The 576,716-nt window shown below is 44.4% G+C and overlaps 2 protein-coding genes, 1 long non-coding RNA gene and 1 pseudogene across 11 annotated transcripts; 2 read left to right on the forward strand and 2 right to left on the reverse strand.

The window, feature by feature from the left end:
- The first annotated feature begins 11,302 nt into the window (after positions 1–11,302).
- LOC127484080 (U2 spliceosomal RNA) lies at positions 11,303–11,391 on the forward strand (annotated as a pseudogene).
- Positions 11,392–17,252: 5,861 nt separating this feature from the next.
- Positions 17,253–401,428, reverse strand: OTUD7A (OTU deubiquitinase 7A). Of its 9 annotated transcripts, none has more exons than XM_089309200.1 (15): positions 401,233–401,425; positions 400,578–400,650; positions 211,156–211,284; positions 168,908–168,999; positions 166,592–166,746; positions 96,633–96,815; positions 83,201–83,419; positions 47,807–47,908; positions 44,705–44,832; positions 43,926–44,038; positions 32,559–32,686; positions 31,515–31,664; positions 23,817–23,931; positions 23,621–23,705; positions 17,253–21,927 (listed from the first exon to the last, which is right to left on the reverse strand). In XM_089309200.1, the coding sequence occupies exons 5-15, from the start codon at positions 166,740–166,742 to the stop codon at positions 20,461–20,463; spliced, it is 2,841 nt and encodes a 946-aa protein (XP_089165326.1). In that variant the 5' UTR covers positions 166,743–166,746; positions 168,908–168,999; positions 211,156–211,284; positions 400,578–400,650; positions 401,233–401,425; the 3' UTR covers positions 17,253–20,460. The 9 variants fall into 9 exon arrangements, with proteins under 9 accessions (XP_089165326.1, XP_089165328.1, XP_089165334.1 ...); XM_089309202.1 differs by lacking the exon at positions 401,233–401,425 and adding an exon at positions 206,658–206,784 and having other exon boundaries at positions 400,578–400,790; XM_089309208.1 differs by lacking the exons at positions 166,592–166,746; positions 168,908–168,999 and adding an exon at positions 325,819–325,849 and having other exon boundaries at positions 401,233–401,428.
- On the forward strand, positions 18,770–26,773 carry LOC149122941 (uncharacterized). The gene is made up of 2 exons (XR_016217211.1): positions 18,770–18,906; positions 25,735–26,773. It is a non-coding gene; the product is annotated as an uncharacterized LOC149122941 (long non-coding RNA).
- A 46,531-nt stretch (positions 401,429–447,959) lies between the features above and the next one.
- On the reverse strand, positions 447,960–450,363 carry ADAM6A (cellular disintegrin ADAM 6e; the record flags this gene model as incomplete). The annotated part of the gene is given in 1 exon segment (NM_001164866.1): positions 447,960–450,363. A coding segment is annotated over 1 exon segment (2,191 nt), but the record flags the coding sequence as incomplete, so codon positions are not given.
- Between the last annotated feature and the right edge of the window lie 126,353 nt (positions 450,364–576,716).

The raw sequence follows: 576,716 nt of genomic DNA on the forward strand, positions 1-576,716 counted from the left end.
GCAGAGAGCTGGGTCGCAAGTGGAGCAGCCGGGACTCTGGTGCCCTTATGGGATGCCAGTGCCACAGGCAGCAGCTTTACTCGCTACGCCACAGCGCAGGCCCCGAATCACACATTCTTTATCATCGTTTTATTAGGAAAACCCAGCTTTTCCCGATTGCTCATGCTCTAACTGTTCATAGCGCTCTCCTGTAGTCACAGGAATGCTTTCTCTGTACCGTCACACGGTGATTACAAACTCACCATCAGTGTAGTGAGAACAGATTCCTGGCCACCGGGAGCCTGGTAAGATGCATGTGGCTTAACCACTGTTGGCTACGCTGCGGCCTGCTGGTGTGTGTGTGTGTGTGTGTGTGTGCCTGTGTGTGTGTGTGTGCACTTCACCATAGAAACGCAGCCGAGGCCGGCAGGAGCGTGCACCGCCCAGCCCATCCACGCTCACGCTGCTCCTGCTTGATGTACCTTCTCCGAAACCTCGCGGTGGGAAGGTCCTTCAGTTACCCCGCGCTGCTCGGCTTGTCCCTCGCCTGCTTCCTGGAACCACAGAGAGAGCCGGGAGCTTGCTGCTGGCCTGGCTGCTGTGCCGGAGAATCAGCCCTTTCTCCCAGAGCCGTGTGTCTCCTTTTACTGGAAACTGGGATTAGAACCCATGATTTGGTGCTGGGTGTCGCTGCTCCCAGTCTCTCGGTGGCACAGCTGGGAAATGCACATGTGTGTGTGTGTGTGTGTGTGTGTATGTGTGCTCGCCCCACTTGTGTGCCTTCTGTGATTTGCCTCTCTGTCCCCTGCCTGCATGCTGAGCTAAGCACGAATCCACAGGGAAGCCTCAGGCCAGCCCCCCAGGCCTCATCCTCACCTCCCCCTTGCTGACCTGCAGCCCTTCTCCCAACATTGAGATGCCAGCTGTCACCAGATTACATTTGGAGGGGCTGGTGCTGTGGCGTAGTGGGTAAAGCCACTGCCTGTAGGGCTGGCATCCTATATGGGCACTAGTTCGAGTCCCCGCTGCTCCACTTCTGAGCCAGCTCTCTGCTATGGCCTGGGAAAACAGTAGAAGATGGCCCAAGTCCTCGGGCCCCTGAATCCTTATGGGAAGACCCAGAGGAAGCTCCTGGCTCCTGACTTTGGATTGGCGCAGCTCCAGTCATTGCAGCAAATTGGGGAGTGAACCAGCAAATGGAAGACTTCTCTCTCTCTCTGCCTCTCCTTCTCTGTATAACTCTGGCTTTCAAATAAATAGATACATAAATAAAAGTAACTGGGACTCAAACCAGGCCCTCCTGTTCCATGAACATGGGATGCACTGTCTTCACTGCCTGGGGTTGGGTGGGTCTATTTCTATTGAACGTTGTGTTTGCTAGCCTTCCTGAATGCCTGGTTATCTTGTGTTGTGAGTTGGATGTTGAATATACAAAAGTTTTTATAGGAATACTTTGAAGCATAGCATAACTTTTTAAGTTTCTGGCATACAAGTTTTTAAAATTCTGTTCATTGTTTGAGATCTCCTGGGTCATCCTGGTAGCTGCCACCAGGCTATATGTTCCCTTTGAAGGACAATATTCTTGTTTTCTCATGGAAGGCAGTTCTTGATACCTCAATTTGATGCCTATCCTCTTCTTCCCACGATGGCTGCTACTCTCGGGGTCCCTGGCCCCTGATTTTCGTGTGCTGACCTACAGAGTCTCCAAGTTTCTCTGCCTCCCTTCCAGCCTCAGCAGTCACCTCCAGAGGAACAGCCGTCCCGGACGTGGTAATGCTTCATCCCCTTGCTGCTGAGTTGATGTCCATAGCACAAGTCTCTCCTATTTTGAGCAGTTTTTATAGCTGTTGGCTGATTGGCAGATGAGTTGAGTGAGGAGTTGGCTAGCATCACTTCTACCCTTACTGGGAATGGAGAATCCTACAAGCTCTCCAGCTGAGTCGGCCGGCCTCTGAGCTGACCGCTCAACCAGGGGCCTCTGATCTGGGCTCATTCTTCATTCTGGGACCCATTTCCAGGAGAGAGTCATGCACCGAGGGAGACTTGTGCAGAGGGGACCGTGGCACCCTGGCATGCTGGCTGCACCACTGGTGTTGTTGGCAGCACCCCAGGGTGCTCTGAGGTGGGTCCTGGGTGCTGCCAGCTCATCTCCCTTGCTACCTTCATGGTGGCCCCACAGACGGCCTCTTTCTTCTTTCCAGACCATGTATTAATCATATTTGAATGGCCAAGTGGAAAAGAATACACATGTTCACTGTTTGATCATGCACAGCTTTGGGTGGCACCATGGCACCCCAGCTCTTGGCTTCAAGGTCAGAGTGACAGGGCAGTCACTGCCTAAAGCCTTGGGAGGGAAACACAGAGGAGCTCGGGGCAGGGACAGCCCCCAGCATTTCAGATCACAGCCAGTTCTGCCCCAGGGAGCTCTGTCTTCCTTCCACTCCCTGCCTTTCATTGTCTGCCCTGCGGCATCTGAGGGTCTGATGGCCCTGGCACCCCTACAACAGTGGATGGACTGGGGCTCCTCACCCAACCCTGGAAGCACCTGCTGCATGACTGACCAGACTGGCACTGCACGCCACGGGAAGTAACTGGGAGCATTAACCAAGTGGGAGAGGGCCAGGCCATGGAAAGCACATTTCCCTTGGGGTGGGGGGTGGGGTGGTTAAATCCATCACAGGTCTCTCGGGCAGAAACACTCCTCATGGTGGCAGTGCTGAGACGCCCAAGAATGGATTTTTTTTTTTAACGTGGCACAAAAAAAAGAAAGAAACAAAGGACATCTAGCTCATGGAGCTGATTCTTCTTAAGGAAGGGTTGTTTTGGAAGTGAATGCATTTGGTCTCGCTCATTTCTGGTTCTCAGCACAGGAATGCCTGCACTGGAAAGTCCCCTCCCATCGCTTGCTGGTGGCCGAGGGGAAGGAACTGCTGCACTTGGGTTGATCATAAACCAAGCACTGAGCCTGCCTTCCGATTCTGTGACTGCTAGGTGATCACAGCAGGTCGCAGATTACAAACCCTAGCAAAAATCTATCGCTGCGGAGTTGACTAACGGGTGAGTTACGGGATTTGGAAGGTAGAATGAACTTGCCGCAGGCAACTTCTGTTTCTTTTGTTTTGTACAAAGAGCAAAACATTAAAAACCCTGTTGTGGGTTTTCTGAAGCTCTTGTCATGGTGGTGGGGGTGGTGGCCTGAAGGGTGCATCCCAGGCCCACCCCCTTACCCCCAAGGCTTCAGACCCAGCCTGGTGGCCCCGACCACCAGGGGGCAGCACTTGGCCGATCATGGCTCCAACACTGCCCTAGTCCACGGAGTGCAGCCGGAGGTTCGTTTAGCTCCCCTCAGTCCAGAAGGCAAGTACCTACAATGCTTCGATGCGACTCCCTCAGGTGTGTTTGGCAAGTGCCATGCCCTTTTCTGCCAGGACGGTCACCACGTAGGTTTTCAGCTCTGACATCACTGAACAGGGCCACGTATTTTTCCAAAACACGAGAGATCGGAGGACAGCCAACCTGTGGCCTGGCAGGAAATCTCTAGACATCTTGCTTACTTGTTCCTGGCCCCGAGCCATCCTCTGAGGGACTTGTGCTGGCTGTGTGAGGCCAACACAGATGAGCATGGTGGTCCCAGTCTTCTCCAGGCCTGTCTGTCTGTTGTTCCTTCTGCATGATGTCTGTCCGGCTCGTGCGAACAGAGGATGATGCATAGCTCCTGCTCTCCTGATCCAGGTCCAGCAGCAACAGCCCCCACCAGGCACTGGAACACTGGTCATGAGAGCTGGACATCCCAAAGTTCAGACTCCTAAGCGGGGGTGATGAAGGAGGGGGCTGTGCCGGGACAGCGGGTACCCTGGGGAGAGGACGGTCCCCAGAGCTCGGTTCAGAGAGCAGAACCATCGTGTGGCAGCCTCAACGAGGGCTGTGGTCTGCAGGACGCTGCCCCGCTGCTTGCTGGGGCATCCTGGTTGAAGGGCAGGGGGTTAGGTGGGCAGCCAGGTGACTGCCCCAAGTGCCATGGAGGAAGGAACAGATCTCCCAGTGGGTGTCATGGGTGTCCTCGTGCTGTCCACCTTGGAGTGCAGGAAGTGCTGTTGTCCTGGGTGGGGCAGGCACTGTGGTGGGCTCAGTCCACTTGCTTTTGGGGTCCTAGCTCTGTGTCTGTGGCCAACGGGGTAGGGGCAAAGGGGCCAGAGGAGACGGTCTTTTTTGCCCACCTAGCTCTAGTCAGCCCTGGCCAGCTGCAGGACACGTGGCCCCCTCCTCTAACTCCTGGCTGGCTTCCTTTCTGGGACAGGACTAGCACAGACTTAGGGGCCAAATTGATCTGGTCTGCTTAGCTCCTTCCCTGCTGTGCAATCGTGGGCAGATGATCTTAGCCTCTCTGGGTCTCAGTTTCCGGGTCTGCAATGCTGCAAAGGCCATCTTCCCTGGGGGAGCGGTGAGCGCCGCTGAGCTGTGTTGGGAGAGACCCAGGTCCCCTGCAAGAACTCGCTGAAGTCTTCCCCAGCCCTTGGCCTCCAGCGAAAGTGGCCACTGTCCAGCCTACCATTGTCCCTGTCCCTCCTCATCACGGCAGTTCCTGCACTAACTGGTGGCTGTCCCTTCCTGTCTTCGTTCCCCGAGGAGGTGAAAACTGGCCTATTCCTGGGCCAATCCTCACCACTGAGGGCACCCAGCACCACTGGGCTCCAGTTGGGGTCTGTGGAGGGAGGCGCATTCTGCCTGTTGGGAGACCCTTGGTCCCCTTCTGTGTGATGAGGTCAGCAGTCTTTCCGCCAGGGCAGTCCCTGCCTCTGGTGGAGCTGAGCCCCAGGGACTGGTGGAGCTTCTCCCAGGCCACTCCCAGCCACACCCTGGGCACTGCACAGCAGGGAGTCCCCTCCATGCCCAGGCGCAGGGCATGCACTGGCCTGAGACTGCCTGCCTGGCTCAGCTGGGCACACAGAGGAGAGCTTCTCTTCTGCACCAGGGAAAAACACGTGGATCCCACCATCAGCTGTGCCTTCACGGGCATCAGAACAAATCAGAGATCCCACATCCAGGAACAACGCAGTTAAGCAAGGAGATGGGGCATAGGCTAGGCTGACCAGGACAGGGCGCGGGGGGGTGGGGGGGTGGAATGTGAGCTCAGCCTCCAGGAGGGAGGGAGCAGGGGGGGAGCAGGGGATGGGACAAAGCTCAGGTCTGTGCACTCTGCTATGGTCCTGGATGACATTGTGCTTCTCTGCACGGGCCTGACTCAGGGGTGTCAAATGCTGCGTGCCAGGGGTCCCTCTGCTCTACCTTATGGGGCTGGCGCTGTGGCACAGGGGGTTAAGCCACTGCCTGTGATGCCGGCATCCCATATGGGAGCCAGTTCAAGTCTTGGCTGCTCTACTTCTGATCCAGCTCCCTGCTAATGTGCCTGGGAAAGAGTTCTTGGGCTCTGCCACTCACGTGGGAGACCTGGATGGAGTTCCAGACTCCTGGCTTCTGCCTGGCCCAACCCCAGCTGTGGTACCAAGTGGGGAGTAAACCAGCAAGCGGATGGAGATCTCTCTCCCTCCCTTCCCCCCACCCTCCCTCCCTCTATCTCTGACATTCTGTCTTTCAAATAAATACATAAAAATTTTTTTAAGCCACTTAGGTTTTGAAAACAAAATTCCTACCTCAGTAGATACAATGTGGAGTTATAGAAAATAATTGAGTTTCAGACTTGGGTCACTTGATGACCACGCAGCTTCTTGACTAAGTATGAACTAATCTTGAGAGAAGACCTTACACGTTCCCCCAGCTGCATGAGGAGACTTCAAAAGTTCATGGAAAAATGGAACTAAAAGGTAAGTGTATGTTCAGGCAAAGAAAATGGAAATCCGTGTGCAACATGCATTCCCGCGAAATTTTTGAAGGTTGTGTGTATGGATGGATTTCAACATGTTTTGCACTCTTTTAGTCTCATTTTCCACAAATTTTGAAAAGCACCCTTGCATGTTATAGATGTCCTCCCACTCTCCCAGAGGGCCCTGTGGCCTTTCTCTAGGGTGACTGTGCCCTGGTACAGTCTTCTGGCAAACAGGAGGCGACCTGAGATGCCACTAATGTCGGGGGACTTCAGTGCACCGCGGTGGCCAGCAGCCAAGGTGGGGCTCATGGAGGTCAGACAATAAAATTCCTGTGGGCCTGGTGGTGGTCACAGCTGGGACAGCTACGCTCAGCAAGTGCTGGAGTCCCCTTGTTCCTTAGCTCTGCTGCCACGGAGTGGCTCCTATTTTGGTAGGAGTTGGAAAGGAAGTGAAAGTCCTGGAATTCTCCCTCCCTACCATACCAGTGAATCGCAGGTATCTAATTCCTACCTGCAGGGAGCTGCAGAGATGAGCGTCACTATCCAGGACCTGCGGGATTTAAGGGGGGAGGTCCCTATGTGCTCCCTGTCCTCCCCCCCCCATTGACCTGTCTGACCTCTGCAACAGGCAGATGCACCCTGGAGAAAGGCAGTAGGTCACAGCAGTGGCTGTCCCGGAGGAGGCCCCTTTGCGGGACCCCTGTCTCAGCCCTGGAGAACTGCGGCTTGGTTGTTGCTCTCCCTGGCAATCTGCAAGGACAGCTGGGGAGGGTCCCCTGTGTCCACGCCTTGCCACAGGGGGGTGTTGGTTTCCCGCTCTGTGCTGTGAACAGAGATGCCACAGGACACTGCAAGGCATCCCACCCTCACCCGATAAGCAAGGAACAGCACGTATGTGAGGGAGACCCCAGGGCGAGAGGCACACTGCACATGCACCCAGGAGCCGGCGCCTTGGTGAGGCAGGTCCCGGGGAGCATCTCAGGACTCCCTCACCGAGTGCAAGATCTGTTGCTCTGTGCCACCGTGAGCCTCTTGCTTGCTGAGACTTTGCATTTTGAGCACCCTCGGTGCCACTTGGGTGTCCTACCCCATGCATCTCCCCAGGGCCTCTAAGGTTATCGGCTTTGAGTGAGGCCCCAACACTCATCATCTTCACCCATCACTCATCAGCCAACAGGCCCAACAGTGCCCAAGCCTTCATGGCCACCAGCACTGGCGCGGAGAACGGCAGTGGGTGAATTACGGTGCACAATTCCAGGTTCCGGAACAGAGCCGAGACTTTTGCACATCTTCTTCTTCCTAGGAAACAGCTCCGGGGGCTGTCGCTGTGGCGTAGCAGGAAAAGCCACCACCTGCGATGCTGGCACCCCATACGGGCTGTCATGCCAGTTGCAGTCCCAGCTGCTCCACTTCCCATCCCGCTCCCTGATAATGTACCTGGGAAAGCAGCAGAAGATGGCCCAAGTGCTTGGGCCCCAGCAGCCACGTGGGAAACCAGGAAGAAGCTCCTGGCTCGTGGCTTTGGCTTGGCCCAGCTCCAGCCATTGCAGCCATTTAGGGAGTGAACCCAGCAAAAAGAATCTCTCTGTGTCTCCCTCTCTCTTTGCAACTCTGTTTTTTAAATAAATAAAATAAATCTTAAAAAAAAATAGAAAAGAAACAGCGCCTGGAGAGCAGTTGCCGTGTGATGAGAGCTGGGCTGAAGAAAACCCGGGAGCCCCAGGGCAGGGCGTGAGCGGGCTCAGAGGAGACACACACCCCTGTTTGTGCCACCTCTGGTCCCTGGGAATGGCCCTCGGACCTGGTGGGAGAGGTGGTTCTCTGTGCAGTGTCCCTTCCAGCCGCTAGGGGGCTCGGAGAGTATTCTTGAAAAATGGTGGGGAGGGGGAATCACCTTCAGTGGGCGGGGCTGTCACTTTGCTGCACTGAATGGCAGCCTAAGAACTCGGTCTCCACCACTGATTCCCCTAGGGAAAGTTCCCACCTCCACCCCCCAGGGACACCTGGCAATGCCTGAGACATTTACAAGAGAGAGAGAGAGAGAAACACTCTCTTCTGCTGGTTCACTCCCCAAATGCTACAGAGCCAGGGCTGGGCCAGGACAAAGCCAGGTACTCAATCCGGGTTTCCTATATGTACGTGGCAAGGACCCAAGTACGCAAGCCATCACCTGCTGCCTCCCCATCGGCAGGAAGATGGAGTCGGTAATGGAGGTGGGACAGAAACCCAGGCACTCTGATAGAGGATGTGGGCATCCCAAGTGACTTTTTAACCACTAGGCCAACCCCCCCAAACACTTTTGATCGTCATACCTGGGGGTGATGGTGGGGTGCTACTGCGTCTATCCAGTAGAGTTCAGTATCTGAGTCAAGGTTCTCCAGGGAAACAGAATCGACAGGGTTTAGGGATCTATAGAACAAGATGGAGAGGGACTGGCTTAGGTGACTGTGGAGACTGAGGTGTCCCACCATGTGCTGTCTAGGAGCTGGGGACCAGGAAACCCGGTGGCGTTGCTCCAGTCCAAAGACGCAGGCCTGGGAGCCAGGAGAGCCAGCGGTGTAAGTCCCGGTCTGAGAACCAGGAGCGCTGATGCCTCCCGAGAACCAGGAGGAGGGGTCAGGAGAAGACGACGTCCCAGCTGGCACAGGGAGCGTGCGCTCCGCCTCCTCTCGCTGCTTCTATGCAGGTCCTCAGTAGATGGCGGTGGGAGAACGGCTCTTTCTCAGTCTGCGGATTTCCTTTGGAAACACCCTCACAGACACACCTGAAAAGGAGGGTTTAACAGCCCAGCCAGCGTCTCTTAGCCCAGATAAATGACATTGCACCAGGGATTCTGCTAAACCTTTCAGTTCCCTGGAAGAAAGAACTAGCCGGCCTTAAATATCAGCAGTCACTGCTGAGAAACCGACTCACACACATTCACGTGCAGGTGGTCAGGAATTTGGAGAAGCAGGAGTCGGAGTCTGGTGATGGACGTACGTGTGCGGCTACGGGGATGGAATGGGGAAGGCACATGCGGATGGAGCTCTCAGAGCGTGAGGAGAGCAGGGAGCTATGTGGTTGCCTGCTTACGTTCACAAGACGACCTTGTGCCAAGGAGGCTTTTAAGGCTCAGTGGGTGGGCAAGATGGCAGGCTGTGTGATCCCAGTCAACCTGTCACTAGCCCTCCTGGTATTTGCTCCATGGGCCGTGTACACAGGGAAAATGGCTGCAGGATGGAGGCCGTGGACGAGTGGAACCGCGTGGATTTCCTCTCGCAAAGGCCAGCCTGGGGGCCAGTGCTGCTGTGTGTCAGTGACCGTTTGGTAGCCGAGGGATTACACTGGACCCCTGTTGTTATGGAGGAAACCCAATTTCCCCTCCCCGGAGTAGATGTACCCTAGTTTCTCACTTTTTTTTTGACAGGCAGTGTTAGACAGTGAGAGAGACAGAGAGAAAGGTCTTCCTTCCGTTGGTTCATCCCCTAAATGGCTGCCACGGCTGGCGCGCTGTGCCGATCTGAAGCCAGGAGCCAGGTACTTATCCTGGTCTCCCATGCAGGTGCAGGGCCCAAGCACTTGGGCCATCCTCCACTGCCTTCCCGGCCCACAGCAGAGAGCTGGACTGGAAGAGGAGCGACCGGGACAGAATCCGGCGCCCCGACCGGGACTAGAACCTGGGGTGCCGGCGCTGCAGGCAGAGGATTAGCCTAGTGAGCCGCGGCGCTGGCCTGGTTTCTCACTTTCTAATATGCCTGCCCCAAAGGATCACCATGGACTGAGAGAATACCTTGCCCACCATTCTGCCATTCTACACGGTGTTGCTTCTGAAAAGCATTTCAATTTGCAGCTACGGGTGTGCACAGTGGATTCACTGGGCACACATCCCATCAACCCAGAAGCAGCTGCCTGAGAGGCTGGGGACCTCCCTCCGAAGGTTCATCATGAGGCCAGCAGGAAGACAAGTGCCTGGAAGGTGGGAGCCTGATCTTACAGGCCCAGTGCCCGCCGTCCGATGGTGTCAGTCCTGTGGCCAGGACCTGCGGTCTGGGAAAGAAGAGGCGGGCATGTGAGTGCCTTTGTCACCCTTATGCCTCCTAACCAGGAACCTGTGCTTCCTCCTGGTTTAGGTCTCGGTTCCCAAGGAAGCAGGTGGCACAGTGATGTCACTCAACTGGAAGCCCAGCTTTTGGGCTTCTCAGGCTTCTGAACCCACCCGTTATCAGGCAAGAATGGAGCTGTTGCTGGCCAGCGGGGGCTGGGGGGCGATGTCTGCAGCCCAGGGCGCCTTTAATCATGCCCATTCCCCAAAATAAAAATTAGCCGTGCCCTAGAGCTTCTAACAGAAGGACTTGTGATTCAGAGCTTTCTGGAATGAAAGTCTGGATTATCTGTCAGGTGAAGATCCCAACAAGCTGAGGCCGGCCTGGGTGCCAAGAATCATGGCCTGGGTAGAGAAGAAGGAAACTGTGCATGTCACTGAGTCGGCAGCCAACTCCAGTTCTCTGGGCTCTGTAGCAGGGAGACTTCTTTCTTATCTCCTTCCTTGCTCAGTGTGTGTGCATACACACAGGGACGCATGCATGCATGTGTGCATATATGTGCTGTGTGCTTTTCTTTGCCCATTGTGTGTGGACAGATGGGAGACACAGAGGACTTGCTTTTTCTGCTTGCTTCCAGTTTCTGTTAGTGTTGTCCTAGCAACCAGTGCTTTAACACCAGTGGTTTGCTCCAATTTCCCGCACACCTCCCCTCCACCCCTCCATGGAACAACTTGCCAAATCACGCTCCATCCACCAGCCATGGCAGCAACCCCTCCCTAGAGCCCCCAGCCCAACCCTGGGCACCTCCTCCTCGGGGCTCCTGAGGCACGAGCACCAGTGGGCAGAGTCCCCTTTTCATAGCCCTGAGCCCCAACTCTATGGAGCGGCCCCTTCCAACTTGCAGCTTTGGACGACTCAGCCGCTTGGCTCTGCCCCCAGCCCTGTGATGGAGCTGCTTTCCACAGGCCCTCACGTCCTGGGAGCTGTTTCTTTCTTCCCCTTCTTTTTTCAGTCTCAGACATCTGCTTGACCATTTCCCCACGTTAAATTCTCTGTTAAAATAGCAGGGGTGGGGCCAGCGCTGTGGCATAGCCGGTCAACGCCCTGGCCTGAAGCGTCAGCATCCCTTATGGGTGCCGGTTTGAGACCTGGCTGCTCCACTTCCCATCCAGCTCTCTGCTGTGGCCTGGGGAAGCAGTAGAAGATGGCCCAAGTCTTTGGGCCCCTGCATCCACATGGGAGACCTGGAAGAAGCTCCTGGCTCCTGGCTTTGGATCAGCGCAGCTCCAGCCATTGTGGCCAATTGGAGAGTGAACCATCAGATGGAAGCTCACTCTCTCTCTCCCCCACCCCCACACTCCTCTTTCTGTGTAACACTCTAACTTTCAAATAAATAAATAAATCTTTGAAAAAAATAACAGGGATGACTTCTGTTTTCCCAAATGACACAGACTGCTGGAACTGGCGAAGGAATTGAGTCTGCTCTCGGCCTTTTGGCTAAGATCAAGTGTAGTATCTGTTCTTATCAGAAAGTCTGCTCTGGGTCTCTGACTTCACAGAACCCAAGCCTGCAGCCCAGCAGGGTAACCCGCCCAACTCCAGCTCAATGCAGGGGTCAGACTTTTTCTCCCAGTACAGGCCTCCTACCATCGCCCACATAGTCTTCTTCTTTTTGAAAGATTTATTTACTTATTTATTTGAAAGGCAGAGTGACGGAAGGTGGGGGTGCAGGGAGAGAGAGTGATGGAGAGAGAGACAGAGTTCTTCCACCTGCGGGGTCACTGCCCAAATGGCAGCAACAGCCAGGGCTGGGCCAGGCTGAAGCCAGGAGCCTGGAGCTCCATCTGGGTCTCGCACATGGGTGGCAGGCACCCGAGCACTTGGGTCATCACCTGCTGCCTTTTAAGGTGCGTTAGCAGGGAGCTAGATTGGAAGAGGAGGAGCCTGGACTTGAACCAGTGCTCCGATAGGGATGCAGGCCTCCCACGTGGCAGCCTAAGCCGCTGCACCGCAACACGTGGCCCTGTGCAGACTTCGAGGCAAGCACCTCTCAAAGCTTCTAACACAGGAGCTTGCCTTTCTCGTGGGGCTCTCTGCCTGTCGTCAAAGAACTAAGAACAACCTCGCGTTTCTTAGTAGCGAGGAACATCAGAGCCAGACAAGGCTGTTTTATGGCATTCATGCGATCCCGGGCGGGGTGGGGGGTGTCCAGCGGCCAGCGCCCTGGCGAGCATCCTTCCAACAGGGCTCATCTGCTCTCTCCCAGATGTGAGACGAAGACCCGATGTCCCATTGCCGTGGTCGGTGGGCCTGTTCCCTGGGATGGCAGAATTCTGCAGTGTCCCCGTCCGGGAGCACCAGCAAAGCTAAGCTGGAATCCTGGCTTCATGACTGACTCCTCTGCACCTTTGTTTTCTTGTTTTTCTCAAGATCTGTATCTTGGGGCCGGTGCTGTGGCGTAGTGGGTAAAGCCTCTGCCTGCAGGGCTGGCAACCCAGAGGGGCACCGGTTTGAGTCCTGGCTGCTCCACATCTGATCCAGCTCTCTGCTGTAGCCTGGGAAAGCAGTAGAAGATGGCCCAAGTCTTTAGGCCCATGCACCCGTGTGGGAGACCTGGAAGAAGCTCCTGGCTCCTGGCTTCAGATCAGCCCAGCTCTGGCCATTGCGACCATTTGGGGAGTGAACCAGTGGATGGAAGACCTCTCCCTCTCTCTGCCTCTCTGTAATTCTGCCTTTCAAATAAATAAATCTTAAACAAACAAACAAAGATCTGCATCTCTTCTACTTCCAACCCACAGGGTTGTCACGTGTGTTGAATTCCACAGTCCACAGAATGTGCACGGTGTCCATTTGGTGAGTGAGGCACTGTCTTCACCACCTTTGTCACTGTCCCCGGTGTCACTGCATAGTGCACAGCACACAGCAGGCACTCAGCCCCTGGCTGTGATGGGCCCTGGGTGCATTGCACCTGCCTGAGACAGGCTTGGGGTCCTGCAGTTCACCCCAGCCTTTCGGGGGGTGGGGCTCATCCTTTCTCTTATGGGGGGACACTGTCTCCCCTCATAAATAAAAATTCACCATAAAGCACCCCCTGCATGTTTCCAGCTGTCATCCTCTTGCCTATGGTAGCCATCTGTAGTGAAACTGCATTAAGGAAAACTTTACTCAGCTTTCATGTAGATAGGAAGTGGCATGGCCATTCTAAAAAGGAGAGGAATGATTGTTCCTCTCATGTGAATAACTGGGTTTTTCTTTTCTTTTCTTTTTTATTTTGAAAGGTAGAGTTATGGCGAGGCAGAGAGAGAGGTCTTCCATCTGGTGGTTCATTCCCCAAATGGCCACAATGGCTGGAGCTGTGCCAATCTGGAGCCAGGAGCTTCTTCTGGGTTTCCCACGTGGATGCAGGGGTCCAAGGACCCGGGCCATCTCCTACTGCTTTCCCAGGCCATAGCAGAGAGCTGGATCAGAAGTGTAGCAGTCAGGACTTGAACTGTTGCCCATATGGGATGCCAGCACTGCAGGCAATGGCCTTACCTGCTATGCCACAGTGCCAGCTCCAAACAACTGGGTTTCCATCTCATCTGAGTGGTGGAGTGGATGGATGGGTGAGAGAGCCTTCTTCCTCCTGGGCCATACAGCTTTTCTTTGAGGTATTTGACCCAGCACATGGAAATGAGTGGGCAAATAACTGGACCAACCAATGCTTTACAAACAGGTTGATTTTATTGAGTAGGCATCACAGCTTCTCTGTGTCAAGTAATGGAGAAGCTGCGTCACACGGATTACAGAGCTATTTTTACTTGAAATCATCTTCCATAAAAGAAAGAAATTAAATACAGTTCTTCTAGAAAAAGGGCCGTAGTCGTTAACTGGAAGTGTTCCAAAATGACAGCAAGATCTACTACATATTGCAAAAGTCGGTTTAGTACTTTAATACTTGACAGAGTCCCAACCCTCACCCCCCCCCCCCCAGGACAGCTCCCACAGTGCGTTTCTGCTTTGAGGATGGACCACACTGCAAAGAGCATCTGACTGAATCAGAATTAACACTCGCAAGTAGAAAAGGGTTCTGGACACCTTGGTCAAAGTAGTGTGATGGATGACCCATTTTGCCTCTGTGGTTTTGTTTTGTTTTTGTCTACAGTCATCAAATAAATGGGAGGAACCAAGCAACAAAGGTTCATTCCCAAATCAGTGAAATTAACAAGAACAAAACACAGGGAAAGGAGAGAGGAGCGGGACAGTCACCGACTTTCTCAAAGGGCGGAGCGCAGGTTCTCGGGGAGGAGCAAGTGCAGGTGTCCTCCGCTATGGTGAACTCCTACAAGCCTCAGTGAACAGAGCCAATTTCATCAAAGGTGGAGGTGAATGGCTCCCAGGCTCCACAGGTGAGGCAGTGAGCGGTTTCTGGGAGCTCCGTCCCCGTGTGGACCCCGAAGCCCCCTCTCTCCTACCAGCTCCTTTCTGTGTACGACAAACAGCCCAGCATGTCCCTGCCAGGAGCCCAGGGAAGACCAGCGTGGCTCTGGCAGCGTGGGGCTTGCCTCTGTGTGCACGTGCCGAGCCCCCCGCAGGTGCGCACAGTTATCTCACTAGCTTTGATCTTGCTCGAGGGAGACAAGCTGCCCCCCTCCCACCTGCAAACCCTAATTCCTCATTGATTTGGTGGTTCAGTGTCTGCAAGCAGAAAGCTGTGCCAACAGGCAGACAGTGCTCCCTGGGCACCTGCCACGGGGAGGGGAAGGGTTTGCGTGAGCCCAGGCTCTGTCCGGGCAGCAACACAAGGGACAGCATTTATGTGGCAAGGCAAACGCAGGGACGCTCGCTTGTTGGCCCTCTCCCTGCCCGCAGAGCATCTACAAAGGGGGTGGTCCTTATGACCACGAGAGACCCTAACACACAGTATCCAGAGAGATGGCAAGAACATAGGAGAGGATTAAACAGAGGACAGAGCTTTTGAATTAGGGCACAGTAGGACAAAGATCTGATAGGAAGCTTGTAACAGTATTTTGCCAATGACTTCTAAGAGGAAAATATGTTTGGCCAAAGGACTTAGAAGTAAACGCCAAGGTTAGGCAGTTGTGAAAACCCCTGGCGGGAGGAGGCAGCTCAGCGGCAGGGCCGGGCAGCCCTGGCTGTGGGTGATGTCACTGTGTGTGCAGTGCCAGAGGCTGCCATGCAGGGACCTCAGCCCAGGGAGGTGCGTGTTGCTTGGCTCCATGGGGTCGAGGCTCTGGCCCTCCGTGCACACTGTGGACACCCAGGGACCTGGGCTCGCCCGGCTCTGTCACTGTTGCCACCCACCTGCCCTGGTTAGTCTGGGTGACCTGCCCCTCTTCCTCTGTGGCCTTGCTCTTGGGGGCTGGAAGTGGGTCCTTCTACAGGGCAGGTGGCCTCCTTCCTGTGGGCTGAGCCATCCGCTGCCAGCTGGTTTGAACTGGGAGGGATGGGAAGACACCCAAGGATGGGTTACGAGGGCTTCTGTAGAACAGTCCAGGTCTACACTGACTGGTGGAGGGGCGTGAGGGAGCCCACGGCAGTGCACCTGACTGGGAGCTACCCCGGAGGAAACCATTTCCACCTCCGCTGCAACAGCTGAGCCTCCCCCAGCCCAGGGCTCCCTAGTGGGAAGACGGTCAGGGACACCTGCTGCCCCCAGGTGGACGTGCCCACAGCCGGCTGTCACGAGCTCCTGGGCTGGGGCAGAAGCCGAGTCACCGTTCAGCTGAAGTTCTCCATGGTCTGGACAGGCGGAGAATCGGGGTTTGAGGAAAGATGTCAAGTTAGCCACTTTCTTCAATGAATACTTATCTAGTGCCCAATACGTGACAGGCATTGCTGTAGGCACCAGGGTGCTTCAGGAACAAGACCTGCCCCCACGGAGCTTACAGCCTGTGAGGGCTTGAGGGGCATAAAATGAATACACAGACAATTACAGTCGCAGTGCTCAGATGGGGCAGGTGCGCAAGCTGCACCGGGAAGAGGGAGGGAGGACGTGCAGGGAGGTCCTTGCTCGGTGAAGGGTGGCGCTGGAGCAAAGATTGGCAGGTGGCGGAGAGGGAGCTGTGTGACTCGCTGGAGGAAAATGTTCCAGATAGAAGGAACAGCAAAGGCCCTGAGGCAAGGGGCTGCCTGGTGGCTGCAGATGGTGTGCGTGTGTCCTGGTCGGAGAAGTCCTGGGCTGGGGGCGGTCTTTGTGAGCACGTGGCTTTTGTGATGGGAGACCCTCTCTTCAGCAGACCTGCTCGCAAACAGCTGCCCTCCTTCTTAGTCCTTGCTGCTTGGGTCTCCGGCAGGTTCTGCCCATACATGTCTTATTCTTAAAACCAACAGATACTCCACCGTATGTTAAAGTATATAATTTATATGTCTCTATGTCTATATATTTATCTCTTTGAGATACTTTTGTGGAGGAATAAAAAAGTATAAGCAATGTGCATCATTTTGTGTGTATATATATATATATAGGGCTGATGGGCATCCTCTTTTTTTCAAGAATAATATAAATGCAAACATCAACAAATCCTTTTGGAAAACGAAGAGAAAGGGTTCTCTTCCTAGCGTGTCTGGAGAGAATGGCCTAGGTGCTGTCCCTGTGATGCGATGTTTTCATCTCAGCCTGGTCAAGCGAGGGTCTCCATGGTGCACGGATGGCCCTCAGGGGTCTCTCCCCTGCTGCTGCTCTCCTCTGCCTGGGGGTGGGGTTGAGAGGAGGACATGGTCTTCTGGGAAAGCAGTGACCTGTATGACTAACACATCACCTGCACACTGCTCGGGCCCTCGGAAAGCCTGCATTGCAGTGTGGTCAGCGCTGGAAGTGCTCGTGGCAGTGGGGCCTCCTGGGGTGAGCAGGGCACTCTCAGCATTTCGGGTGCCTGCTGGCCTCTCTGGGACAGACCGGCCTGGCCCCGGCCACCCATCAAGCACACAGCACTGCAGACACTCGCGGTGGGCCAGCAGCGGCAGTGCCGTGCAATGAGAGGAGAGAGCTAAGGCCACTGCGGCCTCGTTGCAATGGGCCAGTTCCATTAGAAGTGAAAGGGGAGGCAGCACCCAGAGGTCTCCAGAGAGCTACCACTGGGCTGCAGGTTCCTGGCACCAGGGGCTCCAGCCACCTATGGGGTCTTCACCTGGTGTTCCTGCCCTGGGGAACTGGACTCGCAGCCCTGCAGGGCTGAGGGGGGAGCTGATGAGGTCAGACAAGGCAAGATGTGCCAAACCATGGAGACATATTTTTTTTTACTTGTTGGAAGTGTTAGGGAAATAACACAGGAGGAATGCGATTTGTAAAGTCCACATGGAGATGACGAAAGTGAAGGATCAGGTCAGAAAGGGGGCCCCAGCCGGCAGTGGGCACCGGCAGCTTTACCCCAGGTCACCTGGCAAATGAAAGGACTCACACAGAATGCAACTTACACACACAAAGGTTTGGCAAAGTCTTTTTTTTTTTTTTCTTGCACAAATTCCCTCCACTGATAGGTACAGCCCTTTTTCTTAAATAGTGTGAAATATATTTTGCTAGGTCAAGTTTGTTTTTGCAAAATAAGCTGTGGACACAAAGGCAGGGAAGGCAATTGTAGCCACGGCCCTTCCCCAGGGACGAGGTGGGGGCCCTGCATGAGGGGTGCACCTGGGGGTGAGGTGGAGAGTCCATGTATCTTTAGCCACCAAAATCCTGACAGTAAGCTACTGGAGTTGAGAAATCATTTGGAAAACATTCAATTTGTAAAGGAATAGATTCAGACGCCACCAGGTAGAACTAGGGAAGTTCACAGTAATCTTGTGAAGGTCAAGGGTTCACTAGAGAGGAAAGGTGCAGAACCAACACCCATGAACCAGAGAAAGAAAATCAGTTTCAATTGAAAAGGAAAAGACAGTTACACAGTCCCACCTCCAGGGGGCGTTAGCACAGACCACAGAAAGCACTGAAACCCCAGGAGCCCCCAGCAGGGCCCCTGCCCACCTCCTCACCCTTCCAAGGACAACCCTGCTACAACAAGGGTGCAGAATATTGCTCTGCGGCATGTTCTGAAATCATATAAAAATAATTTCTTTGTACAGATTAAGTTTGGCTTGTAAAATTTCAACGTAATGCAGCACAAAATCTACAAACAGAATACACGAAAACACCTTTCCTTAACAGTATATTATTATTATTTTAAAAAAGCATTTACCTAGTGGATGCATGTGCAGGAAATGTGAACCTCCACAGGGGTTTAGAAGTATCTGGATCCTTCTGGAAACTTGTTGTCACTTAGAGACAGGGCTGCTTCCCACACAGGGAAGCTGGGCCAGATCGGATAGGCGGGGTCTGCCAGGGCGGCCACAGTCATGGACCCAGTTTCTAGCAGTCCTGTCTCATGAGGTCATGGGGTCATGGGGCCTCTGACCAGAGCTTCCTGAACGACATGGCCGTGCTGTCCGTCACAGGCCCAGCACACACAGGGCTGGTGCTTGCACCCCGGCACTGTGAATACTGTTTGGAGGAAGGCCAGGTGCACTTCCCTCACCAAAGGAAATGGCTGCTCTCAGTGACATGGAGGCAGAGTTACGTGCCAGCTGCCAGGTGCCCCGGCGTGGCTGGCCTGCCTGGTGACCGGCCAGGGACTGATCTCGGGCTCCTGTTCATGGTACAGATGGTGGTGGGCGGAGCTGACTTAGAGATGCCAGGAGCCAGAATAGGTCATGAGTTAAAAAAAAATACTCACACAAAAGATTACTCTGCATGTGGAAGGTTTCCCTTTATGACAACAGACCACATTTATTCTCAGTTCCCATATATTTATTTTTTGAACCTGGCAGAGAGCATGAGAAAAAACAAAAGATTTGCTTAGCTGGTTTTGGAAATTTCTTGTTGGCTGTTTTAACACTATAATAAAAAAAAAAATAAAAAAAAAACCTTACTTTATGTTTCCTGCCTGCCTGTGTGCTGAGCTTGGTGTCTGGATGCACATTTACGGAGCGGGCTTCCTGCGGCCTCACAGCGCTGGCAGCGAAGCAGCTGCCGGGAGACCCGAAGAATCAGAGCAGAGGGCTGCCACAGGCCCTCAACGGGAGCATTTACAACCACAGCCAGACCAGGTATGTGGGTGCTGGGAACGATCACACCTTGAAAGTATCATTCAGCATGAAAAGTAAAACTTGGGGGAAAAAATAACTTCTTAAAGCGTTTGTTTCATAAATAATTTCGATTCGAGGAACCACATGTGCAAAACTTGAATAAATTATCCAAAAGTCCACATGCTGTGGAATAATGAAAAACAAAAAGAATGACAGGAGATACTCAGTTGTTTTATTGTAACTCTTCAAACAGGTAAAAAACCTAAAGGCCCCTCCCCATTTCCTCTTCCCCGCGTTCTTCGCGTGGGCTGTGGGCCGCTGTGCGCGGCTCCCGCGGAGAGGGGCGCACTCCGCCGCGCCGGGCGCCTTCCCCGTCTTCCCCGGGACGCGCAGAGGCGGCGCTAAGGCTCTCGCAGGTTTGAAAGGATGCTTCTGTCGGTGAGGATTTGTACCCTTCTTACCCAGCTTCCCTTGGTGAGGCGGGTTGCGGTCCTCGGTGTCCTTGGCCGGGACCGGCGTTCTCCAGAGGTAATCTTGGAAGCAAGAGGCTGCATATTGCTGCTCGGAACAGGGTAGCTAAGGACACATTTTTGTTATTTATTTATTTCCTCAAGAAATGTTAGGAGGCACCAAAAAAAGAGACCGTTCAGGGATTTGGCTGCTCGTTCCATGTGTTCCGAAGCCAGGGGCAGGGCCCCATCACCTGGAGCCCCGCTACCTGGCTGAACCCAGACAGGTGCAGGTGGGTGTGTGTGTGTGGGGGGGCTCCTTCCCGGCTTCCCTCCGCCCCTTCCCTTTGGAAAGAGGGGCAGCCTCGTGGGGGCTCCGCAAGGGGCCCCAAGGGGTCACCGCCCGACTCCTCCCTGGCCGTGGTGGCGACTGTCGGCTGCAGGAGGCTCTGGTGCCCAGATCTGTGCGGGGGCTGCCCCGCCACAGGCAACCCCGAGTCGTGAGTTCGGACCCTGTGTGTGGGAGGCTCGCGTCCCCGGAGCTGCCCGTCCCTGCGCCCCGCGAGGTAGTTCGTCCGGGGCCGCTCCCCGCGGCTGGCCCGGCGCGCGGGGCCGCTGTCTTCCCGAAGCGCCGCGGGAGGCCGGTGGTGGGGGGCCCGCACCCCGGCCCCAGGCCGCGCGCTTGCTCTTAAACCCTGGGCGCCGCCAACCGCACACGAGTGACCGCTCCTTGGAAGAGGTCAGTCGCCGGGTCAGGGTTAAAAAAAAAAAAAAGAACCAGAAAAAAAAAAAAGGCATGTAAAACACTCCCTTCTAAAAACAAAGGGCTGCGAATTTCTTTATTTCTCTTTTCGAGGAACAAAAATACTCTGGCAATGGCTATTGAGTTTCCACGGTTACGAGGCAGAGGCTACGCCAGCACACCCACTTCCGACAGTATGACTTGTTTCCTATCCGTCTACTACCTGAGTGGCGTCAGTGTAGGTTCAGGCACCATGAGAACGTTTGACCAAACACGTACACAGCACTGACGGAGGCGGCGCCGGCCTCCGGGCGGACCAGGGCGCGTAGGAGAGAGAGCCACCGGCGGGGCGCAGAGGGACCCGCGCGCGGGCGCGCCGCGCGCTCAGGGCCGGGCCGCGCGCGCCTCGCGCCGCCGCCGCAGCTCCTCGCGGTAGCAGTAGGAGCAGTAGTGCTCGGTCTCGGCGCGCCCGTAGAAGGCGCAGTTCTCGCGCTGACAGCGCCGCTGCGCCGGCCCGGGACCCCCGCCGCCGCCCTCACCGTTCGAGCGCGCGGCCGGCGCGTCGGCGTCGGCGAACTCCAGGCCGTCGCGCGCCGCGCCGAAGCCGTTGGTGTAGGTCTGCGACTTGGGCTCGGCCGCGCTCGCGGGCCCCGCGGCGCCCGGGAGGGTCGCGGGCCCGGTGCGCGCCAGCGACTCCACCGTGTTGACCGTGCGCAGCGCGGCGGCGCGGGCCGGGCTGTAGGTCTGCGACGACAGCGAGCGGTTCTGCTGCGGGTACGTGGCGCAAGGCCGCAGCGGGCCCACGGCCGGCGTGCACGCCTCGTCCCGGGCGCCCGCCGCCTGCACGTGGATGACGCTCTGGCGCGCCGGCGCTGGCGGGCTGCGGCCCGGGGCGGGTCCGCTGGCGCCCGCGCGTCGCGCGCCGCCGGGGCCCGGGGAGGCCGCGCCGCCCGCTGCCGCCCTCGCCGCCCTGGAGCCCGCCGCAGGCCCGGGGCTCGGGCGCTCCTTGAGCTTGAGCACCAGCTGCGTGGGCTGCCCGGCCGGCGGGCCCGGCGAGGCGCGCTCGGGGCCCGGCGCACCCTCGGCGTCCGGCCTGCGCGGTGGCCGCTTGGCTGTGGAGGAGGAGGACGACGAGGCGGCGGCGGCTGCCGCGGCCGCGGCGGCGGCGGTGGCGGCGTCGCGGCGCCGCTGCTCCTGCTCGGCGCTGAAGCGCTCCTGCGCGCTGGTCAGGTAGTAGCCGATCATTTCCTCGTGGAACTGGTGCCGGTGGCTGGTGAGCAGCAGGCCGGCGAAGATGAACTTGCGCTCGCCCTGCATGGCGGCGCGCAGGATGTTGAGGCTCAACTTCACGTCCGTGCTGTACTTCCAGGCGTCGCCGCGCGGCCCGCCGCCCTTCTCGGCCGGCGACGCGCCCGCGGGCCTGTCGGTGGGCGACGGCGTGGTCTTCTCGGACGGCGACGTGCTGGCCGACGCGCCCGACTCCTCCTTGCTGCCCTTGCGCGCCTTGGCCTTCTTCTCCTTGGCGCGCTCGGGCGCGTCGCCGTGCTTGCCGTTGGCCGAGCCGGCGCGGCCCATCTTGCCGTGCACCAGGCCGCCCAGGCCGCCCATGTTCTTCTTGAGTTTGCTGCCCAGCGTCTTGCTGAAGCTGCCCAGCTTGTTGGCCACGGAGTCCGCGCGCGTCTTGTCCTTGTCCTTGCGCTGCTTCTCCTTGTCCTTGTCCTTACCGTTCTTGCCGTTATTGCTGTTGGAGCTGCTGCACACCGAGTCGCGGTCCGAGTCCAGCGAGTCGGCCAGGGACTGCACGTCCTCGCCCGCCGAGGCCGTCGGGGACTCTGGCTGCGCCAGGGGCGCCTGCGGGCAGAGAAGGCGAGTTAGGGTTAGGACAGCTGGCCTGCCCTGTGCTATGTGAGGCTGACGCGAGGCCCCTGGTATACGGGGTGCTTATGGGGAGTGGGGGGGCTGCCCTGCAGGTGTAATGGACAGACAGGTTTGCCGGCGTTTGCAGAAGGCTCTGGGAACCGCCCCACCTGCCCGTGCCATCTGGCCCTGTGGTCGGGGCGCACTGCCTCTCCTGGAACGCTGAGTCGGGACTGCGGGTAGGGTAAGATAAGGCCCCTGGCTTTGAGCCTCACAACCTGGCACACTGGAGAATTCCCGCGTCTGGCCACAATGCCTGCTTGACCACACGGAAGCCTCCCCCTCCCCTTGCTGGCCTCTGTTTATAAAGTTCAAGGCCTCCAGGTGGGGATGGCGTCTCACTTGCACAAAAGGTTTCTCCTACAAAGATGGTCTTCCTCCCGCCGGGCAGGAGGATATAGAACTCTGGCCCTCAGAACCCCATTTCTTGGATCACACACCACTGGGATTCAGCCATGGCAAGTTGTCTTAGGGGTTCCTTTCTGAGTGTGGCCATGTGAGGTGGCAGTTGGAGAAGGACTCTGGGGTAGGTCTGGGTAGAAAAGATGCTGCCATTGTCAGACTTGGCCTCCTGTGGGGGTGGACACTGGGGGTGAGACCCCCTGACCCTGCTCAGGCAGCCAGGAGGGCATGGCCGGAGGGAAGGGGCCGGGGGCCAGACCAGGATCTGAGGGTTTGTGGAGGGTGCAGGTAGCACCTACTGCTGCTCCGTGGAGAGACCATCCCAGGGGAGCAGAGGATTTGAACTAGCATCACTGGGTGATGGGTGCCGTGGCAAAGGGTCCTGTCTGAGCTGGCTCTCTAGGGCTGCTGAAGAGGAGCCTGGGAGAAGGCTCATTACCTCCCACCCTCAAGCAGGTCCAAGAGAGGGTTGACTCTTGGAGCTGAGTCACCCAGAAGGCAGGGTGCGTGGGACCGCCTAGGCCTCATCACCATCTGTGGGCGGTGATCCCATCTGTGGGTGGGTGACTGGCTCGTGCCCTCTGTTAAATGGGGCGGCGGCGGCAGCCTGCGGCAGCCCTGTGAACACTGCAGGTAGAGCGGAAGTGGAGCCTGCTCTGAGCACCGCCCAGCAGCACCCAGGTGCTGGCTCTGTGCCAGGTACTTGCAAGGCCTCCTTAGGAGCCCCAGTTCACGCCCAAGTACACTGGTGTCTGGGCAGGGCCAGTTATTTGCAAGTTGTTTTTACAAATCCCTTGCCCTGGGAGTGGACCACTGAGATTACACAAACATCGGTCAGCCTCTTGGAGCCCTGGCAGCCCCTTCTGCCATCCCCCAACCCAGCCAGCTCTGCCTCCCAGCGCGCTGCCTCGGCTTTTCCAAGGACCCACACACAGCTGGTAATTAATCTGCTCTGCGGCTGCACGTTGTGTTCTGATCCCAGCAGAGATAGCTTTGTGTTGTGACTTGCCTACGGTTTGTTTTCTGAGTGGGCGTGTTTATGCCTCTCCTGCAGAAAGTAAGGGGACACGTGCACACGTGTGCGCACACACACACACACACACACACACACCCCTCCCTGAGATGCATGCTCTGCCCGCATGCATTCGCGCTCCAGGCTGGGCACGGGGGTGGGGACTGCCGGGCTGCAGGCGCCCCTGGAGGCGAGCGGCCTGGCAGGGCTCACCCGGGTCTCAGAGGGGATCCGGATCCACGTCACATTCATGTAGCTGTGCAGGAGGCTCAGCTTGGCTTCTAGAGACAGGATGAGGCTGGAGAGAGAACACGTACCCAGTGAGCGGGCTGCCCATGCGCTTGCCGTCTGTCCGGGGGAGCCCAGCCCGTGGGGCGGGGAGGGAGGGCGGGTGGGGGCGGGGTCTTACTGGGCCAGCCGGGCGTTGTCCTTGTCGTCTTTCCCCCACTCCCAGTCCTTCCCCGGGTCCACTGCGAAGTGCAGCGGCAGCAGCTTGTGCTCGGAATCCGTCAGGGGGATCACGGCTGCAACAGAGGAGACGGGGTGCCAGGCAGCTCCTAGGCCCAGGCCCGGGAGCCCTGGCACTCCCCAGGGAGGACCAGGGGGTCTCCGTGCTGAGTCAACCCCATGGACGCCTACAGGCGCATCGGTGCCACAGGAAGAGTAGAAGCAGCAGCGGCCCCCCAGAAGCTCTGCGGTTTTTTGCAGGTGTTGAGGGGCGGCTGGAGGCAGCCCCATGGCAGGTCCCCACTGGGCACTGGGGTGGGAAGACGCTATTGCTGCTCCTGGGGTTGCTGAGGAAGGACCCTGTAGGCTGAGACATGTGGGGCGTGGCCTCCTTGCAGATGGCCTGGGGCTGGGCCCATCTGCTGACCTCTACTGGTTCATGACTTGGGGACACATGTCTGTGTCAGTGCCTGGGACCCATGGAGCAGCCCAGCCTCTTCCCGGGGTGGGGAGGGGAGCTCATCTGGGCTGGGTCCACTTAAGCAGGTGGGAAAGCCCCGGTGTCAGGGAGAGGTGAGCCCGGGGAGGAGGAGAGGCGAAGGGCAGGTAGGAGGTCTTCCTGGAGGTGCAGGGGAGTATGGAGAGGGGGCTAGGGCTCCACCTGGGCGCAGCCACCTCCTGCAGGGGTGTTCTCCAGGATGAGCGGCGGGAAGGGGCGGGAGACGGCACCCCGTGGACCCTGTGAGTGCACCACAGCCTTCTCCAGCCGCTCCGCACCGCATGGAGGCCTGAACGCCAGGGGCGCTGACCAGACCCGACCCGGCGCTGCCCTCGAGTACTGCCAGAGAGAAAACGCGAGCCTAGTGGCCCCCCGCTTCGCGGCTCAGCCAGGGCGAGCAGGCGCTCCCACTGGGGGCGAGCTCCGCCCACCGCAGTCACAGGGCTCGCTCAGAGGCAGGGCCTCGGCCACGTCCTGGCCAACAGCGAGGAGAAGCCCGGCTCCCCACCCCCCAGCACCGACCTCTGGCCTTGTGAAAGTAGCGGAGGTCCAGGTGCCCACGCACAGACGAGCCAAACTAGGACGTCCAGGACAAGGATCCCCCCCCCCCCCAATCCCCGCCACGGTTCTTAAAAATCAGGCAAACTTGGAAAAGACTGTCCTAGAACAATCTTTTAGCGGTTGCTGCAGGTGCCCTGGGGCTCTGTGGTTCGGGCTGTCCAGGCCGGGCCCAGGGTAGAGCTGCTACGTGCGGGAGGGGGCAGGCGCCCCCGGGCAGAGGCGATGCTGGGGGATGCGGTTAGCAGCAGGGCGCCCTCTGCCCCCTCCTTCGCCTTGGAGGGCGGTGGCGCTCCCTGGGAGAAGAGCCGCCTGCCAATCAGCACCCCGTTCCAGATGATTTGCGTGGGAACTCAGCTTGTGTGTGAAGCGCTGCGATTTGGGCTTATTTGTTTCGGAGAAACCACTGAAACCTGCACAGCTTCACACCCACCCCAGTCACTCTCCTCTTTCTCCCACAGGGCTCCTGGGAATTCTGGTCCCCACCTGCTGGGCTGGAACTGCTGCCTTCTGCCCCCTGCTGGTGGGTGGTTGGAAAACACCTGGTAGTACCCGAGCCGCGCGCCTGAAATGACCCAGCGGGTAAAGGCAGGTGCCGGCGCTCTGGGGACCCGCCTCCACAGAGGGCTGGGGCCGCAGGGCCCGGAGTGTCCTCGGAGGCCTCGGTCTCTTTCAACGTACACATTGACCTTTCTGTTGGAAACTCTTTCTGCAGAGGCGTAGCCACGCGGCGGGCTGCCCCCTGGTGGCGGATGTCCGCAATAGCAGGTGCATTTCAAAATCAGCTTGGAGAGGGTTTTAAAATTTGTTTTGTTTTTGACAGGACTCTCTTCCGTCTCTTAGCCTGGAAACACGGAGACATCCCCTCAGACCAGGCTGGACATTTTAGATACTTGTTTTCCAAAAAAGAATGGAGACATCTGATTTCTGTTTGGGAGAGTATTGTGTATTCCAACAACAGCAAGTCAGAGGAAGCACAAACACACAGCCTGTCTCTAGGCACAGACAGCTGAAGTCGCAGGGGGACCAGCTAAGCCCCAGATCTAAGGAAGAACCGGTGCCCCGGAGAGGTGGCTGTGAGCTCAGGCGGGGACTCAGCTGGACCCCAGTAGGAAGAATTCAACTAAAGTTGTTAAATTGCTAGGAGTGTACTGGTGAAATAACACGGAACCCTGAGGGGTGAGGATACAAAGCAAACTTGTGTGCACCTGCAGGCTCCTCACCACAGGACCCATTCTCGCGCTCACAAAAGACTGGCAAGAATTCCAAGAAGGCTCCTCCACAGATTTTTCTGTCCTGTCTCTGCTGGGGGTGGGGGTGGGGGCCAGGGCAATGTCTGTCATTCTGACGAGTGTCTGTCTCAGGCAGGCGCGGAGTCCTGGACTGTGGGAGGAAGGGGAGCTCTCCCAGCTGTCCTGATTCAAACCTGGACACGAAGACTCGCGGAAGGAAAGGCGATTCACTCAGCCTTTCTCGTCCTGCTGAAGACGTTCGGCTTCCAACAAGACAAAACAGTGAGGCTGACGAAGACACGGAAAGGCCAGCACGTGTACGGGAGACCATATGACACAGGTGTTGAGGCCGTCGGATGGGGAATCTAGCACACCTGACTGGCGTGTTACCGAGGCTGACAGGGAAGGTGATGCCTCACAGGATCTGATGTTTGATTTCAGCAGAGAGAACAGTTCTGTAGGGGAATCGAGGGGAAAGCTAGGAACGAACAAACTGATATGGACAAAGGATGACTGTGAGTGGCTGATCAGTTGGCTTTACACAGCTGAGAAGAGAGACTGCGAACATCAGCTACGCCAGTAGAAATTACCCAAACTGGAAGGAAAAAGGTGGGGGACGGAGGTGAGAAATCCAACAGAACACCCAAGAGCCTCGGGACAACATTGAGGTCGGTGTAAACACAGTCCCAGAAGGAGAGAGAGAGAACAGGACAGACGGCATTTTTCAAAAATCAGCATCAAATATTACCATAAATCCAAGAGAACACCAAACAGCAAAATTCCTGTGCACGGCTTCTTAAAACATTTGAAAATCAAAGACAAAGGAGAAATCTTCAAGGCAGCCATAGAAAACAGGCACCTTATATATAGACAAAGACAGAACTACAGCAGACTTTTCATGATCAAGTAGGTTGGAAGATAACGGAGTAATTTATTTAAAGTGCTGAAAGAAAACACCTGCTAACAGAGTTCTGTATACAGCTAAGCTATCAGTGAAATGGAAGGGTAAATAAGACTTTCTCAAATAGAAACAAGCAAATCCACTGTCTGAACAGCTACCTGCACCACAGGAAATGTTCAAGGAAATTCATCAGGAAGAAGATATTTACTACAAGAAGAAACTTGGATTTATACAACTAAGAGTGATGGAAATGGAACAAACATGAAAAGAAAATGCAATGCAGTTTTTCTTTTAAAAATTGCTCTGGGAAGTCCCATTCTACAGTGAGGATGGTAGCAGTGTGTCAAGTCTTTATGGCAGATGTAGAAGTTTTTTTTTTTTTTTTTTTTTTTTTTTTTTTTTTTTTTTTTTTTTTTTTGACAGGCAGAGTGGACAGTGAGAGAGAGAGACAGAGAAAGGTCTTCCTTTTGCCGTTGGTTCACCCTCCAATGGCCGCCGCGGCCGGCGCATTGTGCTGATCCAAAGCCAGGAGCCAGGTGCTTATCCTGGTCTCCCATGTGGGTGCAGGGCCCAAGTACTTGGGCCACCCTCCACTGCACTCCTGGGCCACAGCAGAGAACTGGCCTGGAAGAGGAACAACCGGGACAGAATCCAGCGCCCCGACCGGGACTAGAACCAGGTGTGCCGGCGCCGCAAGGCGGAGGATTAGCCTATTGAGCCACAGCGCTGGCTCAGATGTAGAAGTAAAATGATAATGGTAGCACAAATGGTGCAAGGAGGGGACTGGGAACACACAGGTAATGTTCTCACACAACACACGGAATAGAATAATATTACTTGAAAATAGAATTTTGTCATTAAAGATGTTTACTGGGAAACCACCAACAATTAGAATGGAAATTCAATAATAAGTCAACAATAGAGATAATAAAACCATTAAAAAGCTCCATTAAGCCAAAATATAATGAAAGGGAAAAAAAAGGAAGAACAAACAGATGGAACACATAGAAAAGAGCTAGGAAGATGGTAGATTATTTAATCCAACCTTACCACTAATGCTATTAAATGTAAATGGCCAATATGCCAACTGGAAGATGACAGTCAGTTTGCATAGAAAGTATACGCGTTGTGCAAGAACCCCATTACAAATATGAAGACACGGGCTGGCGCTGTGGCCTAGTGGGTAAAGCTGCTGCCTGTAGCACCGGCATCCCATATGGGTGCCGGTTTGAATCCTGGCTGCTCCACTTCCAATTCAGCTCTCTGCTGTGGCCTGGGAAAGCAGTAGAAGATGGCCCAAGTCCTTGGGCCCCTGCACCCGCAAGGGAGACCCAGAAGAAGCTCCTGGCTCCTGGCTTCGGATCAGCGCAGCTCTGGCCGTTACGACCATCTGGAGAGTAAACCAGCAGATGGAAGACCTCTCTGTCTCTCTGCTTCTCTCTCTCTAACTCTGCCTTTCAAATAAAATAAATCTTAAAAAAAAAAAAACCAAGCAAATATAAAGACACACATGGGTTAAAAGATATTCACTAATAATAAAAAAGAAAACTCTGGGGTATCCATGCTAATCTCAGATAAAGCAGACTCCAGCCGAGGACTGTCACTAAACAGAAGAGGAACGTGACGCTATGATAATGGGTTGTTCTCTAAGAGGACATAGTGATATGTGTGGGCGTGCTCCAACAGCATGCTTCAAAGTGCACATGGAGCAAATACAGTAGGCTCCCTTTATCCACAGGGATGCATCCCCAGACTCCCAGCGGACGCCTGAAACAGCGGCTGGTGCTGCCATCTATATACGCAAGTGTATCACAGCCGGAGACTTCACCCTTCTCTCAGCATCGCGAGAGCAAGTAGAGGGGAGAAAGTAAGCACACAGAAGCATCAGTCTGATGTAAAGAGCTGAACTACAGTATCAGAGAACTTGGACTCGTTGACATTTGGCGAACTCAGCAAGAGCAGAATTCACATTTTTTCCCCCAATTTCCATGGACCGTTCACCAAGATAGAACGTAGTGTTCACTAATCTTAGCACATTTAGAATAGAAGTCATAAAACGTTTGTTCTCAAACCATCACTGAATGAAACTATAAATCAGTTGCAGGGGCTGGTGTTGTGGCCTAGTGAGCTAAGCCGCTGCCCGTGACGCCAGCATCCCATACTGGGGCGCCAGTTCAAGTCCTGGCTGCTCTGCTTTGATCCAGCTCTGTGCTAACAAGCCTGGGAGGGCAGCGGAAGGTGGCCCAAGTACTTGGGCCCCTGCCACCCACGTGGGAGCATTTCCAGATATTTGGAACTTATAAATAACAAGCTTCTAATTAATCCACGGGGTCAGAGGAATCCTCAAAGGAAATTGTAAAACATTTGAGCAGAATGGAAATGAAAATATAACACATCAAAACTGTGTGGTGCAGCTTCAGCAGTGCAAAGGGGGAAATGCACAGTACTGAAATGCATAATTAGATCAGATGTAATAAGCTAAATTTCTGCCTTAAATTTAGAAAAAGAATAAGCTCAAGAAAAAGAACAGCAAAGCAAACACAAAGCAAGGAGGAAAAGAGGAGCAATAAAGAGGAGAAATCAATGAAACGGAAAGTAAATAATAGACAAAAATCTATGAAACCAAAACTTGGTTCTTAGGAAGGCCAATTAAGAGAGTGGCTTATCCAAACCACTGCCCGTGTCTTTATTTTAAGTAGTCAGGAACACTCGTAAATTAGGCTTTCTAATCATTTTAGGCCTTTAATATTACTGCTACTCGATGTATGTTTATCACATTCTAAGAGCAATTAAAAATTAAAGTTTCTATCGTGAGGTGATTAAAGAACTGGCAATTGTAAGAAACAGTACAGAGGGGTGCTGTGACTGTGTCACCCCGTTTTCTCCAATGGCAGCACCTGTTTAACTGCAGACACAGTATCACAACCGTGGCAGTAACCTCGAGATAGTCCACCGCTCCTATCCAGACTACACCAGTGTTACAGGCATTCATCTTGTGTGTGTGTGTGTGTGTGTGTGTGTGTGTGTGTGTGTGTGAGAGAGAGAGAGCGCGCGAGAGAGCGCAAGCGCGCATTTAGGCCTCATTGTATTGCATTCATACAGGGACACAGCTGGGCCAGTTTGGTGTCTGATAAAGAAGTGATTCTGTGGGATGGGAGAGGGAGCGGGGGATGGGAGGGTTGCAGGTGGGAGGGAGGTTATGGGGGGAAAAAGCCACTGTAACCCAAAAGCTGTACTTTGGAAATTTATATTTATTAAATAAAAGTTAAAAAAAGCAATTCTGCATAAAAATCACTATTTTGGATATTCTGAGAGGTATTCAGAAAGTTTATGGAGAATACATATTATGAAAACTATATTAATTTAAACATTTTTGGTACAAAATAAACTGATCTTTTAATTGAATTTTCCATGAACTTGTCCATGAGCTTTTTGCAGTACCTACATATATTACCAAAATTATAGTATAAAAGTCATTTAAGTGGAACATTTAATACTATTGATGATATATTTAGGTAAATTTCTGCTTAAAAATGGATTGGCTTGGTTTATTGTAAATGAATGTGGTACGAAAAAGCATGGTTTGTGAAATGTATGGGGAGTGAAATACAGTCATCGATTTGGCCTGTGGAAGATGAAAAGCGAGCTTAGCAGCCGAGGTACCTGTGAGTTAAGCATGGAAAACAGACTCCTAACTGTGCGGCCTGCCGGGCAGAACTGCTCTGTTCGGCCACACACCTGGCCTGTTTGTAAGCAGCAACAGACAAGGTTACAAGGTGTGAAGATCCTTGGGGCGCACGGGTGCCACCTGCCCTGAGTCGTCCTGCCAGAAGTCAGCAGGCTGGGGACGCCAGCCCTGAGTTTGGGGCACACACTGACACTGACATGCACAGTGGGCGCGTCTGAGCTGCCTCTGTCAGAGGCTCGAGGTCGGTTGTCCCTGGAGGCCTGGCCTGTGAAGGGAGGGCGGTGGCAGGCACTTTTCTGTAAAGCACTGGCTGGTACCCACTTGGGGTGCTGCAGGTCAAACAGTCTCAGTGGCTGCTCCTCAACCCTCCACCGGAGCGCAAGAGCCCGGGAGGCAAAGTGTCTGCGTTCCACGTTGATCAACAAACGTGGGCGGTGGCTCACAGGAGGCCAGTGCCCACTCTAGAAAGACACCCCCATCTTTTTTTTTTTTTTTTATCAAATTTACACGGCGGCCTAATAAGACCCATGTTAACTATGGATACACACGGGAGGCTGCAACGGTGAAGGCTGTTCAAAGGCAGTGGGGTTATTCATTTCCTGAGTCTTTCACATTGGTTTTGCCAATGCAAACATTTACACACGCCTTTGGTGGCCTTAAGCAAAAAGCATCATTGCTGGGTGTGCCCACTGGGGGGTGTCCACATTCAGCTTCCAGCTTCTGCCCTGCCACCCTGCCGCGTCCCCTCCCAGGGTGCCCCGCGGAGCTGGAGAAGGGCTTACCTTGTTCTCTTTGTTGGTCTCTCTGCTCCATGGACACCAGGGCAGAGAAATGAGCTTGATCGTAGGCCAGAACCAGAGGCGAGCAGTGGCATCTGTTGGGAGGGACCTCCAAGGGCAGGTAAATCCCCCCGAAGGGGATGGGTGCGAACGCTGCCAACACAGACAAGGGGGGGCTGTGAGGAGCAGGGCTCTGCAGCGACAAGGTGGCGGCAGAGGGAAGGGAGCCGTGACAGCGCGAGGAGCGGGCTCTGGCTGGCAGGGCTTGTGGAGGGCTCATGACTCTTGCCAGGGTGCACCTTTACATTTAAGTGGGGCTGAAGGGACACGTCACCGGGGACTCTGTGTCTGTCGATCTGTCTCTCCTAGCAAGGCGAGAACTTCTGTGGACAGGGCCATCTTACAAAAGGGCTGAAAGGGGAAATGTGGCACCAAGAGAGAACTGGCTCAGGCTGGTGACAGACGTGAAAACAAACAGGGCGAGCTGAGAGCCAGGAGGAATGCCCGGTGAGGAGCAGGTGCAATGGGGCCGGGGGTGTCCCTCATTGCCTTCCTGGGCACATCGTCCCTGGCTCTTTCCCAGCCAGCGTGCGCTCTGGAAGGCTGTGGGGATGGCTGAAGCCGGGGCATCTGCAAACACGCGCAGTGCTGGGCTCTTGCCCTGTCAGCTCTGACCCGACCACAGCCCTGCCCAGTGACTCCATGCTGGCTCCCCGCCTTTCCTCTTTCACACATGTGCCTGCAAAAAGGTGCACTCTGCTGCACTCAGCCCACCACGGGGGCCAGGAGCCCCTCTGGGCTCAGCCCTGGCTGGCTCAAGGCCAGATTTCCCATGGCCACTTGCTACTGCCATGCAGGCCAAGAGGAATCGCTGCCTCCACCAGGAAGGAAAAGGAAACCGTCACCTAGAGGAACTGAGCAGAGAACGCATCCTGTGTGTGTGGGGTGGCGCTAGCTGGCCCTCATGTGTGCTGTCTGCTCCCAAGCTGGGAGGCTGTGCTTTGGGGGGGGGGTCACAAGGGAAATGCCTGTCTTCGAGGAACTTACCTTCCCCCCCTGAGTCTCTCAACATCGTATCCGCCACCACGACAATCGGTCTTCTTAGTATGTGCGCGAGGACGAAAACGTGGAACTCCTCCAGGCTCTCGTACACGGGGTCTTCAGAGTTATCCACGCTAGGGAACGAAACAGGGGGCGCTGTCACGGCACCGAATTAGGAAGGGGGTGGGGAAAGCAGAGACCACCCTGCTGAAACCCCCCCGCCCCCGCCACGTCTGAGGTCGGAGTGCATGGAGCCCAGCAGCCTCATCCTGCCGGGCCGCCCCTCCCCCACGCCATGCACCCCTGGAGTCCCTGCTCCCACTCCCCAGCAGGACACGCGTCGTCGGGGAGAAGTGGCAGGGCTGTGGGCACCCAGGGGCTGCTTCTCTCAACAAGGATGCAGGAGGGTCTGCAGGGAGGGAGGCTTCTTCTGTTCATTTCTACCCACCGCGACGCAGGTGAAGTCTGTCCCTGAGGGACCTGGATGCTCAGGCCTGCCTGATGGGCTGGGGGGGGGGGTCCACTGGGACAGCGACCTGGGCCCGCCTCTCAGGGAAGTGGCAGAGGGCAGGGTTTCCATCTCCGAGTGGGAGGGGAGGGCCTCTGAGTGTGGCTCCGCTACTCATCCCGTGCCCAGCCTGGGCCCCTACAGGCTTGATGGCCCTCAACAGGGCCCCCCCGGGAGGAGGGGAGGTCCAGAGCTCATAGCGGGATGAGGCCTCGGCTGCATCACAGCGCCAGCTGAGGGGGCAGTGCCCAGCCATGGCCCCTGAGGTGGCCCTTGGGGATGCCTGGCGTTCACTGAGAGATCTGTGAGGACTGCGGCGGGTGGGGCCAGAGCCAGCAAACACAGCCTCTGCACCATGGATTCAACCGTGGATGGGAAATACTGCGCAGCAGAAATTCCAGAAAATTCCAAAAAGCAAAACTTGAATGTGCCCCACACTGAGGACTGCGCTGAACCCACTGGAGTGAAGTGATGTGCGGTTGGGCTCTGTGTTAGGAATCACAGGTACTCTAGAGGTGATTTCAACTCCACAGGATGGTGTGCAAATGCCATGCTGTTTCATATGAGGGACTTGGCTTGGGTTTTGGTATCCACAGAGGTCCTGGGACCAGTCCCCTGGGGGGCATTTAGGGACCTGTATACACACGTGTGTGTGTGTCCAAGTCAAACACGCTGCTCCTGTGTACACCTTTTCAAACATTCCAGGTGGTTACCCTGCTCAGTCACAGCCCAGAGCCAAGATGCTGGTGTTTGGGGGTGGGGCCAGATGCTTCCAGAAGTTGCTTGTTCATCCCTGTCACACAGTGCGCACTCACTGACTGCCAGGCAAGTGGATGGCTGAACACGGTGACAAGCAGCACACAGGGGAGAGAATGTGGAGTTACAACCTGCACACTCAGGGAGAAAAACGCCCTGCTGGGGAAGCCAGGGTGTGGATCCTCATGGCTGGACATGAGCAACAGTGATGGGGTGCTGGGTCCAGCTGCAAGAAGACTGTGAGGACAGCTCACAGCAGAGCGGCCTCTGTCCACCCCAGGTTTGGTGCTGAGCATGGGAGCCATCTAAGCAACTGAGAACCTGCTCAATGACCTATGGGGTGGCATAGGGATCCCCACTCCAACTGGGCCTTCAGTATCACAGCGCCCTTCACTGCTTGCTTCCAGCTGCTTCTTGAAGGCTTAGGGTGGGTCCTGGTTCTGTGTTCTCCCCTCAGTACTGCAGCTGTGCCCTGGTGCTTCTGGGAGCCTCTGTATTGAAAGTGGCCAGAGAACACTGGCTCTGCTCATCCTCTGTTCCTTTGAGGGGCTGCTGGGATCCTGTCTGGGATGAGGATGTGGTACCATGACCTGCACATGTGGATTACTGCAGTGAGAACCTATGGGTGGAAGTCTGCTCCCGTGAAGTCAGTCCTGAATGTTCACTCCCAGTTACAGCCTGGAGGCTGCACATCTTCCTTCTGCTAGCTCACTGAGCAAAGGCTAGACCTGGGAGTGTGAATAAAATCTAGCCTCAAAGAAAAGATAAAAAATATTCTTGGGACCCGCATTGTGGCAGAGCAGGTAAAGTCACTGCCCGTGATGCCGGCATCCCACATGGGCACTAGTTTGTGTCCTGGCTGCTCTACTTCTGATCCAGCTCCCTGCTAATGGCCTCGGAAAAGCAGCAGAAAGAGGCCCTCCTGCCATTCACACAGGAGACCCGGCTGAAGCTCTTGGCTTTGGCCTGGCTCAGACTTGGCCACTGTGGCCATCTGGGGAGTGAACCGTGGATGGAAGATTTCTCTTTGCTTCTCCCTCTCTCTCTAACTCTGATTTGCAAACAAGTAAATAAACTTTTTGAAAACAGTTTTGCAATGCTTAATCATTGGTGTTTACAGCGAAGAAGACAACATGTGACGTAAGGATTTTGCCCTTGGTGATGTGCATGCCCTGCGTACCTCCTAACAGGTCCTGTGCCACACGCTGGGCCCAGTGCACCTGCCTCTGTGTCTCCTCTGTGTGCCTGGGGGGTTGATCCTCAGGAACAGGGGTGCCCCATGTCCCCTGTGAAGATGTCCTGATGAGAGGGACTCTGGAAAGAGGCCAGGCTGGGGAGCCCTGCCCGACAGCAGCAAGAAGCAAAGGCCAGGGCGTGAGGCCCGGAGGTGTCTCTGTTCCAGAGGACAGTGGCAGTGTCAGATCTAGGGGTGCCCTGGCTTAAGCAGTAGCCACAACCCTGCTGGATCACTCTTAGCAAGAGGCCAGGCCCTGGACAAGGAGCTCAAAGGGCAAAGGGCCCTGGGCAGTCACCCAGCCACTTACCTGGCCCTTCCTTATGTCCCCTCCTGCAGGTGAGTCGACCACACCTCCCATTTTGCTCAGGGAAGTCCTGCTTTTTGCATTCTGAGTGATCGGTACCACCTCCCCTTCCCCAGGGAACCATGCTGGATGTTAAGTGGCAGCTACCCCATGCACAGGAACAGGCACTGGTTTTAAGAGTTCACTTGTGTGTGTGAATAACCACACAAATGGATCTAATATGTCCATATTTCGGCTGTTTACACTTGGCTCCCACATACCTCTGCACGAGGGTAGAGAACTGCATTCTCTCTTGTGATCCTTGCTTTCCCTGGCCCCTGGGTGTCCCAACCTGAGACTGCCCCCGCCCAGTGCACGGGGAGGCTCCCTCTTTCCTCGCAGCTGCACAGTTCCCCTCTGTGGTGGAGTGAGAAGTCCATGCCAAGATGGCCACTGGCATCAGAAACTGCCTGGCAACAGGGTGTGATTGGTTAGGGCATAGACCGCCCCTTGACCAGATTGGCTGCCTTGGCTATATAAGCTGCTGTAGCAACTGAAATAAACAAGTCTGCAGGCTGCTTGCCTCAGGCCTGCTTTCTCCCGACTCCCGGGGTCTGTGTGGTGACTCAGCGCCTCTTGCCCCCACCACGCTCCTCCTCTCAGAAACGAATCCACAGCAACATCCCTCATGCAGAGTTTGCACCAGTAGTGTGACTCACCGCCCCCCATCCCTGCAGGACCTCGCACAGAGGATGCTCATAGGGGCTGATGCCAGCTTGTACTCTGCAGGGCCCCAGCACCCCACCACAGTGGCAGCTTTTGAGATTCTCTGCAAAGGCTCAGTGCAGGAAGCACGGTCCTGCCAACACCTGTGACCTGAGAGGCACGGATGGAGGATTGGGGGCCTCCTGGCTCAGAAGGGATCCGGTGGGCCTGAGGCTCTGGATCCTTCTCAACAATGGCCAGCAGGGTCTGAGGGTGAGGATCCATCTTATTGTTCAGAATCAATAAGCTGGGGTCATCAGGTGGCAGATAATCACTGATTATCTCTCATGGGTCTAGCATTTTGCTGGGTGTTTTATGTGTGTGTGTGTGTGTGTGCACTTGTGCACGTGTGTGCCCACAAATAAGGACAGTGAATGGATGGCCAAAGCATAAACTGCCAGTTATTATTAAGCACAGTAATAAAAAGTGGCCTCCTTAGGTACGGAGGCCCAGGAAGGCTCCTATCAGAGAATCATCATTAGATAAAGAGTTGGCTTCGGTCTCATTTTCAATTAGAAGTGTTTTTAAAACTTTGACCTGGATTCCACCTCTGCAACACGAGGGCTCTTCCTGCTCGCATGGACGGGAGTCTGCACTGTGAGGAATGCCCCCGAGAAGGCCGCCTTTTCCACAGGAGGCCAACCCCATGCCCTGGGGACGCCCCAGCTGTGGAGTGGGCTCCTCCCGGGAATGGAATGCCACTTGGGTTTCCTGGAAAGATCCACTAAAACTACTGTCTCTGACACTGTGCACTGGGAAATCATTTAGGTTTCTGGTGGTTTCTGAAAAAGGCCAATAAAAAATGCAGCAAATGCAATGCCAATGAAATCAGACACTGGATTACAAAGGGAAAGAACAATGAGAAGCAAATGAGAGAAGCCGGGAGCTGCGACAGAATCGTGGGGACGGACCTAAAATGGCCCCACTGGCTCTGCGTGCGCTCTCTCAGTCCTAGCCTCTCAGCTTCCACTTAACCTGGCTCATCAAAGAGAGAACAAGCTCTTCCTTTAAAAGGTCAAAGAACAAAGATGATGATCTTCACTGCCAATCCCAGGAGAAGTCGATTCTTCCTCCGAGCTGTTTTACATTCACCAAGGTGAGGGCTGGGTTCAGACTCTGCTCTTGTGGGCTGTGGGTCCCTGAGAACTGTCCTGTCGTGGTTAATTTTATGGTCGACTTGTCTGGGCCATGGGATGCTCAGATACCTGGTTTAATGCTGACTCTGGCAGAGACTGGCACCGGATTGGTGGACCCAGTAAAGCTGAAGGAGTTCCAATGTGGGCGGGCCTCACCCCATCCATTCAGCATCGGAAGGCTCAATCACTTGGCTGGGGTGCTTGAGCTGGGGTGTCCGTCTCCATCTGCCCTCCACGATCCTCATCCTCAAGCCTCCAGACACCATCAGCTCTCAAGCCTTGGAACTGCCCCTGGGCCTTTGCGAGGAATCCGACCAGCAGGGGGCAGATCATGGGACTTCTCAGCCTCGGTAACCGTGTGGGCCAATCCCTAATCCTAACTCTCCTGGAATGTGTACATGTGACCTCTGTTGGTTCTGCTTCTCTGGAGAACCCTGACACGAGGTGCTTCCAAAAGTTTGTGGACAAGTCAGATTAAAAGATAAGTTTATTTTGGTGCAAAATTTTTGTAATTCATGCATATAAGGGGATCTTCAAAAACTTTGTGAAAATGCATATTTATATTGAAAAAAAAAAAAAACTGTGTATGTGTGAAAATTTTTTCACACCAAAATAATCCTATCTTGCAATTCCATTTTCCATGACTTTTGTGGTGGTCGTTCTTAACTGGAATGGCAGAGTCACTGGTAGACAGAACTCCCATCTGCTGGTTCATTCTCTAAATGCCCGCAATGACCCCTGGGCGTAGCTGAAGCTAGGACTCAGGAGCACATCCAAGTCGCCCAAGTGGGTGGCAAAACTCAGCCACTTGAGCCATCACGTTGCCTTCCAGCGTCTGCACCGGCAGGAAGCTGGCATTGGGAGTGGAGCTGGGTACTGGACACAGGCATTTCAATATTTCTTTAAAAAGTGTGTGTGTGTGTGTTTTTTTAACTACTTGAAAGGCAGAGTGACAGGAAGACAGCAAAAGAGGGTGGGGGTGGGAGCAAAAGATGGGGCGGGGGAGGGGGAGGGGTGCACATGCTCAGGGATTAACTGCCTTGGCTCCAGCTTCCTGCTAAGGCACAGTCCGAAAGGCAGCAGGTGACAGCTGAAATGCTTGGGTCCCTGCCACCCATGGGGGGGACCCGAATCGAGTTCCGGCTCCTGACTTTGGTGTGGCCCAGCCCTGGCTGTTGTAGGCATTCAGGGTGTGAACCAGTGGATGGAATCTCTCTTTCTCTCTCATCTCTCAACTAAAAACACAAATAAATAAAAATTCAAAGAAGAGGTGCAGTCTCTCTGTGCACACTGAGGCTGGCCAGGGCACGTGGTTTGCTTCCTTGCACGTCTTCCTTCCACACAACTCCCCACCTGGGCCTAGCACGCAGTGATGGTGGAAGGGGGGCTGAGTTCACTTTGGGCTGGAGGGGGCTGTGAGACCCCCGCTGCAGCAGCCCTGACCAGAGTGGCACCCTGCACAAGTGGTGTCCAAAGGTCTCTGGGGTAGCACACAGAGCCTGGTGTTGTTTGGCCCCAGAGAAATGGATACATTTTGATTTGCAAGTCAGAGCGCTGTCAGGGAATTCATCCTGCAGCTCTGAGTTTAGCCTGCTCATGAGCACCTGCCCCTGCTTGGGCCTCGCGGGGTTCCTGGGGTTCCCTGCATCTATGGGGCCCCATCTGCCTTTCTCATGCATCTGAAGCTGAGTCCACACCTGGCCTTGCCTCCTGGGGGTCCTTGAGGGTGTCCTTCTCTATGCTCGTAGACATAGGGGCACCCAAGACCTGTCCTGCCTGGGTGCCAGCCTGGTCCCTGCCCCTTCTCCTTGGATAAGCAGTGGACGTATGTCTCCTGCCTGGCTCTCCGGGAACCTGAGGACTGGTCACTGGGAGTCATGCTGGGAGGGAGGGAGGAGAGGGGTCAAGTTCACAGTCCAGTCTGGCCTTTAGTTCCTCTGCCCTCTTCAGAAGCTCAACCTATTTGCTTTCTGGCAAGGTAAGAGGCTTAGGAAAGACTTGAAGCCATCGGCTGTGTAACAGCACAGCACAAAGGGGTGAGCCCATTGGTTCTGGTGTCAGGGGTCCTGGAGCAGGACACCAGGGCCGGCACTGCTGCTGCCCTTACTCCCTCATCCCCGGGGAGCCGGGCTTGGGAGGGAGTGTGAAAAAAGCCATTTCGGCTTTCCCGACCATTGTGTCTTCAAACCCTCCCCGTCTCAGCTACCTTTCTTCCTTCCCTGGGGTGAAGCCCTGGAAAACGTGTGTGTTCTTCCGGCCGATTGCCCAAGCCCTGTTTAGATCTGTCAGCCCCAGGCTGGAGCCTACTGAGGACCCTGGCCAGCTTCTCCGCTCCACACGTCACTTCCTCCCCATCCTCTTGGCTGCCCTCTGTGTCCCCTTGTGGGGTCAACACAGACCAGAGAAGAGAGATGGGGTGTGACAGGTCTTTTCCTAAGCCTGATTTCAGTGACCCTGCCACAGGCTGAGCCCTCTGGGGTCCTTGGACCCTGCTATGGCTCGCCCATGATTTGGCTCCCCAGCTTGTGCAGAGGCCTAATCCTCAGTCGTCAGTCGATGGTACCGGCAGGGTGCAGACCCGACCCAATGACTGTGTTCTGGAGGAGGGCCTTGTGCGAGGCCCTTAGTCAATGGGGTCATGACCTTGGAAGGGGGCAGCTCTGCCCAGTGGGTTGATTCTCTGAGTCAGTGTGGCCCAGCCCCTCTGTTTCCTGGCTTTGCCGGGGATCCATTCCTCTGCCACCCTCCAGCATCACCAGATGAGACTGGGAACTTCCAAACCATGAGCAGAAATAAACCTCCTTCCTCCCCAAGGCCTTTGTCGTAGGTGTTACTGTAGCAATGAAGAGCTGACAAAGCGTGGCTTCTCCACCAACAGAGGGCTGGGGGTGGCACCCTCAGCACCCTGGCCTCGGGTTCACCTTCTGTGAGGTCCCCTGCCACAGGACAATAGCCCTGCTTGGGCCTTCTTGCCAGGGTCCACGCCTGGCTCTGGGGAAGTACGAGCAGCGTTGTGACCCCCTCGGCACCCACACGGCCCAGTGGTTCTGCGAACTGGCGGGCCTTAGCCTCAGACCCTTTGGGCCAGTGCTGGGGACCTGTCCCTGCAGGCCTAAGCCTCCACACCTCTCAGTGCAATGCGAGGAGGGAAACCTCCCTCGTCTCACCCAGGGGAGGCAGAGACAAAATGCAGACAGTGTGCTCAACACAGGGCTCTGCTTCAGACGTCCAAGTTCCTGGGATGAATGACAGCCCCTGAGCACTCCCTGGGGAGACCTGCATGGCTGGTCTGCACCTTGCTGGGTGCCTGCCACCCTCAGTCCTTCAGCCCAAGCTCCAAGCTTTCAGGAATAAGTGTTTTAGTCTAGTTCTGTGGGCCTCCCTCCTTGCCAGGCCAAGGTCCCAGCCTCACCCAGGGCACCCGACAAGGGAACAACCCAGGTTGTGGGCATGGGCATATATCTGAGTATTAGAGTTTTCCTTGTATGTCTCCTAGCTTTTTTTTTTTTTTCTTTCCATTTTTCTTTCTCCACTGGAAACATCTATTGCTAGAACCCTACATGCATGGCCTGCATCATCAGCTCAGGATTTTTTTTTTTTTTTTGACAGGCAGAGTGGACAGTGAGGGAGAGAGACAGAGAAAAGTCTTCCTTTGCCGTTGGTTCACACCCTAGTGGCTGCCGCGGCAGTCGGCATACCACGCTGATCCGAAGCCAGGAGCCAGGTGCTTCTCCTGGTCTCCCATGGGGTGCAGGGCCCAAGCACTTGGGCCATCCTCCACTGCCTTCCCGGGCCACAGCAGAGAGCTGGACTGGAAGAAGAGCAACTGGGACAGAATCCGGCGCCCCGACCGGGTCTAGAACCCGGTGTGCCGGGGCCACAGGCGGAGGATTAGCCTATGGAGCCGTGGCGCCAGCCAGCTCAGGTTTTGAACCTTAGCATTTAGGGCTCAGGACGTGGGACCATGGGCTGTGCCCTTGCTTCTGACCCCCCAGTCTGGAGGGCTGCCTTTCTGTTCAGACCGACCCACTGTTTGAGCTTCCATAAATTTGCATTCCAGGATTCTGTCAGAAGAGGAGGTATTAATGATTACATCAACCTTCTACTCAGTCCTGGGCTCCTCCTTCTATCATTTTGTGACCTTGGGCAAGTCACTTCATCTCAATGAGGTTTACTTTTCCAGGCTGTGAAAAGGGTACCCAGGTTTGCAGGGTATGGGGTGCCCAGCACAGGGCCCAGGCAGGATGCCCCTGTTTCTGCTCCCCACCAGCCAAACTCCAGGGCTCACCCAGCTGCCTGCTGACCCCGAAATGCAGACCACGCTTGTCATGACTGTCTCTCCAGGAAGAATTCTTGCTCCTTCCTTGAATGGGGGCATTCCCACCCTACCCTTGTCTGCTTTCCCCATCTGGACTTTGTCCAGATTCCCCCACATCCTCTCCTGTAATGTGGCAGCCAAGACCATGAGCCCAGGTCCCCAGACCACATGAGCGATTCATAAGGCACCCAAATCTTTGTGTTGGATTTTGGGTGATTACTCAGTCCCTGCCATTTCATGTTTTATCACAAGCTTTTGCATAGTTTTTCTTTTTTTTAAACTACAAAAGTTATTCAGGGGCTGGTGCTGTGGTGCAGCAGGTTAAAGCCCCAGTCTGTAGTGCTGGCATCCCATATGGGCAACGGTTTGAATTCTAGATGCTCCACTTCTGATCCAGCTCCCTGCTAAGGTGCCTGGGAAAGCAGTGGATGGCCCAAGTCCTTGGGTCCCTGCACTCACGTGGGAGATCTGGAAGAAGCTCTTGGCTCCTGGCTTCAAATTGGCTCAGCTCCAGCCATTGCAGGCATTTGGGGAGTGAACCACTGGATGGAAGACCTCTCTCTCTGTAACTCTTTCAAATAAATATATTTTTTTAAAAAAGCGATTCATTCTCATTGTTGAAAGGAAAAAAACTATTTAAGTGCAAAAAGAGTAAAAAGGGGCAGTGTACAGTGGACAATGGACTGGGAGACAGAGGATGCGGCTGGAGGACGAGTCGTGACAGCACCCCGGGCTCCCGTGTGAGCGGCCGTCGGCTCCAAGCAGCTCCTGAGATGCCGCACACCTTCCCAGGGTGGGGCCGCCTGCCCACCTGTCACCAGACGGGCCCTGAGTGCCTGGGACAGCCACGGGGACGTGAGGTGGGGCTCATGGCAGGGCAGGGAGGCAGCTACCCAGAGGGGAGGAGAAGGGTGGACAGGTTGGGTGAGGGCAACTGAGTGGCAGCGTTTCCTGGGGAGCTCCCACGTGACCCCCTGCAGAAGTCACAGGTCAGAGCCACACTCCTCGCCTCCTTCTGGGGTTCATGTGCTGTGCAGGATCCCGCGACTGTCTGGGCCGTGCTGCAGACACCAGCCAGACAACCCTGAGCCCTGCACAGCGGGGGGTGAGTGCATGGGGAGAGTGACTGGAGCCCCTGCAACCATCTCGAATCCAGGAGAAAGAGGTCACCACGGGGTTCCGTGCTGGACAGCGTCTCCTGCCACCCCAAGCCTGTGGGTCCGTGTCACCACGGAGGGGACCACAGAGCAGGGGATACACTGAGCAAGGCTAACATCCTCCCTCATTCATGGCTCCCCACCAGCAACATTTTAATTATCACAACCAGAACCGGAGGAGGGCGAAGGACATGGGAGCAATGCAAACACAATCTGCAGACGCGCTGAGAGCTGGGAGGCACTCGGGGGTGGGTGACAACCACCAGAGGGCTGCACAGGAAGGGCTGGGAGCAGCCTCTGCCACCCCAGGGCATGCTTCCTGTGAACAGGAGAAGGGCAGCCAGAGGAAAGCCGGGCGCCTGGAGCGAGGGCTGGACGCAGGAGTCGCAGTGGGCGCTGCTACAGTGGGTCAGAGCTCAGCAGGGCCTGTGAGCCCCTGGGCAGGGACGGGGCTGCAGGTGCTTCCCTGACCCCTTTGTGAGTCCCGTGGTGTTCATGCTCACTTTCTGGTGTTTGGCCAAGGCCTTTTCTTTGCCTTTAGGTTGAACCCACATGAACCAAAGAACCCACGCGCTGTGAACCACTGTGGCCTGTGACTCAGGGACTGCCTCCTCTGGCTGTCTTCATGCACACACTAGAACATTCCAGCTGCACCCACAGGAGCAAGCTACTCCCCATATGTGCTCTAAACACACGAAGCCTTTTTGCCAGGGACAGGCACAGTATCCATCCACAGAGCCCATCTGAGAAGTAACCATCTGGCTTAATGACCTTTTGCTTTTCGTGTGACTCCTCGAAGCCACAAATCAAAGCTATTCAGTCGGGGACAAAGCCCACACTCGGCAGCCCGAGGCCTCAGAGCCTGGCTAGTGCAGTGGCAGTGTGAGAAGCAGCACTGTCACGAGCCCCCTCCAGGGGCTGGCTGTGCCCTGAGCCTCTTCCACGCTGCACGATGGGGCTCTAGGAGGAGGGATGGGGCAGCCGTGAGCTCCTGCCTCTGCTCTGAAACGCACGGTGGTGAGGACAGCCTGTGCACTTCCTCCATCTCTGGCCAGGGCCGACCAGCACCCAGAGCCCTCCCACAGGTGCTAAGGTTTCCCGCCTTCCACAGCTCAGAGAGCTGCACCGCGTCTGCGCCACCCCCATGCTGTTTGCAGCCCTCGGCGGCCGGGAGCCCAAAGTGACCCCCGGGGAGAGTGGGGCCAGCACTTACCCCCCGCCCGTGCCGCCGTTCTTGCTGAAGTGCGTGCGCGGCTCGCTGGAGGCCAGCTTCAGCAGCTCGGTCCACTCGCGCTCCCACTCCTCCTCCGTGTACACCAGCCCGGACTGGGGCAAGGGAAGCCGCTTCAGGAGGTGGGCGCTGCCCTCTCTCCTCACCTCCCCAGCCAGGAGAGCCCCGCAGGACCCAGGCCAGGCACATGAGTTAGTGGCCACCAGTGGTCCCCCCACACTGCTGTGGACAACATGTTTTTAGGACCCCAGACTCGAATTTCAGGGCTGCTGGGAGGTCCCCCCCCCCACCAACCCTCTAACAAGGTCTTCCCTGGGAGGCAACGATAAGCCAACCTTAACCTGCAAGTGTACCAGTTTGAGCTGACCGTTAAAAAGTTTTAAAGGACATGCGGCCCACTTTAGTCCGAAAGCAGGCAGATTCTTCTAGAATGTTCTCCATGGTTGGCAACAGTTGGGGTTCCCTCTGGATTGAGCTCACACATGGGACTGGGGACGTGGGCTGCACCTGATCGTAGGTGATCACATAACCCATCATCCAAGCTGGGACACTTGTGAGTGTCAAAGTTGGCGGCTTTCAGAAGACAGAGTTGGGTGTGCACTATTGCAACGGGCTCCTCGTCCAGGGGCTTACACAAGGGACACCCTACTAATCCCACAGGCTTTTCCGCCTGACCCCACAAGACAGACGTGGGCTCCACCAGGGCCCGAGGCAGTGCCTGGTGCAGGTCCCAGGCTCTGGCCAGGCCAGCGGGTACCAACCTCCTTGTTCTGTTGCGTCTGCTGCCACCTCCACCTCCGCTTCAGGGCTTCCCTCTCAGCCCCCGTCCTCATCATGGTGTAGAGAGCTTTTCGCAAAACCAGGTCCCGGTCGTGAAACCCCCACATCCCTGCAGCCAGGAGCCCAGGAGGAGAAGAGGAGGGAGAAGGGACATGAGGAAGGGTCAGCCAGAGGGGATTCACACCACCACCTGCCGGGCTGGCCTCCGTGTGCACGCAGAGACGCTTGGTCATCAGTGGTTCAGTTCTCATCTGAACTTCCCCCTCCTTTCCCCTGAAGCCCCCATCAGTGCTTGGAGGCAAATGGAGCAGCAGATCTTCTTCTCAGCCAACAACAGTGGGACGAAGGCCAGTGCCGCCAGGCTCTAGGACCCTGGGCAACAACACCCTCCATCTCGCAGGTTTGCTGTGAGGGATCGCACAATGCTCACCCTCCAGGTCTTGTGTTTGGGGGAGAAAAGGCCTCTAAGGACAAGTTGGTCACGTGTCCTCACAAAGGACCCTGAGCCGGTATGGCCAATCGCATCCTGGGTCCTGGGTCTGCTAGACCCGATGTCCGATGTCCGCAGCCAAGGAGAAACAGAGCATCAGTGCACTCCACTGCACACAGCTGGCCCAGACAAGGCCTCCCCCATGCTGGAGGTGAGGGGTTCAAAAGACAGACCAGTCATCTGTGAGCAGCTTGGCCAAGATTGAGAAACCCAAGCAATGGGGGAAGCAGTGAGAGGGACAGCCCTGGTTACAGGGAAGGAGGTGAGGGAATCATTTATGTGTTCATTCCGGGTGGTGAGCATGTGCACGCAGTGACCAGGACACAGAGAGTCCATAAAAAGTCCCATGGAGCGCACACTTCGGGGAAGCAGAAGTGAAGTGGCTGCTAAACTAACGAGTGACGTCCAGTGTCGGGAAGGGGTGACACAGGAAGGAGACAGGGGCAGGCCAAGAGCACAGTGGCAGGTGCATTTCTTAGGGTGTGAACGGAGGCTTTGGAGTGAAGACTTGAAGGGTACAGGAGGGGCCCAGACATCATCCCAGGCTAGGGACAGGTCCAAGTGGTGTACTGGAGAACAGGCTGGTGGGAAGGGTGGCTGGAGCCAGGACTGGGGGACAAAGCAGAGGGGAAAAAGGTGGGCCCTCAAGCGAGTGGGGGGGCCCTTGGAGAGTTTTCAGAATAGTGGGGACCTGCACTGCTCATGCTTGTGCAGGCTCAGGCTGGCTGGGGGGTCCCTGGACATGCAGTAACAATGACAACTGTGGGCTTCCCAGCAGGCCAGGGTTTTTCCTGCAGGACGGATGGAGGGCAAGGGTCACCTTCCTCACCTTCAGCCCTGCTGCTGCCGCCTCAGCTCCTCGGCCCCCTGGCTCAGGTCTCTATTGCACAAAGAGTCTTCTGGTCTTGGATGGGTTTGTCTACAGGCCTAGCTCCAGGACCCCTGTCATTTCTATGTGTGTCCCACAGTCCTAGCTCAGCATCAGGCCTGGTCAGCCAGTACTCGGCAGACAATGGCACAAACTGGGGAGTCCCGGTCCTTTGGGGTTTAGGTTTTTGTGTACAAAATGAGGACAAACCATGGGGATACAAGAACCAAGAGGCCGTGAGCTCTGGGATCTGTGCTGTATGGGAGGCCTTGCAGCCCTGGTCAGTGATGGCCCAGCCTCTCCTGCAGGTAGAGCAAGGCCAGTCTTCAGGAGGCCTTGTCTTCCCATGCCAGCCTGGGAGGTCCATCATGCTCTTGTGGCAAAATGCCATCAGATGACATCATGGCGGCCTAGCCTACCCAGGGTGCAGACGGGGACAGTGACCACACGGCAGCACAGGACAGAGGGACTTCTGCACCTGGGGTTTTGCACTGAGGCTGCCATTTGATGCAGATGGGAGATCCTCTTAAATTCTTTCTCCAGGGTTTACAGAGAATGAGGTAAGATATGTCCAGTGATGGGGAATAGCCAGTGAAATAGGACTCAACTCCCAAAATCATGTTTTTGGAGAGTAATAGCATGGAAAATTCTCCCTGTAGTTTTAGGAATATGTCAGATTCTGAACTGGGGACACAGTAAGATCACACTTTCATTGCAAGAACAGACAAAAACGGGCAGACAATGTGCCAAAGTGTTACAAGCAGCCAGCACTGGGTGGGGGGCGGGATTATTAACTTTCACTTTCCCACCATGATGAATGTGCAGTACTTTCATCATGCTGACCGGCAGGGCATGCTGGTTTTGATGTGGACAGGAAGCAGGTAGGTGAGTACCTTTGCCCTTCCCAGTGCTGCCATCAAGGTCATGGAACTGTCCCCTTGCCTTCCATACCTCTTCTCCTTGGAACCTCCCTGGGCCCCTCCCAGACCCCACAGCCTCTTCGCTCTCATTTCAGTTCCCCTTCTGCTGAACAGGCCTCACTGCACGTCTACAGGGAGGCCTGAGGCCTGGCCTGTGCTCTGGGTCACCGAGTTAAGACCATGTTCACTTGGGGAAGTGGGTTTGACCGATGAGAACCACATTCTTTTTTGAGGTTCTACATGCCCGGGTGGACTAAGGGCAACTGGCTCTGAGTGTGGGGTCCATGGTACTGATCCAGACTTGCCTGTCAAAGCTGATTTGGCCTTGTCTGTATAAGGCTGGGCCTAGAAGGCATAACCGAGCTTCTGGGAAATCCACGATGACCTTTAGTTAAACAGTGTTGCCATCTACACCTGTGCACCTGCTGGCTTGGGCTTTTGTGATCGGGAAGCTCACCATTCCATTGGAGAAGGTTGCTGGTATCTGTGCTGTGCATTCTAACTGTGCTGACTCTCCTGTGAGTTACAGAGTGGTGTCTTTATCTGTCCTTTCAGCAGTCCCAGTCCTGTAGACTGCTATCCACATGGTGGCCTCACAACTACCGTCAGCCATGATTTCTAACAGTCATCCCTGCAACGTATGCTCAAGCCCTCCTCCCCTCAAGACAGGTGTTTTCTCATGTGTTCTGTCTCTCCATCAAGACAAGAAGGGCTGGGATTACTGACTCCATCGCTTGGGCACTCCTCCAGGTGATGGTGACAAGTGAGGCGCGTGCCTGCCGGGAGCCCCTTCACCCTGTCTTACCCAGCGAGGCGGCATGCAGGAGGCAGTTCCCATCTCCTGTCGTGGCCAAGGGAAGAAGCCGCTTACAGCTCGTGCACACAGTGGACCACCAGTTCAGACGACCTGCAACGGAAGGTCAGTTCAGAACGCAGGAGCAGAAGAGGCAGGGATCATGGGGGGAAGTCTTTTCTAAACAGGCACAAAGGTCAGTGGGAGATGTTCTGGGAGATTCCAGCAGGAAGGTGAAGTATTACGAGTCATTTTTCCTCAAATGATAGATGGCTACTTGCTCCCTCTAAGACAAGAAACGGCCAACCCACTGGTCAGTGAACAAGAGGATTAGGAAACTCAAGGCCAATCCCTTCTCTCCTGGAAGCTGGCAGCATCTTTTACACACAACATAGCATTTCTCTTTGATCTTCTCAAACTCGATGTTTCTTCTTGAAAGTTGTTTAGTCCTTTAATCACCTTTGGTTTTTGATGCACACACACCCTTGAAAGTATGGTCTGTATTTAACACAGAAAAACCATCAGTTATTTAGGTGCAGTCATGTTAAATTTCCTGAACTCATACAGAAACTTCTGCTTCTGCGAAGACAGAGCAAGCGGACGTTTCCCTAGGAATCACAATGAGATCTCTGGAATTATAGATAAGATATGAAGACTCTGAAAGGGGCTGGCGCTGTGGCTCACTTGGCTAATCCTCCGCCTGCGGCGCCAACATCCCATATGGGCACCGGGTTCTAGTCCTGGTTGCTCCTCTCTTCCAGTCCAGCTCTCTGCTGTGGCCCGAGGGGGCAGGGGAGGATGGCCCAAGTCCTTGGGCCCCTGCACCCGCATGGGAGACCAGGAAGAAGCTTCTGGCTTCGTATTGGCACAGTGCTGGCCATGGTGGCCATTTGGGGAGTGAACCAATGAAAGGAAGACCTTTCTCTCTGTCTCTCTCTGTCTTTAACTCTACCTGTCAAATAAAAAAAAAGAATCTGAAAAGTGGAGAGAACGTGGTAGAGCAGCCAGGGACATGGAGCTGATGGCACAATATAATGATAGGATCACACACAACCACACACAACCATAGAAAAACTAAAAAGCAAAAGCATGTTCTCAATATACGAATACTAGGAAAGGTGCAGCTCGCCAAGCAGTTAGCCCTTTAGACATAATGGTTCCATTCTAGTCGAATACAACGGGGAAAAATTACAGCTGCACCATTGCTCTTGATGGCAAATGCTTAGTGGGGTGCCTGGACGTCCACCTTTTCTGAACTGTAACCAGGTGGCCTCTATCACTTCTCTCACTGCTGGGAGGAGGGGCCAGAGAAGGCTGAGCACAGAACCAGGACTTCAACCCTGCTGGGTGGTAATGAGCACCTCTGTCTCTCCCAAGGGAAGACATACATGAGTCTGGACCCCCATGCTCACCTGGTAGTAACAAGAGTCTCTGACCTCCCAGCAATGGTCATATCAGCAGAGGCCTAGTGAGAAGCCTCAACTCTTACTCCTGCCCATCAGTCCCAAGATGCCCACCCCACACCAAGGTGCCAGCAGGTGGGAGAGAGGAGACTTTTACGTGCATAGCTATCTGTCAGGAGGCAGCAATCTCCTCTTAACTGTCAGAGGAGGTTTGCTAATGTACAAGATTAGATAAGGAGGGTTGCTAAGACACAAGATTTAAATAAGTCCTGTAACTTAATACTAATGCACATCATTGTTTTAAATAAAAGATTTATTTATTTACTTTGACAGAGTTACAGAGAGAGAGGGAGAGACAGAGAGAGAGAATCTTCCACCCATTGGTTCACTCCACTGATGGCCACAGTGGCTAGTGCTGGGCCAGGGTGGAGCCAGGAGCTTGGAATTCCATCTGGATCTCACACATGGATGGCAGGGATTCAAACACTTGGGCCACCTCCTGCTGCTTTTCCCAGGACATTAGCAGGGAGCTGGATTGGAAGAGGAGCAGCTGGGACACAAACCAGTACCCATATGGGATGCCAGCATTGCAGGTGGTGGCTTTACCAGTGATGCCACAACACTGTCCCCTCAATGCACATTCATTTAGATCGAAAAATAGCTTATAACAAGAACCAGGAAGATTTCAAACAGAATGAGGAAAGACAATAAACAGACATAACACCAAAATGACATAGAAGTTAGAATTCTGTCACAGAGATTTTAAAGCAATTGTCATAAAAATGCTTCAGCAAACAATTGCAAACACACATGAAACAAATGAAAGATAGAAAATATCAACAAACAATTGCAAACAAACATGAAGCAAACGAAAGACAGAAAATATCAGCAAAGAAAGGGAAGTCTTTCCGGAACAAGAGAGGATGCACGGAACTAAATGACAGGTTTGGAACTGAAAACATATAGTGATTGATTTGAAAAACTCAGTGGAGAGTATGAGATAAGATGAGATGAAAGCTTGAATATAGAAATTACTCATTTTGAACAAACGAGATAGACTAAAAACCCCTGAACTTCAGGTACCTGTGGAGCCACAGCAAAGGATGTGACATTCACAATATGAGCAGGCCACAGGAGAGGAGAAGCACAACAGACCTGGAAAAGCATTCCAACAGACAACCACTGAACATTTCCCAATTTTTACAAAAACCAAACAAACCAAACCAAACCCGTAAACACGGATTTGAGAAAACGAACAAACCTGAATAGGAAAGAGAATTCATAACAAAATGTAAAATGGTCAAACTTTCAAAAACTAAAGACAAAGAAAAAGCCTCGAGAGCTTGCAACAAGAAACAACATCTTGTGTGTGTGTGTGTATGGTCTGTGTGTATGTGTGTTGTGCCTGTATACGTGTGTGCATGTGGTATATATGTATGTACATGTGTATGTATGTGTTTGTGTGTGTATGGTCTGTGTGTATGTGTGTTGTGCCTGTATACGTGTATGCATGTGGTGTATATGTATGTACATGTGTATGTGTGTGTTTGTGTGTGTATGGTCTGTGTGTATGTGTGTTGTGCCTGTATACGTGTATGCATGTGGTGTATATGTATGTACATGTGTATGTATGTGTTTGTGTGTGTATGGTCTGTGTGTATGTGTGTTGTGCCTGTATACGTGTGTGCATGTGGTATATATGTATGTACATGTGTATGTATGTGTTTGTGTGTGTATGGTCTGTGTGTATGTGTGTTGTGCTGTATACGTGTGTGCATGTGGTATATATGTATGTACATGTGTATGTATGTGTTTGTGTGTGTATGGTCTGTGTGTATGTGTGTTGTGCTGTATACGTGTGTGCATGTGGTATATATGTATGTACATGTGTATGTATGTGTTTGTGTGTGTATGGTCTGTGTGTATGTGTGTTGTGCCTCTATACGTGTGTGCATATGGTATATATGTATGTATATGTGTATGTATGTGTTTGTGTGTGTATGGTCTGTGTATGTGTGTTGTGCCTGAATACGTGTGTGCATGTGGTATATATGTATGTACATGTGTATGTATGTGTTTGTGTGTGTATGGTCTGTGTGTATGTGTGTTGTGCCTGTATACATGTGTGCATGTGGTATATATGTATGTACATGTGTATGTCTGTGTGCGTGTGTATGGTCTGTGTGTATGTGTGTGTTGTGCCTGTATACATGTATGCATGTGGTGTATATGTATGTACAGGTGTGTGTATGTGTCTCTGTGTGTATGGTCTGTGTGTATGTGTGTGTATGGTGTGCCTGTATATGTGTGTGCATGTGGTATATATGTGTATGTGTGCATGGTGTATATGTGTGTATGCATGTGTATGTGTGCACAAGTGCATATGTGTGTGATATGTGTATATATGCATGTAAGTATGCATTCATGTTATATGTGTATGTATGTGCACATGTGTGTGTATGGTCTGTGTGTGTTGTGCCTGTATACGTGTGTGCATGTGGTATATATGTATGTACATGTGTATGTGTTTGTGTGTGTATGGTCTGTGTGTATGTGTGTGTTGTGCCTATATACATGTATGCATGTGGTGTATATGTATGTACAGGTGTGTGTATGTGTCTGTGTGTATAGTTTGTGTGTATGTGTGTGTATGGTGTGCCTGTATATGTGTGTGCATGTGGTATATATGTGTATGTGTATGTGTGCATGGTGTATATATGTGTGTATGCATGTGTATGTGTGCACAAGTGCATATGTGTGTGATATGTGTATATACACATGTACAGTATGCACTCATGTTATATGTGTATGTATGTGCACATGTGTGTGTATGGTATGTGTATGTGTGTAATGACAGATTTCTCATCAGAAACCAAGGAGGCTAGCAGGAAGTGGCACACCATTTTTCAAGTTCTGAAAGGAAAGAACAGTCAATAGAGTCTTGTATATATAGTAAAATACCCTTCAGGAATAAAGGGGAGATGAACACATTTTCAGATGAAGGAGGACTAACAGAATGTGCTTCAATCAGATTTACCCTTAACGGATGACAAAGGAATTGTGTAGACAGGAGGGAAATAACAAAAGGAAAAATTACTGGAACATCAGGAAGGCAGAACATGGAAAGGATAAAAGTATGGGCAAATACAGATTTTTTTTTAGTTTTCTAAATTATATATATGATATTTGAAAAAATTAACTTTTGTCTATCTGTATATATCTCAGGAAATACTTAAGAAATTACATTTTATTTCATTTTAAAAGATTAATTTACTTATTTGAAAGTCAAAGTTACAGAGTGAGAGGGAGAGAAACCTTCCCTCTGCTGGTTGACTCCCCAATGGCCACATTGGCTGAGAATGGGCCAGGCTAAAGCCAGGAGGAGCCGGGAACTTCTTCCAGGTCTCCTACACAGGTTGCAAGGGCCCAAACATTTGGGCCATTCTTTGCTGCTTCTTCCAGGCCATTAGCAGGGAACGGGATCAGAAGTGGAGCAGCCGGGATATGAACTGGTGCCCACATGGAATGCTGGCGTCACAGGCAGAGGCTTTAACCAGCTATGCCACAATGCTGGCCCTGACAGCTATATATTTTTTTAAACTTTTATTTAGTAAATATAAATTTCCAAAGTACAGCTTGTGGATTACAATGGCTTCCCCCCCCATAACTTCCCTCCCACCCACAACCTTCCCAACTCCCGCTCCCTCTCCCATTCCATTCGCATCGAGATTCATTTTCAATTATCTTTATATACAGAAGATCAATTCAGCATAAATTAAATTAAGATTTCAACAGTTTGCACCCACACAGAACACAAAGCTGACAACTATATTTTAAATGATGAATATAAAGAAGCAAAATTTCAGGTAAGTTTTATAGTCAACTCTAATGGCCTTTAACTGAATTTCAATAAAGTGAAAATGTTTATCACATATGTTTCCAAGAAGTTTGTAAAAACATATTTTAATTGAATATTCTTTTTTCAAAATATTTTATTTATTTATTTGAAAGGCAGAGTGACAGAGAGAGATTGAGAGATTTTCCAATTGCTGGTTTGTGGGGAGCAACTGGGAGCAACTCGGACTAGACTAAGTTGCTGGAATTAGGACTTGTTTTATGCATCTGCTCTCCCACAATATGGCGCTGAGATGGGAGAAACAGCTTCTACTCAGCTGCCTCCAGTTCAACCAATAAACTGTAGGACCTGCTCCTGATTGGAGGGGAGCGACGTACTCGGCGTGTGGGTAGCAGAGTTGGGATTGGTGGAAGAGGACTATAAAGGAGGAGAGAGATGGCATGCACCAGGAACATCTAAGGGGAACATCTATCTGAAGGAACACCTGTGCAGCCCCCGAGAGAGCCGGCCGGTGGTGTGCCGCTCCCCCGCGGAAGTGGGGAAAGCGGCAGGGGGAACCGCCCTTCCACGGAGGTGGAAGGGACGGTAGCCAACCCGGAAAGAACCAGCAGCAAACCCGGGGAGGGCCGAGCAGACAAAAGAACAGCGCAGGGTCCTGTGTCGTTCCTCCACGAAGAGGGGTAGCGACACTGGTTCACTCCCCAAATGGCCGCAACAGCCATGTCTGGGCGAGGGTGAAGCCAGGAGCCAGGAACTCCATCCTGGTCTCCCGTGTGGGTGGCAGGGGCCATCTTCTGCTGCCCTCCCAGGTGCACAAGCACGAATCTGGATTGGGACTAGAGCACCCAGGTCTGGAACCAGCACTTTGATATGGGATGCTGGCATTGCAAGTGCTGACTTAACCCACTGTGCCACCGTGTTAGCCTCTGAATTTTCAAAAAAAGAATATTAATAGAATTTGAAAATTAAGAGGACATGACATTATTTACATTTCTATAATTTATCTGTCATTAGTAAGGGTTCATTTTAGTATTGATTAGCATAGAGTTGGTCCTCTGTATATAAAGTCATACTAAAAATGATCCATAATGAAGGAGATGGGAGAGGGAATGGGAGGTGGGATGGGAGCAGGATGGAGGGTATGGGGGAAAGAACCACTGTATTCCTAAAGTCGTATCTACGTAAAAATGCCTTCATTAAATAAAAAATAATAAAATGAAAAAATCAAGGATTCATTTTAGTAAAAGGTGTTACTTCTTTCAGAACAGAAATAATGCAATATGAAGCATAAAGATTATATATAATGCTTGAAAAGTAAGGCCCTCAGAAGTATATTTAGTTTACAGTCAAAGAGTTATTGCTAATATATTACCATATTAACAAGATTTAATATAATAAATCTCAGAAATATTTTGTTTGAACTGGATTCCTATCTGCTTTCCAGCGCCTCTTGGTTAAGACTCACTAATTCCACTTTAATGGTAAATGGTTTTATTTATATAAAATAAATGTGCCCTTAATTCTAGGCAAAAAATGCACTGAAATTAATACCACAAAATAAAACAGATGAGCATCTATTCTATGACGATGCTAATACTTATGCTAATACAGTAGTATATTCTTACCACCTACAAATCATCTTTATTTAAGGTAAGTAAGAAATGCAAGTTACTGCTTTAAGTGACAGTACTGCCGGGTGGCCTGTTGGAGACAGAATTAGAATTACCAATGCAATCACTTAGTAACTACTTTCTCTCTAGGCTGTGAAACAGCAACCTGCCTCACCTGACTTTTAAAAAGTCCTTTTATAAACATCTAGCCTGGCAGATACTAAAACTGGGCTGCCCTAAAGTAAAAGAAAAAGTGAACATTCTTGCTTACTAAGGCATAAAACCCAGCAGAGGGGCTGTGACACTGAAAGTGACACATTTAACATGAAAGTGGGCCAGGCTCATTCATTCTTGGAATCGCATGTAAGCGGCTGGTAGCTCCCGGCACCCATCAGTGGGCGCAGAGGCAGGGGTGGCACAGGGAAGGGGCCAGTGAGGCAAGGGGTCTGCATCATGTGGCGGACCTCAGAGTCCATCTAAAGTCACGGCTCCTCCCTCCCATCCTTGCCGACACAGCCCTGCTGCTGCGGGCATTTTTCAGGTGAGTCTCCTTCCCTGCCCTGTGGAGCACATGTTGATAGGTCCAGCGCAGTCCATGCAATTCCATCCCCCTTGCCAGGGTTGGAGTTGGCATGGCCACGTGCCACCGCCTGGCCCAGGGGGTGAAACAGGCTATCTGCTGGGGCTGCTGCTAGGAGAGCGGTGTCCAACCTTCGGAAAGGATGCAGTCGTGGGCTCTCTCCTGCTACCTGGGATGACCCCGTGAGAGATGTGGGGCCAGATGAAGTCACAGCCATGCTGGAGCCCTGAAGGGAGCTGGCACTGACCCACTGAGGGAAGCAGGAAGTGGTGTTTGGGTCCTTGGCACCAGCATGGAGCTGCCAGCCCTGCTGTGAGCCCACCCATTTTCAGATGATGGAGGACAATGATGAATTATTGGTTTAAGCTCCTGCTGGTTGTGTTAGCGTGTCTGCCTGCTCACTGTAGGACCCACAATAAATCAATGAGTTCTCTCTCTTTCTCTGTCTCTCATGTGTATTCCCATTTTACAGAGAAGGAAACTGAGGCTCAGGGGGAGTAAACAAACTTGCTCACAATTTGCTAAATCTTAACAGGAGCCATGGCTCATCCTGGGTAAAAATCAGCTCACATAAGGTTGGTCTAATTTAGTCAGATGTGGCTGAGCTTGTGGCCAGCCGATTTTGACTTCTCTGGACCTAACTTCAGAAAATCCGATCTTTGATAGCAGCCGAGCTGGAGCTCCAGTCGAAGTGTGTCTGAAGTCACAGGCCCAGACCTTTCCACTCCTTCACCCACTCTGCTCGCTCTCTCTCTCTTCTTGTTTCTCTCATTCTATGTTTTCTAGGAAAGTTTTGTAAAACACCAAGAGCAATACACTCATTGCCCGGGACCATGCGAATGGCAGCCCCTGTCCACATTTGCTCCCGGGTGTTCCTTTCAATGTAAAATGAAAAAGCAGTAAGTATCAGGTTGAAGCTCCCCTATGCGCCTCCCCGCCTCATTCTCATTCCTCCCCCCCCACCCCCCACCAAGAGGCACTACCACAGGCGTTTGCAAGTTTTGCATTTTATCACGTGAAGGCAGTATTTAAAAATGCACTCCATATTTAAATCTTCAGATAAATGATGCCATTAGATATTGGGAAATCTTATGCCTCTGCCGCTAATTTCCAGGAGACCTAGGCTTGGCCTCACCCTCTGCGGGACAGACCAAGGAGTCTTCAGCTTGGGACTGCACATCCCCAGGGAGCAGTGCCTCACCAGCAGGTCTGTGCAATGCACAAGGATCTCAAAACCATGTTATTTCCTTCTGTCCCATATTCCTGCCCGTCATCTCTACTTCTTCTTCTCTCTCTACCCCTCTTTTTTTGGGATTGGCAGTGTCTGGGCATGGCAGGCCCTTGGTCATTGTTTTTCCTGTCCCCGTAGGGTGTTCAGATCTGTGGGCTCCTTTCTCTTTCAGACTCTACACCCACAAAGAAGGGCGAGTGAGGATCCTATGGATGCTAGGTCTACACTTGGGAGAGGAAGTGAGGAATTAGCCCTACTGGATTATTCAAGACTGGGATATGGGCACTGCACAAGACAACTGGCTGGGATTATCTCCCCCACCCCAAATTCATTGTGAAAAACAAAAGGAAAGACTGCAACACATTCTTTACAAGACTAAAGACACACAATGACCAAATGCAGTGCATAACTACTGATTGGATTTGGAATGAAAAAATTATAAAGGGGGCTTTGCGGTCAATTGAATATAGACTCCGTATGTGACGGCATTATTAAGTTGGTGTGAATTTTCTTAAGGGTGATGATGTGCCTCTGGTCACAGAGAAGCTCAGCCCTATTTTCAGAAGATACAGGGTTCAAGTAGTGAATTATCGCCACACAAATTCAAAGGGCTCAGAAAAACATGGTTTATCTATCTCCATATGTGAGTGTGTGTGTGTGAGTGTGTTTGTGTGAGTGCACTCAGAGGGAGAGGGAGACAGAAAGAGAATCTGACAGAGCCCTGAAAACTGGTGATTCTTGATAAAAACGATGCACAGGTACTAATCTTTCAAATTTCCTATAGACTTGAAAATGTTCAAGAGAAAAAAAATGGAATGTGGGTTTGCTTCACAGTTTGACATTTATAAATGGAGACATTCTATTCTAGTGCCAAAGACAATTTCTACGCAAATTAACTCATTTGTCTTGATTCAGTTTAAAAACTGGCTGAATTCAGTTAAACATTCTTAGGGGGAATCTAATGGATGCAAATACTAATTTGATTGCATTTTCTGCTTTTCAATAGATTGAACTGGAATTTTTACAGTTTGGTTATAATGTTCAAATTTTTCAGAGGCACAGATGATTTCTCTCAAGTGCCTCATATCAATTCCCAATGAACTCACGGCAGACAGTATTAATAAATCATCGTAGTTTCCATGGCAGGCATGCTAATCAATCATCAGCCTTTCCACAAAGGAGGTTGAGGACCTGGTCATCTGTCTCAATTCACAGCTCTTTGCAATATTGACCAGCTGCTTCAGGCTGACAATGGGGATGGAATGAATTATTCATCCATTAAGTAGGCTTTGGAAAAATTTCCCCTGCAGAATCTGGGACCAGAGTGTCAATGTTAGTTAAGGATTTAGAAAAGCAGCCAGCAGAAGGATTAGGCACAGGGACTCCAAAGGTAGACTTCCAGGGTTCAACTCTACATTTCACCACTGTGACCTTGGCTAAGTTTCTTAAGCTCTTTGTGTCTCAGTCCTCAATTCTCAAAAATGAGCATAATCAGAACCATTAGGCAAGCAAAAGAAATCAAAGGGATACAAAATGGGAAGGAGGAAGTCAAAGTATCCCTATTTGCAGATTACATGATTCTATATCTAGGGGGTCCAAAAGACTCCACTAAGAGACTACTGGAACTCATAAAAGAGCTTGGTTAAGTGGCAAGATATAGAATCAACACAAAAAAATCAATAGTCTTTGTATATACAGATAATGCCACAGCTGAGAAAGAACTTCTAAGATCAATTCCATTCACAATAGCTACAAAAATATCAAATACCTTGGAATAAATTTATCCAAGGACATCAAAGATCTCTAAAATAACAATTACAAAACATTAAAGAAAGAAATAGAAGAAACAAAAAAATGGAAAAATCTTCCATGTTCATGGATTAGAAGAATCAATATCATCAAAATGTCCATACTACCAAAAGCAATTGACAGAATCAATGTGATGCCAATCAAAATTCCAAGGGCACACTTTTCAGATATAGAAAAACAATGCTGAAATTCAAATGGAAACACAGAAGACCCAGAATAGCTAACGCAATCTTATACAACAATAACAAAGCTGGAGGCATCACAATGCCAAATTTCAAGACATACTACAGGGCAGTTATAATCAAAACAGCCTGGCACTGGTCCAAAAACAGATGGATAGACCAATGCAACAGAATAGAAACACCAGAAATCAATCCAATCATCTACAACCAACTTGGCTTTGACAAAGGAGCTAACATCAATCCCTGGAGCAGGGACAGTCTCTTCAACAAATGGTGCTGGGGAAACTGGATTGCCACATGCAGAAGTATGAAGCAAGACCCCTACCTTACACCTTACACAAAAATCCACTCAAAGTGGATTGAAGATATAAATCCATGACTTGACACCATCAAATTATTAGAGAACATTGGAGAAACCCTGCAAGATATTGCACAGGCAGAGTTCTTGGAAAAGACCCCAGATACACAGGCAATCGAAGCCAAAATTGACAAATGGGATTAAATAAAATTGTGAAGCTTCTGTACTACAAAAGAAACACTCAGGAAAGTGAAGAGGCAATGACAGAATAGGAGAAATTATTTGCAAACTATGCAACTGATAAAGGGATTAATAACCAGAATATATATAAAGAGATAAAGAAACTCAACCATAACAAAACAAACAACCTGGTTAAGAAATGGGCAGGGGCTGGCACTACGACATAGTGGGTAAAGCTGCTGCCTGCAGTGCTGGCATCCCATATAGGCGATGATTTGAGTCCCGGCTGCTCCACTTCTGATCCAGCTTTCTGCTGTGGCCTGGGAAAGCAGTAGAGGATCCCCCGGGTCCTTGGGCCCCTGCACCCACATGGGAGACCCAGAAGAGGCCCCTGGCTTTGGATTGGTGCAGCTCCAGCAGTTGTGGCCAACTGGGGAAACGAACCAGCAGATGGAAGACTCTCTCTCTCTGCCTCTCCTCTTTCTGTGTAACCATGACGTTCAAATAAACAAAATAAATCTTTTTTTAAAAAAGAAATGGCTTTGTCTATGATCAGAGTCAGTGAACTCAGGGGGCTTCCATAGCCTTGGCAGCTCATGACAAGAGCCTAGGGTGATTACTGATGCCATAACAAGAGTGTCAATTTGTTAAGTCAACAACAGGAGTCACTGTGCACTTACTCCTCATGTAGGATCTTTGTCCTTAGTGTGCTGTACATTGAGATTAAATGCTGTAACTAGTACTCAAACAGTATTTTTCACTTTATGTTTCTGTGTGGGAGCAAACTGTTGAAATCTTTACTTAATGTATGCTCAACTGATCTTCTGTATATAAAGAGAATCGAAAATGAATCTTGATGTAAATGGAAGGGGAGAGGGAGTGGGAAAGGGGAGGGTTGCGAGTGGGAGGGACGTTATGGGGGGGAAGCCATTGTAATCCATAAGCTGTACTTTGGAAATTTATATTCATTAAATAAAAGAAACTCAACCATAACAAAACAAACAACCTGGTTAAGAAATGGGCAGGGGCTGGCACTACGGCATAGTGGGTAAAGCTGCTGCCTGCAGTGCTGGCATCACATAAACAAGTCTAGTACCTGCTAACACTAACCGATAGAATAAATAAAGGGGAGAGTGATCCAACATGGGAAGTGAGATACTCAGCAGACTCATAGAATGGCAGATGTCCTAAATAGCACTCTGGCCTCAGAATCAGCCCTAAAGGCATTCGGATCTGGCTGAAAAGCCCATGAGAGTATTTAAGGCATGGAAAGCCAAGACACTCTGGCAAAAGATCTCTGCGAGTGAGATCCCAGTGGAAAGAACAGGTCTTCAAAGAAGGAGGTACCTTTCTCTGAAGGGAGGAGAGAACCTCCACTTTGACTATGACCTTGTCTAAACAAGATAAGAATCGGAGAACTCAGAGGGCTTCCATAGCCTTGGAAACTCATGGCCGGAGCATAGGGAGACTACTGATGCCATAGACAGGAGTGTCAATTGGTAAAGTCAACAACAGGAGTCACTGTGCACTTACTCCTCATGTAGGATCTCTGTCCTTGATGTGCTGTGTATTGAGATTTAATGCTATAACGAGTACTCAAACAATATATTTCACTTTGTGTTTCTATGGGGGTGCAAACTGTTGAAATCTTTACTTAATGCATACTAAACTGATCCTCTGGAAAAAAAAAAAAAGAAAGAAAGAAATTATCAACTCCCAATTTGACTCTCACTGGGATTAAACATGACAATAGGTCTGATCTGATTTCATCATCATTTAAAAAAAATCATCTATTATTTCTCACTTTATGTTTCTGTGTGAGAGCAAACTGTTGAAATCCTTACTTAATGTATACTAAGCTGATCTTCTGTATATTAAGATAATCGAAAATGAATCTTGATGTGAATGGAAGGGGAGAGGGAGTGGGAAAGGGGAGGGTTGTGGGTGGGAGGGACGGTATGTGGGGGAAGCCATTGTAATCCATAAATCGTACTTTGGAAATTTATATTCATCAAATAAAAGTTAAAAAAAAATAAAAAAATAAAAAATAAAAAAGAAATGGGCAAAGGACTTAGACATTTTTCAAAAGAGGAAATCCAAATGGCCAACAGACACATGAAAAAATGCTCAGGATCCCTAGCTATCTGGGAAATGCAAATCAAAACCACAATGAGGTTTCACCTCACCCCACTTAGAATGGCTTTCATACAGAAATCAACAAACAACAAATGCTGGCGAGGATGTGGGGAAAAAGGTACCCTAATCCACTGTTGGTGAGAATGTAAACTGGCATAGCCGCTGTGGAAGACAGTTTGGAGATATCTCAGAGATATGTATATAGACCTACCTTATGACCCAGCCATCCCACTCCTGTGAATTTACCCAAGGGAAATGAAATCAGTATACGAAGAGTTATCTGTACCCCCATGTTTATTGCAGCTCAATTCACAATAGCTAACATATGGATCAACCCAAATGTCCATCAACTGAAGACTGGATAAAGAAATTAGGGGATATGTACACCATGGAATACTATACAGCAGTAAAAAAATTCCTGTCATTTGCAACAAAATAGATTGAACTGGAAAATATCATAATTAATGAAATAAGCCAGTCCCCAAAGGATAAATCCCATATGCTCTCTCTGATCTGTGGTAACTAATAAGAGCACCTAAAAGGTAATCCATAGAAGTGAAATTGACACTTTGAGATGTGATGACCTTTTTTTCAGATTTTATTTATTTATTTGACAGGTAGAGTTACAGACAATGAGATAGAGAGACAGAGAGAAAGGTCTTCCTTCTGTTGGATCACTCCAAATGGCTGCAACAGCTGGTGCTTCGCTGATACGAAGCCAGGAGCCAGGTGCTTCTTCCTGGTCTCCCATGCAGGTGCAGGGGCCCAAGCAGTTGGGCCATCCTCCACTGCTATCCCAGGCTATAGCAGACAGCTGGACTAGAAGAGGAACAACTGGGACTAGAACTCGTGCCCATATGGGATGCCAGCGCCGCAGGCATAGGATTAACCCAGTGTGCCACAGCGCCAGCCCTGAGATGTGATGACTTTGAACAGCCCTTGTTTTGACTGTTGAGAAACAGTTTTTTCCATATTATTTGTAAACACTTTACTTATTACAGAGTTAATTTTATATGTATAAGGTTAATTGAGGGGCCAGCACTGTGGCGTAGCGGGTAAAGCCGCTGCCTGCAGTGCCGGCATCCCATTTGGGCGCCGGTTCAAGACCAGGATGCTCCACTTTTAATCCAGCTCTCTGCTATTTGCCTGCGAAAGCAGTAGTAGAGGATGGCCCAAGTCCTTGGGCCCCTGCACCTGTGCGGGAGACCCAGAGGATGCTCCTGGCTCCTGCCTTTGGATCAGCGCAGCTCTGGCCGTTGCAGCCAGCTGGGGAGTGAACCAGTGGATGGAAGACCCCTCTCTCTCTCTGCTTTTTCCTTCTCTGTGTAGCTCTGACTTTCTCAAATAAATCTTTAAAAAAATAAAATAAAGTCGGGGCCGGCACTGTGGTGCACCAGGTTAAAGCCCTGGCCTGAAGCGCCGGCATCCCATATGGGCGCCGGTTCTAAGCCCAGCTGCTCCTCTTCAGATCCAGCTCTCTGCTATGGCCTGGGATAGCAGAAGATGGCTCAAGTCCTTCGGCCCCTTCATCCACGTGGGAGACCTGGAAGAAGCTCCTGGCTCCTGGCTTCAGATCAGCTAAGCTCTGGCCATTGTGGTCATCTGGGGAGTGAACCAGTGGATGGAAGACTTCTCTCTCTCTCTCTCTCTCTCTCTCTCTCTCTCTCTCTCTACCTCTCTCTGTAACTCTGTCTTTCAAATAAATAAAATAAATCTTTAAAAAAAATAAAGTTAATTGAAAATAGATCTTAGTGAAAAATAAGAATGGGAACAGAAGAGGAGGGAAGAAGGGTGGGAGTGCAGGTACAATGGGAAGAATCACTATGTTCCTAAAGTTGTATTTATGAAATGCATGAAGTTTGTGTACCTTAAATAAAAAAGGTTTCTCAGGAAAAATGGGCATAATGATGGCCCTGATATAACAGAGATTTTATAAACATTATGCCAGGAGTTTTTAAAAAGTTCATGACTGGGGCCGGCACTGTGGCACAGCGGGTAAAGCTGCCACCTGCAGTGCCAGCATCCCATTTGTGCACCAGTTTGAGTCCCAGCTGCTCCACTTTTGATCTAGCTCTCTGCTGTGGCCTGGGAAAGCAATGGAAGATGGCCTAAGTCCTTGGGCCCCTGCAACCCCGTGGGAGACCCAGAGGAAGCTCCTGGCTCCTAGCTTCGGATCAGCACAGCTCCGGCCATTGCAGCCATTTGGGGAGTGAACCAGTGGATGGGCGACCTCTCTGTCTCTTGTCTCTCTCTGCCCCTCCTTTTCTCAATGTGTAACTCTGACTTTCAAATAAATAAATAAATAAATCTTCAAAAAAGTTCATGGAAACTCATTGTTTTGCATCAAAATAAATTTATCTTTTAGCTTACATTTTCTAAGTACTTTAAAATTTTTTTTAATTTTTGCTATAAGATTTTTAAGGATTTAATTATTTATTTGAGAAAGAGAGAGAGAGAGAGAGAGAGAGAGAGAGAGAGAGAGAGAGGTCTTCCATCCACTGGTTCACTCCCCAGATGGCCACAATAGCTGGGACTGGGCCAGGCTGAAGCCAGGAACCTGGATCTTCTTCCAGGTCTCCCACATGGATGCAGGGGCCCAAGCACTTGGACTATCCTTGCCGCTTTTCCAGGTGCTTTAGCAGGGAACCGGATTGGAAGTGTAGATGGTGGCTTAATCCATTATGCCATGGAGCCGGCCCTGATATAACATTTTTAATTCATATTACAGTCAAAAGGTTAATGGTCCTCTAAATGAAGAGTTCAAGAACTAAAAAGTAAAAAGACCACAGTTGAGCAGGAAAATAGGCAAGGGCTCTAAACAATGAAAAGATGTTCAATTTCACTCATATTATTAAATTTTAAAATAGTCACAACATCATCACAACTGCAGTAGTATATAGTTCTAGAGGCTGGCATTGTGGCATTTGTAACGTAGCAGGTAAAGCTGCCACCTGCGATGCCAGCATCCCATATGGGTGCCAGTTCATGTCCTGGCTGCTCTGTTTCTGATTCACTCCCTGCTAATGTCCCTGGGAAAGATAGAAGACAGCCCAAGTCCCTGTGTCCCTGCCACCCTTGTGGGAGATCTGGAAGAAGCTCCTGGCTCTTGGCTTCAGCTTGGCCCAATGCTGGCCATTGCAGCCATCTGGTGGGAGTGAAATCAGTGGGTGGAAGATTCCTCTCTCTGTGTCTCTCCCTCTCTCTGTGTGACTCAGACGTTCAAAATAAATAAATAAAATGAAAAAAACCCCTAAAGTTGTATAGAATTCTCTAATAACTTTTGGTATAACAATAATATTTAATATTTGGGGAGTACTTAGAATAGGGCTTGGCACATGGAAAGCACTATGGATGTGTTTCTACCAAAATCGGTCCAGTATCTTGGGTAAAAGGAGTGTATTTATGAATATACTAAGGAATGGACCACAACCCTTCAGCTTGAAAGCACAGTCGCAGACCAAGGTCCTTTTTAGGGCAAGTGCAGTTGCTTTTGCATCCAGTGAGGAAAAACCGAAGGGAGATGGTTTTCCTGTTGAGTGCCTGGTTCCGCTCAAAGTGAGATCCACTGGTTATACAGTGAGGGCAGTGCAGAAATGGCAGGAAGTGCTCAAACGCTTTTACAGTAATGGGCATTGCTGAAACAGTTCTAATGAACTTTATAGAAGCATTGATTGGCAGAGGGTTGGAAATAAAAAAAAAATAATGTGGTCCTCCAGGACAGATAGCTTGAGAAGTCCTGTTAAGAGGAGCTCAGAAACACAAACCACATATTTGTATTTAGATGTAGCATTTTCAATTTCTTTGCCTATACTCATTGTTTAGGCTGTAGTGCTAGGGTCTTTAAAGAAAATGCTGAGTAGGTCTGAGGGAAAAGGAACCAGGTTAGAAATGTAAAAAAAGACTTGGCTTCCTACGCATCACTATGGTTTGATAACATCCTCGGGAAGTTCACGTATTGGAAAGTGAATCCTCAGATTCACGTGTTCATGGTGTTTGGAGTGGGCCTCTGGGAGATAATTAGCACTCGACGAGGTCTTGAGGTGTGGCCCCCATGATGGGATCAGGGGCTTTAGACAGAGGATGAGAGACCCGAGCTAGCAAGCTCGCTCTGTCTTGCCATGCGGTGTCCTCCAATGTGTTAATGATCCGGCAGGGAGGCCCTCACCAGATGCCCTGTGGAGGTTGGCACCATGCACTTGGAATTCCCAGCCTCTGCACCTATGAGCCAAACAAATTTTTATTGCTCCTAAATCATCCAGATTCAGGTGTTTTGTTCTAGCAACAGAAAGCAGCTAAGACAGGTGTCAAGCCTCATGGAGCAAAGATAATTGACTCTTTGAAAACACTGAAGATATTTCTTATACCCTACAATCTCCAGTGGATTTTTACTTCTGACAGTTCTAGACTTGTTCTTGATTCTTTTGTAATATTTTGCAAAAGCTCATTTAGAATTAGGTCTTATGTGCATGTATGTGCACTTTAGAGAAGGAGGGAGCTGAAGGCTTTCCATCCAATCTTTCCAAAAGACAAGGTCCTCCCCTGAGAACAGTAGGAGAGGACATATTTAAAGAGAAAAAGGGATCAGAGAAAATGAAAATATTCCTTTTCAACAATCCTTTGAAATGTGTATCAGAACATGAAACAAATTGTAGTAAATCTCCAATGACCAAATAGCAAATGTTGTGTCACAGGTACCAATACTGCCACACCAGTGGATGGATGCCCGTTACATCACAAGCATAGAAAGAGAGACCGTGACCCTGCAATGTGCGGCACCCATAGTGGGGATAACCTTTGCACCCCACATAAATTTAGAGCCCTCATAATCTATCCCAGGTGCAAGGATTAGAAATAATAATCGTGCAGACAGAATGTGCCTTTTCCAGCCTGGGCTTAGAACAGGATAAAAGAAAACTCCCAGAAATGTTGTAACTACTGGCTCCACTCTGATACAAAGACTGCATCCAAAACTTACTTGTGACTTGGAACGCCAAAGCCAAGAAATTAACATAAAATTGGTTCTGACCACCAATGGTTATTTTCCTTGGGAAACTGGTAGAACCCAATCAATCAACAAAGAAGCAATTCTCCTTGGCGAGGCACTCTCCAACAGACTCTGCACAATATTCCTGCAGACGATGACGCGCTTACAATTCCAAGCTCCAATAGCAGGAACCGAGCCACATAAGAGTCTCAGACACGAAGTCAGGTTCACAGATTCCTACCAGCAGGAAACTGCAAGCAGTTTGACATGTTTAAAGGACTCAAAGGAACGAAACAAAACTGGACCAAAGGTTAGAAAACAAAAACAGAACTTAAGAATAAAAGTTGTAGTAGGTAAAATTTAAAAAATTTAAATTTGAGAAGCAGAGAGATGGGTAGAGATAGAGGCTGGCTCTCATTTGTGGGTTCCTTCCCCATTCACTTCCCAAATGCCTGCAATGGCTGAGGCTGAGCTGGGGGGCAAACTTGGGAGCTGGGAACTTAACCTAAGCCTCCCATGTGAGTGGAAGGAAGCCCATTGCTTCGGTCCTGGGTGCTGCCTCCCAGGCGCTGTGGTAGCAGGAAACAGGAGTCTGGACTGGAGCTGGAGATCAAGCCCAGGCATTCTAACGTGGGATGCAGGCATCTTAAAATGACAATAACTTGTGATCAGGAGGGTAGGGGTGAATAAAACTAAACTAACTAAGGTCCCTGTATTCTCTGGGTGTGGCTTCAGATGTTCATTAATTTGAGCTATGATTCATATGAATATTATGTTTTAGGATAACCTTTCAATGCTAAAAAGTATATAACTTCAAAATGACTAGAGGAAAAATGAAATGATTAAAATATTTAATTGTTTTAAAATTAGATTTGTAAGGAGAGGAAGAAAACCTCACATGGAATGGGGACATGTAAGTAATAGTTACATTAAACATTAATGTACCTGTTAAAAGACCAAGGTTATGAAACTGATTTTAAGAATAAGTCAAGGCGGGGCCTGGTGCTGTGGCCTAACAGGCTAAGCCTTTGCCTGTGGCACTGGCATCCCATAGGGGCACCAGTTCAAGTCCCGGCTGTTCCACTTCTGATCCAGCTCTCTGCTATGGCCCGGAAAAGCAGTAGAAGATGACCCAAGTGCTTGGGCCCCTGCACCCACGAGGGAGACCTGGAAGAAGCTCCTGGCTCCTGGCTTCGGATCAGCTCAGCTCCGGCTGTTGTGGCCAATTGGGGAGTGAATCAGCAGATGGAAGATCTCTCTGTCTCTCTCTCTGTCTGTAACTCAACCTCTCAAATACATAAATAAATCTTTAAAAAAAAAAAAGAATACGCGAACTACATGCAGTTTATAAGAGGCAGGCCTAAAACATGCAAATGGAAAAGCAGTGAAGGTGAAAGCAGGCAGTCTGGCACCTGGCGCATCAGGCAAATTTTACCCAAAAGGCAGCTGGCGCAGCTGTGTCGACACCAGGTAAGTGGAAAGGCAAAAAAGCTTTACCAGCGTTCAGTGAGCAGAAGAGTTTCCAACGTGCAGCAGTTCAGTTCCCGAGGAACAGAGTTTAGTTGCTGTACCTCATAAAATAGCCTTCCATTTACATGTGGTTAAAATCCACAGAAATAAAAGGAGCTACAGAAAAGTACAAATCAGACAAGGAACTTTCAAGGCGTCTCTTTCAGTAATTGAGAGAACAAGTACAAAATAAATGTATAGATTTACAAAAACATGATAAATGACCAAACGGACATTTGCAGCACAGTGAAGTCAACACAGAAGACTGGATATTCTTTTCAAGCACACAACAAACATTAAGATTTCAGTCATACTGGACCATAAATCAAAAGTCTCAACAACTTTCAAATCATGGGCCATGCTCTCTGATCCCAATGCAATTAAGCTAGAAGTCAATAATAAACTAATAACTAGAAATATTTCCTACATTTTTCATATATTTGCAAACAGGAGCCCGTCTAATAATTCATGAGTTAAAACGTGAATCAACATGAAAATTAGAAATTATAGAACCGTATATTAAGCTACGTTTCAAACCTTGTGAGATATAGCTAAACTAGAAATGAGAAGAAAATTCACAACCTTAAATGCTTTTAAGATAAACAAAGAAAGGCTTAGAATGTATGAGTTAAGCAATAATCTCTAGAAGTTAGAAAAGGAACAGTAAATAAACCCAAAGCAGGAGGGAAAAAATACTACACATCAGGACTCAGTAAACTTTGGCCAGGGAGAGATGTGTATATAGAGGGGAGAGAGAGAGAATAAACTTGTGTTACAGACTTTATGTCTCCGCAAAGCCCAGGAGGAGATATTAAATAAAAAAGTTAAATGAAAGTATTTTCAAACCAGAAAAAACAGAATTCAGGACTGTACAGCCTGCACCCAAAACAAAACTAAAGTTGGACCATCCTGGGATGGCATACAATTCTAAATGTGTATCTGCCCAGTAACACAGTTTCAACATATTTAAAGCAAAAGTGGATAGAATTGAAGAAGAAATAGAGAGATATGAAGTAGTGGTGGGAAATTTTAGTATACTCTGGTAGAAAAAATGGACAAAAACTCAGATAAAGGGGCTGGCGCTGTAGTGTAGCGGATTAAGCTGCAGCTTGCAGTGCCAACATCCCATATGGGTGCCAGTTCAAGACCTGGCTGCTCCACTTCTGATTTAGCTCTCTGCTATGGCCTAGAAAAGCAGTGGAAAATGGCCGAAGTCCTTGGGCCCCTGCACCCACGTGGGAGACCCAGAAGAAGCTCCTGGCTCTGGATCGGTGCAGCTCCGGCTGTTGCGGCCAATTGGAGAGTGAACCAGCTGATGGAAGACCTCTCTCTCTCTATCTGTCCTTCTCTCTCTGTGTAACTCTGACTTTCAAATAAATAAATTAATTAATCTTAAAAAAAAAAACTCAGATAAGGATAGAAAAGACAGAATTCAATTTTTTTCAAGTGTACCTGAATACCTGTCAGACTTTTTTGCATACTGGGTCATAAAGCAAGGATCAACACATTTAAAATGCCTGAAGTCACTCACGGTATAGTCTATGGCCACAGAAGGATGAAGATAGAAAACCTAGAAAAAAATCTTTATTTTCTTGGATGATAACCAATATACTTTCAAATAATGAATCAATCAAATAAAAGTATGATAACAGAAATCAGAAAATGCTTTAAATTTAATGATAAAGAATAATAATGTCAAAATTATAAGATTTGGCTAAAGCACTGCATAAAGAGAAATTCATGGTTTTACAGCATTGGATGATTCTGCTGAAGAAGACAGAACAACATAAGTTTCCCTCTCATGAAGCCACAAGGAATTGGCATCTCCAATCCAAAGAAAGAAGACAATAGAAAAAGCCAAAGGTAAGAGCAGAGATTAATGAAACAAAAAGTAAGTTTACAACTGAAGAGCAAACAGAGACCAAAATATGCTCTTTGCATAGATGAACACAGTTATAAGTCCCTCCAGTAGGGGCTGACGCCGTGGCATGGTGGATAAAGCTGCTGCTTGTGGCGCTGGCATCTCACATGGACTCCAGTTCAAATCCCGGCTGCTCCACTTCTGATCCAGCTCCTTGCTAATGCACCTGGGAAAGCAGCAGAAGATGGCCCTGGTGGTTGGGCCCTTCACCCACATAGGAGACCCAGAATAAGCTCCTGGCTCTGGATTGGCACAGCTCGGGCCATTGTGGCCATTTGGTGGTGGTGGGGGAGTGAACCAGTGGATAGAAGATTCTTTTGTTTTCTCTCTCTCTCACTCTCTCTCTCTCTCTCTCTCTCTGCCTCTGCCTCTCTTTCTCTGTGACTGACTTTCAAATAAATAAATCTTAAAAAAAGTTCCCACCAATAATGTTAATGAATTAATGCAAGAAAAATTACAGAGCACCAACACCAGCAATGACAAAGGGGCCACCTGGGGCCAGCAATGTGGCATAATGGGTCAAGCTGCCACTTGCAATCCTGGCATCCCATATTTGAGCATGGGTTCACATCCTGGCTGCTCTACTTCCGATTCAGCTCTCTACTAATGTGCTTAGGAAAGCAATGGAAGAAGGTCCAAGTACTAGGGCCCCTGCCACCCACATGGGAGACCAGGATGGAGTTCCTGGCTCCTGGCTTCATACTGGACCAGTCCTAGCCATTGTGGTCACTGGGGGGTGAAACAGTGGGTGCAAGATTTCTCCCCCCAATTAATAAATGAATCTTTTATAGAAGTGGGGGCCAGGCCAGTGCCGCGGCTCACTAGGCTAATCCTCCGCCTTGCGGCGCCGGCACACCGGGTTCTAGTCCCGGTCGGGGCGTCGGATTCTGTCCCGGTTTCCCCTCTTCCAGGCCAGCTCTCTGCTGTGGCCAGGGAGTGCAGTGGAGGATGGCCCAAGTGCTTGGGCCCTGCACCCCATGGGAGACCAGGAGAAGTACCTGGCTCCTGCCATCGGATCAGCGCGGTGCGCCGGCCGCAGCAGGCCGGCTGCGGTGGCCATTGGAAGGTGAACCAACGGCAAAGGAAGACCTTTCTCTGTCTTCTCTCTCACTGTCCACTCTGCCTGTCAAAAAAAAAAAAAAAAGAAGTGGGGCCATTCCTACAAATCTTTCAGACAATCAAAACTAGCAACACTAAATGTAGACAAAGGAGATAAATTAATTGAAAATGTTACAAAATGACATAAAAGAAATATTATAAATATTCCAAAATATTTTAAAGGAATCGAATCTGTTATCTTAAAAACATAAAAACATAACCATGTGACCATATGCTTTGTGGTGAATCTTTTCTAATCATTTGAGGAAGATGTAACACTGATCTATAAAAATTCTGCCATAGAACACAAACAGAGGAAAACCATCACAATTCCTTTCGTGGGTCCAGAATAATACTGAAAACAACACCTACTCTGGATATTACTGAAAATTAAAATTAAAGGCTAATATTTATTATGAACACAGATGTCAAAATTCTAGTCAAAATGCTAACAAATCAGATTTTGTGGTATACAGAAAAATACTATGACTAAATGGGGTTTATTCCAGGAATGCAAATGTGGTTAAACAGTTGAGAATCAGTGAACATAATCTACAAATACACAGGAAAAAATGTAGGAAAATCATAGTATCATTTCAATAGATGCATAAAAAACATTTACTGACTGTCAATACCATTCATGGAAGACAAAAACTCAGCAAACTAGGAATAGAAAGTAACTGCCTGAATCTGAAATACCGTATCTACAAAAATCCTACAGCTCACATCATATTTAATGATAAAATAGTGCAAGTTTCCCTCTGAGATTAGAAACTAGTCAAGGATGTCTGCTATTACCTCTTCAATGAATACTTTCACTGGAGGACTTTGCAGTGTACCAGGCAAGGAAAAGAAACAAATCCACAGGGATTGGAAAAGAAAAATAAAACTCTCATCATTTGTAGTTTACAGATTGTGTCCAAAAAAAGATACAAACTACTACAATTTATAACTTAATTTAGAAAGGTCCCAGAATATAAGATCAATAAGTAAAAATCAGCTGAATTTCTCTGAGTTACAGTTGGCACTTGAAAAAAATATATTGTTTATAATATCAAAAAAGACCTCAAATACATCCAGATAAATGTGAAGATTTGTGTTCAAGACCTTTTCTATAACAACTACAAACTATTCATAAGAGAAATTAGGGAACATACTATGTTCATGGATTGGAAGCCTTCACATACAAAGATCAATTCTATCCCAACAAACCTAAAGATACATCTATGTGGACTTATTTTACATATATTCTATGTAGGTTAATTTATATGGAAATAAACAAGCTGAGCGTAGTGATGGCAATTGTTAAGAAGACAAATCTGGAGAGCCACAGAGTAGGATAAAACTTGTGAAAGTATAATCATTTTGTTCCAAGGACAAATAAGCCAGTGGAACACAGCAGAGAGCAGAAGCAGACCCACACATACAGTCACCTGTTTTATCTCAAAGGTTACACTGTAGCATGATAGAGAAAAGGTGGTTTCAATGAATGGTACCAGGTCAGGTTGACAAATATATGAGGAAATAGACTTCTAGCACATATCATATAGGAAAACATTTTTTAGGTAGATTGGAGAGTTAAATGTGAAAGGCAGGAAAATATCACTAGAAACTCGGGATGGGCAGAGTTCCTGAACTCAAACAGAAGCTCTCAAAGAGGGGAAAATGGTAAATTGAATATTTTAATTAAGATATTCTCTTCAGAAGGTGAAAGGGCAACCAACAGAGAGAGTGAAGATATTTTCAGTACCTCTGACAAATGACCCATTTTTAGAATGTTTAAGAAATTCCCATAAATTAATCAAATTGACTTGTATAAAAATGGGCAAAAAAAAAAAAAAAAAAAAACAAAAACAGAAAAAGCGCCCCACAAGAGTTTTATTAGTCATCAGAGAATAAACATTAAAATCACAATGTGAACATCACTACACTTTCATTACAATGCCTAGCACGAGAAAACAAACACAAAATGGAGCCCCCAGAACTGTCAAGAGTGGAAGAGAAAGCTGGCACATCCCTTTGGAAAACTGTTACAAAGCTGGCTGACTTCTTTGTAAATCCCATGCTCCAGCAAGACCCCTCTGAAGTCTATTATCTTCAGAAATGTATTGTGTGTTCACTTTAAACATGTGCAAGAATGCTCACAGCAACACTGATCAAAAATCGAAAACAGCTCCGATGCTATGGACTAACTGGGCCCCCTGATTCCCTACAAGTGTCCTGAAAACAGACAGTACTCTCAGACTTTTACCTCATCCCATTCATGCAGTTTTTTTTTTTTTTTTTTGGACAGAGTTATAGACAGTGAGAGAGAGAAAGAGAGAAAGGTCTTCCTTCTGTTGGTTAACTCCTCAAATGGCCGCCACGGCCAGCGCTGCACTGATCCGAAGCCAGGAACCAGGTGCTTCCTCCTGGTCTCCCATGTGGGTGCAGGTGCCCAAGTACTTGGGCCATCTTCTACTGCCCTCCCGGGCCACAGCAGAGAGCTGGACTGGAAGAGGAGCAACTGGGACTAGAACCCGGCGCTCATATGGGATGCTGGTGCCGCAGGCGGAGGATTAACCAAGTAAGCCACGGCACCGGCTCCCCCATTCATGCAGTTTTTTTTTTTTTTTTTGACAGGCAGAGTCATGCAGTTTTAACACTTAGATTAACACACTGAATCTTTGTGGGTGCTTTTTTTATTCTCCAACAAAAATAAAGATGAGAAGACAGTAATGAGACAATAGTGACTTAATGGATTTTTTTTTTGGTAGCATGAGATCTGTTCAGCCAGATTCATCATACGATTTGCTTTCAAATTTGCTTTTAGGAGTAAATGCTCATTAGTCACCAACGCTACCATTTATTACTGTGTACTCCTATTACGGTGCTGTTAAAGGAAAATAAAAATGGACATATCCCAAGGGCCATATGAGGACATAGCTGGAAGCAGCCTTCTATTAGCCGGAAGGACAGCCTCATCAAGAACCAAGTTGACCAGCACATTGACCTGGGACTTCCAGCCCAGATCTGTAAGAAAATAAATTTGTTTCTTTAAGCCCCCAATCTATGGTATTTTGCTATTTAAATCTGAGCTAAGACACTAATGCCCATCAACAAGATAATGGATATATGAGCTGTAGTACACACATTCACTGAAACACTACATAGCAATGAGAAGAAACTACAATCACACTTGGCTCTATGGATGAATCACTCAAGCTTAATGTTAAGAAAAGAATCAGAACTTAACCTATGCATGGTTCCATTTATGTAAAGTTCCAAAACAAGGCAACACGGGGCTGTGCTGTCAGAAGTCAGTCTCCTTGAGCTGAGTCCTTGTGATGGGATATGTTCTTTTTCACACTTAACGCTCTGCACCCTTTCTCGTATGTATTTTAAGTTTCCATAAGGGTTAAAGAAAAGGGTGCTGGTCTAGTTCTCATGATTATCACAACAAGACCAGAAAACCCAATCTGCAAATATTTCTCCAAAATGATTTTTTCCATAAAATGCAAAAGAATATTCCCTAAATACCTATGGGACACTTTGGGTGCTAACCAGGTCTACGAATACAGTCTGAGTCATAAAGTTGTGAATATATATTGCCACTGAAACGTACTTTAACCCCACACTTTTCTTATTTCTATCTACAACTGCTCAACTCAATGGCTGCTCACAGATCTGAACCACAGTTGGTTTTATTTACCACTTTCAGGTTATCTAAAAATTTGGCTTCCTAACCCTTCCTGAGGTTACCCTCTTTATTTTCTGTACACTTCTAAAACCTGGATTAGTACACTGAATCATTTTTGGCATTTTCCCCAACAAAAATAAAAATGAGAAGAGAGTAATAAGACAATAGTGACTTAATGGACTTTTTGACGGATGAGATCTGTTCAGCCATTCATTACCATATGATTTGCTTTCAAACTTGTCTTTCAGGGTAATGCTCCTAAGTCACTAACAATACTATTTGTCACTATGTACTCATGTTATGGTGCTGATAGAGGGCAATAAAAATGGAGGCCATGGTTCAGACACATCCCAATATCAACAGTCCATAACCACACAGCAAAGCTAAAGTTATCCCAATTTCTTCATAATGCTAACTCTAATCATTAATGCAACACAAAACATAAATTTTACATCCTTGTTAGCACAGCTCAATGAAATTACACACATCAGCTATAATCAAATCAGCTCAAACAGCTCTATTTGCCCTAAAAAAGAATGTTAATGCAAAACAGCCAATTATAAGAAGGCCAAAAGACTTCCTCCTTTGTGGCTTATAAACTGCTCTGGCTGCTGTGAGGCACGCTTCTCCCAGATCACTGTCCCCTGGTCTGTGGACTGTCCTCTCACAAGCACAATACATCTAGGTAGTTGTCTTTTTCTTTTTTCTGGTAGAGATTATTTATTTGAAAGGCAGAGTTACAGGGAGAGAGGAGAGAGGAGAGAGAGAGGGGAGAGAGGAGAGAGAGGAGAGAGGAGAGAGAGAGGGGAGAGAGGAGAGAGAGGAGAGAGGAGAGAGAGAGGGGAGAGAGAGAGAGGAGAGAGAGAGGAGGGAGAGAGAGAGAGGAGAGGGAGAGAGAGAGAGAGGAGAGGGAGAGAGAGAGAGGAGAAGGAGAGAGAGAGAGAGAGAGAGAGAGAGAGAGAGAATCTTCCACGGGCTGGTTCACTTCCCAAATGGCTGCAACAGCTGGGGCTGGTCAGGCCAAAACCAGGAGCCAGGAGCACACCTAGGTCTCCCATGTGAGTGGCCAGGGCCCAAGAACTTGAGCCATCCTCTGTGGCTTTCCCAGGTGCATTAGCAGGGAGCTGGATAGGAAGTAGGGCAGCTGGGACTTGAACCAGAGCTCATATGGGATGCCTGGATGCAGGTAGAGGCTTAAGCCAGTGTGCTACAACACCAGCCCTGTTCAAACATTTTACTAACACGATCTGATTCTATTTCAGCAGGACCTCGGGATCAGTCACCATGTGTTACAAAGAGTGTTCAACATGAAGAGCAGGGGCTGTGACCTCCGGCACTTGAGCCAAGGCCCCTTCACTGTCTTTGTGTCCCCTGGCTGCTTGACTTTGCTGCTTGCTTCATAGTGGGCCTCCCACAGAGCACTCCTTGGGAGATTTTCTCTAGGCTTCTAAGAAAACCAGGCAACCGTGCGATTCCTATTTGGAATGGGCCGTCCAGCGGAAAGGAGCTGGAGGGGAAAGTGGCGTGTGCTCAAGGTTCGAGGCTGGACTGAGGGAGTCATGGCAGTGGCAGGGCGGGGGCACCCAGAGCTGGGCTCTGACCCCGTTCTGCTGTTTTACAGGCTGGGGAGCCATCGCAGAACCATTCTGCTCCCCTGGGTCTCTCCTTCATTCCTGCACATGGAGACCCCGCGAGCACTCACTGCAGCCGATGGGAGGGCTGCAGGTAATTAATGGCACACAACGCCCCGGCACCTTGCGGGCCCTGCACGTGTGTTGGCTGCTATTAGCAAAGGCACAGCTATGGTGACGCTGTTCCCACCCCACCCCACCCCAACCTGGTGACGATATCCATGGCTCAGATGGTCAAGAGAGCCCAATTAAAGGATAGGATTTCCCCAGAGGGCTCAGAGACATGCTGTTTGAAATCTGAAACCATCAAGAGTAAAATCAACCCAGATGAACGCTCTTCCTCTAACTGCATTGTACTGTAAGACGCCAAGCCAAGCCAAATGGATTGAAATGGCACAAGACCGCATTATATTCAGCTTTAGTTTCTCACCCTAGATCTTTCAGCTTAGTAGAATTTTCATACTGCAAGTCACGACGCCACACTTGTGGTAGGCAGACTCTTAGGGAGGACCTGATTGTTGCCTCCTAGGTTATATGGCTGTATAACCTCCCCTCCCCGCCCCCATGCCTTGAGTGTGGGTGGACCTGCTACTGTGATGGAGTGCCCGTCCAATGATTAGGTTACAATACAGGGCAAAGGGACTCCATCCCTTTTATGTCCCTGGGGCCCCTGGGAGCAGGGACTGGTGCTCCTCCTCTTGATCCAAATGATAGTGTCTGGCCCACGGGCGGTGCTCAAGATGTGTTTACTAAATGAGTGTACAACCATAATGCCTGAGAAGAAGGCCTACTATACTGGTATGTACACTTTATAGCAAGGACAGCAACATGTAAATGAGAAAGAAGCAAATGTCACTCTATGGAAGGAAATTTGCAAATGAAAGAAGGTCCCATTTGTGCAATGTTGGTGTGTAGATGACTTCAGCTCATGTTCACGTTCATGAGAGCTCTGCACTAGGTCCCGGATGAGACGCTGAGGCCTCTGGAGGAGGGCTTGACAAGGACCATGCTGTGGTCCCTGCAGTGCTGGACACGAACCTTGACCTCCATGCCTCCCAAGCCTGCCCTGGGCTCCGCGCTTGTGTCTGCTCGAGGCCATTCCAAGCCCACAGAGGACCACGGCACTTCCAGGCCTGTCTGTCCAGGGCCTCTGTGCGGCCACTTTGCTATGACTGACAGGTGGGGGGAGCTCTAAAGCACCTGGGGGAATCATAAGACTGGCCTGGCAACTGGCACAGTGTGGCACTTCCATCGCACCAAGGCATGGTCTCAGGTAGACAGGGGGCCCACGGAAACCTCCTGAAACAGAGGGCAGGCTGGTGTGAGAGCAGCTGAAGGAAAGAGACTGCAGCACCCCATTCCTGACCCTCGTCTGCGGCAAGCACAGTGCAGCCTCCAGTCCTCTGTTTCTCCGAGGACCTGGGCCCCCATGGTCACATTCACTGGGCAATCCCTAGTGCGCAGGTCCCCTGACTTACTGGCACATCAGGCACCACGGGTCTCCCTCCTTGAGACACCTTCTTCTCTAGGCTTCGGAGCTGCTATCCACCCTGTTCTCCCTGCCGCCCAGGCCGTGCGCTCTCCATCTTTGCTGGCTCCTCCTGTCTCGGAGCTTTCAGTACCGGGGACCTTGGATGGTTTCTCTTTTCTGTCCCTACTCCAGACAGAGAGCTTTGCTGCACACAGCTGTGTTGGGGGGTGGTAGGAGAGGCCCCCAGGGAGATCATTCCATCCATAGATTTCACCCAACACCGCCTCCTCCCACATTTACACCCCCAGCCCACATTCACACGTTCAACTGCACAGCCACCTTACAAGTGTCACCAGGATCTCAGACGTTGCCTGATGGAACCGGCTTCTTCCTTGCTGCCCTCACCCCTAGGCCTGCCCCCTCTTCCGGAAGAGTGCACCTCCACTTGGCATGACTATCTACCCACAAGTTAGGGGCAATATTCTTGGGGTCTCTCTCTGCATAGTCCCCATCTAATTCTTCAGTGACATCCCACATCTATTTCCCATCACTCCCATGGCAACCCTCATAACCCTGGCACCACTCTCTCCACTGGACCAGAGCAACTGCTTCCTCCCTCTTCTTCCTGGATCTTCTTTTGCCACCCATAGTCCATTCTTTTTAAAGATTTATTTTATTTATTTGAAAGGTAGAGTTACAGAGAAGCAGAGGCAGAGAGAGAGAGAGAGAGAGAGAGAGAGAGGTCTTCCATCCACTGGTTCACTCCCCAGATGGTTGCAATGGCTGGAGCTGCACCGAGTGAAGCCAGGAGCCAGGAGCTTCTCCCAGGTCTCCCATGCCGGTGCAGGGGCCCAAGGATTGGGCCATCTCCTACTGCTTTTGAGGCCATAGCAGAGAGCTGGATCACAACTGGAGCAACTGGGACTCGATCTGGTGCCCAAATGGGATGCCGGTACTGCAGGCAGTGGCTTTACCCATTACTCCATAGCGCTGCCCCATAGTCCATTCTTGACACAGCAGCCAGCCTCATCCGAAGGGCATCAAAGCATGCCACCACCTCTGAGGGCTGCACATCTGCCCAAGGCCAGGCCCCGGCTGCCTTTCCTGCCTACCCTCTTGGCTACTGCCCTGCCTACCTTTCCTGATCCTGCAGCCCTCACTTCAGCTGCTTGCGCAACACTGGTTTTCCTCAATTATGCCAAGCAGGGTGCCATGCCACACTCCCGGTGCCAGGAACGCCTGTGTCTCAGCTGCCGCTTCCCCCGATCCCCAACTCCCTGCACCCCGACCTGGCTTCTCGCAGCAGCCTTCACTGCCGGCCTTCGTGTTTGTGACCTACTTGTTACCGTCTCTCTTCTCCACTGGAATTGGATCTCCACAAGAGTGGAAGTGCGTGTTTTCTTTTTGGAGAAGAGACCTGGATGGGGCATTGGGGGGAGCACTGCACAGGTGTGTGTGTGGCTTGGCAGCCTTTACCCCAGGCAGCGAGCCTGGAGCAGGACAGCCTACGTGGCCAGGCTCTCCCCACCAATCCAGGTCTCGAGCCAGGGTCAGGCCAACTCTGAAGCTTGCGAGCCTCCTCCCCATCTCTGCATTCCTGGCAGATTTGCTGCCATCCAATCATCTCCCATGGACGCAGACTCAACACTGGAACTCTAAGGAGTCCCTGAGTATTTCTTGGCATCTACATTTCAGTCTCCAGTCTATGCAGTATTACTGGAGTACACATTTGGCTGTGACCACATTGAGCATGCTGTCTCAACCAAACACAACGGCCTGCATCCCAGACCTCGAGACCCTGGTCCCTGGGCCTCCTCACCTGCAGGGGCAGCAGGGACACTTGACAGAGAGGCTAATGGATCCCCAGTGACAGAGTGGCCACTAAGGGGTAGAGGTGTTTTCCTTCCTCTCTCAGGAGGTCCTGAGGATGGGGCCTTTCTGTTGACCCTGAGATTGCCAGGGTTAGAGATAGGAATAGAGATATCCCTGCAGGGTTGAAAGGCTTGGGGAGAACTGGTCTCCCCTATCTGTGGGTTCTACAGGAGTTCACGGTTGGCAGTGGCTTGACTTAGAGACCTTACAGATCGGTGGGCTGCTCCCGTGCCCTGGAAGCTGGGCAGACAGTGTACACCTCTGCTCTCAGGGCCCCCGGAGAGCAGAGCCAAGCCCTAAGTCTGCAGCGCTAACTGAGGGAAGGCCGTCTTCTGTCAATTTTCTGGCCACAGGATCCCTGGCTTGCTGTACAGTCCCAAGGGAAGAGGATGACTTCACCCACAGCCCTGTGACAGAGATGATATTTATTGCAAAGCACAGCTGATTTAATTTGCTGTTAAACAAGTGGAGTTTTTACTAAGTTTTTAGACATCTACATTTCAATCTCCCATATACATGGTGCTTAATACTGTGGATAAACAGTTTATTCAGGGGCTGGCTTTGTGGCGCAGCTGGTTAAGCCGCCACCTGCGACGCTGGCATAGCATGCAGGCGCCAGTTTGAGTCTTGGCTGTTTCACTTCCAATCCAGCTCCCTGCTAATGTGCCTGGGGAAGCAGAAGAAGACGCCCCTGTGCTTGGGCCCCTGCCACCCACAAGGGAGACCTGGATGGCGTTCCAAGCTCTTGGCTTCAGCCCTGGCTGTTGCAGACATTTGGGGGAGTAAACAGTGGATGAAAGATCTCCCTCTCTCTGTGTAACATTGCCTTTCAAATAAATAAGTACATATTTAGGAAACCCCAGCATATCCCTAACACCACTAAGCACAGGGACTTCAGGAAGGGGACTCCAGTCCTCGCAGAGTTCCTGAGCAGTGTCCATGGATCGCCGGTTTCAGCAGAGCTTGCTAACCCTCCACAGACTGCAACGGCAGAGGCCTGAGGAGTGCGAGGCAAGGAGCTGCCCCCACTCCCCAGCAGCCAGGCTGTTTGCCCAGATGGGGTTGGGGGCTTTGGGAGGCCTGCCTAACCTCAGCTGGGGGTCTCCAACAGGGTCTGAGCACATCTCAGAGCCAGTGGGACGATCTAGCCTAAGCCCCTGCCTGAAGGTTGAACAAAGGGCTCAGAGAGTCGGAGCAGGTGTGCTGGGGTCGGGCTTGTGTTCCCTCTCAGCCCAGATGTTCACCTGAGGACTGAACACATATGTGCCCGCACACCCTTGCTGTGGCTCAGGGTGAGGGGCGTGGGAGACCGCTGACTCCTGGACTCCTGTTTTTTGTCCACTGCATATAAATACTGACTGTTCGGGAATTTAACAACTTAACTTGCAAGTCTGGGTTTTTAAATGTGTTTACCGAGACTGGGTAAAGTCAGATAATATTTTTTTTACAATGCTAGTCTGGAAGGTAAGACATTAGTGTTAGACATTAACATGTGACACAGTAGTCTCCTGTGTGCCCAGTACGTGCCCAACACTGGACTGTATGAGCCCCATACACTGCTTTCTCCTACACTTGCACACACCGATCTATGGTAAAACTTCATTTAGAAACTAGGCAAATAAGAGATTCATGATAATAACTCATATTAAGATAGCACAACAATCACAATACACTACAATCAAAGGCATTTAAAACTTACGAACAGCTGTCGGTCTATGTCATTTAACTTCATCAGGGCTTCAAATGAATGAATCAGAAGGCCCAGTGTGATTAGTTGTCATCGGTGTCGCACTTCACCCAGGTCTGAGCTGATGTTGCATTCAACATAGAGCGAATAGAGCGAGCAAAACTCACTTCCTTCTTAACCCACACTAATTTCCTCCTTCCCTATGAATGGTGAATCTTTCATTTAAAATACCCTATGTGAACCAGTCCCGGGGCACATCTTTGAAGCAGCCAGCCTCCACAGTGAGTGGTTTGGGTTGCTGCTAATCCAGGGGCACTGCTCCATGTTTGCAACTCAGTCCATGGCACTGAGGTGAGCCAGGCGAGCTGGCTGCGGGTGACAGTCACTGGCTTGCTTTCCGTGGCTGGCTGTGCTGCAGCCGGGGTAACAACATGAGACCCAGCACAGGCACTGGGGACACGCACCCTGTTCTAAAACCAAGCACCCTGATGGGAGGCTGCCCTGGGTCCTGTGGTTGAGTCTTGACCACGAAGGCTGCCCAACACAGATAAGGCCCCGCTAATTACTGTCCCTTCGTTTGATCACACGCTCCTGTGCCTGCCTTCTTGGAGCAGGCAGATAGGGAAAGCCCTCAGAGCAATGGCATGAAACCACATATGAATACCCAGAGCTCAGCTCAGGCCAATACGCTGACTCATCCACTTTCTGGATGATTACCATTTGTCCAAAGAACCGTGTTTTATGCTTCTCCGCGCTGCTCTGCACCCAGAGAATGAGCTGCCTGGGCCATGCCAGCGAGCTCTCTGCCCTCTGCCAGCAACAGGGACTGGATGGTAGGAAAGGTGTGGTCAGAGGGTTTCCTTCTCTGGCATCTTCTCCCTCCCTTGCCTCTCTGCCAGCACCAAGGCTGGCACTGTCCCTGCAGGGGCTAGGTCCAGGCGTGGCACTGCCCTCCACTGGTGTCCTCAAACCCTCCCATTCCCTAGCAGACACCCCTTTACACAAGTCCCTCGTCTCACTCATTTTGGCCACTCCTGTCTCCTACCAGGACCTTCAGTGGTCCACTCACCAATGTCAGGGTCAGACCAACCAACAGAGCTGTCCTCTCTGTCTTCTTCTGAAACACTCAAAAGTATCTGGCAATCTGCACTGGGTCTTGGCCAAGAGCTGAGGTAAGCACCTGTTCAGATGTCTGAACAGCATCTTCTCTCCGTTGGTGCTCAGCCAGAGGCTTCCCTTCAGCCCCGCCAGCACCTCCCCAGGCCGGGTCTGTGGAGCAGAGGCTCCGCTGGCCAGCAGGTGGAGGAGCTGGCTGCAGGCTGAGTCCTGGGAAGCCCCGTTCCCTGGCACCAGCGAGCACAGTGGTTCTCAGAGGACGGACTGCGCATCTGCTGTGAGCCCACACTGCTGGTGGGACCCCTCCCCACCCCGGCAGGTGCATGACGGGCATGAGAAGAAGGCCATGGAGTCTTGTACAAGTGTGTCTGCCCAGCCTTGCAGTATTTATAATGCAAATATTTGAGTAAAATAGGTACAATCACACATTGCTTAACAACAGGGACACATTCTGAGAAACGCATCGTTAGGCAAGTTTGTCGCCGTGCAAACCTCACAGAGAACACTTATACACATGAAGACGCTGTGAAGACAGCAGGGCAATATGATCTCACGGGGCCACCATTGCATTGCCAGGAGGAGGTGGGCTTGCTCCCTGGGGAGGGAAGGAACTGGAAGGGGAGGGGAGGAGACTGAAGCTGGGTTTTGTGCTTTCTCAGCCTGGAGGCCAGCAAGGCTGGGAGGCAGGGAACTGGTCCAGGTGAGGCCGTGCCATTAGGACTCGCAAGGGTTTGGCAGGTGCTCATCAGTCATCTCACCTTTGCAGACGGGAAAAGAGAGGTGCAGGGCAGTCCTGCCTGTGCCCACAGGAAGGAACAAGGGTCTCCCACATTCCTTTACAGCCTCGGTCTTTCTTATCCTTTGCTAGCAGCCCGTGGAGGAGTTGGAAGGGAGAGAGAAGCGAGGCCGAGCAGCACAGAGCTCTCTGTGGGGTGGGCACCTGTTCATCGGCCTCCCTCCATTCCGTTCAACCGGTGCTGAGTGAGAGCGCAGGCTGCCTGGGGAGCAGGAGGTTTGGGGGAAGCATCTGGAACCCTGCCTGAAGTCTGCCCAGGGTCTGGGAGCGCGTGTCCCTTCTTTGCCTGTCCAGTGAGTCAGGCCAGCGCACTGCTCCCAGGCACCTGAGCACGGTGAGCCTGCGGGCAGCACTCACCTGCCTGCTCCAAAGCCACCATGGTTGCCTGCTCGATCAAGTCGCGCTCGATGAAGCTCCTGAAGTCCTCGCTGTACACGCTCAGGTCCGGCAGCTGGAATGTGTAGATTGGCATCTCCAGGGGGAACTGCTCGTTGTTGCACTCGCTCGCCACGTGGGACCGGGCCAAGGAGACGATGGCTGAGCTGGCGTGGGAAATCCCCCGGGAAAGCCGCTTTTCTGGAGGGGAGAAGGGAAGACAGCCACAGGGACTGAGTGGGTGTGAGTGTGACTCAGTGAGGACATGCAAAAACACATTGCACACACACATGTGCATGTACACACAACACATATAATACACAATGTACACATGGGTGGACACGTGGGTCCCACAACAACACATGCACACATGCCTCCCATGCATACACCACACATATATGTATACAACATATATACTCATACACACAGATGCGAGTGCACGCACATAACACACAATACATGCACACATGTACACAGAATTATACACAGGCACACACATGCCTACATACACACTAGGCAATATATGCTACATGCTAATTTGCATATAAATGTAAACACACCATGCAGTACACACTTATATACATGCATATTTACATACACATATAAGCAAATATAGTAGACAATGCACTACATACATGGATGTCTATGGATACACACATGTTCATGGCATATATTACACTCTATACAAACACTACACATAGGCACACACACATAGATGCATGTGTACACACTACACAATGTATACGCCATATGCATACATACATACCCAAGAAACAGTACACAATATATACACATATACATGTGCACACACATGCATGCACACATACACACACACACACCCCACACCCATGTTCTCCCTGCACCAGTCCTTCTGTCCTATAAGCTTTTTCCACCCTGCAGCTGCTCCTGTTGCTGGACCAATGTTGCAACCACTTGCTGTGTGGTGCTTCTTTACTCACAGCCGTGGAACCTCTTAGCCTCTTAGAAAGCAGTGAGATGCAAGTTCACTGCACGCATGCACACTAGCATGGTCAGGGGGCACCGGGCTTGCTTTAGATATTTTTAAAAGATTTATTTATTTATTTGAAAGGTGGAGTTACAGAGAGGGAGAGGCAGAGAGAGAGAGGGAGAGAGAGAGAAAGAGAGAGAGAGAAAGAGAGAGAGAGAGAGAGAAAGAGAGAGAGAGAGATATATTCCACCTGCTGGTTCATTCCACAGATGGCTGCAACAGCCAGGGCTGGGCCAGGCTGAAGCCAGGAGCTGGGAGCTTCACCTGGGTCTCCCGTGTGGGTGGGAGGGGCCCAAACACTTGGGCCATCTTCCACTGCTTTTCCCAGGCCATTAGCAGGGAGCTGGATTAGAAGTGGAGCAGCCAGGACATGAACCTGCACCCATATGGAATGCTGGCATTGCAGGTGGAGGCTTTACTTGTTATGCCACAATGCCAGCTCCTGCTTTTTGTTAGCAGAGATGTCCTCTCCCAGCACCACATGGTTCAGGGAAGCTTGTCCTCTGTTTTGATGTATTTATGTGCTTAAAGCAAGAGGCAACCTCTTTAGTCTTTCTCTTCTGTGCTCAGAGTTTTTTTTTTTTTTTTTTTTTAAGATTTATTGAAAGGCAGAACACCACAGAAAGAGAAAGGGAGAGGGAGAGATCTATCTTTCCTTTGTTGGTTTAATCCCTGAACAGCTGCAATAGCCATGTCTGGGGTAGGCTGAAGCCAGGAGCCAGGCTTCCATCCTGGTTTCCTACGTGGGTGTCAGGGACACAAGCACTTAGACCACCTTCTGTTGCCTTCCCAGGCGCATTAGCAGGAAGCTATATTGGAAGCAGAGCAGGCAGGACTTGAACCAGCACTTGGCTATAGGACACCGTTGTCACAAGTGGTGGCTTAACCTGCTGTACCACAGTGCTGGTGTGGCTCAGATTTTAGGATAGGTGATCGATCAAAGTTGTTGTGATAAATGCATCACATACAGACATCCCCAGGACGCAGACATGAGGCTGTCACACATGCTTCTCTTCTATCTGGACATCAAAGCACCCTCAGAATGAAGGTCTTGTGTGGTCTTAACTCTTCTTGGCCTTTCCAACCAGGAAGGAGAGATGTAATGTAGAAATCCTCTATAGGGCCAGGGTCTACCTTGTTAGGGAACTGATCATCTAAAAGTATCAGTGTATTTGTTCTCTCAATGCTATAAAAGCATACCTGTTTTTTTTAAAGCCCTGCATTCAATGGCTAATAGAGAAATAATAAAGGAATCTTAAATATATGACATGAAAACCAATTTTCTTTTGGTGCAGCCAGCGTTGGCAATATCATAGACTTCTCTGAGCAGGAGACCTCTTATTTGGCTCTGGAAATCATGGTCAGCGGTGTTTGCATTGTGAGTATTGTCTGAACCCTGTGGCAGGTCCTTGAGTCTGCTCCCTGGGTTACATCATTGGCCACTGGTGAGGTGCACACCTGGACAGGTGCCCTGGCTGGCCCACTATGGCCACCATGGCAAAGCCCAGCCTGCACTGTCTTCTGGACCAGGAGCACTCCATGTCCTCACTTGCAAAAGCAGTGGACAGAGATGGTATTAGTGGAACTTCATTATAACAGGCGAAAAAGCAAAGATTTTGACTCTGTGGAAGGTCAGTTTTAGACCCAAAGTGAAAAATCAGAAACTTCATGTTGTTTGCCACTAGAATGAATGGAAAGTTGCAGAGACAGAGTATGTTTTAAGCTGGTGGTTCTGATTCAGCTTTGATTTCATTCTGAGACCAATAAGATTGTGTTATGTTGTATTTTGAGCAAAAGCAGAAAGAGAAGTCCAACCACACAGGCCATTAGGAAAAAGATGAATGGAATACGCCATTCTGTGTCTGAGGAAGAGGGGGCTCCCCCATCCTTAGGGGCCCAATGGCGATGGGCGTCAGGTGTTAGAGAACTGAGCCAGTAGGTGCACCTAGGACCCGCTGGGCGGACACCCACAAGGCTGCCCCAAGCAGCAGAGTCTGCCAGTCGGGCTCTCCACACTCTGGCTTGTCAAGCTCAGTGCCTATCTTCCAAGCAATGAGATGACAGTGGGGCTTCAGGGATACTGGGATTCACAAGGACAGGCTGAGCAGCCCTAACGTGAAAGCATAAATGTAGAAATGCTCCAAAATTCAAAACCTTTTGAGTGCCCACATGACCCCACAAGTGGAAAATTCCACATGTGACCTTGTGATGGGTCACAGGTAGAAAGCAGGTGACCTAAAAATATTGTATAAAATCACCTTCAGGCTTTGTGCATAAGGTATCTATGAAACACAAATGAATTTTGTGTTTAGACTTGGGTCCCATCACCAAGATAGCTCATTATGTATATGCAAACATTCCAAGATCTAAAATTGTCTCAGATCCAAAAACACTTCTGGGCCCAAGCATTTTGGGTACTGGACATGTGGCCTGCATAACATGACATTACTCAGCACTTCCAAACATGAAGTATTTGGCATCTGAAAGAAAAAGCATCTTTGACTACAAATAGATTGCGTTGAAGACCATACAGTGAGAAATCTATGCTGATAATTCTTTCCTTCTTTACTTTAAAGCAAGACTTATTTATTTGAATGGCAGAGTGACAGAGACAGAGAGAGGAAGAGAGAGGAAGAGAGAGAGAGAGAGATTGAATGATTGATTATCTCTCTCATGGCTTAACATGCTAACCCAGAATGCCCCGTCTATACTCCTAGTTCTTTTTTTTTTTTTTTTTTTTTTTTTTTTAGGTCAAGGTGAGTTTATTGTCCAAATAGCATAACCTAATTGCATCCCAAACCATTTTCAAATCCACCTTCTACTCCATCTTTAAACCAAGTCAGAACAGGGTATGGATTTTTTTTTTAAATCACTTAACACTGAACAGAGAAGGCCTCGTCAGAGGCAGCTGACTACACCGTGTCACTGTCACAGCCAACATTCTGCCACACTTCCTAAAAACCTCGTTTACATCCATCACACTACTTAGCATCCCGACCAGATAAACAGCCACACACCTCTTACAGAGTACATGGTGAGAGGCTAACATGGACTTGCTATGGTATCACACTCGTTTTAAAGCAAAAAAAAAAAAAAATTAAAATAAAATAAAAAGAATAAAAAGAAAAAAAAGGCCAAGATGAAAAACTATAACTGAGAGAGAGAGAGATCTGAGGTACATGGTACAAGGTAATGAACATAATGGAGAAACAACCAGTGGCCCGGGGATTTGCTGGGGACATAGGAGTTTGGCCGGCAGTAAGAAACTAAAACTGATTCAAAACAAAACAGACGCTTTTCTCTTCTCAAGGACAGGCACCTGTCAGCGTACATGGGAAACTGTAAGGCCACGGTCGGTAAGGCACTTTGCGTCCCCTGCAGGCGACGGGACGGGATGGGACGGGGACGGAGGCTCCCGGCCCAGCCACGCTGACACGCGGGGACATGCGAAGGCAGCACAAAAGTTTGTGCCGAGGGACTCCTGCAGGTGGCTCAGAGCCTGGAACCATGCAAAGCCATGTGCCATGAGAAGCCAGAAACACCCTCCTGCACCTTCCCACCCAATCTTGTACCCACGGACGGACGAATGACTGCATGAGCAATGTCCCAGGTCCGCAGCCACGGAAGCCTGCGCTCCATCCAGGGCTGCACAGGGGACTTTACCGTCTCAGCATTAATTTCCCTTTTAAAGCTATTCCCAAGGTTGGACTGTCTCAAAGATAAACAAAGAGGAATCCTGTTGGTGTGGATGCCAACTGGCGCGCTCCAACGTCCGCCTCGCTCCTACCTCCAATCCCGCACTAACCAGGATTATCTTCTTGAACTAGAAACTCAGTATTTACACGACATAAGGTGCAAGTGTATTTCTTCTCCCAGCCCCGTCCCCCGTGGCCCATGGAGAGAAAATCCCCCTGCCCTCCTGGAGGGACTCAGCCGGTCCTCACCTGTGGGTGCCAGAGCTCCCCGGGCAGCCTGGAGGGGCCCTGAACGTACCAGGCTGCAGGAAAGCCACAGCTCCCTCCCCACAGTCAGCCCTGCGGCTGGCCCAGAGAGGCAGTCGGTGGGTTCCTACTCCTCCGGCCTCCTAAGCCTCCACCCGCCCGAGCCAGAACACAGCACCCAGCCCAAGGGCAGCCCGAAGCCCCCTCTCCAAGGAGCTCACCCCCCAGCGCACCTGAGGCAAGGGGTTTGCAGAGGAAGCTGTCGCCGCTTCCTCCCTGGCTGACCCCCACCTGCACGGTGTTTCCCCACTCAGCATGTATTTTTGGCAATTTCTCTCCCACAAGATTGGGCCAAAACAGGGGAAGGGTTAAAATTTGGCAAGCTGGGAGTGGGAGGACAACTCAGCCCCAACTGATGGAGAAAAAAAAAAAAACTTAGAAATTAAGAAAAAAGATCAGAATAAATGTGGAACCCGGTTCGTGGGAGGTGAGACAGAGGGAAAAAAAAAAGTTCAAATCCATGAGCAGATCTGAACCTCTCTGGGGTGAAAACTCCTTCCTACGGGGAGACCAGGACCCAGAGAAGGTGTGCGTCCCTCCAAGAAATCCAGGGCTCCTGCTTTTGCTTATGTAGGACACAGAAAGAAAGCCTGTTGCCCTGTCGCCGGCACCGGCCATCCCTCGCGGCCCCACGGCTAGGAGAGAAAAAGCTAGAAAGACCCAGACCGCAGGAAGAGGCTGGGAGGGCTGCTCCTCCCTCATCTGTCAGCTTCGCACACATCCGAGGGCTGAATCTGCACCAGGACTCCCCGAGAACCCCAGGGACCGGGCCTTCCCCGCGCCGCGCCGCACAGCGCAGGCTCTGGGTGAACACTGGCTGCTCCATTTTCTGCTCCCGAACCTCAGGATGCGCCAGCCATGCCCCACCAGCGCCCCCCAACCCCCGAGAATCTCAGGGTCAAGTTAGCTCAGCGAGTCCCAACCCCCTGCCATCACACTTCCTGCAGCCTCTCAGCCACCTCCCAACACTCACCTACCCCGTCTGTTCTTTGTGCCAACTCCATCATGTGATTTTGAACCCCGGAATCTCGCGGTCCGGCCTCGCCGAGGACCTGGCTGGCCTACTGCTTGCCTCACCCCGGTCTGAGCACCACACACGCTGCAAGCTGCAGGCCTGAGACCTGGGACAGCTGCAGAGATGACGGGGGAGGGGCTGGGGGTCTGTGCACAGGAGCGAGACAGAGGGGAGACGGCCGCCCTCGAGCCCCGTGCCTGCTGCAATGCCCTCCCGCTTCCTTCCTGATGCCTACAACTCCCGCGCCCATGCCGCTGGGTCCAAGCTTGATATACTCCTAGTTCTAACATGTCCCTCTCCTGCCAATCCGTTTTATGAGTGCACACAGTTGCGCTCTCTCTCTCTCTCTCTCTCTCTCTCTCTCTCTCACACACACACTGACCTCAGTGAGTCTTCTTTTTGAGGTAAAAATGAAATGTTTTATAGGAATTCCCATGTTTAACGTTATGTGCCAGAGAAACATGGATTGGAAACCACCTACCCAGCCATCTACCCACCCACCCACCCACCATCAGAGAATGTGCGGAACTTGCCCCCTGCTGATACCATCCCCTCTAACCTCGACACTTTGGGCCAGGAGGGATATTAACAACGTCTGCTTAATTCTGGGTTTCTGGCACTTTGGCAAATGGGGCTTCCTCACTGGGAAGAGGCAGCCCCTCCCAGGTTTGGCTGATTCTTAGCAAATGCCTGGGCCAGGACTGTGTCTTTCTGTGCAAACCCACCAACCCCGAGTCCCCACTCTGAGCCTGCTCCTCCTTCCGGCTCTTACACCACAGGCAGCAATATCAATATTCCTTCCCCTCATCACTGCAGGGCCAGGCTCCAGACAACTAGAGAAAGGGCCTACGCCCCCAGACTGCTGACATTACTCAAGGCAGCCAGTGCTGGGTTTGCTTGCCTCTCCTGCAGAAACCACAGTGTAGGCTCATGGCTGAGCATTCCCTGGGCTCCTGCTGTCTCCAGCCCCGCCCCCCCCAACCCTGCCCTGGGAGCTCCCCACATGGCCCTGTGTGCTGTGCCAGGAATCCTGCTTCCAGGGAACTCTGAGTGAAAACTTCCGCCTCCCTGACAGCCGTTTCTCTGCCTGTGTGTTTTACCTGACCTGATTAGAACACATCCTGGCCATATTTTAAAACAGGTGCATATTTAGACTGTGTAGGCCTCCCAATCACTGATCTATGTTGTTTAAAGCAACCACAGATACTGAAGGTGTGCATGAACGGGCATGGGGTGATCCAACAGCACTTTATTTAAAAGCCAGGTAGTGGCCAGAGCTGGTTTCTGATCTCCCATTTAGAATAGCGAATGCTTAATATTCTGTTACAGCTCATGATGACATTAGGAGGAACTCAACTAAAGGGAACATAAATCAAATTCAGAAGCTATAATGTCAACTTTGTGAAGGCAGATTTGATGGTTCCCCAGGACTAACTAATAGGATTATGCTATGATAGACTCCTATTGTTTTCTTTAAATTATATCCAATAAAATCAGGGCAGGTAACAGCTACATGGGCTAGTCCCGATTGTGCCAACCTCCCTGGAAGCAGAGAGGAGGGCCCCTCCAGCCCTCTCACCAGGGGGACGGGACAGCGGGTTGGTGTGTGTTTGCTGCCTGCCACCCATGATAAGCTGGCACTGCCAGCAGCCCTGCTTGGATTGCAGCAGCATCAGAGGCCAGCGGCCTTGACCGTACACTGCTGCAGGAGCGCACGAGCACGGGAGGCCCCAGGGGAAGCCTGAACCAAAGCCTGGAAGAGCTGGTTCCTCCTGAGTGAGACCCAACTTGGCAGCAATGAAACAGACTTGAGAACCACATAACAAGATGGACGGGACAGTGAGCCTCAGCAACCTCCTGCTAAACCCAGCCCAGGCATCTGCAGGAACAGAAGGGTGGGCGGGACATCACAGAGAGGGGCTGGCCTTTCCACTCCCAGCAGGGCCTGGGCTAGGAGTCATCCTCCCTGGCCTCCTGCAGCGTGGGCCAATGCCAGCTGGAGGACTGTCCCGCATGGGGCACCGATGACAGCGAGCACAGCGTCCCGGCCCACTTGGCAGTTACACCAGTGAGGGCAGCCTCTGGAAATGAGCAATTGTTAGACCAGAGGGGCTGGAAGCTTCCCGAAGGAGAAAAGCCAGTTGTGGGGGAAGGCAGCAAGTGGGGAACATTTTGAACCTGAATGAGAACCTTCATGATTCTTCAGCTTGTGGGTCCTTCTCCTCGTACTCTCACCTGCAGGAGCACCCAGCACAGCCCACGCCCCCAGCCTGTCCCCTGCTAAACAGGCACGGGAAGTTCAAGGGGAAATCCTGGGGAGGGAAGCATCAATAAAGAAAGTCAGCCAAGCACCTATGCCAGGAGAGGCAGAATAAGTGGGCCCAGAGGACGAGGCTTAAAAAGGAGCCTTGGGCATGGACAGCCAAGACACTGTGGCAAGAAGTGTCCTACATGAAGGACCTCTGTGGGTGACACCCCAGTGGAAAGAAGTGTTCATCAGGAAGGATGTACTTTTCTCTGAAGGGAGGAGAGAGCTTCCACTTTGCTTATGGCCTTGACGAAACACTGAAGGAGTTTGTGCATTCCAAAGGCTTCCATAGCCTAGGCAGCTCATGCCAAGAGCTTCGAGTGATCACTGATGTCATACATAATAGTACTAATTGTTAGCCGGTGCCACGGCTCACTAGGCTAATCCTCTGCCTGCAGCGTCGGTACCCCAGGTTCTAGTCCTGGCTGGGGTGCTGGATTCTATCCTGGTTGCTCCTCTTCCAGTCTAGCTCTCTACTGTGGCTCGGGAAGGCACTGGAGGATGGTCCAAGTGCTTGGGCCACTGCACTTGCATGGGAGACCAGAAGGAAGCACCTGGCTCCTGGCTTCGGATTGGCTCAGCGCACTGGCTGTGGTGGCCATTTGGGGGGTGAACCAACGGTAGGAAGACCTTTCTCTCTGTCTCTCTCTCTCTCACTGTCTAACTCTGCATATCCAAAAAAAAAATAGTATTAATTGCTAAATTAACAACAGGAGTCAATGACACTAACTTCCCATGCAGGACCTCTGTCCTTAAGGAGTTGTATTATGAGAGTTTATAGTAAAACTTGTTCTCCAAGAAAAAACAATGAGCCTTGGGTAGGCGTTTGCTGCAGAGGGTAAAGCACCATGTGGGATGCCTGTATCCCAGGAGTGTCTGGGTTTGAGCTTCGACTGTGCTCCTGATTCCAGCTTCCCACTAACGTGTACCCTGGGAGATAGCAGGTGGTGGCTCTAGTCCTTGGGTTCCTTGCCACCCACGCGGGAGACTGGGGTAGAATTCCAGGTTCCTGGCTTCAGCCTGGCTTAGCCCTGGCTGCTGTGGACATTTGGGGAGTGAAGCAGTGAATGGAAGATCTCTGTTCCCATCTCTGGCTCTGCCTCTGCTTTCCAAATAAGTGAAAAAAATTAGTCTCATAAATAATGTTCAGACATACATAAGATGCTAGAATGTGAAATAATGATTAAAAAGAAATAATTTGTAGTGAAAAAATGTGAATGTTGACTCACAGCAGATTTACTGACAAATGAATTAGGACGTTGGAGCACATGATCAAATGAATCTATTAGGAGACGTCAAAGTGAGCTGAACAAGACAGAGGGGGAATGGTTGAGTAGCATTCAAGCAAAATGACTTGAGTGCAGAATTTCTATTCCACTAAACAGAAATTTGAATATATCATGTCAACTGTTGCAGGCACTCAAGGCCTTGGTGGATCCACCAGGCAAACACTCTTTGTGAAGGTGCTGTTTGAAGTATTCTTTCAGCAAAAGGAAAATAAATACATGTCAGCAAGTGAGGAATTGTGTAAACATGCGACAGCAAGAAAAACCACCTAAAAGAGGGTTACAGGAAGTGGAGGTAGGAAGGGGGAAGATAAGGGCATATTGAGACATATTTTCAGGGTGAAATATAGTTGCTGCTGTTTTTAAAAATAATAGAAAAAAGCAAATTTTAACAGAAGAGAAGTAATTACATGAATAAAAATAGAATGCATAGCTTTCAAACTAGTAGAAAAATTTAATTAGCTAAAGAAGATAGGAAAGAAGAAAAAGATACCCCAAAAAAGCCAGGCAAATAAAAATCCAACTGCCTTAGCAGAAAGTAACGCCAGGTGGAATTCAAAGATAAGTCATTTTGGTGCAAATTACAACGTTTCAACAACTTCATTAGAGAAAGAGCACATCTGCTGGTCCCTGGCCCAGTGCTCACAGTGGCTGGGACGGGGTTGGGTGTGAAGCAGGAGTGGAGTCTGGAATCGAACTCTAATGTGGGGTGGGGCATCTTCATTACTAGGCTAAAATCCTGCCTAGGTACAAAAATTTTTGAAATTCATGCATACACGGAGTCATCAAAAAACTCATGGAGCCGGCGCCATGGCTCAATAGGCTAATCCTCCGCCTTGAGGTGCCGGCACACCGGGTTCTAGTCCCGGTCGGGGCACTGGATTCTGTCCTGGTTGCCCCTCTTCCAGGCCAGCTCTCTGCTATGACCCGAGAGTGCAGTGGAGGGTGGCCCAAGTGCTTGGGCCCTGCACCCGCATGGGAGACCAGGAGAAGCACCTGGCTCCTGGCTTCAGATCAGTGGGATGTGTCGGCTGCAGCATGCCAGCCATGGCAGCCATTGGAGGGTGATCCAATGGCAAAGGAAGACCTTTCTCTCTGTCTCTCTCTCTCGCTGTCCACTCTGCCTGTCAAAAAAAAAAAAATTCATGGAGAATACACAGTATGATAAATTTATGGATGGATTTCAAAATTTTTTGAACCCAAACAAAGTTATCTTTTAATTGCATTTTCCATAAAATTTTAAAAATAATTTTATTGGGGCTGGCAGTGTAGCGTAGTGGGCTAAGCCTCTGCCTGCAGCACCAGCATCCCATATGGGTGCCGGTTCGAGTCCTGGCTGCTCCACTTCTGATCCAGCTCTCTGCTATGGCCCGGGAAAGCAGTGGAAGATGACCCAAGTCCTTGGACCCCTGCACCTGTGTGGGAGACCTGGAAGAAGCTCCTGGCTTCTGGATTTGGACTGGCGCAGCTCCGGCCATTGCGGTCAATTGGGGAGTGAACCAGTGGATGAAAGACCTCTCTCTCTCTCTCCCTCTCTCTCTCTCTCTCTGCCTTTCCTCTCCATGTGTAACTCTGACTTTCAAATAAATACATATATCTTTAAAATAATTTTATTTATTTATTTATTTATTTATTCATTCATTCATTCATTTATTTGAGAGGAAGAGAGAGAGTGTGCTCAGCCTCTGGTTTACTACCCAAATGACCACAAGAACCCAGGTTGGGCCAGGCTGAAGTTGGCAGCTGTGAACACAATCCAAGTCTCCCTTGTGGGTGGTTAGGACCCAATCCGTTGAGCTATCATTTACTGCTTCTCAGGAAGCTGGAACTGGGAATGGCGCTCGGACTCAGACTCAGCTACTCCAATATGGGACAAGGACCTCTCACCCAGTACCTTGACCACTCGGTCAAATGCCCACTTGCTCCATGAACTTTAGGAAGTAGCCATATACTTCATGAAACTACTAAAGCCAAGTGTAACAGGATGCTCAGCCACACGGGTAGACAGAACAGAGGCCACAAACAGATCTAGGCTTATCTGGACATGACAACATTAGCCCAATAGTAGTCTCGTGGGAAAAGGGTGCCTTGATCAATAAAAATGCTCTCATAGCTCACTTTTGATCCAGAAGGAAGCAGACAGATCCTTTGCTGTCACTTATGAAAAATTTAAACTGATGAGAAGACTGAAAGTGCAAATTTAGAAACAAAAATAGGAAAATATTTCAGTAACTTTGTTTTCTGGGAGACTTTCCAAAGTAAGAGAGGGGCTCACTGGCCATAAGAGCACAATACTATAACACATGTAAATACATGTAAAACATTCAAAGTCATACAGGCAATGGTACAGTGGGAAGCATGTGTACAACTACATGTGAAATACATGGATGTTGTAGCCTTACTTACGAAAGAGCTACACGTTGCTAAGAAAAGGCGAATCAGGCAACACAAAAACAGACACAGGATGTGAACCAACACACTGCAGAAAGGGAAATCCAGCTGGCTAACAAGCCAATGCCAAGAGGCATGTGAAAATGAGACATTTTTTCCACTCGTCAGAATAGAGGAACAATAGCAACAACATCTAGCGCTGGCAAGAATGAGGGGGAAACACCCAGTTTCACACACGGCAAGTAGCAACATGTTTGGAGAGAAGTCTTGACGTTGTTTAATAAAAACATCCATTGTTGGCATAGCAAATGCACTTTGGGAACGCTAACCTAGAGAGAGACAGGCAACAGCGTGTAGGACTAGAAATATAAAGATGTCGACCTGAGTACTGTTTACAGTGGTAGAGACAAAGAAACAAAAACCAACACAAAATCCCCAGAAAAGCCAGAACAACCTTTAGTACAGGAGTGGTCTAAGACTTAATGTATGTTGTAGAATAAAATTCAGCTGTTAAGAGGGTATGTTGCTGACAGCCGGCTCAGTGAAACTGTACTCTGCACAGTGTAATGAGCATCTGACTCTGCTGCGCTTGCATTTGGAGCAGGTGTAGCAAGAGGAGCTGAAGGAGGCAGAGTGCGACCTGATCAGCATAGCACTTCGGTGAGATCTGGAAGATGTGGAGAAGAAAACTTCTAAAATTTCCTCTGTATTGCTTCCTTTGTTACAGGAAGAACACCTTACTTTTTGCAATGAGGTAAAAGAAGACGAAGAGCAGGCATGTAGCCTAGCGGTTAGGATGCCTGTGTCCCATATCAAAGTGCTTGGCTCTGGTTCCTGATTCTGTCTCCTGGAAATGCAGACCCCAGGAGGCAGCAGGCGATGGATCAGACAGTGGGGTCTCTGCCACTTGAGTGGGAGACATGGTTTGAGTTCCCAGCTCCCGGTTTTCTTTCCAGCCCAACTCTCGTTGTTGTGGGCATTCGGGGAGTAAACTAGCAGATGGGATTGACCTCTATCTCTCTGTATCTGAAATAAAAATTAAACTGTAAATACAAATTAAAAGAAAGAATAGAGAGTATGGGACACACAGAAAGGATGTTGAGCAGATTTGGAAATTTGCCACTTGGGACATTCGTGGTTGATTTGGAAAATCCGGGACCCAAGGAGGAATGTTGGCATTTAATTCCTTAAAGGGCTCTCAAGGTCTCTAGGTATTGTACCCCGCTCCTGCTTCATGGAGGCCGAGGTGGGAGCCATGAATGGAAGATGCAGAGGACATTTCAGCAAACTGAGGAGTGAAGCGCTTGAGGTTCCAATTTTCCTGCAGCTGGGAGCTGGTGACCCCAGCATTCTCCACACCACCCAGCCCACCTGCAGGCCCTGGTGCACCAACAGGCCGCGTACCTTGGGCAATGTCGTCCTGCCTGTGCAGGCAGGGCCGCTCCACCTTGTGCCCGGCCTGGGGCTGCTCTCGCTCTGGCTGCTTGGGGCACCTCCCTTCATTGAACACCTGCGGCAGGTTGGCTGTGTGCACCTGTCGGAGCTGCTCATAGTCGCTTAGAGCGGCCGTCAGGTCCCAGTTTTTGCCTATGGGCGAGAAATAACAAGAGATTACAATTTTAATGCTTGAATAACAGTGCTAGTGGCAAGAAGGAGGAGGGGCCCATTAGCAAGGTAAGTAATGGGATTCACCGTCAGTAATTCGTATTTTTCTAAGGGGAAATTACCTCCTGCTCAATTTCTGGAAGTAGAAGTTCATGTCCATTAATGCATCCTGCTGAAATACGTACCACCACATAGCCTTTTTTAACATTAATTAATTAAAATTTTTTAAGAAAACTTTTATTTAGGGCCGGCGCCGTGGCTCAATAGGCTAATCCTCCACCTTGCGGCGCCGGCACACCGGGTTCTAGTCCCGGTCAGGGCGCCGGATTCTGTCCCGGTTGCCCCTCTTCCAGGCCAGCTCTCTGCTATGGCCAGGGAGTGCAGTGGAGGATGGCCCAGGTGCTTGGGCCCTGCACCCCATGGGAGACCAGGAAAAGCACCTGGATCCTGGCTCCTGCCATCGGATCAGCGCGGTGCGCCGGCTGCAGCGGCGGCCATTGGAGGGTGAACCAACGGCAAAGGAAGACCTTTCTCTCTGTCTCTCTCTCTCACTGTCCACTCTGCCTGTCAAAAATAAAAAAATAAATAAATAAAAAAATAAAAAAAAAAAACAAAAAAAAAAAAAAGAAAACTTTTATTTAATAAATTTCAAAAGTACAACTTTTGGATTATAGCGGTTTTTCCCCCCATAACCACCCTCCCACCCATAAACCATCCTATCTCCTACTTCCTCTCCCATCCCATTCTTCATTAAGATTCACTTTTAATTATCTTTATATACAGAAGATCAACTTAGTATATACTAAGTAAAGATTTCAACACTTTGCACCCACACAGACACACAAAGTATAAAGTATTGTTGGAAGACTATTTTTACCATTAATTCTCATAGTACAACACATTAAGGACAGAGATCCTACATGGGGAGTAAGTGCACGGTGACTCCTGTCATCACTTAGCCTTTAGATGCATGCACGCATACACCATCAAAACACTACACGCCTAATGTCATGCCCCCTCCATCTGAAAACCAAGGTGTGGTGCTTACTCTCCGAGGGGAGAGAAGTACGAAGTTAAAAAATGAAGAAAAAACATTCTCAAATTTTCTTTAGGCTTTTGTTCAGAGTTTTACTTTTTCTTTGTAGTTACCATCGCAACTGCAGAAGCTTGGGAGGCTGTCTCATTTGGGCGCCCCAGGGGGAGGTCAGCCCAGCACGGGGTGAGATGCTGGCCTGGCCAGTGTCACCAGTGCCAGCGCTGACCCTGCACAGCTCCAGAGGGAGCTCGTTCAGGGCAGCTGGAACACAGCAGTGGGGGAGGATGGGGTGGCTGGGGGGTTTCTAATGAAAGGAAGGAGGCATCACAGCCAGCATCTCACCCCATTAGGCATCATGCACTTTTTGAAAATGGAGAATTAAAAGCTTAGCCTTAGTTTTATGGAGCAAATTCCACCTTATCCTTCCCAGGTTAACATCTGACTGCAGGTCTTGACAGATTCCCTTCTGAATGAGGTATACACAGTAGAATGAGACTTTATGTAACACAGTATCTGGATAGCATCCATCTGTCTTTCTACATTGTTTTCTCTTGTAGACATGGTCCTATCAATCCTAACATTTAAATCGTATTACGCAGTCATTCACAACTTAATCATATTTTCCCGTGCACAGTCAGTGAGCAGTCTCTAACAGCTGCATCTTTGCACACCTCAGGGGCAAGGAAAAAAATGAAAACCATCTGGGTCTTGCCCTCCCCCACAAACAATAGCAAGTGATAACAAGGGGGGGGTGCTGAGGTAATGCAGCCCTCCCACCATTGTTAGAAATGGGGGTTGAGGGGGCTGGGCAGTGGCAGCGACAGCCTTGGTCTAGGTGAGCTGAACTCAAGAACTTGGAGAACACGTGGTTACTGTTAAGCATGTCAAACAATCAGTGTGTTAAAAACCACAGCACTCCAGTGCCACCTATGTGATCGAACCCTGGCGTTTCTGAGCGTAACAGGTAGTGATGACCAAATGGGCGCTCATGTTCCAGGGCGGATTCTAAGCAGAGAAGGACAGAGCCCTGGTTTTAGGGGACTTACGCCACAGCAGGGGTGATGATCCGGCATGCATGGGGCAGGGGTGTGGAGTGCCAAGGAAGGCTCAAGGCTGCGTGAAGGAGGACTGAGGAGAGGGCAGGCAGGGGAGGGGCAGGCTCCACCCTACCTCCTACCATGAGCGACCGAGGCTTGATTGCTCCACCCCACAGCAAGGAAGAAGCACTCTCCTGACATGCCGCAGAGAGAAGCCAAGGTTCGGGGTGGTGGTGGTATTTCCCCAGAGCCCCCCTCTGGATACACCATGGTGTCTGGGTTGTTTCCACGGAGCTGCAACCCGCTGCAGGGCCACTCCAGGGATGAGACCTGGACCTGACAGAGTTTCAGCCACCCGGCTGGGCTAGCTGAACCCTACTCCTGGGCCCCAGGCCAGCCATACCCTACAGGGCTTCTCCCAGCCACAACAAAGAGCCTGTCTGGCTTTCTCCTCCCACTCCCTGTAAGAGACCCTTCCCAGAGCCCCAGTCCGTGGTGCCCATCGTGAGCCCTTTCAGCCCAGGTTGGAAGCAGGAGCAGAGTTAGCACAGGTGACTTCCATGGGCCACCAGGCAGGCCTTGCTGCAGAATGGAGGTGAGCTCACATATGCACCTGTCAGAGAATCTCTGTGCCAACTGGAAAATCAGGTGTCCAGCCACCAGCAAAGGCCTATCCACCTGTTCCTCTCCTCCCCAGGGTCCTGTCACTCTGCCGGATGTGCTTCTCACTGCCTTGGACTCATGCTGTTTGTCCTGTCCCGTGTCCCTCACCAGGGAGCATCCTGGTTGTCACCTGTGCCAAGCTTTGTAGCAAACAGGGACTTGCTAAACGGGGCAAACTTGAGGTAAGAATGAAGATGGAGGTGGAGAGGAGGTGGCAGCACTGTCTACATAGCCTACAAAAGCCCAGACTCTGCCCCGTACTGTCAGCACATGTGGAGAGGGCCCAAGGGGCACCTGGAGCGAGAGGCAAACCAGGCAAGCTGTGATTTACAGATGCTGGACCGGGGACTCTGGAGGGCTGAGCTTGGCCTTGGCAGAAGGGTGGGCTGGATCTACAGACAGGAATCTCAAGGGCAGGGACGCGAAGGGTCCCTGGGGTTCTGCAAGGAGGTGGTGGAGCTTAGGGAGCCAGGCTTCATGCCCTCATCTTTCCTGTCGGGTTGCTGAGCGCCCTCCGGAGGTCACGATGAAAAGGCAGCAGAGCCCACCATGGGCAAAAGACAAGGGTAGGGAGGGCAGACCAATTTGGGGCCCTGGTTCCACCTCCTCACTAATTGTGACATTTCATTCAAAAAATATTTTAAATTCACATCCATGTCACCACTCCTCCTGTTACCTCTCGGACTCTTTGTCTAGACCAGTGGGATGATGGAAGTCACCCACCGAGAATTCTCACGAGGGTCAAATGGCACAAGGCAATGGTGGCTGTGAAGTTCTCGGTGTACAGAAAGCTCCTAACACAGTGGAGCTGTTGTCATCGCCATTTGCTGTAGGCTTTGGCTTGGGACTCACTTCTGTCACTCGTGGTTGGAATCCAGCTAGTGAGCGATAGAGCTGAGATTCAAATCCAAACTGTTTAGAGTAAAGCTTAGGCTTTGAGGCTGCCATAGCCTTGAGCTTGGCCTAGTTTGGGCATCCAGATCCTGAGACTCTTCCTCTCTGCCAATTTTCCATCATCCTTTGTAGTCAGACATGCCTCATCTGCACTGACTCCCCCTGCTCTCCCCTGCCCTCTGCACTGACTCCCTGTGCTCTCCCCCTGCCCTCTGCACTGACTGCCCCTGCTCTCCCCTGCCCTCTGCACTGACTCCCCCTGCCCTCTGCACTGACTCCCCCTGCTCTCCCCTGCCCTCTGCCCTGACTCTCCCTGCCCTCTGCACTGACTCCCCCTGCCCTCTGCACTGACTCCCTGTGTTCTCCCCCTGCCCTCTGCACTGACTCCCTGTGCTCTCTGCACTGACTCCCTGTGCTCTCCCCTGCCCTCTGCACTGACTCCCCCTGCTCTCCCCTGCCCTCTGCACTGACTCCCCCTGCTCTCCGCACTGACTCCCCCTGCTCTCCCCTGCCCTCTGCACTGACTCCCCCTGCTCTCCCCTGCCCTCTGCACTGACTCCCCCTGTTCTCCCTTGCCCTCTGCACTGACTCCCTGTGTTCCCTGCCCTCTGCCCTGACTCCCCCTGCCCTCTGCACTGACTCCCTGTGCTCTCCCCTGCCCTCTGCACTGACTCCCCCTGCTCTCCCCCTGCCCTCTGCCCTGACTCCCCCTGCTCTCTCCTGCCCTCTGCACTGACTCCCTGTGTTCCCTGCCCTCTGCACTGACTCCCCCTGCTCTCCCCTGCCCTCTGCACTGACTCCCTGTGTTCCCTGCCCTCTGCCCTGACTCCTCCTGCCCTCTGCACTGACTCCCCCTGCTCTCCCCTGCCCTCTGCACTGACTCCCCCTGCCCTCTGCACTGACTCCCCCTGCTCTCCCCTGCCCTCTGCACTGACTCCCTGTGCCCTCTGCATTGACTCCCCCTGCTCTCCCCTGCCCTCTGCACTGACTCCCTGTGCCCTCTGCATTGACTCCCCCTGCTCTCCCCCTGCCCTCTGCACTGACTCCCTGTGCTCTCCCCCTGCCCTCTGCACTGACTCCCTGTGCTCTCCCCCATCCCTTGCCCTCCTAGCATTACCTTCCCCAGCAGGACACCCCCTTTTCTTCACTGGGCCCCCTCTCTGTATTCTGCTTTTGCCAGGTGTTTCCACTGCTGGGTCTGTTCCCCATGGACTTAGCTGTGGGACGTGGCATTCTCATTCTTGTATTGCTACTGCTGTCTCCCAGACAGAGGCAGGCTCAGGCCCGTGGCAGCAGAAGGCATTCCTCCATGAGGGACGTTTCGGCAGTTCCTCCCTTCTACTTCTCCAGACATCCTCTTGCCCCCTTCTGACTGCTCTGAAATGCAGGGGCACCTCCAAGTTTTCCTTTGAAACCTGTTTGTTTCTCTTCATCCATACCCTCATTTGAAGATTAGTTCCACTTGTTGCTGAACAACCTTAAATATATTTATAATTATCATCCTAAGCTTCAAGGCCTAGTACCCAACCATGCCAGAGATGAGTCGACCATCCCCTTCCTATTTTCTCTAATTCTTGTGCCCAGAATCCGGCCTATTTGTGATAGCAAAGCACACAGCTAGAAACGCTCACTTTTTCCCAGCAGCCAGTCTGGGATCTCTGTTACCCTGTCTTTCTGTATTTACTTTGTCACTTCTTGTCTAGCGTCTGAAAAGAGACCTCGGCCTCACAACTGTGGGGACTAAGGAAGCTGCTGTGAAGTTTTTCTTCCAGGCTATGCCTCCATTTGTCATTAGCACTTTAAAAAAGCAAAGATGATAAACACAGAGCTCCTAAAAATCAGAAAAACATGCTTAATAAGTAGTTAAGAAAAATCAGTCATTAAGTAAAACACTTAAAATATTCACATATAAAAATTAGAAAAATGGTATGACAGAGCTAAGACCAACTGTATCTATCGAAGAAATACACTTAGACAGGCTTAACAGCGTCCCTTAAAGGATTTTCATGGACCTAAAGAAAGAAAGAAGAAAGAACGAAGAACCAAGTGACAGGGAAGCTTTGAGTATTCCCCACCCCCACACTCAGAGGTGCAGCCCTCAAGGTCTTACATTAAGGGCACTCAGTGTGGAAACTGAAACCAATTGTGAGCTTTAAACGGGGAATCTTTGGGGCATGACTAGATTGGGCTGTGAGGGTGCAGCCTCCATGACTGAATCCTGGTGGCTTTTCAAGGAGATGGATAGAGAGACACGCTCGCTCCCGTCTCTTGCTGTGAGATGCTCTGTGCTATTTCGGGACACTGCCAGCAAGAAGCTGTCACCAGAAGCCCAACCCACGGGGCCTGCACAGTCTTGGACTGTGAACCTCCAGAGCTGTGAACCAAGATAAGCCTCTTTTATTCATAAACCTAGCCTGCCTCAGGTACTTCATTATAGTGACAAAGCTAATACAGTGATGTGGAGAGGTTACAACCAAGAGAGAGGGCAGTGGCTTATCAGGCACCAGGCAAAGACTAAACAGCAGTGGGTGCAGCAGAAAGAACACAGAGGCCATTGTCCTGCATCACCCAGGGGAGAGCTGAGCCCTAAAAGCACTAAATAGCGGCCGGCGTTGCGGCATAGCAGGTAAAGCTGCCACTGCGGTGCCAGCATCCCACATGGGTGCTGGTTGGAGACCCGGCTGCCCCGCTTCTGAGCCAGCTCACTGCTAATGCACCTGAGAAAGCAGTAGAAGATGGCCCGAGTGTTTGGGCCCCTGCACCTATGTGAGAGACCTGAAGAAGCTCCTGGCTCCTGGCGGCCCGCTCTGGCTCTTGCCAATGGAAAATTTTTCTCTTTTTCTCTCCCCTTCCTTCTCTTTTTTTTTTCTCTCTCTCCCCCTCCCCCCCTCTCTCTGTAACTATGCCTTTCAAGTTAATTAATATATTTTTAAAAATCACTAAGACAAAGAGAGCCACTTTGTGAGGCTGATCAGTTCACAAAAAAAGATGTATTAATCATGCTGCTTATTCCCTGTATTTTGCAATGCTGTGACACTCGGGGCCTTGCTGTCCCTGGAGAGACAGCCCCTCCCAGAGCTGATCAGTTCCCCTGCATGCCTGCCTTCTCATGGAAACCAACTGACCCAAAGCCACCTCCTTATCAGGCTCCGACTCTCTTACTCCAATGTCCCCAGCCCTTGTTACCCCAGGGCCAGGCACTGGGCACTCAGGACAGCCTCTGCCCTGCGAAGCCGGCAGATCCTGAGCCTGCCAGGCCTGCCAACCAGACCACCATTGCTTCCCAAGGAAAGCTCAAGGGAGGCCCTTGGCTCCCCCTGGGCTTCCCTGTGTGGCTCCATGTGCTTTGCCACGACTCCTGCTTCCGGGGAACTGCGGGTAAAACCTCCTTCCTCCATGTCTGTGTGTCTGATCCCACTTGACTGAAGCAAATCCCAGGCACGTATGGAAATCGAAGACAGAGGTACGGGTATCTGCACACGAAATCAAAAAGCAGAAACTGCCCCAAGACACTAAGAAGAACATGCTACTGCACATGACTCCTGGGACAGTGCCACACGTGGCAGGGTAATTAGCATGTGGCAATGCCAGCCTCCAGGCTTGGAGGCTACAACAACAAATGTTTGCTTTTGGCTCCTGCCACGTGTCCACCACGCGTGGGCCAAGCTCAGAATCCTCTCCTCCAGCACTCACGTGGACAGAGTAGAGACTTAACAACTGCCTGTCACTGCGGAGGGACAAAAAGCTGGGCAGCATCTCCTGTCAACACTCAACAACTTCTGTTCACAGCCCAGCGTCTTAGTCTCAGGAATGGGTCCCACCTAGGGACCGGAGAGGTGTCCTCCTCCATGCCCACAAGGGGGCAGCAGAGGGCGGGACATAGTCCCAGCATGCAGGCAGAGTACACTGGTTGTCAAATTAACACAGAGGAATCAACATCTTCCATGGATCAACGTAAATTAGAAGTCGTACTGGAAGAGATTATTTCATTTGTCCTCGCAGTTAAAAGAAATACAGAAGATTAAGCTTAAAAGGGATGTAGGGGATGGTGTTTGTGGCGTAGCAGATAAAGCCAGTGCCTGCATCACCAGCATCCCAAATGGGTGCCAGTTCCAGTCCTGACTGCTCCACTTCCCATCCCGTGTCTTGATAACCGCTGAGAAAGCAGCAGAGGATGACCCAAGTGCTTGGGCCCCTGTGCCCCATGTGGGAGACCCAGAAGGAGCTCCTGGCTGCTGGCTTTGGCCTGGTCCAGCCCTGGCTGCTGCAGCCATTTGGGTCTCTTTCACTCTGTGACTCTGCCTTTCAAATAATAAAATAAAGAAATGAGTGTGTAAAACGCATGTGTGGGTAACGTGGTGTTCCTGAAGGGCACAGAAGCAGAGCTGCACCAGAGTGTGATGTTCTCAGGTTGGAAGACCCAGCATCATGCTGTCTTCCTAAGTGAACCCGCACATTTAATATGATTCCGATAAAAAACAGAAGGGGGTTTTATTTTTCCCCCATTTCTTGGAATCAGACACATGGATTTTAATGTCCATTTGGGGGAAATAAGCAGGAGTGTCTAGGCAACTGAAGAAAAGTGAGATTAAAGAGGAGGGAGGAGGCCTCTCTCGTGGGGACCCTCCTACCCCACCTCCATCACTCTGTGATGTGGGGTAGAAGGGAAGCCCCAAAGAGCCTCAAATGCACACAAAAGGTCAACAGGCAAAGCTCATATCTGGGAAAACCTCTGGGCAGGCCACATTGCATCTTGGGGTTTATGGGCAAGCAGGAAGCTTGCCCTGGTGAGGGCAGCAGGAGTGGGCACTGTGGGATCACAGTGCTGGTGCAGCAGAGCCACGGGGCAGTGCATGGGGCTCTTGAGAGACGTGCACCCTGTGGCAGGGACTGGGCCCTTATCCCAGACATGAAGCAGTCACCAGATGGCCCCTCCTTGGCTGTGGGCAGTCCTGAAGAGGGATTCAGCCACGAGACAGCAGCAGCCGAGCCCCCAACCTAGCAGAAGTGCCCGTGTCCCTGAGGAAGGAATCTGGGAGCAAGAGCAAATACTGCAATGTCTATTTCTTGTGCTTGTGTGTTTGTGTGTGTGTAAGACTAACAATAGAGAAGATACACAGGCAATGGATCTGAACAGAATTCATGGGAAAATAATTACAAATGCCTTTAAACACATGAAATATGATCAGTTTCATTTTCAAAAGAAATGCAAATTACAAATATACTGAGGAGCCATTTTACACATATCAAAACAGCAGAAATGCAAAGATTGGCAACCGGCTTGGTTACCGTGTCTGTGGGGAAACAGGCTCAGTGACGCACTTGAGTGTGGAAGTGCAGAATTACACAGCCCCCAGGGACAACGCCAAAGGGTTCATCAAAGCTACAAACGCATTTATCTTGTCATCCAGCAATTCCACTTGCTGAAATTCATCCTACAGAAACTCCTGTACACATACAAATGAACAAGTACAGCATGGTCACTCCAGCATTGTTTATAAGAGCAAAATAATGGAAACAGGCTAACTGGCCATTTACAGAACAGCATGTAAATGCACTGGAGTGCAGGTGCCCTAACACAGTGCTGTCCCACGGTATGAAAGGTAAGGGGGCTGGTGTAGTGGCACAGTGGGTTAAAGTGGCAGCTGGCACCGCGGCTCACTGGGCTAATCCTCCACCTGTGGTGCCAGCACCCCGGGTTCTAGTCCTGGTTGGGGCGCCGGGTCCTGTCCCTGTTGCTGCTCTACCAGTTCAGCTCTCTGCTGTGGCCCGGGAGTGCAGTGGAGGATGGCCCAAGTCTTTGGGCCCTGTACCCGCATGGGAGACCAGGAGGAAGCACCTGGCTCCTGGCTTCGGATCAGCGCAGAGCGCTGGCTGTGGCAGCCATTTGGGGGGTGAACCAACGGAAAAAGGAAGCCCTTTCTCTCTGTCTCTCTCTCTCACTGTCTAACTCTGCCTGTCAAAAAAAAAAAAAAAAAAAAAACAAAAAAAAACAAAAAAATTGATGGATTTCTGAATTTTCAGTTTACGATAAAGTTACCTTTTAATTTTATCTGCAATGAACTTTTTGAAGTTTCCTTGTACAACTGAGGGGGAATTTCAGTGAGAGATTTATTTTTCCAAAAAAATATTTATTTATCTAATTTACTTGAAAGGCAGAGAGACAGAGATATCTTAACAGCTGGCTCAGTCTCCAAACGCCCACAGCAGCCAGGTCTGGACCAGGCTGAAGCCGGGAGCCAGGACTTCCTCAGTGAGAGACTGTGCACCAGGCAGAGGGTGCGGGAAGGTGTTCCGTGCAATCCAGTCCACAGAGTGGGCGAAGCCAGCCCTGCCTGGTCCGCGGTCCGTTGTGCACCACGGCTGTGTTTGTCCACCTGCCACTGCACCACAAGAGAGAGGCCTGTGTGTCTTTCTGGAATATTCCCTTCCCAGCGTGGCTCTGATGGCAGCCTCTAGTGAGGGGTGTCCCTGCGGGATTTGGACGACAGGAGAGGACAGGCAGTACATCCATGGGAGCGGATGCATGCACAGTGAGCAGACACAGATTCGCTGATGGTTCCAGGCAAACTCCCGGCAAGCTCCTGCTTTGGTAAACCTGGCTGATGAGATGGTGGTGGTGGGGAGCCTCTGGGACTCCCAACGTTCTGGTGACTGTTGGTGGACACGGGTGACCCTGCCGTTGGTAGCCAGGCTTCTCTGAGTCCCTGGACTCACACAGGTTGTGTACGTCTCCGGTTGGAATACCTGGAGCAGCCTCTGTCTCTTTAACCAAAAGCTGGGCACAGAATTCGGTCCTGGAAATTGTAACAGGAAAACAAGCTCCAAGGTGAGACACGGCTGCTGCCAGCGTGGATCACCGACAGCTATTGCTGACAGGCGACTGGGATGAAGAGGAGGCTGGCAGGACCACGGGGTGGGCTGGCCATCCTTAACCACACTGGGGGAAAGGGCAAGCGGCGCTTTTCTCTCTGCTCCTGGCCCAGCTCTGGGGCCAGAGCTCCTACAACTTCCCTTCAGGGTTCTCTCAACTCCTAGAGCTATGGAGGCACAGATTCCCAAAGCCAGACCTGTTTGATCCTGTGGGATGCTGAATCACACACTTGATCAAAGCCCTGCTTGATCTCCCAGGAACATGGTAGGAGAGACTGGATCTGAGAACATCTTCGTGGGTTCTGGACCTGAGGGCCTGGGCGAGCAGAGGCAGCTCCCCTTCTCCCCTCTGAAGTTAGCTTTCTCTTGTCTGAAGGCCTGGTAATGACCTTGTCTGAGCAGATGTGTTACAGGGAGAGGCTCAAGTCACCCTGAAGTCTAGCTCTTTTCCTTATTAGATTCATGACTAGGAGACAGTCTGGGAGGAGACACCGCATGCATCAACAGAGTGGCAGAGCTTCTGCCAGTAGAAATCTGAAGGTGTCAACAGGAACAGATTTACAAAGGCTAAGCCAGAGATTGCCCAACACACCGCCAAGAGAAACGCACTGAGCTCTTTGGGCACGCAGGCCCAGGTGCCGGGAGAGGGCAAGAAGGGCTCGGCAGGTGCAGGAAGAGGGTGTCACAAACATGTTGGCCATGCTCAGGCTCATGATGGCTTGCCTGTTTTTCCCTTGCTTGGTTGCTTCTCTGTGAGCACTGGTTGATGCGAACCCCACGTGCCTGTTTCCCTTGTCACAGGACATAAGGTACGCAAGGAGGGGTTATGCTCCCAATTCAGTCTTTAATCGTGCTTTCTCAGAGATGGATCACAATCAGACCAGATGAGTCAGTGACGGCTCAAGTATTCAGGTTTCCATTGCCCACGTGGGATACTTGAATTCAGTTTCCAAATCCTGGAATCAGCCCTGGCCTGCTCCCGGCCAGTAGCCATTTGGAGGACCAGTGGCTAGGCTCTTGATGCTCTCTTTCTCTCTATCTCTGGCTTTCACATAAATAAAAATAAAATAACAAATAATGTGCATACAGTTTGAGTTTGAGGGCAGTATTGCCTCTGGAAGAGGAGAAAGAAGAACTGGAGAAGCAGGAGAGACAGAGGAAGAAACCTAAAGCAACAGAGAGGAAGGGAGAAGCACACAGACAGAGCAAGAACAGAGGGACAGGAGGAAAGAGACACAGGATGGGGTCCGTGACTGAGGGGCTTTGTGTCTCCCCTCGCCGGTGAGCAGCAAGAGTAACTCCAGAGTGGCCCTGGGGCCAGAGAACCTGATGTTACCCCTGTGGTTTGCTAGATTCGACATGTGCCAAGGGACAGGCATGGATGAAGGTTTGACAGAAGGCTGGATAGGACCACAGAGCCCGTGCCAACTGATCTTCACTCTCCCGGGGACACTGCAGGACGAGCCCAAATGGCTCTTCCCGGGACGGCTTTCCTGCTCGGATCCAGGTTCCCCAGCCAGGGGCCCTCATTCACAGCCTGGATTGTGGCAAGGGAGGCCTTCGTGCTCTGAGTTCCTGCCAGCAGCAACAGACTGGGGAATCCCGTGCTCAGTGGCTGAGACGGGGACGGCAGCTCTGCCTGGGAGTTTCAGCTGCTTCCAGGAGGGCATCTGCAAATGCAATGCTTTGGAGCTGGGGGCTTTGCTGCGATGCAGCAGGCGGCTGACAGCAGTGCATGGCTCCCTCCGGCGTCCCTGGGGTTGAGGGTGACTTCTTAGTCACCTGCTTCTGCCCACAACTTCCCTGACCTTCACCCTCCACCCCTTCCAGTGGTGATGCAAGCCTGTAAGTGTCTGCAGAAAAATGCTTCTCGATTGCAAACCTCAAGTGTCCCATGTGTTCCTGACACAGCCAGACTGTATTCATATGTGTACACTTGTATGTAAACACAGAGGGGTGTGTGTGTGTGTGTGTGTGTGTGTGTGTGTGTCTGACAGATATATATTTCTACAGGATTATTTGAGCTTGGAGAAAAATAAGAAGGGTCTTTAAAAAGTTCATAGGAAATGCATATTATAGATGGGATTAAGATGGCAGAATAGGGAGGGATCCTACTGCTCTAGTCTAGGAGAAGATAGTTTTTAAAAAGTGGAGAGAGGGGCCGGTGCCATGGATTAGAAGGCTAAGCCTCTGCCTGCAGTGCTGGCATCCTAAATGGGTGCAGGTTTGAGTTCCGGCTGCTCCACTTCCAATCCAGTTCCTTGCAAATTAGCTGGGAAAGCAGTAGAGGGTGGCTCAAGTCCTTGGGCCCCTGCACCTGCATGGGAGACCAGAGGAAGCTATTGGCTCCTGGCTTCGGATCAGCACAGCTCTGTCCATTGCGGCTACCTAGAGTGTGAACCAGTGATTGGAAGACCTCTCTCTCTTTGCCTCTGCCTCTCTGTAACTCTTTTTTTTTTTAAAGTGGAAAGAGTGCAGTCTCAGGGAAGTTAGGGAAAAAATGGCAGAGGATAGTTCACACAACTGAGGGACACCGTGGATCTACATGGGGAGTGTGGACACACATAACTCAGGACCCCAGCAACTGAGAACCTCAGTACCAGCTCTGGGGTGAGGTGAGACCAGGCTGCAGCAGACCAAGCCACTGGTGGTAAAGCTGCAGGAAGAGCCTGGTGGGGATCCAGCTTGGAGCCTTGTGGGGGACAGTGTACCTGCTGAACGAGAGGAGAAAAAAAGAGGGGTGCTTGCTTCTCTCTTTGACCACCCTGCAACCAGGGTCCTGTTTCAGCCAATAGCGGGCGGGGGCCATTTTGGACACAGGTAACAGCTACACCAGCTCGTGTCCCTGCACCTAGCAACCAGCCAAGCGGAGAAGTCTGAGTCTGGCCAGGAGAACTGAAAGGGGGCTGGGGGTTTGTGACTGTGGGAGACTTGTGTTCTGGGACTGTGAAAACACTGGCTGCATGGGAGGGCTCAGAGTGTGGCTGGGACTCTGGGCAGTCACTGTGGGAGGCTCCGCACACTCAGGGCTCCCAGACTGCCTGGTGGGGGTCACTGCTGCACAATCTGTGATTACACTGAAGGCTGTACAGATTCTTTGTGTGGTTCTTGTGGCAGTGCAGATGAGTATTAACCCACTGGGGCTAGTGCCCAAGCACTAGTCTACTTTGAGGAGAGGAGGTGACCTGAGACAACATCAACAGAGCTAAAAAAAGCCTCCCCCTCTGATTAATAAAAAAGACTTAACCAACCCAACCTGGGTGTCACCTTGGACACTCCCTTCACCCTGGAGCATTGGATAGAGCTCCCTGGCCACACCCACCACATGCCTCTAGGTATTCACTGAAAAAGCAGACATTCCACTAATCCACAAAGGAATAGTCCAAAAATTATAGCCATTACGGGGAAAAAAACAAAGAAGAATCCAAGGAATATCCCCACAAATGCTGAATAATAAATGTAGAGGTTCAAGAAACAAGAATAAGGAAGCCAACATGATACCTCCAAAAGAACACAACACTTCAATACTAGAATGTGAAGATGAAGAGAATGAAGAGACGCCAGAAATGGAACTCAAAAAACTGATCATAGGGTTACTTATTAGTAATCAGAAGCAAATCCATGAACTAATGAAATTTGTACATGACATGAAAGAAAATTTCTCCCACAAAATTGAGATCTTAAAGAGAAATAAAAATGAAATATTGGAAATGAAGACTTCAATAGAACAAATAAAAGGCAATGGGAAGCCTTAACAATGAAATCAGTGAAGCAGAAGAATGGATACCCAACTTAGAAGAAAAATCACAGAAAATTTTTTAGTCAGATCAAAAACAAGAATAAATTAGAAAATAAAAAAAAACATTGTTGGAGATCTACAGGTTACTATTAGACCACCCAACCTACAAGTCTTAGGAATTCCTGAAGGTGTGGAAAGAGAGAAAGGATTCGAAGGCCTTTTTAATGAAATAATAACAGAAAACTTCCCAAGTTTGGAGAAAGAGACATCCAAGTATAGGAAGCACATAGAATTCCTAATAAATATGACCAGAAAAGGTCTTCACCATGACACATTATAGTCAAACTTTCCACAATAAAACATAAAGAAAAGATTCTAAAATGTGCATGAGAGAAACACCAGATCACTTTGAGAGGATCTCCAATTAGATTCACAGTGGCTTTCTCACCAGAAACCCTACAGGTAGGTGAGAATGGCAAGCTATATTCCAAGTCTCAAGAGAAAAAAACTGTCAACCTAGAAAACTGTATCCTGCAAAGTTCTCATTCATGAATGAAGGTGAAATAAAGACCTTCCATAAAAAACATAAATTGAAAGAATTTGTCACCACTCATCCAGCCCTGCAAAAGATGCTTAAGGATACACAGAATGCTTAAGGATACATACAGAAACACAGAAACATGGTCATCACTATGGAAGAAGGTAAAGGAAGGAAATCTCCCAGTAAAAGTATAAAGTAAATCCAAAGTAAACAATAGTAATATTTACGGAAAAATGGCAGGGCAAAGTCATTACTTATCAATAGTTTCCTCGAATGTAAATGGCCTCAACTCTCCAGTTACAAGACACAGACTGGCTGAATGGATTAAAAAAGAAAACCAATCTATTTGCTGCCTATGAGAAACACATCTCACCAACAAAGATACACACAGACTGGAAGTGAAAGGATGGAAAAAGATATTCCATGCTAACAGAAATGATAAAAGAGCTGGTGTAGCCATCTTATTATCAGAAAATATAGACTCTAACACAAAAACTATTAAATGAGACAAAGAAGGGAACTATTAATTGATCAATTCAACAGGGAGATGTAACTATTATAAACATATATGCACCTAATTAAAGGGCATCTGGCTATTTAAAAGAAATGTTAAGGGATCTAAAGGGAGACACAGGCTCCAATACAATAGAAATAGGGGATTTAATACCCAAATTTCAGCAATGGACAGATCAACCAGACAGAAAATCAGCAAGGAAATAACAGAGTTCATCAATAAATACTATAGACCAAATGGACCTAACAGATATCTACAGAACTCTGCATCCTACAGTTGCAGAATACATATTCTTCTCACCAGCACATGGAACTTTCTCTAGAATTGACCATATGCTAGGCCATAAAGCAAGTCTCAGCAAATGCAAAAAAAAAAAACCAAAAAAAAAAAATCATACCATGCATCTTCTTGGACTACAATGCAATGAATCTGGAAATCAGCAACTCAGGAATCTCTAGAACATATGCAAACATGTGGGGACTGAACAACATGCTCCTGAATGAACAGTGGGTCACAGAAGAAATCTAAAGAGAAATCAAAAATTTTCAGGAAACAAATGAAGACAATACAACCTATTAAAACTTATAGGGGGCTGGCGCTGCGGCTCACTAGGCTAATCCTCCACCTTGCGGCACTGGCACACTGGGTTCTAGTCCCGGTCGGGGCACCAGATTCTGTCCCAGTTGCCCCTCTTCCAGGCCAGCTCTCTGCTGTGGCCAGGGAGCGCAGTGGAGGATGGCCCAAGTACTTGGGCCCTGCACCCCATGGGAGACCAGGAGAAGTACCTGGCTCCTGCCATCAGATCAGCGCGGTATGCTGGCCGCAGTGCGCCGGCTATGGCGGCCATTGGAGGGTGAACCAACGGCAAAGGAAGACCTTTCTCTCTGTCTCTCTCTCTCTCACTGTCCACTCTGCCTGTCCAAAAAAAAAAAAAAAAAAACTTATAGGGCACAACAAATTGGTATCTAAATGAAGAAATTGGGAAGGGACCAAATAAATGAGCTTTCTATGCATCTCAAGGATCTAGAAAAACAAGAACAAACAAAAACCAAAAACCAAGAAGAAACAAAAACCAAAAATTAGTAGGAGAAAAGAAATAATTAAAATCAGAGATGAAATCAACAAAATTGAAACAAAAAAAGAAATACAAAAGATCAGCAAAAAGAGCTGAGTTTTTCAAAAAATAAACAAAACTGATACACCATTGGCCCAACTAACTAAGAAAAGGAGAGAGAAGACCCAAATCAATAAAATTAGAGATACCACAGAAATAAAAAAAATCATTAGTAATTGCTATAAAGAGCCATATGCCAACAAACTGGGAAACCAAGAAAAATGGATAGCATCCTGGACATATATAACCTACCTAAATTGAGCCATGAAGACACAGAAAATCTAAACAGACCCATAATCAAGATGGAGATTGAATCAGGAATAAAGGCCCTCCCAACAATGAAAAGCCCAAGACCAGATGACTTCATTGCTGAATTCTACCAGACATTTAAAGAACTAACTCCAATTCTTCTTAACTATTCAAAATAATTGAAGGGAGGGGATCCTCCAAAACTCTTCCATGAAGGCAGCATCACATTAACCCCTAAACTTGAAAAAGATGTAACAGAGAAAGAGAACTATATACCAATTTCTCTCATGAATATAGATGAAAAAATCTTCAAAAAATATCAATCAATTGGATCCAACAACACATCAGAAAGATCCCTCTCCCAGACCTAGTCAGATTTACTCCTGGTATTCAGGGATGGTCTAACATCCCAAATCAATGTGATACATCACATTAACAAACTGAAGAACAAAAACCACGTGATTATCTCAATAGATGCAGAGAAAGCATTTGACAAAATATAACACCATTTAATGATGAAAACTTTAACCAAACTGAGTATAAAAGGAACATTCCTCAACACAATCAAGGCAATTTTTGACAAATCAATGGCCAGTGTCCTACTGAATGGGGGAAAAGTTGGAAGCTTTCCCACTGAGATACAGAATCAGACAAGGATGTCTAGTCTCACCATGCTATTCAATATAGGTCTGCATGTTTTAGCCAGAGCCATAGGCTAGAAAATGAAATAAAAGAGAAACAAATTGGGAAGGAGGAAGTCAAATTATCCCTATTTGCAGAAGACATGATTCAATATATATAAAGGATTCAAAAACTCCAATAAGACACTATTGGAACTCGTAGAAGAGTTTGGTAAAGTAGTATGATATAAAATAAATACACAAAAATCAACAGCCTTTGTATACTCAGACAATGCCAGGCCTGAGAAAGAACTTGTAAGATCAATCCCATTCACAATAGTTACAAAAAATATTAAATACCTGTACATAAATTTAACCAAGTATGTCAAAGATCTCTATGATGAGAATTATAAAACATTAAAGAAAGAAATAGAAGAAGATCCAAAAAATGGAAAAATCTTCCATGTTCATGTATTAGAAGAGTCAATATCATCAAAATGTCCATACTACTAAAAGCAATTTACAGATTCAATGCAATATGAATCAAAATACCAAGGGCATTCTTCTTAGATATAGAAAAATGATGGTGAAATTCAGGTGGAAACACAAGAGACCCCAATAGCTAAAGCAATCTTATATAATAAAAACAAAGCCAAAGGCATTACAATACATTTCAAGACATACTACAGGGCACTTATAATCAAGAAAGCCTGGTACTGATACAAAAACAGGTGGATAGACCATCAGAACAGAACAGAAATGCCAGAAATCAATCCAAGCATCTACAACCAACTTATCTTTGACAAAGGAGCTAACATCAATCCCTGGAGCAAGAACAGTCTCCTCAACAAATCATGCTGGGAAAACTGGATTGCCACATGTAGAAGTATGAAGCAAGACCCCTACCTTACACCTTACACAAAAATCCACTCAAAATAGATTGAAGAGCTAAGTCTATGACCCAACACCATGAAATTTTTAGAAAACATTGGAGAAACCCTGAAAGACATTGGCACAGGCAGAGTTCTTGGAAAAGACCCCAGAGACAGAGACAATCAAAGCCAAAATTGACAATGGGATTATATCAAATTGAGAAGCTTTTGTACTGCAGAAGAAAGACTCAGGAAAGTGAAGAGGAAACTGACAGAATGAGAGAAATTATTTGTAAACTATACAGCTGATAAAGGATTAATAACCAGAATATATAAAGAAATCAAGAAACTCAACAACAAAACAAACAACACAGTGAAGAAATAGGCAAGGCCAGTGTTGTGGCTCACTAGGCTAATCCTCTGCCTGAGGCACCAGTACTACAGGTTCTAGTCCTGGTTGGGGTGCCGGTTCTGTCCTGGTTGCTCCTCCTCCAGTCCAGCTCTCTTCTGTAGCCCAGGAAGGCAGTAGAGGATGGCCTAAGTGCTTATGCCCTGCACCCGCATGGGAGACCAGGAGGAGGCACCAGGCTCCTGGCTTCGGATCGACACAGCGCGCCAGCCGTAGCAGCCATTTGGGGGGTGTACCAAAGGAAGGAAGGCCTTTCTCTCTATCTCTCTCTCTCTCACTAACTCTGCCTGTCCAAAAAAAAAAAAAAAAGAAAAAAGAAAAAAGAAAAGAAATGGGCAAAGGACTTAAACAGACATTTTTCGAAAGAGGAATCCAAATGCCAACAGACACATGAAAAAATGCTCAGGATTACTGGCCATCATGGAAAAGCAAATCAAAACCACAATGAGCTTTCACCTCATCTCCATCAGAATGATTTTCACACAGAAATCAACAAACAACAAATGCCAGTGATGATGTGGGGAAAAATGTACCCTAATCCACTGTTGGTTGGAATGTAAACTGGTAAAGCCACTGTGGAAGACAATATGCATATGCCTCAGAAATCCTAATATAGACCTACCATATGACCCAGTCACCCCACTCCTGGGAATTTACTCAAGGGAAATGCAGTCAGCATATGAAAGAGTTATTTGTACCCCCATGTTTATTGCAGCTCAATTCACAATAGCTAAGACATGAAATCAACCCAAATGTTGGTCAAGTGGAGACTGGATAAAGAAATTATGTAATAATGTACACCATAGGATACTATAGCAGTAAAAAAAAAAAAGAAATCTGGTATTTGCCACAAAATGGATGAAGTTGGAAAATATCATACTTAGTGAAACAAGCCTGTCCTAAAGGGACAAATACTGTATGTTCTCCCTGACCTGTGATAACTATCAGAGCACCTAAAAGGAAATGTGTAGAAGTGAAACTGGTACTTTGAGAAGCAATGACTCTTGCACAGCCCTTGTCTTGACTGTTGAGTAACATTTTTATACTATTTTTTGAACCCTTTACTTAATATAGAGTTAATCATATGTGTATAAAGTTAATTGAAAATAGATCTTAGTAAAAAATAATACTGGGAATAAGAGAGGGAGGAGAAAGAGGGGTGGGAGGGTAGGAATGGTGGGAATAATCACCATAATCTTAAAGTTGTGATTATGAAGGGTATGAAGCTTGTAACTATAAAGCTGTATAGTTCTACATACATTCCTATGGACTTAATTCTAAGCATACAGTTTTAAAACTTACCATGGGACCCCAAATCCCCTTAAGCTGGGTGGTAAAAATAGCATTTTAAGTGTTATAGTGATCATATGGATAGGATTAAGTGTTAAAATGATCATATAGATTGGATTAAGTGCTTAAGTTATATAAATAGGATTAAGTGTTTGGTAATAATAATACATAGTATTTTTTTTTTCGACAGGCAGAGTGGACAGTGAGAGAGAAAGACAGAGAGAAAGGTCTTCCTTTGCCGTTGGTTCACCCTCCAATGGCCACCGTGGCTGGCATGCTGCAGCCGGCACACCGCGCTGATCCAAAGGCAGGAGCCAGGTGCTTCTCCTGGTCTCCCATGGGGTGCAGGGCCCAAGCACTTGGGCCATCCTCCACTGCACTCCCTGGCCACAGCAGAGAGCTGGCCTGGAAGAGGGGCAACCGGGACAGAATCCAGCGCCCCGACCGGGACTAGAACCCAGTGTGCCGGCGCCGCTAGGTGGAGGATTAGCCTAGTGAGCCATGGCACCGGCCCAATACATAGTATTAAAAAGGAGTGAATGCTCCAATGTAGGAATGAGTCCATACAGAATTATAGAATGACAATCACTTTAGTAGCATTGTGTCCTTAGAATGAGACCTTAAGGCATTCTGGTGGCTGAAAAGCCCATGAGAGCCTTTTAGGCATGGAAAGCCAAGAGACTGTGGCAAAAAATATCCTACATGAAGGACCTCTGTGGAAAGAAGTGGTTATCAAAGAAGGGAGTTCTTTTCTCTGAAGGGAGCAGAGCATTTATGCTTTGCTTTTGGTCTTGTCTAAGTACTGATGGAGTTTTGGATTCAAAAGCCTTCCATTGCCTAGGCAGCTCATGTCAAGAGCCTCAGGTGATCACTGACATCATACATAAGAGTGTTAATTGTTCAGTTAACAACAGGAGTCACTGAGCATTAACTTCCCACGTAGGACCTCTGTCCTCAAAGAGTTGTATTATGAGAGTTAACAGTAAAACTTGTTCTCAAAGTTTTATTTCATTTTAGTGTATCACATAGAGCATACTCTTATGTCTCATAAGTTTTAGTTATGCCTAAGTGTCCAACTCCATTGTTTGTTTTCTTAGGTGCTTTTAAAATTAATGATAAAACTTGTTCTTAAAGACTTACTTTTTTAATGTATTAAGTGTAAGTATGTCTTATAGTTATGTCTAGGTGCTTGCAAAAGATGTATCATTTTTGGGTGGTTCTTTAAAGTTAATTAATTTTCTCAAAAAAAAGAAGTGAAATTAACTTTGAGGTGCAATGACTTTGAACAGCGCTTGTCTCCTCTGTTGAGGAATAATTTCTTTTCTTTATACAAAATGTTGAACTCTTTAGTTACTATAGAGTTAATGTTCTATGTATAAAGTTAATTGAAAATAGATTTTATTAAAAATAATACTGGGGATAGGAGAGTGGGGAGGAAGAGCGGTTGGAGTGTGGGTGAGAGGGCAGATACAGTGGAAAGAATCACTATGTTCCTAAAGTTGTATTTATGAAACACATGAAGTTTGTATTCCTTAAATAAAAGCTTTTTTTGGGAAAAAAAGAAAAAAAAGAAAATGCTTATTATAAAAAATCTATAGTTTTCTAAGTTTATTTTTACCAAAACAAACACATCTTTTAATTCTATTTCCATGAACTTCTTGGAGTACCCTTTTGTGGAAGGATATATACTGGGCTGCTAACATGGGCTTCCAGGAGTTGGCAATGATAAGGAGAGAGAGGGAAAGGTGGGGTTGGGTGAGCTAAGTGAAAAAGACATTCACTGAAATAAAGCATATGTATGTTTTTTTTTTTTTTTTGACAGGCAGAGTGGACAGTGAGAGAGAAAGACAGAGAGAAAGGTCTTCCTTTGCTGTTGGTTCACCCTCCAATGGCCACCACGGGTGGCGCGCTGCGGCCGGCGCAACACGCTGATCTGAAGCCAGGAGCCAGGTGCTTCTCTTGGTCTCCCATGGGGTGCAGGGCCCAAGTACTTGGGCCATCCTCCACTGCACTCCTGGGCCACAGCAGAGAGCTGGCCTGGAAGAGGGGCAACTGGGACAGAATCCGGCGCCCCGACTGGGACTAGAACCCTGTGTGCCGGTGCCACAAGGCAGAGGATTAGCCTAGTGAGCTGTGGCGCTGGCCAAAGCATATGTATGTTATGATACCATGAATGCAAATGGCACCTGTGTGTGTGTGTACAAAGGGGCACACTGAAGCAGCAGGGTGCTGGGAGGGTCAGGGTGAGCACTTGGCAGGACCTCTGAAGAGCAAGGAAGTGCTGGTTCACGCTCAGGACAAAGGCTCCCAGCCCCTGAATGTTACAAGGCTGCCACCCAAGTCCTAGCACTGCTCTAGCAGGGACCTCGTCTCCTGTCTCTTTCCTCTATGGCAGAAAGACCAAGGGTGCCTAGGGATGTGGCGGGGAGAACACAGACACCAGCAGAAGGGGGAGATGTGTTGGGAGCCATTAGCCTCAGCTCTCGCAGTGCATTTCTTTGAAATGAATTGTTCGCACTTAAAGGAAGTCAAAATTCAATACATACAATGCAGACAGCTCAAAGAACTGATGTTTTACATCACAGCTGTGGCACCTTCCAGGGCTGTGAGTAGCGTGTATTCTATGCTAGTACGTGTGGGTCCGAGGTGGAGACGAGGTTGGGAGTGGGGAAGGAAGGGACTGTCAGGCCCTAGAATGTTCTAGCCACAGAATCTTCCCTTGCTTTGTGACCTGGGGCAATTTCTGCCTTTTTTTTGAGTCTCAGGAACGTATAGCTTCTGGGAAGAAGAGAGCTGTGAAGAGATTCATGCAGGCTGGTTCCACGTGTATAAAGTTCTGCACCTGCAATACTAAGTCATATATGGACTAGAGACACAGACTGACGGGTAGGACACTAAAGAAAAGCAAGGAATATGCAGACACAGATTTTAAGTGTTTACCTAATGTGAGAGGCACTGTGAGCACTTAAAAACAAGGGCAAAAGGACCCATCCCACCCCACTTCTCTGCTCGTTTTCAAGCTGGGTGGTTCAAAACTGGATTAGTTTTATATTTTGATCCTATTTATATAATCTATTTAATAAAAATTGAATTAGGGTTAGATTAAGCCATGGCCATCGGTAGAGCTCCCCATGCCCTGTCAGAAGCTTTAAGGTGAAATGTGTACCCCTTTCTGCACAGTCCTGAATGTGTGGTCCAGGCCAGCAGTGGCTCTGCTCCACACTGTCATCCCAGGATTTAGAACCTTCTTCAACTCGTGTCATCTAAGGCTGTCCTGGGTGGTGTTAGCTCAGTCAGTCAGGAGGAGGAGGGCCCCTGGGAGCTCCATTTCCCCTTACGTCACGAAGTCTCTCCTCGGACCTCACTTCAGAGGCTGCCATGGCAGGGCTTGGGAGGCAAGCTGTCACTCCCTCTTGGTGTCCACTGTGGGGGTTTATTATAGGGCAAGGCGGCCTGGGCAACAAGGCCCAGTAGCTTGCTCAGGGAAATGGAAAGAGGGATTTGGGTCAACAGCTAATAGTTTCTATCCAAAACATCTGGAAAATATGTGTGTACATGTACGCCCATACTCACATACACATAAATCTATACACACATTATATACATATGCATATATGTATGCATATATATGTATATGAGAACTAAGGGAAGAAATATCAAATATCTTTGGGATTCTCTCCAAAGAGTAAGATTGAGACAGTGGAGCAAGACTCCAACGCTGGAGAGCAGGGTGGGAAACGAGTTTAGGGCTTTGTCTTAAAGCTCAGAGCCGGCATCAGGCGGAGACCTGCACCTTCATGGGATGGACTCCTCTCGGCCTGTATCACCCAGGAATCCTGCAGGCCTGGTGTTCACTCTGAGACTGTGCAGGGTCCAGTGACTGTGCTACTCAGGTGTGCTCCACCACAGTGCCAGCCTGGGCAAGCAAGGGACTGCCTTTACCACCCCTCCCCAACCTCCGGCAGACGGCAGAGGGAGACTTCAGTCTCTAGGGAGTAGGGAAAAAAGTAAAGTGAGCTTAAGATTTTGCCTTGAGCCTCAGAGCTGCACCTGCTGCAGGGAGACACAGCATCAAATCAAGCCTGCAGGCCTCCATCCCTGGGCCAGTGCTCATAGTGGCAGCCTCTAGAGAGGCATCAGGGAGAGACCCGAGCCCTGGTGGAACAAACTTGTTTCAGCCATCATCATCATCAGCCTGGTGTGGGCCACGCATGGGTCTCTGAAGCTAGCACGACGTGGTATCTGTAAGATCTGGGTGTGACCCAGCTCAGTGTCAGCCTGAACCATTAAGACACTGTAGCCACTAGTCCTTGCCTGACAGACAGTAGGGCAAGACTCACGGCACTGGGGACTAAGGTATTAAAGTGGAGGTAAGAGCTGGACCTGCTCCAGGGAGACCCAGTACCTGCTAAATCTCAAAGGCCTCTTCCCCAGGCCAGTGCTCACACACACAGCCTCTAGATCTGCCCTGACTCAGGTGCGACCTGGCTCAGAATCAGCCTGGGCACTCAAGGGACTGCCTCTAACACTTCCCTCAACCTCTGGCAGACAGCACAGCAAGCCTGCAGTTGTTGGGCAGTAGGGTGGGAAAGTGAACTTAGGGTTTTGCCCAGAAGCTCAGAGATGAACCTGCTGTGTCCTGGTGGGGTGGATGAGTGGTTCATCATGCTTCATCCCCAGCCCCGTGTGGCCTTGGTGTGTATCTGCAAGACAGTGTGGCCCCTGTAGCTGTGAGATTCAGGTGCAACTCAGCTTAGCGTTAGCTTGAGCGGCCAAGGGAACACTTTCACTACCCTTCCCCGAACCATGAACTCAGAATGAGGAGCAAGACCCTAACCCCTGGGGATTAGGGTACCAAGGTGAGCACAGGATGCATGCTTCTTGGATCTGGTAAAACTACCATTGGGAAGATACTAATGGTCAGTGCTTGTGGGCTTCTAGACCTATCCTCATTCCAAGTGGAGGCCCTGGCCCCAGTCAACTGAACTTAAACCCTGGTCAGCATCACCTGAGGTTTGTTGCAGTGGCTTTAGGCTGTAAGCCTACCTTAGTAGCAAGAAGCCCATAGAAAAGACACTCTTGGCCCTACTCCATGCTGTGCTAGTCTTAGAGAACTGTGGGCGCTAGATACAATCTAGCATTATGGCCTAGATGGCCACAGGACTGCTCACTCCATTCCTCCCTCAAATCCAGGCAGCATAACCCAGAGTGAGTCTGATTGAGGGGAGAAAAGGTAGGTGAGTGCCAAGACATTGCATAGAAACCCAAGGCTGGTACTCAGGACCTGCCCTCCCCTGATGCAATTTGGGCAAGGACTACTGCAACCTGGATCATGGCCCTGACATTGTAAGTTCTTGATTGATCCCTCCAGGACTCAGAGCCAGTACTTTTACAACCCCAGTCCAAGGTGGACTGAGGGCCAGTGCTCCCATGACCCTGGACACTGCTTCACAGTGTGATACCAAGACCTACAAATCCCTGTTGAGTCTGTGAGTAGCATCTGATGCTCCCACTGCCAATGCCATCAAGTGGTGTGGAACAACATACAGGAGGACTGTAATACAGCATCTAACTGGAACTAAGGCCAAAATAGCAAACCAACACCCACAGACACAATCTCAGGAAGACGCTTTTTACTACAAAAGCCACTCATTGGAAGTGATAGAAACAACCAACCCACCAGATGGACAAATATTAATGGAGAGACACAGGGACTATGAAACCCCAAGGCAGTAGGAACACAATGATGCTTAAAAAGAATGGTTATAAGGATGCTCAAAAAGATACAAGAGAATATAGACAGAGAATTGAACAAAATCAGGAGAACAATGCATGATGTAAATCAGAAATTCAGCAGAGAGAGAGACCTTGAAAAAGAACTGAAGTATTAGAAATGTAGAACCTGATAAGTCAAATAAAAATACAGCTGAAAGCCTCGATATATAATATCAAGCAGAAGAAAGAATATCTGAACTTGAGGACAGGTATTTTGAAATATCACATACAAACAAACAACAAAAAAAGAAAAAATATAAAATGGAATGAAAGCAGCCGCCAAGACTTTTGGACCACCATTAAATAAAAATTCAAATTTTGGAAATTCCTCATGGAGAGAAGAGAGAAGTAGAGGCTTAGAAAAACTATTTAATGAAAATAGCTGAACACTCCCCCAACTTGGAGAAAGGTATGGATTTCAAATCTAGGAAGCCCACGTGACCCCAAATAGATAGGAACATAAGAGGTCTTCACTATGATGCATTATAGTCAAATTTTCAAAAGTGCAACAACAAAAGATAATTCTTTTTTTAATTATTATTTTTTGACAGGCAGAGTGGACAGTGAGAGAGAAAGACAGAGAGAAAGGTCTTCCTTTTTCCGTTGGTTCACCCTCCAATGGCCGCCGCGGCCAGCATGCTGTGGCCGGTGCACCGCGCTGGTCCGATGGCAGGAGCCAGGTACTTCTGGTCTCCCATGGGGTGCAGGGCCCAAGCACTTGGGCCATCCTCCACTGCACTCCCTGGCCACAGCAGAGAGCTGGCCTGAAAGAGGGGCAACTGGGACAGAATCCGGTGCTCTGACCGAGACTAGAACCCGGTGTGCCGGCGCCGCACATAGCCTAGTGAGCCACGGTGCCGGCCAACAAAAGATAATTCTAAAATTTGCAAGAGACAAGTACCGGGTCACTTTTAATGGAATCCTCATTAGACTGACAACACTTTTTTTTTTTTTTGACAGAAATCTTATAGACCAGGCGAAAATGTAATGATATATTCTATGTTCTGAAGGGAAACAACTGCTAGCAAAGAATACTTTACCCAGCAAAATTATCTTTCATAAATGAAGGGGAAATAAAGACTTTCCAAGACTGACAAAAGCTGTGGAAATTCATTAGCATCAGATCAGTCTTATAAAAGATGCTAAGGGACTCTTACATAGATGCAAAAGAAAAATAATGACACTCATGATAAAATGGAGGGACATCCTCCGTCATAAAACTCACTAGCAAGAGAACCAAGAATAGTCAAAGTAAACCAAAGAAAAATTTTAAAATGACAGGGATAAATCACTACTTATTAATAATGATCTTGAATGCAAATGGTCTAAATCTCCCAATTAAAAATACATATTGGCTGCATGGATTAAAAACACCAGAGCCAATGATATGCTGACTACAAGAAACTTCACTGATAAAGGCACACATAGACTAAAAGTGAAAGGATGGAAAAAGGTATTCCACACAAATGGAAACCAAGAGCAAGCTTATACCAGACAAAACAGACTTTGAGACAAAAATTGTGAAAAAGAACAAAGAAGGACACTACAGAATGATTGAGGGAACTATTCAACAAGAAGTTATGACAATTGTAAACATATATGCACCTAATGCCAGAACACCCAATCTTATAAAACCAACATTGTTAGAGCTAAGAGGAGAGATAAGTTCCAATACAAAAAAGCGGGGAACTTTCATCAACACACAGACAAAGAAATAACCAAAAAATATCAGCTAACCTATGCTGTAGACCAAATGGACCCAACAGACATCTACAGAACATCCCACCCAGGAAATATTCTTTTCATCAGTACATGGAATATTCTCCAGGATAGACCCCATATGAGGACACAAAACAAGTCTCAACAAATTAGAAAAGTGGAAATACAGTGTATTTTTGACAACAATGGGATAAAAGCAGAAATCAATAAAAAGGAAACTCTAGGATACAAATGAACGGAGATTTAACAACATGCTCCTGAGTGATAACTGATCATTGAATTAATCATAAAGGAAATTAAAAAATTCTTTTTTTTTTTTTTGACAGGCAGAGTGGACAGTGAGAGACAGAGACAGAGAGAAAGGTCTTCCTTTGCCGTTGGTTCACCCTCCAATGGCCGCCGCGGCCGGCGCGCTACGGCCGGCGCACCGCGCTGATCCAATGGCAGGAGCCAGGAGCCAGGTGCTTTTCCTGGTCTCCCATGGGGTGCAGGGCCCAAGCACCTGGGCCATCCTCCACTGCACTCCCTGGCCACAGCAGAGGGCTGGCCTGGAAGAGGGGCAACCGGGACAGAATCCGGCGCCCTGACCGGGACTAGAACCCGGTGTGCCGGCGCCGCTAGGCGGAGGATTAGCCTAGTGAGCCGCGGCGCCGGCCTGGAAATTAAAAAATTCTAAGAAAATTAAAAAAACCAATATACCAAAGCTTATGGGATATAGCAAAGGGAAGAGGGAATACTAAGAGGGAAGTTTATAGCAATAAGTGCCTACATATCAGATAAACCAACTAACAATGCATCTCAAGGACCAAGAAAAACAGGAATAAACCAAACCCAAAGTCAGTTGAAGGAAAGAAATAACGATCAGAAAAAGATAAGTGAAATTGAAACTAATAAAACAATAAAAAAATCAATGAAATGAAGGTTGGTTTTTTGAAAAGATAACCTAAATCAACAAAGCTTTAGCTAAACTGAGAAAAAAAAGAAGATTAAAATAAAATAAGAGATGAAAAAGCAGATTTTACAACCTATAGCACAGAAATACAAAGTATCTTTAGGGACTATTATGAACAACTATATGGCAACAAATTGGAAAAAAAACTAAAAGAAATAGATAAATTTCTGGATACCTATCACTTTCCAAAGTTGAACCATGAAGACACAGAAAATTTGAACAGATCAATAATGAATAATGAGATTGAATTGGTAATCAAAAGTCTCCCAGCAAAGGAAAGCCCAGGACTAGGTGGCTTCACTGCTGAATTCTACCAAATGTTTAAAGGAGAACCAAGGCCAATTCTTAAGCTATTTCAAAAATTCAAAAGATAGGAAACCCTTCCAAACTCATTCTATGAGGCCAGCATTACCTTTTTTTTTTTTTTTTAAGATTTTATTTATTTGAGGGGCAGAGTTACAGAGAGAGAGAGAGGTCAGTCTTCATCTGCTGGTTCATTCTTCAGATGGCCGCAATGGCTGGAGCTATGCCTATCTGAAGCCAGAAGCCAGGAGTTTCCTCCAGGTCTCCCATGTGGGTTCAGGGGCCCAAGCACTTGGGCCATTGGCTACTGCTTTCCCAGGCTATAGCAGAGAGCTGGATCGGAACAGGATCAGCAGGGACATGAACTGGTACCCATATGGGAGGCTGGCAGAGGATTAGCCTACTTTGCCACAGCGCTGGCTCCCAACCAGCATTACCTTGACTCCAAAACCAGACAAGGATACAACAACCAAAATGAAAACCATAGATCAATATCTTTGAGAAATATAGATGCTAAAATTCTCAAGAAAATACTAGCAAATTGATTCCAATGATATATGAAGAAGATCATTCATCATGATTGTGGGGAGCAACCCGGACTGGACTGAGTTACTGGAATTAAGACTTATTCTATGCATCTGCTCTCCCACAATATGGTGCTGGGAGAGGAGAAAACAGCTTCTACGCAGCTGCCTCTTGCCAACTTGAGTGCTGACCTCCAGGAGCTGATCCTGCTCCTGATTGGAGGAGAGCAGCGTACTCGGCGTGTGGGCAGCCGAGTTGGGATTGGTGGAGGAGGACTATAAAGGAGGAGAGAGACAACATGCACCAGGAACATCTAAGGGGAACATCTATCTGAAGGAACACCTGTGCAGCCCCCGAGAGAGCCGGCCGGCGGTGTGCCGCTCCCCCGCGGAAGTGGGGAATGTGGCAGGGGGAACTGCCCTTCCACGGAGGTGGAAGGGACGGTAGCCAACCCGGGAAGAACCAGCAGCAAACCCGGGGAGGGCCGAGCAGACGAAAGAACAGCGCAGGGTCCTGTGTCGTTCCTCCACGAAGACGGGGAGCGACATAATGGTGCCGTGACTCGGATATGAAGCCTAGGCAGGGCTTAGTGTCGTTCCTCCATGAAGAGGGGGAGCGACAATGATCGAGTGGGATTTATCCCAAGGATGCAGAGATGGTTCAATATATGCACATCAATAAATGTAATACATTACATCAACAGAGTAAAGAATAAAAAATGATATAACAACCTCAACAGACACAGAAAAAACATTTGATAAAATTCAATGTCTGCTCATGATGAAAACCCTGAAAAGTTATGCATTGAAGGAAGGAACATGCTTCAACATAATAAAGACTGTATATGAAAAATCTAGTCATCATTACATTAAATGGGAGAAGCTGAAGGCATTTCCTCTGATATCTGGAAGATGAGAATGTCTCCTCTCATCGCATCTATTCAATGTGGTCCTGGAAGTTTTACCCAGAGCCATTAAGCAGGAGAAAGAAATAAATGGCAGATAAATAAAAAAGGAGGAAGTCAAATAACTCCTGTCTGCAGATGACACGATTCTACAGAGAGAGAACCCTAAAGACTCTCCACCAAGAGACTATTAGAACTGTTAAATGAATTCAGTAAAGTCACAGGATACAATATCAACACACAAAAATGTGTACCAATTTTATACAGCAATAATTTCTTTGTAAGAAAGAAATTACGAGAGAAATTCCATTTACAATTATCCAAAATAGCTTGGGATAAATTTAACCAAGGATGCGAAAGATCTCTAAAGTCTCCAAGAAGAATGAGAGAAATCATGAGGTAATTACAAAACTCAATTATCTTTGACCATTAAAATTGTAATTTCAAAGACTATATAAATGGAGTGGAATGTACATTGACACCAGAAAATCATGATTTTCCAATGTTAGACAATAAAAAGCGATAAGGAAGCATAAGATTATGAATGGCTTTTATTTTCTTACTCTGTGTTTTCTTCAGTGAATTCATACCAGTGCTAAACATATCTGCAGGGACTCAGTGTACCTGAATTCCAAGTGTACATTTGTTTGTTTAGATAACTGTTTGGCTCCTTTTTGGTTTTGCTTTCAATGAATAAACACACATCCAGAAAACTAAAATAAATTTTGGACTTAATAATTTCAAACAATTTGTTAAACACTCATGACAGTCCTTCAAAAAGTTTGTGGAATAATGGAATTAAAGGATAAGTTTATTTTGATGCAAAATTTTTGAAAACTTTGCTATAGTGTTTTCATATTTATTTTCCATGAATTGTGTGAAGAGCCTTCACAGAAAAGTAAACTGATACAGTCAAGTTCAGTGATGAGCAATGACTAGTTTGCATTATTCTTAAAAGTATTAAATCTACAAATTTCATAATCATGAAATGTGATCTAATTCATATATTTTATGATAAAAGAATAAAATAATTTGGAAAAGTCCTTTCAATTTAGCTATATATATTTGAGTTAACTGAAAAAAAGCGAATTTTATAAATATACATCTCTCTCTCTATATATATAGATACATATAGTAGACACTAACTCATTGACTTATTCCACAAATGAAATTATTTTACTGTTGTATGAATATATAAATGAATATGTACTTTCAGCCTGAGAAATTCTATTTTTGGGTCACATGCTCCAGAGCTTATAAGCAAGCATAACTTAGTTATTTCTAGATGTGTGGGTGTGCTCTACTTTGAATGCAGTTAATATAAACAATGCTACAGAATATGGTGAACCATTTTCACAGCAACTGGAGAAATAGCTACATTGAATGGCCAAAAGCTACAGGAAAGAAAGTGCCCCAACACTGTGCCTTAGGGAAGGTGGACGGGTTTGTGGCCGTGGATCCACTCAGCACTGACGAGGCGCCAAGTGCATGAGGACATCTGTGGGTGCTGATGACTGAAATATGAATAAGGACCTATGTTTGCTTCTTATGAGGCCGACAGAGCAAGAAGTAAGACAGACATGGAAACAGCTGCTGTAGACGTGCGTGGCTGAGAGGCATGGACAGAGAGTCCATGAGGGTGTCCATCATTAAATGACACATGTATGTGTGTTTGTATATTGTGCGCATATATATTACAGACAACACACTCAGAGAGAAACAAACTTGTCAGAAATTGAGCCACATAGTTGTGGAGACTAAGAAGTCCACAACTACATGGGAGTCCACGTAAGGGCTGACATGCAAGGAGTGGAGAAGAGGAAGAACAGTGTGGGGACAGCACATACACAGGCTCAGAGGCTTGTTAAAAATGACTGTCTGGGCTGGCGCCTCGGCTCACCAGGCTAATCCTCCGCCTGTAGCGCCAGTACCCCGGGTTCTAGTCCCGGTTGGGGTGCTGGATTCTGTCCCGGTTGCTCCTCTTCCAGCTCTCTGCTGTGGCCAGGGAGTGCTGTGGAGGATGGTCCAGGTCCTTGGGCCCTGGACCTGCATGGGAGACCAGCACCTGGCTCCTGTCTTTGGATCGGCGCAGCGCGCTGGCCATAGCAGTCACTTGGGGGGTGAGCCAACAGAAAAAAGGAAGACCTTTCTCTCTGTCCTCTCTCTCTCTCTCTCACTGTGTAACTCTGCCTGTCAAAAAAAAAAAAAAAAAAAAAAAAAAAAAAAAAAAAAAGACTGCTTGGAGAATTACACTGAAGTGTCCGCATTCAAGAGATCAGTGAGCTGGTCAAGGCAAAAAAGGCATGCCCACAAGGGGGCAGTAGAACACACAAGCTTTGCCAGCTGGGCGTAATGCAAAGTCCTTCACAGCTGTATCCTGTCCAAGGAGGGCAGCCTAGGGGTTCAGGGTTTACAATTCCGAACAGGAGAAGGGTAAGGGTATCCCTGCTGGGGAAGCAGATTGAAGAGAGGGGGCTTACATGTCACGGTGGTTAATCTTATGTGTCTATTTGACTGGGCCACAGGATGCCCAGATATTTGGTCAAATATTACTCTGGGTGTGTCTGTGTGGATGTTTCTGGATGAGACTAGCATTTGAATTTGCAGACTGCGTAGATGACTGAGTAGTAGACTGAGTAGTAGACTTAAGTAGATGGCTCTCCCCAATGGATGGGCCTCATACAATCAGAGGAAGGTATGAGCAGAACAAAAAGACTAAGTCTGCTTGATTATGGTGGAGCTGGCCTTGGACTCAGACTGGAACTGACGCCATTGGTTCTGCTGGTTCTCTGGTCTGCTGGTCAGACCTTGGGGCTTCTTAGTCTCCACAACTACTTGGGTCAATTTCTAACAAGTCTGTTTCTCTCTGAGTGTGTTGTCTGTAATATATATGCACACACACATACAAACACACACACATGCAGCATTTAATGATGGATACAGTCTGAGAAATTAGTTGCCAGGTGATTTCCTGTACAAACAGAATGCTGCACCTGCACATAGCCAGCTGACATAGCCAGCTGACACCTTGTGGATGTAACTGCAGGTGCTACACTTTCCTACCACTGGCAGGACAATGGCTTTGGTTACACTTGTGTCATCACAGACATGTAGCATGTGGCACTATGATGTCACAACAGCTGATGTCACCAGGTAGCAGGCATTTTTCAGCTCTGTTATAATCTTATGGGACAACTGCCATAAATACTGTGTACCACTGATGGAAAGGTTGTGTGGTGCCTGGTTGCATCTGTCTCTTACTGCTTTTGTTTCCTTAGAGAATCCAGACTAATTCACATGTCTGGGCGATCCTGATCAACAGTGGGGTCTGGATCAGAGCTCTGAGGGGAGAAGAGGCTCAGGGTCCTACAACCACAGGCCTGTCTTCTCAATGGCCATCAGGCCTGTCGAGGTTGTGCAGGCTATGCAGACCAGCAAGTCTGTAAATGGCTAGGACTCTGCTTATTTGAACTACGTTTAAAACAAGCAGGTAAGGGCCGGCGCCGCAGCTCACTAGGCTAATCCTCCTTCTTGCGGCACCGGCACACTGGGTTCTAGTCCCGGTCGGGGCACCGGATTCTGTCCCGGTTGCCCCTCTTCCAGGCCAGCTCTCTGCTGTGGCCAGGGAGTGCAGTGGAGGATGGCCCAGGTGCTTGGGCCCTGCACCCGCATGGGAGACCAGGAGAAGCACCTGGCTCCTGGCTTCGGTCCGGCGTGGTGTGCCGGCTGTAGCGCACTGGCCGTGGCGGCCACTGGGGGGTGAACCAACAGCAAAAGGAAGACCTTTCTCTCTGTCTCTCTCTCTCTCACTGTCCACTCTGCCTGTCAAAAAAAAAAAAAAAAAAAAAAAAAAAAAAAAAACACAAGCAGGTAAGAAAAAAATTTGAATGTGAAGCCGGCAGGCTTCTGAGCCCAGAGGTCTCAATCTACAGTAGAGAAACAACTAAGTGAGGCGCCCACCCCCAGAGGCCATCTTTGGCTTATTTATCCGACATGAGATAAATCAGCAGGGCAGATGTAGGGTTTGGCCATGGAGAATAACTATGATACTCTCTTAGGTGGGTTTTTAGAAAATATGCAATTTGATTGTAAAGTCTCAGATTTTTTTTTAAATGTAACTTGATTTCAAAGAGAAGTAATGAATTCTGCCGCTGTCTCATACTCCCTGATGTCTAAGCAACACGTTCCTACAACTGGCTCGGTAGAGATGGGACCTGTTGGGACACAATGTCATTTTGAAGAAAGCCATGGTGAACCTGTGGCTCACACTTCTTTCCTGCAAGCCTAAAGCCACTTACTGAAACCAGCATCAGCCACCACATCAACTTCCTCCTCCCAAGCAGGTGTCCTGGCTGTTAATCTTCAAACAGTGCCTTTATGAAGAATCCGAATACCGATTTCCATAGTCAACAAAACTCAGTCTCACTGTCAAAAGGAATTGAGTCCTGAAACTCAGTGTGTGCTTTGCCGAGACTGATGGCAGCTTGCGGAAGTGGGACACACCAGCGACTCCTGCATGCACTGTGGATCTACACAGTACTTAAGGAAGAAATCTGTTCCTCTCTGCTAAATTGTTTCAGTTAAAAATTCCCAAGGCAGCTTTTCAAAAACTGGAATCACAGTAAATCCTGAAGATCTGAGAAATACATCACTCATGCTCTTGGATGTTTGCCAACCTGGCCTTGGGAGGAGCCTTCGTTTGCCAATTCTAAAGAAAGCTTTCTAACTCTTTCCATCCAATTCTGCCAGGGCATCCTCCAGCTCCCCTCCCACATTTGTGTACTCAAGGACCAGCAACCGATTGCCCCAAGCCACTGGAGTCTGGGCCTCACACCCAGGTCAGGGGCTTCCCTGGGGATTCAGAGGCCCTGTGCAGGACCAGGGAACAGCTAAATGGTGGCCTCGGGCAGTCAACTTGTGTGCCCGAGGGAGAGAATGGCTGCTGGGCCCCTGAGGACACTTTCTGCTGTTCAGATTCAGTGAAATGCTGCTGGGGCTCTGCAGACTAGTGAAACCCTAACCAGGTACAAACCAGGATCTGGAGGTGCAGTGCCTGCTCCCCTCTTCCCAGGCCACCTAACGGAGAAGGTGGAGAGCCCATGAGAAGCAGGTGTGAGCATTGCAGACTGGTGCAGGTGCAGAACCCACTGTGCTGTGAGGCCTGAGGGCCTGGAGGCTGTGTCCACACAGGACGCTGTTTCCATTAAGGGGCCCTTCCACCCAGGAGCCTGTTCATGTAGTCACCAGACATCCCAGGGGTGCCTACTCTGTGCTGCTTGACTATGCAGGCAGTGAATAGATCCCTACTAAGGTAACGTCACACACAGCCCCTGAGCAGTGAGGAAGGGACTCCTGAGGCTATTGGGATGACAGCAAGAACAACAAGGTCAGCAGTGCTGTGTGCTGTGGGCCTGTATGGCCACAATAGCAGCAGATGAACAGAATGGGGCAACCCAGGCTTAGAGTGCACAGAGTGGGGCAGGGCAAGGCTGCAGGCATTTCTTTTGGGAGAGTCAAGACAGCCAGCAGATTCTCAGCCACAGAAAGAAATGTTCTGACGTTCTGTGCTTTAATTTTCATGGTATAGCTTGTAGATCTGTGCTCAAGGGCACGTGGCCATGTGACCTCCAGTGTGACGAGGTCTACCTGTCGAAATGGCCACCACGCTCCTTCCCAGCCAGTTCCTCTGTCTTGGTGTCCTAAGGGAGCCTAACACACGGCCACACCATTCCTTAGTGGCTTACAGCAGCACAGGCTCGTTTCTCACAGTCTTGGAGGTCAGAGGTCAGAGGGCTCTCTGGTTTCGTGGCTGTGAATCTCACAGGGTGGAAGAGGCGTCAGCAGGGCTGTGGGCCTCCTCCAGGCTCTGCAAGGAGAACCAGCCTCCATGCTCTTTCAGGCTGTTGCAGGCAGTTGCTGCACTGAGCCTGTTTCCTTGCAGGCTGTCAGCTTCCAGGGCCACCTGTATTCCTTGGCTTGCAGCCCCTTCCTCCATCTTCAAGCCAGCACTGGTGGTGTGAGTTCCCGTCCCACTTCAGATCTCTCTGATCATCTCTGAATCGTCTGTCTTCTTTTGCTTTCTAAAAGTCCTTACCATTTCCTTGGGAATAATCCAGGATAACCTTTCTTTCCCTTTCCCTTCAGGCAATCAGTGTGGGTCTTTTCCTGCTCACCACACAGCCCCGTCTATCCTCAGGCCAACACCCCAGGGTCCTGACTATTGCTCTGGGAGATCTGCCCTGAGGGTCCCCAGCTGTGCGCCCCCTGCAAGACTGTCCTTCCCCACATTCCAGCAGACCCCCTGCCCCGTCTTCCCACTCTCACTGGAGAACTGAGCTGGTTCTACGATGTCTACAGAAATGACTTCTCTTTCATATGTTGCTTTGGTTGCTGTCTGAAAGGCAGAGAGGGCAGTGGGATGAGTGTGGAGCAGACCAAGCTGCAGTCTCCGGGCTTTGGCCTGTAGCCCTATCATAGAGGAGCTGGGCTTTGGCTGTGGGGCCATAAGGGTAGGTTTTTAGGCTTTTAGGCTTTCAGACAGGAAGAGTAGGATATTTCCTGCTCACTACGGCCAGTGCTGGGATGAGCTGGGTGGTCCCCAGGTTCACTCTGCAGGTTTGCATGGTGGCCATGGGCTCCTGGCCGGGGCACGCCTGGAATGTGGTTGTCACGCATGTGAGCCTGGGGGTTCTGCGGGAGCAACGCTGTCTGGAGAGGAGGCTCTTTGCCCTGCTGTCAGCCACAGCAGCTCTACAGAATCGACATGTCATTTCCTACGATTTTGGCTGAAAACTACATTCAGCTGCTTCCCAAAAAAACACTTGCAAATAATCACTGGATCAACAGTCTTATGTAGAGGGCACTGAGGCAGTAACTAGCAGTTCAAGATGGACAGAGCAAGGGGTCAGAGGACTACTTGGGGGCCCCACTCAGGGATCCGGGGGAAGGACGCCCTGGGCTGGGCCAGAGGTGAGACCTGACAAGGAGGGCAGCTGTGTCCGGATTCCCCACCTCTGTGTCTCAGGCTCTGGTGGACCAGGCTCGAGTCAGGCAGACTCTTCCGTGAATGGGAGGCCGGAGGACAAAGCTGCACGAGAGGGCTGAGAGCTGGGCAAGGGGCTGCTCCGGTGTGGCTTGGCTGGGGTGGGTGGTCAGGCCAGGCACAGGGGGCCGTCTGTACTTGTCTGCTGCTTTGCCTTTTTTTTTTTTTTTTACAGGCAGAGTTAGTGAGAGAGACAGGCAGAGAGAAAGGTCTTCCTTCCGTTGGTTCACCCCCTAAATGGTCACTACAACCGGCGTGCTACGCGGATCCGAAGCCAGGAGCCAGGTGCTTCCTCCTGGTCTCCCATGCGGGTGCAGGGCCCAAGCACTTGGGCCATCCTGCACTGCACTCCTGGGCCACAGCAGAGAGCTGGACTGGAAGAGGGGCAACCGGGACAGAACCAGGGTACTGGCGCTGCAGGCGGAGGATTAGCCTAGTGAGCCACAGCGCTGGCCTGTTTCTTTGCTTTTATACTTGCTTTTCATGAGGGGGATGTAGGAGGTAGAACTCATTCTCTCTTCATTCATTTTGGTATGGTGTGTGTACATGGAGAATGTTTTTTGGCATGAGTGCACATGTGCAGGGTCATGTGTTTGGTGTGTAGTGTGTGTAGGGTGAACATGTGGTGCTGTGAGTGGGGTATGTATGTGTGTTGACAGCGAGTGTTTTGTGTGGTGTATGTATTCATGGTGGATATATTTTGTGTGTTTGGGGAGCATGTACACAGGGTGAATATGTTTGGTGTGGGTGTGTGTATATGGAGAATGTGTTGTGTGTGTGGTATATTATGTATGTCCATGGTAGGTTTATTTTGTGGGATTTGTATGTGTGTGGTGAGTGTTATGTTCGGGTGTGTATCTGTGATGTGTGTAATGGGTGTGTGTGTGGATGTGTGGGATTGTGCATGATAATGAGTGATATGGTTACGTACGTTGTATAGTACTTGTGTGGTGGGTGTATGTGGTATGTATTGCTTGGCATGTGTGTGTGTTGTGTGCACACAGCTTCTGAGGACCTGAGGCCAGCCTGTATCTGGGCTCCCTCCACGGGAGCCACAGACGTGAAGGACCCCTGGGTTGTGAGGAATGTGGGAGATACTTGGGACCCACAGTGGCCATGCACGCAGTCACACAGGGATCCTTGTGTTAGTCACCCAAGCTCTCCTCTGATACACGGACTATCTCTGCTGAGCTAATGATGGTTCACCTTGCAGCCGCTGGCCTGTGTCCTCTGGCCTGAGCCGCACTGGGGGAGATTTGCCTTCTCAAGAACAGTGAACAGTCTGGTAACTAGGAAAGGCCACGAGGGGGCGCCCGCGTGCTCACCCACAGCCATGGTTGATCAGCCTGGGAACTCGGGCCTGCAATCATGGAACAAATGGATTAAAGCAGAGAGCAATCGGTCATTCTTTTCAGACTGATTTTCTTAAGTGGCTTAGTCTATGCCTGAGGCCAAACATGTTGTTGATTCTGGAAAGGACTCCACTAGCCACACTCTCAGACACCATTGTGATGCTGCGGAAAAGCCGGCAGCTCTGCTCCTCCCTCCGCTTGTCCCCCGCCAGCCACTAGGGGGCCTGCGAGGCTGCGGAGAGCAGGGAGTGACGAATGACAGCTCAGATTTCACGCACTGCACACTCTCCGTTGGGGCCCTGGGGTAGCTCCCAAATGCTACCACCACAGCGTGGGGGAGCCCAGTCACCTACGGGCCTTTCTGTATACTCAAGTTTGGTCTCCGTTAGAGGAGAACGTTATTCAGAACAAAGCTCATTTGCCTCAACCAAAGCTGAACATCTATCTAGATGGCTTGAACCAAACCCCGGGGTTGAAGCCAGTGAGGTGTATGTGTTGTAACATCCCTGTCATTTGCTCTTTGCTTGCCATTTTTGTCCCAGAGCAAGAACGAAATAAACATCTCTTGCTAGAGAGACAAGGTGGTTGTGAGATTTTGCATTTGCAAATCCCTGGCAAGTAGACTTCAGCCTTGTGGGGGTAGCAACAAGGCAATGCAGAGCTGTGCAGGTTTTAGAGGCTTGCATCATGAACACACGTGAGCACACACGGAGGCTGCTAAGTTCCTCTCAAAACGGAAAATCAGTTCTTAGTACTGAAGTTGCCTAAAAGAAATCGGTCAGGATGTAGACGGCCAGCAAAATTAACTGGGTTTTCTGACTTGACTCATAAAATGTAAACCAAGGTAGATAAGCTGTATGAGTGGCTTTGAACAATGCCCTTTACTCAAACATATATTAAACCAGACAGAATCGCAGGAATCACAGATCCTCCACAAAGTGCAGTTTTGCAAACTGCAGCGCTGCAAAGCTGATGCCGACATCCATCCCACGAACCGCCTCCTGCGAGCTTCAGTTCCAGAACTGGCAAAAACACCACCTGGACACGGAACAGGTGATGTCGACGGCCACTCTTTCACGTGTGAATTAAGTAATCATATTTATCTCAAGATCAGTTATTTCATGCTGACATCAGTTAGTTTAATAAAAAATTCACATGTAAAACTACTATGTTGCTTATACCAATACTGAAGTACTTTTTCTTTGACAGAGTGGACAGTGAGAGAGAGAGAAAGAGAGAGAGAGAGAGAGAGAGAGAGAGAGAGAGAGAGAGAGAGAGAAAGGTCTTCCTTTACCGTTGGTTCACCCTCCAATGGCTGCTGTGGCCGGAGCACCGCGCTGATCCGAAGGCAGGAGCCAGGTGCTTCTCCTGGTCTCCCATGGGGTGCAGGGCCCAAGCACTTGGGCCATCCTCCACTGCACTCCCGGGCCACAGCAGAGAGCTGGCCTAGAAGAGGGGCAACCGGGACAGAATCCAGCGCCCCAACTGGGACTAGAACCCGGTGTGCCGGCGCCGCAGGTGGAGGATTAGCCCACTGAGCCACGGCACCGGCCAAATACTGAAGTACTTATCAGTGATAGCACAGTGAACAAATTCAAACGATACTTGGAAGTTCTGCTCCTGGCAGGGGTGTACTGGTTAATTCAGACTGGTACTCACACCGGGCTAGCTAGGAAGCATGTCATGTCTCACTGCAGAGGCAGTGAAGAATTTTAAGGTTAGGAGTTGAGACGACTGCCAATGAGAAAAGTAAACTTCGCATTTGGAGCAATTTTTCCATGTGTAGCCAATGTCAAGAGCCATGGATGCGAGGCTGAGAAATGAGCAAAGTTTTCAAGTATTATGGACTTGGGCAGATGGGAACTATAATTCATACTCCCTCCCCCAAAGAAAATTAGACCTTGATCAATAGCTTAGCTTTTCAGCTGGGAACCTGAAGGACCACACCCTAAAAGTCAGAGTGAATGAGCAATAGTGCAGCTATAGTAAGCAAATCAAGTGCAGCTTCCAATCACATAAATCCCCAATTGGCTTAATGTGAGATTGAGAATGCCCCACTGCAGCTGCCGGAGATAAACAAACTTAAACACTCTCTGAAAATATATAATCATCCAGAGTCTGAAATTATGATCTCAACATTTTAGCATATATTAATATTGTCTATATAAAATGTACACAAGAATATCCGGGACTCAATTACAAAAAAATAAGACCAAACACAAAAATAAAAGCAGACAGCAGAAACAGAAAAATAAGAGACAATGGAATTATAAAACACATTCTTTAAAATAATTATAACTAATATAAAGAAGCTACAGAAGTTTGGCAGAGAAGTGGGAAATATAAAACCAAGCCAAGTGCGAAACTCTAAAATTGAAAACTTGAACAACTTGGTGGGTATGATTAAGAAGTTGGTGGGTATGATTAAGAGGTGAATGGGTGCCCAAGAAAAGAGAATGAACAATCTGGAAGATACATCGTAGAAAATATCCAGTCTGACACAGACATGTAGAGATTCAGATACACATGCAAGGGGTGGAAGTGGGGGCATACAGAGAGGAACACAGGAACATTAAAATTATCCAGAAAAGAAGCAGGGGCCCAGAATACATGTAATTGGTTCCAAAAAAAAAATGTAGACGATGGGACAGAAGCAATATGGCAAGAGACAATGACTGAGAATTTATCACAATTAATGAAGGATGTCAAGCCACAGAGTCAGAAGTGGTATGACCCTCAAGGACAATAAATACAAGAAAAACACAAGTCAGTATGTTATAATAAAAAAACTGCCGAAAACCCGAGATGAAGAAAAGTGTTTTAGAATCTGGAAGAGAAGGAAAGACATGTCACCTTCAAGTGAGCAATAAGAAGATAGACAGTTGACTTCCCAATGGAAATAATAAAGGCCAGAAGAGAATGGAGTATCTTCAAAGTGCTGGAAGAAAGTAAATGCCAGTCTAGATGCCTATATCTTATAAAACTGTCCTTCAAAAGTCAAGACAAAATAAAAAGAAAATTTCAAGACAAAATCTAACAGCATTTATCACCAGGGGACTACACTAAAGAAAATCCTAAAAAGGATATTATTTAGGCAAAAGGAAATGATCCCAGATACAGATGAGAATAAAGGGCACTGGAAAGACTTTCTAAGTCAAAATGAGTGTTCACTGCTCTACAGGGACTGAAATAGAATCAAATTATGGGACCTCATTAGCACAAAAGGCAGGACAGGATAAGTGGAGTTTAAAAGAATTAAGTTCCTTGAATTGTCCAAAGTATGGTAAAAGTACTAATTTGAGGGAATCTATATTATCAAGGATGTTATGTTGTAACCTCTATAGTAACTACTAAAAGAATAGTAGAAGAAATGTATAACTAAGAGGCTAACAGAGGAGAAAATTAATAAACATTCGATTTATACAAAATAAGGAAGATGACAAAGGGAAACAATGAAAAGATAAGGCAAACAAAACCACATCATGAGATGTTAAATCTATATCAGTTATCACATCTGATGTAAACTAAACACCTCAAGTTAAGGACAGACGATCAGATTGGATTTAAAAAAACTCAATTCTATATTGCTCAGAAGAGTTAAATCTAAACATAAGGAGTGAGAAAGGTTGAAAGTATAGTGACATAAAAAATATAAATGAACACCAAAAAGGTAACATAGTAATATTAATATTAGACAAATAGACTTTAAGAAGAATGTAAGTTCAATGGGGAGGAAAAATGTTTATAATGACAAGGGAACCAGTCCAATAGGAATACATGATAAGAGCAAATGTACTCAGTATCAAATTATATAAAATAAAACCTGACTGAAAATAAAAGAGGAATATATCAGTCTACCAGTATAGTTGGAAATTTTAACTGTCTTCAGTAACTGGTAAAACACAGCTAAATCATATGAATGATTAAGATGATCCAATTCACATTCACAGGTCACTGTACCAAGAGTTGCCACATGCACTTTTTGTTTCCCTGTGAACATGGAACATTCATCAAAATTGATCATATGCTAGACATAAAGCAAGTTCTAATTTTTTCACCAAAAGTTAAAATCATTCCGAGTCTGTTCTCTGAGCAAGGGGAAGTTGACAGGAAAGTGTAGGGGAATGTCACTGCCCTGGAGCCCAGGGGACCCTGGCAGGCACCAACACAGACCCCACAGGCACCGGCTGGAACTGCAGTCTGTCTCAACACCCTGCGATCCTCTCGGAACAGAAGCTGAGGGGTCTGAGAGGAGCAGCTCCATGGACATCTCCCACTCACCTTCCTAACTCCCCTGAGGGACTGTCAGGACACAGTTTCATTTTTTTCAAATTTTGATTTAATTTCATTTGAAAGGCAGAGAGAGAGAGAGAGAGAAATCTGCCATTCACTGGGTCACTAGTCAAATGCCTGCAATAGGTAGGGTTGGGCCAGACTGAATTCCAGAACCTGGAACTCAATCCAGGGGTCTCATGTAGGTGGCAAGGGCCCAAGGACTTGAGTGGTCACCTGCTGCTGCCCAGTGTGTACATTAGCAGGAAGCTGGTCTGGGACCTCAACCCAGGCCCTCCAATAAGGAATCAGGTGTTCCAAACAATGCCTTAGGCACTGTACCCAGTATGCACCTGAGGCTCTGATGAGGGAGGGGCTTTCTTCCCCACCCCCTGAGAATAGAGATCCAGAAAACAGCCCTCTTAGGCCACAGCAAAGGGCAGCAATGGGTTCTCCCACAACCCTGTTCCCTGTGTCAGTTCTGTCCTTTCTGCTGCTGTGACAGGACTCGGGAGCTGGTACCCTTGGCTACTCTTCCTTTCACTGAGAATCTCAACGTGGCCTGTCCTATCCTTCCTGGTTGAGTCGGCGGCCTTGTCCTTGCTGTGTATCCATTTGTCAGAAATCAACGGCAACATTTTTATAATGAAAGATAATTTAAAAATCTTCACATGCTTAGAAACTGGGCAGAAATGAACTCATACAGGCATACATGGGTACACACTTACACACCAATCGAGGCTGAGCCTCTCTAGTCTGAGTTGGGGGTTTGCAAATTAGGGCCCATGGGCCAACTCCTGACACTCTGCTTCGGTACAACCCATGAGATGAGAAAAGCTTCTACATTTTTAAATGATTTATAAAAATAAATTTATTTATTTACTTTTAAAAGATTTATTTATTTATTTATTTGAAAGGCAGAGTTACATGGAGGCAGAGGCAGGGAAAGTCTTCCATCGGTTCACTCCCCAAATGGCCGCAATGGCTGGAGCTGGGCTGACCCAAAGCCAGGACCTTCTTCTGGGTCTCCCATGTGGGTGCAGAGGCCCAAGGACTTGGGACATCTTCTAGTGCTTTCCCAGGCCATGACAGAGAGCTGGATTGGAAGTGGAGCTGCCTGGATTTGAACTGGTGCCCGTTTGGGATGCTGGCACTGCAGGTGGTGGCTTTACTTGCTATGCCAGAGCGCCAGCCCCATAAAAATGTATTTATAAAAAGAGTAGGAGTACAGCCAAGAAGTTAGGATACCCATGTCTCTGGGTTTGATTTCCAGCTCTGGCTACTGCTTCCAGCTTCCTGCTAATGTGAACTCTGGGAGGCAGCAGTGATGGACCAAGCGATTAGGTTCCTGCTACTCATGTGGAATATCTGAATTGAATTCCTGGCTCCTGGCTTTGGCTCAGCTCAGCTTGGGTGGTTGCAGGTATTTGAGGAGTGAACCTGAGAATCAGAATACATTCTCTCTTTCTTTCTCTACCTCTCAAAAAAATGCACATTTTCAAGAGAATACTGCATGTGACAGAGACTCTATGTGCCTTGGAAAGCCTAAAGTGCTTAACATCTTCCCTTCTATGGAAAAAGTTTGTCTAAATATTGATCTCAAATTTTAAAAAACAGCAAACTTAAGGGAGAAAGAACAAAGATCAGGAATGACAAGGAAAATAACCCAAATACTGAGGTGATAGTTTCTAACCAAATACATCAAATATTTATAAAGATAAGATCAGGACTTAATAAAATAGATAACAAACCATCAGAAGAATCCGGAAACAAAAATGTGGGTTATTTGAAAATACTTAAAACCATCAACAACCCTGGCAAGACTTACCTATATCCATCTATTTATAAGTCTATATACCTATACCTATGTGAATACTTATATTATGTATACGTATATGTAAAAGAAGGAAGATACATAGGGATATGCTGCATGAGTCCATGTATGCTAAGTTTAAGGACAGAAAAAGTCAATCTGAGGTGTTATAAGTTGTGATTGTGGTTAACTTTAGGGAGAAGGAGGGTGTAGTGAAGGGAGGAACAAAGGGACTTCTGGCTGCTAATAGTTATGGCTTTTAATTTTTTTAATTTAAGAATCAGAGAGAGAGGAAGAGACAGGGAGGGTGAGAGGGAGAGGGAAAGACAGATGGAGAGGGAGAGGGAGGGGGAGAAGGAGGGAGGAGGGAGGAAAATAGAGGGAGAGAGAGTGCTACCATCTACTGGTTTACTCCTCGAATGCCTGCAACAGCCAGGACTGGGCCAAGCTGAAGTTGCAAGCCGCAAACTCAATCCAGGTCTCCCATATGGGTGGCAGGAACCCAATTACTTGAGCCATCACTGTGTCCTTCCAGGATCTGCAGCAGCGGAAGTCTGGTGTCAGGGGCTGGAGCCCTGTATTAAACCCAGGAAATATGACGCAGGGCATGGGCATCACAACTGGTATCGTAACTGCTAGGCTAAAGGCCCACCCCTTATCATGGTTTTTGATTTGATGTCAGCGATGGTTGCATGAGAGGTATACTGTATGAGAATTCATTAGGCTGTATACTTACAATTTTTGTAATTTCCATGTGAATGCAATTTTATATCAAATTAAAATACCTTATCCTTTTGGATTTACTTTACATTGGATTTTGCATGATGTCACATGTAAGGTGGTTACTTAGAATATATTTGATTTAAAATATGTTAATTCATAGTAAAATATAAATGAGCATGAACCAAGCATGTAATTTATATGTTCACATCTCTTGGATTATTCTGACCATTATGACTTTGTCTCAGTCCAAATTTAACAAAATAAAAGCAGTGGAACTTGGTTCTTATAGGACTGATTTTTATTACTAAAACAATTTGTGCATGATGAAGAGGGAAGTATGCTAAAAGAGGTAAGACTCTAACATAAGCATTAACATTTCACAGCAACCATGGACTGGCCTTGATGAGTTAGAAGATGATATACAGTGACAGAAAAAATACCCACTTTCTACATTATCAGGAAATTAGGAGAAAATTACAATGAAAATGACACTTTTTTTTTGACAGGCAGAGTTAGATAGTGAGAGAGAGAGAGACAGAGAAAAAGGTCTTCCTTTCATTGGTTCACCCCACAAACGGCCGCTACGGCCAGCGCGCTGTGCCGATTCAAAGCCAGGAGCCAGGTGCTTCCTCCTGGTCTCCCATATGGGCGCAGGGCCCAAGGACTTGGGCCATCCTCCACTGCACTCCCGGGCCACAGCAGAGAGCTGGTCTGGAAGAGGGGCAACCGGGACAGAATCTGGTGCCCCAACAGGGAGTAGAACCCGGGGTACCGGTGCCACAGGCGGAGAATTAGCCTAGTGAGCCGCGGCACTGGCCTGAAAATGACATTTTAAAGGTCTATCAGTAGCCTACTGGATTCTCCCATATGGATTTCAACACATCTAGTCCTCAAAAGTAAAATGAGGTAATACTGTCATGGATGAAAGACATTAAATGGCCGTCTGCATGGAAGTGTGTGTGTTCAGAACTGTCTTCAGCCCTCCCAGGTTCCACCTTGCTACTGTATCTGCATCATTTCACTGACTCACACCACCATCTCACAGCTGCCAAAACTGAGGCTCATAAAGTGAAACGACTGGGTCTCGTGGGTCATCCACGCCAGAGAGTGCTGACAGGTCAGGATGTTCTAACTGGCTTCAGCCGACTTCACAGAAACATTTCAGCTGTCTGCCACTCTTACTGGTACTGAGTACAACTTCTCTCTACTGCCAGCAGCTGCTTATACCTTCTCCCCATGTCACCTCCCAGATGGCTCTCATGATCTCCTGTGTGGCGCCCTCCACATAAATCATTGGGGTTGGTCTCTGCAGCCAATAACATATGGCATAGTGATGGAATTCTCTTCAAGATTACATTATGAAACACTGCTTCCACCTTGGGATGGCACGCACACTCTCTCTCTGTCTCTCTAATTATGCAATCTGACAGAAGTAAACTGATACCTTATAAGGATACCCAGGTAGCCAATGAAGAGTCATGTGGCAAAGAGCTGAGGACTCCTGCCAACCACCAGTGAAGACTGGAAGCCTTCCAGCTGCCCTGGAAGAGTGGAGGCAGATCCTCTAGCCCAGGCAAGCTTCAGACGATGGCGGCCCCAACTGCACTGCATCTGTGGGAAGGTCCTTCGATTCTCAATCCTCAAATAGAGGGTTTTAGTCTGCTGAATTATGGGATGATTTGGTAGGTAGTAATAGATAACTAGCATACCACAATACTAGATTGTGATTATATAAAGATTCCTGATTTGGAAAAACAAACAAAAAACCAGAACGGTAGTGGATACCATCCACACGTACCAGGATGGCCAGTTAAAAAGACTGACTATCCAAAATGTTGGCAAAGATTACGGCGCAGTGGGGGACCCTCACACATTGTTAAAATGAGAGTGTAAAACAGTGCAACCTCAGTGGGACAAGGTCTGGCAGCTTCTCTAATACCAAAACACAGTGAACTATGATCTAGCTACATCCTCCTATGATCCAGAGTCCACTTGCAGGTGTTTATTCAACAAAAATGCAATTACATCTCCAAGAAGTGACTTGTATAAAAATGTCTATCACTGCTTTACTCATAACAGCCAAATCTGGAGACCAAGCAGACGCCCCAGATAGTGAATGGACAAACTGTGGTAAATCCACACAATGTGAAGCCACTCAGCAACCAAGAGAAATGACTTCAACTTGGAGGAGCTCAGAAACATGCTTGGTGGGGAGATCACACACAGTGCCTGTGGTGGAATTTCACTTGCATGAGGTCACAGAACAAGCATAACCAATCCAAGACGGGGAAAAATAGTGACAATGGTTGCTTGGGGGGTGGGGTGAGGTAGGGATGGGTTTTTGACTAGGAGTGAGGGAACCTTCTGAAATGAAGGCAGTTTACATATTGATAACAGTTTGGGTCACACAGGTGTATGTATTTTTCAAACTTTACACATTTCATTACGTGTAAAGTACATCTAAAATAGAACCAAAAACAAACTATCACAATTAGATTAGTAATACATAGGCTGAGATATTGAAGCTGAAATGTAAGTTATACCTTCAGCTTGCTTTGAAATACATAAAACATAATGAATGGGTTGATGAGTAGACAGCTGAATGGATAGAAGAACAGGTAGATGTGTATGATACAGGAAGCAGAGTAAAACACTAACTGTAGAATACATGTGGCAGGTGCACGTGTATTCTACAGTTATGCACAGGAAACCATTTACAACTTGGAGAAGCTAGAAAGGGTCTATTTTCACAGACTTGCATATGGATTTTAAGCCAGTTCTGCTCTCCACCCTGGAGAGAGATCCAGCTGATTAGAGACCATTCATGAGGATTCTGCCTCAGTCACTACAGTGGATATCCATCTCTCTTCTCAGATGCTTCAAGTTACCCTCTGCAGGGAATTCTCATAATCGGATGTTGCCTTGACATCCATGTTGAATAGAAGTCAGACTTACCCATACCAGCGGCAGGACTGAGTCACCCTTGATGCAGTTTCTAGTTCCCCACCTCCTCCCAGGTCTTCAGTGTGGCTCACTAGATGTCTGCCACAAAGTAAAATGAGATAAACCGCCTCTTGATGACCACCTCCTATGGGACAGCTTGATGCAGCACTTGACTCACCTGTTGACCAATAACCCCATGTGGACTGCTCAGATTTGCTGCCATGGCCATCTGTAAGTTGTAAGACAATGCCATGGAACTTGTGCCTGCTTACTCTAGATCTTCTAACTAGAACTCCCTACAGGAACCAACTTGGGCAATACCCTAGACACAATAAAAACTCATCACCAGTACCTTGGTGTTTCTGGGACCCACATGTTAGTAAGATCCTGGACTAAAAAAAGCAAATGATCCTCACCCTAGCACACTGAGGCCTCCCCTCTAAAACCTTGTTCCCATCACCCAGGAGCGCTGGGCAGGGGAGAGGGCTGCTGTTGCCACCTTGCTGTGGTGCTTCCACCTGGGTGTAGGGAGGAGCTGCTAATTGTGACATTTAACTGGACATTTCAGAAAGCAGATGGTGGGGTGTGCACTAGGACTATCTTATTCAGCCTGAAAGAACACAAATGTCAAAATTCTAAGATTTATAGCTGAAGTTAGGATTTTCAAAGCCAATTTTACTGGAGGCTCAAGCCAGTGAGGATCTGAAACAATCTGTTCAAGTTGGGCAGCTCAGGGTTTGCAAGGATAGCTGTGGCTGCAAATGGAGGCCCTCTGGGAAAAGTATTCTTCCCTCCCTGTCACCTGCTCTGCCAGTCCTGGCACACATGACCTCTGCCCCCGGCCCTGGCTGCTTGCCAACAGGCCATAAAGCAAGTCTCAGCAAATTCAAAAAAATCAAAATAATACCATGTATATTCTTTGACCACAATGGAATGAAGCTGGAAATCAACAACTCCACAATAAATCTAGAACATATGCAAACACATGGAGTCTGAACAATGTGCTCCTGAGTGAACAGCAACAGAAGTTTGGGTCATAAAAAATCAAAAGAGAAATAAAAAATTTCTGGAAATGAATGAAGATGACAATATAACATACCAAAACTTATGGGATATTGCAAAAGCAGTGTTAAGAGGAAAGTTTATAGCAATTGGTGCCTATATCAAGAATTTGGAAGAGTACCAAATAAATGAGCTATCAATACAACTAAAGGACATAGAAAAAACAACAGCAAACCAAACCCACAATTAGTAGGAGAAATGAAATAATTAAAATTAGAAAATAAATAAATAAAATTGAAACAAAAATGCAAGAGATCAGCATAACAAAGAGCTGGTTTTTTGAAAAAATAAACAAGATCGACATACCATTGGCCTAACTATTGAAAAAGGGAAAAGACTGAAATCAATATAATTTTATTGAGATGAGACAGGAAATGTAACAACAGATACCACAGAAATAAAAGAAACATCAGAAACTACCACAAAGAGCTGTATGCCAACAAATCATACAACCTATAAGAAATGGATAAATTATTAGACATATACAAACTATGAAAATTGAGCCATGAAGACAGAGAAAATCTAAACACACCAATAACCAATATGGAAATTGAATCAGAAATAAAGACCCTCCCAGCAAGGAAAAGCCCAAGACTGGATGGCTTCACTGTTGAATTCTACCAGACATTTAAAGAAAAAACTCCAACTCTTATCAAGCTATTCAAAACAATTGAAAGTGAGGGAATCCTCCCAAACTCCTTCTATGAAGCCAGCATAACACTAATTCCTAAACCTGAAAAAGATACAACAGAGAAAGAGAACTATAGACCAATTTCCCTGATGAACATAGACACAAAAATCCTCAACAAAATTCTGGCTAATCAACTCCAACAACACACCCAAAAGATCATTCACCTGGACCAAGTGAGATTTATCTCTGGTATGCAGGGATGGTTCAACATTCACAAATCAATCAATGTGATACATCACATTAACAAACTGAAGAACAAAAACCATATGATTATCTCAATAGATAAAGAGAAAGCATTTGACAAAATACAACACCCTTTCATGATGAAAACTTTAACCAAACTGAGTATAAAAGGGACATTCCTCAACACAATAAAGGCAAGTTTTGACAAACCAACGGCCAGTCTCCTATTGAATGGGGAAAAGTTGGAAGCTTCCCCACTGAGATCCAGAATCAGATAAGGATGCCCACTACCATCATTGCTATTCAATATAGTCCTGGAAGTTTTAGCCAGAGCCATAAGGCAAGAAAATGAAATCAAAGGGATGCAAATTGGGATGGAGGAAGTCAAACTATCCCTATTTGCAGAAGACATGATTCTATATATAGGGGATCCAAAAGACTCCACTAAGAGACTATTGGAACCCATAGAAGAGTTTGGTAAAGTAGCAGGATAAAAAATCAACACACAAAAATCAAGTCTTTGAATACACAGTCAATGCCATGGTTGAGAAAGAACTTCCAAAATCAATCTCATTCACAATACCTTGGAATAAATACCCTGGAATAAATTTCACCAAGGACATCAAAGATCTCTATGATGAGAATTATAATACATTAAACAAAGAATAGAAGAAGACAAAAAAAGGAAAATATCTTCCATGATCATGGATTGGAAGAATCAATATCATCAAAATGTCCATAGTACCAAAATAAATTTACAGCTTCAATGTGTGATATCAATCAAAATAACAACGACATTCTTCTCAGATACAGAAAAAATAATCGTAAATTCACATGGAAATACAGGAGACTCTGAATATTCAAAGCAATCTTATACAACAAAAACAAAGCCAGAGGCATCACAATACCAATATTCAAGACATACTACAGGGTAGTTATAAACAAAACAGTCTAGTACTGGTACAAAAACAGATGGATAAACCAATGGAACAGAATGGTCTATGGAATGGCCAGAAATCAACCCATGCATCCACAACCAACTTCTATTTGACAAAGGAGCTAACATCAATCCCTGGAGCAAAGACAGTCTCTTCAACAAATGGTGGCTGGGAAAACTGTATCTCCACATGCAGAAGTATGAAGCGAAACCCTTACCTTATACCTTACACACAAATCCAATCAAAATAGATTGAAGACCTAAATCCATGACACGATACCATCAAATTATTATAGAACATTGGGGAAACCCTGCAAGACATTGGCATAGGCAAAGAGTTCTTGGAAGAGACCCCAGAGGCACAGGCAATCAAAGCCAAAACTGACAAATGGGATTGCATCAAATTGAGAAGCTTCTGTACTGCAAAAGAAATACTCAGCAAAGTGAAGAGGCAAACGACAGAATGAGAGAAATTATTTGCAAACTATGCAACTGTTGACAAAGGATTAATAACCAGCATATATAAAGAGATCAAGAAACTCAACAACAACAAAACAAACAACCCAGGTAAGCATTGGGCCAAGGACTTAAACAGACATTTTTCAAAAGAGGAAATCCAAATGGCCAATAGACACATGAAAAAATGCTCAGAATCACTAGCCATCAGGGTTATGCAAATCAAAACCACAATGAAGTTTTACCTCACCCCAGTTAAAATGGCTTGCATACAGAAATCCACAAACAACAAATGCTGGCAAGCGTGTGGGGTTAAAAGGTACTCTAATCCACTGTTGGTGAGAATGTATACTAGTACAGCCACTGTGGAAGACAGTATGGTAATACCTCAGAAATCTGAAAGTAGACCAACCATATGACCCAGCCATCCCACTCCAGGGAATTTACCCAAGGGAAATGAAATCAGCAAATAAAAGAGTTATATGTACCTCCATCTTTCTTTTAGCTCAATTTACAATAGCTAAGATATGGAATCAACCCAAATGTCTGTCAACTGAAGACTAGATAAAGAAATTGTTTTTCCTGTTTGTTCATTTTTGTTTTTTACTCTGTTTTTTTTTACTGGTGTAGGGTTAATCCCATGAGTATACAAATTAACTGAAAATTGATCTCTGTACAAAATAAAAATGGGAAAGAGGGAGGAGGAAGAAAGGGGCAAGTATGGGTGGGAGGAGGTGGGGGGGAAGAAGCATCATGTTTCTAAATTTGTATATGTTAAATGCATAAAGTTGTATTCCTTAGAAAAAGAAAAAAAATAGAAATTATGGGATATGTACACTATGGAAGACTACACAGTGTTTTAAAAAAAGGAAATCCTGGCGTTTGCAACAAAATGGAGGAAGCTGGAAAACATTGTTAGTGAAATAAGCCACTCACAAAAGGACAAACATTATGTGTTGTCCCCGATCTGTGATAATTAATAAGGCACCTGAACGGTAATCTATGGAAGTAAAATTGGCACTTTGAGATGAAATGACTTTGAACAGCCATGTCTCAACTGTTGAGGGACAGGTTTTTTTCATACTATTTGTTGAACTCTTTGCTTAGTAAAGAGTTAATCATATGTGTATAAAGCTAACTGAAAATTGATAGGAGAAGGAGGTGGAAGAAGGGTGGGAGTGTGGGTGGGAGGGTGGGTATGGTGGGAAGAATCACTATGTTCCTAAGTTGTACTTATGAAATGCATGAAGTTTGTGTCCCTTAAATAAAGGGTTTCTGGAGAGAAAAAAAAGAGAGAGAGCCCAAAGGCCCACATCAAAAGAAAAAATAAATCATTAAAATGCTGAATTGGCCAGTGTGGTATGTGGGAAAGTATGGATTTTTGTGTGCACCTTAAATAAAAGGTTTCTGTTGAAAAAATAAAATGGAATCAAATTACTTTGGTACAAACTGAAATCCATTCATTCAAGAGTTGATGGAAAATGCGTATTCTGAAAAACCTATGCATGGGTTTCAAAACTCATGCATTAAAGTAAACTTATTTTTAAATTTCATTTCCTACAAACTTTTGGAAGTACTCTTGTATACGATAAACCACCACCACCACAATCAAACATTGAGCACACCAGGCACCCTTGGGCTGCTTTGCTATCTCTCCTGCCCATTGTTCCCCAAGACCACATGTAAGGAAATCAATGACCTGTATTCTTTCCCTATAGAATAGTGCTCATTTACATAGCTTTCTTTAATTGGAATTGTACAGTAATGTACTTTTTTGTTTGACTTCTTTAACTCAGCATAACTATTCTGAGATTCAGTCATGCTATTATATGTATCAACAGTTCACTCTTTTTGATTACTAAGCCATATCCCATCATATGGATATGCCACAATTTGCCTATCTATTTTCCTGTGATGGACATTTGGTTGTTTTTAATTTTTAGCTACAACTAAAATTGCTAAAACTGTTCATGTACAAGCATTTATGCAGATTCATATTATGTCCACATTTATACATTTTCAATTTTCTGTAGTCCATAAGTACAGTCATGCACCATATGACATTTCAATGACAGCCCACATATGTGACATTGATCTCATAAGACTATATTGCCTGATTACGTTGTCACTTAGTTTGTGTAAGTATAATTTTTTTAGATTTTATTTATTTATTGGACAGGTAGAATTACAGACAGTGAGAGAGAGAGAGAAAGGTCTTCCTTCTGTTGGCTCACTCCCCAGTGGCCGCAACGGCTGGAGCGACACTGATCCGAAGCCAGGAGTTAAGTGCTTCTTCCTGGTCTCCCATGCGGGTGCAGGGGCCCAGCACTTGGGCCATCCTCAACTGCCCTCCCAGGCCACAGCAGAGAGCTGGACTGGAAGAGGAGCAACCGGGACTAGAACCTGGTGCCCATATGGGATGCCGTCGCTGCAGGTGGAGGATTAACCAAGTGAGCCACAGTGCCGGCCCCGTAAGTATAATTTATGATGTTTGCACAAACATGGAGTTGCCTAATGCATTTCTCAGAACATATCCCAGTAGTTAAATGATGCATGACTATCGACAAATAAAACTGCTGTACTGTGTGGTAGGTACAGGTTTATATTTTAAGAACTTGCCAAATTGTTTTCTGAAGTGGTTGTACCATTTTACATTCCAAATCAGCAGTGCAAAGCATACCAGATTTGGTACAGTAGGTATTTTTGGTTTTAGTCATTCCAGTAAGTATGTAGTACTATCTCATTCTGACTCTAATTTGTATTTCCCTAATGATTAATGATGTTGAGCTATTTATTAATGTGCTTATTTGTCATTTTGTCATCTGTTTATCTTCTTTGGTGATAAGTCTGTTCAACTGATTTTACTTTTTTAAAAAGATTTATTTGAAAGGCAGAGTGACAGAGAAAGAGGGAAGGAGGGAGAGAGGAAAAGGGAGACATAGAGATATGAGAAATATTTGAGAGAGCGAGTGAGCGAGAGAGTGCACACTTCTATCCATTGGTTCACTCCCCAAATGGCCACAACAGCAAGTGCTGGGCCATGCCGAAGCCAGAAGCCAGGAACTCCATTCTGGTCTCCCACATGGGTGCATGATGTACATGAGCCATCGTACATCGCTTCCTAGGCACATTAGCAGGAAGCTGGATCAGAAATGTAGTAGTTGGGACTCAAATTGGCATTCAGGTATGAGATGCCGGCTTCACAAGTGGCGGCTTAACCCACTGAACCACAGCATTAGTACCATTTTTTAATGGGATAGTTTGATTTTTTCATTATAATTAAGTTTTTATTTTATTTTATTTATTTATTTTTTTTTTGACATGCAGAGTGGACAGTGAGAGAGAGAGAGAGAGAGAGAAAGGTCTTCCTTTGCCGTTGGTTCACCCTCCAATGGCCGCTGCGGCCGGCGTGCTGCGGCCAGCGCACTGCGCTGATCTGATGGCAGGAGCCAGGTGCTTCTCCTGGTCTCCCATGCAGGTGCAGGGCCCAAGCACTTGGGCCATCCTGCACTGCACTCCCTGGCCACAGCAGAGAGCTGGCCTGGAAGAGGGGCAACCGGGACAGAATCCGGCGCCCCAACGGGGACTAGAACCCGGTGTGCCGGCACCGCAGGAGGATTAGCCTAGTGAGCCGTGGCGCCGGCCATTATAATTAAGTTTTAAGAATTCTTCACATATTCTGGAAACAGGTGCTTTATCAGGTATATGGTTTGTAAATCTTTTCTTCCAACCTGTGGTTTAACTTTGAGTTCTCTTAACACTATTCTCAAAAAGAAGTTTTAAATTTTGATGAAGTCCAATTTACCTTTTTTTCCCTTTAATAGATTACTTTTTGGGCTTCACACCTAGAAAAATCTTTGCCTAACTCAAAGTCTAAGATTTTTCTCCTGGGTTGGCTCTGTGGTGCAGCAGGTTAAGCCTCTGCCTGCAATGCTGGATCCCCTATCTGAGTTCAAGTCAATCCTGGCTCCTGGTGTTGGGTCTGGCCTAGTCTGACTGCTGCAGTGAGTTTACTAAGCAATGTTGTGTAGTTTCAGTTTGTGGATGTTATACACAGTTGTCAGATTTACCCCTATTTCATATTTTTGATGTTAATGAAAAAGGTATTCTGAAAAATTTCAATTTCTAATTGTTCAATGAAAATGTGTAGAAATGTAATTGACTTTTGTATTTGACCTTGTATCTTACAACACCGCCAAACTCACTTATTTGTTTGTTTCAATAACTTTTTGTAATTTCCAGTGGATCTTAGAAGCAGGTCATCACAGTTTCTATAGGTAGTTTATCTCTTTCTTTACAATTTGAATGCTTTTGGATTATATTTGATCATTTGACTGTCCTGGCTAGAATCTCCAGGAAAATGTTGGAGAAAAGTAATATCTTTGGGAAAAGGGTAAGTTCATCTTCCTGTAAATATTATTGAGCTTTTTTCTAGAATATAGTTGTATTTCTTGGACTTGCTTTTAAGGTTTTCTTTTTTTTTTAGGTGTGATGATAGAAGCTTTTTGTTTTTTCCCCCTGGGGCTAATTATTTCCCACCACTGAGGCCAGAGCCTTCTCGACGTTACAGTCAGTGCTTTTCCCATGTGGCTGGTGGGTACAGGCACTTTTCTTGGCTCTGTGTCAGCACTGGGCACTGTTCCCTGGGGTCCTTTCAGGTGGTTCTCTCCCCAGCTGCACAGGGTTTCCTCACCCCCAGGCCCTGATCAGCACTGTGCTGACAGCAGCCACAAGTCCCCTGTCAGTCACCAGCTTCCTGTCTCTCTGCAGCTCCCTCCTCTCTACGCTCCGGCCTTGACCTACAGCCTCCTCAACTTCCAGGACTCCTGGCTCTGTCTCCTCACACCATGGAGTCTTCCAGGCTCCATTGGGTCCCTCTTCCCCAAGACACTGCAAACTCTGTCAAGGCAGGGGGCTGGGCAGCCACAGGACTGACCTTGCTTGCTTCCAACCTTGCAGGGATCACTGTGCTCCACTGTCTAATATTCAACGCCTCATCATATTTGTCCTTTTAAAAATTTCAAGCAAGAAGGCAAACCTATTTTCTGAAATTTTTTAAAAAAATTTATTTCATTTGAAAGAAGAAGAGATGAAAGGAGAGCGAGAGGGGAATGAGAGGGGGAAAGGGAGAGGGAGGTAGAGGAGAGGAAGGGGGGAGAGGGAGAGGGAGGAGGGGGGAAGGAGAGAGGGGGAAAAAGAGAGAGGGGGAGAGGGAGATGAGGGAGAGGGAGATGGGGGAGAGGGAGAGAAGGGAAAGGGGACAGAGGGAGAGTGATGAGGGGGAGAAGCGGGGAGAGGGTGCAAAGGGGAGGGGGAGAAGGGGCAGAGGGAAAGGGATGAGAGGGAGAGGCAGAGGCGGGTAAAAGGGAGGGAGAAGAGGGAGAGGCCGTAGAGGGAGAGGGGGAGAGGGGGAGAGGGGGGAGAGTGTATGTGTGTACATGTGCATGTGTGTGTTACTGAGATCTTCCATTGGCTGGGTCACTTTCCAAAGGACCTCAACAGCTGGGGCTGGGCCAGGCTGAGGCCAGGGGGCTGGGCCAGGCTGAAGCCAGGAGCCTGGAACTCAAGCCAGGTTTATCATATAGGTGGCAGGGATCCAAGTACCTGAGCCATCACCGTTGCCTCCCAGGATATAAGTTTTTTGGGAGCTGGAATCAGAAGTGGCGAAAGGACTTGAACCCAGGCACTGTGATATGGCAGTGATTTAACTGCTGTGCTAATCGCTTAACCCCAAACCTTTCTGACACTCCAACTTGGCTAGAAGCAGAGATTTTCCTGCTGCTGTCTGTTTTTAAGACTTCCAATTATGAAGATTGTCATACGTGTGGAGAAGTAGACACAAGATTATAATAAACCTCTTTGTATCCACTGCCCAGCTTAGAGGATACTCAGCTCATGGCTAATTGTGTATTACTTCTACTGCCGTCCATGTCTCCACTCATCCTCCTCATTTCATCTGGTGATATTTCAGTGGGTACTTATTTCTCAGCACTGCTGCAAAAAAAAATCATATCTAAAATCATGTAACAACAATTTTAAATCACTATCAAATATCCAGTAAGTGGTGTGTGGTCAAGTTTTCCAGATTGACTAATAATTTTTCTTTTTTAGGTTTGTCTGAATTAGCATTAAAACAATGTGCACACTGGATCAAGTCTTTCAAATTCTATAGTAGGGGTTGGCAAACTGCACTCCATTGGTTGACTGCTTGTTTGTATAAATAAAGTTTTATTAGCACACAGTTGTCTGCAGACTGCCTGGCAGGAAGGATCTTCTTTCTTCCAGAATCTCCAACACCTCGCAGAGAGGCCCTCCATTAGCGCCTGCTGACTGACACTACGAAAGCTTTGCTTCAGTGGGACTTCTCATAGTGTGCCACAGCCTCCCCTTTCCTGAAGAAATAAAACATTTCAAATTGACTTTGCTTGCACAGCTACTTTTTACCTTCAAAAGTGTGTATGTCATCTGAGTTTGGGCCACAGAACCAGGGCATCTTCTGCCAGGACTGTTGTCCTTCGGTCCTTCCCTCTTCAACTGGATTCAACGTCGCTCTCATTACTGAGTGCCATTCAGGGTAGGTCATTCATCTGCCTTGGGCTGGGGCTCCGGTGATGCAAAAGGGAGTGGCACTAATTTTCCTGGACTTGGCTTCCAGTAGCCATGGAGGGATGAGCATCTCAGTGAAGCAGATGGCAGAACACAAGACAGGGGAGCACAGGGTGGTGGGGAGGCTTCTACTCATGCGCAAACCTCAGGGGAGACTCTGTGATGGATGAGGTTGGCTTTCCTGGGAGGGACTGTTTAATTTCGAGCAGCCAAGATGGGTCAGAATTTTGAATAAAGCCAATAAATTAAGCCAAATGATGATATCCGGGGGCTACGACCTTCCCTAATAGAAAGGAATTGAGGGAAACAAGATTGACTTAATTGATCAGAGTGACAAAAGGACACCACAAATGGTGCTAATGAGTCTCAGGCTGTGTTCAGGGTTACTTAAGCTGTCTTCCCGAAGTCAGGCTAGTGGAGGTGTCTTAGAAGTCTGATTCTGGAAAGATTCCCGCACCCCCACTTTATTTCAAATGTGTTTATTCTAATGGGAGAGCCGTTCCAGCAGAGAAAGAACGGTAAGAAGAGTAGCCAAGGGGCTTTCTAGTATTTCTAGACCCCCTAACAAGACAGCCCCAGCCCTGGACAATGGCCATCGGACATTCTATTCTCTTAGACCCCTGCTTAGGATTCTGTTGGCAGATGACTTTTGTGGTCCCACTGAAAAACTGTGGGACTTGCTCATGGCAGTCCTCTACTCATGTGAACTTGACAATTCTCCTGCCTAAGACTGGGCAGGCCTACTGGCTGGCAGAGGAGGACACACACATGGCATATCCAGCCTTGGGCAGTCTTCTCTTTTCTGGTGTCTGCCCCAGCATCCTGTGTATCTGTTAGCGTGATCTGCATGACCGGGCATCATGATGCTGCATGGCAGCCTGCACGTTCCTGGCAGAGGCCCTCTGGGCTTCTGACCTCTGTTCCCCCACTCTGACTCCATCTCATTTCATCTACTCTGCTAGGTGCTCTACAGGCACCCGTACCAGGTTGCTGTAGCCAGACTTCAGCACCAGCTGTTGGGTTAATGTGAAGTTTTTACAAAGCACTGTCTTCCCCCGGTTGCCTTATCCCTTTTCCCATTTCTTGGATGTATTTTTTGGAATATTGTTGTAATTACCTAAGTCAGCAGTTACTATCCCAAATTGTGGGCAAGTTTTCAAAGGACAAACAAATGTTAATGGAATTACTGACAAGTGACTGGAGTTGCTTCTATTGTGAGATGAACCGTGGAAGCATACCATATGCACATATACTTCAAACTCAAGGCACCCAGGATTTAAAAAGAGGGGATGTATTTCCTTATAAACATATCTAAAAATTTTAGTTTTCAAATTATCAACTCAATTGGTAAACATGTAAGCATCTTAAAATACAGAGATTATATTTATTGGAGACTATAATTTAACTTGCCACCATTCTCTTAATTTGCAAATTCTATAGACAAAGATTCTGAAAAAGTTACACAAGGGACATGCGAGATGCTAATTCCCAGTAGATGTTTTCCCTAAATGAATCTAGCTACCTTGTTCAAGCAGTTTTTCCCCCTACAGATAACAGAAGTGAGAAATGGGTATGGTGAAAGAATACCTGGTAGAGGTGCAAGGCCTAAACTTCACAGTTATTAAAAAACTGGGAGAGTTGCTTTCTCCTTAGGTAGGGAACTGACACTTCATAAGCCACTCATATGTTTGGTCTCCAACTCAGAAGTCCCTTTAACTAATTTTTAAAATATGTAAAGTGGCCAGTGTCTAGCGTATGGATGTTAGCTATTAGCTCTATTTAAATGGCTTTTGTGGTCTACCCAAGTACTACTTTATTTGAAAATGTTAGCCACCTCAGAGAAATGGGTTACTAAAAAACATTGTTTCATTGATTAGTGAAAACTCTTTTAGAGTTCATATTGCATCAATGTACCAATGAGTTAAAAAAGGGTGGTAGGCACAAAGCCAACTTGTAGATGCTGTGACTTTATGGGCAGAATCTAGCCTCTGGTGCCATGAGTGTGCTCAAATGCTGGTTCTGCTGTGTTCTGGTCATGCAATTTTAGGGAATTTTCTTGGCCTCAGCCTTCTTTGACTATACAATGGAAAACCTAGCACTTCCTTTGCTAACTCATGAACATTAAATGAGATATCACATTCAAAGAGCCTAGTGTCTGACATAGAATAATAATGCCCCACATAGGTAGCTACTATTGTCAATGTTACTGTCTTTATTTTTAAGAACTCTAACTTGATGAAGAAAATAAGCATGTGATTAATTATAAAAGAAGACACTGCCAAATGCAGTCTTTCCTTAGGATCAAAAGGAAATTGGCTCCAGATCTCCCTGGATACCAAAATCCATGAATGCCCACGTCTATTATATAAAATAGCATAGCATCTGCATAAACTTAAACACATTCTTCCAGATAATTTAAATAACCTCTAGAATACTTATACTATCTAACAGATTGTGAATGCCATGGAAATAGCTATTACAATACATTGTTTAGTGAATAATGACGAGACAAAAAGTCTGCACATGTTCAGTACGGATAAAAATTTTTTCAAATATTTTTGATTCATGATAGATTGAATCCAAAGATGCTGAACTTGAGAATACGAAGTGCCAACTGTAAACTCGTAAAATCCAAAAAGTTCTGAGGGATGACAAGGAATGATCAGTTTCTTCTAACTCATCCTAGACAAGGGGTCCACTCTCTTACCTCCTCAAATCTTTATCAGATCTTTTTCAGTGATCTGATTCCTGACAACTCTAATTTAAAACTGCACCACACCCACACCCTCTATCCCTACCAACCTGATTTAGTTTTCTCCATAGAACTGACTGCTGAAATGTTAACTCATTCACGTTGTTGCTGTCTATTCCCACGTGGGTCCTTGTCTCCCAGCAGCATGGTCACTTTGTAGAGGGCGGTGAGGTCCCTGCTGCTGGGGAAGTCATTCGTGATCCATCTTGGAGAAGCAGCATCACAACAGGGAGACAGGCTGGGTGCAGTGACTGTGGGAAGCACTAGCTATGGGTGTCAGCAGAAGCCCACAGGTGCACAGTGGGTCTGGGGAAAGAGTGTGAAGGAACGCGGTGGGCAATGAGGAGGAAGGGATGGAACAGCATTGGAGGCTGCAGGGACTTGAGTGCCACATGGAGATGCTCATCCTATCAAAGGGTCTGGGGAAACAAGTCACCCGTCTGACTTTGCTCAGGCCTGCTTTGGCAACACACAAAGGACTGGCATAGTGGAAATAGGAAACAAGGCAAGGACTCCCTCTTCCATCTGGAGGTAGATCAGTGTTCACGTTCTCTTAGTCTCTCTGTGTCCTGCTGTCCCTAACTTGTCCCATTTTACCAGGGTCCTTGTCAATCACACCACTCTTTCTCTCATTGGTCTCCCTCTGCAATACAGTAATTCCAATTTTTGTGGTATGTTTATTTATTTTATTTTTATTTATTTATTTATTTTTGACAGGCAGAGTGGACAGTGAGAGAGAGAGACAAAGAGAAAGGTCTTCCTTTGCCACTGGTTCACTCTCCAATGGCCGCCATGGCCAGCGCGCTGCAGCCGGCACATTGTGCTGATCCGAAGCCAGGAGCCAGGTGCTTCTCCTGGTCTCCCATGGGGTGCAGGGCCCAAGGACTTAGGCCACCCTCCACTGCACTCCCGGGCTACAGCAGAGAGCTGGCCTGGAAGAGGGGCAACTGGGACAGAATCCGGCGCCCTGACCGGGACTAGAACCTGGGGTTCTGGCGCCGCAGGTGGAGGAGTAGCCTATTGAGCTGCGGCACCAGCCGGTATGTTTATTTTTAAACTTTTAATTTTGAAATTAATAAACAACATGCACAAACACAAGAAATTCCACAAATACTATTGAGAGGGCTAATATATCTTGTACTCTGCTTCTACCATCACTGAAAAACTGAAAAAAACCTTTCAGACCTTAAACCCATCCAAGTTCCTAAATTATTTACACCCTCCCGGCACAGGTCTTTTTGAGGGCTCTTAAGGAAAACATTTCATTCTTTGAAATGCTGTGCTGTCTTTTAAGAGAAATCTTGACCCAAATGACTTTGACACCTTACAAAACTGACCATTCCATATGGAATCCATACGCAAATATGAACAGGATCAAGTCCTGGTAAGATGAGCCCACCCCACCCTCTCTCTTGCTGGATGCAGCCGTGGTACCTGGATAGAGTGCAGGTGCAGCTGTCAGAGACTCAGCAAAGCCAGTGATGGAGGCATTCAGAGGACAAGGGTAAGAATTCAATACATCGCCAAGCTAGTGATGAATTTCCTCCAGTCTCCCCGCTGCGGACTCCACGCAGCCCCAAACACAGAAATGGACATTTGTTGAAGGAGAAGCCCCTCAGTCCTGGCTCAAGAAACAGGAAAAGAGTCCCTAGTGTTCAGAGAAACCATGGAAATGCCTCATTTACAGTTTTTCCTTCTGAAAAAATTTCCCTCGGGTTTTCTGTGTTCTAAGACCTCAAGCAATTCTGTGACCACATGGGGGATAGCAGAAAGTCAAAGCTCTGAGGCTGAGGAGCTTCCTGTCCAAACAGGGGATCTGAAGTCCCTAGAAGGTGGGGAAATTATTATTGATTCTCTCTCCGGTTCCTGGCTGCCTGAGCAGTCAAGTGCACCAACATGAGATGAATAAACCCCCAATCACCATAGCTGGCTCGAGGGCTAAAGGGGCAGTGCCCGTGGATTCAGAAACTACTGAGATGATGATGGGTCAGGAGTTGGGAAAGCAACCCCTCCAAGTTGCTTATGAACTCTTGGGCTCAACCCTGAGCTACACATGTACAGATTTGAGCCTACAGAGATTAAACAGACTAAACAGACTTGGAGTATTGACACAGAGGATAGGTCCCAGATTGGCCACAAGGTGGCAAACAAGTGAGATAGAATCCAGTACACTCAGACCTCTCAAAAGTCCTGACCTTGGAACCATGCTCTATGAAGGTCTTGGGGAACCTGGAAGTTAAAGTCTGACTCCATTTATGGAGCTTACCTTCCAAGGTGAACATAACAGTATTTGCTATAAGATTTCTTAACAATGACCAGAATCTCAAAATAGAATATTAAAAAGTTCTGAGATATAATTCAAAATATTCAGCATAAGAAACACAAAAACCCTTAGAGAAATCTCAACAGCTGCTTTTGGGATGAAACAGACTTTGGAATTGTTTGACAAAGACTTTAAAACCATTGTTATGAATATTTTCCCACAAGAGAGAACACTCTTGAAAAACACAGAAAGTTTCAGCAAAGAAATCAAAGATACAAAGAACCAAGTAGCAATGTTAAGAATGAAAAAGTTCATAAAAAAACCCCCAGTGGATTGGCTAATAAGAGAATGGAGTGACAGAGTGAACAGTTGGTAAATTTATAACTCTAACAATAGAAATTATCCAATCTGAACAACAGACAGAAAAAATATTCAAAAAGAAAATGAATGGAGTCACAGGGGACACAGGAACAATAACAGGTCTAATCTTCACATAATTTAGTTCAGGAAAGCAAAGAGAAAACACGGAGCTTAAAACATTTAAAAAGTGGCTGAAAGAGTGCCTTACTAGGCAATCAATATAATCTAGTATATCAATAGTTTAAGGGAAAAACCTACTTAATCATATGATTAATGAAACAGAAAATACACATGAAAAAAATCTTAATCTATTTATGATAAAACTCTGAGCAAGCTTAGGAAGGAACTTCCTGGGGCCAGTGTTGTGGCGTGGTGGGTGACACAGGCATCACATTTGTGCAACAGCTGGAGTCCGGCTGCTCTACTTCTGATCCAGATCCCTGCTGGAGTGCCTGGGAAAGCAGGAGAAGATGGTCTGGGTGCTCAGGTCCCTGCTGTTCACATGGGAGACCTGGAAGAAGCCTCTGGTTCCTAGCTTTGGCCTGGACCAGCCTTGGCTGTTGCAGCCATTTGAGGGGTGAACCAGCAGATGGAAGATCTCTCTCTCTCTCTCTCTCTCTCTTTCTGCCTCTCTTTCTGTAACTCTGCCTTTCAAATAAACAAAAATAAAATTTTTTTTAGAAAGAAAGATTCTCCACTCTGTCTCTAAAACTTTTTTTTTTTTTAAAGATTTATTCAGAGTTACAGAGAGAGAGAGAGGAGAGCCAGAGGTAGAGAGAGAGAATCTTCCATCTGGTTCACTCCCCAGTTGGCTGCAATGGCTGAAGCTGGGTCAATCTGAAGCCAGGAGCCAGGAGCTTCTTCCAGGTCTCCCACATGGGTGCAGGAGCCCAAGGGCTTGGACCATCTTCCACTGCTTTCCCAGGCCACAGCAGAGAGCTGGATTAGAAATGGAGCAGCCAGAACTTGAACAGGCGCCCATATGGGATGCCACAGCACTGGCCCCAACTCTGCCTTTCAAATAAATAAATAAGTCTTAAAAAGAAAAGAAAGGAATTTTCCCAGCTAACAAAGAGGATCTACAAGAACTTACAGCCGACATTCTACTTCATGGTGAAAGAATGAATGCTTCTTCTGAGATCATAACAAGGCAAGGACGGATGCTATTTTTTCTCTCTCCTAACTGCATTTTACCAGAAGGCCTAGTTAGTGAAATGTCAAGAAAAATAAAAAGACAGACAGGATGGAAAAAAGAAATAGAACTATACTTCTTAAAAGACAACATGAGGGGCTGGGGTTGTGATGCAGCAGGCTGCTCTGCTTCCCATCAAGGTTCCTGCTAATGTGCCTGGGAAAGCATCAGGTGATGGCCCAAGTGCTTAGGGCCCTGCCACTGTTGCAGCCACTTGGGGAGTGAACCAGCGGATGGAATATGGGTTTCTCCATTTCTCTCCCTCCTTCGTTCCCTCCCTCTCCCCTTTACTCCCTCTCTCTTTGTCACACAGCCTTTCAAATAAATAAAATAAATCTTAAAAAGAGACAACATGATTATTTATGTAGAAAATCCCAAAGAACACAGTACTCCTAGAACAAGTAATTGAGTTTAGTTTTAGCAAGACTACAGGAAGTTCTCTCCTTCCTTCAGAGAAAAGTACCTCCTTCTTTGATGGCCTGTTCTTTCCACTGCGATCTCACTTGCAGAGATCTTTCATTTAGTTTTTCTTTTTTTTAGGAGAGAACTTCCATTTTGACTATGGCCTTGTCTAAATAAGATCGGAGTCAGCGAACTCAAAAGGCCTCCATAGCCTTGGCAACTCATGACAAGAGCCTAGGGTGATTACTGATGCCATAAATAAAAGTGCCAATTTGATAAGTCAACAACAGGAATCACTGTGCACTTACTCCTCATGTAGGATCTCTGTCCTTAATGTGTTGTCCAATGTGAATTAATGCTATAACTGGTACTCAAACAGTATTTTTCACTTTGTGTTTCTGTGTGGGTTCAAACTGTTGAAATCTTTACTTAATATATACTAAATTGATCTTCTGTATATAAAGATAATTGAAAATGAATCTTGATGTGAATGGAATGGGAGGGAGCGGGAGATGGGAGGGTAGTGGGTGGGAGGGAAGTTATGGGGGGAAAAGCCATTGTAATCCATAAACTGTACTTTGTAAATTTATATTTATTAAATAAAAGTTAAAAAATTAAAAAAAAAGAAATGAAAAAAAGACTGCAGGAAACAAGATTAACATACAAAAACCAATTATATTTTTATACTAGCAATGAACAATAAGAAACTCAAATTTTTAAAAATAGCATGCATAATAACTAAAGAACCCTAGATATAAATGTAATGATCTATTAAAATATGAATGTTAAAAACTATAAAATGTTGATGAAGGAATTCAAATAAGACCTTGGTGGGGGAGAGAAGAGGAGAAGAGAATGGAGAAGAGAGAGACCATGATATTTCATGGGTTGTAAGACCCAACATGTTAAAATTCATTATAGATTTAACATAATTCCAATCAAAATAGCAGCAAGACATTTTGTAGACAGAGGTAAGGTGATCCTAAAATCTGCATGGAAAGGCAAAGGAATTAGAATTATTGAAACACTTTTGACAAAGAAAACCCAATTTAAAAGAATCACACTACTTGATTTAACATTCACTACAAAACTAGAGTAATTGAAATGGTATAGCTTTGGCAGAGGAATAAACATAATGAAAAACGGCACAGAACCAGTAACAAGAAATAAATTCCCTCAAATGCTCTCAATTGGTTTATAACAAATGTTATTAAAAAATCAACTCACAATGGCTCACAGCTTCATCTGCAAAAATATCGAAGTCTAAAACTTTTACAAGACCACATGGAGAAAATCTTCATGACTGGAGTCACACAGAAGTTCTTAGACACCTTACTCAAGGCATGACCCACACAGAAAGAGATGATAAGTTGTACTATATCAAAAGCAAAAGCTTTTGCTTTACAAAAGGCACCATCAAAATAATTGAAAGTCAAGTACACTGGGAGAAAATATTTGCAAGTCACATATGTGACAAAGGATTTATACTCAGAATAAAGAACTCTCAAAACTCAAGCATAAAATAAACAACTCACTTAGAAATAGCAAAAAAGCTTGAACAGATGTTTCACAGAGAGAATACACAGGAGGAAAACAACATGAAAAAATTTCAACTTCATTAGTCATTCAGGAAATGAAAATTAAAGCCATGAAGAAATACCACTATACAAAGGGATTTCAAAACATATGTGGAAAATGGAAATAAATGATGAGTTTATTTTGGTGCCAAAATATTTTGAAATCCATGCATTTTTTTTATAATACACATTTTCCATTAACTTTTAGGAGATCCCTCATACATGTATTAGAATGCTTCAAGTTGAAATAAAATAAAATAAAATAAATACCAAGTGCTAACAAGGAGGCAGAGTGGCTGAAACTCTCACACATTGCTGTTGGGGATGCAAAATGGTGCACTCTGGAAAGCAGTTGGGCAGTTTCTCATACAGTGAAATAAACAGTTACCATCCGAACCATGACCCCACCCCTACCTACCCTAGTGAATTAAAACTACAGTCACCAAAAACCTTGATCTTCAAGCTGTAGTCCTAACTGCCAAAGACTGGAAGTTACTGAAGCGCCCTTTGATGGGTGACTGGATTAACTAACCCTATTCATCTATAGAATGGGCTCTTACCCTGCAATACAGAGGAATAAACTATTGAAACACAACTTTGATAAAGCACACAAAATTCTGTAGAGTGAAAAGAAGCCAGCTTTAAAAGGTTAGCAACTGGAAACCATTATACTTAGTGAAATAAGCCAGTCCCAAAAAGACAAATACCGTATGTTTTCCCTGATCCGTGATAACCAACAGAGCACCAAGAATGTAATGCATGGGAGTGAAACTGACATCCTGAGCTTCAAAGACTGTTTACAGCCCTTGTCTCTACTGTTGAGGAACGGTGTTTTTCTCCTCATACTATTTGTCAGACTCATCACTTAGTGTAGGGTTAATTTTATGAGTATACAGTAAACTTAAACTAGATCAGTGTAAAATTTAAGAGAGGGAATAAGAGAGGAAGGGTGGGAGCATGGGCGGGAAGTATCATTATGTCCCTAAATCTATATACATGAATTATATAAAATTTGTATACTTTAAATAAAATTAAAAAAAAAGATTAGGCTCTGTTCCTACTCGGATGACTTCATTTACGTGACAGTCTCAGAAGGAGACAAAACAGAAGCAACAGACAACAGAGCGGTGTGGCCTGATTTCAACAGCAGGAAGGAGCATTTGGAGTTGAAGCAGTGCTTCTGTCTCCTGATGCCAGTGGTAATGAGACAAACCTATCCATGTGCTAAGTTTCACAGAACTATATACAAACAGTTTTCTGTATATTAAAATTCAAAAAATAAAATTCAGGGAAGACGAGGACACTTGCCTCCCGGTGAAGGCCATCTGGAAGGCCACAGCAATGCGAGGACTCATTACAACGTCAGCGGCAAGCAGCATGGGCTTCCGTGTTTTTGAGAATCTGGTATCTGTTGCTCACTTTTATATCACAACTTTTTATATGTGAATTTTATATGACAACTTCTAACTTCTAATGTTCACAACAACTGTGTAATGTGGATTCGGCTCAATTTACAAAAACAAACAAACAAAAAAAAAACAACAAAAAAAAAACCAAAAAACCCTCAGGTGAAGAGAAATAAAAATAGTAAGTGGATGAGCCTGATCTTGAACCCCACTCACTGCCAGTCACATTCCAAACCTGTTTCTCCACCCTTCTGTTCATTAAATTAACAAAGGCAGGGGAAATGGGCAGGAAGACACAGAACATGCAGAGCGGGAAGTGAGGATCTCATTTGATTCACACATAGCAAAATGTTGTCTGAGGACACTTCATTCTAAACCTGATTTTCTGGAGGGTTGAACGAAAGTTAAAAACTATGTTCTCACCAGTTTTTTTCCATAATCCTCCAATTTGTGATTTTTAATTTTCTTTTTTTAAATGTTTATTTTATTTTAAAGGCAAAGTTACACAGAGAGGGACACACACACACACACACACACACACACGGATATCTTTCATCCGTTGGCTCACTCCCAGATGGCTGCAGCTCCATCAGGTCTCCCATGTGGATATAGGGCCCAAGGGACTTGGGCCATCGTCTGCTGCTTTCTCAAGTGCATTCACAGGAAGCTGGATCAGAAGTGGAGCAGCCGGGACTTGAATGGGAGCTCATAGGGATGCTGGCATTGCAGGCAGTGGCTTCACCTGCTACACCATAATGTTGGCTCTGGTTCTTAATTTTCAATAGGGCTGAACACTTATCTTGATTTATATTAATGTTTTATTTCCCCCTAAATGAACAATGTGACTTATAATTCTTGACCAAGTATTTACTAACTCTGCAAATTGCAGTTTGTACATTTGAAGCAAAGAAGAATCATTTAAACAGACCTCCCCTTACAAATCTGATGGTCCTAACAAGTTGTTCTTAAAATTGTGTGTATGAGATACATGAAATTTGTTCCATTTATACAAATTAAAAAATAAATAAAAATGAGTTTTAAAAAAGTCATAGTTGGCTCTTCCCTCTTCTTACCACCACCACCAAAATATAAAATAAAATAAACAATAAATTCATTTTAGAAACAGAAACTAAACATCAATTTTTGCTCCATTAGGATACACGTGAATCAAAACACCATATGGACAGTGCATACTTCTCATGCAGCAAGTGAAATGTTTTTGAAACGACTGAAAGAATTTTGCCTTCTTGCTTATAAATTATTCCTGACCACTTTACTGGATACTAAGCTTCCTTGTTTTCACCAAAAACTTTGTCCTCACATATTTTCTATCAGTTAAGACAGAGATAAGAAGATTGGGTCTCAAATAAAATTATCCTCTTGAATTTTCTCTGATTTACACTCTACTAAATATATTTTCTTAAGAACGATTTTGTTAAATCTTGACTCAATATCTGTAGAGCAAAGCCAACTTAGTTCCTTATGCACTTTTACTGTACAGACTTGGGCAGTCTATTCCACACCCAAAACAAAAGCCAACGGTAACAAAATAATTTCATTTTCTTTTACTTTGAAAGGGACCAAATACTATCTGAGGACTACTGTACTCAGGTAATGGGATCTTCTTATCTTCTGTCACTGTTGGGAGGCAGGTGGGCTTCTGAGGCTCATGTGGGGGTACAAGGAGGGAGGCTCACCTTCCAGCAGGTCTCTGGCCAGACCAGGTTCTGCCCCTGTGGACCGAACAAAGTCTGACAGGACTGCGTCCATATCAAGAGTCATAGGATCATGTAGAAGTGCTGCCCAACACTCAGCCGAGGTGGGGTTTGGAAGCAGGCTAGAAACCATCCATCTGCAGGGAAGAAGAGAAAAGGCATCTCACCAACGATGGAGCGGAAGAAATGAGACCCAGTGGAGGAGAGGCATCATTGCCACCTGCTGTTCCACAGCTATGAAGTGGTTTGGGATGGCTGCCTTATTCTTCATGGAAGATGCTGTATCACTAAAGTCAAACTAAAATATCCGTCTTCTATATGTGCCATAAGGGACCAGTGATGCCACAGTCAGATGTCTGTGTTCTGCCTAACTCACAGGTTGAAACCCAGTCCTCATTAAGATGGTATCAGGAGGTAGGACCTCTGGGTGATCAGAACACTGGGTGGAGCCCTCATGAATGGGACTAGTGCCCTGATAAAGGAAGCCTGGGAGACAGCTCTTGCTCCTTCTCCACATGAGGACACAGTGGGTTGGTGCCATCCATGAGCCAGGAAGCTGACCTCATCAGAGCCCAAACCCACTGGGATCTTGATCCTGAACTTCTCCATCTCCATGACAGTGAGAAGTAAATTTCAGCTGCTGGGAAGCACCTAGTTTATAGTATTTTGTTGTTGCAGCCTGAACAGACTAAGACAAGGGGTCACCACTAGTTCTTTTTTTTTTTTTTTTTTTTGACAGGCAGAGTGGACAGTGAGAGAGAGAGACAGAGAGAAAGGTCTTCCTTTGCCGTTGGTTCACCCTCCAATGGCCGCCATGGCCGGCGCGCTGCGGCCTGCGCACCGCGCTGATCCCTTGGCAGGAGCCAGGAGCCAGGTGCTTTTCCTGGTCTCCCATAGGGTGCAGGGCCCAAGCACCTGGGCCATCCTCCACTGCACTCCCTGGCCACAGCAGAGAGCTGGCCTGGAAGAGGGGCAACTGGGACAGAATCCGGCGCCCCAACCGGGACTAGAACCCGGTGTGCCGGCGCCGCTAGGTGGAGGATTAGCCTAGTGAGCCGCGGCGCAGGCCCACCACTAGTTCTAATACCTTTGGCCCTACATTCTGTCAATTTCAATAACAACTAATTGGGGGTAGGTGGGAGATAGACTAGATACTTTAAAATAAATCAAACACCTGAAAATACTTAGTCTACTTAGATAGTCATTAAATTTCTAATCCTCTTTCAGACTATAGCTATGTGACACTTCTACAAAATGGCTGTTACCCACTCTATCCCAATGGTACCTTCATCAACATGTCATCCCACCAACCTCAGACCTTGCCCCTCCTCCAGCTGTTAGGAAAAACTCCAGGCTAATCCACAGCTGGATAGAATCCAAACTTGCTGAAGATGATGACTAAACTATCTGCTCTCTAAGAGTTGTCATATTCACAGTGATAATCTGTCAAATTCATAAGGAAGAAAAACTTCCTAGGCAGAATAATCCCAGTCAGAAAGATGCAATGGGCAACTGGCAGCTAGACCCTAGGTTGACAATAGCATCCAATTGTTGGGGAAAAGCAAATACCACGTCACATGTGGGAATGACTCACATTAGTGGACCCATTCTGGGGCAACTGGGCTTAGTCATCGTTGATAAAATGCAAATGAAAGCTTGTGTTTGTGAAAATAAGGGGTCAGCAAATTATGGCCTATGGACCAAAAGGAGCCCACCACCTGTTTTGGTAAATAAAGTTTTATTGGAACACAGCCGCGCACATTCATTTACGTATTGTCTAGGGCTGCTTTTGCACATGGCTGAGTTGAGTCATTAAAATGTGCCATAGGTCTGCAAAACCAAAAAGATTTACTATTTAGACATGTTTAGAAAGAGTTTGCTGAATCCAATACAGGTGATGGCAATTTTATTCTAGCAAGGATGCAATTAATTTGATAGATCAGGGAGAGGAAGTTCAACCTCCTTGCCACGGACGACAGTCTCTGTTCCTTCTGCAGTCCCACGAGGGTGGGTGTGCTCAGGTGGGTAGGTTCTGTAGCAGCTGCTTGTGCTTTACAGCTGGGCATGGAGGCACAATCCGGGCTCTAGCTCTCCCCTGACTAGCTACGATGTGTGCTTCACCTCTCTGAGCCCATCTGCGCTGCCGTACAAGTGGACGACACAAGCTCATCTGTCTCACAAGGCTGGAACCAAGTCTCGCAGGCAGAGGGACTTGCATTGTGATGCTATGCTGCACATGGACCCTACGTGGGTGTAATTTTCAGTTCGTGTGGCTAGAAATTAGGACAACTGTTTAACCTGATGTTTATGGCACCAGTTAGGAAACTGCCTTCTTCCTTCTCTCCATGCACCAGAGCCTCGGCCGGGAGAAGGTCTTCTGTGGCTGCCACCTGGGAGATAAAATGGGAGAACAAGAGCACGTCATTGTCCTTACCCTCAGACTGAGGTCCTGGGATGCTTCCTACTGGGCAAGGCCAATGCCCAAGGCACACCCTCTGCTTTCCTGGGCCCTAAAGGCTTTTGCCTGCTGGCTGACCATCACCTCCCACATGCAGGGGGCCTGGAGAGGGGGCGTCTCAACATTCTCCAGTTTAGCAAGCATTTATATTTCAATGATTACCACTTTTGCAGGACAGAGTTATTTTAAACCTTACTAGTAAACATTATGACAGTAATTTCAGCTATCATGGTAAAAAACAGATAACATGAAAATGACCATCTGAACCACTTTTAGGTGTACAGTTCAGTGCAATTAAAGTACATCCACACTATTGTATAACATCACCACCATCCGTCTCCAGAACATTTTCATCTTCTGGAATTGAAGTTCTGCATTCATTAAGCACCAACTCCCCATCCCCCTCTTTCAGCCCCTGGTGACTACATTTCCACTTTCTATTTCTTTGACTACTCTATGTACCTCATATAATGATGTATATTGGGGGGGGGCAAGAAGTTACAGTACATTTCAGCCTCAAGACTTCTTAAACCCAATGCAGTCGCCACAACCCAGATCTCATATTCATGCTTGATGGTAAGCTGTGGGGAGCTGGGCCAGCAGGGATCCTGGTTCTCAATCACCTTGGCTGTCTCTACCCAGTGCCACCCCATCTGAAGTGCATGGCTGCACTGTTGACTTACCCTTGCTAAGCCAACGCACCCCCTGGCCAGCTGACAGCATGAGGCTCAGGCTGGCTGTGTTTGGGCTCTGTTCACCTTGAGTAAGGGCACTGAGCTCTGAGATGTCTCTGAGGTCTCATCAGCCACCGTGGGGAAGGGGTGTTAGCTCCTCACCGCGACTGCCTCGGACAGGCAGTGCAGTGTGAAGATTGGGAACTGGCCCTAGGATCAGCCCCCGGGGGCCAAAATGGCGCCACCACTTACTGTCTGTGCGACCTTGGGCATGCTGTTTTACATCTTTGTGTCTCAGTTTCCTCAACAGTAGAATTAGGATATCAATAGTACCTCACAGTTACTATGAAATATAAGGAATTAGTGCCACAATGCAAGGGCCCAGAGAACATGCTCAGGAAACATGAACTATTACTGAACCACTGAATGAACTTAACATGGGCTCCAAGGCTGCACTTGCTTCCCAGGCCACCTAGCAGCAGAACTGCTGCCACCAGACTGCTGAGTAACGAGACTCCATCACTGAAGACCCTCGAGCTGCCCCAATGCCCTCAGCAGAGGGCAGGAGGACTTGAATACAGAGACATGGATTCCAGACAGGCAGGGGGCCCTTCCCAAGAATGCCAGGTACACCATGATCCCAATCACACTGGTGCTCAGACATGGGCACGACAACCTGCACTTTGACTGCTTCCCTGGCTCCACCTCAGTGCCCAGATGTAGGACAGGGGGATGGGATGACCAGCAAATGTACAGTGGGAGGCTAAGAACCCACCAGAAGCTTAGTTCCCTCCCTGCAAAATACAGGTCTTGGGCCAGCTGAGTGCAAAATGTGTTGTAATATCCAATGGTTTGAACACCTCAAAAAAGATAGGAGAGCAGAGCTTTACAACTGCTACATGAAAACTGACTAAAAAAACAAGGAAACAGATTCTTCCTTTTCATTTCTATATGTTTGTGGATCTGCCGTTCTCTGGTTTCTGAGCTGCCCTGGAAAAACACAACTTGGACTTGTGGATTTCTGATGTATTTAGCACCAGGCAGGGTTCACACCTGAGGGTTACCACTGTGCCAACAGCAGGTAGACTTCACACGTAGGGGAGCAGCCAGTGGCAGCTGCCTTCTTGGCCAGCTGCTGTGTACACAAAAGGTGGGATGCACCCTAGGCTGTGGCCAGGGATCACCACCAGGACAGGGGCAACCAGCTCTTTCCAAGAGACATGTGTGAACCTGAGAATCACTGCACACATTCTGAATATGGGATACCCAGAAGGCACCATCCTAAACTCAGGTTGCAAGATGTCCTTTTGTATTCTTGGTAGGTATTTTTATCACCCCTCTTTACATCTGAGGGCACTGAGACTTTGGGAATGGAAGAGACTGGCCCAAGAGCTGTTGGGGGCATTAGGAGATGTGCCCCAGTCTCCATATGCTGCACTTCTCCTTGACTCTCTCACTTCCGTTTCAGTGGGGCTCCATTAAAAACACGCCTGCATTATATTTGCCAGCAATGGGAAGGTGATGTGTGTGTGTGTGTGTGTGTGTGTGTGTGTGTGTGTTTGTGTATAGACTGAGACCGGGAGTTGAAGTCAGAGACTTGAAGTCTGACCACTTGGAAAAGACAGAAGACCACAGGGGCAGGAGGAGCTTCCTTTCCACTCAGAGTAGCAGAATGGCAGTCAATGCCTTGTGTAGCACCCCTCCCAACAGAGGGCCATGTCCCTGAGGGTTTGATCTACTCTGGCCCCCTTTCCATTCTCCAGGATTCACAGTGTTTGGTCCACAGTAGGGCCAGGCCAGAGGTGAGACAGGTTTAGCACCTGCCACAGGTGCAAAACATAATGAAATCAAGATAAGCAGTACTTTAATGATATATTTTTGAAACATAAAAATGAGTGCAAAAAAATAATGCTCAGTGAACACCATATTAGATTTTCAGTGAGGGCAGGATCAGGGGCAGGAGCTTGATGTTCTTCCTTCTGCCTCAGGCTCTGTCGGCCTGGAGAGCACTGTCAGGAACACATGTCACAGCTGCAGACACTGCTACCCCTAGAGGGCCAGCCTTAGGTCACAGTGACACAAACAAGAGGGGAGCAGCGGCTCGCCATGTCTGTCTGATGATGCAGCCCAGTGAACAAAGGGATCATGGAACAGAGCAGAGAACAGGTCTGGGGCTGAGCCAGAGGCCTGGCTGGGTTGAATTCTCACCACGTCCTGGCCGAAGTCACTCCACTTCCCTTAGAGGCTTGGTTTCCTTACATGAACAATAAGGGTGGTAGCGATCTTGCCTCTCACTTGCCGTAAAGATGAAATGAAATGATACCAAAAGAACATACACTATTATTAACATCACTCTAAAATAATAAATCACTGTATTGCTCTGGTATTGACAATCTGTCCTCTGCTACCCATGCATGCTTAAGTTGGTACTTCAAAAGTTTGTGGAGAAACAATTAAAATATAGGCTTATTTTGGCACAAAACATTTTTGAAAACCATGCATAGGTTTTTATTTATTTATTTTTTTGACAGGTAGAGTTATAGACAGTGAGAGGGAGAGATAGAGAGAAAGGTCTTCCTTCTGTTGGTTCACTCCCCAATGGCCGCTACGGCCAGCGCTGTGCTGATCCAAAGCCAGGAGCCAGGTGCTTCTTCCTGGCCTCCTATGCGGGTGCAGGAGCCCAAACACTTGGGCCATCCTCCACTGCCCTCCCCGGGCCACAGCAGAGAGCTGGACTGGAAGAGGAGCAACCGGGACTAGAACCCGGTGCCCATATGGGATGCCAGCATTGCAGGTGGAGGATTAACCAAGTGAGCCACGGCGCCAGTCCCAATGCATAGGTTTTTCAAAGTATGCATTTCCATGTACTTTTTGAGGCTCCTTGCAGAATCCCATTGTGAAGGATAAAATATGAGGAAGGGTCAGGCATGATCTAGCCTTGTCCTGTGTGGTGAGGAGGCTCACCCAGGGAGAAACTCACTGTGGGGTTCATCGACTGTCCTGACTCAGCTGTCAACACCTCTCTTCCCAGGAGTCTGCATGGTCAGTCTTTGCCAACTGCCCTCTGGACCTTGGGCAAGAGCAATGAACTCGGGGGCACATACGTCTGAGGATGTCACATGAGCCAGACGCATCTTCCAGGGCATTTCCATGGTTCAGAGGAGAGTTAAGAGAATCCAATGTCTTTCCACATTGGGACACAGTTCTGCAAAGTTTGGCCCTGCCAAGCATTCATATATATTCAGCACATTATCATTTTCAAAGCTTGGTAACATGCTTAACTTTATTTAACTCTGCAACACAAGCTAGAGATAAAGATGAAATCTGAGAGCAATTTTGGCAGTAACAAAACAATTTCTCTAGGACATTCAACCTAAGAGCCCTGGATAAGGAGAGGAGAAGGGCAACAAAGGGGGGAAATAGGAAATGGGAGGTTAGACAAGATCATAATGGACAGGCTTGCCAGAAAACCAGTGAAGGTGACCATGGGAGTGTCTGGTGGGAGTTAAAGTTCTTCCCACTGTTTGCAGGGCCACCTTGCCCTTGGGTCTTCCCTTGGTAAAGCTCATATTCCCAGGCACTCGGTAGGTTTTCTGGGACCACTGCTTTGACCCAAGGCTTGGAGGGAGGCATGGTGTGGAGTACTGAGCCCATGGCACCTGTCCGGCAGGTGCCTTGTTCTGGGGGAGGTACACCTGATGCAAGGCCATGCCTGGGGCCCATGCTAGCTCTTAGAGGCCCTGGAGGTATACCTAACATGAGACAGCAGAGTAAAAAAAATAAAAGATGCCATCTCAATATCCCAGTCTCTCTACTCTCGAGCTTAGAGTTTTGTGCTGACAAAGAGAACACAGAATTAAGTTATGGAATGTATTTTAAAAATCTGTTTCCATTGGAAAAATTTAAGCATGCATCAAAGTAGACAGAGGAATACAATGAATGCCAATGTCCCTATCACTCAGATACAACAATCATCAGTTCTTAGCCAGTTTCGTTTCCTTGTTTCCTTTGTACCCACATTCACATATCGTTTTGATTTTTTTTTATTTTTTTGACAGGCAGAGTGGACAGTGAGAGAGAGAGACAGAGAGAAAGGTCTTCCTTTGCCGTTGGTTCACCCTCCAATGGCCGCTGCGGCTGGTGCGCTGCGGCCGGCGCACCGCGCTGATCCGATGGCAGGAGCCAGGAGCCAGGTGCTTTTCCTGGTCTCCCATAGGGTGCAGGGCCCAAGCACCTGGGCCATCCTCCACTGCACTCCCTGGCCACAGCAGAGAGCTGGCCTGGAAGAGGGGCAACCGGGACAGAATCCGGCGCCCCGACTGGGACTAGAACCCGGTGTGCCGGCGCCGCTAGGCGGAGGATTAGCCTAGTGAGCCGCGGTGCTGGCCAACATATCGTTTTGACACACAATGCCAGGCAATGTATCACATCCAAAATATTTCAATATCTCTCTAAAAGAACTTAAAGCACAACTGTAGTATGCAGCACTGTCACTAACTCTCCAGTACAATTAATATTCAAACTGAAAAATTTCCAAGGATTTCAAGTCCTGTAAGTTAATTTATTTTTAGTCTTCCAGTTTGTTTAGACCAAGATTCAAATAAGAACCATGTATTATAATTAGTTGATACGTCTTTTTAAAAAAGTTTTATTCACTTGAAAGGCAGAGAAACAGACACACAGAGAGATTTATTGTCTTCTCGTTCACTCCCCAAATGCCCACACAGCTGAGGCTCAGCCAGGCTAAAGCTAGGAGCCTGGAACTCATTCTGGGTCTCCCATGCGGGTAGCAGGGAGTCAGCTACTTGAGCCATCACTTGCTGCCTGCTCATCAGCAGGAAGTTGGATTTGAGAACAGTCAGGACTTGAACCGAGGTGCTCCAATACGGGACAGCGGTTTTCTATGCAGTGTCTTAACTACTGTGCCAGACACTCACCCCTGATAATGTCTGTTTAATCTCTAGGTCTTGCCTCCATCTTTTTATCTGTTTGTTGAAATACGTTACGGAGTTTTCTGCTGTCTACCTTCTCCTTATTGTTCCTGAGGTAGCATGCCATGTGCCCCTGTGTCCTCTGTACTTCCTGTGAGTTGGTGCTTGGATGTAAGCACTTGACAGCATTCAGTTTCAACTTTAGGCAAATCCTGATGCTGTTTTCTTCCACCAGGCACAAATAAATGTTTGATCATCTCTGCTTAAGATGACCTCAGCCATGGCTGACCACTGCCTAGACCAAATAATTAATTCAATAGAAGATACATATAATATCTAGTTTTTTCATTTTTTAGCTGAGATACTTACATAAAGGGAAACTTCTTAGAAAAGTTAAGGTAAACACTCTACTTCTAGTTTTGAATTCATCATTTTTACTGGATGAACTGCTTTACTAGCTTCCTCCAATGGTGATTAATTCATTTTCTTCTTTTTAAAAATACCATTTTGCATTCCTGGATTTGAATACATTTGATGCAATTCAACCCATCCAATACAGAAGCAGTCATTGTCTTTACTGGAGCTCAAATCACCCCACCATGGTGGGGAGAGCCCCTGCAAGTTGGCTCAGGAGTCCCGAGTCACGCTGCTTTGACCTTGGCGAAGCTGATAGTTCCTTTTCTGTCAGGTCTGACAAGATGTCTCAGATTCCTCTTGTACATTTACTGATCCGTGTCCTGAATCTGACATTTTCTCAAGGAACCATGAGTCTTTTAGTGAGAACGGTTTTCCAGGACCACAGTCTGGGAACTTAGTGTACCTATCACTGCTGGATTATTCATGATTTTTAGAACTTTTTAGTGGACAAAGCTGAGAGATATTTTAAGACAAAAACACCTTGGGTTCATTTTAAAAATAGACTTCAAAGGCATTAATTAACTTCATCCATTTTACATATGAATCTCTCCCCTCATCCCAGGTTCATAAAAACATCAGACATGACAGAATATCACACAATTACCCATTCAATTCATCCTACAATACACACACAAGAGTCTCAGAATAAATTTAAAACACCAACACTAATGGAATAGTTACTGTGGATAGTTTAAGGTTTGTCTGCTTACTTAGAGCATTTATTTCTTTGGTCTCAGGTATATCCCACTATAGGTGAACAGGAAAATTACTGAATATTCACACACACACACACACACACACATACATATATACACACAGTAAATAAATTCACTTTGAACAATTTTACAGTTATTTTAATGATTGCCATTTTTGTAAAACATGAACAGTCTTTTTTTTTTTTTTTTTTTTTTTTTGACAGGCAGAGTGGACAGTGAGAGAGAGAGACAGAGAGAAAGGTCTTCCTTTGCCGTTGGTTCACCCTCCAATGGCCGCCACGGCCGATGTGCTGCGGCCCGCGCACCACGCTGATCCGATGGCAGGAGCCAGGTACTTATCCTGGTCTCCCATGGGGTGCAGGGCCCAAGTACTTGGGCTATCCTGCACTGCACTCCCTGGCCACAGCAGAGAGCTGGCCTGGAAGAGGGGCAACCGGGACAGAATAAACATGAACAGTCTTAAAGTCATATATCTAAAGCAAGACATATTTTTACTTCTGCTCTGTCTCCTCTGCTCTTTTTCCTTGTTTGCTCTATACTTTTGTGTTTAATATAGGATTTATAATCCTATTTTCAGAATCTGTATTATATACTCCTATTGCTCAAATAAATGATATACTACAGACACCTTTACCCATCTTGCAATATTTCTCCACTTTGCAATACTTTTTCTAGATGCCTTTGCACCAGTATCAGGAGGTGTCCTGCATTCATTATGCCATTTGCAGAAATAACAGCCTGAAGACAATGTGAATGTTCCTCAGCAGGGGGTGGTCACTGGACTGCAGCTTCAGAAAGGAATGAAGGAGATTTCTTGTTCAAGTCTTTTCAGGTATCTTCGGGATAGATTCCCAGGAGTGAGACTGGATGGAAAGTTAATGGCACTATAATCTTTCTAAATCCTGCAAAATTGTTCTCCATGGGGCTGTATCAGTTTTCACTGCCAAATTGCCAGTGGCTATGCAGAAAAGTGCCTGTTTCGTCATAACCTGAACCATAGGGTGTATTGTCAAGCTTCTGGATTTTTGGCAGTCTCATAGGTGAGCAACAGTATCTCATAGCTTTAACTGCATTGTTCTCCCTACATGCGAAACTGAGCATCTTTCACATGTCCAAGAAATGTTATAATTATAATATTTATTATTATTCCCTTAAACTGTCCAACTTTCTAGATCTCTTTCTTCCTTGAAATATGTTTTTTGTCTTTATTTGTTTCCATCACAATTAGCTCATTATACACAAGGGGTCTTCAAAAAGGTCACGTAAGCTGAAAAGTTATACCTGGATTTCAACGTTTTTTACACCAAAATAAGCCCATCATTTAGTTACATTTTTTCCACAAACTTTTTGAAATCCACTGCATTAGGCATAAAAAGTTATCTTCTGTGATATAAGATGAAAATGCTTTCCATCGTCTGCCATTTGTCTTTTTCCTTTGCCTTTGGTGTGTTCTCCCTTGCAATGAAGAAACATTGGGAGGAGGAGGGGGTAATCAGAAAGAACACAGGATTTTCAAGGCAGGGAAAATTCTCTGCATGATATTGCATGGTGGACACACATCATTACACATTTGCTCTAACCTGCAGGATGTACAACACCAAGAGGGAATCCTCACGTACGCCAGGGACTCTGAGTGATTATGATGTGTCAGTGTAAGTTTGTCAAGTGTAATAAATGCTTCTCTCTGGTGGGGAGGTGGTGTGTACAGCGGGGTAGGGAATAGATGTGAAATCTCTGTACCCTCCACTCCGTCTAAACCTAAAATTGCTCTAAAACAGTCTATTAAAACAGTTTAAATATAATTATGTATCTTTTCCATTAATACTTCTGGATTTGAGTCTTAATTTGAAAAAGTGCTCCCATTGCTAGATTATAGAGGAATTCACCCATTTTTTCTTCTGATAATTGAATGGTTTCTTTTTTTAATATTTAAAACTGTGATGCATTTGGAATTGACCCTGGTACATCCTATGAGGAATGGATCTAGTTTTACCATTTTCTCGACATCTATCCAGCTACTTCAGCACCGCTTATGTAAAAGCACATCAGTGCATAACCCCACTGAGTTGAGATGCTTCTATTACTGTATGACAAATTTGCATATGCAATTGGTTCTATTTCTGCATTTTCTTGTTATATCTATGCTTAGGGGTTTATAAAAGGTGTCTCTTCTCCCATTGTGTGTTAACTGATGATCATATTTATAAACATAGCTATTGATGGTTAAACTTATATCCTATTTTACTAAATTATTAGTTTGTAGCCATTTTTCCCATAGATTTTGTGGAGAATTTTTCAGATCTACAATTGCATCAAATGCAAATAGAGACTATGTTAGCTTTCAATTTTAAATTCTTCAATCTTTGTTTTCTTTTGCCTTATTGCATTGGTTAATGCCTCCAATGTAATATTTAATATTATTACATGTAATGGACATCTTTGCTTTGGTCCTAATTTTAGTGAGAATAACTTTCTTGTCTACATTAAGTGAGATGCCGGCTGCTGGCTTTTGGGCCACACACACATACACACTCACACACACACAAACACACAGACATTAAAAACGGTATCCATCGTCTTTTATATTCAGAGGCTTATCATAGATGGATGTTAATTTTCACATAGTTTTTTTTTCTCCTAAGATGTATTAATATGATGGAATCTGGGAATGGACTTCAGAACCTTACTTGTGTTTTTGGAGTAAATCTCCTTTTTCTTCTATGCTTTTTGATTCTCTTTGCTAATTTTTATTTAAAATTCTTACATTTGTATTATTAAGTTAGATTTACCTATTGTTTTATTTTTAAGTGCAAACTTTGTCAGGTTTTTAAAAAATCACTATTATATACTCAAAACAAAATTGGGAGTTCTTTCCTTGCTAGGTGCTGTCTATAACCTAAGTAGCAATGGGGTTTTCTGGTATTCGGAGGTCTAGGAGGATTCCCTCTGTGAACCAATCAATCTGTTCTTGCCACTTCCTTTGCAGGAAGATCTTTTAAAACCTTCATTACTTTTTCCTTTTGGAAATCATTTTTTGTAACTTTACATCTCCTTAGGTTTCAATTTTGTAAGATTATATTTTCCTAGAGGCTTATCCATTTTATCTCAGTTTTCAATTTATTTGAAGGGAGCTAAAAAAGGAAAGAAATTCTTTCCATAGGTCCAAATCCTGTCTATATCTAAATGAAGAAAATACATACACTCTTCCAAGTGCTCTCAATGACAGTGACAGTGCTAAGTGCTTTATGAGTTAAATTTATACAGACAACAGCTCCACAGGGCAAATGGCTTTGTCCCATTTTACTGATGCCCAGAGAGCCCAGGGGCAGGACTGAGGTGTCCACATGGATCTGCCTTCATCCGAAGGTCACCATTCCTCCATCACACAACACTGGATATTTAAAATGGTGCAGGGTATCTTCAAAAGGTCTCAGGTCAAAATACCCAGTGTCTTTGATACACATCGTGTGCACAGATGCATGGCCAGAGGCAAAACACCTCCTTATCTGACAATTAAACCTCTAGTGATTTTCTCTTAATATGGAAAGATGGAAAAAATTCACATTTTGGGGAATAGTAGTGAATGTGGAATTTACTGAGCTTTTGCTAGCACTCAGAACGAGATACTACAAAATACGCTGCTTTGAATCTCAAACTAAGAGCACTTGCAGAACAGCCAGATACAGGGACCGGCCTCCTCTGCAGTTCCCATATCTTCCTAAAGACTGGATTCACCAAGAGAAACACAATTTTCTTGTCTTCTTATTAAAATTTCATCAACCAAAGAAGGTTACACTCGTATCACAGGAAGAGACTGAAAATCAAACGCCCTCCCCAGAGCCCAGAGCCCAGAGTGACTTTGTCCAAATCACTGTCTGTTCTCTGTGCTTATTCTCTCCCCTCAAATCATTTTCCTCCTTCAAAAACTGATTCCCTCCCCCCTCCCCCATGCAACTTTTTTGTTCCCTATGATGAGTGTGTTTAAGCCTCAACCATCCAGCAGCTCTATGACTTTCATTATTTTGTGTGGCTTCTGTACACATAAATGTCAATAAATTTGTATGCCTTTTCTCCTGTTAATCTATTATTAGCTTATTTCAGCTGAATTGATTATTGAGCCTTCACAGAGAAAGTCTGAACTTTCTTACAGTTATCTTCAAAAGTTCTGAGGGCAAAACACCTCTTGTCTTTGAAACACATTATGCATATGGATACATGATCAGAAGCAAGTCATTTTCCTAGCGAAATTTAATTACACCTTTCATGATCTCTTAGTATGGAAAGGTGGAAGAAATGTATTTTCTAAAATTTGTATTTCGGGGAATAGTATTAAATGTACAATGTACTCAGGTTTCTTGTGTGTACTGGAATGATACGTGAATCACTGACACTGAATTCTTCACAGGCTCCGAGTGTGAGAGAAGGCACACAACTGCCATCACCTAAGAGGCTCAGAACTTCCCCCAAATTGCAGGGTGCTCTTTCCCTGACACTCTCTGCCTTGAACTTACATAAAAACTGGGCAATTCATAAAGAAATCATGGGAATAATGATCACCAATTTTGAAGATATGTTTGCCATGATACCATGATACCTGGTAGCACTTATTCTGATTTGTAGAAGGCTATGACCTTGTAACAATGTAATGTGCTCATGCCCTGGAATGACCATCTTCCAAAGGAACCTGGGAGTCAGAGGCATATCTCATCCTTGGAAGACCTGCAGCTGAGCTTCCCTTCACAGTCCCACATCTTGCGCGCTGAAATGTGTGCAAGACCCCCTTGCTTTGAAATATTTGTATTTCTAATCTCCAGGCTCATAAATCCACCTGAGTACATGGCATAAAATTGGTGTCTGCACAACCAATGTGCCATCAACAGGAGTTTAAAAAGGTCTGAACCACTGACTGATCAAGTTCATACTTCTATTGACTCATTTAATTCAGTTCTTCTTCTGGGTAAAGACATGTTTCTAGAAGGAAAGAAACAGCCTAACAGGTCCAGTTCTTTTTGTAGCCTCTCACTGATAGGCTATGGGGACTCCTTGAGTATGGAGCTCCCAGCCCCAACCTACTCCCTCCCTTCCCCACTCTATGAGGGGAACTTTGGAAGGCAAGATCATTTTTACTGTTTTAACATCACTACAAGCTTGATTATACCAGATGCTAAATAAATATGTGAGTGAATAAACAAAATAAAATTTGAAACATGAAACCCAACATTCTCTATCCTAATAGGTGGCCATGAAAACAACCATAATTCTACTCACATTGGAATGAATATCAGTGCTGTGACATTCTTTCCAAGCAAATGCATTAGAATATGAGTTATTCTGATGTGTTTAAATTTAACTGAAAAGTGATCCCTGTTAAATATAAGAGTGGGAATAAGAGAGGGAGGAGATGTACAGTTCAGCACATGCTCAATCGGACTTGGCCCTAACAGTAGAATTAGAAACATGCCAGGGGATTCTAATTCAATCCCATCAAGGTGGCATGTACCAATGCCATCTCACTAGTCAAAGTGATCAGTTTAAGTGAACAATTGATCATAATGATAGGATTAAGTGTCAAAGGGATCACATAAACAAGACTAGTGTCTGAAAATACTAACTGATAGAATTAAAAAGGAGAGAATGATCCAACATGGGAAGCGGGATACACAGCAGACTCATAGAATGACAGATGTCCTAAACAGCACTCTGGCCTCAGAATCAGCCCTTAAGGCATTCGAATCTGGCTAAAAAGCCCATGAGAATATTTCAGGCATGGAAAGCCAAGACATTCTGGCCAAAAAAAAAAAAAAAGACCTAAATGGAAGATCTCTGCGAGTGAGATCCCATTGGAAAGAACGGGCCATCAAAGAAGCAAGTACCTTTCTCTGAAGGGAGGAGAGAACTTCCACTTTGACTATGACCTTGTCAGAATAAGATCAGAGCTGGCGAACTCAAAAGGCTTCCATAGCCTTGGCAACTCATGACATGAGCCTTGGGTGATTACTGATGCCATAAACAAGAGTGTCAATTGTTAAATCAACAACAGGAGTCACTGCACACTTACTCCCCATGTAGGATCTCTGTCCTTAACGTGTTGTACTATGTGAATTAATGGTATAACTAGTACTCAAATAGTACTTTACACTTTGTGTTTCTGTGTGTGTGCAAACTGTTGAAATCTTTACTTAGTATATACTAAATTGATCTTCTGTATACAGAGATAATTGAAAATGAATTTTGATGTGAATGGGATGGGAGAGGGAGCAGGAGATGGGATGGTTGTGGGTGGGAGGGAGGTTATGAGGGGAAAAAGCCGCTATAATCCAAAAGTTGTACTTTGGAAATTTATATTTATTAAATAAAAGTTAAAAAAAAGAATATGAGATAGGAACAGTACCCTCTGCCTGGCTAAAGGTAAGGCAAGTTTATTTTTAAGGAGATGTATTCAAAAGTCAGTGGAACAGAGAGAGGATGAGAGAGATCAATCTGCAGCAGCAACAGCCAGGTCTGGTCCAGGAGAAAGCCAGGTGCCTGGAACTCCATCCTGGTCTCCCATGTGGGTTGCAGGAGCCCAACCACTAAGTCAGCATCCACTGCATGCCCAGGCACATTAGAAGGATGCTGGATCCAAAGTGGAGTAGCCGAGACTGAAATGGAACTCTGATACAGGATGCTGTCGTCCCAAGTGGCAGCTTAACCCCCTATTTTGCAACGTTGGCCTCTAAGCTGTTTGCGAGATGGACTTAGGAAATCTGAAAGGAAGAAATGCCCAGCTGGTGGAGGTTGAATCCCATGAGCAGAGGTCAAGAGACACAAACGTTCTTGTGTATCCAGGAGAGCTGGCAGCCATGCTGGCTGTGGGGGAAGGTTAGGGCCTGCTGAAAGGGATGTCACAGTGAGTGGCTTGCCTGCCACTCATGAGGCCAGTGGGAAGCTGCAGAGTTTCTGGGGAGACAACTGACAGGAATTGCAGGTGTTTCAGGAAAACACACAACAACACAAAACCCTGGGAACAAGGGAAAATGTGCCTCTAGAGTATGGGAGGGAACAGTAGGGTGCTCACTAACCTTCTTAGCTGTTGCCCATAGTGCAAGCCTAGTGCTGACTGAATCTTGGCTCATGCAGTAGCAGCAGAGACTGGATTTCAGAGAAGAAAGGCGGCCCTATCTTGGCATCTGGGGGCGAGCTGTACATGGTCAAAGCCAGTCACTGGTGTGACCCTTGACCAATCTGGTCACCAATTTGGATACAGCCACACTGGGCAATTCAGTCCATCTGATGGAAACAAAGTCAGCTGAGCAGGACTTATGGGAAAGCATGTGCTCAGCTGATACAAACAGAATGGCTTAACTGGAATGGCTGTTTCCAAAATGCCAGTTCTCTTTTCTTTTTGCCTTAAGCAAGGGATAAAATCTGCAAGGACACACACCTTCTAAGCAGAAAGCTGGTAAAATCCAGCAAAAGTTGGATGTAATAGAAAAAAAAAACACTTGTGACATTATTGCATGTTAGCACCAGCCCTGGAAGCCTACTTCTGCATTTTGTGCTACATTTCTTATCTAAATATCCAATTGTATGAGCTAGTTAAGTCAAATGTTTGCTTATTTGTAGATGACATTACTCCTAATTGACAGATGAAGGTAGAATAATTTGGAGGTCAAAACCAGAAGAAAAAAGACAGAAAAAGAAAATCTAAGCTGAATGTCATTTATAAAACATAGATGTAAAACTTAAAAGATCAGAAAGTGATTCAAAATTGTAGCAAAGGGCATGAAAAAGACAAATAAGGGCCCTGGAACTGCAGCCAATCTCTCAGGTCCTTGATAAAGGAGGTTATTAAGGTGGAAGAGTTGAGTCCACAGGCTTTCTGGACATACCAAAATCATCTCTGGAATGTCTCACTCCAGGATCACATGAGAAAGAAATAAATTCTCCTCTTATTAAATAAATGTCTGTTCTCTGTTCCAACAGCCAACACAGTGCTAGTGTCAATATATTATTCTGTCAATTTCAAGGAGAATAAGATATGATCATCTCAGAAGACGCTGAAAAGTTCACATACATTCATCATTCCCAACCACAAACCAGCCAGGAATAGAAGGAACCTTCTTCTAAGTATTAAAGGGCACTGATCCCAAACATATAGGAATGATTATTCCCAATAATGAAAACATTAGCTGCATTTCCATTAAAGTTCAGAACAAGCTTATGACTAAAGATTTGAACACATGAGATCATTTTAAATAGCTGGAATAAGATCAACACATAAAAATACATACTTTTTCTATATGCCATACCAGTTAATTCATCATTTTAAAGACGACAAAAGGATCCATTTCATAATAGCCAACACCAAAAATTGATCTAATAAATTGACTAGGGGAAAACAACAAAATGAGAAAAATCTTTATTTTTCCTTTGTAAAAAACAATATATCTTTAGTGATGAATAGAAAAAGAACTTACGTAAATAGATGGTAAGGTGATTTTTAAGACTATAATTCTCACATTTATGATAAATTGAATGCAATAGTCACAGAAATTTTCATAAAGAAACAGTTTCTAAAACATAGTTGAAATTCCTAGAAAATTTTCATAAAGAGCCAATGGACACACAGGTTTGTCCTACTACATATGACACATAAAGCACTGTGATTAAAACAGCGTGGCAGATAGAGGAAAACAGGAAATACAGACTCCGTGTTTGTGTGAGAGTGAGAGAGAGAGACAGAGAAACAAAGAGAGGAGAGGCAGTGGTTGAGACTGGCGCCCCAAAATACAAGAGGAAATTTGCTGGGTTGCTTAGGCAGATATTTGACTTTTCTAACAAAACAGGAACCTTCCTGCTTCCTTCCCTGTGACATGATGTGACAGGAGAAGCTGAACCAATCTCCGACTATAAGGGGGATGTCAAGGGAATGTCAAAGATGTTGCCCTGGCATCACCAAGCGGCCAATCCAATGCAAGGGCCAACTGCCAACTCTGTCATGTAAAAATAAACACATCTTCAGCAAAGGCCCTGCTGGTCAGCTCTCCAGTTACCTGAGGCTGACAGCACTAACTGCTAGGATGATTCATATGGGGAATCTCAAACTTGTGGGTACCCTTGGGGAAGGGATTATATGATAAAATAAGTTGGCAATTAATTTGGAAACAAAATAAAACTAGATTCCCTACATCATTCTGATCAATCAATTCCATACAAATTAAATATATACAGATCAGAAATAAAATTACATGTGTGCTAGGTACAATGTTTAGGAAAGTGTATTGGATGAGATCAAAGATGGTTGAATAGTGAGAAGCTGCACTGACCTCAACAACAGAAAGATACCAGGAAAACAAAGGAAGGACCATGTTCCCAGGGACGGACTGAGATAAATTTTCAGTGGAGAATGGACAGAATGCTACAGAGACTCCATGGAGCAATGAGGAGAGAAGAGAGACACCTTGCTGCCAGTCACTCCTGCATCTAAATGGCTGGCTCTGGGCTGGGAAGTGGGAGGAGGCTGCCGTGGCCCCCGCCACTGATGGCTTTGACTGAGGGAGAATTTCCTGGTCCCCAATTGGCTTTGATGATGGCCTGGGAAGCTTGTGGGAGTCTGGGTGACCAGTTTGCTCCATGACGTGAGGCCACGTTGACTCCCTCTCCCCTCACCAAAGCTGCAGACTCAACATGCTGGAGTAGAGCTGCGGTTGAACTGTGTCGTGAGCCTGGGAACAACAGACAGTTCAGTTCTATCACTGCTAGAGGCTGCCAGGGCTGGGGTGCGGAGGCATGTGGTATGGAGAGCAGACGCCTTGCCCCCTGTGTTTGTGGGAGTTCTGAACATAGGTAACGGAACGAGAGGGCCTCAGACTGTGTCTGGGTTCCTGTGCACCTGCGTGGTCTGACTGCAGACTCAGATGTCCCTGCATGCTGGGGATGGATCTCATGGAGGGGTGGGAGGGGTAGGGGGACACACTACGGAATGGGTTGGTGCACATGTCTGGATGGGTAGAGGAGAAGACACTGTGAGCTCACCCTATCCTATAAATCAGCTGGTTCACCCTGGCAAACAAAAAAGCTGGACTATGAACAAATAGCTGGCTCCAGTATCCCCTCCCTTCACTGACTGTAGACAGAGATGCTCCACCATGCCCAACGTGGGTGTCACTCTGGACTCTTGCCCCATCCACAGAGAGTGGCCAGAGCTCCTTGGCCCCACCAAACATACGTGACTGACACTAAAGAGTAAGCCTTAGCAACTTCTCCAAGACCAACAGGTACATTTACAGGGAACAAAGGCTTCAGTGACAAAACACACACACACACAACAACAACAACAAAACTTCCAGAGGAGATAGCAACAAGAGACTCCAGCAGCTGCATAAAAATCAACAAGAACACTAAAGACATGATCAATGAAGGCAATATGGCTCCACAAAAGGAATGCAGTAATTCATTAATATCAGACTGTGAGGAGGGGGAGATGGATGAAATCCCTGAAAAAGAATTCAAAAGAATGGTTGTAAGGTTATTCAAAAACACAGAGAAGCAGTTAAATGAAAAGAGCAAGTCAGTAAGTGACATGGATGAAAAATTCAACAAGGAGATAGATATACTGAAGAAAAACCAAACACAAATATTAATAAACATGAAGTATTCAATAAGCCAAATATAAAAGTAAAATGGAAAGCCTTAACAACAGACTTGGTGAGGAAGAAGAAAGAATATCTATCTAGAATATGGGTATTTTGAAGTATCTGTCAGGATGAAGGAGGAAAAAGAGGAGGAGGAGGAGGAGGAAAAAGAAGAGGAGGAGGAGAATAGGAGGAGGAAGAAGAGGAAGAAAGAACAAAAGAAAGAATGAAAGAAAGAAAGAAAGAAGGAAAGAAAAAGAGAGAGAGAGATGAGAGAGATAAGGGCCGGCGCTGTGGCGCAGTAGGTTAATCTTCCGCCTGCAGCACCAGCATCCTATATGGGCACTAGTTCTAGTCCCAGCTGCTCCTCTTCCCATCCAGCTCTCTGCTATGGTCTGGGAAAGTAGTGGAAAATATCCCAGGTCCTTGGGCTCCTCCACCCACATGGGAGACCCGGAGGAGGCTCCTGGCTCCTGGCTTCGGATCGGCATAGATCCGGCCATTGCGGCCATTTGGGGAGTGAACCAGCGGATGGAAGACCTTTCTCTCTGTCTCTCCCTCTCACTGTCTGTAACTCTACCTCTCAAATAAATAAAATAAAAATCTTTTAAAAATAAGAAAGAAAGAGAAAGAAAAAAAATAGAGACTGAAAACAATGTTCAGGATATATGGGATACCATCAAACAACCAAATATACTAGTCTTAGGAGTTCCTGAATGTATGGAAAAAAAGAATGGCTTAGGAAACCTATACAATGAAATAGTAGCAGAAAACTTCCCCAAACTGGAGAATGATAAGGACATCCAAATACAGGAAGCATATAGGACCCCAGATAGGACCCCAGAAAGATCCTCACTATGACATATTACAGTCAAACTTCAAAAAGGAAAGCATAAAGAGAATATCCTAAAATTTGCAAGACATAAAGCTAGATCACCTATACAGGAATTCCCATTTGATTGATAGCAGATTTCTCAAGAGAAACACTATAGGTCAGAAGAGACTGAAGGGACACAGCCCAAGTATTAAAAAAAAAACACCATCAAATTATTAGAGAACATTGGAGAAACCTTGCAAGATATTGGCACAGGCAAAGACTTCCTGGAAAAGACCCTGGAGGCGCAGGTAGTCAAAGCCAAAATTGGGATTGCATCAAATTGAGAAGTTTCTGTACTGCAAAAGAAACAGTCAGGTGAGTGAAGAGGCAACCGAAAGAATGGGAAAAAATATTTGCAAACTATGCAACAGACAAAGGGTTAATAACCAGAATCTACAAAGAGATCAAGAAACTCCACAAAAACAAAACCAACAACCCACTTAAGAGATGAGCCAAGGACCTCAATAGACATTTTTCAAATGAGGAAATCCAAATGGCCAACAGACACATGAAAAAATGTTCAAGATCACTAGCAATTAGGGAAATGCAAATCAAAACCACAATGAGGTTTCACCTCACCCCGGTAAGAATGGCTCACATTCAGAAATCTACCAACAACAGATGCTGGTGAGGATGTGGGGAAAAAGGGACACTAACCCACTGTTGGTAGGAATGCAAACTGGTAAAGCCACTATGGAAGTCAGTCTGGAGATTCCTCAGGAACCTGAATATAACCCTACCATTTAACCCAGTCATCCCACTCCTTGGAATTTACCCAAAGGAAATTAAACTGGGAAACAAAAAAGCGGTCTGCACCTTAATGTTTATTGCAGCTCAATTCACAATAGCTAAGACCTGGAATCAACCTAAATGCCCATCAACAGTAGACTGGATAAAGAAATTATGGGACATGTACTCTACAGAATACTATACAGCAGTCAAAAACAATGAAATCCGGTCATTTGCAACAAAATGGGGGAATCTGGAAAACATTATGTTGAGTGAAATAAGCCAGTCCCAAAGGGACAAATATCATATGTTCCCCCTGATCGGTGACAACTAACAAAGCACCAAAAAGGAAACCTGTTGAAGTGAAGTGGACACTATGAGAAATGGTGACTTGATCAGCCCTTGCCCTGACTGTTGATGAACAACTTAATACTTTATCCCCCCTGGTATTTTTTGTTTGTTTGTTCTACTTAATACTATTGGTTGAATTCTGTAATACACAGTTATTCTTAAGTGTTGAAACTTAACTGAAAAGTGATCCCTGTTAAATATAAGAGTGGGAATAAGAGAGGGAGGAGATGTACAGTTCGGCACATGCTCAAGCGGACTTGCCCCAAACGGTAGAGTTAGAAACATACCAGGGGATTCCAATTCAATCCCATCAAGGTGGCATGTACCAACGCCATCTCACTAGTCCCAGTGATCAATTTCTGTTCACCATTGATCAGAATGATAGGACTAAGAGTCTAAGGGATCACATAAACAAGACTAGTGTCTGCAAATACTAGCTGATAGAAAAAAAAAAGGGAGAGAACAATCCAACATGGGAAGCAGGATACACAGCAGACTCATAGAATGGCAGATGTCCTAAACAGCACTCTGGCCTCAGAATCAGCCCTTAAGGCATTCAGATCCGGCTGAAGAGCCCATGAGAGTATTTCAGGCATGTAAAGCCAAGACACTCTGGCAAAAAAACAAAAACAAAAAAACCCTAAATGAGAGATCTCCATGAGTGAGATCCCAGTGGAAAGAACAGGTCATCAAAGAAGGAGGTACCTTTCTCTGAAGGGAGGAGAGAACTTCCACTTTGACTATGACCTTGTCTAAATATGATCAGAGTCAGTGAACTCAAAAGGCTTCCATAGCCTTGGCTGCTCATGACAAGAGCCTAGGGTGATTACTGATGCCATAAACAAGAGTGTCAATTGGTAAAGTCAACAACAGGAGTCACTGTGCACTTACTCCTCATGTAGGATCTCTGTCCTTAATGTGCTGTACATTGAGATTTAATGCTATAACTAGTACTCAAACAGTATTGTTCACTTTGTGTTTCTGTGTGGGTGCAAACTGTTGAAATCTTTACTTAATGTATGCTAAACTGATCTTCTGTATATAAAGAGAATCGAAAATGAATCTTGATATGAATGGAAGGGGAGAGGGAGTGGGAAAGTGGAGGGTTGCGGGTGGGATGAAGTTATGGGGAGGGAGAGCCATTGTAATCCATAAGCTGTACTTTGGAGATTTATATTCATTAAATAAAAGTTAAAATAAAATAAAATAAAATAAAACGAAAGACTTGCAGGAATTTAAACAAACAAACAAACAAAAAAGCAAACTGCAACCCAGAATACTTTAACCAGTGAAACTTTCATTTGAAAATGAAGGTAAAACAGAGAGCTTCCAAGACAAGCAAAAACTAAAGACTTTGTCACTACCTGGCCAGCTTTACAAATGACACTTAAAACAAAGACAATTAGCATTATGAAAGAAATTAAGAAAGTCTCCTAGGAAAAGATCAAAGGATTAAAAACAAACAATAAGAATGTTTATAGAAAAATGGCAGGACCAAGTCATTACTTATAAGTAAAACCTCAACAGTAAATAAACTAAATTCCCTAATTAAAAGATAGCAAATGGATAAAAAAAATAAGATGCATCTATTTGCGGCTTGTAAGAAACACCAGTACTGATAAACATAGACTGAAAATGAAGGGGTGGATAAAACAAACCCCATACAAATGGCAATAAAAAATGAGCAAGACGAGCTATACTCACATCAGAGAAAATAAAGTAAAAAAACTGTTAAAAGAGACAAGGTCATTATGTAATGATTAAGGGATCAATTCAACAAGATGAGACTATAGTGACGTATATGTGCCCAATGCTGGGGCACGTAGTTTTACAGAACAAATGTTAATGGACCTAAAGGGAGACATAAAGTACAATACAATAATAATGGGAGACTTCAACATTCCACTTTCATCAATGGGCAGATCAACCAGACCAAAAAATCAAGAAAGAACAACAGAGCCAATCTAGATTATAGATCAAATGGACCTCATGGATATCTATAAAACACTTCATCCTAGAGCTGGAGAATTATCTATTTTTTTCATAAGTACATGGAACATTTTCTGGGACAGACCATAACAGACCATAAAACAAGTCTTAACAAAATAAAAAAAATTGAAATTGTATCATGCATCTTTTCTGACCACAATGGCAGGAAGTTGGAAATTAACAAGAGTCTCTAGAAAATAATAAAAAAAAAAGCAAATGGAGATTGAACACCATGCTATGCTCCTGAATGAACAGTGGGTCATAGAAGAAATCAAAAGGCAGTAAAAATTCTTTGAAATGAATGAAAATGAAAATAATACATATAAAAAGTCATGGATACAACAAAAACAGTGTTAAGAGAAAAGTTTATAGCAATAAATGCCTACATCAAAAAAATGGAGGTTCTGGTGCTGTGGCATAGTGGGTTAAGCATCTACCGGCAGCACTTGGCATCCCATGTGGGTGTTGGTTCGAGTCCTGGCTGCTCCACTTCTGATCCAGCTCCCTGATGATGGCCTGAGAGGGCAGCAGAGGATGGCCTGAGTGCTTAGGCCCCTATACCAGCATAGGAGACCCAGAGGAATCTCCTGGCTCCTGTTTTCAGATCACCCCAACCCTGGTCATCACAGCCTTTTGGGGAATAAACCAGAGGATGGAAGACCTCTCTCTGTCTCTCCCTCTATCTGTAACTTGCCTCTCCAGTAGATAAATAAATCTTTACAAAAAATCCAAAAAACTGGAAAGATACCAAATAAACTACTCAATAATGTATCTTGAGGACCCAGAAAAATAGAAATAAACCTCAAAATTAGTGAGCAGAAATAAATAAAAATCAGAAAAAAGAAAAATAAAAATTTAAAAATCCATGCAAAAGGTGAATTGAAGAGCTGGTTTTTGGAAAAAATAAACAAAATCTATAAATCATTGACCTACTAACCAAAAAAGGGAAGAAAACTGAAATTAATAAAATAAGAGATGAAAAAGGACGTGTTATAACTAATACCACAGAAATACAAAGGATCATTAGGAACTAACAGAAGCAGTTATATGCCAACCAACTGAAATATCTGCAAGAAAAGGATAGATTTATGGACACATATAATTTATCAAAATTGAGGCATGAAGACATAGAAAACCTCAATAGAACAATAACCAAGACTGATATTTAATCAGTAATAGAGAGCCTCCCAACAAGAAAAGACCAGGACTGGATAACTTCAGTGATGAATTCTACCAAAATTTTAAGGAGGAAATAATCCCACTTCTTCTTCAACTATTCAAAACAATTGAAAGGAAGGGAACACTTCTAAACTCATTGTGAGGCCTGTATTACTTTAATTCCAAAACTAGTGAAAGATACTATAGACCAACATCCCTGATGAACATAAATGAAAAAATCCTCCAACAAATTACAGCTAACTGAATATAACACCACATCAAAAAATCATCCACCCAGACCAACTGGGATTTATCCAAAGAATGCAGGGATGGTTCAACATTCACAAATCAATAAACGTGACATATCACGAAAAACAAAAGGAAGGATAAAACCATATGATTATCTCAATGGATACAGAGAAAGCATTTGAAAAATACAATATGTTTTCATGATAATAATATTTAAAAATTGAGTATAGAAAGAACATACCACAAAAAAAAAAAAAAAACCAAAATCAAGGCAATAAATGACAAATATACAGGCAGCATCATATTGAAAGGGGAGAAACTGGAAGCATTTCTTCTAAGATCCAGAACCATACAGGATGTCCATTCTTATCAATACTTTTCTTTTTTTTTAACTTTCATTTAATGAATATAAATTTCCAAGGTACAGCTTATGGATTACAATGGCTCCCCCCCCATAACGTCCCTCCCACCCACAATCCTCCCCTTTCCCACTCCCTCTCCCCTTCCATTCACATCAAGATTCATTTTCGATTCTCTTTATATACAGAAGATCAGTTTAGCATACATTAAGTAAAGATTTCAACAGTTTGCTCCCACACAGAAACATAAAGTGAAAAATACTGTTTGAGTACTAGTTATAGCATTAAATCTCAATGTACAGCACATTAAGGACAGAGATCCTACATGAGGAGTAAGTGCACAGTGACTCCTGTTGTTGACTTTACCAATTGACACTCTTGTTTATGGCATCAGTAATCACCCTAGGCTCTTGTCATGAGCAGCCAAGGCTATGGAAGCCTTTTGAGTTCACTGACTCTGATCATATTTAGACAAGGTCATAGTCAAAGTGGAAGTTCTCTCCTCCCTTCAGAGAAAGGTACCTCCTTCTTTGATGACCCGTTCTTTCCACTGGGATCTCACTCGCAGAGATCTTTCATTTAGGTGTTTTTTTGTTTGTTTGTTTTTGTTTTTTTGCCAGAGTGTCTTGGCTTTCCATGCCTGAAATACTCTCATGGGCTTTTCAGCCGGATCTGAATGCCTTAAGGGCTGATTCTGAGGCCAGAGTGCTGTTTAGGACTTCTGCCATTCTATGAGTCTGCTGTGTATCCTGCTTCCCATGTTGGATCGTTCTCTCCCTTTTTTTTATTCTATCAGCTAGTATTTGCAGACACTATTCTTGTTTATGTGATCCCTTTGGTTCTTAGTCCTATCATTATGATCAATTGTGAACAGAATTTGACCACCTGGTTGTTGATGAACAACTTAATATGTTATCCCTCTTAGTATTTTTTTGTTTGTTCTACTTAATAGTTTTGGTTGAATACTGTAATCAATACACAATTATTCTTAAGTGCTGAAACTTAACTGAAAAGTGATCCCTGTTAAATATAAGAGTGGGAATAAGAGAGGGAAGAGATATGCAATCTGGGACATGCTCAAGCGGACTTGCCCCAAACGGTAGAGTTAGAAACATACCAGGGGATTCCAATTCAGTCCCATCAAGGTGGCATGTACCAATGCCATCTCACTAGTCCCAGTGATCAATACTTCTCAGTACAGTCCTGGAAGCTTTAGCCAGAGCCATTAGGCTCTTGCAAGGTTTCTCCGATGTTCTCTAATAATTTGACAGTGTCAGGTCATAGATTTAGATCTTTAATCCATGTTGAGTGGATTTTTGTAGAAGGCATAAGTACAGGTCTTGCTTCATGCTTCTGCACATGGAAATCCAGTTTTCCCAGCACCGTTTGTTGAATAGACTATCCTTGCTTCAGGAATTGGTTTTAGATTCTTGATCAAATATAAGTTGGCTGTAGATGTTTGGGTTGATTTCTGGCGTTTCTATTCTGTTCCATTGGTATGTCCATCTGTTTCTGTACCAGTACCATGCTGTTTTGATAACAACTGCCCTGTAGTATGTCCTGAAATCTGGTATTGTGATGCCTCTGGCTTTGTTTTTGTTGTACAAGATTGTTTTAGCTATTTGAGGTCTCCTGCACCTCCATATGAATTTCAGCATATTTTTTTCCAGATCTGAGAAGAATGTTTTTGGTATTTTGATTGGTATTGCATTGAATCTGTAAATTGCTTTTGGGAGAATGGACATTTTGATGATATTGATTCTTCCAATCCATGAGCATGGAAGATTTTTCCATTTTGTGGTATCCTCTTCTATTTCTTTCTTTAAGGTTTTGTAAATCCCATTGTAGAGATCTTTAATGTCCTTGGTTAAGTTTATTCCAAGGTATTTGATTGTTTTTGTGGCTATTGTGAATGGGATTGATCTTAGAAGCTCTTTCTTAGCCGTGGCATTGCTTGTGTATAAAAAAGGTTGCTGATTTTTGTGCATTGATTTTATATCCTGCTACTTTGCCAAACTCTTCTATGAGTTCCAATAGTCTCTTAGTAGAGTTCTTTGGATCCCCTAAATAAAGAATCATATCATCTGCAAAGAGGGATAGTTTGAGTTCTTCCTTCCCAATTTGTATCCCTTTAATTTCTTTTTCTTGCTTAATAGCTCTGGCTAAAACTTCTAGAATTAAATTGAATAGCAGTGGTGAGAGTGGACATCCCTGCCTGGTACCAGATCTCAGTGGAAATGCTTCCAACTTTTCCCCATTCAATAGGATGCTGTCCGTGGGTTTTTCATAAATTGCTTTGATTGTATTGAGGAATGTTCCTTCCATACCCAGTTTGCTTAGAGTTTTCATTATGAAAGGGTGTTGTATTTTATCAAATGATTTCTTGCATCTATTGAGATAATCATATGGTTTTTCTTCTACAGTTTGTTAATGTGGTGTATCACATTGATTGATTTGCGAATGTTGAACCATCCCTGCATACCAGGGATAAATCCCACTTGGTCTGGGTGGATGATCTTTCTGATGTGTTGTTGTATTCTATTGGCCAGAATTTTATTGAGGAGTTTTGCATCTATGTTCATCAGGGAAATTGGTCTGTAATTCTCTTTCTCTGCTGCATCTTTTTCAGGTTTAGGAATTAAGGTGATGCTGGCTTCACAGAAAGAATTTGGGAGGATTCCCTCTTTTTCAATAATTGTTCTGAATAGTTGGAGAAGAATTGGAGTTAGTTCTTCTTTAAATGTCTGGTAGAATTCAGCAGTGAATCTTCTGGTCCTGGGCTTTTCTTTGTTGGGAGGGCCTTTATTACTGATTCAATTTCTGACTCAGTTATGGATCTGTTTAGGTTTTCTATGTCTTAATGGTTCAAGGAAATAAAATTGGCAAATAAAAGAGCTGCCTGCATCTTGATGTTTATTGCAGCTCAATTCACAATAGTTAAGACATGGAATCAACCTAAATGCCCATTAACTGAAGACTGGATAAAGAAATTATGGGGTATGTACTCTATAGAATACTATACAGCAGTAAAAAAAATGAAACCCAGTAATTTGCAACAAAAAGGAGGAATCTGGAAAAAACATCATGCTGAGTGAAATAAGCTAGTCCCAAAGTGACAAATATCACATGTTCTCCCTGATTGGTGATGACTAACTGAGCACCTAAAAGGAAACCTGTTGAAGTGAAATGGACACTATGAGAAAAAATGACTTGTCCTGACTGTCAAGGAATAATTTACTACTTTATTCCTTTTAGTATTTTTTTGTTCTACTTAATACCATTGATTGAACTCTTTAATTAACACACAAGTATTAGGCATTTAAATTTAACTGAAAAGTGATCCCTGTTAAATATAAGAGTGGGAATAAGAGAGGGAGGAGATGTACAGTTCGGCACATGCTCAATCGGACTTACCCCTAATAGTAGAGTTAGAAACGTGCCAGGGGATTCTAATTAAATCCCATCAAGATGGCATGTACCATGCCATCTCACTAGTCAAAGTGATCAGTTTAAGTTCATAATTGATCATAATGATAGGACTAAGAGTCTAAGGGATCACATAAACAAGACTAGTGTCTGAAAATACTAACTGATAGAATTAAAAAGGAGAGAATGATCCAACATGGGAAGCAGGATACACAGCAGACTCATAGAATGGCAGATGTCCTAAACAGCACTCTGTCTTCAGAATCAGCCCTTAAGGCCTTCGTTATGGCTAAAAAGCCCATGAGAGTATTTCAGGCATGGAAAGCTAAGATACTCTGTCAAAAAAAGACTTAAATGAAATATCTCTGTGAGTGAGATCCCAGTGGAAAGAACAGGCCATCAGAGAAAGAGGTACCTTTCTCTGAAGGGAGGAGAGAACTTCCACTTTGACTATGGCCCTGTCTAAATAAGATCGAAGTTGACAAACTCAAAAGGCTTTACTTAGTAAATACTAAATAGATCTTCTGTATATAAAGATAATTGAAAATGAATCTCGATGGAGAATGGGATGGGAGAGGGAGTGGGAGATGGGAGGGTTTTGGGTGGGAGGGAGGTTATCGGGGGAAAAAGCTGCTATAATCCAAAAGTTGTACTTTCAAAATTTATATTTATTAAATAAAAGTAAAAAAAAAGAAAAAAAATAAATGAACAAATAGGGAGGTGTTTCACCTTCCTCCCCACTACCCACTCTGCAGAGACCAGCAGCCAGCTGGGAGAAGCCATTCTGCTCCTTTGGCTTTTTATTTTTAAGTTTTTTTTAATTATTTTTTTTTAAATTTTTGGATGCAGGCAGGTGGCTGCCGCCTGCCCCTGCCTTCCACGTGTGCACCCAACAATAGTGGAGGTTGCTTCACCCCCTGACCCAAACAGTGAGCAACGTAACAAGTCAGAAGAATTCCTTTCGCCTTCATGCAAGTATATGGCAAAGGGAAGCCCTGCCTATCGAAAGCTTGTACCCACCATCACCATTGAGAAGTGAGCTGGACTCCAATAGGCAGGGGCTCTGTGCCTAGCCCATGATCCACAGACCCATAGCAGCACATAACAGAGGGAAGCGTGCTCACAGGAAAGACAACACACATCAAAGATGCAATTCATTAAGCAGTGCAAGCTAGTGCTGAACACACCAGGGACTAACACTGGGGTGTCCTACAGCTGTGAGGAGAGGGTGGGTCACACCAACAGAGGTGAATACTCTCCTCCGTCCAGATAACCAGAGGAGAGTTACAAAGCCCAATGAGGGCCTTACCTTGGATACTGGCTCCACCCTGGAATACTGAACAGAGCAACCAGGCCATACTCAGCACACTCCTCTTGGTATTCACTGAAAGTATAGATGTTCCACTAAACCACAAAGATACAAACCAAAGATAAAAGCAATCAGACCGCCCCCCCCCAAAAAACTACTCAAATGCCAAAAAACAAAGGAAGAAACTTAAATAAGAAAAAGAAAGACAGTATAAGCCCTTCAAAGGAACACTACAACACCTCTAATAGAAGGTGAAGATGAAGAGATTGAGTAAATGCCAGAAATGGAATTCAGGAAATTAATCCACAATTACTTAAAAGTAATCAGAAGCAAACTCATGAAATAAATGAAAATTTCTCATGAAATTGAGATATTAAAGTAGAATGAAATAAAAGAAATGAAGAATTCAATAGATCAAATAAAAAAACAGTGGAAAGACTTAATGATAGAGTAGGCAAGAAAGAAGAAAGAATATCGGAACTGAAAGACAAATTTCTGGAAATTTTACAGTCAGACCAAAAAAAAAAAAAAAGAGAAGAAATTAGAATACTAAAAAAAGTACTGTTGGAGATCTCCAAGATACTATAAAATGACCCAACATATGGTCCTAGGAGTTCCTGAAGGAATTGAAAGAGAGAAAGGATTAAAAGGCCTTTTAAATGAAATACTAACAAAAAACATCTCAAATTTGGAGAAAGAAAGGGACATCCAAGTACAGGAAGCACACAGAACTCTCAAAATAGACACGACCAGAAAAGATCTTCACCACAACACATTGTAGTCAAACTCTCCACAGTAAAACATAAAGAAAAGATTCTAAAATGTACACGAGAAAAACACCAGATCACATTCAGAGGTATCCAATTAGACTCACAGCAGATTTCTCATAAGAAACCCTACAGGCTAGGAGTGAATGGTGGATATATTCCAAGTCTTAAGAGAAAAAAACTGTCAACCCAAACTACTGTACCCTGCAAAGCTCTCATTTATGAATTAAGGAGAAATAAAGACTTTCCATAACAAACAGAAACTAAAAGAATGTGTAACTACCAGCTCAGCCTTACAAAAGATGCTCAAGGATGTGCTACACACAGAAACCCAGAAACAGGAACATCACTCTGAAAGAAGGTGGAGGTAGAAATCGCTCAGGAAGAGTACAATGGAAACCAAAAGTAAAAAATAGGACTATTAATGGAAATATGGCAGGGCAAAGTTGTTACTTATCAGTAGTCACTTTGAATGTAAATGCTCTCAACTCTCCAGTTAAAAGACACAGATGGCTGAATGGATTAAAAAAGAAAACTCATTTATTTGCTGCGTACAAGAAACACATCTCACCAACAAAGATGCATGCAGACTGAAAGTGAAAGGATAGAAAAAGATAATGCTAACAGATATCCATACTAACAGAAACCAAAAAAGAGCTGGTATAGCCATCCTAATACCAAACAAATAAACTATAAAACAAAAACTGTTTAAAGATACAAAGGAGGGCATTATATAATGATTAAGGGATCAATTGAACAGGAAGATGTAACTTTTATAAATGTATATGCATCTAACTAGAGGGCCCCTGGCTATTTAAAAGAAATGTTAATGGATTTAAAGGGAGACATAGACTCCAATACAATAGTAATTTGGGTTTCAATACCCCACTTTTAGCAATGGACAGATCAACCGTGTTCATGATTTGGAAGAATCAATATCATAAAAATGTCCATACTACCCAAAGCAATGTTTAGATTCAATGTAATACCAATCAAAATTCCAATGATATTCTTCACAGACCTAGAAAAAAAATCCTAAAATTCATATGGGAACACAAAAGATTCCAAATAATCAAAGCAATCTTAAACAACAATAACAAAACTGGAGGAATCATAACAAGAGATTTCAAGACATACTACAGGGCTATTATAGTCAAATGAGCCTGGTACTGGCATAAAAACAGAAGTGTAGAACAATGGAACAGAATTAGAAACCCCAGAAAATAATCCATGCAACTGTATCCAACCAATCTTTCAATAAGTGAGCTAAAATCACTCCTTGGAGAAAGGACAATGTGTTCAACAAATGGGCATTGGTAAAATTGATTTCCACATGCAGAAGTTTGAAACCAGATTCTACCTTGCACCCTGTACAAAAGTCAACTCACAGTAGATAAAGGATCTAAACCTAAGACCTGAAACCATCAAATTATTAGAATGAAACATAAGGAAAATGCTTTAAGACATTCGCCTAGGCAAAAATTTCTTGGATAAGACCCCAGTAGCAATGTAACAAAAGCAAAACTAGGAAATTGGATCACATCAAACTAAGGCGTTTTTGCATAGAAAAGGAACCAATTGACAAAGAGTGAAGTGGCAACTGACAGAAAGAGAGAAATTACTTGAAAACTATGGATCTGATAAAGGATTAATATCCAGAACATATAAAGAGCTCAAGGAACTCAAAGACAACAAAAAATCAAGTTAAGAAATGGGAAAATATCAGTTTTCAAAAGATGAAATACGAATGGCTAAAAGACACACAAAAATGGTCAGATTCTCTAAGCCATCAGGGAAATGCAAATAGAAACCACAGTGATATATGACCTTTCCCCAGTTAGAATGACTGTCATCCAAAAATCCATAAGCAATAAATGCTATCAAGGATGTGGAGAAAAAGGTACACATTGTTGGTGGCACTGGAAACTAGTATAGCCACTGCTGAAGACATCATGGAGATGCCTCAGAAAACTAAAAATAGATTTACCATATGATCCAGTTATTCCACTCCTAGGAATATCTCAAAAGAAAATGAAACCAATTTATGAAAGATTCACCTGCACTCCCCTGTTCACAGCAGCTCAATTCATATCAGCTAAGATATAGGCCCCAGCTAGATGTCCATCAACTGATGACTGAATAAAGAAAATGTGTTTGATATACATAATGTAATGTTACTCATCTATAAAAAAAGAATGAAATCCTGACATTTTCAACAAAATGGATGCAACTGGAGAACATTATCTTAAGTGGAAGAAGCCAGACCCAAAAATACAAATACCACGTTTTCTCTTACTTGTGGTAGTTTATATAGAGAGTATAAAAATTGTGTGAAAGTCATATCATTTGATATAGCTATAAATAGTGCTTCACTGAATCATACCATGCAAATGCCAATAAGTCCTATTTTTCATGCTAAAAAAAAGAAATGGGGGAATAATGAAGACTTCTGGGGGACTAGCAATGCTTTGCTCTTAATTTGGGCGTTGGTTGACCAGATGACCAAATAACTCATTTATCTGAACTTATGTACATTTCTTGATATGTATACTATATTTCAATGAAATGTCAGAGATCTCTTCCTTTTTTTCTTTTAACTTTTGCAATAAAATAATTTCAATTTACTTTATAATCATAGGCTTAATAGGGAGCAGGAAGTATGGTTATCTTAGAATTGTATCTATGAATTTGGTTCTCTTTATATTAGTAAAAATTTTAAAAAAATTAAAAATGAGAAAGATATGCATACTGAAAAAAATCCCAACAACAACAACAAAAGAAATTAAAAAAAAAGAAAGGAAAGAAAGTATACTGGAGACCTTTCTTGATGTGACCACAGCACTTTCCTTCACGTTTCTGGGTTACATTTCCTGGTCTGCCATGCAGTAAGGTTTGAATATAGGACCAAGTTCCACGTTGGGGGAATGTGATGAGGAAATGATGTGGGCTACTTCCAGAAATGGCCCCAAACCTTCCACTGGATCCCCACTTCCATGTCTAATTTATTAGCTCATTATAGTGGTTTTAGAGGAAGATCTGAGATCCCAAGGAATGGTGAAGCTACAGGAAGAATCCTGTAAAGATGAATTCTCTCTGCTGACCACACTGGGTTAACAAATGGAGAGACATACAGTTGTCTCGTGTGAAAGCATACAGATTTGGGAAAATATTTGTCCCAATGTTTGGCTAGTCCAGAGCAATGTATAAACCCTCTGAAGCTGTAAAAAGTAACAGTCTGTTAAAAAGAAGTTTGGGACCAGGCACTGTGGTGCAGCAGGTTAAGTTGCCCCATGGGCCACCTGCCTGGGATCAAGTCCTGCCTCAGCTTCCAATCCAGTGTCCTACCAATGCTCAGCCTGGAAGGCAGCAGATGATGACTTGAACACCTGTGTCCTTGCCACCCACTTGGGAGACTTGAACGGAGTTTCTGACTCTTGGCTTTGGCCTGGCCAAGCCCTGGCTGTTGTGGGCATTTGGGAAGCTGAATCAGTGAGCAAGCAGATGGAGGATCTCTGTGCCTCTGTCACTCATCACTCTGCCTTTCAGATACATAAAACAATAAATAAACATAAATCATTTTAGTAAAATTGATAATAGCAAATACCAAAGGTAATAAACAAAGTCCTAAATGACAAAAATATAATAAAATGTCATCAGAGAAGATTTTGGAAAATATATGATAAACAAGTGATTAGTCTTTAGAATACATGATGAATGCTCCCAATAAATGATAAAAAGACACATGGATCAATAAAGAACTGGCACATTAAATGAATGTGAAATTTATGGAAAACTCAAATGACCAATCAACAAATGGAGAATCAATCTTAGTAATAATAAAGAAAATGTGAATTAAACTATAAGATAACCATTAACTACAGCACACCCCCAACCAGACTGGTGAAAAAAAGAAAGTATCAAGGTAAGGTGAAATAGATAATTTTTAACATTGCCACTGGGAGTATTTGGGGCTGGCAGTGAGCTCAGCTGAGGGCATTTTATCAGTAACCAATGTAATTTTAACTTTTACATCCTGTAACTCTGCAAATCTCCCTCTCTGTATCTTCCCTAGAGGCAACCCAGCTCATGAGCACAAAGAAGATGTCTAAGGATGTCCCTTGCAGCACAGCCAGAGATATCAAAAAGTATTGGTTTGTCAGCGGGAGACTGGCTAAATCAAGTACATCCAGGAAATGAACTGGACTAGCTGTCAAGATGAAGATTTCTCTGAGGCATGTGAGAATATCCATGTGTTGCAGTGTAATTAAACAATACTAGAAGGAAAAGAGCTTGAGCAGAGACAAACATCTAGAGAAGATGCATTTTCTGTGGCCATGATGGCCTATTAGAGCTTGTGCCCTGGGAGGGAGGCAGCATGAGTGTTGCTTCTATTTTATGGGCCTCTAAGTTCTCTGCCCTTGTGCTGCTATAATAAAGCATAGCTTAAGCATCATTTCCCACTGCAGGCAGTAAATCAGATATAAAAGACATGACGGGGGCCTGGGTCCAAGAATGAAGGCAAAAGTGAACAAGGACTGGAGGTTGAAGAACCAAGGAGACTGTACTGGTGCAGACCTTGGGGAAAGGTGGAGCTGGCTTTGGACTCTGGCTGCTACTTGTCTCAGGTGTGTGTATGGGGGAGTGTCTTTGGAAAATCACTAAATCCCTGTGGGTCTGTTTCCTCATCTATACACTGGGAGGCTACCACATCTTTCATAGAATTTTGTAAATCTTCAAAAGACTTAAATAAAAATATTCTTTTCATCTATCTATCTAACTGTCAGCATGCCTTCCTTTTCCGCTATTTTCTGTTTCTGTCATGTGTCCGTCTTACCTCCATCTATGTTTCTACCTCTGCTTCTGCCATTCTATTTCTCCTTCCCTTTTCTTCCATCGTGTATGTTCTGGGTGTGATTTGTCAGTATGTATTTCTGTATTATCTGTCTCTCTCTGTAACCTGCCATTTGTCTGTTAGCCCATCTGTGGATCTCTGCGTCTGTCTTTCAACTTAGGATCTAAATACACTGGGAGAACAGCAGAGCAAGGGCACATTCTGGAGATTAGTTCTGGAAGGAATTCACAAAATTCAGACAGAAGACTTCAAAGATGACCTAAATACATGTACTGTTCCCATGGACTGTAAGATATAATACAGTGAAGATGTCAGTTATCCTCATATTGATTTATGAATTCAATGAAATCCCAGTCAACATCCCAGCAGGATTCTTTGTAGACAGAGATAAGCTGAATCTAAAATGTACAAAGGAAAGATAGAGGAATTAGATTAGCCAAACCAATATCAAAAGAGAAAAAATTGGAGCACTCGCACTACCCAATTTTAAGATTCATTATAAATCCACTGTGGTCAAGATAGCATAGTGTTGGTGAAAGGACAGACACAAATATCAGTGGAACAGAAAACAGACCACTGGTTTTTGCAAAGGCACACAGGCAATCCAATGGAGAAAGGACAGACTTTTTTTATTTTTATTTTTTTATTTTATTATTTTTTTGACAGGCAGAGTGGACAGTGAGAGAGAGAGACAGAGAGAAAGGTCTTCCTTTGCCGTTGGTTCACCCTCCAATGGTTGCCACGGCTGGTGTGCTGCCGCCAGCGCGCTGCGGCCAGCGCACCGCGGTGATCCGATGGCAGGAGCCAGGTGCTTCTCTTGGTCTCCCATGGGGTGCAGGGCCCAGGGACTTGGGCCATCCTCCACTGCACTCCCTGGCCACAGCAGAGAGCTGGCCTGGAAGAGGGGCAACCGGGACAGAATCCGGCGCCCCAACCGAACCTGGTGTGCTGGTGCCGCAAGGCAGAGGATTAGCCTAGTGAGCCGAGGTGCCGGCCCAGGACAGACTTTTCAACAAATGGTGCTAGAACAAAGGGACATTCATAAGTAAAATAAACAAAATAATTTCAGGCCAGCGGTGTGGCTCAATAGGCTAATCCTCCGCCTTGCGGCGCCGGCACACCGGGTTCTAGTCCCGGTTGGGGCACCGGATTCTGTCCCGGTTGCCCCTCTTCCAGGCCAGCTCTCTGCTGTGGCCAGGGAGTACAGTGGAGGATGGCCCACTCAGGTTTCCATAATATTCTTGTGACTTCATGACCTAATGGGTTATTCTGTTAATTGCTTTCTTCAGTAGTTACTTGAGTTTTTACTTTTAGTTACTAGAAATACTTATACAAATACAAACCCATGCAGGCATTCTGAAAAGGTCTGGGAAAACTGACTTCTAGCCCTTGGTTTTCATTGCTGACCTTCAACACGTGTGTGGCAGTTTCTATTTCAATATGGTTGTTGAGGGGTGACTTGGCATAGTGCCAAATACACAGGGAACACCAAAAAAGTTCAGTACAATTATAAATGCTATTGTTATTATCTACATATTATCTGCAAGTATAAACAAAATAATACACCTGGTAGATCTGGGAAGTAGGGGAAGCTGGGTGTGGTTCATTAATTGTGACAAAATACTAAAATGAGATGGAAATGGAGTGAGGGACTCTTGGGAACTATTTACATTATTACCTCACAATTTTTTTAAACTATTCTGAAATGAAATGCTTAGAAAACAACTAACACATTTGGGAAACTAATAAAACCCTCTGCAGTTCCACCCTTTCGAAAGATTTGCTTTAGGTAATTTCTATGTCATATAAACAAGAACTTTAAAAGGTTGTTTATATGTTGAAACTGAGGACTAGGAAGTCTAAACTTCCAGGATCAGCTGTTTGAGTCAAGGAAGAAACTGCATTTATTTTTTGGCAGAAAATTTATTAGTCCACTCCCCTGAAGAAATAATGGTAAAACCAATTTTCTTCAAACACTAGACATTGGCTCAAGACCAAAGAAGCAGCAATGCAGCCCAGGAGGAAATAGTCACAGCAAGTTTGAAGCAACCGATTTCAACACAGAACACTCTGTTGCTATTGGCAAAGGACAGAGTATTTCTTTCTGGAATACACAATGTCCCACAAATAAATTGCCTCTGATTTTAAGGCTCTCTAATCAATGGCCAAGGATGTAATCCCAGCTGTAGAACAGGGGAGCTCCAACGGAATGGGAATTAAGAGAGGAAGATGAAAAAAGAATGGGGTGAGGGGAGACAAGAAGGGGGAGAAGGAAGACAAGAGATAGAGATACAGATGAATGGCAGCTCCACTGGAAAGCACATATCCAAGTGCATTCAACACTCCCAACTTTCACAGGTACTATATTAATTACTTATTGTTGTGAAGTCAGTGACCCTCAAATGTAGGGATTTGAAACAATCCATATGCAGAGTCTCACAGTTTCTGTGCTAAGTATCAGAGGCAATCTGGCTCGGTCTCTTGGGAGGCTGTACTCAAAATGTGGATGAGAGATGCTGCCCCTTCTGCAAGCTCCACTAGGGAGGATCCCCTTCCAAGCTCACCTGTGTGACTGCTGGCAAGATGCTTCCTCAGGACTGTTTAGCTAACAGATCCTTGTCCCAGGGGCTTTCCCATATGTGCAATCATAGAACGACAGCTGGCTTCATCAGAGCGACCAAGTGAGAAGAGAGGGAGAGCAAGAGGGAAGCCAATATTTGTAATCTGATCTCGGGAGTGACAGCCCATCACTTCTGCTATCTCTTGTCTGTTAGGAGCAAGTCACTAGGTCCAGTCTACACGCAACACAAGGAGGCAGTGGGGATTGGGAACCACATCTGAAGCTGCCTCCCACAGATGTCCTCACGCTATCCACACCAGGCCAAAAGCTGCACCTTAAGATGGCACTCATAATTTGTCAGCCACCTTATTTTAGCTAACTGTCATAAACAAATGATGACTTCCTGAATATTTGATATTCTACTGGAACACTGACAATATGTCTGCTTGATTCTATTCTGAAAGTCTTGAGAAGTATCATAAATATTTATCTAATAATTCACAGCTGATAAAAATGCAGAAGGTGTGAACCCCTGTGATGTTCAAGGTGAACCTGCAGAAATAAACTTATTTGCTTAGTAAAAATATAAACACAAAGAAGGGTATTGTTTTTATTGATGGAGAGTTAACTTAGCATTCCATTTCTGCATGTATTTCTTTCCCAACTGACTTTATTATATTAGTTATTCCGAAGCTCTTATACTCCATTTGTCTTGTTGGTTGCCTTATTAATGACTTAAATAATGACAAGAAATATTTTGTGATGTATGTGCATATTTTCATAGGTATACTATATACAAACAAAAAGACATATGATGGGATGATCAGTAAATGATTTTCAAGAAGATTACAACCAAGTTCTAGGAGGACATGGAATAGAAATGCAAATCCAACTAAAAAACAAAAGGATGTAAATATTCAATGTGAATGAAGAAATTGCCTTTGTATTTTAAGGGAGCGTATTTACACTCTACTGTGTATATTTTTACGCAGTGACAGAACTGTTCTGCTTTAAAGTGCAGAAATGTTTACAATTTGTTAAAAGTGACACCTTTGTCCCTAACTTTATACTGCATAGTTAATCCCCCTTTACTATCTTTCTGTTTTTTGAGGTTTCAGTTGCTGTTGGTCAATCACAATCAGGAAAACTGAATGGAAAATTCCAGAAGCAAAAGCAATTTATCAACTTTAAACTGTCCCGTGTTCTCAGCACTGTGATGACATCCTGTGTCTTCTGCAACATCCCACCCACAACCTGACTATCCACTTGTCCAGCACACCTACAATGAATGTGCTGTACACTCAGGTCAGATGGTAGCCCTGTTAGTTATCAGTCTTACTGTCATGAGGTCTCAGGGCTCAAAGGCCAGTCTCACTCCTCAATGAAGTGAAAGTACCCAATGGAATGTCAGAACATAGAGGGCCCATGGTGGGCACAATGGGCTGACAATCTGAAAACTTAGACATAAGGGAGCATGACAAGCAGAACAAAAATATGGCTTCCAGGGCACAGAGGCCTGCCTGCTGCAAACTGACCTCAAAGAGAAGTGCTGTGCACCGGTCTCAAGACAGAGTCATCAGGACAAATGAGTCAGAATGTGGCAAACTCACCGAGCACTCACTGTGTTCTTAGCAGGTGCCATGGCCCGTGAACTCCTCACATGAATTCGCTTTGGTCTCACCTGAAGCCAATGGGGTGGGTACTCCCATGAGCCCCAGTTTTTCAGTGATGAGGAACCTGAGGCACAAATCCACCTATTACACTTAGCCCCTCAACCAGACCCTGGTGCAACTAAGAGTTGAGCTCAAGCAGTCTTTTAACAGCACCCACTGCGAGGCTCCAGCCCCAGGGAGCCAGGGGGAAACTGAGGTTCCATTCTGGTGCTGGAGGATATGACTCGATGCAGTGTTGCCCAGTGGAGGCCCCTGCTCACCCTCTCCCGTCTACAGCTGCCTGTAGATGATTTACACTTTTTTTTTTTACTTTTGAAACAATTCAAAGGAAACCTCATGGTACACCAATGGACAGCCCCTGCCGGCCTTGTAGGCCTTGGCTCATTCCTGTCTGTGACAACTGTAGACCCCCAGGGGTCAGGAAAGGAGGTGTTCTATGAAGAATCCTCAGTGTACAGTGATGCTGATGCATGAATGGACAAAGACTGCTAAAGAGGGAACCTGAACACAGAGCCACGTCCTCAGATACTCAGTGTCGAGGACCCCAGGAACAGGGACATGCATCTCAAAACTGCTCTGGGCGGGCGACCCAGGTGCGCCAACCATCTCTACTAGGTGGGTGGAAAGCTGAGGCGCCCGAGGCCAAGAGCCATGCCATAGCTTCCCAGCCAGCCAGAGAGCTGAGAATCAGCACCTTCACTGGACCAGATGCAAAACAGGACTCTGCAGTGTGGGAAAGGCGACAGCAAGAGGGAGGAGGGAGAAGCAGGGGCCTGGCTTTGGGCTGCAGGCTGGGCAGGTGGGGGCTTCGTGACAGGGGCTTTTCCTTGGATTTGAGCTGCTCCACTTCATCCTCTGGCATATGGGTCGGGAACAAAGAACTCACTCAAGACCTGAGGATAGAAAGTCTTCAGGATGCACCTTGGGAAACAGAAAAGGCAGCTCCGACACTTTCATCCACACATTCGGATGAAACCCAAGTGGTTTCCTTGGTGTTTATGCAGCACAAAAGGTTTGATTTTTCATATGCTTCATTCATCTTCTAAACCGTTCGACTGAGCCCACACCTGGGAAAACTGGGAAAGCACAGCCTGTTCCCAAGGAGCGCACAGGGGACAAGGACAGAAGCAGAGGATTCGTGCCTGGGAGGGGTTGATAATACGGAAACGGAAGAGGGTGGCGGTGACACTTCAAGGAGGTTAAACCTCTGGTCTGCAAGGCCCTCCTCTGTCCTGGTGACCACAGGCTGACCACGACCAGTTGGTCAGGGACACAGGTGATAGCCCTGGACCATCTTCTAAGCTCAGTCTCAAGAGAAGCCAGTCAGGCGTCAGTCAGGTGCAAGGAGCACACAGCTCTCACTGCTTTTAGGAGTTTCAGGGAAGACATTGGTTCACTCCCCTAATGGCCACTACGGCCGGCACTACACCGATCTGAAGCCAAGAGCCGGGTACTTCCTCCCGGTCTCCCATGCGGGTGCAGGGACCCAAGCACTTGGGCCATCCTCCACTGCCCTCCTGGGCCACAGCAGAGAGCTGGACTGGTAGAGGAGCAACTGGGACTAGTACCCGGCGCCCCAACGGGACTAGAACCCAGGGTGCCGGCGCCGCAGGCAGAGGATTAGTCAAGTGAGCCATGGCACGGCCCTGAGGGAGCATTTAAAAGATACTAACATGTTATGCAAGGGCAGGCTTTATTTACTTGTTTATTTTTAAGTCTTAGTCTAGTCTACCTTCATGAGTAGCTCCTAAATAAGCCTATGTTTTCACCAGCTGTTTTCTTGGTAAAAGTTTCAGAATATTCTCAGGGGAGATTAATTTTGAGAACAAAACAAATAAAACTGGGGCTGATGCTGTGACGTAGCCAGTAAACTCGCCATCTGTAAGGCTGGCATCCCATATGGGTGCCGGTTCAAGTCCTGGCTGCCCCACTTCCAATTCAGCTCTCTGCTGTGACTAGGAAAGCAGTGGAAGATGGCCTAAGTCCTTGGGCCCCTGCACCCGTGTGAGAGTCCTGGAGGAAGCTCCTGGCTCCAGATCGGCGCAGTCTAGCCATTGCGGCCATCTGGGGAGTGAACCAGCGGATGGAAGACCTCTCTCTCTCTCTCTCTGCCTCTGCTTCTCTGTTACTCTGCCTTTTAAACAAATAAATAGATTTAAAAAAATAAAACCCCAAGAACTGGGTTCTAAGCTGAAAAGTTTAATGATCTTCAAACAGAAAGTGCAAGTTGGTTACTGACCTTGGCAAACTGACCGCAGAGCAGTGAGATACAGGTGCAGAGAAGGAGCTGAGGGAGGCTGGGGAAGGGGCAGACAAGCAGGACAGCAGAGGGCACCTCTCAGACACTGCTCACCAGTGAAGGCCTCCTGTCCCAGTTTGTTTGCTCTTCTATGGAAACTTCTAACTGCAGGGACTTCAAAATACGATCACCGAGATCATGGGGACGGTCTGCCCTGTCATACAGGTTTACTAGCATTTGGCCAAAGGTCTCAGGAAAAGTCTCAGGAGTGAAGCTATGCCCAGCTGGCTCTTGGGCTTTCCTTCCTGCACTAGGAATGAGCAGTTGATGTCTCGTGATCACCTACCACAGGCCCTACCCCGTACCAGACACCTCATGCCACTGTCCCTTTTAGTCTCCTAATTTATTTGAGAAAGAGAGAGAATGGGCGAGAGACAGCACGAGAGAAAGATCTCACATGCACTGGTTCTTTCCCAAATGCCCACAATGGCTAGGGTTCCAGAGCCAGAAGTTGGGAATGCAACCACTGCTTCCTCCCAGAGTCCACATTAGCAGGAAGCTGGAGTTAGGAACAGGAGCGGGGTTTTAATCCCAGGTGATCCAACATGTGACCAGGACATCCTAACAGGCATCCTAGTCATTAGGGCAAATGGCCTCCCTCAGTCTCCTAACTGAAATATCAAAGCACTGAGGGTTTGTGAGGTGACGCATTGTTCAAGGTCAGCCAGTCGGTGTAAGACAGACAAGGTGCAGACCTAGACAGTCTAATTTCAGAGTCTTCCTCTTGACTGCCCCACATATTCCCTTGTGTGATGATCTCACAATCATGGGAAATGTGAAAAATAAAGGACTGTGTGACAAGAAAGAAAGTCCTGGGCCTGATTAGGCAGTGAGTGAAAAATCACAATGCAATCATGACGGGATGCTAAAGCCACTGGGTGACAATGAACAATTAATGGCCTCAAAGTTCATCCCACCAACTAACTCATCAATTACAAGGAGTCAGAAGGAAAAGGTCACTTTATAAAGGAGAGCTCTGGAGGGAACCTCTGCACCAAGTAAGCACACTTGCCATCACCAACAACAGATGCACCGCCACACTGTGCTCACGGACGCAGTGTAAAGAGAAACAGGCGAAACAGTCAGCGGAATCTTAGTAGGAAGACACAGTTATAGAAATCCGGATTCTGAGATACTTTACCACACACTGCCTTAGGTTCTTCAAAGAGGGCAACATCATGAACGATAAAAACAGAAGCAGTAGTTTTGGTTTAGATAGAAAGAACCATAACCAAATCAGTGTGTGATGACTGAATGCTGAACAAGGGGGAAACAGCTTTGAGGAATAATTTGGGGGCACGCAGAATTATTTGAAAAGGGGAAGTAAACTGGATGACGTTACTCTCTCAATGTTTAATTTCACAGTAATAATGGCTCCACAGTTGAGCAGAAGACAGCTATGTGCTTACCAGATATATGCCACAGGCTGTCATGATGAGTGGAACTTACTTCCAAATATTTTAGATAAAAAATTGGACATGCACACACATAACACACACACACACACACAAATACAAATGTCCAATCTTTCCCTGTGTGTTCAGATGTAGGTAGGCAATTACTAAATCTGGGTGGAGAGCATACCAGTGTTCATGTTCTATGCTTTCAACCTTTTTGTAGATTTGAACTTTTTCCAAGATAAAAAGCAAAAAAGTAAATGAAAATGTTTGTTGCAAAAACCCTTAGAGAAAATAACTACATTCGAGTATCAACTAGATGAAGGTTCTATTTTTGGAGAAGAACTAAGAGAAAATGTTACACATGAAAACAACTAGTGTGTTAATATGATAGGGCTATTTTTCTTATACTTTTATTACTGTTGAAACTAATCATGCTTGCAAAAGATGGCAACAGATACAAAGTAGTTTTGCACTAGCTCAAATCAAATCACTTGTCAATCACTACAGTCACGTTCTTTTTCAGATCCACGTTTATTATTCTAAACTCACATCCTAATGTAATAGGAGATACATTTCATGATTCTCTCCCGGGGACTTCACTGGGGAGACGACATTACCGGGTTTTAGGCCTGATCAGGTTGCCTGTTCCCAAAACCATTAGACACTTTTGTTAGAGACACTGATGGCACCTATCCTCGTGGCACTGTCCCCGGGGCCCCATGCACACAGGACTCACTTTCCAGGTGTGCAGCTCTCTGGAGGTGATGGGTGCAGTCAGGCATCCGGGTCAGCCCTGCACCATCCCTGCTGGAAATGGTCCATTGGTGCCCCAGTGCAAGATGTGAGACCACAGCCCCTGAGAGCTCTGGAAAAGACAACAAGAATACAGAGGGATGTTCACACCTCAACACACAGGAATTTAAAGTGGCAATCTTCAGATTTTTTTCACCTTTTAAAAGTAAATACCAATATTTCACATTTAAACACCATCAAGTGATCTGGAAGGGGAATCCCATGCCCTGACCCACACTCCCAGCACATGGTTTACCCTTTATTTTTAAAACGACTGCCAGCATTGGGAGACAAATGAGGGTGTCTGGGAAAGGAGAAGGCTTTGGGGTCAGACCCGGGAGAAACCGGATCCCGGGGGAGGTGAATGGACCTCCCCAGAGGGGTTATGAGGCCCAGGAGACGCTCCAGTGGTGTGGTGCATGGGGGATTTCAGTGGTCAGTGTGATGGCCAAACCCAAGAGCCTCCTGACCTGGAGATCCACTCCCAGTCTTCGTGTGCAAGGCAGGTCTTCCTGCAGGTGTCAGAACCCTGTGGATGCTCAGAAGCTAAGAGAGGGTGGCAGTCTGGTCACACCCAGCACCCTGTTCTGACTCCGCCACTCTGGGAGACGAGAACCCTGCTTCCCACAGGGTCACTGGGGCTCCCATGCCCCTAGGGCTCCTCCCTCCCAGCCAGGCAACAGCAGTCTCAAACAAACCTGCAGTCTGAAAGTGGAGACAGAGCTGGGAACCAACATCTGCTGGACAGTGAGTTCTGTGGTGACCAAGTCATGGGCCCATGGGGCACAGGGGACTTTTCAGAGGGAAGCAGACCCTTGGCGTGGATCTTAAAACACTCAGAATTCTCCGAGGGGCCTGGTATCTATTGAGTGCCCATTCTGCACCACACCCTGGACTGGGCAGATGGTTTCTCTCAGCTGCTGCACAGAAAATGGCCTGAGGCGCACAGGCCTGTCCTCCCACTGCCCAGGGAAGAAAATTCTTCGCTGAGGGAACCTGCAGTGTGAAGACATGGGGTGACCCGCATGTGAAGGAGTTGCAAGGACACAGGGCTGGGGACGGATTTGGTGCAGATTCAGTGTAGAGTCCAAGGGGGTAGGGGACAGGGCGGAGGTAACAGGAGGCTGGAAAGGAGTATGAACCAAGCATTTCCCCAGCTTTGTGAGGGCATCAGCCACTCTGCTCCCATGTTTCCTGGTGCCCCAGAGACATTCTATTTCAGCCGTCTGTAAAGTCTTTCCCCAATCACAGAGCCTGCAGCACTACCACTGCTCCTCAACAGGAGGCTTTGCCTGCTCCCTACCCATTACACCAAGTGTTCTTCTGACCTCCAGCTAGTGACGTTTTTCTCTGACTGGTCCCTCTTCCACCAAGGATATTTCCTATTTCAAAATGGACGAATTTTGCTGTCACAAATACATCTCTTATTCAAGATGAATTTTATTTTTACATTAGGAATGAACATGGCCCTTATCCTCTGGTCCCTTTTTTTTTTAAATATTTAAAAGTCAGAGTTGCATAGAGAGAGAAGGAGAGGCAGAGAGAGAGAGAGAGAGAGAGAGAGAGAGAGAGGTCTTTCATCTGCTGGGATCACTTCCAGCTGGGCTTCACTCCCCAGATGGCTGTAATGCTCAGAGCTGCACTGACCTAAAGCTAGAACAAGGAGCTTCTTCTGGGTCTCCCACACGGGTGCAGGGGCCCAAGCACTTGGGCCATCTTCTACTGCTTTCCCAGGTCATAGCCCAGAGCTGGATTGGAAGTGGAGCAGCCGAACTTGAACCAGTGCCCATATGGGATGCTGGCACTACAGGCGGTAGCTTTACCCACTATGCCACAGTGCTGCCCCCTCTGGTTCTTTGTTAAATCGGGGGATTTTCAAATCAAAGCTAAGCAGCTGAAACATGTTTTGTTCAAACACTTTTGCATTTATCAAACTTTGGTACCTTTAAATTATGTTGCTTACCTGGTGTTGAGAACCGTTAGTACTTCTGTTAGTATTGTTAATATATAATAATAGAAATTAATACACAAAGGGTCGCAGAGAGGTCCCTCAACATTATCATCAAGCACAATTCCTTGTTGAACTGCTCATGAATATTGTCCATTTCTCACTTCATCATTGACTCCATTTTATGCACTCCCTTATTCCTTACCCAAATCTGGATCCTGTCGCTGTGTAAACCACAGTTATGAAAGTCATTATCACTCTCTCTCTCCATCTCCTGATCTCTCTTCCTCTCTGTCTCTCTCTGTCTCTTGATCTCTCTCTGGATCTCTCTCTTACACTCTCCTCCCTCCTTTCCCTCTTCGCCCCTTCCCTCTGGTCTGTCAGGTTTCCCCCGATAAACCCTTTCCCTTACAAAAAAAAAGTTATTATCTTCTAATGACCAAATCACTGGCCTTCCTGGTCTTAGTTGACATATCTGCTCATAGCTGCCATCTTGACCTATTCTTCATCCTTGATATCACTGTGTGGTATGCTTGATACCACTGTGATCTGGACTCCTCACCTCCCCACTACTTTTTTGTCTCACTGATTCCTCTTTGCAACACCCTTTGAGTATTCTTCCGAATCTGTCCTTAGCTCAGCTCTTTCTTACAGGCAATTTCCACACTCACAAAAGTTACTAACCTCTGTAGTCTACTTTTTAGCCTTCAGTCCACAACTCCCTGATGTTATGTCCATTTGTTCATTTCACTGGTCCCTCAAATTCATTAGAAACCAAACCATTTTCTTTGTAAAACTTCCCTGTTCTCCAAGTCATTCAAGATTAAAAAAGTGAATGCTTCTTTGACTTCTCCCTCTCCATCTCAATAAGATGTTTCTCTTTCTTGGTGCAACATTAATTCTTATTCTTTCTCATTCATATTCATTCTCTCTCTCTCTCTCTCTCTCTCCCTCCCTCCCTCCCTTCCCCCTCCCTCCCTCCCTCCTTCCCTCCCTCTCCTACCCCTATCACTTCTCTCCAACCTGGGTAATCATAAAATCCTATAGTCACAGAAAATGAATTTCTTCTGCTTTCCCTGTCCATCTGTCAGTTCTCTCGATGTCATCATCCCTGGACCATCTGATTGCATGCAATGGTGTAAGAGATGGCCTGACAGGTTTCCTCCAAAATCTCATACTTTGCCAGCTCAAGGGTGTGATGAGAAAGAGAGTCTCTACAACATAGTCTCAAACCAGCTTCTGTAAGATATTATTTATGAATGACAAACAGATAAATGGTAATGCTGCCCTAGAGATACTTGACAGACATTACCTTAGTCAGGATCAAAGCTAACATGCTAGTAATAAGACACACCAAATAAATCCTGTGTATGTATTGATGTTTTGTAATTTATACCAGAAAATGTTCAAGTATTACATGTCAATCAAAATATAAATAGGAAAAAATTCTCAATATTATGTATATACCAGTACAGAGATGAGCATATCATATTAGCAGTCTCTTTCCTCCTAGGGTACAACTTAGGAATTATCGCAGTTTGAGGAGACTAGGAGGACATGACATCTATACACAGTGTGGGATCTGGATTGGATTCTAGAACAGAAAAAAGACATTAGTGAAAAACCTACTGAAATCCCAATATTGACGTCAGTGGATTAGTTCACACTGCATGTCAGTGTTAATTCTTGAGTTCTGAAATTGTCCTATGGTTTTGTAAAATGCTAACATTTGGGACAACAGGATGGTGAGTATGCCTTTTACAACTTTTCTCTAAGTCTAAAATTATTCAAATTGACTAACTTAATGTAAGTTATCCTGAGTTGATCAACACACAATATATAAATGTATTAAAACACTGTATTGGATCCCATTAAGATGTACAATTATTACTTGCTAATAAAAAATTAAAAGCGATCTCCCTCAATTCAGAGTCTATGGATATGGTTCAAAGCTTTCTCTTAATATTCCTTTTATTTGACATTTGACTTTAAATTCAGATTTATTACCCGTTTGGAAGTTATTCACATAGATGGTACATTGCTGGCATTCAGTTCTACTTTCTTTCAACATTATCGATTATGACAATTTTTTTGAATATGCCATCTTCTCCCCGTGAGTTATAATAAATCTACATTTCAATTAATGTGAAAAATCCTTACTCTTTCAGTGATTTTTTTCGATTTTGATGCCAATACCATACACATTTTTTTAAATTTAAATTTAAATTTTTTTTTTGACAGGCAGAGTGGACAGTGAGAGAGAGAGAGACAGAGAGAAAGGTCTTCCTTTGCCGTTGGTTCACCCTCCAATGGCCGCTGCAGCCAGCGCACCGCGCTGGTCCGATGGCAGGAGCCAGGTGCTTCTCCTGGTCTCCCATGGGGTGCAGGGCCCAAGCACTTGGGCCATCCTCCACTGCACTCCTGGGCCACAGCAGAGGGCTGGCCTGGAAGAGGGGCAACCGGGACAGAATCCGGCGCCCTGACCGGGACTAGAACCTGGTGTGCTGGCGCCGCAAGGCGGAGGATTAACCTATTGAGCCGCGGCGCCGGCCTCATACACATTTTTTGACCAGTACAGCTATGCAATACATATAGTGTATGACAGAAGTCCCGTTACTATTCTTGCTAAAGCATTTCTTTCTGATATTTGCCGACAGTTTGGTCTCAGTTAAGCTGAAGCCTAGAGGACTGATTGAAATTGAATTCCATTTATATATTAGCTTCAAAAGGAATCAGTAGCTTCAGATTTAGTTCCGTCCTCTGCTAGGGTTTGAGTGTGCCCTCAAAGTTCATGTGCTGGAAACGCAGACCCCAGTGTGGTGGGCCTGAGGTGGTAGAACCTTTAAAAGGCAGAGTCTGTTGGAAGCTGATTAGTCATTAGGGGGCGCCACCCTCAGAAGGAAGGAATATGGGAGGGACTCAGTCAGTTCCCACGACAATAAACTGCTGCAATGAGAGCAGCTCTGCCCTCGGAATCTTCCTTCCTTTCCTGTCTCCTCCTGTGAACGCTGCCTTTTGTGTGTGCTCCGGGCAGGATTCCACCAGCCATGCTGGGATGTCTGAAAGCCCTCACCAAAGGGACTTCCAGATCTGTGAACTAGATAAACCGCTTTTCTGTATACAGTACCCAGCCTCGCCTTGTGTATTTTGTTATAGCAACAGAACATGAGCTAAGATTTCATCCATGAGCACAGTATAATTAAATTATTAAGTCATTTAAGACAGATTCATACTTGCTTTGGGTATGCATTCCCAAAGACAAATACACATTCAATTCACACAAACTAAAAATGAGGCTGGGAGCAATTTCCAACACGTCTGACCAAAAGTTAGACTTCTTAACATGAAAGAGCTTAGACAACCAATAATTTAAAAGAATGAGGGTTTTAGAGGACAATGGGCAAAAGTCATTTCTGTGAGAGAGGGGCTAGGGATGGTAGACAGGTAATGTACCCCCCAGTACCTCACCAGCAGTCAAGGGACTACAAAATGAAACAAGAAACTTTTGTCTTTTGAACTAATGAGATTTGCAAAATTAAAAAAACCTCTAATATTCAATGGTGATGAAGGTATGTGGAAGAGAGCACCTCATGCATTAAATGGTAGAAAAAAAAACAGTGGAAGTGTGAATTGAGAAAGGGTGCACAACAGATATCAAAAATTAAATTATATATGCCCTTTGAATCATACTTTTAGGATTGTATGCCACAGAAATTATGAGTTTCAGTAAAGAGAATTTTATATATAAATTACTTTTCCCTGATCAGCATTATATGTAATGCTGCCAAAACAAGTCTAACATCACCATTAGAGGACTGGTGGATAAACTAAAGTAGCTACACTATATTATGCTGGGCATACCATTTTGAATTTTTACACTGGTCTTCTTAAATCAAGTTTCCTGTGTAGCTTTCTCCTTTAATTTTTGACAGGCAGAGTGGACAGTGAGAGAGAGAGACAGAGAGAGAAAGGTCTTCCTTTGCCGTTGGTTCACCCTCCAATGGCCGCCGCTGCAGCCGGCGCACCGTGCTGATCCGATGGCAGGAGCCAGGATCCAGGTGCTTTTCCTGGTTTCCCATGGGGTGCAGGGCCCAAGCACCTGGGCCATCCTCCACTGCACTCCCTGGCCATAGCAGAGAGCTGGCCTGGAAGAGGGGCAACCGGGACAGAATCCGGCGCCCCAACCGGGACTAGAACCCGGTGTGCCGGCGCCGCAAGGTGGAGGATTAGCCTATTGAGCCACGGCGCCGGCTAGCTTTCTCCTTTAAGCATGATGTACACTCAGAATCAAAGAGGCTACCAACAGCAAGGGCACAGAGCTCACCTCCCCGACAAGAACACAGTCTAGAAAAGCAGGCTTAGTGGAGGAAGAAAAGCAACAGAGCAGTTTTAGAAATTCTGTAGCTCCATCAGCATCTTAACAGCTTTTGGGGGAGGCCTGACTGATAGTCTAGATCAGATTTTTACTACCTGCAGGGACAGGGCACCCTCACTTGAGGACTAAAATGGAAAGTCCACCATTTCAAAGGACTCTGGCAGAGATAAAGCTGGGCAAGGGGGCAGAGAGAGCGAGGTGTCCTGTGCTTGCTGGGCCACAGGCCCTGGTGGACAGGGACCCTGGAAAATCTGAGCAAGTAAAAGCAGGAGGGCGATGGGCTGCTATTTGATCCTCTGTGGGACTGTGAGGGGGACTGGACAGAATTCAAGCAGAATACAGGATTCTGAGCAGGTAATGCAGAAAGACATTCAGGAGAGAAAGGTAATGGAGAAGGGGATGAGAGAAAAAGGGAGAGGGCAGGAGGGGGAGGAAGGAAGAGGGAGAAAGAGGAGAGGGTAGGAGGGGAAGGAAGGAAGGAAGAGGGGGAAAGGGAGAGGGCAGGAGGGGGAGGAATGAAGGAAGAGGGGGAAAGGGGAGAGAGCTGAGGGGACCTGAAGGCCCCATGTAGGCTCCTGCAGGGAGGTCTACCCCAGGAGTCCCAATCCAAATTGGAAAGGAAGAAGCAGAATTATCTCTGCAGAGCTGGCTCAGAAGGGGAGCAGCCAGGACACGAACCATGGCCCTTATGGGATGCCGGTGCTGCAGGCGGAGGCTCAGCCAACTACGCCACAGTGCCCGGCTTATAAATATATTTTACAGTATATTTTGTTACCATGCTGGAAAGAATTTGGAGAACATATTTAACCTGACCACCCTAGCCTGCCTGTAGACCTGAGGAGCAGCCATTCCTCCCTTCACCTTACTCTTTCTCCTACACCCCTCTGCTATCACCACCTGACTCCACGGTGAAGTGCTTCCACACAGAAATCGGGTGTCTTACCCCTTGATACATCATCCTAAAAGTAAGGTAGTTTTTTTTCTTTTATTCATTATTGTTATGCTCATCTTGCTTGTGAACCTCCAGGTATAAATAAAGCACTTTGGTAACTCTGTTAAAAAAACAAAAACAAAAATCTTTGCAGTTGACATGACCTTCTATGTAGAACAAATCTCAAGGCTTCAAGAAAAAACTGTGACAAATAAAAAAGAATTTCATAAAGCTACAGGATGTAAAATCAATACAGAAAAGTCAGTTACAGTTCAATATACTAGCAATGATCTATTCAAAAAGGAAATGAAGCAAACAGTTTTACTTATAATAATATGAAAAATAATAACTTTAATCAAGGGGGTTAAAGATGTATGCATTGAAAACTATAAAAACATTAATAGAAGAGACTGAAGAAGATACAAATAAGTGGAAAGATAACCCACGGTCATGAATTAAAATAATTAATTTTGTAAAAATGTCTATACTCCTCAGACTGATGAACAGATTAAACACAACTCCTATCAAAATCACAATGACATTTTAAATAGAAATATATTGACATTAATAGAAATATTAAAAACAGTCCTAAAATTTGTATGGAACTACAAAAATATCTGAATAACCAAGTTATTTTGAACAAGAATAAACCTGGGAGCATCACACTTCCTAATTTCAAAATACATTAACAAAGCTATAGTGATCAAAACTGTAGGGTGATGGCATTAAAATGGACATATAAACCAATGAAATGGAACGCAAAGTCCACAAAAAAATTCACACATATTCATCTGAACTTCAACAAGGGTATCAAGAATACACAATGAGGAAAAGGTAGTCTCTATTTTCTTTTAAAGATTTATTTATTTTATTGAAAGGCGGAGTTATAGAGAGAGAGAGGCGGCGAGAAAGAGAGATCTTCCATCCATTGATTCACTCCCTATATGGCCGCAACGGCCAGGGCTGAGTCAGGCCAAAGCCAAGAGCCAGGAACTTCTTCTGGATCTCCCATGTGGGTGGCAGGGACCCAAGCACTTGGGCCATGTTTCATTGCCTTTTCAGGTACATTAGCAGGGAGGAGCCAGGACTGGAACTTGTACCCATATGGGATGCTGGCACTGCACTCACTATGCCACAGAGCTGTCCCTGGGCAGTCTCTTCAGTAAATAGTGTGGGGAATACTGGATAGCCACATGCAAAAGAATTAAACTGGAATCTAATCTTACAACATAAAAAAAACCCCTCAAAATGGATTAAAGTTTTATAATAAGATTTGAAATTAGAATTTTCTAGAAGAAAACATAGAAAAAAAGCTTTTTGACATTAGCCTTGTCAATAGTTTCGTGGATATGACACCTAAAGCACAGGCCAACAACAACAAGAAACCAAGAATAGACAAGCAGGATTATACAAAACTAAAAGTCGTTTGTAGGGATAGACACTTGGCATAGTGACTGGCATCCCTGCATCTTATTTCAGCGTGCCTTGGATTCAAGTCCTGGCTCTGTTCCCAATTCCAGTTTCCTGCTTTTGTATGCCCTGGGAAGCAGCAGGTGACGGCTCAAGTAGTTGTGTCCCCATCTCCCACATGGTAGACCCAGACCGAATTCCCGGCTCCTGGCTTTCACATGTACCTAGGATGTTGTGGGCATTTAGGGAGTGAACCAGTGGATGGGAGATCTCTGTCTCTCTGGCTTTCAAATAAATAAAACAAAATAAATAATTGTTTTTAAAAAGTCTTTTTAAAGCAAAAGAACAATTAACAGATGGAAGAAAATATTTGCAAACCATTTTTCTGATAAGGAATTAATATCCCAAATATCAGAGAAACATATGTAGCTCATTAGCAAAGCAAAACAAACAAAAAGGAACCCAATTAATATTCTGAGAATGGGCAAAAGGACGGCAAAGACATTCCTCAGGGTGGGAGGGAGTGAGGGAGGGAGGGAAGAAGGGGATATCATTATGTTCTTAGAATTGTATCTACAAATCACATTGAATCTGTTAAAAATTAAAATAAAATACAAAAAATAAATGTCTCAATTTTAAAAAGGATGTACAAATAGCCCACAGAAATATTAAAAATTGTTCAACACCACTAATCTTATAGAAATGTGACTCAAAACCACGATAAGTCAATGCTTCACATCTGGTGGTTTGGCTCTAATCTAAAAGCCCCAAGTAACAGTGCTTCCATGGATGAGGAGGAAAGGGAACACTCACACATTGTTGACAAGGAACATAAACTCACAGCTGGTACAGAAAACAATACTGAGGTTTCTCAAAAAATTAAAAATAGAATTGCCATATGACCCTCCATACCAATTCCAATTCTGAGTATATATCCAAAGAGATAATAGGTAAGAATCTTGAAGAGATAATTATATTCCAGGTTCATGGCAGCTTTACTCACCACAGCCATAGTACAGAAAAAAATCTCAGTGACTACCCAGGACTGAAAGAATAAAGAAATATATGTAAACACACACACATTTTTTAATATATATATATATATATATATAATTTTCCACAGCATATCATAATACAAGGCATGTACGGATTTCATTTTTTTCACCAAAATAAACTTATCTTTTAATTCCATTTCCATAATTTTCTGAAGTGTGTGTGTATGTGTGTATGTAAAATGGAATATTATTCAGCTTAAAAAAGGAAGTTCTGGGGCTGGCACCATGGTGCAGTAGGTTAATCCTCCAGCCTGCGGTGCCAGCATCCCAGATGGGCACCGGTTCTAGTCCTGGCTGCTCCTCTTCCCATCCAGCTGTCTGCTGTGGCCTGGGAAGGCAAAAGAAGATGGCCCAAGTGTTTGGGCCCCTGCACCTTCATGGGAGACCAGGAAGAAGCACCTGGTTCCTGGCTTTAGATCAGCGCAGCTCTGGCCGTTGTGGCCATTTGGGGAGTGAACCTACAGAAGGAAGACCTTTCTCTCTGTCTCTCCCTCTCACTGTCTGTAACTCTACCTCTCAAATAAAAAAACAAAAATCTTTTTTTAAAAAAAGGAAGTTATGTATTTGCAACAATTTGGATTAACCTTGAGTACAATAAGCTAAGTGAAATAGGCAAGACATGGAGGGAAAATTCTCCATGATGCTATGTACATGAGAAATAGTATACTCAAAGCCATAGAAGCTGGGAGCCACATGGTGCTTGCCAGGGCTGGGGAGGGGGGAGTCTAGAGGTATTAGTCAACTGGTATGAAATTTCAGTTATGCAAGTTGAGTAAATCCTAGACATCTGCAGTGCAGCATGGTGCCTAGCGTGGAAGACTGTGGTGAATACTTGGAAATGTGGTGAGTAGACCTTAAGTTATGTGTTCTTATTACAAAAGTAAATAATAGCAAATAATACAGAGAGCTGGAGGAAATTTTTGGAGGTGATAGATGTGTTTATGGTACAGACTTTGGTGATGATCTCGCAGGGAAATGCTCACCTTCAAACTCAGCAAGATGTACACGGGAAATAGGTGCACTTTTCATATGTCATTTATATCTCAATCAAGTTTCTTAAAAAATAATTTTGCAAAATTAACCCAAATGAACCAAAGTAAGACAGCTATCATGAGGAGTGCAGAAATCAATGGAACTGAAAACAGGAAATTGATAGATGACATCAGTAAAGCAAAAAGCTGATTCTTTGGAAGAATCAAAACATTGATGAGATTGACAAACATTTAGTAAGACTGACAAAGAACAAAAGAAGACACAAATGACATTTAACAAGAATCAAAGGAGATATTACTAGAGACTCTTAGATACCAATTGCAAAATGAGGAAATATTATGAATAAATCTACACAGAGGTAGCAGACAACTAAGACATCGTCCATGCCCCTGCCTCACTGAAGTTATGCCAATCATCCAATACTAAGCCTGTGTACTGGCCCAGTCCTTCCCACAGAAGCTGCACTGAAGGTCTTTGCTGCTGCTTCCTCCTTTTCCTCTGCCTTCCCCATGTGGTCCATCACGGCAGGGGCCTTCTGCACTTGAAACTGTGGGTAACAGCCTATTTCTCAGTGGCAGTTGCCTCCTGATCGGCTGGCCTTCCATGCCTCACATATTCTCTCAATGCACTGCATTTAAAGCAACTTGTCCTCGAGATAATGACTAAACTTCACATACTTGACCTCTCTTTCCATAATGTGGTTCTATTCTTTGTATTCTTCGCAACAAAAGTTTTCAGGTCACTTTATTACATCCTGGGTTAAAAGGGATTCATTGGATAGAGAAATGGAGCAAACTCCCCCAGGTTGATTCCCAGGACATGCAAAGAACGACTCGGCTCTCATACTAGGGAAGAAAGCACAGCAGGGCCCAGAGCCTCAAGCCTGCAGCACGAGACTGCCCAGCACCAGTAGCAGTGTGGGGTAGCAGCAAATCCATGCCAGAGTCTGCAAATGCAGAGCGTTCTTTCCATTCTGCTTACAGTTCAGTGGAGATCCCTTACAGGGCAGGAGTGCTGATATGAGCAAGACAGAATCAGAGTGAACAGTCATGAAATGAGCCTTATGCTAGGGGGCCAGCATTGGGTTAAGCCACCTCCTGCAACATGGGCATTCCATGTGGGCGCTGGTTCGAATTCTGGTGGCTCTACTTTCTATCGAGTTCCCTGCTAATGTGCCTGGGAAAGCAGTGGAAGATGGCCCAAGTACTGCACTCAGGCAACATCTTCATATGAAACTCTTGGCTCCCGGCTTCGGCACGGCCCAGCCCCGGCTGTTGTGGCCATTCAGGGAGTGAACCAGTGGATGGATGATATCTCTCTCCCTCTCTCTCTGTAACTCTCTTTCAAATAAATAAACTCTTTCAAATAAATAAACAAATAAATCTCTGAAAAAAAAAGTGCCTTATGCTAAAGATTGTTACCTGGTAGTTTCTGAGCTAATGGAATTTGATTTCCCAAACCAGTAATGGGAACCAGTTCACCCTACAGAAGCTGGAGGCATGGAAAAGCATTTGAATGAAAATGAATGTGAGGAAGGATTAAGGTGGCAAGGTAGGCAGGGAGCTTATCACTCTACTCTAGAAGACAGCTTTAACAAAGTGGAGAGTGCAGTCTCAGGAAGAGCTAGGGAGAAAACAGCAGAGGAAACTCCATACAAATTAGAGGGACACAGCAGACCTACGTGGAGGGTGTGGATATGCACAAATCAGGACCTCAGCAGTGGAGAGCCTCCATACCAACTTTGGAGAGAGGTGAGACCAGGCTGCAACAGCCCAAGCCACGGCGATAAAGCTGCAGGAAAAGCCAGAGAGAATTTGGCTTGGAGCACTGTGGGGGACAGTGCACCTGCTAAACTACAGGAGAAAAAAAGGGGGGCACGTTTCTCTCTCCCCAATCACCCTGCAATGGCGTCCTGTAACGAGCCGATAGAGAGCAAACACCATGTTGGGCATACATAACAGCGGCGCCAGTGTGTCCATGCCCAGCAACCAGTCAGGCGGGTGGGGGAACTGATGGGGGGCTGGGTGCCCCTGACTGTGGGAGGCCTGTGTGCCAGGACTCTGAAAACACTGAGGCTGCGTGAGAGGGCTCAGGGAGTGCCTGGGATCTTGGGCAGTCACTGTGGGAGGATCCACATGCTCAGGTTTCCCTGGTTCCCTGGTGAGGGACACTGCTGGGAAATTTGCTTACACTGAGGCCTGCACAGATCCTTTGTATGGTCCTTGTGGAAGTGCAGGCGAATATTAGACGCACTGGGGCTACTGCCCAGGCACTGGTCTCCTCTGAGGAGAGGAGTTCAGCTGAGTCTATACCAACAGAATAGAAAAACTTCCCCTCTGATTACCAAAAATAAATAAATAAATAAATAAATAAATAAAAGAGGAGATTTACCATGCCAAACCTGGGTGTCACCTTAACACTCCCTTCACCCTGGAGCACTCAACAGATCTCCCTGGCCATGCCTACTACATGCCTCCAGGTATTCCCTGAAAGCACAGACACTCCAATAATCCACACAGACATAGCTCAAAGATAAAAGCTGCCACAGCAACAAAACACACAGGAAGTCATTAAGTATCTCCACAAATGCTGAATAATAAATGTACCAATTTAAGAAACAAGAAAAGGAAACACAACATAACCCCCCCCCCAAAAGAATGCAACACCTTAATACTAGATTGTGAAGATGATAAGAAGGAAGAAAAGCCAGAAATGGAATTTTAAAAATCGATCATAAGATTACATAGAAGTAATCAAAAGCAAATGCATGAACTAATGAAATCTGTAGATGAAATGAAAGAAAATTTCATCCATGAAATTGAGATCTTAAAGAGAAAGCAAAGTAAAATCTTGGAAATGAAGAATTTAATAGAACAAATAAAATATGCAGTGGAAAGCCTTAACAACAGAAGTGGTGAAGCAGAAGAAAGAATATCTGACATAAAAGACAAAGCACAGGAAATTATGCAGTCATAAAAAGAGAAAATTATAAAACTAAAAAACACTGTTGGGGATCTACAGGACACTATCAAATGACCCAGAATATGGGTTCTAGGAGTTCCTGAAGGTGTGGAAAGAGAGAAAGGACTGGAAGGCCTTTTTAGTGAGATAATAACAGAAAACTTTCCTAATTTGGAGAAAGAAAGGGACATTCAAGTACAGGAAGCACACAGAACTCCTAATGGACATGAACAAAAAATATCTTAATCATGACACATTGTAGTCAACCTCTCCAGGTAAAACATAAAGAAAAGATTCTAAAATGTACATGAGAGAAACACCAGATCACATTCAGAGGAACCCAATTAGACTCGCAGTGGACTTCTTACCAGCAACCCTAAAGGCTAAAGGAGAGAATGGCAACATATTTCAAGTCTGAAGGAAAAAATACTGTCACCCAGAATACTGTACCCTGTAAAGCCCACATTTATGAATGAAAGTGAAATAAAGATCTTCCACAACAAACAGAAATTGAAAGAATTTGTCACCACTTGTCCAGCCTTGCAAAAGATGCTTCAAGATGTGCTGTGCACAGAAACACAGAAGCATGGTCATCGTTACAAAAGAAGGTAAAGGAAGAAAATCTCCCAGTGAAAGTACAAAGGAAATCAAAAGCAAAAAATTGAAATATTTATGGAAAAATGGCAAGGCAAAGCTGTTACTTATCAACAGTCACTTTGAATGTAACTGGCTTCAAATCTACAGTTAAAAAACACAGACTGGCTGAATGAGTTAAAAAACAAAACTCATCTATTTGCTGCCTATAAGAAACACATCTCACCAACGACGACGCATGCAGACTGAAAGTGAAAGGATGGAAAAAGATATTCCATGCCAGCAGAAACAAAAAAATAGTTGGTGTAGCCATCTTAATATCAGACAAAATAGACTTTAACACAAAATCTATTAAAAGAGACAAAGAGGCACACAATGTAATGATTAAGGGATCAATTCAATAGGAAGATGTAACTATTATAAATGTATAGGCACCTAATTACAGGGCACCTGGCTATTTTAGAAGAAATGTTAAGGGATCTAAAGGGAGATACAGACTCCAATACAATAGTAATGGGGGATTTCAATACCCCACTTTCAGCAATGGACAGATCAATCAGACAGAAAATCAGCAAGGAAACAATAGAGTTAATCGACACCATAAACCAAATGGACCTAACATATCTACAGAACTTCCCATCCTACAGTTGCAGAATACACATTCTATTCTCTAGTACATGAAACTTTCTCTAGGACTGACCACATGCTAGGCCATAAAGCAAGTCTCAGCAAATTCAAAAGAATCAAAATCATGCCATGCATCTTCTTGGACTACAATGCAATGAAGCTGGAAATCAGCAACTCAGGAGGATTCTCTAGAACATATGCAAACACATGGGGACTGAACAACATGCTCCTGAATGAACAGTGGGTCATAGAAGAAATCAAAAAATTTCTGGAAACAAATGAAGATGATAATAGAACATATCAAAACTTAGGGATACAGCAAAAGCAGTGGTAAGAGGAAAGTTTATAGCAACTGGTGCCTACATCAAGAAATTGGAAAGGCACCAAATAAATGAGCTATCAATGCATCTGAAGGATCTAGAAAAATAACAGCAAACCAAACCCAAAACTAGTAGGAGGAAAGAAATAATTAAAATTAGAGAAGCAATCAACAAAATTGAATTAAAAAATTCCAAAAGATCAGCAAAATGAAAAGCTGGTTTTTTGACAAAATAATCGAAATTGACAAACCACTGGCCTAACTAAACAAAAAAAGGAAGGGAAGACAGAAACCAATAAAATTATAGATGAAAAAGGAAATGCAACAACAGACACCACAGAAATAAAAAGAGTCATCAGAAATTACTACAGAGTTGTATGCCAACAAACTGGGAAATCTATCAGAAATGGATAGATTCCTAGAGACATACAACCTACCTACACTGAACTATGAAAACACAGAAAACCTAAACAGACCCATAGCCAAGCCAAAAATTGAATCAGTAATAAATGCCTTTCAAGCAAAGAAAAGCCCAAGCCTGGATGGTTTCACTGCTAAATTCTAGAAGACATTTAAAAAAGAATGAACTCCAATTCTTCTCAAGCTATTCAAAACAATTGAAAGGGAGGGAATTCTCCCAAATTCTATCAAGCCAACATCATCTTAATCCCTAAATCTAAAAAAGATGCAACAGAAAAGAGAACAACAGACTGATTTCCCTGAAGAACACAGATGCAAAATCTTCAACAAAATTCTAGCCAATAAAATCCAACAACACATCAGAAAAATCATTCACCCGGATCAAGTGCAATTTATCCCTGGTATGCAGGGATGGTTCAATATTCACAAATCAATCAATGTGATTCATCACATAAACAAACTGTTTTTTTTTTTTTTTTGACAGGCAGAGTGGACAGTGAGAGAGAGAGAGACAGAGAGAAAGGTCTTCCTTTGCCATTGGTCCACCCTCCAGTGGCCACTGCGGCTGGTGCACTGTGCTGATCTGAAGCCAGGAGCCAGGTGCTTCTCCTGGTCTCCCATGGGGTGCAGGGCCCAAGCACTTGGGCCATCCTCCACTGCACTCCCGGGCCACAGCAGAGAGCTGGCCTGGAAGAGGGGTAACTGGGACAGAATCCAGCGCCCTGACAGGGACTAGAACCCGCGGTGCCAGCGCCGCAGGCAGAGGATTAGCCTATTGAGCTGCAGCGCTGGCCTTGTTTTGTTTTCTAAGCCAACTGGGTATAGAAGGAACATTCTTCAACACAGTAAAGGCAATTTATGACATACCTGCAGCCAATGTCCTACTGAATGAGAAAAAGTGGGAAGCATTCCCACAGAGATCCAGTACCAGACAAGGGTGGCCACTGTCACCATTGCTATTCCATATCGTCCTAGAAATTTTAGCCAGAGCCATTAGACAAGAAACAAAATCAAAGTGATACAAACTGGGAAGGAGAAAGTCAAACTATCCCTATTTGCAGATGACATGATTCTATATACAAGGGATCCACAATACTCCACTAAGAGACTATTGGGACTTATAGAAGAGTTTGGTAAAGTAGCAGGATATATAATCAGCACACAAAAATCAACAGCCTTTGTATACACAGACAATGCCATGGCTGAGAAAGAACTTCTAAAACTATCCCACTCACAATAGCTACAAAGAAAATCAAATACCTTGGAATAAATATAACCAAGGATGTCAAAGATCTCTATGATGAGAATTACAAAACATTAAAGAAAGAAATAGAAAAAGATATAAAAAAATGCAAAAATCTTCCATGATCATTGACCGGGAGAATCAACATCATCTAATGTACATACTTACAAAATCAATTTACAGGTTCAATGCAATACAAATAAAAATACCAAGGACATTCTTCTCAGATATAGATAAAATGATGTTGAAATTCATATGGAAAAACAGAAGACCCCGAATAGCTAATGCAATCTTTTTTTCAACTTTTATTTAATAAATATAAATTTCCAAAGTACAACTTTTGAATTTTGCTCCCTCCCACCCGCAACCATCCCATCTCTCACTCCGTCTCCCATCCCATTCTTCATCAAGATTCATTTTCAATTATCTTTATATAAAGAAGATCAACTTAGTATATACTAAGTAAATATTTCAACAGACTGCACCCACACAGACACACAAAGTATAGAGAACGGTTTGAGTAGTAGGCTCCAGCCTAAGCACCAGCTTTAACCTGCTGCACCACAGTGCTGACCCCAGTATTCAGCCTTTTACTGTAATGTAAATTTAAAATGTTATCTCAGGCCGGCGCCCCGGCTCAATAGGCTAATCCTCCGCCTTGCGGCGCTGGGTTCTAGTCCCTGTCAGGGCGCTGGATTCTGTCCCAGTTACCCCTCTTCCGGGCCAGCTCTCTGCTATGGCTCGGGAGTGCAGTGGAGGATGGCCCAAGTGCTTGGGCCCTGCACCCCATGGGAGACCAGGAGAAGCACCTGGCTCCTGGCTTCGGATCAGCGCAGTGCACCAGCCGCAGTGGCCACTGGAGGGTGAACCAACGGCAAAGGAAGACCTTTCTCTCTGTCTCTCTCTCTCACTGTCCACTCTGCCTGTCAAAAAATAAAAATAAAAATAAAAAAAGTTATCTCAAAACGAAAAAAAGAAATAAAGGGAGAAGAAAGGAGGGTGATAGGAAGATGGGGGAGGGAGATAGGGAATATCATGTTCTTAGAATTGTTATCTATAAAACACACTGAATCTGTTCAAAATTAATTAAAAATCAAAACACCAAAAATTAAAAAAAAATAATATGAAGTGAACTGCAGTGTCTCAGTGACCTCTTCAGGATGCAGACCAGGGTGATGTCCTGACCTGGCTATGCGCCTTGCTGTAGTCTATCTCCCGGGGAGCTGGCACCATACAGTATGCAGTGCAGTGCCTCTTGGTACAGATTTCCTCTTCCTTAAGCTCTAAACGCAATCAGCCTGTTCTAATCCCTCTGCTTAACATTTTCTTTCCATTCATTTTCAGTGTATCTTGCATCACTTTACTTCCCTCACCATGCTCTATAATCCTGCAAACTTACTGCTGGAAGTCACCTTGAAGACATCTGACTCTCCAAGGGAATGCGCTCTAAACTGTAGGATAATGCAGCCTTGAAAAATAGAAAAATACAAATGCAAGGAGAAGGGCAATTCCTTCATGGCACCCCTCTGAGAAGGAAAATTTTCCAAACTCCACTGGTTTTACTTTTGAGAATCTCATTTCATGATTTGCACTGATGTTCAAAGAACATCTGAGAATAATGAATACTTGAGATCACTGGAAATAAGGGAGAAGGCCCACGTTTTATGTTTGTGTACCAAAGGTACACCCATTGCACTATTTAAGTGACTCTTTCCGTGTGTAACTCTAGTAGCTGGGAGGCCACAGGCCAGCACAGAGGTTAGAAGGGATTTTCTCTGCCTCCTCTAGCAGGTGGCCATTGGGTTCCTCTCTCCATTTCTTTGATAAGGGCAGTTTGAGCTTGTCCACAGTCCAGGGACCATGAAGCACCACCTCACGCCGCAGGGTACAAAACACTTCTGAGTCAGTGGGAGGCGTCTCTATACATGGGTGCACAGGTACTGAGTCAGGGTACCCTCAGACAAAGGGTGATGGAATAAAAATACAACTCATTTTGCTCTCCCACTGACCTCTTTAAAATGCATTCAACTGGGAATTCCGAAGGGTTGTTCCTGGCATAAAGGGGCAATGCCTGGCACCCATCTTCTCTAAGTGCAGCTGGGGTGGTGATGCAGAGACAGAAAGTGGGGCAGGTTGATCTGGGGGTCCTAGCCCACACCCTGTCCTATGCTCAGTGTCTGTGGGCATTTTCATTGTGTGTGTGTGGTTTTTTTTTTTTTTTTTTTTTTTTTTGAGATTCTCATACAGGTCATTTCCCTGCAGCAGGCCTGCTTGTGATGGTTACTTTCAGCAATTTCAGCCATCCTAGGAATCTGATGCCCACCTCTGGATTCTTGCTGCTGAGGTTCTCGTGACCCTCCAAATAGCCCCAACGACGGGGTCCCATGAGCTCACATAGTCACAGCCTGTCCTACATCTACCCACAATCCCTTGAGCTCACACACAATCACAGTTCATTCCACATCTGTCCACGGAACACTCATGGACTCTACTCTGACAACCTTGGGGAAAGTGGTTCCATCTTGTTTCTTAGCCTTGACATGTCCAACCAAGAGCTGGCACTTTAATCTTCAGCATCCCTGTTGCCCTGTTGATCCTCTGCTTAACGGGGCTCCAGGTGAGGGGCGGGGACCTCCTAACACCCCTCAGATCAGAAATGTCTGACATTGGTAGTAGAGTGAGTGCATATGGGAACTCTTTATGCTACCACATCTCAATTTGTGTCTTGTAAATTTAAAACCCTTCTGAAGTTTTAAAGAAATTTTTCTCAGAATCCTTTCCCTTCCTCATATCTGGTCCCTCCTTTATACCCTGGTCAACCTGAGGTGTTCAAAATTCAGGGAAGTGATTCCAGCTCATGCCTTCCTAACTGGGGTGCTTGTCCTAGCGTCTGACCTTGGGAGGCAACATCTGTCATGCCTCTGCATCTGTGCCAAACTTCAACACGGACAACCTGCTTAAAAAGCATGCGGTTTTATTAAGGAGGTCAGGTTTGACAAAAAGATGTTGCAGAGTACTTGAGAGAGGATTTTTTCCATAAAAAGTGTGCTGAGTCCATGGGATTGCCACAAGGGAAATACAGCTTGATTCCTGTCTCACAGCACACATCAAAATCAACTCCAGGTGCTGGAGTTTTGAGATGTGAAAGGTAAAGCAACAAAACCTCTAAAAATTTACACAGAGGAATATCTTCTGGAAGATGGGATGGGAAAATATTTTAAAAAGTTACTGTTAAAAATGGTAAACTAGAGGCTAGCCCCATGGCACAGCAGGTTAAACTGCTGCTTGCAAAGTCAGCATTCCATATCAAAGCACTGGCTGAGGTCCCAGCTGTTCTGCTACTGATCTAGCTCCCTGCTAATATGCCTGGGAAAGCAGCAGAAGATGGTTCAAGTAACTGGACCCCTGTTACCCATGTGGGAGACCTGGATGGAATTCCAGGCTCCTGGTTTCAGCCTGGCCCAGCCCAGGCTGTTGAGGCTATTTGGGGAATGAATCAGAGGATGGACGATCTCTCTCTCTTTCTCTGTCACTAGGCCTTTCAAATAAATGCTCTTTAAAAATTCTAATGTAGACATCATATAGAAGGAAAGCTGCACAAAAAGAGAAGAATCAAGAAAAGGCTCTCATCCAGAACATATATGGAAAAAAGGTAGTAAGAGATAGTCAATCCAAACGAAAAAAAAACAGAAAAATATTTGAGCATCCACTTCCCCAGAAGACACCTAAATGGCCAAGAATCATTAAGATGTGCTCAAGCTCATTGATTTATCACTGAAATTAAAAAAATGGCAATTAGCCTATAGAATGTCCAAAATTACAAAAATGGAAACATTAAGGGTTGGTGAAGGCAGGAAGCACCCAGAGCCCTCCTTAGGGCTGGCGGGCGTGTAACTAGTTAGGCAACCTGCAACCTGTTTGGAGGCAGCTACCAAAGCTGATCCTGTACATCCCCTGTGACCCAGGCATTTTAGCACTTGGTGGTGGTACATACACAACCAAAATATGTACATATATGCACCAAAAGACATAGGAAGTAGTGCTTAAGCAGTGTTACTCATGTATCTAAGAACCAGAAGCAACACAAATGATAACCAGTGGTTCAGTTGGGTAATAGGGATATATGGGTAAACTGGGGTATAATCCATGTGGACAAATAGCACAGTATGAACTTTGGTGGCAGAAACAGCAAACGTAAGATTGAGTATCCCTAATCCAAAAACCCAATATCCAAAATGCTCCAAAGTCTAAAGCTTGAGTGCCATCCTGATGTCACGAATGGAAAAATCCTTCTCCTAATGGAAAAATCCCACTCCTGACTTCATGTCATGGTTCACAGTTAAAATGCAGGTGCACTAAAAATGCTGCATAAAATAAAACAAATACAAATTAGGTTTATAGTTAGACTTGGGTCTCATCCCCAAGATTACATTCAAATATTCCAAGATCCGAAACAAAATTTCCAATTCCAAAACACTTCTGTCCCAAGCATTTCAGATATGGAAAATGCAACTTGTACTTTCTTCCATTCATCACATTAACTTTAAAAATAGGTGAAAATCATCTACAGGTTTGAGATTGTGACAGTGGGAAGACTGGACAGAGAGGAAAGGCAGTAGGATGAGGAGTAGGAGAAAGTGGGCAGGATGGCTGCGGAGAATGTTCAATTTTTAAACTTCCTGGTGACTATAAAGGCATATTTAGATGTCTATAATTCATGAGGCAGTGCATTTTAATGTGTTTTTCTGTATACATTATTCTTCAATCAAAATGATGGGAAATAGGGACTGGCACTGTGGTGAAGCAGGTAAAGCCACCGCCCGAGGGGCCAACATCCTGTATGGGCAACTAGGTTGAGTCCCAGCTGTTCCATTTCTGAAACATCCCCCTGCTAATGTGCCTGAGAAAGCAACAGAAGGTGGCTTAAGTGCCTGGGCAACTGCCACCCACATGGGGGACCCAGACAAAGCTCCTGGCTTTGGCCTGGGTCAGCTCTGACCATTGCAGCTATTTGGAGAGTGAACCAGTAGATGGAAGTGCTTGATATTATCTCTCTCTTTCAAATAAATAAATAAATATTAAAAAATGATGGGAAATGAAAACCTACAGACCACAAAGGACCCCTGATGTAGACCTTCTAAGTAGGCTGTTGAAGGGCTTGTCCGATCTCACTTCAGTCTACAGACATTTCTGAGAAACAACCTTCCTGGCATTGGGCTGGATGTTCGCTATTACACTGGGGATCGTTTCATTCAGCTCGACTGTTTTTACCAACATCAGCAAACCACAGTCTGCGTCTTCCTGCCGTCACTTCTCAGCAGCCACAAGGAGCTTTCAAGCATATAAACCACATCAAGTCATTTTCAAGTTCTACTGCACTAGAACATACTCCAAGCTTCATTCCAAACCTTCATCCTCTCTGTTCCAGCTGCCACACCCACCTCTCCAGGCTTTCCTGCTGCATGGTCCCCCTGGGCAGCCCAGCAGGCTGAGCCTTCTGTTTGTTCCTACACACACCAGTTGTTTTCTTGACCCCTTTGCACCTGCGCCTGACTCTGCCTGGAAAAGCCCCCATACTGCTTCCCATTCTTCTTTTCTTTCAAGTACCTACTTCAATTTTACTTCTTTGACTCCTCTGTGTAAATTACCTTCTCCATTTTTTCTTGGACAGCCAATTATTTGTTTTGTATTACTATCATGATCTATAATAACAGTCATCCATCTTTCTGATCAGATGTTCCCTCTAGAGAGACTCAGATGGAGTTCCAGGCTCTTGGCTTTGGCCTGGCCCAGTCCTGGCTCCTTGGAGGCATTTGGGGAGTGAAACAATGGATGGAAGATGTATCTCTCTCTCTCTCTCCCTTTCAATGACTCTTCCAAATAAATAAATATTTAAAAACTTCATTTTTTGTGCAAAAATTTCGATATCCACAATAAGATCTTAAAAACATTCATAGAAAGAACAGGTCATCAAAGAAGGAGGTGCCTTTCTCTGAAGGGAGGAGAGAACTTCCACTTTGACTATGATTTTGTCCAAATATGATCAGAGTCAGCGAACTCAAAAGGCTTCCATAACCTTGGCAACTCATGACAAGAGCCTAGGGTGATTACTGCCACTATAAATAAGAGTGTCAATTTGTTAAGTCAACAACAGGAGTCACTGTGCACTTACTCCTCATGTAGGGTCTCTGTCATTAATGTGCTGTACATTGTGATTTAATGTGTAACTAGTACTGAAACAGTATTGTTCACTTTGTGTTTGTGTGGGTGCAAACTGTTGAAATCTTTACTTAATATAAGATAAACTGATCTTCTGTATATAAAGAGAATTGAAAATGAATCTTGATGTGAATGGAAGGGGAGAGAGAGCAGGGGGTGGGAGGGAAGTTATGGGGGGGAAGCTATTGTAATCCATAAGCTGTACTTCGGAAATTATATTCATTAAATAAAAGTTAAAAAACATTCATAGAAAATGTTTTATTGTGGGGAGCAACCCGGACTTAGTCTAAGTTACTGGAATTAAGACTTATTCTATGCATCTGCTCTCCCACAATATGGCGCTGGGAGAGAAGAAAACAGTTTCTGCACAGCTGCCTCCAGTTCAGCCAATAAACTGTAGGACCTGCTCCTGATTGGAGGAGAGCAGCGTACTCGGCGTGTGGGCAGCCGAGCACGGATTGGTGGAGGAGGACTATAAAGGAGGAGAGAGACGGCATGCACCAGGAACATCTAAGGGGAACATCTAAGGGAACACCTGTGCAGCCCCCGAGAGAGCCGGCCGGCGGTGTGCCGCTCCCCTGCGGAAGTGGGGAATGTGGCCAGGGGGAACTGCCCTTCCACGGAGGTGGAAGGGTCGGTAGCCAACCCGGGAAGAACCAGCAGCAAACCCGGGGAGGGCCGAGCAGACGAAAGAACAGCGCAGGGTCCTGTGTTGTTCCTCCACGAAGAGGGGGAGCGACATAATGGTGCCGTGACTCGGATATGAAGCCTAGGCAGGGTTTAGTGTTGTTCCTCCACGAAGAGGGGGAGCGACATAATGGTGCCGTGACTCGGATAGGAAACCTAGGATGGATAGGAAACCTAGGAGAGAAGAAACGGGAAGAAATGGGAAAATACCAGAGAGAGAGACTAGCAAACAGCCTAGGGAAAAGCCGGACGAAAAAGGTGCCGGAAAAAGCTATTGAAAGCCTAGGCATAGACTCGGATACGGACTATGGGGGGAAGCTGGGAGAAATCTCTAAGGTCGAAAGCGAAAGTGAAAGCTAGAACAAACAGACTCGGATGCGGACTGTGGGGAGAGGCCAGGAGAAATGAGGGAGGAGTATTGTTGGAGGAAAGTTTGGGGAAACATACCGGGTAGAGAAAAATGTTAGGGAAATTGAAGCCGCGGGGGGCAGGCCGAGGCGGAAACGAAAGCCACTTTGGGATTCTCAAGTTAGCCCGGGAATAGGGGGCGAAAAGTTAAAACCAGAAGCGGAAACGTAAGCCCGGTTGGGATCCGTCTGATTAGCCCGGGGAGCAAAGGACGGGTAGCCAAATCGTGGGGCGGAGACGTGAGCTGGGTTGAATTCGCCAGGCTAGCCCGGGGAACTTGGATTGAATGCTAGTGGCGGAGACGTGAGCTACGCTGTGTGACTCGTGGAGGCTGCCGCGCGCAGAGAGAGCGTGCGGGGCTCAAGTAGATAGGGAACGCGGGGTAAGTGAGAGACCGCGGAGTGTGCGTGCAAAGCCGAGCCGCTCAGAGCCGCGAAGCCGCGCAGATGAGAGAGGCGCGGGCTGAAGCGGCTCAGAGCCGGAAAGCCGCCGAGAAGCGGCCTCGGGGCGGGCACCGGAAAGCCGCAGGGATAAGAGAAACAGAAGTTTAGAAGTAAAATGAGAGAAATAGGAATGCTGGAAGATAGAAGTAAAATGAGAGAAATAGGAGAGATAGGAATGCCCGGAGATAGAGAAATAGAGAAATAGAAAGGCCTCCCCTCAACATGGCAATGAGAAAGCTTGGATTCGGTCTGCCTGATTAGTGAGGCGATGAGCACCTGCGGGCGGCTAGCAGCTTATGTGCCGCAGGTCACCGAAGACAGGCACGAATTAACATCAGTAAGGCCTCCCCACAATACCGCAATTAGAAGGCTTGGATTCGGTCTGCCCGATTAGTGAGGCGATGAGCACCTGTGGGCGGCTAGCAGCTTATGTGCCGCAGGTCACCGAAGACAGGCACGTTATCAACACCAATAAGTCACCCCACAATATGGCAATGAGAAAGCTTGGATTCGGTCTGCCTGATTAAGGCGGTAAGCACCAGCAGGCGGCTCGACCAGAGTATGAGCCGCAGGTCACCGAACACAGGCACGCATCAGCGCCTAAAAACCTCCTCACAACATGGTGAAGAGAGGACCCGGATTCGGTTTGCCTGATTGATAGGACTTGTAAGAACCTGTGGCAACTCTAGCAAGCAGAGCAGAGTGTGTGCCGCGGGACACCGAAGACAGGCGCGTATCAACGCCAAAAAATAAAAAGAAAGGGGGATCTGTGGGGAGCAACCCGGACTTAGTCTAAGTTACTGGAATTAAGACTTATTCTATGCATCTGCTCTCCCACAATATGGCACTGGGAGAGAAGAAAACAGTTTCTGCACAGCTGCCTCCAGTTCAGCCAATAAACTGTAGGACCTGCTCCTGATTGGAGGAGAGCAGCGTACTCGGCGTGTGGGCAGCCGAGCACGGATTGGCGGAGGAGGACTATAAAGGAGGAGAGAGACGGCATGCACCAGGAACATCTAAGGGAACACCTGTGCAGCCCCCGAGAGAGCCGGCCGGCGGTGTGCCGCTCCCCTGCGGAAGTGGGGAATGTGGCCAGGGGGAACCGCCCTTCCACGGAGGTGGAAGGGTCGGTAGCCAACCCGGGAAGAACCAGCAGCAAACCCGGGGAGGGCTGAGCAGACGAAAGAACAGCGCAGGGTCCTGTGTCGTTCTTCCACGAAGAGGGGGAGCGACATTTTATAAAAATGGTGAATGGATTTAAAAATATTTTTGCATCAAAATAAACTTATCTTCAAAATTTTTATTTAGTTTCATTTCAGAGAGAGAAAGAGAGAGAGAGGAGAGAGAGGAAGAGAGATTTAACATTTGCTGGTTTACTTTCCAAATGATTATGACAGCCAATACTGGAAACCAGACTGAAGCCATGAGCTCAGATCTCAATCCCACAGGTGGCAGGGATCCAAGTACTTCAGCCATTATATGAGATTAAGTCTCTCAAGGTAAGCATCAGCAGGATGCTGGACTGGAAGCAAAAGAGCCTAGACTAATGAGTTGCCAAGGCTATGGAAGCCTTTTGAGTTCACCGACTCTGATCATATTTATACAAGGTCATAGTCAAAGTGGAAGTTCTCTCCTCCCTTCAGAGAAAGGTACCTCCTTCTTTGATGACCTGTTCTTTCCACTGGGATCTCACTTGTGGAGATCTTTCATTTAGGTCATTTTTTTTCCAGAGTGTCTTGGCTTTCCATGCCTGAAATACTCTCATGGGCTCTTCAGCCACATCAGAATGCCTTAAGGGCTGATTCTGAGGCCAGAGTGCTGTTTAGGACTTCTGCCATTCTATGAGTCTGCTGTGTATCCTGCTTCCCATGTTGGATCATTCTCTCCCTTTTTTATTCTACCAGTTAGTATTTGCAGACACTAGTCTTGTTTATGTGATCCCTTTGGCTCTTAGTCCTATCATTATGATCAATGGTGAACAGAAATTGATCACTTGGGCTAGTGAGATGGCATTGGTACATGCCACCTTGATGGGATTAAATTGGAATCCCCTGGTATGTTTCTAATTCTACCGTTTGGGGCAAGTCTGCTTGAGCATGTCCCAAACTGCACATCTCTTCCCTCTCTTATTCCCACTCTTATATTTAACAGCGATCACTTTTCAGTTAAGTTTCAACACTTAAGAATAACTGTGTATTGATTATAGTATTCAACCAAAAGTATTAAGTAGAACAAACAAGAAAATACTAAGAGGGATAATGTATTAAGTTGTTCATCAACAGTCAGGGCAAGGGCTGATCAAGTCACCATTTCTCATAGTGTTCATCTCACTCAACAGGCTTCCATAGCCTTGGCAACTCATGACAAGAGCCTAGGGTGATTACTGATGCCATAAACAAGAGTGTCAATTTGTTAAGTCAACAACAGGAGTCACTGTGCACTTACTCCTCATGTAGGATCTCTGTCCTTAATGTGCTGTACATTGTGATTAAATGTGTAACTAGTACTGAAACAGTATTGTTCACTTTATGTTTCTGTGTGGGTGCAAACTGTTGAAATCTTTACTTAATATAAGATAAACTGATCTTCTGTATATAAAGAGAATTGAAAATGATTCTTGATGTGAATGGAAGGGGAGAGGGAGCGGGAAAGGGGAGGGTTGCGGGTGGGAGGGAAGTTATGGGGGGGAGCCATTGTAATCCATAAGCTGTACTTTGTAAATTTATATTCATTAAATAAAAGTTAAAAAAAAAGAGCCTAGATTCAAACTAGGTTCTCTGATATAGGATACAGGTTTCTCAAGTGGCATCTTAATTACCGCACCAGGCTGGCATTGTGGCTCACTTGGTTAATCCTCTGCCTGTGGCACTGGCATCCCATATGGACGCCATGTTCTAATCCTGGTTGCGTCTCTTCCAGTCCAGCTCTCTGCTGTGGCCTGGGAAGGCAGTGGAGGATGGCCCAAATCCTTGGGCCCAGCACCTGCATGGGAGACCAGGCGAAGCACCTGGCTCCTGGCTTCGGATTGGCACACCACTGGCCGTGGTGGCCATTTGGGGAGTGAACCAATGGAAGGAAAACTTTTCTCTCTGTCTCTCTCACTGTGTATAACTCTACCTGTCAAATAAAAAAAAATTACTGCACCAAACACCCACTCTCTCAACTTACCTTCTAACATCACTTCTTTTTTTCCCAAAGAAACCATTTATTTATTGAGTACAAATTTCACAAACACAACTTACGAATATAGTGATTCTTCCCATCATACCTTCCTTCCCACCTCCACTCTTACTTCACCTCCTCCTCCCTCTCATTCCCAGTCCCATTCTCCATTAAGAAAAAACAACAACAACAAAACCCAAAAAACTCTTCCTCCACAGTCAAGACAAGGGCTGTTCAAGTCATTGCTTCTCAGAGTGTCAATTTCACTTCTACAGATTTCCTTTTAGGTGCTCTGTTAGTTATCACAGATCAGGGAGAACATAAGGTATTTGTTCCTTTGGGACTGGCTTATTTCACTCAGTATGATGTTTTCCAGATTCATCCATTTTGTTGTAAAGGACTGGATTTCATTTTTTTTACCACTATGTACTATTCCATAGTGTACATATCCCATAATTTCTTTATCCAGTCTTCAGTTGACAGACATTTAGGTTGATCCATGGCTTAGCTATTGTGAATTAAGCTGCAATAAACATGGGGGTGCAGATAACACTTTCATTTGATTTCATTTCCCTTGGGTAAATTCCCAGGAGTGGGATAGCTGGGTCGCATAGCAGGTTTTATTCAAATTTCTGAGGTATCTCCATACTGTCTCCCAGAGTGGCTTTACAAGTTTACATTCCCACCAACAGTGGATTAGGGTACGTTCTCCCCCACATCCTTGCCAGAATTTGTTGTTGTTGATTTCTGTATGAAAGCTATTCTAACTCGGGTGAGGTAAACCTCATTATGGTTTTGATTTGCATTTCCCTGATGGCTAGTGATCCTGAGAATTTTTTCATGTATCTGTTGGCCATTTGGATTTTCTCTTTTGAAAAATGTATGTTTAAGTCCTTGGCCCATTTCCTAACAAGATTGTTTGTTTTGTTGTTGTGGAGTTTCTTGATTTTTTAAAATATTTTCTGGTTATTAATCCTATATCAGTTGCACTGTTTTCAAATCATTTCTCCCATTCTGTTGGTTTCCTCTTTCCTTTCCTGAGTGTTTCTTTTGCGGTACAGAAGCTTTTCAATTTGATGTAATCCCATTTGTTGATTTTGGCTTTGACTGCTCTGCCTCTGGGGTCTTTTCCAAGAAATCTCCCTGAGCCAATGTCTTGTAGGGTTTCCCCAATTTTCTCTAGTAATTTGATGGTATCAGATCATAGATTTAGGTCTTTAATACTTTTGAATGGATTTTTGTGTAAGGTGTAAGGTAGGGGTACTATTTCACATGCCTGCATGTGGAAATCCAGTTTTCCCAGCACCATTATTGAAGAGTCTATCCTTACCACAGGGGTGATTTTAGCTCTTTGGTCAAAGATAAGTTGGTTGTAGATGCTTAGATTGATTTCTGGTGTTTCTGTTGTGTTCCATTGGTCTATACAGTTGATTCTGTACCAGTACCAGGCTGTTTTCATTGTAACTGCCTTGTAGTATGTTTTGAAATCTGATATTGTGATGCCTCCAGCTTTGTTTTTGTTGTATAAGAATTGCTTTAGCTATTTGGGGTCTCCTGGGTTTCCATATGAATTTCAGCATCATTTTTTCCACATCTGAGAAGAATGTCTTTGGTATTTTGATTTGTACTGCATTGAATCTGTAAATTGCTTTCAGAAGAATGGACATTTTGATGATATTGATTCTTCCAATCCATGAACATGGAAGATTTTCCATTTCTTGGTACCTTTTTCTATTTGTTTCTTTAATGTTTTGTAATTCTCATCATAGAGATCTTTGACATCCTTGGTTATATTTATTCCTAGGTATTTGATTGTTTTTGTAGCTATTGTGAATGGGATTGATCTTAGAAGTTCTTTCTCAGCTGCAGCATTGTCTGTGTATACAAAGATTGTTGATTTTTGTGCATTGATTATATATCCTGCTACTTTACCAAACTCTTCTAAAAGTTCCAGTAGTCTTGTTGACATTTTTTGGATCTTCTCTATATAGAATCATGTTATCTGCAAACTGGGATAGTTTGACTTCCTCCTTCCCAGTTTGTATCCCGTTGATTTCCTTTTCTTATCCAATGGCTCTGGCTAAAACTTTCAGGACTATATCGAATAGCAATGGTGACAGTGACCAGACAGTTGTCTGGTCCATATCTCAGTGGGAATGCTTCCAATTTTTCCCTATTCAATACGATGCTGGCTGCAGGTATGTCATAAATTGCCTTGATTGTGTTGAGGAACGTTCCTTCTATACCCAGTTTGCTTAGAGTTTTCATCATGAAATGGTGTTGTATTTTCTAATGCTTTCTCTTCATCTATTGAGATAAATATATGGTTTTTGTTTTTTAGTCTGTTAATGTGATTTATCACATTGATTTTTGAATGTTGCACCATACCTGCATAATGGGGGTAAATCCCACTTGGTCTGGGTGAATGACTTTTCTGATGTGTTTTTGGATTCTATTGGCCAGAATTTTGTTGGGGATTTTTGTGTCTATGTTCATCAGGGAAATTGGTCTGTAGTTCTCTTTCTCCACTGTATCTTTTTTAGGTTTATGAATTAAGGTTATGCTGGCTTCATAGAAAGAATTTGGGAGGCTTCTCTCCCTTTAAATTGATTTGAATAACTTGAGAAAAAGTGGAGTTAGTTCTTTTTTAAATGTCTGGTAGAATTCGGCAATGGATCCATCTGGTCCTGGACTTTTTTTTTGTTGGGAGGGTCTTTATTACTGATTCAATTTCTGTTTTGGTACTGGCTCTGTTTAGGTTTTCTATGTCTTCATGGCTTAGTTTAGGTAGGTTTTTTTGTGTTGAGGAATCTATCCATTTCTTCTAGGTTTCCCAGTTTGTTGGCATAAAGCTCTTTGTACCAATTTCTGATGAGTCTTTTTATTTCTGTGGTGTCTGTTGTTACATTTCCTTTTCCATCTCTAATTTTATTGATTTGGGTCTTCTCTCTCCTTTTTTTGGTTAGCTGGCCCAATGGTGTGTCTATTTTGTTTATTTTTTCAAAAAACCTGCTCTTCATTTTGCTGATCTTTTGAATATTTTGTTTCAATTTTGTTGATTTCTTCTCTAATTTTAATTATTTCTTTTCTCTTACTAATTTTGGGTTTGGTTTTCTGTTGTTTTTCTAGATCCTCGAGATGCATTGATAGCTCATTTATTTGGTGCCTTTCCAATTTCTTGATATAGGCACCAATTGTTATAAACTTTCCTCTTTTTATTTTATGATTTTATTTATTTTATTTGAGAGTTAGAGTTACAGACAGTGAGATGGAGAGACAGACAGGAAGTTATTCCCTCCATTGGCTCACTCCCCAAAGGGTCACAATGGCCAGAGCTGCGCTAATATGAAGCCAGGAGCTAGGCACTTTTTCTGGTCTCCCACATGTGTTCAGGGGTCCAAGGACTTGGGCCATCTTCCACTGCTATCTCAGACCCTAGCAGAGAGCTGGACTGGAAGAGGGGCAGCTGGGACTAGAACTGGCACCCTTATGGGATGCTGGCACCGCAGGCAGAGGATTAACGTACTGTGCCATGGCGAACGCCCCTAAACTTTCCTCTTACCTCTGCTTTTGCTGTATACCCTAAGTTTTGATATGTTCTATTGTCCTCTTCATCTTCATTTGTTTCCAGAAATATTTTATTTCTCTTTTGATTTCTTCCATGATCCACTGTTCACTCAGGAGCATGTTGTTCAGTCTCCACATGTTTGCATATGTTCTAGAGATTCCTGAGTTTTTGATTTTCAGCTTCATTGCATTTCAGTCCAAGAAGATGCAAGGTATGATTTTGATTTTCTTGAATTTGCTGAGACTTTTTTATGGCATATCATGTGGTCAATCCTAGAGAAAGTTCCATGCACTGGTAAGAGGAATGTGTATTCTGCAACTGTAGTATGAAAAGTTCTGTAGATATCTGTTAGGTCCATTTGGTCTGTAGTGTCAATTAACTCTGCTATTTCCTTGCTGATTTTCTTTCTGGTTGATCTGTCCATTGTTTTAAGAGGGGTATTGAAATCCCCCATTACATCTGTATTTGACTCTGTGTTTCCCTTTAACATTTCTTTTAAATAGCCAGATGCCTTGTAATTAGGTGCATATACGTTTATTATTGTCACATCTTCTTGTTGAATTGATCCCTTAATATTATATAGCATTCCTCTTTGTCTCTTTTAACAGTTTTTGTGTTAAAATCTATTTTGTCTGATATTAAGATGGCCACACCAGCTATTTTTTGGTTTTTGTTAGCATGAGGACAATAGAACATATCAAAACTTAGGGTATACAGCAAAAGCAGAGGTAAGAGGAAAGTTTAGGGGCGTTCGCCATGGCACAGTACGTTAATCCTCTGCCTGCGGTGCCAGCATCCCATAAGGGTGCCAGTTCTAGTCCCAGCTGCCCCTCTTCCAGTCCAGCTCTCTGCTAGGGTCTGAGATAGCAGTGGAAGATGGCCCAAGTCCTTGGACCCCTGAACACATGTGGGAGACCAGAAAAAGTGCCTAGCTCCTGGCTTCATATTAGCGCAGCTCTGGCCATTGTGACCCTTTGGGGAGTGAGCCAATGGAGGGAATAACTTCCTGTCTGTCTCTCCATCTCACTGTCTGTAACTCTAACTCTCAAATAAAATAAATAAAATCATAAAATAAAAAGAGGAAAGTTTATAACAATTGGTGCCTATATCAAGAAATTGGAAAGGCACCAAATAAATGAGCTATCAATGCATCTCGAGGATCTAGAAAAACAACAGAAAACCAAACCCAAAATTAGTAAGAGAAAAGAAATAATTAAAATTAGAGAAGAAATCAACAAAATTGAAACAAAATATTCAAAAGATCAGCAAAATGAAGAGCAGGTTTTTTGAAAAAATAAACAAAATAGACACACCATTGGGCCAGCTAACCAAAAAAAGGAGAGAGAAGACCCAAATCAATAAAATTTCCATCCTTTCACTTTTTCCATCCTTTCACTTTTAGTCTGATGCATCTTTGTTGGTGAGATGTGTTTCTTATAGGCAGCAAACAGATGGCTCTTGTTTTTTAATCCATCCAGCCAGTCTGTGTCTTTTAACTGAAGAGTTAAGGCCATTTATATATTCAAGGTGACTATTGATGAGCAATGACTTTGCCTTGCCATTTTTCCATAAATATTCTTATCTTTTACCTTGGATTTCCTTTGTACTTTTACTGTGAGCTTTCCTTCCTTTACCTTCTTCTGTAGTGATGACCATGCTTTTGTGTTTCTGTATGCAGCACATTTTTAAGCATTTTCTGCAGGGCTGGATGAGTGGTGACAAATTCTTCCAATTTCTATTTGTCATGGAAGGTCTTTATCTCTCCTTTGCTCATAAATGACAGTTTTGCAGGGTATTATATTCTGGGTTGACAGTTTTTTTTTTCTCTTAAGACTTGGAATATATCTTTCCATTCCCTCTCAGCCTGTAGGGTTTCTGATGACAAGTCCGCTGTGAGTCTAATTGGAGATCCTCTGAAAGTAATCTGACATTTCTCTCAATCACATTTTAGAATCTTTTCTTTCTGTTTTACTGTGGAGAGTTTGACTACAATGTGTCTTGGTGAAGATCTTTTCTGGTCATATGTATTAGAAGTTCTATGTGCTTCTTGTACTTGGATACTTCTTTCTTTCTCCAAATTAGGGAAATTTTTTTTTATTATTTCACTAAAAAGACCTTCTAGTCCTTTCTCTCTTTCCACACCTTCAGGAACTCCTAGAACCCCCATATTGGGTCGTTTGGTAGTATCCTCTAGATTCCAAACAGTATTTTTTTAGTTTGTTAATTTCTTCTTTTTGTGTTTGGTTTGACTGTATAATTTCCTGTGCTTTGTCTTCTAAGTCAGATATTCTTTCTTCTGCTTCACCGTTTCTGATTTAAGCCTCTCCACTGTATTTTTATTTGTTCTATTAAATCCTTTATTTCCAAGATTTCATTTTGATTTCTCTTTAAGATCTCAATTTTATAGCAGAAATTTTGTTTCATGTCATGTATGGATTTCTTTAATTCATGGATTTGCTTCTGACTACTTCTAGGTAATCCTATGATCAGGTTTTTGAATTCCATTTCTGGCATTTCTTCAATCTCATCACCTTCACAATCTAGTATTGAGTTGCTGTGTTCTTTTGGGGGTGTCATTTTGTCTTCCTTGTTCTTGTTTCTTGGATTGGTGTTTGTTATTTAGCATTTGTGGGGATACTCATTGGTTTCTTTGATCTTTCACTATAGTGGATTTTATCTTTGGACTATGATTGGATTATTGGAGTATCTGCTTTCAGGGAATAACTAGAGGGTTGTAGTGGGAGTGGCCAGTGAGCTCTGTTCAGTGCTCCAGGGTGAAGGGCATGTCTGAGGTGACGCACTCAGGTTTGGCATGGAAAATCTCCTTCTTTATTTTTATCAGAGGGGTGGTTTCTTCTTGTCTGTTGGCTTAGACTCAGATGAGCCCCTCTCCTCAGAGGAGATCAGTCCCAGGGCACCATACCCAGTGTGTATATTATTTGTCTGCTCTGCCACAAGGACCACGCAAAGGAACTGTGCAGTCCTCAGTATAAGCTCAGTTTCCCCATCAATGTCCCTCACCAGGTAACCAGGAAGCCCTTATCATGTGCAGTCTTCCACAGTGACTGTCCAATATCCCAGCCACACCCTGAGTCCTCCCATGCCACCTCAGTGTTTTCACAGTCCCAGCACAAAAGCCCTCCAGTCATGATCACCCAGCCCCCAGCTCCCAGCCCCCAGCCTCCAGCCCTCAGTCTGTTCTCTCCACCAGACTCAGAAGTCTGCTTGGCAAATTGCTGGGCACAGACACAAGCTGGCACAACTGTTACATATGTCCAACATGGCACCTGCTCTCTGTCAACTTGTTAAAGGTCGCCTTTGCAGGACAATTGGGAGAGAGAAAATATGCCCCTCTTTGTTTTTTCTCCTCTAGTTTGGCGAGTACACTATCCCCCATAGGGCTCCAAGCTGGATTCCCTCTAGGCTCTTCCTGCAGCTTTTTTGCCAGTGGCTTGGGCTACTGCAGTCTGGTCTCACCTTGCTCTCCAATGCTGTTGCGGAGGCTCTCAGTTGGTGGGGTCCTAAATTGTGCACATCTTCACCCTCCATGTAGCTCCACTGTATTTCTCCAATTTATGTAGAGTTTCCTCTGCTGTTTTATCCCTAACTCTTCCATGAGACTACACTCTTTCCATTTTTTTAAACTTTTATTTAATGAATATAAATTTCCAAAGTACAGCTTATGGATTACAATGGCTTCCCCCCCATAACGTCCCTCCCACCCGCAACCCTCCCCTTTCCCACTCCCTCTCCCCTTCCATTCACATCAAGATTCTTTCAGCCACAGAAAGATACCAAAAAACAAAGGAAGGCTCATGTTCCCAGGGGACTGACTGAAAGAAATTTTTCACTGGAGAACAGACAAAAGAGAATAGATTCTGTGGGCCAGCAAGGAGAGAGGACAGACATACCACCAGCAGCTAGTCCTGCATGTGCATGGCTGGCTCCAGACTGGGACATGTCATCTTCCCAGGGTGAGGTGAGAGGAGGCTGCTGTGGCTCCCACCATTGGAGCCTTTGAGTGAGGGAGAATTCTACAGTATCACTGGGTTCAACTCTGGCTTGGGGAGCCAGTAGGAGTCTGGATGACTACTTTACTCCAGGAAGTGAGCCATGTTGTCTCCCTCTACTCCCCCAGCCAAAGCATCAGATTCAATTTGCTGAGATGGAGCTCTATTTGAACTCTTCTCTGAGTCAGAAACATAGGATATTTCTACCACTGTCAGAGGCTGAAGGCTGGAATGGGACAGCTTGTAGGGTTGAGAGAGGACTTCTCTGCACCCTGTGACTATAGGAGTACAGGGCAAAGGTCAGAGAGCTAAGAGGGTTGTGGGTTACAGTTCGGTTCCTGTGCACCTGTCCAGTCAGACTGTAGAGACTCAGATATTCCTCCACACTGGGGCTAGATCTTATAGAGGGGTTGGTGGACACACCATAGAATGGGTCAACTCTCTGGACAGACTGTGTACCTGGTAGGCAGGGTCTGCTGGCACCAAGAGTCCACTGTTGGCAATGAATCACCTGGTTCACCTTCGTACACAAAAGTGTTGGGCCTACATGGGAAGCGGGATACACAGAAGACCCATAGAATGGCAGATGTCCTAAATAGCACTCTATCCTCAGAATCAGCCCTTAAGGCATTGAGATATGGCTAAAAAGCCCATGAGAGTATTTCAGGCATGGAAAGCCAAGACACTCTGGAAAAAAAAAGAAAAAAAATGACCTAAATGAAAGATCTCTGTGAGTGAGATCCCAGTGGAAAGAACGGGCCATCAAAGAAGGAGGTACCTTTCTCTGAAGGGAGGAAAGAATTTTCATTTTGACTATGACCTGGTCTAAATAAGGTCGGAGTTGGCAAACTCAAAAGGCTTCCATAGCCTTGGCAACTCATGATAAGAGCCTAGGATGATTATTGACACCATACATATGGTGTCAATTGTTAAATCAACAACAGGAGTCACCGTGCACTTTCTCCCCTTGTAGGATCTCTGTCCTTAATGTGTTGTACTATGTGAATCAATGGTATAACTAGTAATAAAATAGTACTTTACACTTTGTGTTTCTGTGTGAGTGCAAACTGTTGAAATCTTTACTTAATATATACTAAACTGATCTTCTGTATATAGAAATAATTGAAAATGATTTTTGATGTGAATGGGATGGGAAAGGGAGCGGGAGATGGGAGGGTTGCAGGTAGGAGGGAAGTTATGGGGAGGAAAAGCCACTGTAATCCAAAAGCTGTACTTTGGAAATTTATATTTATTAAATAAAAGTTAAAAAAAGTGTTGGGCCTGTGAATAACTAGTCAGCTCTAACATCCCCTCCCACCACTGCCTGTAGCCTGAGGTGCTCTACCATACCCAACATGGGTGCCAATCTGGACTATAGCCCTACCCATAAACAGTAGTCATAGCTCCCTGGCTCAACCCAGCACTCAGCCCTGGAACTAAAGAGTAAGCCTTAGGTAGTCTATCAACTCCAGAGGCACATTTCCAGGGAATAAATCCTTTAATAAAAAAATCATTCTCCAGAGGAGATAGTAACAAGAGTTTCCCCGAAATGTGCAAAAACCAATGTAGAAACAAACAATATGAACAAAGAAGGCAATGTGTCCCCTTAAAGGAACACAACAATTCATCAAAGAAGGGGAGATTAATGAAATGCCTGAAAAGGAACTCAAAACAATGATTGGAAGATTACTCAAAAATACAGTTAACTGAACTTAGGAAGTCAGTGCGTTACATAGATGAAAAAATCAGTAAAGAGATAGAGATACTGAAGAAAAAACAAACAGAAATATTAGAAATGAAGTATTCAATAAATCAAATGAATAGAGCCAGGAAGGCTTAATAACAGACTTGGTGAGGCATAAGAAAGAATATCCTATCTAGATGAAAATCCTTTGAAATAAATATCTCAGTCAGACAAAAAAGAAGAAAAAATCAAGAAGACTGGAAACAGGCTGTGGGATCTATGGGATACTATCAAATTACCAAATATACGGAAAAAAAGAAATGGCTTAGAAAACCTATTGAGTGAAAATTTCCCCAATTTGGAGAATGATATGGTCATCCAAATACTGTAGGCACACAGAACTCAAAATGAACCATGATCAGAAAAGATCCTCACAATGACATACTATAGTCAAACTTTCACAAGTAAGTAAAACATAAAGTCAACATCCTAAAATTTGCAAGAGATAAACCAGATCATCTTTAAAGGAACTCCCATCAGACTGACATATTTTGCAACAGAAACTCTATAGGCAAGGTAAAAAAGGAGAGATACAGTTTAAGTCTTAAAAGAAAAAAAGTGCCAACCCAAAATGCTTTATCCAGAGAACCTCTGATTCACAAATGAAGATAAAATAAAGACTTCCCAAGCAAAGCAAAAGTAACAAAGAATTTGTGATCATCTGGCCAGCCTTACAAATGATACTTAAGGATATATTACAAAGACAAACAAGAAAGAAAATCAGCATCCTGAAAGAATATGAAGTCAGAAAATCTGCTAGTAAAAGAACAAAGGAGATTACAAACAAAAAATAGGAATGTTTTTGGAAAATTGGCAGCATGAAATCATTGCTTATCAATAATAGCCTTGAATGTATTTAAACTAAATTCTCCAGTTAAAAGATATACAGTGGCTGAATGTATAAAAGAAAAGAGACCCACCTATATGCCACCTATAAGAAACACATTTTACCAATAAAGATATATACAGACTAAAAGTGAAAGGATGGAAAAAAATGAACACAAGTAGCTATATTCATCTTGGACAAAATAGAAATTAAGTAAAAAACTGTTACAAGAGACAAAGAAGATCATTATGTATTGAATAAGGGATGAATTCAACAAGAAGATATAAAAATAGTAAATGTATATGCAATAAATGTGAGGGCACCCACATTTACAGAATAAATGTTAATGGATCTCAAGGGAGACATAAACTACAATACAATAATAATGGGAGACTTCAGCACCCCACATTCATCAGTGGACAGATCAACAAGACAAAAAAAATCAACAATCAACAAAGAAACAACAGAGTTAATCTATACCATAGACCAAATTGACCTCATAGGTATCTATAGAACATTTTATCCCACAGCTGCAGAATACACATTCTTCTCATCAGTACATGGAACTGTCTCTGGAATAGACCATAACAGGCCATAAAACAAGTCTCAACAAGTTAAAAAATTAACTCTTTTCTGACCACAATGGGATGAAGCTAGAAATTAACAAAAGAAACACTAGAAATATACTAACACATGGAGACTCAACACCATGCTCCTGAGTGAACAATGAGTCACAGAAGAAATCAAAGGAAATAAAAAATTCTTTGACTAGTACTCAAACAGTACTTTACACTTTGTGTTTCTGTGTGGTGCAAACTGTTGAAATCTTTACTTAATATATACTAAGTTGATCTTCTGTATATAAAGTAATTGAAAATGAATCTTGATGTGAATGGGATGGGAGAGGGAGTGGGAGATGGGAGGGTTGCGGATGGGAGGGAAGTTATGGGGGGGGAAGCCACTGTAATCCAAAAGCTGTACTTTGGAAATTTATATTTATTAAAAAAAGTTAAAAAATAAAATAACTACTTCCCTCCCCCAAAAAATTCTTTGAAATGAATGAAAATGAAAACACATATGAAAACTTATGGGATACAGCAAAGCAGTGTTAAGCTTATAGCAGTAAGTGCCTACATAAAAAATTGGAAAGATATCAAATTATTGAACAATGCATCTCAAGGACCTAGACAAACAGGAACCAAGCCCAAACATAGTATGAGGAAAGAAATAATAAAAATCAGAGAAGAAATGAACAAAATGAAATAAAATCTATACAAAAGATCAAATGAAGAGTTGGTTTTTTGAAAAAAATAAATTCAAAAAACCATTGGCCCCACTAATCAAAAAAAGGAAGAAGACTCAAATTCATAAAATCACAGATGAAAAAGATGTTATAATTGATACCACAGAAATATAAAGCACCATTAGGAATTATGCAAATAGCTATATGCCAACAAATTGGAAAATATACAAGAAATGGATAGATTTCTGGACACATATAATTTACCAAAATTGAGGAACAAAGATGTAGAGAACCTGAATAGACCAATAAACAAGATAAGATTGAATCAGTATAAAAAACCTGCCAATAAAGAAAAGCCCAGGACTGATGGCTTTACTGCTTAATTCTAATAATTTTTTTTTTTGACAGGCAGAGTGGACAGTGAGAGAGAGAGACAGAGAGAAAGGTCTTCCTTTTCCATTGGTTCACCCCCTAATGGCCGCTGCAGCTGGCGCACCGTGCTGATCTGAAGCCAGGAGCCATCTTTTAAGGAAGATTAATGCAAATTATCCTTAAACTACTCAAAAAAAAAAAAAAACCTGAAGGGGAGGGAATCCTTCCAAATTCATTTTGTGAGGCCTGCATTACTTTAATTCCAAAACCAGAGAAAGATACAACACAACAAGAGAACTACTGACCAATATGCCTGATGAACATATATGTGAAAATCTTCAACAAAATTCTAGCTAATTGAATTCAAAAACACATCAAAAAGATAATTCAACCAGATCATGTGGGATTTATCACATAGAAGCAGGTATTGTTCAACATATACAAATCAATTAGTGCAATATATCACATCAACAAAATGAAGGATAAAGTCCATATGATTATCTGAACAGATGCAGAGAGAACATCTCATAAAACACAACATGCTTTCATGATAAAAAAACCATAAAAATTGAGTATAGAATGAACATACCACAGCATAATCAAGGCAATATATGACAAACCCACAGGCAGCATCATATTGAGTGGGGGAAAAACTGGAAGAATTTTGAATAAGATCCAGAACCAGACAAGGATTATCACTCTCACTATTATTATTCAATATAGCTTTAGAAGTTTTAACCAGAGCCACTAGGCAAGGAAAAAAACCAAAAAGATACAAATTGGAAAGCAGGAAAGCATGGAGACAACATGACCCCTTATTATAGGAGAATCAAAACACGGCACTTAAGAGACTATTATAAAAATCAATAGCACTCTTACACACCAATAATGCTACGGCTAACAGGGAACTGAGAAGATCAGTCCCATTAGTCAATTTTGGTTTTGACTGCCTGCACTTCTGAGGTCTTTTCCAAGAAGTTTTTCGCCTACTCCAATGTCTTGAAGAGTTTCCCCAATGTTCTCTAGTAATTTTATGGCAAAGTCCTGTAGATTTAGATCTCTGATCCATTTTGAGTGGATTTTTGTAAGATATAAGGTAGGGTTGTTTCACACTTCTGCAGGTGGAGATCCAGTTTTCCCAGCATAATTTTTTGAAGAGACTGTCCTTGCTCCAGGGATTGATTCTAGCTCCTTTGTCAAGGTAAGTTGGTTGTAGATGAATGGATTGATTTATGGAGTTTCTATTCTCTTTCCATTGGTCTACACGTCTGTTTCTGTGCCAGTACCAGGCTGTTTTGATTTTAACTGCCTCATGGGATTACTTCAAGCTGAGAAGCCTCTGCAAAAGAATTACTTAGCAAAGTTGGAGTGGCAAGCAACAGAATGCAAGAAAATATCTGCAAACTATGCAACTAATAAAGAGTTAATATCCAGAATCCATAAAGAGATCAAGAAATTCAACAATGAAACAAACAATTCAGCCAAGAAATAGGCAAAGCACTAGGGCAGGCATTTTTCAAGAGAGGAAATTCAAATGGTCAAAAGACACATAAGAAAATGCTCAGGATCACTAGCCATTAGGGAACTGCAATCAAAATCATGATGAGGTTTCACCTCACCTCAGTTAGAATGGCTCTCATACGGAAATCAACAAACAAATGCTGGTGAGAATGTGGGGAAAAGGTACCCTAATCCACTGTTGGTGGGAATGTAAACTGGCATAGCCACTGTGGAGACAGTATGGAGATACCTCAGAAATCTGAATATAAACCTACCACATGATCAGCCACCCCACTCTTGGGAATTTACTCAGACCAAAAGAAATCAGCCTATGAAAGAGTTATCTGTACCTCCATGTTTATTGTAGCTCAATTAACAATAGCTAAGATATGGAATCAACACAGTAGTCGATCAACTGTTGACTGGATAAAGAAATCATGGTATGTGTATGTGTATATATATATGTATATATATGTGTGTGTGTATATATATATATATATATATGGAGTACTACTCAGCTGTAAAAAAAAAGGAAAAAGAAATCCTGTCTTTTGCAACAAAATGGGTTTAACTGGAAACCATTATACTTAGTTAAATAAGCCAGTTCCAAACAGTCAGATATCATACGTTTTCCCTGATCTGTGGTAACTAATAGAGTACCTAAAATGTAATGTATTGTAGTGAAATGGACATTTTGAGATTTGATGATTGCTTACAGTCCAAACACTCTGCCCTTGTCTCTTCTGTTGAGGACAGTGTTTTATTTCTTCATACTATTTGTTGAATGCTTATTTAGTGTAGGGTTAACTTTATGATCATTAAATCAACTGAAAGATCTTTGTAAAAACTAAGTAGGAGTGGTAGAGGGAGAAGAAAGAAGCTCTGGAGCATGGGTGGGAGGGAACGTAGGGTAGGAAGTATCACGATGTTCCTAAATCTGTATACATGAAACACATGAACCTGTATACCTTAAATAAAATAAACACTAAAAAAAGATCAATCCCTTTAATAATGGCTACTAAAAATTTCAATACTTTGGAAAAAATTTATCCAAGGACATGAAAGACCTCTACAATAAAAATGACATAACACTAATGAAAGAAATAGAAGACAGAAAAAAAAAGAAAAATATTCTATGTTCATGGATTGGAAGAATTAATGTATTACTACAATGTCAATACTACCCAAACAATATATAGATTCAATGTGATTCCAATCAAAGTTCCAAGGACATTTTTCATAGATCTAGAAAAAGAATCCTAAATTTCATATGGAAACACAAAAATATCCTGAATAGCAAAACAACCTTAAATGATAAAACAAAGGCAGTGGTATTACACCACCAGATTTTAAGACATATTGCAGGGCTGCTATAATCAAAACAGCCTGGTACTGGCACAAAAAGAGACATGGAAACCAATGGAACAGAATAGAATTCCCAGAAATTAATCTACACATCTATTACCAACTTTAAAATCATTCCCTGAAGAAAGGACAGTCTTCAATAAATGGTATTGGGAAAATAGGATTTCTACATGCAGAAGTTTGGAAAAAGACCCGTACCTAGCACCCTATACAGAAATCAACTAACATTGTATCAAGGATATAATTCTAAGATATGAAACCGTCAAGTTACTAGAGGAAATCACAGGGAGAAATGCTTTAGGACACTGGCCTGCCCAACAGTTTCTTGAATAAGATGCTAGAAGCACAAGCAATAAAAGCAAACACACAGAAATGTACAGCTTCTATACAGCAAAAAAAAAAAAATTAAATAAATGAAGAAACAACTGACAAGAATGGGAGGAAATATTTGCAAACTATGCATCCAATAAAAGATTAATATCCAGAATATTATCAGGAGTTCAATAAACTCAACAACAAAGCACATGATCCAGTTAAGAAATTGGGAAAGGATAGGATTTTTCAAAGGGCAAAGTACAAATGACCAACAGATACATGAAAAAATGCTCAAAAGTATGATCCATCAATGAAACGCAAATAAAAACCACAATATCATCCACCCTAGTTAGAATGATTATCATCTATAAATCCAAATACATGTTGGCAAGAATGTGGAGAAAAAGGTACCCTAAAAATTGCTGGAGGAAATGCAAACTTGTCCAACCACTATGGAAGACAGTATGGAGACTTCTCATAAAATTAAAAATAGATCTACCTACCTTATGACTCAGCTCTTCTACTACTGGGAATATATCCAAAGAAATCAAAAGAGTTACCTGTACTTCCGTTTTATGGCAGCTCAATTCACATTAGCTAAGATATGGAATCAATCTAGATTTCCATCAACTGAACTGGATAAAGAAAATGTGTTACATGAACATGCTGTAAAATTACCCAGATATAAAAATACTGAAGCCCTGACATTTGCAACAAAACTGATAAGAGAAATAGGCCAGGCCCCAAAAGGCAAATATCAATATTTTTTGTTATTTGTGTTAGTTAATATATAGAGAGAATATAAAAATTGTGTAGATGTCTTATCTTTGTATATATAGTTAGTGTTTTACTGAATCATACCATGCAAATGATAGTCTACTCTTACTTCATGTGTTAAAAAAAAGAAATGGGGGTTAACAGTGAGGACTCTTGGCTTGTTGTGAATTTGGGTGCTATTTATTAGTATGATCTGATAAAAAAACTCATTTGAAAAGTTATGTACATTTCTTGGTATGTATTTTAATAACATGTTAAAATGAAACAGTGAATTTTTAAAAAGATTTTATTTATTTATTTGATAGGTAGAGTTACAGTGAGAGGGAGAGACAGAGAGAAAGGTATTCCTTCCATTGGTTCACTCCCCAGATGGCTGCAATGGCTGGAGCTGCACTGATCCGAAGCCAGGAGCCAGGTGCTTCTTCTGGGTCTCCCACACAGGTGCAGGGGCCTAAGGACTTGGGCCATCTTCCACTGCTTTCCCAGGCCATAGTAGAGAACTGGATTGGAAGAGGGGCAGCCAGGACTAGAACCGGTGCCCATATGGGATGCCAGCGCTGCAGGCAGAGGATTAACCTACTGCACCACGGAGCCGGCCCCAGTGAATTTTTCTACATGTAAAAGGCAGTTTCTTGCATCTTACTAAGCTTTTATAGCTAAGAAAGCAGTTTTCAGAATATTTAGTACACTAAATGGTGGGAAACCTACGGCATGTTTTATCTATAAAAGGTAAAACGCTGGATTTTGGGTATTCTTTACCCTTATGTAAGTTCATGTATTGCTAATTTCTACTCCAACAAAACCCCTACATATCACGTTACGGGCAGTCAAAATCTTCATTGTCCTCTTTTGCTCTTGAATTTAAATGCTAATATATTTATATCCACAGATTAATTAAGAAATGCATTTATTCTCTGTAAAAGCTTAATAAAAATGTAAACGGTAATATAAATGGCAAATTAATTAATCACTTTTAGAGAGAGAGAAGGAACTGTGGAATAGTTTAAAATTGCTCATAAGATGTTAATAGGAGGGAGTCCAGCAGTTTGCTCATATTTTAAAGACTATTTAATTAAGTTCTATTTGTGTCACACCTAATCAAGCTGCTATTTATATGTGTATAATCAGTGTTTGGGTATATGCATGTGTGTGAATCTGCACATATGTATATGCATTTGTGTATGTGTGTGTTTGTGCTGCTCTTAGGTTCAACATTTCAGTACAAGGGGTCAGAAGGCTTTATAGTTGGGGAGAAGACATGAAAACCATATCACCAGGATTTAGGGGAAGGCAAAGATGCTGCTGCTGCAGCCCTGAACACAGTATGGGAAGAGAGCCTTCGGGCTGCCACCTGCAGTCCTGTGCAGTCAAAGAAACGTTGACCTTGAGGGTCATCCTCATTTCTTCCCCAGAGAAATTTTGCTCTTTCCTGCATCAACATGTCTTTTGTGTTCTCCTCCCTCGCAGCACAACCTTCGGCCCACAGTTAGCCTTTAAAGCCTTTTTAAAGAATTAAAGATGAAAAGAAAGGAAAAAACCACCTCACCACTCCACTCATTTGTTTTAACATCACTTAGGAAAGATATTAAGAATTTTGTTCAATATAAAATAATGTAGTGCTTTTTAAGTCAATGTGATCATTGCTTGGCTTCCTGCTCCCAAATTCAAATTCAAATTTTACCTTAAATTAATGGAGGACATTGAGAAACCGTGAGAGTACATCCCACAGAGAAGACAAGTGACAGCTGCTGGATACAGCTTGGCTGTTTTAACAAACCCAAGGCAAATGCTTTGCAAATCAGCATCCAAGTGGAACTGAGGCTCCAAGGGTCAGAGACACTATATTTTCACCCATTTCCCCATACCTCAGACAGTATCTGATTCAAAGTGGGTGCTCAAAACTCTTGAAAGATTGAATGAATAACTGGGGGTGAAGAGGTGGATTTTTTTTTTGTATAAACTACAGAGTAAGGAAAGATCTGCTATGGGCATGCCAATCCCATGGCCAGTCTCAGTCTGGGATACTGTCCTTTGTACAGATGCTAGGCATTGAGCCAGACATATCATTAGGAGCAAAAGGCTCTGCGACCCTCTCAGGACCATAAAGATAAGGAAGCAGTTCATTCAGAACTCCTTCGAGAATGGAAGAGGGTGTGGGCTGAAGTGTGGTAGATGGGGAGAGGGAAGGTCTGCAGGCTCTCTGTCTCTCTGCACCCAGGAACACCTGTGAAGTTTCCCAGGCTGCCACAGTTCCAAGAGCCCCTGCAGACATGCATTTGGTGGCGATTTGTGGAATTTGCAGAAAATGGGAAGCTCCTGCCACAAAAGGACATGAGTGCCCACAAAATGGCTCTGAGAGCTCTTCAGGCTGGAAACAGGAGGTGCACAAAAGTGTTCTTAAATGCAGTTCTGGGCTGGCGCCACGGCTCACTAGGCTAATCCTCCGCCTTGCGGTGCCGGCACACCGGGTTCTAGTCCTGGTAGGGGCGCCGGATTCTGTCCCAGTTGCCCCTCTTCCAGGCCAGCTCTCTGCTGTGGCCCGGGAGTGCAGTGGAGGATGGCCCAAGTGCTTGGGCCCTGCACCCCATGGGAGACCAGGAGAAGCACCTGGCTCCTGCCTTCGGATCAGCGTGGTGCGCCAGCCACAGCGTGCCGGCCGCGGCGGCCATTGGAGGGTGAACCAACGGCAAAGGAAGACCTTTCTCTCTGTCTCTCTCTCTCTCTCACTGTCCACTCTGCCTGTCAAAAAAAAATGCAGTCTGGCTGCATCATGCAGCCTGCAGCATAGGGGGATATGGGGTGACAGGTTGCGTGGAGTGGTGGCCCCAATTAGGGAGATGTGGCCATGAAGCCAGAGGCATGGGGATGTGGTCTGAAGATCTGGTCGTGGCATATAGGCAGGAAACTAGAGCACCTACAGCCAGCAACACCCGCTCCAGAGGTGGCCAGAGAGTGAGGTATTGTTAAGGAGAATTACAGACTTCTAGGATCTCTTTCTTTGCTATTATTCCTTTTCTTTTTTAAATCAACTAAATCACACATGGTCTCTGGATAAATAAAACAATAAATTATGAGGGGCAACAAGGAAAAAGCCTTCTTTGCTAGGCTCCATTCCTGATTGTACAGAAATTCAGCTGGGAGCTGCGGGGGCCCAGCCAACACCTGCTGCAATGGGCTGGATGCTCCTATTAGAAGGGAACTTGAAGAATCACTATGTTCCTAGATCTGCATATATGAAATGCATGACGCAAGGTCAGATTACAACCCGGGGACAATGACACATGCAGAGGCCCTGGGGCTTCCAAGTGGTCATCTGCAAGGAAAGTTCCAGGCCCCTGGCCAGATGACCAGGCCACTGTAAACCAAGTTCCGCAGCCCTCTGATGTTAGGAGTGAGAAGAGAGTGGGAAAGATGCTGCGTCCCCAGCAGTGTGGCCCCTTCTCCCGGACAGAACTCTACCACAGGAGCCAAGCATGAGGCAGAGACTTAGGAGAGTGGGACAGAAACAGACAAAGGATACAGGAGGCAAGGACCAGCAACCCTGCCAGAGGGGAGAGGAGACCCTGCAGAGCTTCAGTAACTCAGGAAGGTGCGGGAGGGAGCAAGGGTGGAAGCAGCCAGGTGGTGGGCGATGGGACAGGTGAGGAGGCAGAGCCAAGGCCAGAGGTGACCCTTGCCTCTCATATCCCTCTGTCTGGTTTTGGGGCCCTACTTCCCAGCTCAAACCTCCCTTGGTGGAGGTACACTGCAGAGCTGGGGGCACAATCTCCATTTTTCTAGTATGATAAAAATCCTAGCATATGTTCTTAGGTGATGTATGTTTCATATACCATAGGTATTTTTCCAAGTCATCAGACAGAGCTGGTTGCATAGCTTTCCATTGTGTAGAGGAACTGTGATTTACATAACTGGTTCCTTTCTATGGGCTTTGTCCTTTTATTTTAAAGCAAATTTAAAAGACCTTGGCCTGCCCATCCTGGCCTGCACAGGAAGAGGCTGCTGTAGGAAACATTCCTGGATGTGGAGTTGTTGGGTCAACGTGGAATCGCCTGTAAAATCTACATAGATGCTGATACACTGTCATCCAGGAATCCTATACCAACCTCCACTTCATTACTCACCATGTGAGTAGCCATCTCTCATGCCCTTGCCCAGGCTGGGCATCTTCAGTCTTTAAAATGTCTGCCAACCTGGTAAATAAAATGTGGTACCTTGGAGTTCTTTGCTGTTGTTTTTAAGTTGTACCTCTCCGATTACTCATAGGAGTGAAAAACTTTCGACATGCACACGAGCCACTTGCATTTCTTCTGTGAGCTCCTGATTAATTTCATTGGTTTTCCTTAGTGATTTGCAGCACCCTTTATGTGTTTTGGACTTAAAACTTTAAATTAATTTCTCACCACTGGCTGCTGTCTTCTCAGTTTTTTAAAATGATTTTTACCCAAAGAAGCCAAAAATTAATGAAATAGAATCTGTAGACATTCTACTATGTTTCTATGGCTTGTGGGTTTTGTGCCTTATTTAAAAAGCCCTTCTTCCCCCAAACGAATGCGATAATCTATTTTTAATTATTATTGTAGGTATTCTCTCCTAATGTTCATATCTTAACACATTTGGAATTGTCTGCATGTGGTGAGAGATTTAACTAGTGAATTGCTTCCACATGGATGGCCAAGTGTTAATCATGACCTTTTTTTAATTACAGATCTAAAATACAAAACACATATGCTATACACTAAATATGCCTTTGATGCCATCCTAAGGAGGTAGGGAGGGATGGTAGGAACTGGGATGGTGCCGGAGAGGGCTTCAACAAACTGAGACTAAGTTTCTGCTACTCACAGAATGAGAACTTGCATAGACTGAGACAGACCATCATTTTTGCCCACCTGGAATCATACCTGCTACAGTAGCAGCAGAAGGGCAGTGGTGGGAGACTCCAATGACCAAAGTGGAAGAAGCGACTGACTTTCACCTGTATTCTGGTTGTTCGAGGACAGATTCACACATCATGGAAAGATCAGATATGATGGTTTAGGGAAAAGAGGTTTAGCGGTAGGTAGGTTCTCCTGTTGAAGCCACCTAAAATTAAGTTGAGACAGAGGCAGTGGTCGGTGGCAAGAAAATAAAGAAATAAAGAAATAAAGCTTACTGGAAAAGACTCCAAGAGAAACGTGGGTATGGCATCTGGCCATATCCGCCAGATCCAAAGCCAATGTAGGACAGAGGAACCCGAGCTTCACATAGCAAAGGACAGTGACCGTTCCCCATTTAAGACAGTCCTGGAGTCCCCCAGCCTACCACAGGTAGGCAGCAGGCTGAGAAAGTTGCCAGCCCTCAAGGAGGCCGTGGTCTCCAATGCCCTCTTCTCTGTGGAGTGTGGAACCAAGACCAGGAGCATAGTCAATGAGGAAGTCCTTGCTGAAGAGCAGAATGATTGAGGGAATGGGTTCTCACAGTCTCTTCCCAGTGGGATCTTATGATTTATATGGCCACGGACACTACCTGTCTCCCAATCTTCTCCCTTCTGAATGGGAGTGCTCACTGCAATGATTAGGTCCTCGTTCTACCACTATACGTTGTGTGTATGTGCTTGTGTTTGTAGGGTTGGTGGTGTCCACTAACTTGTCCTTTCAGTTCACAGATCTCCAGAATAAGAGAAAATATATCTGCATCTTAGAAAGAGACTACTGGACATCATGAAGATACCCTGACTGTGAAGTTGATGGAACTTTGATATTTGTAGAAAAAAAGAATGAATCAAATATTTGGGGTCCAGAAGGATAGATTGTGATGGGTGCTAAAACTGTTCACTAATGGGGTGGGTATGTGGCACAGTAGGTTAAGATGCCATTTGTGACGATGACATCCCATATTGGTGTACTGGTTTGAATCCTGGTGCTCTGCTTCTGATCCATCTTCCTGCTAATGCACCTTGAGAGGCAGCAGACAATGCCCCAAGTATTTGAACCCCTGACACCCACACGGGAGACCAGGATGGAGTTCCTGGATCCTGGCATTGGCCTGGTCCAGCCCTGGCTGTTGCAGGCATTTAGGGAGTAAACTAGTGGATGGATAAATGATCCTCCCTGTCACTTCTCTATCTCTCCCTGTCTTTCTATCACTCTGCCTTTTGGATAAATAAACAAATCTTTGAATTTTTGTTAAATGTTCATTAGTATCTCCTTTTTGTTCTACTTCCAGCCACTTGGAAGAACTGCAATTCCTGGCCTCACTGAAGCAACATGTGGACAATTAACTTCCTCTGGCCATGAAATATGAGGAGTGACACCTATCATTTTCACTGGACGCCACTTAATTGGTAACTTTCCAGTTGGCAGCTATACCATCAGCCTAGATGTGAATGATATGCAGGAACCTCATGAACTAGGAGATAAAAATAAATCTTTGTGGTTTAAGCAACTGAAGTTTTGGAGATATTTGTTACTATATCTAACTTAAACTAATTAAAAGTATATTCATTTATTCCCATGGCTTCAGACACTTCCTCTATATTGAAGACTCTCAGATTTAGAATTCTAATGCATTCTTCAACCCTGAGCTAGAATTTTTTTTTTTTTTGCATTGCCTTTCTCAGCCTATGGAGTTCAAGTGCCAAAGTCTCAATATTGGGCTCCCTCTCCTTCTCTATCTACACTCTCTTCAGTAACATAATTTTACCCCATACCAGGTGTGAAATATCATTTATACACCAGTGCCTTCCAAATTTAAAACTTAGTTCCAATTAATACCCCTCAGGTACATCACACCTTATTCCTGAATAGTGCTACCGTTACTCTGGACTCTCAAAACCGAGCCCAGATTGTGTCTGCCTCCTGAATTTCACTCTTGAATTGACATTATCACCCAACAGAAAAAAAGACCCTTGAAAACATTGAAACATGCGTACACAAACTAAAAAGGGTTTACATTTTTCCCACTTAAGTTGTAAGACTGGGGAAAAGGTAATACTGTTTAAAAATTTTGAACAGTGTTAAGAAAAGAAGGAAGGGGGTGGACGTTGTAGTGTACCAGGCTGAAGCCACCACCTGCATCCTGTATTGGAGTGCCTGGCCCAAGTCTTGGCTACTCCATGCCTTTGATAGAGCTTCCTGATGATGCTCAGGGAAGGCAGCAGATGAAAGTCCAAGTCCTTGGGCTCTCGGGAGCCCTGAATGGGGTTTCCTGGCTCCTGGCTTTGGCCTGGTCTAGCCCTGGCTGTTGTGGGCATTTGAAGAGTGACCAGCAGATAGAAGATCTCTCTTCCCCTTCCCCCCTACTTTTTATTATTTTCAAATAAATAAGCTTTTTTTTTTTTAAAAAAAGAAAAGGAAGGGAAAAAGAAAGGTATATGAAAATTGATCACATCAAACAGAATGTAAAAACTGAAAACAAAGTTATTACACTTCACGAGTAGCCTTATTCAGTACATGATATTTGAGATGCAAGACTGAACTCTCTACTTAGTATAGAGTTAATTTTATGTGTATAAAGTTAATTGAAAATAGATCTTAGTAAAATATAAGAATGGGAATAGGAGAGGGAGGAGGAAGAAGGGTGGGAGGGCAGGTATGTTGGGAAGAATCACTATGTTCCTAAAGTTGTATTTATGAAAAGCATGAATTTTGTATTCCTTAAATAAAAGGTTTCCGGGGGGCAGAATGTAAGTCAGATCCTGTCCTCAGATATTGGTGGGTGTTGTGGTGCAGAACTTGGGAAGTGCACTTGGGAAGGCTGCATCCCACATCTGAGTGCATTTGAGTTCTGACTGCTCTGCTTCTAATCCAACTTCCTGCTAATGTAACCTGGGAGTTAGCAGATGGTAGTTCAAGTGCCTAGGCCTCTGCCATCCATGTAGGAGACATGGATGGAGTTTCAGGATACTGGCTCCAGACTGGCCCAACCTTGGCTGTTGTGGGCATTTGGGAAGTGAACCAGTGGGTGGAACCTGCTGCTGCAACTCTTTGTTGCTCTTTTAAGTAGATGAAAATAGATTAATAAACACTAAAAGAAATATGCCCTGGATAAGATATGTAGGACACCAAGTCACTGGGCAACTTTTTCGGGAGTTGCCATGACTGCAAACATTCACAGCACCTGCCAGCCAAAAGCACAGTTTGGAGGAGATCTGAGTTTAGAACTGACAGCAACATTGCAACATTGTCAAGGTTGTTTTTGTTTTTGTTTTTGTTTTTTTTTTTTTTTGACAGGAAGAGTTAGAAATTGAGAAAGAGAGACAGAGAAAGATCTTCGTTCCATTGGTTCACAACCCCCCCTCCCCCTAAATGGCTGCTATGGTCGGTGCACTGCAATGATCCGAAGCCAGGAGCCAGGTGCTTCCTCCTGGTCTCCCATGCGGGTGCAGGGCCCAAGCACTTGGGCCATCCTCCACTGCTTTCCCAGGCCACAGCAGTGAGCTGGACTGGAAGAGGGGCAACTGGGACAGAACTGGTGCCGCGACCAGGACTAGAACCCAGAGTGCCAGTGCAGCAGGTGGAGGATTAGCCTAGTGAGCCGCGGCGCTGGCTGTCAAGGCTTTCTTATCAACAACCTGCAAGGGGCTGACTGTTGATCTGGGGCCCAATTTCTAGGAAAAGCTATTTGAATCCAAGAAAAGTCAAACAACAGGAAAATACACCTGCCCTGCTTTGCTACTATGACCTATTATGATACATGGAAAAGTCTGAAATCTTCACTTACATCTCCTGTCAAGCCTGTGGCTCAAAACCAGAGTGGTGAGGCCTACTGTGAGGGAGGCAGCAGCTGCAGGAGAGGCCAATGCCACCTTGTGTAGCCAGGCCCAAGAATTCACTGTTCCCTAGGAGACTCTTCCCCACCAGATCTCAAACCATATTCAGCACAAGAGCTTGATCATACACAGTTCCCACCCTGCTATCCCCGCCCAAAAATTTGTGTTGCTCAAGCCTCCAACCCCACCATACCACTGGTTCACGTTCCTACCATTTCTGACCTTCCCAAGGCAGAGCCTGTGCTGATATGTAAGCCTGCCTCTAGGTCTATGTCTGAGCTCTCTGATTTCTTCCATAGTGTCTATCCCATATAAGAATAATACACATTATAGTTAATGTTAATTAAAAATGCTGATATCTAACACACAATTTGCTTTGTTCTTTTCTTCACTGCCGTCTAGACTACTTAGACCTTTGATAATCAAAAAGTATTTTAGAATTCATTTTTCAGGTTCCATAGAATGCCATGTTGAAATCTGGGGGGATTCAAGCTGTATTTAAAGACTGACTTGGGGCCGGCGCTGTGGCTCAATAAGCTAATCCTCCGCCTGTGGTGCCAGCACACCGGGTTCTAGTCCTGGTCGGGGCACCGGATTCTGTCCCGGTTGCTCCTCTTCCTGTCCAGCTCTCTCCTGTGGCCCAGGAGTGCAGTGGCGGATGGCCCAAGTGATTGGGCCCTGCACCCGCATGGGAGACCAGGGGGAAGCACCTGGCTTCTGGCTTCGGATCAGCGCAGTGCACCAGCCTCAGTGGCCATTGGAGGGTGAACCAACGGAAAGGAAGACCTCTCTCTCTCTCTCTCCCACTCTGCCTGTAAGAAAAAAAAAAAAAAAAGACTGACTGGGGAGGAATTGTTGCCTCAATGCACCGAGTCTGGCAATTCAAAAGAGACTGCAATGAATAGCTCTCAGTCATTAACCTGGTGCCAGCTGGCTTCAGCTTTGGCCATTCCTCCGAAGCTATTGTTGCTGAGATCAATGGGACAGCCATGTTTCCAATCCCATGGCGATTTCACTCCTCATTTGCTAGATCTGTGTGCAGTGTTCAGTGCTTTTCATGAACCCTTTTTTTAATGCTCTCTTTACTTGTCTCCATAGCATTTGTTCTCCTGGTTTGTCTACAGCTTCTCAGATGTTCATTCTTTGCTGGTCCTTCCACGGCAATCTGACCTGTAATTAGCACAGTTCCTTAGGGTTCATTCTGAGCTCTCTCTTATGCATTTATGCTTTCTTCATAGATAAAGTTGTCAGTACTTATGTCTTTAAATACTATCCAAATGGCAACAATTCCCAAATTTATATTTCCAGCCCCAAATTCTCTTGCGATGGTCATATCAATCTTGTAGATCTGAGTACATATATGACATCTCCACTTTGATAGCCCACAGTTACCTCAGATATAGTGAGATTAAAATCATGTCCTGTTCCCTCACTGAATCAGCCTCTTCTTCAATTTTTCCTCCTTTAATAAAGTCTTTTTTTCCATATATTCAGTTGATCAAGCCAGTGTAACAACCCATTCTTGATCTTGATCTTCTCCCTTTAAAACTTACCGATGACTTAGAGATTGAGTTGCTACCTTCAAAATAGCACTGGGTCTATTTGCTTCTCTCCATCCTCACTTCTACCCCTCTGCCCTGATGACTGCAGATCACACTGCTGCTCTTCACCCCACTCCAATCCATTCTCCACTGGGCAACTTGCCAGACCTTTGAACTTGGGTCATGCCTGCCTTCCCCTTACCTTACTGACCATTGGAGAGCAAGCAGTTGACTCAATACCCACAACACAAACACCCAGAATTGCCAACTAAGCACCAATGTCTCTGTACATTGAACAAATAAATTCTGTCCCAGTTGCCCCTCTTCCAGTCCAGCTCTCTGCTATGGCCTGGGAGTGCAGTGGAGGACGGCCCAAGTGACTGGGCCCTGTACCCGCATGGGAGACCAGGAGAAGCACCTGGCTCCTGGCTTCGGATCAGCGTGGTGCACCGGCTGCAGCGGCCATTGGAGGGTGAACCAACGGCAAAAGGAAGACCTTTTTCTCTGTCTCTCTCTCATTGTCCACTCTGCCTGTAAAAAAACCCCAAAAAACAAAAAACAAAAAAACGTAATTTTGTAGCTGTGATGCCCCACAGATCAGCAAACAAGTGTGAACTGTTTGGCCTGGCTTTTTTCCTAACTCTGACACTGATTGTCATGAGAAAGAAGAGTTAACAGCACAATAAGTTCAACGTCCAGCACATGACAAGAAAAACATTATGGTCACAGCCATTCATGTAACTACAGAAGCTTGAATTTAGCAGAAAAGCTCTTCCCTTTAAAGCCAAAATAACCTTACAACTCTGATACAGAGTTTATCTTAGAGGGCATTCAACGGACAGATCAACCAGACAGAAATTCAACAAGGAAACAACTGAGCTAATTGACGCCATAGAACAAATAGACCTAATAGATATCTTCAGAACCCTCCACCCTACAGACACAGAGTTCACGTATTTCTCCCCAGTACATGGAACATTCTCTAGGATTGACCATATACTAGGCCATAAAGGGAGCCTCAACAAATTCAAAAAAATTGAAACTATACCATGCAGCTTCTCAGACCATAGAGCAGTGAAACTTGAAATCAACAACCCAAGAATCTCTACACCATATGCAAATATATGGAGAATGGACAACATGATCCTAAATGAACAGTGGGTCATCGAAGAAATTAAAAGAGAAATCAAGAGATTTCTAGAAACAAATGAAAATGATAACACAACCTATCAAAACCTGTGGGACACAGCAAAAGCAGTGCTAAGAGGAAAGTTTATAGCAATTAGTGCCTACATCAAGAAGCTGGAAAGGAACCAAACAAATGAACTCTCCATGCACCTCAAGGATCTAGAAAAACAGCAGCAAATCAAGCCCAAATCCAAAAGGAGGAAAGAAATACTAAAGATCAGAGAAGAAATAAACAGAATTGAAACCAAAAAAAAAATACAGAAGATCAACAAAACCAGGAGCTGGTTCTTTGAAAAAATAAACAAAATCGACACACCATTGGCCCAACTAACCAAAAAAAGGAGAGAGAAGACCCAAATCTGTAAAATCAAAGATAGTAATGGAAATGTAACAACAGACACAATAGAAATAAAAAGAATCATCAGAAACTACTACAAAGAGATGTATGCTAACAAATTGGGGAACCTGGAAGAAATGGATAGATTCCTGGACAAATACAACATTCTTAACTGAGCCGTGAAGATATAGAAAATCTAAACAGACCCATAACCATGGAAGAAATTGAATCAGTAATAAACGCACTACCGAAAAAGAAGAGCCCAGGACCGGATGGCTTCACTGCCGAATTTTACCAGACATTTAGAGAACAACTAACCCCAGTTCTTCTCAAATTATTCCAAATGATTGAAAGAGAGGGAATCCTTCCAAATTCCTTCTACGAAGCCAATATCACCTTAATTCCTAAGCCTGGAAAAGACACAGCAGAGAAAGAAAACTACAGACCTATCTCCCTGATGAACACAGATGCAAAAATACTCAATAAAATTCTGGCAAACCGAATCCAACTACACATCAGAAAGATCATTCACCCGGACCAAGTGGGATTTATCCCTGGTATGCAGGGATGGTTCAATATTCGAAAGTCAATCAATGTAATACATCACATTAATAAATTGAGAAACAAAAATCATATGGTTATCTCAATAGATGCCGAGAAAGCATTTGACAAAATACAACACCCTTTCATGATGAAAACCCTAAGCAAATTGGGGTTAGAAGGAACATTCCTCAACACAATTAAGGCAGTCTATGATAAACCAAAGGCCAGCATCATATTGAATGGGGAAAAGTTGGAGGCATTTCCATTGAAAACTGGCACCAGACAGGGATGCCCACTCTCACCATTGCTATTCAATATAGTCCTAGAAGTGTTAGCCAGAGCCATCAGGCAAGAAAAAGAAATTAAAGGGATACAAATAGGAAAGGAGGAAGTTAAACTATCCCTGTTTGCAGATGACATGATACTATATATAGGGGACCCAATAAACTCCTATAAGAGACTACTGGAACTCATAGAAGAGTTTGGTAAAGTAGCAGGATATAAAGTCAACGCTCAGAAATCAACAGCCTTTGTATACACAGACAATGCCAGGGCCGAGGAAGAACTACTAAGATCAATCCCATTCACGATAGCCACAAAAACAATAAAGTACCTTGGAATAAATTTAACCAAAGAGGTCAAAGACCTCTATGATGAAAATTACAAAACACTAAAGAAAGAAATAGAAGACGACACAAAAAAATGGAAAAACCTGCCATGCTCATGGATTGGAAGAATCAATATCATCAAAATGTCCATTCTCCCAAAAGCAATTTACAAGTTCAATGCAATACCAATCAAAATACCAAAGTCATTCTTCAAAGACCTAGAAAAAACGATGCTGAAATTCATATGGAGAAACAGGAGACCCAGAATAGCTAAAGCAATCCTTTACAATAAAAACAAGGCTGGAGGCATCACAATTCCAGACTTCAAGGCATACTACAGGGCAGTTATAATCAAAACAGCCTGGTACTGGTACAAAAACAGATGGATAGACCAATGGAACAGAATAGAAACACCGGAGATCAATCCAAACATCTATAACCAACTCATATTTGACAAAGGACCTAAAACCAACCCCTGGAACAAGGACAGCCTCTTCAACAAATGGTGCTGGGAAAACTGGATGTCCACATGCCGCAGTATGAAGCAAGACCCCTACCTTACACCTTATACAAAAATCCACTCAACATGGATCAAAGAACTAGAGATGCGCCACGACACCATGAAACTAATTGAGAGCATAGGGGAAACCCTTCAAGATATCGGAATAGGCGAAGAATTCCTGGAGAAGACCCCACAGGCACGGGTAATCAAAGATAAAATAAACAAATGGGATTACCTCAAATTGAAGTTTCTTAACAGCAAAGGAAACAGTCAGGAAAGCGAAGAGGCAACCAACAGAATGGGAGACGTTATTCGCAAACCACACAACAGATAAAGGATTAACAACTAGAATCTACACAATGATCAAAAAACACCACAGAATCAAAACAAACAACCCAATAAAAAAATGGGCCAAGGACCTTAACAGACATTTTTTCAAAAGAGGAAATCCAAATGGCCAACAGGCACATGAAAAAAATGCTCAGGATCCCTAGCCATCAGGGAAATGCAGATCAAAACCACAATGAGATACCACCTCACTCCAGTTAGATTGGCTTACATACAGAAATCAACCAACAACAGATGCTGGCGAGGATGTGGAGAAAAGGGGACACTAATCCACTGTTGGTGGGAATGCAAACTGGTAAAGCCACTATGGAAGACAGTCTGGAGTGTCCTCAGAAACCTGAATATAGCACTACCACAGGACCCAGCCATCCCACTCCTTGGAATATACCCAAATGGAATTAAAGGGGTGAAAAAAGCCATTTATACCACAATATTTGTTGCAGCTCAATTCACAATAGCTAAGACATGGAATCAATCTAAATGTCCATCAACGGATGACTGGATAAAGAAACTATGGGGTATGTACTCTATGGAACACTACACAGCAGTAAAAAACAATGAAGTCCGGGCATTTGCAACAAAATGGAGGAAGCTGGAAAACATCATGCTGAGTGAAATAAGCCAGTCCAAAAGGGACAAATATCACATGTTCTCCCTGATCGATGGCAACTAAACGAGCACCTAAAATGATACCCATTGAAGTGAAATGGACACTATGAGAGACAATGACATGAGCAGCCCTTGTCTAGACTGTTGAGGAAAAACTTACTATTTTGTTCCTTTAGTATTTTTGTTGTTGTTGTTGCTCGGTTTGCTCTACACAAGACCACTGGTTGAACTCTGCAATCAATGCACAACCATTCTTAAGCGTTTAAAAATTAACAGAAAATTGATCTCTGTGGAACATGGGAGTGGGAATAAGAGAGGGAGGAGATATATAGGATGGCACATACTCACTCAGACCTACCTCCAATGGTGGAACTAGAAATGTGCCAGGGGATTTCAACTCAGCCTTACCAAGGAGGCAGGTACCAATGCCAGCACACTTGGTAAAGTGACAAATATAAATACACAACTGATCAAAAAGATAGGGTAAGTGTCGAAGAGATTACACAAATAAGACCAGTGTAAGCAAATAATGAAAGATAGAATCAAAAGGGAGAGAATGATCCTGCGGGGGAAGCAGGACACACAGCAGACTCATAGAATGGCAAATGCCCAAAACAGCACTCCTGCCTCAGAATCAACCCTTGGGACATTCGGATCTGACTAAAAGGTCCATGAGAGTCTCGCAGGCATGGAAAGCCATGACACGGTGGCAAAAAAACAATCTAAATGAAAGATCCTGGTGAACAAGACCCCAGCAGAAGGATCAGGCCATCAAGGAGAGAGGCGCTTTTCTCTGAAGGGAGGAAGGAACCTCCACTGTGATATGGCCTGGACTAAACAAATTCAGAGTTGGTGAACTCAAGGGGCTTCCATAGCCTAGACAGCTCATAGCAAGAGTCTCGTATGATTGCTGACATCATAAATAAGAGTGCCAATTGTTAAATCAACAACGGGAGTCACTGGGTTCATGCTCCCCACGCAGGATCTCTGTCCTTTATATGTTTATCTATGAAACTCAAAAACAACACTACTAGTCGAACAATACCCTATATCTGGTTCGGTTGTGTGAGTGCAACCTGTTGAAATCCCTGCTTAGTATATACTAAGCTGATCTTCAGTATATGAAGGTAATTGAAAATGAAACGTGATGAAGGGCGGGATGGGAGAGGAAGTGGGTGAGGGGAGGGCCACGGGAGGGAGGGAGGTCGGGGGGAAGCCACAACAATATGAAAGATGCATTTTATATTCTACTTAAAACTACTGGTTGAACTCTGTAATTAATACACAATTACTCTTAGGTGTTTAATCAATGCTATAACTAGTACTCAAATAGTATTTTACACTTTGTGTTTCTGTGTGGGAGTAAAATGTGGAAATCTTTACTTAACATACGCTAAATTGATCTTCTGTATATAAAGATAATTGAAAATTAATCGTGATGTGAAGGGGAAGGGGAGGGGGAGTGGGAGAGGGGAGCGTTGTGGATGGGAGGGAAGATACGGGGGGGAGGAGGCTATTGTGGTCCATAAGCTGTACTTTGGAAATTTATGCTCATTAAATAAAAATAATAATAATAAAAAATAAGCCACTGAAATATGTGCACAACTCATGTTGGAAAGCTGCCTACACATACGGCTAAAATAACCAACACGGTTGGTTCCTGGAGAAGTCCAACTTCAGTTAACACAGGAAATCCATTCTGTGGATTTCATCTGCAGCGTATCAAATAAGTAGTTGCTTGACAAGTTTCCTTTCTAAAGGCGGCTCTACCTTTGCCTCACTCTCCTCCATGAAATGCTGTGGGAAAACACTGTAGTAACAAAGCTGGATTCAGTCTAATGGCTGACCCTCTCATTCTCTGCACTTCCTACCTCTAAATACTGCCCCAGCGCTTTCACTCAGAAAACTCCAACGTATTCGTTTTTGGTATTACATCATAATTTCCTACCTGGACATTTCTTTGGATACAGTCCACATGTTTTTATTGTTTTAATAAAGCATACCCAAACTACACTCCAGAGGTCTTCCTTTTGACCATTGGCTCCAGCTACACAGTCATCCCTTGGGAGCCAAGGGGGACTGGGACACCAAAATGCACAGATGCTCAAGTCCTTTATGTAAAAGCATGTAGGTTTGGCAAGTTACATCCTACCATATAGTTTAAGTCCTCTCTAGATTATATATAGTACCTAGTAGCATGCAAGTGTTTCATAATTAGTTGTTATAGTCTATTGTTTGGAGAATAATGGCAAGAAAAACACCAATGCATGTCCAAAATAGAAGCAACTGTTTTCACAAATATTTCTTGATCCACAGTTCTTTGAATCTGGGGAGGCAGAAACAAAAGATGCAGAGGGGGTGACAACAGTTGCTTCTCCACAAAGCAATCAAAGCATGGGAAGTCAATCTCCTGCAAAAGGCTCTGTGCCCAGGGCTCAATGCTGACCCTCTGGGTTCTGCTGACTGTGTAAACCTGGCCACCTGGGTGACTTGTCCGTGCTCCATTTTCCCTGTCTTACCTCACTGGACTGCTGTGAGGGAGAAACGGGGATGAACACAAAGGCTGAAAATAGAGCCCAGCACAGAGCAAGTCCACCTGGATGACAGGGATGACCAGGGGATCTGCCATCATCATTTCCCAGGAGTCCCTGACCATTCTCACACTTTCTGAGACTGAGACCACCTTAACGACACAGCACGTCCCCAACCCCCTCCACTTCCTGCCTGACTCTTCATGGGCTGCTCATTCCCTGGGCACACAGAGCTGGTAAAGAAGTTATGTCTTCTGCCTGAACGCTCTTCCCACCCCTAACTCCTTTCTCCCAACAGTCACACCCTGCTCCTCTGCCCAGCTAATTCCTGTTGGTCCTTTAGAGTTCAACATAAACAATTCTTCCTCCAAGAAGCCCTCCCTGTCTGTCCACACGAGGCCAGCCCTCCTGCTCTCTATCCTGAGCACACCCCTGGTTCTTTCAGGGCGCAGAGACCACACTGGTCTTATCCGTCACTGTCTCTCCAGGCTGAGCATGTCACGGAGCCACAAGAAATGCTGCACAAACACCTGAGGAGTAAATTTAGCCAGAGCTGGAACCGGGGTCCTGGGCGCTAACTGCAGGCAGGATGCTCTCCTGACTGGTCTCAAACATCAGAGAAAAAGCTCAAGACTCAAACCTCAGCCATACATGGAAGAAGCAAGTCTGAAGGAAGAGGAGAATCCAGCTGGTCAGCCAGAGCCAGAGTGCTGAGAGGACGGCTGGAAGCCCTGAGGCCTGGGCAAGGCGTGCCTGCCAATGAATGCAAAGTCAATCCCAGTCCAGTGTCATGTTTTAGGGAATCACATACAAATATTTTGAAGTATAAATAAAACAAGACTCGTTACAACTTCATACATAATAATTATAGAAGCCAGGTGATCAATATAGAATACTGTTACATGTATATTTACGGAAGTTTAATATTTTCCAAAGTTATATGTTTAAAAATGTGAATTGCTGGAGAGGATGTGGGGAAAAAGGGACACTAACCCACTGTTGCTGGGAATGCAAATTGGTCAAGCCACTATGGAAGTCAGTTTGGAGATTCCTCAGAAACCTGAATATAACCCTACCATTCAACCCAGCCATCCCACTCCTTGGAATTTACCCATTGGAAATGAAATTGGCAAACAAACAAGCTGTCTGCACCTTAATGTTTATTGCAGCTCAATTCACAATAACTAAGACCTGGAACCAACCCAAATGCCCATCAACAGTAGACTGGATAAAGAAATTATGGGACATGTACTCTATAGAATACTATACAGCAGTCAAAAACAACGAAATCCGGTCATTTGCAACAAGATGGAGGAATTTGGAAAACATCATGATGAGTGAATTAAGCCAGTCCCAAAGGGACAACTATCATATGTTCTCCCTGATCGGTGACAACTAACTGAGCACCAAAGGGGAAACTTGTTGAAATGAAATGGACACTATGAGAAACAGTGACTTGATCAGCTCTTGTCCTGATGGTTGATGTACAATGTAATACTTTATCCATTTTAGTATTTTTTTTTTGTTCTAGTACATTGGTTGAACTCTGTAATTGACACACAATTATTCTTAGGTGTTTAAATTTTAACTGAAAAGTGATCCCTGTTAGGAATTTGGAAAACATTATGCTGAGTGAAATAAGCCAATCCCAAAGGGACAAATACCACTTGTTCTCCTTGATAGGTGACAACTAATTGAGCACCAAAAAGGAAACCTGTTAAAGTGAAATGAACACTATGAGAAACGGTGACTTGATCAGCCCTGTTGATGAGCAACTTGATATGTTATCCCTCTTAGTATTTTTTTGGTTTGTTCTACTTAATACTTTTGGTTGAATACTGTAATCAATACACAATTCTTCTTAAATGCTGAAACTTAACTGAAAAGTGATCCCTGTTAAATATAAGAGTGGGAATAAGAGAGGGAAGAGATGTGCAATTCGGGACATGCTCAAGCTGACTTACCTCAAACGGTAGAGTTAGAAACATACCAGGGGATTCCAATTCAATCCCATCAAGGTGGCATGTACCAAAGCCATCTCACTAGTCTAGGTGATCAATTTCTGTTCACAATTGATCGTAATGATAGGACTAAGAACCAAAGGGATCACATAAACAAGAATAGTGTCTGTAAATACTAGCTGATAGAATCAAAAAGGGAGAGAATGATCCAACATGGGAAGTGAGATACACAGCAGACCCATAGAATGCCAGATGTCCTAAACAGCACTCTGGCCTCAGAATCAGCCCTTAAGGCATGAGGATCTGACTGAAAAGCCCATGAGAGTATTTCAGGCATGGAAAGCCAAGACACTCTGGGGAAAAAAAAAAAAAAACACCTAAATGAAAGATCTCCGCGAGTGAGATCCCAGTGGAAAGAATAGGTCATCAAAGAAGGAGGTACCTTTCTCTGAAGGGAGGAGAGAACTTCCACTTTGACCATGGCCTTGTCTAAATATGATCAGAGTCAGTGAACTCAGGGGGCTTCCATAGCCTTGGCAGCTCATGACAAGAGCCTAGGGTGATTACTGATGCCATAAACAAGAGTGTCAATTTGTTAAGTCAACAACAGGAGTCACTGTGCACTTACTCCTCATGTAGGATCTTTGTCCTTAGTGTGCTATACATTGAGATTTAACGCTATAACTAGTACTCAAACAGTATTTTTCACTTTATGTTTCTGTGTGGGAGCAAACTGTTGAAATCTTTACTTAATGTATGCTAAACTGATCTTCTGTATATAAAGAGAATCGAAAATGAATCTTGATGTGAATGGAAGGGGAGAGGGAGTGGGAAAGGGGAGGGTTGCGGGTGGGAGGGACGTTATGGGGGGAAGCCATGGTAATCCATAAGCTGTACTTTGCAAATTTATATTCATTAAATAAAAGTTAAAAAAAAAGTCAGTGAGGAAAAAAAAAGGCACCAGCCCAAGCTCTTAAAAAGGTCAATCCTATTTCCAAGAAATCAAAAGAAAACTGTAGAATAGAACCATAGTAAGTTTGAGGGTTGCTTCACCATAAAGCTGTAAGATTCCTCACCCTTAACCCCTTGAGGTGTCAAGGTTTAAGGGAGAGCTGCCCATTCTCCTTACCTTCTGCTGTCCAAACAAATACCTCCTTTCTTCCACCACCTCATGTCAGTAACAGGCTTGCCATGAGGTGAGTGGACTTATTAGGTTTTGGAGTTGAACAGCAAAAGGAGAGATGGCAAATTTGATTGAGGATGTAGACCTGAGCATGCATTAAGTCCGAATGGAAGCAGGGATGAACACCTGACTCTGCCTTCAACACCCAAAGGGGTCCAGGAAGAGAGGGGGCAGCTGCCTGCACACCCCTCTGGGCACCCCATAGACTGGTGCAACTTAAGAGCGCCCTGGAGGCTTTCTAATAGAGCCAGCAATGATCCCTAACTTCCACAATCCAGGAGGATTATCAGCTCCTACAGATATCTTCGGAGAAAAGGACCAGCAACTGCCTGCTGACTGAGCCTCTTACCACCTGTGCACACATACACCAGTATGGTGCACGTCTCTCTCTGAAGTCCAGCATGGCAGTAACTCTAAGCCTCCAATGACTTCGTTTCCTGAAACAGACACTGAGGCAGACTGCTGCCTGCCTGCCGCCTATCTGGAAAGCACAGCCTCAAATACCACATTGTGTCAGATCAGGCAGGCAGTGAGATGTCGCTGGGGAAGGCGAGGATCCACGTGGGGAGTGCTCTCCACCCTGGGGGCTTCAGAAAGACCAGGGTTTTAAAAACACAGTCATAGGGGGCAGCCCAGACTTACCAAAGGAGAGTTTCTGGATGTAGGGTCTGGGATGTGTTTTAACAAGGGCTCCAGCTATGTTAAGCCACTCACTTCGGATCAAATGCTTTGGAAACCACTGAAGGCCTCACTGTACTAAGTATTTGGAGCCAGTGTAGGAACCCAATAAACACCTGCAAATTGCCTGATTCCTATACAAATATTGAGATTCTATGTCTTCCTGTCATACAACATCATCCAGCTCACTTATGAAAATACTGGGTTCAGATTCTCAAAAAACAACTTCATATTTATTCTTGCCTGTTCTCCTCACAATGAAATAAAATAAAGCAAATGCAGTATCTTCAATGTATTCAAAATCACTGTTAAATTCCTAGGAAAGTAAGTGTTGGCTAACCTTAGACTTTGATTCATTAGATTTCTATGTTTTCATTTCTAGGGTGATATAACAACAATGGACACAGTCTAGAACTTTCAAACAACTACAAAGAAAAAAAATACAATTTCCACATTTGTTCACCAATATTAGGAACACCTACTATGGGCCTGGCCATACTAGAAACACAAGGGCATATCACTAACCAGAAGAGGCAGAAATCTCCTCCAAGTCTGCCTTTCCAAGAGAAACAAAGTAAAAGATGTCACACCTAGCACACTGCGTAAGATGTTGGACGCTGACTACCTCATGTGGCAAGAGACCAGAAGCGGAGAAATGATAGGAGCTGGGCCCAGCTGTGTTTGAGGATATTTCAAACGGGATGATCAGAGCGGGCCTCACTGGGAAAGGGATTTTGGAACAAGGAGGTACAGAAGGTGAGCCAGTGAGATGGATGAATGACAGGGCAAGGGCAAGGCTGGAGGCTCTGCAGATGGAGTATGTGTTTCCAGGGTGCCTGAAGCCAAGGCTACAGTCAGAGCAGAGGCCTTGTGGGACACCAGAGGCACCTGGCGTTCGCAGTTTTCCCTGCGTGTGGAACCAGGAGTCACTGCAGGCTCTGCAGCTAAGGCCTACCACGATGGAGCTCGCATGTGAAGACTTAGTGAGCAGATGGCCGGGGGGAGGGTGGGAAGTGGGAGGAAGGAGAGAAGTGAGGAGATGAGTCAGGAGGCCACTGCCTTCCTCAGAGGAAGGAGGGGAGCGGTCTGGCGGGGATGGCAGCAGTGAGGTGACAAGAAGGGGCTGAATCCCCACTGTATTTGGGAAAAAGTTGATTTGTAAAAGAATCCAAGAGAAAGCAATAAACAGGAGGGGGGGAAACCCAGAAAATGTGAAACAACTCTAAGAGGAGGTGGGTAGATGTAAACCCAAATGTGCCAATAATTAATTTAAATGTAAAGAGACCAGATGCTCCAGTCAAATGCAAAAAATTGGCAGGATGAATACCAAATTCAATTACACAGTGTTTATAAGACATGTAAAATATAAAGACAACGGGATAAAAGTAAAAGGGTGTGTATGAAATATACTATGTAAGCCATAACTTACAGAAAACTAGTGTATGTGCATTAATATCAGATAGAATAGACTTTGAAGTAAAAAACATTTGCTAGCAATTAAAATAATTATTTCATCATCATACAATTGGACAAAATAATAATAGGAAACTGAGATTTGAATACACCATTGGCAAGTTCTACTAAGAGACATAACAAGGGGACTTTAAAACCTTCATGGAAAGTAGAATATAAAGAAATTTGCTTTGGTGTGGGAAAGTTTGAAATCCATGTATACAGGCAGTCTTCAAAAAGCTTATGAAAAATACATGTGTGAATTCAAAAAAAATTTTTTGCCCCCAAATCAACATTTCTTTTAATTCCATTTTCCCACAAACTTTCTGAAGTAACCTGGTATAGAATTAATACTCCCAAGAGTCACAGAATACAAAACACTATTAGTACCCATTGAATGTTCCTAAAAAATTTATCACACTCTGGTGCATGAAGCGCCATGAGAAAAATTTCAGAGGATGAAATCATATAGTCTACCTTCCCTGATCTTACAGTAATCACATTAAAAGGTAGGGCATAGGCATTTAGCCTAGTGGTTGAGACACCTGTTCCATATCAAGTGCCTGGGTTTGAGTCATGGTTCTCGCTTCTGACACCAGCATCATGATAAATGTAGATCCTAGGATCCTGCAGCGATGACTCAAGGAACTGAGTCCCCGCCACTAACATGGGAGATCTTCGGTTCTGGTCCAGCTCTAGCCATTGTGGGCATTTGGGGAGTAAACCAGCGGATGGAACATCTCTCTTTGTCTCTCTGCTCTCTGCATCTTAAATAAATATTACAAAACTAAACAGAAACAAAACATGGTAGATGTGGTCAACAAAATCAGTAATTAATTTTATGAAAATAATACTACTGGTAATCTAATAATTTATGCAAATAAACTGGAAAATATGGATTAAGTGGACAAATTCTTAGAAAATGATTCAATTCATGTTAAAAGCTAGAGTATAAGCATCTTATGAAAATGCGACAGTGGGTGGTAAGAGGGAAAGAAAAAAATACAGAGTAATCTCATACATGAATATTGATTATATACATTTATTGAATTGTCTGACAAATTTAGATTTATCCCTAGAATGCAAGGATGGTTTAACATTATAAAATTTGCCACATCAACTGATTAAAGAAGGGAAATGAATCAAATAGTTGTATCTCAATCCATGAATGCAGAGAGAACATTTTTTTAAAACTTGGCATTCATTTAGGGTTTTACAAACCTTAAAAAATAGAAGAAAATTTCATTGATTTGATAATTGTGTCTTAAAAAGAAACACGAAATTAGTACAAAACTACTAATAGTTGTAAAATGTCAAAAGCTTTGCCTATCACAGTAAAATAGAACTAACTTTAAACAAAAATAATTAAGCAAATGTTAATGGACCAACTGCAAAATATTCCTCTTAGGTTGTAAATAGAGCATTCCTTTCATTTAAAAGTCAGAGACTGGAGCCAGCATTGTGGCATACTGGGTAAAGCTGCTACCTGCAATGCCAGCATCCCACATGAGCACCAGTTCAAGACCCAGCTGCTCCGCTTCTTATCCAGCTCCTTGCTGATGCACATGGGAAAGCAGTGGAAGATGGCCCAAGTGCTTGGGCCCCTGCACCCACATGAGAGACCCAGAAGAAGCTTCTGGCTCCTGGCTTCAGCCTGGCCTACCTCTGGCCATTGTGCCCATTTGGGGAGTGAAGCAGCAGGAGGAAGATCTCCACCTTCCATGCCCCCATGTAACTGTGCCTTTCAGTTAAATAAATAAGTCTTTTTAAAAGAAGTCAGAGACTGCCATACCAACTACATGCTATCTTAAAAAGACTTGCTTTAATAAAGCAAGTAGCTAGAAAGTAAAAGAACCCATGCAAACTGAGCAACAGAAGCTGGAATGGGTGCATCACCACCAGATAAAGTAGACCTCAAGAAAAATGTATTCTCGGAGATAAACATTTCATTATGATAAAAACGTCAATTCAACAGGAAGATACAGCAATGATGAATACGTATAAATACATGATTTTAAAATATATAAAGCAAAATCACAAAACTAAGAGGAGATGCAGGAAAATTAAAACCACAATTTGTGATGTTAATGTCTCGCTCCCAAAAGATTGCTGGTACAGCTAGGTTAAAGTATAAGTAAGGATTTGGAAGATCTGCACAACATCAACAAATGTGACAGAATTGCCATTTCTACAACATTCTCCCTCAAAAGTTCAATTCTCTTCAAGAACAAAAAGAACTGTTGTCTCTTGATCAACAAGACATACACTGGGGCATAAACCATGTCTTAATAAAATTCAGAATGCTATGATAACACAGAAAATATCCTATGATAACAATGAAATTGAATTGACAGGCATTAACGATAAGAGATCAAAAAGTTCTAAATATTTGAAAACAAAGTAACACTCAGGTAAATAACTCGTGAATCAAAGGGGAAGTCACAAGGAAAGTTAGGGAATATTAGTAAAGTTAGTAAATATCAGAGATAATAAAACATTTCAAAATTTTAGCAATGCAGTTAAACTGTGCTTTAAGTGAAATTTTGTAGTATTAAACAGAAGTAAGCAAAGAAGAAAGGCTTACAATAAATGATCTACTTCTTATCTTAAGTATGAAAAATGAGCAAATCAATACTGAAGTAAGGGGAAAGAACAAATGAAATAGAAACTAAAGGAAAAAAGGCAAAAAATTGAAATAGGAAAGTTTGGTTAATTAAAAAAGTTTAATAATAAATTGGTAAACATTTAGCAGGACTGATGGCAGGGTCGGGGAGAGACAGAGACAGAGAGAGAGAATACTTATTCATCAATACCAAGAATGAAAGGAGGACAAAACCTCAGATTCTCCATACATAAAAAGGATCATAAGAGAATGCTGTGTATAAATACAATAATAAAAATTAAGTGAAATTGACAAATTCCATAAAATACAACTTACTAATGTGATATGATACAGAAAATGTCATTCTTGTATTTTGTTCTGAATCTATACACATTAAGGAAATTATATTCATTATGAAAATTCTTACCTTAAAAAAGGCAGATAAATCCATGGGTGAACTCTATCAAATATTTAGGAAAAAATGATATCAACTGCAAAAAAATTCCACAAATACAAGACAAGGAAACACTTATTGTTTCCCTAGTTCTCTATGAGGCTAATAAACCTGTAATGCCAAAATCAGAAAAAAGAATATGAAGTGAAAACTATCAATAACAATAAGACACATGGACCAAATCTTCATAATATAATGAGTTGACTCCTGCAATATATAGAAAAGAATCAAGGCAAAGTAAACTATATACCAAGAATGTAAGGCTGTGTTAACATTTAAAAACCATTAAATATTACTCACTGTATTAATAGAAAAAAGGGAAAATGTTTGACTAAATTAAATAGCTGTTTAAGTATCCTAAAAAATTGGAATAAAAAGGAATTATTCATTGTGTATAAAATGTTAATTTTTAAAAACAGTCTATATTTAACATCATATTTTATGATAAAATATTGAGCTGTTTTCCCCTAATATTAGGAAGAGGTTAAGCATAGCTAGTCCTACTACTTGTAGAGGAGACCCTAGCTAATACAGTAAGGTAAAAATTTAAAAAGGATAAATTTTAGAGAAAGTAATAGTTTGTTTGTAGATGACATGAATGTCAGTATCAAAAATTCTAAGAGCTCTACAACTAATAAAGGTATTTACCAAGGCTACAAGTACAAAGTCAACATAAAAATCAGTTGAGTTTTTATATATTAGAAGCACACAATTGGAAAGTGAAATTAAAAGAAATGTATTTAAATGGCTTTAAAAACATAAAATAATAAGAAACTAGCAAAAGATGCCAAGACTTTCTACACTGGAATGCAAATTTAAAGCAGACCTAAATAACTGGAAGGATCTATCAGGTTTTTTGATTCAAAAAGTCAGTACTGAGGTCAGCTCTCACAAAACTGATTCATAGGTTCAGCGTGATTCCATTTAAAAATTCCAGTAGTCCTTTTTGTGGAAACTATCTGATTCTAAAATTTCAATGAAAATACAACTGATCTAGAATGATCATATACAAAGCTAGAAGTCTTACAGAACTTCAATAGTTACTATAAAGCTATAGCAAACAAGTCAGTGTGTTATAGGCACACAGATAAACATGGTCATAATGATGCTTCAGTCAAAAGAGGAGACTGCATGTGCAATGGTAGTCCCATAAGATTTTATCCCATAGCCATCTTAGTTTGTGTAAGCACACAATGCGATGTCCATACAACAATGCATTTCTCATGATGTACCCCCAATGGCACAAAAATAAAGACACAAATCAGTGGAACAAAATAGAGTTCAGAAATATATCCACCAACATGCCAGAGCAATTTAATGAGGGAAAGAAAAAACTTCAACATATGGTGCTGGGAAGAGCTATGCTTTCATATGGCAAAAAAAAATGTGCCTCAACCCTTATCCAATACCACGCACAAAAATCATGTCAAGATGGATCCCAAAACCAAATATTATACCTAAAACTGTAACACTATAAAAAGAGAAGCTGATCTTCTACATTGCAACTGAAGGTAGGCAAAAATTTTTTTGGGATACAGAAAGTATGAGCATTAGGATAAAAGGTGGCCATACAATCCACTGGATAAAATAAAACCCACAGGTCCATATAAGTGGATGAATAAATAGAGAAGGTAAAATTTTTCCATAAGAAGAACTGTAATACTTTATCCCTTTTAGTATTTTTTTTTGTTCTAGTACTAGTGGTTGAACTCTGTAATTAACACACAATTATTCTTAGGTGTTTAAATTTAACTGAAAAGTGATCCCTGTTAAATATAAGAGTGGGAATAAGAGAGGGAAGAGATGTACAGTTTGGCACATGCTCAATCGGACTTGCACCAAATGGTGGAGTTAGAAATGTGCCAGGGGATTCCAATTCAATCCCATCAAGGTGGCATGTACCAATGCCATCTCACTAGTCCAAGTGATCAATTTCTGTTCACAATTGATCACATTGATAAGTCTAAGAGTCAAAGGGATCACACAAACAAGACTAGTGTCTGCTAATACTAACTGACAGAATAAAAAAGGGAGAGAATGATCCAACATGGAAAGCGGGATACACAGCAGACTCAGAGAATGGCAGATGTCCTGAACAGCATTCTGGCCTCAGAATCAGCCCTTAAGGCATGCGGATCTGGCTGAAGAACCCATGAGAGTATTTCAGGCATGGAAAGCCAAGATACTCTGGCAAAAAACAAAAACAAACAAAACAAAACAAAACAAAAAAACCAAAACACACACCTAAATGAAAGATCTCTGTGAGTGAGATCCCAGTGGAAAGAAAAGGTCATCAAAGAAGGAGGTACCTTTCTCTGAAGGGAGGAGAGAACTTCCACTTTGGCTACGACCCTGTCTGAATAAGATCGAAGTCGGTGAACTCAGAAGGCTTCCATAGCCTTGGCAACGCATGACAAGAGCCTAGGGAGATTACTGACGCTATAAACAAGAGTGTCAAACTGTTAAGCCAACAACAGGAGTCACTGTGTACTTACTCCTCATGTGGGATCTGTCCTTAATGTGTTGTCCAATGTGAATTAATGGTATAACTAGTAATCAAACAGTACTTTACACTTTGTGTTTCTGTGTGGGTGCAAAATGATGACATCTTTACTTAATATATACTAAATTGATCTTCTGTATATAAAGAGCATTTAAAATGAACCTTGAGTGAATGTGATGGGAGAGGGAGCAGGAGATGGGAAGAGTGCGAGTGGGAGGGAAGTTATGGGGGGGAAGCCATTGTAATCCAAAAGCTGTACTTTGGAAATTTATATTTATTAAATAAAAGTTAAAAAAAGAACATCAATACAGTAGAGATAGTTAGAAATTCATCAATGGGTGCTACAAATAGTAGATAAAATTGGTGAAACAAATGCTATTGATTACAAAAAGAAAATAATTTTACAAGGAGAAACCTAGTTACCACCTACCTAGGCCACGGTACCAAAGTTAACATCATAAGTAATGGAACACATCAAAATTATATGCTTTTTGACATAATGTATAAGAAAGTACACAATACTACTGTTGCCAAAAATCAGATTCTAACAATCAGGAATACTTGGAGAACTCAAGTTGGAAGACATTTTACAAATTAACTGGCCCATACTCTTTAAAAATAACAAAATCTAGAAAACTAGAGAATGGCTCAGGATCTGTACCATGTGAAGAGACTGAAGGGACAAGATGATTAAATGGAACTCAAGATCTGAGACTGAACCTTGGGCTAGGAAAGCAGTAGCTATGGAGTGCACTCCTTGGAGAACTGTGAGGCTGGATGTAAACTGTGAATCAGATAATACAATTGTACCAGTATTAAACTTCATGACTTTGGTAACTGCACTGTGGTTATGCAAGAGAATGTCCTTTTTCAGGCAACACTGGAGTTTTTAGTGGTAAAAGGGCATAATGTCTCTAACAGCCTCAAACATTCAACCCATGACAGACAAATAAGTAGAAAGATATTAGACATAAGTATCTCTCCATATATCTACACAAATGCCTAATATTACCATGAACAAACATTATCTACTTATTTTACATACTGTATCACAGGGAGAAAGAACAAGAAGTGCAATGAAGATAAAATTCACACAGTTGCAAATAGTTGATGGGTAAAATATAATAGATGTGGGAGTTCCTTGTATTATTCTTGCAACCTTTATGTACATGTGCATGTATATAAAAATAAAATTTGAAGAAAGATTAATTGTGCTGATGGAAGCAGAAATTAAAACAACTACCACAGAAAACTATTTTGGTCATATCTATGTAAGATAAACTTGACAAATATCCAATGAACCTGCAATTCTACTACTAGGTATTCACTCAATAGGAACACATAGAATCATTTTAAAATAGGTACAAGAACATTCCTAGTTATATTGTAATAGACTAGTATTCCTTTGACCCAAAATATCACGGTTTATTTAAGTATTCTTTCCTTGACTGACATTTGGAATGCTTCCACTATGGAGCTTTTGCAAATATGGAAAGGTACAGAACTCTATTATCACGGAAAAAAGAAATGGCAACATATACCACAGGAACACAGATTTTACAATCTGTTTTAATCAAGTTTCTCTACTACACTCCTGATAGAAATTGGCACAAGCATGCTGAAAACAGTTGGCATTGCCTATTGACATTTAAGACATACACATCCTAGGAGCCAGCAACTCCACAATTGTTAAATTCTCCTGGAGGAACCCGTGTACATGCACACCAGGGGACATTACAGGACAGGTCATGGTGGTATAATGACAGATGACAAGTCCAAATGCTTTTTCCAGAAGAGTACATCTAAAACTCATATTCACATTGGTGAAATACAATAAAGCAATGAATATGAAAGAATTCCAGGTACTCAGGGAAATGCAGATGGTTTGCAAAGCATATTTTGGACAACAGGAGACAGAAAGATACACAAGAATACATATCACTCCATCACACAATATTATCAAGAATGTAATTCTTGGGGCTGGCATTTTGGTGTAGCAAGTTAAGCTGCTGCCTGCACTGCTGGCATCCCATAAGTGCTGGTATGAGTCCTCGCTGCTCTACTTCTGATCCAGCTTCCTGCTAATGAGCCTGGGAAAAGCAAAGGAAGATGGCACAAATACTTGGGCCCTATACCCATGTGGGAGACCCGGAAGAAGCTCCTGACTCCTGGCTTTGTCCTGGACCAGCCCAGTTGTGTCCATTTGGGGAGTGAACCAGCAGTAAAAGATACAAGATAGACCAGTGGATTTCAGGAGTGCAAAATGTTAATTGATATGGTCTCAGATTCTTTATTCCAAGTGACCTTTAAGTAGCTATCACTTTTCAAGTTTGGTGTGATATCAGAGAAAAATATATTTTTTTTTAATACTTAGCAGCGTGTTTATTATGAGTTTTTCACTGATTACCACAAATCTTTGCAGCAAATGTAGCCCCCAGATGAATGTCGATAGTAAAAGGGATACACCTTGCTCTTAACTCACACGTGGGATTTCACTTAAAAGAGTGATCTTGAATTAATTTCCCTTATTGTAATTAAAGTGTCAACTTCTTATCAGAAACACTTTGCAGTTCCTTATGTTGAAATGAAGTTTGATATATGGTGAATCCTACAAACAACCATTGGATTAAAAAATATTGAATTGATGTCATGCAAATTAAAACCCCTAAATAAATAATTTCCAAGCTGTTTCACAGCTGAGTATTAAGTAGCTTTCACTGAACGTTTTGGGGCTTTTTTTTTTTTATCTTTTATTTAATGAATATAAATTTCCAAAGTACGACTCATGGGTTACAATGGCTTTCCCCCCCATACCGTCCCTCCCACCCACAACCCTCCCCTTTCCCACTCCCTCTCCCCTTCCATTCACATCAAGATTCATTTTCGATTATCTTAATATACAGAAGATCAGCTTAGTATACCTTAAGTAAGGATTTCAACAGTTTGTTCCCACACAGAAACATAAAGTGAAAAATAATAGATGATTTTTTCTTTAAATCATGATGAAATCGGATCAGACCTATTGTCATGACTGAAATGTGATCCCTGTTAAACATAAGAGTGGGAATAAGAGAGGGAAGAGATGTATAATTTGGGGCATGCTCGGGCTGACTTGCCCCAATTGGTAGAGTTGGAAACATACCAGGGGATTCCAATTCAATCCCATCAAGGTGGCATGTGCCAATGCCATCTCACTATTCCAAGTGATCAATTTCAGTTCACAATTGATCATAATGAAAGGACTAAGAGTCAAAGGGAGCACATAAACAAGTCTAGTATCTGCTAACACTAACCGATAGAATAAATAAAGGGGAGAGTGATCCAACATGGGAAGTGAGATACTCAGCAGACTCATAGAATGGCGGATGTCCTAAATAGCACTCTGGCCTCAGAATCAGCCCTAAAGGCACTCGGATCTGGCTGAAAAGCCCATGAGAGTATTTCAGGCATGGAAAGCCAAGGCACTCTGGCAAAAAGATCTCTGTGAGTGAGATCCCAGTGGAAAGAACAGGTCTTCAAAGAGGGAGGTGCCTTTCTCTGAAGGGAGGAGAGAACCTCCACTTTGACTATGACCTTGTCTAAACAAGATAAGAGTCGGAGAACTCAAGGGGCTTCCATAGCCTTGGAAACTCATGACTGGTGCATAGGGAGATTATTGATGCCATAAACAGGAGTGTCAATTTGTAAAGTCAACAACAGGAGTCACTGTGCACTTACTCCTCATGTAGGATCTCTGTCCTTAATGTGTTGTACACTGAGGCTTAATGCTATAACGAGTACTCAAACAGTATATTTCACTTTGTGTTTCTATGGGGGTGCAAACGATTGAAATCTTTACTTAATGTACACTAAACTGATCTTCTGTAAAAAAAAAAAAAAGAAATTATCAATTCCCAACTTGACTCTCAGAGAAAAATATTTTATAATTATTTGGGCGGAAAACTAAAATTCTCCTTTGTTTTCGAACCATATATCTGTATGAGGCTGGATTAGCTTTCTGTTCGTTAACTAAAACAATAGAAATAATGCAGAAACAGACAGGAGAATCCAATCTGGAGCAGGCATTTGATACAGTAGTTAAAGACTCTGCTTGGGACACCTGCGTTGTATATCAGAGTGCGTGGGTTTCAGTTCCAGTCCCTCTCCCAATTCCAGCTTCCGGCTAATGTTCACCCTGAGAGCCAATAGGTGATGGCTCAAGTACTTGGATCTCTGCCAATCATATGAGAGACCTAGATTGAGTTCCTGACTCCAAGCTTTGGCCTTGCTGTTGTGGGCATTTGGGGAGTGAACCAGCATATGGGAGGCCTATCTATCTCTCTGTTTTCAAATGAGAGAGAGGAGAGAGGAGAGAGGAGAGAGGAGAGAGGAGAGAGGAGAGAGGAGAGAGGAGAGAGGAGAGAGGAGAGAGGAGAGAGGAGAGAGGAGAGAGGAGAGAGGAGAGAGGAGAGAGGAGAGAGGAGAGAGGAGAGAGGAGAGAGGAGAGAGGAGAGAGGAGAGAGGAGAGAGGAGAGAGGAGAGAGGAGAGAGGAGAGAGGAGAGAGGAGAGAGGAGAGAGGAGAGAGGAGAGAGGAGAGAGGAGAGAGGAGAGAGGAGAGAGGAGAGAGGAGAGAGGAGAGAGGAGAGAGGAGAGAGGAGAGAGGAGAGAGGAGAGAGGAGAGAGGAGAGAGGAGAGAGGAGAGAGGAGAGAGGAGAGAGGAGAGAGGAGAGAGGAGAGAGGAGAGAGGAGAGAGGAGAGAGGAGAGAGGAGAGAGGAGAGAGGAGAAAAGAGAAGGAGTCCAGGCTTTCTCTTAAGCCATTCATTTAAAAGATTTGCAAACATATAGTGTCACTCTTCCTACTACATTATTTTTTTTGTTTGGGGGAAATTTAGTTACTTTTTAAATGAACTGTGATATTCATGAATAATATGTTTATCATATTTTCAAATAAGCTTAAAGTAAATGTTTTCAAATTTTTCAGCTTTAAATTTTAATTTGTTAAGTATTAGCGGCTATAAATCACATAAAGAATGCTGTTTGTGATCCTCAATAAGTATTAGAGTATAAAGGGGTCCTGAAAACCCCAGTGCACTTGAGGGAACCCAATAAACACAATTAGCTGTTTTTCTTAAGTGACTGTCTCACTTTATCATTTTTCAAAAAATAATTTCCGAATTACAAAGTCTAATTAAATAGTTTGTTAGTTGTTCTTCCAGTTAAAAATAGTGTTCCATGAAAAAAAAAAAATGGCTAGCTCAACAGTTGCATGGTGTTTTGTTTTGAGACCACCACCATAGGCAGCAGAACTACTTAGAGTATTAGAATGACTTGTATTCAAGGGCAGATAGTTTAGTCATTTGTACTGTGTCATCAGGAACCTTTCTAAGGAAAATTAGCAGGTGAACTAGACGTCATAGGGTGAGTGCTTACAACAGGGCCTTTCCTGTCAACCAGCATCAGAGGCATCACATAAGGGGAATCTAAAACTTGCAGTCCCTAAAGAAAAAGGGCTGGTCTCTGCTGCCGAGGAAATTTTCGAGTGGAAATGGTGTTTTAGCTGAAGTGCTTCTCAATCTGTATTCTAGACTTGGTCCTACACGTTGACTGGTTTCCTGCCCAGTGGGGGCCTAGGCCTGACCTCCAGACCAAAGGTAACAGATTGGCAGCCAGGCAGCAAGGAGGGTGCGAGGGGGTGTGTGATGGCTGACACTGTCTACCTGTCTGTCAGGCATGAAGCCCTGGAGAAGGGGGTTATGGGTACAAGCATCATCTGCAGAGGCAAGAGAGCAAAGCTGCCTCCAGCAGGGCTTCCACTGGGGACAGGCGACCCAGCCTTCTGCCCCTTGTTCTGCCTTGCCCTACTGGCCAGGAAGCTGTGAGGAAGCCCACAAGTGAGGGCCCACAGGGACCGGCTTCCCATCACCACTCCTCGGACTCAGGGCCTTACGGGTCCTCTGTGCACGTTTGTTTTCAAACACACTAGGACTCTCCTACAGTTTGTTTTTCTTTTTTTTTTTTTTTTCGTAATATGATTTTTTTTTGACAGAGTGGACAGTGAGAGAGAGAGACAGAGAGAAAGGTCTTCCTTTTGCCGTTGGTTCACCCTCCAGTGGCCGCTGTGGCTGGTGCGCTGTGGCCGGCGCACCATGCTGATCCCGATGGCAGGAGCCAGGTGCTTATCCTGGTCTCCCATGGGGTGCAGGGCCCAAGCACTTGGGCCATCCTCCACTGCACTCCCTGGCCACAGCAGAGAGCTGGCCTGGAAGAGGGGCAACCGGGACAGAATCCGGCGCCCTGACCGGGACTAGAACCCGGTGTGCCGGCGCCGCAAGGCGGAGGATTAGCCTAGTGAGCCATGGCGCCGGCTCATAATATGATTTTATTTTTTTTTAACAGGCAGAGTGGATAGTGAGAGAGAGAGAGACAGAGAGAAAGGTCTTCTTTTTTGCTGTTGGTTCACCCTCCAATGGCCACCGCGGCCGGCACGCTGCGGCAGGCATATTGCGCTGATCCGAAGCCAGGAGCCAGGTGCTTCTCCTGGTCTCCCATGCGGGTGCAGGGCCCAAGCACTTGGGCCATCCTCCACTGCACTCCCGGGCCATATCAGGGAGCTGGCCTGGAAGAGGGGCAGCCGGGACAGAATCCGGTGCCCTGACTGGGACTAGAACCCAGTGTGCCAGCGCCACAAGGCGGAGGATTAGCCTACTGAGCCACGGCGCCGGCCTCATAATATGATTTTTAAATTATTACTCTTTACTATTATTTTATCTCTAAATTTACCTTTTAAGTTCAAAGAGAAAGTTCTAGTGTAAACAAAATTGTGGGGACAGTCCACACCTTAAATAAGCCCTTCCCAATTCCCTTTTCAAGTGCTTTTAAGGATCCTGGAAATGCCTAAAACATCTTTGCTCTGGTGGTCCTAGAGAAGGTTGTGAAGTCATTGCTGACATCCAAAGTCGCTGTGCAGACTAACATAACAACTGACCGGCCTGCATGCTCCACATCTGGGTCTTCAGGGGACAGAGTGACTGAAACAGGGCTGACTTCTGATACCATTCCCTGGGTCATCTCTGAGGAAAGGAAGACACAGAAACCAACTGTCCCCAACACAGAGGAAATTCAGATTTTAAAAACTGAGTGTAAACCAGTTCAATTTAAGGAATAATTGGGGGATAGCCTATGTAATACACATTAATTAGATAAGACTAGCTTAAATTTTGTCAATATTTGATTTTTTAAAAGAGATTTTATTTATTTATTTCAGAGATAGAGCTACAGACACAGAGAGGGAGAGACAGAGAGAAAAGTCTTCCAGCTGCTGGTTCACTGCCTAAATGGCCACAATAGCCAGAGCTGAGCCAATCTGAAGCCAGGAGCCAGGAGCTTCTTCTAGGTCTCCATGCAGGTACAAGAGCCCAAGCACCTGGGCCTTCCTGTACTGCTTTTCCAGGACATAAGCAGAGAGCTGGATCAGAAGAGGAGCAGCCAGGACACAAACCAGTGCCCATATGTGATGCTGGCAGCATAGGCAGGGGCTTAGCCTACTATGCCCAATATTTGTGATTTTGACAAAACTTCTGGCCTCCTGTAACAGCTACAGCAGACCTAACCATTATTCTTCATCTATCTTTCTTCTGGGAAGGGTATGAACAAGAGGAAGGATTGAGAACTGGATGCATGGGGGCTGCCCTGTTTCCTCCATGTCACAGTGGTGGTGGCTAGAACCCACCCTCTGATTCAAAGCAGAAGACCACCCCAGAACAGCTTGCAGAGCTACTGGAATGCCAGAAGAGTGGGATGGCGAGAGGAGGTGGACAGTACAGGCATGCAATGCATGGCTCTTCACGCTCTATGCCTGCCCATATGAACTCAGCCTCACTATGGTATCACATTCACCCCCATACTCCGTCTTGGCTCTCTTCTACTAAGGAAGCAAATTTCATGGATCCTGAATCACCAGGCACTGTCCCAGATGCTGAATCGCTAAGGCTCTTAAATTAGAGCTCCCCCCAAAAATTAGTAGTGCAAGTTATTCTATTTTTTTTCTTTTATAAAATGAGGATGAAAAAAGATTGCTTAATGGAGACTAAGTTGTAGTTAAACAGGAATAAGAAGTTCTGGTGTTTATTGCACAAAAGAGTGACACAGATAGTGTTAATGTACTATATATTTTCCTAAAATACAGAATAGATAGCAAGAAGGATTTCAAATACTTTCTCTCTAAAGAAATGATAAATGAAGATGAAAACAGCACTATCCTCTTAGGGTTACTATAGCAAAGAGAAGAGATCACATATGTGAAGGTCTCAGAGACAACTGGCAGAGAGAGATGACTCGACAGAGGTCTGGTCTCACTGCATCAGTCCCAGTATTGTGGCAATGGCTAATGTTCAGATGCAGTGGTCATGGCAACGTTTGCAATATTATTTCAAATAGCCTCAGGTATACTTACAAACACGAAACAGAAAAAGATGAGCAATGCGAAAAGGTCTTAGAATCCCTGGAACTGTAACCATGGGTACTCCTGACATTGAACAGTCAAAAATCTCAGCTCCAAGGCTCAAGAACTCAGTTACCATACAATGCCAGTTCAGTTTCTAAGTGGTCCTGTGCATCGTTTTAATCTGTGCAAAGTGTTACATATGGTAAACTGGATCTTAGTAAGGAAGCATTTTACAATAATTTTGTCAAATACTTTAAGCCTTTACAAGTTAAAGAAATAATATCCTATAAAAATAAGTGTGATGATGCAAATCAGCTTCCACAAATGAGGCTGACATAACTGGTGATTCTGAGAACATGTGGGCAAGCACACGGGACTCCAACACAATGGCCAGATTCTCACTTGAACAGTTGCAATACTACACAATGTATGTGACTTGACACATTTTAATTGGACCCACAAAAATCAATGTTTGCATTTTTCTAAGAACCCTCAAATTCAGGTTTTTATTTATTTTCCCCCATAAACCTTTTATTTAAGGAACTCAAACTTCAAGCATTTCATAAGTACAACTTTAGGAACATGGTGATTCTTCCCACTGTACCCGCCCTTCTACCCACACTCTCACTCTTCTTTCTCCTACCTCTCCTATTCCCATTATTATTTTTTACTAAGATCTATTATTTACTAAGATCTACTGGGTAAATATGGACCTAGGGACTTAAATGGTCATGAGATTAAGAGAAAAGCTTAAACAACTACTTCAATATAGTGAATTATTCTTAAATAGATCTTGAAGTGTGAAAATAGGATAGTATTTCTGGATCCAGGAAAACATCAACATGTTCACCATATGAAATAAAAAGCAAGGAAACCAACTGAACAGGAAACAACTTCCTGCCAAGTATGTCATCACCTCTCTCTGAACAGGTGGCCAGGGATGGTGCTGCTTGTGAGGTTAGGGGACTCAGGCTGGCCTCACTATCCCGAGATATTCACCAGTCAGGCCTTTTGTATATGTAAAATTGGCATGTATTATCACATAATCTCTACAGAACTTTTCCTTCCTCGATGTTCTCATGACTGTGTTTTATAAGCATCTTACATCAGTACTAGATCTGTGTTCCGCACTCTGGTTATCTGGAAGTTTTCAAAGAAGAGTGCAGATAAATATGGTTATTTACAAAGACCCCAAATTTCACTGAAATATAAAATAACAGACTCTAATAATATGAGGAAATCAACAACTCATTCACAGGAGGGGGGATTTTCTTGCTTCAGCTACAGACCCAAGCTAACCACCTCATAGACATCTCTACCTGAAAGAAGTATATGCTTTTCAATTTTAGCATGATTTCATCAGAAATCACCATATCTCCACTCAAACCTGTACCCCAGCCAATATTTTCCATCTCAACAAACAAGTTTCAAAATTCTGACATAGCCTATGCTTCATACCAAATAATTTTGATGTAATTTGGTCTGGGATTCTGTCTTGACATTGAGATCTTTTAAAGCTGCCCTTTTTAAGAGTTGAGAATCACTGCTCTAGATAATTTAGATCCCAAAAACTAATATTTCCTCCTGTGGGTCTCCAATCTTTGATGCTCTCAACTGCTACAACCCTGTAATCAGAGCCAGGGGTAAGCAGGAGCTGTGCAAGGAAGCAGCTCTGACTCTCTAACTCTGAGGTTTCTGGCATTCCATGCTGTATTATAGTAGCTATCAGTTTTATCTACATATTAGAGTATCTTGTGTATATTTTAAATGTCACTGATTCTCAGGGATTCTGAATCAACAGGGTTGGAACCTACCGATGCATTTTGTGAAGGTCCCCAGATGATTATGTTGTGCAGAATAAAGTACCTCTAATTTAGTGGGTTGGAACCTATCCCAGAAAGAACTCCTAATTTCGGAGAGGTATTTAGCGGCCATGTAAGCTTAGGAATTCTTCCCAAGACTTCCAATCACTTGTCATACTACCTTGTACTTCTCCTTCAATGCTTGCTTCTCTAAGTGCCTACTCTAACGGACCATGGCTGGTCACACAGTCATGCTTTTACCAATTATATTAACACCTAGCCTGACTGTTCTTCTACTACACTCCATTTATTCTGCACTTGTGCCAAAGCATCTGAAAATTGCTGGAATAATTTAAACTTTGTCAACTGTACTCTAAACTTCACAACACTTCACAACACACTTCAACAAATAGGCTCCAAATACTGCCAAACTTGCTACCATCCTCACCCTCAAAAGACTACTAAGGGATATCATCCCCACAATTAAAAATATACAAGAATTACATATTAATCAAAACTTTTAAAAATTAAAATTGGAAAAAATATAAAAATTCTCCATCACTACTTGATGATGCTTTAATATTTCTCATTAGAAATCCTTACTGGACAGGATAGAAAATCTCTCTGGTGAAAATGAAATCTTAAGGAGGAATCAAATGAAATTAAGCAACTAGTAGAACATGAAACTGTGATAGTGATGAGAAATCATAATGAAATGAAGAATTCAATAGATCAAATGACAAACTAACATTAGAGAGCCTTAAAAACAGAATGAGTGAAGCAGAAGAGAGAATATCGGACTTAGAAGACAGAGGACAGGAAAGTATACAGTCAAACCAAAGAAAAGAAGAGGAAATTAGAAATCTAAAAAAATATTGGTGGGAATCTACAGGATACTATTAAAAAAAAAACAATATTTGAGTTCTAGGGGTTCCTGAAGGCATGGAGAGGGAGAAAGGATTAGAAGGCCTTTTTGGTGAGATACTAGCAGAAAATTTCCCAGGTTTGGAGAAGGACAGAGACATCCTAGTTCAGGAAGCTCATAGAACCTCTAATAAACATGACCAAAAGAGATCTTCACCACGACAAAAAATCCTCAATAAAAATCTCGCCAATAGAATACAACAACACATCAGAAAAATCATCCACCCAGACCAAGTGGGATTTATCCCTGGTATGCAGGGATGGTTCAACATTCGCAAATCAATCAATGTGATTCACCACATTAACAGACTGCAGAAGAAAAACCATATGATTATCTCAATAGATGCAGAGAAAGCATTTGATAAAATACAACACCCTTTCATGATAAAAACTCGAAGCAAATTGGGTATAGAAGGAACATTCCTCAACACAATCAAAGCAATTTATGAAAAACTCACGGCCAGCATCCTATTGAATGGGGGGAAAGTTGGAAGCATTTCCACTGAGATCTGGTACCAGACAGGGATACCCACTCTCACCACTGCTATTTAGCATAGTTCTGAAAATTTTAGCCAGAGCCATCAGGAAAGAAAAACAAATTAAAGGGATATAAATTGGGAAGGGAGAAGTCAAACTATCCCTCTTTGCAGATGATATGATTCTTTATTTAGGAGATCCAAAGAACTCTACTAAGAGACTATTGGAACTCATAGAAGAGTTTGGCAAAGTAGCAGGGTATAAAATCAATGCACAAAAATCAACAGCCTTTGTATACTCAGGCAATGCCATGGCTGAGAAAGAACTGCTAAGATCAATTCCATTCACAATAGCTACAAAAACAATCAAATACCTTGGAATAAACTTAACCGAGGACGTTAAAGATCTTTATGATGAGAATTACAAATCTTAAAGAAAGAAACAGAAGAGGATACCAAGAAATGGAAAAATCTTCCATGCTCATGGATTGGAAGAATCAATATCATTAAAATGTTCATTCTCCCAAAATAAATTTATAGATTCAATATGATACCAATCAAGATACCAAAGATATTCTTCTCAGATCTAGAAAAAATGATGCTGAAATTCATATGGAGTCACAGGAGACCTCAAATAGCTAAAGCAATCTTGTATAACAAAAACAAATCCGGAGGCATCACAATACCAGATTTCAGGACATACTACAGGGCAGTTGTAATCAAAACAGCATGGTACTGGTACAGAAACAGATGGATATACCAATGGAACAGAATTGAAACACCAGAAATCAATCCAAACATCTACAGCCAACTTATATTTGATCAAGGATCTAAAACCAATTCCTGGAGCAAGGACAGTCTATTCAATAAATGGTGCTGGGAAAACTGGATTTCCACGTGCAGAAGCATGAAGCAAGACCCCTACCTTACACCTTACACAAAAATCCACTCAGCATGGAATAAAGACCTAAATCTATGACCCGACACCATCAAATTATTAGAGAACATTGGAGAAACCCTGCAAGATAATGGCAGCAGCAAAGACTTCCTGGAAAAGACCCTAGAGTTACAGGCAGTCAAAGCCAAAATTGGGATTGCATCAAATTGAGAAGTTTTTTTACTGCAAAAGAAATAGGCGAGTAAAGAGGCAACCGACAGGATGGGAAAAAATATTTGCAAACTATGCAACAGATAAAGGGTTAATAACCAGAATCTACAAAGAGATCAAGAAACTCCACAAAAACAAAACCAACAACCCACTTAAGAGATGGGCCAAGGACCTCAATAGACATTTTTCAAAAGAGGAAATCCAAATGGCCAACAGGCACATGTAAAAATGTTCAAGATCACTAGCAATCAGGGAAATGCAAATCAAAACCACAATGAGGTTTCACCTCACCCCGGTTAGAATGGCTCATATTCAGAAATCTACCAACAACAGATGCTGGCGAGGATGTGGGGAAAAAGGGACACTAACCCACTGTTGGTGGGAATGCAAACTGGTCAAGCCACTATGGAAGTCAGTCTGGAGATTCCTCAGAAACCTGAATATAACCCTACCGTTCGACCCAGCCATCCCACTCCTTGGGATTTACCCAAAGGAAATTAATTTGATAAAATACAACATCCTTTCATGAGGAAAACCTTCAGCAAATTGGGTATAGAAGAACATTCCTCAACATAATCAAGGTGATTTATGACAAAACCCACAGCCAGCATTTCACTGAATGGGGGAAAGTGGAAGCATTCCCACTACGATCCAGAAACAGAGAAGCGTGCAAAGACTCACCATTGCTATTCAATATAGTCCTGGAAGTTTTAGCCAGTGCCATTAGGTAAGAAAAAAAAAATCAAAGAGAAACAAATTTGGAAGGAGGAAGTCAAACTATCTCTGCAGATGACATGATTCTATATGTAGGGGATCCAAAGGACTCTACTAAGAACTCATAAAAGAGCTTGGTAAAGTGGAAGGATATAAAATTAACCCACAAAAAGAAATAGCCTTTGTACACACAATGTCATGGCTGAGCAAAATTTCTTCTTTAAAAACTTTTATTTAATAAATATAATTTTCAAAAGTACAACTTTTGGATTATAGAAGTCCCCCCCCCCATAACCTCCTTCCCACCTGCAAGCCATCCCTTCTCCTACTCCCTCTCCCATCCCACTCTTCATTAAATTCATTTTTAATTATCTTTATATACAGAAGATTAACTTAGTATATACCAAGTAAAGATTTCAACAGTTTGCACCCACACAGACACACCAAGTATAAAGTACTGTTTGAATACTAGTTTTACCATTAATTCACATAGTACAACACATTAAGGACAGAGATCCTACATGGGGAGTAAGTGCACAGTGACTCCCATTGTTGATTTAACAATTGACACTCTTATTAATGATGTCATTAATCACCCGAGGCTCTTGTCATGAGCTGCCAAGGCTATGGAAGCCTCCTGAGTTCACAAACTCCGACATTATTTAGACAAGGCCATAATCAAAGTGGAAGTTCTCTCCTTCCTTCAGAGAAAGGTACCTCCTTCTTTGATGGCCCATTCCTTCTGCTGGGATCTCAGTCACAGAGATCTTTCATTTAGGTCATTTTTGCCACAGTGTCTTGGCTTTCCATGCCTGAGAAATCTCATGGGCTCTTTTTTTTTTTTTTTTTTTTTTTTTTTGACAGGCAGAGTGGACAGTGAGAGAGAGACAGAGAGAAAGGTCTTCCTTTTGCCGTTGGTTCACCCTCCAATGGCCGCCACTGCAGCCGGCGCACCGCGCTGATCCGATGGCAGGAGCCAGGATCCAGGTGCTTTTCCTGGTCTCCCATGGGGTGCAGGGCCCAAGCACCTGGGCCATCCTCCACTGCACTCCCTGGCCATAGCAGAGAGCTGGCCTGGAAGAGGGGCAACCGGGACAGAATCCGGCGCCCCGACCGGGACTAGAACCCGGTGTGCCGGCGCCGCAAGGTGGAGGATTAGCCTATTGAGCCACGGCGCCGGCTCTCTCATGGGCTCTTTAGCCGGATCTGAATGCCTTAAGGGGTGATTCTGAGGCCAGAGTTGAGCAAAACTTCTAAGATCAATCCCATTCACAACAGCTACAAAAAATTAAATACCTTGGAATAAATTTAACCAAGGATATCAAATAACTCTACAATGAAAATTACAAAAAATTAAAGAAAGAAATAGAAGACACAACAAATGGAAACATCTTCCATGTTCATGGATTGGAAGCATCAATATCATCAAAATGTCCATACTACCGAAAGCAATTTACATATTCAATGTGATACCAATCAAAATATTAAGGAACTCTTCTCCGATCTAGAAAAAAACAATGCTGAAATTCATATGAAAACACAGGAGACCCCGAATAGCTAAAGCAATTTTATACAACAAAAATGAAGATGGAGGCATCACAATATCAGACTTCAAGATATACTACAGGACAGTTATAATCAAAACAGCCTGGAACTGGGACAAAAATGGATAGACCAATGGAATAGCATAGAAACACCAGAAATTACTCCACACATCTACAACAAACTTATCTTTGACAAAGGAGCTAAAATCAATCTGGTGCAAGGACGGTCTCTTCAACAAATGGTGCTGTGAGAATTGGATTTCCGCATGCAGAAGTATGAAGCAAGATCCCTACCTTACACAAAATCCATTCAAAATTGATCAAAGACCTAACTCTGCAACCTGATACCATCAAATACCATCAAAGTATTAGAGCACATTGGGGAAACTCTGAAAGACATTGGCATAGGCAAATACTTCTTGAAAAAGACCCCAGAAGCACAGGCAATCAAAGCCAACACTGACAGATGGGATTACATCTAAATGAGAAGCATCTGCTCTGCAAAAGAAACACTCAGCAAAGAGGCAACCAACAGAATGGGAAAAAAGCACATGCAAACTATCAAACTGATAAAGGATTAATATCCAGAATCTATAAAGAGCTCAAGAAGCTCAACAACAAAACAATCCAGTTAAGAAATGGACAAAGGACTTGAACAGGCATTTTTCTTTTCTTTTTTAAAAAATATTTGATTTATTTATTTGAGAGGTAGAGTTATAGACAGAGAGAGGAGAGACAGAGAGAGAGAGGTCTTCTTTCTACTGGCTTACTCCCCAGATGGCCACAATGGCTGGAGCTGATCTGATCCAAAGCCACGAGCCAGGAGCCAGGAGCTTCTTCCAGGTCTTCCGCACAGGTGCAGGGGCTCAACAACTTTGTCCATCTTCTATTGATTTCCCAAACCATAGTAGAGAGCTGGATCAGAAAAGGATCAGCCAGGATATGAACTAGTGCCCATATGGGATTCCAGCTACAGAATACTACTTAGTGGTAAAAAAAGAAAGAAATCCTGTCTTTTGCAACAAAATCCAACTGGAAACAATTATACTTCATGAAATAAGCTATTCCTAATAAGACAAAACCATGTTTTCCCTGATTTGTGGTAACTAAAAGAGTGCCAAAAAATGCAATGTATAGGAGTGAAATTGACATTTTGAGATTCAATGATTAAACAATAGCCTTTGTCTCTACTGTTGTGGAACAGTATTTTTTTCTCTTACTATTTGTTGAACCGTTTATTTGGTATAGGGTTAATCTTATGAATATAAAGTAACTGAAAGTAGATCATTGTAAAAATTACAAGGGAATAAAAGAGGAAGAAGGAAGAAAGGTAGGACCGTGTGCAGGAAGGAGGGTAGGGTGGGAATTATCACCATTTTCCTAATTCTGTATTTATGAAATACAAAAAAAAAAAAAAACCTTAAAATTTAAAAATAATGAAATGATTCTTAAAAAGAATGTGTCCCATCTTCTATTAAATGAAAGAGTAGTTCTCCTTACAGTTTCAGTTACTTGCTGTCAGTTGGGTAGCAAAACTAATGTGAATCTCTTTTTCTCCCTTCACAATTTCATGGACAGATGACTGTTTACTGTACATCTTAGCAATTCCAGGATATATTTTTTCTTTGAAATTTAGGAACTTTCATCTTTTCACTTAAATGAAGCACATTCTAAGTTACCTTTGACATATCTAAGCTGCCAGTATCACTACTCTGCATCACTACCACTGTACTTTGCATAATTATTAAATAAAAATAATGGCTACTCAAACATGGTAGATGAGTTACTGTGAAGGCTACTAAGAGAGAGAGAGAGAGGCACCACATTCACATAACTTCTATATAGTATATTATATAATAATTTTTTTTATTTTTAGCTATTTTTAATCTCTTATAGTGCCTAACTTACAAGTTAAACTAATCATAGGTATGTCTGTATAGGAACAGAACAGTATATGTCAGATTCAGGTACTATATGTGGTTTCAGGTATCCATCAAGTGTCTTGAAACACATACCTTGGGGATGAGGGGGGACTACTGTATTCATATGCTAAGGAGTCAATCCAAATCATTTGACATGTAAACAACTAGGAAAACCTTATCTTTCAAGGCAAAAAGACAAACATATGTCACCCTGAGATGATAAAAATGTTGGCACTACCTAACAATACAGTTATTTTAACCATATTCAGAATAAGTGAGGACAAACAGATGGAAACAGATTGAAAGATTCAGCAAAGAAACAAAAGACATAAAGAAGCATCAAAAGGAGATTATACAAATAAAAATATAGTTGTTGGAGGGGTTAAGTGGCAGAATTTGTAAGGCAGAGGAAAGAGCCCTTGAACTTCAAGAATGACCAATGGAAATGATCTAATCTGAATATCAGGGACAACAAGACCGAATCAAGACACTCAAGAACCCAATGAAAATCCTCAAAAGATTGTATATTTCTGTCATCCAAGTTCCAAGAAAGGAGTGAGAATGTGGTACACCAAAGAATATTTGAAGAAATAGTGGCTAAACTCTCCTGAAATGTTGTGAAAGGTAAACTTACAGGGAACTCTTAACAACATAAAATAAAAAAAATCCAGGCCCAGACAAATCATAATCAACCAGCTGAAAACCAAAGACAAGATGAAAACCTGGAAAGCAGCCAGGAAAACCACTGCATGATAAACAAGGTAACCACTATTTGGATGGCCGCAGATTTCTAACCGGAAACCACAGGGGCACAACACTTGCAAAAGGCTGAAAGAAAAGAATGAGTAATGAGAATTCTTAAGCCATATAAGTAGCCTTCAAGAATGAAGAGGAAATGCAGATATTCTCAGATGAAGGAAAATCAAAACAATTAGTCACTGGGGTTTCTCTGAAAGAAAAGCTAAAGGAAATCCCTCAGGATGGAAATGACATGGCAGAGAAACATGAAAATTCAGAAATGGCAAGCATTTATGGATAACATAATAGATTCTTCTTAATTTCTATCAAGTGTGGTTGAAAGAAAAAGTGACAATATTGTCTGATGGGACAGATGTATTTACTACACAAGACACCCGCATGTAAAGTGTGTAAATGACTTATATGGTGGTAAGGTTTCTACATTCCCTAGTAAGTGGTAAAATATTAATTCTGCATAGACCATGAAAAGATAAGTGTGAATACTATAATCTCTAGGAAAATCACTAAAAAGTATAGAAAAAGAGAAAGATCAGAGAAATTAAAATGGGATATAAAAATTCTTTTTCACATTTCCCAAACGGAGATAAGAAAGGGGAAATAGAGGGAAAAAAAGAAGGAAGAAAAGCGAACAACGGATAAATTGTCTACCTAAATCCAAACATTTCAGTAATTCTATTAACTGCATCCCATGTGGATGCCAGTTTGAGTCCTGGCTTCTCCATTTCCAATCCAGCTCTCTGCTATGGTCTGGGAAAGCAGTGGAGAGTGGCCCAATTCCTTAGGCCTCTGAACACACACGGGAGACCCAGAAGAAGCTCCTGGCTCCTGGCTTCAGTTGCAGCCATCTGGGGAGTGAACTGGCGGATAGAAGACCTCTCTCTCTCTCTCTCTCTCTCTCTCTCTGCTTCTCTGTAGCTCTGCCTTTCAAATAAATAAATAAATCTTTTAAAAATGCATAGATTATTGGAATGGACTAAAAAATAAGACCCAATGATATGTCCTCTTCATGTAATCTACAGTAAATATAATGAAGAGGCAGGTCAAAAGGAAACAATGGGAAAAGATAGACCATGAAAACATTAACAGAAAGAAAGATGGAAGAGTTGTATTAATATCAGATATGTTGACATCAAAATAATACATTTTAGAGCAAATGAAATTTCTAGGGAGTGAAATTATATGTAATGATTAACCAAACATAAATATGCAATATCAACAGAGCTTCAAGACACAGGAAGCAGAAAACATGGGGGATATAGTTTGGAAGTTTCTTAGAAAAATTAAGCATATTTACACAGGATCCAGGAATCCCAACCTTGTTACTTATTCTATGGAAATGAAAACTTAAGGTTTCTCAAAAGCCTGTACATCATTGCTCATAGTCACTTTATTTAAGTCAAAAGATGGAATCCCAAATGTCCTTCAACAGGTGAATGAATAAACAAACAGTCAATAATCCATACCACTCAAGAACAGAGTGGAAAGACCTATTGATTCCCACAACAAGGATCAATCTCAGATGTGTTATGCTGAGTGAAAGAAGCCAATCTGAACATATTACATATAATATGATTGAATTTTTATGGGGTTAGGAGTGAAGGAATGGTTGACTACACAGGAGCAGCTTGAGGGGTCTTGCAGGGTGGTGCAGCTGCCCTCACGGTGACTGAAGTAGTGGTCAGATCCATAAATGTGTGAAACTCAGAACTGTATTCCAACAAGGTCAGTTGTCCAGTCTGCTAATTCTAAAAATTTAAAAATATAACTATTGGGAAAGGCATCAATTAATAAACTAAGCTTATACTTTTAGAAAGCATAAATGAAGAGCAAACTAAACACAAAACAAGCAGACAAAGAGAAATAATGAAGAGAAGAATAGAAATTAATGAAATAGAAAACAAAACAATAAGGAAAATATTCAAAGTCAGTTCTTTGTAAAATACCAACAAAACTGACAAACCACCAGCCAGGTTGATCAAGAATTTAAGAAAGGGCAGAAATTTTAAAAACCAAGAATGAAAGAGGAGACAACACCACCCAATCCACAGATACCTTAAGTATTATGTGGGAATATTTTGAACAACTCTGTGTAAACAAAGTCAGATAACTCACATGAAATGGACAAATTCTTAGAAATATGAAATTTATCAAAGATGCTGTAAGAAGAAAACAGAAAACCCAAAGTAGACATAGACAGTATAGGAAAGTTACTGCAGGCAAGACCCCGAGGTCTCTCTAATAAATGGCGGCTCCTCCCGCAGCCCCAGCCCCTCCTAATGCCAGGGCACCAGCGTGAGGGTTTCAATGTGATTTTTAAGGGGGACACAAACATGGGGTCCATGCCACTAGTTCAATCCCGGATTCCACCATCTACCTTCCGTATAAAATTAGGGGAATCTTAATTTTTTGTTTCGGTTTTCCATCTGAATTATGAGAACACCAAGCTGGATTTGGGAGTTTTCCATAGGTTTAAATCACATGCAATGTATGAAGTCATACAATCCATACACACTGTCTCTATTCAGCCAACTGACTTGCCTGTAAATTAACTCTCCTATTTCCTATAACATACTTAAATGTCCCATAAGCAGGGAATACAGGGTATTTTTTAAAGTTCATATAAAATTCACTTAAAAGATGAATTTACTTTGGTGCAATATTTTTGAAATCCTGGTACAGTCTTTTTCATAACATGCATTTTCCATGAGCTTTTTGAAGTCTCCTAGTACGTTTGGATTGCAACATTTTTTTTGTTCAATTCCATTTTCACATGAGGCTTGTGAGGAACTGTCCTGAGAAGGTTGGAGGCTGGCAGAGGCAGTTTGGAGCCATGGCACAATGTGGTAACTGGTATCTTTAAACCCTACAAGAAGAACTGATCACACCACTGAGCTGTCAAGCAGAAAACTTTGTCTTAGTCTTATTGAAAGGAAAGTAACAGCACGGTGTGTAGGCAGAATGAAAAACACCCTCCCTAAAGATACACTGAGAGCAGCCCCCAGCCATGTGTTATGAGACTGTCAAGGAGATGATTCTTTCCTTCCACAAATAAAGACCTCCAAGGGGTGCTCCCCAGAATTATTCTGGAGTGAACAGTTGGACATGGATGGTAGCCTTGGCTGAGGGCTTCCTGGGCCGACCACACACACACACACACACACACACACACTGTTACACACTCACACACACACACACACACTCTCTCACACAGCTTCGAGTTCAGATGAGCATGGTGCTCTTGGCAGCCCAGAAGAGGTCTGAAGCTGGCTGCCCACTGTCCACTGGGGATTGGCTCAGGAAGCAGCCTTGTGGTCACCCTACTACTTGGTCTCCAACTCTGCACCCAGGAACCTCCACACCAGCTCTTCACACCTGCTTCAGACTTCTTCTGTCACCAAGATCTTCTGACAAATACTGTCTTTCAAGGAGAAAAGCAGAACTAGGACCAGCTCGGAAGGAAAGGTCATGGCCGTCTGTATGCAGTGAAACGTTCTGGCTTGAACAAAGCTCAGGAGCCACTGCAGTCTGCCAGGTTGGGGACGTTAATGTCAGGTCTACAAAAGCCAGGCAGTGTGTCTGCTGAATGGAGGGAAGCATTCTTAAACACACACTGACAGCTGCTGACTACAGCAACGCCACTTTCCGCACGGCATCCAGGGATCACACAGCACCCTTCTCACTGAGGCTTCAGCGATCCCAGTAGTCTAGGAGATGCCATCATCCCCGTAAATTAACGTTTAGGACAGCAAGAAACCTGTGCTGAAACAGCAGAAGTTGGTAACACTTGTCTTCTTTTAAGGAGCCAAGCCCACGGTGTGACTTTTTGGTCAGAGTCTCTTCTGGGTGGTGGTTGTCAGTGTCTGCAGGGAAAACAGGGCAAGGGCTGGGGACTGCTCTTGGCTTTGAGGGTCACCTGACCCAGGAGGACCCACAGAGCATCTGAAGCAGATTCTGAAGCTGTCAGCAGTCTGCGGGTGGGAACTGGGCCATTTCCCCAGGTACGGCCGGTCTGAGTGCCATCTAGGTGAGATGGTTTTGATCAAAAACAGAGTAAAGAATGGCATTATTACTGTAAAGAAAAAAACATCATCATTCTCAACCATAATTGTCCTTTCCTCTGTCCCACACACGCATATGCACCATGTATATTCATATGTGTATGCATGAACACACACACATACTCTCTTCCCTCTACACATTTAGTCATCCAAAATTCTGGAGTTTGACTATCCACATCATCATCTTAGATGGCTTTCTTGAAAACTTGGTTGCTTAAGAAATAAAGTGCCAAAATACATGGGCTCCTGCGTACTTGTTAAGATCAACAGGGTGGGTTCACTTAGAGTAACGAAAGCCACATACTGGTTCATTCAGCAATAATCATGTAATGGAGATGATTTTAGTGCACAGCACTCCCAGGGAACAGAAAACCAGCCCTGGCTTGCTGGAGTTCCCATCTCAACAGGGAAGAACAAGCAGGAAACAATGGCCACAAATGGTAAGTAATTTAAACAACAGGTTAGGAGTCTGTGGGCACCAGGGGTAAAACAGAGGACCTGGCCTGCTGGGCAGGAGGAGGGGCAGAGAGGGGGCTGCAATACTGAAGAGGCTGGATCAGAGTTGATATGCAAGAGCTCGATGGAGGTGATGGAGTCAGTTGTGTAGCTCTCTGGGAGACATCCTTTGAAAACTGAGGTTTTAAACACTAAAACGTGATTTTTTCCCTCCACACGGGGGATGGCACTCTTCTGATTTAGTCCTAACAAACAGGCTTATAGTTCAGGGGGGTGAGGCTTGCTCACGCATGCCTTCAAGGGATGAGTTTAGGGTTGGGCAAGGCAACCAGGGCAGAAGCAAAAAAGAGAATATCAGTACATCTTCCCTCAGGAGGTCAAACTCTGAACTGCTCAAGGTGAGGCTGGGAAGAAGCCAAACCACACTCAGGGGATCGCCTTGACTTCCCCAGTGAGCTGCTTGATGTTCCATAGCACCACACTGGAAGCTTAATTTCAGACCAGCAGTCACACAGCTTTCATCTGAGGCTAAGCAAACAAAAAGCCTAAGAACTTTCCTAGGGAAAGATGCACAGGGGAGCGTACAAGCACAGGGCATCCCTGCCACTTGGGCTGGGCTGGGTTGAGACAGCAGTGGGAGTGCATCTTGGGCTGTCACATCCAGGGCCGCCTCTCACAGCAGCTCCACTCTGGGTCATCTTTTGTGGCCAGGGGCCAGTGCAGGTCCAGCCAAGGCTGGCCGCTATTTGGCTGTGACTGAAGCATACTCCACGTATCGCTTCTGGCGTTTGCCTTGCAAACCACTTGGGCCTTGTGGAGGTGTTTATAAAGGGCCAAGCCCATGGTGTGAATTCCTGGTCGGCTCTCCTGGCTCGGGGTCTCTTCTGGCTGGTGGCTGTCAGAGTCTGTGGGGGAGAGCAGGGCAAGGCGACTGGAACTCCTGGAGGCAGCAAGTGCCTCTCACCACCTCTCCTTCCGCAGGGGCCTCTGCAAACACCGGGAGAGAAGTAGCAGCCACTCCGTCCTAATGAGGAGGCCAGATTCTCTGTGACCACCTCATGTAAGGAAATTCTCCCACCAAATGGGATGGGGACAGTGGCCTCCCGGTATCAATTGCGATATGTTCTGGTCAACTAAAATTACAACGAAATTAAAGCCAAAATGACCACAACATTTAGGAACACTGGGGGACAAATACTGTACCCCTTTCGAGATTTGAAGGGATTCGAGGGTCCTCACAACACCCTTCAGGGCTGTGCTGAGCTGAACTGTGAACATCATTTGTCCCTGAAAGTGGCTATTGAACTTTCCAGAAAATGAATTTCGGCTTTCGGTGCTCACTAGGGAAGCTCACGATTTAATAGGTTTCTGTCGTTAATCCTCTTGTGAGATGGGGCATCTCGTTATAAAGCCATCCAACCCCTATCCAGCTCCATGCAGGCTGCTAGAACGGAAACCCATGGCCTGAGTGGCTTCTAAATAACAGAAATTTAATCACACAGTTCTGGAGGCTGGGGCACCTAAGATCAAGGAGCTGGCAGATTTAAGGTCTGGTGAGGGCCGTTCCTGGCTCACAGATGCCACCTGCTCCCTGTGTCCTCTCATGGTGGAAGGAAACAACCTGGGGCTCCCTTTAAAAGCCACTAATCCCATATGACCTAAGTGTTCCCAGTGACCTCACCCCCTAATATTATGTGTTAGGGGTTGGTATTTCGACATATGAATTTGGTTGACTTGATGAAGTGGATGCAGCCCACTTCTCTCATTGCTGGTACTTCCAAAATCTCAAAGTCCTCTAAAAGGTCAGTGCTGAATCATAATAAATGTAATCCTTGCCTAGTGGGCCCTGGGGGGGACTGTGGGGTTACCAGGGGGGTGCTTTCTGAAAGATTATTTATTTATTTATTAGGGAGAGAGAAAAAGAGAGAGAGAGAGAGAGAGAGAGAGAGAGAGAGAGAGAGAAACCAAAGTCAGGAAGGCAGGAACTAAGAATTCAATCCAGGTCTCCCATGTGGGTGGCAGGAAGCCAAACACTTGATTGCTCTCTTGCTGCCTCCCAGGTTCTGCACTAAGAGGAAGTTGGAGTTGGGAGAGGAGCTGGGTATCAACTCAGCTACTCTGAAACAGGATTTAAGCATCCAAACCATCGACTTAACTACCAGGCCAAATGCTGGTCCCTGCCAAGGTCTTGGTCAGAGCTGACACCTAGCGTGAGCAGGTGATGAAGGAATGCCTTACTTACCCTCCCTGCACGGGGCAGGTTGCACCAGGGTCACAAGCACAGGGCAGGAGAGAGTGTGTGGAGTGCAGCACCGGAGGCTGGTGCAGGCTGCAGTGCCCTCAAGCAGGCCTGTGAGCAGCCAGGCAGATGCACACTGAGTGAGATCTCACAAGAACCCCTTGAGTGCTGGGTGGGTGGCTTAAGCCTAAATGGGGGTACATCACAGAGTTCTGAGGGTGGACCAAGCACTCTGGAATCTGGGTGCAAAAAGGCTAAAGGCAGGATCCCAGTGAATTCTGATGGCTGCAGAATTCAGAGCAAAGAAGCCCAACCCCAGGTGGTAGCAGAGGGGGTGGAGCAGGTGGAAATGATGAGCAGCCTTGATCACCAATTGAAGCGGAGACATCTAGGACTCCTCCCAGTTTCTGGCTTGCGTCCAGGTGAGGAGGGTGGGCCTCCATGCCTGAAGAAGCCGCATAGGAGGCTGAATGAGAAGAAAGGGAGCAGTCCTTAGACCCAGAGTTTCTAGGGGTCACTGTGAGGCACTGGAATCTAGGGGCCTGCATCTTAGGAAGAGGCTGGAAGGACAGATCTGCATGGTTGTTAGCACCATGGGAATGGCAGAATGTGCCTCTGCATGGCACAGGACAAGAGCTTAAGAACAAGCATTGAAGGCCGGCGCCGCGGCTCAACAGGCTAATCCTCCGCCTTGCGGCGCCGGCACACAGGGTTCTAGTCCCGGTCGGGCGCTGGGGCGGTGGCCATTGGAGGGTGGGGTGAACCACCAGCAAAGGAAGACCTTTCTCTCTGTCTCTCTCTCTCACTGTCCACTCTGCCTGTCAAAAAAAAAAAAAAAAAAAAAAAAAAAAAAAAAACAAGCATTGAGAGAGGGGTGGCATTATCTGTGCACTCTGTCTGCAAGGCTGCTCATTTTCCAGTTTTAGAACTGAAGCGTGATTGATAGATAACAGACATGAAGATCAACGTGGACATGAAGTAAGCATGCAGCATGTCCACACCGCAACAGGAAAGCAGCACAGAGACAGGCAGTTGGGGAAACAGTGGTGTCAAACACGGGTAAACTCTGCTTGGTGGAAACAATCATTTTAGGAGTTTTTAATACTTGTAGGCATGTCACTTCCACAAGAGGTGGGGTCATTTTTTAAAAGAATCACATTCCCTCTCTAACTCTTTCAGACTCACGGTCAAGGTTTAAGACTGGACTTCCTTAAACCCAGGTGCACTACTTAACCCCAAGGCCACCCACACTCCCAGTGGTCCCCGAGTCCATGGTCTTTGTGGACGACTGCCCAGAAGTCTGAAATGTTTCTCTCAGGAACAGATGCTGGCACAAATGCAATCTGAAAAGTATGCCTCACTGCCTCACTGATTTCAACTATCACTCAAAGGCAGCCTGGCAACTCTCTCTCTCTCTCTCTCTCTCACACACACACACACACACACACACAATTTTACTCACACTTCTCCGAGGTGGCATGAGAAACTTCTGCTTGTGATAAGGCCAATCTATCTTTTTTTTTTTTTTTTTGACAGGCAGAGTGGACAGTGAGAGAGAGACAGAGAGAAAGGTCTTCCTTTGCCGTTGGTTCACCCTCCAATGGCCACCGCGGCCGGTGCGCTGCGGCCGGCGCACCACGCTGATCCGATGGCAGGAGCCAGGTACTTCTTCTGGTCTCCCATGGGGTGCAGGGCCCAAGCACTTGGGCCATCCTCCACTGCACTCCCGGGCCACAGCAGAGAGCTGGCCTGGAAGAGGGGCAACCAGGCAGAATCCGGCGCCCCGACCGGGACTAGAACCTGGTGTGCCGGCGCCACTAGGTGGAGGATTAGCTTGTTGAGCTGCGGCACCGGCTGCCAGTCTCTCTTATTAGGACTCTCTCTCTGGCATAATAAAGCAAATCATTTCACACAAATAATATTCACTTTATAGTGGTCCCTCCTATTCTAGAAATCAACAATTCGTAAGTTTTAAATTGCACGCTGTTCTGAATGGCATCATGAAATCTCACTCCATCTCTCCAGGGAGGTGAATCTTCCATCTGTTCAGTGTGTCCATGCTGTATACACTGCCTGTCCATTAGTCACTGCTGGCAGTTCAGATATACCACAGAGAAACCATCATAAGAAAATGTGAGAGTATAATAGCATATTTAGAGAAACCACATTCACTAACTTTTTATTACAGTGTGTTCTTAAAATTGTTGTTGTATTGTTCATCTCTTACTGTGCCCAATTTATACATGAAACTTTACTATAAGGATGCATTTTTAGCACAAATACAGTATAAGTTCAGTACTGTCTGTGGTCGCAGGTATCCGCTGGGTGACTGGGAACAATATATTGCCCACAGACAAGGTGGGGCTACCATGCAAGGGTAGACAGGCACTGTTCCTGTGTACAAGGTAGTTTATAGTACAGAAGCAGGTAGAAGAAATTTTTCCTTGGCCTCTAGATATTGAGAACAGATGTCTGATTGGGTCTGAAAGCCCAGGAAAGGACTTCAATATATTGCTACACCTTTGTAAGTGCAGCTTTGGGGCTTCTGGGGAGAATCCTAAATAGCAGCCAAGACTGTCACTGTAGAGCTTTGGCCAGCTCTTCCTAGGTCAATCTGGAGACCTGGGGTGGGGGTTGGAGTGAGAGAAATTGGAGGTAGAGCCTAGAGGTGGGAGTGGGGAAGACAGCTTCAGGGAGGGCCTGCTGTGCATCAGTAAATGGAGGCTTGGAATTCATGCTCTCCAAGGCTCCTGCCCACCTTGACCTGCGATATGGAAGTGCATCCTTACTGCTTCTGGTAGGAGCCTCTGAGGTATTGTTAGTGCACCAGAAGTCTCATAACCTGGCCCAAGACAGAATGGCCTGTGTGCTGGGATACACACCCTCCTAGGAGTGAGTGTGTGGTCTTCATCCTTGGATAACAAAGATGGCAGAAGCAGGCAGGCAGGACAGCTGTAGTTTAAAGACCTGTAGTTTCTGCCCCTTCTGGTTTATGGAATCACCTAAAGATAAAGCAGCCATGCATCAGTTCTGCCTACCTCATGAGACTTTCTGCTGTCTTTTTCACTTCTATTAACAAGCACAACAAGCACTTAACACTTACACTGCTTCTTATTTACATCTATGTGTATACACATATACACACACACACACAAAGGGACTTTGAAAAGTTCATGGAAAAATAGAATTAAAAGATAAATTTAATTTGGCAGAAAAACATTTTGGAATCTGTGCACATGAAGGGCTTTTAAACAGTTCATGGACAATAGGTACGATGAAAAAAATCTCACATGGATTTCAAAATCTTCTGCACTATAATAAAGTCAATTTATTTTTATCATCTGACACTTCTTTCATGTTAATGTGATATTAATACAAAGAAACAGATTCAATCTGGTCACAGATACAATTCTAAGAATATAACGATATTCCTTTCTTCCTTTCTTGCTTCCTTTCATAGTTTTTGAGATACTATATTTTTCACTTATTGAAGTCTTTATTTGGTGGTACATTAAGCCCTTGACTATAATGTAATGATCTTTAAATGCCATTTTCCACAAACTTTTTGAAGTTTTAAATGAGGCTTCTGAAATGTTAATAAATATTTACTTGCCTTTGTTTAAAAAAGTAGTTATTATATGAGACACAGAGAAAGACAGACTGGCAGAGACAGAATACCTACAACAACTCGGACTGGGCTGTGACAAAGCCTGTAGCTAGGAACTCAATCCATGTCTCCCACATGGGGGACAGGAACTCATCTAACTGAGCCTCACCTACTGCCTCCAAGGGTCTGCACTAGCAGAAGGCTGGAGTCGAGGATCAGAGCAGGGCTGGCCTTGTGGCAAAGCGTGTAAAGCTGCTGCCTGTGACACCAGCATCAAACAGGCTCCGGTTCAAGTCCCGGCTGTTCCAATTTTGATCTAGTTCCCTGCTAATGTCCCTGGGAAAGGATCAGAGATTGGCCCAGGTGCTTGGGCACCTGCTACCCATGTGGGAAACCTGGAAGAAACTCCTGGATCCTGGCTTTGGTGTGGCCCAGTGCTGGGCATTGTGACCATCTGGGGGCATGAACCAGTAGATGGAAGATCTCGTTCTCTCTCTCCCCTCTCTCTCCTTCTCTCTCTCTGTAACTCTGACTTTCAAACAAATAAATCAATATTTAAAAAACAGGGTCAGGGCCAGAAATCAAACTCAAACACTCTGATGTGGGATGTGAGTATCTTAACCGCTAGGCTAAGCATCTGCCCCATTACTTGTCTTCTGGATGTTGAGGTGGGAGGAATCAACCTCACTCTGTAATAAATCTCAACTTAAAGTAAAAAGCAAAAGAAACATAAAGTGAGCCCCACTCTCAGGCAGGAAGTGCAGCCAGCACTTAGCAGGTGCTATAAGAGCCGTCAGGAGCTGTAAGAAGGCACCTCTCTGAACCCTGGTCTATTAACACTTGAGCCCAAGCTCTGATTGATCCTGGAAGGCACCACATGTGGCACAAGGGCTAATAAGGGATTTCTCACAGAAAAGTCACCTGCTGAAAAGCAGCCTGTGGGGAGAAAGGATGAGCTGGAAGGAGTTGTTGAAAGGGTTTTCTTTAACGAGGATGTCAAGCAGCAAGAAATAGCTTCTCAAACTGCCCTCCATACTGGAGAAGGGCGCCGGGGCTTCCAGGAGCATCTGTCAAGTCCATCAGTCAGGACTTCTCCATGGGAAGGGAGGACCAGCCTTAGGTTCCGGATCCAGAATATCCATGCGTACAGTCACTGAGCTCTTTCCTTGATAGGGAGTTTGCAGAAGTTATAACATGGGATGCAAGGAATTGAATGGCAACAGCTCATGTTTTCAGCCATCAAACCTTTTCATGGTAAATTTGAAAAGCAGGTATATACATCAGCCTTTTTTGCTTCATTTGTTAAAGTTAAGAACACTGAAAGATGCTCATGGCAATGTCTCCCATGCTGTTTGCTCTTACAATGCTCCCACTGGGAGGAAGGGTCTGTGGGCTGTGAGCTGGGCAGGCTCATGTCAGCTGGAATCAACAGAAGACAGCGGCAGGGATGTAACATGAGTGCCAAAGAAAGGTCATAACAGGCGCTACCACCTCCTTTGTTGGAACATGTGCACGTGGCGTCCCAAGATTTCATGTTAAGAATGGTCCTGAGGCTGCTGTGCAGTGCGGAAGAAAGCCACAGGAGAAGCCTTGTGCAGGCACTCCAGCTGGCAGTCCTAATATTTGAGTCACCCAAACCCAGGCCCCAGAATGAGCTCTTGGATGACTCCCACCCTGAGTTTTCAAGTCTTCCCAGCTGGGTCACCAGACAGCATGCAGCAAAGATCCACCATCCCCAGAGAATTCTGCCTGAATCCAGGGCCCTTAATAAAAAGGGGGTTTCAGTTGCTAAATTTTGCAGTCTCACTCAGGTAAATATTTAAAAACCTGACTATACCAATGCGCGCATCTCTAAAGGTAACACATCCTACCTCAGCCAGCACCACACAATCTCCCCTTTCCCTACATTCCAACAGCAGCGCTTGCTGTGACTACTTACGTGGCACCCAGTGTCCCTACTGCCTGGACCCAGCATGGCGCCTCCTCAGGAACACTATCTCTACTCCAGCCACACAAGGTCACCCTCCTACACACTAGCTATTTTTTTTTGTTTCATTTACACTTTTATTTTCCATTTCCTACAATATTTTTATGTTTTTAATTTTTTAATTTCAGAATAGCATTTACAAAACAAAAATTCTGGAGTCATAAAGAGTTCTTATATAGACTATACTCAGCTTCCCCATTATTAACAACTTATATATTTGTCCCAACACATAAGCCACACTCCACAGTTTAATCCAAACTCCTGCACCCTTTTCACTCCTCCCAGTCTACAATAATCAATGTTGTGTGTTCATATTGAGTCTTTCCCCCCACCCAGCACTCACCTATGAGGGAAACAAGCGGCATTTGTGCTTCTGTGAATCACTGACTTCACAACATGATGTCCCTTAGTTCCATCCATTCTGCTGCAAGTGACAGGATTTCATTCCTTTAGCTGTTATACTATTGAGGGGCATTTTTATTGCTCCAAGTATCTATGACTGACTTTAAATAAGAGTGGATAAACATTCTCTCATATAAATCTGTGCAGTATCTATGGCCATTTCCTTAGAAGAGTCTTGAAAGCAGAGTTGTGAAATACTGACTATTAGTTTTAAGGATGGTGATAAACACCACCAAATAATTTTCCTGAAATCAATTGCTAGTGAAGTTGAATACAAGTTTAAGCCTTATTGGCCCCTTTAATTTCTCTTTTGGGAACTGTCCTACCCTTGCTCACTGAAGGACATGGGTTTTCCTCCCAGACTTGGAGGTTCGTTTAGGGATGCCCTTGGACACGGCATACAGGAACTGAGCCCATTTGGTGCCATGCTACTGGCTCTGAGCTTGCTCTGAGAGGAACCTGGTAGGGCTGGCAAGAATGTTCAAGGTTTGTGGTCCTGAGAGTGACAAGGTGATGTGATACAGGGGTCCACAAGGCAATGCAGGAGCAGGTGGGAGGAGTGGATCACTGTTGTTGAACTAAGACCTGAAAGAACATGAGAGGAGGAATACAGCCTGTTAGGAAAGCACAGAGTGGCAAAAGACTGGGTCTTGGGGTGGGCATTGTTGCAGAGCGGGTTAAGCTGCATCCCACACTGGAGTGCCTGAGATAGAGTTCCTCCTATGCTTAGGGTCCAGATTCCTTCTAGTGCCAACCCTGACTCAAGTACTTGGGAGACCCAGATGCAGTTCCTGGTTCTTGGATTCCACCCAGCAGAGCCCTGGATGTTGCTGCCATTTGGGGAGTGAATCAGCAGATAAAACAGCTAGAATAGGTGTTTCTCTCTCTCTCAAACAAATAAAAATAAATGAATAGGCTTTGTGGCAAAGCAGGAAAGCTGCCACCTATGACACTGGCATCCCATACAGGCGCCGGTTTGAGTCCTGGCTGCCCCACTTTTGATCCAGCTCCCTGCCAATGCGCCTGGGAAAGCAGCAGAGGAGGGTCCAAGTCCTTGGGTCCCTGCTATCCACGTGGGAGACCCAGAGGAAGCTCCTGGCTGCTGGCTTCCTATTGGCCCAGCTCTGGCTATTTGGGGAGTGAACAAGCAGATGGAAAACCTGTCTCTCTGTAACTTTGCCTTTCAAATAAGTAACTAAACCTTTAAAAATAAATGAATAACATTTTTTAAGAAGACTGGATGTGTTCCCAGAGCATACCAGAGGTCAATGTGCTTAGACCCAAGGCACTAGTGAGGTCAGAAAGCCAGGACAAGCCACAGTGGGTGGGGCCACACCACAGGTATGCAGAGATTCAAAGGAAGGTCAATGAGAAACTCTCAGGGATGGTGAGCAGGGAGGGCCTGGCCCAGGGCACTGGTGCTGCACGTGGGGACTGGGCTGGAGTGGGTGCCAGTGGAAGGTGACGGCAACAGTCCTGGCCCGGGCTTGGGGACTTCAGGGAAGGGAGCCACAGTTTGGCAGTGAGGAAGGAAAGGACATTTTGGAAACAACTTCTCACGGCTTCATGACGGGAAAGGATTAAGTTGTAACAACTCCAAAATCTCTGAACATCTTGGTACTGAAAAAGCCATCGACAGAAATGAGGGGCAGCATGGCTGACAGGCAGCTTCAGAGGTAACTTTGGAACATATGGGGACATCACAAAGGCAACTGGTAGGCCGGCCTGGAGCCCAGAAGAAACTTGGAGGTGTAACGTTGGGAGCCTACACAGAAATGCTACATAAAGCCAGGGGACTTGAGACCACTTGTGATAGTGTGCAACACACATTTGGTCTTCCTCCAGCTCCTGGCATAAAACTCCTAAAATCAGGGACATTCCATAGTGATAAGTATCTTTTCATATGCAAATAAGTTGATTGAAAACTTGGCAGCTCCTGGGTAGCTTCAGGATGGGTGACCAGAAAGACCAAGGCAGGATCAGAAAGCTGGGGCTTTCAGCTTGATCCCCAACCTCAGGCAGGGGAGAGGGGCTGAAGGTTAGGCTAATCAGCCATGGCCAGTGACTGAATCAATCATGCCTAGGTAATGAAGCCTCCATCAAAGCCCAAAGGCACAGGCTCAGAGAATTTCTGGATGGCTGAACACATGGAGGTTCCTGGAGGTGATGCTTCAAGTCCCTTCTTACATGCTGAATATCCTTTATAACAAACTGACAAATGTGTTTCCCTGAGGTCCATGAGCCACTCTGGCAAATTAATCAAATGCAAGGTGGAGAGGCGAGTGTGTGAGAACCCTGATTTCTAGCTAGTCACTCAGAAATTCCACAAGTCTGGATTTGTGACCGACATCCGCGGTAGGGGCGACTTGGGACTGTGCTCTCAACCTGTGGGATCTGATGCTGTCTCCGGGCAGACAGTTTCAGAACTGAATAGGACTAGAGGACGCCCAGCTGGTGTCCACTGCAGCAGCCCTGTTTGCTTAGTGGGGAGGAAGCAACCCCCACTGGCCATTAACATAGACATCCCTGGTGTTAGACACAGTTATGAGAGTGTGGTGAGAGAAACTGAGTTTGTTTTTTCCACTCATCACTCAGCAAGAGCATGGTTAAAGGAGAACAGGGCTCAGGGCTGGGCTTTCAAGAACTGGAACATTTAAAGGTCAGGTAGAGAAGGAAATAGCAGGAATCCGCAAAGGGGAGGGGAAAGGAGTAGTCACTGAGCTGGGAAGAAACCAAAAAGCTGTGACATTCTGGAAACCAAGATATAAGAATGCTTAGGGAAGAGTAGGGGAAAAAAATTAAAAAAATAAACAAAGGGGGTAGGGGGAGAGGCAGAATTCCCCAGAAACTAAAACCAGAGGAAACAGAAACAGAGTTTAACAGGAACAGACGCTGCAGGGGGAGTACAGAAGGGACACTGTCTCTCCACCACCCAGGCCTTGGATTTTGATGTAAGAATGCCAAGGTTTCTGCCTTTTCACTGTGTTGACACTGAAGGTACAAAAGCAATGGTTGGTTTAAGTGATGGCAGCTTTGCACAAATCAAGGCAGCAGATCAACCACACCAGTCTTTGTAGTCTTCATCATCAAACATTTAGAGTTTAAAAATCCAAAAAACAAAACATAAAACATGCATAGAAAACAGTTTAACTCAAGAATGCCCTTGATGAAGCATTAGAAATGTTAACTGCATTAACTAGCAACCTTTGGGTACAAGTGTTACTGATACTCTAAATACAAGTTGAGCATCCCTAATTTGAAAATCCAAAATGCTTCCAACTTTGGAATTTTTTGAATGTCAACATGACGCCATCAGTGGAAAATTCTACACTTGACCTCATGTTATGGGTTGCATTCAAATGCAGATGCACCAGAAATATTGCATAAAATTATCGCTAGGTTAGTGTGGCTAAAGTGTATAAGAAACTTCAGTAAGTTCCATGTTTAGACTTGTGTTCTATCCCCAGGATAACTCATTATGTATATTAAAATATTTCAAACTCCTCAAATAACTATTGGTGGTGCCAAGCATTTCAGCTAAGGGATGAATAACCCGTTGCCCTTCAGCTGGATGCCTCTTGAAACAGAACCTCCTTGTGACTGCCTTGTACCCTGAACTATCTGTATTTCCATGAAACCCCATTTTCACCTGAAAGACCATGACTGGTAAACTGGTTATTCAGGTGTAGGTAGGTGTTTGGCAAGCATTGTCTTGGAAGTGAATGGAGAGCCTGTTACTTCACAGAAAACCCTGACAGTATTTGATTGTACATGATAACATCTGAGCTTTCCATTGAAAATCCTTGTATCCACTACTGTGGGTCTGAGTGTTCCTAGTACTTACAAGCTTTTCTGATGAGACTGACGGTAATCTTAGTCAATGTGATTGTCTGATAATGTATAATGACATGTGACAGCATTTAGAAGATCCACACAACTCAGTGACCCAGTATTTTCCAAGTGATCAGTATGCCATTCTACAAACCATGTGTAGTATTCAGTACGCAAGGCAGGTCAAGGGTTTATAACATAACGGAGTAGAAAAAGTTCACAGATATTTCAGATTCCACAGTGCAATTAAATTTTAAGAAATTCTCTCTTGTCAAATTTAGGCATAGCATCAAAGAATGTCAACAAGTTCCTGAGAAGTTACATAAAATACTGTTCCCTTTTCCAACTATGTATCTATGTGAGGTCAGACTTGCTTCTCCTAATTCAGCTGACACCATACATCCTGGCTGATGCAGATGGAAGGCAGAAGCAGATACTAAAGATTAAACAAGAGAGTAAAGATTTTAGAAAGCTATAAAACAATGCCATTCTTTTCATAAATAATTGTTTTTGAATTTCTTTCACAGAGATTTAGTTTACATACAATTTTACATCATGGATCTATAGTTATAGTTTCTGAACTGATACAGATTTAAAAGTTTTCCCATTTTGGAGCCAGTGTTGTGATGCAGTGGGCTGAGCTGCTGCTTATGAGCCAGCATCCCTTATTGGAGCACTGGTTCAAATGCCTGCTGCTCTGCTTCCCATCCAGCTCTCTGCTAATGTGCCTGGGAAAGCAGCATAAGATAGCCCAACAACATGGCCCTTGCCACCCATGCGGGAGACCCGGATGGAGTTCCAGGTCCTTTAGTTTGGACCAGCCCTGGACATTGCAGACATCTGGGGGAGTGAACCAGTGGATGGAAGAGCTCTCTCTTTCTATCCTTCTCTCTTTCTCTCTCCCCCTCTCTTTATGTTACTCTGACTTTTAAATATGTAAATAAAATCATAAAGTTTATCAGTTTTAATTTCCCATACAGGATATACTAACAGATATAACTCACACACAGCAAAGCTCCTTGGGTACTGTGATAATTTTCAGAATGTAAAGGGATCCTAAGATCAAAATCTTTGAGAACCAGTATCCTAATCTGTCAAGAAGAAGGATGCTAAACCCAAAAAGAAGGAGGAGATCACACAAGCAACAGGTTTTGTCACAGTATTTTCTAATTGCTTGAAATGTTGTAAAATTTAAATCTATTCTTTAAAACAGAAGGAAAGGAAGGTGAGGAATGGCAATGGGGAACACAGAGGATTCTTCTAGGAGTGTCTCCTGGAAGAGGGGGATGGAAGCAGGTGGGGATGCGGGATTTAGGAAGGATCAGCTTGGAAAGAAGCTCACACTGTTGACCCGGGCCTAGAGACACCAGGGATGCCATGGCATCTAAACCCTGTGAGTATGCATTTATGCATTTTCTCAGCTGGTCTTTTCAGAATTTGTAGTTAGCTTTCAATATATTTAAATTTTTAAAATCTATTCTAATCTGTAGATGTTTTCATCAGACTTCTCCTATACTTTTATGTTTAAAAACTGCTTCCCTCAAAGTTTTTACTTTTTTCTTCTATTTAAAAAAGATTTATTTATTTAAAAGGCATAGCAAGAGAAAGAGAGAGAGAGAGGAAGAGAGAGAAAGAGAGGTATCTTTCATCTGCTGGTTCACTCCCCAAATGGCCTCAGCAGCCAGAGCTGGGAACCCCACCCTCCCATGTAAGTGGTAAGCAGCTAAACATTTGGGCCAGTCCTCAGGAATCATTTTCACCATCTCAGGAAACAGTATGCTACCCTTCAGGGACCCCTGCTTGGGCCAGTGATCCACAGCTGCAAGTGGGGAGTATGCTGGCCTCAGCGTGGGTAAAGCACCCACCAATCAAGGATGGTAGTGGCAGGGGATAGAGGGGACCAGTGCTGCTTTTACAAACGCTGTGAATGGAGGAGGGAACGAGCACCTCTGGAACACAGGCAGTGGAAAGTGACCCCAAAGTTATCTATAACTTATAGCAAATACTGGCAGAGCTCTCAGTAGTGTATAAAGAGCTTGCTCATATTATCTCAACTGCTCTGCACTTCATGGCATGTCTACTTTTTACATGAATAGACAGGGGCTTAAGGATGTGCAACGACTTTTCTAAGCCCACACAATTATTAAATGCCGGGACTCAAACTCCAGTTCCCACTCTCCCTTCAGTCTACTTAGCTGTTGCCACACAGTGATTACCATAATCTTCACTCAGATCTCTGGCATCACTAAAGTCTTGAGGAAGCTGGAGATGAATTTCAAGTTTTTCCTACCTCCAAGGGTGGGTTAACACTAGTAAACACTACGTAGCAGAAACACAGGATTTCTACTAGCACACACCAGCAGCAACACTGAACACTCCTCCAAGCCCACGCCTTCCTTGTGTAGGGAAGAATGCAAAGTGCAAGATCAGAGTAAATTCAGCTTCACCTTCAGCCGAATAGAGTTATCTCTATATCCTCTCCTGCTGCGGTGTTGGCCAAGAAACACAATTGTTCAATGGATACTCGAAAGTGCTCCTCACCAAACTTTTAATCTTGCCAATGTTTCTAACACTAAATGTTAATTCTGGAAATATAAACATGAAGCTAACTAATTTTTACGTTAACTCTCTGAAACGAAAAGGGCAACACATTTGTCTTCCCCCACGATCGTGTTTCCTAAAACTGAGGCTTTCCCGTTCAGTGCAAGTGTAGTGGAGGCTCGACCCACATGGTCTGGGCGTCTGCTCACATGGTCTGGGTGTCTGCTCACACCCTCATTGTGATCTCAGCAGCGTGGCAGTCACACGAAACACAGCTGTCTCTGCCAGAAATCCTGCAGTGCACGTCTACATCCCGGGGGCCGTCTGAGAGCCCAACGTCATGCTCTGTGACACAGTGACTCTCTGATTCTTTGGTGCTTATCTGGCAACCTAAGGCCCCAAACGGACAACACTGCCCACCCAGCTGCGGGAAACTTCTTGGGATCCCCTGCTTCTCCTCCTCTGCCACTGTGATCTTTTCCCTTATCCCTTTTCTAAATTTATTTATTTATTTATTTGAAAGGCAGAGACACAGACACTTACAGGGAGGAAGGGAGGGATTGAGGGAGGGAGGGAGGGAGGAAAGGGGAGAGAGAGAGAGAGAGCAGGAGGGAAGGAGGGAGGGAGGGAAGGGGAGAAAGAGAGAGCAGGAGAGAGGGAGGGAGGGGGGAGAGGGAGAGGGAGAGAGAAAATGAGAGAAACAGCTTCCATCCACGGGTTCATTCCAAATGCCTACAACAGGCAAGACTAAGCCAGCCAAAAGCAGCAGTTCAGAACTCAATCTGGGCCGGCACTGCAGCTCAATAGGCTAATCCTCCACCTGCGGCGCCAGCACACCAGGTTCTAGTACCAGTCGGGGCGCTGGATTCTGTCCCAGCTGTTCCTCTGCCAGTCCAGCTCTCTGCCGTGACCCGGGAGTGCAGTGGAGGATGGCCCAAGTGCTTGGGCCCTGCCCTGGCATGGGAGACCAGAAGGAAGCATCTGGCTCCTGGCTTCAGATCAGCACGGTGCGCTGGCCGCAGCGCGCCAGCCGCAGCGGCCATTGGGGGGTGAACCAACAGAAATAGGAAGACCTTTCTCTCTGTCTCTCTCTCTCACTGTCCACTCTGCCTGTCAAAAAAAAAAAAAAAACAACTCAATCTGGGGTATCCTGTATGAGTGGTGGGGACCCAAGTACTTGAACAATCATCTGCTGCCTCCCAGTGCACAAATCAATAGGATGCTGGACCAGAAGTAGGGTAACCATGACTGAAATGCAGGCACTCCTGTATGGGATAAGGGTTTCCCAAGTAGCATCTTAATCACTGAAACACTCTGTTTTAGTCCCTTTGTAATACAGCAGTTTCCCATTTATCCACACGGTATACTTTTTTTTTTTTTGACAGTGAGAGAGAGAGAGAGAGAGACAGAGAGAAAGGTCTTCCTTTTGCCATTGGTTCACCCTCCAATGGCTGCTGTGGCCAGCGCGCTGCGGCCAGTGCACCGCGCTGATCCAAAGCCAGGAGCCAGGTGCTTCTTCTGGTCTCCCATGCGGGTGCAAGGCCCAAGGACTTGGGCCATCCTCCACTGCACTCCCTGGCCACAGCAGAGAGCTGGCCTGGAAGAGGGGCAACCGGGACAGAATCCGGCACACCGACCGGGACTAGAACCCGGTGTGCCAGCGCCGCAGGTGGAGGATTAGCCTATTGAACTGTGGCACCGGCCCACATGGTATACTTTCCAAAATCCCAGTGAATGCCTGAAACCACAGATAACACTGAATCCTATATATAATATATGTATGTTATATATTATGCTTTCACCTATATAAACATATGTAGGATAAAGTTTAAGTTATATATTAGGCATGGTAATAGATGATCAACAATACCTAATACTAAACCAGAACAATGGTAACAACATATTCTTTTCTTTTTTTTAAAGATTTATTTATTTTTATTTGAAAGAGTTATGCAGAGAGAGAAAGAGAGAGAGAGGCTTCCATCTGATGGTTCATTCCCCAATTGGCCACAACAGCCGGAGCCATGTTGATCTGATGCAAAGCCAGGAGTCAGGAGCTTCCTCTGGGTCTCCCACGCAGGTGCAGGGGCCCAAGAACTTGGGCCATCTTCTACTACTTTCCCAGGCCATAGCAGAGAGCTGGATAGGAAGTGGAGCAGCCCAGTCTCAAACTGGTGCCCATATGGGATGCGGGTGCTTCAGGCCAGGGAGTTAACCCACTGTGCCACAGCACCAGCCCCAACAATATACTATAATAAGAGTTAATGTGGTTTCTCTCAAAATGTATTTTTGAAAATTGAATGGAATTTTGTATTTAATACTCCTCAGACAATAGCTGACCACAGGTAATGGAAACTGCAGAAAACAGAAAACAAAACTGCTGATAGAGAGGAAGTACTGTATAAATTACCAGGGTCTGCTATTTTCTCCCACTTCCCAGATCCCTCAATCCATTCACTACCCTAACTGGCCCACCTGGCCCCAGAGCTGAATATCTCAGGAAGGTGGCTGATGGGGGAAGTGGAATAAAATGTGGATCCTTACTATTCTCACCCTTGATCCAACTGCATCAGCTACAAGAGGCCAGTGACCATGCTTCTGGGAATTTGGAGGTCAAACTTGGAACAAGGGCCGCATTTTAACCCACAGATGTGGCCCCTTGGTCTGGCTTCCTTGGCCTCTGCGTTATGCAAGGTGTCCGAGCTGAGAGACTTAATGACACGTACCCATCAAGTCTGAGGATCTCAACAGCTGGTGGTAAGGGTGAGGATAAATTTAAGCCCCACACAGATGAATCTATTCCCACGATGTAAGATTTTCCCATTGGAGGTCGCGAATTCAGCATGGACAGGAGCCATATTTCCCAGATGTGCCAGGAACAAAGCCACCAGAGACCTCTGATAGCAGGCCCTCACATGTGGTAGGCAATGGAATCCCTAGAGTGCTAGGCCCACCTGCAGAGATTATCATGCCTCAGGGCTGGCCAGGCCCCAAAAACGTATACACCCAGCAAGCTCCCAAGTGAAGCTGGTGATGCGGATCCAGGGACCACACTTTGAGAACCTCTGCCCTAATACATTCTGCAGCCTTCACTTTGTCAATGAGAACAAAGATGGTCTCAAAGGAGAGGCCATGGTCGGAACCTGGTCTCCTGACAACAAAACTGACTCACTTCAGCCCGCCACTGCCAGAGAGAGCACTCGGCACCTGCACTTCCTAACCCCGCCGTACCTCCCCAGAAGTGGCAGGGGTGTCTTTTCTGAAGACAGCCTGAAGCTGTCCTTCTCATCACTGCCTGCATCAGCATCAGGGAGCTTTAGTTCCCACACTCTGGCCTGGGTGAAGGATATGTGAGAGCAGCCCGGCTGCTGAGGGTGGGAGGGGAGAGGAAGGGGCTCTACACTATGACCAGCAACCTCACATCTTTTCCCTTCAGCCTCTACGGCTTCCTATCAGGCCAGAGGGGTACTTCCTTCTCAGATGTGGTCTCTCAGTGGTCTCTCTGCTCACAGAGTCCTCCATTTCCCCTCCATGGTCCACTCTTGCCTCCTTCCTAAAAAGCAGCCCTCTACTCTTCTGTCTCGTCTTTCATGATCCAAACATGGATCGTTTCCTTCTTGTTCTCTGTGAGCTGGAAGATGTGGCAGACGACCTCTTCTAAGTCCTTCTGCTTCTGTTAACAGAGCTACCAGTAGGAGACTTACAGAAAGACGCCCCTTTGCTCCTGTCATTTACAAGAGGCCGTCTGATTGCCTTTCAGTGTACACTTTCCTGATTAAAAATGACCTGGAGCATTTTCTGCTGTATAGCCTTGGGATGTTATGCAAAATATTTGATTATATACTATTTCCACTTTTCCATTTGAACTCTTCTTGGTTCCTGTTAATTTGGAAGAGTTTCTCGCATATTGTTCCTTGATACTACAGGTATTTTCTCCTAGTCCATTATCCGAGTGTTGATGCTATCCAGCATAGCCTTCATTGATCAGAAATTCTTAATTTTGATGTGATCAAATTAATCATTTTTAAGCCGTAGAGATTGTGCTCTTGAACTTTTATTTTAGAGGTTCTTTCTACCTCTAAGCCTTCTTCAATTAACTTTATAGTTTTAGGTTTCACATTTTCAACCTTTTCACATAGGTTTGGTGTGGAGCCAGTTGGATTCCTCTCTATATAGAATAGAACTTTCCCTCTTGGTTTGTGCTTTCACCTGAACATACATTAGGCTCTTGCCATATAAAAGTGTCTCTGAGTTCTCTACTCTGTGGCACAGGCCTGAATAAAGACCATGATTTTTAATTGCTACAGATGTGGCTTAAAGTTTTGATATCTTGCAAAGTGGCTCTCCTTTGTAAATTGACAGTTATTTCATTGAAGAGATTATTTACCTCTACCTCATCAAGCAGACAGTAACGTGACAATCTTAAAAGATAAATTCAAACATTCAGGTACGGAGTGGTCACCTCTTATTATAGAATCATTGCTATAATATGGGGATGATTCAAGAAAGCTCTAAATTTGTCAATGAATGATTGAGTTGTTCACTAAACAAGTATTTATTAAGCACCTACTAGCCTATGGTGTGCTAGCTGGCATTGTTGTAAAGGCTGGGGGTGGAGCGGTGAATGGAAAAAGAAAAAATAAAATAAAAATCCTGCATACATGAAACCTACATTTGAGTAACGTAAGTCAAGAAATTATTTCAACAACCTCCCCTGCCCCAGCCCAGTATCTGGGTAGTATTCTTCCTGCAGGGCCCTGGGTAAGAGCCTCCTCTGATTTCTATGGAGGAGGAAGGAGGCAGAGGGAGGGGGAGAAGGGAGATGGACAGACACACACACACACACACACACACACATCTCAGAGCAGAGGGTAGGGGACAATCCTAACCTGCAAGTAAGTAAACTGTTGTTGCTCATCCTGGGGTTTATGGACAACCCAGAAATACAAATTAATTTATAAACAAAAGTTAATTATTAAGCTTAAGTGAAATATATCGTTTATCATCAGAGTTTAGCCAATGATCTCATTTTGTTTAAAGAATTATAAAATGGAGATAAAATTAGTATTGTTCTGTTTTAATAATAAAATCTTCATGTGTTTACTATCAAAAATGTTTTAATATTGAAAACACTGCTTTGAAGAAAACAACTTGATACTGAGAGAGATCTAGATAAATTCATATCTGCCTGCTCTTCCTCATCCTAGGACAAAGCGTTTACACAAGAGTAACTCGGTTCAACCTCAAGTGAAAGGCGCAGACTTTTCTGTGGGGGATTTCTCTGCAGCCAGCCCTGGCGGCCTGCAGGAATCACAAGGTGGCTGAGGTTCTCTTTCCAGTAGGCCACTGTCTTGGGGAAGGCTGATGAAGCTGTCAGCTTCATGGGTGGCTGCACTTTGAGTCTGCTCAGAAACAGCCTCTGAAATCCCAGTGCAGACATCTTTATGGGGCCCAGCCACGGCAGACGTCAGAGAGCTGACCTGGGAGGTTGGGTCTATGACGCCCCAGAGAGGTCTGTGCTGAGAGAGAACTGGGATTGGAGGACGTGAACATCAGAGCTATGCAGCCAGCTCTCTGGCCTGCTGATCTCACTGGCGTTTCTGAGAGGGGGGGACAGTGGCTGGAGCTCCTGGGCAGGTCCTGCTCAGTGGAGAGCAGCTGTGGGACAGGCAGGCTCAGCACAGCTGCATCCCTGGCAGCTGAGTTTTGCTCTCTCTTTACAGAGCCTGGGGCAGCTAACAGAGACCTGGAGCCTATGTGGACCTGTCTGGGACAGTTTCCTCTTTGTAAAGGGACAAGCATGCTCATGCACAACGTAAATATTTCGACTGCTTCATCTCCTGAAACCTTCATGATAATGCTGTGAGGATGGTGCCATCAATTTCACAGAAGGCTCAGTTGAGGTTTGTAGAGCTTGTACCTGATGCAGTAAGATTCAGAGCTGGGGCCATTACTAAATGTACCAAGCCTGCAGAGGAACAGAACGTGTGTGTGTGTGTGTGTGTGTGTATGTGTATGTCTGCATACCTTCATACCAACCTACCTGTTTCTCTGCATACCTTCATACCTACCTATCTCTTTATCTACATACCTACATATCTACCTACCTACGGAGAGAAGAGAGGTTAATTATAAGGAATCAGTTCACACCATTGTGGAGCTTGGCGAGCCCCAAATCTGCAAGGCAGATCAACAGACTGGAGCCCCAGGGAAGAGTGGATGTTGCAGCTTGAGTCCAAAGACAATTTAGAGACAGTTGTTCTTCCTCTGGAGATCTCAGTCTTTTCTCTTGGGGCCTTCAACTAATTAGGGGAGCCCACCCACATGATCCGGAGGTAACTGGCTTTATTCAAAGTCTACTAACTTAAATGACAAACACATCTCAAAAATACCTTTACAGCAATATGCAGTTGTGCTTGACCAAATTTCCGTGTATTACGGCCCATCTAGAATTAATCATGACAGCTGTAATGCATTTATATCACTTCCAGTTTTTATTCTATACTTACATTTAGACAGAGATGTCTTCTGAATACCACTCTTGTGCAAACATGAAAAGAAAAAAAAAGGTAAATTAAATTTGTCAAGACTTCCTAGAAGTTCCACATTCTGGGCTGCCCCATCAATGACTGCACCTCCCTGGTGTCACCGCTTCAATTTAGGAACATGGGTCATGGGATGCTGCGCTACAAACTGCCAATCCTCTCCTGCAAACTGGTGGGGGCGCGTTTCCCTGCTTAGGGTGGGCTGAATGATCTTTAGGAGTATCTCAGTTACAAAAAGATCTTTATGAGTAACTGTTACAAAAGCCCTCTACATGTCAGGAACCTCCTTCCTTGGTTTCCATGAAGCAGCCGATTTTTATTGGAAACATAGACTTGTGGTCACTTCTCAGTGAAGACTACTTGTTCCATCAACACCAAGTCAAAGTGCCAATGCCTTGTGCCTGTCTTTCTGTACACACAGTGGCTCTGCTCTGAAGATGGTTTCACCAACAAATAAAACTCAACACAGGCTGAGCAATGACACCATGGACCTCTGTGCCCAAGTCTGCACATGCTCAGACCACAGCAACCAGTCACGACTGCCTCCTGGATCCTGGTGGTGGAGGGGCTCAATGCAGCTTGAAATGTGGGAGATGGTACACTCTGGAGTCCATGAACGATGGCACTCAGTTAACTGTCATCACTATGGTGTATTCACTAAAAACACAGACCCTTGAAAGGTGGCCACGCCCCCGGGCCTGAGGGTGGAGCCTCTGCAGCGCTCCTGAGTCTCTGGACCCTTTCCCCCTCACCAGGTTTTGTTCTAGCTGATAAGATTCTGCGTCAGTTTCCAGCCTCAGAGCCCTTCTCGTGTCACATTCACTCGGCATCTTCCACACTACGGGAACGTGGAACTGTAAGGATGAGGACACGGAGGAAGCACTCTGCAGGATTCCCACACAGAGATGTATCCAGTAAGCATGACATTACTGAGCAACATTATCATCAATATTTACCCAAGATATTATCCTTTTCTCATTATATACTTCTGTAAGCTATTAATCTCTAGCTGACATTTCATTACTTAAATATATACCATCTCCCTATCTAAAAGAAATATTTATTTGAAAGGCAGAGCAAGATGGGGAGGAGAGATGTAGAGAATCAAGAGATCTTCCGACTGCTGGTTTACTCCCTAAATGGGTGCAACAGTTGGGTCTGAGCCAGGCCAAAGCCAGGAGCAAGGAGCCCCATCCTGGTCTCCCACAGGGGCGGTAGTGGCTCAGTACTGGAGCCATCTTCTGCTGCCTTCCCAGGCACATTAGCAGGAAGCTGAATCTGAAATATGACCCGAACCAGCACTTTGATAAGGGATGCTAGCATTACAGGTGGCAGCTTAACGTGCCATGCCACAACGCCAGCCCCTTAAAAATAGGCTGACCATATAAGCCCAGTTCTCCTGAGATAGCAAATTATCAAAATTGTCTCTTTGCCTCTCAAAAGTGGCCCATTATTGGACAATCACAACATATAAGGCCCTAAACTTTTAAAGTCAGAGCCAATTCATTGATATGCGAGGGGGTTATAGAAAGCTCATGGAAAAATAGAGTTAAAAACTAAGTCTGAATGTAAATATTTTTTGAAATCCTTGCATAGGTTTTTCAAAATATACAATTTTCATGGACTCTTTGAAGACAATTTATACCCTGTGGTCCTTGGAATCTTATCTTTCTTTGTCAAAGGACTCAAAATTAAGGAGATTTAAGCCAGATTATGAAAACAAAAGACTCCTCCCACATTCCAGCCAATGCTGAGGTTTTCATCTGTTCTTCAGTATCTGAAATCATGTGAGGATACTGTTTCATGACTATCAGGAAGACTTGGGAACCTTGAATCACATTCTCTTTTCCCCCAGTGAGGCCCTGGGCCCGAGAGAGTGACCCAGCTGGGCAGGGTTGCATGACCAACCCATGACCAATGTTGGCATCTCTGGAAGGAGAGCCTCACTCCTGGGACATCCAAGGCAGTGGTCTTCTCTTTGTTCTCCATCACAGAAGACTGGATTGCATAAGCACGTTCTTATTCCTCAGGCCTGAAACATTTCTGGGATGCTTCTCTTCAAGGCCAGTCGTGGGAGCAACACAAAAGAACCTGGGCCTGATACCCTTTGTTTCCATGCCATGTGATTACCAGGAAGGCCTTCCTTGCCTGGAGATAGGACTCCCCTACCACATTGCTCTTGGGGTCCTGTCCCTGTGGCCTCTCTGTCTTCCTCGCCAGAAAACAAACTCCCTACGGCCAGGGCCTGCCCTCTTCTTCCCCACGGTGCCTCACAGGCTACATGATGACTCTTTTCTTGGGTTGCAGCTGCAAATCCTATGATTTTTGCTCCCAAGGGAGTTTCCTGCCTTATCTCCTACATTCTATCCTAAATCTGGATTCACACTTAACAGATTTCAAGTGCCCTTCCCAAAACATGGATCTTCTCCAGCTGCCACTGTTCTGAGAACTGGTCCATGTGTGTCTGGATTCTTCAGGGCTGTCCCACCGCTTTCCACCACCTCTGTACAGAATGTTGCATCAGTCATAGCTGCCACTACCCAAGATACCCCAGACTGGGTGGCTTACACAGCACACATTTTATTTCTTGCACTTTTTCTGGTTACAACTCCAAGGTAAAGGCGCCAGCAGGGTTGGCGTCTCCAGGGGCTGCTCTCTGCGCTTTGTAGACGGCTGTCTTCTCCCTGTGTGTTCACATGGCCATTTTTCCATGCTAGTGGATTCCTGGTGTCTCTCTCCTCTTATAAGAAAGCCAGCCATATAGAATTAGGGCCCAGCCAGATGGCCTCACTCTAACATAATTAATCCAAATAAAATCACATTTCAAAGTTGTGGAGCTTAGAGCATCAACATACGTGTTTTCGGGAGGGGCACAACTCATACCATGTAATCTTCCCAGAAAATCTGAGATGGAAGTGGCCCCATTTCACAGATGAGGTCATTGAGATAAAGGCAGTGCCCATGAGCTGCCTACTATCTTGCACACGGCTCATTCTTTCACTCAGCAAGTGTTCACTTAATGCTATCAGATGGCTAACTGTGTAGTTGCTGTCCAGGTATCCGGAATGCAGCTGTGGACAAGCCACACCAGATTCCTGTGCTCATGCACAACAAATACATGAAAAAAAAAGGCAAAACAGCCAAAGCAGCGTCTGACAGAGATGAGTGTAAAGTAGACTGCTGGGAGGTACGAGGGGCAGAGGTGGAGGGTGTCGGGATTGAGAACTGATTTCTCCCTGCTGGCTGTGCCAATCTGTCAGGAAAGAACAAAACATCATTGAGCACCATTAGGGGTCAGCCCCATAAATGTCAAGAGTGGACAACGAGGCTTACTGGACCCCCGTGATACAGGAAAGAATCCTTAAGGCACGCAAAGGGCAGGACATCAGCTGTGTTATCCTAGCTCATGGCCCCCATGGCCTGAGAGGCCAGCAGGAGGCCGAGGGAGCTACACATGGTAGGTCCTTGAGGGAGCTGTGGTCTTGTTTCTTAAGATTGGCACCCGTGTCTAGAACCCCAAGACATGCTGGACAGTGCTCAGACCCCAGTCAGAACATTCCACAGACAAACACACCAGGGCACAGCAGGCAGTGGGGTAGGGAGGGTGGCCATGGATGTTTTCAAGGAAGGGACAGGGAAGGGGGCAGTCACACACACTTGTCTAGGGTAAGAGCTTTCTCAGAAGAGCCAACAATAAGCACTCAGGTCCTAATCCAAGAGAATGTGGGGTGGTTCCTCAAACAGTGAGGAGGCTGGTGTGGCCGAGGTGGACCCAGCAAAGTCAGGCACGGGGAGGACCCTGAACAGGAATGGAGGGATGGGCTGCACAAGCCTAAAGGCCATGGGGAGGTCGTGTGTCTCTTGATCCAGACAGTAGCCCAGAGCTATCTACTTTTATTCTCAATCTGCAGATGAGGAAATACTTTCAGAGAGGGAAGCAAGATTTTTTGTCATGTGGCTCCTAAGTGGTGGGTGTGTTATGGGCTGAATGCTTGTGGTTGCCCAAACTTCATTTGGTGAAGCCTCACCCAGAATGACTATACTTGTAGGTAGGGCTTTTGGGAAGTGGTCAGGATTACATGAGGTCATGATGGGATTAGTGTCCTCATGAGAGAGGAAGAGACAGGTCCAACTCCCTTTCCCTCCCTCCTTCTCTCTTTGTGCATGCATGGAACAAAGGCCACGTGAGGAGGACACAGCAAGAAGGCATGCACCTGTGAGTCAAGGAGAGGGGCCTTCGACAGACACCCAAGGTCAAATGCTGCCTCCAGAACCATGAGAAACGAACACTTGCTGTTTAATCTGGACAGTCTGCAGTGCTTTGTTGTGGCAGCCGCGGCTCACCAAGACAGGCTGAAATCCAGATTCCTCTGTCTCCCATCCAGCTTCTTCCAACATTTGGCTGCTGTTTGGCCCAGGATATAGGTCTTCCCTTCAGAAAAGGCCTCACAGGTTGGGGGAGGCCAGAGGGCTGAAGATACTAGTGGAATCAAGAATCTCCTCACACACAGCCCAAACCTTCCTCCAGGTTGACCACAGCACCCACACTACCCTCTATCAGAGAGACCACACCTTGGCCCCCAAAGCAAGGTATTCATTATGCCAGAAATGCAGGAAGCAAGCAGGCAGGCACAAGGTCATGATTCAGACAGAAACCTGGCAGTGATATCAGGAGCATGTGTCTCATTTGTAACTGCACGAGTGCTAATAACACAAGGTACTCAATGTGCACTTGAGACCTCACTGTAGAATATGAACACAAAAGTCCCCTATGAGTACTGGCTTAGCAAATGGGAGCTCCAGGTATCAGATTCATGGGGCCTCCCTCTTGTTTGTACTAGTGATGTGGTGGCAGTGGTGGGTGGGCATCGCTTGCAGCCTTGCAGGACTTGCAGGGTCTGCTGAACACAGGGACACTATCACATTGCACTCACATGGCATGTGCATGTTATGACACACTTCCCTCATGACATCCTCACAACACTCAATGACAGATACACAAGTTGAGAATGAGAGTGATGAAGCTATTTGCCCAAAGGAAGACAGATAAGCAGTAGAAAAATGACTCGAATCCAAGTTCAGCGACTGCTCACTCTAGAACAGCCATCACCCATCCATCCACGCATCCACCTATCCGTTGGTCCACTGTATACTTGGGGAGGTGTGCCTGGGAAATTCAAGATTGATCCCTTCCTCAGAGACCTGAAACTCACCAGGGAATCAGGTAATACCTGTAGGCTACTTCCAGGCTTGCTGAAGTCTATCTGCTCTTGTAACAGTATTGAGAGGTCTAAGGACCGATTAGGTCAGGGCGCACCACCCTCATGAACAGATTAAGGCCGTTACCTTGGAGGTGTGTTAGTACTGAAGTGTGGAGAACTGTTCCCTTGTCCTCCCTCTCTGTCCTGCCCCGTTCCCTCCCACTGTGCTGTAACATGAGAGCAGCAAGAAGGCCAACACCAGACGCGGCCCTCCCCCACCAGATGCAGCCCCTCCCCGACCAGACGTGGCCCCGATTGTGGACTTGCAGCCTCTGGGACCCTGAGCCAAGAGCTCCCATTGTCTACAATTTACCCAGGCTGTGGTATGTTTACAGCAGCAGAAAATGGATGGAGGCAGCTGATGTGTTCATGCGAGATTCAGATTCAGGAGCGCATCAGCTAAGATTCCGGGAGCTGTACAGACGAGCTGGGGACCCTGTGGGTGGAGATGGGCCTTGAAGAGGAGGAGAAGGAAGAAATGAGCCCTAAGTCTCCACCAAGACTTCCCAGGTCGGCTCCATCCCTTCTTCCTGCAGGCATTTTATACTTCTAAAATGTAATTCGTTTATTTATTATTTTCTTCTACTTGAAAAACACACACAGTGAGAGCTCTTCCGTCCACTGCTTGACTCTCCAAAAGCCTACAACAGCCAGGGCTGGGCCAGGCTGAAGCCAGGTGCTCCATCTGGGTCTCCCTGGGTGGCAAGGGCCCAAGTGCCTAAGCTATCACCTTCTGCCTCCCAGGATGTATTAGCAGCTAGTTGAATCAGAAGTGGAATAGCTAGGACTTGTTACTCCAATATGGATGTGCACATCCCGAGAGGCAGCTTTACTCTATGCACCACAATGCCTGCCAACACAATTACCATTTTACACACTGGGGTACTATCTGCGTCCATGCCCAACCTGGCAGAAGCACAGGGTGGGCAGATACCTGTTTACTTTGCTCAGCAGAGTGCCCTACACTTCTAGCTCAGGACCTCTGCAGAGGCTGGACAGCAGCATAGAGAGAAGGGTGAGGGTTTTCTGACCTTGCCCCAAGTGTGGGTGCAGAAAGGAAGGACAGGACCAGAGAGCCACACTTCTCGCAGGTGACCTGGAGCCCCACCCTGTGCCCTCCTCAGCACCTGGGGCAAACTCTCAGGCCCAAAAATGCTGAGCCAATAAAATAAAAGTTAATAAACCAGGAAAGAATAATAGTCAAAAAGAAGGTGTGCGCATGCGTGCACACACACACATGCATGCATACACACACACACACACACACACACGCACCCCTTAAGGAACAGCATTATCCAGCAGCCTTATTATTTATAAAGAACAGAGAGTCAGGTTTCCACAAGGGTTGTGGACAGCAGATACCATCAGAAACCCCACACTGCCATTAGTCTCCTAATGAACAGTCACTAATGAGCATTCACTGCTGAACACCAGCAGGCCGGCGTGGCGCCAGGGACAGCGGGCAGATCTGAGTCAGCCTCACGCTGCTGGGTGGCAGGGAGGCCAGGTGCGAGGACAGAGCCCTGTGGCTCTCAGGAGGGGCAGAAGCTCCGCCCCCACTCAGACCAGCCAGGCCCACAGGATGGGCGGAAGCAGCCAAGAGTGTCAGTGAGGGGTTCTTCCTGCCCCACAGCAGGTGGCCCCATGCTCAGCTGCTTCAGGAAACAGAGCTCCCAGAAACCAGCCCTTCTGGGTCCTCAGCCCTGGTGGCCTTGGAAGGGCAGCCCCTGGACTGGTTCCTAGTTGTCGCCACGGGGGCCAGCCCGCTGGTGGATGTCCCATGGAATCCAGGCTTGCTCTCCAAGTGCATGCAATGGCATTTGTGGAGCAGTACTGTCTTTTAAAATAAAACAAACAGAAGAAATCATCATCTACTTTGTGGATGCTAAAATTTTCTGCAGACAAATGGTGCTGCTCGTGCATATACACAGGGAGAGAAGACTGACTATGAAGCTATTTTCAAGACATATCTGAGAGTCACCAGAAAGCAAGGTGGGCTTGAATCCTTAAACCTATAACATGTAACTGATATTTTTAATACAAATAAAATGTAGATAGAATTAAATATATCAGTTCATTAATATTTAATACAAATATTAAGTACATTATTTTTGTATTATAAATATAATAAATATGCAGTTGTTTATGTTGTACTAGTTTAAGTGTTGTTACATATAACTCAGGAATATGAGATTAAATATTGAACAGTATTGAAGATAAAATATATTAATTATTGTAAATTTAGAAATACATGAAATTAAAAGCCGGCGCCGTGGCTCACTAGACTAATCCTCCGCCTTGCGGCGCTGGCACACCGGGTTCTAGTCCCGGTCGGGGCGCCGGATTCTGTCCTGGATGCCCCTCTTCCAGGCCAGCTCTCTGCTGTGGCCAGGGAGTGCAGTGGAGGATGGCTCAAGTCCTTGGGCCCTGCACCCCATGGGAGACCAGGATAAGTACCTGGCTCCTGCCTTCGGATCAGCGTGGTGCGCCGGCCGTGGTGGCCACTGGAGGGTGAACCAACGGCAAAGGAAGACCTTTCTCTCACTGTCCACTCTGCCTATCAAAAAAAAAAAAATACATGAAATTAAATGAAATTTGACTTACTATATAAATCATATGCTTATAATGCATGTGGTAACATAATTACTTATAAATTAAACATTGAAATATATGAAATATTTAATTTTGAATACTATTTAAACATACTCGCTTATGTTATGGATTATATTGCATGTGTAAGTTACATATGTGTAACACACAATGTGTGTCTTGATGCTTCAACTCGTGACCTCCTTTAAAGTCCCAATAGCTGTGTGTATTGCTAGTATAGTTATGCTCTATTTTGCTAAGGGTTTTACATGAAATCCCACAAAAATAGGCACAATATGCAACCTGACATCCTTACTTAATTATGCCAATATTCATATTAGAAGTGGCTACTTCAGGGTCAGTTTGATGTTTCTGAAACCCAGTGCTGCTGCAGCACATTTGTGATGTGGCATTAGGGATGCTCTGAGGTTCACTCAACATTGCACACGGTATTTTAATAAACTGGCTTAATTTATAGCAGAAAATCAGAAATAAAGTGACAGCTGTTTCCTTTTCCAGCTCTTTGATACAGAATATGACAAGGACTATTTCAGGCCAACTGCTTCAAGACTGCGCTGAACCTGAGTAGGAGTCTGAACACACACCGCTGGGGTTCATCAGCCTCTGCAATGTCTGGAGGGAGAGGGGCCCTGGGAGGGACACAGTAGGGAGAGGGGCCCTGGGAAGCACACAGTAGGGAGAGGGGCCCTGGGGAGCACACAGTAGGGAGAAGGGCCCTGGGGAGCACACAGTAGGGAGAGGGGCCCTGGGGAGCACACAGGATGCTCTCTCCCAGGCCTCTGCGTGTCTCCTCTCAGTGACCTTGTGGCCAAGGGAGAGGCAGGATCAGCAGGCGGGTCTCCGTGTTTACATCTGTGGGTGAGATTGTACTTAAGCTGAGTATTCCCAGGCAAGTGAAAATCACATGGTTGAAAGCCACAAACACACATAACCAATAATCATGTTCCAGAGAAGGAGACAGAAGCTCAGAATGGACCAAGTCCCAGGTCACTCAGCAGCAAATGCCACACTGGGCCAGACGCTCTTGAATTTATAGATCAAGAGGTGTTTTGCCCCATCAAAACCTTTCAGTGAACTGTTTAAAAAATTCATTTGCTAAAATGTCATTTTGCTTTAAATTTCTTCTCTATTCATAAAACATTCCTGATCTTAAACTTGCTTTTTACTGTCCCCAAGACACCCATGGCTCAGACTCCCCACAAATCATAGCTCCCTGCGGCTGACCCAGCTGCCTGGCTGGGAAGGCTTGCGGAATCCTCTCCCCTAGTCTTCTGGCAGACACCAACGGCAGCCAGCGCCCTTTCTTAAAGCCATCTCGGCCCTCACTGGCTGGACACTTGGAGCAAAGACTCCATTTCTTTCCATCACATGCTGCCGAGCCCAGCGGCTGAAGTCACAGCCTTTTCATTACAGCTGGGGAGGCTGGCTGAGGTCTGTAGCTCCCGTGAACTGCTGCGGTGCTGCGGTGAGTCACGTAAGTGCCCTCTACTGTCACCTCTGAGAGCAATGATCTTACCCAGGTGACCTCCAGGCACACTGGTCCCAGGGACGCTGGGGCCAGCGCTAAGTGCGGGTAGAGACTCCATTCCCAAGCGTATCCTTAAACATGTGTGCCACGATAAGTACTGGGTTTTCAATCCAGAGGAGCATAACCCAGCTGGACTCATTGCTATAGCAACCTGGCTCTTCCCCAAGGTGTGGAGCAAGGTGATGGTATCAGGTGACAAGCTTAATCCCCTTAATGGCAGGCAAGTCCATAGCTTCCTGAAAGGATGACATCAAGGTAGAGTGTAGCAGGGGCATGAGACAAATCACCTTCACCTGGCTTGAAGTCAGTGCATTCATTAATTTAACCATTGTGCAGTCATTGGCCCCTGCCTCCTGCTCACCACTGGCCCCACAGGATGACTTCTGAACTTTGCTGGGAGCAGACCCTTCCTGCAGTTGCAACTGTGCCAACACAGCTTCCACATATCAGACTGCTTGATGGGAAAATGCAGAGTGAGGCACAAGGGAGGCAGCTCTTTTCCTCCACCCACTGCTCCTAAAGCCCGTAGCAGGAAGCTCCTTAAAGCCACAAATCCAAAGGGGCTCCTTTGTGTGAGTTATCAGAAACACCTGGCCCCACTCTGAAGGCCAGGAAGTAGTGGGAGGGGCCCAGGAACCACTCCGTTCCTAGAGCTCAGGGCCAGTTCCCTCCTCCATCCCTGCCCACTCCTGACCTCAGATTGTCCCCTCACCTCCTTTCCAGCTTCCTAGGACAGGACCCTGTCTGACCTGGGGGAGCTGAGGTCAGGGCCAAACATCAGGGTATCTGTAAAGTGTCCAGCATTTGGACACTTCTGCCTGGCTCTCTCACTGTTCTCCCCTTCAAATCTCAGGGCTGGCGCTGTGCGCAGATTTCACAAACTGAGACCTCATAGGTGCTCTGGTGTGGTTAGTGTGGTAGCCAAAGGGAACCAGACAAACCACAAAGTTGTCACAGTCACCATCCTGGGTGGACAAAGCCATGCAAGACATTCCAATCCCACCCACCCGGGAAAAGCCTAAATCCCATCTCTGTCGAGACCACTTTGGGTAAAACACTCCTGAGCTATTTTTGCTGAGCTCCCAGAGAGGCACTCATAGGCTGCACAAAAGTACCTATAAGGAAACACCAGGTATGGCATGTAAGAATCACCCCCTGTGCCACGTTGAGAGGACATCAGAGAAGACAGACATCAGACGCAGATGTGTGCACAACTCCTCCACCAGCCAGGTGTCCTGAACCGACCTCTGGGAGCTGCCGTTGACCTTCTGTTGCCTGCCTGCCTGAACATATTCAGCCCTTGAGGGGGCTACAGGAGGGTGAGTTAGCTTCCCAGGGTTCCAGGGTCTGTTCAAAGGCTGCAGGATGACCACACAGAGGTTCCAGCAGCCCCAAAGCTATTAGGTGCAGAAGGAAGAGTGTTTTTTAAAGATTTATTTATTTACTCAAAAGACAGAGTGAGAGTGAGAGAGTGTGTGAGCAAGCCAGAAAAAGCATGTTCTTTTATCCTCTGGTTCACTCCCCAGAAGGAGTGAGCAGCCAGGGCTGGGTCAGGCCAAAACCAGGAGCCAGGAATACATCCAGATCTCCCATGTAGGTGGCAGAGGCCCAAGTAAATCAGCCACACTCTGCTGCTTTCCTGGGTGCATTAGCAGGGAGCTAGATCAGAAGCTGAGCAGCAGGACTCCAACAGGTGCTCCAATATGGGATGCTGAGATCGCAGGCAGTAGCTTAACCTGCTGTGTCACAATGCTGGCCCCAGAAGGGGTTGTAAGCCTGGTTTGTAATGAACTGAAAAGGAATAGGCAGGTGTCGGTAACCCAGTCACCTGAGACTGTGGCCTCTTGGCAATACCCTGCACGACAGGCTCGTGTGAATGTGCCGGGCACTGAACAGGCTTGGGATCCTCCGGAGCCCCCGCTGGGTCTCACAGAGTACCCGGGACCCAGGCCCACATTGCAGGGCTGTGTACACAGGAAGAGGCTGAGCGTGTCACATTGGCTGGTGCCTCTGTATGTGTCCCCTCTCCCCCATCTCTCCCAACAGGCACTGATCACTTCCTCTGTCCGTACAGGCTAGAGAGAACAAAACAGCATCACCTCCACAGGGAGGCGTGTGATTGAGCAAAAGGTCACCTGTCTCTGGAAATAGAAACTCACAGGGACTCATATACTTTTATTTGGCAAAACCCAGGACCTCACAATATCACAAACTCGAGGCCTTTACTCTGATCAGATGGGTGTGAAAGGACTTGGTAGAGCAGAATGAAGGGTGCCTCTGGGACACAGGGAGCTGCCTGGGTGCCCGTCTCACCCTGTGAGGCTGACAGCTCTTAGACAGCCTGCAATCTCTAAAGATCTCCCTCCCCCAAAGTCCAACAAAAGGAACAGCAAATATCTGCATGCAATCCGTTTGCACAAATCAATTAAAAGATACTCTCAGCGACCGACCCAGGGAAGAGACAAGAGCAGGCCACGTGTTTCCAGGGTTCTCTCTGGCTTTGCAAAATGTCCACAGAGTCACAGAATTGATCATAAATTTTAAGAGTTTCTATATGGCAACATTCTAAAGTACATTTTAGAGATTGAGAAATTTTCTACCAGCTCAGAAATCACCTTCCAAATCTGCCATCATGATCACAGCAATAAAACTCTGCACTGCTTTATGGAAAACTCTGGTTGGCTTCCAGTCCCTAAACCTCCTGAGGTTCACTCAGTCCAGCAAACTAAGATCATTTTCCACTTTTAAGAGTGTGGGCAAGATTTCTGCTTGTGTTCACACAATTTTCTAGGTCTCATTCACTCCAAAAAGCACACGGCACATCTTTCAGTAATTGGTGCATCTCTGGACAGGAACTTTTCCCTGAAGTCTCATTTCTGGGCCTTTCAGGAGTTTAAAGAAGCACCTTTGAGCCCTGGAGAGATTTTCTCATGAGTCATAAGTCTGTCAACTTTATCAGCAATACATTTAAGAAGAGACTATCCAAGCCAACCTCCTATACCCACTGGAAAATGAGTCAGAGCTCAATTTAGTCTGTTTAAATATTGAACCAGGCATTCAGACTTCAGTGATTAAAAAGACCCACTGCATTTTTACTTAGCCTCCATTCTACCTGCACTCCTTCCTTGGGGGTCTAGTGAGTTGCTATGTAGTCAAGGAGAACCTCCCCGCCCCCACCCTACAGTGGTCAATGCTGGCCCTGGGATCAAAGGCTCCACCCTTAAGCCACTATCTCTCCACCAAATATCAGAGCCTACATCTCTCAACCTGGCATCATCAATAGATATCAGTTCCTATTGCTAGAAAGAGAGATAATTTATCAAAATACATCATCAGTAAAGGTAACCACAAAGCCTCCTACAAGCCAACAGAAACGTTAACCCAGGAGAAGTAGGATTCTCACTGGGAAGGTATTGCTGCCATCCTACTCCCACCTTTGGGAACCATCTACAAATCCGTGGTCAACAATCCCAAGGGTCAAGACAGCAGGGTGCCCTGGCACTTCCGCTGTCCTTTTCCACAGACTATTACCATAGCCATGGGGACTGGGCTCACTTACTCATCCAAGAAGTGGGGATGGTCCTTGGCCACAGGTATCACCCACTTCTTCCCTCTCCCACTTGCAGCTGTCAAAAGCCAATTCAATTCAATTCCGTTCATGTCTCTGTTTTTGTCAGCTCCTATGTGCCAGGCATTGTACTACTTCTTTTTTTGCAAGCACTGCCTCATTTAAAGTTAATCCCATATTAGGATCAATAATATCGTCCCATTTTATAGGTAAAATTGGGTCTCAGAGAGACTTAGTAACTTGCCCACAGTAGCACTGGCCCAGATGAAGTCTCTGGATAACTGAAGCCCAAGTTCCTCCTTGCTATTTCCCAAAACACACAATCTCACAGGGAAGTATGTGTGCTGTGCACACTTCCACGTGTATACATGTGTGGGGAGCAACTCAGACTAGACTAAGTTACTGGAATTAAGACTTATTCTATGCATCTGCTCTCCCACAATATGGCGCTGAAAGGGAGCAAACAACTTCTACCCAGCTGCCTCTCTCCAACTTGACTGATGACCTGCAGGAGCTGATCCTGCTCCTGATTGGAGGAGAGCAGCGTACTCGGCGTGTGGGTAGCAGAGTTGGGATTGGTGGAAGAGGACTATAAAGAAGGAGAGAGACAACATGCACCAGGAACATCCGGATAACACCTGAGCAGCCCCCGAGAGAGCCGGCCGGCAGTGTGCCGCTCCCCCGCGGAAGTGGGGAAAGTGGCAGGGGGAACCACCCCTCCACGGAGGTGGAGGGGTCGGCAGCCAGCCCGGGAAGGGCCGAGCAGACGAAAGAACAGCGCAGGGTTCTGTGTCGTTCCTCCTCGAATGGGGGAGCGACATACATGTGCATCCATGAGAAGGGCTCACCCAGGTACACGATTCCATGAGAGTTCCCTGGAGTTACTATGAGTCATTATGGTTGACCAGAGTCCTCAACATCTGGTTTTAATTCTATGTTCTTGTATATTATCTTCTCTGCCTGCTGCTGAATTGCAGGCTAGTTTGGCCCAAGAGATAAAGCAGAGAAGGAAGATACATTTCCAATCTCTTATCTGGGCCAAAAATGGTTGGGGAGCTGACATTTAAGGTCTGAAGCTCCAGTTCTGACGGACTGCAGAGAGCAAGCTGGGGAGATGTCTGCAGTGGGCTCTCTGGGTCGAGGGCTTCTGCCTTGCGCTCTAGTTATGCTCAATTACACATTACTGCCTGAGATGGTTAAAACCCATCAGCACAGCCCACTGGAGCCTGTCTTCCAGTAATTAATGTGCTGTATTTGATTAAGGCACTTGCTTTCTTATAGAATTAAAGTGGATCTGAAATTACAGACCAAAAAAAAAAAAAAAAAACAAAAAACCACCCGAGAGAAAGTATTAGAACCTTCTATCACGAGCTTTGAGTCATTTCACCTGAATTCTTCCCAGTAACTTCGGGGAAATCAACCCCACCAGGGTGCCTGTGCCCCAGATGTTGTTCTTGTATTTAATGATCCCTAGAAAGCTTCCTGCTTTCATTTATCTGTTGAAGCTGATGACACCTCAAAGCAGTACTTTAAGAAGGGGTCAAAAGAGAGAAAATCCAAACACAATATTTTGTCACAAAACTGAGTTAATAAACACCTAGAGATGATGGGATGAAAGGTCTACACTAAAAAATAACCCAAGTGATAAAACCTCAAAATGTCCTTTGCAAAATTTCTATTAAAACACAATTCATAGACTGCCAAAACATCACCAAGTGCCAGGGTAAATGGTCAAAGCAAAAAACAAAACAGCCAAACCATCTTTGTGCTTGAGCAAAACTCTGCCTGTCTGTTCCACAGACCGCAATGTGGAACAAGCACCACGCTCCTTGATGTAAGATCAAGAATGGATAATAACACTCATTGCACGATCCTGACACAGACTTCACCCACACAAGCACTTTCTGGGGCCCAAGAAGGACGAATGTTTCAGAAAACAAACACTGTGGAAAGGGAGAGGCAGAGGCAGCACTTGACTCACACGACCAGCCTGGGTGTGGCTTGTGTCCTTGTTCTCGACCTCTCCTCCTCCAGGGAAGTCTTGAACAGTCACAGGGTCAGGGTTGTCGTCCACACTTCCCCAGGCCTTGTGTTACGTATTCAGAGGTTTAGGTACCAGAGCCCCTGGTGCACTTTTCATTGAAGGATGCCAGTGCATGACATCAGTTCTAATGTGCCGTCTTGGTTGTTCCAGACAGCACCATCCAAGGCCTGGCCAGGCTCTGCTGGCAGCAGCACTCACACCAGCATGAGGGTGAACAAAACAAAACAAATCAAAACACAAGCACGAGATGCACATTCTTGTCTCTGTGCCTCACAACTGCAGGACAGCAGGACTGACCTCATTCAGCGGATGAACCTGGCTAAGGAAGCACAGGGTGGACTGAGGGTGTCCAGTCTGCCCAGGCCCCACGTGGGCAAGGTGAGACCAGGCTTGCCTCCTTGCACAATGTTTAATCACATGTGGGATTAAACAAAAAGCAGAGTCAATGTGAAGCAAAAGGGACTAAGGGAAGTCTGGGAGAAAGCAAGAAGCACTGTGACAAGAGAAGAAACAGGCATATAAAGAATTCGGTACACCAGACAGGGCCAGAAGCCCTGGAGGACAACCTAGAGTTGGTTTCCAGCACCTGCATGTCAACAAGTGAGACACACACCTGAACTCCAACAAGCCTTAACTCTGTTCTCTATTTGCATCCCAGGTGCTACTTATCCTGAGAAACACCAGGGAACATTTTAAAAATTTATTTGTTTACTTGAGATGCAGTGTTTAAGACAGAGAGTAGAGAAACAGAGAAGTCTCCCATCCGATGGTTAACTCCTCAAATGGCCACAATGGCCAGAGCTGGGCCAATCCAAAGCCAGGAACCAGATGCTTCTTCTGGGTCTCTCACATGGGTACAGGGGCCCAAGCACTTGGGCCATCTTCTACTGCTTTCCCAGGCCATCAGCAGGGAGATGGATAGGAAGTGGAGCAGCTGAGACTCAAACCGGTGCCCAGATGGGATGCCGACATGCAGGCGGATGTTTAACCTACTCCGCCACAGCACAAACCCGAGGAACATTCTTTTAGTAGAATCTAGTAACATTTTCCCCATGGCAATTCCGAATTCCAGCTCATAATAAGTAAAATACATCCTGGGAGATAAGCAATTCTTGTTTACTGCCTACCCAGTACCCATCCTCTCCTTCTGCTAGCCCTTGGAACCTGGTCTGGGTGGTGATGGAGGCTTACTGTGCCTAGCCTCAAGTGGTGGATGACAGTTACTATGAGCCAATACTGCTCCTGCTTTCCCTGCCTCTGTTGCAGCTAAAACCTAAGCAGAAGCTCAGTTCTGGCCAATTAAACTTCAGTAGAAGCCTACCTGGTGGATTCCCAGGAAATCTTTACAAAACCCAATAAACAAGAATCAGAGGCAGCAGCTAGCGCTTTAACCATCTTCCTCCCTTGAACTAGGTCATGACACCTAGTGCTCCTGCAGCCATCTTATGTTGTCAGGTGATGGAGAGAATAACAGGAGGGTCAGCACTGTGATGCAGCAGGTTAAGCCATGGCTTGCATGGCTGGCATCTCATATAGGCTCCAGTTGAGTCCCTGCTGCTCCACTTCCCATTAAGCTCCCTGCTAATGTGCCTGGGAAAGCAGCGGAAGATGGCCCAAGTCCCTGGGCCCCTGCGCCCACATGGGAGACCTGGAAGCTCTTGGTTCCTGGCATCGGCGTGACACAGCCCTGGCTGTTGTGGCCATTTGGGGGGTGAACCAGCAGATGGAAGATCTCTCTGTCTCTCCTTCTCTCTCTATGTAACTCTACCTTTCAAATAAATTAATAATTAAAAAAAAAAGAATTATAGAGAGGTCAACCCAGATAGGTCAAGCCTACATGCTGTGTGAAAAGCAAACCATTCACGGGTCAGTTTTCTGTTACTCCTGAACAGATTTTTAAGTGCATGTGCACGCGCAGGCATGCACACACACACACACACACACACACACACACACACACACACTGTTTACGCAGGTCAGCAATTCAGTGATAACAGTTACAATGATTCACTTCCTGTGTAGCAAATGGTCCGACATAAGACTTCCACAAAACTTACCTAATTGTACGCACTAATGTCTTGTTAGCAGGCAAGTGGGTTTTCCTTACTTCAGAGATAAGAAAACACACCTGGCGAGGTGTCAGCCAGGTCTTGCTCAGGGCCTCGACGGATTCTCCGTGGGGGATGGGGAGAGTGTGCCTCTGTACACAGGGCAGCAGCCGACACACTGAGTCCTGGGCCCAAGTTTAGTACATGGAAGGGGCATGTGGGGCAATGGGATAGCACTGAGGCAGGCAGGAGCCTACCTGAAGTCTCACTAAAAACTCCACCACGGTTAGGGATGAAATTGTGTTCCCTCCTCATATGCTCCCTGCCAAATTTCCACGTTAACCTCCCAATATGACTGTATTTTGAGACAGGGCCTTTAAAGAGGTAGTTCAGGTTACATGAGGTCATAAGGATGGGGCCCAACACTAATGGGACTGGTGCCATTACAAGAGGAGGAAGACAGCAATAGCTCACTTCCTCTGCACACACGCATAGAGAAGAGGCCCTGTGAGGGCACAGCTAGAAGGTGGCGACCTGCAAGCTGAAGAGAGCCCTCTCCAGAAACCAACCTGCGTGCACCTTCGTCTGGGATCTTCCACCACCAGAACTGTGAGGAAGCAGGTGTTACACGCCCAGTCAGGCCAATAACCCCTCAGCAGGTAAGGCCAGCAGCCTCCCTCTGCACGGCTACCATGAGTCATTCTTTAGTAATGGTGCCAGACTAATCTCTGCTCTCCCAAGACTAAGTCGGCCCCTTCCAGAATTCCGCCTGAAAGCCAGCCTGGGCATCTGTGTCCAGGAGGCTCTGCGCCTCTCAGGACACCCATCAGGGTGAGGCAGGTGCGCTCTGATGACAAAGCCCAAGTTCAATGAGGTGCCAAGCCAAGCTGCTGCAGCCCTGGGGTGGGCTCTCGGAGTTTCTCATACAGCAGGGAGGAAGGACCACAGCCAAGCAGAACACGTTATACACACCTTATACACTGACCAGGCCCTGCAGACAGGGTGCATGGAATCAACCTTCTGTCTCAGTCCTTACCATTAAGGGCAGTCTAAATTACATTTGGTGAAAAAGATAATAATATTCCTGGCCAGGAAGAGACAGTGATGGCTGCAACTTGGACAGTCAGAAGGGATAGGCAGATAGACTAAGAGTAGTTTGGGGAAATGAATTACTGGGGCCTTTTGATAGTTTGATATGTGTGTGTGGCATGGTGTGTATGTGTGTGTGTCTTGTGTGTGTATACATATGTGGGTGGACCATGGGTATGCGTGTGTGTGGTGTGAATGCATTCTTACATATGCATGTGGTGGGGTCAGATCAGGTAGAACATGTCTGATGTGTAAGGGTGTGTGTGGTGTGCTTCTGTGTGTGGTGTGGTGTATGCCATTGTGTGTGTGAGCATGAGTGGTCTGTGTATATTTCTGTATAAATGTATAAATGGGTGTGGGGTGGGTAGCATGTGAAGTGTCTGTGTGTGTGTGGGTGTGTGGTTCATATGTGTGTGTGCATGACCACAGAGGGAGACAGAGACCAGGGCAGCAGGGACAAGGAGTGTTTCTACCACACACCAGGGGATCTAGGTACCAGTCCAAGGTCAGTCCCAAGGTGCCTTCCTCTCACCCTCATAATGAGATTCTATCCTCACTTTACAGGTGGATACTGGGGACAGTGCAGGCTGCTACCTGCCCAGTCCCCTGCAGACAGACTGGCTCAGCTGGACACCATCTTCCCCTGGACTAAGGCAACCTGCTTTCCCTCCTGCCTTCCAGGGCTGCACGAGGTTAACTCATTCATTCCTGCCACCCAGGAGGGAGGGTGGGTGTAAGTGCCAGCTTCACTCTCACCAGAGGCTAACCAGGCAGCGTCATCCCTGAGGAAGCCTGGGGGAGGCTGGGATGCCACTGCATTGCTCTCCCACACACAGGCTGCACCCAGGTCTCTGTGCTGGTTTCTACCCAGGCTCATACCCCCTCAACAGTGGGGGAGCATCAACACAGGTGCTCAGGGAGTGGGATCCCTGCTTTTGTACCCTGTCAGAGCCTCTACCTGCACAGGCATCAGAGCTTCATCTCCCCCAAGCTCCTGAATCAGTGCCGCATCAGAACCAGCTGACCCTCCTCTTGGAGGCCCACCCTACACTGCAGGATTCACCCGAGAGGCCCTGGGCCCATCACCCTGACCTGCAGGAGGTGGGCAGTTACAGCATCAGTTACCTTCAGGCCACACTGAGGCAATCTGAACACAAAGGGACAGAATTTAAATGACTGCCTCGGTTACAGTTGCCCTTGCTGGAAAAGAGAAGAGACAGTGTTGGCCAGAAATTGCACGTGAAGGTTGATGGAGGCTCCCAAGGAAACACAGTCCCTGAAGCCATTTTGTGGACCAGAGGAAAGACCAGAAACACACTCTTTTGTTCCTGAACTAATTCCAGAAGCATTGCCTCCTCAAGGGCAGGCTTCTGGTCCTCAGGAACCCTCCCACTGATGGTGGGGATGACAGGCAGTCCGGAGGCAGGACAGCTCCACAGCCCCTGCTGCCACTCCCCGCTGTCTCAAACCACGTCACCCTTTAGGCTGTCGCTATGTCTACAACACAGCTGCAAGTGTGAAAGTCACGTCTGTCAAGCACATGGCAAGCTTTGAGAATCTGAGCTGCATGTCCCAGGACCAGTTCCTCCCTGATCCTCAACACACCTGTCCTTAACATGCGATGATGGGCCTGCTCTAAACCATAACTCTTTACCTGTCACTTCCAAGGACACCGAGCTTTTCCACATGAACACAGGCACGAGGTCCTTCTACATCATGGGTCCCCTCTTGGAGCCTCATGATCATAGCCCCAGGGCCAAGTCTGCACCAGACACTTTCAGAACACAACCCAAAACAGAGAGGGCAGAAGCAAGACAACAGGGGCGACACCTGTCAAATACCAGGGAGCACGAGAATCTCACACACGGTGTGTTCGGGGCACATCCCGAGCTCCATGCCAGGAAGTTTCATTCTGCAGGTGTGGCACAGGCCAGGGACGTGCAGGGGCGTGCATGCCTTCCCCATGCCAATGTGGATGTGCCAGTGCAGATGCGGACGCTGATGCAAGGGTCCGTGAACAGACAGTTCTCCACTCACCACCCAGCATGGTTAGTTAGCCTTGTCGATAGTGGGGACTCAACAAGCACTGCTCTAAAAAGACTAGGAAAGGAATGAATTGGGTAATAAAGTGACCATGTCGTAATGACTTCCCACATGACACACAGCACAGCTTCTGACATGAAGAAGCTGTACAGCACCAAAATGAAGTGATTTTCACATTTTGTATGCTAACTCCCTCATGAAAACTGGCTCTGAGAAATACATGTGGGACAAGAAGGTAAGGTTAGACACTCTTGGGTCAAACAAATTTGAAATCCTGAATTGCAGTTGAGTAACTAGTTCATATGTTGTTGTCTTTCTCAGAGCCTTTAATGTATTAATGGGATAATGCATCTTTAAGAACAAAAGATTGTGGCCGGCGCCACAGCTCAATAGGCTAATCCTCTGCCTGTGGCGCTGGCACACCAGGTTCTAGTCCCGGTTGGCACGCCAGATTCTGTCCCGGTTGCCCCTCTTCCAGTCCAGCTCTCTGCTGTGGCCCTGGAGTGCAGTGGAGGGTGGCCCAAGTCCTTGGGTCCTGCACCCACATGGGAGACCAGGAGAAACACCTGGCTCCTGGCTTTGGAGCAGCGCAGGGCGCCGGCCGCAGCAGCCATTGGAGGGTGAACCAACGGCAAAGGAAGACCTTTCTCTCTGTCTCTCTCTCTCACTGTCCACTCTGCCTGTCAAAAAAAAAAAAAAAAAAAAAAAAAGAACAAATGATTGTTAACACTTTCCAAGCTCACGAGATCAAAGAACTCTTTTTTAATTTTGTAACAGAACATACCTTAACATCATAAAACATAACTTGGAAACTTTCTAGTTTTATCATTTTGCAGAGCTTTCTAGTTTTCAAAAATGTTTCTGTAAATGTGAATCTCCTGAAATCTCAGCCCGATTCCTGCCTCTGCGGTGGCACCTGCATGACAGTTAAGAATCTCTACTTGTGTTCCATTGAGAAAGTCTGAAAAAGATCCCACAACTGGCAATTACAGAAAACAACCAGGAGAATCATCATAATGCCTCAAATCTAAGACACATGGTAACAGTTTTCAGGAAAAAAGAAAAGAATTGAGAACATCAATCCAGTAGACCAGGTCTCTTGGGGTAACTGACCACAGCTGACCCACGATGCGTTATTTTTGCCCACGCTAAGCAGTCCTCACGGTCAGCTGGAGTGTTGCTCCATGGCCCCTGAATCTGGGCTGAAGGCCGCCAGACCCCCAACACTGTAGCACTACGCAGAGGGCAGGGCTCGAGAATCAGGCACCAACAATTAGATACTCCAGGCCAGAGATGCCACACATCTCTCCCATTCACAACTCATCTCATCAGACAGAATCAGACCCCAGGCCTGCCACACCACCCGAGTCAGCCCTGCCAAGCTCTGTGAAGACGGAGAGCTGAGGATACCGCCAGTGGCAGAGATGACGACGTGGTGGGAGGGGTAAGCGGACTGGAACCCAGTGTATGTGACGTACACTATACCAAGACAGAAATGAAGGGTTTAACATTTATGAAAATAGACTTAAAAGCCATGCTTAAGTTTTTGTTCTTTATTTATTTGGAAGGCAGAGTTAGAGAGAGAGAGAGAGAGAGGGGATCTTCCATTTATTGTTTCACTCCCCATATGGCTACAACCACCAGGCTGGGCCAGGCAGAAGACCTCTCCTTCAGGGTCTCCCATGTGGGTGGCAGGGGCCCAAGCACTGGCTGCCTTCCCAGACACATTATCAGTGAGTTATACCAGAAACAGGGCAACCGGGACTCAAACCAGCACTCTGAAAAGGGATGCTGGCATTGCAAATGGTGGCTTTAATCTGCTGCACCACAATGTAGGCCCCCATGTTCTACATTTTATATATGTGTACTGGGCAGGTAATGTTTGCATAGATAGGAATCCATGTACATATTAGCCAGGTATCTCTTCATTACAAAACAGCTGTGAGTGAACAGTCTGCCTTGAAGCTGAGGCTGGAGTGAACTCCCAGCCCTGAAGTCAGGGGCCCTGGAAGTCCCACAGCCTCTCCGCCCCCTGCCCTGGGTATCCCAGCCCAGGTTGCCACACAGGAGGCAGCCAGCTTGCTGCAGCATTGTTTCCTGTGCTTTAACAGAGGCATGCAGGATTCCTGCTCTCCCATGGCCCCCTGGAGATACCGAGCGGCTTTACTTTGATTTGCACAAACACACAGCATGTGGAAACTCCCCTCCCCACAGCCCCTGCCAGGGCATCTGCGACGCTGCGGCAGTGGGAGTAATTATTTCAAGGCCTCTGACTTTAGTGGGGGCAGCAATGTGTTTGGGCAGAGAGCTACCAGTGAGATGGCTCCCAGCAATACCGCCCTGCTGCAGGGACCAGCAGCCTCTGCCGGTTCCTCAGTTCCATATATGGGTGACCCTTCCCATCTGTTCTCCCACCCCATCATCACAGCCATTCTTCGAGGGTAGCCGGGGTGATGTACAATCATCCTATCTTACAGCTGAGCACACAGCCACCCAGCAAAGAACGAGCTCGAGGTCACACTCGGCTGACTTGTGTCTGAGTTCACTGGGTGTCCAGTGCTTTCACCCCCCTGTTGTTAGCCTTCTACCAAGGGCCAGGAGCGCCTGAAACACAACGGGAGTTCACTGTGAGATCCTCAGACCAAGTCTGCCCATACAGGAAGGAAGCAGGGTGGGTTCTTTCTGGAAACAGGGCACTAGACTACACGGAGGTGGGAACAGGTAAGAGACAAACTGAGACGCCCCAATCACACACCCCCATCCCAGCAAAGGGAAGCCTTCCCTCCCGTGAATCCCACAGGTGTTGTCCTGTGAGCTGTATCATGCAACACAAACATGCATCCATTAAGAACAACAAACAGGGGGCCTCCCCAGCACTGGGACAAGCTGTCCATCCACATGTATATCACAGCTCCCACTCTACCCACAGGTCACATCTCTGGGAGAAAGGTTCCTCCCAGCTTCCCAGACAGTGTTCCTCCCTCTAGCAACAATGACAGACAGGGCTGGCACACACTCCAGTTTGGGTCAGTCTCCAGGAGAGAAGCTTCTGGGCTAGGAAGGCTCTGCCTGTACCAGGCCCAGGTGAGGGCACAGCTGGGGATGCTCCATCCACCTTCTCACCTTCTGTCAGAAGAAACGCCGCCTGACTTGGGCATGCTATTCCATCGAATTAGTCTACCGTTAACATCAAATCTCAGGCAGAGCGCGCAGATGCACACATGCAATTCTAGCATGTCCCTGAATTAGCAAAGAACAGACCTTAGTTCATCCTCATAAAGCCATAAAAGGGAATAAAAAACCATCGGAGTCGTCTCCCTTTGTCTGTGTGGTTACATTTCAAGAATGGGTGCCTGAAACCTCAGAGAATACCAAATCCTACACATCTTTACCTGTGATGAAGCAAAGTATGGGGTAAAGGGTTAGCCACAGTAATAAGAAAGAAGAATTACAAGAACATGCTAAAATAAAATCATGCAAATGTGATCATTCTCTATCGCTCACAATAGCTTATCATAATTTTTTCACTTATAGGAAGCACTTGAAGACTTCTCTGTGGCATATCTGAACGGCCAGCATCACTCCTCTTACACTTCGGGGCCATTATTCAGTAAAATAGGGCCACCCGATCACAAGTGGTGTGGCACTGCTGCAGATCTGACCATCTAGAGGACCGCCAAGTAAAGAATGTGCATGCAGTGCCCTGGGTGTTAGTTCAACTGGTGGTGGCAACCAAATTGCAGAATCACATTTTCAGAACCCAAGTAAGAAGAAAATAATAACATGATGTGGCGCTTGTGCACATTCCAGGCTGGGGCTGTGAACATTATGATTCTGGTCCATTAGCAGAGTCTCTCTGGGTCCTCTGCTTGGTGATCTCCCAGGCCTAAATATTTCAAGATGGCTGTGGCTGCTGTCTGCAGCTTCATCACACAACTTCGGTCAGTTGTTCACACCCATTTTCCCCTCTTGGTATCAATATCTCTGCTCATTTCTCCAACACTCGGCTTCTCAGTGAGACTTTGCTGAAAGTATGCAGAAGAGCTCTGTGGCCAGGATGGATAAAACCACTGTATTCCTTTTTTTTTTTTAAAGATTTATTTATTTATTTGAAAGTCAGAGTTAGAGAGAGGGAGGAGGAGAGGAGAGGCAGAGAGAGAGAGAGAGGTCTTCCATCTGCTGGTTCACTCCCCAGTTGGCCACAATGGCTGGAGCTGTGCCAATCTGATCCAGGAGCCAGGAGCTTCCTCTGAATCTCCCATGTGTGTACAGAGGCCCAAGTCATGTTCGACTGCTTTCCCAGGTGATAGCAGAGAGCTGGATCGGAAGTGGAGCAGCCAGCACTCAAACCGGCACCCATATGGGATGCCTGTACTGTAGGTGGCAGCTTTACCTGCTACACCACAGTGCCTGCCCCCAAAACCACCATATTCGAAGGGGGTCACTCTCCTTTTTCAAATGAGAGATCACACACTGGGAAGTGAGGTGCATCTTGGTCACATTTTTCTGCTTTGCTGTGCTCTTTCCAGAAATTCAATAGAATTTACACATTAGAATGAATTCCATGGAATGAATGTCTCCGCTCTCGGTCTTGTCTTGCTCATGAAAAACCCAAGTCCTTTGTTTTCATGTATTATAAGCAATTCAGGACACATTAGAAATTTTTGAAAGCATGAACTGACTTCAGATGGCAACGTGCACTTTTTGGCTTTTTGCTAAGTCCTGCCCACATCTATGAAGACAGTATACTGCCTTATACTACCCTAAATCTACCCACCCACAATCCATCTGCCAAGTCACACCCCTGGCCTGTGCTGCAAGGGGGTGCCGCTTTCTGACTCACACCAACCTGTCCTCCACCTGCTTTTTCTAAGTCATTCATAAGGAGGCACAGCGATAATTTGAATGGGTGCACCCCTCCAAAATTCACAGGCTGGAACTTGAACCCCAAGATGATGGAATTAAGAGGCAGAGCATCCAAGGGTGATTAGGTGATCAGCTCACTCTTGTGCATGGGATTATTGTATTCATAAAAATGACTTCACAGAGCTGCGTCCGTCTTCAATCTCTTCTGCCATCTGAGGACACAGTGTGTGACCGTTTTGCTCTGTGTCCCAGCACATTAGGACACAGATAAAGCGCTATCCATGGGGAAGAGAGCAGGCCTTCACCAAATCTGCTCCTGCCTTGACCTCGACTTCTCAGCCTCCAGGAGGAGGAGAAACTACCTTCCATTCTTTTACTTAGATTTTTCTACTACTCATAAATTACTACAACTAAGCTATTTTTCTATAGCCACAGGAAAGCACTAAAGTAGGTGCCATGCAGGTTAGCAGCAACCTTGATGCCAACAATTTTAACTCAGTAATTCCATGTCTATAACTTTATCCTTGGAAAATAAAAGAAAGAAGCAAATAGACATGGGGGAAAAGAAGCTGTTCATTACATTTCTGTTTAGGAGAAAAAAATGGGAATGACACAACTTTTCAGGAAAAGGGCATGACAGTAGTCACTGGTGTGGCTAATCAAGTATGTCTAGCTTCCCTCCTTCTAGGCAGAGGGTGACAGCGGCCTCCGTGTCCCCACGCCTCGCTTTGGCTGATAAGGAGTAGAGGTGACTGGACACTTCCGGTGGAAGTCCGAGAGCAAGTGCTGGGCTCCACGCTGCCTCTCCTCCTTGGCCATCAGGGATGTTCTCTGCAGTGGCTACTCCTATGGTCTGCATCACAGGAGTCCTCACTGGCTGAGGATGGACAAGAAATGGGAACGAGAAATAGACTTCGGCGCATCACTGAGATTTAGAAGTGGTTTACTATCAAAGCATAACGGAGCTTGCTGTGACTGACACAGAAGTGGGCATCTGCTAGTGGACTCCCACTGTAAAAACAGTAACTGAGGTAGCCTTGCCTCAGGGGTTGGGTATAAAAGAACCAGTAAAAGTATTTCCTGTGAGCACCTGGAGCCAGATCCTGTACTGGATGAGAAGAGTTGGAGGACAGAATGTCAGTCCTGTGGGGTGGGTGTGGGGAGAGTGGGGGATTCGCTGTTCCTGGTTTGGCAAGGCAGTACAAGAAGGAGGCAAGAACAGAAGAGAACTGGCCAATCTGTAAGCGGGAATGAAGGGAGACAGCCCATAACTTCAGAGGTTTAACAAGTTGGAAGAAGAAATAGCTTCTCCTCTCCAAATAAAAGAGATTAAGCCAAGGATGGGCTTTGAGTTATAAAACTAAATTTTAAAGGGAGGATCTAAGGAGCCTTAACACTGTTATTATAAATTGTGAGTGTATTAGAAGTCTAGAAATTCCTTTCAGTTGGGAAAAATGTCTTGTATTAGGGAATAAAAGCTAAAAACTTGGGAGTAACCAATCTTACAGTTCCATAGCCAATGGGTTGACTATGGTTCACAGCAATGCATTACATACTGGATAAAGAGCTGAGGAGAGGAGCTGGTATGCTCCAAACAAAGGGAGAGGATACGGAGAATGAAAGGCCGGAGGCCTGGTTGACTGGTCCATGCTGTATGTGTGTGCTGAAGTGCTACACTGTACCCCATAAACAAAGCATTGCATGTTTGTTTATTTTCTTTTTACTTATATAAGAGAGACAGAGAAAGAGAGAGGTCATTCATCTCCAAATGTCTGAAACAGTTAGGTCTGGGCCAGGCCAAACCTAGGAGCCCAGAACTCAATCTGGGTCTTCCACATGGGTGGCAGGGACCCAAGTACTTGAACTGTCATTGCTATTGCTACCTTCCAGGGTGTGCCTTGGCAGGAAGTTGGACCAGAAGCAGAGGCAAGATTAAACCCAGGTGCTTTGATAAGTGATGCAGGCATCCTAAGTGGTACCTTAACTTCTAGGACAAATGCTGCCCCCAAAATTTTAAATAAAAATACAAGGTAAAAACTAAGACACTTCTGTGGAATCATGACATTTCAGGAGGCTGCACCTAGCTGAGTGCTCAAGAGAGGTAAGCAAGCACTATTTCTGCAACTATTCTGAAAGTCTCAAATTACCTACAATCAAAAAGTTTCAAAAATCAAGATCTAAATTTGCATTTATTAATGTACAAGGATGTTTAATAAATGCCCAGGAGACAAAAGAGTATGACTAGCATTAAGTCATCTATTTGCAAAAAAATAAACAAATAAAATCTGGATGAACAGAGAACACTGGTTTTTTGGGGATATGGATTTTGAAATTTCTATTGATTTTCTTTTCTCTATTTGCATAATCTATTTTTCTGTAGGGTGAACATGCATTATGTGCATAATTGAAAAATCATTTAAGCGTCTTTTAAACTTATATAAATACTCATATGAAAGTAATATATATATACTATATATACCATATTATATATGAAGGGGTCTTCAGAAAGTTCAATATGAAAAAACTATACATGACTTTCAAACATTTTTGCACCAAAATAAGCTTATCTTTTAACTCCATTTGCCATGAACTTTTTGCAGTCCTCTCATACAACACATAAGCTTCTAAATTTAACAAGTACCTACATAAAAATTTACTATATATGTGTATTTATAATATGGATAACACATACACTATGATTCTCAAAATTATAATCTCAGTATTTATGGCTTTGTGAGTTTTCTCCTACATATACAGGTGTTTTAAATACGGAGTTCCCTTAATCTCTATCTCCAACTATGAAGCTGCATCATTCACATAGCAGATGGGGACCTACAGTGTGGAACAAAGCTCTTGCTCCAAGTGTCAAATGCAGCACAGATTATAGAAAGTCTACTCCTGCCCCACTCTATCCTTAAACATTCTAATTATGTGCTTCTGTTGGCAACTTCACTGAAAGGTAAATGAGGCTGTCGATAAGATGACTTCAAATCTATACATTTAAAAATATAAAGTACAAACATATCAGATGCCACTTAAGAAATCACCCACCCACTACCTGCCCTCAAAGTTCCTAATGGTAAAGTCAGAGTTAAGTACCATTTTAATGCTTGTATTTCTTGTAAGGTTCTTTTAGGCTAACTTTATCATTTGACTGTTTTTTGAGCTTTAATCTATATACTATATCTCACAATTTTTTCCAGTGTAGCAACACTGATGTCCCCACTTGAGTAATATTTATGGTGTACCCAGACCCTGCATTAAACCATCACATGCAATTATTTTAATCCTGACGTCACCTAGGACACAGATATTACTGCTATCTTCAAGCATGGACACCTGCTGCTCTCTCTGCCAAGCTCTCTGCCTTCCTGCTCACACAGGGACCGGCCCTATTGTTCTCTGGGAGGCATGCTCTTACAACAGGATTCAATTTTGGATCCAGGGATCGGCTTCCTACTAGCTAGACCAGGGTCCTTCCTCACACTGACTTGCAGAAATCTGGAATCAGAGTTAAAAAACTCTTCTTATTTTCAATCAGCTTTATTTATTTATTTATTTATTTATTTATTTATTTATTTATTTGACAGGCAGAGTGGATAGTGAGAGAGAGAGACAGAGAGAAAGGTCTTCCTTTTGCTGTTGGTTCACCCTCCAATGGCTGCCACGGCTGGCGCGCTGCGGCCGGCGCACCGCGCTGATCCGAAGGCAGGAGCCAGGTGCTTCTCCTGGTCTCCCATGGGGTGCAGGGCCCAAGCACTTGGGCCATCCTCCACTGTACTCCCGGGCCACAGCAGAGAGCTGGCCTGGAAGAGGGGCAACTGGGAAAGAATCCGGCACCCTGACCGGGACTAGAACCCGGTGTGCCGGTGCCGCTAGGTGGAGGATTAGCCTATTGAGCTGCGGCGCCGGCTTCAATCAGCTTTATTAAGATATAGTTCACTTAGGGGCAGGTGCTGTGGCACAGTGGGTTAAAGTCCAGGCCTGCAGTGCCAGCATCCCATATGGGCAACTGTTTGAGTCACGGCTGTTCCATTTCTGAGCCAGCTCCTTGCTAATGTGCCTGCGAAAGCAGCAGAGGATGGCACAAGTCCTTAGGCCCCTGCACCCACGTGGGAGACCTGAAAAAAGCTCCTGGCTTCAGATCAGCTCAGCTCTGGCTGTTGTGGCCATTTGAGGAGTGAACCAGCAGATGGAAAAACACTCTCTCTCTCTCTCTCTCTCTCCCCCTCCCTCCCTCCCTCCCTCTCTGTCTTTCAAATAAATACAATAAATCTTTAAAAAAAAAAGATTTAGTTCACTTACCATAGAATTCACCAGTTGAATGGTGTTTTGGTATTCACAGAGTTGTGCAAAAATCACCATAATCTAATTCTAGTGTATTTTTATTAACTCTGCACCCACTAGCAGTTATGTGCCATTCCCTCTGATGCTCTTATCCCTAGACAACCATTAAGCTACTTTTTGGCTGTAGGTTAGCCTATTCTGGCCATGTCATATAAATGAAATCCTTTAATGTGCATTCTTTTGTGACTGGCTCCTTCGACTGCATGTTTTTAAGGGTTAGCCATGCCATGGCATATATAAGTAGCTCATTTTTTATACTGCTGAATAACAGCATTTTATACTATATTTTATTTACCCACTCATCAGTTGAAAGATATATGGGTTGGTTCTACTTTTTATGATTATAAATAATACTAATGAACATTTATATACAAGTTTGCATGTGGACATGTGTTTTCACTTCTCTGCATTGTATACCTAGGAGCAGAACTCCTGTGTGATGAGGAACTTCTATATTTAACTTTTTGAGGACCTGCCAAACTGTTTTTCAAAGAGCTGCAGCATTTTATATCCCTACCAGCAATGTAGAATAATTCCAATTTCTTCATCTCTTCACCACTTGCCTTTTTTTGTTTATTCTAGACATCCTAGTGGGTATGAAGAGATAGTCCATTTTGGTTTTGATCTGCATGTCCTTAGTGGTTGGTGGCATCAAACGTCTTTTTATCTGCTTACTTGTATACCTTCTTTGGAGAAATGACTATTCAAATGCTTTTCCTTTGTCTTACTGGGCTGTCTATTAGCAGGTTGTAAGCTGTGATAGTTCTCTTTATATCCTGGACACACATCCCTCATCAGACATGATTTGTAAATATTTTCTCCCCTTCTGTGGTTTAACTTCTCACTTCTTCAAAGACCCTGTTTCCAGCAGGAGAGTTTTGAGTTTGGTGTCCCAGTGGTTTTATCCTTTTCTCTTGCTACTGTGCCTTTGGCACAACAAAACGGCAGCCGTCTGAAGTGAGGAAGCTACTGGTGGTCATTTGTGGCCATGTATTCCTGGAGACTCAGCAGGGAGCCAGCCAGCAGGGAGAGAAAATCACACATGCTCCCAGTGAGAAACAGAGCCACCCTAGGCAGACACAGGCCCTGGCTTCCCACAGCACCACCTCTCGTCTCTGGGGCCAGTACCTCCTGAGGGCCAGTTGTAGACCATGGGAATCCAAAGGACACCATGGGTCCTGTGCCCTAGCTCATCCCAGCATAAAAGGATAGAGTAACAAGGGAAAGAAGGAATTCTACCATGTACTTGGTGACAGATGTGAAGAGAGGATCCGAAGGGATCCAGTCACAAGGCTGGTGCCTTGGAGGGATGGGGATTCAAACACAGGCCTGAACCGCGAGCCCAGCCACCTTGTGGGAAGAGAAGGGAAACCACAAATACCCAGACAAGCTTCTCCTTCCTCGTCAAGTGATCCACCTAGATTGACTGCTCCATATACAAACTACAGAGAGTAAAATGGGACAGAAACATCTTGGCTGTTGGGGACACGGACTTCAAGAGGATGCAAAAGCCATCTTCAAAGAATGTTCCAGCCACACAGGAAAACTGTCATCAGTCTCTTTGAGGTCTATGTTTCAAAGAAAAAAAAAAGTCAAATACATCTAGCCCCGCTCCTGGATGTCTCCCTAGGACGTCTCACTTGAACACAGGTAAGACCACTGGTGACCTTCCACCAATCTGACTAAACTGGGCTTCCAGTGGAGAGACTGCGTGTTCCACCTCCATGGGGTGTCAACTTCAATAGCAGCATTCACGTGTAAACCAGGCGACCACTGCCACCGCAAGAAAAATAGTGAATCCCTCTATTTGATGGTCGGAGTGCAGGCTCCCAACTCCAAGCAGTCTTGCCAACAGACCGACCTTAAAGGAGCGCAAGTTACTCATTTAGCCTGCATCCAAGAGTCACTGGGTTTGCAACGCAAGCATCCTGACAGCGAGGAGCAGGTAAGCATAATGATAGAGAAAGTGTTACTCCCGAGGCTTCCAGAGGACTTGTCTCCTGAACGTGGTGGCAAATATCCAATGTGTTTTCCTCTCAAACAAATACAGATGAGAACTCTGGTGGTGAATTTAATTTCATTGATTGCACATACACCTTAGAACCTGAAACTCTCAGAAGAGGAATTCATGTGGTTCATGGGAGGATGCCAGGATAATGACTGGTTTGGTCCCAAGCCATTCTGAGCAGCCTAAACCCCAGACTGCAAAATATGAGTCTCATCGTGGTTGCAAAAGCCAGTCTGATTTTAAAATATTAAATTTGAGGGCAGGAGTATAGTCTAGTGCTTAAGACGGCTGAGTCCCATATCAGAATGCCCAGGTTCAAGTCCCAGGTCTGGCTCTTAATTCCACCTTCTAACAAACACTGTGGGTGGCAGGAAGTGATGGCTCAAGTAGTTGGGTGCCTGCCACCCGTGTGGAAGACCTGGATTGAGTTTCCAGCTCCTGTTTTTGGCCTGGCCAACCTACAGCCATTGTGGGCATCTGGGAAGTAAACCAGGGGATGAGAGTACTTTGTTTGTCTGCCTCACTCTTTGTCTCTCTTTCTGTTTTCTTAAAATAATTTTTTAAAAATATTAATCATCGGATCAGCGCAGTGCGCCGGCCGCAGCGCACTAGCCGCAGTGGCCATTGGAGGGTGAACCAATGGCAAAGGAAGACCTTTCCCTCTGTCTCTCTCTCTCACTGTCCACTCTGCCTGTCAAAAATAAAAAAAATATATATTAATCTTAAACATAGAAATCAGTTCATGGCATAAATTGTAAGTTATTAACTTTTAGTGGATTTTTTAATACAAAGAGAACAGATTCATGTATTCCATAGACACGATTCTAAGAATATAAAGATACTTTCCTACTCCCTCCTTCCTCCCTCCTTCCTTCCTTCCTTTTCTTGTAATTTTTTGTAATAACAAACTTTCAGTTTACTTTATCATCACAGGCTTAATGCTCCTCTACCCTGACATCTTCTGACTTGATTACTGTTTTCTAATCCTTGTCTATATTTCTGCAGAACAGTGGTCCTTCTACTTTTTACTTATATGTCATTTAACTTTACCCCATCAAAGAATTCATTCATCCACTCACCCCTTTTTTCATCCATTCCTCCATATTCATTCATGCATGCACCCTTACACATTCACTGAGCATACTCAAGAGAATAAAAACTGATTGGGGGGCAAAAAAATTTCTAAGACACAATCCAAGGCATGCAGAGTGTAGTAGGGGACATGATCACCAAATAGGCAGACCACATGCTACAGACCAGCAAAGCAAGGACAGTGAAAGAAAGGCCTTTGTTCTATTTCTGGATGAGGCTCTTTCCTGCTCAGCATACTGACGCACACTCCCTCAGCCATGCTGGCCCCAGCTCAGCAGCCAGGGCTTAACTAAGCACCTCTTGTGAAAGGCCTCCTTGAGCTGCATCTCACCCCCAACACTGCCTAACTTCACCTGTTTCATCCCCATGGCAACACCTGCAACTTTGTAATGATGCTCTGTTCATGGATGCCAGCTCATTGGTACTCCCAATACCTACAAGACACTGAGCACTTGATAAGTCATATTTTTTACTACAAGGATAATGAAAGGAAAGATGTGACAGCAGAACAGAAAGGATTGCTAAATTTCAGAGACATGTTTCTTCAATGTAAGAGACAGCTTCCTAAAAGGTTTTCCTAAAGGTAAGAAAAATATGAAAAACCTTACAGTTACATCTCTTGTTTTTTAAAAATAGCACTTTCGGGGCCAGCGCTGTGGAGTAGCAGGTAAAGCTGTTGCCTGCAGTGCCAGCATCCCATATGGGTGCCAGTTCAAGTCTCAGCTGCTCTACTTCCGATCCAGCTCTCTGCTATGGCCTGGGAAAGCAGTGGAAAATGGTCCAAGTGCTTGGGCCCCTGCACCTGTGTGGGGGAGACCCAGAAGAAGCTCCTGGCTCCTGGCTTTGGATAGGCACAGTTCCGGTCATTGTGGCCATCTGGAGAGTGAACCAGCAGATGGAAGACCTCTCTCTCTCTCTCTCTCTCCCTCTCTCTCTCTCTCCCTTTCTCTTTAACTCTTTCAAATAAATAAACAAATATTTAAAAATAAAAAATAGTATTTTCAATGTAGTAACTGTTGACTGTTTGCTAAGAATGATGAGGCTACTAGATTTAGTTAATCTTCAGTATCCAAGTCTCAAGATCCTCATAGGTATCAGAATCCATGGATGTTCATTTCCCTTATATAAAATGGCACAGTACTTGCATATAAGTTATGTACATCCTCCATGTACTTTCAGTCATCTCTAGATTACTTATAACCCCTAACACAATGAAAATGATATATAGGTATTTGTTAAAACTTTATTGATGTAATAATGATCAGAAAAAAAATGTGCACTCATATGCAGCACAGGTGAAATTTTTTCTGATCAATATTTTCCACCTGAGGTTGGCTGAATTCATGGATGTGGAACCTAAAAGTACGAAGTGCACACTATCCCCATAAGTCTCCTTCCTTCCCTGGGCCAGAGATTTTCCTAGGTTATGTTACTATTTGAAAGACTTACATTGTATATTTGCTGACATTGTAATTCATGCAGATGTAAAATCTGCCTCATTTTATATTTAACATTAATAATTTTGCATTTATTTGTCTGAGACACAGAGAAGAAGGAAGAGGGAGAGAGGAAGAGAGAGAGCATTCACATCCACTGGTTCACTCCCCAAATGCTTGAAAAGGACAGGTCAAAGCTGGAAGCATGAACTTAATCCAGTTGCCCAACCATAGTGACAGGGATCCAACCACTTGAGCCTGCTGCTTCCCAGAGTGTGTATTAGCAGGGTGCTGGAATTGGGAGCAGAGCACATGCCATGTGTATGGGAAGCACATGCCTTACCTGGCATCGTGACCACTGTTCTAAAGGCTCATTCTGTTAGTTTTATATTTAAGTTAATCCAAGAGGGGCCAGTGTTGTGATACACGGGCTAAGCCACTGCTTGTGACCCCAGCATCTCATGTTGCAGTGCCAGTTCGTGTCCTGGATACTCTGCTTCTGATCTAGCTTCCTGCTAATGCACCTAGGAAAGCAGCAGATGATGGCCCAAGTGTTTGTGCCTCTGTCACTCACATGGGAGACCAGGATGAAGTTCCTGGCTCCCGGCTTTGGCCTAGACCAGCCCTGGCTGTTGTGGCCATCTGGGGAATGAACCAGTGCATGGACGCTCTCTGCCTTTCAAGTGAAAAAATATATCCAAGCTTCGTCACCCATATAATTTTTTAAAGATTTATTTATTTATTTGAGAGGAAGAGTTACAGAGAGGAGGAGGGAGGGAGGAGAGGGAGAAAAAGCGAGAGAGAGGGAGAGGGAGAGGGAGACGGAGATATGGATGGATCTTCCATCCACTGGTTCACTCCCCAAATGGCCGCAACAGCTGGGGCTGGGCTAGGCTGAACCCAGGAGTCTCCTCTGGGTCTCCCACATAGGTGCAGGGACCCAAGGCCCTGGGCCATCTCCTGCTGCTTTCTCAAGCACATTAGCAGGGAGCTGGATTGTAAGTAGAGCAGTCGGGACTTGAACTGGCACCCATGTGGGATGCTGGAGCAGGTTGCAGCTTTAATCCACTTAGCCATAGTACTGACCCCACCCCTCATCTTATACTAATCTCTGTACTATTAACCAATTGTGTTTTGTCTGAATTTTGCCATTCAATAATTTTATTAAAAATCCTTATTCAAAAGGGCTCACAGCAGCTAGCTCACTGATTTCTGCCATGCTTGAGAATATTTGCCCATTGTCTTTGTTCTTAGCACAACTCAAGTTGACTAAGTGAGAAATAATTGGGCCCTCAATTATTCCACTAGGAACCTATCTCGGTGTCTTCCAGCGACTCTTACTTGACCGAAGCTGACCTGGAATGACTGTCCCCATCCGTGTCCCTTCCGTGCTTTGCCTCAATGGCAGGTGAAGAGCACCATGGAACTGGGAAATTCACTAGCACTGACCATTCCTTTTAACATTTACTGAAATCGTGCCTTCTGAGTGACAAAGTCGGGTCTTGATCATATATTTACAGTTTGCTTCTATTCTACACTTAATTTTTCCCTTATTTTCCGAGACCACTAAGAAATAAAATTGTGGTGCAATTTCCCCTCACCTGTTCACGGCGTTTGTGTTTTGAAGGAAGCTTCCTACTTTGTGGTTTCTACTTGTCTTTGTGTTGGGATCATTTTACTTTCTTCTCTTCCACCATCTCCCTCTGAATTCTGCCAGCGTGGGCCTTATTTTCCTCTATCTCACTTGCTTCTCTGAATCTTCCTTCTATGTTAAAACTGCCTCAGAAATCCCATTGCCAGCAGTTTCTTTGAGAGTATGGAAATGCACTTTTCTGAATTCCTGAGCTGGTCTATGAATCGTCTAGATTCTCCCTCAGTTCTCTGTTTTTCCTTTTTTTCTCTAAGTTCAGCTTTTTCTACATGATAGTTCTTTCACAGTCCTTTGTCATCTTTGAATGGGATCAGCCATTTATTGAAGAGCAGGGGAAATAGTCTGAGACAGTGTATGGCCTTGATTCCAATTTGTCTGAAATATTTTCTCCCCGGGAACCTGTCTCCTTCTGTCTGATGCCTTCCAGGGTTGGGCTGGTTAACAACAAAGCATTTATTGTCAAAGGCCCTTGTAATTGTTGCTCCTATCCTTTCCTTGCCTGCTTCACCATGGGCAGATCAGTAAACCAGGAGCCAGGTCACACACTGATGATGGAGGGACCATGGTGACTTCTTCATGATCAGACCTGTGAACATCAGGGCACTGACTTGGCTGTATTCATGCCGGGAAATGCATTAATTCACTTCTGGACTTCCTGGCCCTTGTCCATAGCAAGCGCTCCATAAATATCTGCTAAATGAATAAATGATTGTGCCAACTAAGGATGGAGAAAACCAGAAAGTCCGAGAGAGGTGGCTATGGGCAGCAAGCACAGCACGCTGGGAAGCAGTAGCTGGAGAGCCCACAAGTCGAGTCAGGTCTAGAGTCACGACGATGCCTTTCTCTCCTCTTAAGTTGCCACTGCACTGGGACAGGGCCCACTTAGGGGCTGCATTACTGGTAGCTCCAACAAATTATCCATCTAAAGTTTGGCCCGGCACTATCATGGTAGCCAGCAGGTCACAACAGGAAGGCTTCCATACTTTATCCCTTGCCATGCCAGTTTTATTCTGGAAATCACACCCTGAGCAGGTGACAGGAAGTTTCTTTCATCTTCACTCTTGGTTCTGTTGGTCTGTGCCCACCGCAAGGTGAAAGCTCCAGAAGTAGAGACTGCCAGGACAAGATAAGAGGACAGTAGAATCTGGGTGTCACCCTAAAGTCACCAAACGTTCCCAGCCTTTGCCAGGTGCACATACCTGAAACACCAGGCAGGCAGGAGCATGGGCACCGCAGAGTCATCTGTGCAAACCAATGCTCACCTGACTGAGGGTGGCCACTCCCCTCTGAAGACCACCCGTTTTCAGTTCCGAAGATCTCACCACCAGCACAACCCAGGGAGGCAGAAGACACCCCAAATGACTGTGGCACAAGGTGTATTAACAGAAGTTCAGAATCAGAATCTAATCAGACTCACAGAAAAGGTAAAGGGCTGCCCATGACACCCGTGTCTATTGACTGAGAAATAGCTACACTGGCAGCCTGGGACATGCCAAGACAGGCCTCAAAGTCACTGCCTGGTCTCCAAGTGACCACAGCAAGCCACTTGCAGGGATGGTGTGGGAAGGATGAGGATTAGGGCTCTCACCATTCCTTTGCACTAAGGGACTGTGGGAAGTTCTGAACACACCATGAGAGGCATGGGTGCAGCTGGCCATTCAGTCTCATTACCACCACCTGCTACTGGCTCACATCTGTGCCTCTGCACCCACAGCTGTTATTTCCTGCTCATACCTTCCCCCCTTATATCTAAAATCAAAATCTTTCAGAAGGCAAGAGATGGCTCTTTAACTCTGTAAACACTTCTAGTAAATAATTTTAGCTATATTATTCATCAACGCCAAATCAATTATGGGAGGCCTCATATCAGTCACACAGCAAAAATGGGAAAATAAAGCTCCGCTGTTCCCTGAATGTTTGGAATCCCAGTGGAAAGAGGAAGGTCAGGAGGGCAACTTGGCTGTTACAGTGTCTTAGGTCCCACAAAATGCATCTGTGTGCGTGAATTTATCTGTTTCTGGTCATGTCCTTGTGGGGTATTATCTTCATTTGACACAGGAGAAAACTGAGGCTCACACAGGTGAATGTTTAAACATGAGAGAACACTGCAGATAAAATGACCAAGGACAACAGTAGAAATGAGTAGATGGGAGCTACGTATTTTTCTCTGCCACTGAATTAGCAGCTTGATTAAAACGACTTCACCCTGTTGCTCTTGCACTGACTTTCTGATGACACCATAGCTGCGTGGTGATGGTGCACAAACATGTGAGCCCGCTTCCAGAGTCAAATATGAAAGGAAACATTTGCTGAATATGTCCTAGGTGTGCACTGATGTCACCATCAGAATTCACTTAGTCATGGCCATCTCTCAGTGACATCATCACTGTTTTATGCATAAGGAAAGTGAGTGTGAGCAAGTAATGTTAATATTACCCTTTGTATCACACTGGAACATAGCCAGGAAAATGTGGTGGCCTCAAGTTTGGGATATTACTCTAACGGTGCAATAACCATGGCAGTGTGGTATTGGCATATTGATAGATTAGTTGATCAATGGAATAGTCAAGAGCTCAGATATATACCCTTGCTTATATGACTGTGATTTTAAATGAAGGCATCATAACCAATTTATCATACATAGATGGTATCTTCAACAAATGGTGATGAAAAAATTAGATATCCATGTAGAAAAAAATATTGTTAATCCCCGCCTTACACTATACACAAATACTAACTCAAATCACAAACCACGATACAAAAGCTAATCTACAAAACATCAAGAAAAGATATAGGAAACTATCTTCATGGCTTGGGGTAAGAAAAAGTTGCTTAGAACACAGAAAAATAGCCATAAATAAAAAATAATAAATTAGACTTCATAAAAATTAAAATTCTATTGATCAAATGATATAGCTATAAATCAACAATAAAAGGACAATCTAGTAAAAAGGGCTATAACCTGGGCCAGCACCGGCACTCACTAGGGCCTGTGGCACCGGTACTCTGGGTTCCAGTCCTGGCTGGGGTGCCGGATTCTGTCCCGGTTGCTCCTCTTCCAGTCCAGCTCTCTGCTGTGGCCCAGGAAGGCATTGGGGGATGGCCCAAGTGCTTGGGCTCTGCACCGGCATGGGAGACCAAGAGGAAGAACCTGACTCCTGGCTTCGGATCAGCGCAGCACACTGGCTGTAGCAGCCATTTTGGGGGTGAACCAACGGAAGGAAGACCTTTCTTTCTCTCTCTCTAACTCTGCCTTTCAAAAAAAAAAAAAAAAGGCTATAAGCTGGATAGGTAGCTCACAAAGGAGGAGTATAGGGATGATCAATAAAGGTATTTAATATCATTAATCAATAGAGAAACGTAGGGCTGGCACCGTGGCTCACATGGTTAATCCTCTGCCTGTGGCGCCGGCATCCCACATGGGTGCCGGGTTCTAGTCCCGGTTGCTCCTCTTCCAGTCCAGTTCTCTGCTGTGGCCCGGGAAGGAAGTGGAGGATGGCCCAAGTGCTTAGGCTCCTGCACCCGCATGGGAGACCAGGAGGAAGCACCTGGCTCCTGGCTTCAGATTGGCACAGCACCAGTCGTAGCAGCCGTTTGGGGAGTCAATCAATGGAAGGAAGACCTTTCTCTCTGTCTCTCTCTCAGTCTATAACTCTACCTGTCAAATAAATTAAAAAACAGAGAAACGTAAACTACAGCTGTGATGCTATCCCACTACACACCCACTGTAATGGCTTAAAGGACATGGACTGCCAATCAAATGCTGGCAGGGACACAGAGGCATCAGAACTCCCTCGTACTTTGTGGGCAGAAGTATGAAATGGCCCAGCCATCTTTTTTTAAAAAATTATTTATTTACTTATTTATTTAAAGGACAGAGGGAAAGGGAGAGGGAGGGAGAGAAAGAGATTTTTCAACTACTGGCTTATTTCCTGAATGGCTGCAACACCCAGGGCTGGGCCAGGTTTGACATTTGTCTTTTTTTTTTTTTAAGATTTATTTATTTGAGAGGCAGAGTTATAGACAGAGGACAGAGAAAGAGGTCTTCCACCCACTGTTTCACTTCCCAAATGGCTGCAACAGCTGGAGCTGGGCCAATCTGAATCCAAGAACTTCTGGGTTCTCACGTGAGTGGCAGGGGCCCAAGGACTTGGACCATCTTTTGCTGCTTTCCCAGGTACATTAGCAGCAAGTTGGATCAGAAATGGAGCAGCCAGGACGTGAACTGGTGCCACATGGGATGACAGTGCCACAGGAGGCTTAACCTACTGTGCCACATCGCTGGCCTGTGATTTGTCTTGAGTTAACATTTGTGTGTGAAGTGGAGATTGATATTTGGTTTTCTATATGGATATCCAATTTTTCAGCACCATTTGTTGAAAAGACCATTCTATCTTCATCTGGGCCTCCCAAATGAGTGGCAGGACCTCAAGCATTATTTGATGCCTGCCTGCCCAGGGAGATTAGCAGGATGCTGGATTAGAACCCAAACATCCAGAACTCAAACCATCACTCTGATATGGGATGCTGGTGATGTAAGTGGTGGCTTTACTGGCTGCACCGTGACAGTGGCCATCAGAAGTTTTTTTTTTTTTTTTTTTTTTTAGGATTTATTTATTATTTTTATTTGAAAGAGTTACACAGAAGGAGAGGCAGAGAAAGAGAGAGAGAGAGAGAGAGACAGAGAGAGATCTTCCATCTGCTGGTTCACTCCCCAGCTGGCCACAATGCCCAGAATGTGCTGATCCAAAGCCAAAAGCAGGAGCCTCCTCCAGGTCTCCCACGTGGGTGAAGGGACCCAAGAACTTGGGCCATCTTCCATCACTTTCCCAGGCCATAGCAGAGAGCTGGATGGAAGCGGAGCAGCCACCACTCAAACCGGCGCCCATATGGGATGCCAGCACTGCAGGCGGCAGCTTTACCTGCTACACCACAATGCCGGCCCCAAGCAGTCTATTCTAAATTTCCCTATGACCCAACAGTTCCATTCCTAGGTCTTAACCTGAGAGAAAACAGAGCACAGAAGGCCTTGTAACCATTTAAGAATGTTCCCAGAAGCCTCATTCATTAAGGTCCCAAACTGGGAACATCTCAGGAGTCCAGCAAAAGGAAAGTGGTCAAATAACCACCAGAATGGTGAGACCGTGGAAGACAGACAGCAGTGGGAAGGAACAGGTCCCTTACAGAGATTTGATGCACATGCATCACAGAAACATCCAGCTTGTTGAAGGTGAGTAGTACTTGCTGCCTGAATCCTTTCATGTGAAGAATGAAATTCCTTTCTAGAATAGGCCAAATGAACCCATGATGGAGAAATCAGAAAGCTAAGGGGATGTTACCTCTCTCTCTCTCTCTCACTCTCTCTCTCCCTACCTCCCTCCCTCTCTCAATATCTTTCTGTGTCACTCTTCTTTTAAATAAGTAAATATATTTTAAATGATAAGAGCATTCTAATAAGTGCTACAATGTGGATGAACCTTGAGGACGTAATGCTAAGTGAAAGGAGCCCATCACAGAAGACAGATGATATAAGATTTCCCTTGTAGGAGGTCCCAACTGCCTCGTAGGAGGCAGAACACCTAGTGGTGCTTTCTGGAGACTGGAAAGGTAAGGCCAAATGAACCCATGAGGGAGAAATCAGAAAGGTAAGGGGATGTTCTGGTGTGATGTTAATATTCCTCATTTTCATTTGGATTAGCCAGGTGCATGAATGGGTCATGTTTGTCTCATTTGTGCATTTCATTTTACCTTGGTAGATGAGGAGGAAAGAAAAACAAAAAGTTGGGTTGGTGGGCTGAGCCTCTGGGCCGGTGTTTGGGGTGAGCCTCCATCCTCCAGCCTGAATCAGAACACTCTGCTGGCCCCACTGGGCCTCAGCTACACTAATGCCAGGTGATGGGAACCAGAGAGAAGCTACAACGGCTCAGGGCACAGTGACCTGAAGGGGAAGTTAAAGTGCCTGAGTATTACACAGTGTTTGCAGAGCACACACAGGCCTCAGGCACAGGGCTGTGCCTTCACCCAGTAACACATCTGGCACAGAATGACGAGTGGTTTCTCCATCTCCAGACATGCACACATCCTTGACACTGTTTTTTTTTTTTTAATTGTGACAGAATACGCATAATAGTTGTCATCTTAATCATTGTGTACCATTAGCAATATTAAGACATTTACCATGACCCATCTTGAGGACTCTTTAGCCCATAAAACTGAAATGCTCTACCCATTAAGTACTAAGCCCTCGTCCCTCGCTGCCCCCAGTCCTCGGAAACCACCCCTAGGTGTTCTGCCTCTATGCATTTACTACTCTTGGGACCTCCTACAAGGGAAATCTTACATCATCTGTCTTCTGTGATGGGCTCCTTTCACTTAGCATTACGTCCTCAAGGTACATCCACATTGTAGCACTTGTTAGAATGCTCTTATCATTTAAAATATATTTACTTATTTGAAAAGAAGAATGACACAGAAAGATACTGAGAGAGGGAGGGAGAGGGAGGGAGGGAGAGGGAGAGGGAGAGGGAGAGGGAGAGGGAGAGGGAGAGAGAGAGAAAGATTTTGCATTAGCTAGTTCTCTCCCCAAATGCCAAATATGTCTGCAGCTGGTCTGGGCTGAAACCAGAAGCCTAGAACTCCCTCTGAGTCTTCTGTGTGTGTGGCAGGGGCCCAAGCTCTTGGACCATCTTCTGAGGCCTTCCAATCCACATTAGCAGGGAGCTGGATTGGAAGTAGAACAGCTGGGATGCAAAACAGCACTCTGATGTGTGATACTGGCAAATCAAGGGATGGCTTAACCTGCTGTGCCTCAACACTAGAATTTTATTTTTAAGGAAGAGTAATATTCCATAATATGCAGATACTACATTTTGCTTCATTCACTGAAGGACACTGAGTTTCTTCTACCTTTTGGCTCCTGTGAATAATACTGCTATAAACATGGTATACGAATATCTCTGCCCAAAAGTGGAATTGCTGTGCCATGTGGTAAGGGCATGCTTCCCACAGTGGCTGTGCCGTTTGCATTTCTGAGAATGTACAAGGGGTCCCGTTTTTCCAAGTCATCACCACCATTTATTTTGTTTTTCTGAGAACAGCCTTCCTAATGGTTATGAGTTGATATCTGTTATACTTTTCGAAGAATAAAGCACTTCTGTGTCTCTTTCCCAAAAGAAAGATAAAGAGGATTTTATTTTCAAATATGATTTCCCTGCAGAGGCTCAACTTCATAGTAGCGAATTAAGGTGGAGAAGGCCCAAGTGATGGGAACCAAGGCTATGCTGCCAAAAGACATCTGATTTGGGTGACTTTCCTGCTTGTTTGCCCATGAGGTTTGACCAAAATACATTTGATGAAATTGTGTGCTTAATTCCTGATTATTAGAAACAACAGCAATTCCTTCACTGCTTAAGCATAAGAGGTAAGAAGCAAAATATTTCTAAAGCAAACCACATCCATTTGAAAAAAATCTATATCCAGGTCGAGGGCTGCAGAAACCGCAACAAGTGGTATTTTCCCTTTCCTATTATAACATTAAACTCATTTTAAGCACAGAAAGCACAGTTCTCAGCAAACATGTCTTTCTGTAATTTAAGTAGTAAAACATATTTGTCAATGTAAAAATATCGTATTTAAAAAATGTATGAACCATTTTGGAATCAGACTAGATATGAAAATCCTCAGAATTCCAGAGATATTGGGAATTTTGCATGAATGAAACAACCTGCTACAAACTAAATTCACATTCTCAGTGACTTCAGGTGGAAATGGCAGAAATCTGAGGCTCCATTGCAGACCTGGGATGAGCAAGAGCTGTTTCCCCAAGGCACACAGAGAACGGCCCTGGAAGCTTCTCTGATTTTTGGGGGGGTTCTCACCAACTTTTCCCCACGCAGGGCCCCCAGATCTTTAGAACTTTGCAAATGGAACAGGAGAGTCTTGGAGGTACTTGTTTTAGCTACTGGTAAACTTCCTATAATGCTTTATCTGACTTTATCTTAAAAAGTATTAAGTGCTGGCCGGTGCTGCGGCTCACTAGGCTAATCCTCCGCCTTGCGGCGCCGGCACACCAGGTTCTAGTCCCAGTCGGGGCGCCGGATTCTGTCCCGGTTGCCCCTCTTCCAGGCCAGCTCCCTGCTGTGGCCAGGGAGTGCAGTGGAGGATGGCCCAAGTGCTTGGGCACTGCACCCCATGGGAGACCAGCAGAAGTACCTGGCTCCTGCCATCGGATCAGTGCGGTGCGCTGGCCGCAGCTCACCGGCCGCGGCGGCCATTGGAGGGTGAACCAACGGCAAAGGAAGACCTTTCTCTCTGTCTCTCTCTCTCACTGTCCACTCTGCCTGTCCAAAAAAAAAAAAAAAAAAAAAAAAAAAAAAAAAAGTATTAAGTGCTTAAAAGAGCAATACTCATCAGTCTGATTGTAATAATTGTCATTTAAATGTTTTCAAGTGCTCTAAAACCACCCCAAAATACAAACCAGAATTGGGGCATTTTTTCCTGACTCTTAACTGAAATGAATTCTCGCAGATGAACAAATCCTGCCCATAGTCATGGTGAGGTTTTGGTGGCTGCCTGGAACAGAATGAAGCAGAAAGGAACAGGATATGGGGCCCTAGGGACAGATGTGGTAAAGACAGCAGGAGAGCTAAGATCTCTCTCCCCACCCAGCCCCCTCTCGCTGGTATCTGATACATAAGGTATTAACAGAAAAGTCCAATTATGTATTCTTTCAGTCAGTCATCAAACCAAGGATGATACATAATGTCAGGGCAATACCTGCTTACTCTGGTGGCCAAGTTAACTAAGTAACAGCCAAACCCTGGACCCACTAACACACCTGACCCAGGGAGCATGTGAAAGTTGCCACCTATACTGTACGCACACTAATTTAGGCAGCGTCCTCAAAGGATCACTGTAATTAGGACTGAAGTGCAGATGTGTGGGCGAGTAAGAATCTTTCTGAATAATGAGACACTGACAAAGATGGATGAAGTGAGGTCACTGCGAATGCAAAGTGTGTGTGGGCAATGATGCTGGGGACACAGGCTGGGGCGGGGGCGCAGTCCCCACTCCAGGCTAAACACTCTGTTATGAGCACCCATGAAAGAGAAATGGTTAAGAATCACACAAGGTGAGCCATCATGTTCACCTGCCAGGAAAAGACACCTATCTCATTCTACTGCTACAGAATTTTGACACCCTCCCTACCTGCTTTTGCTTTCACCTTGAATAAAAAACAAGCAGGTTTGAAAGACAGAAAAGATACTGGAAAAAGCCAGGGTTTCCAGATAAAATACGGATGTCCAGTGAAAGCTGAGTTTCAGGGAAACAACAAATGTTTTAATATATCAGTATGCCCCTGCAACATTTGAGACATGCTTATAGTACATTATTAATTATGTTCCTGAAATCAACATTTTAAAATAAATTAAAATCCTCAAGCGCAAAAGAAAAAAAATTTTCTGTTAGTCACCAAAGAGAAAGATAAAGCAATATGGGACAAGGCAAAAATGGTGTTTTCTTTTTTACTGTAAATAATAAATCAAAGGCAGCCAGGCCTGCCCATCATTGATAAGAAAAATAATTACTTGGTGTCATTAACATTATTTTTTTATTGTATTTTCCTCTTTGTTCTCCACAATGGTTCTGTATTTTGGACCTCGATATATGAATTTAGGTGGCAAACTCAATATTTAAAGCATATTTCTTGTGATAACATCAATGAAAAAAATCTTTTTTTTGAAACAAAGTATTATTTTATAATTTGCCTCTGATTCAAGATGTTTCAAGCTATCACTAGAGGTGACATCTGGTGTTAACACTTTAAAATGCTCTCTCCAATGCAGAATTGTTGGGTACAGATGTAGTCTCTTGCAATTTATCTCTGGGAAAAGTCATTTTAGAAACTGACAGAGGGAACTTGTACATCTTAATAACTTTTCAGTCCTTCTGAAGTATTTCCTGGATTTCTTTCTTTGCACTTTTTGTAATCTTTTATCTTTCCTCCTCTCTCTGTAACTTTGCCTTTCAAATAAATTTTTTAAAATTTTAAAATTAAATAGGTCATAGATTTAAACATAAAGTTTAAAGTAATATAATTTTAAAGAATTCACAGGGAAATATCTTTAGTACTAGCACTAACAGAAAATTTCTTAGATGCGATCCTGAAAGCACACTAAAAATAATGCTTGATTTCATAAAAAAAAAAAAAAAAAAAAAAAAAAAAAAAAAAAACACCAATCAAGAACAGACTGTGCCTTGTGGAAAACCCTTTGGCAGAGTTGAAGCTTTGTCACCTCCTCCTCACCCCCCAGGGACTCAGCCAGAGACCTCTGCACTATCTTGCACTCTACCCTCTACCGGTCCACACCTAACACACCTAAACGCCATGAAAATGAGGTCTCCGGGCCAGCTCTATCTTTTTATCTCCACTCACTAGTCTAAGCTGCCAACAGTGCTCTCCAGAAAACTTGCAAGACCACCACTCCCAGTGGTCTTCAAGACCCCCTACTACTCCTAATGAGCTTGGAGGAACCTGCAGGGTCCCTGCTTCTTCTCAGTGATCTCAACAGCCAGAGAGATCTGCCAAATGCACATCTGACCAGGAGTGAACCCTCATCCTATTCAGTAACATCAGAATAGGGTGACACCTGATGGTAGGGGGACATGACCCTGGTACACTGCCCTCTAAGCCTTTGGTTCCAGTTGGTGGAAGAAACAACAGGACAGCTGTTTGGGTGAGACTTGGGCCTGGGGAGCCCAAGCTTGTCTGGCTTGGAACACACTTCCCAGCATTGTGCTGGGAAAAGAGGCACCCTCTCCCCATTATGGACCAGCAGCTACAGGCCTCAGCGATTGAGCTGCCTCCAAGTGGGCAGGCAGGGGCCTCAACACTGGACATCACTGTGATGCAATGACAAGCCTCAAGTGGTGGCCACTCTGGGATTCAGGACACTTGCTCACTTTCCTGTTTTTTCTTGCATTTTCTCACTGGCAGGATGTGTACCACTGGACTGGGTTAGCAATGTGCGGGTCCTTGGACCACATAAAAAAGTTACCCTGCTCTGACTTGCAAGATGAGGGCTCATAATGATTTTATTTTAAAATATAAAAGTGATATAACTCAATTTAAGGCCCTAAAATATTGGAACCAGACATATCCTTCCAAAGACACACCACCTGCTGGAGCCTATCCTGGGGTGCACACAGCACATGCACACAGACACATGTGACAACCTGGTCTACTCTTCTACAAACTTCTGTGGCCCTATATTGCAGGACATTACCATTGCACTGAAACTAAAAATGAGTAAGAAATTAATTAGTGTGTGAAGGGATTGGGACAAGCTCTAAGAAACATGTCTACTGTAGGATTCTTAGGTAAAAATTATGGCACCAATCACCGTAAGAAAGACCATTTGAAATTGAGCTGGGATATAAACTTGAGTCAAGGCTGGGATTCTTAAATCAACATGAAACATCTTAATGGCTTTCCTGGGAGATATTGTGAGGGGTCACTCACATAGATGCAAAATATTAATGATGCAGTTAGCAAGCCACATTATATACTCCAAAAGAAAAAAAAAACCTGGGGTTTTGCTGTTGTTTTATTGTTAACTCCTTAACTCAATCAGATCTGAACTAAATTACCTGAACAAAATTTTCATGATAAAAATGACCTACTCTGACTGGTATTCCTCCTTAAAAATGTCAAGACCCAGGCAGCAGTTTCTGAAATAATTTTACTGAATATTATGAAATAAAACCTCAAAATTCACTGTACAAGCAACAGGAGTCTGTTTCCTATTAGAACTACCAAAGGCAACTACTAAACCCTCTAGAAGTGATCAAGTTTCCTTGAGTGGTAGACTTACTGTGAAATTAACTGGACTGTTTTTCAGTCACTTGTTGCCTTTAATATACATTGGTAGTTATGGAAAACATGCTGTGAAAGTTAATCCTCAAGTTTCAGAAAATATTATACATTAACAGGAACTACTGAAATTGACAAAACTGCCAGAAAATTTTTCTTAGGTTACACACTACTCTACTTAGTATATGCCTTTACAGGCTGAATGTCCCTTACTTGGGGGACTTGGGACAAGAAATGCTTTGGAGTTCAGATTTTTTTTTCTGATTTTGGAATATTTGCATATACATAATAGGGTATCCTGGGAATGCTAGCCAAGCATAAATAAATACAAATTCCTTTGTGTTTAATAGACACCTTACACACATAACCTAAAAGTAACTTTATACAAAATTTCTAGTGCACCTGTATCTCAACTATGAAGTCAGGTGTGGGATTTTCCACTTGGGGCATCATGTTGGTGCTGAAAGTCAGGTGTGGGATTTTCCACTTGGGGCATCATGTTAGTGCTGAAGAACTTTTGAAATTTTGAAAGTTTAAAATTTGGGATTTTCAGTTAGGAATGCTCAATCTACAACAGAGTTTTCTAAAATATTTTTTTTTTAAATTGACAGTAACTGCCATTGCAAGGGCATTCCCCAAACCACAGGCTTGCTGCAGTCTCAGGCTGACAGGGCTGCTGTCAGCCACGTGTGCTGCACAGGAACACTGGCTCACCTGTTCCACACAGCAGTCAGGAAGGCAAAGCTCCCGCAAACATAAAGGAGCCTGATGCTCAGGGAGACTTGTGAATACCAGTGCTAAGCAAGCATCCCTCTGACATACCTGCCAGTACCCAGGAGGGAACTGTGGTGGGGCAGAATGCCCCTGGTTTCTGGTCAGAAGACTTGGGCTGGGCTGAGGCCCCCTTTGCTTAGTCATGTGGTGTCCCTGGACAAGACACTAAACTTTAACTCAGGGTCATCATATGGGACAAGAGAGTAATGTTGCCTCCACTCTGCCTTGCCTCAGGGTCAGTGTGGAAGGTGATGCACAGAGAAGACAGTCACCTGGGAAAGCCACAAATTGCTTCAAAAACCTGCCTCAGGGATGTGGGGTGTCCTTAACATCCAAGGGCTGTTCTCAAACACATCTTAGTCCACACCAAAGCCTCTGGAACATACATGAGAAGTAGACAGTGGCAGTTCTGCAGCTCTGCTGTGCTTCTGCCCACCTACACAATTAATTCGGTGGTTCAGGGGCTAGACGTGCCCATGGCAGTTGGCAACTTTGACCAAGCATAGTGAGAGAAGTGTAGCTGACATACATAAACACACTCCAGAATAAAAAGTCCTCATTTAGGAGTGGGTGTCTGGCCTAACTATTAAGCCGCCACTTAGGATGCCCATATCCCATAGCAGAGTGTCTGGGTTCAAGTCTGGCTCTACTTGTAACTCCAGCTTCTTGCTAAGACCCTGGGAAGCAGCAGGTGATGGATCTAGTAGTTGGGTCCCTGTCATCCCTGTGGGAGACCTAACTGAGTTTCGGGCTCCCAGCTCTGACCTGGCGCATTCCTGCTGTTGAAAGAACTCTGAGAGTACACCAGGGGGTGGGCGATCTCTCCCCTTCCCCTCCTCATGTGCCATCTTGCTGCCTTCCAAATGAGTAAAAATTTGAATCCTCATTTAAATACAAAACCTGCTTCTTGAAAGACCAACACTCTTCTCCCAGATTTCTAAGAGGAACTGCTTATTAACTATGCCTCTGAACTCTTGCTTGGATCCAATATCAACACAAAATACATTCTATGGCCATGATAACTTCATATACTTTGCCTGAAAACCTTCATTCTGGCTTCTACCCACTGGAGCTGTACTTTGGGAGAGCTGGAGACACGATACCTTAACCCAGCAATTCTGCTCCTGGATAATGTGGAGTGACAGGAGCCAGAAGGCAAAGCACATACTCTGTAGGGCCTCATGTATGTCAAGTACAAAACAGGCAGACAAAGCCGTGGTGTCAGAAGTGAGGACAGTGGCTTCCCCAGGGTGCAGTACTGGGAGGGGCTCACAGGGGTGGGGGGTCCTGGTGTCTTCCTGATCTGGGTACAGATTACAGGGTGTGTTCATTTTGTGGGTGTTTGTCAAACCCCAGACTTAGCTGTGCTGCTTTCTGCATGAGGTTCTATTTCCATAATAAGATGCATGGCCAAGGTTAAAGGCGAGGACAGCGAGGGGTGGATTCGCTCATGTCCTGCTCTCAGGAGACTTGTTTTTTCCTACCAGAGAAGCCAGCAGGAGGACAGATTTTCAGAGCCAGCAGCGATGGCGAGTCCCTTTGAGGACTGGTGCCGACAGAGGCTGTGCTTACCACGCATGTGGGGGTGGGGGAGCAGGGAGAGGACACTGGGCAGCCCAGTAATTAAGGCATGCTATTTAACGGTATCACAACCACTCTGAATTCTGACAAGATTCGTGACTCTCTCCAAATTTACTGTGACTCACCTGTGATCTCCTCAAAACTATGACAAAACCCTGACCTACTTAGGACTGTGAAGGCGCCTGCTAGTGACATCCCTGTTTAAGCAATCGTAGAACAAAAGAGAGTCTCTGATCCATGGCTGTGCCCTGCACACCAACGGACGGGCTCACGTTTGCTACCTGCTCTGGTAACTCCAAGTGTCCCATGCAACTCGGGTGACAATCCATCTGGACGACAGGAGAGAGGCTGTCAGGTGTGAGAGCCCCAGGAGCACCACCACCACCCTGGTCCACGTGTCCGGCCTCAAGCTGGCATGCCGCCACATAGTCCTTGGTCCACGGGAGGGAGGAGCAAGCCTGGCTGCCCCTACTCCGTCCTCAGAGTGCCCGGGGTAGGGGCGACCCTGAAGGCTGCTGCACACGACTGCTCTCCTCCAGGCTGGACCAGGGAAAACTGCAACCTCACCCACCTTCAGGTTCTCTGGGACAGAGCCTTTTTTAAACATTTTCCTCATTTTCCAAGCCTCAGTACCGTCTCTTTAAGTCAAGTCTGGATGTTGTCCCCTGCCCTCACCTAGGCTGTTCTTCCAGCTCTTCCTTCTGGGGTTTACCATTGTGAAGCCCAAGTCTACACAGTTCGCACTGAACACGATTAGGGCTGCCTTCCAGGCCACACCTACTGCAAACGTCTGCACAACAGCACAGATGCGACCTCACTGAGCTCGGTAACAATGCACAGCCCCTGCCTGTGTCACAGTCATTATTTCTGGCCTTTTCCCTCTGATCTGCGTATGACTCAAACATTACAGGTCAAGGACTAGCCGGGCCAGTCTGTGTCTCAGCGTCTCATAACGGATCAGAGCCTGGGAGTGCACATTTGTGCTGTTGAGGGCAAGCTCTAAGCTGGGCACCAAACTGGCGGTTTATGGCCTACAATGCCCCTGGGAGTCAGGTTTGCTCCCAGCTAGACCACACAGCCCAGAGAGGAGCGTTCAGGCAGGCCAGGGTGGGTGTGACCTCTGGGGGCGGGCACATGTGTCAGAGCTTTTATCTAGCAGAGACTCTATTGATTCTCCCTGCAAAGCCCTCTGACGTTCCAGGGACATCTTCACTTTGATGGAAAATCTGAATCTCAGGGGACATGAGGGAGCTTTGGTCACCCCATCCTGGGGAGACAGCGTCTCCAGATTGCACAGCCAGAGCTCTCCTGTACCCCAGACCACACACCACACTCCTGGCCAGGAGACTGCCCCGCCCTGCTCCCCTCTGGGCTGCTCCTTCCCTCTCCCGTTCCACTTGAACTCTTGCAGCCCAGGCACCCACAGCACTGCAGCAGCGGATGCAGCAGACACCGGTTCCACAAGACCCCACTCCCCCGTGACACTGGAGATGCCCGCTTGTCCTTGGCCTTCTGCCAACCTGATACAAAGGTCCCTGCCTGTGTCTCATGTGTCCTCATGCACAACTCCCAGATCTCCTGACTGCACAGTCAGTACAATGTGCCCCAAAAGGTGGATAATTCCTGTATGGAATTTATTTTGCTAAGTAACAAGCATTACATACCAAAGCAAACACTCCCAACCCTCTACGAAGGGGAAGACCTGGTTCCAAGCAGGCAGGGTGGTCCAACAGAAGGAAACTGGGGTTGGGAGCCTATCCCACTAAGGACAGTCCTTACCTTCTGTGACTCAGGACCAGGGACCATCCTGTGGCCTCAGTGTCCCAATCTGTGAGCTATAGATGTGGCCACCACTCAGAGAGAACTTGCCTAAGAATGATTGCTGAGACATGCGGAGAGGCCTCACTCTCCCATGGTAACGTCAGAGCCTCCTGCACTGGCTCTTCTTCCCTTCACAGCCTGTGGGGATGCCCTGCTCAGTGGAGGGTGCCAGTGAGAGTCTAGCGATAGCCCTCTTCCTTGCCTTCCAAGCAGCAATTTCCTGTGCTACTGCTTGTTTTAAAAACAACAGTAATGGGGCCGGCGCTGTGGTGCAGTGGGTTAACGCCCTGGCCTGAAGCACTGGTATCCCATATGGGCACTGGTTCGAGACCTGGCTGCTCCGCTTCCAATCCAGCTCCTGCTATGGCCTGGGAATCCTTGGGCCCCTGCACCAACGTGGGAGACCTGGAAGAAGCTCCTGGCTCCTGGCTTTGGATCGGCGCAGCTCCAGCCATTGTGGCCATCTAGGGGGTGAACCAGCGGATGGAAGACCTCTCTTTCTCTCTCTGCCTCTCCTTCTCTCTCTGTGTAACTCTGACATTCAAGTAAAATAAATAAAATATTTTTAAAAATACAAAAACAATAGTAACAATAAAGCAGGATCCTTAGGGGGTGCCAGCCATCTCCACCTTGCCAGGCCCCAGGCCGCACTGCACCTGTAGAATGACAGGAACCCATTTCCCTGGTGACTGCACACACCTTGTCCCATGCTCTCACTTCAAATGATGGAGACCGCTGTGCGCCAGGAGGCTGCAGATGCCTGTCCTTTCTCCTGCCCTGTTCTGCCCCAGACTTGCCATAGGCTTGGTGGAAAGTCACACATGGACACCATCTGGCAATGCCACAGGGACAGCTGGATACTCACACAAATCCATCGTCATGCTCCTGTCCTCTGTAAAGCTGACCACACACTAGTTCTCATACATGGGGCACCCATGGTCCCGACCCTGAGGAGCACCACAGACTGCCTGGCTGGTGGCAGGCTCCAAGAAGGGCCGGCTTGGACATTCCCTGGCCCCTCCCAACACCTCCAGGGACACTCTAGTGACACTCCTTTCCTCTCTGTTCCTCCTCCCCACAGGAGCTCCAGGAGCCAAGTTCTAACCTGGTCCTGCAACATGTGAGTGGGCACGAGGAGCAAACTGCTCCGAGCACAATGACCGAGGCACTGCAAACCCTCAGCGGAAGGGGCCAGGAGCTCTCCCCAATGCCAGGGACTCCACTGCACAAAGGGGCTCACAGACCTGGGGTCAGATAGGTGGCAACTCAGGACCGCAGCACTCTGGAGTGGGATCCCAGGTACTGGACTGATCCAGGGCTGCTTCCTCCTAATTCCACTTACTCTTCTGCTGGGCTGGCTCTCCTGCCTTCCACCCTTGCAACCCTGAAGCTCTGCTCTGTGCATCTCAGGCCTCAGCACCTCCTGGCCTCTGGGCCTGGCACCCTCCAGATTTCCCAATCTGAATCCCCATGGAACCTTGCTTCCAAGAATGGACTCTTCCCACCTGGCCAGAAGTCAGTCCTGGGCTGTGAGGGCCCAGACTGTCTTGTCTTCTTTTTGGCCAAGGCTTGTGGAAGAGGCTGTAATAAGAGAGTCTTCAGATATTCTGCTCAGGACTAAGTAAAGAAAGCTACAATGAGCATGCATGACAGAGATCAGAGTAACACTGTGAAGGAGACACACTGAACACCCTCTAAAGCAGGAATAAAGGAAGAACTCTAACAGTGGAACAAGAGAGAGCAAGAACCGTGGCCCACGATGACCTGCCAGGCTGCACTGGAGCGATTCATCTACTCGCCCTGGAGCATGTCCCCAGCAAAACCATAGCAATCAATATTCTGTTCACCAACCACAGCCTATTCTGTTAATGCAGGCCACGTGGCCACTGAAACCTCCATTTAAGGAGGATATTTAATCACACAGACAAGGCTCAAGAAATGATGCCAGGTGAGAAGAAAAACCAAGCCAGATAATACATTCTTTGCACATATGATTGTTTATTTCTTCTCCAGTTAGTATTTTCTTATAGAATACTTGCACTTTCATGAGAAAACATTCAGAACAAAAGTCAGTGGAATGAATAAAAAAGATGGCACAAAGTCAAAGACAGCAAGATCTAATGACGGATTAAATGTAGAGACAGAGACAGGAAAGAGCCGAGAGCCACCCCACTGCTCCCTGGGGACACCTTCCGCCCTCCCCCAGGCTGGGATAAGGAAGCATGGGCCTGCTGTGGCCGGGGCACCTGGTGGATGGATGGGTCTGCAAGGAGCTGGTGCAGGGCATCAGGGCAAGCATCAATGTATGACCCTTCACCCTTCTCCCAGGTGCTACTATAACCCCTGGTGCTGTGTGCTCCTGAGAAAATTCTACCTCTTTCCTAACACGCAGAACAGTGCCCAGAGTCAGGCCATCACACACACTTGCCAGGTGCCAAGGACATTATGGAAATGAATGAAGGGGTGTGGCGACACATTAAAGAGCAGGTCAGGGGCTCTGCTCCACTTAGGATGACTAGTGACTTTCCCACCCTTCATTGCCAGAAGGGGGCCGTTTGTAAAGACCCCAGATCACAGTGACTTGGTAACACACACTTCACTCCAGGGAAGCAGTGAAATGAGCTCAGGCCCCCACATCTACTGTGCATGTGAGAGTATCACTGTGTTCCTGCAGGGCTGTGTGGGTGCACTGGGAATGTAAGGGATTGCAACAAGGAATGCACCTTCCTGTGAGAACTGAAAAGACCCTTTCCACTCTCACGGCCGTGCAAACCACGACCACCATGACAGAGGTGCCTGCGGCTAAGATTCACAAAGGCACGGAGTCCTGCAACTTGCTCTCCAGGAGCCAGACCCTAACTTCAGAGGTCTCAGAGCAACAAAGATGCTGTGATGTGAGGCCATGGCTTGCAGTTGTAGGCTTACTGCCTGCAGATGCTAAGCAGGGGAAGGCAGGCAGAGGCTCTCAGAGGGGAAACTGGAAAAGCTGTCAAGGGAGAGGAAAGGCAGGCATTTTGGTCCTTTAAGGAAAGATGCTGTTGGCCTTGCAGGGAAGGGCAGAAGCCGCAATGGGTGTAAGGCAGTCATGCACTGTGGTGTGCCTGGGAGGAGGGGGTATGCAGATCAGTCTGCCAGCGGACTGTCTAACCTTGAACTTCAAGCAAGGTTACTCAATTTTAGGCAAGAGTCTGAAATATTTTTTTTCTAATTTGCTATAAGTGAGCTTGTGGTAGATCAGAAACCTCAGATACATATCATCTGTGTAACAGTCTCCAGAGTATCCCGGTCATCAGTGTAAGGACTGCCTCTCTCCTTTCTCTCCCTGACTCAGCAGTCATCTCTTGAGGTATCATGTACTAGCCCACATCCAAAGCTTTGCATTTTTAATCTCGTTGATACAACATAAAGAAGCAAACAAGCAGACTTCCAGAAATACGGCATGCTCGTTGGTGAAGAGCTGCCGAATCCTCTGCCTCTGCCCAGCTGGCAGGGCTCCTTGATGGGTCAAACACGGCTCCAACCACAGCCAAGTGCTCAAAGTAAGGAAACTGTTCACTGGGCACTCTCAGGCCTTGGCACATAAATGTACCAGTCACTGCCCCTTCCTTCCAGGGCTCCAGTCCAAGCTGTTCGAACTTCAGAGCATGCCACGTAGCAGGCCCGCAGAATCCCTGGCTTGTGGCTGGCCCTGACACCCACACCCACCGCACTTCTACACTCCTCACTGCAAGCCAGATGACAGACACACAGACACAACCTCAGATGGCACTCAGCTCAGCCAGCCACTTAGTGTCCCAAGCCACTCCCGCAACAAGCTGACATACCAAGTGGCCCAGGGAACCCTTGGACCTCATATGCCTGACACCTGCACTCAGAGGCCAAGTTGAAGATGAGGATGCACTCATGTGACAGAGCACAAGCAGCAGCGACATCAGACCCAGCAAACAGTAGGAAAGGAGACAACTCCCCATCCCACCACCACCGAAACACTCAGGAAACAAATGAGTATTCAGAGACCGTAAAATCAGTGCCTTAAGTGATCGATTCATGCATGTTTAAAGTGATCAAAATCCTAACCAAACAGTATGGCACTATTAAAAATAACAGGGAGACGGGAAGTGAAGGGTACTTAGGGCAATGAGACCCATGATCACAGAAACGGAAGGCAAAGTGGTTGATTTCTATAGTGGATTGAATGGATTCGGTAGAGAACAGATGAGTGAAGTGGAAGGCAGCACTGAGGAAATTATCCAGAATGTACTATGGGTTGGTAGAAAAGGGATGAGGAAACAGAACGGCTAAGACAAAGGAGGACAGAATGAAAGGGACTCATAAGTGATTAACTAAAGAAGGCAACGAGGGAGAAGTGGCGCGGGCAGTCTTTGAAGACCTAATGGTAACGGTGTCCTGGAGTTGACTCCAGATAAGAATCGTCTACTAGGGGAAGCCCAGAGAAGCCGAGTGACGGATGGCCCATTTTTTATCTTCTCAGGTATCCTAAGGTCAGGAGGCAACATTTTCCAGCATCTCACACATTCTGGTCATAGGGGTGAACCCAGGATACAGCCTGTACCAAAGTAACAGGGATGTTTGTCTTTCTCCCACTTGTGCAACAGCACCATCATGGAGTGGGTCATGTGAAAGGATTCCTTGTGTCCTGCTGATTTCCTGTCTACAGAGATGCCAGGGTGAGGCCCTTCTGGCTTCCTTGGGGCCACAGTCCACCAATTATTCATCCCTGTGACTGACAACCTCCTGTGAACGCTGCAAACTTGAAGGAAGACAGAGAAAGAAGAAAAATATTTAGAAGCTTTGGATTATTGTCTTTTTAACACACGGTAGGTTCCCCCCAGCAATTGAAGACAGTGAGCGTGGCTGCTCTCTCGGTTCTGCATCATTTGGCTGACAGGTGCTCCAGGGACAGTTAGCCAAAGAAGCTGTACACAGAAGAGCCTGCCACAGGCCATGCAGGGGCCAAACCCTCACCAACTGTCATTCCTTAGGACTCAGATGTCTCACTTCTAAGTTTCCATGGCCTTGACAAGATGAAGAGATTCTGGAAAATAAAGTTTTTCCTCCTTTTTAATTTTTAATTTACAAAATAAAAATTGTTAGATAGTACTACAATTAGTTCCCAGATGCTTTTTACCCTTTTCCCTATTAACATTTCATTTTAGTATATTAACATATAACAACTATTTATAACTGAGTATTAAAAATATAAATTATTTGGAAGGCAGGAATACAGAAAGAGAGAGAGAGAAAATATTCCAACTGCTGGTTCATTCCTCAAATGGCCTACAACAGTGGGGCCAGCCTAAAGCCAGGAGCCAACAACTCCATCTCGGTCTCCCACATGAGTAGCAAGGACAAAGTTACTTGAACCACCATCTGCTGCCTCCCAGGAAAATGAATCAGAAGCAGAGCTGGGCCTTGATCCTAGGTACTCCAATATGGGATGTGAGTACCTCAAGTGGAAACTTAGCTACTACACAAATCACCTACTCTGCATCTTAAATTTATTATAAGTAACTTGTTCCAAAATATAGTTTGGATTCATAGATTTGCAGAGAGATCATAAAAGAATACACAATATTCATAAGGTTCAACTCAACCAACCCAACAAGGTAACTACACACCTCCTTGGTAGGTCTAAGTTAGATACTTATGAAGGCAGCATGCACTAAAAAGATAGGCAACTGACAAACGGCATGGCCACTGGTTGGCTCATCCATAAAGTGAGGATAAACACTGATACTTCCCTCACTGCTGGCTATGAAATCTAAATTAGATAACTAATATGATAAAGTGATAGTTACTCTTGCTGCTTCTAATTTATAGAAAATAACTTAATGGGGGCTGGCACTGTGGCATAGTAGGTTAAGCCTCCTCTTTGTGGCACCAGCATCCCATGTGGGCACCAGTTCATGTCCTGGCTGCTTCACTTCTGATCCAGCTTTCTGCTTATGGCCTGGGAAAGCAGTGGGAGACTGCCTAAGTTATTGGGCTCCGACACCCACATGGGACACCTGAAAGTAGCTCCTGGTTCCTGGCTTCGGATCAGCCCAGCTCCAACCATTGCTGCCATTTGGGGAGTGAACCAACTGATGGAAGATCTCTCTCTCTCTCTCTCTCTCTGTGCCTCTGTCTGTCTGTAACTCTGCCTCTCAAATAAATAAATCTTTTAAAAAATAATTTTAAATTAATGTTTTCATTAAATCATTACAGCAGTGGGTGTCACTCAAGGATTCATTTGATTCATGTCCAAAAGGTCACATAGATTTCCAAAATGTAGATGGTCACTCCAAGGTCACCAGGACCAAGCAGGATGCAGGATCAGGCAGAGAAAGAGTGGGGTAGATGTCTAGTGTGGTACCTGCCTGCCTCCCATCTCCCCAGGCTGCTGTGCAAGAAGGGCCTGCATGTCATCTGAGGCTGCCAGATCTCTCATACAATAGCTCATCTGATTGAACAGAGGGCTTTTGTGAAAAAGTGTTCTGGAGTAAAACAAAAACTCTATTTGGAAAAGGAACCCCAAAGTTACTACACAATGCCCAGCCCATGTGCAAAACAGTGACTGTTTCTCTTTCTCAAAGCACAAGGAGTCTCCAAAGGTGAGAAAAATCCCTCTCCACCATCCACCAGACAGCAGCTTCCCCGCTTGCAGCGAACAATGTAATCCTCCACATTTTCTCTGAAACTTTCAAAAACAATGAAAAAGGAGCGCGTGTGTGCATGACAGAGAGAGAGAGAGAGAGAGAGAGAGAGAGAGAGAGAGGCTAAAAGGAGAAATCCATTTCACCCCCAACACATCAAGGAGTCAGATACAACCACAAACCACAAACCACTGAGTATGCCAGAACCAATGCAATCAGGAATGGACATGGCAAGCCAGCCCCTGCTCCTGCCCCTGGGGAACCACAAGCTCTGTTGGGAGAAGTGGCCTGGCCCTGCTGTGGTTTGCCATGAATAATCACAAGGACGTGGGAATGGAGGTGCTGGGCAAGCCTGAGCTTGTGCACTTGGCCTCATACAGAAAGGAAGGCAGCCAATGCAGGCAGAAACGCAGAAGATCTGCTGTAAGCAACACCCAGCTTCCACAGTGAAAACAGGAGAACACGGCCCATCCTGGGCAAAGGAAATTCATTTGGATAAAGTGCATTTCTTTTTTTTTTTTTTTTTTTTTTAATTTTTTTTTTATTTTTTTGACAGGCAGAGTGGACAGTGAGAGAGAGAGAGACAGAGAGAAAGGTCTTCCTTTTGCCGTTGGTTCACCCTCCAATGGCCGCTGCGGCCAGCGCGCTGCGGCCGGCGCACCGCGCTGATCCGATGGCAGGAGCCAGGAGCCAGGTGCTTTTCCTGGTCTCCACAAAATTGAATTAAACGTACGCCTTGCTCTAGCCTCATGGCACCTCTCCTGCTCCACTCTTCAACGTAGTCCTGAGCAAGAGGGTAGCTGGCATGGGAGTCAAGCACACAAAAGGGTGTAGGGAAGGAGAAGGAACAAATGCAGGTGCCTGGGAAAGTACTCAGAAAAAGCTGAATACTTGTTGTAGCAAAACCTGCCATAGTCTCTGAGTTTGTTTTTTTTTTTCCACCATAACAAACTACTACAAACCAAGTGGCTTCAAACAACAGAAGTGTGCAATCTCCTGGAGGTTAGAAGGACAAAATGGGTCTCGCTGAGCTAAAGTCAAGGTGTTGTTAGGGCTGGGCCTTTCAGAGGCTCTGGGGGAGGATCTGCTCCTCACCTTTTACAGTTCCTAGAGGCTGCCCTCATTCCTTGGCTTGTGGTCTCTGCCAAGATTGCAACACTCTGATCTTTGCTCCCACTGTCAATCTCCTCTGACGGTGACCCTCTTGCCTTATGACCGATTACCTGTGACCCACCTGGAGTCTACCTGGGTAGTCCATGATCACTTTGCCATCTCAAAGTCCACACCTGAATCTCATCTGCAAATTCCTATTTGATGTGTACGGTGACACATATACAGCTTCTGGGAACTATCTTGGGGATAATTATTCTGCTTATCACAGCCAAAATCCTTCTTCTTTGCCTTCTCCAGCTTCTAGAATCTCACACATGCTTTGCATTATACCTCCAATAATGCTGGGCTGAGCCCTTCTCACATTATCATTTCTCTGATTATCACTCTTTTGTCTCCCTCTTTCCACTTTTAAGACCCTTTTTATTACAACGAGCTCATGAAAATAATCAAGGATAATCTCCCTATTTTAAATTTATCTGAGTAGCAAATTTAATTTCATATTCAACTTTATCTTTTTCAATTACTGTTCTTTTTTGCTATGTAAAGTAACATATAGATTCTTGGATTAGAAAACTAACATCTTTGAGGTGCCATTATCCTGACTACTGTACTCTTCCAGAAAGGAAAAATAGTCATCATAGAGACTACAAACCAAAAGAAAGAGAAGGAAATGGGATTTAAAAATTAAAGTCAGTGATGTAGAGATGAAAACCATATTGAAAGCAATTAAATAAAAGAATAAAGACACAGAGACAAATGAAATAGGAAATGATATGAAGTATTAAGTTTATCAAAGAGATGACACAGATATATAACACAAATGAAATAAAGTATATATAATTTACATATTTTGAACTGTTAGCAGAAGAAAGGCTGATGACATAATACAAGAAAACTACTGAAACAAAGTGACTTGTCTGTTAATTGCAAAAGTATACTATGCTTAGTTTAAAAGAAAGTGATAGAGAAAGACCAACAACCAGACACAGCCTGGTAAGATTCTTGAACTGAAACAATCATATGATCATCTAGTGGAAACAGGTTCACTTCAAATTTCTCCACAAAAACACCCAGTTCTAAAAGACCACAGACATTTCTACACTGCTTTATAGGAAATTATATGACTCAAGAACTTTGTAGCAAGTTGAGAACTATTTTCAAACTTGCAAGAATCCATAAATGGGGGGCATCAGCCAATTGAGAAAAGAGCAGAGGTGAGGAAAACAGAGCAGGCAGTGAAGACAAACTCCATATTAACTCTCGGGAGATTGAAAGGGGAATTGTAGGGAAAAAAGAAGCCCTCAAGATCTACCTTCTAGAGCTACCAACAGAAAGCCTGAGACCACGTAATCCTAGAACCCATTTAAACACAGCACTAAAAATAAGTCACTATGGAATTACCCCAGGGAGGAAAATTTTATGTGCTTTGACAAATAAGAAATTATAACGTAAGTAACAAAATAGGGAAATGGATGTCAGATGAAGGAAGAACTGGTAGGTAAATTTAGTCATCTTTCAAGGCCTGAGTTGACGCCAATTCTAAACACAGAACTTTTAGCAAACAGCAAAACCCAGGAAACAGATACATCACAGTTTCCCCCTAACTTTATAAGATTGAATGGTGACTGTCACTGTCTCCTAAACCCATCTCCTCTTCTTCCTGGGCACTCAGCTAAGCAACAATGCAACAGGCTATGCACTGAATGCTCCCGCACTCCTGCCGTTCTACAGGAGCTATCATCTGGGAGGGACTGCTGAGTAAATGGGACCGTCTGGTCTACCCACACAGACCTTTTAGGAACTCTCATACTCCAAGAACAGGACACTTAGCTTACACTCAGAAAATCTTTTTGCTTAATGAAAGTAATTGTTAATGGAGTACTTTTTATTTGAAGTATTATAAACTAAGAACAGAATAATCTCAAGCATTGTATGCTTCTATGTATCTGAACATGGAAAAAAAAGACAGATACTTGAGCAGCCATAGAATATTTCTAGTAGGATGTACAAGGAGCAACTAATGGTGGTGGCTCTTGAGAAACAAATGCAGATACGGGATGAGAAAACAACTCATATTTTACTATATAGCCTTATTCTACCTGAATTTACTCTTTTAACCTTTGCAAACATTAGCTTTTCTCATGAAAAAAGGATGAATAAGCAAATGATAAAGGAAAAAGGTACGATGGCTTTATTTTTACAGAGGGGAATAGTTCCCCCACCCCCACCACATCTGCAGCTTTGCTTTCTGTGGTTTGCTACCCATGCTCAACTGTGATCTGAAAATATTAATATCTGTCTTGAGTCTTTCAGGAGAAAGAGATCACAGTCACACAGTCTTATTACAGTATACTGTTATAACTGTTACGCTTCATTATCTCTTACTGTGCCTAATTTATAAACTAAACTGTATAATAGGTACATATAGGGAAAAGCATAGTATATAATGGGCTCAGACTGCCTGTGTTTCAGGAATCCACTGGGGTTCTTGGGAGTCATCCCTGGAGAATCAGGAGGGAAGACTGCAATGTCCACCCTTCTACTCTTCCATATGCACAGCCAGACTGGTAAAGCTGGGAACAGGAAGTAGAGCTGAAGACGTCCTATACCAGTTTTATCATTGTAGATGTCCATATTTCTCATCTTTCATAAAACATTTCCCCAAACAGATGAGTCTACTCAAAACACCAAAGAGCAAAGTGGGCCTCTCTCACAGAGTCATCTTCTCAAGCCACCCCCCAACCTCTCTTAATCAAACTCATTAATAATCTATTGAAAAATAGAACAAAGGAATCAACAATCTCTTGGTGTACTTCCTAGAGAGGGAAGAACATAAGTAAAAACTGACACATACCCAAAGGGTTCTGGCTGTCTTTTCTGGCTCTGAGCTGTTTTCTGTCCTTGGAGCACCACACAATCCAATGGAGGAGGGGCTGGGCCTGGCTGGACTCAGCACTGGGGGTCTTGTGGCCGCTTGCTGAGACCCTCCCCTCTCATGGGTGACCTCTACTAACAACTCATAGTAGGCACCTGCTGATTACCCTCCCTTTGTCCTCACAACAATCCTGGTCTTTACCCTTGTTTCCCAGTGTGGAAATGTAAGTGTAGATCAGGGAGATGCCTCCTTGAGGTCCCTCAGGTCTGAGTGATAGAGCAGGTCTTACACATCGTGCTGGCCCAAGCTTGTGATGTCTCACAGGAAAGGTAGTCAAGCCCAAGGTGATTGTTCCTGTCCTGGGGGAAGGAGACTAGGAGAGCATCTGACTAGAGCTGACAGGGGCCACCCTGGACCTTCTGTCACCTGTGGCAGGTTCCATGTATGGAGACCTTGAGGCTGGGAGGTGAACTGGCTCAGCCGACAGAAAGTGAACCCCATGTGGTGTCTGGGATTGGGGTATCTCATCCAGTCCCAGGAACTCAGGGGCTTCCCTGTAGGCCTTTGGGAACCTACACCCTTCCTGTTGGATAAGCAGAGCATGTAGAGATGCTGAGCTTGTCCTCTCAGAAGTCCAGGAGCTCATGGAAGGGGACAGAAAGGGCAGGGAAGGCCCCTGGGCAGTCAGGGCAGAGTCCACTGCACTCAGGGCCCCAAGCATGGGGTCTGTCTGGCAGACACACATGGGGCTCGGGCTGGCCTTACTGAAGTGCCTGGAATGTGTTCAGGATGAGCAGAGGGGTCAAAAAACAGAGTTTCTAAAGTGTTATCAGCTCAGGGATTTGGGAGAGACAGTAGACTCTCTGAGAGACTCTGGAGGCAGACCCAAGGGGCAGGGTTGCAGCCTAATGCCTACTGTGACCTCAGACCAAACTTCAGGCCGCATTATGACCCACCCTTGCTTGCTGTGAGCCCCTGGAGTCTAGTACCAGCCTGCTGGGCCATTTTCCTCTGAGTATCCCCAAGCCAACAGGAGGTACCACCTAACATTTCACACCAAATTCCGCATGCCTCCAAAGGACTTCTCAATCTTCCTACCTTCTCCCCAGCTTCTGTTGATTCTGAGGAGTATATGGAATAACAATGGCCACATTAACCAAGTCTGTGAGGTTTTATGCAGTTTACAAAGCGTAGCCTCAAGTCCTGATGAAGAAACTGAAGCTGGGTTGTCAGGGCCCTGCCTCCTCTGAAGAGAGCACCAGGGGCTGCCTGACCACTGCCTGGCCACCATGTGAGAGCCATCACGCCCACCGTCCCCGGTGGAGCTTCAGCTGCAGCCTCCCTTGATCCCGAGAGCTGCTCAAATGCTGTGTTACGCCTCTGTTTTCCTTGCGTCATCAGGGCTCGGCCCAGGCAAGTGCCCAGCATCTGCCAGTGTGGCTTCCAGAGACATCTTTCTCATGCCATCCTCTGTCAGCCCACAGAACACCACCAAGAATTGCGGGTGAGAGGTTGCTGCCCGCCTCTCGGCTGGGTGAGGAACTCACGGACAGGGCATCAGGGCTCGGTCCCTGCTTCAGCACTGGCTCGGTAGCTCTGTGAATTCAGATGCTCATGCCATCCCGTTGGGGAGTGGACGGCCAATGGGCTTCCAGCATGGAAGACATCTTTGCTGCTCTTCCTCAGTGTTAGGGAGAAGCTGACAGGAAGTACAAAGGCTTTGGGGCTGGGGGGTGGGGGTGTGTGTCTTAATTTGATCCTGGACTGCTCCTCCATGGCCTGAAATACCAGACTTGCTGCTCTCTCTGGTGTCCTGGGCATCTCCCATACCACAGAAGGGGAACACCTGACTGCACACTCTCCTGCACCCCTGAGGTCCCATGCCCAGGCTCCAGAGCCACCCAGGTGCACCCAGAGCAGGGCACTGAGGGGTGGAAGGTGCTTATAATTCTCTTCCGAAAGTGAGCTTTTTTGAACTGCAAGCCTTCACTTCGGTATAGTATGTGTAGTGGTTCAGTTACTTCTCAGGCAACTTTTGAAGGAGAGAGAACACTGAATGGGGGGCATGATGAAGATGGTTAATTATTTTTAAAGTTCCCAGCAGCTCTTCATCCAGAAAGCATGGTATCCCACTCAATATGGTGGGGACAAGAGACAGGTGTATCATTGCTTCATGGTCCTGTTCTGTTATGGGAAGTCAGGTAGATCTTCGTCTCCTGCCAAACTAATAATGAGCCAGGAGACAGGAATGTTGTTCAGAGGCAGAAAAGTGAGGACTGAGGGGTCCGGTAGTCTAGAAACCTCTGAAAGTGGGGTTCCATGCCTCCGAGACAGGCACTGAGGTCACAAGAGGGCAGCGGTGCAAGGTGACTGAGGTGGACAGTGCAGCCACTGGCCCAGTTATAGTCAGGATGTCAAAGGAGTCCCTGGGGCCAACACCGTGGCTCACTTGGTTAATCCTCCCCCTGCGGTGCTGGTATCCCATATGGGCTCCGGGTTCTAGTCCCGGTTGCTCCTCTTCCAGTCCAGCTCTCTGCTGTGGCCCGGGAGTACAGTGGAGGATGGCCCAGGTGCTTGGGCCCTTGCACCGGCATGGGAGACCAGGAAGAAGCATTTGGCTCCTGGCTTCGGATCAGCGCAGCGTCAGCCGTAGCGACCATTTTGGGGGTGAACCAACAGAAGGAAGACCTTTCTTTTTGTCTCTCTCTCTCACTAACTCTGCCTGTCAAAAAAAAAAAAAAAAAAAAAAAAAAAAAAAAGGAGTCCCTGTTGAAGTATTATGCCAGTGGCCGCACGCCTCCTGTGCACAGCAGTGCATGATGTAGGAGACTCCATTCATTAAAGGACCACAAAACCAGACAGGAACAAGAGGCTGGGGGGAAGAGGGTGAGGCTCCGGGATGATGCGCATTTGCCAAATGCCCAAGGAGAGGGAAGCAGACCTCACAGAACAGGGCAGCACTGCCAGCTCAGGGCAGAAAGCTTCACACAGGGAAACATGCTTAAGGAGCCACAGCAGTATTTGCTTTCACAGGCATATAAAACTGTAGAGATCCTGTTAGAAAACCCAGGGATATGAGAGCAAGGGCTGGGCTTTGGTCTCAGCTCACACCCCCTGCCCCACTACATGCTGACTCAACAGTCTCACTTCTTAGTGGGCTCCTCTGTGACAGCCTCAGGGTAGTCAGGTCTTCTCAAATGGGTGACGTTTACAGACACTAATTAAGTTACCAGGGAGGTAGTGGCTAAGTCCATCAGGCCAAAGGAAATCAGGTGAGGGGCCCTACCTGAGGCCCAAAGGCTGGGCATGCCAGGTACACAGGCAAGTACCACATTCTAGGTACGCAGGAGAGTCTCACAGTTGCGTCAGATAGCTGCCCTCAGAACCCTCCCCTATAGAATGGGAACAACTTCCCTCCCAATGACAGAGTTGTTGTGAGGGCCAAGTAAGATAATGTATATGGAAGCATTTTGCAAACTGTAAAACACTATGAAAGATTTAATAATAAAGATCATATAACATTAATATAATAATAAAGATTTAATAATATGTCTTTGCAAGTTAATAAACTTGGTAAATACTATTAGTTATGGCTAAGGTTTTTAAAGTTTTAATCATGGAATTTTATTCTTTTTGTTCTTGTTATTTCACTAATATTTTTAACTTGAAGATAAAAATTGTATATATTTACGATATATAGTATAACACTTTGAAATGCATATACACTGTAGAAAGGCTAAATTAAGTTAATTAACATATCTACGACCTCACACATGTATCTTTTTCTTGTTGGGAGAACACTTTTCAAATATACAATACATTGTCATTAAATGTGGTCAGTATGTTGAACCATTGATTTCCTAAAGGTAAACCTTGTTATGCCAGCTCTACATTCACTTAAATGATATCAAGTTATCATTTGGTCTAACAGTGAAAGTTTTACACATTCATCTTACAAATGCCTTTCCATTTCTTGGTTTATGGAGACCAACTTCCTCTCTCTCCACCTGGGGGGGGGGGGGGCGGTAACGTGTACTAAGGGAAGGAGGACTCCTTGCCTGTCCCGCTTTTACCTTGACCCATCTCTCTCCCATTTTAAAGTCACAAAGACTTCCTTGAGGCCAGCACTTTTCAACCTCACAGTCCATGGGGTGCTTTCACAAAGGTTCTGGTGGGTGCCCAGGCAAGATCCACGGCTGACAGCAGAAGCTCTGGGAGTGGCACCCAGACGCTGTTTTATCGGTTGTATACTTGATTTTTCCTTTTAATTGGCATGTGATTATACATATTTATGGAGTACAATATAATAATTTAGTACATACAATGTGTAATGATCAAATCAGGGTAATATCTCACAGGTTGAGTTGCTCACGTACTACAGAACACCAGCAGTGTTGCCTCCTATCTATCTATATTATTATTATTTTTTTTTTGACAGGCAGAGTTAGAGAGAGAGAGAAAGGTCTTCCTTCCGTTGGTTCACCCCCAAATGGCCGCCACAGCTGGTGCGCTGAGCTGATCCAAAGCCAGGAGCCAGGTGCTTTCTCCTGGTCTCCCATGTGGGTACAGGGCCCAAGGACTTGGGCCATCCTCCACTGCACTCCCAGGCCACAACAGAGAGCTGGACTGGAAGAGGGGCAACCAGGACAGAATCCAGCGCCCCAACCTGGACTAGAACCCTGGGATGCTGGCGCCGCAGGCGGAGGATTAGCCTAGTGAGCCGCAGCGCCGGCCTCTATCTGTATTTTGATACCTGTTACTTAACCTCACTCTACTCACTCCTTCTCCCTACTCTTCAAAGCTTCTAGCAATCCCTATTCTACTCTCTTCAACAACAATTTTTTGGCTCCCATTACCACAAAGTGGGTGGGAATTACAGCACATCATATTAAGTGCAATAAGCCAGGCATGGAAAGACAGGCATTAGGATTTTTAAAACACTCATATCATTGCAATGGGTAGTGTAGGACCTCCAGGTTGGGCCTTTCGGAGAGGCCAGACACCCCCAGACTGGAGACTGAGCGTGCACCCAACAGTGAAACAGGCCGGACAGTGGGATCTTCTCTCTAGGAGGAGATTCTGAGGTTGAGGCTTTGCCATTATTTTTAACATGAGAAGTTAATGTCATCAATCATCTTAATCACCACATGTCTTACCCGTCTCCCATGATGCATTTTCTCCTTCCAAAAGGATTGTTTCAAATATGACCCCTTCAGGGACCTGTCGTTTTTCTCTTTTCTAACATTAATGTTTTCAAGGAAGCACAACTAAATTATCTTATTTTAAAAAAACTATAGTGCATCTTACCAAATAGATGCGGCTGATTACTCCTTATGACTACATTCAACGTTTGTGATATATGAAATGGAAACTAGCAAACCATACACTCTGCTGACAGGCTAGTCTCATTAAGGCTAATCAGTAAACAATCAGTTTTTGCTGTTGTTTATTTGCAGCCTAAGCAAATAAAATTTTGCATGCTACTGAACTGGGAACTAAAGTTTGCAATGCTTCAAATTTTATATGAGCAACATTCTTAACTACAATGCTTCTACACTCATGGGAGCTGAGTAACTGTAGAGAGAATAATTAAAATTTTAACTTTAATTCCCGGAGGGCTATTAACTGCATTTAACAAACATGAATTGAGAGCCGTGCTGAGCAAGGTGCCTGCAAGAAGTAACAGGGGTGAAAGCCCAAGCAGCTTCTCCAGGGCTGAACAGTCTGGGGCTGGGGGGCAGGTGGGGCAGGGCATTGTGGGCCACACAACTCAGTTTCCTAACTGTAAATACTTGTACCAGCGCTCAGCATTCCCCTCAACCCTGGAAATGAAGACTAATATTGTTACCAGATACACCATTTTTCCTACTTGTTCTCTCACAGTAAGGAGTAGGGCTTTCTTACTCCTTGATTAGTCAGCACTTTGGGAGAACCAAGGAATTAATTTTGCAGAGAATCATGGAGTTGAATGAGATAGCACAAGTCAGGAAGCAACAATTCTTCCTTTGAGAATACACCCCAAATGTGGGTCTGGGTTCGGGGAGGGAGGTGCACAGCCTGAAGGAGCCCTCCTCTGAGCCAGGAGCTCACTCTCTCCCAGTGTAGGGTCAAGCCCTCATCAGTACTCCCCAGGCAGGGAAGGATCATAACATCAATGCAGTAACACACTGATCTTCTGCCCATTCACCTTAAATGGGAAGCAGTGGGGATGACTTGTCCATGTCCACTCCTCTCCTGGGAGCCTGAAGCCATTAGCAGCTTGTGATAATGCATTTCTGAACACACCACGTGCCACACTGTAAATGTAATCCATCAGCTCTGGCAGAAGTAACCTCAGGAAACCATGGTGCATGTAGAAGACTCAGGAGGGCTGACCAAGCCAAGAGCATATACCATGTTTGATAACCCAGACTTAAGTAAGTGCTTCAAGTGCACAGTCAGCACCTTAAACAAGATAGATTTTTACAGAATAATCAAGATATGTGAACAAACTGCAACCTATCCTTGCAATTCTAGGACATATGTTCCTGAGAAATCCATTTGACCTTTCAACTTGCCTACACAGTTAACTACAGACCCAGAGCTTTCACTCAACCTAGCAAGCAACAGGACTTCCCAAGTTTCCATGTCCTTCCTCGTGGAAATCTATCATCCCAGAGATGACTGAGACCTCTGTCCCTTTAACACAGTCAATGACAACGACAAAAAATGCCCTGTGGTCTCCTTTATAGCCCAGGGACTTGCTCTAGAAATGGCAGTAGGCCCAGCAAGAGAACATGCTCCTCTATCCACCAGTTGTTCACATAAAGGATTAATCTTGCCTCAATTCCAAGGGTAAGAATGTGTGTTCTGTAAAGATCCCATGCAGTGAGCCTTTGGAAGCTCCCTATTCAGAGCACCAAGACTTATGAGATGGAACATGATTCTTAGGGAGTTCACCAACTACTCTGACTTAGGGGAACTGCATTTAGCATTGTTTACCAGTTAACGACTCTAAATAAACCTGAAGAGTTGCCAAGCCATAGAAGACCCTTCATACTTTAGCCTGCATCTCCTTCCTCTACCCCAAAATAATCAAATCAAGTTCTTACAAGCAATATCTTGGGTTACAAGTGCAAACTGTAACTACATCAAGTGGCATAGGAGAAACTGGGCTGGTGGAAAGTTAGAGAGACTAACCTCAATTCCTTTTTACTGCAATAATTCCTTTTATTGATCTTTACAATTTATGAACTCACTGCATATTCTTACTTATCTGTTCTATCCCAATGCGTGCAGGATGGCCAGAAAGATATTCTGCCCTTGGGAACCACCTGGGACTGTGCACAAGGTCACACCGTTCATCATCCAGTCCTAGTTGGCTGCCAATTTGTTCCATTTATTTTAACTGTTCAGTGGTTATTCTTTCAAGAAATGGTATGACATTATTTGAAAGACAGGCTGAACAAACATCCCAATTCAAACATTTTAAAAAGAAAAAGTTAATTATATGTACCTTGGATGTTGAAGAATTTTTCTTTAAAGACACGAAAAATTACACATGCAAATGTGTTGTCAACACTCCATTAAGAAGCGTTGTTTACAAGACTCAAATCATTAGAGGAACTGTGGGGAGATGATTTGTAACCCTGGTGGGGACTCTGGACCCTCAAGATGAGAAGGAACCACACTGGTTCTGCAGAAGGGGTGATGAGGATCCGTGGAGGAGGACACATCATGTCCCAGGGTACCAGGCACTGTGTAGTCTCTTCTGCAACAAGGATAGACCAGGCCAGCCCTGAGCTGACTGTAAGAACCAGGAGAGCCTGACGGGGACAATTCCTAAGATGGAAGCACAGGAGTGAGGTGGGATGTCTGTGTCAGTTCTGAGAGCAGTAGAACTAGGGTCTTCTTAGAGGTGGTATGGCTCCACCTGGCATGGACAGTGCCAGGGATGCATGTCTGTGCCTGCTCCATACAGCCTCTTCAGTCAACCTCCTAAATCCTTGTCCGATTAACTGAAAAATATTAATCGAATTGCACACAGGAATGGGTGTGTGGTCTGTTCACACCAATCCCTAGTACCACATGAAATTGCAATAATCTAATAAAACAATTGAATGAAATGCTAAGCAGGAAAATGGATTCCAAAGGTCTAATTTTACATTTCATAAAATTCAATACTGCATCTTACTCATGTATATTCATTCAGACATCAAATTTCCATCATATTTGTAAGAAAACCAAGTGAGAATAAACTATGCTGAAACAGAACATATTTCCTTAGGAGGAGAAATACAAAAATCCTTCAAACCCACAAAGTAAATTGACCTTAGATTTATCTGCTTATACCAAAAGAGCTTTGTTTAAAACTTTTATGAGCATCAATGTGTATTTGACTTCTTAGGATATGAAATGATGGATAGTAGAAATCTATAACAGCAAGGACTGGGATTTTGTGGGATCACACAAGTGTACCAGACAAGTCCTTGGAGACATGAGAGGCTAACTCTCTTCCTTGGCCATGAGGAACCTGGAGCATTAATGCATCATGTCTTGACCACGGCTGGCAGTGGCTGAAGCAGGATCCACTCCCTCCCAATCCTAATCCTAACTTCCCTACCCTCTTGCAAACCAGCTGGCTAGTCACGCCGCCACAACACAGGCAAGCAGCAAGGCAGCATCCAGCCCTTCTCTCAATGTCAGCCCTAAAAGGCTGAGTTTGAACCCACTTCTCTTGTCCATCCCCAAAGTGTGGTGAAGGAGGGTCCTCACTGCCAGGTTGTGTCACCTCTTTCTCAGAGCCATCTTACTCTAACATGCAAAATTCTTAAGGGACGAGGCAGTCTATCAATGGGTAAATAAAATTCTTCTTTCAAGGTTCAAGAGTAAAATATTTTCAAATATATTACAAAAAGGAACCTGCCTTATTTCCTCTTCAGTGCCTGCGGATTTCAGCATTCCCTCTGTGTAGCATATTCTGTGGTCACGCCCAATGACAGACAGCTTCTAAGTGGATTAGGTGCAACCTGTCTTTACATCGAGTGGTGCTTCCCACATAGCCGTATCAGTGCCCACAGTGAGAGTCTGGCTCAGCAAGAAGCTGAAAAGCACGGTAGCCCCATTTGGCCTCCTGAAATCAATGACTGGGTTTTCTGTGCAGTTTCACTGAAATAAGAAGCATAAGGAAACACCTTGTCTAGCAGTGACTAGCTCTCTAGCAGGGCATCTGTTAGGCTCCTGCCCTGTCAAGGGGCGGTGTTTCCCTTTTGTGCATCTGCTCTGGGAGGAACCTCAGAGGAAGGGGCAATTTTTGGTCTTCAGTAACACAACCAGATGCTGCAGTAATCATGTTCGCTCTGGGAAAGCCTGTCCTGGCTCCCTGAGATGACCCTGGCCTAGGAGCTGGCCTCTCCGAGCTCAGTCCCTGTGGGGAACAGCCTCCCAGGGAACACATGGTTGAATACCCTGGCACACACTTAGAGTCAGATTAAGAACATTTAAGTGACAATCACAGTTGCATCTTTCCTCCTGATTACATTTTCTAGGGGGAGGTGAGATGTACAGTGATTAAACATTTGCTTTTCTCCATCAGAGAAACCTTGAGGTCAGTCACTCTGGCAGGGAGGGCAAATAAGTTCCCCTGGGAAATACCAGGATGCAGAGGCCCAGGCTTGAAGTCAATCAGGAGTCAAAAGCGAGAGCAAACATGAAGAGGGGAGGTGTTCCCACGGGTTGCTCTGGCTGGCGTGGTCATGCCCTCACCAGGACTCAGGCCTGTGCTTCTGCAAGGACAACGCTCTCCACTCCAGGTCAATGCTCATTCCCACAGTCTAAGAAGGCATGGATATTGAGACTCCAAGTGTGCTAAGAATCAACAGCCACTTTCCAAAGACTCAGAGCCATTAAGCAATCCCTCTGCCCCATCCAGGGTGGTCCACACACTTGGGAGGCCATAACCTCTGGTCATCCAAGTATGCCCGCTGCCCCCTTCCTTCTGCTCCTATCCCTTGCGTGACAGACATACGTGGGCACATCACACACATACACCCAACCCCCACCTTGGCAGTCCTCTCCCCAGTAGCACTGGTAGGGGCCAATCAAACCATGTTTAGCACGCCCCCTGCTGGCCGAGAAGGAGCTGACTCAGCCTTTATTTTGCGGGCCTAAGAGGAAGAAATGACCCTAAGATCAGAGAGAACAAAAAAGAAAAGCCAAAGCAATTCTGACTTCTTAGAAACGGAAGATATGGCATTCTAAATATAAGAGGAGGATGAAGACTTTTAAATTAGCTTTTTTAAAAAAAAGTTTTAGGAAATAAGTGACTAAAACCTAAAGATTTACTGGAAATATTTGCATTCGTATTTTCACAACGTGTCAAACCAAACACATTATGATGCGTATTTTCACAGGTCTACCAGTGGAAAAAATGGAAACGTGTTCCAGAGTGGTTTCACGTTCTACATTTTCAGTTTGCAATCCAGAGCCTTAAAACACAAACTTCACCCCACTGGGGGCATGTGACTTACAAAGGCACCTCGGTCAGCTCAAGAGCGCAAGTTCTAAAGTGACCAGGAGCAGCAGGAGCAAAGCCACTTAACAGCAGTGCATTTGGACCCCACTTCACACCCAGGCTCCCTGTCTCACCCAGGCCTGCCAATGTGGAAAATAGGTGGCACCGCTGAGGGGTCAGAGGCCATGACCACACACTGACCCCTCAGAGGAAGGTGCCTCCTCTGCCCCTTCCTTCTCTGAGCCTGGGGCCTCAGGAGGTCCTTTTTAGGGGACACCTGCCAGGCCCAGACCCACATCTGGCGAGGCTTCATTTCTATCCATCATCATCCTAAACACCAAGCACTTAAGAGTAAACCACGGGTTTCCCATCTGTTTTCACACCAACCCCAGGGTTCAAAAGCTTCATGTTCCTAACCAGATTCAAACTTCTGCATGGCACATGGCATTAAATTCCCTGAACACCCAATAGGATCATAGCACTCATTTAAGTCATGCTTCTTTCAACCAATTAGGAGTTTCATTAATTATTTAATACAAAAAAAGTCAATACTTTTGTCCCCCATTGGATATCTTTTGGATACCCTAGGCTTAAGTGGTTGTTCAGGTTGTCCTGGTAACTTGCTGTCTTATGTTCCTACCAGCTGACACAAAGAGCACATAGTAAAATAGTGGCATGTGACTCCCGTTTTGGGGGGAATTCTCCCCAGAACTTGGTGTACTGTGCAGATCTCCAGTCTCTGCACTCCCTGGACCCTTGTCGGATATTGAAGAGGCCCTGGGAGCTGGTGGGACACACAGCTGCTGGCAGGGCCCCAGCGAAGCTGCCACCCTGTTCCCAGGGCGGGCGTCTCCCAGGCACACCCTGGAGGGGGTGATGGAGAAGGAGGAGACCTGCAGACTTCCCCAAAGCTGTCCAGGCCCGCAAAGACTTCGGCCACCCCCCGTCCACCTTTTCCCGTTTCACAGGAGAGAGCATCTCTGCAGGCTGTCCCTCTTACAGTTCATGTTCCCCTACAACGCTAAGGCAAGGCGAAGGCATGTCCTGTCACGCGTGGCTCTCCCGGGGCCCCTGTGCTGTGGGTGAAGCCATCCTCAGACCTGCGGGGAATCTAACAAGTTCTCCCTCCGCCACTCTTCCATCTAGGGATCCTCAAGGCCACAGACACAAACAAACCCGCTCTCACGTGTGAGAGGTACTCAAGTTGGGCGAGCAGACGCCTACCCATTTTATGGCAAGATTCTCGGAGGGCTACAGCTGCACCGGGAGGGAGGAGGGTACACTCGAGCGGTCGTGTCCAATGAAGGAAAGTTTTAGTGAATGATGACATCACTGACATCTCCCAAATTTAAAGGAGCACTTAAAGCACAGCAGATGCAGGTTTTTCCCCTCCAGCGAACAGCTACTAGAGGAGGCCTCCGGGTTCACAGACAGACTGCATGGACCGTTCGCCCGCTGTCCAGCGAGCCCCAGCGGAGCCGGCGAGCCAGCGGCGCACGGGGCCGCGGTGGCCCACGCAGCCCAAGCACCGCGCCCGACGAGCGGCCTCGCGCGCGGCTCGGGCCCGGGCGTCTGCGGGCGCCGCGGCACCCCCGCGATGCGACCCCCCGGGCCGAGGGGCAGCTGCCCCGCGTCCGGCATCACGTTCCAGTGCGGACGCCCACAGGGCAACGCCGAGACAGCAGCCCCGACTCAGCGGGAGCGCCGCGCCCTGCCTGGGAGCCGCGCCGGGCCACAGCCGGTGGCCGCGGCGCCCGCGGGGTCCGGAGCAGAGCCCGCAATGCAGACGCGCGGGAGAGCCCCGCACGCGGCCCGCGCCCCGGCGCCCACCTGCCTCGCCGCGCAGCCCGGCAGCGAGCCGGCGCCGGCGCCCGGGAGAGCGCACCTGCCGGGTCCGCCGGCCCGGCCCCGCCGCCCGCCGGCAGCACCGCGGCCAGCGCCGTCTCACCTGCCGCGCCGCGCCGCTCCGCTCCCAGCCCGCAGCGCCGCAGTCGCCGCTACCCGACTTCCATTTTCTCTCGCTTTAAAGGAAAACCAGATCAGCTGTTTCGCTCGCGCTCGGGCTCCGCGGCCCCCTCCCCAGCTGCGGCTCGCGGTCCCGGGGGCCTCGCCTCCCCCGCCTCCTCCCGCGCTCCGCTCCGCCCCTCGCGCCCCTCCGCTCCGCCCGCGGCCGCGCGCAGCGCCCGCCTCCCGGCTCCGCCCGCAGCTGTCCGGCGCGCGCCCTCCCCTGACGTCACCGGCCGCGGCCGCGCCCCGCCCCCTCGCCCCTCGCGCGGACGTGCGCGCGCTGCTCGCGCCCCGTCCCCGCCCCGCCGGGGCCGGCGCCGGCGCCGGAGTGCGCGTGCTCGAGGCCGTGACCGTGCCGCGGCCCCGAGCTCCGGGAGGGCGTGCGGCGTCCCCTCAGCCCCCGGCGCCGGGGCTGTCGGCAAGGCCGCCCGCGCCGCTGTGCCTGCGCCCGCCTCTCCCGCGGCTGTCTTCGGCCCGCTCCACTTTCCCCCCCTCAGGCTGCCCAAACTTTCTCCCTCTCACGGCCTCGGCTCCGTTTCCGCGCCCTGCCTCGGGGGCCCCGGCGTCGCCGCCCGACCCCGGAGTGCCCCTGTTACCTCCGCGGCCAGTTCTCCGGCTCCTTCCCGCGTCCTGCCCACTTGTGAGCACCGTCCCTCGTCCCCGCTCGCCGCGGCCCAGGCCTGCTGGCCGCTCTGCCCGCGCTCGCGGCGCCCTCTCGGGGTCGCCACGCCCCCTCGCCCCGACCCGGACCCGGGGCTGCGGGTGACCGAGGCCGTCCGGGTGCGTTTCTTGACGAGGTTTTTTTTTTTTTTTTTTTTTTGCTTTGGTTTACACAACGTATTTGCTTAATAGACTCTAGCAATGCGTTTGACTTTTAAAATTAATATTCAGACTTAAAAAAACACCCTGCAGTCCCGTGATCCCGTGAGGACCAGCGCCCAGGGGCTGCTGGCCCTCGGTGGCCACACTGCCCCAGCCCTAGCCTCTGGAGACCTGAGGTGCTTCCCCGGCTCTGGCTTGTCCTTGTGAGGTCATAGATGAATGAAGCCCCGGGTACCATTTTGAAACGGACTTTATCACAGTTCTGCCTTGAGACTCGTTCCCGTGTGGCGTGTGTACTTGAGCGGTTTGCACCACGTTGCCTTTGCTTGGTCACCCACCGGAGGATGTTGGGTGGTTGCCAGTGTTTGGCGATTGTGAATAGATGCTCTAGAAACATTGGCGTGCACGGTGTTGTGGGGCAAGTTTTCCAAGGAGTTGGATAAATAGTGCAATCGGTGGAGCGCAGGGTAAATGTGTTTCTAAGAACTGGGCAAAAGCAGTTTTTCTGAGTGGTTGTACCATTTTCATAACCAGCAGCGGTGTGTGAGAGTCCCATCTTCCTGCATCCTTGCCAGCACTTGACATGGGCTCTGTGGATGTGTATGTGTGTGTGATATGGGTTCTCTGGGGGTGAATGCGTGTTCATATTCAAGGGTACTTCAAAAAGTTCACGAAAATGGAATTTTAAAAGTTTATTTTTAATTTTTAATACCGTAAGGGTGTCTTTAAAAAGCTCGTGGAAATATGTATTATGAAATAAAACTATGCCTGGGTGTAAAGGTTTTTGCACAAAAAGAAACTTATCTTTTAATTCCATTTTCCACAGACTTTCAAAGTACCCTCATATTTTCACTAGAAGTAGTTTGTCTGATACATATTTTGCAAATATGCTGCCAGAGTAAACTTTGGATTCTGTTAACACTGTCTTTGGCAGAGCAGAAGTATTTAATTTTAATAATGTCTGATTGGCATTTGTTTTCCACTAAATTCTAGGTCACATAGATTTAGTTCTATGTTTTCTTCTAGAATTTTATAGTTTTACATTTAGGTTTACAACCCATTTGATTAAACTTTTGTGAAAGGTGTTAGGTCTGTCTGGATTACTTTTTTTTTTTTTTTTTTTAACTTTGGATGTCCAGTCACTCTAGCCTCATTCGTTGAAAAAAAGTACACTTTCTTCATTGAATTGCCCTTGCTCTTTGTCCAAATCAGTTAACTGTGTGGGTCCTTTCCTGGGCTCTGTTGCATTCTGTTGCATACACATGTATAAATTCTCAGATTATTTTACCACACTACTTTAAATATACCATAGCTTTGTAAGTAAGTCTTGCAGTTGGGTAGTGTCAGTCCTTCAACTTTAGTCTTTATCATCACATTGTCTACTGCAGCTTTTCTTTCTTTATATGATTTTCATAATCAGTTTACAGAGATTTTCAAAATATCTTTCTGAGATTTTGATTCAGATCTGATTGAATTTATTGATGAAGTTTAGAAAAATTGACATCTTGAGTCATCTGATGCAGGAGTATGAAGCATATTTCCATTGTTTAGATTTTGTGTGCATTTTTTCAGCAATATTTTACAGGTTTGGTTTTCTTTTCCACAGAATTCCTGTACATATATTGTGACATCTGTGTTTTTTATCCTATTGCAAATTGAATTTTTTTAATTTCAAATTTCAATTGTTTATTGCTGGAATACAGAAAAGTAGTCCACTTTGTCTAGTAACTTTGCAATACCTGTTTATTAGTTCTAGAGTTATTTTTGAAATAAGTGGTTTAATTAAAAACATAACTATTTTTGAAATAACTTGATAATTCTTGATGTATAATGGTACCATTTACTAATAGAGAGTTTCATTTTCTCACTTTGCAATCTGAACATATTTTATTTCCTTTTCTTGTCTTATTAAATAAACTAGGATTCCCAGTCTGATGTGGATTGGAAGTGGGTACAGAGAATATCCTCGTCCTTGTCCCTAATTTTAGGAGTAAGCATCCAGTTTCTTACCACTAAGTATGATGTTAGCTGTAGGATTTTTATAGATGTTCTTTATCAAGTTGAAGAAGTTCCCCTTTATTCCTTATTTGTTGAGGGCTTTTGTTTTGTTTTGTTTTGTTTTATCACAAATTTTGGATTTTGCCAATTTATTTTACATCTATTGACATGTTTATTTTTTATATTTTAGCTTGTAGATGTGATGATTGATTTTCAAATGTTGAATCAGCTTTGCAAACCTTGAATAAATCCCAATTAGTCGTGGTAGATAATTATTTTTGTACATTGTTGAATTCAATCTGCTGAAATACTTTTGAGGATTTTTACATCCATGAGAAATAGTGGTCTGTAATTTTTGTTTATTATATCTTGTTTTGGTATCAGGGTAATGCCGTAATACAATGAGTTAGGAAGTTCTCTCTGCTTCTACTTTTTGTAAGAAACTATAAGGAAATGACAGTCTTCTTTCTTAAATGTTTGGTAGAATTCCCAAGTGAAACCATCTGGCTATGGTGATTTTTTTTTGAAGATTATAAATTAATGATTCTATTATTTTACGAATATAGTGCTATCAGATTATTTATTCCTTTTCATGTGCATTTTCATAACTGTGTCTTTTAAGGAACTGGTCATTTCATCTAAATATTCAAATGTGTGTATATGGAGCTGTTCAACATAATTTTTTATTGTTCTTTTACTCTCCATTAACTCAGTACGAGCACCTCTCTTTCATTCCTAAATTTGGCAGATCATGTCCATCATATATTTTTCTTTATTAGCCTGGATACATGTTTATCAATTTAGATGGTCTTTTCCAAGAACTATTTTGGGTTTTATTGATTTTCTCTGTTGTTTTCCTGTCTTCAACTTCATTTATTTATTTTATAATTTTTGTCACTTTTTTCTGTTTGTTTTGGCTTAGATTATTCTTCTTCCTATAGTAACCTGGGTGAAAGCTTAGGCTTTTAATTTTAGGTCTTTCTTCTTTTCTAATATATGCGTTTTGTGCTGTATATTTCCCTCTAAGTAAGCCTTTGCTATATCTACAAATTTTGTAAGTTGTATTTTAATTTTCATTTAGTTTTATATATTTTAAATATATATATTTATATGTATATAAATATATATATATTTTTATATATATTTATATTTAAATATATATATTTTAAATCCTTCCTTTTTGACCATGTGTTATTTAGAAATATATTGATTCGATTCCACTGATCTTCTGTATATAGAGAGAATCGAAAATGAATCTTGATGTGAATGGAAGGGGAGAGGGAGTGGGAAAGGGAAGGGTTGCGGGTGGGAGGGATGTTATGGGGGGGAAGCCATTGTAATCCATAAGCTGTACTTTGGAAATTTATATTCATTAAATAAAAGTTTAAAAAAAAATAAAAAAAAAGATTCCAATGATTTTCAACTTTTTAGCTATCCTGTTCTTGATTTCTAGGTTGATTCCATGTGTTCCAAAACATACTTTACATGATTTTAAATTTTCTTTAATGTAACAAGGTATGTTTTATATCCCAGAATGTGGTCAATGTTGGTGAATTTTTTTATATGAACTTGGGAAGAATGTGTATCGTGCTATTGTTATATTTATACATGCTAATTAGATAAAGCTGATAGTACAGTTCAGATCAACTGTGTCCTTACTGATTATCTATTTTATCATATTGTTTATATAATTATAATTTGCTCCATTTTTGCACTAAAGATAGCTTTATTAGTTTTATAAAAATCAAAAAAAGGTGTTGTAAGAAATTCCAATAGTACAGAAAAGTTAAAAGAAAAAAGTAAAAGAGATTCCTTGAATTCTCACTTTCCAGAGATAATCATTGGTTAAAATATTAAGATAATTATGAAGTATACTATAAAATTGAATGTTAACAATAGTAATATTTTAATAATAATATTTTATAGACTCCAATATATAGATACTCATAAATATTTGTGTCTAATAATGATGTTTGGAATATATTAATTTTGCTCAATAGCATCTTTTTTTTTTTTTGACAGGCAGAGTGGATAGTGAGAGAGAGAGAGAGAGAGAGAGAGAGAGAAAGGTCTTCCTTTTGCTGTTGGTTCACTCTCCAATGGCCGCCGCAGCCGGCGCACTGCACTGATCCGAAGGCAGGAGCCAGGTGCTTCTCCTGGTCTCCCATGGGGTGCAGGGCCCAAGCACTTGGGCCATCCTCCACTGCACTCCTGGGCCACAGCAGAGAGCTGGCCTGGAAGAGGGGCAACTGGGACAGAATCCGGCGCCCTGACCGGGACTAGAACGCAGTGTGCCGGCGCCGCAAGGCGGAGGATTAGCCTATTGAACTGTGGCGCTGGCCTCAAAGCATCTTTTAATCTTTCCAATAATTGTACTTGTTATAGGCTGCAGTTCAGTGTTTCAATGCACATGTACAGTGTGTACTGATCAAATCAGCATAATCAGCATTTCCCTTTGTTTTTTTTTTTTTTATTTTTATTTTTTGACAGGCAGAATTAGACAGTGAAAGACAGAGACAGAGAGAAAGGTCTTCCTTCTGTTGGTTCACCCCCCAAATGGCTGTCACGGCTGGCGCACCACACCAGTCCCAAGCCAGGAGCCAGGTGCTTCCTCCTGGTCTCCCATGAAGATGCAGGGCCCAAGCACTTGGGCCATCCTCCACTGCCTTCCCTGGCCACAGCAGAGAGCTGAACTGGGAGAGGAGCAACTGGAACAGAACCAGCACCCCAGACAGGACTAGAACCTGGGGTACCAGCGCCGCAGGCGGAGGATTAGCCTAGTGAGCCGCGGTGCTGGCCAGCATTTCCCTTTCTTTGATATTATTTTATGATTGGAGCTCCTTTCTTTTATTTGCTCATAAAAATATATAATAGTTTTTTGAGAACTGTAGTCTTCTGCCTTTTTGAGCATTAATTATAGATAGAGGAATGCTGAAGTCTCCAAAGATGATAGTGGATTAGCCAATTTCTTTTCAGTTTTATAATTCAGGTTTGTACTTTTGGCTTGACATATTTTGATGCCTTATTGTTAGGTGCATGCATTTATGATTAATATATTTTCTGGGGGAGTTGGCCCTTTTATGAATATGAATTACGCCCTCTTTCTTTTAATCCTTAATAATTTCCCTTGTTCTCAAGTACGATTTGTCTAAAATCGGTTTAGCTATCCCAATTTTCTTTTCTTCTCTTTTTTCTATTCTTTTTAAAAAGATTTATTTATTTATTTATTTAAAGAGAGAGAGGAAGACACAGAGAGAGATGTTTCGTCTGCTGAGCAGTTCATTCCTCATATGGCTGTAATGGCCGGGGCTGGGCCAAGCCAAAGCAAGGAGCTTCATCCGGGTCTCCCACATGGGCATCTTCTGCTGCTTTTCCCTGGGCCATTAGCCAGGAGCTGGATTGGAATAGAGCAGCAGGGACATGAGCTGGCACCTATATGGGATGCCAGTTTCACAGGCAGTGGCTTTACCTACTGTGCCACAATTCCAGCCCCTTCAATTTTTTTTTTTAAGATTTTATTTATTTATTTGAGAGGTAGAGTTACAGACAGTGAGAGGGAGAGGCAGAAAGAAAGGTCTTCCTTCCATTGGTTCACTCCCCAAATGGCCGCAATGGTCAGAGCTGCGCCGATCCAAAGCCAGGAGTCAGGTGCTTCTTCCTGGTCTCCCACATGGGTGCAGGAGCCCAAAATCTTGGGCCATTCTCTACTGCTCTCCCAGGCCACAGCAGAGAGCTGAATTGGAAGATGACCAGCTGGGACTAGAACCGGCACCCATATGGGATACCAGCACCACAGGAGAATTGACCTACTGCGCTATGGCACTAGCCCCTAATTTTCTTTTGATTAGAGTTAGTATGGTATTTGTATTTCTCCATCCCTCTCCTTTTAACCTATCAGAGACTTTATGTTTAACATACATTTCCTGTAAATAAGATACGGTTGGGTCTTGTTTTGTTATCTGCTCTGTCCATCTCTGTCTTTTAATTGGTGTGTTTAGACTGCTCACATTGAACAAGATTTTATATTTGGATTAATATCCAATATGTTTATAATTGTTTTCTTTATGTTGCAAGTGGCTTCTTTATCTGCCTTTTTTGATTTTAATTGCGTTTTAAGACAAATCTTATTCCATTTTTTTCTTCCCTTAGATTATCAATTATTCATTTTAAAGAATTTTTAGTGGTTTTTCTAGTGTTTATGATTAGATTTTCACTAATTTATGTCCATCTTCACATAATACTATTGAAACTTCACATGCAGTGCATATATGTTCCCATCTCACATTCCCATTCCTTGTGACATTGTTGTCATTCCTTTCATTTATCCATATACTATAATCATCTAGTACGCTGTTACTACTTGTGTTGCAATTTTAAACAATACTCTTTTAGATCAACTGTGAATAAGAAAAATAAGATTTATTTTACTTCCATGTGTTCCTTTTCTGAAACTTCACTTATTTATGTAGTTCCAAGTTTCTGATCTATATCATCTTCCTGAAAGTCATCTTTTGACATTTCCTGAAGGATAGGTTTGATAGTGAATTGCTTCAACTTTCCTTTGCCTGAGAAAGTCCTTATTTTCTCCTTCACTTTTGAGGGATAATTTTTGGTGAGATATGTAATTACAAGATGGTTCTTTCTGTCTTTCAACTCTTTAAATATTTCACTCTCATCTTGATTGTGTTATGTCTGATGAAAAGTAGGCTGTGTTTCATATCACTTTTGCTCTCGATAAACTTTCCATCCATAACCCCCAGTCCAGCTTCTTTTAGTGTATTTCCCTCCCCCCTCCTCTCCCTCCACTGCTGCCTCTCTCTGTCTCTCTTCTATTTTGCAATTTGAACATTATATGCTTTGTTGTAGTTTTGATCTTAATCTTTGTTGTTGTTCTCTGAGATCTGTATGGATCTATGGTTTGGCAAATTACTTTAATTTGGAAAGTTATTAGCCATTATTACTTCAAATATTGATTTTATTTTAATTAATTAATTTATTTGAAAGGCAGATAGAGACAGACAGAGGCAGAAGGAAATCAGAGAGATCTTGTATCCACTGGTTCACTCCCCAACTGCTTTAACACCCAGCTCATGCTGGGAAGTCTAAAAGTGTGGCACCAGCATCTGCTTTCCTTTTGGTGAGGGCTCCCTCCATGCATCACAACATGGTGGATGTCCTCACACGGTGAGACACTGGTTCAAGTCTCTTTTCCCCACCCTCAGGTTCTCATCTAATCCTAATTACCTCCCAAAGGGTTCACCTCTAAAATACCATCAACACAGGAATTTAGGGATTAAGTTTCTAACGCTTGAACTTTGGGGAACATATTGAAATCATAGTGGTTTTTGTGTGTTTCACAGGAATTACCCTTTCCTTCCACCTGTCAGAGTCAATAGGGAATCTTCCTTGGATCTTCGAGAACCTGGTAGATTTCCTGGAGGTAAGTTCATGAAAATCTGGGGCAAAGTATTCCTGCTAAGACTGCGCTACTGGAAGTTTCTCAGTCTCAAGCTAGTCCACACTCAGCCTCTGGTAATTTGTTAAAATTACCATTTCAGGACAGCACTGCGGCTCAATAGGCTAATCCTCTGCCTGCGGTGCCAGCACCCCGGGTTCTAGTCCCGGTCGGGGCACTGGATTCTGTCCCGGTTGCCCCTCTTCCAGGCCAGCTCTCTGCTGTGGCCCGGGAGTACAGTGGAGGATGGCCCAAGTCCTTGGGCCCTGCACCCCATGGGAGACCAGGAGAAGCACCTGGCTCCTGCCATCGGATCAGCGTGGTGCGCTGGCCGCAGCACACTGGCTGCAGCGGCCATTGGAGGGTGAACCAACGGCAAAGGAAGACCTTTCTCTCTGTCTCTCTCTCTCACTGTCCACTCTGCCTGTCAAAAAATAATAAAAAAATGACCATTTCAGTGTTCTTGTCAGTTCATAGCTCCAACATCTTCTCTAGGGGAACAAATCTCAGCTCTAACTCGCTGGATTCATTTGCCTCTTCAGATTTCTTGTTGGCAGTTTATCCTGCATCCTGAACTCTCTGATGGATCCAAGAAAATTCATTATGTTTCCAGTCACCCAGTTTTTCCCAATGTAAAGGCACCTGTGAGGACTTCTAAGCTATTTATAGTCTAGAGCCCAAATTGAAGTGTTGATCTCACTGTGGATTTAAGATGCATTTCTCTGTGGTGAATGAATGTCAGGCCTCTTTTCATGGGCTTCTTCATCATCTGATTATTCTGTTTGATGAATTTTCTGTCCAGCCTTTTAACCCATTTTTTATGGGATTTTATAAGTTTTCTTAATATTGAACTTTAGAAATATGTATATTGGCCTTACTAGTTCTAAGATCTTTTGTGTATGTTCCACTGGAGTTTCTATGTAAATAATTTTGTGTCTAGTGCAGAAGAACAATTTTTTCTTCCTTTCTAATCCTTATGTCATTTATTTATTTTTCTTGCTTAACTACACTGGCTAGGACTTCTAATAGATAATAATAATAGAGAAAATTGGAGATGTCTTTGTCTTATTTCTGATCTTAGGAACAAAAATCTAATTCTTATCTAATTCTTCATTGTTAATTATAATGTTGACTGAAGGCTTTTGTAGATATCACTTTGGGGAAGGGACCCCTTTTAGTCCTAATTTGCTGAATATTTGTATCCTGAGTGGATGTTGACTTCTGTTAAATGCCTCTTCTGTATCAGTTGTTAGTCATGTGATTTTTCTCTATTGCCTGTTAATACAATGGATTCAAATTTTAAATTTTTTGAAACTGAACCAGTCTTACATTCCTAAGATATACACAGCTTTAGCCCAGCTACCTGCATGGCTCCCAACAACTGCAAGTCTGTTTTGAAATTTCCTGTACTGGGTTTAGTATTTTACACAACGCTGACAACCAGCTAACAAGGTATTCTGTGTTTTTCACTTTGCTTTTGTTTTCTTGTTTTATATTTTGCTAGAATTAGTTTGGTAGTATTTTGTTGAAGAATTTTGTATCTGTCTTAGTGAGGACTATTAGTTTACTCTTAGACACCCTTTGACTACTTTGGGATTAGAGTAATGCTAACTCCTAAAATGTTCTATGTTCTAAATTCTACAGAAAACATTATAAATAACTGGTTAAAAAAATAAAAAAATAAATAAGTAAACCTATATGTCTGCTTGAAAATTTGCCCAGAAAAAAAAAAAAAAAAAGAAAAGAAAAAGAACTGGTGCTATTCGGTAGATTTTACCCATAAGCATATGTGTCCGTGGAGATTTCTTTTTCAATGGTTTTAAACTACGAAATCAGTTTCTTTTATAGATATAGAACTAGTGAGTGGTTCATATGCAACTTTATGGAACTGTTTTGGTTGCCCACCTTTCTGAAATCTCCCTCACACTTTCCAGCTTCCTGGGGCCTTTCTTCTTTGCCTACTAGTCTGAAAACTAACTTTAATTTCCCTATTCTGCCACACACTTCCCAAAACTGTATCTTCATTCAGGGCCAAACTGCAGGCTGCTGGGAAAGAAAAAAAAAATAACAGGGACCTATTTCCCATTTTTAGGAGCACATCTCCCTTAGTCATGGAGAGGAGCCATCCCCATCAGAGTTTTAGTGTCAGCCTGGCTTACGCTGCCTGTGCAGCCACCACCACCACAATCACAGAGTATTGTTTTGGGCAAATGTGAAAGGGTTGTTGTCTCACTGGTTTTCATATTCTTTGATTTGGTGGTGCATGTTCCCACCCCAGGGTTTTGGTCCTTGTTGCTGATTCCAATTTCCAGTGTGTTCTTACCCCAGCTACCTGCACAGCTCACTTCCCAACAATTTCAAGCCCGTTTTGAAATCTCTTGTACTGGCTTTAGTTTTCCGTACAATGCTGACAACCAGCGGACAAAGTATGCGCTTCTCTCAACTTGTTTACTGTCTGTCAGGCTCCCTAACCTGTGCATTCCAGGAGAGTTGGAATGTATCTCTTTTGTTACTGTGGTATCTCTGGTTTCTTAAACACTTCTGGCACCTGGAAAGTGCTCAAGAAATATTTGCTGAATGCAGGATGTGTTCATTTGTGTAAATATTTTAAAATCCCCCTCCTAAAAAACTGCAACCTTCTGTACTAGTAAGCTTTGGGATATTTAGAGGGATATTTAAGATATGTTTAGTAGTAGAAAATATATCTAAGAAACTTTATTTTAATGAAGGCATTAATGATGAATAATATAAAATGAATACAGAATTTAAGTGGACACTGAATTTTAAACATAAGTACTAATTTTTTCAGTGTAAGCAAAATTATAATAATTTTCAGTGAGATTAATTAATTATGAAGAACTTATTACAATAAGCTAGTAACTATATATCAGAGGTGGGGAACATCCAGCCCACAGACCATAGAAGGCCCATAAAATCATTTGGTCTGACCCTGCCAAGGCAACCGCAGGTGAGACTCGAAATTCAATAAATCTATAGCAGGCTAATTTTTAAGTTGATAATTGTGTATGGCCTGTGAGTGATGTTATAAATGTCCAAATGGCTCTTGGCAGAAATAAGATTTTCCACCCCTGCAAAAATATAGTCATTTCCTAGGCCTACTGTAACAAATTAGATAGATTAAAACACCAGAAGGTTTTCTTCTATAGTTCTAGGGACAGAAGTTTTACATCAAAGTATTGGCAGGATTGATTCCTTCTGGAGGTTCTGGGGGAAATCTGTTCTGCACCCCTCTCTCCTAGCTTCTAGTGGCTTCCTGCCTATCTTTGACATTCCTTGGTGTATGGACTGAATGACTGAATGCTTCTATTCTTCCAAAATATTTATGTTGACCCCTAACCCTCAATGTGGTAGTACTTGGACATGAGACTGTGAGAGGTAATTAGGTCATGAGGATGGGGACCTGGTGTGATTGGGTTAGCACCCCTAAAGAAGGGTCCCAGAAGAACTGATCTCATTCTTTCTCTCTTATGTGTGCACACCAAGGAAAGGCCATTTGAACTCACAGTGGGAAGGCAGCTGTCTATAAGCTGGGAAGAGAGCCCTTATCAGAACTCGACTTTGCTGGATCTCTGACTTCAAATCTTTGTAGTCTGCAGAACTAGGAGAAAAATGCAAGCTTTTCAAGCCACTCTCTTAGTGGTATTTTGTTTTGGCAGCCAGAGCAGATTAGTATGATGTTTTTAGACTCACCTCAGTGGTCTCTGTGCCTGTCTTCATATGGCCTTCTCTATACTCTTTTTCTTTTCTTTCTTTCTTTTTTTTTTTTTTTTTTTTTTTTTTTTTTTTTTTTTTTTTTTGGTATTACGAAGACACTGCCTATCAGTGTAGGCACTGGTAGGTAATCCATCCAGTTAAGCCAGATGATTTTATCCCCCGAACTTTAACTTCATCAGCAAAGACCTTATTTCCAAAAAAGTTCATACCCACAGACACCAAGGGTTAAGATTGAGCCTATCTTTTATTTATTTATTTTTTTAAGGGGAGGAGGATACAATTCAACCTACTGCAAGTGGAATAGAAATAAATAATTTTCTGAGGTGGAAATTTTCTGAGGTGGAACAAAACACATCCTCTCCCATCTTGGGTATATAGTAGGGCCAGAAATGCAACCTTGCATTGCAGTAACCTCTCAGCAGGAAAGATCATGCCTGGATGCCATTGACAGAGGCGTCATTGCCCCTATGATACTGTTCAGCCAACAACAGCTCCCAGGTGGGCAGGGGAGTTTGGGAAGAAGCCAGGGCCTAGACACAGAGTCTCTCTGAATCCCCTGGTAGACAGAGAGCAACTGATGAACCAAAAATACTGGAGCAATAACTGCAATAAACTTAAGAGACCATATAATCTTCCACATAACAATGTCAGGATGATGTAGACAAGCCAGCAAGAGGTAATAGCCCAGTGCAATTTCAGAAATGATGCAAAGAGGGAACACAAAGGAGAGAGAAAACATTGCTAAGAATATTTATCATGTATAAGTGTTAACTTTTTAAGATAGTTTTATCGAGGCATAATTGACATGCAATAAGCTAAACAAAGTATATAATTTGATGAGTTTTGAAATAGGCTTACCTAAAGAAAATCGAGACAATGAACATTTCTGCTATCCCAAAGTTCCCTCATGCTCCTCATTAATCTAATGCTTCTTCCCAATCTTCCCCATTCCTTTCCCCAATCACTCATCACTCATCTGCTTTCTGGGTATGACATTTTTGAAAATTATTTACCTGTATTGATTGAAATTACTTTTCTTATTTTTATATTTAATAATGTTCTCGTGTTATGCCAAAATTTTTATATCTCCTTTACTAATATTATGTTTAGAATGATAGCGTCTGTGTTCTCAAATGAGATTCACCTATGCTTGTTGTGATCTCCTTGTCTGCTTTGGGTATCAATGTTATACGAGATGTATAAAGTGAATTGAGAGAGAATCAGTCAGCAGAGGCTGGCTTATATGACACAACAAAGGATAATAAAAATCTCAGGCAGTTAAAAAAGTAGCAAATGTATATTTCAGGCTCTTTTTGCCAGTCTATCACAGATCAGTAGGAGCATTCATGCTCATCATAGGAATATAGGTTCTGTGGGACCTCCATTTTGCATGTCTCCACCAGTACCAAGAAAGGCAGATGACAGCATGATGAATCTTTTGCTGGCTCCGGGTCACTTCCTTTCATGTGTTACTGCCCAAAGCAATTCATTTAGCCATGCCCAAATCCAAATGGGCTAGAGCAGTGCAGTTGTATCATGTGAACAGCCTTAATGGTTATCAGTCTGCCTTTCAATCATCACATACTCAATTCTATTTTCCTTCTGTATGCAGAAGAGCACACTTACGCCCTCCCCAGGGGAGCCCACCCAAGTCATTATATCCAGCTAAAATCCAGGAATGCTAAGTAAGGCCTGATGTCTCCATCAGGTTCAGATGTAGTTCTCCCTTTATAGGAGACCTATGGTCTAAAATGACAAGGTATCTACAACCTTCTACTCCCACTTGGAAAGGGGATAAGGGACAGATGCTCTGATTGTTCCAAAGTGATTCTTCAGTCTGACTGACAAGATATACAAGTGCTATCTACTCTGGACCTGGGAAATAAACATTGATAAGACTATAACGTGGCAGAGAGGAGCCCTTCTAGTATTCTTTCCCTGTTGTGTTGATCCATTGGCACGTTCTTCTCTTTCCTTTAACAACCAGGGCATACCTGAAGTGGATGTTGTGTTCTCTCCTTATTGGTCACACAAATTCCTAGACAGCATGGTGGCCAATCTTTGTTTAAATATTGTGGCATGGCATGACAAAATCACAGAATTTAGATAGTTACAGGATTTTTTTGGTCTAGGATCATGACTTTTCTAACAATTTAACCCTTTAACCTACTTAATGATGAATTTCTTCTGCTTGCCCTTCTAAATCCTCTTGTGTCTCCCTCTCTGTCTCCCTCTCCCTCATCCTCCCTCTCCCTCACCCTCTCCCTCTCCCTCTCCCTCTCCCTCTCCCTCTCCCTTTCCCTCACCTTCCCTGATATATATCCTGGGAAGATAATCTACATCTAAGGCTCCCTTGTCTTCTGGCTTCCACTTAGGTTTGGCCAACTGGGAGCAGTGAGATGAAAGAGACAAAATTGAATGAAGTTCCCTTACCCCTGTTCCTGCTCTGTTTGAAGACCAAGGGTTGAAAAGCAAATTAGCATAATCTATCCTACCTTCTAAGGTGGTAGTAGCTGTACTCCATTATGTTCCTGGAAGGGGACTTTTTATGTAGCATTTGTAGCCAGGAAATGTAATCTCTAGATCTCTGGAACAATCTGAAAAGAGATGGAATTTGCTACTTATTGAATATTTCATATAATGTGCTCATTAAACCATTTGAGGACTCATTTTTTATATTAAGCTTCTGTAATATTTTATTGTATCATCTACATACAGTACAAATAAATATTATAAATAATTCAAAGAGTTCTTACAAATGTACGCACACATATAACCCATTCCTTTATCACTATATACAACATACATTTTGAATGTTTTTCTCACATTGAAAAATGGGTGAAGTTTTCCTGTGCTTTGGGAGATATGAAATAACATTAGAGAAAAAAGGGAAGAAATGTTGAGTCAAAAGACTCAGTAAGAGGTGGAGCACGGGGTGGGAGTGGTGGGAAAGGGAGGGCAGTATCCCAGCACACAGGGAACCTCACTCCCTGGCAAGATCTCTGAGTTCTCTTCTCCCCCAGTACAAATATGGCCTTGGCTTTTGGCTGATGGACACATACACTGTCATAGTTCCCTTCTCCATTGTCCCCTGGAAAGCAGTGAAATAATTCCCCATTGTTAAAAGTACGGCAGCTGCGTCCCTCCAAGTGTCCTGTGCTGCCAGAGTGCATAGGCTGCAGTGAACTTCTTCCAAACCCTAAACATAGCCCAAGTATCTGGGAGGATGTTGGATTAGAGGGGCCCTGCACTCAGGGATGAGGGGTGACTGAGCAGCACAGTGTACACACTGCTGGCCACTGTGATCCTGCACCTTAGAGATCATGAGCAGAGGACAAAGGCCATGGCACCAAGAAACCAAATGAAACAGCCACAGGCTAGAAGATGGGAAAAGGCATAAGGATGTGCCTACATGTGGTTTAAATAGCCTGAAATTTCATTTCTGTCCTCAGTGGAAGGGAGCTTAAAAAAGAAATTATGTTGTATAGGCATGAACTTCATTTCTTAAAAACTTTGAGATTTATATCATACTACTTTATTTATTATTTGGATCAGATTTTAAACACATAAAAAGTAGAGATATTGGGAGGAAACTTTATTACCAGTAGTTTGAAGTACAAATAGATATAATCCTACTTACTTGTAGTTGAAAAATTGTAAAAATCGTTATTGAATGTATATTTTACTGCTGTGGAAACTAAAAAAAATCAAAGCACATAAACTTGCCATAATTTGAATTCCTGTGGCAGAGCATAAGTGAAAATAATAAATCCATTAGGCTTTGAATCACAATAATATTGACAGCAAGTTTCTTCCACTCCACCTATAAAATTCCAAATAGGAAACAATCTCCTCCATAAAAGAAAGATGATGGCAATTCACTGGTCTTGTTATGAATGTAGAAGGAGTGAATGTAGAAGCTCATTGAGAAAATGCCTTGCCCCCATGTTACACTTGCACATGGACATCAATATGGAAAGTAAGCAAATCTTGAGTTGAGAAGTGGACCAGATCAAAGCCACCTACTCTTAGGTGAGAAGGAATCCCTTTACTGAAGCCCATGCATCACTATCAGATAATGAGAACACCGTAAAGGACATGAATGAATGGCATTATTCACGTAGTTCCTGGGACACCCTGGGTCAGCCTGGACCAGGCCTCTGGCCATGACCTGACTTCTAGGTGTCCTTACTGTATTGGGGTGGGGGGCATAATGATGCTTCAGGTTCCCAGTTGCCAAAGTCTCCTCAGAACCACCCCTGCACCTTAATATTCTCTGCAGACTCACATCCAATGGACCTCACCCTGTTCATAGCCGGTGCCCTGGTTTCAAGGGGTGTCTGGACCCTTCAGCTTCTGTGATTATGGCAAGATCCTACCTTTCTATGACTAGAATTCTGGTAGGGTCTCTGAGTGTGCATGACTTCCACAGTGGAATACCATACCCTGGGTGTTATAAAGAAAAGACATTTATTTTCTCTCAGATCTGGAGTCTCAGAGCCTGAGATCACAGTGCCAGCCTGATGGGGTTCTGGTGAAGGCTGTCTTTTAAATTTCAGATTACCCTCTTCTCATTGTGAGCTCCTATGGCAGAAAGAGGGAGAGGGACTTTCTGGCATCCGTTCCTTTAAGGGCATTCACTAATCCCATTTGTGAAGGCTCCGCCCATATCATCATCACCTCTCAAGGGCCCCACTCCCCAGTGCTGTCACCTCAGGGGTTACGGACTCTGCTTGTGAGTTTTAGGAGGACCCAAATATTCAGTTTATCACATCTCCAAATCTAGGAAAGGGTTATAGCTGTGTAGCTGTCACAGAACAGACAACAAAGACCCCAGTCCTCCCTTAGCTCCCTCATGGCAGCTGGGTGGAAACAGCCCGAGTTATTTGACTGCAGACACCAGGAACTCATGTGGCACAAGATGGTGCTTCAGCACTGAAAGTGTTGGGGATGTTTTTCATTTTAAAATTTTATTTATTTATTTGGAAAGCAAAGTTAGAGAGAGAGAGAGAGAGAGAGAGAGAGAGAGAATATGAGATTCCATCCTTTCATCCATTGGTTCACTCACTGAATGGCCACAATGGCTGGGACTAGGCCAGGCCAAAGCCAGGAGCCAGGAGCTTCTTCTGGGTCTCCCATGTGGGTACCAGGACCCAAGTGCTTGGGCCATCCCACACCACCTTCCCAGGTGCAATAGCAGGGAGCTGGATCAGAAGTGGAGCAGCTGGGACTCCAACCAGTGCTCATATGGGGATGCCAGTACTACAGAAGGGTTGACCACTGTGCCCTGTGCCCACCCTGGGGATGTCTTGAGATTGTTGCGAGTATAATATTGGTGGTGTTGGGAAAGTTGGGACTACTGGGCATATTGAGAATGTCGGGAATGATGGAGTTGTTTGTTGTGATCATTCAGAGTATCAGGAGAACTGGGAATATTGAGAGTGTTGGGAATGTTGGGAAAATTCAGAATGTCAGGAACAGAGTTTCTCATCTTCAGTAGTTCAGGTTGCCTACTGGTAGTGATACTTCTGCCAGCAGAAAACACCTACAAAGCTAGAGATGCATAAGTTTCAGGCTCTTTTCTCTTTCTGGCTGCTGTCCCTCCTATCTGAGACCCCAAGTAGGAGCAGGCATTTCTTGCTCCCTGCACCTCACATGTGCTCACTCTTCTGGTGCATGCTGGTTTCCCCTCCTCACATATCCTCCCCTGTCTTCCTGAGAAATCTCTGACTGCAGTACCAGTTTAGATGGCACCTCTTTGTGAAGTCTTCACAGTCCCCTAGGCAGTGGTATTATCCATAAGTCTAGCAATTTTCTTTTGCTCTTCTTCTTTAATATTTTATTATAATTGCCACTCGTGTTCTGACTGCACTCTGAGTTCCCTGAGTGCTGGATCCCGGCTTTATATTTCAGCCCATGGCAGGTGAAGCTGATGCCTTGCTCACATCCCTGAGGTTGTTTGGCTGAGAAGTTACACTCTGATGTTGGTACTATACTGCTTGGACCTACATGCAGGGCAGGCAGGAATAGCAGAATGTGAGGACATTGCACAACTCTGAGCCAGAGGAGTGGGTGGGAGCTGGAGGGTGAGCACCCAGCCACCCCTCCTCAGAAGGGATGAGTGCACATGCTCATAGCCATCTCAGACTGGGTGGTCTCAGCAGATGCCAACTCAGATACGTTCCTAGCCTAGTTCAATACCTGACTGCTGTTGGATTTCTGATGCATGTTTGATGAACAAAATCATCCCCAGAGTTGATCTGAAATGCATTTATTTATTCATATAGGCAATGAACATTTCTCAAGGATCTATCAGGTTTTAGACACTGTGCTAAATTCGGTATGATATATTTAAATCCTCATTTTAAGGAACCTAAAGCCTAATACAGGAGATAATATATCGCAATATATAATGTTATTGTGGTAATCTATTTTCTTGTAACAAATTACCCCATATTTAGCAGCTTTTGATATTTATCATGTCATGCAGTTATTCTAGGTCAGGTTCTGTGTGAGGCTTAGCTGAATGCGTCTGGCTCAAGAACTCCCAGGAGGTTGTGGCTGGTCTCTCAGCTGAGGCTGCTTCATCTAAGGCAAGTGCTAGGGTTGTGGGATCCCCTTGTAAGACACCTTTCACATAGCTGACAAACTGATGCTGGCTGCTAGGAGAAGGCCCTGTGACCCCGGGTGCTGCTCCATAGTCTGCACACATTTTCCAACAAGGATTCTAAGTAACCAGGAGAGAAGTGTGTCCTCTGGCCTCTCAGCTGTGTTCTCTCACCATCTTGGCACTTTGAATTTGGGAAACACCGTGAGCAGCATCTCACGTCTTCCCTGGGTGGTCGTAAACTGGGAGGATGAAGAAGAGAACGTAGAAAAATGGACCCCACTGAGACCCTCACTTCCTGAGGAAGTTAAGGTTCCCTGGAAAGCCAGGGTGAGGGGAGGATGCCTCCTGAGTCCATTTGTGCTGTGCAGCTCTGAGGTCAGAAGGCAGCTGATCCTCTAACTACAAGCGGCTGAGAGTGTGAGCATGGGCTTGGCCCCTTGCTGACTCTGACTTTGGGGAGGGAGGGCATTACCCTCTGTGCTGAAGTATCTTCATTGTGTGCCAGCTGGGGGTGGTAACCAGGCCCCTGGGGTTGACTGGAGATGAGATGGGTTAACACCCATGTGACACTGAGTATGGACACACGAAGCACTAGATGAAGGTGACCTTTACTTTTCCACTGCAGGGGCCTTTGTTTTCAGGCAGAATTCGACCTCAGCTGCAACAGGTCCTGCAGACAGATGTCCCCTGATCAAGATCATAAAATATTGGTGAAATATAAACATAATAATCTAGGTATGGGCCTTTGTGGTGAAGAAACTATAATTAGGGAGGCAAACATCATTTATACAAATTGAAGACAGAAAAGCACAAAGGGATGTGCAGGCAGCACCAGGTGCAGTAAGTGTGGTTGGGAAACAGCTATCTCATCACAGAGTAGGTAGAGACTGACCTGTCTGTAGGTTAGGCTGGAAGCCTGCTTTGTCCTGTCCTCAACAAAGTGCCAGAAGGAGCAGCTGCATCTCTCAGAAGATGGGGATGTTCTAGAACGTTGGGGGCTCCTCTTAGTGCTCTGCAGAGCTGTCCCAAGTGGTTTCTCTACTGGGGTACATTGAAAGGGTTAGTAAATTTTTGTTCATACCTGAAGTACTTGCCATGGTGTTTGGTCAACAGAAAAGGGCACACAATGCTGGGAACAGTGTGTGCCAGAGAGATTGTGTTTTCTGATAGAGGAAGTGAGACACACATGCACAGCAGTGTGGCAGGCTCCCTTTGGCAGAAGTGAGAGAGGATGTTCTTTGCACTCAGAAGTCAAGTCCCTGGATGAAGTACTTGGTCAGTGTCTCAGTAATGGTGAAGGGGCATTTAGGACCTGGGGGCCGATGCACAGAGGTGCAGAGGGAAGGAAGGTAGCTAGAGCTGTCTAGATCTCCTTGTCACAGAGAGAAACTGGAGTGACTGCCTTCGGAAGATCCCCTGGACTCAGCAGGCAGCTGGTGCCCAGTGCTACCCATTCCTTGTGGCTATAGAGATAGCAAAATCAAAATGGCTCTTGGGAGCAGTTGTCCAATCTCCCCTGAGCTAGGAGTGGGGATGAATGAATAGCAAGGCTGATCTGAGCTGAGCACTGGCAGAGCTGAGTAACTGCAGACATCCAGCAGACTGGGACTGGAGGGTAGCCGAGAAGAGAAAGGGAGTAGCAGTCCAAGAGCTGGAGCCAGCAGTCCTTGTGGTGCAGTTCCAGAGCAGAATCTTTGCCTTGGCTCCTAGTGTGTATGGCGGCAGGTATGGAGGGCCGATGGGGAGCCTAGCCAGGGGGATTTATGGGTGTGGCCAGAGAGGTAGTGGTGGGGCAGGTGAAGGGGAGGCTTGAGCTCACAGAGCACCAGGCCATGGAGATTTTAGGGGTCAGGGTCACTTGGTGGGGCCAGAGTTGGTACTGGTGGTATTCCTCCAAATTCAGATTTTAAGGACGACACTAGGGCTAGAATGGGACAGTCTTAGTTCACTTTCTATTATTATAACTGAATACCATAGATTGGGTGATTTATAAAAAATAGAGGCTTATTTAGCTGATGTTTCTGAAGGTCGGGAAGTCCAACAGCATGGCAGTGGCATCTGGTGAGAGCCTTCTTGGTGCATCATAACATGACCAGGATATTGCATGGCGGGAGAGAGCAAATGTTAGCTTGGGTTTTTCTCCCTGGTGAAGCCACTAATGCCATCCTGGGCACCCTACCCTCATGATCTCATCTAATCCTAATTACCTTCCAAAGGCTCCACCTCCAATTACCATCAACATGTGATTCTGCGGATCAGGTTCTCAACATAGGAACATTCAAGGGACACATTTAAGCCATGTAGCAGGCACTGTGGCCAGGGGAATGACAAAGAGGCAGAGTCGGGGGCAGCTTCCTGGGAAAGGCTCACAGAGCACTGTCTTTATTTCCACAGTGTAAAGTCCCTGCTTCCTCTGTTCTCCAGTGGCTGCTGCTGACCCCAGCACCTGGGAGCCACAGCCGACTGGATCTTCCTCCTTGGGCTTTCTTCTTCCCTTGGGCAGAGGCTGGCTCTGCCCCCAGGTTGTGTTCTTTCCCTGGTGGTGAGGAACTGCATTCCCTGCTCTGGCCCCCTGAGCAGATAGATGCTTGCCCTGTTCCTGGGGCCCTTGCTCTGGGCCGTGTGCTATGAGGAGGTCACAGCTCTGTGCCTGCCACATTGTTTAGCTAAAGCTGATAAGTTACGAGATCCTGCTTTACTTCCTAATGGTGAGAGACCTGCAAATCTGCTCTGACAGCATTCTCACCCCCCAGCTCCCATCTCTGTTCTGTGTAGATCTCACCCTGGACAACTGAGAGACAGGGAGGCTGGCCTGAGTGGTGCCCAGACCCTTAGCTCAGGACAAGCCTGTGGATTTTCTCCCTATGAATTCAAATCCCAACAAATGTGTGTGTACTGGGGTCCTCGGCCAGGACTGGGGGCCAGTGGGGGTAGGAGTGGGAAACCTTAGGGAGCTCCCCTACTTGAAGCTCCAGAGAGGTTTTGTACAGGGGCTAACCTACCTGCTGTGCCCGCTTTTCTTTCATTACTCAACGTTTCCCCAATTTTAAAATTCAAGTGTCCTTGCATTAGATTTCCCTTTTTGATATTTATTCAGATCTGGTGGATCTACTTGGTGAGGCCTTGAATACCCCAAACTGTTTTCCTTCACGTGAAGCTAGGAATTTTGGTTCTCATTGATTTTTCCCTCAGTCATCTCTGGGTCATGTTTCATTGTCTTGTAGTATTTGATGGTGCAGATAAGACCTTGAGGTACTATCTGTTCCTCTTCTCCTTTTGAACAAATTGTTCTTTCCTCCTGATAGCAGGGATAGTTTTCTTTCAATACTTGGAATCAGCAATTCCATCAGAATATGTCTGGGTATCAGTTTGTTTGTTTTTATTCATCCTATCTGTGAGTCAGTGAAACCATTCAACTTGAAGACTTGAGTCTTTCTTTTGCTTCCAAATAACTTTTTTTTAAAATGGTCTCTGTGAATATTTTTCACCTTTTGTTTTTTTCCTATTCTAGTCATTTATTTTCATGTCAGAACTCTCATATCTGTGCTCTACACAGACTCTTCACTTTATCTCTCATCTTTTTACTCATGATTTGAACATCTTTTTAGTAATTTTATTTTTGTTTATTTTATTTAGTTTTAATTTATTCAGAGAGGGCAAGAGAGAGACAGAGTGAGGGAGAGAGCGAGCCTTAGCTTCCATCTACTGGCTCATTTCAAGTCTCCCATGTGGTGGCAGGAACTGCCTCCCAGGGTCTGCATTAACAGGAAGGTTGAGTCAGGAGCTCAATTTAGGAATCAAAACCAGGCATTCTGATATGGAATCTGGGCATCGTTTCTTTTCCCTCAAAGTTAGAGTGACACACACACACACACACACACAGAGAGAGAGAGAGAGAGAGAGAGAGAGAATGAATATGAGAATCTTCCCTCCACTGGTTCACTCCCCGAATGGCAGCATGGCGGCAATAGCCAGGACTGGGCTCCCAGGGGGCTGACAGGAGCCCAAGCACTCGGGCCATCCTCTGCTGCCTTCCCAGACACATTAGCAGGGAGATGGGTTGGAAGCAGAATAGCCGGGTTTGGAACTGGCACTCCAATACTGGATGCGGGTGTCTCAAGCAGAGGTTTAACCTGTTGTGCCACAACGCCCACCCAGCATAGGCATCTTAGCTGGCGTCTTAACTACTAGGATGAACACCCACTCTTTAAGTTTTATTTTTAAATGACACATAATAATTGTATATATTTGTGAGATACAATGTGATGTTTTGATACGTGTCTAGAACAATGTGTAATGATCAAATCAAAATAATTAGTATAGCATTTTCTTTAACATTCATCCTTTCTTGTGGTGAGAGCATTCAACATCCTTTCTTGTAGCTAATTTGAAATATATATTATTAACTGTAGTCAACCTAACCAGAACACATTCTTCTGGTCAAATTGCATCTTTGTAGGCATGTTATTTTTAAGGATGATTTCTTTTGATTCATCTTCTAGAACACTGATTTGGTTCTTTTCAGTGACCCCTCTGGGTTTTATTTCATGCATTGAAATCAAAGATGAGAACTGTAAAAAAGTTTTTATCCATTTTGTTCTATAATTATGCACCTAAGGAGTTCCATTTGCTTATACCTCATCCAGTCAGAAGCCACCTTTTTCTTTCCCTGCCTTGACCTCTCTCTGCCAAGCATTGGGTCTTTCCTTCAGTGGGCTGTGATATTTCAGGCTGACCACGGTGCAGCTCTGTGTAGCATCTCTACCAGGGAGGCTCTGAGCACGTCTCAGTAGTCGGAGGGGGCAGCATGTGAGTGCACAGGAGGCTGGCAGTGTCTGGACCAGCTGGCTCAGAAGGCTGGGAGCCCAGAGCGGAGTTCAGTGTGGGGTTCACAGGTCCTCTGGATGCCAGCAAGGAGCAAGTGTTCTCTGAAACCAATGACTGGGGACACCGCTGACAGGTAGACTCTATAATCAGTTTGTACCTGAGAATAAATTTTGGACAAATTGCTTAGGAAGAATGGTATTCTTGTCTGAAAGCTATAATATTAATATCTGCCTTACTAATTTCTCATTGTTAGCATTCACAATTGGTTTCCTTATGTTTTTGTTTTCTGAGTTTAAAACTAGATTTTTTTTCCCAGAAGAAAGTCATACTGGAAACTATTTGTGTAAAGCTATCCAAATAGTATTTCCTCTCATAAATAGTTGAATACCAAGTATAAATCTGTGACTCAACTATGTTAGTTGATGGAAGAGAGGATATTATCAGAATTATTCAGTAATTTAAGGGCAGTGTATGTGTAGCTTGTCTGCAGCAGTTCGGATGAAAATGTCCTCTCCTTGATTACAAGTGAGGCCTTCTTGGGTGATAAATTAGGCCTAGTGAGAGATTAACAATAGTAAGAATAGAACTGAGATGCCCAGTGTTATCAGATATTGTGGCATTGTCAGTTCCCCTTGTCTTGGTGACTGGTCTAGGGATTGGCACATTACCTATGACAAGCAGTCAGAGTCATTCCAGATCTCCCCCAAAGCCGAAAGGAAACTCCTTCCTCTGGGAATGAGAGTTATGAGGAAGAGCCATGCACAGTTCTGTCTCCTCACGGCCATGTCTCTTTCTCATGTGGCAGATTTAGAGTAGACTGTCCAGAGACTATAACCACCAGATTGGAGATGAGATAAGATGGCAAAAGCCAGATGCAATCCTGACACCACTGGACTTGTTGTGGCTCATGGGAATCTGAGCTTGATTAGACAGAAGTTCTCTTTCTGACTTGTTAGTTTCTTTCAGTTTCTGTCATGCAAGAGTCCAGACTATTACCACACACACACATGTACACACACACACGTACACACACACACACACAGACACACATTATCCTGCTCTGGAAAGCTCCCTCTTACCTGCAGTGTCACTTTTTGTGGTTTCAGTTACCCTTAGTCAGTTGTGGACCAAAAATACTAAATGGAAAATTTCAGGAATTAACAAGTCACAAGTTTTTAATAAATTTAATTGTTCTATTCTTACTATTGTTAATCTCTCACTAGGCCTAATTTATAAAGTAAATGTTATCACAGATATGAATATAAAGGAAAAATGTAAGGTATATAGGGTTTGGTACCATCTGCAGTTTCAGGTATCCTTGGAATGTCTTGGAACATATCCTCTGTGGGTAAGGGAGGGAGGGGATACTGTGACTGTCAAATTTCTGGTGTAATTCCAGAGCAATGATAAAGAAAGGAGGAGAAGCAGCATAATTCAGCATCTGTTCCTTCCTCTCAAATGGGTTTCCCTCTTTTTGTTGAGGCAAGATATGTTCCGAGTTACACAGTACAAGATTCAAATAATGGATCAATCTGGAGGAAGCATTCAGTGCCAGAATATAGACCTTCAAATAATGGTCTTTTCTCTTTGGGCTGTACAATGACAATAGGGGCTATTTCCAGAAAGTATAATCAAAGATCATTTTTCACTTGAAGCTCTTATCGAGAGCCATAAAATATCCAGCATTAGGATTTCAACACCCTCATTTTTCCTCTGAGGAAACTGAGGTCCAGCGTAGAAAATTGCCAGGGAAGGTCCACTGTAAATTGTTAGAAATCTGGAGCTCGTGTGTGTTCTTATGTCCAGGAGAGTGTTACGCTGAATTGTTGTGCTTTGAGCTGCTATTTTAGCTGTATGGATATAATCCAAGTGCCCTGGTATAGTTATTCAGCTATATAAGTGATAAAAATGTTACTTATATTTTTATATTTTGGATTAATATTGTCATAATCAAATAATCACTAAGCAGTATACTATAAATTAAATCTAATCTCTATGTGATGAATTTACAGTAACATAAAATTGGCTATGATTGAGGTCCCTCTGCTAGGTCTGCCATAACAAAGCATCAGTGACCATGGGGCTTAAAAAACAGGGATTTATTTTCTCACAGTCCTAGGGGCTGAAAGTCTGAGATCAATGTGTTGGCAGTGTTGGTTTCCTCTGAGGCCTCTCCTTGGCTTACATGGTCTTTCCTGTGTGCATGTCTGTGTCCTAAACTCCTCCTCTTCTTTATTTATTTTTTAAAAAGATTTTATCTATTTGAGAGATAGAATTAGAGAGAGAAAGAGAGAAGACAGAAAGGTCTGACCTCATCTTATAAAGATACCAGTCATTGTGGATTAGAGTCTATCATAATGGCCTCATTTAACTAAGCTAACTCTTTAAAGGCACATACTGAGGTTCTGGGGATTAGGACTTCAGCAAGAATGTAGGAGGGCACAATTCAGCCCAACATATTCATGTAACACTTTTCAGAATAACCTCAAAATCAAAAGAATATAATCATCACTAGAATAAAAGTTTCCAAGTTTAAGGGAAGAATTAAAGGGGACGTCATCTTGGGACCCTGCACTGTAGCTCAGGAGTCACTGCCCTAGACTGTACTACGCACTCTATGCATCAGCGTGTTTCCATCCATCCTTGTCCTGCAGACAAGAACTTGGTATCTCCCACTCACTCCCGCCCAGGAGCTTGAGGATGTCATGAGACACGCTAAATCCATGACATGGCCGAGGAGCACATTCACATGTGTCTGAACTGCAGCAGCCCATGGAGTCTAGGAGACCCTCACACACTTTTTTTTGTTGGTGGTTGGTTTTGTTATCAATGGAATAGTCAGGTACATGTTAATATAAATTAACTCATATATTTCAGTAATGTATTATCTATTAAACAATATGTTGATATATACAATCACAACCACTTACTCATATATTTGAGTATTTCAACAATGCATCTAAGTTCTAGAACACCATTGGGTTTACAATGAGCATACATTTGATGCTGGGCGTCACTTAGCTCTTCTGACCCAATCTGAGTACCAACTTCCATATTTTCAAAATGAGGATAATACTAGCTGCTCTTAATAAGACCAATGAGTATACACCTGTAATCTATAAAATACTGATCGTGTAGTAAAGACAGTGTCCTACCCAGTAAGTCCTGATGTCAGCATCTTAGCAGCACCAGGGCCATCCCACTACAGAGGAAATCAAGACTCTTTTTGTAACAAGTGGATCATGGTAAGAATGACTTGCAGATAGTGCAGTGATTCTGTAAAGAAAAATTGTAGTTTGATTGCAACTGTGTGAACATTCTGAGCTAGCCCCAAGACTCACAAAACAAGTGTAAATTATATTACATATTGCTTGCCTGTTCCAATGGCGGGTTGCTGTCAACGTGTAAGCCACAGTGAAGCAAATGGAAAATTAGAAGCTTGAGATGGGTGAAAAGAGAAATAGACTGGGAGGTAATGTGTTAACAGAAAATCTCAGTGAGAATTGGTAATTTCCTTCGCAGACCCAAGACAAGTGTTTACATGCCTGTGTGGCTTGCTCTTCTCTGAGGAAGTTTCAGTAAAAGATACTGAATGACTGTTTGCCACTAGTGCATACAGTGTAACACTAATACACCCATGCACTGATTTCTGACACAGAATAGAAATGAAGAAGGTAGGACGTAAGCCCAAAGGGCTATTCAAGGGGCCTGCATTGTGACCTAGCATGGCTGCCTGCAATGCTGGCATTCTATATGGGTGCTGCTCCATGTCCTGACTGCTCCACTTCTGATCCAGCTCCCTGATAATGGTCTTGGAAAAGTAGCAGAGGATGGCCCATGTGTTTGGGCTCCTGAACCCTCGTGGGAGACCTGGAAGAACTCCTAGCTCCTGGCTTCAGCCTGGTCCAGCCCTGGCCATTGCAGCCATCTGGGGAGTGAACCAAAGGATGGAAGACCTGTCTCTCTGTCTCTCCCTTTCTCTGTTATAACTCTGACCTTCAAATAAATTAATAAATATTTTTTTAAAAAAAAGGGATATTCAAATGGAGATTTTCGAAAAAACAGAATTGTGTAAGAGGTACCTGTTTCTTATATTAGATTAATTACATGGTTATCTGTGCCACCTCTGTAGTGGAGGTCTGTCCTGGGCAGGCTCTAGGGAGGCCAAGTTCACAGGCTACTTCTAGGGCTGACATTACACTTCCCATTTGGGATGAGACAGTTGAGCCCACAGAAGTTACAGAGTTTTCAGGATGGATCTGCCTCCCCAGTAGCCACCTCAGGTGTCAGCTTGAAGAAAGGACTAGAAAATACCTCGGGTCTCAATGGGAAGAAGCCAGAAGAGCAGTAGCAAAGGTACCCCATAGCAGGATTTATGAATTCTGATCCTAAAATAGAACAGGTTTGCCTTGTCCTACAAGTGGGTCCCCTGGTTGCATAGGCTGAGCAACAAAAATATCTACAAGGCACTTTTGTATACCAGGCACTGGGCTAGGTTTCTGGTGGTGGTGACTACATATCAAAATGCACTGTGCTCAGTGAAATTCAATGTTTGCAGGACATTTGGTGGTATCCTGAGCAGCTAAGGGGAAGCCTGTTGAAAGGGCAGTTTGCCTGGAAATCCCAAGCAGGACCGAGAAAGAGAGAAAGAGAAAGAGAGAGAGAGAGAGAGAGAGAGAGAGAGTGTGTGTGACAGTTTGAAATCACATCATACAGGGAGGAAATGACCAAAAACCATGAAAACTGCTGGATAAGCTGGGAATAAAGAAGGTATTGAGAAATGAATGTGGTGTTGATGGGAAGGTGAAAGAGGGATCCAGTGTGGAGATCTGAGGATGCCAGGCTGTGTCACATGTGGACTTCTCCCTGCCAAGGATGGGGAACCGGCAGGGTGAGCTGTGCAGATCACTTTTGTAAACAAAGTGGAAATCTCTGTAAGTGCTACCCTCAACTATTACTTTTTATTGCTATTAGAATAGTAGAATATAATTAGTTTGTTAACTATCTTATTTTTAAATAAAGGGTGAATCTAAATATGCACTATTTTATATATATAAATATTTTTGTTTGTAAACATAAAATATGTATATAGACACTTAGAAGTATTCAAAAGTAGTTTATGTTTTATTTATAAAATATTTTATAATATACCAATAAAATGAAAGATAAAAATGTAGTATTTACCAGTTATATCTACAGCTTGATCCCTCTTCCCCTCTGTGCTCTCCTCACTGAATGAGTTGATTGTGAAGTCCATTATTCATTATGTTTCTTTGGTTGTTGTTATTGTTTGGGTGAGAAGAACACAAGACCTTCTGATATCACTTCTGTGTCTAAACCATGGTCACCAACACTTGGGAAGTATTTTTCTACACAGTATCACACATTGATTAATTACTTTTAATTACTTACTTTTGTTGCTTTTCCTTTTTTTTTTTTTTTTTTTTTTTTTTTTGGGCAGGCAGAGTGGATAGTGAGAGAGAGACAGAGAGAAAGGTCTTCCTTTTGCCATTGGTTCACCCTCCAGTGGCCGCTGCAGCCGGTACGCTGCAGCCGGCGCACCACGCTGATCCGAAGGCAGGAGCCAGGTGCTTCTCCTGGTCTCCCATGGGGTGCAGGGCCCAAGCAGTTGGCCATCCTTGTCGCTCCCCGTCTTCGTGGAGGAACGACACAGGACCCTGCGCTGTTCTTTCGTCTGCTCGGCCCTCCCCGGGTTTGCTGCTGGTTCTTCCCGGGTTGGCTACTGTCCCTTCCACCTCCGTGGAAGGGCGGTTCCCCCTGGCCACTTTCCCCACTTCCGCAGGGGAGCGGCACACCGCCGGCCGGCTCTCTCGGGGGCTGCACAGGTGTTATTCGGATAGATGTTCCCTTTAGATGTTCCTGGTGCATGTTGTCTCTCTCCTCCTTTATAGTCCTCTTCCACCAATCCCAACTCTGCTACCCACACGCCAAGTACGCTGCTCTCCTCCAATCAGGAGCAGGTCCTACAGTTTATTGGTTGAACTGGAGGCAGCTGTGTAGAAGCTGTTTCTCCCTTCTCAGCGCCATATTGTGGGAGAGCAGATGCCTAGAATAAGTCTTAATTCCAGTAACTTAGTCTAGTCCGAGTTGCTCCCAGTTGCTCCCCACAATCCTCCACTGCACTCCCTGGCCATAGCAGAGAGCTGGCCTGGAAGGGGGGCAACCGGGACAGAATCCGGCGCCGCAACTGGGACTAGAACCCGGTGTGCTGGCACCGCAAGATGGAGGATTAGCCTGTTGAGCCGCGACGCCGGCCTGTTGCTTTTCCTAACACCTTCTTCTCTCATTTTTCTCACACATTGTGGAGCCTGAGCCCATTGAGGCCAGATTTCCTGAGTGGGGCACCACAGGAGCAGCAGCCCTGGAGGAGCCTCAAGAACCTCAAAGGCATCAGTTCAGCTATTGATACAGACTCATATCCTGTATCTTAAAACATTGAACACCAAGGTTAAGTGTGAGCGTGGTTTTTATTTCCATTCCAAGTTTACATTTCTGACACTGGACATGTTGAGACTCTGCTGCATGGAATATTCATGGATCATTCTAGGCATATGCTCCCACAGTCTGAATAACCAAGCCAGGTAGACCAGTCAACTGGAAGTAACACACAGCAGGTGTCTTCAAGATTGCTCATTCCCAGTATATCAATCTAGATAAAAAAAACGACAGCAGTGTTGCAAAAGGAAGACTTTTTGATAGTAAGTGCATTGGGAATTGTCACCAGGCCTCAACAGAGGTAATGTTGCGGAAGTGTATTTCTATAGCTACTTATCAGTGCTTAAAATTTTTCTATCAGTAGAGAGCTTCTAAGTGTATTTATCTAAATAATCTTTCTGCATGAATGTATTTCTTCTGCTATGAAGAAATAAATATCAAATGCAGCCTAATGGAACTGCATTAGAGAAACAAAGCCTTAGGGAAAAGGAAAACCTAGGATGGAATATAGATTGGGGGTTTGGGCTTCGCACATGCAACAGGAATAATCAGCCCCTTTGAGTGGTTTCTGTCTGGCACCTGCTTGATCTCATCCTGTTATTGAAATTTGAAGGAACAGAAGAGTGATTTCATGCTAATGGGATTGGACAGAGAGCATTACCTAGAATAGCATTTTCCTCAGGTTAGGCTGTGGGTTTTTCTTATTGCAATTAGTTCATTTATATTTTAAACATCAGTGTGACTATGGCAAGATGAGCTTTCTCTTAATCATCACCACAGAGAAGGAATAAATACATGCATTTATCTTTCATGCAGTAATTGGCCTGTGAAGCATTCTGTAGTCCTTTCATTAGGGTGATGAGATCCAAAAATACATGCTAAGTATGTTTATTGGAAACTAATAGACTCACCTGAGGGATGTAAAATTTCTGTAAATACAGCCATTTACAGTGTGTATGTGTGTGTGTGTAAAAGAGAGTGGGAGAGAGAGGGTGAAGGGACTTTTAGAGGGGGCAGTGGGAAGGAAGAAAGTAGGAACTAATTCATTCTTCCACCTGCCTTAAATCCTTCTTTGGAATGAAAACACACAGTATAATCTGCCATCCTCAGAATAATCCTTGACAGAGTTTCTCCACTCTTTCTGCTGTTCCAGTTTGAGATCCTATTGAATGGCTTTAGCCTTTTGATACTGCTCACCTCCTAGGGAATACTACATCATTTTGCCTCCTTTCTGTGTATCACAGATTCAGTTTTGGTTAGTTATAACCATGTAGGAAGAACTCTGCCTTGGGTCCCAGTAAGAGTTATGGTGTGCATTAGTCCTCTTCCTTCCTGCCCCTCCCCCACATGTGGAGTTACATTTATGAAAATGTTGCAATGGGAAAAACAAAGACATATTTCAGTACCTGGAAGTAGGATATTGCTGTAACAAATACCTAAAAATGTGAACGTGGCTTTGGACTCGGGAAATGAATGGAGAGTGAATGAAGTTTGAGGAATATGATAGAAAAAGCCTAGATTGTCTTCAGTGGACAGTAGGATATGGATGTCAAGGATTCTGGTAGTGAGGACTCAGAAGGAAATAAAAGTTATAATAGAAATTCTGTATTACCTTAGACAATGTGTAAGTCATCATAAACAGATTATTAATAGAAATGTTTACTTTAAAGAATCTTAGTGAGAGCTCACAGGTTGAACTTCAAGAATGCTGTCTTGGACTGGTATTGTGGTATTGTGGTGCTGTTGGTACGTCAAGCACAGCTTGTGATGCTGGCATCCCATATCTGAGTCCCGTGTGCTCTACTTCCATTCCAGCTACCAGCTAGTATGCTTGGGAAAGCACTTAATCCAAGTATTCAGGCCCCTGTCACCCACATGGGAGACCCAGATGGAATTCCAGGCTCTCCTGGCTTCAGCCTGGCCCTGCCCTAATTGTCACAGCCTTTGAGGGTGTGACAAGCAGATGGAAAATCTCTCTCTCTCCACTTTCCTCTCTCGCTCCCCCTCTCTGCCTTTGAAATAAATAAATAAATCTTAAAAAATGGATACTGCCTATGAGAACTCAGAAAAAACTGGATGTTTGGAGACATACAGAAATGGCATTCACATTTCAAAGGACTTCATGAAATTACATCCTGTGGTCTGTTATTTTCTGTACCTTGTAAGTAAATACTTGGGTCCTCCCCACCCCCACCAACCAGAAACCTGTGTCTCTGTAGATTTCAGTGTAGTGTCTTGGCCTCTGACCTAATTTCTCTGATGGGTTAAGAAAATCATTACTTTGTTGCTTGCTCAGCTTTTTCTTCTTGTAAGGGTGAGTTTGAGAGTCTTAGCCCCTTGTGTCTCTGGGGTGAAACTGGAAGCTGTCATATTGCATTTTCAGTCTTTACTATGACCAGAAAGATTGAATCAGGATGAGGTGTTAACAGAAACCAATATTTCTGAATATATTGTATTTATTTATTTATTTATTTTTAACTTTTATTTAATGAATATAAATTTCCAAAGTACAGCTTATGGATTACAATGGCTTCCCCCCCATAACGTCCCTCCCACCCGCAACCCTCCCCTTTCCCACTCCCTCTCCACTTCCATTCACATCAAGATTCATTTTCAATTCTCTTTATATACAGAAGATCAGTTTAGCATACATTAAGTAAAGATTTCAACAGTTTGCTCCCACACAGAAACATAAAGTGAAAAATACTGTTTGAGTACTAGTTATAGCATTAAATCTCAATGTACAGCACACTAAGGACAAAGATCCTACATGAGGAGTAAGTGCACAGTGACTCCTGTTGCTGACTTAACAAATTGACACTCTTGTTTATGGCATCAGTAATCACCCTAGGCTCTTGTCATGAGCTGCCAAGGCTATGGAAGCCCCCTGAGTTCACTGACTCTGGTCATATTTAGACAAGGCCATGGTCAAAGTGGAAGTTCTCTCCTCCCTTCAGAGAAAGGTACCTCCTTCTTTGATGACCCATTCTTTCCACTGGGATCTCACCCGTGGAGATCTTTCATTTAGGTTTTTTTTTTCCCCAGAGTGTCTTGGCTTTCCATGCCTGAAATAGTCACCCCAGTTAGAATGGCTCACATTCAGAAATCTACCAACAATAGATGCTGGAGAGGATGTGGGGAAAAAGGGACACTAACCCACTGTTGGTGGGAATGCAAATTGGTTAAGCCACTATGGAAGTCAGTCTGGAGATTCCTCAGAAACCTGAAGATAACCCTACCATTCAACCCAGCCATCCCACTCCTTGGAATTTACCCAAAGGAAATGAAATTGGCAAACAAACAAGCTGTCTGCACATTAATGTTTATTGCAGCTCAATTCACAATAGCTAAGACCTGGAACCAACCCAAATGCCCATCAACAGTAGACTGGATAAAGAAATTATGGGACGTGTACTCTATAGAATACTATACAGCAGTCAAAAACAACGAAACCCAGTCCTTTGCAACAAGATGGAGGAATTTGGAAAACATCATGCTGAGTGAATTAAGCCAGTCCCAAAGGGACAAATATCATATGTTCTCCCTGATTGGCGACAACTAACTGAGCACCAAAGGGGAAACTTGTTGGAATATATTGTATTTATTAAACCAGATAAGCACATCCCCTAAAATATGGGGGAAAATATAATATTCAGATTATCAAAAGTAAAGCCATTCATACTATTTTGTTTTTGCTATGAATTGCTTTCAGAAATAACAATATTATAATTATATTATAAATCATATTTTACCCCTACATAGAACACTACAATTGGAGCTTAGCCTAAATGCATTGATTTAGGATTAAATAAATCAGAATCATGGTGCCCACTTAGCCTTAGATTTCTCTGGCCATTTGATACGGCTAATGTAGACTTAATACCTGGCCCTAAATTCCTATAAATCAATTACCTACTCAAATTATTTAGATTATTAAAGATACAAAATATTCTATAATATACAATAAAGTTATCAATATAAATCCCAACCATAGCATAATCAAATCTGAATTTTATAAGATAGATCAAGCATTATTAATGAACTAGGAATTTTCTTAAAATTTAGAATGACTTTTGGCAAATAATTTGGAAAAATTTGAATTTCAAACTTAAGATTTTCTTTGTATCACAAAAAATGCCTTCAAAATAACATGGCATATTCAATAGTATTCTCCAGAGAATACCCTGCAGTTTTATGCAGCACCACTTCACATCATTCAAATGAGGAAAGATTGTGGGTATTTATATGCTAGTCTAGATTCCACAAAAATGGTAAATGGAACACAGCTTGTCTACAGAAGCTCCTTGCCAGGGCTAAACCATTTATTATTAGTGCCTTGGGTGCCGGACTTGGTATGGTCCTTTTGGCTCCCAGTTTATTCTCGTTGATATGCTTGTCAGAACGAAAGTCTGGGGTCACTGAGTTCTCCACCAGGTGCCCTACTTCTGGCCATGGTGTTGGTTGTGCACTAAAATCTGGACTGGAGCCTTACAAAACAATAGAGGGAGGGACATGGCAAATCCTCCCCTAAAAACAATGATAAAACTGGGAAAAATTAAAGATTTAAGGACTCTGGAACTTGACCAAAGGTGTGAGTAAAATTCACGATAGATTATTCAAGACAAAAGTGCTTTCAGTAATTAAAAGTGATATTTAGTCTTGTTTTAGCTGGGGGTTTCTTGCACCTCATTCACCCCAGTTCCATTAGTAGAGTATGGTAGTACATACATTTCAAGGTCCCCAGCAAATGCCTGCAAGCATGAATAGTACTGAATCCTACATTTACTGTTTTTTTCTGCACATACTCACACATACCTCTAAGGTTTAATTTATAAATTAAGCAAGTAAAATATTGACAGCAATAACTAATAATAAAATAGAATAATTATAGCAGTATACTGTGACCAATCTGTGCATTTTGGAGACTCAGTCAAAGTAGGGGTTACTTGAGCACAAGTACTGCAAACCATGTCAGATGATCTGATAACAGATGGCTACTAAGTGACTGAGGGAGAGTGGTGCACATAATCTGAACAAACTGGACAAAGGGATGATTCATGTCTCAGGCAAGGAGCTATGAGATATTGTTGTACTATTCAGATTGGTGCGCAATTAAAACTTTTGAACTGTTCATTTCTGGAATTTTTCACTAAACGTTTTTGGGCCAAGATTGACCATGAATAACAAACCATGGAATCTGAACAGCTGACAAGGGGAGACTACTCTAGAACTACTTTGATGGGGTAAGCCATGAACATCAACAACTCTGTTGCAATAAGGGTCTACCTTGATCAGAACCAGAACGCAAGGGTATTTTAGAAAATAGTTAAACTCTGGTGGCAATTAATCAGATTTGTGCAGTATCACACCTGGCCTGGGACTGTAATTCTTTTTAGTGAAAATAATAGAAGAGTAAAACAGTCAGAGATTTTACTGGAGTGTTTGGAGAAGGAGACAGTTATATGAGCCTTGCTATGCTTCAGCATGTTGCTAGTGGTCTGGAAGGCTGCAGGCATGTACAAGGTCATGAGAGAACAGAAAGGGCCTGAACATCCATTGCAGGTAGCTGAATGTGATCACTTGAAGGAGAAATAGAACTGTCTGGCAGAAAGAGGAAGCCAGGATGGATTTATGAACAGCCTGAATGTTGTATGTATTCTCCAAATCAAATACACATCCATTAGCCTTACTAGATCAAGATATTTAAACAAAAATTTCAGCCAATCTTTCCTGATCACTGAGGGACACTGATCCAGGGACACTCTCAGGAAATTAGGCTTAATGATTAAAACAAACCAAAAAAAAAAAAAAAGCAAACAACTAAGCAGTAACATCATAGGCTACATACTGTGTAAGTAACACAGAATTTATTCAGACAAATCATAATACAAAGAAGTAAAAATTTACAAAACAGAAATAACTATAGAGGAGATGGAATCAAGAGTCCAGAGTTGCTACAATGTATAATGTACACAGTCCAATTTTCTTTCTTTTTTAAAGATTTATTGTTTATTTGAAAGTCAGAGTTACACACAGAGAGAAGGAGAGGCAGAGAGAGAGAAGGGTCTTCCATCTGCTGGTTAACCCCCCAGATGGCTGGAACTTGAGCTGTGCAGAATTACTTCCCTTTTGAATCAAAAGAAAGAAAGAAAGAAAGAAAGAAAGAAAGAAAGAAAGAAAGAAAGAAAGAAAGAAAGAAAGAAAGAAAGAAGGGAGGGAGGGAGGGAGGGAGGGAGGGAGGGAGGGAGGGAGGGAGGGAGGAAGAGAGAGATTTACCACGCCTAACCTGGGAGGGTCACCTTTGCCACACCCTTAACCCTGAGGAAGCAAACAGAGCTCTCTGGCCACACCCATCTCAAGCCTCTAAGGCTCCATCAAAACCAGACAGCCCACTTAATCTAGAGTCATAGTATAACAAGAAAAAACACCACAGTGAAGAAACAAAAGAATACCTCCAATATGCCAAACAAAAATGCAAAAACCGAGGTAATAAGAACAAGGAAGACACTATGACTCCCCCAAATGAAAATGACACCACAATTCAAGATTATGAAGATGATGAGATAGAGGAAATGCAAGAAATGGATCTCAAAAAATTGATAAGAACATTAAGAAGTTCTCAAAAACAAATTCTTGAACTACAGAAATCCTTAATGGACAAGATAGAAAATCTTTCTCGTGAAAATGAAATATTAAGGAGGAATCAAAATGAAATAAAACAACTAGTAGAACATGAAACTGTGATAGTGACGAGAAATCATAATGAAATGAAGAATTCAATAGATCAAATGACAAACTAACATTAGAGAGCCTTAAAAACAGAATGGGTGAAGCAGAAGAGAGAATATCGGACTTAGAAGACAGAGAACAGGAAAGTATACAGTCAAACCAAAGAAAAGAAGAGGAAATTAGAAATCTAAAAAATATTATTGGGAATCTACAGGATACTATTAAAAAAGCCAACATTCGGGTTCTAGGAGTTCCTGAAGGCATGGAGAGAGAGAAAGGATTAGAAGGCCTTTTTAGTGAGATACTAGCAGAAAATTTCCCAGGTTTGGAGAAGGACAGAGACATCCTAGTACAGGAAGCTCATAGAACCCCTAATAAACATGACCAAAAGAGATCCTCACCATGACACGTTGTAATTAAACTCACCACAGTGAAACAGAAAGAAAAGATCCTAAAATGTGCAAGAGAGAAATGTCAGATTTCTCTCAGAGGATCTCCAATTAGACTCACAGCTGACCTCTCATCAGAAACCCTACAAGCTCGGAGGGAATGGCGAGATATAGCCCAGGTACTAAGAGAGAAAAACTGCCAGCCCAGAATATTATATCCTGCAAAGCTCTCATTTGTGAATGAAGGTGAAAAAAAGACCTTTCATAGCAAACAGAAATTGAAAGAATTTGTCGCCACTCATCCAGCCCTGCAAAAGATGCTTAAAGATGTGTTACACACAGAAACACAGAAACACGGTCATCAATATGAAAGAAGGTAAAGGAAGGAAACCTCACAGCAAAAGATCACAGGGAATCCAAAGCATATATTAGAAAATATCTTTGGCAAATGGCAGGGCAAAGTTACCACTTATCAATAGTCACATTGAATGTTAATGGCCTGAACTGTCCAGTTAAAAGACACCAATTGGCTGATTGGCTTAAGGAACAAAACGCATCTATTTGCTGCTTACAAGAAACACATCTTTCCAACAAAGATCATACAGACTGAAAGTGAAAGGCTGGAAAGATATACCATGCCAACAGAAATGAAAAAAGAGCAGGCGTAGCCATCTTAATATCAGACAACATAAACTTGTTGTGGATGTTTGGATTGATTTCTGGTGTTTCTATTCTGTTCCATTGGCCTATCCATCTGTCTGTACCAGGACCATGCTGTTTTGATTATAACTGCCCTGTAGTATGTCCTGAAACCTGGCATTGTGATGCCTTTGGCTTTGTTTTTGTTGTGCAGTATTGCTTTAGCTATTTGAGGTCTCCTGTGTCTCCATATGGGTTTCAGCATCATTTTTTTCCAGATATGAGAAGAATGTCTTTGGTGTTTTGATTGGTATCGCATTGAATCTATAACTTGCTTTTGGGAGAATGGGCATTTTGATGATATTGATTCTTCCAATCCATGCGCATGGAAGATTTTTCCATGTTTTGGTATCATCTTCTATTTCTTTCTTTAAGGTTTTGTAATTCTCATCGTAGAGATCTTTGACATCCTTGGTTAAGTTTATTCCAAGGTATTTTATTGTTTTTTTTAGCTATTGTGAATGGGATTGTTCTTAGAAGTTCTTCCTCAGCCGTGGCACTGCCTGTGTATACAAAGGCTGTTGATTTTTTGTGTTGATTTCATATCCTGCTACTTTGCCAAACTCTTCTATGAGTTCCAATAGTCTCTTAGTAGAGTTCTTTGGATCCCCTAAATAAGGAATCATATCATCTGCAAAGAGGGATAGCTTGACTTCTTCCTTCCCATTTGTATCCATTTCATTTCTTTTTCTTGCCTAATGACTCTGGCTAAACTTCCAGTACTATATTGAATAGCAGTGGTGAGAGCGGGCATCCCTGTCTGGTACCAGATCTCCGTGGAAATGCTTCCAACTTTTCCCCCCTTCAATTGGATGCTGGCCGTGGGTTTTTCATAAACTGCCTTGATTGTGTTGAGGAATGTTCCTTCTATACCCAATTTGCTTAGAGTTTTCATCAAGAAAGGGTGTTCATCAAGGTGGCATGTACCAATGCCATCTCACTAGTCCCAGTGATCAATTTCTGTTCACAATTGATCATAATGATAGGACTAAGAACCAAAGGGATCACATAAACAAAAATAGTGTCTGCAAACACTAGCTGATAGAATAGAAAAGGGAGAGAATGATCCAACATGGGAAGTGAGATACACAGCAGACCCATAGAATGGCAGATGTCCTAAACAGCACTCTGGCCTCAGAATCAGCCCTTAAGGCATGCGGATCCGGCTGAAAAGCCCATGAGAGTATTTCAGGCATGGAAAGCCAAGACACTCTGGGAAAAAAAATGACCTAAATGAAAGATCTCCACAAGTGAGATCCCAGTGGAAAGAATAGGTCATCAAAGAAGGAGGTACCTTTCTCTGAAGGGAGGAGAGAACTTCCACTTTGACCATGGCCTTGTCTAAATATGATCAGAGTCAGTGAACTCAGGGGGCTTCCATAGCCTTGGCAGCTCATGACAAGAGCCTAGGGTGATTACTGATGCCATAAACAAGAGTGTCAATTTGTTAAGTCAGCAACAGGAGTCACTGTGCACTTACTCCTCATGTAGGATCTTTGTCCTTAGTGTGCTGTACATTGAGATTTAATGCTATAACTAGTACTCAAACAGTATTTTTCACTTTATGTTTCTGTGTGGGAGCAAACTGTTGAAATCTTTACTTAATGTATGCTAAACTGATCTTCTGTATATAAAGAGAATTGAAAATGAATCTTGATGTGAATGGAAGTGGAGAGGGAGTGGGAAAGGGGAGGGTTGCGGGTGGGAGGGACGTTATGGGGGGGGAAGCAATTGTAATCCTTAAGCTGTACTTTGGAAATTTATATTCATTAAATAAAAGTTTGAAATCAAAAAAAAAAAAAAAAAAGAACGGGTGTTGTATTTTACCAAAGGCTTTCTCTGCATCTCTTGAGATAATCATATGGTTTTTCTTCTGCAGTTTGTTAATGTGGTGTGTCACATTGATTGATTTGTGAACATTGAACCATCCTGCATAGCAGGGATAAATCCCACTTGGTTTGGGTGGATGCTGTTTCTGATGTGTTGTTGAATTCTATTGGCCAGATTTTTATTGAGGATTTTTGCATCTGTGTTCATCAGGGATATTGGTCTGTAATTCTTTCTCTGTTGCATCTTTTTCAGGTTTAGGAATTAAGGTGATGCTGGCTTCTTGGAAAGAATTTGGGAGGATTCCATCTTTTTCAAAAATTGTTTTGAATAGTTTGAGAAGAATTGGAGTTAGTTCTTCCTTAAATATCTGGTAGAATTCAGCAGTGAATCCAAGCAGTTCTGGGCTTTTCTTTGTTGAGAGGGCCTTTATTACTGATGCAATTTCTGACTCGGTTATGGTTCTGTTTAGGTTTTCTATGTCTTCATGGTTCAATTTAGGTAGGTTGTCTGTGTCCAGAATCTATCCATTTCTGATAGATTTCCCTGTTTGCTGGCATACAATTATTTGTAGTAATTTCTGATGACTCTTTTTATTTCTGTGCTGTCTGTTGTTACATTCCCTTTTTCATCTTTGGTCTTGTTGATTTGGGTCTTCTCTCTCCTTTTTTAGTTTGTTGGGCCAGTGGTGTGTGAATTTCATTTATTTTTTCAGAAATCCAGCTCTTCATTTTGCTGATATTTTGTAATTTTTTTTATTCAATTCTGTTGATTTCTTCTCTAATTTTAATTATTTGTCTTCTCCTACTAGTTTTGGGTTTGGATTGCTGTAGTTTTTCTAGATCCTTGAGATGCACTGATAGCTCATTTATTTGGTGCCTTTCCAATTTCTTGATGTCGGCACCTATTGCTATAAACTTTTCCCTTAACAATGCTTTTGCTGTATGCCGTAAGTTTTGATGTGTTTTGTTGTTATCTTCATTTGCTTCCAGAAAGTTTTTGATTTCTCTTTTGATTTCTTCTATGGCCCACTGTTCATTCAGGAGCATGCTGTTTAGTCTCCGTGTGTTTGCATATGCTCTAGGGATTCCTGAGTTGCTAATTTTATTTCCAGCTTCATTCCATTGTGGTCCGCAAAGATGCATGGTATGATTTGATTCTTTTGAATTTTCTGAGACTTGCTTTATGGCCTAGTATGTGGTCAATCCTAGAGTAAGTTCTATGCACTGCTGAGAAGAATGTGTATTCTTCAAGTGTAGGATGAAAAGTTCTGTAGATAATTGTTAGATCCATTTGTTCTATAGTGTCGATTGAATCTGATGTTTTTTTTGTTGTTGTTGTTGATTTTGTTTGGTTGATCTGTCCTTTGCTGAAAGTGGAGTACTGAAATCCCACAGTACTATTGTATTGGAGTCTAAGTCTCCCTTTAAGTTCCTTGACATATCTTTTAGATAACCCGGTGCCCCGTAATCAGGTGCATATACATTTATAGTAGTCACATCTTCCTGTTGAATTGATCCCTTAATCATTATATAGTGCCCCTCTTGTCTCTCTTAAGAGTTTTTGTGTTAAAGTTTATTTTGTCTGATATTAAGGCGACACCAGCTCTTTTTTGGTTTCTGCTGGCATGGAATATCTTTTTGCATCCTTTCACTTTCAGTCTGCATGCACCTTTGTCGGAGAGATGTGTTTCTTGTAAGCAGCATATAGATGGGTTTTGTTTTTTTTAATCCATTCAGCCAGTCTGTGTCTTTTAACTGGAGAGTTGAGGCCATTTACATTCAACATGCCCTGCCATTTTCCAAAGATATTTCTGATGTACACTTTGAACTTCTTGTGATCTTTTACTGAGAGATTTTCTTCCTTTCCCTTCTTTCGTATTGATGACCATGTTTCTGTGTTTCTGTGTGAAACACGTCTTTAAACATCTTTTGCAGGGCTAGATGAGTGGTGACAAATTCTTTCAATTTCTGTTTGCTATGAAAGGTCTTTATTTCACCTTCATTCACAAATGAGAGTTTTGCAGGATATAATATTCTGGGATGTCAGTTTTTTCTCTCTTAGTACCTGGGCTATATCTTGCCATTCCCTCCTAGCCTGTAGGGTTTCTGACGAGCAGTCTGCTGTGAGTCTAATTGGAGATCCTCTGAGAGTAACCTGCCTCTCTTGCACATTTTCTTTATGTTTCACTGTGGTGAGTTGATTACAATGTGTCATGGCAAGGATCTCTTCTGGTCATGTTTATTGGGAAATCTGTGTTCTTCCTGTACTTGGATGTCTCTTTCTTTCTCCAAACCCAGGAAGTATTCTGCTAGTATCTCACTAAAAAGGGCTTCTAATCTTTTCTCTCTCTCCATGCCTTCAGGAACTCCTAGAACCTGAATGTTGGGTTTTTCAATACTATCCTGTAGATTCCCAATAATATTTTTTGGATTTCTAATTTCCTCTTCTTTTCTTTGGTTTGACTGTATACTTTCCTGTGCTCTGTCTTCTAAGTCTGATATTCTCTCTTCTGCCTCACTGATTCTGTTTTTAAGGCTCTCAACTGTGCTTTTTTTTTTTTTTGACAGGCAGAGTGGACAGTGAGAGAGAGAGAGACAAAGAGAAAGGTCTTCCTTTGCTGTTGGTTCACCCTCCAATGGCCGCCGCGGCTGGTGCACTGCGGCCGGCACACAGTGCTGATCCGATGGCAGGAGCCAGGTACTTATCCTGGTCTCCCATGGGGTACAGGGCCCAAGTACTTGGGCCATCCTCCACTGCACTCCCTGGCCATAGCAGAGAGCTGGCCTGGAAGAGGGGCAACGAGGACAGAATCCGGCACCCTAACCGGGACTAGAACCCAGTGTGCTGGCGCCGCAAGGTGGAGGATCAGCCTAGTGAGCCGTGGCACCGGCCTCAACAGTGTTTTTTATTTGTTCTATTGAATTGTTCATTTCATTTTGATTTCTCTTCAATATCTCAATTTCATGTTCCTTTACATTCCTCATTTCATTTTGATTCCTCCTTCAGATTTCATTTTCATGAGAGAGAGATTTTCTTTCATGTCCTGCATGGATTTCAATCATTCAAAGCATTTGTTTTTTATTAATTCTAAATATTCTTAACATACATTTTTTGGTTTCCATTTCTTAAATTTCTTCTTTCTCGTCATCTTCATAATCTTGTATTTAAGTGTTGTGTTCTTTTGGGAGCATCATGTTGTCTTCCTTGTTCCTGTTTCCTCAGTCGCTGCATTTGTTGTTTAGCTTTGTGGAGATATTCTTTGTTTTTTTTTCTCCTTCTTTTTTTTTCCCTGCGGTGGTGGCTTTTCTTGTTATACTATGACTCTGTAGATAAGTGAACTGTCTGCTTTCAGTGAATCTCTGGAGGCTTGTGGTGGGTGTGGCCAGAGAGCTCTGTTCAGTTCTTCAGGGTTAAGGTGTCCATAAGGTGAGACACCCAGGTTTGGCGTGGTAAATCTTCTCTCTCTCTCTCTCTTTCTCTCTCTCTCTCCCTCCCTCCCTCCCTCCTTCCCTCTGAAGTAATCCACTCAGCCGAGCTCTCCTCAGTGGAGTCCAGATCCTGAGCGCTAGCCCCAGTGGGTATAATATTCATAGACTCTCTCCCAAGGACCACACGAAGGATCTGTGCAGTCCTCAGTGTAATCTCAGATTCCTCTTCAGTGCCTCTCACCATTACCCAGGGCTGCCTGAGCTTGTGGCATCTCCCATGGAGACTACTCACTTCTCAGCCACACCATGAGTTCTCCCACACACCCTCATTTTTTTTTTCTTTCCACAGTCGCAGTTCATAAGCTCCACACATTCACTAGGTCTAAGTCTCTTGTTATTACTTCCCATCCAGAGTCAGGTTTTTCTGCTTAGCTGATTGCCTTGCACAGCCCCGAGCTGGTGCAGCTGTTACATTTGTCCAAAATGGCACCCGCTCTATTGGCTCATAGGCCTTCGTAAGGTGATTGGAGAGAGAGTATCGTGTACGTCCCGTCCCTTTTATTTTCTCCCAGCTGTAGTTAGGCTGGTGTTCTTTCTCCCACTGGGCTGCAAGCTTCGTTCCCTCTAGGCTCTTCCTACCGCCCTTCCACCAGTGTCTTGGGCTACTGTGGTTTCATCTCACCTCACCTTCCAGCGCTGGTGTGAAGGCTCTTGGCAGCTAGAGTCCCGAGCCTGGGCGCCCATTCCCTCGATGTAGGTCCACCGTGTCCCTCTAATTATGGAAGAGTTTCCTCTGCCATGTTCCCCCTAACTCTTCCTTGAGATTGCACTATCTCCGCTCTTAATAATCTGTCTTCTCCCGGACTATCAGTAAGCTCCCTTCCTATTCTGCCATCTTGGAACCTGTGCTTTTTAGCTTTTCAATTTCTGCTTCTTTTCTTCTTCCCCTTTCCCTTCCCCTTCTTCTTCCTCCTCCCCCTCCCCCTCCTCCTCCCCCCCTTCTCCCCCTCCCCCTCCTCCTCTTCTCCCCCTCCCCCTCCTCCTCTTCCTCCTCTTCTTCCTCCTCCTTCTCCTTCCCCTCCTCCTCCTCCCCCTACCCCTCCCCCTCCTCCTCTTCCTCTTTCTTCTTTAGGTCTGACTGTAATACTTCCAGAGATTTGTCTTCTAACTTGGATATTCTTTCTTCAGCCTCACCAAGTCTGTTGTTAAGGCTTTCCATGGGGCCAGCACTGTGGCGTAGAGGGTTGTGGGCGATCAAGTGAGGCTGCCTCCCTAGCCCATGCAGCCGGCCTGACTGCTGGCAGGCGGCGGGAGCCCCAGGCACATTTCTCCCCACCCCTGCCTTCTGCCAATCAAGTCAACTGCTCCTGGGTGTGGCCCAGGCCCATTAGGCCCACCTGGAAAGCTATGTGACCTTCAAGCTGATTGCAGAGGCACATTGGTGCCAGTGTGGGTTCTGTCCTATAGAGTTAGTGTTGCCCTGAGTTAGTGACGCCCCTCTGCTTGCCCTTTAAAAGTGTACGTGGTCATTAATAAAGGTGGACATGTTCAGTGTAGCCTGTTCCCGGTGCTTCTTGTGGAAGAACACGTCACCCTACTCTCCCCGATGGTGCGGGTCTCGCAGGGTGAGTCAGCAAAAACCAGCCCAGCCTTGACCCTGCAGCTCTGACATGGGAGCCCCCTCCCCGGTACTCCCAGATGTCCCATTCAGTAATCACACTGAACACGGACATTCACCATGGAGACAGGGCTAAGTTAGGTAATTCAAGGGGTATGTGCTAACAGAACAAGGGGTACTGAGTATGGGAAAGTTGTGAGTGAAACAGTGAGAGTGACACATTCCTGATTATGACATCAGTGTTTGCAGGGGACCAGTGTGAGGTGCAGCTGGTGGAGTCCAGGGGATGCTTGATCCAGCCTTGGGCATCCTTGAGTCTCTCCTGGGAAAGCCTCTGGATTTACCTTCAGTGACTACAGCATGGACCGGGTGTGTGAGGCTCCAGTGAAGGAGCAGGAGCAGATTGGTTTTATGACAAACAAGAGTAAAGGTCAAGCCGTAGAATATTCTGCAACTGTGAAAGGCAGATTCATCATCTCCAGAGATAGCTACAGAGGAGTTGCCCAACTGCAAATGGACTGTGACAGCCAAGGACACGACCATGTATCACTGTGCAAGAGACCTTCAGGATCACCAGGTGCAGGAGGTTGGGGGCTGGTTTCCTGTCATCATGTGAGGCTTCTTCTCCATCTAACATTTTCCCAGAAAACTACTACACCTGAGGATGGGAAGACTCAGTTCTCCCTCAACCATCAGAGCTATTCAGCAGCAAATGAAAAGTACCTGACCCACCCCCAGAAGAAAGCCCACCCCCAGAATAAACCCCAGAAGAAAAGGAACTGTGGTGTCTAGGGTGGCTCCTCCTGGGTTGGGACTCGGACCTGTGTCCTCATGGTGCTGTCTTTTCACAGTCCTTGACCAAACACCTGTTGCCCAGGCCCCCTCCTCCCCTCTGCCTCTGTTGGCAGAAAATGAAGGCCTTCATGTGTCAGGGAAGCAGGTTCCTCCCTCGGGATTCTGTGGGTGTTTCTCTCTCAGTAGCAATGAGAGCCCCCCATTCCCTTCTCTCCCACAGGACAGATGCTGTCTCACCCAGGGATCCATCTGCATCGCTTCTCTAAACTCAGTCTACCGAGTCACACACTGTGCCCAAGCACCATGCCAGTTCTGACTTAGCTGTCCATGTGCCTCCTGCCCTGGGCATCTCCCAACGGGGTGCTCTCCTGTCACCCGGAACCTGCTCTACTGTACCCCACGCTGCATCTGAAAAGGGTATTGATTTCTTTGAAGGCAGACATAGCGGACTGTGGGGAGCAACCCGGACTAGACTAAGTTACTGGAATTAAGACTTATTCTATGCATCTGCTCTCCCACAATATGGCGCTGGGAGAGAAGAAAACAGCTTCTACACAGCTGCCTCCAGTTCAGCCAATAAACTGTAGGACTTGCTCCTGATTGGAGGAGAGCAGCGTACTCGGCGTGTGGGCAGCCGAGTTAGGATTGGCGGAGGAGGACTATAAAGGAGGAGAGAGACGGCATGCACCAGGAACATCTAAGAGGAACATCTGAGCAGCCCCCGAGAGAGCCGGCTGGCGGTGTGCCGCTCCCCCGCGGAAGTGGGGAATGTGGCAGGGGGAACCGCCCTTCCACGGAGGTGGAAGGGACAGTAGCCAACCCGGGAAGAACCAGCAGCAAACCCGGGGAGGGCCGAGTAGACGAAAGAACAGCGCAGGGTCCTGTGTCGTTCCTCCATGAAGAGGGGGAGTGACAGCGGACTTTGGAGTTGGTTTCAATGCCCTTGAAACGGGAGGGCAGGGCAACCCTTTCTCAAGACCTGGCTTAGATTCCTGTCCACAGGATGCTGTTTGTTTGTGTGAAGAGGGCACAGGTCTCGTGGGAACGGCCTCCCTGGCTTCCTAGGACTACAGGGCAGTTGTGACAACAGTCCTGAGTAAGACACAGAAACCTTTATGATGGAGAACGTGTGAGTATAAGGAAATATCAACCTCCCCAAGCAGGGAGCCAAGGAAGCACTAGCCAGGGACATTACAGCGGCTGGATCCACTGTAGATTTATGTGGAGCAAAAGACAAGACTGAGCTGGTGGACTGACGCTTAGGATAGAGGCAGCATAAAGCACAGAGAACATGGCTCCAGGATTTGAGATCTGTAGGCACGGAGGGTGGACTTGTCCCAAGAAGACAGGCAAAGGGCAATGGGGAGAAACCGTACTTGAAACTGCCATGCAGTACTAGGATGGAACCTAGGCCAAGCACACCATGAGCCTTGCACCTGAGGGGCCCAGATTCCAGGCTGGCCTCTCACCCTGGCCAGCTGCTCCCTCCCAGGCCACAACAGTTGTTCCAGTGAAGCCTCCCCATGGCTGCCTCTCACTGAGGAATCTGTGCCCTAGATTGGCACTGGTTGGGCCTGGTGGGGGATTTGAGCCCCCATCGCTCTGTCCCATTGCTCACAGCCACTCCAGTGTGGAATGGGAGACTTTGGTTGGGATTAGCCCTGGGTGGCCCTAAATTCATTCTGGATTCAGGAAAGGACAGATTACTTAGAAAAGGAGGAAAATGCAGAGCCCAGGAACACTATTTTAGAGAAATGTCATGGACGTGCTGCTCAAGGAGCTAGGGACACTTTCATTGATCCTGGGACCAGCTGCTCAGGCCTCACCCTGCTGCTGATTTGGGTCTCCTCTGGGCAGAGACCCAGGCTCTCCTGGACTCCTGACAGCTGATGAAAGAATATGGAAGACAATGACGTGTGGTCTTGATGATTTATTTCAGGTGAGCACCTCTGACCCATCAGCGAGAACTGGTGGCAGAAACCCAGGCCTCCCATCTCCCCCACGTTGAGAAGAAGGAGCCCCGTGTGCCCCGCAGACTTCAGGACAATTGATCTTGAGCGTTGCCGTGTCTTCCATGGATTCTTTTTCACAGGTGTTCCTGTGATAGTCTCCAATTTTTACATGGATCGGAGGCTGACTGGTGTTTTACTGTGGCTCAGTAGCTGTCTGTTCCTGGACAATGGTAGTCTTAATCGTTCGCACATTTGTGGCTACCCCAAAGAGCAGTGCAAAAATAAAACAATAAACACGAGCAAAGACCACTCTCAAATAAACAATTGGCTCCATGCTATCTGTGACTGTGCGCATTCTCCTTGGAGGGGGCCCGCTCTGTGAACTCCCACCAGCACCCGGACTCAGGCACAGTGGGGGGTCCCAGCCAACATGGCAGTGGCAATTCTTGTTATTGTTGCAAATTCCTCTAAAATTGCACTTCTCAGGGAAACAGTCATAATGCAGGTTATTCATAGTCATGTTGCATCTGCTCGCAAAACAGTAAAGTCCTTCACCACAGGGAGTACCATCTCTCACATGTCCAGCATCAGTTGATCCTGTCCCCCGGTGTTCATCCAGTCCAAAACAGGTGAACTCATTGTACACAGACTGATGGAATGAAACATGATCCTGCAACTGAGGAAGATGGGTGACATTGATGCACTGTAGCCTTCCACACTCCTTGTCTGCTGCAGCACAAGCCTGGTAAACGTTCTGAGTTTGCACTCTCTTACAATGTCCAAATCGGAAGGTGTTGAGATTTATGGCATAGCAATCCCCAGGACCATTCTCAGCAGTTTCACCAAAGATCTCCTTGCAGTGCATAGTGCGGTCAGTGCAGTTCCCTCTGTAGCAGTAACCATCTTCAGTGCATGGGGTTCCGTCTTGCAAATAAAAATTATCAGGGCATGTGTAGGTGGACCCCCCACAGTACTCTGGAAGATCACATATGTTCATGACAGGTCTGCAGAGAGTTGAAGTGGGGGAGTAGGTGCAGTTTGTGCAGCATTGTTGTTTATCACAAATACTTCCAGGTGTGAAGCGACAGTCGCTTTGACAGCATGCATTGGCATAACAATGCTTGAAGGAGCCACAATCACATTGCTCCCTTTCTTCCACTAAAGAGTTTCCACAGCGCGTCTGTAACAGGGTTTTATTGAGGTACAGCCTACCTGGGAGGTAATAGCATTTAGAAATATATCTGTTTGAAACTATATGTTGTGTATGGACAAAAGAGCAGTTACTGAACGAGTCTGTTATTTCAGGGAATCTCCTCATCAAGCAGGTTGCTCTTCTCTGGCACACACAGGTACTACCGTCATATTCTAAACCTATCTGTCTTCCAATTTTATGTGCAGCTAAAATAGCCAACAGGAGATAATGTCTGCCCCTGGAACTAATGATAATCAAGTTAAAATGGCCACAGCAGCCATACCTATGAGGTTCTTGGTCATCGTTTGGTGCATTTTTTGTAATCAATGTCGATGGATAAGGCTGGTAGAGATCATGAAAAGTCGCTTTATAATAAGCATGGATTGCACCACCAGGAACCCGAAAATCATTCAGAACGATTGGCTCTCGCTGGTTGTATATGTTTAGGAGAAAAATATAGTGGCCAAAGCCAAGTGATCTCAGAAAACTGTCAGTAATACTAAACATGTTCACTGCAAATTGGATGCATTTTGAAATATTGTTGAGTACCGTATACACTTCGTGGGCTATTTGAACTTGACCTTTCATTTGGGCCCTATGGTACATGAAGTTGAAACTAGAGAGCTTGGGAGCCACACTACTGTTTACCTTGGAGAAGAAGGGGTCAAAATCCTCCTCGTGTCCCAGTCTGTACATGGGTCCCGTGGCATTGCGGTTGGCCACTATCTGAGATACAATGTGTTCAAATGTGTTGGAGTCCTTGAGGGGTTTGATTTCGTAGGTGAGGTCATCCAACTTCATGATACCTTCCAGGCCCCCATAGCACGTGTCAATGGTGACGGTGGACAGAGGAATGTCTTCCAGGTGGCCGAGATAGTAACAGTCTGTAGGAATGTAGGGATAGTCCATCTGCAAGGCTCCTTGGTCATCTTGGGTCATCATCAGCAGGTGCCTAGCCCAAATAAGCTTCTTGCTCTGCAAACAGATGACGTGTCTTTGGCCCCCAAAGTGCAGGCTGTAGTAGAGCCAGCCTGCTACCTGAACACCTCTGCCCTGGTGCAGCTCCTTCCGAGGAATCACCACCTCAGATGAGATGTAGCGCCAGGAGGGGCGGCCTGGGGAACACTGACCTGGGTCCAGGAGCACCCAGAGCCCAAGCAGGAGCAGCATGACCTGTCCTTCTGCCAGCACCGTGGTCTAGCTTGGGGATGTGTGTCCAAGGAGCTGGGTCAGAAGGAGGATCCCCAGAGAGCCAGGTCTGAACCATCTGCTGTGGACACTGGGGACACTGACAGAGGACAAAGGCCTCCCCAGGCCCCAGGCCATGCCCTGAGGGGATTGAGTAACAGAAGCAGGGCGTGGCAGGGGTGGGCCTGAGCATTGTGTCATCTGGGTTCAAGTGTGTTGGGGTCAGAGGGGCCCGTTGCTGAGTGCTCACTTGGAGGGGGAAGGCACAGGAAAGCAGGGCTGTGTCTGCACATAATATGCTTAGTTTCCTGTCTTGCACTTGGAAGATGACATATGTAGTTATCACATTGCAGCTGCCGGTCCAAAAGAGCCATCAGCCATGACACGATAGGTCAGGTTACATGGACTGACATTCCTTCTGATGGGGGCACATTTCCTGCATCTTGACACACGGGGTGGACATTGTAGATCTCACTCCTTGGGTGCTAGAATTCTTTCTGTCCTTCTGCACAGGCATGCTGTACTCAAGTTTGCAGCTATGGTATTTGGAAGCAGTTTGATCCTCTTGACCGTCTTGAGGCTTTGTTGTGGGTAACCAGATCAGCAGTCAGTACAGGGCTAATTCTGGGCAACCAGATCAGCAGTCAGTACAGGGCTAATTCTCTACTGTACTACGTAGACTCTCCGAGAACACTATTGCGGTAGAGGCTTTTGTCTTTTAATTAAATTTGTTTCTAACTGACATGGTTAATGTTGTGGTAGAAGCCTTCCCAAGGTCAGAAGAAGAAAAAGGGAAGAATCTGTTGGTTGTTATCTACTTGCCTATGAATCTTTCAACCGTAGTTACTGTCTGATTATATGCAACCATATTCTTTTTTTTTTTTTTTTTTGACAGGAGAGTTAGACAGTGAGAGAGACGGAGAGAAAGGTTTCCTTCCTTTGGTTCACCCCGTAAATGGCCACTAGGGCTCGCGCGGGATGCCGATCCGAAGCCAGGAGCCAGGTGCTTCCCCCTGGTCTCCCATGCGGGTGCAGGGCCCAAGCACTTGGGCCATCCTCCACTGCCTTCCCAGGCCACAGCAGAGAGCTGGACTGGAAGAGGAGCTACTGGGACAGAGCTGGCGCCCCAACCAGGACTAGAACCTGGAGTACTGGCGCCGCAGGTGGAGGATTAGCCTAGTGAGCCGCGGTGCCGGCGTATGTAACCATATTCTACCTGCTGGTACTGAGCAATGATGCTAACCATTGCCAGACAGCATATGGCTCAGTGAGTTTGCAGAAAATAACATCTTCAGTAACTGTGTACCTGCCAGAGTCCAGGGATCCCAAGCTGTGAGAGGTGTTGGTGCTCAAAGAAATGAGAGACACACTCACAGTAATGCTGATGGCATGGCTCTGGCTCTCGAGCACCAGACTTTATTTTTATATCATGTCACGCAAGGATTCTTTCATCTGACAATAAAGAATCTGTTGTCCATTTTCTCAGAACCATTGACCTTGTATTTTATGTTGCCTCTAGACTCTATGTCTACATCTAGTTACAATTTTCTTTGACTCTCAAGGGCATATACAAAGCATGGGTTACAACCATAGACAGGTGGGAGACAACGATTTTCAAGGGCATATTCATAGCATGGGTTACAATCATAGACAGGCGCGAGATAACAGGCTGCCCACACAAGCTAAGCCTACAGTGCTCTCGAGCTATGCGGAAATTGGCTACACAAAGCTAGAATAGTACCTTCCTAATCTAATCTTTACTGGAAGCCTGGATATTCAAAGCAGGCCCTTTTAAAAATGGATCCCCTCTTTTGCAGTTCTTTCTGTGACTCTTTAATTTCTTTACTGCACTTATTTAAAGGTTCACTTAGATCTCTGCTACAGTTTTGACATCCTAACCATTGTTGTATTTGCTGCACATAAAAACTCGAATAACATTTATCTTTATTCTAGTGGGACGTATATACCAGGGAGCCTGTTGCCTTTTAATTCTTTCCCACAAACAGCTCAACCTTGGGTAAAGCATCACCCCTTCTCCTATACTAGCATTTGATTTGATTAAACTTCTACAAAGCTATGGACATTTTGGGGATAAAGAGACTAAGCATTCTTCCCTACAATTAGGAATACAGCAATCATTAGCAGGACCACCAGGAAGCTCCAGCTTTTGTATGCAGAGTGTAGTTCCCAACAAACCTAAAACCACGAAGTCGTTCTCACACCTTGCTGAGACAGACCTTCTGCTGTGACCTTGTCAGCCAGCCAAAGTTGCCTTGGCCTCCCATGTACCCATGGGCAGTATTGTATCAATTCCTGTGGCCGCTTTGTAACATTCAGATATCCAGTCAAATGTATGTGCCCATATAAGGGAGACAAGAGGCTAAATCCATGTAGAAGGAAATACCCACTCTTTGTTCTGGGCTTTAGTGTTAGGATAAGGAATTCCACCTGGCCCTTATGCCAGCATAAACAATAAAAGCCGACTTCGCGTTACGAGGCCTTGGTGTCTTGTCTCTGTACACAGATCCTGTCTCTGTACACAAAACCACTCTATGGAAAGTTAACCCTAAGGGAGTGTAACGGGGCTTCAACATTAAGCTGTGTCTTGAAACTAGATGTGTTAGCACCTGATCATCAAACCAGCACAACAGTGTTTCACAAACTGTGACATCCTAATGCCAGCAGGGATGGTGCTACAGACACTATTTTTCTCCTTCTCTGGGGACAAGAAGAGCTTGGCCATAGTTGAGCATTTATTCCCTAGGGTTTTTCCTTTTTCCACTCAGGTTTTCCAGAAGTGCTGACTCCAAGCATTCTCTTACCTCCAGTGAGATATTATTTGAAGTGTTTACTGGATGTACAGTCCTAAATGAAAGATGGCTAGGCCTTCTCCCAAAATGCTAGGAATGCTGAATCCATTCCTCAGAGACAACACTGCTAGCATACTGAAGAACTGCCCCTTGACTCTATGTAAGTGCAAAGTTGTGGCTGGCATTATGGCAAAGCCTGTAAAACCACCACCTATGATGCCAACATCCTGTATGGGCCCCAGTTTGAGTCCCAGCTTTTCTGCTTCCAATCCAGCTCCCTGCTAAGGCACCTGGGAAAGCAGCTAAAAATGGCCCCAGTCCTTGGGCCCCTGCCACCCATGTGGGAGACCCAGAAGAAGATCCTGGTTCCGGGTTCTGGAAGATTTTCTCTCTCTCTCTCTCTGCCTTTCAAATAAATAAATAAGTCTTTAAAAAAAAAAGAGCAAATGGGGCCTGCACTGTGGCACAGTAGGCTAAGCCTCTGCCTGTGGCGTTGGCATCCCATATGGGCAGGGGTTCATGTCCCAGCAGCTCCTCTTCTGATCCAGCTCTCTGCTATGGCTGAGAAAGCAGCAGAAGATGGCCCAAGTTTTGGGTCCCTGCACCTACATGAGAGATCTGGAAGAAGCCCTTGGTTCCTGGCTTTGGTTTGACCCAGCTCTGGCTGTTGCAGCCATTTGGGGAGGGAACCAGTGGATGGAAAACCTTTCTGTGTATGTCTCTGTCTGTCTGTCTGTGTGTCTATAACTCTGCCTCTCAGAGAAATAAATAAAAATTCTTAAGAAGAGCAAGGTTACCAGCTTCATTGATAGGACATGTGGGAAAGTCAGGAGGAGGAACAGAGGCAGATGTTCCATTACTAATTGTGGAATACATGTTCCTCTCTATATTGAGTTGCCTTTGTCCCTTTAACAAAGTCAGGTGACTGAATTTGCACCTGTGTATTTGTGGTTCTCTGCACATCACCATTTGTCCATCTGCCCCTTCACCAGCGTTACTTTGTTGTCATTGTTTCATTGTTCTCATTGTTTCTCCAGGGTAAGCAGGTGAGACCCTGCCTAGCTGGCTGTTGGTGATTGTGTGATCTTGGTTTTTAAATATTTGTAAAAATCCAGTTAAGAGAGACGCCTCCAAGTTAAGTTTTGCTTTCTGTCGTGCTAATGACAAACTCGGGATTTTCGTTGCTGTTTTTCAGAACGTCGGTCTAATTGGTTGCATATGGATTTGTGATGGGAGCTAAGCTAGCCGGGAGTCTTACTGTCGCTGGCGTCTATACCGGGTGAACCGAACTTGCGCTTTGTTACTGAACTGCGACGTGAGCTGAGCACTTTCCCCATAGGTGTGGCTGTGTAGAATGAAATCGGTTTCACATCTGCCTGCGCTAAGCTGTGGGCCAGGGTCTTTTCCGCAGAGACTATGGCCACTCCAGGCTTCTCTCTAGTAAGAGGTCTATTCACTTTCCTTATTTCAATATTAGAAACAAGTTAATACTTAAGTAGATGTTTGAAAACCGGCTTTACAGTAAAGTATCAATTTTAAGTTGGTTTTTCTTTGCTACAGAAATAATGAAGAGAATGCATAGATCTCCCAGGCAGCCCCAGCAGTTTCCTGCTGTTCACGCATCTTAACATCTTACATCACAAGTCACATTTAACGGCCAAATATTCATGTGCTTTTTCAAAAAAAAGAGACTTATTTATTTATTTGAGAGACAGAGAGACAAAGAGAGACAGAGAGAGACACAGAGATCTTCCATCCACTGGTTCACTCCCCAAATGACCACAATGGCTGAAGCAGGAGCCAGGAGCTTCTTCCCCAGTCTCCCACATGGGTGCAGGTGCCCAAGCACTTGGGTAGTCTTCTACTGCTTTCCCAGGAGGGGAGCTGGATCAGAATAGACACAAACTGGAGTGGGAGACCTGGAAGAAGCTCCTGGCTCTTGGCTTCAGATTGGCGCAGCTCTGGCTTTGCAGCCATCTGGGGAGTGAAACGGCGGATGGAAGACCTTTCTCTCTGTCTCCCTCCATCTGTAACTCTACCTCTTAAGTGAATAAATAAAACCTTAAAAAAAAAAAAACAACTTAGATCTGGCATCCTAACGTATGTGTTGTGTTTGATCCTCTCAACTGACAGAGCAAGGAAATGTATGTGTTTATTCCAACATATATAAGTTTAGCTAATTTTAAAGAATTCTCTGTGGAACTGTTTGTGTCTTTATTGCCTAAACATGAGTCTGTTCTGATGTTTTCAGTAAGCGGACTGTGAGCTAGCATTCCACCCTCTCCCACCTTCTTTGCTTATCTGCAGTTGACATGCAACCATTGATAAAACTGACTCTTTATGTTATTCATTCTTCCATGGTAATCAGGAAATTTGAGGCTGTTGTTCCACATCGCTGGTAGTGACATTCTAACATATACTCTCAAAAAGCTTAGTGAACATATGTTACAGGTTAATTCCATTTTCTCACAAAGGTTTAAGGCCGTATCATATTTGATCTCTGTTGGCAGTTCCTGGTGTGGAGTTACAGAGTCTCTTAGGTATGCTGCATGATAGGAATGTGAGAAATATCTGATTTCCTTTGGCTTTTGACTGTGGTTGCCTCTACAGAGCTCTAGGATCCCGTGGACTCTCATGGTCAAAGAAAGGTGAGTTTATAGCAACTCTTGTGCACTTGATGGTGACTAAATGGGGGCTGAACGAGAAAGATGAGAAAATGATCCAGTGTTGGACTTTCAGCTGCCAAGCATGTTCACTGGGGATAGGATAGGAAGGGATGTATTAAGGATTAGGCTGGGGGCTGGGGCTGTGGCAAAGTGGGTTAACACCCTGGCCTGAAGCACCGGCATCCCATATGGGCGCTAGTTCTAGACCTGGCTGCTCCACTTCCCATCCAGCTCTCTGCTGTGGCCTGGGAAAGCAGTAGAAGATGGCCCAAGTGCTTGGGCCCCTGCACCCTCGTGGGAGACCCAGAAGAAGCTCCTGGCTCCTGGCTCCTGGCTTTGGATCTACACAGCTCTGGCCATTGCGGCCATCTGGGGGAGTGAGCCAGTGAATGGAAGACCTTTCTCTCTGTCTCTACCTCTCTCTGTAACTCTGTCTTTCAAATAAATAAAATAAATATTTAAAAAACCAATTTTATGTTATACAAATTTTTCCTCAACAAACAAACAAAAGAAAAAACACCCTGTGGTCCCCAGATGGGTGCAGCCCCCCCCGGCAAGAGGACCATTGGGGGCCCAGCTGCCGATGATGATGCCGGCAGCCTCTTCTCCAGTGGGCCCTCCGAGAGGGGCAAGGAAGATGGTGCCCAGAGGAAGTAAGGTGGGCGGGACTCAAAGTTGTTTGCCACTAAAGCTGATTGGCTGTGCAGCATCAGGGGAAGTGACGACCACTGATGACGAGTGTACAGACATGTGGCTAGTCCTGTAGAAATCGCCCCGTAAAATGATCTTTTAAGTGATTGGTTGGTCTTTATGCCCTGCCCCAATGACTCTGCAGTTTAGTGCTTTAAAAGGCTTTGCTATGCAGACAATAAATGAGTTCTTGCCTGATTTGACTCCCCGCTGCGTCTGATCGTCTCCCGGACCCCGACGCTGGGAAACGGCGAGTGGCGCGCTTACCTTTCCTCAGGCCCAGTCCATCCTTGTTCGGGTGGACTTAGACCCTGCAATTTGTGTTCTTTCCACCTTTATGTTACTGAGAGTTGTGCTTGATGTGTACACGTTTCTGCTAGTTTTCAGTTCTTTTGTGTGTGTGTCAGAGTGAGATTGTGGTAATTCTGTTTAGCTTTTCGTACAACTCCCAAACTCGCTTCCACAGTGACTGCGCCATCTTACATTTCCATTAGTGGCGTTCCATCCCAGGATGCGCATTAGTATGAAGGGGGAATTGGGAGCAGAGCTGAAACTTGAAGACAGACACCCCATAGGGGTTACAGGTGTCCCATGTGGCATCTTAACATCCAGGCCGAAGGTGCGTCCCCTTGCTGTGGTTACCTTTTCCTAAGAGCTAGTGGTCTTGAGCATGTTTCTGTATCTTTTTTGGAGAACAGTCTGTAAGTCTTCTGCCCCATTTTAAATTGCATTGTCTTTTTATTGTTGGGTTCTAAGTGTTCTTTAATATATTGTAGTATTAGGACCTTATGAGATATTTGATTTGCAAATATTTTCTTCCATTCTGTTGGTTTTCTTTTCACTTTCTTGGGACCATCATTTTTTGAAAAAAATTTAATTAATTTATTTGAAAGGAGAGTTAGAGAAAGAGGTGGAAAGAGAGAGAGAGAGACAGACAGAAATCTTACACTCACTGCTTCAATCCCCAAATGGCCTCAACAGCTGGGATTGGCCAGGCCAAAGCCAGATACTGGAACTCCACCCAGGTCTCCTGTGTGGGTGGCAGGAGTCCAAATACTTGGGCCATCTTTTGCTGCCTTTCCACATGCATAAGCATGGAGATGAATCAGAAGTGGAGCAGCTTGGACTTGAGCCCCTGCTCGAATGAGATGTCAGTGTTGCAGGCTGCGGCTTAACCCACTGCACCACAATGCTGGACCATTGATATTGCCCTTTGATACACAAAGGTTTTTTTTAAATAAAGATTTATTTATTTACTTGAAAGTCAGTGATGGGGGAGACACAGACACACACACACACACAGAAAGAGAGAGAGAGAGAGAGAGAGAGAGAGAGAGAGAGAGAGATATCTTCCATCTGCTGATTCATTCCCCAAATGCCTGCAACAGTCTGGGGTTGGACTGAAAGTGTAAAGTACCTGGAACCTGAATCAGACTCTCTGATATAGGAGGCTGTAAGGTGTCCCAAATGGCGGCTTCACCCACTATGCCACAATGCTTGTCCCACAAAACATTTTATATAAGATTTATAAAAGATTTATTTATTTGAAAGGCAGAGTACCGAAAGAGAGAGAGCAAAAGAGAAAACCTTCCATTCACACGTGGCCACAGCAGCCAGGTCTGGGCCAGGCCAGAACCAGGAGCCTGGAACTCCGTTCATATCTCCCACTTGGGTGGCAGCGGCCTGAGCATTTGGAAGATTGTCTGTTACTTCTCCAGGCTCATTAGCAGTACGTTGGGTTGGATTTGGAGCAGCTGGGATTTGAACAACCACTCTGAAATGGGATACCAGCATTGCAAGCAGCAGCTTAACCCACGGTTACACAATGCAGGCCCCAAAGTTTGTAATTTTGAGGAACTCCCATTTATCAATTATTTTCTTTTGTTTCTGGTGCTTTGGGTATCATTCCAAAAAAAAATCATTGCAAAATGCAGCGCTGCTAAATACATGAAAAGCTGCTCAACATCACTCAGTTGTTAGATAATTGAAAATCAAAAAAGCACAGTGAGATACCAAATCATTCATGTTAGAATGGCGAGTGTCATGAAAGTGGAAACTGAGAAGAAGCCAGGATAGGTGAGTCCAGACGCTTGCCCTGTTTCCCTCACAGTGGGTTGGGAACACATGTTCACCTAGTGATTTGTTGGCCTGCGCAGGGTTTGGGCCTCTTGTGCTCAGCTCACAAGCCCTGGCTGCCCTGTTGATCTGATGCTTCATGGAGCAATCACAGAAGAGTTAACCAATCAGAACAAAGTCATTACCATGCCAACAGAATAGAAGACCAAAAAGGTTTTATTTCTGTAAAGTGTAATGGCCTTCCTTTGAAATCGCTGGAAAATTTGCAATCTTGTATCTAAGATTATCTATTTCCTCCAACAATTTTGTTACAGATACTTGCACATTTCAAAGTTGTGTAAGTTAATCCAGTTTGATCTCTGTGGATGACTCATTTGGGAGTAGATTGCAGAAATAAAAGGTCGTCTAGTTCATGGCTGTGGGATTGCACATGTATGTGAATGGTCTACCTGTGCAGACCTCATTGCCTGCACTATGTGATTGTCCAGTGAGCCTGGGTAGAAACACGTTTTTCTGTGGCCTGTGAAAAAAACGGGTCATAAGGAGATTTCAAGCAAAGGGTTAGGGTTAGGGTTAGGGTTAGAGCTAGGGCTAGGACTAAGGCTAGGGCTAGGGCTAGGGCTGGGGCTAGGATTAGGGTTATGGTTTTGATTATGGTTAGGGCTAGGGCTAGGGTCAGGGTCAGGGTTAGGGTTTAGGGTCAGGGTTAGGTTTAGGGTTAGGGTTAGTATTTCCATTTTGTCAGCTAACATTTGTGTCTCTAAAGACAACTTATTTTCCTTCCATATCCCTTGCTGATGGTTTGGGATTTGGCAGATTGGAGTTTTATGTTTTTTGCTAATTTAAATCAGAACCCAGTTTCTGTATTCTCCTGTAACTGACTCAGAATTTCTCTAGTTGGCATATTTTGAAATTACTTTTGAAGAAAGAGCACTTGGGTGGAATAGTGAGGGTGCACACCGATAGTCTGGGAAAAGATAGTTTAATAAAAGTGGAGTTACTGGCCAGTGCCGGGGCTCACTAGGCTAATCCTCTGCCTTGCGGCGTCGGCACACCAGGTTCTAGTCCCAGTCGGGGTGCCGGATTCTGTCCCGGGTTGCCCCTCTTCCAGTTCAGCTCTCTGCTGTGGCCAGGGAGTGCAGTGGAGGATGGCCCAAGTGCTTGGGCCCTGCACCCCATGGGAGACCAGGAGAAGTACCAGCGCACTGGCCGCGGTGGCCATTGGAAGGTGAACCAATGGCAAAGGAAGACCTTTCTCTCTGTCTCTCTCTCTCACTGTCCACTCTGCCTGTCAAAAAAAAAAAAAGTGGAGTTACTGTAGCCTCAGGAAAAAGCTCAGGAAAAAATTGCAGAGGAAATTCTTCCGGATCTAGTGTACGTGACACAGAGGACCTACGGGGAGAGCAAGGTCGCCCACCGCGTGGAAGCTGAGCCACGGGAGCTGAGCTGCAGAGTCTGTGTGCCACCACTGGAAGGGGAGGTGAGACAAAAACCTTGGCAACCCGAGACATTGGCGGGGAAAGGCAGAAAGAGCCTAGAGGGAACGAGGCCTGAAACCCCTACTGGGGAAAGTTCACAAGGCTGACTGGAGGAGAGAAAAAATTCGAATAAATAAGGGGAACCAGCACGGACATTAGCCTCTCTCTCCACTCACCTTACAAAGCCGAGCAAGACAAAGAGCAGGCACCATTTTACGTATATAAAGCGGCACCCACCATTAGCCAAGCAGAAAAACTTGACTATGGTGGGGAGAAATAACAGGAGGTTAGGACCTAGTGAAAGTGTGGAGCTAACGAACTGAGACTGTGAAAATCTGAGGGGGGGCGAGAGAACTCACCAAGTACACAAACTCGGTAACCTTGGCAACCCGGTGAGAGACTGCAGAGAAATTTGAGACCACACTGAGGGCTGCATAAACTCTTCGTGTGGTCCCAGGGGTAGAGCAGACTAATACCCACAGGGACAAGATTTCATACATCAACAACCCTCAATTCCACTCAGCTGTGTGGAATTACTTCCCAACTGAGTCAAAAAAAAAAAAAAGAGAGAGAGAGAGAGAGCGAGAGCGAGAGAACAATCTGGGTGAGTCACCTTTGGCACACCCTTAACCCTGAAGAACCAAACAGAGCTCTCAGGCCATACCCATCACAGCCTCTAAGGATCCATCAAAAGCAGACAGTCCACTTAATCTAGAGAAAAAGCACCACAGCAAAGAAATCAAAGAATGTCTCCACAATGCCAAACATGCGTAGAAACCAAGGTAACAAGAACAAGGAAGACACTATGATGCCCCCAAATGAAAAAGACACCCCAATTCAAGATTACGAAGATGATGAGATAGAAGAAATGCAAGAAATGGATCTCAAAAAAATTGATAAGAACATTAAGAAGTTCTCAAAAACAAATTCTTGAACTACAGAAATCCTTAATGGACAAGATAGAAAATCTCTCTCACGAAAATGAAATATTAAGGAGGAATCAAAACGAAATGAAACAACTAGTAGAACATGAAACTGTGATAGTGACGAGAAATCATAATGAAATGAAGAATTCAATAGATCAAATGACAAACACATTAGAGAGCCTTAAAAACAGAATGGGTGAAGCAGAAGAGAGAATATCGGACTTAGAAGAGAGAGAACAGAAAAGGATACAGTCAAACCAAAGAAAAGAAGAGGAAATTAGAAATCTAAAAAATATTGTCGGGAATATACAGGATACTATTAAAAAAACCAACATTCGGGTTCTAGGAGTTCCTGAAGGCATGGAGAGGGAGAATGTATTAGAAGGCCTTTTTAGTGAGATACTAGCAGAAAATTTCCCAGGTTTGGAGAAGGACAGAGACATCCTAGTACAGGAAGCTCATAGAACCCCTAATAAACATGACCAAAAGAGATCCTCACCATGACACGTTGTAATTAAACTCACCACAGTGAAACAGAAAGAAAAGATCCTAAAATGTGCAAGAGAGAAATGTCAGATTTCTCTCAGAGGATCTCCAATTAGACTCACAGCTGACCTCTCATCAGAAACCCTACAAGCTCGGAGGGAATGGCGAGATATAGCCCATGTTCTGTGTGGGTGCAAACTGATAAAATCTTTACTCAATATGCTAAATTGATCTTCTGTATATAAAGATAATTGAAAATGAATCGATGTGAATGGAATGGGAGAGGGAGTGGGATATGGGAGGGGTGTGGGTAGGAGGGAAGTTATTGGGGGGAAAAAGCCATTGTAATCCATAAACTGTACTTTGAAAATTATATTTACTAAATAAAATTTAAAAAAACACTTAAAAAAAAAAAGAAAAAGAAAAACTGCCAGCCCAGAATATTATATCCTGCAAAGCTCTCATTTGTGAATGAAGGTGAAATAAAGACCTTTCATAGCAAACAGAAATTGAAAGAATTTGTCGCCACTCATCCAGCCCTGCAAAAGATGCTTAAAGATGTGTTGCACACAGAAACACAGAAACACGGTCATCAATATGAAAGAAGGTAAAGGAAGGAAACCTCACAGCAAAAGATCACAGGGAATCCAAAGCATATATTAGAAAATATCTTTGGCAAATGGCAGGGCAAAGTTACCACTTATCAATAGTCACATTGAATGTTAATGGCCTGAACTGTCCAGTTAAAAGACACCAATTGGCTGATTGGCTTAAGGAACAAAACGCATCTATTTGCTGCTTACAAGAAACACATCTTTCCAACAAAGATCATACAGACTGAAAGTGAAAGGCTGGAAAGATATACCATGCCAACAGAAATGAAAAAAGAGCAGGCGTAGCCATCTTAATATCAGACAACATAAACTTTACCACAAAAACTGTTAGGAGAGACAAAGAGGGGCACTATATAATGATTAAGGGATCAATTCAACAGGAAGGTATAACGATTATCAATGTATATGCACCTAATTACAGGGTACCGGTCTATTTAAAAGATTTGTTAATGGAATTAAAGGGAGACTTAGACCCCAATACAATAATACTGGGGGACTTCCATACTCCACTCTCAGAAATAGACAGATCAACCAGACAGAAGATCAACAAGGAAACAGTAGATTTAAACAACACTATAGCCCAACAGATATCTACAGAACTTTTCATCCTACACATAAAGCATTTACATTCTTCTCAGCAGTACATGGAACCTTCTCTAGGATTGATCACATACTAGGCCATGAAGCAAGTCTCAGCAAATTCAAAAGAATTAGAATCATACCATGCAGCTTCTCAGACCACAGCGGAATGAAGCTGGAAATTAGCAACTCAGGAATCCCTAGAGCATACGCAAACACATTGAGATTGAACAACATGCTCCTGAATGAACAATGGGTCATAGAAGAAATTAAAAGAGAAATCAAAAACTTTCTGGAAGCAAATGAGGATAACTGCACAACATACCAAAACTTATGGGATACAGCAAAAGCAGCATTGAGAGGCAAGTTTATATCAATAGGTGCCTACATCAAGAAATTGGAAAGGCACCAAATAGATGAGCTTTCAATGCATCTCAAGGATCTAGAAAATCTGCAGCAAACCAGACCCAAATCTAGTAGGAGAAGAGAAATAATTAAAATCAGAGAAGAAATATACAGGATTTAATCCAAAAATTTACAAAAAATCAGTCAAACGAGGAGCTGGTTTTTTGAAAAAATAAACAAAATTGACACCCCATTGGCCCAACTAACTAAAAAAGAAAAGACCCAAATCAATAAAATCAGAGATGAAAAGGAAACCTGTTAAAGAGAAATGAACACTATGAGAAACGGTGACTTGATCAGCCCTCACCCTGACTGTTGATGAGTAGCTTAATATGTTATCCCTCTTAGTATTTTTTTTTGTTTGTTCTACTTAATACTTTTGGTTGAATACTGTAATCAATACACAATTCTTCTTAAGTGCTGAAACTTAACTGAAAAGTGATCGCTGTTAAATATAAGAGTGGGAATAAGAGAGGGAAGAGATTTGCAATTCGGGACATGCTCAAGCTGACTTACCTCAAACGGTAGAGTTAGAAACATACCAGGGGATTCAAATTCAATCCCATCGAGGTGGCATGTACCAAAGCCATCTCACTAGTCTAGGTGATCAATTTCTGTTCATAATTGATTGTAATGATAGGACTAAGAACCAAAGGGATCACATAAACAAGAATAGTGTCTGCAAATACTAGCTGATAGAATCAAAAAGGGAGAGAATGATCCAACATGGGAAGTGAGATACACAGCAGACCCATAGAATGGCAAATGTCCTAACAGCACTCTGGCCTCAGGATCAGCCCTTAAGGCATGCGGATCTGGCTGAAATGCCCATGAGAGTATTTCAGGCATGGAAAGCCAAGACACTCTGGGGAAAAAAAAAACCTAAATGAAAGATCTCCACGAGTGAGATCCCAGTGGAAAGAATGGGTCATCAAAGAAGGAGGTACCTTTCTCTGAAGGGAGGAGAGAACTTCCACTTTGACCATGGCCTTGTCTAAATATGATCAGAGTCAGTGAACTCAGGGGGCTTCCATAGCCTTGGCAGCTCATGACAAGAGCCTAGGTTGATTACTGATGCCATAAACAAGAGTGTCAATTTGTTAAGTCAACAACAGGAGTCACTGTGCACTTACTCCTCATGTAGGATCTTTGTCCACAGTGTGCTGTACATTGAGATCTAATGCTATAACTAGTACTCAAACAGTATTTTTCACTTTATGTTTCTGTGTGGGAGCAAACTGTTGAAATCTTTACTTAATGTATGCTCAACTGATCTTCTGTATATAAAGAGAATCGAAAATGAATCTTGATGTGAATGGAAGTGGAGAGGGAGTGGGAAAGGGGAGGGTTGCGGGTTGGAGGGACGTTATAGGGGGGAAGCCATTGTAATCTATATTCTGTAGTTTGGAAATTTATATTCATCAAATAAATGTTTAAAAAAAGGAAAGGGAAACGTAACAACAGACACCACAGAAATAAAAAGAATCATCAGAAATTACTACAAGGACTTGTATGCCAGCAAACAGGGAAACCTATCAGAAATGGATAGATTCCTGGATACATGCAACCTACCTAAATTGAACCAGGAAGACATAGAAAAACCTAAACAGACCCATAACTGAGACAGAAATTGAAACAGTAATAAAGGCCCTCCCAACAAAGAAAAGCCCAGGACTAAATGGATTCACTGCTGAATTCTACCAGACATTTAAAGAAGAACTAACTCCAATTCTTCTCAAACTATTCAGAACAAGTGAAAAAGATGGAATCCTCCCAAATTCTTTCTATGAAGCCAGCATCACCTTAATTCCTAAGCCAGAAAAAGATGCAGCATTGAAAGAGAATTACAGACCAATATCCCTGATGAATATAGATGCAAAAATCCTCCATAACATTCTGGCCAATAGAATGCAACAACACATCAGAAAGATCATCCACCCAGACCAAGTAGTATTTCTCTTTAACACATGCATTTAAAAATTGAAAATGTTAGGTTCAAAGTAAAATTGAACAGAAATTATGGAGTACACATCTACTTCTACTCCTTTGCACATACAGTCTCACTGGCTACCAATGGACACATCATTATCACCCAAAGAATATAGTTTAACTTAGGATTCCCTATCTGTGCTGTCCATTCTGTAGGTTCCAAAATAAAAATCTGTATCCACCATCATAATATACACAATGCTTTGTTTTCTGCCTGTTACATCAACTTTTATTAACCCTTTTATATGAGATATGTCACAATTTAATACTAAGATGGATCCCAATATCCTTATAGGACATAATATAAAGAGATCCTGTGTCCTCTTACCGATTTCCCTCAGTCTTGCAAAACTCCAGAACATGTAATAGGATAGCCAGGAAATTGACTCTGATGCGATCCACTGATCCCATTTTTATTTCCTTTGTTCCATATGTCCTCACTTATGCATATTTAAATGTGTGTCTAGTTTTATTAAATTCTGTCACATATGCAGGGTCATGTATCCATCTTTTCTGTCAAGACGCAGAACAGCTCCATCCCCACAAAGATTCCTCAATTTGCCATATAACTGTAATATGTATTTCCTTCCCATACTGACCTCCAGTCCTAATCCTGACAAATACTAATATTTTCTTCTCTATTTTTTATTTCACTAATGTTATAGAAATTGAATTATATAATGTGTAACCTCCTGCAGTTGGCTCTTTTTACACTCACCTGAAGTCTCTGAAGAGTCGTCCGAATTGTCATGAGTATTAGCACTTCCTTCTTTTTGTTGTTGAGTAGTATTCCATGGCATGCACAAATACTATTTTTAAAATTACTTATTTGTTGAAAGACATCTGGAGTTTTTTTGCTTTTATAAATAAAGTTGCTATAAGTATTTGTGGACAAGTTTTTGCATGAACATTGCTGTTATTTCCCTGAGCTAAATATCCATGAATGTAATTGCTGGGACAGACAGAATCATATATTTATTATGTAAGAAACTTTCAAACTGTTTTCCAGAGTGGCTGTACCACTTTATAGTCTTTCATTCCAACAATGAATGAATGGTGCAGTTTCTCTACATTCTTGCCAACGTTTGGTTTTCTGACTTTCTTGTTTTATTTTATTTATTTATTTTATTTATTTGAAAGGCAGACTTGAGAGAGAGAGAGATCCTCCACCCACTGTTTCACCCCCAAATGGTCACAAAAGCCAAGCTGGGCCAGGCAGAAGCCAGAAGCAGAGCTTCTTCCAGGTCTCCCACATGGGTGCAGGGGCCCAAAGACTTGGGCCATCTTCCGCTTCCCTCCTAAGCACATTAGCAGGGAGCAGGATCAAAAATGGAACAGCGGGGACTCAAACCAGTGTTCATATGGGATGCTGCATTGCAGGTGGTAGCTTTAGCCACTACTCTATAACGCTCACTGGCCCCTTAAATTTTCGTAGTCTCTTGGTGATATCTCATTATGCTTTCATTTTACATTTGTGAATGTGTGTTTTGCAAATATTTCTCCCAGCCTGTAACTTGTTTTTTCATCTATTTTATAGGGAATTTTGCAGAGCAAAAGTTTTACTTTTAATGAGGGCCAATATTTATTTTTTTTTCCTTTTAAGGATTGTGCTTTTTATGTGTATGATTATTGAAGTATTTCCTAGCCCTAGATCCCAAAGATGTTTTATCATGTTTTTTTTTGGACATCACATGGTTTGAAATTCAAATCAGTGATCCATTTAACCTTAGTTTTTTCTGTAAGGTGTGAGATTTGGATGAAGTTCATTTTTTTTTGATTTACGGATGTGCAACTGCTCTATTGCCATGTGTTGTAAAGGCTATACAACTGCAACTTAGTTATTTTTCCCTATGTCAAAAATCAGTTCAGGATTTTTGGGTGAGTCCATTTCGATTTTGTTTCACAGATCTACATGCTTGCTTTCCACCAGTACTGCACTGTCTCCATTAGTGTAGTTTCATAGTAAGTCTTAATATTGAATAGTGCTTTTCAAATTTATTCTTATTTCTCAAGATTGTTTTTAGATATTCTGGGATCCTCACTTATCCATATAAATTATAGCATAAGTTTTTCTGTCTCTGCTAAAACCTTGCTGGGATTTTGGTAGAATTCAAATTAAAACCATACATCAATTTGGATGTCTTCTAGTCTATGATCATGGTATCTGTCTCTACATATTTAAATGTCTGTTTTCTTTCATCAGTATTTTGTCATGGTCAGCATTCATATACTGTTCTTTTTTTAAAAGATTTAATTTATTTATTTGAAAGACAGAGATACAGAGAGAGGTAGAGACACAGAGAGAGAGGTCTTCCATCCGCTGGTTCACTCCCGAGATGGCCACAACGGCTGGGGCTGTGCCGATCCAAAGCCAGGAGCCAGGAGCTTCTTCCAGGTCTCCTACATGAGTGCAGGGGCCCAAGGACTTAGGCCATCTTCTAATGCTATCCCAGGCCACAGCAGAAAGCTGGATCTGAAGAGGAGCAGCCAGGACTAAAACCGGAGACCATACGAGATGCTGGCACTTCAGGCCAGGTTGTTAACCTGATGTGTCACAGCACCGGCCCCTACTATTCTTTTTTAAGTTTATATTCTTTTTTTAAGTTTAAAAATACTTCATTTGGAGTGATTATGAATAGTATTATTGTTATTTTTATTTGAGAAGCATACATATACACACACAGAGTGAGAGTGAGAGAGTGAGAGTGAGAGAGAAGAGGAGAGGAGAGGGGAGGGGAGAGAGGGGAGCAGATGAGAAGAGAAGAGAGGAGAGGAAGAGAGAGGAGAGAGAAAAAAGAGAGAGAGACAGATCTTCTATCCACTGGTTCCCTCCCCCCCGTGGCTGGGGACAGAACAAGGAACCAGAAATTCAAGCCAGGTCTCCCATGTAGGTGGCAGAAATTAATTGAGCTATCTATCACCTGCTTCCTCCAGGGCTGCATTGGCAGAAATCTGGAATTAGGAGCCAGAGCCAGGTATATAACCCAGTACTCCAATATAGGATATGGGCAACCCAATCAGCATCTTAACTCCAAATCCAAATGCCTGCCCCCAAATATTGTGCTTTAAATTTTGGTTTCTGAATACTTATCTTTAGTATATAGAAATATGATTGATATATTGTGTTGATACTGCATTGGGCAACCTTGCCGAACTCATTAGTTCTAAACCTTTATTTTTGTGTATTCCTTGGACTGTTCTATGAAGACAATCATGTCAATTGCAACTAGTGGCAGCTCTATTTTTCGCTTTATATTCTGCATGTCTTGTCTTTGAATTGTTGCAATGGGAAAAAAGCTTTCAGTATTATTGTATTAGTACTGTTTTCATTACTATAATGAAATACCTAATGTAGAGTAAAAATAAAAGATGGTTTTGGAGGCTCAAGGGCATAGCACTAATGTTTTACCTTTGGCAATGCTCTTTTTGATGGAATAATTATTTTTTCTTTTTAAGATTTATTTATTTATTTGAGAAATAGAGTTACAGACAGTGAGAGGGAGAGACAGAGAGAAAGGTCTTCCATCCACTGGTTCACTCCCCAAGCCAGGAGCCAGGAATTCGAAGCCAGGAGCCAGGAGCCTCTTCCAGGTCTCCTACGTGGGTACAGGGACCCAAGCACTCGGGCCATCCTCCCCCGCCTTCCCAGGCTATAGCAGAGAGCTGGATGGGAAGAGGAGCAGCTGGGACCAGAACCGGCATCCACATGGGATGCCAGCACTGCAGGCAGATGATTAACTTACTGCACCACAGCACCAGCCCCATTGATGGCAGAATTCTAAGGCAACACATAGCATCACCACATGGAGAGAGAGATGGGGTACGTCTCTCTGTGTGTGTGTCTTGTCTCTTTCTCTCTATTATTATAAATCTACCAGGATATAACAATGGGGCCATCGTCCTGATGACCTCTTCTAATATGAATCACTACCCAAAGACCCCACTTTTAAGTACTTACAGTTACAAGTACACTTATAACTACAGATTCAGTTTCCACCCTCTAAATACCTTACTTAATCATGGGGACCAGACTCTCACATGAATTCAGGAAGACAAACCATCATCAAACCAATGCAACTATATTGAATGAAAATGTTGAGAGCAGATATCCTTGCCTTGCTCCTGATCTTACGGAAAACATTCAGTTTATCTTCATTAAGTATAATATTATCTATAGTTTTTTGTAGATTTTTATTGAGTTCAATTAGTTCTTCTATATTACCATGTCACTGAATTTTACCATGTATAGATATTATATTTTTTTGATCTTTTTTCTTGTGTCTATTACAATGATGTTTCACAAATACTAAGCACCAAAAATATTTGCAAAACAGTCATTTAAAGCAGTGACCTTTTCATGGATGGAGAGATGACAGTTTAGGTGATACTTAACATGAGATTCTAATAGTAGTAGGTGTTGTGTTGCAGCCTTAAATGAAAGCTATGCAGCCTGTTGGAATAACTAAGATAACACTGGATTCATGGTAGCATCCATGAGATGGTCAGTATCTTGTTTCTGGGAGTAGCATTTTGGAGAAGATGAATAGGGTGAGTGACAAAATTTTTGAGGGACACATTATAATATTTCTTTATGTTTTTTCAAATTTGATGAAAATTAAACCACTATCTATCTCTCAAGCTCTGCTACCATGTGTGACTCAGGAGGCTGCTGAGGGGTTCTTCTGGTTAGGAAGCAAAAAGTTACTATGTAAAATGTTCTTATTAGACTAGAAAAGAGTGAAAGAAGCTGTTGCTCATAATGTAACAATGAGGAAAACTTAATTGATTCCCACACTATCATATGTGACACCCATCAGATAGCTGAAAATGCCAAGAAATCTAAATGCACTATGTTCTATGGAAAGGTGCGCCTTTGCAAGGTAATCAGATACATGCAGCTGCTTTTAGTTTCTAGGACATGATGGGAAGAAGGCTACTCCTGCCATTGCATAGAAGCATAACCTGGGTCAACATAAAGAGAAACCAATTGAACCTTTAAGGACCTTATAAACCAGCAGGCAGACAAAGGAGCCTCCTAAAGTAATAGAATGAATACACAGGACAAATGCAAGTATGGCATTCTTGGCAAATTATTAGAACTGAATCTAATAAGAACTGTATTTACTATCAGTTTATCAGAAATACAAGGGACAGAGAAATACGCTAAATATTTCATAGCTGCAATCAGTAAAGTCTAGACTCTGTGAAACCCTATGAGCAAATAACCCAGTTTCGTTAACAAGTATGTGAAAAGATATAAAAAGAAAGAAGGGGTGTCGCTCCCCCATTCGCAGAGGAACGACACCAGACCCTGCACTGTTCTTTTGTCTGCTCGGCCCTTCCCGGGTTAGCTGCCGTTCCCTCACTCACGGAGGAACGACACCGTCCCGGGTTAGCTGCTGACCCCTCCACCTCCGTGGAGGGGCGGCACCCCCCCCCCCCGCCACTTTCCCTGCTTCCGCTGTGGAGTGGCACACCGCTGGCCGGCTCTCTCGGGGGCTGCTCAGATGTTCCTCAGGTGTTCCTTCAGATGTTCCTGGTGCATGTTGTCTCTCTCCTCCTTTATAGTCCTCTTCCACCAATTCATGCTCTGCTACCCCCACGCCGAGCATGCTGCTCTCCTCCAATCAGGAGCAGGATCAGCTCCTGCAGCTTATCAGACTGATGAGGCAGCTGCGTAGAGGTTGTTTGCTCTCTCTCTCAGCGCCATATTGTGGGAGAGCAGATGCATAGAATAAGTCTTAATTCCAGTAACTTAGTCTAGTCTCAGTTGCTCCCCACAAAGGGGAAACATTTCAATTGATTTGACAATCCTAATTCCCATAAACCTGCCATAAAAACTTTTGATGTATTTGGGGAAATCTGAATAATGAGTGGATACTTGGTGCTGTTAAGGAAATATTATTGACTTTAAGGATGTAATAGTACTGTGATTAAGTTAAAAAAGCAATCTCTATTTTTAAGTGATAAATACTGTATGACTTTATATGATGTTTATAAACTGACTAAAATTAATTAAGTGTGAAGTGTGAAGTAGGTAGAGAAATTAATCAAATAAGATGCACCATGTACTGAGAATTTTGAAGCTGGGTTACAAGTACATATAAGTTTATAATGCTACTCTCTACTTTGTATATGCTATTTTTCCATTATATACAGATGGTCTCCCATTTACAATGGATCAACTTACGATTTTTTTTTTACTTTTCTTATCCATACTTTATGACGTTGTAAAGTAATACATATTCAGTAGAAATTGTGCTTGGACTTTTCAGTTTGATCTTTTTCTGGGCTAGCAATATGTTCTCTGATCTTTTCTCACAGTGGTGGGCAATGGAAGCAAACTGCGGCTCCCAGGCAGCCCAGTGATCACAAGCTGAAGTAACTAATACCCTGTAGTATACTGTGTTGCTAAGTTACCATGTTTGGTAGGTTAGGTGTACTAGCTGAGTTTTGACTAAGAATATTTTCAACTTATAATGAACTTATTAGGGCAGAACCTCCTTTTAGGTAATCAACATTTCCATCTTCTTATTTATTCACTTTTTGGAGCCTCTGACTTCCTCTCTTCTAGTTCTCCATAAAATCTATAATAGGTCATTGTGAACTATAGTCAATGCCCACCCTTGCTGTAGGACATTAGAACTTAACACTTTCGTACATCTATGTTCATCAGGGATATTGGTCTATAGTTCTCTTTGTCTATTGTATCTTTTCCTGGCTTAGGAATTAAGGTGATGCAGGCTTCATAGAAGGAGTTTGGGAGGATTCCCTCCCTTTCAGTTGTTTTGAATAGATTGAAAAGAATTGGAATAAGTCCTTTAAATGTCTGATAGAGTTCAGCAGTGAAGCCGGCCAGTCCTGAGCTTTTCTTTGTTGGGAGGGTCTTTATTACTAATTCAATTTGTGTCTTGGTTATTTGTCTATTTAGGTTTTCTGTCTTCATGACTAAATTTTTGTAGATTGTATGTGTCTAGGAATCTATCCACTTCTACGTTTCTCAATTTGTTGGCATACAGGTCTTTGTAGTAATTCCTGATGATTCTTTGTATTTCGGTGGTATCTGTTGTTACATTTCCTTTTTCATCTTTGATTTTATTGATTTGGGTCTTCTGCCTGTTTTTTTTTTTTTTTTTGGTTAGTTGGACCAGTGTATCAATTTTATTTAATTTTTTTTTACAAAAACCAGCTCTTTATTTCACTGATCTTTTGTATTGTATTGTTTCAATTTTCTTTATTTCCTCTAATTTTTATTTATTTTTTTAATTTTTATTTCCTCTAATTTTAATTATATCTTTTCTCCTACTAAATTTGGATTTGGTTTGTTGTTTTTCTAGGTCCTTGAGATGCATTGATAGCTCATTTATTTAGTACCTTTCCAATTTCTTGACGTAGGCAGTGATTGCTTTAAACTTCCCTCTTAACACTGCTTTCACTGTATTCCATAAGTTTTGACATGATGTATTATTGTCTTCATTCATTTTCAGAATTTTTTTGATTTCTCTTTTGATTTATTCTATGACCCACTGTTCATTCAGAAATATGTTGTTCAACCTCTATTTGTTTGCATATGATCTAGAGTTTCTTGAGTGATTGATTTCCAGCTTCATTCCATTGTGGTCAGAAAAGATGCATGGTATGATTTCTTTCTTCTTCTTCTTCTTCTTCTTCTTCTTCTTCTTCTTCTTCTTCTTCTTCTTCTTCTTCTTTTTATTTGACAGGTAGAGTTATAGATAGTGAGAGAGAGAGAGAGAGAGAGAGAGAGAGAGAGAGACAGAGAGACAGAGAGAAAGGTCTTCCTTTAGTTGGTTCACTCCCCAAATGGCCACCATGGCCGGCACTGCACTGATCCAAAGCCAGGAGCCAGGTGCTTCTTCCTGGTCTCCCATGTGGGTGCAGGAGCCCAAACACTTTGGGCCATCCTCCACTGTCCTCCCGGGCCACAGCAAAGAGCTGAACTGGAAGAGGAGTAACCAGGACTAGAACCTGGCGCCCATATGGGATACTGGTGCCGCAGGCAGAGGATTAACCAAGTGAGCCACGGCACCGCCTGTGATTTGTTTCTTTGAATTTGCTGAGACTTGCCTTATGGCCTAGCATATGGTCTATTCTAGAGAAAGTTCCGTGAATTGGTGAGAAGAATCTGTATTCTGCAACTGTAGGGTGAAAAATTCTTTAGATATCAGTTAGGTCCATTTGTTCCCTAGTACTGATTAGCTACATTGTTTCTTTGTTGATTTTCTGTCTAGTTGAGTTGTCCATTAACGAAAGTGGAATGTTGAAGTCCCCCATTATTATTGTATTGGAGTCTATGTCTCCCTTTAGATCCATTAACATTTCTTTTAACTAACCAGGTGCCCTGTAATTTGGTGCATATACATTTATTATAGTCACATCTTCCTGTTGAATTGATCCCTTAATCATTACATAGTGCCCTTCTTCATCTCTTTTAACAGTTTTTATGTTAATGTCTATTTTGTCTGATATTACGATGGCAACACTTGCCCTTTTTTGCTTTCCATTAGCATGGAATGTATTTTTCCATCCTTTTACTTTCATTCTGAATATGTTTGTTGGTGAGATGTGTTTCTTGTAGGCAGCAAATATATGGATCTTGTTTTTTAATCTGTTCATCCAGTTTGTATCTTTTAACTGGAGAGTTGAGGCCATTTACATTCAAGGTAACTATTGATAAGTAATGACTTATGGCCCTGCTATTTTCCCATAAATATTCCTATTGTTTACTTTGGATTTCTTTTATACTTTTACTGGGGGATTTTCTGCCTTCACTTTCTTTCATAGAGATAACTATGTTTCTGTGTTTCTCTGTGTAGCACATCCTTTAGCATCTTTTCTAAGGCTGGACAAGTGGTGACAGATTCTTTCAATTTCTGTTTGTTATGGAAGGTTTTTATTTCACCTTCATTCATAATTGAGAGCTTTTCAGGGTACAGTATTCTGGGTTGACAGATTTTTCTCTTAAGACTTGGACTATGTCTCTCCATTCTCTTCTAGCCTGTATGGTTTCTGATGAGAAGCCATCTGTGAGTCTAATTGGAGATCCTCTGAAAGTAATTTGGCATTTTTCTTGTATACAATTTAGAAACTTTTCTTTATGTTTTACTGTGGAAAGTTTGACTACAATGTGCTGTGGTGAAGGTCCTTTCTGATCATGCCTGTTAGGAGTTCCATGTGCTTCCTGTACTTGGACATCCCTTTCTTTCTCCAAATTGAGAAATTTTTCTGTAATTATTTCTCTAATAGCCCTTCTAGTCCATTCTCTCTTTCCACACCTTCAGATACTCTTAAGATCCATATGTTGGGTTATTTGATAGTATCCCATAAATATCCAACACCTTTTTTAAGTTTTCTAATTCCTTCTTCTTCTTTTATTTTATTTATTTATTTTTTGGTCTGACTGAAAGATTTCCGAAGATTTGTCTTCTAGTTCAGATATTCTTTTTTTTACTTTGTTAGTTCTGCTGTGAAGGCTTCCCACTGCATTTTTTATTTGATCTATTTAATTCTTCATTTCTAATATTTCATTATTATATCTCTTTAAAAATCTCAATTTCATGGGAAAATTTTCATTCATGTCATTTATGGTTTTCCTGAGTTCAGGAATTTGCTTCTGATTGCTTTTGAATAATCCTATGATTAATTTTCTGAATTCCATTTCTGACATTTCCCCAATCTCTTCATTTTCACATTCTAATATTTAAATGCTGTGTTCCTTTGACGGGGTCATGGTGTCTTCCTTATTCTTACTTCTTGAATTTCTGCATTTGTCTGTAGTCATTTGTGCAGTTGATTGTTTTTTTCCCTCTGATGACTTAGTCAAAATGCAGCTAGTACAGCTAAGCTACCAAACATGGTAATGTAGCAACACAGTACACTATAGGGTATTAGTAACTTCCCCTTGTGATCATGGGGCTGCCTGGGAGCTGCAGCTTGCTGCCACTGCCTACCATTGTGAGAAAATATCAGAGCCCATATTGCTATCCCGAAAAAGAGATACAACAGAGGAAGAGAACTATAGACCAATATTCCTGATGAACATAGATGCAAAAATATTCAATAAAATTTTAGCTAATAGAAGCCTACCCGGATTAAGTGTGATTTATCCCTGGTATGTAGGGATCATTCAACATTCTCAAGTCAATAATGTGTTGCATCACATTAACAAATTGAAGAACAAAAACCATATGGTTATCTCAATAGATGCAGAAAAGCATTTGATAAAATACATCCTTTCATGATGAAAACCTTAAGAAAAGTGGGTATAGAATGAACATTCCTAAACACAATCAAGGCAATTTATGAAAAATTCACAGCTAGCATCCTATTGAATGGAGAAAAACTGAAAGCACTTACCCTAAGATCTTGAACCAAACAAAGATGCCCACTCTCAGTATTTCTACTAAATATAGTCCTGGAAGTTTTAGCAAGAGCCATTAGGCAAGAAAAAGAAATTCAAAGGGATACAAATTATAAAGGAGGTAATAAAACTATCCATATTTAAAGATGACATGATTCTATATACAGGACACCCAAAAGACTCCACTGAGAGATTATTGGAACTCATAAAAGAGTTTGGTAAAGTGGCAGGATATAAAATCAACACAGAAAAATCAATAACCTTTGTATAAACACAGACAATGCCATGGCTGAGAAAGAACTTTTAAGGTCAGTCCCATTCACAGTAGCTCCAGAAAGAATTAAATACCTTGGGATAAATTTAACCAAGGATGTCAAAGATCTCTACTACGAAAATTACAAAACACTAAAGAAAGAAATAGAAGACACTAAAAAAATGGAAAAATCTTTCATGTTCATGGGTTGGAAGAATCAGCATCATCAAAATGTCCATACTACCAAAATCAATTTACAATTCAATGTGATCCCAATCAAAATACACATGAAATTCTTTGCATATTTAAAAAAAAATGGTTAGGGCCAGTGCTGTGGCATAACAGGTAAAGCCGCCCCTTCAGTGCTGGCATCCCATATGGGCGCCAGTTCAAGTCCCCGATGCTCCACTTCTGATCCAGCTCTCTGATATGGCCTGGGAAAGCAGTAGAAGATGGCTCAAGTCCTTGAGCCCCTACACCCACATGGGAGACGTGGGAGAAGCCCCTGGCTCCTGGCTTCAGTTTGGCACAGCTCCAGCCATTGCGACCAATTGGGGAGTGAACCAGTAGATAGAGGACCTCTCTCTCTCTCTACTTCTCCTCTCTCTGTGTAACTCTGACTTTCAAGTAAATAAATAAATCTTTTTAAAAAATGGTGCTAAAATGCATATGGAAACATGAGAAATGCCAAATAGCTAAAGCAATCTCATACAACAAAAGCAAAGCCAGATGCATCATAATACCTGATTTCAAGACATACTACAAGACAGTTATAATCAAAACAGCCTGGTACTGGCACAAAAACAGACTTGTAGACTAATGGGATAGAATAGAAACTCCAGAAATCAATCCATGCATCTACAACCAGGTTATCTTTGACACAGGCGCTAAAATCAATCCCTCTAACAAGGACAGTCTCTTTATGAAATGGTGCTGAGGAAGCTGAATCTCCATCTGCAGGAGTATGAAATTAGACTCATACATTACACCTTACATAAAAATCCACTCAAAATGGATCAAAGACCCAAATCTATGACCCAATACCATCAAATTACTAGAGAACATTAGGGAAACTCTGCAAAACTTAGGCATAGGCAAAGACTTCTTGGAAAAGACCCCAGAATAACAGGTAATCAAAGCCAGAATTGACAAATGGGATTGCATAAAGCTGAGAAGCTTCTGCACTGCAAAAGAAACACTCACCAAAGTGAAGAGGCAACTGGCAAAATGGAGAAAGCATTTGCAGAATATGCTGCTGATAAAGGGTTAACATCCAGAATCTATAAAAAAAAATCAAGAAAATTCAACAGCAACAAAACAAACAGTCAAGTAAGAAATGGGTTAAGGACTTGAACAGGCATTTTTCAAGAAAGGAAATTCAAATGGGCAATAGATACTTGAAAAAATGCTCAAGATCTAGCCAGCGCCGTGGCTCACTAGGCTAATCCTCCACCTGTGGTGCCGGTACTCTGGGTTCTAGTCCTGGTTGGGGTGCCAGGTTCTGTCCCGGTTGCTCCTCTTCCAGTCCAGCTTTCTGCTGTGGCCCGGGAAGGCAGTGTAGGATGGCCCAAGTGTTTGGGCCCTGCACCCGCATGGGAGACCAGGAGGAAGCACCTGGCTCCTGGCTTCGGATCAGCTCAGCGTATCGGCCATAACAGCCATGGGGGGGGGGCAATGAAAGGAAGACCTTTCTCTCTGTCTCTCTCTCTCACTGTCTAACTCTTCCTGTCAAAAAAAGAATTAGCTTATTTAACCTGTCGCTCCCCCTCTTCACGGAGGAACGACACCAAACCCTGCCTAGGCTTCATATCTGAGTCACGGCACCATTATGTCGCTCCCCGTCTTCGTGGAGGAACGACACAGGACCCTGCACTGTTCTTTTGTCTGCTCGGCCCTCCCTGGGTTTGCTGCTGGTTCTTCCCGGGTTGGCTGCCGTCCCTTCCACCTTCGTGGAAGGGCGGTTCCCCCTGGCCACTTTCCCCACTTCCGCAGGGGAGCGGCACACCGCCGGCCGGCTCTCTCGGGGGCTGCACAGGGGTTCCTTCAGATAGATGTTCCCTTAGATGTTCCTCGTGCATGTTGTCTCTCTCCTCCTTTATAGTCCTCTTCCGCCAATCCCAACTCTGCTACCCACATGCCGAGTACGCTGCTCTCCTCCAATCAGGAGCAGGTCCTGCTGCTTATTGGTTGAACTGGAGGCAGCTGTGTAGAAGCTGTTTCTCCCTTCTCAGCGCCATATTGTGGGAGAGTAGATGCATAGAATAAGTCTTAATTCCAGTAACTTAGTCTAGTCTGAGTTGCTCCCAGTTGCTCCCCACATAACCAAGTATAATGGTTTCCAGTTGAGTCCATCTTCGCAAAAAATAGGATTTCTTTCTTTTTTTTTTACAGCTGAGTAGTACTCCATAGTGTATATTTACCATAATTTTTTTAACCTGTATATATACCATAATTTCCTCAACCAGTCAACAGTTGATGGACATCTGGGTTGATTCCATATCTTAGCTATTGTGAATTGTGCTGTGATGAACATGGGGATATAGATAACCCCCTCATATGCTGATTTTTTTTTTGTTTACCAATTTTTTGATAAATTTGCAGGAGAAATTTTGGTTTCTAATGCCACAAAATTTTGTTTTCAGTGTCATTTGTTTCAAACATGCTGATATCCATACTAAAAATTGCACAATTGAATAATAATCTTCTATAGCTCTTTTAATTCTGTGCATATGTCCCACTGAGGGTGTAAGGTGAAGATATTGAAGTTTGCATCACTTTAAATACTTCTCCCCAACAGGGCTTTACCACCACCCTCTTTAAAGTCAGGATTAGTTATTATCAATGAACTTTGAGGGGTTTGTGGTTTTTGCTGTCAAAAGTGTTCTGTAAAAATATTTATATAACTTCATATAGTTGGCAGCATGTTTTAGGGATATGGTCCTAGAATTGGAATTTCTGAGAAAAAGATTGAGAATGCTTCTTGATTTTGCAATATCTCCCTCCAAATGCATAGACTGGGGGTCTTTTAGACCTCTGGGACTTGCCAATGAGTTCAATGTGAAATGATATCTCAGTGAAAGTTTGTGATTTTCCTCTTATTATGAGCAAAGTTGAACTGTCAGTCTCCTAGGGAATCTGTTATTGAAGTGAGGGAACTGATTGGGAAAGAATGGGATGCTATAATTTGGAATGGGGGCTTCTAAAAATCTGATGAAACAGGGATCATTGTGCTCTTAAATTCCAAGGAGTCCATATTGTCATTGGAATTGGTCTTTCCATCCCCAGTAATATCACTTTCTCACCTCTTTCTGAAGAGATTAACCCTGAGTTACTTAAAGAAATAGTAATGACCCCTCTGAGGCAACTGCCCAACAAGACAATACTTATCATCTCAGAACCCATCCTCACCACTCCTTTTTCCTTCTAGACTCAACTCCTAGCAGACCCCTAAAAGTGAGGTAAAAACAAGACACAACAATACACACCAAAATACCCTCTTGAATTTTTTAATTTATACAACCAAAATTCCAGGGAATATGTGTGGGAACTACTACCAAGGATGTAGGATAACTCTGGAAGGATCACAAAGTTATTTAAGTCTGATTTTATTGATATGCATCTTGCAGAGATTCTGCATTTAATAAGTTGAAGTTCAAGTAGTTGGAAGGGCTCTGATAGTGGTCAGGTCACTGAATTGTGAATCAAAATATGACCCACAGTGAACAAGCTAGAACTGCCCAGACTCTATCAGTTTAGCTTAAGGAAGTGATCCAAAGGCTTAGAGAGACTGGAATGCTATAGTGGATATATCACTAGAGATCTGCTCATTCTCATTGATTGGGTCCAGATGACATACTTTTTAAAAAATATTAAATATTCAAATTTATATAACATGAGCAAATTTCATATATCTCCTATATATGGATTGAATAACAGTAATATTTCCCTTCCAATCCTGTCTCCCACCCATGCTCTCACTCTCGCTCCTCTTCCTTCCTTAGTTTTTCTTTTAAATTTTACAATGACAAAAAAAAATTTTACAATGACATTCTTTCAGTTTATTTTATAATCACAAACTTAACCCTCTACCCAATAAATAATTCAGCAAGTAGTAAGTAAGTAGATAAACCACTGTTCCACAAGAGTATAGACAAGGAATAGAAATAATAATCAAATCTCAGAATGTCAATTTCACTCATATACATTACATTTTTATGGTCTGTATATATTAACTACCACAAATCAGGGAAAACATGATATTTGTCTTTTGGGGACTGGATTATTTCACTAAGCACAATGGTTTCCACTTGCATCCATTTTGTTGCAAAAGAAGATTTCATTTTTAATGGCTAAGTAGTATTCCATAGTTAATACATACCACATTTTCATTATCCAGACATCAGTTGATGGACATCTGGGTTGATTACATATCTTAGCTATTTGTGAATTGAGCTGCAATAAACATGGGGTATACAGATGACTCTTTCATATGCTGATTTCAGTTATTTTGGGTAAATTCCTAGGGGTATGGTGTCTGGGTCATGTGGTAGATGTGTTTTGAAATTTCTGAGGAATCTCCATACTGTTTTCCATAATGGTTGTATTAGTTTACATAGTGGATTAGGGTATCTTTTCCCCAATATTCTCACCAGCACTTATTGTTTCTTTTTTTATTTTTGAATGATAGCCATTCTAACTGATTTAGATCCCTGAGCCATTTCAGTTGACTTTTGTATCTGGTGATTAGGAGTCTTGTTTCCATACTTCTGTGCATGAAGATCCAATTCTCCCAGCACCATTTGTTGAAGAGACTGTCCTTGTGACAAGGATTGATTTTAATTCATTTGTCAAGATTAATTGCTTTTGGATGCATGGACTAATTTTCTAGGGTTTATATTCTATTCCATTGGTCTACATGCTTATTTTTTTAAAGATTTATTTATTGGACTTGAAAGTCACAGTCACACAGAGAGAAGAGAGGCAGAGAGAGAGAGAGAGAGGTTTAGAGAGAGATTTTCCACCTGCCGGTTCACTCCCCTGATGGCTGCAATGGCCAGAGCTGCACCAATCCGAAGCCAGGAACCAGAAGCTTCTTCTGGGTCTCCCATGGGGGTGCAGGGGCCCAAGGACTTGGCCCATCTTTTACTGCCTTCCCAGGCCATAGCAGAGAGCTGGATGGGAAGTGGAGCAGCCGGGTCTCGAACCAGCACCCATATGGGATGCCGGCACTGCAGGCAGTGGCTTTACCCACTATGCCACAGCACCAGCCCCTGGTCTACATGTTTATTTTTGTGTCAGTGCCAGGCTGTTTTGATTATAACTTTCTTGTAGTATGTCTTGAAATTTGGTATTGTGGTATCTCTGGCTGTTGTTTCAGTTTGCATTAGCTATTCAGGCATCTCTTATGCTTCCATATTCATTTTAACATTGTTTTTTTCTAGATCTGAGAAGAATGTGATTGTATTTTGATTGGAATCACACTGAATCTGTAAATTGCTTTTGGTAGTGTGGACATTTTGATGATGTCGATTCTTCAAATCTATGAACATGGAAGACTTTTCCACTTTTTGTGTCTTCTATTTCTTTCTTTAATGTTTGTAATTTTAATTGTAGAATCTTTCATATCCTTGGTTAAATTTTTCCAAGATATTTAATTTTTTGTAGCTATTGTGAATGATACTGATGTGACAAGTTCTTTCTCAGCCATGGTATTGTCTGTATAAAAAGACTACTGATTTTTGTGTGTTGATATTATATCCTACAACTTTTCCAAACTCTTATGAGTTCGAATAAACTCTTCATGTAGTCATTTGGTTTCCCTATATATAGGATTATGCTGTGTGCAAACATGAATAATTTGACTTCCTCCTTTCCAATTTGTATCCCTTTGATTATTTTTTGTTGCCTAATGGCTCTGGATAAAACTTCTAGAACTATAATGAATAGCATAGTGAGAGTGGGCATTCTTGTCGGTTCCTGATCTTAGTGGAAATGCTTCCAACCTTTCCTCATTCAATATTATGCTGTATGTGAGTTTGTCATAAACTGCCTTGAGTGTGTTTAGGAATGTTCCTTCCATACCCAATTTGCTTATGGTTTTCATCATGAAAGGGTGTTGTATTTTATCAAATGCTTTTTCTGCATTTATTGAGATAATTATGTGGTTTTAACTCTTCAGTTTGTTAATGTGATATATCACATGTATTTATTTGCATATGTTGACCCACCCCTGCATGTCAGGGATAAATCCCACTTGGTCTGGGTGAGTGATCTTTCTGATGTGTTGTTGGATTCGATTAGCTTGTATTTTGTTGATGATTTTTTTTTATCCATGTTCATCAGGGATATTGGTTTATAGATCCCTTTCTTTATTTGTTGTATCTTTTCTGGCTTGGGGATTAAGGTGATAGAGGCCTTGTAGAAGTTTGGCAGGGTTCCCTCCCTTTCAATTATTTTGAATAGCTTGAGAACAATTGGAATTAATTCTTCTTTAAAGTTTGGTAGAATTTATCAGTGAAGCCATCTGGTCCTGGGCTTTTCTTTGTTGGTAGGGTCTTTATTATCTGTATTGCTTATTGGTCTATTACTTTCACCAAGTCTTAAAGAAGTAGATTTATATTGGGAGACACTGTATCTTTGAAGAACTCTCTGGGTCTCTTCTCTATGATCTAGACCTTACAGTAAGAGCTGTTCTCACTCAGGTGGCAAAATAAAATGCAGTTCAAATGCAATGAGAATAGCTGTATCCCAGAATGGTAGAAGCCCTGTGATAGCACTCAACCACCAAATGTAAGGTCTTGTACTTAATGTGATCAACTGTAGAGGCAAAGCCATAGTCACAATAGTCTGGCTAATGCAGACTTACGATGTTGGCTAGTTAATCATGGTGTTCCTAGAATTTAAACAAATAAGAATCCCACTGAGTTCTTAGTTTTCTATGTAAGCAGGAAAATTTTAGGTCAAGTGAGCAGAAGTCTAACTCAGTTCACATCAACAATATATTATGGCCCCTCAGTTAGTTCCCAGACTTGAGCCTGTTTATAGACTCAGAAACCTTTGAATGAAGGGGAGGCTGTGTCCTCTTGAAGAAGGATTGTGGTACACTACTAAAATTTTATATTATTATTCATTCTTTCAGCCTTCCCCAGAGGAGCCTACAGACTTTTACCGGGATAATTATGCAATAAAGGAAAGGAAATAGTGTGAACCTGTGGGAGCTATCAGATGCTAGCTTAGAACTGACACTGATTCCAAGACAGCTGAAACTTCACTGTGGAGCCTCAGTCACAGAAGGGGCTCCTATAAGTCAGAACTCAATGGAATTTTAGCTCAAGTCCACCCACAGTCTAATGGGTCTCTCAATTACTATTGTCATGATTTCTCTAGTTCCAGAATATGTAATTGGAATAGGCATACTTAGTAACTGGCAAAATACCCACACAGCTCCTCTCTTCTCTGTAGTGAGGACTATTATGATGTGAAAGACCAAACTGGGGGCATAAGAGTTGCCTCTATTTAGAAAAAAAGTAAATCAAAAATAGTATTGCATTTATGAAGGAATTTCAGAGGTTATTCCTACCATGAAGAACTTGAAATATGCAGGGATGATGAGTTCTACTTCAGCCCCCTTCACCTTGCCTTTTTGGTCTATATGGAAGGCAGATGGATCTTGGAGAATAACAGTGAATTATTATAATTTTAACCAAGTAGTGATTCCAACTTCAGCTGCTTTGCTATATGTTGTTTCATTTTTTAAATAATTAACAAATCTTCTGGTACCTGATATATAGCTATTACTTTTTTAAAGATTTATTTTTATTTATTTGAAAGAGTTACAGAGAGAGGTAGAGACAGAGAGAGAGGTCTTCCATCCGCTGGTTCAGAGCTGTACTGATCTGAAGCCAGGAGCCAGGAGCGTCTTCCAGGTTTCCCACACTCCCACGTAGGTGCAGGGGCCCAGGGTACTTTTTTTTTTACATTTTTATCCATTCCTGACAGAAAGGCCCACAAGAAGCAGTTGCTTTCCAGAAATACACCATCACTGCCCTACTTTAGGGATATATCTACTCTTAATCTCTATATCACAATTTAGTTTGCATGGAATTTGATCACATTTTCCTTCCTTGACATATTACACTGGTCCATTACACTGATGGCATAATGCTAAGTGGCCCTAGTGAGCAAGAAGCAATGACACCTCTAGGTTTATTCATAAGATCTTTATGTATCAGAGGGCAGGAAATAAATGTGATTAAAATTTAAAGGCTAAATATTACCTCAGTAAAATATCTATGGGGCTAGCGATGCAGCGCATGTCATATTACTTCTAAGCTGAAAGATAAATTGTTCCATCTACTCACTCAGAACACCCCCAACCAGTAAGGAGGCACAATAGCTAGTGGTCCTGTTTAGCTCAGACCAACACTGAGCCCCTGTTGTGAATGATTTTCTTGGCTCCATCCAATTGGATGACCATCCAATTACCTGGTGGCAGTTTAATCATCTTAATTTACTTACATTAAGGAAGGGGTGCCATTTTGTCTTTACTGGTATACATACTTACTCTGTATATGGGTTTGCCTTCCCTGAATGTGATGATTATTCCAAAACTATGATCTGTGGATTTATAGAAGTCCTTAATATCATCATAGTGTTGTTTACAACATTGCTCTGACAAAGGAACTCACTTCATAGCCAGAAAATTTTAGCCATAAAGTCACGCTCATGAAATGAGCTGGTCTTACCATATTCCCCACTAACCTGAAACTAATGGCTTAACAGAGTAGTAGGAGGGCCTTTTGAATACAGTTGTAGCACCAGTTAGGTGGCAATACATTGCAGGCTCTGGGTAATGTTCTTGAGAATGTTGTATATACTCTAAATCCACATTAAATATATGGTACTATTTCTCCTATAGATAGGATTCACAGATCCAGGAATCAAGAAACAGAAGTGATCATATCTTTATAAACATTAAGAGTGGGAATGTGAGAGGGACGAGGAGGATTGGTTGAAGCGTGGGTGGGAGAGAGGGTAGAGGGGGAAATGTCACTATGTTACTAAATCTGTGTATATGAAATACATGAAACTTGTATAACTTAAATAAAATTTTAAAAAAGTAAAAGAAATGCTAAAAACATGACTCTCTATTACCATAGTGACTCACCAGTGAAAATTTTGCTTCCTGTTCCAGAACTTTATGTTCTGCTGGCCTAGTTGTTCTACTTCCAGAAGGAAGAATGCTTCTATTAGGAAACCCAAAATGTTTACATTGAACTGGAAATTGAGACTGCTACCCACTACTTTGGACTCCTCATGCCTGTGAATTAATAGGCTCAAGAAGAAAGTTAATGTGTTGGCTGAGGTGACTGATCTGGTATATCAACTGAAGCTTTGACAACTACTCCATAATGGAGGTAAAGAAGAACATGACTGGAATATAGGAAATCCCTTAGGCTATCCGTTAGTGTAACCACACCATGTGATTATTGTCAATGGGAACTTCAACAACCCAATCCAGGAATGGACAAGATCACTCAGGAATGAAGTTTTCGTCACCCAGTGAGATTAAGAACCAGGAATAGGGGCCAGTGCTGTGGCACAGCAGGTTAACGTTCTGGCCTGAAGCACTGGCATCCAGTATGGGTGCCAATTTGAGACATAGCTGCTCCTCTTCCAATCCAGATCTCTGCTATGGCCTGGGAAATCAGTAGAAGATGGCCCAAGTCCTTGGGCCCCTGCACCCGCGTGGGAGACTGGGAGGATGCTCCTGGCTGCTTGCTTCGGATCGGTGCAGCTCCAGCCGTCGCTGCCAATTGGGGAGTGAACCATCCGATGGAAGACCTCTCTCTCTCTTTCTCTCTCTCTCTGCCTCTCCCCTCTCTGTGTAACTCTGACTTTCAAATAAATAAAATAAATCTTTAAAAAAAAAAGAACCAGGAATAGCTGAGTTGCTTGCTGATGGCAACAGAAATGCAGAATGGGTTGTGGAAGTGGGTTTGTTATAGATACCAGCTATGACCACGTGGCCAGTTACAACAATGATTATAATTTTAAACCAAAATTACCATCAGTATTTTCTCCCTATTTTGACATATATATATATACACACACACACACACACACACACACACACATATATATATATATATATATAAAAATGTTCTCTCTCTCTCTCTCTCACACACACACACACATAGGAGCTGATGGTGTGGCGGGCGCAAAGGGTTAAGCACTGGTGTCCCATATAGGTACAGGTTGAAGTCCCAGCTGTGCCACTTCCCATCCATCTCCCTGCTAATGTGTCTGGGAAAACAGTGGTGATGGCCCAAGTGCTTGGGTCCCTGCACTCAAATGGGAGACCTGGAAGAAGCTTCTGGTTTCAGCCTGGCTCATCCATGGCCATTGTGGACATTTGGAAAGTGAACCAGAAGATGGAAGATTCTGTCTCTCTAATTCTAACATACATACATATATACATATAATATTTTATATAATATATATTATATTTTTAAAACCATATATAAACTATATATATGATATTCTGTTTTCTCATTCCTTTATCACTCAACATAAGATGTATTGACTTTATATTAATTTGTTTAACATTGTTAATTTTACCTCATAGTATTTAAGTTAATGAGATATCAGTAGAAGGTTAAACATCACTCAGACACTCCATGTCCTCTTCTGGGCAAGGGATTAGTCTATTTTTGTTGGATGGAATAGTTACATTATTTTGGGGGGCTATATCTTATTATTGCCTTTATTCGTAGATTAGGTATGGTGTAAGAAGATATGTATTGACCAAGTTGACAAGGTGTAGACTTTTGATAGTCAATATTGGATGTTGTCGTGGTGGGATTAAGGGATACCCAGATTGCTGATAAAACATTATTTCTGGGTATGTCTGTGAACATATTTCTAGAAGAGATTGACATTTTAATCAGTTGACTGAGTGGGGAAGATCCATACTCACCCAGTGTGGGTGGGTACCTTTCAGCAGCCTGAAGGCTTATATAAGACAAAAAGAAAAAAAGAAAAAGCAGTCTCTCTCCCCTCATTCCCTTTCTCTTCCTCTGTCTTCCCCTGTCTTTCTAAGCCTTAGGACACCCTTCTTCTCTGCCATTGGCATTGGTACTTCAGGTACTCTGGCCTTTGAATGCCAGGGCTTATGCCAATGCTCCCAGATACTCAGGCCTCTGGGTTTGGACTGAAAGTCACACCTTTAGCTTCTTTGTTCCTGGGTTCTCAGTTATTCTGACTTAGACTGAGCCATGCTACTGGTTCCTCTGGTTTTTCAACTTGCAGTCAGTCTGTCATGGGACTTCTGGACCTGCATAATTATGTGAGCAAATTCTCCTATTAAATCTCCCTCATCCATCCGTCTATCCATCTATCTGTCCATCCATATCTATCTATCTATCATCTATCTATCTATCTATCTATCTATCTATCTATCTAACTATCTATCTATCTAAATTATCTCAGGACAACCCCAACATAGACTGTGTTTCTTATATATTCCATTTCCATTTTTATTTAGATATATGTCATGATTTTTATGATATTGCTTAATTTATTCATGTATGAATACTGTGCTATTTTAATAGATTTATTGTATATTTTGATATCAAATATGATTTGTCTGGTTCTTCCTTTACTATATGTTTTCAAGAAAAACATCTCTTCTTTCTCATACATTCTTATATGTGAATTTTATAATTGACTTGTTTAACTCATATATATATCATGTTAAAGTAACAAGACTTCTTTGTTGTTGACATTTTAATGGTGCTGTGTCCCCTATTTAACAATTTAATAAAGGCATACCTCAGAAAATTGTAGTTTTGGTTCCAGACCACTGCAATAAAACAGATATCTCAATAAAGTGAGTCACACGAATTTATTGGTTTCAGAATGCATATAAAAGTTATATTTACACTATATTATACTCTATTTAGTACTCAACAGCATTGTGTATAAATGTATATACACTTTAATTAAAAAGAATTTTATTGCTAATAATGCTCAATGCAAGTTCCACAAACCTTCAATTTGTAAAAAATTCATCTGTGAAGCACAATAAATTGATGTAGGCCTAGATGTATTTATATTTGTTCAAGTCAGAAGGATGACTTTTTTAAGTTTTGTAATTTTTTGTTAAGATACTTCCTAATACTTTATTTACTTTTTATATTACAAAAAGTATATTATCTTCCATTATATCTTATAATTGATTATTATTTGTATGTTTATAAATTGGTATAAATTCCATTTCCAACTGTTTATAGCTGGCAAGTAGAAAAATAATATTTGCATTCTATTAAGAAATTTATTAATTCTAATAACATATCTTTAACTTCTTTTTTATTTTCTATATATACAAATGTAACATCTTTGGATGATGGCTGTTTCAGTTGATTATTTTCTAATCTTTCTTCTTTTTCACTTTTTGCACATAGTGAATTGGTTGAACTTGCCAGTATGAGTAAGAAACCTTATTTTGCTGTTGATAGCAAAATGAAAGCTTTTTATATTTCAGTGGGTATGTCTGCTAGTGTTTTCTTTGTTTCTTTTAAAATGATTGGTGTTGATAGTTTGTTTTATATCTTTGTCAAACCAATGGTTAAGAATTATATACTGCTCTAGTTTTGATGACCTGTAATTATTTTGAAATTTAATAAATATGAGTGAAGTGGACATCTTTTCAGATTCTGTTCTTTTGTATTAATATCATTAACATGAGAATTGATGAGATCAACATTGATGAAATACATTGTTTACTTTTCTAGTGTGAGACTGTCTTTGAGATCCTGAGATAAACCCAATTTGGTCATGATTTAGAATACTCTTCATATTCTGGTTCATATAACACTTTAGTTATTTACATAAGTACAAATAGCCTTCAATTGTCTTTCTAAATTTAACTTTGAAATGTTTAGATGTTTGGATTATGCTGGGATCATAAAATTATTTGGGGAATATAATTTCTTTTATAATCTAAAACAAAAGCTTCTTGAAGGTTAGTATTAATTTTTCTAGCTATTTAGTAACACTCAGGGTAAGCCATCCAGGCCTGCAGCATTTTCATAGGAAGGCTAGTAAGTCTCTCTATACATTTTTGGTGTGTTATTCACATTTTAGCTTGTTTCAAGTAAGTGAGTTCTGTTTTTTTTTTCTAGGGAGCTGTCCATTTTATTTAATTTGCCTATTGGGAGTCATCAAGTCCTCAAGGAAGGAAGGAGGGAAGAAAGGAAAGAAAGAATGAAGAAATTGTGATTTTTTTTAGCTTTTCTTTTTCTGTAATTATTTTTGTCAAGGATTTATTAATTTTGTCAGTCTTCCCCAAGAACAAGATGTTTCTCTCTGTATGTTTATTTTCTATATGATTAATTTATGTTCTATTATTTCTGATTAACATTTTATGTAAAAATAGGAGGATATACTATACTCAGATTTTACTTAATATTGTAATACAATCTCAATAAATACTCCAGTGGGTTTCTTTAGTTTATAAAATTTGGTTAATCAGGGCTGGCGCCGCAGCTCGCTAGGCTAATCTTCCGCTTGCAGTGCCGGCACCCTGGGTTCTAGGCCTGGTTGGGGCGCTGGTTGTCCCTCTTCCAGTCCATCTCTCTGCTGTGGCCCGGGAAGGCAGTGGAGGATGGCCCAAGTGCTTGGGCCCTGCACCCCGTGGGAGATATAAAAAACCAGACTTTTCTCCCGTTACCACAGTTTACAATCACATTCTCTTCTTACGATACTTACTTTGAAGTTATTTTACATATCTTTTTATTAAAGATTTATTTATTTATTTAAAAATCAGAGTTACACAGAGAGAGGAGAGGCAGAGAGAGAGGTCTTCTATCTGCTGGTTCACTCCGCAATTGGCTGTAACTGCCAGAGCTGAGCCAATCTGAAGCCAGGAGTCAAGAGCTTTTTCTGTGTCTCCCATATGAGTGTAGGGGCCCAAGGACTTGGACCATCTTCTACTTTCCCAGGCCATAGAAGAGAGCTGGATTGGAAGTGGGGCAGCCAGGACATGAACCCGTGCCTTTATGGGATGCTGATACTGCAGGTGGTGGCTTTACCTGCTACACCACAACCCTGGCCCCGTAAAATTCTACTTTCAAAGAAATCTATAGTGCTTCATGGATAGAACAAGTACTTTATTGTAATATTCCCAATTCCTCCTTCCTGTCCCTCATTACACTTGATCTTAGCTAAAAGGCTGAGAAGCGATCCTATCCCATATTATATTGCCATCATTCATTTCACTTGTCCATAAGATAGAATCACTGAATATATTGCTGTATTATTTTCAAAATAATATTGTCAGATCAGTTATGAATAAGTAATTATTATTGCACCTTCAATAAATGATGATTTAAAAAAGTTACATATATCTGATCCAATAATCCCAACGTCCTTGTCGTACCTGAATCTGGTTTGGATACTCATTCTGTTAAAACTTTTATCTGTCTTTCAGTATGCCTTGTCATGATTTTATTGTTGTTGGGAGCCATTCATGATACACTTCATGAAAGGAACTGAGACAAACAGGACTTGTGTGAGGTGTGTATTTATCTGCCTAGTGATTAGGCTGTGTTTACTGTGTGCTGTAGCTGTCGATGTCAGAGGCTAAAATCTCCTCTTGTGTCACCCATTTTGGGGGTAGAATGTTCCCTACAGACTTCCTTTTAAATAAGGTCTGACCCTTGCAGTTCTCTCACTTGTAATTTCCTGCTGTTATACTGGGGCTCTATTGATGTGGGTGCACCATGAGAAAACATGCTAGACCTTATGCTTTGGCCTCAGTACTTCAAGGAGCTTGGGCCCTGGGCTGTGAACTCCCCAGGTTCTCCTCAATTTACTCTGATTTGTTTGTTTCCCACATCTAGGTGGAACAAGAAAGCTAGAGGGCCCTAGAGTGTGACATTTCCCTTCCTCCAGGACAGTTATGCTGTGATAAAACCACAGTCCAGGCAGTGGTAAAATGGTTTCCCTTTAGGGTAGGTCTTGTTAAGAAGATCTGAGTCTGTTTCAGAATGTCTCTTTTCTCCCTCTGCTGTTGGACCCCAAGAGAATTTTTCTCTGATCTTCACTGTTAGAACCTACTACAGCTCCTGGAAACAAAACTGGTGAAGTTATGAGCTCCCCACTAAGACTCAGCAACCCTGCAGTGTCTGACTTTTATGTTTGCCTGTAGTGAACCTCCAGTAATTCAGTCCAGGTTTTCCCACCCTGATACTGGCTGTAGCAGTAATGTCTGCTTCAGGGGTTTTTGCTCCAGTGAACTATGATTCTCTGTCTTTGCCTCTCCACTTTTCAACTTTGGGGATCAGTGGTTTGCTGTGGCAGTTCTCTGAAAGATCTAAGACATGTTGATGTTCAGCGTCTTCAAACTTTTTTCTTGTTGTTAGGACAGGAATAATGGCTTCCAAGTCCCCTGTATGCCAGATCAGTAACTGGAAGTTCAGTATTCATCAAAATGACATAATTACTTAAAATGTACTATTCATATCATCAAATAAAATTATAAGGGAATACAGGGACAAAAATATGCAATATCTTTATAAAAATGATACATTTTGTTAGAATACAGAGACAAATTAATACAAGGGATTAATACAAGGGAAGAAAGACCATGTTGGAGGGCTAGAGGATATGATGATCATATAATTTTAAATACCATAAGGACCATTCTTACCATATTCTAAATTTATTCCACTAAGTATTTTAAGAACTTATATAGAAATACAAGCATAGGGAAATATAAAAGGAATCTTGCAATGGGGAAAAAATGGAGAGTCCAGAATGAAAACCATTAAAGTGTGGTAACACTTGTCAAATAAGCATAGTCTTAGTAAGGAGACACAATACTTTATTTGAAAATATTATTATAAAGGGAGAAGGGACTCTTACAAAAGAGATGGGGGAACATTCTAATTGGGAAAATGCCCTGACATAGGATCTGCAGTTGACTTCAGTCAGGCTAAAAGGGAAATAACATAAGCAAGAAGGCAGAATAGGAGTCTCCAGCACCCATCCCCCTCACAAAAACGTTAATTTGAATAGCTATCTATATGCATAGATGCCACTGCAAGAGCTAGGAAATCAGGTGAAAGATGAAAGCATCTGAGTGGAGCACAGAATAAGAAAAGACACATCAAAGAAGGTAGGAAAAATATTGTTTGTGTCATCCCTGCCTGCCACACAGGCTGCGCAGCTTGGGGAGAGATACCCTCCACATGGAGGAAGGCAAACAAAATAAACATCAAATTCTGCTATGGATGGCAATATCAGGTCTACTCCTGAACTTCCGTGCCATACCACTACCACCCCATGGCCACAGGCAATAGGCCAGTTCCTGTGGCTCCAGCCACTAGCCTGACCAACATGGCTCCAGCACAAAAGGGTTGAACCTAAGACCCAAGACCAGTCCAGTCCCTGTGTCCACAGAGCTTAGGCTAGCCTCCATGGCCTGAGGCACAAAGTCAGTACTCACAGACAGGCTCCAAGACAGCTCTCATGGAGCCAGGTTGCATGTTTGGCTCAAGGTCAAGGTACATCCTTTGTTCCAAGATTCAGACCTACTACCCCAGTGCCATATTGGCTTCTATGACACTAGGCTCTAGGCTAGTCCCCGCAGACACAGGCTCCAGGGCTTACCCAAAGGTTATAGTCACCAGGACTGTCCCTTAGGCTCCTTACACTAGACTAGTTCCATAGGTTCTATACAAGGCCAGTCTCCACAAACATGGGTGCCACGAACACCACGGTACCAGGCTGTCCTCCATAGACGCAGACACAAGTGCTAATTCTGTATTGCAGAGGACTCTATGAACAAAGAATGCACATTTACCTTCTAGGTCTACCCCTGCTGTGGTTCTTGGTACCTAGGTGATCCCTGTGGATCTAGAACCACAACAGCAGACCTAAGAGTCAGACCCAGACCTGTAGATCCAAGCCACAGATAATCCCAAATGTATCTGTGCTCTAGGCTTGCACCCCAACTAACCTGTGCACGAGGAAAATCCATCCAAAATCTATAGCAGAAAACTTACCTGTGGCTGCCATCCAGTCTACCAAGAATTGCCAAACAATCTGATGACTTTACCTGCCGAAGCCAGTCTGTAAAGATTGGATGAAGTACTTATTTTTTCAAATATAGAGAGATACCAATGCAAGGTTACAAGGGTCATGAATAGGGAAGGAAAATACGGCACCACCATAGAGGGAAAAAAAAATCATTAGCCATTCCCAAAGGAAAAAGATCTGTTAACAGCCTGACAAAGGAGTAATTTAATTATCTCACAAAAGTTCAGTGAGCTCTAAGGGAATGCATACAGGCAGCTGATAAAAATCAGGACGATAATACATGAACAAATAAGACATTTAACAAAGAGACAGAACCAGACACTGGAGCTGAAGAATACTATGACTGAATTGAAAAATTCCCCAGAGTGTTCCAAAAACAAACTAGATCAAACAGAAGAAATAATCAGGCAGCTCAGACATGTCACTTGATGTTTCACTATCAGATGAACAAAAAGAAAAAAGAATAAATAGGAGTAGAAAGAGCAGGTATATGTATAGCTATAATTATTTCTAATGAATATGCAGTATTAGAAGATGTAAATTGTGACACCAGTAACATAAAATGTGGATGGTGGAGAAATTAAAGTGTGGAATTGTTTTTAATTTATTTTTTATATTTTAAAGATTTATTTTATGTTTTTAAAAGGTAGAATTAGAGAGAGACAGAGAGAGATCATCCATCTGTTGTTTCACTCCCCAAATGGCTGCAATAGCAGAGGCTTTGCCAGACCAAAGCCAGGAGCCAAGCGCTTCTTCTGGGTCTACCACATGGGATCAGGAGCCCAAACACTTGTGCCATCTTCTGCTGGTTTTCCAGGCACATTAGCAGAGAATTATATCAGAAGTTGAACAGTCGGGACTTGAACTGTTGCCCATATGAGATGATGGCATTGCAGGCAGCAGTTTTATCCACTATGCCACAACACTAGCACCCTATTTATTTTATTTTTCATTTTACTTGAAGGGCAGAGAGAGAGAGAGAGAGAGAGATCTTCTATCTAAATGATTTACTCCCCAAATTCCTTCAACAGCCAGGAATGGTCCAGGCTGAAGCCAAGAGCTCAGAACTCCTTCCAGTTCTCTCATATGGGTAGCAGGAACTCAGGTATTTGAACCATTATCTGGTGCCTCCCAGGGTGTGCATTAGCAGGAAACTGGATTGGAATCAGAGCAGATGGGACCCAAACCAGGCATTTTGATATGGGATATGGGCATTCCAAGTGGTGATTTAATCATTGTAGCAAACTCCCAGAGTTTTTGTATGTTGTAGAAGTTAAATTGCTGCCAAATTAAAATAGATGGCTATTAACTGCAAGGTGTTTTATGCAAGCCTCATGGAAATCACCAAAAATATCTCTAGTATGCAAAAATTGATGAGAAAGCTGAACACTGCATAAATTATTACATTCAGATTGAATATAGTAAAAAAAAGATAAGGATGGGGATCAGAAAACAATTAGCCAAATGACAACACTAGTCCTTGTCTATAAATATTTTTGTATAAAAATAAAATCATTCTACTTAAAAAAAGACATAGAGTGGCTGAATGGATATAAAAGAAAAACAAGATCCAACTATACACTTCCTACAAGAGACTCACTGCTTTAAGGATAAGCATAAGCTGAAAGTGACGGAATGGAAAAAGATACTATATATAGATGGTAACTAAAAGATCAGAGGTGGCCATATGTATAGCAGACAGAATAGGGTATAAATAAAAATTGTAACATCAAGCAAAATGTCATTATATAGTGATAAAGGGATCATTTCATGAAGAGAGTATTATAATTGTAGACATATTTGCATCTTACATTGGTGTACCTTGTATATAAAGCAAATATTAACAGGGATAAATGGAGAAATAAGCAGTAATTAAAAAATAGTGGGAGACCTCAATTTCAGTAGTAGATATATCACGCAGATAGAAAATATACAAAGAGGCTGGTGCCGCAGCTCACTAGGCTAATTCTCTGCCTGCGGTGCTGGCACCCCGGGTTCTAGTCCCAGTTGGGGCGCCGGTTCTGTCCCAGTTGCTCCTCTTCCAGGCCAGCTCTCTGCTGTGGCTCGGGAAGGCAGGGGAGGATGGCCCAAGTCCTTGGGCCCTGCACCTGCATGGGAAACCAGGAGGAAGCACCTGGCTCCTGGCTTCGGATTGGCACAGCACTGGCCGTAGCAGCCATTTGGGAGGTGAACCAATGGAAGGAAGACCTTTCTCTCTGTCTCTCTCTATCACTGTCTAACTCTGCCTGTCAAAAAAAAAAAAAAAAAAGAAAAGAAAAGAAAAGAAAGAAAATCTACAAAGAAAGAGTGAATTTGAACATTATTAACCAAATTGACCAGACATGTACAGAATATTATATCACAGCAGAAAAATACATGCTCTTTCCAAAGAAAACTCTTCCAGAGAGATGATACATTAGGTCACAAAGTAAGTCTTAACTAATATGAGTATAAAAAGCTTGAACGCATAGAAAGTATCTTCTCTGCACACAATAGTACAGAAGCTCGAAATCAAATAGCAGGAAGAAAATTGGGAAATTCACATTTATGTCAAAGTTAAATAAAATATTTCTGTTAACTTGTGATCAAAGAGATGGTCAAAAGAGAAATAAAAATATATTGGGACAAAAATGGAAATACAACACTTACAGAATGCGGCAAACTCAGTCTCATAAGGAAGTTTGTATTGATAAATGCTACATTAAGGACAAAAAAAAAACCTTGCTCCATACTGTAGTGAAATAGAAAAGGAAGAACAAACTAAGCCCAAAGTTAGCAGAAAGAAGGCAATAATAGTGATCAAATAATAAGAGTTAAAAATATAAAGATTAACAAAAAGACAAAAACCAACAAATGCTGGTGAGAATGGAATAAAGGATAACATTAATATTCTTAGTGGGAATGTGAATTAGCATAGCCATTATGGAGAACAGTATGGAGGTTTTTCAAAAAGCTAAAATTTGAACTCCCAATATGACCAGTTATCCAAATTGTGAGTAGATGTTGCCAAAGGAAATAAAATCAGCATGTCAAAAGTTCCTACAGTCTTATGTTCCTACAGCACCTTTTGCATTAGCCAAGATATAGAATGAGCCTAGATGTACATCAATGGATGAATTAATAAAGAAAAGGTAGATATACACACACATACACACATACAGAGAGGCTGGAATATTACTCATAAAAAATAATGGAATCTTGGTATTTGGGACAAAATGGATGGAATTAGTGGTCAGTATGTTAAGTGAAATAAGACAGATACAGAAAGACAAATACTATATGTTCTCTTTCACATGTAGAAGTATTAAAAATGTTGGTTTGAACTTAGAATAGTGATTACTAAAGGTCAGGAAGGGTGTGGAGACAGGAAATATAGAGAGGATGTATAACAGGTACCAAACACAGATAGAAAGTCCTAGTCCTCTGTAGCACAGTAAAATAACTGTAGTTCATTAATATATTATATTCTATATAAAGTACTGGAAGAGAGGAATTTGTAAGCTACTAACATCAAGAAAGATGAGTATGGAATTGCTAATGGTCTGATTTAATCAGCTTTCCCTGTATATGTACATGTTGAAATATACACTATACCCTAAAGTAATGTGCATTTGGGGCTGCCATTGTGGCACAGCAGGTTAAGCTGCTGCATGTGTTGCTGACATCCCATTGTGGGTGGCGATTTGAGTCCTATCTGCTCCACTTTGAATCCAGCTCCTTACTAACATGTCAGGCAAAGGAGCAGAAGGTGGTCCAATTACTTGCCACCCATGTGGCAGACCCAGATGGAGTTCTGGGCTCATGGCTTTGGCCTAACCCAGCCCTGGCTACTGAAGCCATTTGGGTATTAACCGTTAGATTGGAGATCTCCTATCTCTCTCCCTTTGTGTGTCTATGTAACTCTGCCTTTCAAATAAATGAAGAATTCTTTTAAAATAATGTATAATTATTGCATCTTGATCAAAAAATTTTAAAGAAAATGAAATTAAATGATACCCATCAACAACTCCCCGAATTAAAGACAAAAATAGAAAAGATTAATTAAACTAAGAGATTTTTACAAAAACAGTTAAAATTGAAAAATATTTAGCTAGTCTAACCAGGACAAAAGGGAAAAGATTGAAGTCAATGAAGTTCTAAATGAAAGAGGAATCCCTGGAACTGATGCAACAGAAATATGAAGGATCATGGCGGAGCCAAGATGGCAGAATAGTGAGGGCGTGCACTGATAGTCTGGGAAAATTTAGTTTAATAAAAGCGGAGTTACGGTAGCCTCAGAAAAAGGATCAGGAAAAAAATTGCAGAGGAAACTCTTCCGGAGCCAGTGGCGGTGACTCAGAGGACCTACTGGGAGAGCAGGGTCGCCCACCGCATGGAAGCTGAACCGCGGGAGCCGCAGAGTCTGAGCGCCAGTGCGGGAAGGGGAGTCAATGTGACACAGACACCAGCGGGGAGAGGAGGGACGCCCAGGGCTCCGAGTCCACACATCGGCGCTGGAAGCGGAGGTGAGCTCAGTAACCGGAGACATTGGCGGGGAAACCGCAGACAGAATTTTAGAGGGAAGCAGGCTTTGAAGCGGGAAAGTTCAACAGACTACAGGAGAGAAGGGAAAAAAAATAAAATAAAATAAAAACAACAAGGTGGGGGCATACTGGTACAGACAAGTTCCTCTCTCCACCAACCTTGCAAAGGCGAGCAAGAGAAAAAGAGCTGGAATATACATAATAAAAGGGGAGAGTTAAGGCTACAATTCAGTAGCCTAGGCAACCCAGTGGGAGTCCGCAGGAGAAACGGAGCCTGCACAGACTCTTTGGGTAGAAGCCAGAGATCTGAAGCTAAATACCATCCATTCTGCTCAGCCTTGCAGTATTACTTACATCCTGAATAAAAAATAAAATAAAATAAATAAATGAATAAATAAATAGAGATTTACCATGCATAACCTTTGCACACCTGTAACCCTGAAGAACCAAGCAGAGCTCTCAGGCCACACCCATCTCAAGCCTCCAAGGCTCCTCCAACAGCAGGCAGGCCACTTAACACAGACATAGTATAAAAAAAAAAAAACCACCTCACAGTGAAGGAAAAAGAATTAACCATGCCAAGCAATAAACACAGAAATCAAGGGAACAAGATCAACGATGACACTATGATGCCTCCAAATAAACAAAACACCCCAAGCCAAGATTATGAAGATGATGAGATAGAAGAAATGCAAGATATGGATTTCAAAAAATTTATGATAAGAACATTAAAAGTTTTCAAAAGCAAATTCTTGAACTACAGAAATCCTTATTGGACAGGATTGAAAATCTCTCTCATGAAAATGAAATTTTAAGGAAGAATCAAAATGAAACGCAGAAACTAGTAGAACAGGAAAGTGTGATAGTGAAGAGAAATCAAAATGAAATGAAGAGCTCAATAGATCAAATGACAAACACATTAGAAAGCCTTAAAAACAGAATGGGTGAAGCAGAAGAGAGAATATCAGACTTAGAAGACAGAGAACAGGAAAGGATACAGTCAAACCAAAGAAAAGAAGAGGAAATTAGAAATATAAAAAATATTGTTGGGAATCTACAGGATACTATTAAAAAAACCAACATTCGGGTTCTAGGAGTTCCTGAAGGCATGGAGAGGGAGAAAGGATTAGAAGGCCTTTTTGGTGAGATACTAGCAGAAAATTTCCCAGGTTTGGAGAAGGACAGAGACATCCTAATACAGGAAGCTCATAGAACCCCCGGTAAACATGACCAAAAGAGATCCTCACCACAACACATTGTAATTAAACTCACCACAGTGAAACATAAAGAAAAGATCCTAAAATGTGCAAGAGAGAAACGTCAGATTACTCTCAGAGGATCTCCAATCAGACTCACAGCTGACTTCTCATCAGAAACACTACAGGCTAGGAGGGAATGGTGAGACATAGCACAGGTGCTAAGAGAGAAAAATTGCCAGCCCAGAATATTATATCCTGCCAAGCTCTCATTTGTGAATGAAGGTGAAATAAAGACCTTTCATAGCAAACAGAAATTGAAAGACTTTGCCGCCACTCGTCTGGCCCTGCAAAAGATACTTAAAGATGTGCTACACTCAGAAACACAGAAACACGGTCATCAATATGAAAGAAGGTAAAGGAAGAACACCTGCCAGTAAAAGAGCATGGGAAGCTCAAAGCATATACTAGAAAATATCTCCGGGAAAATGGCAGGGCAAAGTCACTATGTATCAATGGTCACATTAAACGTGAATGGACTTAACTCTTCAGTTAAAAGACACCGATTGGCTGACTGGCTTAAGGAACAACACCCAACTATTTGTTGCCTACAAGAAACACATCTCTCTAACAAAGATGCATGCAGACTGAAAGTGAAAGGTTAGAAAAAGATATTCATTGCCAACAAAAACCAAAAAAAAGCAGGTGTAGCCATATTAATATCAGACAAAATAAACTTTAATACAAAAACTGTTAAGGGAGACAAAGAGGGACACTATATAATAATTAAGGGTTCAATTCAACCGGAAGATGTAACTATTATAAATGTATATGCACCTAATTACAGGGCACTGGTTTATTTAAAAGATATGTTAAGGGACTTAAAGGGAGACTTAGATTCCAATACAATAGTACTGGGGGACTTCAATACTCCACTCTCAGAAATAGATAGATCATTCGGACAGAAGATCAACAAGGAAACAGCAGATTTAATCGACACTATTGCACAAATGGCTCTAACAGATATCTACAGAACTTTCAATCCTACATCTAAAGACTTTACATTCTTCTCAGCAGTGCATGGAACCTTCTCTAGGATTGATCACATACCAGGTCATAAAGCAAGTCTCAGCAAATTTAAAAGAATTAGAATCATACTATGCAGCTTCTCAGACCATAGCAGAATGAAGGTGGAAATTAGCAAATCAGGAAACCCCAGAAAGTATGCAAACACATGGAGACTGAACAACATGCTCCTGAATGAACACTGGGTCATTCGAGAAATCAAAAGAGAAATCAGAAACTTTCTGCAAGTAAATGAGGATAACAACACAACATATCAAAACTTTTGGGATACAGCAAAAGCAGCATGGAGAGGCAAGTTTATATCAATAGGTGCCTACATCAAGAAATTGGAAAGACACCAAATAAATGAGCTTTCAGCGCATCTCAAGGACCTAGAAAAACTGCAGCAAACCAAACCCAAATCTAGTAGAAGAAGAGAAATAATTAAAATCAGAGAAGAAATTAACAGGATTGAATCCAAAAAAACATTACAAAAAATCAGCCAAGCGAAGAGCTGGTTTTTTGAAAAAATAAACAAAATTGACACCCCATTGGCCCAACTAACTAAAAAAAGAAGAGGAAATACCCAAATGAATAAAATCAGAGATGAAAAAGGAAACATAACAACAGACACCACAGAAATAAAAAGAATCATCAGAAATTACTACAAGGACTTGTATGCCAGCAAACAAGAAAATCTATCAGAAATGGATAGATTCCTGGACACATGCAATCTACCTAAATTGAACCTTGAAGATATAGAAAACCTAAATAGACCCATAACTGAGACAGAAATTGAAACAGTAATAAAGGCCCTCCCAACAAAGAAAAGCCCAGGACCAGATGGATTCACTGCTGAATTCTACCAGACATTTAAAGAAGAACTAATTCCATTTCTTCTCAAACTATTCAGAACAATCGAAAAAGATGGAATCCTCCCAAATTCTTTCTATGAAGCCAGCATCACCTTAATCCCTAAGCCAGAGAAAGATGCAGCACTGAAAGAAAATTATAGACCAATATCCCTGATGAACATAGATGAAAAAATCCTCAATAAAATTCTCGCCAATAGAATGCAACAACACATCAAGAAAATCATCCACCCAGACCAAGTGGGATTTATCCCTGGTATGCAGGGATGGTTCAACATTCGCAAATCAATCAATGTGATTCACCGCATTAACAGACTGCAGAAGAAAAACCATATGATTATCTCAATAGATGCAGAGAAAGCATTCGATAAAATTCAACACCCTTTCATGATGAAAACTCTAAGCAAATTGGGTATAGAAGGAACATTCCTCAATATAATCAAAGCAATTTATGAAAAATCCACGGCCAGCATCCTATTGAATGGGGAAAAGTTGGAAGCATTTCCTCTGAGATCTGGTACCAGACAGGATGCCCACTCTCACCACTGCTATTTAACATAGTTCTGGAAGTTTTAGCCAGAGCCATCAGACAAGAAAAAGAAATTAAAGGAATACAAATTGAGAAGGAAGAAGTCAAACTATCCCTCTTTGCAGACGATATGATTCTTTACTTAGAGGATACAAAGACCTCTACTAAGAGACTATTAGAACTCATACAGGAGTTTGGAAAGTGGCAGGATATAAAATCAATGCATAAAAATCAACAGCCTTTGTATACGCAAGCAATGCCATGGCTGAGAAAGAACTGCTAACATCAATCCCATTCACAATAGCTACAAAAACAGTCAAATACCTTGGAATAAACTTAACCAAGGACGTTAAAGATCTCTACGATGAAAATTACAAAATCTTAAAGAAAGAAATAGAAGAGGATACCAAAAAATGGAAAAATCTTCCATGCTCATGGATTGGAAGAATCAACATCATCAAAATGTCCATTCTCCCAAAAGCAATTTATAGATTCAATGCAATCCCAATCAAGATACCAAAGACATTCTTCTCAGATCTAGAAAAAATGATGCTGAAATTCATATGGAGGCACAAGAGACCTCGAATAGCTAAAGCAATCTTGTACAACAAAAACAAAGCTGGAGGCATCACAATACCAGATTTCAGGACATACTACAGGGCAGTTGTAATCAAAACAGCATGGTACTGGTACAGAAACAGATGGATAGACCAATGGAACAGAATTGAAACACCAGAAACCAACCCAAACATCTACAGCCAACTTATATTTGATCAAGGATCTAAAACCAATTCCTGGAGCAAGGACAGTCTATTCAATAAATGGTGCTGGGAAAACTGGATTTCCACGTGCAGAAGCATGAAGCAAGACCCCTACCTTACACCTTACACAAAAATCCACTCAACATTGATTAAAAACCTAAATCTACGACCTGGCACCATCAAGTTATTAGAGAACATTGGAGAAACCCTTCAAGATATTGGCACAGGCAAAGAATTTCTGGAAAAGACCTGGGAGGCACAGGCAGTCAAAGCCAAAATCAACTATTGGGATTGCATCAAATTGGGAAGTTTCTGTACTGCAAAAGAAACAGTCAGGAGAGTGAAGAGACAACCGACAGAATGGGAAAAAATATTTGCAAACTATGCAACAGATAAAGGGTTAATAACCAGAATCTACAAAGAGATCAAGAAACTCCACAAAAACAAAACCAACAACCCACTTAAGAGATGGGCCAAGGACCTCAATAGACATTTTTCAAAAGAGTAAATCCAAATGGCCAACAGGCACATGAAAAAATGTTCAAGGTCATTAGCAATCAGGGAAATGCAAATCAAAACCACAATGAGGTTTCACCTCACCCTGGTTAGAATGGCTCACATGCAGAAATCTACCAACAAGAGATGCTGGAGAGGATGTGGGGAAAAAGGGACACTAACCCACTGTTGGTGGGAATGCAAACTGGTAAAGCCACTATGGAAGTCAGTCTGGAGATTCCTCAGAAACCTGAATATAACCATACCGTTCGACCCAGCCATCCCACTCCTTGGAATTTACCCAAAGGAATTTAAATTGGCAAAGAAAAAAGCTGTCTGCACCCTAATGTTTATTGCAGCACAATTCACAATAGCCAAGACCTGGAACCAACCTAAATGCCCATCAACGGTAGACTGGATAAAGAAACTATGGGATACGTACTCTTTAGAATACTATACTGTAGTAAGAAACAACGAAATCCAGTCATTTGCAACAAAATGGAGGAATCTGGAACACATCATGCTGAGTGAAATAAGCCAGTCCCAAAGGGACAAATATATGTTCTCCCTGATCGGTGACAACTGACTGAACACCAAAAAGGAAACCTGTTGAAATGAAATGGACACTATGAGAAACGGTGACTTGATCAGCATAGCCCTGACTGTTAATGAACAACTTAATTCATTATCCCTCTTAGTATTTTTTTTGTCTGCTCTACTTAATATGACTGGTTTAATTCTGTAATTAATACACAGTTATTCTTAAGTGTTGAAATTTAACTGAAATATGATCCCTGTTAAACATAAGAGTGGGAATAAGAGAGGGAAGAGATGTACAATTTGGGACATGCTCAAGCTGACTTGCCCCAAATGGTAGAGTTAGAAACATACTAGGGGATTCGAATTCAATCCCATCAAGGTGGCATGTACCAATGCCATCTCACTATTCCAAGTGATCAATTTCAGTTCACAATTGATCATAATGAAAGGAGTAAGAGTCAAAGGGAGCACATAAACAAGTCTAGCACCTGCTAATACTAACCGATAGAATAAATAAAGGGGAGAGTGATCCAACATGGGAAGCAAGATACTCAGCAGACTCATAGAATGGCGGATGTCCTAAATAGCACTCTGGCCTCAGAATCAGCCCTAAAGGCATTCCGATCTGGCTGAAAAGTCCATGAGAGTATTTCAGGCATGGAAAGCCAAGACACTCTGGCAAAAAAAAAAAAAAAAAAAAAAAAAAAAAAAAAAAAAAAAACCTAAATGAAAGATCTCTGTGAGTGAGATCCCAGTGGAAAGAACAGGTCTTCAAAGAAGGAGGTACCTTTCTCTGAAGGGAGGAGAGAACCTCCACTTTGACTATGACCTTGTCTAAACAAGATAAGAGTCGGAGAATTCAAGGGGCTTCCATAGCCTTGGAAACTCATGACTGGAGCATAGGGAGATTACTGATACCATAAACAGGAGTGTCAATTTGTAAAGTCAACAACAGGAGTCACTGTGCACTTACTCCTCATGTAGGATCTTTGTCCTTAGTGTGCTGTACATTGAGACTTAATGCTATAACGAGTACACAAACAGTATATTTCACTTTGTGTTTCTCTGGGGGTGCAAACTGTTGAAATCTTTACTTAATGTATACTAAACTGATCTTCAGTAAAAAAAAAAAAGAAGAATAAATTATCAATTCCCAACTTGACTCTCACTGGGATTAAACATGACAATAGGTCTGATCTGATTTCATCATCATTTAAAAAATCATCTATTATTTTTCACTTTATGTTTCTTTGTGGGAGCAAACTGTTGAAATCTTTACTTAATGTATGCTAAACTGATCTTCTGTATATAAAGAGAATTGAAAATGAATCCTGATGTGATTGGAAGGGGAGAGGGTGTGGGAAAGGGGAGGGTTGCGGGTGGGAGGCACGTTATGGGGGGGAAGCCATTGTAATCCATAAGCCGTACTTTGGAAATTTATATTCATTAAATAAAAGTAAAAAAGAAGTCATACAATACAAAAAAATAGAATAATCTTCTGTGTATAAAGTTAAATGAAAATAGATCATAGTAAAAAAAAAAAACAAGACTGGGACAGGAATGGGAAGAGGAAGAGGGATAGGAGTGTGGGTGGGAGGGCAGGTATTGTGGGAAGAATTACTATGCTCCTAAAGTCATACTTAGGAAATGTATGCAAATATATAAATTTTTAAAAAAGAAAAAAATAAATATGAAGCATCATAAGAACACTATGCTAAAAATTGGATAACTTGGAAAAAACTAATACATTCATAGAAGTGTAAAATTGGCCAAGACACCATCATGAAGAAATAGAGAATCTGAGCAGATCATGAATGAATAAAAAATTCAATCCACAATAATAATAATAGTACAAACATCCTCATCAAAGAGAAGCCCAGGACCTTTGATTTCATTGGCACATTCTTTGAATATCTCAAGATTTAATACCAATCCTGAAACTCCTCAAAAAATCCCTCTTAGCATTTTTTTGTTTGTTCTACTTAATACTTTTGGTTGAATACTGTAATCAATACACAATTCTTCTTAAGTGCTGAAACTTAACTGGAAAGTGATCGCTGTTAAATATAAGAGTGGGAATAAGAGAGGGAAGAGATGTGCAATTCTGGACATGCTCAAGCTGACTTACCTCAAACGGTAGAGTTAGAAACATACCAGGGGATTCCAATTCAATCCCATCGAGGTGGCATGTACCAATGCCATCTCACTAGTCCCAGTGATCAATTTCTGTTCACAATTGATCATAATGATAGGACTAAGAACCAAAGGGATCACATAAACAAAAATAGTGTCTGCAAATACTAGCTGATAGAATCAAAAAGGGAGAGAATGATCCAACATGGGAAGTGAGATACACAGCAGACCCATAGAATGGCAAATGTCCTAACAGTACTCTGGCCTCATAATCAGCCCTTAAGGCATGCGGATCTGGCTGAAATGCCCATGAGAGTATTTCAGGCATGGAAAGCCAAGACACTCTGGGGGAAAAAAAAACCTAAATGAAAGATCTCCACGAGTGAGATCCCAGTGGAAAGAATGGGTCATCAAAGAAGGAGGTACCTTTCTCTGAAGGGAGGAGAGAACTTCCACTTTGACCATGGCCTTGTCTAAAAATGATCAGAGTCAGTGAACTCAGGGGGCTTCCATAGCCTTGGCTGCTCATGACAAGAGCCTAGGGTGATTACTGATGCCATAAACAAGAGTGTCAATTTGTTAAGTCAACAACAGGAGTCACTGTGCACTTACTCCTCATGTAGGATCTTTGTCCTTAGTGTGCTGTACATTGAGATCTAATGCTATAACGAGTACTCAAACAGTATTTTTCACTTTATATTTCTGTGTGGGAGCAAACTGTTGAAATCTTTACTTAATGTATGCTAAACTGATCTTCTGTATATAAAGAGAATCGAAAATGAATCTTGATGTGAATGGAAGTGGAGAGGGAGTGGGAAAGGGGAGGGTTGCGGGTTGGAGGGACGTTATGGGGGGGAAGCCATTGTAATCAATATTCTGTACTTTGGAAATTTATATTCATTAAATAAAAGTTAAAAAAATCAAAGAGAAAGGAATAATATTCCATTGTGTATATATACACATTTTCTTTATTTGTTCATCTGATGATTGACACCATGGTTAATTCCATATCTAGCTATTGTACATAGTGCTGCAGTGAACGTGTTGGAACAAATATATGTCTAATATAATGATATCATGTCTTTTTTAAAAGATTTATTTATTTGAAAGTCAGAGTTACACAGAGAGAGAAGAGGCAGAGAGAGAGAGAGAGAGAGAGGTCTTCCATCCAATGGTTCACTCCCCATTGGCTGCAACGGTTGGAGCTGTTCCAATCTGAAGCCAGGAGCCAGGAGCTTCTCCCAGGTCTTGCACATGGGTGCAGGGGCCATCTTCTACTGCTTTTCCAGGACTCGGGTCATCTTCTACTGCTTTCCCAGGCCATAGCAGAGAGCTGGATTGGAAGTGGAACAGCCAGCTCTTGAAACAGCGCCCATATGGGATGTCGGCACTTCAGGCCAGGGCGTTAACCCGTTGTGCCACAGCACCAGCCCTGATATCATGTCTTCTGGATATATAGCATTAGTGGGATTGCTGGATCATACAGCAGTTCTATTTCTAGTTTTTTAAGGATGCTCTGTACTGTTTTGCATAATGGCTGTACTGATTTAGATACCCACTAACAGTCAGTAAGGGTTCCCTTTCTCCATATCCTTGCTAGCACTTGTTTCTCTTTTTGGTAACAGCCTTTGTAACAGAGGTGAGGTGGTATTTCATTTCTGTTTGATTTTCATTTCTCTGGTGGTTATTGATGTGGAGCATTTTTCATATATCTGTTGACAATATGATTTGCGAAGCCAGAAGTCAGGAGCCTCCTCTGGGTCTCCCACTTGGGTGCAGGGGCCCAAGGACTTGGGCCATCTTGTACTGCTTTTCCAGGCCACAGCAGAGAGCTGGATCGGAAGAGGAGCAGCCAGGACTAGAACTGGTGCCCATATGGGATGCTGGTGCTTCAGGCCAGGGCTTTAACCCGCTGCGCCACTGTGCCGGCCCCTTATAATTTCTTTATCCAGTCTTCAGTTGGTTGGTTATTTCAGTTGCTAAGTTTTGGAGTTCCTTATATATTCTGTATGTATTGGATAAGTAGCTTGTAAATATTTACTCCAGTTCTATTGGATGTCTCTTCCGTCTGGTCATTGTATCTTTAATGTGCAGAAGCTTCTGAGTTTGATAGCATCCAATCTTTCTGGTTTTGCTTTTGTTTCCTGTGCTTTGGGGTCTTATCTAAAAATAATTGTCTACACCAATGTCTTGAAATGTTTCCCCTGTTTTCTTCTACTAATTTCATAGTTTTGAGTCTTCATTTGAATCTTTAATTTTTTAATATTTAATATTTTTAATATTTAAAAAAAATTAAATTTAAATTTTTTAAAAAATTACTATTTTAAAATATTATTTATTTGTTTTAATTTAATATTTATTTATTTGTTTGAATTAGAGTTAACTAGAAAGAGTATGCTCCCTTCTGCTCTTTTACTCCCCAAATGCCCACAACAGCTGGGGCTGGGCCAGTCCAAGGCTAGGAGGCTGGAACTCAATCCAGATCTCTCATGTGGCTGACAGAGACCCAAGTACTTAAGTCATCACCTGCTCTCTCCGAGGGTTTGTATTAGTAGGAAGCAGGAATTGGGAGCAGAGCCAGAACTTGAAACCAGGTGCTCTCGTATTGGACTGGATATGTCCCAAGCAGTGTCTTAACTGCTATGCAAATGCCTACTCCCCTGTTACTTCTTTACTGTTTGTATGTGTAGTAAATACTTTTAAGTTCCATTTAATCATTTTATTAATAACTCGTTTTTGCTATTTTTTAGGTTACTGTATTAGTGGCTTATCTGAGTATTGCAAGTCTTAATTTTTCACAATCTGCTTCAGAATAATAGTAACTTAATTCCATAAACTAAAGAAATTAGGCTCAAATAAAGCTCTCTTTCCCTTCTTTGTACTATTTTTGGATATGTATATGAAGTCTATTTTTCCATCACTGTTGTCCAAAATGCTAACATATAGCAATAAATATAGACATAATTATTTATGAAATGTGTTTTAAGTACGTTAACAGAGGAATATATAAATATTATACTTCAGCTATTTTTATATTCACCTATATCATATCCTTCCCAGCATACTCTATTTCTTCATATGATTTCAAGTCATGACATCATTTAAGTCCTTGTTTATTTAGGAAAGTCTTTTTATTTCACCTTCATTTTTGAAGGACAGTTTTGTTGAAGAGAGAATACTTGCTTGATCTTTTCTTCTTTCAGCATTTTGCTTTTTAGCTTCCATTGTTTCTGATGGAAATTCTCATCAGAATGCTAATTTTATTGTGGTTCCCAGTATTTTATGACTCATATTCTCTTGCTGCTCTCAAGATTTTTCTTTTCTAACAGCTTGATTATGATTTGTCAAGATACGAATCTCTTTGGATTTTTTTTAATTGGGCTTTGTTGAAGTCTTGGAGGTACTGATCATTTTCTTAAATTTTTTATTTATTTATTTGAGAGACAGACAGAGATAGAGGAGGAGACAGACAGACACACAGAGATCTCTCACCCGTTGGTTCATTCTTCACATGGCCCCAACAGCTATGGCTGGGGCAGGGGCAGAACTAGGAGCTGAGAACTCAATCCCACATGGGAGGCATGGATGCAATTACTTGAACTGTTACCTGATGTCTCACTGGATTTGTGGGAGGCTGAAATTGGGAGCAAGAGCTGGAAACTGAACTAAGGTACTCAAATATGGAGCACAGACACCTCAACTGGTATCTTTAACCTTTAGGCCAAATGCCTGACCTCAGATTAATTTTTAAAAATAAGTCTTGGAATATTTTTATCCACTGTTTATTCAAGAATTTTTCCTTTCTTTCTCTGGGTCATATTTCAATTAAAAAACATTTATTTATTCATTTATTTGAAAGTCAGAATTAAAGAGAGAGAGGGAGAGACGGGCTGGTGGGGGAGAGAGATAGAGAATCTCTTTCATCCTCTGGTTCACTCCCCAAATGGCCACAGCGGCCATGGCTGGGCCAGACTGAAGCCAGGAGCCAGGAGCTTCATCCAGGTCTCTTACACGGGTGCAGGGGCCCAAGTACTTTGGCCATTTTCTTCTGCTTTTCCAAGCACATTGACAGGAAGCTGGATCAGAAGTGGAGCATGCCCATATTGGATGCCAGTGCTGCAGATGGCTGCTTAACCTGCTATGCCACAGTGCCAACCCCCATATTCTCAAATTTTAAAAACCTTTTTAATCTTCAGATTGGTTCATTTGTATTGATCTGACTTCAAGATTGCTTTTTACTTTTTCTGCTAACTCAAATATGCTGTTAGATCCTGCCAGATAATTAGTTTTTAAAATGATCATATGTTAAACAACACAATTTTTATTTGATTCTCATATCTTTATTGGTACTCTCTGTTTTATAAACCACAGTCATCATAGTCTCCCTTTAAAATTTAAACAGTTTCTTTTAGTTCTATTCACATGTCTCTAGTAGTTGCTTATATCTATCTGCTGAGCTCAACATCTGGACCACACCGAAAACAGTTTCTGTGAACTGCTTTTCCTCTAATGTTTGTTGAAAACAGGGCATTTTAGATCATATATATTTAACAACTCTGAATTCTGATTCCAACCCTCCTCCCAGAGTTGTTTCTGTCTTGAACTTTTTTTGTACTGTATTTTTCCCTGTTAATGTAATATTAATACAAAGAGAGCAAATTCAATATGTTTATAGAAACAATTTGAAGATATAATGATACTCCCTTCCTTCCTCCCAGCTACCTCCCCTCCTTCCTTTCCCTCCCTCCCTGCCTTCATTCCTTCCTTTTTCTGTTTGTAAATTTCCTTCTTTCTTTTTTAGTCTTTGAGATAACATATTTTTAATTAACATTACAATCAAGGACTTAATGCTACACTAAATAAAGAAATCAACAAGTAAAAAGTACTTGTCCACTAAATTGCCTGCAGTAATTCTCTAGGTTAGTTTCCTCCAAAATATGCAGTTGATGATGCTCCTGTTTTCTTTAATATCTTATTGTTATTTTTAAGCCTGGCTTCCCAGGAATGCCCCTGGGTCAATATTGATTGGTGGTCAGCCAATGATTGGTCAGTGTTTATGCTAAAACACCTTGATCCACTAAAGGGCTGATGGTCCCATATTTGAAGCGGGAAATGTATTGAATGCTCTGCCAGCTTACATGTCCTCTCTGGCTTTTGCTTTCTAGCAGATTCTTAATTTTCCTGTGACCATTATAGTCAGAGATGGGAGGTGCCTTGGTCTTTTCTGTGTTGCTTTAATAGAATACCTGAGCCTAGGGTTTTTTTTTTTTTTAAGATTTATGTATTTATTTGAAAGGCAGAGTTACAGAGAGGCAGAGAGAGAGAGAGAGAGAGAGAGAGAGAGAGAGAGAAAGGTCTTCCATCTGCTGGTTTACTTCCCAAATTGCTGCAATTGCCTGGAGCTAGGTTGATCTGAAGCCAGGAGCCAGGAGCTTCTTCCAGGTCTCTCATGAGGATGCAGGGGACCATGGACTTGGGCCATTTTCTACTGCTTTCCTGGCCATAGCAGAGAGCTGGATTGGGTGTGGAGCAGCTGGGACTCGAACCGGTGCCCAAATGGGATGCTGGCAGTGGCTTTACCTGCTATGCCATAGCACCGGCCCCAAGCCTAGGTAATTCTTTTTGTAAATATTTATTTATTTATTTGAAAGTCAGAGTTACACAGTGAGAGAAGGAGAGGCAGAGAGAGAGAGAGAGGTCTTGCATCCACTGGTTCACACCCCAACTGGCTGCAACCAGCCAGACCTGCACTGATCCAAAGCCAGGAGCCTAGAGCTTCCCCTGGGTCTCCCACACAGGTGCAGGGGCCCAAGGACTTGGGCCATCTTCCACTGCTTTCCCAGGCCACATCGGAGAGCTGGATCAGAAGAGGAGCAGCCGGGACTCAAACTGGCACCCATATAGGATGCCGGCACTGCAGGTGGTGGCCCCCCTCGCTACACCACAGTGCAGGTCCCACCTAGGTAATTTTTAAAGAACAGAAATTTGTTTCTCACAATCCTGTTGGATGAGTGTCCTGGTATTCTGTGATGTGATCTGGTCTGTGCTTCAAGAATGTTATCTTAAACCCTGCATCCTCTGAGGGGAGGACCACCGTGATGTTAGATGGTAGAACAGCAGAAAAGAGTAGATCCACTCCACAAGCCGTTTTAGTGGCAGAACTACTCTTTAAAACAAAGATTTATTTTTCATTTGTTTGAAAGGCAAAGTTACAGAAAGGCAGAGGCAGAAAGAGAGAGAGAGAGAGGTCTTCCTTCCACTGGTTCACTCCTTAAGTGGCTACAATGGCTGGAGCTGGGCCAATCCAAAGCCAGGAGCCAGGAGCTTCTTCTGGGTCTCCCACATGGGTGCAGGGGCCCAAGAACTTGGGCCATCTTCTACTGCTTTCCCAGGCCATAGCAGAGAGCTGGATCAGAAGTGGAGCAGCCGGGACTTGAACCGGCACCTGAATGAGATGCTGGCATTGCAGGTGGTTGCTTTACCTGCCATGCCACAGCACTGGCCCTCAGAACTACTCTTGACCTAAGCACTTCCCATGGGACCCCCACATCTCAACACTGTTGCATCGGAGATTGAGTTTCCAACATATACATGTTGAGGGCATATTCAGGCCATACCAGGAGGACATCTAGGTTCCTCCCCAGTCTCCTCTGACATGTTTATTAATACAACAATTATTCTTCTATAACATAGCCACAGAATCTTCCATTAAGATTATTTTAAAAGTATCTTTTCTTGCTCCATGCATTTTTAAAAATTTTACATTAAACTGTATTTTCTTTTTTTAAAAAAGATTTATTTATTTATTTCTATGACACATAGAATTACACACAGTGAGAGAGAGAGAGAGAGAGAGGTCTTCCTTCCATTGGTTTACTCCCCAAATGGCCGCAACGGCCAGAGCTACGCCCATCTGAAGCCAGGAGCCAGTTGCTTCTTCCGGTCTCCCATGTGGGTGCAGGGGCCCAAGCACTTGGGCCATCCTCCATTGCTTTCCCAGGCCACAGCAGAGAGCTGGACTGGAAGAGGAGCAACCGGGACTAGAACCTGGCACCCATTTGGTATGCCGGTGCTGCAGGCAGAGGATTAACCTAGTGCGCCACAGCGCTGGCGCCACTCCATGTATTTTAAATCATGTTCAGACAGGTTTTCCTGTTTTAAACCTTTATTCATATGAAAAATATTCATGGAATGGAATTAAAAATGTTTCTTTTGGCTTAAAAAATAAGCTATATCCATGCATTTTTTTCATAATACCCAATATTCCCTGGGTTTTTAAAATACCTCATCATAGTTGCCATTTTAAAATCCTGGATTCTTACAACTATGTTACCAATTAGTTGTGATTTTCTCACAAACTCACAGTTTAAGAAAGCCCTTTCAGACCTATCCTCTTCTCTCCTCTATGAGGTAGTGAACTCAACCCTTCATTCTTCAGGAGCCTATAGTTGGTTTTGTTGTGTTTTTTTTTTTTTTCTTTTATCATCCTTCCCAGCATTATATATGCCTATGTCTTAACCTCATAACTGCATTATGAAGCCCTTGGAACAGAGGGCCACCTCGCATGCCTCTGGTTTACTCTTTCCCATACAAAGTCTTATATACAGTGAATACTCAGTATGTGCTCCGTTAAGTGGGATTCTGCTTGCTGGAAAAACCACGCTTTCTTTTAGCCTCCCGTCCTCAGCCTCCCATTCCAAAAGGCGGCCTTGTCTCCCAGGCCCTTTGTGTCTCTGACATTCTCCAGCTTTGCTTCTTGTGAACATTTGTGGGATATTAGTCATCTTATGTAGAACAGGATATATCTGTCACTTCTCCTCTGTGAAACCCTCCCTTAACAAGATTTATTTTAAGAACTGTGTGAAAAGAGACAATTTCACAGGCAACCCTGTGAAAATCCAGTCATTTGTCAACATGTGGGATTAAGCGGCCTGAGTTCCGTCTCGCTGCCCTGGCCAGGCCCACCAGGGAACCCCTCCGAGAAGGCAGCACTCCCAGGCAGGTCTCAAGGCTGCTTGTCTGAGCCTGCTGTGCAGCTACCTGTCTCTCAGGGTGCTCTGACTCCCACCTTGCTAAGGGCGAGAGTGGCATGCTGGCAGTCTCCACCCAGCTGTGACCACGAGTAATCTCTGATCCCAGACAATGGATGGCCACTCCAGGCCTCAGTTTCACTGTCTCTAAACTGAGGAGCAGTTTAGAGCCCTCCACTCCCCCCACAATCAGATGAGGGAAGACTCTTCTTTTCAAGGCTGGTGTTAAACAGAAAAGGAGTAGGGTGGCTTCCTCCTCCGCGCTCTGGGACTGCACATGTTGGGTGAGAAACACTGGGGGCTTGGTTAGGAGCTGCCACGCATGCTGCACACGGCTCCTTGCGTCAGCTGGGAGGATTCACACCACATCCTCCAGACACCCCCACTGGGAGTTTCTATAGCAACTTTCTGGGAGGAATTTCCAGCGCTCACAGATCCTGTCACAGTAACCCAGCGAGGGAAGAAAGTGTGGGTATGTGAGGAGGGGGCCAAGAATCTGTATGTAGGAAGAAGTGGAGGACCCCAAGGCCTCAGTGGGCAGATAGAATAAAGTGGTGGGCTCCAGGGAGAGGCATGGGGCTGGCTCTTCAACAGGGTGGTCCCTGTGCATGCCACTATAAATAAGATGCATTCAAAAGTGGTCTTCAGGTTTAAATGAGGGAGAAATGCACCCTTCTCCTTTGATGTTTCCTGAGAATTAGGGCAGGACAAGCCAGGAGTTTGACTCCAGTGGAGGGCTGTCTGTAGGTGTCTATAGAAGAGAAATGAAATTATGCAAGCAGATGGCTTGATGAAGTATGAAAAAAGATATGAATATAAAAACTCTCTAGCCATGGAGATGTTAGGTTTTTTTTATTTTACTTTTAATAATGACACAATTTTGTACATCAAAGATGTCTTCTAGCTTTTTAGCATCTTCAGTCTTAAAAATAAATCCTTTCAGCAGCACACGGATTCATTTCACACATAAACATTTCAAATCAGAGGATCAGCACACCTGCCTCTTATCATCCAAGCACTGAGCATCAGTTTATTCCAGCAATGAATCCGAACCTCAGGCTTACTGCACCTCACACTGCTGCAGGCGCTGAGATGTATGGAAGTAAAATGCATGATATCTTTGACCTTGAATTGCTAGTAACTAGCAAGGGAGATGGGGCATATGAACCACCGCAGTGACTTCTACACAGTTTTGAAGGATGACAGATTTTCCATTGGCTGGATTTCAGGAAGGGAGTGGAGGGGTTTCATTTGCGTCCCCATTGTAAGCAGAACAGAGAGTGAAGACCGGCTGCAGCTGCAGCGTGAATCTAAAGCAAAGATAAGAGGGTGCATGAGAGTGAATGGACCAGTGTAGGTGGAGGGCAAGCCGAGGGACCGACCCCATTCTGCCCACAATTCTGCCCAAGCCATCTCAAATAAGCCTCTCACCTGCAGGCCTCAACTTTTCTCTTGAGTGTATGGTAATAATACTTTTAATTCAGGCTTCTTCAGGGACAAGAACAAAAGGAGACATCCTGGGTCCTGGCATATTGTAAACACTTAACAGATTATCAGAAAATAGCAAGTAAAAGCCATGTGTATTAATCTGTTTGCCATTGTTGTAAATTACCTTTGTCTGAGTACTTTATAAAGAAAAGTGGGGTCGGCCTTATGGTACAGTCGATTCAGCTACCACTTTGGTGTCCCATATGGAATTCTGGTTTGACTCTCAGTTGCTGTACTTTCCATCCAGTTTCCTGCTAATGCACCTCATAAAGTAGCAGAAGATAGCCCAACTACTTGGGCCTCTGCCACCCATGTGGAAGACCAATATGGAGTTCTGGGCTCCTGGTTTCAGCCTGGCCCAGGCCTGTCTTTTGTGGCCATTTAGGGAGTGAACCAATGGACAGAAGATGTCTTGTGCTCTCTCTCTCTCTCTAATAAATAAATGAATCTTTAAAAAGACTTTTTAAAAGATTTTTTTTTAAAAAGAAAACTGGTTTATTTAGCTCACAGTTCTGGAGGGTCAAGGGCATGACTGACTCTGATGAGGGCACTCCTAGCTGCATATAGCTTTTAGTATATGGTATGCAGGTATTGATCTGGAAAATGCATATCTTTTATTATTTGACTTTCACTTTTAGAGAAAATTCAGGTGTAAAGAAAGTTTGAAAGGGAGTACACCCTTACCTACCACCTTGGAGTGGAAGAATCTCAGAGTCTTACTCAACCCTTTTTTATACCTTCTGGGTTGGGAAGGAGGATTTGGGCCACACCACTGCTGCTTGGTGAAAGTGAAAGTCCAGATTCACTTCCCACCTTTAACTGGTGTGGATGTGGCAAAGCCATAATTTTTCTTTCATTACAGTGAAAATTAAGGAATTATTACCTTAACATTTTCTGACTTACTAGGTTGTCGCTTTCCTGGTCCTTTGACTAGAGGGAGAAGCTTTTCCTTGTGTTGTGTCCTTTCTTTGTTTTCTGTTTTCACCCATTGGTATTTATGACTTACCAGCTTCTCTAGCTGCAGTCTTGGGTATGTGAAGTTGAAATGACCCACAGGGAAAACAACACCATGCTGTTCCTTGTGTCCTGTATATCCTAATATGCCTGCCATCTCTTTGCCTTTTGGAATCAGGTTTTAGTGGGGGAAATTGGGAGAAGTATGTCCACTCCACCTTTGGGAACCAGAAATGTCAAGCAGATTTTAAAAATAGTTTTTACCTGGGTTGTATTACAGTTTTTCTCAGCAGAAGTAGTGGCCAGAATTATCTAACCCATCAATATCAGCAGAACTTGTAACCATTGCTGTTCTCAATTTTATTTTTATTTATTTATTTTTTGACAGGCAGTTAGACAGTGAGAGAGAGAGACAGAGAGAAAGGTCTTCCTTCTGTTGGTTCACCCCCCAATGGCTGCTACGGCCAGTGCGCTGCGCCTATCCAAAGCCAGGAGCCAGGTGCTTCCTCCTGGTCTCTCATGCGGGTTCAGGGCCCAAGCACTTGGGCCATCCTCCACTGCCTTCCCAGGCCACAGCAGAGAGCTGGCCTGGAAGAGGAGCAACTGGGACAGAATCCGGCGCCCCAACCAGGACTAGAACCCAGTGTGCTGGCGCCGTAGGCAGAGGATTAGCCTAGTGAGCCATGGTTCTGGCCTGTTCTCAATTTTATTAAAAATTTTCTATCATTTCTATAATTGTGGGATGGAGGAAGCATGTATTTAGCCAATAATATTGAAAAGGAAACCTTTCTCAAGCACACATTAAATGTGGATGCTGAAGGTCCATCAGTAACAGTAGAAAAATGGGTGCAGCCGAGGATTACAGACTGGGGATGGCGACTAACTACAATGTAGAATATCAATTTCCTGAGGCCATTGTTGGGACGTAGCAGGTATAGCCACTATCTGTGATACTGGCATCCCATAACAGTTCCAGTTCTGATCCAGCTCCCTGCTAATAGCCTGGTAAAAACAGTGAAAGGTGGCCCAAATGCTTGTCCCCCTGCCACTTATATGGCAAGTCCGGATGAAGCTCCTAGCTCCTGGCTTCAGCCTGGCTCAGTCCTGACTGTTGCTGCCATCTGAGGAATGAACCAGTGGATGAAAATCCCTCATTTTCTCTATCTATCTCTCCCTCTCTTTCTGTACTCTGACTTTAAAATAAATAAGTTATTTTTTTTAAAGTCGACTTCTTTCTTAGCAGCTTTACATTCAGAAAGTAAAGATAACTAATTTCTCGGGGGTAAAGGAAATTTTCTCATGTTTGTTGATCACAGTTCTCTAAAGAAATAGAGCCATTAGTTGATTATCTACAAATGTATGTACATATGTATGTATGCATGTATCTGTCATCTATTCTAAGGAATTGATATGGAGACTGAGAAGCCCCAAGATCTGCAATTGATAAGATGTTTACCTGGAGAGCCACTCTGGGTATGAAGACCTGAGAACCAGGAGAGCTGGTGGTGAAATTCCACTTTGAAAGTCAGTGAATCCAAGGGCAGGAAGAAAACTGATGTCTTAGTGCAAGTAATCAGGCAAGAGGAGTTTCCCTTCTCAAGGAAAGATCAGAATTTTGTGGTATTCAACCTTCAACTGATTGAATAAGGCCCACCCATACTGGGAAAGGTCATCTACTTTATTTAGTATTGATTCAAATACAATATCATCAAGAAACACTACCACAGTAGATACACCCAGAGTAATGTTTGACTAAATATCTAGCAACCCACAGCCTGGAGATGTTGATACATAAAATTAACTACCAAACAAGTTAAGTCATTTAAAATAAGAATCTAGTGGTCAGCACTGTGGCACAGGGGGTTGAAGCCCTGGCCTGAGGTGCCGGCATCCCATATGGGTGCCGGTTCCAGTCCCGGATGCTTCTCTTCCAATCCAGCTCTCTGCCGTGGTCTGGGCAAGCAGTGGAGGATAACCAGGGTCCTTGGGTCCCTGCACCCATGTGGGAGACCCGGAGGAAGCTCCTGGCTCCTGGCTTCGGGTTGGCAGAGCTCCAGCCATTTTGGCCATCTGGGGAGTGAACCAGTGGATGGAAGACCTTTCTCTCTGTCTCTACCTCTCTCTCTGTGACTCCATCTTTCAAATAAATAAAAGAAATCTTTAAAAAACATAAGAATCTAAAGGATAAGTATAAATCAGGAACAGCTGAAGGCCAGCAGGGGGGCCGAGAGAACATCTAATACAAGTAGCCTGAAGGCAGAGCAAACACCATCTATGAAGCTACTTTAAAAGATGGAATTAAAAGTATGGTTTTATTTTGGTGTAAAGTTTTTTGAAATTCATATATGGGTTTTCATAATCTGTACTTCTGATGTATTATGGTAAACAAATTGTATCCCCATTTTTCTTTCACCAACATAAACTGATACATTTAATTCCATTTTGTCATTCAGACCTTTTTTCTACTGGTGAAAAGGTGTAGTAGTTTGAATAGTAACCCTCAAAACGCATGTCTTCCTAGAAACTCATAATTCAGCCTTATTTGGAAATGGGGTCTATGCAGATTCAATTAGTTAAGATGAGGTCGTACTCTATTAGAAGCAGCCCTAAAGTCAATGATTTGCATACTGAAAGAAGGCTTATGGAGACCCATAGACACACACAAACAGGGACGAAGCCATGTGAAGGCTAGTTCAGAGACTGGAGTGGTGCAGGGAGTGCCAAGGACTGCCAGCAGTCACCATTCCTAGGAGGGAGGCTTGGGACAGATTTTCCCTCAGTTCCCTTAGATGAAAACAATCCTGCTGACTGACAGCTAGAATCTGGACTTCTGGTCTCCCAAATGAGACAGTAAACTTCTGTTGTTTTAATACCAGAAGTTTGTGATAGTTTGTTACACCAGAGATAGATGAATAACACAGGAGGTATTTCAGAACAGCTTGAGCATCATGTGCACAGGGCAGGGAGTGAAGGTAGGTAGATGGTTAGCAAGGGAAGACCACAAATGGTCCTGTGAACCACAGGAAGACGTTTAGTCTTTATTCTGCAAGCCACAGGAAGCAGATTAAAGATTTTCAGTATGAGCATAAAATACTAAGATTCAAATTTTATGAAGATCCCTGTAGGCCAGTTGAAGACAGCACTGCAGCAAAAGGCTCTTGTGTGAAAGTATGAAACTGGCTGGAATTCTACAGTGGAAATGAGAATGGAGATAAGTGACTCAATCATAATATGACATAGATTCTAAAATAGTAAGCGTTTGATGATTGAGTAAATTATATTCATGATAAGCCTAGTTTTTCCTCCTTGGGAAATGTTTTTGATGGTGGCACCATGTACTCGGTAAGCTCCTTCTCTATTCTTTCTTTTCTTTATCCCTTATTTTCATACTTAATACAATTATTCAGCTTTGTATATTTTTTGGATAATGGAGATACCTGGAGAGCACACTGTCTTTGCATGCCAAAAGCTCCCTCTTTCCTGAGGTAGAAATATGTAAAAATCACAATATAAATAAGACTGATAAGAACTCTATTGAGAGGTTCGTGAGATTTATTGGTTCTACAAATGAGGATGCTGATATCACTTGGAGCAGGAAAAGGGTAGATGAAAGGAAACCCCCCAAAAAGGCTTTTTGATGAATTCCTGATGTTTTGTCTCTGCTCCGAAAACTTAGTGGAAGTGCACAGGTCACCACTTGGAAAGGCAGTGGACATGCCATGCATCGAGTCCATCTCCATGCTGAGGAAAAGAGTTGCTTCCTTAGGAAGTAGGTGGATGAGGGTTGAACACAGGAGCATGGAGGCAGCAGGTGGAGGTGGGTGTCCTGGTGGACATAGTAAAGAATGGTTTGTGTGTGGGGGGGGGGCTATTAGCTATACATTGCCTACCCCCAGCTCATGAAGGTCATTTCATTTGGGTACTGGGAACAAAGCATACTGTATTTGTCCACTTGGAGCTAAGACATTATGAATTTCTCAAGGGAATCTACTTGGAAGGATCTGATATCCGATTGCACATAGACATAACATTGTGACTGAGAGCATGGATTTGGAATTAAATATAGTTATGAGGAAAGAAAGTATAATTCTGTCAAAGAAGAAGTAAACACTCTCCATGCTTTCTGTACCACTAAAAGCAGCATAAAACCTTGAGGGGATGTGTAGAGCAACTATGATTGAAAAGTAAGTGGTGATGAATGATGCTTATGTCAGAAAACCGGAATTCCAGGTACCACTATCAGTGAGTTTCCCGTTTTTCCTCTCTTATATCTTGATCTGGTCTTAAGGCAGCCTGAGCACCAGGAGGGGGTTGGTGGGTGATGAGAGAGAGTGTGAGTGAGAAAGCCCTGTTAAACATAAGAGTGGGAATAAGAGAGGGAAGAGATGTACAATTTGGGACATGCTCAAGCTGACTTGCCCCAAATGGTAGAGTTAGAAACATACCAGGGCACTCCAATTTAATCCCATCAAGGTGGCATGTACCAATGCCATCTCACTGTTCCAGGTGATCAATTTCAGTTCACAGTTGGTCATGGTGGAGGGACTGGGAGTCAAAGGGAGCACATAGACAAGTCTAGTACCTGCTAATACTAACTGATAGAATAAATAAAGGGGAGAGTGATCCCACATGGGAAGCGAGATACTCAGCAGACTCATAGAATGGTGGATGTCCTAAACAGCACTCTGGCCTCAGAATCAGCCCTAAAGGCATTCGGATCTGGCTGAAAAGCCCATGAGAGTATTTCAGGCATGGAAAGCCAAGACACTCTGGCCAAAAAAACAAAAAAAAACAAAAAAAAACAAAAAAAAACAAAAACAAAAAACAAAAAACAAAAAAAAAACCTAAATGAAAGATCTCTGTGAGTGAGATCCCAGTGGAAAGAACAGGTCTTCAAAGAAGGAGGTACCTTTCTCTGAAGGGAGGAGAGAACCTCCACTTTGACTATGACCTTGTCTAAACAAGATAAGAGTCGGAGAATTCAAGGGGCTTCCATAGCCTTGGAAACTCATGACTGGAGCATAGGGAGATTACTGATACCATAAACAGGAGTGTCAATTTGTAAAGTCAACAACAGGAGTCACTGTGCACTTACTCCTCATGTAGGATCTCTGTCCTTAATGTGCTGTGCATTGAGACTTAATGCTGTAACGAGTACTCAAACAGTATATTTCACTTTGTGTTTCTCTGGGGGTGCAAACTGTTGAAAGCTTTACTTAATGTATACTAAACTGATCTTCAGAAAAAAAAAAAAAGAAGAAATTATCAATTCCCAACTTGACTCTCACTGGGATTAAACATGACAATAGGTCTGATCTGATTTCATCATCATTTAAAAAATCATCTATAATTTTTCACTTTATGTTTCTGTGTGGGAGCAAACTGTTGAAATCTTTACTTAATGTATGCTAAACTGATCTTCTGTATATAAAGAGAATTGAAAATGAATCTTGATGTGAATGGAAGTGGAGAGGGAGTGGGAAAGGGGAGGGTTGCGGGTGGGAGGGACGTTATGGGGGGGAAGCCACTGTAATCCATAAGCTGTACTTTGGAAATTTATATTCATTAAATAAAAGTTTAAAAAAGTGACAACTCAGCATGCTGAGTGAAATAAGCCTGTCCCAAAGGGACAAATACCATATGTTCTCCCTGATCGGTGACGACTGACTGAACACCAAGAGGGAAACCTGTTGGAGTGAGGTGGACACTATGGGAAACGGTGGCTTGATCAGCATAGCCCTGACTGTTAATGAACAACTTAATACATTATCCCTCTTAGTAGTTTTTTTTTTATCTGTTCTACTTAATATGACTGGTTTAGTTCTGTAATTGATGCACAGTTATTCTTAAGTGTTGAAAATTAACTGAAATGTGATCCCTGTTGAACATGGGAGTGGGAATGGGAGAGGGAAGAGATGTACAATTTGTGACATGCTCAGGCTGACTTGCCCCAAGTGGTGGAGTTGGAAGCATACCAGGGGATTCCAATTCAATCCCATCGAGGTGGCATGTACCAATGCCATCTCACTGTTCCAGGTGATCAATTTCAGTTCACAGTTGGTCATGGTGGAGGGACTGGGAGCCAAAGGGAGCACATAGACAAGTCTAGTACCTGCTAACGCTAACCGATGGAGTAAATAAAGGGGAGAGTGATCCAACATGGGAAGTGAGATACTCAGCAGACTCATAGAATGGCAGATGTCCTAAATAGCACTCTGGCCTCAGAATCAGCCCTAAAGGCATTCGGATCTGGCTGAAAAGCCCATGAGAGTATATTTTTTTAAATGTGTAAAAGTAATAGAAGCTAATTGTAACAAGTCAGAGTATAGAAGTATATAAGAAGAAAACCAACAATTCCCCTTTCTTTCCCTTTTCACTCTTCTAGGTAATCACCCACATACTTCTCTACTTTAAAAAATAAAAATTAATATACATGTATAGCCTTCTCCCTTCTTTTTTTTTCACAAATTGGATTAAATCAACTTTATCACATTTCAAACTAGCTTTTTAATTTAATCATGGGTATGATTAGTGCATATAGAATTAATTTTTTCAATAGTTATATGATATTTAATGATGTGGTCAATCAAATAATGCCACACTTTATTAATTGCTTCATTGAGGAATATAACACTGTCTTCCCTAAATCTGGGCTGTATTTGGTGATTTGTCTATCAAACAGACCAAGGCAGAATGGATGCTGGAACCTTCTGCCTTGGTCTTTGGAAACGTAGGTGCCATGTTGAGAGGAGGGTCCAATAGCACCACGGAGAGACCCACATGTGGAGAAGACCCACCCAGAACTCCCAGGCACAGTCTTGGCTGAGCATCCAGTCATGAGCCAGCTCCAACTTGCCAGGTACATGAGTGAGCTGCAGCCACAGAGGGACCACCCCAGCTGCTGTTCTTGTCAAACCCCACTCAAATCCCAGATTTGTGAGCCAAATAAATTACAAATTATTGTGTTGAGCTAGATTTAGCACTAGGTTTGTGGATATTTGTTATAGATCAATAAATAACCAGAATACATAGTTGGGATACCTCACTTGTTACTTAACCACTATACTAAAAACATTTCTGTTGTTTTCAAGGACTTTTCCCCCAAACCTCGCATAATTCTCCAATAAATATTCCTGTGCACTTGTTCCTAATTTCTGGCATTTATATGGTTCTCCAGGATCTGTTTGCTGCATGTGATGTCTTTATTTCATGCTGCTAGTTTTTCTACAAGTGTCCGTGACTTGTGTTTCATGATATGTGATTTTTGGGAAAGACACAATATTTGGGGTGTTTCTAAATTTTCAGATTTGCTATGCTGCTCTCTCATTCTTTTCCATTCTTCTTTTTTTCTTTTTTTTTTTTTGATGTTTTTTACTAGTGACAGATGCTGACTCCTTTTCCCACACATTAAAGAAAAACACTTATTTTATTTTTAACAAAATCAACAAGATGAGTCATGACATTCTTTAAAGTTTCTCTTTTGAGAATCCTTCCAATTGCCATCTTGTTACATCTAGTCTCCTGAATGTTTTAGGAAATCTAGTGCAAGCAGCGGAGGCAATGTTCCTGTGAGAATGCTTTCTGAGACCACATGGGCCCTTTGTCGTTCATCTAGAACTTATTTGAACAAGGAAACCATTGCATTGGGCCCTTTGTACTGCCCACTGAGAAAAAGCAGTGTTTTGGCAAGTGTTTTCTCCTTCTCTCCATTGTTAAAATAATTTCAAAACACCAGGCTGGCAGTGCTGTGCAGTGAGTCCAGTTTAACAAAAAGCTTCTGTTGCTTCCAGATGCAGCACAGCAGAACTGACTTTGTGCTTGCTGTGGTTGGAGCACTCTTGTGCTAATTTGTCAGATTCCATGTGAACTAATGGTGACAGGTACCCCTGAAATCATTTAATTCCTATCACGTTGGGCATTGTAAACATGGGACTCTAACTTCATTTTTCCTGGTACTTGCACTTTCTCTAGAGGGCGCCATCAAGGAAGCAGGTGAAGATCCAATATGAAAAAGCACAGTGTGGCAGGGGTTTTGCCAGGGAAGGCTGCTTGCCAGAGATTTGTAAGGTGGTGTTTACCTTCCATACATCAGAATGAAACCCAGCCTGGGCAAGCATTTTCATCAGCAAGTGGGGGAATACAGCCATCCTCACTGATGAACCAATCAGGGTCAGAAGAAGCACAAATAAAAGAATACCAGCATTCCCATTTGTAGTGGCTGAGAAACACACCATATACAAACAGCAAATGTACAACAATCCATCTCCTTTGCTATGGAAGTCTACACTGGAATGTAATTCCTAGAACAACCATTAAAGAATCTATAAAAAGAAATATTCTCAATATACTATAGCTATATCAAAGTACTGCTAAAAATGTTAAAGTGAGCCACAGGAGGGCAGAAAAAAGAAAATATAAGCAAAAATCCAGAAAGAACAAAACCGAAAGCATAAATAAGATGGCACACTGAATCCCTAACATAGGAGCAATTATACTGAATGTTAATTGTCTACATACACCAATTCAAAGACAAAGCTTGGGGGCCAGCACTGTGGCTTTGATTAAACCGCCATCTGCAGTGCCAACATCCCATATGGGCACTCCTTCAAGTCTTGGCTGCTCCACTCCTGCTAATGCACCTGGGAAAGCAGCATAAGATGGCCCAAGTGTTTGGGCCCCTGCAGCCATGTAGGAGACCTGGATAAATTTCCTAGCTCCTGACTTCAGTCTGGCCTTGCCCTGGCCATTGTGGCCATTTGGGAAGTGAACCAGCGGATGGAACACTTCTCTCTGCCTCTACTTCTTCCTGTCTATAACTCTGTCTTTCAAGTAAATAAATAAATCTTAAAAAAAAAAAACAAAACAGAGCATGACAGAGTGGATTAAAAAGCGACTCAACTATTTTCCAATTACAGGAAACTCACTTCAAATATAACACTATTGTTAGGGTGAAAGCAAAGGATGGGAAAAATATACTACATGCAAACATTAATCAAAAGAAAGCTGAAGTGGATGTATTCTCTTAAAGGACACGAAACTCAAACTTCTGCACAATAAGGGAATCAATCAATAGAGTGAAGAGACATCTGACAGAATGGGAGAAAATATTTTCAAGCTACTTTTCCAACAAAGTGTTACTATCCATAATATATCAGCAACTCAAAAAACTAAAACCAATCCAGTTAAGAAAAGAGCAAAGGATCTGAATAAGCATCTCTCAAAAGATAAAATAGAAATGGCTAACAATTATATGAAAAGAAGCTGACTGTGTGTTGCAGTCTGATGAAATCTTTACTTAGTATATACTAAGTTGATCTTCTGTATATAAACATAATTAAAAATGAATCTTAATGAAGAATGGGATGGGAGCAGGAGTAGGAGATACGATGGTTTGTGAGTGGGAGAGTGGTTATGGGGAGAAAAACCACTATAATCCAGAAAATTGTACTTTCGAAATTTATATTTATTAAATAAAAGTTTTCTAAAAAAAGGGGAAAAAAAGAAAAGAAGCTGAATATCACTAGCCATCAGAGAGATGCAAAGAACCACAAGGAAGTATCACCTCACCCCTGTTAGAATGGCTGTTATCAAAAAGACAGTAACAAATGCTGGCTAGGAGGTAGAGAAAGGGGAATACTTACACGCTGTTCACGAGAATCTAAATTAGTACAGCCACTGTGGGAAATAGTATGAAGATTACTTTGAAAGACAAAAAGCTAGAATTAGAATTTCCATATGATTTAGGAATCCCACTACTGGATATATATCCCAACGGCATGAAATCATTGTATTAGATACCTGCAGGGATGGCATTGCGGTGTGGTGGGTTAAGCTGCTGCTTGCGATGCCTGCATCTCATATTGGAGTGCCAGTACTGGTTCCAGCTACTCAGCTTCTCATCCAGCTTCCTGCTGTTGTGTCTGGGAAGGTGATAGATGGTTGCTCAAATGCTTGCACCCCTGCCACACACCTGGGAGACCTGAGTGGGGTTTCTGGATCCTGCCTTCAGCCTGGCCCAGCCTTGGTTGTAGATATTTAGGGAGTGAACCAGTAGGCAGAAGATTCTCTCTCTCTCCCTCCTCCCTTCCCCATCCTCCTCTCCCTCTCTTCATCTCCACCCCCATCACTCTGCCTTTTGAATAAATAAATCATGAAAAAAATAGAACAAGTACAAAAATCCTGCAGTCGACATCATATATCATATGAAAGCACGAATTCTTCTGCCATAAAATAGGGACAAGGCAATATGTCTATTCTCACTATTGCTATTCAAAATGGTACTGAAAGTTGAGAAAGGGTGGGGGGGAGGTTTCATGTCTTCAGATAACGTGGTTGTCTAGGTAGAAAATCCCAAGGAACAGAAAACAAAAAAAAATCTGGAATTAATAAGTGAGTTTAGCAAGATTGCAGGAGACAGAGTTGACACAGAAAAATCGGCCGGCGCCACGGCTCACTAGGCTAATCCTCCGCCTTGCTGCGCCGGCACACCGGGTTCTAGTCCCGGTCGGGGCGCCGGATTCTGTCCCGGTTGCCCCTCTTCCAGGCCAGCTCTCTGCTGTGGCCAGCCAGGGAGTGCAGTGGAGGATGGCCCAAGCCCTTGGGCCCTGCACCCCATGGGAGACCAGGATAAGTACCTAGCTCCTGCCATCGCATCAGCGCGGTGCACCGGCTGCAGCGCGCCGGCTGCGGCGGCCATTGGAGGGTGAACCAACGGCAAAGGAAGACCTTTCTCTCTGTCTCTCTCTCTCTCTCACTGTCCACTCTGCCTGTCAAAAAAAAAAAATCAATTGTGTTGACTGTTAATATATATTATCAGCTGATGTGTGGAAATTGTAACTGAAAATACAGTAAGTTATATTCCCTGTGATAAAATAAATGTGAAGCTAACAAAATATTGCAAGATTCATATTGAAAACTAAGAACAGGCCGGCGGCACATCTCACTTGGCTAATCCTCTGCCTATGGCGCTGGCACCCTGGGTTCTAGTCCTGGTTGGGGCGCCAGATTCTGTCCTGGTTGCTCCTCTTCCAGTCCAGCTCTATGCTGTGGCCTGGGAGTGCAGTGGAGGATGGCCCAAGTGCTTGGGGCCCTACAGCCACATGGGAGACCAGGAGGAAGCACTTGGCTTCAGGCTTTGGATCGGCGCAGGGCACCGGCTGTAGCGGCCATTTGGGGATAAACCAACGGAAAAGGAAAATCTGTCTCTCTCTCACTGTCTAACTCTGCCTGTAAGAAAAAAAAAAAACAACACTAAGACCAAGAGCAAAATAAAAGCCTACATCATCACTAACACTAAACACAAATGTGTCATGTCCGTATGCAGCCTGCTGGGTCTGCAGGGAGGATGTGATTAACTGCCAGGGCTCCTGAAGCCCCTGGGCTTTTGCTTGCCAGGAGTCTGACTGTCTTGTTCCCTCTGCCATTGAGGGCACCTGAAGAGGGCCTCCCAGGGACTCACAGAGCCTCTGGGGAAAGCCCCAGAACTCAGGGAGGCACAGAGATAGGGCTGTGATGGCGAGGGGGGCCAGGGGGTGAGGCAGAAGGGGGCCCAGAGAGAACTCTGAGCAGGGAAGTCTGGCTGCTCACACAGGCATCTGCTGGGGAGCTGCCGGATGGGATCTATTTAAAGTTTCACTAGCGGGTTCCTGTACTTAATCAGCATCTACCAACCACTGGTTCTCCCTTGCTAAGTGCCTAGGCTGCAGCAAGTCACCTAATACTGGATCCACACATTGTCCTGATGTGAGCCTAGCAGTTGTTGACTTTTCTATCAGGGGAAGGAGAGAATTGTAGAAGATCATTCCACGCAGTCCAAGACCTGGCTTCCCTTGCCCCACTCTGCAGCTGCGATGTTTTTCTAAGCTGAGTCTCTTGGACCTTCAACCTGAGAAAAACTCCCTTCTGGGAAGTGTTGCTGCAGATGCCTTACATCACTTGGATTCCTTACTTTCTGGCGCCACCTAATGGCTCAAAGTTAAAAACGCAAATCTGGACAACCCCAGGAGGAAAAGGAGAGGGGCAGGGGTTTTGTGGGGGGTGCAGGTGCAGGAGGGGCCCTTTGGAGGGAAGCTTGCTTCCTGCCTTCTGGGCTTTAAGGCCAGAGAAACATGCAGGTGTCTGATGTCAGTGCAGTCATGGGAGTCATCTCTGAGTCGTCCCCTGACCCTCCTGCTTACAACCCTTTTCATCAGGACTCTTAGACCTTGCTGGTGGAGATGCAAAACGGAATAGCCCTAAGGAGACAATCGAAAAAATCAAGCAAGATCACATGTGCCAGTGTCCCTTGACACAGTAACCCAGGAAACCATGCCAAGGACACTCTGGCAAGAAAAAAAATAGGAAGTGAAGAACATTCATGCTCCACACTGCAGAATTGTCATAGTGAAGGACTCCAGATGACTTCAGGGATTCATGAAATGAGCCCTCCAAGGTCCACACAAAGAGGTGTCACTGGCATGGTCCAGGCTCCTGGGAGGTATCAATGACCTTTCTCCCCTAGTGGCTCTGCTGGAGCCCTGCCACTGTCTTTCTCACCTGGGGACCCGGGCAGAGGGTCAGCCGCCCCCTGGAGCGTATTGGCCCTTGATTGGGCAGAAAGCAGAGGAATATGGTAAATACTGAACTGATTGTTGAAGATTATTCCACTCTTCCTTGCTCGAAGGCAACTTTGTGTGCTGGCTTTGTGTGCTCATCGGTGTGTCTCTGATGCCTATGTCAGGCATGCATTCCTGTCGAGTGCCTATCCTGTAACTGCTGTGGTGCGCCCAACAGTGTGCATCCAGTATTAGGTGCCTGCTGTTGTGCACTGGGCACTGTGTGTCTGAGTTTGTGCCCAGTGCCGTGTTACCAGCATCTGTGTCCAGCGTGTGTTCCTGACACGTGGCTGGCCTGGTGTAGTGGACCTGGCGTGGCAAGCCTGGCATGGTGTGCTCACCTCTGCATGCTCCGCAATGCATGCCTGATTCCGTGTGCCTGGCATTGTAATCCCGGAGCCTGTGCCCTGTGCTTTGTGCCAATTAGACGTGCAAGTATTGTGTGCCTGGCCCTGTGCCTGCTGCCTCGTGCCTGGCATATGTGCCCAGTATGTGTGCTTGGTGTTTTCCTGGCTCCATGTGCCCAGAGCTGTGTGTCTGTTGTGTACCTGGCCTAACCATCATTGTGATCCTGGTGTGTCTGCTCAGCCTCGCCTGCCTGTTGTGTGTCCAGCACTGTGTGTGGGCTTTGTGTTTATAGCACTGTGTGCTCTGGTATGTGCATCTGGCATTGTATACCTGGTGTGTGTGTTGGCATTGTGAATCCAGGGATGTGGTCTACTATGTGTAGTGTGTCTGCCTGACTCTTGTGTGATGTATCCTGTACAGTGTGCCTTGCATTATATGTTTGAGCTGTGTCCCTGGAGAATGGCCCTGGAATCCTATGTTAACTGTGTGTGCCTGGCTTGTGTGTCCAGAATTTTCTTCTGCAATGCATGCCTGGAATCTCAAAGCTGGTGTGTCTGCCTGGTGTGTAACCCAGCCTTGGGTGCTGTGTTGGGTTCTTAGAGTTTGTGTCTGGCCTGTGTGCCTACTAGGATGTATCTGCTGTGTGTCTGTCATGGTTTGCCTAAGGACTTCAGGGATGATGGTGTATTCACTGTTGCCTAGTGTGTGCACTGTGTGTGCTGCTGTTACATGCAGAATGCTGTGTGCCCAGCATGGTGTGTGCTTGGTTTTGGGTACCTATGTTCTGTACCCAGCAGGGCATGCTCAGCCTCATGTTTGGTGTGGGCCCAGCATGTGTTTCGAGCATGTGTTCCTGCTGAATATACTTGGCATTGTGTCAGCACCTGTGTTCTGAGTGTGCCTGGGGTTGTATTCACATAGTGCCTTGCCTGGTGTTGTCGTTGGCCTATGTGTCCCTGGTGTGTGTGCCCAGCTTGCTGGGTTGCCCTTGCAGGCCTGACTTTGTGCTCTTGGAGCTGCATGTTTGGAGTTGTGTGCCTGTCATTTATGTGCAGTGTTGTGCTCCTGGTACTGTTTGTTTGCCTGAGTGCTTGGCACCTGTACACACTCCTGTGTGCCTATTTCTGTGTGCTGAGTGTGTGTAACTGAATTTGTGTGGACAATATGTGCACTTAGCCCATATCCCTGGCCTTTTGTGTTTGCTGTGTGCCCTGAGTTGTACAACTTATGTGTGTGCCAGTGAGCTACCAGCCTGCTTGTGGGCCTGGGCCCTGCACTGTATGGCTGCTTAGTAGATGCTGCTTTATGTGGCCTGCATTGTGTACATAGTGTTGTGTGTGCTTAGTCACGTTCCCTGTGTTATGTACCTTGCATGCTGTGCACTGCCTTATGTGCACTGTGTGCCCTGTGTTGTGTGCTGTAGGACTTGTGTTGTGAACCCTGTGTTATGTACACTGTTGTGTGTCTTACGTTGCGTGCATGGTATTTTGGGCCCTGTGTTGTGTGCCTTTCATTTTGTGCCTTGTGTGTGGTGCAGCTTCATTACAAGGTTGATTCTGTGCCTGCCACTGTCCCTTGTCAGGGAGGACCCTGTGAGGGTCCTCCTTGCCATCTGCCCAGGCACGCTCAGGGTCCCCTCCTGGTCTCTGCCCTCTACTTCTGCTTCCCAAGAGAGCTCGAGTTCCTGCATCAGTTTCTGGCATGTAGCCCTCCCTGAGTAGTTTCCCACTCATCCTCCTATTTGGAGACTTCCTGTGGGGTAAGACCTTTAAATGGGTCCTTCCTCTCTGCCCCACTACCAGAGCCATTTCCATGAGAAGTGACTTGCCCCAGCCATGCCTCCAGGACCTTCCCAGCCTGCGTTCTTGGTGATAGGTGCAGGCCTTGAGCAGAAGTCTCTGTCCCCAATTTTGTGGTCCCCAAAGCAGCATGATGTATTCCTCCCGCTCACACACTGCTCTCAGCACTAGCCTTCCTTACTGGCCACATCTTCCCTTGCAGACTTGGATTCAGACCGGCCTCAGGGCCCCAAGGGTGTGGGGTGTGCATGTGTCCTGGTGAAAGTGTTAAGTACAAATGGGCCCTGTGCAGGCCCTGTCTGTCTGCTTCTGCAGACTCTGACAGACCACGCTTCCCACCTGGGACAGTATCAAACCCAACATCAAGGTGAGGGAAGTGCTGTGAGAGCTGGTCTCCTTGTTTCTGATGGGCCTGGGGGCTGAGGCATCTCTGATACCTGTCCCAATGCTCAGTCTCACGGCCTGAGGGTGTGACAGTTCCTGGATGCAGCCACCAGAGGGCAGAGCCACTCTCTGTGGTCAGTCACCTGTGATTGGTGGACAAGGGACCCTTGCCCATTGCTCCCTGGGGTCCCTTCTTCAAGGAATTGAGAGTGTAAATAACCCACATCTCTACACAGACCAGGGTGAGTGTGGATTTCATGAAAGTAAATTTTTTTGGATGCAAATAATAGAAAAGTATAAGCCCAATGAGAGAAAACCACTTAGAAAACGTGCTGTTTCCTTGTGCTTTCAGATGTCAGTGAGAAAAACATCAAACTCGGGGCTATCAGACGCTTTAATTCCTGGCGTTTTAAATAGGGCCCTCGGCTGTCTCCCCAGTGACAATCTTAGGCCTGTTGTCTTCCTAGCTCTGCCGTTGCCCTGACTCTGCAGCCAGGGGTGAGGAGGGGCCAAGACAACCGTGTTCTTGGGAACTCTCTGGAGAAAAGGGAGTGAATGGAAGATTACACCACCTGTGCTTTCCAGGACAGTTCTTTTTTTCCCAACAGTGCCCAGCAATTGCTCTTCTGTGGGGATTTAGATGGAATCCTCCCTCCCCCATCCCCCACCCCACGCCACGTTAGCAGCTCCTGTCTGCCTGCTCCCTGTTGTCCTAACTCGGTTCCTTTCTGCATCTTGAGACTCTTCACATTCTATAACACTGATGCCTTTTTCTTTCCATCGCTATTACAGAGCCGTTGACTTCTCGTTTCTAGTGAGCAGCGTCCAAGGTGGGGATGGGGTTGAGGGGAAGTGGGGTCAGGCCATGCCTCAGTCTTCACAGCTCCTCTAAGGCAAGCTGCAAGTTACAAGTTACGTGCCCTGTTGCCTGTAAACCCTCCTGTCTCCTCTCCTGGGCTGATCTGAGTATGAGGGAGGAAGACTCAGTGACCACATTGGGGTCCCCGGGCCTTGAGACAGTGGTGAGACTCCTGCTCCAAGAGGCAAGATCGGAGGATCCTGTCCCTGAGCTGCACCAGCTTGGGGAGCTGTGAATCAGCTTAATTTTGCTTTTTGGGTCTCATCACCTCCACCCTGAGCATGTGGTGGTCTTACTGACAGCAGCACGGTTCACAGCAGTCACTGACTGGGGAAGCACAGAGCTGCACTACCCAGGCTCTCATGGGTGAAGACACTTAGTGGACTTAGGTCTCTGGTCTGTGGACCAGGCCAGGGAATGTGTAGTGAGTACTCTCGTGATATTAAAATTTCAACAGTTTGGAGTGATAGGAGTGCGTGTAATTCTCTATTGGAGTGTGAGAAACTGTAGGAGACAGTTGCAAGAAAATTGAATGCTGAGTGGTATAAATGAAAATGTGCCAGTAAGGACAATGACAGAAGCGCTGTGTCACCAGAATTCCTGTCCCCGACACTATCAACAAAAACCCACTGTGCGCCAATGAGGTTGAGGACTTAGCAGTGTGATGTGTGCTGAGGGTGCACATGTTGGGGGAGGGGCATACAATGTGTGCTCTGTACTGAGGGTCTGCACCTGGACAACAGGGGCCTCCCACAGGGAACTGTCCTCCAGTCTGCAGCAGTGAGAGTGGGGTCTTTCCAGGTGTGATCTGTGATCGCAGCCAGGTGAGGTGTGATCCGCACAGACTGCCCTGTACTGTCATCATTATGGCCGTTGTGTTCTGCGTCGTTACTGTGTGTGCATGAACACCAGTTCCCTTTCTTATCGATCCTGAGAATGGGCACATTTAGGATGAGGCCCATCAGTGATTTTTCTGTGCTGAGTACTTGCCTGTGTGAGGGCAGGGGCTCTCTGGGCTTGTGTGTTTACTAAAACTCCGCACATTAGAAGGCAAGGTCCAGCGGTGTGATCCCTGCTGGTAGTGGCATGAGTGAGGGAATGTGGCCTCAGAGCATGATCTTAGTGAAACTGTGTGTGCATTCGGGTTGAGTGGGCTTCTGGATGTCACTGTTCATTATCTGCGCCAGGATGAGAACTTTCTCTTGCCACTCTTGAACATCTGCCATCCAGGGATGTCTCTTAAGTGTTGTTTGCTTCTTCTATACATTAAGTAGTTCCTAATTCAGGAAACTCTTAGTAATAAGAATGGGTTCAAGTACAACATTTTTTTTTTGACAGGCAGAGTGGACAGTGAGAGAGAGAGACAGAGAGAAAGGTCTTCCTTTGCCATTGGTTCACCCTCCAATGGCCGCCACGGCCGGCGCGCTGTAGCCGGTGCACCGCCCTGATGCCATGGCAGGAGCTAGGTACTTATCCTGGTCTCCCATGGGGTGCAGGGCCCAAGGACTTGGGCCATCCTCCACTGCACTCCCGGGCCACAGCAGAGAGCTGGCCTGGAAGAGGGGCAACCGGGACAGAATCCGGCGCCCCGACCGGGACTAGAACCCGGTGTGCCAGCGCCGCAAGGCGGAGGATTAGCCTAGTGAGCCGCGGCGCCGGCCATCAAGTACAACCCTTTGTCTTAATGTTTTGTCCCTGAGACACACTAATTACTCTGTGAGTCAAGTGTTTTTGGTTTCTTTTTGGTGCTGTTCCATAGGCAATATGCAAACCTTCTATGGTATCATGTTGTCCATTTCAGGGGTGTGTGGCTCATTCAGTGGCTCACGAGTGAGAAGAAGGGCGTCTTGCTTCTCCTGGGATATTCATAGAGGGGAGGACCTTGTTCTGGTTTTTAAGGTGGCCTAGGGATTTGCACATAGACAAGGGAGATTTCACCTTCCTGGCAGCAGGAGAGACATATTAGACTCTCTGGGGACCAGCCTGAGGTTGCATTCCATTGTAGTAATCCTGGTGACTTGGGGATGAGTACAGTTGGGGACTGGGACATGTGCACCAGAGCCAGTTCCGAAGGACTTGGTGGAACTGGATCTTGAAAGGTTTAAGCATTTGGGCAACATGATTGATGGTTTGTTCTCACACACAGTGATGTGTGTGCAGCTGGGGATTGATTGTAGGTGTAATTGCTGAAGACATGGAAGTCCACTGCACCGTGAGTCCAATGCCTGCAAAGGAGTGTCCATTGCACTGGTCCTGGAGGCAGACAAGGGAGAATGTGGTGGGGTGGGGTGAGTTGGAAAGCAGATGCGGATACCAGTGGTTTGTTACTGATTAGGGAGAGGGATTGAGAGGAGGAAGCAGCCAGGGCTCCTGGTGTGCAGGGCAGGGAGAAGTGCAGAGCTCCATATCCACCTGGCTTTTCCCTCCGCTGATTGATTCTGGAGCCATGTACCTCATCACACATTTTCATACCTGAGGAATCTCTGGCCCATGGGTGAAGGGCAAGAGGACCTTTCCCCAATTAAACAGAAATAATAATAACTTTTTAACAGCTTGTCCTGAAGTCTATCATTAGGATGGAGCATTTTAGCCTAAGGCTAATAACCTCATTAACTTGGAAATATTGCAGTTTGGGCAGAGTGCTCCATTAAGCCGCCCATACAATTTTGTAGTGTGACATTAATGAATATATTTGGCACACATATACTTACACCAAGGTTAGGCCATATCATGCAGGAAGTATTGGTGAGAGAGGCACTAGCAGGTATAAGAACAAACCAGTGGTGGGGGGAAACTGACAAAGTGTGTGTGGACATCAGTTTACGTGGTCCCTTTCAGCCTGTGCTGTGCGAGTTACGATGGAGAAGGCAACAGAGATGGAGCAGAGTCAAACTTCATCTTCCTGAGATTTGTCGAGAAGAAGGAGGTCCCCAGGCCTCTGCAGGATTGGATAGCTGAGGATTTTTTTCCTGGGCCCATTCCCTGGAGTCCCTACCAAGCCCTGTTCTTGGTGAGAGAAGGCTCAGCTCAGGGAAATTCTGGATGCTGTGAGACCCTGGCACTCCCTGGTTCATAGTTAGCAAAGAAATCCTTATAAAATTCCAACTATAACCCTATGCAGGGGAGTTTGGCTGGCTGTGCCTTTTGGTGATCAGCAGAACAGCCCTGGAAAAGTTATTGGGAAATTACAGGCTGAAGATTAGCTGAGAAAAGGCAAGACATTGAATGAAGTCAGCACAGGGGCACCATGAGGCATTTTTCTAGCTGCCTGCTCAGAAAGGCCTTTGACAGATGGCCTGTATATATGTCAGAGATAAAATTGGACCCTGTGACCATCGCAGGCAGACAGCTCATCACAAGGAGGGAGCTTCCCAGCTTTGCACCCTTCCTGAGACCTTTCCCCTCCACTGCACGTTGTGGCTGGCTCGGAATCCAAAGACATCAATCCAGTCAATTTACAGCAGGCAGAAAAGATCTGCAAGATTTCACTTAGGGGACCGTAGAGCGGGGTGTGTAAATCAACCACACTCAGCCACAGACGGTGCCCCCACCCAGTGGTCAGCACAAACAGGCTGTCAGGTTCACCCTTCCTGATGCTGGAATACCAGACAGAGCACGACACTGCACTGGCAGTGTGTGATGCTCACAAGAGACCACACATGTGACCGTCTGTGTCCAGAGAACTAGAGCTGTGTCTGACAACAAAGGAAGGTCTCTGGAAAATCAGCAACTGAAGTGAAAAGGTTTTAGGGGAGCACAGGATTATAGAAACAGGAAGCCCTCGAAGTTGTGTTTCCCAGTCCCTTCTGCCAGGGGCCTCATCAGTACTCTGTCCAAGAACAGAGGCTCCCACTCCAGTGGCCTGAATGTTCCTTGCTGAATATTCCTTGCTGCAATTTCTGTTCTGTGTGCCCTATGCTTGTGTTAGTCAGCTTTGTATTACTATAATGAAATACCAGAGGCAGCTAACTTATGGAGAACAAGATTTGTTTGGTTTACAGTTTTGGAGGTTCATAGTCCAAGATCAGGCAAGCCCATTGGTTTAGCCTCTGATGGTGGTTTTCTTGAGGTGGCACATGGTGAGAGAGACAGGTGCGTCTGCCTCTCCTTATACAGCTGCACCCCAATAGCCCAATCCACCTCAATTACCTCTCAAAGCCTCCACCTTCAGACACAGTAACTGGATCAAGTTTCTACCCTCCTAGTACCAATAACATAAGACTTTTAGTACCAACTCCTGGATGTGGGGTGGGGGGAATTCACCCATGGCTTTTTCTCCTTTACAGAAATACATTGTTTTATCAAATTTTTATTTATTTATGTATTTGAAAGGTGGGGAGTGGAGAGACAGACAGACAGACAGAGATCGATCTTCCATCTGTCAGTTCATCAGTTCACTCCCCCAAATATACACAACAGCAGGACCTGGGTGGTGCTGAAGCCCAGGAGCCATTAACTTGATCCAGGTCTCCCATGTAGGTGGTAGGGAACCAACCACTTAAACCATAACCTGCTGTCTCCCAGGGTGTGCCTTAACAGGAAGCTGGAATTGGAGCAGAGCTGGGTTTCAACCCAGGTACTCAGATACAGAATGTGGTCGCTCCAAGTTGTGTCTTAACAGCTGTACCAAATGCCCTGGAAACACTTATTCTTAAGATGTGGATGTTGGCCGGCGCCACGGCTCATTTGGCTAATCCTCCGCCTGTGGCGCCAGTACCTTGGGTTCTAGTCCCGGTTGGGGTGCCGGATTCTGTTCCAGTTGCTCCTCTTCCAGTCCATCTCTCTGCTGTGGCCCAGGAGTGCAGTGGAGGATGGCCCAAGTGCTTGGGCCCTGCACCCCATGGGAGACCAGGAGAAGCACCTGGCTCCTGAATTTGGATCAGCGCAGCACACCGGCCATAGCGGCCATTTGGGGGGTGAACCAACGGAAGGAAGACCCGAGGTCGTGCTTTTGGTCAACAACAGCAGGAGCACAACCCTCCGTATTTGTTCTTTGCTGTTGAGCACTGTGCCCTATTGACTGGCACCAGCAAGGCCAGAGCAGATCCCTAGAAGTGTGGCCCTGGTCCTGTAATTTACCCTAGAAAGCAACTTCTCGGTGTTAAACTTAATAGCTAAGGAACTCTGCAAAAGTACCTGGGAAAGGCGATGTCTGCACGTATGAGTACATATGCAAGCACGTGCATTCATGTGGCCATATGTGTTGTGTGAGTGCTTCAGTAGGACTGAAAGGAAGAGTGGATGCTTGAGATGAATGTTCCATCGTTATTCTGATTGTAGTCAAGATTCTAGAGAAAACTAGGACCTATATCCTATACCTGCACAAATGGAGGTTTGTTACAGGAATTGGCTCATGGGGTTATGACAGTCCATGATATGATGCCTCTAGCTGGAGAGGCAGGAAACTGAGTACAAAGGCCTGGGAACTTGGGCTGCCCATGTCCAAGGGCAGGAGATGGACATCTCAGCTTCGAGAGAAAGCACATTTTGCTCTCTTCCTTTTGTTCTCTTTAGGCCTGTGCTGGATTTGGTGGTGTCCAGCCACACTGGGGAGGGCCCTCTGTTTTACTCAGTCCACCAATTCAAATGCCAGTCTCTTCTGGAAACACCCCCTCATAAGCATACCCAGATATAATGGGTTACCAGTTATCTGACACCCAAAATGAAGCATCACTGTAGTAAGTGAGGATATTAGGATCAGAGAATTATGAGGAGCAGAGGAGGGGTCTGCCCTTAAGATCACTCCTGTGACTTTTATCCAGGAGTCCAGAGGGGCCGAGTTTAGCTGAGGTGTAGCTGTAAAGAGGGAAAAGGAGTCAGGACCCAGACTCCAGTATCCTGACTCCTGGTGCACCCAATTGCCTCTGTGCAGTGAGGGTGCAGATTCCAATAGAGCCTTGGCAGCTTTGCTGAGGTTGCCTTTCGTCTCCGCTCTCCGCCTGGATGCATTTGTGCAGGCTGCTGAGCAGTGTGATTGGCGCTGCGCTGATATGCACACTCCTTCCACCCTGCCAACAGGAGCTGAACCCACTCCACTTCTGTTCAACTTCTGTCCAGGAAGCTGAAGATAACTTGCCGTGCTATTGAGTTGAGCCCTTTGTAGAGGTAAAGAACATTAAGTAGATTACAATGTGCCAATCTTGGTTACTTTCTGTTGGTTGGTGGAGAGATTAGAGGTAGTGAATAGTTGAGTCACTTCACAGCGTGGAAAATGGCTTGTTTCCGGCTCATCTGAAGTTCCAGGGCTTTTGTAATATGATTAAGTGAAGGATAAATGAAGCGTTGGCACATGCTCAATGCATCAGCATCCCTTTATGAATCTATTATACATCAGGAACTCAGCTGTGGTCTCAGGATGGAGAGCTGAGGGAGGCACAGGCATGAGGAGGCCAACAGTCTCTCAGCATCACTGTAGTAAAGGAGACATCTGGCAGTGCAGGACCGAGATTAGAGAGCAATTGATATTTGCAGGAAGTAGGCAGGCCTAGGAGTACTATAGGGAAGAGGCAGCCTTTGACAAAACCTGGAGGCAAAGCAGGTGAGGCCTAGGACAGAGAGTGCAGGTGGCCACAAACCCTGTGGCTGGTTTGGGAAGCCACTGGAAGTAAGGAATCCTCAAGGGGTATGTGGTGCATGACACACTGGTGACAGGTAGAAAGATAAGAATGCTGTCCATGTTGTAGAACACTGACTCCAGTGGGAAAAGGGAGGACCTGAGCTGCTGGCATTGCAGGGGTGTTGGGAACTTCATAGAGATGATGCCAGACTGAGCCTGAACCTGGCTTTGCAGAAAGAGAGGAGGGACATGTGCAGTGGAAGTTTATGGGACAGAATGGACAGGACTAGGGGGCAGCCAAGGAAAGGAGCAGGTGACACATTCGAGGTCCCAAGCTTGGAGGCTGGGGGAAGATTGGCACTTTCCAGTGAGATAGGCAATTGGCAAAAACAGGGTTAGGCATTGTGGTTCAGCAGATTAACCTGCTGCTTGGGACATTCACATCCCTCGTCACAGGGCCTGTGATTGAATCCTGATTCTGCTTCTAATCCAGTGTCCTGCTAATGTACTTAGAAGGCAGCAGATGATGGTGCCAAGTGCTCGGGTTCCTGCCTCCCAGTGGGAGAAGTGGATAGAGCTCATGGATCCTGGCTTTGGCCTATCACAGCCCCAACTGTTGTGGGCATTAGGGGAGTGAACCAGTGAGTAGAAGAGATCTGTTTCTTTCCCTCTCTCTCCCTACCACCCCCTTTTCCCTAACCCTCTTTATCTCTATCCCTCTGCCTTTCAAACAAATCTTTGAAAAAATTGGCAGAGATACCAGGTTTAGGGAGGAAAAGAATCTGTTCATTTTTTTAAAAAAAAAATTATTTCAGAACAGTTAACACAAAAGTCACAAAATAGAACAGAGAATTACTGCAAATTGTTTATCCAGCTCCCCCTAATTGTTGACAACTTATGTAAGTGTAGTACAATGATCACACCATGGTCTAAACACTGTTAGAATACCATTCTCTAAATACAGACTTTACTCGGGTTTACCTGCTAAGGTGCTCCATCTGTGGTTCTCTGGATTGAGGTGCCAACAGATGACACTTGGGGATTCAGGGTTCCCCACTTCCTCTTTTCATCCATGTTCTGTACTTCATTTTGTTTGTTCTTTAGCTGCGACACAATTTCTCTTTGAATCCCTTTGGTGTCATTTTATTTTAGGTTATGTGTAACTTGTTACCGTACATGTGTAGCCATCCCCTCTCTTCTGTGTATCACCTCAGGATTTTTCTGTTATTTTTAGTTTTTTTTATTTTAAATTTTTGACTTGTATGTAATACTTGTACATTTTCATGGGGCACAGTGCAGTGCTTTTATACAAAGACATAGAGGTGTGGGTATTTGTTGCAGTGGTTAAGATGCCATATCCCATATAGGGTGCTTGGGTTTGATTCCCAGCACTGCTTCTGATTACAGCTTCCTGCTAATGTGCACTGCTAATGTGCAGTAATGGCTCAAACAGTTGGATTTAGTTCATGACTTCTGGCCTCAGTTCTGATCTGTTGTGGGCATTTGGAAAGTAAACCAGCTGATGGAAAATCTCCCTTTTCTCTCTTTCTTCCTCTCTCCCACCCCCCTCCCGCCCCACTCCTCTCCAATTCAAATAAATAAAAATAAAACATTCACAAGCACAGGCTAAAGCCAGGCACCTGGTCCTTTTACTCTGCTGTCCTCCCCACTCCACCCTCTGCTGTTTACCTCCGTTGTGAAAACTGTCTTCCAGCGTCAGATCACTCAACGTTTACTGAGTCCTTCTAGGTGCTGACACAGTGCTGTCGGCTCAGTCCTCATACCAGTGCTTCAGGTGCAGGTAGCACAGCAGAGCAGGGCCCTGGGAGCTGAGCAGCTCGCCCGCCGCAAGCCATACGGGACCAAGTCATGCCCTGCTCCTGACCTCTGTGCACACATGCATCTTGATACACAATTGGCTTTTCCCTGCTGTTCATTGTGTGTTCTCTGTTGTTCTATGTGATGATAGCTTTGCTTGTTTTCTGTTCCTTGTAATTTTGAAGGCAATATTTTTTATGCTACTGCTGGTTGCCTTTAAGATGATGGAACTCCCCTGTGAGAGCTTACTACAGGTCTCTGCAGTCCCTTCCAGGGGACTCCTGTGGTTCTCATCCCATTCAGCCTTTTAGCAGCTTTGCGGATGGTGGACTACAACTCTCTTCCCATAACTCTTCCCTAGGGCTCTCCCTGACACCACATGGTGCTTGTCTCCTAGTTCCCCCTTGTCTACTCCACTCTATAGAGAAGTTGGCCTTGGGCCTTGGGTCAGGATGTTTCCTCATCTTTTTATCTGCAACTTTCCTGGGCGACCTCCTTCACTCTCCCTTTTGCAGTTCTCATCCCAGTCCACGTCTCCAGGTTCATGTTCTCTTTGAGACTCATGGAGACAACTGCCATCTGGAAAACATGGCTCAGACCCTGCCCTAAGGAGCTGACAGCTGCACTCCATTCCCTGCTGCTCTCCTGCCCCACTTGCTGGATTCACTCCCACAGTGGAGTCATCTGCACAGGTCTTACATAATCTAACACAATACCTCTCAGCCCATTGATTTCTCCCTGGTTTCCCTAGACAAACAAAAGCCTTCTAGATGGTCGCCTCCCATGTGTCCTCCACTTGTCATTGTAAGTCAGATTATGTCACCTCTTTGCTTAAAAGAACAGGTGCTTCCTCTGTTGCTGGTGGGAGTACAAAATGGTACAGAGCATGAGGCACAGCAATTGGGAGTTTCTATCAAAATGATAAGTGTATCTATGTATGTACTCTTTGTTTCAGCAGTGCCTTCTAGGAGTTTGTCTTTTGCATGTATTTGTATACCTGCAAAATGATGTATGTACAAATTGACTCTCAGCAGAATTGAAACAGCAAAATATTACACACCATTCAACCCCCATCAAGAGGAAAACAGAAGAATAAGCCAAGGCATATCCACACAGTAGAATATTTTGAAGCAGTGAAAAAATAATAATCAAAAGACTGGGGAAGCCCTTCATCTGCTGATGTGAAAATGTCTCTAGGATATTCTGTTACCTGGAAAACAGAACAGAAAATGATGTTATAAAGAATTCTGTCTTAGTTTATGGGAAAGAGGTAGAAACAAGCATCCATATTTACTTGAGTGTGGAAGTGGTGGGGTAGATAAGAACGGGGGACAAAGGGAGACTTCTCATTGAGTAACTTACTTAGGTATTTTGCTGTTTTAACCGTGATGACGTATCACACACACACACACACACACACACACACCCTCAGGGATCTCCTTTCTGCATGAGTTGTGTGAGCTGCATAGACAGCATAGTCAGGTCTCTGCCTCCTTCTCACCTCCTGTTGGGTGCGGCTCCCTCTCAAGAATGCTCAGCTGTGTGGGCTGTTCTCGGATCCTTGGCAACCTGAGTCTCCTTCTAGCCTACAAACTCAAGGTTCTATTTGAGTTTTGGGTCTTCCTTCTCCTGATGGGGTGAGGTCTCTCCAAGTGTCAAGGTGCAGTACCTACACCTGCCACCCTGTTACAGGGGCCTTTTTGGCCTTCTCGCTCCCACGCCTGAAGCTCCTATAAGCTACCTTTAGGGAATACTCTGAACACCGTCCAATTCTCCAGTGTGTTGTTTTTGTGTTTGTCTCCCATACAAGCCATTTACTCCAGATCAGACCCCACCAATTTTTACTCAGAATCTTAGGCAACCGATATGTTTTTGAATATGTGAAAAGTAAACTAACCCAGAATCTAATCAGCATTTTCCTAGCAAGGTCACACAAAGTAATGTTTTCTCCCCTTGTAGTCAATGAAGAATTTTGCTCACCTTTACTGTTTTTGAACTTCAACACTCCCCACAATATACTTCGGATTCTCTGGAAATTTGTTTAATTTTGTTTACGTTGTATGAATTCTGATTTTGTTAATGTTATATGAATTAATTTCTTTATATTTTTTGACAAAAATTACTTTGTGGAGCAATTTTTGATACATGTCAAAATGAGTGGAAACTATAGAATTGACATATGACCTCTCTCTGCAGATATGTTCAACCTCTTCCATTATCAATATCCTCAATCAGAGTGGTACATCTGTTACACGAAAAGAGTTTCGGATTTTGCAACTTGTTACCATGTGTATATCTTTTATTCATAGGTAAATCTGTATGTTCAAACTGTTTAAGTGAACACACACACAATTCTTTCTTATTCATGAATTTTTGTGTTCATGTTTCCGCCACTCTGAGGAGGTACGCCTTCTGTCTTGGCTTGCTCAGACGGCCACAGCAAAATACCACAGGCTGGGCAGGATCAACAGAAACACATTCTCCGTGATCAAAGTGCCAGCAAATTTGGTTTCTGGCAAGGGCTCACTTTGTGGCTTACAGGCGGCCGCCTTTTCACTGTGTGCTCACATGGCCTCTTTTTTGTGGGTATAAGAAAAGGAGCCGGGGAGAGGAGAAGAAAGAAGAGGGGAGGGGAAGGGAGGGAAGGGGAGGGGAGGGGACGGGAGGGGATGGGAGGAGAGATCTAGCATTTGTTGGTCTTCTTATAAGGATCCTAGTTCTATTGGATCAGGGTCCCAACCTTATCACCTCATTTAACCTTAATTATCTCCTATAAGTCCCTCTCTGATCCCTCCTCTTCCCAACTTCCAAGAATCATTATTTTAGATTCACGTTAAATATACACAAAGTCTTTACCCCTGCCGGAATCAAATCTATGTCCCACTTCTTTTTTTTTTTTTTTTTTTTTTTTTTTTTTTTTTTTTTTTTTTTGACAGGCAGAGTTAGAGAGAGAGAGAGAGAGAGAGAGAAAGGTCTTCCTTTTTCCATTGGTTTACCCCCCAAATGGCCGCTATGGCTGATGTGCTGTAGCCGGCCCACTGTGCCGATCTGAAGCCAGGAGCCAGGTGCTTCCTCCTTGTCTCCCATGCAGGTGCAGGGCCACAGCAGAGAGCTGGACTGGAAGAGGAGCAACTGGGACAGAATCCGATGCCCCAGTCGGGACTAGAATCCCGGGTGCCGGGGTTGCAGCCGGAGGGTTAGCCAAGTGAGCCGTGGTGCCGTGGTCCCACTTCTTATCTAAATATCCTCCAAACCTTGTGTGAATGAGATATGATCTGTTCTGAGATAGAATTCCTCTCTATAATGCTTCAATAAAAAAGAAAGAATTCCTCTCTGGCTGTGGACCTGTGAAACCAGTTCAGTTCCGTGCTCCCAAAATAAAATAGTGAGAACAAAGCTCTTCTACTTACTTGGAGTGATGTCCAGATAAACCCAACATAAGTTGAAGATGCTATTAAATCAAAATGTATTTAATATCCTTAGCTTACCTCAAGTGCACTCAGAATGCTTCCATTAGCCTATAGTTGGGCAAAATTACATAATACAAACCCTTTTTTATAATAAAGTATTGCATGTCTCATGTGATGCCTTGAATACTGTACTGATAGTAAAAAATAAATGGCCATATTGGTGTACTTTTGTCCTATCATGAAATGGAAATACTGAAAGGTGAATCATTGTAAGTGAGGAGCCATCTGTACATTCTCAGGTCAGAAGGAGGAAATCAGAAAAAAGAAAGGTATGAATGGTTCCAAGTAAGTACCAAACCTGGTAAAGCAAACTCTCCTAGAGAAAAATCCTCTTTGATTCAGTACTTCACATTATGGATACAGCAGGGCAGCAGGTTTGCCCCACGGCCTGAGGTGGACCCACATCTGAGTCTTGTGGGCGGGCTTTGCAGGTGGGCAAACTCCCAAGATTTCTGCGGGAGATTGTCTGGTCTGCTGAAACCAAGGTGGTGGCCTCCTCACCCTTTAAAACCAAGGAAGCAGTGGTCATGTTCTTGGAATTATCTTCCAGATCATTTTCCCATTTCCTTAAAAGAATAGCCCACATTTGCAGCCAAACAACTCTATTCAACCTGTAGAATATGAGTCCAGCAGCCTTACTTTAATTCATTGCTTCTCACCCCCTTCAGTTCCATCTGGTGGTGATTCTGCTGGTGTCATCCCCTAATCTCTTCTATGGGTGGTTGTCCAGCCACACCCATGATGTCCACTTTGGGACATGCTTTCCTTTCCCTCTCTTTTTTACCTTATGGTAAGAATTTTACTAGCCTTCAAGTTCTTATTTCTTTTTGCAAGACAAATTCTCTTCAATTCTCTTTTCTTATATTTTATCACAAGTAAGCAGGTGGATCCAAGTAACATGCACATTTTGCTTAGAGATTTCCTTAGCTAAATATCCAACTTATAGCTCACAAATTCTAGCTTTTGTAAAACACTCACTGACACAATTCAGCCAAAGTCTTTGGCACTTTATAAGAAGAATTGTTTTACCCCCAGCTTCCAATAACAGGTTCCTTATTTCTGGATTGAGACCTCACTGGGGTGGCCTATCAACCGACATTCTACTCATCATGAACAGAGGATAGAGCATTTCTCTCTTGCTCTTGGATCACCTTCCATGTCCACCATGTCCACATCTTTACCAATTAGCTTTTCAAGTCAGGTGAGGCTTCTTCTGTGAATGCTTCTCAGGACTCTTCTGACCTCTGCTCACGTCTACCCAACTCCAAAGCCTCTTCTGGACTTTAAGATGTTTTTTCTAGCAGCACTCCCAGTTCACCTTCTAAGATGTTTTGACCCTCAGGAAGTGTATGCGAGTGATATATTTTCTGAGACTGCTGATGCTACCTTTCTTCATGACCCAAAACTTGTCTGAATTCTGTGTTCTTTATTTACCACTTCTTCCTCTTCCTTCTGAGGCTCTGTGAGCACAGAAACAAGATCTGAGGTCAGCCTAATTTCCATTCCTGTGTAGCAAACCTGATTGTCTATCTGGGTCCTTAAACATTTTTAATTTGTTTCTTGTTATAATTCAAAATGTTGCCACGGTTTCTAGACTGTTCTTTTCACCTTAATTTTACTTGGCAGAGAGGAAGCCAGTTACAAATGCAGACTCAAAAAATTGAGGCGAAGTGCTTAGAAACAATTTTTCTTACATAATACCAAGAACCATTATTTTAGCTGATATAAAGGCACATTTTAAAGGTTTATTTAAAAAGAGTTGTCTGTATAACATAATTGTTATTTTAGGCATGAAATAATTTTAAATTTGTTCCAAAATTCAATGAGAAATATTTGTTCTATAGTGTTTGAACAGTATCTTCCCTGTCTCCTTCTCCTTTCTCAGGTTCTCTTCCCAAATTGTCCTCATTTCTCTGCCCAGTTTTTTTGCACCTCCCCTCCTTCCTTCCTTTCCCCATAGAAACTCACCTTTCTTTCCTTGGGTGGTTTTCTGTGATGGTTTCTTCCACCATCTCATGTATGAACTGCTACCACTTCTATCAGTCTGTCTTTCCATCACCATCTTCTGCTTGCCCTACACAGTCTTTAGACTCTCATATGTTCATTCATTTCTTGTCACTTTTATATATTTCTTCACATTTTTCTCTCTTCACTTCTTAATCTCTTTCTATAGCTACACCTGTCCCCTTATCTCTTAACTCTATGTATGTGTTACTTTCTGGGCCTCTGAACACTTTCATTCCTCATGAGAATCAGGCATAGAAAATTCCTGACGTAAGTCACCAAGGACGGAGGTTGAGCCTTTGAAACAGCCTCTCTGATACAGCCCCACACGACTCGTGGGCAAGGCATTCAATCTAGCTTTACAGTGACATCCTACTAGGGTAGCAACAGTCCTAGGACTGTTCCAGTTTGTCACTGAAAGCCTTGTGTTCTGCGTAATCCCTCAGTTTCAAGCAGATTGGGACATCTGATCATACAACATCTTCCTAACTTTTATCCTGCATCTTCTTATGCAGCCCCTTCATTGTACTGTGCTCACCTCAACACTTGACCTCGGATTTTTCTTCTTCTTTCTATAGTAACTTCCTGGTGGTACTGTTTTTGTTAGCAGATCTCCCTTGTACCTTGCACAGATCAGTGTAGTGCCATGTCTTGATTGGCACATTCTTGTTCCATGGTTTTAGCCTGCCTTGAATTGACCTTTCTTCTACCTCTTTTAATCTGTGACAGATATCTTCATTATGTGAACATGTGGGGCTCCTTTGGCAGATACTTTCAATGCTGAAAGATGCCTTTCTTTGTACTTAAAAATTATTCCTGGTGTGGGAAATATCCTCACCTGTCCACTCAAGAGATGGACTCAGGAAGTACAGTGGAAGTGAGACTTCCTCCTTCCCTCTCTGTACTTGAATTTCCTCTTGTGAGTTGGCTACTCCATAACATCCTGCTACATCTGCAAGTCAGCTAACAGTAATCTTTTATTCTGTGTTGAGAACGGGCCACCAGACATTTTCTTACACCTGGCATGTCATCAGTCTTTACAGAGTAATGCCAGAGGTGCCTGGGCATATCCCATGCTTCATTGCATCTTTCTTGCTGTGGTCCTTCTCTCTGCCTACCCTTGATACCCAGGGCTCTTATGGCCTTCATCCAATGGCTGTATTTACTGATATCCTACTTGGTTTCACCTCTTTGTTTGGTATCTACACAAATGACCCTAACTTTAAGTTGACTTGGACAGCAGGTCATATCTGAAACAGAAGACCCTAGGAGTAGGACATGAGCCTACTGTCCTACCCTGTTTTTCATTGTTCCCTAAGGCATGGCCATGAAATTTTGCTTCCCTGTTTCTTGGTACATTTAGACCTCCCAATAGATGAGTTTTCCTTCCTCAGTACCCTTGTTCTCTGCTTCTTGGTATTTTTGTTTCTTAGCATTTTAGTCAGGGGTGATTTGGTAGCATAAAAGTAGAAATGACTCAAATGAATTTGTAAAAAAAAGTTAATTATAGGCAACAAAAGAAAAGTTAGGTAATATTAATTTCATCAGAATTTAAAACATTTATGTAACAGGAGACACTATCAAGAGAGTGGAACGATAACCCCCAGAATGGGAGAATGTATTTGCAAATTGTACTCATATATATGAAAAGAGTTGCTCTCTAGAATGTACAAAGAACTCCTGTAGCTCAACAACAAAACATAATATCTATTTACCTTTTTTTCTGATTTTTAGATTGGAGTTTTTTTTACTGTTGAGTTTTTAAGAACCTTTGTATGTTCTAGCTAATAATCTTTTGTTAGATATGTGATTTGGAAATATTTTCTTGTGGGTTGTATCACGCATTTATTCCTTTCACAAGATTTTTACAAACCAAACTTTTTAATTTAGAAGAGCTCCCTGTTACCTGCTTTTGGTACCAAGTTTAAGAAACCTTTGCCTACCCGAGACTTTTTCTTACTTTTCTAAAAAAAAATCTATGGCTTACATTTTACATTTAAACCTATGAAGCATTTTGAGGTAATTTGTGTATAACACATGTGTTGAGGTTGAAATATATTTTTTATTTCCTAACACATGTCCAATTACTCTAATCCCATTTTTTGAAAACGCTGTCATTCCTCCAGTTAGTTGCCTGTACATTGTTATAATCAGTTGGGTATATTTGGGTATTTTTACTGTTCCACTGATATAATGTTTTTCTCCCCAATATCACCATGTCTTGATTACTGTAGCTATAAAGTAAACCTTAATTGCAAGTACAATGTTTTCTCTTACTGTATTCTTTTTAAAGAGTGTTGGAGCTATTCTAGGGTCCTTGTGGTTCCAAACAAGTATTAGAATAAGTTTGTCTATATCCACAAAAATCCTTTCTTGGATTCTAATAGGACTTATATTAAACCGGTAAATAAATTTTGGGAGAATTGAAATTCACTATCTTTCAGTTCCCAGTCCATGAACATGGTATATATATCAGTGTGTTTAGATCTTCTCCGATTTCTTGCATCAGTATTTTGTAATTTTCCACACATGGATCTCACATGAGTTTTAAATGCATGCCTCAGGTTTCAGCTCATATGAGGTGATCACAAATATCATTATAATTTCTATATATTAATGTTAGCACATAGAAAAATTACCATTTAAGAGTTGATGTTCTAAACTATGACCTTGCTGAACTTATTAGTTCTAGGACTTTTCTTAAAGAATTATTGGAATGTCTATGTAGACAAATAGGTCATCTGTAAATAGAAACAGTTTTCTTTCTTCCTCTGATCAGTGTGGCACATTTCTTTTTATGTGTCCTATTAAAGTGATTAGAATTTACAGTACTATGATAAATAAGAAGGAGCAATTGCTGACATCTTTGCCTTCTGTTTTCAATCTTAGAGGAGGGGAGAAATATTAGGTATGAAGTTAGCTATAATTTGGGGGATTTTTAAAAATACTCTATCAAGTTGTAATGGGTTTTGTCAAGTGCTTTTTCTGCTTTGATTGATAATCTTCTATGTTTTTTTCTTTAGCCTATTGATATGATGAATCACACTGATTGATTTCTAATGTTGAACTGGCTTTGCATCTGTTTAACTCCAACTTGGTAATGGTGTAAACTCTTATTACATACTGGTGAATCACTTGAAATTTTTGAGGATTTTCATATCTAAATTCATGGAAGTTCTTAGTCTACAGTTTCTTCTTCTTCTTCTTCTTCTTCTTTTTTAATACTGTCTTGCCTATTTTAGCCAGGATATATTTTCCCCCAAAAATGGATCGGGACTGAGTAATAGTCCACTTGTATGTATACAATTTTTCTTATATGTGTGGAAGTTATATATGTACACACACATATTTTATATATATATATATAAGTATATACATGTAAATACACGCACAGTCAATATGAATCTACAATAGAGATTACTAGAGTCTGGGAAGGGTGGGGGTGGAGGAATGTCTGATAATGGACAGCAAAATAAAGTTGAGTGAAGGTAATGGGTTCTGGTGCTCTGTAAAACACTAGGGGAACTATAACCCACTATAAAGAAATAAAAGGACTGATTGCCTGGTATGAATGGTTTATGGTGTGTTTATTTGTTGAAATATTGCATTATGCTATATAAAATGTACAGGTATTTCACCTTAATTCAAAAAAAATTTTTTGACAGGCAGAGTTAGACAGTGAGAGACAGAGACAGAGAGAAAGGTCTTCCTTCTGTTGGTTCACCGCCCCCCCCCCAAATGGCCGCTACGGCTGGTGCACTGTGCTGATCCGAAGCCAGGAGCCAGGTGCTTCCTCCTGGTCACCCATGCAGGTGCAGGGCCCAAGCACTTGGGCCATCCTCCACTGCCTTCCCGGGCCACAGCAGAGAGCTGGATTGGAAGAGGAGCAACTGGGACAGAATCCGGTGCCCTAACCGGGACTAGAACCTGGGGTACTGGTGCCACAGGTGGAGGATTAGCCTAGTGAGCCGCAGCACTGGCCCAAAATTTAAAAGGTAAAATTTAAAAATGAGTTAGTACATTCTTTGGTCTGCTATTTTTTGAAATAGATTGCATAAAATTTTTTTTATTTATTTATTTTTTGACAGGCAGAGTGGACAGTGAGAAAGAGACAGAGAGAAAGGTCTTCCTTTGTCGTTGGTTCACCCTCCAATGGCTGCTGTGGCTGGCACACGGCGCTGATCCGATGGCAGGAGCCAGGTACTTATCCTGGTCTCCCATGGGGTGCAGGGCCCAAGTACTTGGGCCATCCTCCACTGCACTCCTGGGCCACAGCAGAAAGCTGGCCTGGAAGAGGGGCAACCGAGACAGAATCCGGCACCCCGACCGGGACTAGAACCCAGTGTGCCAGCGCCGCAAGGTGGAGGATTAGCCTAGTGAGCCGCGGGCCGGCCGATTGCATAAAATTGATGTCATGTTTCTTCAAATGTTTTTAGAATTATTCAGTGAAATCATATGAATTTGGAGACTTGTTCTTTCAGATATTTTAAGTTGAAAATTCAGTCTCTTTAATGATTATGGAGATATTCAAATTATCTATTTTATCTGGCATATGTTTTTGCTAGAATTTTGTGGGAAGCATTTTTATTTCCTAAGTTTCAGGATTTAAAGGAATTGCTCATAACATCCCCCTTATTACTTTTATAATGTCTTTAGAATTTGTAGTGATATCTCCTATTCATTCCTGATGCTAATTCTTTGAGTGTTACCCTTTTTTATTTCTTGTCAGTCATGCTAAGGACTCATCAGAAATATTATTGATTTTCCCCAAGGAATCAGTTATCTCTTCACTTATTTTTGTCTATTTATTCTGTTTTCAGTTTATTTTATTTCTGCTCTTATGTTTATTATTTCCCTTCCTCTGTTTGATTCGAATTTATTTTGATCTTATCTTCCTACATGTCTCATTTCTATTGTGCACATTTAGCAGAATAAATTTCCTTTTCAGTACTGCTTTATGTGCATCCCATATATTTTGATTATGATGTATTTTTGCTTTCATTCAATTCTATGCCTTTTAAAAGTTGCTTTGAGTTTTCCATCTGACTCTGGGTTTTTAGAGTATTGTTTAATGTTTATAAGTATAGGGATTTTATAGATGTATTTCTATGATCAACTTTTAGTTGCATCCATAGTGCGTGAATAACATACAGTTGGTATGATTTCAGTTATTTTGGATTTGTGGAACTTTGCTTTTTGGCCCAAGATATGGTCTGCCATGGTGAAATTTACATGGCTGCTTGGAAAAAAAATGTGCATTTTTCTGTTGTTTGGTGGAGTGTTCTGTTGGTTGACTGAGTTGATCCTCTATATCCTTATTGACTTTCTAACCATTATATATTTTACTGGGAGAGTTGTGGTGTTGGAATCACCAAGTATAACCATGAATTTGTCTATTTTTCCTGCCAGCAGTATTGGTATTTGAAAATCTGTAGTTTGATGTGTATGTACACATTTAGGATTATGATGTTGTCCTAGTGTATTGATCCTTTTTATAGTTATGGGGTCTCTCTCTCTCTCTCCTTCCCTCCTTTCCTCCCTCCCTTCTTCTCTCTCTCTGGATATCTTCTTTGCTCTTAAGTATTTTTTATTAGATAGTAATATAATCACTCCTGCTTTTAAAAGAAATGCTAATATTTACGTGATGCATTTTTTCTAACCTTTTATTTAGATACTATTTATGTCATTGAATTTGAACTGAGTTTTTGTACCAAGTTTACACTTGGGTCCTATATTTTTTTTAAGATTGATTTATTTATTTGAATGGTAGAGTTACAGAGAGGCAGAGGCAGAGGCAGAGAGAGAGAGAGAGAAAGAGAGAGAGAGAGAGGTCTACCATCCACTGGTTCACTCCCCAGATGGCCGCAATATCTGGAGCTGCACTGATCCAAAGCCAGGAGCCAGGAACTTCCTCTGGGTCTCCCATTTGGGTGCAGGGACCCAAGGACTCGGGTCATCTTCCACTGCTTTTCCAGACCATAGCAGAGAGCTGGATCAGAAGTGGAGCAACTGGGACTCAAACCAGCGCCCATATGGGATGCTGGCATTGCAGGCGGCAACATTACCCACCACGCCACAGTGCTGGCCCCGGTTCTTGCCTTTTTAAATTCACTCTGTCAGTCTGTATTTTTTCATTGATATATCTCGATGATTTCCACATAATGTAAATATTTATGTGTTAGAGACTTCTATTTTATTGTTTTCTGTCTTTGATTCTTCTGGTGCTCATTCGTCCTTCTCTTTTCTTGCCTTCCTGTGAATTATTTGAACATTTTATGTTAATTTATTCATGGTGCTTTTGAGTGTATACTTTTATGCACTTCCAATTGTAGTTGCCCTGGGTTTTGTAATACATGTATATGACTTACCAAGTCTCCGGGAATCAATACTTGCCACTTGGTGATCTGTAGGAACTTCAATTCCATTTAAGTCTCTACTTTCTTCACTTTCAAATACCATTGTTCATAGCATCAGATGGCGGTAAAAATTTTGTTTCAATCATTAAATATGTTTTATAAACCTCATAAGTAAAAGAGAAGCCTATTACACATACCAGTATTTTTGTTTTTCTCATTTATCCTTTTCCCTTCCTGATGCTTCTGAATTCCTTCAATTATCTTTTCTTTACTGTTTGAATAACTTTGTGAGGTTTTTTACAGTGAGGTCTGCTAATACCAAACTGAGCTTTCTCTCATCTGACAATGTTTTCATTTTCCCTTCACTCCTGAAGAAAAAATTGCACTAGATATAAGAGTCTCAGTTGATAGTGATTTTCTTCCAGTACCATGATTTAATTTTGAATTTAATTGCATTAAATTGAAATTCTTTTGATATTCAAATCTGTGCCTTGATAATGCCCTCCTTTAGCTGCTTTCAAGAATATTCTCTTTTCTTTAGTTTTCAAAATGTCATTATTATGTATCTTGTCATGATTTCTTTGAGTTTATTCCATTTGTTTCGTTTGTTAATCTTTTTGTAATTGTGTTTGCGTTTTTCTCTCCAGATGAGAGAAATTTGCAGCCACTATTTTGTCAAATACTCTTTTTTGCAGTATATTTGAAATGAATTTTTATTTTTTCTGAGGTGTTTTACAAGACTATTTTTTTTTAATTGTATAAATTTCACATATTTGATATATGCAATTTTAAGCCCATAATGATACTGCCCTCTCTTCCTTCCTCCTCCTTTGTTTCTGTTTTTAAAATTTTCTTTAGTAACATGCTTTCAATTTACTAGGTAGTCACAGGCTTAATCCTCTACTAACACTTTAACAAGTAGAAAACAGGAAGACCACTTTTCTGCAGGAATACAGATTAGGGCTATAAACAATAATCAGATCTGAAGATGTCAATTTCAATCATATACATTACATTTATTGTACTATATATATCAGTTAAAAAATCAAAGAAAACATGATACTTATCTTTGGGGACTGGCTTATTTCACTAAGCATAATGGTCTCCAGTTGCATCCATTTTGTTGCAAGAAAAAGGATTTCATTTTTTATGGCCGAGTAATATTCTAATGTGCATATATATACCACATTCAAATGTCCTTTCTTTCTCTTTATCCTCCTCCAGGGCCTTAATTGTGCAGTGTTTGGAACTGTTTTCAGGTTCATTGGATTCTTTGCATAAATTCTTCTAACTTATTATGAGTTCTCCAGTGAAATTTAAACATTCCTCTGGTGTTTCTCAGTTCTTTAATTTTCATTTGATCATTTTTACAGCCTCTATTTGCTGAACTTTTCTAATTTTTTTCACATTTGTTTCAAGAGAGTTTGTAGCTGATGAAGTATATTTTATGACAATTGCTTTAAAATCCTTGTCAAATAATTCCAACATCTGTTTCTTCTTGTTGGTGGTGTCAGTTGATTATCTTTTCTCATTAAAGGTTATTTTCAACTGTATCCTGGACATTTTTTCTGTGAGGCTATGAAATTCTGAGTCCTATTTAAATCTTTTATTTTTGTCATGTTGTCAACCTGTTTGGTCTTCCATGGAGTTGGGTGTTAGCCTGTTTGTTGGGCTGTAGTCCCAATGGAAGTGTCATTTGCAAATGTTATTTTCTTCTGATCGGCTTATTTGATTCCCTTGAGGCTCTCACTGTTGCCTACCGGTTCCACCTGTAGGGAAGAAGCAGTTTGTCCAGGTAAGGCAGTCAGGTGTCTCTTGGTGAAGGAGACATATGTGTGGGAACCTCCCTTAGGTACCCTCCTCACTTGGTGTCTCTGGTGATATGGCAGGGGCAGGAGTGATCTTGGGCCGATGGGGACAAAGAGGCTCCCTAAGCCCAGATCACTTGATATACTTGGGTCCTGCTTTGTGTTGTTTCCCACTTGTTCCTGAATCTGGACTGGGGAGAAAGTCGGCATTTTTATATAAAATTAAGTATACATCTACTCTATGACATGGAGTCCTCCTTTTCTGTATCCACCTGAGAATAAGTGAAGATTTATGTTCTCACAGAAACCTGTATGTGAATGCCCTTGAAATGATGAATGGATAAGTAAACTGTGATACAGCCATATAATGGGATACTATACAACAATAAAATAAACAAGTGATTCGTACATGCAACAATAGGGATAATTCTTAAATGTGTTTTACTAATTAAAAGACAAAAAGTCCAAAAAGTTATGTGTTATGTGAATCAGTGTTATCTAGCATCTAACAATGTTAAACTACTGGAATGAAAATGGATCAGTGCTTATCTTGAATTGGAGGAGGACTTGAATATAAGGGGTAGCACAGGGAACATTTGGAATGAGGGAACATTTTTATACAAATGGTGGTGGCTACTACTATTTGTCTAGATCCATAGAACTATTATTACAGAAATTAAAGTTGATTTATTATAAGATTTAAAAATCCACCAGGATATGAAGGAAAGATGGCATTAAGACTGTAACGAATGAATCAAACTATCTCACAAATGAATCACTTATGCACACTAAGAACACGAGGAAGAAAAGAGGTGATCAAGTAAGTTCCAAAAGCAGAGTTTTGACTGAATACTGTAAGACTAAAGACAAAAGGAACAATAAATAAACATTGCACTCATGCTGGTGTATGTTTTCTAGAGGGATTAGGTTAAAAATTGTGAAGCTATTTTAAACATGTATACTAATGCTCAGTAAATAAATATGAATATATTATAGAGAATGAGAGGCAAGTTTCATAATGTGGGAGAAGGAAGTTAGAAATACTGAAAATGGGAAATCTAAAATAAATTATATGATGTTGTATTGAAAGAAAATTCATTTGTATTTGTGAGTATGTGTATATTGTGTGTGAATAGATACAGAAATAAGCATCAATGTGTCTACACACCAGCTACTATACACACATAAATCTCCCACTGATAGGTACCGGATACCATGAGTCTCCTATAACAATGAGCACACCGTGCATCCACTGCATTGTTTATAATTATCATTCTCCAATCAGAAAAAAAAGAACAGAGCTCTTTGGAGATGTGGTTAATTTGAGGTTATGACTGGGAAAATACACAATAATCCCAGAACACCCTGTGGTGCCAGCAAGTAAGAAAGTGCTGAAATAAAACAAATCAAGAGGAAGCAATGGCTTGTCTTTACATTAGAATTTCAGTTAGTAAATTCAGAAGGAAAGAGAAATTTAAAAAACAAACTCACCATTAGAACACTACAGATGATTGCATAGGCAAATTTCATTGGTGAATGTTAGTGAGAACGTTTTAAGCAGAAAAGCACATACTTGTCTAAGTGTGCATCCCAAAATGTTCAGCAATTACAAAGAAGAAAAATAACAAGTTTACACTGGAGCACCTGGGCAGACCTATTTGAACCTTATAATCAAGGTCAAATCACAATTAATGAATAATCAGCACTATGTACCCACTCCTACATGTCCAGGGTAACCATTTGCTGCTATATTTCCAATAATTAGTGCACTCAATCTAACTATGAGAAAACGTATGAAAAATACAAATTGAAGTCTTTCTACAAGACACCTGTCCAGTGTTTTGTAGAAAGGTAGAAGGGTCAAAGTTCTGAAAAACAAGGAAAATCTGAGAAACTGTCACAAGCTGGAGAAGATAAAGGAGGCAGGTAAGTTAAATGTAATGTGAAAAATCTGTGGATCTGGAACAGAAAAAAGATCATTGTGGGGAGCAATCCGGACTAGACTAAGTTACTCGAATTAAGACTTATTCTATGCATCTGCTCTCCCACAATATGGCGCTGGGAGAGAAGTAAACAGCTTCCGCACAGCTGCCTCCAGTTCAACCAATAAACTGTAGGACTTGCTCCTGATTGGAGAGCAGCGTACTCGGCGTGTGGGCAGCCGAGTTAGGATTGGCGGAGGAGGACGATAAAGGAGGAGAGAGACGGCATGCACCAGGAACATCTATGGGGAACATCTAAGGAACACCCGTGCAGCCCCCGAGAGAACCGGCCGGCGGTGTGCCGCTCTCCTGCGGAAGTGGGGAATGTGGCCAGGGGGAACTGCCCTTCCACGGAGGTGGAAGGGATAGTAGCCAACCCGGGAAGAACCAGCAGCAAACCCGGGGAGGGCCGAGCAGACGAAAGAACAGAGCAGGGTCCTGTGTCGTTCCCCCATGAAGACGGGGAGCGACATAATGGTGCCGTGACTCGGATATGAAGCCTAGGCAGGGTTTGGTGTCGTTCCTCCACGAAGAGGGGGAGCGACAGATCATAGTGGAAAATTTGGTGGAATCCAGTTATATCTGTAGGTTAGTTTCTAGTTGTAGACCAACGCTAATTTCTTAGCTTTAATGAATTTTCCATGGCTATGTAAGAAATTAATGTGAATGAAGCTGGGTGATGAGTATACTATAACATTTCACTATTTTCACAGCTTTTTTTCCTAAGTTAAAAATTACCTAAAGATATTATTAGATCACTTTGTGTGGAGGATAAGAAAACATCAGTTGAAAACCCAGATAAATAAAAGAAAGAAAAATCGAGGATATACTCTGCCTTTCTTATGAGTTATATCCCTGGGTAGTCAAATAGCAGATGAGGGACAATGTCTTCTCACAAAGGTACTCTAGTAAATGAAAAACGAAACTTGTAGTTTCCCATTTGTCTGGCATTGAAGGAGTTTGGAAATCATCACCTCCATTTTCACATCAAGAAAAACATTTGAACAAACTAAAAATTGACAGTTCTTCACAGATCCATAAGATATTTGGGGTCCCAGGGAAAAACCATTGCCCTCAAAATCATAGAGACAGGCAGATTCTGAGAATTACAGCTCTCCAGTGCAGAGATCCAGGAACAGAGATCAATGTTGGAGCCAGGACAGGTGCAGGAAAATGTGAACTGTATTTGATGAGTTATTGGAGGTTTAATGTGGAAAAACTTGAGAGGTAAAACTCCAGAAGCAGGCACACTTCTGTGAATTTTACCTCCAGGATAACTCCTGGGTTGATGGGAAGAACTGGAGAAAAATTCCACTTTGCTTCGCGCAAGGGGAAGAGAAATTAGCAGTTTAGAAACATGACCAGAGCATTATCCTTAGCAAAGCCTGCCCTCAGTGGAAACTATTTTATCTTAGTCTAACTGACTTGGGAGAATTGAAAGACCCAACTCTTCCTCTTACATCCTTGTGGTCTCATGTTGGGGGCAGGGAGTTGGGGAGTAACAGCGAAACACTTGAAGTCACAATCCAGGGCCCTCTGAAAGACTGAAGCCTGGAGCTGGCACTGTGGCATAGTGGGTAAAGTGGCTGCCTGCAGTGCTGGTATCCCATATGGACAACTGTTTAAGACCTGGCGGCTCCATTGCTGATCCAGCTCCCTGCTCATGGCCTGGGAAAGTAGTGAAAGATGGCCCAAGTACTTGGGCCCCTACACCCATGTGGGAGAACTGGAAGAAGCTCCTGGCTCCTCCTGGCTTTGAATCAGCTTAGCTCCAGCCATTGTGGCCATCTGGGGAGTGAGATGGAAGATCTCTCTCTCTCTGCCTGACTCTGTAACTCTGCCTTTCAAATAAATAAATCTAAATTAAATTTTTTAAAAAATTAAAAAAAAAAAAGACTGAAGCACAATCAGAGGACACCCTCTCCCCTACACCTTGCTGCCCTATCAGTAGGGTCTTGTATGATAACAAGAGCTTACATCTGAAAAGTCCATAGGAAACCCAAAGCAATAGGTAAGATCATATTTGGGACATGCTCAGGCTGACTTGCCCCAAGTGGTGGAGTTGGAAGCATACCAGGGGATTCCAATTCAATCCCATCGAGGTGGCATGTACCAATGCCATCTCACTGTTCCAGGTGATCAGTTTCAGTTCACAGTTGGTCATGGTGAAGGGACTGGGAGTCAAAGGGAGCACATAGACAAGTCTAGTACCTGCTAACGCTAACTGATGGAGTAAATAAAGGGGAGAGTGATCCAACATGGGAAGTGAGATACTCAGCAGACTCATAGAATGGCAGATGTCCTAAATAGCACTCTGGCCTCAGAATCAGCCCTAAAGGCATTCGGAGCTGGCTGAAAAGCTCATGAGAGTATTTCAGGCATGGAAAGCCAAGACACTCTGGCAAAAGATCTCTGCGAGTGAGATCCCAGTGGAAAGAACAGGTCATCAAAGAAGGAGGTACCTTTCTCTGAAGGGAGGAGAGAACCTCCACTTTGACTATGACCTTGTCTAAACAAGATAAGAGTCGGAGAACTCAGAGGGCTTCCATAGCCTTGGAAACTCATGACTGGAGCATAGGGAGATTACTGATGCCATAGACAGGAGTGTCAATTGGTAAAGTCAACAACAGGAGTCACTATGCACTTACTCCTCATGTAGGATCTCTATCCTTAATGTGCTGTACATTGAGATTTAATGCTATAACGAGTCCTCAAACAATATATTTCACTTTGTGTTTCTATGGGGGTGCAAACTGTTGAAATCCTTACTTAATGTATACTAAACTGATCCTCTGTAAAAAAAAAAAAAAAAAGAAATTATCAATTCCCAACTTGACTCTCACTGGGATTAAACATGACAATAGGTCTGCTCTGATTTCATCATCATTTAAAAAAAATCATCTATTATTTTTCACTTTATGTTTCTGTGTGGGAACAAACTGTTGAAATCCATACTTAATGTATACTAAGCTGATCTTCTGTATATTAAGATAATCGAAAATGAATCTTGATGTGAATGGAAGGGGAGAGGGAGTGGGAAAGGGGAGGGTTGTGGGTGGGAGGGGCGGTATGGGGGGGAAGCCATTGTAATCCATAAGTCGTACTTTGGAAAATTATATGCATTAAATAAAAGTTTAAAAAAAAAAGGAATCTGGGGCAGGGGTGGGAATTATAGCCTCTGACATCTACAGCAAAGGGCAAACACTGCTGATTCCTAGCCTGATACAAATAAAAACCCATCCTAAAGTCCTACTTACCTCAGTTCCTTTCATCCAGTATTTCACATCTGGCTCCAAGGCATACCAAAAAACAAAACTCACTGTTGAATCAGGAGAGAAATGATCAGAACTAGACTGAGATCTAGCAGAGATCTGAGAATTTTCAGACTGAGAATTTAAAACCATGATTAGCATGCTATGTCTTCAATGGAAAAAGTGAACAACAAACAAGAACAAATTGTCAATGTTGGCAGAGAGCTAGAGCTCTAAGAAAGAGGAAATGCAAGAATCTATCTATCTATCTATCTATCTATCTATCTATATGCATTCATATGTTTATTGACGCATTATTCACAAAATGCGAGACATGGAATCAGCCTAAGCATCCTAATTGTCCATTAGTGGATAAAAATGTGGCATCTGTACTCATTGGGATGCTATTTAGCCTTACAAAAGAAGGAAATCTTGCCATTTGCAACAACCTAGTCAAACTCAGAGGACATCATGCTAAGTGTAATAAGCCAGGGACAGGAAGATAACTGCATGATCTCACTTATTTTGACATTTAAAAACAGAACTTTGGGTGAATTTTTGACATACTGGTTAAGAGGCTGCGTAGGATGCCCACATCCTATATCAAAACACCTAGGTTTGAATTCTGGCCCCATTCCTAATTCCTGCTTCCTGCTAAAGTACACCCTGGGAGGCAGCAGTTAATTACTCTGCCACTCTTGTAGGAGGTGTGGATTGAGTCCCTAGCTCCCAAGCACCTGGGAAGTGAACCAGCTGATGGGAGACCACCCCCTCTTTCTCCCTCTCTCCCTCTCTCTCTTTCCCTTCTCTTGCCCTCTCCATCCCCGCCCTACAGTAGGATAATAAACAGATAAATAAAAAATAGGACTTGTAGAAACAGAGAATACTCATAGAAGAGTGGTTACCAGAAAGACTGAGATAGTGTCTGTTAGGAATCATGAAATGTTGATCAAGGGATGCAAAATTTCAGTTAGGCATATGAATAAATTTAAGAGTCTTTTGTACATTATGGTGACTGGAGATAATATATTGCACATTTGGAAACTGCTGAGAACACAAAAATGATAAGTACATGAGATAATGTATATGGTAATTAACTGGATTTAGCCATTCCACAATATATGCATATAACCAAATCACTATTATATACAATTTTTGCACCAATTGAAGACACAAAAACAAAATACAATAAATCAAAAACACTGTAATGGAAATGAATAATGCAAAAGTGCAAAGATAGAATCAGTGAGTTTGAAGAAATGTCATAGACTCTTAAGTGCATAGAGAAAAAGGATTTAACAGAATATTCAATAACTTTGGGGCAACTACAAAAGGTGTAATATGTATATGATATCAAGGGAAGGAGAAAAAAGAGCAAAATGAAGGAAATGTTTGAGGAAATGATGACCGAGAATTTCCCCAAATTAATGTCAGGCACCAAACCACCAAACTTCCTGGGAAGCTCAAAGGACTCCTGGCAGAACCACACAACAAAATTGACATCTAGGCATATTAACTACAGCTGCAGAAACTCAAAGATAAGGAGAAAATCTTAGAAGAAACCAGACAAGGGTAGAAACACTTTATCTATGGAGAACCAAGCATAAGAAGTGCATCTGACTTCCCTGTGGAAACCAAGCAAGCAGGAAGACGGTGTTGTGAATGTTTAAGATGCTGACAGGGAAAAAATATGAACCTGGAGTTCTATGTCCAGTGTAATTATCTTTGAAAAGTTAAGGACAAATAAGGAACTTTACCAGATTCAGAAAAAAAATGGAGTTTGTCTTTCAAGAAAGGATGAAAGAAATTTTTTGGAAAGAAGGAAAATGACGTAGGTCAGAAACGTGGATCTGCTGAAACTTGGAGGAGCAATAGGGAGAGAATAAATCAGGTAATAAAATCAGTTATTTTTCTTTTTAAATTTTTCATTAACAATACTTGCACATACTGATGGGGTACAGTGTGATGTTTCAATATGTGGATGCAGTCTGTACTGTTCAAGGTAACCAAATTTTTTCCCTTTTAACATTACTGTGATTAGAACCTTGGAGCTACTGGGAAAGGGCAGAAGCATAGAATGTTTCAGCCACAAATGCCTTCGGAGCCTAGTAGGAGGGGACTGAGATGAGATGTGCTGATAAGTGTGCCCCACTTTCCGCCCAGCAGATAGCAACCTGCTCCTGACCCAGCCGCAGTGCTTAGCCACCTGCCTGATCTGCAAATTGCAGCAGCTGCAAAACTAGCAGACTCCGACCTGACCCCCATCAAACCCTCTCAGCCTGTAAGAGAGAGGTCTCTGGTCCCTGTGACCGGTGACCCCTCTCAAGTTTATCCTCTAATAAACCTGTCCCAGCTGTCCAGTCACCTCTCTCCATTTCTGATTCTTCCACTGCTGCATCTCTTTCCTAAAAGGCGCTCCTCTGTTCCTTTGTTCATAAAATATATAATAGGTTATTGTAAACTATAGTCATCCCACTATGCTTTGTGACAGTAGGAATTTATTCCTTTTATCTAACTCTGGATTTATTACCTGTTGTCCAGTCTCTCTTATCTCCTCCTACCCCTCCCAAGCTCTAGTAATTACTATTATGTATTTAGGTTGATTTTTTTTACACTTCCATGTATGAGGGGGAACAATAGTAGCCATCAGGAAAATGCAAATAAAACCAAATGAGCTATTTTTCTTAATCTTAAATAATCTAGAAGATACCATTTTGTTCTAAGTAATAATGGTAATAATTGTGTGGTTATAGCAAGATATAAGGGAAATGAATACAGTGACTTTATAAGGGATGAGAAGAGGATATATACTTTAAAGGTAGTATATTTGAAGGTGCACTTGGATTTATTCAGATTCGTATTGCAAACACTAGACCAACTACTAAAAGATATATACATATATATTTTATTTTTGACAGGCAGAGTAGACAGTGAGAGAGACAGAGAGAAAGGTCTTCCTTTTGCCATTGGTTCACCCTCCAATGGCCGCCGTGGCTGGCGCACTGTGGCTGGCACATCGTGCTGATCCGAAGCCAGGAGGCAGGTGCTTTTCCTGGTTTCCCATGCGGGTGCAGGGCCCAAGCACTTGGGCCATCCTCCACTGCACTCCCTGGCCACAGCAGAGAGCTGGCCTGGAAGACGGGCAACCGGGACAGAATCCGGCGCCCCGACCGGGGCTAGAACCCGGTGTGCAAGCGCTGCAGGTGAAGGATTAGCCTATTGAGCCACGATGCCGGCCTAAAAGATATTTTCAAAAAAGCATAATTGGTATACTAAAAGAGGAGGTGAAAAAATAGTGGAAGACAAAAAAAAGAAACAAAAGCAAGGACGTTGAATAAAAAGCACTAACAAATATTGTAGATAATAAATCCAGGGGCAGCGCTATGGAACAGGTGTTAAAGCCACCGCTGTGGTGCCAGCATCTCATATGGGTGCCGGTTCAAGTCCTGGCTGCTCCACTTCCAATCGAGTTCTCTGCTATGGCCTGGGAAAACAGTACAAGATGGCCCAAGTTGATTAGCATTACCATGACATATCTTTGTCCATTTACTTTTTTGGGCCTCAGAACCCATGTGTGAGACCTGGAAAAAGCTCCTGGCTCTGGGCTTCGGGTCAGCATAGCTGTGGCCATTGCAGCCATCTAGGGGGTGAACCAGCAGATAGAAGACTCTCTCTCTCTCTCCCTCTCTCTCTCTCTTTCTCTCCTTCCCTCCCTGCCCTCCCCCCCACCTTCCCTCCCTCCATCTCTGTAACTCTGCCTTTCAAGCAGATAAGTAAATCTTAAAAAAAAACAATAAATCCAATTATACCAATAATCACTTTAAACATCAGTGGAATATATGCATCAATTAAAACAAAGTGTCAAATTTGGTTAAAACATAAGACCCACATATATGTTGCCTACCTTAAACTGGTTTTTATATAAAAACACAGATTGATTGAAAGTAAATGGACAGGGGCTGGCGCTGTGGCCCACTTGGTTAATCCTCCACCTGTGGTGCCGGCATCCCATATGGGTGCTGGGTTCTAGTCCCAGTTGCTCCTCTTCCAGTCCAGCTCTGTGCTGTGGCCCGGGAGGGCAGTGGAGGATGGCGCGGGTGCTTGGGCCCCTGCACCCGCATGGGAGACCGGGAGGAAGCACCTGGCTCCTGGCTTCGGATTGGCGCAAGGCCAGCTGTGGTGGCCATTTGGAGAGTGAACCAATGGAAGGAAGACCTTTCTCTCTGTCTCTCACTCTCACTGTCTGTAACCCTACCTGTCAAATAAAAAAAAAAAGTAAATGGACAAATATATGTCATGGTAATGCTAATCAAAAGAAAGCTGGAGTAGCTATATTAATTATAGACAGACCATACTTCAAAGCAAGGAAAATTATCAGGGATTAAAGGGACATTGCATCATGATAAATTGATTAATTTAACAAGACAACATCCTAGTTATGAGTATGTCGGCACCTAAGAACAGCATCAAAATACATGGCACAAAAGTGATTGAACTTCAAGGAGAAATATGAGATTCGAGGGTAATTCTGCTATGATGCTGGAGACTGGAATACCATTCTATGAGTAATTGATAGATACAGCAGGGAGAAAATCATAGTTAAACTGAACAATGCCATCAGTCAACCAGACCTAATTGACATTTATAGAATACTTTCTTCAACAACAGAAGAACATACAATCTCTTAAATTTTACACACTTATATTCACCAAGATAGATAATATTTTGGACCATAAAACATAACTCAACAAACTTAAAAAGGGTAAGTGTAAACACAGTGTTAAATTAAGTATCTTAATGTTTTACAACACTCAGTTAATGGATCTGGGTGCCAATTATCATTAATTTGGGGCATCAAAGGATTGCAGTCTAACCATGATGTACTTCCTGATGAGAGCTTGCTGTACCACCTATAACCTTGTCGAAGAAGTGGAGCCTGACTCTGTCTGAGCCTGTGGATCAGTCGCTAGTTTTCAGAAAATATAGAGAAATAGGAGCTGCATGTTGAGTTTGAAATATAGGGTGCAAGAAACTTTAAAAGGTATTAGAACCCAGATTTGAAAGAGGGGAAGGGAAAAAGAGAGAGAGAGGGAGAGAGAGAGAATAAAAATGGAAACAAAGGAAGAGGGGGAGGGAGGGAGGGAAGGAGCAAGGAAGGGATGGAGAAAGGAAAGAAGCAGGAGGAGGAAAGAGGGAAGGGGGGATGTGGGGAAAGTTTGAAGGAGAGAACTCTAGAATAAAAGATGAAATACTAAATAACAGCAAGTTGGAAAAATAAATATAACTGTACTGTAGTATCTAGTGTGCAAAGTGATGACAAGGCCATAAAGGACTTTGAGAATGTGCCCATGACAAACATCGGTATAGTTACATTTGGAGACAGGCACAGGATGCACTTTGGATGAGACCTGAGGAAGGACTTTTGGGGTTGTTGCAAGGTTTTATTTCTTGCCCAGGATGGTTGTGACAAAGGCATTTGTCTCTTGATCATAATCAACTAATATGGACCTTTGTTTTGATCTGGATTTCTGTTTTGTCTTAAAACAAAAGGACACATAAGTACTCTTATTCCACTGGGTAATGTATGTACAAACCCAATGGGGCTGGCGCTGCAGGCAGAGGATTAGCCTGTTGAGCCGCGGCGCCGGCACCCCGGGTTCTAGTCCAGGTCAGGGTGCTGGATTCTGTCCCGGTTGCTCCTCTTCCAGTCCAGCTCTCTGCTGTGGCCTGGGAGTGCAGTGGAGGATGGCCCAAGTACTTGGGCCCTGCACCCGCATGGGAGACCAGGAGAAGCACCTGGCTCCTGGCTTCAGATCAGCATGCTGCGCCGGCTGCTGCGCACCAGCCACAGTGGCCACTGGGGGGTGAACCAACGGAAAAGGAAGACCTTTCTCTCTGTCTCTCTCTGCCACTGTCCACTCTGCCTGTCAAAAAAAAAAAAAAAAAAACCCAATGGGAAAAGCTAAGGGGAGCATGTCCTGGACTTGGGGGAAGAAAGAATATGTACAGAAGGGAATGGGGTCTCCTTCTGCCTCTGCTCCTTTCTGCACATGTCACACCCTCCCTGGCCAACAGCAGGTAGAGCCTTCTCACAGTAAATTTTCCTAGCCCTTGGCATGTTTGACTGCCTAGATCCAAAGGTAACTTTCATCCCAAGACTGATGGCAGGAGGGAATCTGATTGGGGTTGGTTATTCAATGAGTGAAGTATTCCTCCCTGGATTAGGCATCCAACAGCTGAGCAAAGATGGGGACCAGTACAACTGGGCTGTCCTCATGGGTGTTCCTGGGAAGACAAGGGGATCAAGTTCGCCTCCAGCATGGTCTTGTATCTTGCTAAGTGTGTTTTGGGGTCTTGGCTTTTGATGTTCTGGATTTTTCTGTCCATATTGCTGAATCAATTTTCTCTCTTTGAGTTTTGTTATCACATGTTTATACAGGAGAATCACTCAGACATGCAATCTTTTTTTTAACTTTTATTTATGAATATAAATTTCCAAAATACAGCTTATGGATTACAATGCCCCCCCCATAATTTCCCTCCCACCTGCAACCCTCCCATCTCCCGCTCCCTCTCCCCTTCCATTCACATCAAGATTTTCAATTCTCTTTATATACAGAAGATCAGTTTAGTATATATTAAGTAAAGGTTTCGACAGTTTGCACCCACACAGAAACACAAAGTGAAAAATACTGTTTGAGTACTGGTTATAGCATTAAATCAAATGTACAGCACATTGAGGACAGAGATCCTACATGAGGAGTAAGTGCATAGTGACTCCTGTTGTTGACTTAACAAATTGACAGTCATACATGCAATCTTAAAAACTATCAAGTCATTAAATCTAAGAATTCTTGAATCAATTTGAGAAACACTGTTATTTTATCCTTACTCTGAACTCTGTCCAAATTCTTGGCTATACCAATGATCAGATATGCAGTACACATTGTCTTTAAACAACACAAATAACAAATAATCTCAATTGACATTTCAACTTTTCTGGTAGCTGCCATTTCTTCAATGAGCCAACACTTCAGAACTGATTGCTCTGAGAAAGCCTCACATACATTGAGTCTTGCAGCCTCAGATACAGCCCTGTTCTCTCTTAATCAAACAAGTTAAGATTGGCTCTGGACATGGTTCTAGGGAAGAATAGTCTTTGTATAAGTGCTACAGGTTCACATGAATGTACTCTTTGTGTTGATCAGAAAAAAAAAGTCAGTGCCATAGTGTTAGAGAATTACTGAGTCATGGGTTTCAAATATCTATAAATCCTGGAATCTGGAATCTGCTGAGTCGTGATATTTGAAAATTAGATTCATTTGTATACAAGCCTGTACTTGCATTTTTAGAATACTGAAGTCACAGCTCTGGAATCCCACAACCATTCTCTCTGAAAGCTTCAAAATTTTAGCCTTGACTTAAATATTCTGTGCCTATTAATTCACGAATATCAAGAAATTAAGAGTCATGGAGTCATTATGTCTTAAAGATGCAGCTGTGGATGCTAGAGCAGGGTACAGATTTGTGGAAAATGCATATATGGGAAACTATGCATGGATCTCAAAAAATTTTTAACAAAAACAAATGTATCTTTTAATTTTACTTTCCCACAAACTTTTTAAAGAACATCATATGTGTCTACTTCAACAGGAATACTCCATTGTTAAAGGAAGTCCCTGGGGGCAGCATTGTGGTGTAGCAGGTAAAGCCACCACCTGCAGTTCCACCATCCCGTATGGGTGCAGGTTCAAGTCCTGGCTGTTCCACTTCTGATCCAGCTCTCTGTGATGGTCTGGGAAAGCAGTGGAAGATGGCCCAAGTCATTGGGCCCCTGCACCCACATGGGAGACCAGGAGGAAGCTCCTGGCTACTGGTTTCAGATCAGTTTATCCATTGCAGCCATTTGGGGAGTGAACCAGCAGATGAAAGACTCTCTCTCTCTCTCTTTCTCTCTCTCTCTCTCTTTTTCTCTCGCTCCCTCCCTCCCTCCTTCTCTCTCTCTCTCTGCCTCTGCCTTACAAATAAATAAATCTTTTCTTTTTTTTTTTAAAGGAAGTCCCTGGTAGGAGTTAGTAATTTGTTCTGCATTAGTTACGTATCAGTAGCTTTATAGAGGTAATATATTGTTGTAGTATCATTAGTATTACCCCTGCTTTAAGGGTCTAGAGACCAAACCTAAGAATGTGATGTGAAAAGTTAGCTGGTAGATGCGAGTCAGAACTTTAACCTGTGTGTCTATTAGAAGCCTTGAGAGGTGATCGTGACCGTATACAGGGAGTGAGAAGATCATGGAGGAGTCAGCCTCTGGCCAGCATCTCATCCCAACTGCCTACAAAGTCTCCTAATCACCTTCACCCATTCTCTGTCAGGGTACAATAGTAAGGCAGACTTTCAGCTAACGCATAAGGCTTGCAAATGGCCCTCTGCTGACTTACCATCAAAAATACTCATACATAATTACTCTTCTGCTGCTCAAATCCCAGAGCTGTTCTAGGAGAGAGTATAAGAATGGGTCCAAAATTTGTGGATCTGCACATTAGAATCATCTGCTGATCTTTTTTGAAGATTTGTTTATTTATTTAAAAAGAGTTAGAGAGAGAGAATGAGAGAGACACAGAGAGAAAGAGCTTCCATCTGCTGGTTTACTCCCCAGATGGCTGCAACAGCCAGGGCTGAACCAGGCTGAAGCCAGAAGCCAGCAACCAAGAGCTTTATCTGGGTTTCCCCTTGTGGGTGGCTGGAGCCCAAGCCCTTGGGCCATCTTCTGCTACTTTTCCCAAGCCATTAGCAGGGAGCTGGATGGAAAGTGGAGCATCCAAGACACAAACTGGCACCCCTATGGGATGCTAGCATTGAAGGCAGCAGTTTTTGCCAACTAGACCACAATGTTGCCCCCATCTGCTAATATATAAATCCTTTGAAAAGCCTTGTCCCACCCAAACAATTTAAGCCACATTCCTGGCATTTAGGGCATTTGGTACACCAGCATGGACATTTAAAGCTATCTAGATTATTGCAATAGGAAGAAAAGCTTGGGAACTACACACTTATTCTGTTATTATGGACAGTATTGATTTCATATGGAATTCAAGTAAAGGAGTTTTTTAAAAAATCATGAAGCGAACAATGGGATTAGAACCTCTGGGAAGAAGGCTGGGTAGGGGTGATTTTCAGAAGCTCCTCCTGCTGACAGAGAGGTGAAATCCCTGGAGTTCCAAGAACTCCCTGAACTGTGTCATTCTTTTTTTTTTTTTTTTTTTTTTTTTTTTTTTTTTTTTTTTTTTTTTTTTTTGACAGGCAGAGTGGATAGCGATAGAGAGAGACAGAGAGAAAGGTCCTCCTTTTGCCGTTGGTTCACCCTCCAATGGCTGCCACGGCTGGCGTGCTGCGGCCGGCGCATCGCGCTGATCCGAAGCCAGGAGGCAGGTGCTTCTCCTGGTTTCCCATGGGGTGCAGGGCTCAAGCACTTGGGCCATCCTCCACTGCACTCCCTGGCCACAGCAGAGAGCTGGCCTGGAAGAGGGGCAACCGGGACAGAATCTGGCGCCCCGACCGGGACTAGAACCCAGTGTGCCGGCGCCGCAAGGCGGAGGATTAGCCTAGTGAGCCGGGGCGCCGGCCTGTGTCATTCTTTTCTACAACTTAGGAACCTGGGTTTTAGGATTTTTCTCCCCATGGTTTGAAATTGTGAGTCATCAAATCAGCTATTTTAAGGTAACTAGTGAGGGCTGGGTTTCTTCACTTGCAAGTTCTAGAATTGCCCAAACAGCCCAGTTTTCCAAGGACTTTCTGGGTTTTTGCTCTGAAAGTCCCATTTCTTGGGGAAACTGCAGTCCCCAGGCAAAATGGTATGTTTGATCACTCTACTCGCAATCTAAGAATTTTGAGTAATTTATTTTCCTCCATTTCCTTGGATAATCTCTCTTCATCCTCATCTCATAAATGAGCCACCACCATGATTTAACCTAACCACATTAAACTCTGAGGACATTCCCTATATTCTGAGAGATGTCATCCCTAACTCCTGAAGCTTCCATTCTCACTAAGAGCCACCTGCTTCCCTTTTGTTCTTAAACCCACACAACCCCTAGATCCAAATTCACTGACACCTCTGGGTCAGGATTGGACTCTCAGTTATCCTTTCACTCACCTATGAGTGGTTCATAGCCATTGGAAAGTGAAGAGTGAAGCCCACCACTTAACTACTGGTCCCCATCCTTGACTGGGGCTTCTAAGTCAAAGTAAAATGCCAGTTTAGGAGGATAGGAAAGCAAACTGATCCAATTAGGCTCTTTATCTTGTGAGCAGATTTTCTCACACTACCCCACATAAGTGGAAACACACCTCAAGGACAATGGAAAAGAGAAATTTTAACTTACAGTGGGCCTTCACAAGGACATGGGGAAGCTGAACAGCCCAGAATGGTATCAAGCGCAGAACCTCCAAGGCAGCCACCAGGAAGACTTGAATGGGATGGTATCCTCAGCAGCAAGAATCCAGGGACCTCCATTTCAGGGTTCTTCTGGTGGATCATTCACCTAGATGCTGTTTTTCTATTACTCTCTCTGTGGATCTACTTCCCTTTTGCTACTAAAGAATTCCTTATTGGCAAACCTTCCACCTTGAGTACAAGGGAAGTAGATCCTACCTTGCTTAATTAACATCCAAAATACTTTCCATGGAAAATATCTTCATTTAGCTCTTGACTATTGGAGTAGTTACCTTCAGACCACCACTGGTCCACAATCAATCAGCTGTGGACTAGGGGTAGGGGTTACGGCATGACTACATACATTTGTCCTCTCAGAAAGTACTGTAGGCACAGTAGTTTATATCAGAAGCAATGAGAGACCCTATGAGCAGCATGCCCAATGAGATGATAAAATCTTGCATCTCTAGCCTTTTAGGAGTGAAGGTAAAGTGCTGCACATTGAAAGAAGTCAGAATTATTTTGAAACCTCAGCTAGTTTTTAATAGCTGGCCTTGTGAAATTTACACCACATCTTTTGCTCTCATCTGTAAAATGTAAGCTAAGAATTCTTCCATATTGTGCTTGTCATGAAGATTAATTTATGTAGCCTACATAAGCATCCAGTCCACAATAGAGCCTCTAGAACCATTATTTTCCAACATAAATTCAGGCATTTCTTTCTCCTGTCTCTTGGTCCTCAGCCATCACAACGCACCATGACAAAGCACGGTGAGGACTCTTCAATCAATAGTCTGATCTGCTTTGGATGGAGCACAAGCAGGTTGGATTGGGTCACCCAGAAACCCTTCATCAATCCCCAGTCTTTTATGTAATCCAAGCACATGATCAGAGATCTTATACCTTAAACTTGAATCATCAATCTCAGTACTAATGGAATGTAGAAAATACACTTTTCCCCGGAAGATCACTAAAAGGTCACAGTCTTGTTTTCCTCTGATAGATTTTCTGTCATATCATATAGTAATGTTCAGTTGGGTGCTGAGATTACTGTCCTGAGAAAAAACATGATCTCTGTACCTGTGTTACCCAGCTCTCAAATTGGGTTGAGAACTGCTCCAGAGATGACTCTTTAATCATCACTGGCAGCTAACTTTTAAATAGTTTTAATTTTGAGGACATCAGCTGAACAAGATGAACTGTACCATATTACTCAGTCTGGGTCACACTCAGTCTCTACAAACTCCACCTTTCTTTTTCTCATTCTCTTTCTTTCCCTCCCTCCCTCATTGTTTCCCTTTCTTTCTTACTCCTTCCCTTCATTATTTCCTTTCTTTTTCTCTTTTATTAATTTCCCACTTCATCCACAATGTCCTTTCCTATTCCACTCCCATCCTGAACTTCAAAATGTGCACACATAATACCTGAAGAAAGTCCTTTCAAACCATTTTGTACGTTTATCCACGTGAAATAGAGTTGTGGTATGTATATGTGATTACTACAAATGTTTTGTTTTATTAACCACAGACATGTTGATACATGCAAACCTAATTCCTTTCTTGGATTTCTGCTGAGCTCTCTACTGTGTATGTGCGTCATTGTTCATTTCTGTAATGAGGACCACCAACTTCACTCCAGTTCCTTGTTCTTATAGCCAAGTTCTCTTTGTGCACAATCTAAGGCTTTCTTTATGAGATATACTCTGGGGTATTATCAGATCAGGGAGCATACACTCACATATTTTTTCCTGATTGTTCTGAACAGCCCTTCTGGTCTTTAATTTTTCAAATAAGCAATTTTCCATTTCCCCACATTTTCACTAGCATTTAACATGATCAAAGTTTTGCCAATCTGACAGTAGTATGTGTGTGAGTTTAGGTTACAACTGAGGTTAGCTGTGCATTCATTCAGTGGCAGGTGTTCTGCCTGCTTTTCCATGTAAGAGGCTTTTAGTATCCTTCATCCATTTTTTTCTCTGTTAGATTTTTGGCCTTTTCCTTGTTGATTTTCAGAAATTCTTTCTGTGTACTATAGAAAAGAGCAAAGCTCAAGATGCCATGAATAATTTATCTTTGCTAAACAGAAATATTCTATTTTGAATGAATTAAGTCCATAAATTCTTTCTTTTGTAAATGATTTTTGGATCTTAGTTAAGAAAGAGTTTTCCACCTGAATTCACAAAGGCATTCTATACCGTCTACTGGGTTAGCAGATTTACCTTTTTATAGAGGTTTAACTTATTTGATACTATTTTTTGTGCATGTATAAATAGGAATACAGCTTTATTCTTTCTCTAGAGGTAGCTATCCTGCTTAGCCACATAACAAACACATCCTCACTGATGGTAGTGTAACCACCACTGTATACTGTATTCCTGCATACTCATACAGCTCTGCCTGGACTATTGAGGCAATTCCATTGCACTTGTGCTAATAGCACATTTAACATTAAAACAGTTTGTGCTGTGTCTTATTTTAAGTGTAACTTCCCTATCTTGCATATAATTTTCAGAAAAAATTTAGTAAGTTATGAACTTCTAGAATCAGTTTCTTCTATGGGATATGTACTCTATGGAACACTATACAGCAGTAAAAAACAATGAAATCCGGGCATTTACAACAAAATGGAAGAAGCTGGAAAACATCATGCTGAGTAAAATAAGCCAGTCCAAAAGGGACAAATATCACATGTTCTCCCTGATCGATGGCAACTAAACAAGCATCTAAAATGATACCCATTGAAGTGAAATGGACACTGTGAGAGATAATGACATGATCAGCCCTTATCCAGACTGTTGAGGAACAACTTACTATTTTATTCCTTTAAAAAAAAGATTCAGTTTCTTAATTTTCCCCAAAGAAGATAATTACAAAAATAAGGGCTGGTTATTAGAAAGAAGCCAAATATATAGACTTAAATATGTCAAGATCATTTAAAAAATAAAAATACAAATAAATAAGATATAAAATGAAATAGACTGAACACAAATACACTAGGTTTTTTTTTTTTTTTTTTTGGACAGGCAGAGTTAGACAGTGAGAGAGAGAGAGAGACAGAGAGAAAGGTCTTACTTCCATTGGTTCACCCCCCCCAAGTGGCCGCTACAGCTGGCATGCTGCGGCTGGTGTGCTGTGCCGATCTGAAGCCAGGAGCCAGGTGCTTCCTCCTGGTCTCCCATGCGGGTGCAGGACCTAAGCACTTGGGCCATCCTCCACTGCCCTCCCAGTCCACAGCAGAGAGCTGGACTGAAAGAGTAGTGACCGTGACAGAATCTGGCACCCCAACCAGGACTAGAACCCGGTGTACCGGTGCCACAGGGGGAGGATTAACTTAGTGAGCCACAGCGCCAGCCACAAATACACTAGTTTTTAAAATTTAAATGAATTTTCTTTTAAACATGGCAGGTGGAAAATTCCACTAAAATCGGAATAGAGAGGAAAGATGATGGGCAGGCATTTGGCACAGATACCACTTGGAATGCCTTCACCCCATATCAGCATACCTGGGTTCGAGTGCCAGATCCACTTCCAATTCTAGCTTTCTGTTAATGTGCATCTTGGAGGCAGCAGGTAATGGCTGGGGTCACTTGGAAAAACAAAACATTTGCTAGAAGGGACAGAAGGTAAAGTGATGTTACCTTCACAGAAGCAAAACAAGACACAAATGGACTTTAAAATCAAAAAACAGATAAATCTGAGAGGTCCAATAATTTGGAGTTATAAAAAGTGAGAATGGATATAAATGCAGAAAGTGAAATAAAAGTAAAACAATTCCAGAAATATTATTAAATTTTAGGGCATCAATCTCCAGGATTAAAAGTCCCAATGAGGGTCCAGCTCTGTGGCATAGAGGGTAAAGCTGCTGCCTGCAGTGCTGGCATCCCATATGGGCGCAGGTTCAAGTCCCAGCTGCTCTACTTCTGATCCAGCTCTCTGCTGTGGCCTGGGAAAGCAGTGGAAGATGGCCCAAGTCCTTGGGCCTGTGCACCCACTTGGGAGACCCAGAAGAGGCTCCTGGCTCCTGACTTCGGATAGGCACAGCTCTGGCCATTGTGGCCAACTAGGGAGTGAACCAGCAGATGGAAAACCTCTCTTTCTCTCTCCCTGCCTCACCTTCTCTCTCTGTGTAACTCTGACTTTAAAATAAATAAATAAATCTTAAAAAAAAAATTTCCCAATGAATACCTGACACAGTGAGGAGAGGGAATTACAAAAATCTAACCACTGTGATATTCTAGAACATACTGACTGGCAAAGGGCAACAATATAGAAAGATGATTAATTCGGAAGCAGAGACATTAAAATAACATCAGACAAAAATGAATGCCTTTACGTTCCTAAGAAAACATATTTCCTAGGCTAGCACTGTGGCATAATGCATTAACTATACACCTGTGGTGCTGGCATCCCATACGGACACTGGTTCCAGTCCCAGTTGCTCCACTTCCAACCCAGCTCCCTGCTGATGGCCTGAGAAAGCAGTAGAGGATGGCTCAAGTGCTTTGGCCCCTACACCCACATGGGAGACCTGGAAGAAGCTCCTTGCTCCTGGTTTGGGATCAGCACATTTCTGGCTGTTGCAGCCATTTGGGGAGTAAGCCAGTGGATGGAAGGCCTCTCTCTCTGTCTCTCCCTCTTTCTGTCTGTTACTCTGCCTCTCAAGTAAAAAATAAATCTTAAAAAATTTCCCATTCAGACATATATCCCACTTAATTAATCAATCTCATCTGAGAACTGAGTGAAGACACCTTCAGACAGGTCTCAAAACATATGATTGCCCAGTGCTATGCACCCTTTCTTAGAAGTATTTGCTCCACTAAAATGTGACAGTAAGAGAAAACAGACATGTGTGAGAACTAAGAAAGAAATGAATAATAAACAAAAATAATTCCTAAAACGGTGATAAGAGAAAGCTCTAGAATGACAACTGGACATTAAGCTACAAGGACACAATGACCCCAGACTAAAGATTGCACAGGAAGAGCCTCTGGGAAAGTTGGGAAATTATTCATAGTTTAGAACGTTTGGGATATTACTTTCTTTTTTTTTTTTACTAGCGAGTGAAGCATTTATTTGATAAATTTAAAAAGCAATTTAAAATTCATTGACAAGAATTGTGAAAAAACTACAGAGAATCAAATATAAAAGCCTGGATGAAAGTGGGATATTTTGTAAAAGGAACTGAAAGTACCAAGTTTAGTACCAGACGTGATTAAATTTATAAATACCAGTAACAAATTAAAATGTTAAAGTGGTGATCAGATTCTTCCCTTGCTCTAGAAAGTGCAGACCCAGACAACATCACAAGGGCAAATTCTACCAACCTTTCAGGGGCATGTTACTCCTATTTTACACAGTCTATTGAAGAAAATAGAACTTGGATATAAGCTTCCAATCTCATTTTATGAAGTCAGTTAATAGCCTTGCTACCAAAACAGAGCAAGTAAATTATAAGCAAAGAAAATGACAAACCGATTTCACGGGTGAAGACACATTTGGAAATCAGAAATGGAATGTTAGCTAATTAAACCCAATGGTGTATTTTTAAATTAATGAAACAAAATGATTATGGAGAATTTATCCCAGCAATGCAAAATGCCATCAGAGAAAATTCAGCATTGGATCATTTCATTATCAGAAAATCTATCAGTGCAGTACATAGAAGCACATTGAGAAGAAAATCACATGGTTTTCTCAATGCATTCATAAAAATCATGTTTAGAAGTTCAATGTTGTTTGCACAGAAAACACAAAGAAAAGGAGACCCAACAATCTATAAGAATAAGAGAATTCAGCGAAATTTCTAGAAGATCAGCACGTAAAAATGACTTGCATCACCTTAACCCAGTAATATTAGTAAAAAGTAATTGAAAGCAATATTAAATTTACAATAGAAATAAAATCTGTAAAACATTTAGAACAACTTAACAAAAAAGTCTACAATGAAGATCTCAAAGAGAAAAAAAATCACTCTCTAATTCGTCCATATTTTTCTATTAAACTTTTTAATTTTGAGATTATGGTAGATATAATTGTTAGAAATAATATAGAGGGGCTGGTGCAATGGCTTAGTGGGTAAAGCTGGCACCTTTAGTGCCGGCATCCCATATGGCTGCCAGTTCAAGTCCCAGATGCTCCACTTCTGATCCAGCTCTCTGCTGTGGCTTGGGAAAGCAGTAGAAGATGGCCCAAGTCCTTGGGCCCCTGCACCCATGTGGGAGACCTGGGAGAAGCTCTTGGCTCCTGGCTTTGGATTGGTGTAGCTCAGGCTGTTGTGGCTAATCAGGGTGTGAACCAGCTGATGGAAGACCTCTCTCTCTCTCTGCTTCTCGTTCTCTCTCTGTGTAACTCTGACTTTCAAATAAATAAGTAAATCTTAAAAAAAAGAACTAATAGTGTCCATTTCACTTCAACAGGTTTCCACTTTGGTGCTCAGTTAGCTGTCGCCAATCAGGGAGAACATATGATATTTGTCCCTTTGGGACTGGCTTAATTCACTCAGCATAATGTTTTCCAGATTCCTCTATTTTGTTGCAAATGACCAGATTTCATTGTTTTTGACTGCTGTATAGTATTCTATAGAGTACATGCCCATAATTTCTTTATCCAGTCTACTGTGAGAAACAGTGACTTGATCAACCCTGGTCCTGACAGTTGATGTACAGTTTAATACTTTATCCCTTTTAGTATATTTTTTTGTTCTAGTACTAGTGGTTGAACTCTGTAATTAACACACAATTATTCCTAGGTGTATAAATTTAACTGAAAAGTGATCCCTGTTAAATATAAGAGTGGGAATAAGAGAGGGAGGAGATATACAATTTGGGACATACTCAATTGGACTTGCCCCAAATGGTGGAGTTAGAAATGTGCCAGGGGATTCCAATACAATCCCATCAAGGTTGCATGTACCAATGCCATCTCACTAGTCCAAGTGATCAATTTCAGTTCACAATTGATCACACTGATAGGTCTAAGAGTCAAAGGGATCACACAAACAAGACTAGTGTCTGCTAATACTAATTGATAGAATAAAAAAAGGAGAGAACGATCCACAACGGGAAGCGGGATACACAGCAGCCTCATAGAATGGCAGATGTCCTAAACAGCACTCTGGCCTCAGAATCAGCCCTTAAGCCAGTCGGATCTGGCTGAAGAGCCCATGAGAGTATTTTAGGCATGGAAAGCCAAGACACTCTGGAAAAAAAAAAAGAAGACCTAAATGGAAGATCTCTGAGAGTGAGATCCCAGTGGAAAGAATAGGGCCATCAAAGAAGGAGATACCTTTCTCTGAAGGGATGAGAGAACTTCCACTTTGACTATGACCCTGTCAGAATAAGATCGAAGTCGGCGAACTCAAAAGGCTTCCATAGCCTTGGCAACTCATGACTAGAGCCTAGGGAGATTACTGATGCCATAAACAAGAGTGTCAAATTGTTAAGTCAACAACAGGAGTCACTGTGTACTTACTCCTCATGTGGGATCTGTCCTTAATGTGTTGTCCAATGTGAAGTAATGCTATAACTAGTAATGAAACAGTATTTTACACTTTGTGTTTCTGTGTGGGTGCAAACTGATGGAATCTTTACTTAATATATACTAAATCGATCTTCTGTATATAAAGATAATTGAAAATGAATCTTGATGTGAATGGAATGG

Source organism: Oryctolagus cuniculus, chromosome 12 (assembly GCF_051225735.1).
Source record: "Oryctolagus cuniculus isolate XC-2025 breed Fujian yellow rabbit chromosome 12, ASM5122573v1, whole genome shotgun sequence".
In the NCBI taxonomy this organism is placed as follows: Eukaryota; Metazoa; Chordata; class Mammalia; order Lagomorpha; family Leporidae; genus Oryctolagus; species Oryctolagus cuniculus.

Coding starts and splice junctions, on each gene's coding strand:
- OTUD7A (XM_089309204.1), bottom strand. CDS start 166,742: ATGGTTTCTAGCCTGCTTCCAAACCCCACCTCGGCTGAGTGTTGGGCA. Junction 23,932..31,514: donor AGACCAACAAAGAGAACAAG/GTAAGCCCTTCT, acceptor CCTCTGTTGCAG/CCGTGATCCCCCTGACGGAT. Junction 21,928..23,620: donor GGATCCCCTCTGAGACCCGG/GTGAGCCCTGCC, acceptor CTCTGCCCGCAG/GCGCCCCTGGCGCAGCCAGA.